At 43.6% G+C, this 545,116-nt stretch overlaps 3 protein-coding genes across 3 annotated transcripts; all 3 read left to right on the top strand.

The window, feature by feature from the left end:
* Positions 1 to 22,820: 22,820 nt before the first annotated feature.
* GOLPH3 (golgi phosphoprotein 3) lies at positions 22,821 to 64,817 on the top strand. Its single transcript, XM_084628216.1, has 4 exons — positions 22,821 to 23,270; positions 44,242 to 44,373; positions 54,944 to 55,058; positions 62,886 to 64,817. Exons 1-4 carry the CDS (start codon positions 23,058 to 23,060, stop codon positions 63,308 to 63,310), a joined length of 885 nt encoding a protein of 294 aa, XP_084484342.1. The 5' UTR covers positions 22,821 to 23,057; the 3' UTR covers positions 63,311 to 64,817.
* A 46,828-nt stretch (positions 64,818 to 111,645) lies between these two features.
* On the top strand, positions 111,646 to 438,655 carry PDZD2 (PDZ domain containing 2). Its single transcript, XM_084629338.1, has 26 exons — positions 111,646 to 112,609; positions 163,610 to 163,720; positions 213,889 to 214,753; positions 332,901 to 333,312; positions 355,589 to 355,731; positions 356,021 to 356,153; positions 358,524 to 358,691; positions 382,334 to 382,445; positions 385,234 to 385,382; positions 386,021 to 386,140; positions 387,578 to 387,692; positions 389,953 to 390,026; positions 390,202 to 390,427; positions 391,727 to 391,844; positions 394,304 to 394,436; positions 398,095 to 398,176; positions 399,411 to 399,514; positions 402,443 to 402,614; positions 403,775 to 404,595; positions 407,489 to 407,633; positions 412,627 to 416,281; positions 417,262 to 417,379; positions 423,194 to 423,295; positions 427,290 to 427,560; positions 432,040 to 432,174; positions 433,768 to 438,655. The coding sequence occupies exons 3-26, from the start codon at positions 214,275 to 214,277 to the stop codon at positions 433,932 to 433,934; spliced, it is 8,154 nt and encodes a 2,717-aa protein (XP_084485464.1). The 5' UTR covers positions 111,646 to 112,609; positions 163,610 to 163,720; positions 213,889 to 214,274; the 3' UTR covers positions 433,935 to 438,655.
* A 22,034-nt stretch (positions 438,656 to 460,689) lies between these two features.
* Positions 460,690 to 543,165, top strand: LOC311521252 (uncharacterized protein). Its single transcript, XM_084629504.1, has 3 exons — positions 460,690 to 460,889; positions 537,790 to 537,909; positions 540,386 to 543,165. The coding sequence occupies exons 1-3, from the start codon at positions 460,885 to 460,887 to the stop codon at positions 540,564 to 540,566; spliced, it is 306 nt and encodes a 101-aa protein (XP_084485630.1). The 5' UTR covers positions 460,690 to 460,884; the 3' UTR covers positions 540,567 to 543,165.
* Positions 543,166 to 545,116: the final 1,951 nt, after the last annotated feature.

Below are 545,116 nucleotides of genomic sequence, written 5' to 3'. Positions count from 1 at the left end.
TATCTGTGCTGCAACACTTAAAATAAGGAGAACAGAAAATTGTACTGAACAAATACTTGGCAATGATGGTGACCTTTCTGTGAATGGAAAATGCTGTAACTGTAAAGTATGGTTAGCAGATCCTCTCCTTTTCAGTACTTTTGCACTGTCTTCAGCAAAGAGCAAATGCAGCTACCGTGCAAAAGAGTGAGCGAGGTTCTATTCTGCCTCACCAGAACCATACATTCTGGTTACGGCAAGGGCTGCCCTGGGAATTTACTAAGACCTGGTCTGCACTAAGAGTTTGTCGGATTTAGCAGCATTAAATCGAATTAACCCTGCACCCGTCCACACAACGAAGCCATTTTTTCGACATAAAGGGCTCTTAAAACCAATTTCTGTACTCCTCCCCCAACAAGGGGCTTTGCGATGAAATAGACATCGCCGTTTTGAATTAGTGTTAGTGTGGATGCCATTAGAAGGTATTGCACTCCGGGAGCTATCCCACAGTGTACCATTGTGAGTGCTTTGGACAGCACTCTGAACTCAGATGCACTGGCCAGGTGTACAGGAAAAGCCCTGGGAACTTTTGAATCTCATTTCCTGTTTGGCCAGGCGAGCTCATCAGCACAGGTGACCATGCAGTCCCAGAATTGAAAAAGAGCTCCAGCATGGACCAAACAGGAGGTACTGGATCTGGTTGCTGTATGGGGAGAGGAATCCGTGCTATCAGAACTACGTTCCAAAAGATGAAATGCCACAACATTTCAAAAAACCTCCAAGGCCATGAGGGACAGAGGCTACAGCAGGGATGCAACACAGTGCCACGTGAAACTTAAGGAACTCAGACAAGCATACCAGAAAACCAAAGAATCAAACGGATGCTCCGGGACAGAGCCCCAGAGATGCTGCTTCTACGCTGAGCTGTGTGCAATTCTAGGGGGGGGCGCCATCACTACCCAACCCCTGTCCGTGGACTCCGATGATGGGGTACTCTCCGCCATGCCTGAGGATTTTGCGGATTGGGAAGATGAGGAGGAGGAGGATGAGCTTGAGGAGAGCACACAGCACATTGTTCTCCCCGACAACCAGGATCTTTTTATCACCCTGACTGAAATACCCTCCCAACCCAACGAAGCTGGAGAAGGGACCTCTGGTAAGTGTACCTTTCTAAATATAATACATGTTATAAAAGCAAGTATGTTTTTTAATGGTTAAGTAGCCCTGAGGACTTGAGATGCATTTCGTGGCCAGTACAGCTACAGGAAAAGTCTGTTAACGTGTCTGGGAATGGAGTGGAAATCCTCCAGGGACATCTCCATGAAGCTCTCCTGGAGGTACTCTAAAAGCCTTTGCAGAAGGTTTCTGGGGAGGTCAGCCTTATTCCGTCCTTCATGGTAGGACACTTTACCATGCCATGCTAGTAGCAAGTAATCTGGTATCATTGCATGACAAAGCCTGGCAGCGTATGGTCCTGGTGTTTGCTGGTATTCAAGCAATATCCATTTTTGTCTGTCTGTGTTATCCTCAGGAGAGTGATATTGTTCATGGTAACCTGATTGAAATAGGGGAATTTAATTAAGGGGACATTCAGAGGTGGCCATTCCTACTGGGCTGTTTGCCTGTGGCTGAAAAGAAATCCTCCCCGCAGTTAGCCACGCAGAGGTGGGGGGAGGGGAGGCATTGGCCCTGAGCTGTTCACATTTGGCTAGCAGGGATATTCCTTGATACTAGCCATGCGGTGGTGGGAGTGGTAAAGTGATCATCCCAGAGAATTGGATGTGGGGGGTTAGTTTGGTTTCTGCTGCTGCATATTAACAGGAAAACCGCAGCACTAAATAGCCAACTCAACGTGCTTTGCTTGGTATGGGAGATGAGGGTGCTGCTGTTATGAAGGTTGCAGAAGCTGAAAGACTATGGCTTACCATGGCCACCTGCAACCCAAATTCTGTTGCCTGGCACTGCGTATGTGATCTCTAACACCAAAGCCACAGGCACTCAATATATGATGCAAAATGCGACCTTGTACCAAAATCACATGTGCTATGTAATGTGAATAGTGTTGTTCACCGTGAAAGAGTATAGCCATTGTTCTGTAAAATGTATCTTCACTCCCTTTTTTTCCTCCAGCAGCTGAAAATGTCTCAAGCTTCCCTCCTCCGTCCCAAAGGCTATCTCAGATAAGGCGGCGAAAAAAACACACATGCGATGAAATGTTCTCTGCTCATGCAGTCATCCAGCACTGACAGAGCTCAGCAGAATGTGTGGAGGGACACAATAGCAGAGTACAGGAAAGTGGCCGATGAATGTGAGGAGAGGTGGCAGCAGGAAGATCAGAGGAGGCATGAATCATAGAATATCAGGGTTGGAAGGGACCCCAGAAGGTCATCTAGTCCAACCCCCTGCTCGAAGCAGGACCAATTCCCAGTTAAATCATCCCAGCTAGGGCTTTGTCAAGCCTAACCTTAAAAACCTCTAAGGAAGGAGATTCTACCACCTCCCTAGGTAACGCATTCCAGTGTTTCACCACCCTCTTAGTGAAAAAGTTTTTCCTAATATCCAATCTAAACCTCCCCCACTGCAACTTGAGACCATTACTCCTCGTTCTGTCATCTGCTACCATTGAAAACAGTCTAGAGCCATCCTCTTTGGAACCCCCTTTCAGGTAGTTGAAAGCAGCTATCAAATCCCCCCTCATTCTTCTCTTCTGCAGGCTAAACAATCCCAGCTCCCTCAGCCTCTCCTCATAACTCATGTGTTCCAGACCCCTAATCATTTTTGTTGCCCTTCACTGGACTCTCTCCAATTTATCCACATCCTTCTTGTAGTGTGGGGCCCAAAACTGGACACACTACTCCAGATGAGGCCTCACCAATGTCAAATAGAGGGGAACGATCACGTCCCTCAATCTGCTCGCTATGCCCCTACTTATACATCCCAAAATGCCATTGGCCTTCTTGGCAACAAGGGCACACTGCTGACTCATATCCAGCTTCTCGTCCACTGTCACCCCTAGGTCCTTTTCCGCAGAACTGCTGCCTAGCCATTCGGCCCCTAGTCTGTAGCTGTGCATTGGGTTCTTCCGTCCTAAGTGCAGGACCCTGCACTTATCCTTATTGAACCTCATCAGATTTCTTTTGGCCCAATCCTCCAATTTGTCTAGGTCCTTCTGTATCCTATCCCTCCCCTCCAGCGTATCTACCACTCCTCCCAGTTTAGTATCATCCGCAAATTTGCTGAGAGTGCAATCCACACCATCCTCCAGATCATTTATGAAGATATTGAACAAAACCGGCCCCAGGACCGACCCTTGGGGCACTCCACTTGATACCGGCTGCCAACTAGACATGGAGCCATTGATCACTATCCGTTGAGCCCGACAATCTAGCCAGCTTTCTACCCACCTTATAGTGCATTCATCCAGCCCATACTTCCTTAACTTGCTGACAAGAATACTGTGGGAGACCGTGTCAAAAGCTTTGCTAAAGTCAAGATACAATACATCCACTGCTTTCCCTTCATCCACAGAACCAGTAATCTCATCATAAAAGGCGATTAGATTAGTCAGGCATGACCTTCCCTTGGTGAATCCATGCTGGCTGTTCCTGATCACTTTCCTCTCATGCAAGTGCTTCAGGATTGATTCTTTGAGGACCTGCTCCATGATTTTTCCAGGGACTGAGGTGAGGCTGACTGGCCTGTAGTTCCCAGGATCCTCCTTCTTCCCTTTTTTAAAGATTGGCACTACATTAGCCTTTTTCCAGTCATCCGGGACTTCCCCGGTTCGCCACGAGTTTTCAAAGATAATGGCCAATGGCTCTGCAATCAATGGCTCTGCAATGAGGCAACGCTGGGGCTACTGCGGGATCAAACGGACATGCTCTGGCGTCTGGTGGAGGTTCATGAACGGCAGCAGGTTCACAGACTGCCGCTGCAGCCCCTGTTTAACCGCCCTCCCTCTTCCCCAAGTTCCATAACCTCCTCACCCAGATGCCCATGAATGCAGGGGGGAGGCTCCGGGCACCCAACCACTCCACCCCAGTGGACAGCCCAAGCAACAGAAGGCTGTCATTCAAGAAGTTTTAAAGTGGCCTTTTCCTTCCCTTCTACCCTTCTCCCACACCCCACCCGGGCTACCTTGTGAGTTATCTGCCTATTTTTATGATCAATTAATAAAGAATACATGTTTTTTAAACGATAGTGACTTTATTTCCTTTGCAAGCAAGCTGTGATCGAAGGGGAGAGGGCGGGTGGCTTACAGGGAACTTAGGGGCAACCAGGGGGGTGGGTTTTCATCAAGGAGAAACAAACAAGTTTCACTTAAAGAAAAGGAGTACTTGTGGCACCTTAGAGCCTAACCAATTTATTTGAGCATAAGCTTTCGTGAGCTACAGCTCACTTCATCGGATGCATACTGTGGAAACTGCAGAAGACATTATAGACACAGAGACGATGAAACAATACCTCCTCCCACCCCACTCTCCTGCTGGTAATAGCCCATCCAAAGTGACCACTCTCTTTACAATGTGTATGATAATCAAGGTGGGCCATTTCCAGCACAAATCCAGGTTTTCTCACCCCCCCCCCCCGGGTGAGAAATTTGTGCTGGAAATGACCCACCTTGATATATCATACACATTGTAAGGAGAGTGATCACTTTAGATAAGCTATTACCAGCAGGAGAGTGGGGTGGGAGGAGGTATTGTTTCATCGTCTCTGTGTCTATAATGTCTTCTGCAGTTTCCACGGTATGCATCCGATGAAGTGAGCTGTAGCTCACGAAAGCTTATGCTCAAATAAATTGGTTAGTCTCTAAGGTGCCACAAGTCCTCCTTTTCTTTTTGCGAATACAGACTAACACGGCTGTTACTCTGCAAAAAGTTTCACGTAGTAGCTTGGCCAGTCATGAAACTGGTTTTCAAAGCTTCTCTGATGCGCAGCGCTTCCTGCTGTGTTCTTCTAACAGCCCTGGTGTCTGGCTGCGCGTAACCAGTGGCCAGGCGATTTGCCTCAATCTCCCACCCCACCATAAACATCTTCCCCCTTACTCTCACAGAGATTGTGGAGCACACAGTAAGCAGCAATAACAATGGGAATATTGGTTTTGCTGAGGTCTGAGCAAGTTAGTAAACTGTGCCAGCGACCCTTTAAATGTCCAAATGCACATTCTACCACCATTCTGCACTTGCTCAGCCTATAGTTGAACAGCTCCTGACTACTGTCCAGGGTGCCTGTGTCCGGCTTCTTGAGCCAGGGCATTAAGGGATAGGCTGGGTCCCCAAGAATAACTATAGGCATTTCAACATCCCCAACAGTTTTCTGGTCTGGGAAGTAAATCCGCTCCTGCAGCCGTTTAAACAGACCAGAGTTCCTGAAGACGCGAGCGTCATGAACTTTTCCCTGCCATCCCACGTTGATGTTGGTGAAACGTCCCTTGTGATCCACCAGAGCTTGCAGCACCATTGAAAAGTACCCCTTGCAGTTTATGTACTGGCTGCCCTGGTGGTCCGGTCCCAAGTTAGGGACATGAATTCCGTCTATAGCTCCACCCCAGTTAGAGAATCCCATTGCAGCAAAGCCATCCAGTATGACCTGCACGTTTCCCAGAGTCACTACCTTTGATAGCAGCAGCTCAATGATTGTATCGGCTACTTGCATCACAGCAACCCCCACAGTAGATTTGCCCACTCCAAATTGATTCCCAACTGACCAGTAGCTGTCTGGCATTGCAAGCTTCCACAGGGCTATTGCCATGCGCTTGTGAACTGTGAGGGCTGCTCTCATGTTGGTATTCTTGCGCTTCAGGGAAGGGGAAAGCAAGTCACAAAGTTCCATGAAAGTGCCCTTATGCATGTGAAAGTTTCGGAGCCACTAGGAATCATCCCAAACCTGCAACACTGTTGTCCCACCACTCTGTGCTGGTTTCCCAGGCCCAGAATCGGCGTTCCACAGCATGAGCCTGCCCCAGTAACACCATGATTTCCAAATTGCTGGGGACCACGGTTTTAGAGAAAACTGTGTTCGTGTCCTCATCACCGCACTTCTGTCGCCTCCTCGTCTGCTTTTTCAGGTGCTAGTTCTGCATAAACTGCACGATAATGCGCAAGGTGTTTACAATGGTCATAACTGCTGCGGTGAGCTGAATGGGCTCAATGCTTGCTGTGCTATGGCATCTGCTCGGGCAATCCAGGGAAAAGGGCGCAAAATGATGGTCTCCTGTTGCTTTCACGGTGGGAGGGAGGGTTGACTGACATTTACCCATAACCACCTGCGACAAATTTTTGGCCCCATCAGGCATTGGGAGCTCAGCCCAGAATTCCAATGGGTAGCAGGGACTGCGGGAGCTGTGGGATAGCTACCCACAATGCACCACTCGGAATGTCGATGCGTGCCACAGTACTGTGGACGCACACCGCCGAATTAATGTGTTTAGTGTGGATGCATGCACTCAACTTTATACAATCTGTTCCCAAAAATCAACTTCTATAAAATTGGAGTACTTTTGTAGTGTAGACATGGCCTTAGACCCAAGGGTCACCACATCTAAAGTGCATGTTAATTAAATTTTATTGTAAAATAAATGTAAACAGAAATAACTGCTTGTACTTTAACTCGCTTGGGAAAATAACAATTGGCTTGTGTTGAATTGGACTATAAAAGGCATTCACAGCCATTAAACAATAGCAAACTTGGGATCTGGATGGTTTGTTGAGTGACTAATTTCAGCCCCTGACTTTTTGAGAGAGATTTATGAACACCTTAGTGTTTTCTAAGATGGTGGCCTTACTTGTGACTCAACTTGCCATTGACTATCACCTTCCATAGACAGGAATAGCAGGGACTATTGAGATAAATTAAATCCACTGTTAGAGAAACATTTAAACGTTCTAGTATTGGGTAGAGGCCCTGTGTATAGATAAGGCCCCTGGAGTTCTGCAGCTAATAATGGATTCTGGAAATGGGCTTAAATGTAATTACAATAGCCACAGAATACATTCAGTCTGGCAGCAGGAACTAGCCGTGCTTATAGATGTTCTATAATACCTTTACACATTGTTAAGGTAACTACAGCATACACAAGGGATATTGATTGTTAAAGTTAATACACATGTTCCATTTTTAAACTGATAAACCTTTGTTCTGAACATTTTCTCTTTCAGATATTAAACACAGAATAGTAGTATACTAACACATAAGTATCTTGCAACGCCGGCTACAACAGTGCCATGCGAACACCTGTTCTCACTTTTAGGTGACATTGTAAACAAGAACTGGGCAGTATTATCTCCTGCAAATGTAAACAAAACTTGTTTTTCTTAGTGATTGGCTGAATAAGAAGTAGGACTGAGTGGACTTGTAGACTCTGAAGTTTTACATTGTTTTGTTTTTGAGTGCAGTTATGTAAGAAAAAAAATCTACATTTGTAAATTGCACTTTCGTGACAGATTGCACTACAGTACTTGTATTAGGTGAATTGAAAAATATTTCTTTTGGTTTTTTTACAGTGCAAATGCTTGTAATCAAAAATAAATAAAGTGAGCACTGTACACTTTTTATTCTGTTGTAATTGAAATCAATATATTTGAAAATGTAGAAAACATCCAAAAATATTTAAATAAATGGTATTCTATTATTTAACAGTGCAATTAATTGTGATTAATTTTTTTAATCACTCAATTAATTGCAATTACTTTTTTTAATCACTTGACAGCCCAATTTTTTATGTTTTCTCTGTAATGTTTTTATTTTAAGAATAAATGTGCTTAGGCTGCATGGTAACCTATAACTTTTAGCAATACACTGTTCATAGCCCTCAGAAAGAGAGAGCAAAGCACAAGCACTTGGTTTTGTAGGCACTCAGGCTTGCTGGGGAGTTTACAGTGTGGGCAAGGAACTGTGAGGCCTTCAATCCCTGTTTGAGAGAGTGAGATGTGAGTCTCCACCCAAGAGAGTTGACAGATGAGAACTGGAAGCCTAAAGTGAGTGCCCTCAAGGGACCACAGAAGGGGAATAGAGGTGCAGTTTCCCTGCAACTGTGACAGGCACATTAGACTCTCCATTTGAGCATCATCAGATGTCAAGATTAATCAGAATGACAGATTAAACAAGTTTGTGGCTGGCCTTCTAGCCACCATTACCCACAAATCGCAGGTTTTGGGATCAGTTTCCCTATCTATCCAAGAACCACACTGTTGATATCATGAGTAAAAGGTTATTCTTATAGCTCCAGAGAACTTTCTGTTCAAGGTAAGTTCCTTTTTCCACAATTCCTTGGAAATAGTTTTCCCATCATTTGTTTTAACCCTTAGCACTGCTTTGGAAGATTGTTTGCAGTGTTTGTTATAGCTATGGTGGTCCCAAGATATGAAAGAGACAAGGTTGGTGATGTAATAAACTTTTATTAGACCAACTTCTGTTAGCAGAAGGTACAAGCTTCACAGATGCTCTCCTTCAAGTCTGGGGAAGGAAACCAGACTGTAAGAGCCAAATACAAGTTGGGACAAATTGTTAAACATAAGAGGTTTACATATGCTGTTGGATACCACTTAAAATGAAGTGGTAGATTAAGGGTTAGCAGGCACTATGGGGTGTTACAAGTTCTTGTGATGAGCCATAAAACCCGTCTCTCTGAGTCCATGGTTATTTTGTGTCTAGCAGACTTATGAATTTAAGTTTCCATGTTCATCTTTTGAAGGTGTTGTGCAGGTTTCCTTTTGAGGATGAGTACTGAAAAGTCAGATACAAAATGATTGCTTTGTGAAAAGTATTTGCCCACATGTGATATGCTGTTTTTGTCTTTTCTAATTTTTCTAGAGTTCATTCGAGAGTAGAGTTACAGTTTGGTTTTACCCACATAGTTGTTAGGTCATTTGATAGGCATGTGTAGGACCCAGGAATCTTGAAAGGTGTGTAGTGGAGGATATTGATTATCTTAGCACCAGAGATATGTCTGCAGGTTTTGCATCTGTTGTTCTGGCAGGGTCTGGTGCTGCTTTGAATTGGTGTGTCCTGGTCCGTGAGGAGCTTGCTTCTGAAGATGCGCTTGGTGAAGTTGGGGAGTTGTTTGAAGGCCAGAAGAGGGAGCTCAGGAAAGATTTATTTCAGGGGTGTGTGTACTTGAAATGTAAATGACTATTCTTTCCTTTCATAAGTTGTGTTCCCTTAATGCATTAAGTTTTATAATTTGCCTGGTTCACGTTACAGAATAAAATTCTATTTTTGGGAACATAGTTCATCTTTATTAGTTCACAACATATGCTCGCTTGTGCTGAGCACCTCTGACACCCACCAATTTCCTATTACTTCACTTTGTCACAGAACCCATAACATTCTCAGACAATATTAATAGGTGCATTGGCAATATTATATTCCTACACACACACCACTCACTGCAAGATTTGTACTGGGCTGCAAAAAGTGAGGCCAAGCAAAGGACACTACAGCAACACACACTGTTCTGGCTCTCTATTAAAATGGTCTTTCAAAGCTTCCCTGAGCCATATAGGTCCACACATTCTTCTTGTAGCCATTTTATCTGGCTGTTCAAATTCAGCAGACAGCCACTGCACCTCCCTCCCCAGTGGAAACTTCTCCCCTTGGCTTCATAGATATTATGCAAGACATAGCAGATAGCTATAACCATTGGGATTTTTTTTCACTGAGGTCCAACTTTGTAGGTAGACCGCGCCAGTGACCCTTCAAACAACCAAAGACATTCCACTGCCATTCTGCACTTGCTGAGCCTGTAGTTGAAGTGCTACTTGGTGCTGTTGAGGTGGTAGGTGTACAGCTCTGGGAACAAGGGGTGTAGGCTGAGTCTCCCAGGATCATTATTAGCATTTCAACATTCCCAATAGTAATCTGCTGGTCAGGAAAGAAAGTTCCTGCTTGCAGCTTTCTGAACAGCCCTGTGATCTTAAAGATGGGCACATCATGCACCTTGTCTGACCAGCCCACACTGATGTTGGTAAAGTGTCCCAAGTGATCTACCAGCACTTGTGTTGCCATAGAAAACTAACCGTTTCTGTTGATGTACTCTGTGGCAAGGTGCTAAAATAGGGATATGCATGACATTTATTGTCCCTCTGCACTTTGGGAACCCCATTGCTGCAAACCCATTGTCAGAGATGGTGATCAGTGAGGAGGGATGCGTGGGTTTGCAGGGATTTTGAAAAGAGGCATGAAATATTACGGGATGTGGATGAAGTTATGGGATGGAGAATATTACATTATGGGACATTGAACCCCTGCTCCCAGTCACCCCTGAGTGACTCATTTCAACCCCCTAAGGCACTGCAAATACTTCCCAAAACACCCTATGCTAGCTGGTGTTGCACACTGGGATAGCAACCTACAATGCACTGAACTCTGCATTGAGACAAGTGCACCTGGGGAGGATGCACACCACTGACACAAGGAGTGTAGTTAGGGTTGCCAACTGTCTAATCACACAAACCCAAACACCCTGGCCCCACCCCCTACCACACCCCTTTTCTGAGGCCCCGCAGTGCTCACTCCATCCCCCCCTCCCTCCATCGCTTGCTCTCCCTCACTCTCAGTCAGTTTCACTGGGTTGGGGCTGGGGCAGGGGGTTGGGTTGTGGGAGGGGGTGCGGGCTCTGGGCTGGGGCCAAGGGGTTTGGAGTGTGGGAGGAGGCTCAGGGCTGAGCTTGGGGCAGGGGGTTGGGGTACAGGAGGGGGTGTTGGGTGCAAGCTCTGGGAGGGAGTTTGGGTGCAGGAGGGGCTCAGGGCTGGGGAGGGGATTAGGGTGTGGGAGGGGGTGAGGGGTGCGAGCTCCAGCTGGATAGCACTTGCCTTGGGTGGCTCCCAGTCGGTGGCGCAATAGGGCCAAGGCAGGCTCTCTGCCTGCCTTGGCCCCTTGCTGCACCGATGGACTTTTAGTGCCTAAAATCATAGAATAGAATCATAGAATATCAGGGTTGGAAGGGACCCCAGAAGGTCATCTAGTCCAATCCCCTGCTCAAAGCAGGACCAATTCCCAGTTAAAATGTCCTGGTTTGGTTTCAGTAGCCTCCGGGAGATAAAGCCTGATTCCGGGAGACTCCCGACGAAACCAGGAGGGTTGGCAACCCTAAATGTAGTGTGCACATGCACAAGCAATTGTAATAACTTTGGTGGATGTATGCCAACATAATTTAGGTCAACATAATTTTGTAGAGTAGACATGACCTGAGGAAGATTTGCAAACAAAGTTTCCCTTCCTCGACAGAGGCATCCTGTGGTAGGATTGGTTCCCATATAATTCCTTGTTTTATCTGGAGGGAACTTTCATTCCCATCTATTATTCTACTTATCCTCCCCCATTCTGTGATTCACTGCTTGCTACCTCCTATTAGTGATGAACGTTTGATGATTTTCTTTCTAATAGCATCTTTTCTCCTCATTCAACCAACTCTGGTAGTCTGGTAAATTTACCAGAATACAAACTGATTTTTTTTCCTCTAATGGGAGACTTAAATGTATTGTGACAAAGTCAGGCCGGACAGCTGCTAGAGGGTCCTGGAAGGCCGATATTGTAGCCCTAGAACGTTAAAGGCCCGTTTTCCTACAAGCTGAGAAGGGGTTACCTCAGGTCAATTAGGGCCACCTGAATCCAAGTAGGGGCTGCCTGAGACCTTTTAAAAAAAAACCCTCCTGTGAGGAGACAGAAGGACACACGGAGATGCATGCGCTGCCGCCAGGCTAGTGACAGCAGGGAAATAAGCTTCTCCAGGCGAGAGGCTGTGCCCCTTCCCATAGGAGAAACATCCAAACCTCAGTATTTGCTTGGGGAAGGACTGACACTCCGGGGCAAACAGAAGAAGAACACCCTGCCCCAGTGAGGAGGCAGGAAAAGGTATTCCCCTGTTGTTTTTGAGTTTCTGAGACGGTTTTCTTTTTGTTTGGTAGAGGATCAACCCTTAGGCCAACCCCGAGGCCTACCTGGAAAATATGACCAAAGGAACACAGAAGGGGGAAAGCAAACACTGCCCAGAGTGGGGCTGATTTACCCCAGGCCTGCCACCGCGAGAGGGGGATGTGCTAAGTACGGCAAGATGTAGGAGGTGCCTTGCCACAATATAACTGTCTTAAAGTTAATTAATACATTATATCAAGTTGTTGTTTTATTGCTAATAATCTGTTGCTGAAGTGTTTCTAGAGTTTTGGATTAACTCTTTTGGTGGCCTGAGCTGCAGGGTGGGATTTAGGTCTCAAGCCTCCAGCAACAACTCTGGACCTCTGGATTTCATAGATAGGGGGCATTAACCTGTTAGTGGTGAATAAGGAGGGAAGCTTGGTAATGACTTTCTCATTGAATCAGATAAAAGCCATCTTTTAATTAACTGGCTAGCTTCAAACTAAAGCTAAACTGTGTTTGATGTTCAAAGACTCTTTGATCTTCAGTACGTAGAGAAAGTGTTTAACTTCTGTTTGTCCAGACCCCCCCCCCCCGAGGTAATTACATATATTTGAATTGAGATTGAAGTCTGCAGGCTAGTTTTAATTCAGATTTGCCTTTCAAATGGTTTCTGTGTAAATATCAGCTCTTTGTCATCAGTCACATTTACTACTGAAGCCAAGATTAGTTCAATGTTAACCCAGTGGGCAGGTCTCTTTGGTAGTGATTATTTCTAAACCAGCTGGTGGTAACCTAGTTTCAAGATATTAAAGCCAATGGTGTTGCAGAGGCATCACCAAAGGTAGTATTTGACCCATAGAAAGGCAGTCAACATTTCGTCTGCTTTAAAACATTAACCAAAACTCCATAGAAAAATCTCCTGAGTTTTCTCCTGCTCCTCAGTATAGCCATCTAACAGGACAGAATTTGCTCATTGCCTAACTGGGCATCTTACTGCTGACTAATAAGGTTCAGGTTTCTGAACCTCCCTTTCACCTCTACCATGGCCAGTCTTTTCTTTGCAAGAACTGGAGTAGAGTTTGGATAAATCACTGTATTTGTTTCCCCCCCAACCAGTAGCTTTCAGAATGTCACACTTAACAGAAAAACAAGGTAGGTGAGGTAATATCTTTTATTGGACCAACTTCTGTTGGGGGAAAGTACAAGCTTTTGAGCTACACAAAGCTTTTCTTCAGGAACTGAGGTACAGGTCACCTTCTGTTTCTCTCATATCCTGGGATGAACATGGCTACAACAATAGTGCAAACATACTTAACAGAAAGAAAAGGAGTACTTGTGGCACCTTAGAGACTAACCAATTTATTTGAGCATAAGCTTTCGTGAGCTACAGCTCACTTCATCGGATGCAAACTGTGGAAAGTGTAGAAGATCTTTTTATACACACAAAGCATGAAAAAATACCTCCCCCCATCCCACTCTCTTGCTGGTAATAGCTTATCTAAAGTGATCACTCTCCTTACAATGTGTATGATGATCAAGTTGGGCCATTTCCAGCACAAATCCAGGTTTTCTCACCCTCCCCCCCCCCACAAACTAACTCTCCTGCTGGTAATAGCCCATCCAAAGTGACCACTCTCTTTACAATGTGTATGATAATCAAGGAGGGCCATTTCCAGCACAAATCCAGGTTTTTTCACCCCCCCCCCCTTTTCCAAAAACCACACACACAAACTCACTCTCCTGCTGGTAATAGCTTATCCAAAGTGACCACTCTCCTTACAGGTTTCAGAGTAACAGCCGTGTTAGTCTGTATTCGCAAAAAGAAAAGGAGTACTTGTGGCACCTTAGAGACTAACCTTACAATGTGTATGAAAATCAAGGTGGGCCATTTCCAGCACAAATCCAGGTTTTCTCACCCCACCCCCCACCCAAAACACACACACACAAACTCACTCTCCTGCTGGTAATAGCTTATACAAAGTGACCACTCTCCCTACAATGTGCATGATAATCAAGGTGGGCCATTTCCAGCACAAATCCAGGTTTTCTCACCCCCCACCCCCATACACACCAGCAGGAGAGTGAGTTTGTGTGTGTGTGTTTGGGGGGGGGAGTAAGAAAACCTGGATTTGTGCTGGAAATGGCCCAACTTGATTATCATACACATTGTAAGGAGAGTGATCACTTTAGATAAGCTATTACCAGCAAGAGAGTGGGATGGGGGGAGGTATTTTTTCATGCTTTGTGTGTATAAAAAGATCTTCTACACTTTCCACAGTTTGCATCCGATGAAGTGAGCTGTAGCTCACGAAAGCTTATGCTCAAATAAATTGGTTAGTCTCTAAGGTGCCACAAGTACTCCTTTTCTTTTTGAGTTTTACTTGTAAGTTATAACTTTTTTTAGAAACATTTTCTTTTCACTATCTAGTTTTACATATATTTTTAATGAGTTGACAATTATTTATGTACTTTAATGGAAACACTGAGGGATGTGCTGTATTTGGAACTGAAGTAGATCTTTTATTCGTGCAATCTTTATGAATTTTATATTAAATACTTGATTGACTCCAAGGTGCCAATTACAGTAGAACCTCAGAGTTATGAACACCTTGGGAATGGAGGTTGTTCATAACTCTGAACAAAAGTTATGGTTGTTCTTTCAAAAGTTTACAATTGTACATTGACTTAATACAGCTTTGAAACTTTACTATGCAGAAAAAAAATGCTGCTTTTCACCGTCTTAATTTAAATGAAACAAGCACAGAAACAGTTTCCTTACCTTGTCAAATCTTTTTTTAAACTCCCCCCTCCCTTTTTTTAGTAGTTCAAGTTTAACACAGTACTATACTGTATTTGCTTTTTTTTTTTTTTTCTTTTGGTCTCTGCTGCTGCCTTCTTGTGTACTTCTGGTTCTAAATGTGGTATGTGGTTGACCAGTCACTTTGTAACTCTGCAGTTTGTAATTCTGGGGTTCTACTGTATAACCAGTTTTGGTGGTAGCTTCCTGAATGTGAAACCTCCAGTTAATTTTTACAAAGATCATTGATCTGATTTCAGAAAAGAGTTTATAATGTTGTTACTATTGAGCCTGACTGTATTTTAACCACCAACCTGCAGATAAATGGCCAGATCTGTATCTCTTTTACAACCAAGGTCTTAACTAATATTTTTGTAATTATGATTTTTAATGCTGTATTTAGAATATTAAAATTTGTCTTCCTATAATGGGGTACTATCACACTTGATGTATGTAACATCCAGACCTGTAAAATTATTTATTGAATGTTAAACCCTTATCAAAGGCTTTTTTGTCCAAAACTGGCCAATCCAGTCCTATGCACAAGCATCATATCTTAAAAACTTAGCTAATAGCCTTCAGGGAGAAGAGTCATTAAAAAAACCCACCAAGGATTTCAGGAACTAGCAGTTATATGAATTTAGCAGTGGGGAGTGAGAGAGGGAGAATTTGGAAACACTTGACATTCAGATTTCAGAGTAGCAGCCGTGTTAGCCATTTTACTATATCCGCAAAAAGAAAAGGAGGACTTGTGGCACCTTAGAGACTAACAAATTTATTTGAGCATGAGCTTTCGTGAGCTATAGCTCAGTTCATTGGATGCATTCAATGGAAACTACAGTGGGGAGATTTTATGTACACAGAGAACATGAAACAATGGGTGTTACCATACAGACTGTAACGAGAGTGATCAGGTAAGGTGAGCTATTACCAGCAGGAGAGCTGGGGCGGGGCGGGGGGGACCTTTTGTAGTGATTATCAAGGTGGGCCATTTCCAGCAGTTGACAAGAACATGTGAGGAACAGTGGGGGGCAAGGGGGGGAAATAAACTTGGGTAAATAGTTTTACTTTGTGTAATGACACATCCACTCCCAGTCTTTATTCAAACCTAAGTTAAAGGTTCCCCCCCACCCCACCCCGCTCTCCTGCTGGTAATAGCTCACCTTACCTGATCACTCTTGTTACAGTCTGTATGGTAACACCCATTGTTTCATGTTCTCTCTATATATAAAATCTCCCCACTTTATTTTCCACTACATGCATCCGATGAAGTGAGCTGTAACTCACGAAAGCTTATGCTCAAATAAATTGGTTAGTCTCTAAGGTGCTACAAGTACTCCTTTTCTTTTGACATTCAGGGACACTGTTTGAAATGGGCTAACTTTAATAATGCTTATCTTTCTTACGGTTTCCTGAGATGCCTGTCACTGTTTGTATTTCAGCATTATACAAAAATTAAGGACAGCTTTGAAGGTTTAATTCAAAGCCTACTGCTAGCCACTGGAATCTTTCCATTTACTTCAGTGGACTTTAGATCAGACCTGAGCATGCTCCAATTATGAAAATATTGTCATATCCTCCTTCATTCTCTCTGTATATGTTTGGGTGTTTACTTCACTTGTCTTCTTGCCTTCTACTTTATTCTCTTCAGTCTCACCAATTGTGGGTTGGTTCTGGGAAGATGGTATTATTAGGGTTAGGTCTTATCAAAGAGGTGGGATCTTGAAGATCTCAGCATGGTCAAGATATGGTTCCAAATGATTTACTTGGGCTAGATCATAGGTGTCAAACATGTGGCCCGCAGAGTTATTTCCTGCAGCCTGGGAAGTGCCCCCCCACGCATTTTTTACTATACTTTTGTATCGTTGTATGAAAAGGTTTCAGTGATGCGACCCTGGGGCCAATGTCCTAGTTTTCATGTGGCCTTCATGGTGATTTGAGTTTGAGATCCCTGGGCTAGATGTTCCATGGTTGGGGTCCTGCCTTTGAAAATAACCTGCCTTTGAACCTTAGTTTGGACCAATTCAATCAAAATGTGGAATAAGCCTCCAAGATTTTCTTGGCAATAGCACCGATTGCCACAAAAATAAAAACCTTCACTGATCTACCTCAAGAGGGAAGCCCGAGACCTCATGCTGCCGTTAGAGAAAATCAGCTACCAACTTTACATCATGTTAAGTGATGATCCCATGTACATTAAGAAGTGACCAAATTAGGCTTTGCTGGACTGTCAGAGGGAGCCAGCTCCATAGCTCCCTTCTACTGGGGAAGCTCTGTAGCCAGACCTGGAAATTTCACTCCTGAGAACGCTCAGCAAGAGACTCCCAGCTGACCGAAAGTCCTGTGATGGGATATAGGATTTTTTAGGTAACGGGGTCCCAGACATTCAAGGCTTTAATAGATACTAAATTAGCATGTACATTATAGTGTAAACATGCCTATTAACTAAATATAGAACAACTAATCTAAAAACAGGTATAGCAGAAACTCAAAGAGAAAAAAAACCCGCTACTGTAGCACCATCTCTATAGTCAGATGATAATTAGCTCTGATCTTCTGCTACTCTCACTACCACTACGTGCTCTGCCCATTTCTCTCTCCTTATACTCCCTCTGCTCCTTCTCCTACTCACCACTCCATGTCTTTTATCATTCTGATCCTTACTATTGGAATAGACTCCCTTTTCCTGAGCACCAAGCAAGCTCCTTCTTCTTCTTCAGATCAGACCTCAAGATACTTTCTACCTTCAACTTACTTTTCATCACTAACCTCAGCTTTGGCACAGTTTGTTCTGTCTCTTGAGTCTAATAATGACAAAAATCTCCCTTTCCTTTTGTTGTCTACTGATAATAAATTGTTTTGTTTTAATATCCATGAAATATAGCTTGTAAGTCTCTCTTATTTAAGGCTTGGCCACACAAAAAGTTGTACAGTTTAACTGAATCAGTATACAATTTAAACTGGGGCAATTTTGTATATAAACCAGATCTTATCTATAATTATCATACCTATACATAGTGCAGCAAGAGTATATCCATCCCTGTTTAAAGTTGCAGTAGCATTTCTGGGTAAAGCTAAATCTTCCAACCTTTCCAAAATCCATATATGGTCAGACTGGCTTCAAAACTGCTAAGCCCTCCCCCCAATGACCCATTTTTAAAATTTCAACTTTCTTATGTTGCTTGTTTGTACAGAGATAGGGAGGAAAAAATCTATCATCAGTATCCACACGAAACATGGCACTGGACAGTCCCTGTTGATATCTAGTATCCAATACAAGAACAAGCTGAAAAACCTCAAAGTTATTCAACTTAATTTCTCGTTCTACAGAGTGGTGCACTGGGTTGACACAACTTTATATGGAATACCAGCACTCAGTGTAAACTCCTGGTGAAGGGTGGATAATGGCAACACGGGGCCCTAAAAACACAATAATATAGGGTCCAACCCCTGCACCATGAACCATGGATATTAAAACATGTGTGAGCTATGGCCCCAAAACTTGTACACAATGAGAGTCTGAAGGATAGGAGGAGTATGTCATTGTGTTAGAAAAACAAACAAAAAACCCCACTGCACCACACGCACAGCCAGTATTAGCGTTATTCATCATAGCTGACTCCTTATGTGCCATTGTTAGCAGATGGAGAACAAGGCTTAAATTCCATTGTCCAACACATGGAAGCCTTTTTTTTTTTTTTTTTAATGTAGGAGAGGAATGCAACAGTGGCTTCTGACATATGTCCCCAGTGATATTGCCTGCCTCTGAGACTGGGGCAAATGGATTTAGCTAGTCTACGGGCATATGTTGTGCTGGAAAAGATCTTTGACAAAGTAATGGCTACTTTGGCAGAGACCAGGATCTATATAAAACCACTTATGTGGTTAAGGATCTTTAGTACCATGGAGAACTGGATCTTCAACAAAGTAATGGTTACTGAGATGAAGATCCTGTTCTTCTTTAAACCTTTCAGACAGGTCCATCATTCAGCCATTCCTGAACTGGCTAAACAGCAGTGGAGTTCTTAGGAGAGTATACAGTGACTATCTCTTATCACTGGGACTGAAACCCAAGCTCTCTCTTATTGTAGGCTACAAGGAACATTTCTTCTTTTCAGATAATTGTTCTTGCTCCTCTTAGCTGTATGTAATATATCATTCACTTCGGAATGCAGATTGATGGATGAAATAATACATTTATAAATCAGTAGTAATAAAAAGAAAAAAAACATTTGTACAATATTTACAAACCAACAGAAGGTGAAGGACTTGAACCACTTCACGCTAAAGTATTAAACCAAATACTGCATATTTTTCTTTATTCTTCACCCATTGTAGAATAAAATAGAAATGAGAATTAAAGGTCAGAAAAGATAAAAATCAAAAGAAAACATATGAAGTGTCACAGAAATTAACAAGTTTCCCTTTCTGGCTACCCACTAGGACTGCTGTGAGGGGAATCTAAGTCTGTGTGCTCTGGATCCACGGGGGTGGATTAAGCTTCTGGAACCTGAATGGAGCCTACCCATTGCCCCAATCTTGGGATCCTTAGGCACACACTCAGGCGGCAAACCTTCTATCAGGCACCCTGCCTCCCTTTTCTGAGTGTTGGAACCTGCTGTCCAACCACCTAGCCCAGGGGTGGGCAAACTTTTTGGTCCGAGGGCCACATCGGGGTGAGAAACTGTATGGAGGGCCAGGTAGGGAAGGCTGTGCCTCCCCAAACAGCCTGGCCCCCGCCCCCTCCCACTTCCCACCCACTGACTGCCCCCCTCAGAACTCCCATCCAACTCTGCCCTGCTCCTTGTCCCCTGACCGCCCCCTCCTGGGACCCCACCCTGTATCCAACCCTCCCATCTCCTGTCCCCCCTAACATCCACCCCATCCAACTGCCCCCTACTCCCTGTCCCCTGACTGCCCCCCAGGACCCCCTGTCCCATATCCAACCCCCCAACCCCTTTACATGCCGCTCAGAGCAGCATGTCTGGAGCTGCGCTGCCTGGCCGGAACCAGACATGCTGCCCTGCAGGAGCGCGCAGCCCCGCTGTCCAGAGCTCTGCTCGTGTGGCTGCGGGGGAGGGGAGACAGCAGGGGAGGGGCCGGGGGAGCTCAGGGGCCGGGCAGGATGGTCCTGCAGGCTGGATGTGGCCTGCGGACTGTAGTTTGCCCACCTCTGACCTAGCCCCTCTGGACTCAGCTTTGATTCCCTCTGGCTCCCCCATACATAAACACATCCCTCACCCAGAACTTCACCCAACAGGTGTGAAGCTTCTGGGTTTACAATGTAACTTGCTTAGGGACATGCAGTAGTTGTGAAGCAATCAACAGACACACAGTTTGTTCAATCTATCATCTTTATACTCTTTATTTTTAACCATGTAATGCACAGGACAGTACAGATCATACAAAACAATAACTCATCCTAAATATAATATTCCTCACTAGCTCACCCTTCCCCTGAGAGATCTGTGTTCCATCCTGCCCCTGCAATAGCCTCCATCTTAACTGGTGCAAGATGGCTCTTTCCCCCGGTTCCCTCCTGTGAGTCCCTTTATACACTCCTGCTGGGGTCACCTGTTTCTTTTGTTCTGCCCCTTGGTAATTTTCCAATACTTCCCAACCCCCACAACCTTCAGACAAGAGGAGGAAGAGTCTTCTCCATGTAGAGCAAACTTATTGTCCCAAGGTGTTTTACTTTAGATAGTGTTGTAGCTGTGTTGGTCCCAGGATGTGAGAGAGAAGGTAGGTTTCAGAGTAGCAGCCGTGTTAGTTTGTATCTGCAAAAAGAAAAGAAGTACTTGTGACACCTTAGAGACTAACAAATTTATTTGAGCATAAACTTTTGTGAACTACAGCTCACTTCATCGGATGCATCCGATGAAGTGAGCTGTAGCTCACAAAAGCTTATGCTCAGAGAGAAGATAGGTGGCCTGGCAGAGACATGACACAACCCAGCTAATTCATGGGAGACCAACGTATATACAGGCTTTCCATGACATAGTAATTTCATAAAATCAGCCAACATTTGTAAGTGGTACACACAGAACCCCCAATTTGTCACATGAAGAATCACTGAATTGTAATGACTTTGTCAGAGACCTTTCTGGCTCTGTCCCCTAGTTACACAGACTGGAGATGGCTGGCAGACTGTTTCCAGCCTTAGGAATCCCGTTCTTTTTTGCTATCAACCAGTATCCTTCAAGACTGAACCCTTTAGACTGCTTTGTCCAACATTATGTTTCTCTATCACCATCAGTGTGATATGTTCTGAATTCCAAGTTCCAGCATATGCTGCTATCTTGAGTTTAGACCTTCATGAGCCCTAGCCTCAATAAACTGAATGTCACAATTATAAAACATGAGTTACTGTATACTTAGCAGACACTTGACCTCCAACTTTGAATGTCACAATTAAAGGGACCACACGCTCTTTACTTGACATTCCATCTCACTATACTCAAATTCTTGACTTGTCAATCACAAGGGTAAATCCTGCCTCCATTGTGAAGTAAGGGACTGGAATTTCAGCATCAGGATCTGCTAGCATGGGGATTCTCAATGTTTTTTGAATCATAACCCACCTTCACATTATTATTTTTTATTTGGAGGCTGCATTCCCACATCCCTCTTACTCACATTTGGCCCAGCCACCTCACTGTCATAATGGAGGGGTGGCTGGACCAAATTTGAGTGGCACTGTGACCTTGTGTGCTAGGTTGCAACATCACTCACTCAGATTTGGCTTGGCACTTGCCCCTATCCCTCCTTTTTACTATAATTACTGAATTATTAGACAGCTCACTGTGCCCCTTAGAAAGTTTGATGAGCCCTTCTCCCTGTGTGACAACCTCTGTGCTAGAACAATACAGAGAAAAATTCTGAAGTACATATACCTCCACCACTTTTTTTTGTGTGGAAAGTTGCACCAAAATGCTGGCGATAATACTTTAGCATAGAGGACTGGCTATATGTTTCTTTATGCGTTTAAGAAATTATAGAAATCATTCATGTTAGAGATTAGATTAACTCATTCCCCTGTAAATGTAGGATATAATCCCTTGGCACAGGATACATATGAGATTAAACGGAAAATAAACTTGTTTTTAGAAAATTATAATTTGAATGATCTGGTCCTTAGGCTGGAAACTGATGCATATGAGTATTCTTACTCCCATGAACAGTCCTGCTGAAGTCAATAGTACTACTCATATGATTAAATTTAAGCACAAGTGTTACTGTTTGTGGCATCGAGACCTGCCAAGTCTCACTCTTTTGTGAAGACAAAGACTCTCATCAAGGATGAATTTTAAGCGTATTTCTCATTCTCCCTCCCTGAATTGAAGAATTTTGCCGTGGGTTTTCAAAGAGATACTTCAGAAATCCTTCAATTTGTTTTGAAAATTCCTGTTCACAGTGCCCTAGCCTGAGATACCAGGCCAGATATATGCTGGGCTCCTCACCTAACAAATAATGAATTACAGTCCCTGCCCTGAAGAATGTACAGTGTACATTAGCAAGCGATCCTCAGAATGTCTGGATTTTCTGGGGAGAGCCGGATTGCACCATAACATTTTACATTTATTATTTTAACACAGTGGTTGACTATTGGTTTGGTTTTAGATTCACAGACAACATGATTTACTACTTCCCAGCAGGAACTGTTCCTATCTTCCCTCTACACTAGCCCAACACCTGCCAGCTTTCACTCACATTAACAATAATAATCAGAGCTGCTTCAAAATTGAAGCTTGTTCTCCTCACCAGCATGTGGAATTTATTCATCTGGATAAAAGGAATCCCAGATCCAAACCACTTCCAGTTCTGGTTTAGTGAAACCAAACCCCCAAGCTTAATGTGTTCAGCAAATTAAAACTCTCCCCTTTGCCCAATAATTTCCCAGACAGGAATCCTCAACCCCCAGCACCCCCTTCTTCCTCTGTGAGGGGGATCCTTGCACCCTGAGGGGCCCCCCCTTTCTCTCCTAGAGGACCCCCCACGCCGTAACTGCCCCCCTCTCCTCTCCTCCCTTTGGGGGATCCCCGCCCCGCAACGGCTCCCTGTGGGGGATCCCCGCCCCCTCTGCCTGGGCGGGATCCCCGAGCCGCCTGGCAGGGTCCCTCCCCCCGGCCGCGGCTCTTTCCGGTGCCCTCCCCCTGCCCGGACTGCCACATCCTCCGCTGACATCAGCCAGCGCCGCCATATTGGAGGAGAAGCCGCGTCCCGTCCGCTGCCTCCTCGGCTGCTCCTGCTGTCGGGGGAGCCGGCTCCTCTGCCCCGCGCGGCCGAGCCCTCCCCCATGAGTCCCCCCGGCCGGCCGCAGCCCCGGCGCGGCTAGCGACAGCCCCTGTCCCCGGCGCGGCCCCGCCCCGCGCCGCGCGCTCGGGCTTTCTCCCGCCCCCCGCGCCGCCGGCCGGCCGGAGCCATGACTTCCCTGACCCAGCGCAACTCGGGCCTGGTGCAGCGCCGCACCGAGGCCTCCCGCAGCGCTGCCGCCGACAAGGAGCGGGTGGCCGGGGGCGGCCCGGAGGAGGAGGGCCGCCGGGACGAGCAGGGCGACGACGAGAAGGGCGACTCCAAGGAAACCCGGCTCACCCTGATGGAGGAGGTGCTGCTGCTGGGCCTCAAGGACCGAGAGGTGCGGGGGACCGGGGGGGGGGTCTGGTGCGGGACGTGGCCAGGGACATCGGGGATGGGGGGCAGGGACTTGGGGGGGCTGAGATATGGGGTGGGCCAAGGATGTGGAGACTGAAGAGGGGAGGCAGGGACATGGTGGGGGGGCTGGGATCCAGGGGGAAGCCAAGGACCCGGCGGGAGGGGGGGCTGGGACCTTGGGGGGCCAAGGACTTTGGGGGGCTGAGATATGGGGTGGGCCAAGGACCTGACGGATGAGGGGGCTGAGATGGGGGGGGAGGACCTGGCTGGGATCTTGGGAGGGGCAAGGACCTGGCAAGAGGGGGGCTGGGATGGTGGGGGCAAGGACCTGGTAGCTGGGGCGGGGGAAAGGGACTGGACGTGGGGACGGGGGAATTGGGGTTGGAGACGAGGACTGGGCTGGGATGTGGGGGAAGCCTGGGGCCTTGTGGGTGGAGGGAGGGCTGGGATCTGGGGCAGTAGCCCAGGGCCTGGTGGTGGTTTTGGTGGTGGTGTTGGATTGGGGTGCCTTTGGAGGATTGCTTTGGTGCAGTGAATTTGAGAGGAGTAATGATTCTGGAGAAGAGGAGGTTTGGGTGCATGTAGGGGCTTTTTAGGCGGGATGGTGACTCTGGGTTTGCGGATAAAGGCAGGGACCTTGAAGATGCGGGTAAGGTACTCTAGAGACTATTGGGGTATGGAATTGGGGTACCAGGTCAGAGCTGTTATATTTTACCCAGCCTCCCACAGCTCATTTGGGGCTCTGGGAGACTGGTCAGTTCCATGTGTTTGGTTGCACACAATAATACTAGGCCTTGGGGGTTGCTAAATTAATTGGATTTGCCAAATTGGAGGTGTAGATGTCAGTATGTGTAAAATATTTTGTTTTTAAAAAAAATTCTTTGCAATAAGTAGTTCTAGTTTAGTGTATGTCAAGATTTTATTTGTACGTCTTTAAAATGCTGGGAGATACGTTTGTTTCTGACAAAAATGGGCTTCAGACACGAGAAGTGGGTAAAATTTATTAATCGTGGTGGTAAACAATTTTTTTCCTTGAATTTAGTATTTGAAATTTATTTTATTTTTAGTTGTGTTTGTGACATGATTATAGAAGGGTCTGGTTTAGTTCTACGAACATCTTTTTTTTAGGGGGGAGGAGGGGAGAAAGGGTTTAATAGGGATAAAGAAAATAAATTCTGAAGTAGCAATCCTACAAAAGGGGACTGATTAGTTTGGTACATGTTATAGACTAATGCTGGTCTTTCATTCAGTTTTGATGTCACCTGTAAACTTTTCAAGCCAACTAGCAAATGCAGGTAGTGGGGGAAAGAAGGTACCTTCAAACTGTGTGTGTTCATTAGTAAGGTCTGATGTGAGATGGGACTGCTAGCATTATGTTTTGGATGACTTTTATTGCATGAAACCTAAAATTAATTAGCTGACTAAGAATGGCTAGGTTGAGAAGTGTAATACTTGTTGTCTTAGGACATGTTCTTGTGTAATACTTGTTGTCTTAGGACATGTTCTTGTAATTGGATCTGCTTGAGTGGGCCTTTGCATTTGTGTGGAGTCCCAATAAAGTCATGAGGCCTCCACATTGACACATGGATCCATCCATGTGAATCTGATGGCTGTATCAGGGCCTTATGCCCTGGTCTTATGTATATTTAGATATGTTCTTAACTTTACACACAAGAGTAGTCCCACTGAAGTAAGGTTAAGCAAGTGCTTAAAGTCTTTGCAGGATCAGGGCTTTGGACCTCAAAATTCTCTTTGTACAGGTTATGTATCAAATTGTTATAGTTAGATCATTTATTGTGTCTCTTTCATAACTGCACATCCCCCAAGAGAATCGAAGGGCCCTTTCTACGGAAAAGAATCTTCTGTTGAGTATACTTGTATTTAATGTTTCTCTAGCAATGCAGATATTCATGGTACTTTACAGACAAAAGAAATATACTTGTCCCAGAGAGCATAGAGTTGAGAGAAAATATAAAAGACATGAGGTCATCCACTGGGGTTATGTAGAGGACATGTGGACAAGGGCTACAGCAATATGCAGTTCTTGAGGTTTGTGATAAATTTATCATGGGATTATACGCTTTGTGTCTGTCTGTCTACTTAGCTCTTCTGTAGAGCTTTCTGTTTCCAACTTAAAATCTGTCAACTTAAAGTCACTTATCTTTGAAAATATTTTACCTTCCATTGCTACAAGTAATACTTAACATTAGTAAACAAAAATAGTTTTCTCACTTTTTTCCAACTAGTCTACTTTGTGCATTTGACAGCACTTTATAGTCAGTTTAACTGTTTCTTACTGCATGCTTGGTTTCGCCTATTTATGTGGGTCTTTCTCAGAGCAAGAGTATAGAGAAAAACATATTTAAAATGAGTGAAGTGTGACTGTGAAACCACAAAAAGTGCCAGGGAGACTTAGGAGCAGGCGTAGTATTCAAAAGTACTTTAAACTCACTTTTAAAATTGAAAAGGAGTACTTGTGGCACCTTAGAGACTAACCAATTTATTTGAGCATGAGCTTTCGTGAGCTACAGCTCACTTCATCGGATGCATACCGTGGAAACTGCAGCAGACTTTATATACACACAGAGATCATAAAACAATACCTCCTCCCACCCCACTGTCCTGCTGGTAATAGCTTATCTAAAGTGATCATCAAGTTGGGCCATTTCCAGCACAAATCCGGGTTTTCTCACCCTCTAAACCCCCCCCCCCCCCCCAAACTCACTCTCCTGCTGGTAATAGCCCATCCAAAGTGACAACTCTCTACACAATGTGCATGATAATCAAGATGGGCCATTTCCTGCACAAATCCAGGTTCTCTCACCCCCTCACCCCCCTCCAGAAAACACACACACAAACTCACTCTCCTGCTGGTAATAGCTCATCCAAAGTGACCACTCTCCCTACAAATGTGCCTGATAATCAAGGTGGGCCATTTCCAGCACAAATCCAGGTTTTCTCACCCCCCCACCCCCATACACACACAAACTCACTCTCCTGCTGGCAATAGCTCATCCAAACTGACCACTCTCCAAGTTTAAATCCAAGTTTAACCAGAACGTCTGGGGGGGGGGTGTAGGAAAAAACAAGGGGAAATAGGCTACCTTGCATAATGACTTAGCCACTCCCAGTCTCTATTTAAGCCTAAATTAATAGTATCCAATTTGCAATGAATTCCAATTCAGCAGTTTCTCGCTGGAGTCTGGATTTGAAGTTTTTTTGTTTTAAGATAGCGACCTTCATGTCTGTGATTGCGTGACCAGAGAGATTGAAGTGTTCTCCGACTGGTTTATGAATGTTATAATTCTTGACATCTGATTTGTGTCCATTTATTCTTTTACATAGAGACTGTCCAGTTTGACCAATGTACATGGCAGAGGGGCATTGCTGGCACATGATGACATATATCACATTGGTGGATGTGCAGGTGAACGAGCCTCTGATAGTGTGGCTGATGTTATTAGGCCCTGTGATGGTGTCCCCTGAATAGATATGTGGGCACAATTGGCAACGGGGTTTGTTGCAAGGATAAGTTCCTGGGTTAGTGGTTCTGTTGTGTGGTATGTGGTTGTTGGTGAGTATTTGCTTCAGGTTGGGGGGCTGTCTGTAAGCAAGGACTGGCCTGTCTCCCAAGATTTGTGAGAGTGTTGGGTCATCCTTTAGGATAGGTTGTAGATCCTTAATAATGCGTTGGAGGGGTAACAGCCGTGTTAGTCTGTATTCTATATGCATCTGATGAAGTGAGCTGTAGCTCACGAAAGCTTATGCTCAAATAAATTGGTTAGTCTCTAAGGTGCCACAAGTACTCCTTTTCTTTTTTTAAAATTGACTAAATTTCAAGCTGACAAAGTCTTATCCACTTACTACGGTGGAATGTAATCACCTGCAAACAAAATGATTCAGTGTTGAGTTTTAGTTATAGAAAACTTTAGTATAGTTTTATTGAACTAAGATCACATGTTCTCCTAAAAGCTCTAGGTACCTGACAGGAAAGATTCATTGGGAATTTAATATTCATATCTTAGCTAAATAATAGCTCTACCTTTTTTTTCTTGGAAGACTTGAGGGAGTGGAGTGGTGGAAAGAGTCTAGACAGATGTGTTAATATTCTGTCAATATAATTTAATATAATCTAACATCACCTAAACTGTGGTGAGACTTCCTTTTAAAAAATTTTTTTGAAAAAGGTTCAAACGGCAGTGTAGCTTTTCGAATGTTATACAGCTAAATATGTTCAATGTATCATAGGTTTTTATGTGGATCCTATCAAAAGAGGTGCACTATTGTAATTAAATCATAGCAAAATTCTTAAAGTATGCCTGCTGAGTGTAATAACTCTATTTTTGGTTCAGCAAAGCCTGGGACATCCTTGGTATGGAGAAATTTATTCCCCAAAAAAGAAAAAAAATACTTTCTTGCATTTTCTGTGTGCAGTATACATATGTTCAGAACACAAAGTCTGTTGGCCTTTGATCCTTACCTATGATATTGTTTGTACATTTTGAGTTCATATTATTTTTTTCCTGTTGATTATTCTTCTTTATTTTGTTTTTTCCATGTGCACATAACCATTTCTATATTTTAATAGTCAGGTAACATACAAAAGAAACAATTTTTAGTGTAAAAAAAAAGTATATATGCACACGTACATGTTTCACGTTAAACATTCTGATGCATACTGTATTATAAATAATATAGATACTGAGGATACTGATGTAAATACATCTTGAGCCTATAGGCAAAATACTGACTTACAAAGGTTTAAATTTCTGTTAACCTCCTGCGTGCAAGCAATTTTCTGTGGAGGTATATAGTCTTTGAGTGACACCAGTGTGACGTTTTAGATAAAATCCAACTATTCCCATTTTTTGTTACAAAAAATACTATGGATTTTGGAGACACAGATAGGTGATATGCCTTTTGTATAGAAGACAAAAGAATTGGCAAAATGATGGCCGAAGGAGTTATGTATGTTTATGATCATTTTTTGCGTGTTTGTGGGTCTGTAGCATACACAGAATGTTCAGGATCATATTTTTAAATTACTACAATAATGCTACATTGCTGCTGAGTAGTTTTCCGTTATTGGTACATTTAAACTTCCAGGAACGGTGAGTGTTCAGTAGACACAATCTCTTTAAAGTGTATATTATGAAATAGTGACGTATTTAAAGATATCTGGAGTTGTTGGGTATCTTGAACAATCTTGGAGGCTGAAATGTTCCAAAGCTCAATCAGATATTTCAATTAATAGCAGTGTGACATGCTACTGGGACAATGGACACTAATGTTAACTGGCAGATGTGGTGTCCTTGGGGGAATAGCTAACATATTGGAACACAGTGCATAACTAGGATTCTTCAGGGATCATCACATCTTCAGGAAATTCTGCAATTCCGCTGGAAACCCTTCAGAAGTTAAGCACTAAAAAGGAAGTCCAGTTCATCCAAACCTTTTAAAACTGTTGACTACAGGAGAAACGTATTTCAGAGTGCTTCAGTTTTATAGTCCATTTTTACCATTTAACATTTTTACAGTTTTTTGCTTGGTAAGTGCTTAACGAATGATTTGAGTCTAATTTTGTAACTCCAAAGTTTTCTTTGCTGTGATTGAAAGCAATGATAATTTTTTAATTAACAGAATTCTTGTTTTAAAAGTAGCTATGTGTTGAGCATGAATGTACAAACTGATAAAAGGTGGTGGACCAAAATAACTCTACCAACCTTAGGAATATTGCACAATTCTGACAGTCCAATGTCCTACTCATGCCCTATTAATTCTTGTTCTCTGGCTTTTCTTTCAATTTTTGGGCCTAATCTTTAAATACAGGATCTATTGGAATTCACTTAGAGAGTTTTGGCATTCTATTACATTCTAATTCTAGTACAAACTTCTGCGACACAAGGGTACTTATTTTTTTGAAGTAGGAGGATGACAAATGGCTTGTTGTTTTACTGTATTCTGTTATAAAATGGTACTCACAAAAGGAGCAGTGAAAGAGGGTTACTCTTTGAACTTACTGAAGTGTATAAGGAAGATGGAGCAATAAATATTGGGAGGATAGGTTTTTTTGTTTTTTTTTTTTTAAGTGTAATTTAAAAGAGAAGTACAGACCAATTTGCTCTTAACAGCTCTTGTTCATCTTTCATACAGTCTCTAGCTCTGGGGTCAGTCCCCTTGAAAAGTACAAGGTTGGGAGTTAGCTGCTTTCCGTAACCGCTCCTTGGTTTTTTTGAGTCCACTTAATAAGAAATGGAAACCTTTTCAATCATAGCAATATAGACAGCTGCTCTCACACTCTCTACAGATGTGCCACAACTAATCTATTTGGAGAAGCATGATGAATCATGAAACAAGCCTCAGTGGGTCCTCTGTTTTATTTCCATAGTGTAGATAATTGATACGCTAAATACAGATCAAATATTTTAACGGATTCCCAGTGTGCTGAAATAAAACTTATATAAATTGTACAATATGTTGAGGTACTTGCTATTAGCTGTTGCAATTTAGACCAATATAATAATTTCGCTGTAGGCTATAACTGTGAACTTTTCTTGGCACGCGCACACACAGAGAAGTTTAATCAGAAATTTTTGTAGCTTGGGCAGCAGTAGATCTTTTTAGTTTTCTTGACTTTTTATGAGCTGGAGACTGGACTGTTAACTTATGGAAGAAAAGTAATGTTACGTCATTTTACCAGGTACTGAAATATCTCACAGATCATTACAGATGCTGGCTGGGAAAACTTCTGTAGAGGAGAGCAAGCTTTTGAAAACTTCAAAATTGAAAATTGTCCTACAGAGAGTAGAACATAGCTTTTTTATTATATTAACTTTCTTACCCAAATTTTAGCTGTGTAGGGCTTCAGGCTGTATGTGGTTTTCACTGTGCTGACACACAGAGACTAGCTGAGGTGCATCTGCTCTCTAGTAACTCATCTATATTGGACAGAGGTCTACATAGAGAAACTTGATCACAGTCTGGTACTAAAATTCTACATTCATTTTCACTCTTGACAGTTAATCATTTAACATTATGTCTTTTAACTAGGCATTTAATGACTAACCTCACAAGTTCATTTTTTTACAATTCCATACAAAAATCTTAACCTTTTTTTTAAGGTAGCACAGTTAAGTATTCGAAAACAAAAACTCGCAGTGTTACATGTACACCCTTTATTGTGTACTATATGTGCAGCTGTTCTGTTCCTTGCAATTGCAGAAAGCATGATCCTGGATGTAGGTATCTTTCACCCATATTAATAGGCCTAGTCCTTGGGGAAATAGGTATTGGGTATACTTTTTCAACCTTAATTCATTTTTCCTCCTCCTATGCCTCTTGTGCATATGGATTAATACATTATTTAAATTTATTAATATGTAAAATTTCTTGGATAATTTCATAACAGTTTTTCCCTACAAACTTATGTTCATTCACGTATGTAGCATCTAGAATCTTTTTCATTACTTAAGCTGGCCCATTAAGCTTATAAAATGAGTATCTGGCAATCTGTTTCTCCCCCCCCCCCCAGGTGTTAAACATCTGCTGCTTCCATGGACTTCAGTGGCATTTGTGGGTACTCACACTTTTGCAAATCAGGCTGGTAGGCTTTTTGCATGATTCTTCTCTCTCTTGGGTATTTCTTTTAGTACCTTTGTCATCAGCTGTGAACTATACATTTGCTTTTCAATCAGTGTCACAACCTCCTTAGATGCAATTCAGGAGCTAAGTTAGCTGTGTAGACAACTTAGCTGTGAATTGAGGTGGCCTTTATATACCAGCCTGTGTTCACTTTTCTATGTTACATACTTAGTGCTGGGGTGGGTAAGAATGGCTTTACTGTGTAATTCAACATGAGTTCAGTGGACTCAGTTGTACCCTGTCGTCGTCCCCCGTCCCCCCCGCCCCACCCCCAATATCCCACCATCTTAACTGTGGAGATTTCTATTCTTGTCAAAGGCATCTGAAGGCAGACTGGATCTCTTTGACTTGGCAGGGTTATGAGGCTGCCCCCTTTAAGCCTCTCCCAGATTTCTCTGTCTTTAAAGCAGCACAAACTGTAGGCTACAGACCTCTGGTGACAGAGCTAATTTAATTTTTTAAGGGAACCAGCAAATCTACTCTTCTTGAGCTTTGGGCTCAAGGTTTTACTGAAGCATTTTCCTGTCTTTTGTCTTCCACCTGGACCAAAGTGGCAAGGAAGGAGAAGATTCAGAAATGGTTGCTCAGCCTGTCACAAAGGATCCGCAGCTGCAAAAAAGTCCAGACTCCGGGGAAGATCTTATCACCTCAGTTCCCAGCTAGTGTGTGCATGGTGACAGCACTGAGATGTCTGAGTGGGTTCCAGTGAAGCATTGTCTCTCTGGAGAAACCAGTAAACTATGTCATCCACACGCCTTTCCTTCTCCACCTGCGCCCACCCCCTCCAACTTGGAGACTGTTCCATCCTTTCCCATGGGGAAACCCTGCTCCTAGGAATATAAAAGAAAAATGGCTAACCATTAACCGGACCTTAACTGGTAACCTCTGCTGCAGGGTGCGCCAGGCTGGCTGCAGCAACCTTGCCTGGCTGTGCTGGGCCAGTGGGTACCCCGGCCACTGCCACACCGGGCTGGGCCAGCGAGTACCCCGGCCCCTGCTGGGCCAGCGAGTACTCCAACCCCAGTTATGCTGGCTGCCCTGAGCCAACCGGGCTGGCGCGGCCACACCGGGCTGGTGGGACCCCAGCGCCTGCCGCCCCATGGCACCCCACCGCTGGAGCGACATCAGTTAACCAATATAATTTTAACTTTTTGTAACCGATATTTACATCGCTACGTGCTCCTCCTATCCCTGTCTGGTGGCTTCAAACCTGATTCCCAGGCAGATGGATGCTTGAAGGATCCAATTCTGTAGTCCTCAAATATTCTCAGAGAAATAGAACTTAGACTCACACATTATGTGTCATTTTACTCCTTCTCTCCACAACTCACTAGAGAATCTGGGACTTGAAGGGACGATAACCCTGAGCTCTGGTTTTGACTTCGACTTGAACCTTCACAAGCCAGAAAAAGGTCAAAGAAAAAACTTTTTTGTAATAAGAAACACAAATCAAAGACATTCAAAAGCAAGAAAAGGCCAAACAAATCGTTTTGATCTATTTCAATTGGAAGAAGTGGAATTTTCCCAGTGGGATTGGGGAAGAGGAGACTCACTTTTACCCTTCCTCACCTCTTGTGAAAGAAGGTGATCGTTACCCCGGGGGTTCAGACTGAACAAGTGGGAGCTGACAATGAGAGACAACCACCCAAAATTGAATGCTTTCCCCTTAAGTCTGCGCAGTGCATCTTCCTCCATCTAGCATTTGAAGATGTGTTGAATGTGAGGTCCAGGACTGCTGCCAAAGCACAAGGGATATGTATGGTAGCAGCCACTTCCTGAGTCCAAGACAGTCATTCAATTGGTAGGCAAGTTTTTACCTAGAGAACCCATGAATATGAAGATAGTCTATTGTAAGGTGTAGTTACAATGCAACTTTAAATGTCCTTTTGCTCCAACAATGCTATTATGGTTCCATTTGAGCATTCCCTGCTGGTAACTCATCAGATTGCTGAATCCCATGTGTTTGAAGCTTCCAGAGTCTGAACAGAGCCTGTCTTGGGATCTCCTTTGAGTCGCACCGATGTATGCGGTGCAACTGTTTAGACCCTAGAATTGGTGTTGACTCCTTAAATTCCCCCTGTAGCCTAAACACATTTTCTCCTAGAACTCCAGCCATCGGGTGATCTGGTTCCACAGTTTATTTCAAGAGATATGTGGTAAGTGTAATACATAAAATGCAGAGACACTTTGCACAAGAGTCTAAAACCATTGCGCTTAATTGCATGAGAAATACACAGATCTATACAAAATAATAAACCCGACATACATTTCCCTGCGTCAGTTTCCTGACCACTCCTAAGCATTCTTAGGGCTGGGGTCAGGATCCTTTGGGTCTGTCGAGGGTCCTCCACCTGCAATGCATGGCTTGTCTTCTGAAACATGGAGTCTTCTCCCTCCAGCTCACCTTCTCTGACCTTGGCCATCTTCTTCCCACCTCTTGCCCAAAACTTCCTATGTGGTGCTCTCCATCCTCCTCTCTCCAAGTCCTTTAATAACAGCTTAGTCCCTCAGTCAGGTGGTTACTGGATCAGCCTCATCAGATAATCCTAGACCCTTACCAAGTGACTTTATTGCTAGGCAACCTCTCTCTGGATAAACCAGTTCATCTAGGTGGGAGTCCGCCTATTTTAGAGTGATTCCATTTCATTGGGAGAGCAGTTAAGTCCGTGACCTTCTAAGATTAGCCCTTTGCCACCAGCCTTGGAATTCCAGTTTAATGTGGAGGTAACATGATAGCAGAGAAAATAAAGAACCCAATATCCAAAATTGCGTCTGCAGTCTGAAACTGATACAAATTCTGTTTTATGTTGGGGTCTCTTTATATGTAAGTTATACATTTGTGACAATCTGGTGAATCTGTCTGTATCATCCTTATTAAGATCTGTCCTGGATTGGACAGAGAAGGAGGTTGTTTGTTTCCTCAAAGAAGAAGGTAATCTCTAGTAGACTTCTGAGAAGTCTGTTTCCTAATGTTTTTCTTAACCGAAATATTGGCTTGCGACATGTTGGAAATAAATTTCCATTGAATCACAAAGAGAACTTATTAGAAGCAGTTGCCTCAGTAAGTTGTCGCTGTGACACTGCTTATTGTAAACAATTACTGTTTTAATCCTCCCTTCTTCCGAGTAATGGATTTTTCTGCTGTGAACATCCCACAGTTAAGATAGTGAGGTATTTGGGGGACAGACAAAAACTTATTCTGACATGGGCAAGTTTTGTTTTTGAGCCATTCATGTCCTGCAGTCTGACCCTGAGGATTATTTCTGAGACGCTGCAGAATTGTTGTTTCTGCAGACCTGTCGCCTATAATTGAAGGATCTGTTACAAATGAAAATTAGTTCACTTTATAGCACAGCTGAATATTTGCATTAATAAGAAAGTAGTACCTTCCAGCACTAAAGCTATTGTTCTGGGAAAGATTGGAGGAGGATGTTCTCTTACCCCTAGCAGGGACAAAAGTTCTCATCTGCCTATCTAGGAAAGAGGGGGAAACATTACTTAAGAAGGTGGGATGTTTCTGGATAAATTTCTAGGCAAGAAAAGTTGCCTGTATAATTCCTGGTTGAATTTCTTTGGCCTGTGTTGTGCTCTGATAAGATTATCACAGTTGTGCCTTCTGGTCTTAATCTATAAGAATAAATTTCATCTTCTGACATATCCCTTCTGAGATAGGGAAGTGTTATTGCCTTGTATAATGGTACTTGTGAAACTTCATCTGGAATACTGTGTGCAATTCTGGCCTCCCATGTTTAGGAAAGATAAATTCAAACTGGAACAGGTGCAGGAGGGGTACTAGCATAATCAGAGTAATGGAAAACCTACCTTATGAGAGGAGACTCTCAGAGCTTGGCTTGTTTAGCTTAACCAAAAGAAAGCTGAGGGGAAATATAATTTCTCTCTATACATACAGCAGAGGGATAAATATCAGGGAGGGAGAGGAGTTAATTAAGTTAAGCACCAATGTGGACACAAAAACAAATGGATATAAACTGGCCATCAACCAGTTTAGGCTTGAATTTAGACAAAGGTTTCTAACCATTACAGGAGTAAAGTTCTAGAATAGCCTTCCAAGGGGAATAGTAGGGACAGAAAACATAACTGGCTTCAAGACTGAGCTTGATAAGTTTATGGAGAGGATGGTATGATCAGATTGCCTACAATGGCATGTAACTGATCTGTGACTGCTGGCAGCAAATATCTCCAACGCCTGGTGATGGGACACTAGATGGGGAGGGCTCTGAGAATTCTTTCCCAGGTGTCTGGCTGGTTGGTTTTGCCCACATGCTCAAGGTCTAACAGATCATCATATTTTGGGCCAGGAAGGAATCCCTGCCCCTGGTTATATTGGAAGAGACCCTGAGGTTTTTTTGTCTTCCTCTTCAGCTCTGGGGCAAGGGTCACTTGCAGGTTTAAACTAGTGTAAATGGTGGATTCTCTGTAATTTGAAGTCTTTAAATCATGATTTGTGGACTTCAGTAACTCAGCCAGAGATTATGTGTCTATTACAGGAGTGGGTGGGTAAGGTTCTGTGGCCTGCTATGTGCAGGAAGTCTGACTAGATGATCATGATGATCCCTTCTGGTCTTAAAGTGGAAATGGCAGAGGTGCTTCTTTGTTACGGTTTTCACAGAGAAGATTGGTGCCGATTGGACATCTAACATAGTGAATGCCAGTGAAAATGAAGTAGGATCAGAGTCTAAAATAGGGAAAAAACAAGTCAAAAATTACTTAATGTCTAAAAATCACAAGGGCCTGATGAAATGCATCCTAGAATACTCAAGGAGCTGACTATGGAGATATCTGAGCCATTAGCAATTACCTTTGAAAAGTCATGGAAGACAGGAGGCATTCCAGAAGACTGGAAAAGAGCAAATATAGTGCCTATCTATAAAAAGGGAAATAAGGACAACCCGGGGAATTACAGACCTGCCATTTTAACTTCTATACCTGGAAAGATAATGGAGCAAAGAATTAAGTAATCAATTTTCAAACACCTAGAAGATAATGAGATGATAAGTAATTGTCAGGATGGATTTGTCAAGAACAAATCATGTCAAACCAACCTGATAACTTTCTTTGACAGGGTAACAAGCCTTGTGGATGAGGGGGAAATGGTAGATGTGGTATATCTTGACTTCAGTAAGACTTTTGATACTGTCTTGCATGACCTTCTCATAAAAAAACTAGGAAATACAACCTAGATGGAGCTAGTATAAGGTGGGTGAATAACTGGTTGGAAAATCGTTCCCAGAGAGTAGTTATCAGTGGTTCACAGTCATACTGGAAGGGCATAATGAGTGGGATCCCGTAGGGATCGGTTCAGGTTCTGGTTCTGTTCAATATCTTCATCTGTGTTTTAGATAATGGCATAGAGAGTACACTTATAAAGTTTGCGGGAGATACCAAGCTGCAAGTGCTTTGGAGGATAGGATTAAAATTCAAAATGATCTGGACAAACTGGAGAAATTGTCTGAAGTAAATAGGATGAAATCCAATAAGGACAAATGCAAAGTACTCCTCCAGGAAGGAACGATCAGTTGCACACATACAAAATGGGAAATGACTGCCTAGGAAGGAGTACTGCAGAAAGGGATCTGGGGGTCATAGTGGATCACAAGCTAAATATGAGTCAGCAGTGTAACACTGTTGCAAAAAAAGCAAACATCATTCTGGGATGTATTAGCAGGAGTATTGTAAGCAAGACATGAGAAGTAATTCTTCCGCTCTACTCCGCGCTGATTAGGCTTCAGCTGGAGTACTGTGTCCAGTTCTGGGTGCTACATTTTAGGAAAGATGTGGACAAATTGGAGAAAGTCCAGAGAAGAGCAACAAAAATGATTAAAAGTCTAGAAAACATGACCTATCAGGGAAGATTGAAAAAATTGGGTTTATTTAGTTTGGAGAAGAGAAGGCTGAGAGGGGACATAACAGATTTCAAGTACGTAAAAGGTTGTTACAAGGAGGAGGGAGAAAACAGAGAAAACCTCTGAGGATAGGACAAGAAGCAGTAGGCTTAAATTGCATCAAGGGCGGTTTAGGTTGGACATTAGGAAAAACTTCCTAACTGTCAGAGTGGTTAAGCACTGGAATAAATTGCCTGGGGAGGCTGTGGAATCGCCATCATTGGGGATTTTTAAGGGCAGGTTGGACAAACACCTATCAGGGATGGTCTAGATAATACTTAGTCCTGCCTAGAGCGCAGGGGACTGGATTAGATAACCTCTCGAGGTCCCTTCCAGTTCTATGGGTCTGTGTCCAATGGGTGAAAAAATGAGTGAGGAAAAACCAGAAATGATGGATGAAATGGGAACCCAGTTTAATAATCCTTCATCAATACACTGATAGAAGGCAGACTATGAACATCAAAATGGTTTGAAGCCTTAGGGCAAGACTGGACTTCTTTTGCTACAGACAGCTATTTAAGCAAATAATGTATATTTTCCACCTTCAGATGACCAGAAGAACATGCTGTTTCCTGTTAGATGAGGACCTAACACGTTTTAATGCTAGTTTTTGTCACCAGCAGGTTAGACTGTTGCAACTGACTACCTGGGGATGAGCATAACCACAACATAGAAGCTGCAGCTGATGCAGCTGAGGGGCAAGTCTCCTAAGCAACAAAGGGTGACATGAAGGATTGCGCATGCGATCCAAGGATTTCAAGACTCTCTATTAATTTCCAATACAATTTTGATTTCCTGGTCCCAATCTACAGGTCTGTTAATGGGTTGGTACTTAATTACCTCTGAGACAATTTCTGTGACCCACTGAGACAATTGCACTGCACAGTGCCAATACAATTTAAGATACTCAAGACAAGACTCTCAAAGCTGGGGCAGAATAGTCTTTCTAGCACAGTGATTCTCAAACTTTTTTACTAGTGACCCCTTTCACATAGCAAGCCTCTGAGTGCGACACCCCCCCCCATCAATTAAAAATGTTTTTTTATATATTTAACACCATTATAAATGCTGGAGGCAAAGCGGGGTTTAGGGTGGAGGCTGACAGCTCCCGACCCCTCATGTAAGAACCTTGCGACCCCCTGAGGGGTCCTGACCCACAGTTTGAGAACCCCTGCTCTAACAAGACCTCAACTATGAAACTTCTTGCCAGAGGACACCTGACTCAGCCCAAGCCTAACTGTGTTGAGTTCAAAATGTATTGCTCATCTTTTCTATAAAGCCTTCTCCCTCACCTCCCTCCCCCCTTCAAAAAAGAAAAGGGGGGGAGGAAGATAGGCAAAACTTCCCTGAAAGGTTGGAATGAGGAGGGACAGTGAAGAGATGGGAACAGCTTTGGGGCTTTTTTCCCCTCTTACATAACTTTATTGTTTAGACTCAAGGTAAACACTTTCATTATAAGTATCAAATTTTTGGAGATTCATTTGTTAGGGTGACTTAGAAAAATCAGGATTATAAAAAATGAGAAACCAAAAAGAAATACTATTTCACATTCTAAAAAGTAGGGTTTTTTGCCCTATGGTTTTCTCATAGAAATGCTTTCTGGATTCCAAGAAGTATCTGATAGATTCTGCTTTTACTCATCTTCCTAGGCAGAGCTATTTCTGATCATGTTGTTAGGAAAAGCTTGATTTTTTTTTCCTTTGCATCAAACATGTCCTCTGGAAAGGTGGCCGAAGCATGAAGGGGCATACCAATGTTTAGCACATCTGGCACGTAAATACCTTACAATGCCGGCTACAAAAGTGCCATGAAAACGCCTGTTCTCACTTTCAGGTGACATTGTAAACAAGAAGCGGGCAGCACTGTCTCCTGCAAATGTAAACAGATTTGTTTGTCTGAGTGATTGGCTGAGCAAGAAGTAGGACTGAGTGGACTTGTCGGCGCTAAAATTTTATTTTTTTATTTTTGAATACTGTTATTTTTGTACATAATTCTACATTCACATATCCTCTTGCTTGACACACTGTTCCCTACAGGATGGTTGTCTAATTTTCCCTAATTTCAGACATGATTAATCAGTTCAGTTGGTAGGTATGCCCAAACTTAATTGACCCGTGGTTGTGTTGTATGGGCACAACTCAGCTGTGTATTAAAACTGGGTCAGATGAGTGTTACAGGAATGTTGTATTTATAGATTACATTGTAGTACCCAGCAGAGCTGAAGATGCACTGTTATCACATACAGTGGAACCCCAGTTATCTGATCTAATTGGGACCAGGGCACCATCGGATAATCAAAAATCTGGATAATCCAGAGAATGGGCAAAGGACTTCAGCCCCGGGGCAGCAGGGTTCGGGCCATCAGCCCTGGGATTGTTAATACAGAGAGCCAGGTAATGGAGGCTCAGATAAAAAGAGTCCTACTGTACTTCTATTTTTTTTAATTTTTTTAATTTGAGACTTTATTATTGCCAGCCAAGTTTATGGACTAGCAAGGCATAGTGACAGTAGGAAATGTATCTCCTCAGGTGAAAGTACTTGTACCAATATCTTGAATTGCTATATGGAATTAGAACTATCTGATCTGATAGAGCTACAACAGTTGTGGCTTCCTGCCCACAATGGGGAGAAACGACTGTAGATTGCACTGGTTCAACTGGACCTGAATGAAACACATTCTCAGGTTTACAACCACTTGGTACAAAGAATGCTTTCAAAATGCCTGGCATAGCTACTGTGTTTGTGTGGGTTGAAGATGTACAGGGATTACAAGTTTACAGTGCTTCAAATGGTTGGTTTTAATGCTTTTAGTCTAGTCCAGATAAGGACTTGAAAGGCTTGAAAATTTAAAAAAGTTCTTTTCCTGCCAACTTTGGCTTCATCTAGCACAATTTTTCTGAGTTAAGTGAAGCAGAAACTGGCACATTTACTTATCTGTCTGTGTGCCATTGTGGAAGTGAATATAAATCTGCACAATTGAAGAGTAATATTTTAGTTATCTGCTCACTGCAGAACTGTAGGAGGAACTCGTATATGTTCTGGTGTCATATTAAAATGTGACTTAAAAAAATACATTGAGAGAATGATCTTTCCATAGTTAAGATCACAACCAGATTCCAGTATGAACCTTATTTTTAGCTTCCTGTAACTTTGGTTAGCAAAAATTTGTTTGACCTGAAAATTGCCAGGTTCAATTTGAAGGCAAAGCTGAATTTTTGTAGGTGATTTGAAGAAATCAGTGTAACTGTTCATTTACAGGTCATTAAAATAATACCTTGATGTGAAATGTTGATTTGCCAAACAATATTGAACTCAAAGGCATTTGTTCTAATACAACCTTTGAGCAGAGAAAATTAGCTCTTTAATATTTTGCCTGTTCGGTGAGAGAGTTAAAAAAACTTACCTTCTGCTTAGTAATTTTAAATTAAGTGTTTAAAACTGGTTAGCAGACTTCTACAAAAAGTCATAGAAGGTGGTGAAACAAGACTTCCAAGGTAGGTTGTGGCATCCTCATCAGTGGAGGTTTTTACGAACAGGTTAAGCAAAAAACTGTCAGGGATTTTCTACGTTTACTTGATCCTGCATCAGCTCAGGGGGCTGGGCTTCATGACTTGTCAAGGTCCCTTGCAGCCCTACATTTCTATGATTCTATAAGATGAGTAAATCAAGGATAGTTAGCAGTGTTTCTGGTGAGGGTTGTGTGAGTGGGGAGGAATAGTACCATGTAATAGTGCTCTGAGTTGTTCAATGTGATCTGATTTGAATTAATTAAATTGTTATTATGGTGACAAATACTTATTCTCTTCCTCTTCTACTGAACCAGGAGGTGTGAGTTAACTGCTTCTTGCTAAATCAACCTTTTATGTGAATGTTTCTATTATGTGTGGTCTTTGCTGTGAACTCGAATATGATCATGCTTCTGTCTGAATGCCATCAAAAGCCCAATTAGTATGGCAGGTTTAAAATGTCCAGAATGTTTGTTTTTTTTGTTTTGTTTTAAATACTCTCCTTGGTGACTGTGTTCATAGCACTGCAATCTGTGCTCCTTGAAACATGATGCTACTTTACATTTGAGTCAACTAAATTCTGTCTGAATCTTTCATCAAGGACTAATTAAAAAAAAGATGAGAACTTAGGTGGTCTAATTATTTTAATGTCTTTTAATCCTCTAGATGGAGCATAGTTATTGTTTGTTAAGACTGTAATCTTTTGAGTTGCCTTTCGAGATCACTTGATTGAAAACTGTTACATGGTTAATGGCTTAACTCATACGCAGGCGTGTAGTTAGGGTGACCAGATTTCCCGATTTTTATAGGGACAGTCCTGATATTTGGGGCTTTTTCTTATATAGGCTTCTATTACCCCCCCCCCCCCCCACCCTCTGTCCCAATTTTTCACGCTTGCTGTCTGGTCACCCTAAGTGTAGTCATGTGTGTTTTTTGGATTATTGGTGAAGTGGGGAAGTTTATATCTATAGGGATTACTGTGATAATAGTGAAACTAACTTCAACTGATCCAAACAATTCATTTAAAAAAACATCAAGGTTCCTAAATAACAACTCTCTATAAAACACTAGGATTTAAAAGCAAGGAAATAAATAGTTATGAACCTCATGAATCTTAAACTGTTCATATCATAAACACATTTTTATCAAATATAAGGAAAGGCATATTTCATTGTGGCACAGCCTTAACTCTGGTCAGTGGGTTTTTGTGTTTTTGTTACATTTCAGTATATAATTTTTCTTTCAAAGGATGCTGTTCAGTGAGAAATGCTAGTAGGAAGTGCCAATGGAGAGCCTGAGACATAAGCCCTTGTATCAGAGGCTAGTTATGAAGCAGGTCCTGCTTACAGAATCTGGCAAAAACAGGGCTTATGTCTCAGGCTCTCTTCCTACTACAGCGCCATTCTGATCAGGCCAGTAATCCATCTAGTCTAGTATCCTGCTTCTGACGATGGCCAGGACCAGATGTTTCAAAGCCCATAGTGGACAAGTTAAGGAATAACCTATCCATAAAAGAAGCTTCTTTCTAGCTCCCATTAGTTAGTGGTTGGCATATGCTCTTGAGCATGATTTTTTTGTTTTTATTTTTTTAAATAACTGTATTAAGATGTTTTTCATCTAATATAGTGGTGGGCAACCTGCAGCAGGCCACATGTGGCCCATCAGGGTAAGCCACTGGCAGGCCGCCAGACCGTTTGTTCACATTTGCACAGCCACCCGCAGCTTCCCGTGGCCACAGTTCGCTGTTTCCACAGCTCCCATTGGCTGGGAACAGTGAACCGTGGCCACTGGGAGCTGAAGGCGGCCTTGCAAATGTAAACAAACGGTCTAGTGGCCCGCCAGCGGCTTACCCTGATGGGCTGCAGGTTGCCCACCACTGATCTAACAGCTGTGGATTTTGTCAATATTTATATAACATAAATATTCCTTTTTGAATCTTACTGAATGAACCCGTGGTTATTACTGACACTTTGCAGCAATGAGTTCCACAGGTGCTTAATGCTCTGTTTATTTTTATATATAAAACACTTGTCATTTTTTATATATTTTGATCAGTTGACAGAATTTTTGTTACTGTTCATAATTACTGTGAGAATAATGTATATTTAATTTGATAAAAACTACATATTCAACATTAATGTATAGCAAAATCATGAATGCACGCATGCACTCGTTTTAGCTTGGTATAGCTATACACATCGACATATTTGGTTCGAGAGCAATATAAAATCTTATGCTTCATGGTTTAATCGAATCTTTTTTGGGGGTTAGCATGAGACTTTCATGATTATCTCATATCTGCCTACTGGGGTGTTTCTTGCATCTTCCTTTAAAACATCTGGTGCTTGCAAGTGCTGAAGACAAGATGCTGGTACAGATGGACCATGGGTGTGATCCAATATGACTTTTCCTATATTCCTTTGATTTTGATTTTCTTCTAAAGGGTTTGGTTTTGTCCTATATTTTAAGTTTGCTTATGAAAAAGTAGTTCATGAAACATCCTTAAATTGCTATCTTGTGGCATGTATAAATTATATTTTACAATAGGCTTCAAAAATACTTAGCCAGTTGTATTCAGAACATGAAACTGACTAGAAAAATAGCGAATTATGATATAATTGGTTTGGAAAACTACTTTATTCAGTGTACTCCTCTCAAGCAGAATAAAGTGTTGCATATAATTAGGGGTCTACCAGATTCATGGCTATGAAAATTGTGGCATGGACCGTGAAATCTGGTATTTGTATACTTTTTACCCTAGGGTAAAAGTATACAAAGGTACACAGTGTTTCTCAAACTGGGGTTCCCAACCCAAAAGAGCATCGCAAGTCTACTGTAGGGTGGTTGCAGTATTGTCCCCTTACTTCTGTGCTGCTTTCAGAGCTGGGTGCCTGTCCAGCAGCTTCCATTCTCTGGCTGTCCAGCACTGAAGGCAGAGCAGAGAGTGGCAGCTGCTGGCTAGGTGCCCAGCTCTGAAGGCAGCACTGTTGCTAGCGGCAGTGGAGAAGTAAGGGTGGCAGTATCATACCATGCCACCTTACTTCTGTGTTGCTGCTGCTGGTGGCACTGCCTACAGAGCTGGGCACCTGGCCAGCAGCTGCTGCTCTCCGGCTTCCCAGCTCTGAAGACAGCGCAGAGGTAAGGGTGGCAATATAGCAATCCCCCTACAATAGGCTTGCAACCTCCTTTTGGGTTGGGACCCCCAGTTTGAGAAGCACTGCAGAGAAATCACACATTTATTGCGGGTTGGTCACGGCATAAATAGCAAATTTCGCACATGTATTACATGGCTATTTATGCCGTGACCAACTCGCAAAATATGTGATTTCTCTGCATTTTAAGTAGACCCCTTCATATGATCTGGGATTGCTTATTGATTATTATGCATAATCATGCTATTTACATTAATAGCAGTCTGAAAGGCAGTATTAAGCATTTCATCAGGGCCTTTCTACTTATGAATGTAAATGTAATGTTATCATTGCTCAGGAAACACAGATGATACTATTCAACCAGTAGAGTGTCTAAATTAGACTACAATTTAAACTTTGGGGTCTGAAAAATTAATTACAAAAATAATTTATATATACTGCTTGTGCATATTTTTAACTCAGCACACTGAAGATAACTAAAAAGCTGTCATTTACTGCAATATATGTTTTAATTTTCTAATGTTTCACCACTCTTCAAAGATAGAGATTGAGAAACCAATTAAATAAATGTGGGGTAGGTTTTCTCTATAAAGTGGTGGGTGAAAAGCTAATTTTTCTAGGTTTGCACTGGTAGGGAGACAAAAATTGACCTTTGTCTGAAATTCTAAGATTTGACTAGGGAAGACAGCAAGACTTTCTGTTTTCAGTTACAGATGAAAAACTTTTGCTTAAAGTTGTCTTTCCTTCTGCAGGGTTACACGTCTTTTTGGAATGATTGTATCTCCTCTGGGTTGCGTGGCTGTATGTTAATTGAATTGGCATTGAGAGGACGTCTTCAACTGGAGGCGTGTGGAATGAGGCGCAAAAGTCTATTAACAAGAAAGGTGAGAGAGAGACAAACAAAATCTTATTTTTTTCTGTAGTGTTCTAAGCAATAGGCCAGGTGTAAATTAAAATTTGAATAATGAAAAAAAAATCTTTTCCTGTGTTGAGATATGTTACCCAATCATGGTCAGGGCCCAAATGTGCTAAGGGCTGTAGAGTATACTGATTATGTTGTGTGTGTATATGCTTCAGCACCATCCCTACTCTGAAGAACTTTTAAAAGGAGTTAATGAATTGATGTGCAGAACTTCAAAAAATTTGAAGCATCTGAGCCCCTGTTCAGTAAAATACTTAAGTATGTGCCTAATGTAGCACAAGATCCGTCTCACTGAAGTCAATGGAACTAGTCATGTACTCCGAGTTGGGCATGTGCTTATGTACCTTATTGAATCAGGGCTCTAATTAAGCTGAAAATCTGAGTCAGTCTTTAATCTATCACTTCTGCATCTGGATTTTGCAGGTTTTAAATTAAAGTAACTCTTTATGGAGATTCCTGTAATACTTGGGGGTTATTAATCATAGCGGCGTTAATGGATATTTATAAAATCAAGTTATTGAAAAATGGTTAAATGTTGCCTTTTTACCATAAAATAAATGTACTTTTGTGGGTGGACTGCCCTGTCAGCGTTATCTTTTGGTCAACTTTTTTTAAAGCAGAGTTTGAAAACTTTCCAAACCTCCTCCCAGCCTCCTCTACTTCTGAAGAATTGGACCTCTGTTCAGGCAGACAGATCTAATTACTGTTAAGTCTAGTCCAGCAGTATTCAGCCTTGATTTGTTTGCACAGAATCTTTCCCCTTCTCAAAGCCTCATACAGTTTCTTTGGTTTGTCAGACGTTCAAGAATATTTCTTAAAGGCTATATTTATTCTGGATCCTCATACCAATACTGTTTTTCTTCCTAGAATTTTGTTAACTGCTTTTAATGAGAGTCTAAAAGATGTATTATGTGAAATTATATGAATATGTGCACGTGTGCAATCAGGAAAAAAACCAAATAGCCATCTTGCATTTTGTTTTGTTGTTGGTGTGTTTTTAAAAAATAAAATGAAAGACAACTTGGAGTTAAAAGATGTTTCAGTCTTAGGTGCTTTGTTTTTCTGGTGTGTGTCGCTGTTGAAAGAATACTTCTTTCGTCTCTATATTCCCATCTTTCCATATATGAAAGACTTAACCTAAAATGGATGAAAAGGTTATGTGGTACTTAAGGAATAGCAAAGCTAAAAGCCCTAAATGCTAATACACCTTCGCCTGGATATAAGGCGAACTGATATAACACGAATTTGGATATAATGCAGTAAAGCAGCGCTCTGGGGTGCAGGGCTGCGCACTCTGGCAGATCAGCGTATCAGCATGTTTGGCTCCGACGCTGCTCTGAGCAGCGTGTTAAGGGTGCTGGGCCGAGGGGCAGAGGGTCTCGGGGGGCAGTCGGGACAGGGAGAGGGGGTGGGGTTGGACGGTTCGGAGGTTCTGGCGTGGGGGGGTACTGGGGCATTGGATAGGGTGTGGGAGTCCTGGGGGGGCCTGTCAGGGGGCAGGTGTGTGGATAGGGGTGGGAGCAGTCAGGGGACAGGGAGCGCGGGGGAGGGTTGGATGGGTCGGGGGTTTTGAAGGGTCAGTCGGGGTGGGAAGTGACTATTAACAATGGAAATGCTTGAGGCCAAAGCAATTTCGATATAACGCGGTTTCACCTATAACGTGGTAAGGATTTTGGCTCCCGAGGACCACGTTATATCAGGGTAGCAGTGTGATAAAAATGTTGATCTTTCACATCTCATACTTACAGGGGCACTTTCAGGGTTCATTTGCTTAGAATATGACCTACTTTTTTTTTTTTTTTTCAAAAAAAGCCATGCATTGTTTATTCCATCACAGTGGAGTGTGCATGCTTTTTACCAAAACAGATGCTAAAATATTAGCAACCTCGTAATAAAAAGCGCACAAGAACATCTTGAAAAAAGTGATTTATTTTGAGCTTTGAAGAGAGACCTAAATACTGTGGCAAAAATATTGAAATCATGAGGCCTATTGAAATGGAGGGGCTAGTGCATTCAGTTTATCCATCTTATTTTGAAACATCACAGATTTTAATCTGCTAAATTTTGAGGATCACCCAGACCAGTAAGGGATTCTGTCAACACCTGCCTTGTAACTTTGGGTGCCTTAATGCTATGCTGCTTTGGATCACAGCTGACACACCAATAGCCAGCCCATAAGCTTAAAAGTTTCACCCTAGCTTCCACCAGCATAGTGACTCTTTGCAGGGTAACCCCAACAGCCTTCCAGTCCTGAGTCTCTCCAAACACATCTGCCCACAGTTCTGAACTACCAGACATTTGGACTTCCCCCTCTGGTTCATCATTCCCAAAGGTGTGAAAAGAGCCCCATATTATCAGTTCACTTTGGCACATGCACTCTACACAGTTTGCACAAGAGACCTGCTTGGGATAAAAAATAAACAAAAACATTTATTTAATAGAAAAATCAGATTCAAAGATGAAATAGTAAGGGAAAGCAAATGCGTATAAATTACACAAAATAAACATAAAGATGCAACTTCAGGCTTTACACTTCTATGTTAGATAAATTCACTTTTTTAATACCAGATATCTATTGCCTCTGAACAGATTCCCAGCATGCGCCCGCGTCCTAAAGGGGGATCCAGCATTCACAGACAGTCAAGACTATCCATGAGTTCTGGATAGCCTTCTCTTCAACCTTTTCTCTTTTAAGTGTTTTCAGGGGAGTTTTCTCTCAGACTATAGTGGTTCATGGTAGGGGGAAATTCCCTCTTGACTGCAATGGTCCATCACTTGTCTTTTTCTGGGTTATACCATGGATCGTTACTTGTGTCTGACTTTGGCTAAACATCTGGCTGAGGAGGAGTACCTCCCTTCTTTCAGGTGTATTTGAAATTGTAGTACAGATTATGAGCATAGAATACTATGTATATAAATGTATAGATTCACAACCACAGTCTGTATACATATCTCATAATGACCATCAAGTTCAGAACATTACAAGCTTTCATAAAAGACCTTACTCACCATATTTTTATGTACAATAACATTGTATACAAGCAGTTGATACAGTTGCTTATTATTTGTGGTTCAGACCGCCTGTTCTCCCCGGGGGGTGCCTGAACTCTGATTGTCAGCCACACAAGTTAAATATTGGTTGACTTCATTACCCTTCTTCTGAGCAAAAGTAATTTTCTTTATGGATCTACTGAGACCCTCTAATACGTTTATAATCTTTCATTATAAATGTCAAGGGTCTTATCTTTCCATTCTCCTGACAAAGTTCACATTCACTCCAGGTGATGGGTGTTCAAAATGGTGTTATTCTTAGGCAGGTTTTTAAATTTAGGTGGTGCTCTCTGCCCAGAACACTTCTTTCCAATCAAATCCCCAGATTATTGGCATTCTGCGTCAATGTACTTGTGGTTCTCGTGGAATCATGTGGCCACAGAACTGCTTAACCTTGCATGTCAGGAATCAAATATCTGCTGCCAGCCTCATTTCCCATATTCATGTTACTTACTGCTCCAAAGATAGTTTGTTGAATCAGGAATTACATATGGCAGCCCTCTCCCTCTTGCCCCCCAATATTTCTCATGCTGTTGCAGACAAGTAAGTATGGAGGTGAAAGGTCTGAGCTGAGAGTAACTAGATGTTCAAGTAGGTTTTAAGGCATCCCCTTCCTACACTTGATCAACAGAGACCAATCCAAAATCAACTAGTGGGAGACTTTCAAGTGACTTCCTTGGGCATTGGAGTAGGTCCTAGGAAAGTGCACACATGTTCAGGTCAGGTAATCCTTTGGAATTGGGAAAGGAGAATGAACTGAGCAAAATAAATTATAAAAGAGTGTGCTGCTCAGTGCAGGGCAAGGGGAGATGGATTGTAGTACACACTTTAAATCAGAGGTCCCCAAACTGTGTGGCATGCCCCCCGAGGGGGCACAGAGGAATGTTGCGAGGAGGGAGTGGCACCCAGCTCCGCTCCTGGTCACGACCCTGGCTGCAGCTCCTGGCCCTGCACCCACGGCCCTCCCATCTGCAGGCGCCCCGGCTCCCAGCCTCAGCCCATTGCCGGGGCTCTGACCCCACCCCCGGCTGTGGCCCCAGCCTTGGCCCCATTACCCCTGTCCGTGGCTTCTCCCCCGTGGCCCCGCTCCTGGCCCTGGCTGGGGGTGCGGATGGGTACAGGGGAAGGGGCGTGACCCTGAAAAGTTTGGGGACCACTAAATCATTATATTTACATTAAAAATTACTGATCTGTAGGTGGGGAACATACATAGCTGGTTGTTATGGAAACTGTATGCTTCATGTTCTCTGCCTTTAGTAATCACGGCTTGCTGTGCTCCCAAAAAGTGTGGTACTTTTTATCACAAGCCTCTTCCATTTATTCTTCTACATAATGTCCCAAACCAAAAACTATTTGAAAGCAAAATGCAACTGTCAAATGTTAAGCAAGAGCATAAAGCAGACTTAAATGCTAAATTTGGAGATAAATACAGCAACATCTAACATGCAAATTTATGGACTCTGCTAAACTTAAGGATGTCAGAATGATAGTTATCATTATTGGCAAGTCTCGTGATTTTATTGCAAGTCTTTTGATATGTTGGTGTTTCATCTAAAGCCATCTTGGAGACAACTGTTTATGTCAGAATCAGCTTTCATTTGAAAAAAAAAAATAGGTTTCTTATCCCAGTTGTGGAGAAAACGTTGAAAATGTGACCCAGGTGCACCTTGAATGGTCAGAAACCAAAAGGCAAATAAAAAGAACCCAATATGTTATAATTTAAAAAAAATTGGGGGAGGAAGGGAGGGCGACTCATAATTTTTGAATATTTTTAGGATTGGCAGCATTGAGTCAGACACCCATAAACAAGTGGATTACCAGACTAGGAGGTCCATACAGTGAAGAACTTGCTTGAAGAGGAGAAGTTTCTTATTTAGTACCACTCAACTCCAAAGCAGCACTGCTGCATTGTGGAAAATCAGCAAACCAATTTCCATACACAGAAGTACGCATATTCAGCTTCAGGATATGAGACACGACCAGTCGATAGCCAATATTGGTTGGACCAGGTTCCTATCAAAGTTACAGAAAGACACGTTTGGCAAGAAAGTGAGTGGTCGTTACCTTTGAAAATCAGGCCCTTAATCTCTCTCTGCCTGAGTTCACCAGACTAAAATAGATTTTTCCCTTGTGGGCACCTGGTGCTATGATTGATTTCCCAAGATCATTTTCCCATTTAGCAGTGTGGAAAGGGCAGGGTGGTACTGACCTCCAGGGTGAAAACCCATGTCAAATTCAGTCCCTAAAGAGAAGCATTTAGAGTAGATTTCTGCAAGCGCAGAGACACATTCAGAGGATCTACGGAAGAGAGAAGAAAGGGAGGGTGATTGGGATTGCACAGCTGCTTTCCTCCATATAACAGTGCACTGGGTAATCCAATTAACTTCCCCTTGAGCAGAAAACTGGAGAGTAAGAAACCATTAGAAGCAGGTCCCAGTATAGCAGGGAGACAAGAGAAAATGATGATGGGTAACTGGCTGCAGGTAAATGGCAAATTACATGATAAAATACTCCATTTTGAGACATAATGGAAAAATACCTGATTCCATGGCCACAGTATTGCAGAGTCCATAGAGCTTTGATTGAGATGAATGGAGCAATTTACATTTCATAGAGCTGCTAATTTAGGCTGGCGTTACTATATCAGTTTATATTCGGTTCACCTTTTCGAGGATATCTCTGCAACTGTAAATACTAGCAAAAAAACTTGTTTTTAAATAAGAAAACAACCTCTCTGAAACCTGTTTACATCTCTTCAGGGAGTTATGATCTACAGGATGAGAAGGCACAACTGCAAACAATCCCAATGCAACAGAAAGATAGGAAGAATAGGAAGAGGCCATTATGGCTCCATCAGGAGCTCTTTAATGACCTGAAAATAAAAAAAAAATCCTACAAATAGTAGGAAACGTGGACATATTGCTAATGATGAGTACAAAAGAATAGCACAAGGACGTAGGAACAAAATCGGAAAGGCTAAGGCACAAAATGAGTTACACCTGACAAAGGACATAGAAGTCAATAAGAAGAGGTTCTTTAAATACATTAGGAGCAAAAGAAAGACAAAGGAAAGTGTAAGTCCTCTACTTAGCAGACCAACAAGAGGAAGGAACACAAGCCAAAATAAGGCAAGAACAGGTTAAAAAATATTTAGATAAGTTAGATATGTTCAAGTTGGCATGGCCTGATGAAATTCATCCTAGGATACTTAAGGAACTAGCTGAAGCAACATCGGAACCATCATCATTTGTCTTTGAGAACTCTGGTGGACAGGTGAGGTCTCAGAAGGCTGGAGAGTGGCAAACATAGTACCTATCTTTAAAAGGGGAACAAAGAGGATCCAGGGAATTATAGACCAATCAGCGTAACTTTATGACTGGAAAGATACTGGAATAACTTATTAAACAATCAGTTTGTAAGCACATTGAGAATGATAGGGTGATGACAAATCCATGTTGGCTGTTACTTGAGAACAAATCATGCCAAACCCGCCTAATTTCCTTCTTTGACAGGGATGCCAGCATAGTGGATCGGAGGGTGCTGTGGATGTGATATCTTGATTTTTAGTAAGACTTTTCACACAGTTTCACATGACATTCTCATAAGCAAACTAGGGAAATATGGTCTAGATGAAATTTATATAAACGGAATGCAAAACTGGTGAAAAAAAACATACACAAATAGTGATCAGTGGCTCACCGTCAAACCTAGAGGACGTATCTAGTGGTGTCCTGCAAGGTCTGTCCTGGGTCTGGTACTAATCAATATTTTCATTAATAACTTGGATAATGGAGTAGAGAATATGCTTATAAAACTTGCAGATGACATCTAGCTGGGAGGGGCTTGCTAGCCTTTGGAAGACAGCAGTAGAATACAAAATTACCTTGACAAATTGGAGAATTGATCTGATTTCAACAAGATGAAAAATAAAGATAAGTGTGTAAAGTACTACAAATAAAGATAAGTAAAGTAAAGTACTACAAAGAAAGAAGGAAGGAAAAATCAGACGCGCAACTACAAAATGGGGAATAACTGACGAGGGAGTAGTACTGCTGAAAAGGATCTGGGGGTTATAAGGGATCTCAAATTGAGTGCGAGTCAACAATATGGTAGACTTGCGACAGAGGCTAATATTATTCTGGGGTGTATTAACAGGATTGTCATATGTAAGACATGGGAGTAATTGTCCCACTCTACTTGGCACTAGTGAGGCCTCAGCTGCGGTACTGTGTCCAGTTCTGGGCGCCACATTTCACAAAAGATGTGGACAAATTGGAGAGTGTCCAGAGGAGAGCAACAAAAATAAGTTTTAGAAAAGCTGACCTATGAGGAAAGGTTTAAAAAATCTGGCCGTGTTCAGTCTTGAAAAAAGAAGGAGGGGGGACCTGATTAGTCTTTAGATAGGTGAACGGCTGTTATAAAAAGGACAGTGATTGATCCTTGGTTATGTCCACTGAAGGTAGGACAAGAACCAATCAACTTAATATGTAGCCAGGGAGATTTAGGGTTGGTATTAAAAACTGTCTAACTATAAGGGTAGTTAAGCACTTCAATAGGCTTGCAAGGGAAGTTGTGGAATTCTTTAAGAACAGGTTAGACACACACCTTACAGGGTGGTCTGGGTAATTCTGCCTTAGTGCAGGGGGCTGGACTAGATGACCCCTCAAGATTCCTGCTAGCCCTACATTTCTCTGAGTCTATAAAATATAGCTGTTATGATAACCAGAAAAAGTAATAGTAAACTATGGCCCCTATTTGTTCTTGTGATTTAAAATGTCACATAGATCTGTTCTTCCCACTTTGGCTGGAAATTAGATATGATGGATGCCTTGCCTATTAGAAATATAAACCTATGCATTTTGTGCCACAAACTAAGGAATTGTCTGTTAATGCAGATCAGACCACCACATATCACATGAATGTCTTTGGGCATTTGGTCCTATCAGATTAATTTATTAGTTTTATGCCATCTGCTTCTGAGTATTACTTTCTTTATCGTATGGCTTCATCACACTTTACAATGCTGAAATTCAGATTTTCATGTTTCTGCCTCAATAATAACTGCATGGCAGATCTTCACTTTTTAAAAAGTGGTTCTCAGTTTTGCTGCTATAGCAATATTCATAGAGTTTGAGGCCAGCAGGGGCCACCAGATCATCTAGTCCAATCTCCTGTCTATCACAGGCCACCAACACACTAAATCGAACAATCCAGACACTTGGGGTCGTCCCTCTTCCGCATCAGTAAGTGGAAATTGAAAACATTGGATTTTGAATGATATCAGTCCCCATATCAAATGTGCTTGCTAGAACAGAGTGATTTAGTTGTTTCTAAAATGTTGAAGTCCATCCAATATTCAGTCTTGATAGCGAATCACATCTAGAGGAGACTCACGTTTACCAGTCACCTGATAGCACCCTACTCCAGAAAGTTTTAATTTTACCACTATCATGGATTCCATGATTTTGGGGGGAAGGAGTAATTTAATATTCGTGCTCTGACAGATTTTTTTTTTTTATAGGTAGTTAGTATGATGGTAGACAGGGTTGTATATGAGCATAGGATTGGAAGCCAGCTGCTCTTGCCCTAAGTTCCCTGTAAGCTGCGCAGCTGGGTGGCCCGCCTCTGTACCCCATCTTGAAGGTGCAAGGGGGGCAGGGACACGACAGGGCTCAGGATGGAGGGAGCTTGCTGGCAACTGCTGCTGGGTCTGAATTTGCTGATCTACTTAAAGGGGCAACACACACACACGCACACACTGACTGTGTCTGTCATACTCAACTCCCTACACATACTTGTGTTGTTGTTGTTACTTCTTGATACTTCTTTCAAAGTGTGTTTTAGTTTTTTGACTGGTCTATGCATTTCATAATTTTTATTTCTCTCTTGCTTACATTTAATTCTTTGACTAGTGAGTTCTAAAATGCCTAACCTGTCCTGGCTGGAGTAATTATTCCTATGGTAACTTTTTAAAAATATATATTATATCTAAGTTTTTGGTTTCTGCTGATGGTGCACATCCGCACAGTACCTCAATATGGTGCATATAACAAAATTTATTCTGCACATGGATGGAAAAAATTAGAAGGAACACTGCTTTTGTGTTGTAATTGCAGATTTGACTCCCTTTGGGGCTTTAGACAAAAAACTTCCTGATTTCCCTGGAGTTCTGTGAGGATTGGTTTAGTTTTAAAGCACTTTGAAAGTGAAAACTTGTGTACGTGTTACAGATATTGAATAAATGGCTGGATTTTCTTCAAGAATGCCACTGATACTGTTGAGGCTCCAAGAAACCTGCATTTGAGAATGGGTCACAGTTAAAATAATATCTGATCTCACTGTTGCATGGAATTGTTGCTATTGTTTAAATATACTAAAAATTGGTAGTGCAATTCTTCTGCATTATGTCTTTAATGTAGAATATGAAATGAGAATTATGCTGCATATATTTGCATGCAGATACTTTTTTTTTAAGTAAATAAAAATCATGTCACCAGATGTCCACTGCTGAGCAGCAGTTTGCTATTTACAACAGAAAAAACATAACATTGTTATGGAAGAGAATTGCAGCTGGTGGGAGACCACAAAGAAACTTTGATTAATAGTTACCTGCAGAAATGTCAATTCTAAAAATTGAAGTGTAGTAAAGTTAAGCAATAAAGGTTACTTTGGATGGTTCAGTAAGTCTGACTAATAAAACTTGATCAGAGATTCTCTTTACATAATTAAGTTTCAAAGTTGGGAACAGTATTTGCAAAGTCTTTCTATAAATGACTCTACTTGATAATTACACAATACGTACTTTTCACAGTTAAATTCTTGGCATCCTTAATTTTTTGTACAGCAGAAGTACAAACTGGAAGTTACGAGATATGGTGAAATGAGGTTTTAAATAAAGCTGCCCTGCAGGCTCTTCAGAGAGAAAGAGGAAATTGTTTGTTGATTTTTAAATTGGGTTTAAATTGTTTCAAAGAGGATGTTCCTGCTCAAGATGTAATGTGTACCATTGGAAGAAAAGGAGTACTTGTGGCACCTTAGAGACTAACCAATTTATTTGAGCATAAGCTTTCGTGAGCTACAGCTCACTTCATCGGATGCATACTGTGGAGAGTTTAGAAGATCTTATTATATACACACAAAGCATGAAAAAATACCTCCTCCCATGCTTTGTGTGTATATAATAAGATCTTCTAAACTTTCCACAGTATGCATCCGATGAAGTGAGCTGTAGCTCACGAAAGCTTATGCTCAGATAAATTGGTTAGTCTCTAAGGTGCTACAAGTACTCCTTTTCTTTTTGCGAATACAGACTAACACGGCTGTTACTCTGAAACCTGTGTACTGTTGAGAATTGTAGATCAAATGTAATAGTGTTATGTGGTATTCAGGTGCATTTTCCCAGTTTTTATCCTAGATGTTTAAGGTGTATAAAATGAGATGAAGAGGGATGACGTGTAATGCATTCTTTTACTTTCCGCCAGGTGATCTGCAAGTCAGATGCTCCCACAGGGGATGTTCTACTTGATGAAGCTCTGAAGCACATAAAGGAAACCCAGCCTCCTGAAACAGTACAAAACTGGATTGAACTGCTTAGTGGTAAGATAGCGACATAGGATTTTAAACGTTTAAAAAAATAATTCTCGTTAACTGTCATCACTGGATTAGAGGAAATATTGTAAGCTTCTTGGGGAAGTGACTGATCCTTGGTGTGTTGCAGCACTTATCAAAATGAGGCCAGTTGGACAATACAAGTAACTGCTGGTATTGGCTTAACTAGATAGAAGGGATCCAGATGTAAAATTTGGGGATACTATTTACCTGGCACATCAGATTTTGAGGGATATTAAGCCAAAATATTTGGGAACACCACATCTTCTCTGTTGAGAAATAACAGTTGAATCCACAATAACACAAGCCTTCCTCTCCAAGTTATAAGAGCCTTTTCCCTCTTATCTGGAAGAAGGGATAGCTTCAGTTCACGTCCTCCAAAGATCTTGCCCACATCCTCCAGTGAAGAAACGGAAGTGAGGAATTGATATTTCAAATTTAAAACAAGGACATAATTAAATAAATTAAATTGGAGGTTTTGTAAATCAAAACAAGCCCACGACTTCCTTTACTTTTGCTTCAGAATTCATCATTCAGAGAAACTTATAAAATATTTTGAAATTTGACTAATCCGAGTAGTCCGTTCTAATCTTTTCAGAATGAAGGATGCAAGATGACTTATTTGGGCACAATTGCCTTGATATAGTTCCACAAATAGGTATTAAGAGATGGAATGCAAATTAAATTAACATTTTCTTCAGTAATGGTATAATTGCAAGTACACTTAAATCCATAACAGTTGCTCTCCACATAGTGCATCAGTTGAAATGAAAAGGGAATTCTACCACTGAATTCTGATCATCTTGTTTTATGTAGTGCCTTTCCATCTCAGTGTAGCAAGACTTATTATAAAGTTGTTTGTCTGCAGGATGGATTAATTTAAATCAAAATGATTTAAATTGCCAGTTTCAGTCATGATTTAAATCAGCAAACAGGAAACCTTGATTTTAATAATTTGTTTTTAATCTTGTTTCACCTGTGTACTTTTTAGGAATTTTCCTAAAAAATGGTTCATTCTCATTGGTTGGTATAAGTACTGAAATGTGTTGATTTGCAAACATTAAATAGCCTTTATGTTAAATATGGTACTCATTTTTTTGCTAACTAGGGCATACGCTATCTATACTCATTTATTTAAGCAGTTATATAACTTAAGTATACATTTATTTGGATACTTAATTTTTACATTATTTATGTTAGAAAATGGTGAATGATACATTTCTTATTTGCTAGATGACATTTTACTCAGGATTTGTCAAACTGTATTTGGATGGAAATTAGAATTAAAATGGTTTTATATTAGTAAAATAAAACTTTGTGTTGTATACACAAGGGAAAATAAGTTTACAAGAACATGTTTTGCATTTTAAACTAATTTATTAAACAAAAGAAGTATTAACTGTAGTTAGTGAATTAACTGTTTTTGGTCACCATGTGCCAGATTTTCAAAAGTATTTATGTGCCTAAAAATGCAAATGGATGCCTAATGGGATTTTCAAAAGTAGCTAGGTGTCTAACTCACACTGAATCAAGATGAAATCTACCTGAAGCCTACTTAGGCACTGTTTAAATATCCCACTGGCATCTGTTTGCATTATTAGGGGTCTGTCTTTAAAAATCCGGCCCCATAACTTTTAAGTTTTTAGAATTGGTGGATTTCACCTCCCACCTCCTCGATTGTATTTATTGACTAGGAAAGGAACATAACTATAGTGGGTCAGGCCAGTGGTCCATCTTGCCCAGTATTGTATTTTGTGACAGTGGATGGTGCAAGATGCTTCAGAGGGAATGAACAGAACAGGGCAATTATCAAGTGATCCATTCCCTGTCATCCAGCCCCAGTTTCTATTAGAGTATTAGGGACACCCAAAGCATATGGTTGCATTCCTGATTATCTTGGTTAATAGCCATTGATGGACTCATCCTCATTCTTTTTTGAACCCAGTTAATACTTTTGGCCTTCACAGCATCCCTTGGCAATGAGTTCCAGAGGTTGACTGTGCGTTGTGTGAAGAATTACTTTCTTATTTGTTTTAAACCTGCTGCCTATCACCTTCATTTGGTGACTCCTAGTTCTTGTGTTATTTGACGGGGTAAATAACACTTCTCCATTCACTATCTTTACTCTATTCATGATTTTATAAACCTGTATCAGATCCCCCCTTAGTGGTCTCTTTTCCAAGCTGAACGATCCCAGTGTTTTTAATCTCTCCTCATATGGAAGCTGTTCCATACTTCTAATCATTTTTGTTGCCCTTCACTGTATTTTTTTCCAATTCTAATATATCTTTTTAGAAATGAAGCAACCAGAACTGCACTCAGTATTCCAGGTGTGGGCGTACATTGGATTTATATAGTGGCATTATGATATTTCTTGTTTTATCATCTATCCCATTCCTAATGGTTTCTAACATTCTGTTCACTGCCGTTGCACACTGAGCAGATGTTTCCAGAGAACTATCCACAGTGACTCCAAGAGCTCTTTCCTGAGCGATAACAGCTAATTTAGACCCAGCACCATTTTTTATGTATAGTTGGGATTATATTTTCCAATGTGCATCACTTTGCACTTATTAACATTGAATTTCATCTGCTGTTTTGTCACCCAGTTTTGAGGGCTCCCTTTGTAACTCTTCATAGTCCGTTTTGGACTTCACTATCTTGAGTGATTTTATATCATCTGCAAACTTCGCCACCTTACTGTTTACCCCATTTTCCAGATCATTTATGAATATGTTGAATAGCACTGGTCCCAGTACAGAACCTTGGGGAATCCCACTGCTTACCTCTCTCCATTGTGAAAACTGACCTACCCTTTGTTTCTTGTCTTTTAACCAGTTACTGATCCATGAGTGGAATTTCCCTCTTATTCCATGACTGTTTACTTTGCGTAAGAGCCTTTGGTGAGGCACCTTGTCAAAGACTTTCTGAAGGTCCAGCCAAGTACTGTATATCCAGTGGATCACCCTTGTCCACATGCTTATTGACACCATCAAAGAATTCTGATAGGTTGGTGAGGCATGACTTCCCTTTACAAAAGCCATGTTGGCTCCCCCCCAACATTTGTATTCATCGATGTGTCTGATAATTCTGTTCTTAACTATAGTTTCATCCAATTTGCGTTGTACTGAAGTTAGGCTTACTGGCCTGCAATTGCCAGAATTGCCTCTGGGGCCTTTTTTAAAAGTTGGCATTACATTAGCTATCCTCCAGTCATCTGGTACAGAGGCTGATTTAAATGATAGGCTACATACTACAATTAATTGTGCTGCAATTTTATATCTTAGTTCCTTCGGAACTCAAGTAAATAGCATTTGGTCCTGGATACTTATTACTGTTTAACTTACCAGTTTGCTCCAAAATCTCCTCTATTGACACCTTGTTCTGGAACAGTTCCTCAGATTTGTTACCTAAAAAGAATGGCTTATGTGTGAGAATCTCCCTCCCATCCTCTGCAGTGAAGACCCATGCAAAGAATTCATTTAGCTTCTCCACAAGGGCCTTGTCTTCCTTGAATGTTCCTTTAGCACCTTGATCGTCCAGTGGCTATATTGATTGTTTGGCAGGCTTTCTGTTTCTGGTGTATTTATCTTTTCTTTTGCTGTTAGTTTTTTTTTTTTCTTTTGCTAGTTGCTTTTCAGACTTGTTTTTGGCCTGCCTTATTATACTTCTACACTTGACTTTCCAGAGTTTATGCTTCTTTGTATTTTCCTCTGTAAGATTTGACTTCCAATTTTAAAAGGATATATTTTTGCCTCTAACTGCCTCTTTTTTATGCTGTTTAGTCACACTGGCAGTTTTTTGGTCCTCTTACTGTTTTTTATATTTGAGGTATGCATTTCTTTTGAGCCTCTATTGTGGTGTTTTTAACTAGTTTCATGCAGCTTGCAGGCATTTTACTCTTGTGACTTTTCTTTCATTTCCGTTTAACTAGGTTCCTCGTATTTGTGTAGTTCCCCTTTTTGAGGTTAAATGCTATTGTGGTGGATTTCTTTCCTTCCTCCTCCCCCCCAGAAAGATATTAAATTTAATTACATTATGGCTGCTTTTACTAAGCAGGTCAGCTCTATTCACCTCTTGAACCAGATCCTGTGTGCCACTTAGGACTAAAAAAGCTTTCTTGTTTTTTCAGCTCCCAACTAGTTTCTCAATTTTGAATGAAATAGTCCACACGAAGAAAATATTCTCTTTGCACCAGCTGCTAGCAAACTAAAATCAAAAGTAATTAAGGCAAAAGGTTCTCTGCACAGCAGAAACTAAAAGTACTTGCTTACATTTGTAAAAATGTAAATGCCAGCATTTGCTCCATTATAAAGACTGAAAATAATATAGATACTTAATGTAATACATAATGCTGTGACATATTTATAAAACTTGAGTTGACCTCAAATATGGTTTTCCTCCTGATGCTATATATAAATTAAAAAATCAGCACCCTCCAACTCATTAAAATTTGAGGAGGGCCCATTGATGCAGCATATTTTATTTATTTATTTTAATTATTTGACAAGATTATAGTAAAATTATGCCTTAACATAAATTGTCATAATTTCAGTTGAATTTTAAACAAGTTTATGTTAAACAAAAATGTATCTGATTTTTAAAAATCATCATTTTTATCCATCCTGTTTGTCTCTCTTACTTCACCCAGAATGCAAATGAAATGCAGCTACTCTTAAATGGATTGCAGCTGTTGTTGAACAATACAGAGCAACACGATGCAGTTTAGAAAAGAGAGTGAAGAAAACTACCATGTTCAGTGGAAACTACAATGTGACTTCAGGACAGGCAGAATGAAGTTAGAGGGCTAAAAATCAATAGATTAGATTTTTAGATTTAGAATTTTTTCCCCTTGTGTGTAGCACAAATAACTCAGATCAATATTTAAATTAGAGAGGAGTCTCATTCCCTCCTTCCCTCCCTCCCTCTTCACTGATTCACTTTTTCTCTCACTTCATTTCCTACTTCACATTCATTATCACTCCTCTCCCTCTCACATTAATTCATGCATAGTGAAAGAAAGAGAGGAGACGGGAAAGAACAGTTTTATGGTTAGTGGGAATTCTGGTTAACAGCCCCCTAATCTTGCAAATATTTCTACAGGTTGTAAAGGCATTTGCTTTTCTTATCCAAAATACCTCATTCATATTTGCACACTGCCCCTTTCCCCATGCTGAGCATACTAGGCCAGTACTGATTCAAAGGTCATGTAATGTGTCCTTTAAGGCCTCATCAATATTTTGACCTGGTTTGACCCTTCTGAGCATTGAGTTCTGAAGAGATCACAGCCTAAGGTGGATATGCCTGAAAGCTAGATCAGTCCTCTTTACACTCTATTATTTGGTGGCTGGTTTTGGGGTAGGATTTCGGAATCCTTGGTTTAGAGAACTAATTTTTGAAGAACAATACTTGGATTTTTAAATAGACTTCACAACCACACAGTTTTTGTTTTTTAGTATTTTGGCTGAAGACTTTTCCTGGGGAAAAGCCACTCTTACCTTAAATTAGTGCAGTATAATGTAAGTGAGGGAGAAAGGAATATTCTATTTAAGAGGGTTGCTTACGTGACATCTTTCAGAGCCATCATGGATGTGCAAATTGGGCCATTTTAAGGCAACTTTTATCAAGCAGGTGTGATTCCTAAGTTGATCCCTAGGGAAAGCAGCCTATAGAACATGCAAACTTGTGTCAGAACATCCACTGTTTCTGAAAATACAACAACCACGTCTAAATCTCTAGTAGTGCAGTTCCATGTAGTTTAGAGGCTTGGACACAAGGTGTCACCAAACTACTCATTTTATTAGCACCAACGATCTACATCTGAGTAGTACAAACACCTAAAAAAGCAAGGAAACAATTAGCTAATATTCCCTACTTACTTTCTCTTAATGTGATCCATTATTTAGGCACAAAGAAAAGGAGTACTTGTGGCACCTTAGAGACTAACCAATTTATTTGAGCATAAGCTTTCGTGAGCTACAGCTCACTTCATCGGATGCATACCGTGGAAACTGCAGCAGACTTTATATATACACAGAGAATATGAAACAATACCTCCTCCCACCCCACTCTCCTGCTGGTAATAGCTTATCTAAAGTGATCATCAGGTGGGCCATTTCCAGCACAAATCCAGGGTGGAGGGTGAGAAAACCTGGATTTGTGCTGGAAATGGCCCACCTGATGATCACTTTAGATAAGCTATTACCAGCAGGAGAGTGGGGTGGGAGGAGGTATTGTTTCATATTCTCTGTGTATATATAAAGTCTGCTGCAGTTTCCACGGTATGCATCCGATGAAGTGAGCTGTAGCTCACGAAAGCTTATGCTCAAATAAATTGGTTAGTCTCTAAGGTGCCACAAGTCCTCCTTTTCTTTTTGCGAATACAGACTAACACGGCTGTTACTCTGAAACCTGTCATTATTTAGGCACAGTTTCAGGACCCACCGGAGGAAACCGCATTGAATCAGGCAGGGCTTGTAGAGAGCCCTGTGTCGTTCACTTGGCAGTAATGTGCGCGCGTAAGGAGTCATAAGTTCACAGGATCTTTGAGTCACACTGCAAAACTTTACAGTCAGTTTTTGATGACATTTGTAACTTACTGTATATACATGTGCAGCACACTCTGCGTTTCCTTGAAATGTTCTGAAGGAATTACGCCCGCTACAATTTAAACATTTTTATTGTATATATGGAAGATGGCATTTTCAAAGGCCTGTAACTTGCCAAATCGGAACATTTGTCACAGAAATGTACGAAAGCCCTTATGAAGAAGAGCCATCTCCATGCCAAATTTTAACTTTCATCTCCTTGCCGGCTTTTCAAAAAGATTTTTTTTTTATATGAGGGAAACTTTTGTTTGTTTGTTTGTTTGGGGTCTTTTTTCTTTTTCTTTTCTTTCTGAAAAAAATCAACTTCAACAGACGAGATTTCAGCCCACAAGATGAAAGCTTAAGCAGATTACAGGTGACTAAAAACAAGAGTTAAATTGAAATGTTTTGTCAATCTTAGCTATAGCAGTAGCCATTGCTATAATACTCTGCACTTATTCACATGGTTTTACCCCAAGATTTTAAAAAGTATTTTACTTAACCTTAAATATTTTTTCTTCTCCTTTAACAGTGTGTTTGGAAATGCCTTTCCTTATTTCATGTAAACATCATAGCTTTCTTCAGGCACTATGAGAAGACATATAGTAGAGGGTGGATGGTCGCCTTTATCTCAGATTTGTCTATAAAAAGGAAATGAGTATAAAGCTAACCAGATAAAGCAATGAGAAGGATATCTGGAATAAGAATCAGCATTAGCATAACTTTGTGGCACAAAGAATGGCAGTTGCTGAAAATGACAGTTTCCCAGCCTTTTCAAGTGGCCGTGCTGAAAATGGACAACTGGGAAAGATTGGAGAGACATTTTCTTCATTAAGAATTATTTTTATTCATTGTTTTCCTCTGTCTGTTCTCCACTTTCCATGGTTTTCTTACATACATAAGTGATGACCAATATATAGTTGTAACAAAGTCATCACTTAGCTTGCATTTCACCTTCAGCAGAGTGCAAACAAACCAGCTATATGTTTTATGTAAGTTTGAGTGCCCTGAAGTTGTTCAGAGAGGCACTCGTATGTTCCACTTGTCTAAGCCTGGCCAAAGGTTAGAAGAGAGCTGCCAGTAGTATGGCATCTTTCTGCACGAAGTCGCTATATTAATTGGAGCCTTTATTTCTGCACTACAGAAAAAAAGGAAACACTTATCCTTGTTAATAGTCAAGGTAGGAGCTAAACCTTGATTAACTGATTTTTTTTTAAATCTTTTTTAGGTGAGACATGGAATCCATTAAAATTGCACTACCAGTTACGAAATGTGCGTGAACGATTAGCTAAAAACCTAGTGGAAAAAGGTGTATTGACGACAGAGAAACAGAACTTCCTTCTTTTTGACATGACTACCCACCCTCTCACCAACAACAATATAAAACAGCGCCTCATCAAGAAAGTTCAAGAAGCAGTTCTTGACAAATGGGTGAATGACCCTCACCGCATGGACAAGCGCTTGCTGGCTCTCATTTACTTAGCCCATGCTTCAGATGTCCTTGAGAACGCTTTTGCCCCTCTACTGGATGAGCAGTATGATTTAGCCACAAAGAGAGTGCGGCAGCTTCTGGATTTAGACCCTGAAGTTGAATGTCTGAAGGCCAACACAAATGAGGTCCTGTGGGCTGTTGTAGCCGCCTTCACAAAATAACTGCGATCAGATTGAAGTGTTCTTCTTCATGTAAAGCAGTTGTTTCTCTTCTATTGACTATTCATGTTTTCTGTAATTTGTACCTTCTCACATGATGAATCAGCCTTGTTTCACAGGAATGATAGGTGGTGTATTCTCTCTCCCTTTGTGTATCTGTATATGGATTCTGCTGGTACAAGAGGCTTTCCTGTTTAAAAAAAGTTTTGCTGCCATATTGGCATTCCATTCCCTATTAAATTACAGTTCCCTGAAATTCTTAGTTTAATCCATTTTTCACTCTTTGGTTGCTGGAATGGTTTAACTTGGAAAGCACCTCAAGGAAGAAATGTGCATGCGCTATTGGATCACCAAGTCTCGGGGTTGATGCAGATGTGTACACGCGTCAGTAGCATTCTGCCATGCAGTTCACAAAAGGCCTTTTAAATCACCAAAGTTAAATATTGAAGTGTCTAACAGGACATTTTATATATAGACATTGGTTCAAATGTGCTTAACAAAATTATTTTAAAATTAGACTATCCATTAAATATCTCCGTAAATAGTTAATGTAAAATGTCCCATAAGTTTTACCTCTCATGTAAATCTCTTGTGTACTTACATTTTGTTATATTACAACTCTGAATTACGAGGCTAGTGTAGAAAGGTCCAGTTGTTTCACAAACCAGTTTTGGGATGGAATACATTCCATTATAGTCTGTATATAGTTTGAATTGTATATTAACAGCCCCCCATCTTTGTATTTTGCAAGATTTAATTAGTTGTACACCTGTGCCCCTTACTTGTTTTCAGCCATTGCCATTGGAGGGAAAGATGGGCCTCTTATAAAGAGCTTGTGTGTGAACTCTGTGTGTTCCCAATGTCTGTGGAGTTGTACCATCCAGGTACAACTCAGCCTACGCATCGCCTTTTATAACGTTTGATGTATGGAAAGGAGACCACTGCTGTCATTGTTTATATTATTTCTGTATGAAAGAGGCTTGTGACCCGTACAGTTCTTGAGTGCAGTTTTTAATTCTGTTCACAAGTTAATGTTTGTCTCTTAAATGTCATAATCTGCTTACACTTAAAAAAATCAAATGTCAAACCTAGGAGGTCTTGCATGTAAATTGTTAGCAAGTAATGACTACAGTTCAGATGAGTAAGATTTCTGTAATGGGAAGCTCTACTACGTTCATTATTTTATATACAATTATGTTGATAGGCACAATGTAAAAAATATAAACTTTGGCTTTTAAAAGTTTATTACCTCTTTACCGCTGCTTGTTATCTGCCACTGGTTTCACAGTGTAAATATTATGCATTGAGCAAATTAAACATTTTTTTTCTCTCATAACATGCATACTAATAGTGGGGCTTACAGGTGTTTAGAATCTTTTTGGTTAACATTCAGAGCAAAAATACTGAGTGGTGTATAACTGTAGAGTTGAAGTTTAAGGGATCCCTAATCTGTATACTAGCTTTTTACCTACAGTAAATAAACTATGATCTTGAAAGTGCCTGAAACAGAGCAAGCATGTCATTTGTGTTTTGTGTTAACTAGAAAAATCTTATTTTGAGTTGATATCCCTTTTATTGGAAGGAGATTGTTTTTACATTGTGAATGAAATATTGAATGGTTGTTATAGCCAGTGTTAGTGTCTCATGTGTCCTGCAGATTTGGGTGACTGGTATGAGACAATCTAAAGCTGGGTAATAGAATGCAGTTGTATGTGTCACTGGTAGACCTCTCAAAGTGGAAGAGCACTGCTTTTCAGCCTAGCCTTAACTGGGCCCCCAGTTTTACACCCACAGTTTACTTTTGATCACTGATATTGTGGTTGATTTTCAGGTACAATCAGGTAATTAAATCTAAATGACCTCAATTCTCTGCATTTATAATTTGTAGGAAATGAATTGAGCCTGGTGTTTCAAAATACAGCCCTGAACGTTTAATAATGCTTGCAGCTCGTAAGAGCTGTTATTTAGAGAATTCTGTAGTATTTAAAACATGCTGTAAGATGTTTCAAACTCAGAATGTCTTACACAGGTCAGTGTAACCAAAACAAAACTGATGTAAATACATACTTTAAGGAGATTTATACACAGTGGGTAAGGTCGGGAGAGAGCATGGATTTAAAAATCACACTTCTGTCAACTTGTAAGATCACTGTAAGTGAGAAACAAAATTTACTCTTTCAGTTTTTTTGCATTTAATTGACAGCACTTTGTCCATAGTCAGTTTCACTGTCTCTGTTCTGTCCTGTTCTCCCCATGCCCTCCCCCACCCAAAACATTTAGTCAATTTCCTCTGTATTTCTTATAGGGAAAAAAAGCAATTGCAAAACCACAAAAATAGCAGGAATATTCAGGAACAAGTGTAGTGCCTAAAACTAATTCTAATCAGTTTTCCAAAAATAAGGCAAGTTTCAGGTTGACAATCTCCCTTTAAATATCTTTTCTGGCATCACTTACATCTTCATTCTGTGGCTGTTTCCCTGCTCTGGTTTTGCTCTCCTGCCCTAATATGGAAGTAAAGCCAATTTTTCTCTTGTAGAAAGAAGTGCAATAATGTGTCCATACACAAGGCAACTGGTAAGGTGATAAGAAAAATTGGTCAGCCGCATTTTATTTTCCTGTCTCATCCAAATGCTTTAGGAATAGCTCTGTGATATGTCTGATACAATCAAGTTGCAGGGATTTTCCCTAATCTGAGTTTTTACAGTGAAGATAAGGTGCTGCATTACAGGACTGGCTTTTCGAACATTCTTGCCTTCACCACTGTTTCAGAAAGATTTCTAGTTGGGGAAATTTAAAATATTCACCATGCTAAAAGAGATCACCTAGCTATTCTATATAGCTTCTTACACAGCTCTCATCTTACACTAGTGAGAACTGCAGCTCACTTTATGCCAGACTGGAGACCTGTTTTGGAACAGCTTTGGCTGCTGCATGTCCCCAGACTGGCTAGGACCTACCTGATGATCAGCTTATTTTGAGGGCTGTAGTATTTCACATCACTAACACTGATAACTTCAGAGATGCTAAATAGCATTGAGTGTTTATTCTCTACAACAAACTTACTGGTTGGTTATGTGAAAAATAAATCTAGGTGATAAATTCAGACCTCATATCTTCTCATCAGCCTTTGAAATTAAAGGATTTACACACTAAGAAGGTTTCCAGCTTGTAAAGGCCCAGGGGTGCGTTATTTATATTCAGAGTCCCAAATTCAGTCCCGCTCACAGAAAACACATTGGGTCATAAACCCTTTTTGCAGGAGAAATAGGTGTGAAAACATGAGCAACTCAGCTGCCATTTGCTTTTGGGGACCGAATTTGTGCTGCCTTCACCTGAAAGCAGACCAGTTCAGTGTACATGACATGTTGCCTTTGCTAACAAATTAGGGGAATTCTGTAGTTTGAGCTACATACATAGATGTTGGGAAAAAGAAAATCTCCAAGCGTGGTGCATGACCATAAACATAAAAACCTTTAATTTCAAAAGCTCATAAGAAGATACCAGGATATATTTTTCTACATGAACTTTCATCAGTCCACTGAGTTCCCAGTATTTCTGTTAAGGTGTCCCTGTTTACCCTGGGCTGGGAACAGGATTTAAAGAGCAATGTTAAAACTACCAGCTGAATTAGTTTCTAACAGTTTGGCCAGCCAGATCATATTACAGCTCATGTGTTGTAGCCTAAGTTCCTATCTGGCACGTGGAGACCCAGTGTTGCTCCAAAAAATGACAGGTTTCAGAGTAACAGCCGTGTTAGTCTGTATTCGCAAAAAGAAAAGGAGTACTTGTGGCACCTTAGAGACTAACCAATTTATTAGAGCATAAGCTTTCGTGAGCTACAGCTCACTTCATCAGATGCATATCGTGGAAACTGCAGCAGACTTTATATATACACAGAGAATATGAAACAATACCTCCTCCCACCCCACTGTCCTGCTGGTAATAGCTTATCTAAAGTGATCATCAGGTGGGCCATTTCCAGCACAAATCCAGGTTTTCTCACCCTCCACCCCCCCACACAAATTCACTCTCCTGCTGGTGATAGCCCATCCAAAGTGACAACTCTTTACACAATGTGCATGACAATCAAGTTGGGCTATTTCCTGCACAAATCCAGATTTTCTAACATCCCCCCCACCCCCATACACACACAAACTCACTCTCCTGCTGGTAATAGCTCATCCAAACTGACCACTCTTCGAGTTTAAATCCAAGTTAAACCAGAACATCTGGGGGTGGGGGGGGTAGGAAAAAACAAGAGGAAATAGGCTACCTTGCATAATGACTTAGCCACTCCCAGTCTCTATTTAAGCCTAAATTAATAGTATCCAATTTGCAAATGAATTCCAATTCAGCAGTTTCTCGCTGGAGTCTGGATTTGAAGTTTTTTTGTTTTAAGATAGCGACCTTCATGTCTGTGATTGCGTGACCAGAGAGATTGAAGTGTTCTCCGACTGGTTTATGAATGTTATAATTCTTGACATCTGATTTGTGTCCATTTATTCTTTTACATAGAGACTGTCCAGTTTGACCAATGTACATGGCAGAGGGGCATTGCTGGCACATGATGGCATATATCACATTGGTGGATGTGCAGGTGAACGAGCCTCTGATAGTGTGGCTGATGTTATTAGGCCCTGTGATGGTGTCCCCTGAATAGATATGTGGGCACAATTGGCAACGGGCTTTGTTGCAAGGATAAGTTCCTGGGTTAGTGGTTCTGTTGTGTGGTATGTGGTTGTTGGTGAGTATTTGCTTCAGGTTGTGGGGCTGTCTGTAGGCAAGGACTGGCCTGTCTCCCAAGATTTGTGAGAGTGTTGGGTCATCCTTTAGGATAGGTTGTAGATCCTTAATAATGCGTTGGAGGGGTTTTAGTTGGGGCTGAAGGTGACGGCTAGTGGCGTTCTGTTATTTTCTTTGTTAGGCCTGTCCTGTAGTAGGTAACTTCTGGGAACTCTTCTGGCTCTATCAGCCCGTTGCCAATTGTGCCCACATATCTATTCAGGGGACACCATCACAGGGCCTAATAACAGCAGCCACACTATCAGAGGCTCATTCACCTGCACATCCACCAATGTGATATATGCCATCATGTGCCAGCAATGCCCCTCTGCCATGTACATTGGTCAAACTGGACAGTCTCTATGTAAAAGAATAAATGGACACAAATCAGATGTCAAGAATTATAACATTCATAAACCAGTCGGAGAACACTTCAATCTCTCTGGTCACGCAATCACAGACATGAAGGTCGCTATCTTAAAACAAAAAAACTTCAAATCCAGACTCCAGCGAGAAACTGCTGAATTGGAATTCATTTGCAAATTGGATACTATTAATTTAGGCTTAAATAGAGACTGGGAGTGGCTAAGTCATTATGCAAGGTAGCCTATTTCCTCTTGTTTTTTCCTACCCCCCCCCCCCCAGATGTTCTGGTTTAACTTGGATTTAAACTCGAAGAGTGGTCAGTTTGGATGAGCTATTACCAGCAGGAGAGTGAGTTTGTGTGTGTATGGGGGTGGGGGGATGTGAGAAAACCTGGATTTGTGCAGGAAATAGCCCAACTTGATTGTCATGCACATTGTGTAAAGAGTTGTCACTTTGGATGGGCTATCACCAGCAGGAGAGTGAATTTGTGTGGGGGGGTGGAGGGTGAGAAAACCTGGATTTGTGCTGGAAATGGCCCACCTGATGATCACTTTAGATAAGCTATTACCAGCAGGACAGTGGGGTGGGAGGAGGTATTGTTTCATATTCTCTGTGTATATATAAAGTCTGCTGCAGTTTCCACGATATGCATCTGATGAAGTGAGCTGTAGCTCACGAAAGCTTATGCTCTAATAAATTGGTTAGTCTCTAAGGTGCCACAAGTACTCCTTTTCTTTTTTCCAAAAAATAAGTTCATCTATGCTGTATCATTATGATTCAGTACAGTAGTTTGATTCATCAGGAAATTGGACACTTTCCAACTGTGTTAGCAATTTGGAAGCAAGCAAATTTTCATTCTTTCCCCTTGGCACATAATGGGTAGCTGTGCTGGAAAGGAAGGGAAAATCTTTGGGTGTGGGAGAAAGGCTGCATAAGAACCAGAGTGGTCTCTGCCCCTGTGCTTGGGCCCTGACCCGTCCCACACTAAAGGAAGCAGCTAGGCCAAGTACTCTGCTAGAAGAGGCTGGAGAGAAGGGAGGACTTCCCAGCAAAGAGTCCAGAGCCGAAGAAATGGCTGGCTGCATGGAACAGGTGAGTGAGAGGAGAAGGCTGGTATCTGGGTTGGTGGGGTGAAGAGCAGGCTCTTTTTGGCGAGGGAAGAAACAGTGGTGAAATGGCAGTGGTGGTTGGTTTTGCTTCTTCATACCATTTCCAGCCCTTCTTTTCTGTCTGTCTCTCTCCCTCACGCTTCCTATACCTTCATACTGCGCACAATCTGACTCTTCTTTCCTGTTGCCTCCCAGATCTGACTTCCACTCCTGGCCATCTCCAGTTCTGCTCATTCTCATACCCATATTCTAAGCAAATTCAATTTACGTGTTGACCTGCATTGTCCTTCATTGTTTTATAGCTCCAGAATTGCTCATGTTCATGCTCTTGTGACCAGGCTCTTTCAATACTGTTCCCTCTCTGGTAAGCTCTACCTCAGTCTGCCCTGTCTGATGCGCACCACTTCCCTTTCAGTGTCTCATTCTCCTCTACCCATTTCCCATTACTCACTGCTCGGATTTCTCAGCCGATCAACCTCTGAGTTCTTTGCTGTTCTCAGCCACCTCATCTCTTCCTTTTCTCTGACACCAAGGTTTTACTTCAACTCTTCGCTCGCTTATCCTTGAGTATCCAATGTTTTGTCTCCACCGGTCTCCAGCCTTGGTTCTCTTCTTAATTATCTCTAATCCTGTTCTGACACTCCAACCATCCCTCCTCCCCTTCAGATCTTGCTTTAAAACCCCTTCTTTCACCTTGCTTTCTACGATTGACTTGCAGCACATTGTTCTACTCAGTCCGTTCCTCTTCCTCATTCTCTACTCAGCAACAGCAAACTTGTAAAATTAACTCATTATATAATGACTGTTGGGTTTGGTTTTTTTAAACAGGATTTATCCTGTGTGTGTCTGTTCTCTACCCTCTTCTGTTTGTTTCTATCTTTATGGTCTGTGTCTATCCTGTGAGGTCTTTGGGGCAGGGATTATGGTGCTATCTACATGTTTAATAATGATAGTATGCAATGTGTGCTCGAGCTGTGGGAAGCTCTGAGATGTCCAGAATGAGCTCATCCTTAGTGAGGACAATTATGCTTGTGTTACAGCCCTGGTGGGGTTCCCCCTAGTGGATGGTCACCTGTTTGCTGTATTGGGCCCAATCTTTTGGATCCCATGTTTTTCCAAGCCCACTGGGTCTGAGTGGAGTTCAAATGGTGTCTCCAGTTCTAGCCTCTCAGGTACACACCCAAGGTACGGAGTCCCTGGGCTGGCATCCCTCCATGGGATGTGGGATGTTGCAGTCTAGCTGCCGCCCCAAGCATCCACTATAGTTTATACACTCTCGTGGGCACTCTGGTTTGTAGTTTAATCTTTTGGGAACATATGGCAGATAAATAAAAAGCACAGGTTTTGCGAAGAAACCTCTCTCTGATAGTAGAGGAGATATACAGATCTATGTAAAAACAGCTACCACCTGAACACAATGCCTGGATCAGAGTCCTCCCCACTCCTGAGAGCCTTTTAGGGAATGGTCTGGGTTCTGGGGGAGAAGAGGACAACAGATCCTTCTATCCTGGGGTGGGCAAACTTTTTGGCCTGAGGGCCACATCAGGCTTCCAAAATTGTATGGAGGGCTGGTTAGGGGAGGTTGTACCTCCCCCAAACAGCCAGCTGTGGCCTGGCCCCTGACCCCTATCTGACCCCCTCCCGCCACTCGCCCCCGATGGGCCCCCTCGAACCCCTGCCCCATCCTCCTTGACTGCCCCTGGACCTCCCACCCCTGACTGTGCCCCAGCACCCCATCCTCCTCTCCTTCCTGACCCCCCCCGGGACCCCTGCCCCATCCAACTACCCCTTCTCCCTGACTGCCCCCAGAACCTCTGCCCCCCACAGCCCCATTCAACCCCCCTGTTCCTGCCCTCTGACTGCCCCGACCCTTATCCACACTCCTGCCCCCTGACCACAGCCCCCTGACCACCCCCCCAAACTCCCCTGCCCAGGGGGGAGGGATAGCTCAGTGGCTTGAGCATTGGCCTGCTAAACCCAGGGTTGTGAGTTCAATCCTTGAGGGGCCATTTAGGGATCTGGGGCAAAAATTGGGGATTGGTCCTGCTTTGAGCAGGGGGTTGGACTAGATGACCTCCTGAGGTCCCTTCCAACATTGATATTCTATGATTCTTACCGCCACCAGCGCTCCAGGACAGGCAGCCGTGCTGCCCAGCTGGAGCCAGCCATGCCACCGCGTAGCACAGAGCACTGGGTCAGGCCACGGCTCTGCACCTGCACTGTCCGGCAAGAGCCCCACCACCCAGAGCATTGTGCTGGCAGCGCAGTGAGCTGAGGCTGCGGGGGAGGGGAACAACAGGGGAGGGGCCAGGGGCTAGCCTTCCGGTCCAGGAGCTCAGGGGCCGGGCAGTAGGGTCTGTTCTGGCCCCTACTCCTCCTGCTTAGCCGCCTGATTCTGATGCTGGTTTGCCCCCTTTGCTAGAAAGCCTGTCCACAAGATGGAAGGGGAAGGTGTAAAAGCCTAAATAGGTAGATTCGCCCCAATCTTCTCCTGCTGCATCCACATGATTTGACACTCACCACGTAACACAGACTCATGGTGACCTCCCCCTACTATTTGAGAATTTATATTAATGTCTAAACAAAAGTGGATCCAGTTTTTTTCCCCTGGAAAATTTTGAGATCCTTGATGTAATTTAGGTTTCATGGACATTTCCAAAAAGATCTTATACAGAGGCTTGGAAGGATACGTTTTTTATCAATAAACTTTGATGTCACCGAACACACACAAACCAATGAAAAAAATATTTCCATCAATGCTACTTTGCCTGTCAGCACTTTTCTTAACTGAAATTTACAGCTTGAGAACTTGTTAGAGTTTGAGTTAAGGCTATTTATTTTGTATATTTTGACATGTGGACACAGTTTGTGTGTTAACTGTTACAAAGCGTTAATTTTTTGAATCTCAGTATCTACTGTCATAAAATAATTGCCTGACCTCTCCATATCTTCCCAGACCTATGAAAATGTAAATTGCTAAAAATTGAAAAAATGCTTAAAAATAGACACTGATATTCATCAAAACTACAAAAAAAGAAAGAAAAAAAAATCCACCAAGCCTACTTATACAGCAGTTTGCGTTATATTTGTCTGTGTTTTGCCCCTAAGAGAGGGGAGTTGGCAGGAGATGGGCAAAGGACTGGTTCTTTCCCAGTCCAGTGTTGGTGCTGCTCTACTTCCTCATGAGAAGGCTGGGAGCCAAGAAACAACCCTAACCAGCATCAGCTTCTTCCATTTCAGATTTCCCTGCCTGGTGAATCCACCTCTCATCAGCTAAGGAGAGCGGGGTGAGGGGACGATTTTAGAGTAGCAGGACTTCCTTGGACACAGGAATGACTGGAAGGAAAGGGGATACTGAGCATCCCTGGTAACTAATACTTGTGCAAATTTGTTTGCATCTATGTTCATGCAGGAGGTGACTTATTTAACTGCTTATAAAAATTTCAGTCATCTAAGTAAATATCACATGACATGAGTGACCAAGTGCACTTAAAGTAATAGAGTGTATGAATACTGTTTCAAAGTGGTAGCCATGTTAGTCTGTATCAGCAAAAAGAACAAGGGGTACTTGTGGCACCTTAGAGACTAACAAATTTATATGAGCATAAGCTTTCGCGAGCTACAGCTCACTTCATCGGATGCATGCAGTGGAAAATTCAGTAGGAAGATATATATATATACACAGAGAACATGAAAAAATGGGTGTTGCCATACCCACTGTAATCAGAGTGATCTATTATCAGCAGGAGAAAAAAACCTTTTGTAGTGATGATCAAGATGGCCCACTTCCAACAGTTGGCAAGAACGTGTGGGGAACAGGGGGAGGGAGTGAAATAAGCATGGGGAAATAGTTTTACTTTGTGTAATGACCCATCCACTCCCAGTCTTTATTCAAGTCTAATTTAATGGTGTCCAGTTTGCAAATTAATTCCAATTCAGCAGTCTCTGGCTGGAGTCTGTTTTTGAAGTTTTTTTTGTTGTAATATTGCGACTTTCAGGTCTGTAATCGAGTGACCAGGGAGATTGAAGTGTTCTCTGACTGGTTTTTGAATGTTATAACTCTTGACATCTGATTTGTGTCCATTTAGTCTTTTACGTAGAGACTGTCCAGTTTGGCCAATGTACATGGCAGAGGGGCATTGCTGGCACATGATGGCATATATCACATTGGTACATGTGCAGGTGAACGAGCCTCTGATAGTGTGGCTGATGTGATTAGGTCCTATGATGGTGTCCCCTGAATAGATATGTGGACAAGCCCAACAAAGTAACAGAATGCCACTAGCCGTCACCTTCAGCCCCCAACTAAAACCTCTCCAGTGCATCATCAAGGATCTACAACGAGAGACTGCTGAATTGGAATTAATTTGCAAACTGGACACCATTAAATTAGGCTTGAATAAAGGTGGGGAGTGGATGGGTCATTACACAAAGTAAAACTATTTCCCCATGCTTATTTCCCCCCCACCCAACACACTCACACACACTGTTCCTCACACCTTCTTGTCAACTGTTGAAAATGGGCCATCCTGATTATCACTACAAAAGCTTTTTTTTCCCTCCTGCTGACAATAGCTCACTTTAATTGATCACTCGTTATAGTGGGTATGGCAACACTCATTTTTTCATGTTCTCTGTGTGTGTGTATACATATATCTTCCTACTGTATTTTCCACTGCATGCATCTGATGAAGTCGGTTTTAGCTCACGAAAGCTTATGCTCAAATAAATTTGTTAGTCTCGAAGGTGCCACAAGTACTCCTGTTCTTTCTTTTCTTTTTTTTTTTTATGAATACTGTGTGTCCTTGATGCCCGGGCTGCCATTTGTTCAAATCAAACAGCCGTGATATAACTTGCAAAAACACTCACGTTTGGAATAAAGTCTTTGTGGATCATTTGCAAACAGGAAATGGAGCTAAATTCACTTACTGAATGAATTGTTTGCTGCAAGATTTGCCTGATGTAAACAATTAGCTGTTCCCATCTTCTCTTCTGCAAGCTACCCTCGGGTTACTTAACATTTTTCTCTGATCATACCTGTGGCATTCAGTGAAGTAAATCTGGAGTTGCTTCTGTAGTCTCTGCTATGAGAGAGAGAACGCGTTATATATGGTACTTACATGGGTGCATTTGTAATAGCCTCCTACTCTCAAACAATTTTTTTTCCCCTGGAGAAGGAAGGAAAGGGCCCCTTCTGATCATATCAATCTGGCAATGTTGGTTTTTTTCCTGCAATGCTCCAACCATTCAGAGCATAGAAGCCTTACTGTTAAGAAGTCGTTTGGCTGGTGGTCAGGACAATGGCGGCAGTGCAAGGGAGATCTGTGAACTGCGAACAGCAAAGATGCCTGAGGCACATTTTCATCCACCTTATTTGTCAGTGGAGGAGTGAAGAGCAGGTGAAGGAGAGTGCTAAGTGGACCCAATGATTTCAGTCATAATTGAAGTCAATCTTCAGGTGAGGGTTGCCCAGATGGAAGCGGACGAGAAGAGCAGGTTAGTGGCCATTCTACAGTCAGCAGTTCCTTCAGGTGGTGATCATCAGCGGCATGGAGGAGAATTCAGAAGTATGCTGAACATTTGCCCTTTGGATTTATGCTAATGAATGGGGTCTGAGCCTTTCCTGTGTTGCATTCTTTGTTGTACTGTCAAATGACTGCATGCACTCAGCCATGCTCTGCACACACATCTCACGCTCTCGGAACCACTCCGAACTTGCAAATCGGCCACTTAAAGTTTTCAAGAGACTGTACCGAGGCATTACAGCAGGGAAGGTCGTGATGACTGACAGGACTGAGCCTCATCAAGGCTGCCCTTGAATCCTCTCTCCTTGTAGCCTTGCAAAATGCCAGATGTCGAAAGCCCTGCACTATCTTGTCTGCAAGAATAAGCAGGGCTTCCTGCATTCAACGTATGCCACATGGGAATAGATGGAGAGTGCAAGAAAATTGCAAATTTTCCGTTATCAAAGGAGACAGTTGCACAGTGAAGAGATTCATGGCCTGGGCTGTGACTCCTAATTCAGTTGCTTCAATAACTTTTCCAGTGTGTAGGTTAATGAAATGGCAGAGAGTGAGCAAAATGTTCTGCTCTTAGCTTGTGTTCAGTGATGTCCCCTGGGCAGGGCAAATCGGGGCAACCGCTCTAGGCTCCGCACTTTGGGGGTCCTGCAGGCTAGTGTGATTGGCTGGCAAAGTCCGTCCCGAAAGAGACAAATCCGTCACTTCTACCCTGGGTCCTGCATCCCTTTAGGGACAGCCCTGCTCGTGTGTATTGGAGCAGGAAGAACAGTGTCCAGCAAAAAGTTCTGTCCTGTTAGCAGCAGCCAGAATCATACAACTGCAGAAAAATGGTTCAGTTGTTTCAAGGGGACGCTCCAGAAATTGAGTTTAGAGTTCAAATATTCAATCGCTGGCTGCAGCAAAGGACCAGGGTGATGCCATAATAGATTTAAGGATGTGGACCACACCTTGTGCAAGAGAATGTTATTATCATACCAGGCATATTATATAATGCATCATAAGGCTCTTACCTGAATGCTGAGCCCCACACTGCATGCCACACTCGTATATAGTCTAGAGCTTTACTGCTCAAGACAGGTGCCAGATGAATGGTCAACAAGGGTGGTTATGGTGTTGTAGACACAAGTTCACTGAGAAGAGGACTAAGCCCACCAAACTCACTTCAAATAGGCCACTGAAAAACCGACCAATGATGTCAAGTATCAGGGGGTAGCCGTGTTAGTCTGTATCCACAAAAACAACAAGGAGTCTGGTGGCACCTTACAGACTAACAGATTTATTTGAGCATAAGCTTTCGTGGGTAAAAACCTCACTTCTTCAGATGCAGGCCACCACCAGTGTGGGCTAGATTTGAACTGAAGACCTATAGGTGGAAGGAGAGCCCTGTATCCCATGACCAGTGCTCTGATAAGTTTTGTTTCTTGCTACTCCTGTAAACTTTTAGAGGCAAAGAGTTCCATTCATAGTGTTCTGTGACTGCCCTACAGATTTGTTGACTGCAATGAGCCAGTCTTATCCTGAACTGTGGCGTTAAACAAGGAAAAAAGAAGTATCTGTGTGGCTGGGAAAGCATAAACTTGCAGTATATTTCCTGCAAATAAAAGGCCTGCCAAATTTGTGAATCCTCTTTGACATTTTGAGTGAATTCTGCCACTCTCTGCAAGGGGGGTCAGGCATATTTTTATCTCAGTAATGTATTTGCCTTCCACAGCAAGTGGAAATGGAAAGGAACAAGAAGTATGCGTCCATATTTACGAATGAATACATCAAAGGTACCAGTGCCCCCACAATGCATTTTATTTCTCGTCATGGCCTCTCTTCACTATGTCAGTCTATCCAGTCATCTGTAGTTTTTAACATGCTCATCAATGTAGTGCTTGAGCACCTATGATTTTTCTATTCAATTTGTAACTACAGATTTCTTTTCTGGCAGCTCCTTACCTAAGACCAATCAACAAGGTGGCATATGCCTTTGGCCTTCCTCAGGAAGAGGACAAGGTTAACATCACGTCAGAAGCAAACAGGCAGTGTTTCTAAAGAATAACCAGCTTTCAGTATCCTCCCACAAGTAGAAATATTAACGGTAATCATTTACAGTGAAGAAACAGAAAGGAAGTTAAACAAATCCTACTTCAAGCTCAGTTTGGTAAGCAGTCGGTTCCTAGCAGAAATTGTGGTTACAAAAAAAAAATCGGTAAGACACATTACATTAACCATTTTATATCTGCTTGAGAATTAGAAATCTCTGTTCCCTCACCCTTGCCAGGAGTCCACTTTGGCTGTGAGCATCCTTTAGGAAGAGCTTCAAAATGCTCGAGCAAGAAAAGGAAAGTTTCAGGGCAATTTTTGCATATCAGTATAACTGGCGTACAACTGCTATTTGAAAATGGGAGCTTTTAAAGAATAGCAGTGTGCATTCATGATTGTTGGGTTTGCCACACCAAAGCTGGAAGGGAGCAGTGGGGGAGAACCCAAGGGTGGGAAGAGTAATGATAAAGCTTCCGGGTCTGAAATTAATAGGATAACACTAGCAGTCAAGTCATGGCAACATGGGTGGCAGCTGGGGCTAGCCATTCACGTAGATCATCAGGCTACCAAGAAGCCTGTACAGCTTTTGCTGCTGCCGGTTCCACTGCGGTTTCACTACTATTACTATTTGAGGTAGCTGGATCAAAGCTGGCCCTGGTATGTCTACCCACGCTGCAGTATAGACATACCCTGAGCTGTGTTTTAGCCTAGATAAGGGATCTTTGGTTTCTAGTCAACTTTCATCCCTAAACAACTGAGAGTTCCCCTCATAAAATGAGGCTAATGCATGGCAATGCACTACTCAACATTCTCCATGGGTCATGGAGGGTTGTTGGGATGTTACTAGCCATCTGCAAACAAACCAGCACACGCTGAATGTTCATGTAGATAGCTCAGGACCATGCTTCAGAGCTTGTATCTAAAGCAGAGGGTGGAAACAAATTACAGTTAGACAGCGATTGCAGTAATGCACCCTGCATGCTTTGTGGTGCTGTAAAATGATAAATATTAACATAGCTATATCTGAAAGGGCCTCTACTTTCACTGGTATTTTTAAAGCCTGAGTAAATCTCTCATTGTCATTTCACAGAACATACTTGTTCTAATCAGTCTGCATGGGGCAATTTATAAACATTTTCATTTTATTACAATAAGTAATATTGTGTTTTTTTAAAAATCTTGCTAGTGAGTCTTTACTTGCACTGATCTAAAATGCAATACAAATACAAGAAATATAATTATTCCATGGAACTGTCTAATGAGAAACACCTGTCAGGGATGGTCTAGATAATACTTAGTCCTGCCTTGAGTGCAGGGAACTGGAATAGATGACCTCTCGAGGTCCCTTTCAGTTCTATGATTCTATTGCTGTTTCATAGCCTTCATAGATTTAAGGCCAGAAGGGACCATTAGATTAAATAGTCTGACTTCATCACAGTATATCACAGGGCATTGAATTTTATTCAGTTACTCTGGTGTTGAGTTCAACAATTTGTGCTGGACTAAAGCACATCTTCCAGACAGGCATCCAGTCTTGATCTGAAGACATCAAGAGATGGAGTATCCACCACTTCAGTTGGTAGTTTGTTCCAGTGGCTAATCACCTACACAGTTAAAAATTTGTGCTCTATTTCTAATTTCAAAAAAAGAAAAGGAGTACTTGTGGCACCTTAGAGACTAACAAATTTATTTGAGCATAAGCTTTCGTGAGCTACAGCTCACTTCATCGGATGCATTCAGTGAGCTGTAGCTCACAAAAGGTTATGCTCAAATAAATTTGTTAGTCTCTAAGGTGCCACAAGTACTCCTTTTCTTTTTGTGAATACAGACTAACACGGCTGCGACTCTGAAACATTTCTCATTTCAGTTTGTCTGGCTTCAGCTTCCACGCATTGGTTCTTGGGTGTTTTTTGGTTAGATTAAAGGGCTCTTTAGTATTTTCTCCTCATGAAGGTACTTATATAATGTAATCAGGTCACCTCTGTTGATAAGGGTTCACCGATTGAGCTGTTTAAGGGCTTGTCTACACAGGAAAGTTATACCACTGGAAGCTCAGGTGTGAAATTAAACTGGCAGTTCCACTGGTGTAACTCCCCCTATAGACACTTTCATTCTGGAATAAGAAGGGCATTTTTCTTTATTTACCTTAAATTCCTTCCAAAGCAACATAAACTAAACTGCAAAAAGCCACTCTTGTTCCAGAATGTGTCCCCACATGGGGAGTTATAACTACTGAATATCAGTTCACATTCCCACCTTGGCTGATAGCGATATAACTTTCCCATGTAGACAAGCCCTCAGGCTCTCACTGTAAACCATTTCTCCAGCCTTTGAATAATTTTTGTTGCTCTTTTCTGCACTCTCCAATTTTTAAACATTTTAAAAACATGGACACCAGCACTGGGTACAGTAGTCTGGTATCAGTCTCACCAATGCTGTATACGGAGGTAAAAATCACCTCTCAATCCCTACTCACCCCTCCCTGTTTAGACACCCCAGGTTTGCATTCGCTCTTTTTTTGCCACAGCCTCACACTGGGAGTTCATGCTCAGTGGCCTGTCCACTATGACCCCTACATTCTTTTCAGAGCTACTGCTTTCCAGGATACAGTCCCCAATTCTGCGGGCATGACCTGAATTCCTTGTTCCTAGATGTATGACCTTGCAACTGTCTGTATTCAAATGCATTTTGTTTGCATGGGCTCAGCTTGCCAAGAAATCCAGATTGCTCACTGTGACTGCCTTGGCCTCAACATTATTTGCCACTTTGCCAGTCTGTGTCATCTGCTAATTTTATCAATGACCAAAAAAAACCCATGAATAGTGTCAGATCTAATACTGGTCCCTGTGGAACCACTCTAGCAACAACCCCATTTGACAATTCCCATGAGAACTACTTCAGAAAAGAACTAGGTAAGTTAATGGATAGGTCCATCAATGGCTATTAGCCAGGAAGCACTGGGATGGTGTCCCTAGCCTCTGTTTGTCAGAAGCGGGGAATGGGCGACAGGATAGGTCACTTGATGGTTACCTGTTCTGATCATTCCCTCTGGGGCCCCTGGTATTGGGGGTTGGACTAGATGACCTCCTGAGGTCCCTTCTGTAATGAAGCGGGACTGTTCTTAATGTTTCCTCTGAATATTGTGGGGGTGCCTCAGTTTCCCCTAGGCAGTTCTTAAGTATCTAGGGGGTGGGATAAGGGTGTATGATCGTTGCAGACCCCTAGAGGGCAGGTGTGTGCAGGAGTCTGGACACAGAATGGCTAACACCCTGTTTCCTGGCAACTGATGGCCTGGCCTTTCCCCCCTGCAAGGTGAGAGCTAAAGGGTTGGGGAACAAAGGAATAAGGTGCCCTCCTGGCCCGGGAAAGGGACGAAGCCGAGAGAAGGAGGGGCTGGAGAGAGTTTCTGTTGGGGACTGGCTGGGGACGAGGAGTGAAGTGCAGATGTGGTTGTCTGGCTCACTGCCCCCCAAAATGGACCCAGCTGAGGGGTCCTGTTCTCTGCACCTACAAGCTCTGTTTTAGATCATGTTCCTGTTTAATAAACCTCTGTTTTACTGGCTGGCTGAGAGTCACGTCTGACTGCGGAGTTGGGGGGCAGGACCCTCTGGCTTCCCTAGGAGCGCGCCTGGGCAGACTGGCTGTGGGAAGCGCACGGAGGGGGAGAGGATGTTGAATGCTCCGAGGTCAGACCCAGGAAGGTGGAAGTTGTGTGAGCTGTGTGTCCTGAAGACAGTCTGCTCCCAGAGAGGAGGCTCCCCCAGAGTCCTGACTGGCTTCATAGGGAGCAGTTCCAGAGCATTGCCTGGGGACTCCGTGACACGTTCCAGCCCTGATATTCTATGATTGGCCACTGTCGGAAGACAGGATACTGGGCTAGATGGACCTTTGGTCTGACCCAGTGTGGCTGTTACTGGCTGGCTGAGAGTCACGTCTGACTGCGGAGTTGGGGGGCAGGACCCTCTGGCTTCCCTAGGAGCGCGCCTGGGCAGACTGGCTGTGGGAAGCGCACGGAGGGGGAGAGGATGTTGAATGCTCCGAGGTCAGACCCAGGAAGGTGGAAGTTGTGTGAGCTGTGTGTCCTGAAGACAGTCTGCTCCCAGAGAGGAGGCTCCCCCAGAGTCCTGACTGGCTTCATAGGGAGCAGTTCCAGAGCATTGCCTGGGGACTCCGTGACACGTTCCAGCCCTGATATTCTATGATTGGCCACTGTCGGAAGACAGGATACTGGGCTAGATGGACCTTTGGTCTGACCCAGTGTGGCTGTTACTGGCTGGCTGAGAGTCACGTCTGACTGCGGAGTTGGGGGGCAGGACCCTCTGGCTTCCCTAGGAGCGCGCCTGGGCAGACTGGCTGTGGGAAGCGCACGGAGGGGGAGAGGATGTTGAATGCTCCGAGGTCAGACCCAGGAAGGTGGAAGTTGTGTGAGCTGTGTGTCCTGAAGACAGTCTGCTCCCAGAGAGGAGGCTCCCCCAGAGTCCTGACTGGCTTCATAGGGAGCAGTTCCAGAGCATTGCCTGGGGACTCCGTGACACGTTCCAGCCCTGATATTCTATGATTGGCCACTGTCGGAAGACAGGATACTGGGCTAGATGGACCTTTGGTCTGACCCAGTGTGGCTGTTCTTACGTTCTTTGTGAGATCTGTCCATTAGCCAGTTCTTAATCCGTTTAATGCGTGAGTTACTGCTATTTTACAGTTGTAATTTTTACTGTTATACTTTACAATCAGTTTGGCAACACATTATATTGCACTGAGAGTACTGCTTATGACCAGTTAGGAGGCCTTTCAGAGGTTAGCTTTGTGGTTATGGCTTAGGACTGGGGTTGTATCCCCAGCTCTGCCTTATACTTCCTGTGCGATCTTCAGGGTTGTCAAATGCCACCCTCTGGCAACCCTTTCGGCATCTCAGTGCATTTGGCTGGGCTGCATGGAGAGCCTGCCGCTGCTTCTCCTAGCTAAAGGGGGAGAAACCCACTCTTCAGGCTGCCTGGTCGCCTCTCTGCCTTTCCTCTTGCTGCTGGACATGAATGGCAGGAACAGCAGGCGAGGCAGCTCAATATTGGCCCCAGCTATTCCCGTCAGGTTGCTCACAAAAAGTGCTCCTTAGAAATCCCAGCAATCACCTCAGCACTCCCAACACTACCCATTTTATTCTAATGGGGAACTCATTACTGTCACAACTCTTCCAGCCTCAGCTGCTACAGCTATAGTCTTAGTTGTTGGGGGTAACACTTCTTAAATCCTGTCCTCCTGGTACCTTCTGAGATGATCCTTATGGATAAATTGGGTTTAGTCCTGGGACCCAACTGTAGCCTGTACACCACTTCATTTACCTTAATCAGCACAACATAGGGTCCTGCCCAAGGTTTATTCATCTTAGGGAGTTTATAAGATTGTGGAACTAGAGTGTAGTCCCCTCTTTTAAAAGCTTCCCCATGGGACCTTCCATCATAGTCTTTTCATTTTCTCTGAGGCTATGCTCAAATTTCCTCTACCATAGAGGTGAGCTTTTTACAGTTTTGGATTGTAGGATTTCTACATAGACCAAATGGTCTAATTTCCTTTCTTCCTCTTCAGGAACTCCATGCAAGAGGTTTGCTGGGATCCTTAACTCCTGTCAGACTTGAGGAGTGCTGGGGTACATTTTGTATTCTTTGACTGTTGTTCCATAAGCCATCAGTAGGACTGGGATATGGTCCCAGTCCCTTTGCTGGTGTTCTACAAAGATATACAGCTGAGCCCCGAGAGCAGGGATCAGCAACCTTTCAGAAGTGCTGTGCCGAGTCTTCATTTATTCACTTTAATTTAAGGTTTCGTGTGCCAGTAATATATTTTAACGTTTTTTAGAAGGTCCCTATAAGTCTATATATTATATAACTAAACTATTGTCGTATGTAAAGTAAACAAGGTTTTCAAAGTATTTAAGAAGCTTCATTTAAAATTAAATTAAAATGCTGATCTTATTCTGCCGGCCCGCTCAGCCCGCTGCCAGCCTGGGGTTCCGTTCACCTAGGCCGGCAGCAGGCTGAGCGGGGCCTGTGGCCGGGACCCCGGCTGGCAAGGGGCCGGCAGCCAGAACCCCAGACCGGCAGCGGGCTGGGCAGGGCCAGTGGCCAGGACCCCAGATCGGCAGTGGGCTGAGCAGCTCAGCCCGCTGCCGGTCTGGAGTTCCGTCCGCCGGGTCCTGCCAGCCAGGGTCCCGGCTGCCGGCCCTGCTCAGCCCACTGCCGGTCTGAGACCCCGGCCCTGCCCATATAGAGTGGGTACCTACCTTCTCCCTGGTTCTAGCCCATTCTCTTCCTCTCTCTTTGCACTGAGCTGAGGGCTGGGGGTGAAGAAGCAGGCTGGGGGTTGGGGTGTACGGTCTGGCCAGGAGCTAGAATGAGGGAGGGGGCTCAGGGTTGGGGTTTGTGTGTGGAGTGCTTACCTGGGCAGCTCCCATGTGGTGTGAGGGGTGCAGGTGGGAATGTGGGAGAGGGGCATGCAGGAGCTCCCATTTGGTGCTCAGGGTGGGGGTGCGAATGTGGGGGGTACAAGAGTCAGGACATGGGGTGTGGGGTGGCTGGGTATGTGTGGGGGGTACTGGAGTCAGGGCTGCGGTCATGGGGGGGTGCAGGGGTCAGGGCAGGAGGCTGGGTGTGTGTGAGGAGAGTGCAGGGCTCAGGGCAGGGGGCTGGGGTGTGTGTAGGGGGGTGTAAGGGTCAGGGCAGAGGGCTGGGGCTGTGGGCTGGGGTCGTGGGGATGCTCCCAGCCCCTTGCCCTGAGCAGCTCACAGCCCTGATTCCACCCCCATTTCCCCAAGGCTCCGTCCCCACCTCCTCTCCACCTCCTCCCCGGAGCAGCAAGCGCGCCGCAGCTCCACTTCTCCCCCTCCTGCGCAAGGGCCATCAGCTGATCGGCGGCAGGGAGGGAGAAGAGGAGGGGCAGGAACCCAGCACGCTGGGGGAAGAGGCATGGGAGAGGGGAGCTTGCCTGCCCTGCAGCAGCAGCTGAGGGGGGTGGAGAGAAGAGTGGGCCGGGGCGGGCAGAATTTTTAATGGCACACTGCTGCCTGCCAGGGTCCCAGCCTGGGTTCGGCAGAGGGCTGAGTGGGGTCGGTGGCTGGGACTCGGCAGGCAGCAGCGTGCCATTAAAAATCAGCTCACGTGCCGTCTTTGGCACACGTACCATAGGTTGCCGACCCCTGCCCTAGAGTCTGATTGAACCTTTCCACCATCCCGTCAGATTGCAGGTGTGCTAAAGTGAATTGTGTGGCTCTCTAGATGCACACAAACCTGCAGAAATACTATGAATTCCAGGTTACCTCCTTGATCTGTGTTCAGCTCACTCATGACCCCAAATCTGGCAAAGAATTCATTGACTAGGACCTCTGCTATTGCCACAGACTTTTGGGTTCTTGTCTTGTAAGCTTCAGGCCATTTCATAAACCAGTCCATGGCTACCAACAAGTGTGATGGCTAGACTCTGTCTCAGGCAAAGGGCCAAGCCCTCTACCCCACGGTGCTCCATTGGTGCCCCCACAAGATGGGCTCCCCCTTTTTTAGGGGGACCCTTTACAATGCAAGCATCACATTTCCTGCAATTTTGAATATCCTGCCTGCAGAAATAGAAATTCTCTCTCAGCTTTGCCAAGGTTTTTGTAACCCCAAAATGTCCAGCAGTTTTAAAATCTTGACACAAGCTCAGCACTTCCTTTTTCAAGGAATCTGGTACAATCAGCTGATACCTCTACCTGTCACCTGCTGGTGTTCCCCATCTCCTGTTCCACGTTTCATCTTTAAATGGGAAGCTTTCCCAAGATGACCAGAAAGAATATCTCCGTAAAAGCTATGGGGCCACTACATTCCAGGATGGCTTCAATTGCCAATTGATTTTCCAGTCATACACTATTCTGATATTGGGATCCTGTCTCTGGCTCTGCAGGCCATTTGTGCAACTTTATCATATCCACTGTCCCAACGGATGAATGAGGAACATTTGCACTTCTGCAAATTAGGAGACAAGAGCAGACAGCTGTCTCTTCCTCAGCGCACAAATTCCCTTGAACAACTGATTCCTTGCTCTCCTGCTTAGGACAGTGTTTGCAATTAATCCCGCAACAAGGCTGTCTGAATAATGCATCAGCAGTACAGTACTTGTTCCCAGAACTGTGTGTGACTGTGAAATAATAGCACTGCAGTTTCTCCAAGCACCTGGCATGCTGTTCCTCAGGATTCCTGAATAGAAAAAGCCATCGCAAGGATGCATGGTCTGTCCTGATCACAAGCTTTCTCCCATACAGCTAGTGATGAAAAATTTCTATAGGTCTAACCACTGCCAGGAGTTCATTTTGGGAGGTGCAATAATTTCTCTGGAGAACTTAGACTTTTGCTATAATAAGCTTCCACCTCCTCCAGTCCTCTTTGTTCTGATTTCAATAGTGCCTCCAAAATGTCAGCATAAGCGTCTCTGTCCAGTATGAAAGGGGTTTTGAAACATAGGTAGGCTTCAAAAATCAAAAGACAATTCTCTTTTTTTTTTTAAAAAAAAAAAATCTCATGAGTTTGGGGCCAATCTCTTAATTTTTGAGGGCCTGACTCATGAGTTTTTAACTTTTGGGGTTGGCAGTTCTTCTGTTTAATAGAAGGTTTACTTGTTCTCTCTTCTTGCCATAGACCACAAAATGCTCAGCTCAAAGCTTTTAACTTCCCTTCTGTGGATCCACACTGTAGGCCATACATGCAGGAGAAAATATTAGCAGTAATTCCTTTAAATTACTATAATAAAGTTGTCATCAAGGGGTTAGCAGGGTTAGTCAGAGTCTTAGGGGTTGCAGCCATGCTCCATCACTGCCTTACTTCCTGTTTAGTTAGTGGGAGTTTCCCCCCGACTGTTGTGTTGCAGTTAAATGAAGCAGCAAATTCCCAGGTTGTACTCCTAGGCATAGACTTATTTTGGTTGCACTGAGCGCAAAAATTACTACAAGTGGGGGGAGGGTGTGTGTAAACCAGCACTAGTTGGCCCCTCTTCAAAAGTGACCTGCTCAGCTGCAAAGGTGGTGAGGTGTCCCTGCTCCACTATTTCTGTCCTCCACTTATTTCCCTCTCACCAAGGCCCTCTCCTCTCCCCTCTCCATTATCCTACGTTGGCAGCTTAAGAGTGGCAGAGGAGAGACGGTCTCAGTGTTACACTGGCTCCTGGTGTAAAGGAGGAATCAATGCAAGGGAAACTGTGCTCAGTTTCTGTTGGGTGCACGGCAGGGATGTTAACCGGAGCTGAAGTTGGCCACTGGCATTTTCAGATTTTCAAAACTGTAAGCTAAGCATTTCAGGCCCCACGCAGCCATTGTCTGGTTGCACCATAGTTTGAAGCAGTCACTTTAAATTGTCTTAGATGTGTCTTCTATCACATTTATATTTGATAGTTATTTTTAATTTAAAATAAAAGCTGCATGTTAGTTGACAGGTTTTTTTTATTAGTTACACAGTAAAAGAAGCCTTTAAATGAAGACATGAATGTTCACCAGTGCCAATCCTAGACTATAAGTAGGTCACAAGATGCTGAAATGGTAAGTGAAGTAATACCCAAGCAAATCAAAAGTGACAACCCCTAACCCATATGTTAAAAATTTTCCTTTGTTCCTTACTCTCAGACATTTCAGCCATAAAAAATTCAAGTGAGGCACTTAGAAGGGGAACTGGCTGTAGAGAATGGCTACTTAACTTCAGTGCAAAATTATTACACTGACATTAACAGATATGTCACCTCATCATGGTGCACCAGGGACACGGAATGGCAATTAAGAGTAATGGGAATTCTCAGGATAAATGTCTGCAAGAAGGCAGCCTCTAGCTTTTGCTCTTCTGGGAGAAAATCTTGCCAAAAGTATCTAAAACCCAAACTTGCTTTTAAGAGAGACTAGATAAGAACAGATACAAAGCAAAACAAAAACCCACCCAACCACCAGCTGACATTGCTGAAACATGGCATCAGTGCTGATTACAATCGAGTTAGGGAGGCCTCTGTTAATTAGATGGGACTTGTAATCTAAACAGGTCATGTGAACATGCGTATTTACAAAGTACTTATTTTTGTTCCTAATCACTTATGGCATTGCACTGAAATAGTCCTGTGTCTTGCCTACTATCGCTACATGAGTGTATGGGCTCGCAGCTATGAACACAACCACTTCCATTTCTGAATGGAATGGCGTTTCCTTGAAAAAACTGGTCCACCACGAGGAATGCTACTGCAGCTAATGAAAGGGCTCCTTTAGCTCAAGTGGTAGGATCATGGACTTCTTGGTGCAGAAGACCTCAAGTTCTATAGTTGCTGATGCCTGTGAAATGGGGAAAGTGAAGTGAATAAATAATTATAGGTGTGAATTATATGTGCAGCCACATATCGTTGTCGCCTAATCACTAGATTTGAACGCCAGCATATTACAGATGCTGGAGGAGTGTTGTGTTGTTGTAGCCGTGTTGGGTCCAGGATATTGGAGATACAAGGTGAGTGAGGTGATATCTTTTATTGGCCCAATTTCGACTGGTGAGAGAGACAAGCTTTCGAGCTACACAGAGCTATTGAGGAATATGAAAAACTAGCTGATAGCAGATCCTCCTTTGGTCCTTGCTATTAGCACTGGGGGCTGTAGTGCCCTTACTTGCCGATAATGAGCTCTGAAATGTTGCCGTGTTAGTTTTGTCATTTTAGTTAAAAAGAACAGCTTGCTTTTATGTTTATCAGGATTCCTTATTCGCACGCATGGCTGATTTTGGCACCGGCCAAGGACCCTGATGAGGTTTTAAAGTTTGGTTTTGCCACAGACTTCCTCTGTGACTTTGGGGAACTCTGTTACTTAATTTTTCTCTTGGTCTTGGGCCTGTAGGTGCTACTGTACTACAAATAAATATTAATTCTTGGCTTCTTCGTTTATGATTATTTCATGGATGGGTAGCCAGGGAGTGAATTATTAAACACCAAAATTTAAAACACCATAAAATTGGTAGACAGGTTATACTGATATCAAAGGAATGTATAATTGCTTGTATTTGCATAAAAGTTGTGTAGTATCCTGATAGCATAAGGGATGAGGGTAGTTGGTTTATACAGATATTTTCCACTCCCGTTTTATGGCTGTTTCCCCACTGATATTTTTCAAGCCTCAAATCAAATATGCTGTGATGCAACATACAACTGCCTCTGAGCAAACACAGTGCCTCAGACTCAAACCAGCACAGTCTAGCATTTGCCCCTGTAATGGACGGTGTGAATGGTGAAAGCAGAGGCCAGCTAAACAGGAAATTGCTTCTCGCTGTCACAAGTTCTGTGTGTCTGGAAGGAATTCCTTGGTAACAGCCGAGGGATTTTTCCTTTGACAGTCATTACTTGTCAGCTATGTTTCTATAAGGAACCTTGGAACTTTTGTAATACAACTGTTTGAGTCACTGGTCTCCAAAAGATAAATTATGAATTAAAATACAAAATGACCTCAACTTATGGGCAGTGTTGTCTGACTTCTGGGAAATATACCAAGGCTGTGACCATGAAGGTGTTGGGGCTCCGCTCCCTGGAATACTCCTCAGCTCTGTTTGTGTTTGCTGACGAGCACTAAACATATGCTTGAAATCTTTTCATAGCACATCTTATCAGCTGAAAATCTAGTTTAGAAAAAGAAAAACAACAAACAGATCAACCCACAGTTGACCTTGAAGTAATCTCCAACTTCTAGACAACAGCATATCTAGCAGTCTATCTGCGGTATTTATAGAGCATCCTTTGCTGCCAATTAATGTAATCACCTACCTAATCACCGTATCTGTGGAAGTTTTTTTTGGCTAAACTCTGATAGATAGAACCAGTGACGTTTACTTCTCCAAACCGAAGGCATTATACCTATCTCATTACTCATCTCATGGTAGAAACTTGATTAATTTTTAGAAAATGTTATCCATAGGCGGCGGCTGGCTAGGGCTAGAATGGGCTCACCCCTCCCTCAAATCTCTCTTTGCCTAGTCCTTTTCTTACCTGTCCCTTTGCAACATACATGCCTAGCCCAGAAGGAGAAGCATCATGTCTGGCAGTGCAAGGGCCAGGAATGGGGTTGGGGTATTACGGGAGCAGGGCCCTACAAGCATGCTGGAATCATAGTAGGTAGAGCTGGAGTCCTTGGTCTCAGCAGGGTGTGCTGGCTCCTGAGCAGCGCTTCCTGAGAAAGTTGAAGTTTGGAAAGTGCCAGTTTTGGAAGGCTCTGCCAGATGGGGAGGCTTAGACCCCACATCTGGAACAGATCACGAGGAAGAGGAGCTATGGTGACCAGGGAGCCCCAGCAGTTGAGTGGGAGAGACCTGTCCAAGTGGAGATCCTGGAGGTTCCCGAGGAAATGGGATGGGGGCAGAGCAGAGTCATAGAACCATAGAAGATCAGGGTTGGAAGAGACCTCAGAAGGTCATCTAGTCCAACCCCCTGCTTAAAGCAGGACCAACCAAAACTACATCATCCCAGACAGGGCTTTGTCAAGCCAGGCCTTAAAAACCTCTAAGGATGGAGATTCCATCACCTCCCTAGGTAACCCACTCCAGTGCTTCACCACCATCCTAGGGAAATCATTTTTCCTAATATCCAACCTAGACCTCCCCCACTGCAACTTGAGACCATTGCTCCTTGTTCTGTCATCTGCCACCACTGAGAATAGCCAAGCTCCATCCTCTTTGAAACCCCCCGCTCCAGGTAGTTGAAGGCTGCTATCAACTCCCCCCTCACTCTTCTCTTCTGCAGACTAAATAAACCCAGTTCCCTCAGCCTCTCCATATAAGTCATGTGCCCCAGCCCCCTAATCACTTTCATTGCCCTCCGTTGGACTCTCTCAATTTTTCCACATCCTTTCTGTCGTGGGTGGAGGGGGGTGCAAAACTGGACACAATGCTCCAGATGTGGCCTCACCAGTGCCGAATAGAGGGGAATACTCTCTTCCCTCGATCTGCTGGCAATGTTCTGCTAATGCAGCCCAATATGCCATTAGCCTTCTTGGCAACAAGGGCACACTGTTGACTCCTATCCAGCTCCTCGTCCACTGTAATCCCCAGGTCCTTTTCCACAGAACTGCCGCTTAGCCAGTCGGTCCCCAGCCTGTAGCGGTGCATGGGATTCTTCCGTCCTAAGTGCAGGACTCTGCACTTGTCCTTGTTGAACCTCATCAGATTTCTTTTGGCCCAATCCTCCAATTTGTCTAGGTCATTCTGGAGACTATCTCTCCCCCCAGCTTAGTGTCATCCGTGAACTTGCTAAAGGTGCAATCCATCCCATCATCCAGATCATTAATGAAGATGTTGAACAAAACCGGCCCCAGGACCGAAATCTGGGGCACTCTGCTTGATAACAGCTGCCAACTAGACATTAAGCCATTGATTATTACCTGTTGAGCCCGACGATCTAGCTAGCTTTCTATCCATACTTCTTTAACTTGCGGGAAAGAATACTGTGGGAGACTGTATCCAAAGCTTTGCTAAAGGCAAGGTATATCATGTCCACCGCTTTCCTCATATTCACAGAGCCAGTTGTCTCGTCATAGAAGGCAATCAGTTTGGTCAGGCATGACTTGCCCTTGATGAATCCATGTTGACTGTTCCTGATCACCTTCCTCTCCTCCAAGTGCTTCAAAATGGATTCCTTAAGGACCTACTCCATGATTTTTCCAGGGACTGAGGTGAGGCTGATCTGTCTGAAGCTCCCCGGGTTCTCCGTCTTCCCTTTTTTAAAGATGGGCACTATATTCGTCTTTTTCCAATCGTCTGGCCCTCCCCGGATCGCCATGAGTTTTCAAAGATAATGGCCAATGGCTCTGCAATCACATCAGCCAACTCCCTCAGCACCCTTTGATGCATTGCATCTGGCCCCATGGACTTGTGCATGTCCAGCTTTTCTAAATAGTCCTTAACCTGTTCTTTCACCACTGAGGGTTGCTCACCTCCTCCCCATACTGTGCTGCCCAGTCTGGGAGCTGACCTTGTCTTTGAAGACTGAAGCAAAAAAAGCAGTCGAGTCCCAATGTTGGGGATCAGGATGAGGTATGTGGGACAGGTGAGAGTCCTGGGGAAAAAGGATCCTAAGGGGATTGGGTGGGGGAGAAGAAAAGTCCCAGAGGAATGGGGGTGGGTGAGAAGGAGGGTCCCGGGGGAAGTCTGAGGGGATTAGTGGGAATGAGAGTTCCGGTAGAAGCGGGGAGATCGTGAGGTGATGAGGCAGGGAAGAACCTGAAGCAATGGGAGAAAATGAGAGTCCCAGCAGAAATGAGGAGATCATGAGGCCCCGGCATCCAATGGCACCAGGAAGGAGGAAGTCCCCATGTGCATGCAGATGTGCATGTCAAGTGATGCTGTGGTGGGCTCCTCCAGTGCTGTAAGCAGCACGAGCCAATGGGCCAGAGCAGAGAGCAGGGCCCAGCTTTGTGGGACAGGAGCTGCCACCGTGGGGTGAGCGCAGGGCAGGCTCAGTCCCCACAAAGAATATTTTCACCAGCCACTTATAATGTTATCCCTGATATGCACTAAGTGCACTTGGATGGTTGAAGGCTGAGTAGAATGACTGCTGACCCTGAAGAAAGAAATTTAAAATTTGAGTTTCTTTTCTGTACTCAGTGGCCTGTAATGAACAATCAAACCAAATTTCACGATTGCAACTCATGAGCACGTGGAAATTATTGATCAGTCAGCCAGTGACCTTCTAAACACAGCTGTGTACATTAGTTATCCACTAGAATATGGACCACTGCCCCCACTGGGTGAAATATCAGACCCGCTCAGGAATGAGTGATCTGCCAATCATGCTGCCCACCGGTGTCCCAACCTACAGATGACAGAACCGCTCCTTCAGTGCTAGCTAACAGAGACTCTTCTTTAATTCAGGTGATGGGGGCCTGGCCGCCAGGAGCAGAAAATTCTGAATTCTCGCCCCAATTCCAATTGACAAGTCCCTTGGCCATTCTGTATGGAACCAATTCTGGCTTGGAGGTCCTGTGCATGTATCCATGACTATACAGAATAAATAGTGACTGTGAAATCCTTACAAAGAGAAGAGAATTAATGGAACATTTTATTGCTGGAGCTACACGTTACATTTGGGAAGCTAGTCCAAGATATATACTGTGCAAGGTAATAAAGTAAAGAGGAACAAGAATATAAACATTGTAAGTACATGTGGCCCCAAAGGCCTGAACTATTAGGTTAAGCAGCGTAAATCTAACTGCATATAACATGTTATGGAACACAGAGTACATTTTCAGTAAAAGATACCTGTTCCTTTTGTAACCCTTCTGCCAGGCCAAGTTGATAGCAGCAAGGGCCGGGTTCAGTACACAGGGGTTCCCTCTCATCAAAGCAAATGCAAAACTGGCTCGAGCCCCCACCCAGTGACCTGGGAAAATCTTACACACCCCCTGGGCACCTCAAAGAGGCAATACTTCCCCTCTCGCAAGCACAGAGTCTTGGTGTAGTAGAGAATCTTTAATAACATGAGGTAAACAACATCAGCATTAAATTGGGGAAACACCACAACTAGTGTTCATTAACCAAACCATGAGCAACGACCCACCCCAGAAAAATTGGGCCACATCCTTTCCCTCAGGTTCTTGAGTCCCAGAACCCAAACGTCTCTTGAGTCCAGCAATCCACAAATCACCCAATGTCCAAAAAGTCCAGCCCCAGAGTTCAAAAGTTCATCTGCAGAGTGTTACTCCCCAGTCTGGCTAAAATGTGCCTGGGTGTGGGGGAAAGAGGTAAGGGGCACCTTACGTGTCCTGAAGCTGACTGCCCCACAGGGCTCTGCTCCGCTCTACCACGACCGGCTCCGCGCTGCACAGCTCGCCATCTCACGAACACACCGCCGTCTCACGACCGGCTCCACTCAGCTCGCCGTCTCACGAACACACCGCCGTCTCGCGACCGGCTCCGCTCAGCTCGCCGTCTCACGAACACACCGCCGTCTCGCGACCGGCTCCGCTCAGCTCGCCGTCTCGCGAACACACCTCCGTCTCGCGACTGGCTCCGCTGCACACTAGATCTTCCGGCTCCCCACTACTTGACACAGCGCTCAGTGATTTCAGCTCATAGTAGTGGGAGCCTTAGTGCTGGTGCACCATAAGGCTGAAGTGAATTCAGCACAGTACCTGTAACAAAACTCTTAATAGACCCAAGATTAGCCCTGACATTCCACAGTGGAGAGAGACAGAGGTGCAATTGGTGCTTCAGGCCCTCACAAAGGGGCCTACACCCCCAGGCACTAATACCTGTCTCAAGTCTCTCTCAATTCACAGAGTTTTGGAACCCATGTCCCTTGCCTAGTGAGTGCTACTCAGTTGATGATGAGTCCTCCATCATAACAAAAAGGCCAAGTACAGTTCCAAGCACAGTTCCCATAATCAGGGAAATAGCAATTTATTCTTCCCGCCCCAATAACAGAGACACTGGGGATCCCACAACAGCCAAAGTGACCATTTGGGCAGCTATGGTCTCATTCTAGGCGGAGTGGGTGTGCCTATGCAAATGAGATCAGCCCCTGAAGTTCTTTTCCACAACTTGCCACACCTCACCACCAAATGTCAGGGTGGAGCCCACCCTGTCTCTGCTTACACTTTGGATTAGGACCATCTGTGGTCAGAGGGGAGGGGATTGACCCCCAAGAGAGGAAGAGAGCTGAAGTGTCTAACAGTGAATTCCACTTCAAGTTTCCAACCCCAAAAGCACCCTAGTATCTTCTTGCCATTTGTGTTATTGTGACTTAAATTGTATAAGCAGCAAGTCACCATCCAGGTCCCTGGCTCCTCCATTTTCTTTCGCCAGTTAGATCTATGTCATGGTATGTCCAGATTCCTTTGGATAGGCACAGCCAGCGAAGACCTTGCTATACCACATACTGAGATTGTTCCACTGTAAGACCCAGCCATGCAGACTCAGCTGAACTCTCATCTCTATATAATAAAAAATAACTAATAATAAATGTACTGCTTATATTGGGGTAGTGCCTAGGAACCCCAAGCATGGTTCAGGACCTCATTGTGCTTAGGAATTGTACAAACACAGAAGAAAAAGACAGTCCCTGCTCAAAAAGCTTAGATATATTTACACTTAGATTGATAGGCAGGAAAGCACAAGGAATCAATGAGACAATATTGGTCAGCATGGTGAGCATAAGGACACCTCAGCACCCTTAATGGATAGCCAATAGGAGAGGGCTGCCTAGAATTGAAATGGCTGGCAGCCTAGGTACTTACTTAAGAGAAGAAACCAATAAAATGAACAAGTATCATAACATCTTTACTGGATCAGACAGCACCCAGCCTCAAAGGCCTGCACCACGGGTTTGAGAATTTCAGCTGCTGAAAAAAACAGGAAAGAACAGATTGTTCAGCCCCCAAACAAGAGTGCACGTTGGAACATGGAATGTGAGAATGCTGTATGAATGCAGGAAAGCCAGAATGTTAACTGACTAACCCAACACCACAGCTACTCCCTTTTCCATAGACATTCTGGTATTTGTGAGATACAATGCACTGTAAGTGACAAACTTTCCATAAAGCAATATAAAAATAATGTACTCTGGATGGACAGACAATGCCCATACAGAAGAAATTGCCTTCATACTATCAGAAAAAGCTTACAGTTCTTTGTTAAGGAGTATTAAAATGTGAGCACTTACAGGGTTCATTACTATAATCTGCCTGTCCAAGCTGGAGCCAGCTAACATGGATCTGAGCATCCCTGGGCCCAGTCCTGTTGCAAGTACCTGATTGGTATTGTGTTATTATGGGTGTGATGTTTGTTTAGGCATGTTTGAAGCACCTGTATAAATACTATTCAGTCTTTGAATTTAATAAAGAAATTATGGTTAAATTAATGTCTGGTGGTATCCTGCAAAAACAATAATATCAAAAAATTTTCAACACAGGGTCTTGTTTCCCTTGTAGTTTAATGCTCATTATATTGGATGAGACTCAGCTGTAGCTTTCCAAACATGTGATGTAAGTGCCAATTGCTAACTTGAGATAAGAATCAGTTTGGGGTTGACCCATTGCCCAACCTTGAGTAGATAAGATTTTAAGACGGGGGCCTCATTCAGAAAGATAACATTGGTATGTTAAAGTTCCAACAAGTTTATCACATCACAAAATAACTTATTTTTGTCTCTTGGAACTGTTTGTAACATAGAATATCAGAATATTTGTAACCACCTCCTATAATTTAGAAGTGCCTTTTCCTACAAATTTTCTTTTTATCTCATTAGCCATACCGCAAGCTTAGCATTCTCCCCAAAACTTGTCGTGCTAGATGCTACATTCCTTCTAACTTTTGAACGTATTATTTTCAAGGCCTTATTACTTTTTTTCTTATCTTTTCAAAGCCTTTTCATGGCTGCTAAAACCACTTTACTTTACTTATACTACACAACACATATATTTTCCTTCTTTCCTACACCTTGTGACTATAATAAACACAGACCTTAATAACACAATTTTCAGTTTATATGCATAACTTGTTACACAACATCTGTACATGTGACGCAGACTTTCATTAGAGACCACACATGACACACTTTGGTGAAATAGAGTGTAAATACCAGACCCATGGGATGACTGTAACCCTTATGCCCCCTTATGCTTGCTGCCAGTTGGCATCAAACGATCAGTGGGTCACAACAATGGTCAGTGGAACTATATAGTAGCTAAAGATCAAAAGTTTAAAAGATGGAAAGAATATTTTTATCAGCTGTTGAATGTGAATAGTCAAGTTGACCCAGCTGTCCTTGAGGCTATCAACTGTGAAGGCAACAATGAAACACATAGATTGGAAGCAGACACCGAAGCTGCAATCAGGTCCCTGAAAAACAACAAGACAGGTAGGTGGTCCAGATGGCATACTTCCTAGAGTGTTGAAAAGTGGCAAAAGAGGCATGGGCAAAGTCTTTTGCAACATTTTACATTTCATTTGGAGGAAGAGTAAAGTACCTGAAGATTGGCCACACTCAGTCATCATACCACTCTTTAAGAAAGGTGACAGACTGCGACAACTACAGAGGAATAAGGCCTATAATTCTTAGCAAGGTATTCTGTAGAGTGATGCTCAGCCAAATGAAAAGAGGAGCAGAGGGCATCTTTTTTGAGTCGCAAGCTAGCTTTAGACCTGGACATTCCATGATGGATCAGATACTGGGTTTTTTTTGTCAAATCTTGGAGAGAGAGAGAGTTCGGCAAAGCCTGTTTTGCCAGTTTTTTACTTTAATGAAGCATTTGACTCCACTAACAGAGAGGCTCTGTGGAAAGTACTCAAGCAGCATGGCTTTAGCAGCAAGTTGATTCAAATACTGCAGAGTCTGTATAGCACGGCTGGGCACGAAATAAGAATCAGTGGGGAGCTGACAGAGTGGTTTAAAGGGAAAACTGGAGTCAAATAGGGATGCATATTCAGTCCAATACTTTTTCCTCTGTACTTAGAAGACATCTTGCCCAACTCCCTTAGAAACATTGGTGGAGGCTCCAGGATATTGGGGCAAATTATCAGCTTGACTTTGCAGATAATATTGTCATGATAATGCCTATGGAAGAATATATGCAAGAAGTAGCAACTAACCTGTAAACAAGAGTCAGAGAATGGGGATTAAAAATGAATGAACAAATGACCAAACTAAAAGTAACATCAAAAATCAAGAAACACGTTAAACTAGTCATTAACAGTGTGGACACTGAAAAGAAGACAGTTTCTGCTACATAGGTTCCATCATGACCTATGACAGCCATTATGAAGTTGACATTGACAAGCAGATAGTTACTGCCAGCAGCTGAATAAAAATGTTTGGGACCTTACATCAGTGTCCATGTCAGCTAAAACCAGATTATATACAATGCTTATTGTACCCACTGACAAAATGTCTGGGGCGAAAACAGTGAACGTTTGAAATGAAGAGCCTGTGCTGTATCCCAGGTATGACCAGGCTTGGTAGACTAAGAAGTGATGACATCTGTAAAAGGCTGTAGTCACACACTGTGCTTTCAGTCTTCAAAAGGTGCCATCTACAATGGTTTGGCCATGTGGCTAGAATGACCCCCATACCAACTGTGTAAAATGTGCCCTGTGGAAGAATGGACAGAGCGGGAGGCTGTGGATGTCCAAGGAGACTGTGGTATAACACAGTCCATAAAATCATCCTGGTAACCCCCCAACAGGCTCAAAAGGTGGCTCAAAACAGACCGGTCTTACCTTCAACCCTGTCTAGCCTTGGTGTTGGAAAAAGGAGGTGATGAAATTGATCGAAAGTGGTCTTAGCACACCATGTGCCTCACTGTTTTCAAGATTCTGTCGGCACCACAGCACAGGAGGGGTTTGAAGGCAGCCAATGACCGGTGGCTTTGGAGATGTTTATGGGGAGCTCCTCCCCTGTGTGAAGAGCAGCATGGCAAAAAGCACAAAGGTGCTTGTTGAAAAATATAACAAGTAGATTAGCAAATAATCCACCACCACCGTCTTAAATGACTTATGTACTCACTGGGATAACAGGAGTCTCAGCAACCTGGACACTTTTGTAGTGCCTGGTTCTGCTCAGCAACTGGTTTCCTGGTCACCAGGTTTCCTAATGCCTCCATTGACGTGCCTGTGCGCTTTGTGCAGACAAGTGCTTGTCTGGTTTGCAAGAAAGAGACGTAGAGTACAAACTCCCAGCACAAAGGACTACACCGTTCAGGGCTAATGTTGAATTCTTTTCTACTGGCCACTTGTCTAGAAATTAAATTGTTTGTAGACTGCCTAGCATGCTTCCGACAACACTCTACTCTGTCCCACGGCTGACAAAAGCTGATGCATGGGAGTGAACACCAGTCCAGAGTGACTGTACTGCACCAGCACACACAGTAGTGGCTTGTGCTGCCCTGGCCGCTCTCTTGGGCAATCTTCTTTTGTAGTTTCATGCAGGAGTGAAGAAAAGGCAGCTTTTTGCTTTTTCCCCATCACCACACGCAGCATTCACACTGCATGTACCAGCATGGCCACCGGGGGGCACTGCAGCTCCCCATCAGCACACGCAGCATTCACACTGCATGTACCAGCATGGCCACTGGGGGGCACTGCAACTCCCCATCAGCACACGCAGCATTCACACTGCATGTACCAGCATGGCCACCGGGGGGCACTGCAACTCCCCATCAGCACACGCAGCATTCACACTGCACGTACCAGCATGGCCACCGGGGGGGACACTGCAACTCCCCATCAGCACACACAGCATTCACACTGCACGTACCAGCATGGCCACCGGGGGGCACTGCAGCTCCCCATCAGCACACGCAGCATTCACACTGCATGTACCAGCATGGCCACTGGGAGGCACTGCAACTCCCCATCAGCACACGCAGCATTCACACTGCATGTACCAGCATGGCCACCGGGGGGGGGCACTGCAACTCCCCATCAGCACACGCAGCATTCACACTGCACGTACCAGCATGGCCACCGGGGGGGGCACTGCAACTCCCCATCAGCACACGCAGCATTCACACTGCACGTACCAGCATGGCCACCGGGGGGCACTGCAGCTCCCCATCAGCACACGCAGCATTCACACTGCACGTACCAGCATGGCCACTGGGGGGCACTGCAGCTCCCCATCAGCACACGCAGCATTCACACTGCATGTACCAGCATGGCCACTGGGGGGCACTGCAGCTCCTCATCAGCACACGCAGCATTCACACTGCATGTACCAGCATGGCCACTGGGGGCACTGCAGCTCCCCATCAGCACACGCAGCATTCACACTACACGTACCAGCATGGCCACCGGGGGGCACTGCAACTCCCCATCAGCACACGCAGCATTCACACTGCACGTACCAGCATGGCCACCGGGGGGCACTGCAGCTCCCCATCAGCACACGCAGCATTCACACTGCATGTACCAGCATGGCCACCGGGGGGCACTGCAGCTCCCCATCAGCACACGCAGCATTCACACTGCACGTACCAGCATGGCCACTGGGGGGCACTGCAACTCCCCATCAGCACACGCAGCATTCACACTGCACGTACCAGCATGGCCACCGGGGGGGGCACTGCAACTCCCCATCAGCACACGCAGCATTCACACTGCACGTACCAGCATGGCCACCGGGGGGGGCACTGCAACTCCCCATCAGCACACACAGCATTCACACTGCACGTACCAGCATGGCCACCGGGGGGCACTGCAGCTCCCCATCAGCACACGCAGCATTCACACTGCACGTACCAGCATGGCCACTGGGGGGCACTGCAGCTCCCCATCAGCACACGCAGCATTCACACTGCACGTACGAGCATGGCCACTGGGGGGCACTGCAGCTCCCCATCAGCACACTCAGCATTCACACTGCATGTACCAGCATGACCACCGGGGGGGGCACTGCAGCTCCCCATCAGCACACGCAGCATTCACACTGCATGTACCAGCATGGCCACTGGGGGCACTGCAGCTCCCCATCAGCACACGCAGCATTCACACTACACGTACCAGCATGGCCACTGGGGGGCACTGCAGCTCCCCATCAGCACACGCAGCATTCACACTGCATGTACCAGCATGGCCACCGGGGGGGGCACTGCAACTCCCCATCAGCACACACAGCATTCACACTGCACGTACCAGCATGGCCACCGGGGGGCACTGCAGCTCCCCATCAGCACACGCAGCATTCACACTGCACGTACCAGCATGGCCACTGGGGGGCACTGCAGCTCCCCATCAGCACACGCAGCATTCACACTGCACGTACCAGCATGGCCACCGGGGGGCACTGCAACTCCCCATCAGCACACACAGCATTCACACTGCACGTACCAGCATGGCCACTGGGGGGCACTGCAGCTCCCCATCAGCACACGCAGCATTCACACTGCACGTACGAGCATGGCCACTGGGGGGCACTGCAGCTCCCCATCAGCACACTCAGCATTCACACTGCATGTACCAGCATGACCACCGGGGGGGGCACTGCAGCTCCCCATCAGCACACGCAGCATTCACACTGCATGTACCAGCATGGCCACTGGGGGCACTGCAGCTCCCCATCAGCACACGCAGCATTCACACTACACGTACCAGCATGGCCACTGGGGGGCACTGCAGCTCCCCATCAGCACACGCAGCATTCACACTGCATGTACCAGCATGGCCACCGGGGGGGGCACTGCAACTCCCCATCAGCACACACAGCATTCACACTGCACGTACCAGCATGGCCACCGGGGGGCACTGCAGCTCCCCATCAGCACACGCAGCATTCACACTGCACGTACCAGCATGGCCACTGGGGGGCACTGCAGCTCCCCATCAGCACACGCAGCATTCACACTGCACGTACCAGCATGGCCACCGGGGGGCACTGCAACTCCCCATCAGCACACACAGCATTCACACTGCACGTACCAGCATGGCCACTGGGGGGCACTGCAGCTCCCCATCAGCACACGCAGCATTCACACTACACGTACCAGCATGGCCACTGGGAGGCACTGCAGCTCCCCATCAGATCCAAGAAAGCCCAAACTATTCTATAGGGAAATGTGAAGTTTGGACTTGCAAACACCTACAGCCCTGTGTCTGAGGCCATCCTCTCAGACTCCTTACTGGCCGTTAAGTACTAAAAAAGCTGATGCAAAAGCCAGCTTTAGGCATAACGTAGAGCCTCTTATTGCAAGATCTTCACTTAGACTCCTTTAATATTGGAATAGTTACTGATGTTCTAGTTCCTTTGCTCCAAGCAAATTAAATCAAAATCCGACTCACTCCTTTATTAGAACGGACAGATTCATAGTGTGTCTGAAGACTTATTTGCCAGTCTCTGAACAATTATTAATAGAAACAATCTGTTGTGCCTAACTCACTTCCACGTGTGAATTCATCAGATGGTGTCACTGCTAATTTTGTCCATCAGCTGAATTGCTACATCTTAAGCCACCTCTCAATTTCTTCCTTTGCTAGTGCTTGACTTACCAAATGTTCATTTTCTGCATTCTGACTCCTTAATGTCAGTATAATGTTCAGTGTAGCTGAACCACTTTAGTATTGGACATTTTCAGTTCCCACACGTTTTCAGCCATGTTATTTGCAAGGAGATGTTTTTCTGTTATAAACTCTGGAGGCTTTAAGAGCAGTGAAAATGGTTTAATTTCCTGAGACACTCTCTCTCTCTCTCTCTCGATGTCTCCACCAGGACTTCTACTGATTTATTTGATTCATAGGTGCTTTGAATATTTTATGCTTCATACAATACACTTGTGTCTCAACTACATAGAAAAGATTTTCATTTAGAAGTAACAGCTCTGACTTTCAGTGTTTTGGATTTGACAAAAAAATACAATTCCATATGTAACTTTTTAATGAGCTGATTCATTTGGAGATCTGTGTGTCCCAGATATTTTGTGACTAGAAAATTACATCTTTTACTTAAACATAAAAATGGATCACGATTCATTTGAAAATGGCAGCTGAATCAAGATCTTCGGGTATGTCTACACTGAAGGAAAAAGGGAGAGCTCTGAGTCTTAGAGTCCAGGTCTGTTGACTCAGGCTTGTGTGGTTCAGGCTGCAGGATTAAAAATAGCAGTGTACCCCCGGAAACCTGAGTCACGTGACTCAGGCTGTGAGACTCGGTCCCACAGGTTTTTCTTTGTAGTGTAGACAGGCCCACAGGAGTATTGGTGAGAGAGTTCTCGCTACATCACAAGTCGCTGTATCACACACTCTGACGACTGAACATTTGAGTTGTGCAGCTTTTTCCATTCCTCAGTTTGGATTTTGTTGCTCCCTGGATCTTTTTGCAAATGAATAAAATACGAGTGATAGAAAAGGAAACAACAAAAGCCTGAATTGGTAAAAGGCATCTAAAGCTGGCTTCCAGCAAAGTGCAGTTGAAATTTGAAAACAAAGTGGTTGTGCTTCAGACTGATAAAAACAATCAGGTGTTTTAAAAAGGTTCTCCTGCTGAATTGCAACTATTCAAACAGCTCCCTTTACGTTTATAATTCAGAGCTGAACATGGGCAACTACAGAAGAAGTGGTGCTCCAGGGAGAACCTGCAGATTTAAGTATGAGCAGTTTCTCTACAATAACCAAGGTGGATAAGCGGTATTACAAGCAGACTTTATGGACCTAATTTGCAATGGTGCTAAGTAACCACAGTTTCTGTTTTTCCCCTTAATTGCAATATTTATACTCGGCCCTTCTGAATGACTGTACGTCTGAGATCTCCAAGCACTTCAGAAACATTAGCCTCCCAATGCCCATGAGAGGTAGGCAAGTATCTGCTAACAGAGGTTGGGGAGCAAAGGCCTGTGTTGTAGAAAGAAACAGCCTAACTGTCCAGTCAGGGTTCTTGTTCCTGCTCTAAAAGCTGACACTGACTTGTAAACAAGTGGGCAAACCTGTTTGTGATGTTTGAAAGACTGACACCTACCGGAGCCTGAGGATGGAGATAGCGTGATCTCTGGCAAGCTTTTAGCGTCCATGTGGGTTCTTTTATTGATTTTTATAGGATTTCTCTGTAATCCTTTTACCCTAAGAAGCAATGCAGTTTGCTGTGCAAAGGCTGGTTGGTGACTGGTGTATACCGTTATAGCCCTGGAGAGAGGTTAATCAAAGGTTCTGGACCCTGATCAGACATACTGGGGAAACCAGTAAGGTGCAGAGGGACTGTAAGCCTAACTCTGGCCTGGAAGGAGAGAGACGCAGGTCTTGGCTCAAGAGAGGTAATGGCTGGGAGCTGGAAACCTTAAGAGGGGGCAGGCACTTGAGAAAGATCAGGCGAGAGGGTCAAAAGAACAGTTAACCCTGAAACTGTGACAGGTCCCTCAGGCTCCTAAAAAATTGTCAGCGTGGCCCTCTGTTGGAAGAAGTTGAAACACCCATATTAGAGAGCAGTCATGAAATACAGATCAGTGCAGATGACTGTCCATTTATATTATAGCATTTCTTGAGAACTTACCTAAATCTCTTAAATATATAAGTATCTCCTCACAGCCAATGTAAATTAATGAGATATTGATAAAGAAACCTGACAGCCTGACTTAGCAGCCTATGGTTATTTGTGTATTAAAGACATGTGCATTACCCAGAGATAGCTTACTACAGAAAGGAACATCCTTTAAGGACCATTTGACAGTTATTGCAAAGAATTTATTTATAAACCTGGGGTGCCAGTTCTGTGCAAGAATGTTTTCCTTTAGTGCTTTTCTTACGTTCTTGCGAATTACATTACATTCATTACACAGTGAATTCATGAGTGATTATCAATAACATATGCTGGCCTCTCAAACATCTAACTATTTAATTTCCATATGCAGATTGTTTGCCTGTGCAGATAAGGGGTTTTGTGCATGCAGTAATCGTGGGAGCAAATTTAGAGGCTGTTTCTGAAAATTAAGCTACATCATGTCATAGATTTATTTAATTAAAAGGCAACATTTAGTGGGGAAATTTGACTGATCATAAAAGTGGAAGAATAACTGAGTAGACAAAGAGACGGGGATGATAATATGAGCAGATACTCCTTACCTGCATATAGCACCTTTCATTTTAAAGGATCTCCAAACACTTCAGAAATCACTTCATCACTGAAATGCAGCCATCTCTGGGGTAGTTGGCTGGAGCAAGTCTGATAACCATTGCAGAGCACACTATAGGAGACTGCATATTTGCCAGAGACACCAGAACAAACCTTACTCTTCTGGAAAATACCATAGGATCTTTCAGACCATATTTTTGTAAAACGAGGCTGAAGATCTATGCAACATTTCATGCTTATTTAATATAATTGTATAAGGGCTCATAGTATATTGCATTTATTACATATAGGGTCAAATTCAATCGTGATGTGGATTTGGTCCATGATGTCTTTAAGCACTGAAATCCAAACAACCGATGATTCAATATATGGAAGAGACTCGTCGGACAACAACGTCTTGTATGAATTCCAAAGAAACCTCAGAGAGGCGTTTACCCTCAGGAACCTTGATGGTAAACATTTATGTGAAGTATTCATAGCTCCCTGTCTGAATCTGAAACACTTTGACAATGTTTATAAACTTATTTTGGATTGTTGACGGTAACATTTAGGTAGCGTAGATAATTTAGAATCTTGCAGGAAATTAATAATTTAACAATAGTGTATAGATCCAACTTCCAGTAAAAATATCCAAGTATCATATCTATTGACTTCAAACTTTAGACCCTGAAGCCAATAGCATATTTGGACCTCTCAGTGTGTTTACACCAGATGATGAATTATGCTTCCATGATTCATGCTAATTTAGACTAAGTGATCCTTAATGGTTATCCACTTTGGTGCTCTGTGAGAAATCCACTGCATCTGGGGAACTTTACATCATGCAAAAGGCCTGAAGTAAGTCCATGAAGACTCAGGAGGAAAGACATGAAATTATAAATGGACAATACTCTATAATGATAGAATTGCTGTATTAGCTTATTTTCCTTCACTCCTATCCCACGGAGTGACTACTCCCTACACCCGCTTCTGTTGTAAGCTTCCTGCCTTTATAATCACAACCCAGCCCCTTCTCCCTGATCTGGGCTTCATCTCTAATTAAGGCTGGCTCTCCTCGCAGGTGCAACCAGGTACCACAATTGGCCTCTCAGCCCAAATTAACCCATTTATCACCTGTGAGGGGTATGCACCCCACCACACGGGTTTTTGCAAACCTTAGTTGTGATTTATATAGCTGTCAGGCTGGCTGGCCCCTTTAAGCTGAGCCTTGCCTGTGACCTAGAAGTTATCCCTCAGCTACGCTCATGCCTCTAGCAACTTAGTGGTAATTAGTGATCCCAACTGGGTATGATGGAGCTTAATTAGAATGACTGATCCTGTAGAGCAGTAGTTCCCAAACTTATTCCGTTGCTTGTGCAGGAAAGCCCCTGGCGGACCGGGCCAGTTTGTTTACCTGCCGTGTCTGCAGGTTCGGCCGATCGCGGCTCCCAGTGGCCGCGGTTCGCTGCTCCAGGCCAATGGGAGCTGCTGGAAGCGGCGGCCAGTACGTCCCTTGGCCCACGCCACTTCCAGCAGCTCCCGTTGGCCTGGAGCAGCGAACCGCAGCCACTGGAAGCCGCGATCAGCCGAACTTGCGGACGCAGCAGGTAAACAAACTGGCCCGGCCCACCAGGTGCTTTCCCTGCACAAGTGGAGGAACAAGTTTGGGAACCACTGCTGTAGAGGATCAGAGAGAAGACTACTTAAACAGAGCTGACCTCAGTCAGAGGAGAAGCCTCCTGTGAGAGAAATAAAAAGAGTTCCCTGTTTAGATAAGGCCTTGTATAGCCCGGCTGGATGATGCCCACAGGGAGTAGGTCAGGCTAAGTTCATGGCTGGGGGGAGTCCTGAGACAGGACTTGTGAGGAATAGGGAGCTCCCTGAAGTCAGCTGGAGTCTTTGGGGAAGGGAGGCGGTAGGGAAAAATCTCTTGGGGAAGTCTGATACAGAGGCCTGTTGGTGCCAAGTGACAAAAGGTTCACTATGCTTAACTGGCAACTCCTGACAAACTCACTACACCTAATACACTGCTTTCATGGTGTTTATCCATAAGGGATACTGAAAGCTTGTAACTTATTGATATTCATAATCATGGTGAGATGTGTATGGGTAATATTTAAGGAATAATATAACCATATTAAAATTTTGTCCTTATGGCCTTGAAGTGAAAGTGAATCACCAGGGAATGAAATCTCTTGGCAATGCCTCATTCAAGCAGTAGAGAGTTGTCGCTCCTCTGTGGCTAGCCAATTATGTAATGTATTGCTGAATTGTCCACCCTTGCAACAACTCAGAGAATCAATAGAAAATCATCAAGGTATAAATCTTGAAACCACTTGGAGGTGAAAAGGAGCCATATCACAGTGAGGGGATTGCCCTGCATGTGGACAAAGACTGATTCATTATATCACAGCATGGGGGAAAACACTCAACATCAGTTCATTAAGGCAGTACCTTGTAACAGTGGGGATGCTTGATGAAAGATTGGGGCCTGGCTCATTGGGGCTCATAAACACTGCAAAAGACTGAACTTTGGGGTGACAATCTGTGTTATTAGATAGAAAAGGCAATGATTAATAAGTGTAGGCCCTAGTTCGTGTTTTTTGTTTTATATATAACCGTTTGTTTCTACTACTCACACTTGTTTCTGTTTGAACCTTTATTCTTAGATACATTTCTGCTTGTTTTACCAGAATTGAACTCAAATACTGTGTGTGATACAGAAGCAGTGGTCTAAGGTAAAACTCGTAAACCGAGGTACACTGTTCCTTTGGGAACAGAGAATATGGGATTTCCAAGGGTAACCAGTGGTCAGGAGCTGGATACCACAGGGGGACACTTTGAAGGGACTTGGAGGCTGGGGTACATCCTATGTCAACCAGCAGGGCTGGTATAGTCCAGAGAAGTGTGCTTGAGCAGCTGACAGGCTGGTGGTGCTAGGGAGCTATCACCCAGCTGATACAGGCAAGGCTCCTTTATGTTAGATGAAGGTAGCAACAAGGTCACTCAAAGCCCTGGGTGCCCTGAGAACCATCACAGGGAGTTACAACATAGGAGAAACTCTCCAGAGTTTGGCTGGCTGGTTCTTGCTCATGTGCTCAGGGTCTAACTCATCAGCATGAGTGGGGTCGGGAAGGAATTTCCACCAGGTCAGATTGGCAGTGACCTTAGGGGGCTTTAGCCTTCTTTTGCAGTATGTGGGTAACGTGTCACTTGCCAGCATTATTCGGGAATATCTCAATCATTCCATGGTGCCTCGAGCACTGGTGCACTTCAGTCCCTCCTGCTCTCTACCTCTGCACATAATAGCCTAGCTTCATGTGGGTCTCATTTACTTTGGTCTCATTTCCATTGCTGGGTTTAGTGTGCAGGTGTTGGTGGCCTTTGATATACAGGAAGTCAGACTAGATGATCTAATAGTCCCTTAAACTCCATAAGTCTATGAACCACTACATCCTGGGATCTTAATGAGTTGAGCTGAGGGTTCTTGACACCTCACGGAATTAGAGCCTAGAGTACTGTTCCTATGGTTCCTGAATATAATATCAAGTAGGAAGTTGTCATGTTGACAGCCTGGTAATGTAGGACAGGATACAGCAAATCCTGCTCCCATTGGAATGCGTGAGAACATTTAGACTTTCAAATTTACAGTTAAAATATAGTAACAATCAACTAAATCTTGCATTATAACACAAAAAATGCAAAAAATGTCCTGGGTCCTAGTTGAGATGAACAAATAGTCTGGAACTTGGATTCATTTTATATTCCCATTTGGGGTCCTATTTCTTTTCTTTTTTTTTTTCGGGGGGGGGGAGCATTTGAATCCCAGAATCTGAATAGTACACTGCATTTCACTCCCCTCTCTCCCATGCTTAACCTCATCTCCTCCCTACCCACTGGATCCCTCCACTTCCCTTATGCCCCAGCACCCATTCCTTCCTGCAGATCCCAGGACTCTTCTTTCCCTTCAATGCCCTCCCCTTATCTAGACCAAACTTAAATTAAGACCTTGGAATCTCTTTGGGAGATGAAGCTTGGAAATGAATCTGGTGCACTATAGAATGTACCTAATCTTCACCCTGCCAGTGTCTAACCCAAAACACAGCTCCCACTGGCCATCAACCAGATTACAAACTGCAAAATGTACAGAATCCATAAACTGCTGGAGATGCTGCCTTTGCACTTTATTATAAGTGGAGAAATATAAGAGAAAACTTAAACATAGATGTGAAAGTAAGAGAATGTTAGATACTGCAGCTGCTAGAAGGTTGTGTTGGTACTGATTTCAGTTGGTAAGGATGACCCTTTAACAGGGATCTGAAGAAAAAAACCCAACACTGCTACGTAGGGAACAGACTATTTCCAACACTTCACTGGGCCTGATGTTAAAAAAAGATATAAACAATGATAGAGTTACACTTTGATTTTTAACTCTAGGAAACTCAAGAACACCCCTCCGAACGACAAAAGTTTTAACAAGGAAAAGCGCCGGAGTGGACAGCACTTTGTCCGCAGGAGCCGCGCTCCCAGCAATGAAACTACTGCCCCTCTTTGGGGGTGGTTTTATTTTGTTGCCAGGAGAACTCTCTCCCGGTGACAAAGAGTGGCTACACTGCACACTAACAATGGCACGACCACAGGCTCACCGTTGTAAGGTGCACAGTGTAGCCGTAGCCATAGCCTGAGTGTCCGCAGATGCTCATGATACAGCTTAGTGGAAGAGATTGTTTATGACCCTCAGTTTTGCTTCAGTGGGTATAATCCTGCCAGGTGCTGAGTGCTCTCAACTCTAACTTAATCCAGTGGGAGGTAAAGGTACTTATTATGCCTCAAGAGGTATTCAGTGCCTCACAAGATCACAACCCTACTGAAGAAGCTTCCAAATATAAAGCAATGTTCATTCACATAAGTATACATGGCAGAATTTGGTTTTATATTTTTATAATTTTGACAGATATCAGTTATTTTAAAGCATTTTTTTATTTTTATTGATGTAAATGTTCACAGCTGTGGGAGATTATGGGAGGGGTCTTAAATGACAGTAGACACTGAATTTCAAAAAGTTAAAGATTAACGATTTGTGTTTTAACAGTTATAAATGTCACATATCAAAGTATAGTATAGTAAATATCCTTAAATCAAACTAATAAATTTGCAAACAGCAGTTTTCTTACTTTGGCAGCCTGTAAATTTGTATGATTATCAGTGGAAATATTTTGTCTATTTGTGTAAGGTGAAATTGATGTTGAACAACATTTACAGAAAAAAAATCTAATCCTTCTAAGCCTACCTATGATTAACTCTGCAGAGGTTTTAGTGATAGTTATTATGCAAGGTGGTAAGGGGGGGGGGGAGGAAGTATGGGCCCAATTCTCTTCTCAAACCAGTTTTACATCAGTGTCATTCTATTGACTTCAATAGAATTACTTCTGATTTTGAATGTGAATATATAATATATGCTCCTGCCAGAGAGATGTGCAGAACAGTTTATTTGGAAATTGTAGACCTTTAAAAATGAAGGTAAATGATGGTCCAAAACTAATGCACCTATTTTTTTTGTAAAACTGGCCCAGACCTTGTTCCTGCTGAAGTTAATAACCAAACTTGCATGACTTGCCTATCTTGTCATGCCAATATCTAATTGAAATTGTGTGGAATCCCATATTATTTTCACAGAACCAGCAAAGGAGTAATTTGTGATTAGAATCATTGCCAGAAGAATAATCCCCCTGGCTATGGCTCTGCTTTAAAAAATATAATGGGCTTGAAGAGGACTGAATGGAAACTAGGTATTAAAACTGGGCTCTTTGCTGAACAGGCCTGGATTAAATAGAAAATTCTATATGATACACTGTTGTATTGGTTACCGTGTTTTATACTTTTCGATTATAGTAGGTCAACAAAGCGTGCACTAAGCCGTTTCTGTTTTGTTAACACATGCTTTTCCTTTGGGATTTGAAATGCAGTGGAAACTGGTCAGAAGCAGTTTAAGGGTCTGAGGACAATCTGTTGCTTAATGGAGGTAATCCTTTAAGAAAGATGATGCAGAACACTGGTTTTTTGCACTCCTGTATGTGCATTCCTAAGAGGCTACCTAAAAATGGGTGGTCTCTTGTATAGGTGTCATTGTATTAGAACTGGAGCGTAGTTCTAGATAGTGCAAGTGACATAGCCTGAACAGCAGAATTTGTGCAAAATGAATGTATATACTCAATGGATTTAATGTAAAGCCCCCCAAAACACATATCCTTTTGCTGAAACATAAATGGATTTTTTTGGTCTTTGATTTGTACATATTCTTAAAATATTGAATTATTTTAATTAACTTTTCCCCCTAGGTGAAAATTGGAAGCAGTTTTGAGCTTTTGGGTGTACATCTTGGACTGGATAACTTAAAGATGCCTTTTTGTTAGGGCTTGACTTTTTATATTGATAACATTTTAGTGACCTTTTAGTAGCATTGTTATATATGACGGTACTTTGAAACAGCTGTTTAGATTTGACATTTTTTTTCCTGTTCGGAAAAATATTTGAGTGAGCAGTGGATTAATTTCTCAATAGACTGATACTTCCCCCCATTGTTTCCCAGGAATTACCAGTGTGTGTTTCACTTATCTGAAAAGTTTGCCAATCGGATGGTGAGGGTGCAATCTTAGTGCTAGAGACTCATGCTGAGCTTTTTGGTTCTGCAGCAAGAGTTGCCAGACAATTTGCAGGTTAAAATGCTAGACCTTACTGGTTAATTCTCGTACAAAGAAAGCAGACATTATAATCATGAATGGACACCCTCAAAGGATTCGGAGGTACAATCTCCAAAAAGAGATAAAGACTCAAAAGTGAGCAACCTGTTTTTTGCTTTGAATACAGAAACCATTTAAAGGCCACTGTCCAATGGGCTAGGGCAGCACAACTTTTCCTTTTAATTTGAACATTCCTCTGCAGTGCTGGGAAGCACAAACACACCAGCAGTGTATTAGTGCATGAGAATCAGGAGGGGAAGTGGAGAAGAAATAAAAGAAAGCCATTTCCCCTTTCCCTGTCTGAAGTGCAAAGCGCAAAAACCACGTTTTAATACTCTGAAGTTACTGGGGGAAACAGGGAAGAAGCCTGCTTTTTCCAGCTAAATTCTTCTGAATCTTGTCTCTATTCCTTTAAAAGTATTAGTCATTTAAACTAGCATCATCTTCTCTAAACATCCTGATCCCGATGGAGGCGGACTAGAAGATTAAGGAGACCTAAGCAGCATTTTTGAAAGGACTTCTACAAAGCCAAGAATGACTGTGAAAATATGAAACAGCGGCTCAGCGCTATGTGCCTGCCAGAACCTTGGAGGCGCTCTTTAGTAAATCTGTCCGCCTGAGAGGCAATCATTCACATGAGATTAGCGTAAACCCTCATCCTTTTTACCGCTCGGCGAGTCCTTCTGAGCAGTCACTACAAGATGGGATAAACTCATGCATGGCCATAGCTTTGGGCTTGTCTCCACGTGGCATTGCTCCCGATTCATTCCATGTGTGGGCACCCTTAGCCCAGTGCCTTGTTCCTGGTTAGTTTAAAGCAAGTTACTCCCGGCTTGTTTGATATTTGCAAGGCACATTTCACGGCTTGTTCCTGCCTGCCAGGGTGGTTACACAGCTGCCAATCTAGCAAACAGCTGCGGAACCTGGAGAGGCTGTTCTCGGGTTCGCATCCCCGTGCTGAAGACACCCGGCCACCCCCGCCGCCAGGGGAGGAAAACCTCCCTGCAGGAGAAGACTTTCGGAGGGAACAGACTTTGTCCTGTCAATCAACCAGGGGACTCCCCGCCCACTCTGGAGTTCGAAGGCAGAATTCCCTCCTACTCACGTCACTCAAAAGGGAATCCCCGCCCCTCGTTCCAGGGAAGGGAATCCCCGCCTATTCTGTCACTCACGCGGAGGGGAATCCCCGCCCACGGCGGCGTTCCGGAGGGGCTCTCTGCGTGGGAGGCGGGGTTCAACAGGCTGCCGGGGGACCGGGGTTGCGGGGAGTCTCCCCCCCGGCTGAAGCGCTGCCTGGGGCTAAGTGGGGAGCAGCAGCAGGCGCTGTCCCCCCCCCCACACACACACGTGCTGTCCTTGCTTGCGCGGCGTGGGGAGCCGGCTGGGGGCTTGCAGGGAGCCCCGCTGACTTGCTCCTGCAGCGGGGACCCGCAGGCTGCGTGACCTGCCCCAGCTACAGGGGGCGGGGGCGGCGGTGCTGGGGGGAAGATCCCCGGGCTGCAGAAGGGGACGCCGACTTTGCCCCGCCCCCCATTCGTGCCATCTGGGCCCGGCGGGGGGAGGGGGCTTCTGCAGCCCCTGGCCGAGCCCAGCCGCCGGGCAGGGAGTCCCCCGGCCCATCTCCCGCGGGGGCGCCCGCTGCACGGTCAGCTCCGTCCGGCGCAGCCCTCCCCTGGGGGCCCGCGGCTTTGGCCCCGCGCTGGGGAGCCGGGCTTCGTAGCTCGCTGCACAGGAGCGCATTTCAGCTGCGGGAACTTGTCCGCCCGGGCGGGGAGGGCGCCGGGGGGGGGCCCAGTCAAGGTATAAATAGACGCCGCCGCGCCGAAGCTGGGCTGGGAGCCGGTGTGACACCGGCTGGCTGGGGTGCGCCCCTGTCTCCAGAGCCGGAGCGAGCGAAGTCTCGAAGCCCAGCCCCGCCAAATCGGAGAGCTGCGGCGGGCGGGAGAGTCTCGCCAGCCCGGGGGAGGGGCCCTGCAACCCCGCCCCACCGGGAGAGCAGGTGGGGAGTGACCCCGCACCCCCTCCGGGGCGGGCGCCCGCTCCGACCGCAGCCCCATGAGCCCAGCTCTCCTCGCCTGCCTGCCAGAGAGGAGCCGCCCCCAAAGTCTGGGGCAGGAGTACGCTGCTCAGCCCGGATCCCCCGCACCCTGGGACGGGCCGGAGGAGCCCAGAGCCATCGCCTGGGACTGGTCATGGGGCCATCGGACCTAGTAGGAGGTGAGTGGATCCCGTTTTGCTTTGCTCTCCTCAAGCAGAGGATCTGGGCAGAAATGACACCAGATGCTGGTTTAACAGAGGGAGGGGGCAGGGAGGGAAATCAAACGTATTTTTAAATTGGTGCTTATCAGCAAATGTAACAGTCTTGAGATCAGGAATGGCAGAAATCAAGGAAATTAAGTGAATCCCTCCCCCATAGCTCTGTTCCTTTTTCTCTAGGCATCCAGTAACTTCGTGGTTCCATGGACGTTTCCTCCCCACCAATCGCTCCTTCATGTATCTATCTGTACTTTGCATTACCACTTGCTAAATATTGTGTTTACTGTGGTCTGCAGCTTCCAGACCTTTGTGTGATTTCACCCTTTATAACGCGTAGAAAAATCACTGGTGGCAGTACTGTCTGTACTGAAAGACTGGGGAAACCTTTCTACCTTTAATAGGACAAAACTGAATAGCACAGAAGCAACAAGTTTAGCAGGGGAGCATTTAACAACCTGCACTTCAATTTGTTGGAAATCTTGAGTCCTTTAGGGTAGTGGAGATTCAGAGACCAGTGTCCTTTGCCCTCCTGCCTGGATACAAGTGCCTGGACTCTCAGTCACATGCTGTTGGAGTAGATTATTGGTACACTCACAGTTGGTACCAAGCAACAACCCCTGCCTTGAGGATTTGAATTAATTCCTCCTGCATTGTGGATTTTAATTCATTTTAAAATTACCTGCATGGCTGTCCTTCAGTGGAAGGGAATCTTGGGGATATTAGCAAGCAGGAAATCAGTTGTATGTTTTTAAAGCAAGTAATTCCCTTTATGCAGCAGTCTAATAAAATCAGACAGCATGAAACATCTGGCAGATTTTTTTTATTACCAGAAAGTAGTTTGTGTCATTAAATACATTTGTCTACACAAACCAGGCATTGATATATACAATGGTGTAAGCAGCCCAAGAGGAATTAAAAAACCATAACAGAAGGGGGAGGAAAACATCAAGGGCTGACCTTAAAACCTAGAGAAACGGAACAACTCAGAGTTAAATGCATTGCCTGTCTTTCAGGTGGCCTGCAGAACTCTGTGCCTGGCTTATGATGGTACATTCTGTTGTTGAAAGCTCCTGCGTCCCCTTAAAGATGCAGTAGAACAATTGTTCTCTACCTTTTTGGGCTCAGGACCCATGTGTAAACCTTGATAGCCTGTCATGACCCAGTAAATAGTTTGTGTTTAAAAAAAAAATCTGACTCACTAAATAATTCTTACGCACAATATGTAATATACACATTAATGCAATAAGTACTAAATAAGTACACCAGGCATATCATAGTGGCTGTGCTCAGACCTCCACACCAGGATCTGTGACCTCAGGTTTGACCCGGCCCCTGTTTGTGTTAATGGTGTTGTGACCTGGCACGTGCGATCACAACACCACTCAATCAAATTTGGCCTGGCCAGCCCTCTTTCGTCATGGCAGAGGGGCAGCTGGGCCAAACCTGAGGGGTGCTCTGACCCTGCTTGTCAGGTCACAGCTCCCGGAGAAGGATGCTGAGCCCAGCCAGCCCTGCTGGACCAGAGCCACTGATGCAGGCTGTGTGTGGGATTGGCTTTCCTGATCCCTGCCTCCTATGCAATACTTGACACATTATAATGACCCAGTTTTAGGTCAATGCCCTGTAGAATAAAGTGGGATTTTACTCCATCCTTAACTTCATCTATTTTGCCTATCTGTGCTGTTTCTATGGAATATAAGAGCTCTTCCTCTTGTAAGACCCTTCCAGTAAGTACATCAGTTTTCATGAATTTCTGTGCATAATCTCATCTGTTGCATCTTTATTACCACTTATTTGCAGAGTGAGATTGTGTGCAGTGATTCTTGGAGGTGCAGCACAGAGGGTTGTAGCTCAGAGAATTGTCCAAAAGCCACCTTTGCCTCCAATTTTGTTCCCTCCTGATTCTGGTCTCATTGGGGACTGAAATGATGCCTGACATCATTTAGTTGCTGTGTTCTAAGATGCTCTAAGTTACAGAAGCCCTGACTGGCTGCCTATGGATGGCTCTGCAACCTGGCATTGGCAAGAATATCCACTCCCACTCCTCACATGCTCCTCTCACTCATAATCTATTCTTGGCACTCCTCATATGCTGGGGTTTATGAGGGGCCTGTAAGGGCAGCTCGTGGCTGTCCTACACCATTCCTGCACTGGAGGAATTCTCTTCCATCCTGCTAAGACCTATAGCCTATGGGAGAATCCTTCTCAAAATTTCACTACAGAAAATCTTCTGAAAACCAGAATGCACAAGTGTGTTTAGAAGACATCTCTTCATGTAAAAATATATATATTTGAAATATACATATTTTTATTGTCTAGTGCTTGGAGCAAAGGCAGTCCAAGTTTCATTTTGGTATTTAGTAAATATCACTGACTGTTAAAAATCTTCTGAAAAAGTTGATTAAGGTGAGTATTTCTAGATTAAAGGACTCAAAATGGCTCCTTTATTTATTTACAAAGTGTCTACTTTTTGTGTTCCTTTATTTGTCCATCAAAATTGCAGTACACCATAAACATGGGTAGACAAACACTGACTCTTGCAAAAAGAAGCTTTTGAGAGCAGCAGTACTGAATTGTTGCAAATAATGGCCATTTCTTGGAACAGACATAATCTTCTGACTGTGAAGCTGATGGACGAAAAAATAAAATTTAGTGATGGAGAATACGAATTTTCACTGTCGACTTGTTAAACCAGCAACAGAAACTTTCAGAAGTTACCAAGGTCTGGGAATATTACTTGTCCTGCATTCTTCACCAGTATGCTCCATTCCCGTAAGGGAATGTGTACATATCCATTTTCCAAAATGGGCAACTGAGGGACAGAGGTCAAGTGACTTTGTAAAGGGTATATGGAAGTTTGGAATGCTCTATTCTCTGAGGTGGTAGACACTGTGGCCCAGTGTGGAGGAAACATAGTTCTATCATCCAAACTGCTTCAAAGCTCTTTGTTTAGCTAGACCAAGCTCCTGTCTTAGCTACTCAGTGTGAAAGCAGAGGCGATCACTGGGGCCCAATGAAAAGATACTATTCAGCTCAGTTTCATCTGAATGTTTGTGGTACTGCAGCCAGCATCTCACTATCTCTCCCCCAGGCCTTACATAGTTGAGCAGGACGGTGACAAAATGGAACTGCTCAATCCTCAGGGCAGGTGAGCGACTGCCCAGTATCACCCCGCAATCCTCTCTGAAAGAAAGAAATGAAGCAACTCAGACATGACTTAGTCCAGCCCTGCCAAGGTCTGCAGAATGCTTTTGAAATCTTTGTTTAGCTTTAAAAAATAAACTGATGTCTATCTTCAAAAATCAAAGTAAAATAACAGCTGTGAATGAGTAATTTGGCTGTTGTTACTGTTTAATCACTGATATCAAATGTATTTCACTCCTTTAAAGGTCAGTTCAGTTGCAGTGAATTAAAGGCTGTGAATATTAACCATTCAGCGTAGAGAATAAAGTCTTATACCAGAGACATGCTTCTAAAGCATTACTGTTCTAAAGTTACTGTTGTCCAGTATAAGTGTTCTTTTGCTGCATTTTCTGTTTTCTGTCTACAGAAAATTATATATATATAGATAGATAGTATTCTCATCCCTAAGGATTCCAAAGCCTTTCACAATTATATATTTAAAAAACAACTTGTTAATGCATCATCATTAATGTTGCACAGTTAAAATGGCAAAAGTCAGGAAATGCAAAAACTGAGGTTCCAACAGCAATATTAACTTGGCTGCACTACACATCCGGTATGTTTTTATAGCATAAATTTTATGATATAAACAGGAATAGGTGGACAGCTGAACAGAACTAGCAAAACAGGAATAGAAAACAGTATGTATGGGCAGTGTGTTGGTTTTTATGTATAATCTGAAACCATCAGACCTTCAACCACACAGTGCCCCCTAACACCGTTCTGGAAAATATGTTCAGTAATGACTCAGAGGAATGTGTTACTTACTGGATTGCTGACAGTGGTTCCTGGAGCACACTGGGGTTCCTTATAAATTTGCTATCCCGGAACTGGCCAGTCTTCAATCCTGCTCAGTTTGCGAGACCAACAAGATCCTAAAAAAGGTGCTATCACTTCATCTCCAATTCCTCTCAGCCGCCAAGAAATATTACCCACTGACAGAGGTAGCAGTTCATTAGGCCAGTTCTCAGTAGATTATATGCATAAAGATGACAGGAATGCTATATTATAATTAGATAATCTGAAATGGACGCACCAACCTTATTAATAGTCTGTTATAATTTTAGAAAATGTTGTTTGATCTTAATGGACTTCATTGAATCTATGAATTACAGAGTTTAAGGCCAGAAAGTACCATTGGACTATTTAGTCTGGCCTCCTGTGTGTCACAGCCATTCAGTTTCAGCCAGTTATCCCTGTACTGAGCCCAATGTTTGCATACAGACTATCATAATCCATTCTGGAGTGTGTAATCTTTCAGCAGTAGCTCCTTGACCATAACAGGGTTGATCAGTGTGCGTGATGTTCATCTGTGATTACATTCTCTGGAAAAAGCTACCAAAATCAAATGAATGTTCACTTTTTGTGGTTAAAAGTGGCATTTCATTTAACAAGAGTTTTGTGCACTAACAAACTGACAAATCACGTCAAACCAACCTAATAGATTTCTTTGGCAGATTAACGAGCCTTGTAGATAGGGGGAAGCAGTAGATGTGATATAGCTCAACTTTAGTAAGGCTTTTGATATTTGTCCCATGTGACCTTTCATATGCAAACTAGGGAAATATAGCCTAGATGAATTCTGCTAGAAGGTGGGTGCACAACTGGTTGGAAAAGCATACTCAGACTAGTTATCAGTGGTTCACTGTCAAGATGGAAGGGCATATTGAGTGGGGTCCTGTAGGGATCTATTCTGGGTCCGATTCTATTCAATATCTTCATAAATGATTTAGACAGTGGCATAGAGAGTACACTTATAAAGTTTATGGACAATGCCTAGCTGGAAGGGGGGTTGTGAGTGTATTGGAGGACAGGATTAGAATTTAAAATGATTTTGACAAACTGGAGAAATGGTCTGAAATAAATTTGTATGAAATTCAAGAAAGACAAATGCAAAGTACTATATGTAGGAAGGAATAATCAATATCACAAATACAAAATGAAAAATGACTGCCTAGGAAGAAGTACGTCAGAAAAGGATCTGGGGTTATAGTGGATCACACACTAAATATGAGTCAACCATGTATTACTTTTGCAAAAAAGCAGCAGCAGTGTTGTAAACAAGACGTGAGAAGTAATTCTTCTGCTCTCCTCAGCATTGATAAGGCCTCAGCTGGAGTACTGTGTCCAGTTCTAGGTCCCACACTTTGGGAAAAATGTGGACAAATTGGAGAAAGTCTAGAGGAGAGTATCAAAAATGAGTAAAGGCCCAGAAAACATGACCTACAAGGAAAGACTGAAAAAATTGGGTTTGTTTTCTGGGGAAGAGAAGATGGGACATGAGAACAATCTCCCCCCCCCCCCCAAATCTTCAAGTATGTAAAAGCTTGTTACAAAGAGGAGGGTGATCATTTTTTCTTCTTATCTGCAGAGGACAGGACAAGTAGTAAGGGACTTAAATTGCAGCAAGGGAAATTTAGGTTCGATAATAGGAAAAAAACTTCCTAACTGTAAGGGTAGTTAAGCACTGGAATAAATTATGTAGGGAGGTTGTGGAATCTCCTTAAAACCTTTTAAGGACCTGTTCGTCACTGGACAAACACCTGTCAGGAATGGTCTAGATAATACTTAGTCTGGCCTCCAGTGCAGAGGACTGGACCAGATGACCTGTCAAGGCCCCCCCTCCCCATCCTACATTTCTATGATTACAAACTTTTATTTTGAGTTATAAAACTTCACGGGGGAGTCTGAAGTAGCATAATTAGGGTAGAACAGAGAGCTTTAACTTCCCCATCTAAGATGACATTTTAAAAAAAATTAAAGTGGCTTGCCTTTGGCACAACATTCCTAATAAAAGGTATGCTACTTGAGAGCTGCTATAAATGATAGCAACAGTGTTTATTTTCATTATCGCTTGATCCGGATGGCATCTTATTTTAACATTCTGTGCTGTATTCTAAAACTTGTTAGGGGATTAATATTGTAGGTTTATTTCAGTCTTATTTTGTGTGTTTTGGATAAATCCCACTTACAGCTGAAATGTGTTTTTAATACTATTCTTGACAAAATTTTGAAATGACATTAAGATTACTTTATACACTGAAACTATTGTGACAAAGCTCTGTCCTTGCCTCCATGGGTCCCGCGTTTCCTGGCGGATTTCCACGAGCCTCTGAGGCTCACTGTGACCCTCCACGTAACCCTTCTTTCTCTAGAGACAAGGGTCACAGTCTACTGAGCCATTTTCATCATAAGCCAGCAAGGGAGGTGAGGAGAAGTTATCCTTCCTTGCACAGTCTCTGTCGTCTCCCAGTCTCAGTGATTAATCAGGGGGCAAAGGTGAGGGGGGAGCCCGGGCCCACCCTCTACTCCAGGCTCCAGCCCAGGGACCCTAATAGTATCAGCTATGGTAGCTGACCTTTTAGAAACATGACACGTACAGTTCCCTGGGCTACTTCCCCCACAGCAGCCTCCACTTCACCCTTACCTCAGGGCCTCCTTCCTTGTGCCTGATATGGTGTGTACTGCTCAGCCTCTCCAACAGCGCAACTTCCTTCCACAGCTCCTGACATGCACTCCCCACCTGACTGACTGGGAGACTTTTAACTAGTTTCAGCCAGCCCCTGATTGGCTTCAGGTGTCCCAATCAACCTAGCATTCTCCCTGCCTTCTGGAAAGTTCTTAATTAGCCCCAGGTGTCTTAATTGACCTGGAGCAGCTGCTATTTCTCTTATCCTGATACCAGGGATTTGTTTAGCCTGGAGCTAATATATCTATCTCCCACTACTTTTCTATAGCCATCTGGCCTTGCCCCATCACACTATCTAAAATGTGGTTACTAACACCTGCTTAAGCATAACATAATTTTTTTAATAATCTAAACACTGGAGATAGAGTTGAACTGAAACACTGGCTCCAAATTCCCTGATCTCTGGGAAAGTCTGGGTCTGATCTTAGACTTGGGCCCATCTTTGCTAAGTAGGAAAATCAAGATAAATGGGCACACAATTTTCAATGTCATTACGGTGAAATATTTAGTGTCCTCAATTATTTCACTGGAAGTGGGAGGCACCTTCAAGGATTGTGCTGTGAGAGCTCACAGACTGAGAAGGATTAAAAATTGGGAAATGGGTTTGACAATCAGCTCCCTAACTATACATCTCTGAGCCTCCTGCCATCTTGGTGAAAAGTGACTACGTTTTCCACACTGGACGCATGGATCCTGGGTGTGAGATTGTCAGTCAGTTTCCCTGTGGCAGGCATTGAATGGTATTTGTTAAAGCAGTCTTAAAAATGTGCTTTGTCTGTGCTGTTAAAATCCAGACGACTTTAAACTCTCTCTGTTCTGCTCCTCTTGCTTTGTTTTCATCCCAAACTGAAATCTAAGTAATTGGCTACAGCATTTTGAGAAACCTAGAATATCTTGCTGATGTTTCAGTGTGACATGCATTATGTGAAACTGGAGCGTGTGTCCTAACACTCGTCATCTGGGAGAACCTCATATATATGATTTGGACACAGTGATGCTTAGGATCATGATATAAATTGAAATATGTAATGAATCAATCAAAGGCTCTGGGTGAGGTTATAATTAAAAATTTAAATGCATTTTGCAGAATAAATCTGAACTGACACAATGCCAACTGCAAAACTAAGGAGATTTTCATCACTGAACCTTCCTCCTCCTTAAAATCCTGATTAAATAGTTAGACTTAGCATTGTCTAAGAAGTTCAGCAAATCTGGGCTCTTTTGAACTGAGTCACTGAGAATTGCAGGGCTCAGCTCTCCTCCAGTGAATACCCTGTTCCACTGGCTCCCAGATGTTTCAGTTTAGGGACCAGCACCTCAAGCACTCAGCTGATCTTAACTGTGGTGGTATAATTATCTTCTGATTTATTTCTTGCAAGCCCTCTGCTTACCAGCGATGATACACATGGAAAAGACCATCGAGGGGCCATCATATTGATTACTGAGAACAGATTATTAAATCCCTATAGGTCAGCCATAGAGTGTTGCATCACAGAAACAGACTTCTAATGTATTAGTGATCCAGATGTTTTTGTTCATTCCCAGGGTGGACTATTAAAATGGGTCTTCTACCCTGATGGGAGTGGTGGTGAAACCTTCATTCCAGCAGTGTGTAGATACTGATTGGGGCTTCTGGGTACAACCATAATACAAACCAGTAATCATAATCTGGCTATGAAAAGGACATAATACAGCCCTACTTCTCCAGGCTTGGCCCACAAAATGAGTCTAGAGTGTGTTGGGAAGGTTCATCTCTATGCATTGAGCTAGAAATCACGGTGGCTGGGATGGTCTTGAGCCAACCTAGATGTGTTATCTGTACAAACATTTGTACCCTCCTAGTACAGTCATCACTGAACCAATCAAGAACTTAGATCAAAAATGGACTCCAGGATGCAGAGGGTGGCCAATATTTCTCCCCAAAGTCTTTTTTTAAGGACTCACAAAGGAGTGGTGGGCAGAATAGCCTGTCCTCTCATTATTTTGTTCACCAATTAGGCCTAGTTTTTGACACACCAATTTTGGTTCAGTGAGTTCTGGGTCCCACGCTTTTATTGTTTACTGGCATGATCTTAACACAGTCCTTGAGTCAGGGGGCCTTTTGGTTTGGACTAATTCAGTTTTTGTCTCCCTTTCATACCTTTTCCCACCATCGTTTGTTGTTATAGGTTATTGTGACAGCTGATGAACTTTCACTCTTTTTTTAGAGTTGAGCTCATAATAAGGGTAAATTTTGTAGGCCTAATTGTCACAACAGGCCTCTATATTGAGAGAATCTCCATTTTAACCCTATTCCGGGACTTTTGTGAAAAGTGGCCACATTTAATCAAATCAGTTTTTTGACAGGTCAGATTTAAGATGAGGTGCAAACAGCACAGTTATGCTACCTCCCCAATTTTCCCTCAGTTTATGCTGAGAAGAATACCTGTCAGGAGATAGTAACACTGCTGGAGTTACCAAGCACTAACTGTCATCCAGTCAGGTCTAATCAGGGATGATGGTAAATTTGATGGCCACCGAACTTAACTTAAACACTATGAATCAAAGATTAAAGTTCCTGTCATCTGACATTATGCAGGCTGAGTGTTGAATTCAGACAAGTGGGACAGGTATTAAACATTAACCGTTTGCTTTGCCTTAAATGATTAATTCTATGCTTGCACTATCTCCTTCTTCCTACCACATTAGGGCTTGCCAGACCCATGCCTCTGAAAGTAACTTCACCAGCTATCCCTTGCTTCTCCATATTCCCAACTCGTAGTTACATTGCTCAACTCTGTTGGCCACTCCAAGTAGTTGTCCAAGGGACATACAGTAACTCTCCACTTAACGTCCTCTCACTTAACGTTGTTTCGATCTTACGTCCCTGCTCAATTACAGAACATGCTCCATTTAAAGTTGTGAAATGCTTCGCTATAACGTCGTTTGCCTGTCTGCTTTGTCCACAGCTGGAATCCCCCACATCAGCTCCCCTATGCCCACAACCTGCAGATCAGCATCTTCCCTCCTCCTCCCTCCACCTCCTGCCCAGGGCAATGAGCTGGCTTGCGGTGTTCAGGAAGGAGGGGGGAGGAGTGAGGACTCAGCGTGCAGGCTCCCCCTCTCTCCCCTGCCGCCTGAACACCGCAAACCAGCTGATTGCCACGGGCAGGAGGCAGGGGAGGGAGGCTGCGTGCCGAGTCCTCACTCCTTCTCCCACCCTCCTGCCCCCTGAACCTCGCAAGCCAGCTGATTGCCGCTAGGAGGGGGGAGGAGCGAGGACACGGTGCGCCTCCCCCCTGCCTCTTGCCCGCGGCAATCAGCTGCCTTGTGGCATTCAGGAGGCAAAGGAGGGAGGGGGAGCCTGTGCACCATGTCCTCCCTCCTCCCTCCTGACCGCTGCAAGCCAGCTGATTGCCATGGGCAGGAGGGAGGGGGAGCCTGTGCGCCATGTCCTCGCTCCTCCTCGCTCCCTCCTGAATGCCTCCCTGGGTCCTGGAGCAGAACATCCCTGTCTCTCCCCTGCAGCTCCATGCAGCGTCCCTGCATCAACTGTCGCTGCAGGGTCCTAGTGCCCCCCATCCAGTAGTGCCAGGGCAGGCTGCCCGTCCCCCTCAGACCCTTTCATTTTCCGGCGGGGACCCTCCACCAGTACAGCCGCCCCCCATGCCTGCAGTCACCGCTCCTGCCCCACGCTGGGCAAGGGGCAGCCCCATCTCCCACCCCCAGTGAGGCTACAGTGAGGGGCAGCAGCAGGGGACGAGGTGCTCAAATGCTGGCGGTCCCCTTCCCCCACTGCACCCATCACAGGGAGGCGAGGGAGATTCCTGGACCTGAGAGGGGTCCTAGGAGCACGTGCAGTGACAGTGATAGGGGTGAGTGTGCTGCGGGCGGGGATAGGGCTGGGGGGAGTCCTCCTCTCTGGCTCCAGTCCCAGGACAGCCTGCCTGCACTCCAAACTCATCTCCAGCCCTGCCCCCCCCAGAACCCATACCCCCAGCCAGAGCCCTCATTCCCCCACACCCCAACCCTCTGTCCTAGCCCTGAGCCTCTCCAACACCTCATCTCCAGAGCCAGAGCCCCCTGCCTCAGCCCTGAGCCCCCTCCCAAACCCTCATCCCCAGCCACATCCCGAACCCATCCCCAGCCTCACCCCACAGCTCTCACCCCTTGAGACGTTATTGACATAATCTGGGACCGTATAGATCATTGTTGCAACCAAGGTCCTGTAATGGCACCAAATCTTATATAAAGGGGGTCAAACGAGGTCTAAGACAAGGTTATGGTTTGCTGGTTATGATTATGCTATCTGTATATGTGTATCATTTTTGTAGTTGAAGTTATGAATATTGGCTCTGTACTGTCTGTAGTTCAAACTTGTGCTATGCTTCTGGGTGACACCACAGACAAGCTGGTGTCAGCTCTGCCTAGCCTGCTTGGTGGCCCATTAAGGACCATCAGCTACACACCTGACCCATTGAGAGAAGGCAGACGCGCCTTGGCACTCAGCAAGGTGTGCAGGGACATGCCTATGGACAGAACTCTGCGGTTTTTCCATCCCATGTGATGGACAGCTTGTCCTTGGGACAAAGAAAGAGAGACCACATGGCAAGAGAATATAAAAAGCTGCTGCTGCTCCTCCATCTTACCTCTGGAGGGACTTTGCTACAAACTGAAGCTCTGAACAAAGGACTGAAAGACCCACCCCAGCTGTGGATGTACTCCAGAGACTTGATTTGAACCTGCAGTTTATTCTATCACTGCTGCAAGCCTGAACCAAGAACTTTGCCATTACTGTATGTCATTGATTCCATTTAACCAATTCGAGCTCTCATCTATATTTCTTTCCTCTTATGAATTAACCTTTAGATTTTAGATTCTAAAGGATTGGCAACAGCGTGATGGGTGGGTAAGATCTGATTTGTAAATTCACCTGGATCTGGGGCTTGGTCCCTTGGGATCGAGAGAACCTTTTTTTCTTTTACTGGGGTACTGGTTTTCATAACCATTTATCCCCATAATGAGTGGCACTGCTGGAGATACTGGGAAACGGGAGTGTCTAAGGGAATTGCTTGTCTGACTTGTGGCCAGCCAGTGGGGTGAGACCAAAGTTTGCTCTGTTTGGCTGGTTTGGTTTGCCTTAGAGGTGGAAAAACCCCGGCCTTGGGCTGTAACTGCCCTGCTTTAAGCTATTTGTCCTGAAATCGGCACTCTCAGTTGGGTCCCGCCAGAACCAGCATTGTTGCACCCCTGCATCTCCTCCCATCCCCAAACTCTCTCCCAGGGCCTGCACCCCAGACCTCCTCTCCCACCCAAACTCCCTCCCAGAGCCTTGGGAAGGTGGGGGGTGGAGTTGCGGGGGGGTCAGAGTTTGGGCAGGGGCAGGTTCTGGGCACCACCAAAATTTCTACAAACCTGCCACCCCTGCCGGCAAGGGCCGGTGCGCCATACCGGTGCGGACCGGCTTCCCCAGGCAGCAATTTAAAGGGCCTGGGGCTCCCAGCATTGGCTGGAGCCCCTGACCCTTTAAATTGCTGCCGGAGCCCTGAGGTAGTGGCAATGGGGCTTGGTTGGTGATTTAAAGGTCCCAGGGCTCCTGCCGCCACCTCCGCCCCAGGCCCTTTAAGTCGCTGCTGTAGTCCCCCTGCCGCTACCCCAGGGCTCCGGGGACGATTTAAAGGGCCTGGGGTGGTAGAGGCAGCGGAGCCTGCCGGAGTCCTGGGGTAGTGGCGGCGGGGCTCCGGGGGCCATTTAAAGGGTTCGGGGCTCCCGTTGCCTCTATCACCCCGGGCTCTTTAAAGAGCTGCCAGAGCCCCGCTGCCACCGCTACCCCACAGCTCTGGCAGCAGGGCTCCAGGGATGATTTAAAGGGCCCTGGAAGGTAGTGGCAGCCGGAGCCCCGGGCCCTGCTGCTGGATCCCCAGGGCTCTGTCAGCAATTTAAAGGGCCCAGGGCTCTGCTGCGGCAGCTAGAGCCCCGGGCCCTTTAAATCGCCCCCTTTAAATCACCCCTGAGCCCCAGGGCTCCCAGCCACCTCAGGGTGATTTAAAGGTTCCGGAGCTCCCAGCTGCTGCTACCACAGCCCTAGCCCCAGGCCTTTAAATCCTGATTTAAAGGGCCTGGGGATTTAAAGGCCCCGCCTCTTCTGGTAGAGGCCCCGCCTCTTCTGGTTGTGGCCCCTCCCCCTCCTCAGGACTCTGGAGTACCGGCAAGTTCTTTAAGTTACTTTCACCCCTGGCTGTGAATCATAGCACCCTAGAGACCTGGGATGGAAAAGACCTGTTGGGTCATGTGATCCATCTTCCCTGCTCTCTGTATTAGTAAATGGTCTTTTCTAATAAAACTATACATTTCTAATCCACTTTTCAGCATTTCTAGGGATGGTTCTAGGTAGCTGTTCTATTGTCAATAACATCATAGAAATACCTGTTAAAGTCTGGTTATACAAGTGGCACATCTTGATGCCTAGAGCGATCGCTGTTAAAGAATAGATTATCTCATCAGTGGGGACTCTGACTCCTGTTTGATGAATTAGGTGTGTCCATCCAGAGAACATACTGCTAAATTGTTCATTATTTTATACCTACATTTGCTTCTCAGTCTATTTTAAATGGATAATTATTGATTGTAGTAATAACTGAAGTAAAACAAAGAACATTTATGTTTAGAGTAATCTAATTTTAGCACGCTCAATATGAAGGCAGATGGAATGGTGCAGTTTGTAACAGGGCAAAGTTACCGCTTCATCAGCTTATGAAACTCTCCAAAGCATTTCAAGTCAATTGAAAGGGAGAGAGGGGGAATCATGGTGATGACATGTCAGAGTGAACTGGAGTTCAGGGTTTGCTCATAAGATGCAGAATTCCTGTATGTTTCTGTGATGCATCTGGAACTACATTTCAAAATTCAGTTTTCAGAAGTGATACCTGATGTTCAGGGAAAACAGCTGCATAAAAACACGATTGAACTGACGTTCTGTGTGTCTGTTTCTTATTTCCAATATTCTCGTAATAGAATCTCTTACACTCTGTATGAAAAGTTTGAGGGTGAGAGAATAAAACCTTGCATTGAAATACCGTATTCATTATTTATGGACCTTATTGAACCCTGTATATTGTAAAAGGGTGATAATCCTTTTCTACCTAACACAGGAAAGGAAGGCTGGATTGTTTGTCAGCTGTTTTGAGATCCTCCGTAGATATTCTCTAATGGTGCAAAGAACTTCTGTTGTTGGAATGGTATGACACAGCCTTAATATTTTTGTATGCTTTCCCTTAATGCTTGGTTGGGTATATTCCTGTTTCAGCATATGGGCAGGGGAACTTAAATCCTGTAATCATGAATGGAATTTATTTATCTGCACAAGGCAAAACTGTGGTGGGCCCCAGGCCTCTGTGGGGAGAGTGCTGCGGGGCAGGGGGGAACCACCCCCCAGCCTGCTCTGCTCTGCTCCCCTGGCTCCCAGCCTTGGGGGGTAGAGGGGAACCGCCCCCCAGCACTCACCTACAGCGCGACTGGGAGCCAGTGGAGCGGAGCAGATGCGGGCAGGTCGCTCCATTTACCATGCAGTGAGTGCAGGCCCAGCCCCTGCAGCAGCCCTCAGGGGAGTGGGGGCGGGGCTGAGGCGGAGCAGGGGCGGGAAGAGGTGGGGCTTGGGTGGGGCGGGGGCAAGGGCTTGGGGAAGGGGTGGGGCAGGGGCTGGAGCAACACACGGCTGCGCAAGGCACCCGGAAATGTGGTGCCCCAAATTCCCTGGTGCCCTACGCAGCTGCGTGCTTTGCGTACGGGTAAGGACGTCCCTGATTTGGCCCCCCTATGCTGTAATTTACAACATGCAGGCAGGCTGCTGTAAGAGTACATGGTAAATTGCAGGAGCAGGGCCCAAGTCAGTTTCAAAAATGGGGGTTAAATGTAGTTGCAGGCAGGGTGCCTGCATCTGAAAAAACCCCAGGGAAACTCAAACATGTTTCTCCTTTTTTCCCCTGTTGCTGTGAGTAAAACCAATGAAAACAGGGGAAATGGACTACATAGGAGGTGCAGTGAAACTTACTGTGCCCAAAGTGCTGCGAAAACCACACGAAAGGCGGCAGAGGTGGCTGTAACCCTGGAAAAATGTTTCTCTCGCCACTTGTTTGTACCAGTAGTAGATGGTAACATTTTTGAGACAGAAGTGTGATTTTTTTTCTTTTTCGGATGGTGTCCCTTACAAAAGCAAACACATTAAAAATGTTTCCACAGATGTTTTGGCCAAATCCAGCTCACAGTTAGACTAGTGTGTCTCCACTGAATACACTGGGCAAAATCTGGCACAAAGTAAAAGTAATGTAAAATTATAAAAAGCTTGGATTAATATGAATTATTAAAATAACAAAGGCTCCCGGAAGCCAGGAGAAATGACTGCATATTCACACTCTGTTTTCAACTGGAGTATTAATTTTTAAGTGGTACAGTTCCTACTCCCTTTCATTGTCTCTGTTCTTGAAGTTCACTTCGTTTCTTTGGCACTCCACTGTGCCATTGAGAATACTGTATGTATGTTACTTGGACAGAAGTACAGAATAATGCAGACCTCAACACACACAAACTGAACATTCGCAGCCATGATACCCTAAAATGAATGATCAGATTCTGGTATATGCACATGTATAATGACACACCTGCAAGAAGCACAAGGCTCTTCATTCTATCCCTGGTGAGACCATATGCATCCGTATTAAAGCAAAACTGCATTACGTTTATGGTGCTCTGAAATGAATTTGCCATTAGATACAGAGCAGTCCCTGTAGTTTGGTTTCACAGGATAGAAGCATGAAAAGGCCATGGTGATAGTAAAATAGGTAGGGAGCAGAAGAGGAGAAAGGGAAGATTATTTCTATTGTGATAGCGCCTAGGGGACCAAATCCCATTGCACAAACATGTATAACAAAGAGATTGCTTCTGCCCTGAAGACTTTACAATCTAAATGCAAAACACGAGAAAACAGCTGTGTACAGCAGACAGCTGTGGAGAGCCTATGGTAGCAATGAGACTACTCTGGTCACCATGATAAGCACCGGTCACAGTATACCAGCTGCCTGTGAAGTTTTCTGTAGGCATAACCGTGGAGGAGAGTTTAAGGAGGGACTTGAAGGGAGACACTAAATTGAGTTGCAGATGTTTATGGGGAGCGCCTCCCAAGCATAACAGTGTCATGGAAGAGAGTTCAATGGTGCTTGTTAGAAAACTTGAAAAATGGTCAATTACAGCTGGTATCACTGATAGAGTGGAAGCAGGGGTCCACAACTCAACAGCATACAAGAGCTGAGAGGTGTGACAGGGTCAGGCTGTGAAGGGCCTTAGTGAACACAAGTGGTTTGTGCTTGATGTGGTGGAGAAGGGAGAGCAAAGAGGGAACTGATATGGCTGAATCCTTGAGCCAGCAAAATTATCTTTGCAGCAGCATTTTGAACAGTTGTAAGTCAGGCAGTATGGCATTTGTCAGGGCCACCGAGGAGGAGGAGGGTGCAGTTCACTTCGTGGCCTTGGGAAAGAGTTTTAAGTGTGTGGGTTGAAAGTAAAAGCGGAGTCATCTTCTGCAAGGGAAAAGCAGTATGGATTAGAGCAGGGGTTCTCACAACAAATGTTTTGGTGGTCTCAGAGTACAGCTGCCAACTCTTGCTGGTGGTCGCTATGACAATTTTTCCTAAAATACTTAATTAACTTTAGGAAAAACAAATAAATATGCACATAGACATGTCCGAATCATAGTAATTTATTTATGTAGGGTTTTTTTGCAGACTCAATAATAAAAATAATGTACAGTTGTCTCTATTCTTTACTGGACTAAACAGAATAGAAGCACAAGGTGCTTTGCAGGTTCTTGTCTGTTTCTTTTGCTTTTTTTTTTTTTTAAGACTTTCTAGAGAGTAAGTCTGCTTCTGTGATATTTGTATGTTTGTTAATAGCACTTTTCACAGCAGCAGAATTGTCAGCTAGCTGGGAGGCAGTGAAAAGTGATATTTATAAACATACAAATAGTACTTTTCACAGCTGACTTACTCAGCCCTGGCAAGCTGGGGGACAAACTAAGCCTTGGATGGGAAGGTGGGTAGGGAGGTAGTAGGGGCTGGGGGTGATGGGGTGGATGGGAGAGGGGCCGGGAAAGACGGTGGGGACCAGGGGCAAAGAGGGGAGTGGTTATCCCGAAGCCCTGGGGAACAGGGGATGGAGCCCTGCGGCCAGGGGATGGAGCCCACCGTTGTGCTGTCGGAGCCGTGGCTAGAGCCCGTTACCGTGGGGCCGGAGCCTGCCACCTGCCACCCTAGCACTGAAGCCTGAGCCCCAGCGCCCCTGGAACGTGGGGAACTCACATATGCTGTCTGATCTGGCATTTATGTCTCCAGAGGGGGACAGGGCCCAACCCCTTCTGGTGGCCCCAGAGGTGGGGGCCACTGCTTTATCTCCTGTTCCCCATCACTGTTCAGGAGGCCGTGGCCGCAGGAAAAGCCCCTGGTGGCCGCATGCGGCCACGGTGGCTGCATGTGAAAAATGCTGGTTTAGAGACAATGTCAGGGTGCTGGTTTACAGAGATGATACTAAAAATGGAGTCTGTGGCCATGTTTTGAGTAGATGTCAGTGACTGCATTTTGGGGTCCTGGTGATATCAAAATACTTAGTTTGCTTATGTGGTTTGTGCTGTAAACGGAACCTCAAATGAAATTATATCCCTGAACCTCTCAGTTGCCTGGATGTGATCTGAGCAGCTCTTCTATTTGTGTTGTCTGCCAAAATGTGAAGGTAAAGAAATTGGTAGCTTGCCCTCATTTGACAGAAGTATTCCCCAGGGGGAAGGCTAAACCCTTGATTTGGATTATTTAACACCAGTTCTAATTTAAAGAACATTTTATCAGATTTGCTGGGCTTTAATGACTCTGTTCTTACATCCTATCGTAATTTACGATGCAAATGTAATAGCATTGAGTGTCCCCCTCAATGTAAAAATCTGCTAAAAATCTGCTGGTGTCCCCCTTCATATGTACAGTGTCTGCTCCTCATCAATGAGGAGCCTAATTTCTGTGTTCATGTTTCCTTCACTGGTGTCCCAGATGACTTCTAAAGCCAATACACTTTTGCTTCCCTTTTGTGGTTGGATCGGTTTTTAATTTAACCAGCAGAGGAGAAAGTTTTTAGAACAATTACGTAAGGAAATCTTCACGGCCATAATTTTGGAAAGTAAATCATTAAGGCCCTGATCCTCCAAACTTTTAAACCTTGGAATAGAGTAGTTTCACTGAAGGCAAAATGTTTGACTTATGTTTTATTCCAGGGCAAAAAAATCTTGTTACATAGAAAACGCTAATTTTAATTTAATGTGTCCATTTCACAAAGCCCCTAAACACAAATCAGACTTAAAATGAATGTGTGCAGGGTGGGGGGGAATATTGAGCAACGCTGGTAGCAGTACATTTATTTTAAGGACTAGTTGTGATTTATTTTTTGTATGTGTGAAATAATGAGACAAATAGAAATTAAGGCTTTATAAACCTCCCTTTGCCCCCAACTAAAGAGAATAAATCTAACATTTTGCCTTATCTTTCTTTTTCATTATCTCTATATATAGACATTGTAAGTTAACTTTTTAATGTAGTGAACAGTGAAAGCTGTCATAAATGATCTGCAAACACTGAGTACATAGTTTTTCAGCAGCTGGACAAAATTATAACTCAAAATGTTGGGACTGTTTTAATAGTTCTTCAGACAATGGGAGCAGGTCTTAAGTGAATGTTTCTCTGTATATTTTATAACGTGAATAAGCACATTGATAAGTACATATAAAGGAATGTTGCCAGCAGGCCACTTAATGTGATGACATGGATGGAGGTGTGGGGACAGAGAGACAGCTAGGATGAGAGGCTGTTAAGTTTTGTAGTGTGGGAACACGGGAGGGGTAGGGAGCTAGAAAGGCAGCACTGGAGAGCGGAGGCATCTTCCACCAAGATGCCACTCTACATAGACTTTCATGATGCAAGATAAATCAATTAATGGTGAAGAAATCAAATAGCTGTTCTTCTAAAAATTACTCTGGGGGGGATCTTCTGTAGTAAGATGCCCTTTGTGAAATTTTAGGAGTGTGACATTTGAGATTGCAAGTGTTGTTGCTGCTTGTGATTTTATTGCAAGTCTTGTTTAAAACTAAACGCTGCCTTAGTTACAGAACTGCTGAAGTACCTCTATAATAAAGCAATAAAGACTGGGGAAGTAAAGTGACTACCAGGTGCTGTGGGAACCATCATTTTTTAATTTTCTGACATTTGTGTCCCAGATTTTAATAATTTTTGCATGAAAAAGTTTGTTTGCGCAGTGGCTAGGATTGTGCACACAGTTGTTGGCATACATAAGCGTGCATTTAACTGCAGATATAGCATACCTAGTGTTAGTATTATTTTAACATTGTATTTACATAACTTTTCCAATTTACAGAGAATAACAAGGAAAGGTTAGCCAGGTGCAGGCCTCTTAATGTCTTAAAATGTTCCCTCTTGCTGTCAGATGTAGGTTTTTAGTAAGGAAGCATTTTGCTTCCCTCAAAGGTATGAACCTCTGCTTCTTGTCACTTGTTTTTTCATGGGTTTTGGTATTTCTTACTGCTGTATATCAGCATTTCTCTTTGAAGTCTGTTCTTTAGAAACCTTAAAGTCTAGAATCTGTACAGTGTCACACTGACTGTTCATTTTCTTTTATCTCCCTTTCCCAGGATTAGAATGTTTAACATTCTGACTCAGCTTTAGTAACTGCAGGTAAAACAAATGGTTTTGTTTTTTTCTTCTACTAGATACTAAGAGTACAATACGCAGAAACTGATGGGAGCACGCTTTCAGATACTTAAGCTGCCAACCTGCTAATTAGCTTAGCTAAAAAGGTTTTTTTTATTGTGTGCTCCTATTGTCTAGAGCAGCGTTCCTCAAACTAGGGTCTCTGAGGGCACCCCAGGGGCTCTGCAGGTCCTGCTGATCAACCCCTCCCCCTCCCTTAACTCCTCCCCCTTTCTCCCAGCTCCTTGTGCATGCTAAAATTCGGGCGGCGCGAAGGCAGGCTTCCTACCTGCCCCACCTCCGCACTTCCTGGAAGCGGCCAGCCTGTCCCTGAGGCCCAGGGTGGGGAGGGGGTCTCCATGCGCTGCCCCCGCCCCCAGTGCCGGGAACTGCAGCTCCCATTGGCCGGGAACTGCAGCCATTGGGAGCTGTGGGGGCAATGCTTGAGGGCAGGGGCAGCACACTGAGACCTCCTAGCCCCCCTGCTTAGGAGTCGCTGCCAGAGGGATGTGCTGGTCGCTTTCAGGAGCCACCCAAGGTAAGCACCACCAGATTGGAGCCCTCACCCACTCCCACACCCCAACCCCCTGCCCTAGCCCAGAGCCTGAACCCCGCACCCCAACCTGCACTTAAACTCCCTCTGTCTTTCTGTCATTGTCTTTCCTTCTTTCTTTCTTTTACTTTGGGAAGATGTACTCCATATTTCTCCTGCTGAGGTTGCTTATTATGTTGTCATCAGCAGGCAGCACTCATTATTACAGGGAGGGAGAAGCTACTGCTTGTTTCATGTATTACAGTGAATAATTTAATAAAGGGGGGAGGGGAAGAAGCCCTTCCTCCAGCAAATCTAGCTAACAGCTTAAGGGAAGAAGACAGTTCCACTCTGTGGGGGATGAGTGACACTTAAAGTTTTTGGTATCTCAAACCACTAGGGCATGTTAAAAATGAATGGTGTCTTGCATGCCATTCCAAAACCAGCTTTCAGAACATTTAAAGCATTAATCTTTAATTACAATATTCAAGAGATTCTGGCTGCTAAAATTGAATTGAAGCTTATGGAGTTTGGGGAAAGCAAACGGGTAATTGGAGTGATGCGGCTGTACAGACAGATATCTTCTGAGCTGCCAAGGCTAAGAATGCTGTCTGAACTCTGACAAGTGGGGAGCCTGACTATCCCATGTAGCATAGCATTCAGCTCTAGTTTTGGTGTTTTGCAAGTTACCTGTCCTTGAGCTCTCACTGGTCTCCATAGTACATTGCTCCACTCCCCTCTCCAAGATGTTGCCATCTGAAATTGCAGCCCTTTTTTCTTTCTGCAGAAGCAAGTGCCACTTCCTTCTGATGACAAAAGGTCAAAGTTTACTCTGAGGGTAATTGACACAACACTCCTGTTGTCTTCTGGGGAAGCAAGGCTGGACCTATAAATAGCAAGTCTGGGGAAGCAAGTCTGGACCTATAAATAGCAAGCTGAGCAAAGGGGGGTAGAATTTCTGTGTAGAACCAGGAAGCAAAATTAGATTGAGCCCCAGATGCACTAAACTGACAATAGGAAATCTTTTTTCAACTAGACCAAGACAGGTCTATGACAGGCCATAACTGTCACTGTTCTGCAAAAATTAGCTCACTGGTCACCCTATAACACTCAACCTTCTTCTCGTTCATCAGTTAATTCATTTTGGTAGATTTCCTGTGGAAGGCTTCATTCTTAAAGCTGAATGTGAGTTTGGCCTCTTTCCCATTTTCCCTTAGTTGTTCACTGCAAACTGATATGCTCAGTTTGTTGTCACCAAAGACCGGCTGGGCAGCAGTCAGTCATGATGTCTAATTTGTGCCAATTTACATCCCATTACATTCAGTTAGACTGAGCCCTGCATGTAGGGACTGAAATTATGAGCATCCCTATTGGCAGGGCGCAGGGTAAGGCTGCTTGCGCTCATTCTTCCTCCTCCACCCCAGTGCACTGATATATGGGGCAGTAGCTACCTGTCTCTTTAATTTGTGTCTAACTGGTGTCTTTCTGCTTTCCCTTGAATTCCCTTCTTTGTGTGACCCACTATTCTGGATGCCCTGGGGACCTTTCATCTGGCAGACAGAATGAGCAGGTCTGTTGTGGAGACTCTGGTGCTCAGTACCACTGTAGAATTATTTATGTGAATCTAGCGTTTGTGAAATATCCCAGAGTGACAGTTCTGGAGACTGAACTTCCCGATATTCCCACAGAATGTGTACAACACTGCAAGCTTCCAGCACTGGATGGCTCTGTCAGTGTGACTCAAACCTGACCTTGGTCCAAGTGAAAGATTAGATCCAAGCTGTCTTACACCAGAACTGGCTAAGGGAGTAGGAACTGCTGCAGTGTTCTAAAAGTGCATCTGAGCCTGGGTGCCAAGAGAAATAAGATTGTAGCAGCAGTCTCAGGCAAATGCTTGATGATTGGGTTATGGCCATGTTATTAACTCTTCTGTTGTGTCTTATTATTTGCTAAGGGCTGACAATGTACTGGCTGCTATTACAATATAAAAAAATATGGAGACAGTCCCTTATATTGAGTGAGTTACAGCAGAAAAGGTATACGCAGAATAGATAAGGATGCATCAGAGAGCCAGACTCCACGGGGACAACGTGGATTAGGATTTAATTGTTGCTGGCTCTTTTCTCATGAGGATCATAGAAGTACGTCTTTATGAGGGACTTGAATGTAAAGAAGGTGGCAGCTTGATGACTCCTAATGGGATGTGGATTGTAGAGAACAAGGAGTATTTTGGCTGTGCTGCCTGTACAAATGGCAAAGGCAGCTCATTATGATCCTGATTTAGCAAGTTTCTTAAACAAGTGTGCTTAACTTGAACCACATGAGTAGTGTCATGGAAGTCAATGAAACTACTCATGAGCTTAAAGTTAGGCATGTGCTCAAATAGCTTGCTGAGCTAGGGCCTAGTAATCAGTGGAATAACTTGCATTAGTCCAGTAGACTTGGATCAGGCCCTACATCTGTTTAGCCCTTAGGGTTACTGTATTGATATCAGCTTATCACAGTACTGCATTCTAGGAATAGAAAAAGTATTGGGACTTATCACAGTAAGGTTAAAATCACAATAAATGCTTCCTTTATAATATAATCAATGTAGCAGCTCTCTTAGATCCCTACTATAGTGCCCCACAATTATCTTCTGCTTCTTTATGTCACTGTTAGATCACTCATCTGCATTAAACACTTCTTGGTTTTGTTAAGAAAAATCTGTGTTTTCTCTCTGCATGTCAAGAGTGCCTTCTGGAGCTGACTGCAATTTCCAGTTAGCATAAGGAAACGTGTTGGTGAGTGCAGAATTAATTAGTTTCAGACCTGCAGTTCTCTCACTGCCAACAATTTACTTGAGACAATAGTTTGTGCGTCAATTTTACGTACCCGGTGACAGCTATGCAGAAACATTGCTCCTCAAGAGAAAGTGACCTTTGAATCAGTAGGTGGGCAATCCTGGCCTTGCAGGGAAGATCTGGAAATTTAGTAATCTATTAGTAAAAAATCCACCACAACAAAGCAAATCCTCAAAATTTAAACTCACTTCATCAGCTCTAACATGTTGCATACTTCAGACTACTGAATTGCCAGTAATTCACTTTAAAGAATTGCAAATAAAAACACAAGCACGTCTAAAGTTTCAAAAGAAATACAGGATCAAACTTCTGAACAAACTGCTGTAGTCATAAGTTACCTAGACTCTGCTGTAGATCAAGCACTATTAGGCATTTTTGTGGTCTGGATTAAAGGTTTAACCTTTGTACACACTCTCAAATAATGTCTGTGTGTGTTTTATGCATTAGGAAACAAACAAGAATTTCTGAATTGGTTATATAAATAAGATCTAGTAGGCTGATTCCCTCATGTAGAATCTAAAAGCCTTCAAATCTAAAACAATAATAGTCTAGTGCAGTGGGTCTCAACCTGTTCTGTGTTGAGACTTCTCTCTCATCCAACTGGGAGCCCCATCTGAGCAACATGGGAAGGGCAGGGTAGTCATGACCCCCCCCCCCCAGATGGCTGTTTGCAGTCCCATGCTAGGGATCATGGTCTGCAAGATGAGAGCCCGCGATCTAACAGGAGATGTGTATTAGCACTGAAAAGAAAAACCTGTCTGGGCTGTTATTAGTGGAGCCAGTTGTAGCATTTTAGCACCTTCTGCCCCAGAACACTTCTCCTAAGCGCGTCTCCTCATTTCACAGTGTAACATGTCAGCACGTGAGTGGCAGCGGCAGAGGTTTTATTGACAGTTCGGATTCTGGGTAACACTTGCAAAAGCACTCAAGTGGCTTAGAAGCCCATTTTCAAAAGCACCTAAGGCTATGTCTGCACTATACCACTGCAGTGCAGACACTTGCTGTAGTGATGGAAGGGGTTTTCCATTGTTGTAGTAAATCCACCCTTTGAAAGACAGTAGCTAGGTGAATGGAAGAATTCCTCCGTTGACCTAGTGGATCTATACCAGGACTTAGGTTGGCTTAATTACATCTCTCAGGGGTATGAATTTTTCATGCCCCTTAGCGATGTAGCTAGGTCAGTCTAAGTTTTAGGTGTAGACCAGGCCTAAGTCCTGTAAACTTTCAATTGTCCTATTGTCTTATGCTCCTAAAGGACTCACTCTTGAATGTTTTACCCACTCTATCTTTGGCTGCCCTGAAACTCCTTTGGAACAGCTTCTCCAGTATAAAGCTCAGTTTTCAGAAGCTCTCAGTGTAGGAGAGCTGTGGGCATATCTACACTGTGTCCCACAGTTCAGACTATGGGAGTGTGAATAGCAATGCGCACCAACTCACCTGAGTGGACACTGTGAGTGCAAACCAAAAGGTTCCTATTTCGCATTAATTATATCGTCTTTGAAGAGGACTATATTAATGCAAAGCAGGAACCTTTTAGTTCATGTCTGCAGTGTCCACACAGAGGAGTTACAGCACAGCACTTTGGAACACGCTGCTATTCACACCCCTTATCATCTGAATTGCAGGGCAGTATAGACAAGACCTGTCTGGCTTGAGATGGGAATTCCAGGTGCTTCTCTCTTATTGTCAGTTTTCTGCCTTCACTAGAAGAGAACAAGGATGGCTGACTCTGGTGAATAAAGAAGAGAATTCCTTTTTATTCCTTTTTATACCACAAGCTAAGTTGCCAAAGCACGTCAATAGATAAAACTGTAAAAACTAGACTGAACAAATGACTTGTAACAATTTATTTGAATTTTGCCTGTTTCTGTTGACAAATGGTCTGAACATATCAAAACTTTCTCACATGTATTTTTTTATTCTCTAAATATCCGTGAATAATTTTTGATCTATAAATTGTTCCTGAGCAGTTTATTACAAGTCTCTGATACTCAAACTGTTTTGGTTGAACATTAAGTCACAGGGCATGTTTCTGATCCTTGACTGGATCAACGTAACACTGGGAATCAGGTGGGAATACACCCAATTACAAATCTGAAATTTGCTTTTCGGAAACATTCTGTAACATTTGCTGTTTGTGTGAGTATCATTAAATGCTCTTGCTAGACTATTTGGATAAAATCAACCCAGAAAGAGTGTTAAACTCAGTCAGTGAATTCATTTTAAAATCTGAGTGAATATTAATGAAAACTCTTTAATATATTTGCTCAACTCTCGTATAAATGTGCAAGTGCAATTGATATTTATAGATGAACTCCATATATTCTGTGTATGTGTCTGGGTGTATAAATTGTTACATATTATGTTAAAAAACACCCCTAATAAAATATCTCACTGTCAAACTAAGTACCAAACGATCATTTTGTTTGCCATTCTTTTTGTTAAAATGAATTATTGATGGGTTTTTTTGCATGTCCAGCAAGAGATTCAAAAGTTTTGTTCGGATAAACAATCTTGTATTTCTTATGTGGGCATAACTGTCTCCATTGCCCATTACAGCAGAATTTAGATGCTGTACACATAATTACTATGGTCAGTTTCTTTCTGTACGGAGTATTCTCTTCACCCAACCCTTGTTCCACTGATTTCTGAAGTGGATATTTTCTTTGGATGCCTGACTTTGAGAAGGGCGGTGAGGCCAGAAATCAGGACCAGGGTGTGACTTGCTTAATGGGTGGCCCCCACAGACCACCTGGTAGAATCCCATGCCTTTCAAGTTTGTCTAAGGTGTGTCACTGATGATTTCTGAGGAATTTCCTCCATTCCCAGTGACTTGACTTCATTAGGTATTTTTGCCTGTGCAAGGATCACAGGGTCAAATGCATAAAATATAATGGGGGGAGGGGGATTATTTTACAGAGACAACTTTCTATTACAATGTGCCGTCTGCTAGCATTCACCCGTTCAAGTGCCAGTAAAATGTTAGTCCCCCAAGAGTTCCTACATGTTGACTGCACTGGGTTACATGGCACCTGTTGGAAATATCCGGGGGTGAGGGGAAGTCCTTTGGCGGTTGTCAGGAGGCTTCACAATTTCTGAAACATCTTGACTTTCCCAATATAAACCTTAAACATACATTATTGGCATAACAATGTTTCCAAAAGACTTTTCATCTGCATAACCTACCAACACGAACCTGTGTCAAACAGCACCTATGCCTCACTGTTATATTTAAAGGTGGCGTATTTTAAATCAAAATAACAATCCAAGTAAGAGAGAGGAATTATAGCTTCCTTCTTTGGATTCCCCACTCCTTGTGTAAGTGTGAGATTTTCAAAACAATCTAAGTGAGTTAAGTGCACAAGTCCCATTGACTTTCAGTGAGACTCGAGTTCCTAACTCACTTAGGCTGTTCTGAGAATCCCCCTCCTTAAATTGGACCCAGGACTGCCTTTAATTTTTGTCTTCTACAGTGCTGAGCATATTGAGGCTTAACGCTGGAGAGAAGCAGGCACATAAAATACATAGCGCTGGAGTGTATGCTGCTCTGTACTCTTACATGCACAAATATTAACACATCAAGTATTGTTTTTTAAAAGGAAAAACAAACTTAAACCATTGATGGTGTAACCAAAAAATTCTTAGTAAATCAGTCCATTGAGCCCACACTTTAAAAAAAAAATCTCTTTCCACTTTACTTCTTTGTAAGCACGGGGTTGTTGAAAAGCAGGTAGTTTCAGGTAGTTGAAAGCAGCTATCAAATCCCCCCCTCATTCTTCTCTTCTGTAGACTAAACAATCCCAGTTCCCTCAGCCTCTCCTCATAAGTCATGTGTTCCAGACCCCTAATCATTTTTGTTGCCCTTCGCTGGACTCTCTCCAATTTATCCATATCCTTCTTGTAGTGTGGGGCCCAAAACTGGACACAGTACTCCAGATGAGGCCTCACCAATGTCGAATAGAGGGGAACGATCACGTCCTTCGATCTGCTGGCAGTGCCCCTACTTATACATCCCAAAATGCCATTGGCCTTCTTGGCAACAAGGGCACACTGTTGACTCATATCCAGCTTCTCATCCACTGTCACCCCTAGGTCCTTTTCCACAGAACTGCTGCCTAGCCATTCGGTCCCTAGTCTGTAGCGGTGCATTGGGTTCTTCCGTCCTAAGTGCAGGACCCTGCACTTCTCCTTGTTGAACCTCATCAGATTTCTTTTGGCCCAATCCTCCAATTTGTCTAGGTCCCTCTGTATCCTATCCCTGCCCTCCAGCGTATCTACCACTCCTCCTAGTTTAGTATCATCCGCAAATTTGCTGAGAGTGCAATCCACACCATCCTCCAGATCATTTATGAAGATATTGAACAAAACCGGCCCCAGGACCGACCCTTGGGGCACTCCACTTGATACTGGCTGCCAGCTAGACATGGAGCCATTGATCACTACCCATTGAGCCCGACAATCTAGCCAACTTTCTACCCACCTTATAGTGCATTCATCCAGCCCATACTTCCTTAACTTGCTGACAAGAATACTGTGGGAGATCGTGTCAAAAGCTTTGCTAAAGTCAAGAAACAATACATCCACTGCTTTCCCTTCATCCACAGAACCAGTAATCTCATCATAGAAGGCAATTAGATTAGTCAGGCATGACTTCCCCTTTGTGAATCCATGCTGACTGTTCCTGATCACTTTCCTCTCGTGTAAGTGCTTCAGGATTGATTCCTTGAGGACCTGCTCCATGATTTTTCCGGGGACTGAGCTGAGGCTGGCTGGCCTGTAGTTCCCAGGATCCTCCTTCTTCCCTTTTTTAAAGATTGGCACTACATTAGCCTTTTTCCAGTCATCCAGGACTTCCCCCGTTCACCACGAGTTTTCAAAGATAATGGCCAATGGCTCTGCAATCACAGCCGCCAATTCCTTTAGCACTCTCGGACGCAACGTGTCCAGCCCCATGGACTTGTGCATGTCCAGCTTTTCTAAATAGTCCCTAACCACCTCTTTCTCAGGGCTGGCCACCTACTCCCCATGCTGTGATGCCCAGCGCAGCAGTCTGGGAGCTGACCTTGTTCGTGAAGACAGAGGCAAAAAAAGCATACTACTGAGCAGCAAGGTCCCCAGAAGGAGCAGGGGACAGCTGTGCAAAGTACACTTTTCCCATGGGTGGAAGCCCTTCTGTATAAACATGACAGGCATCTATGGTTTATTTTTCTGGGAGTATGGAAAGAGGGAGCGGCCATTCTAGTCTCCAGTTTCAACAATTAACTGGAAAATATCTGCATGGACATTAATAATGCTGCAAGGAACAGCCACTTGCCCACAGTAATGGCTACGGAGGGGAAGAGGGTCCTGGGCACCTGCAATTGGAGAGTCAGTGGGCAGTACAGCCAGACTGATCCCTACAAGGAATGAATCAATGAAAAAGTTCATGAATTAAAAAGCCAAAACCAGAAGACCTTCTGCACTCCATCCTGCTGTACACAAGCCTTAGCCTCCCATGAATGTTTTTCAGGTAGAATGTCCTTAGTTTTAAAAATAATCCCAGTTGGGGCCTGAATGGTATGGAGGTGGCATTCTCTCTCCACACCCTTTCCTTCTGACTTCAGGAGGCCTTCAGGAAGGGAATCTAATGTACACCTCCCACCATTCCTCAGAGTTGTAGAGCACCTCTTCTTCAGTAAAGGCACCAACCCCCGTGGTGAGGGTCGGCAGCCTGGCCTTACCCCTCTATAGGCTTCAGAGGTTCACAGCTTCCCTATGAAACCAAAACAGTTTGTGTTTCTCTACCCTCAAATCAGTTTTAAGAGACTCTTCAGAGCCTATGATGGGACTCCTGAAAATGGGCTTCCTGTTGCCACCCACTTATGAGACCACCTACACCTCACAACCTACAGATTCTTGGCGGGGATGGATGATCCTATTTAGGCTCATTGGGATCTGCTGTGTGTCTTAGGGCTTCCACTGGGTAGGGGTGATTTGTGAGGGACCTGTCTAGCCTATCAAGGCCTGTGAAAAGCCTTGTAGGGTTTGTGGTAGGGTGTTGGGATTGTAGGAGCCAAGGAGACTTAAGATTTGTGGGGTATGTTGACCTCTGAAGTATGCAGGAGGGGTTGAATGCACCTGTTCTGCTCTCACTCGGCTGCCCTTTTTCTCTCTCCTTTATTACAAACTACGTTTTTCTTTTTCTTTCTTTTCTCTCTACTCTTTCTTATTCTTTTTCCCCCCTTTTTTCGTCTTCTCTCTTCTTTTCTTTTGAAATGCTTAGATCTTGTTTAGCAGCTTGATGGAGCAAATTATCCTTCACAGTGTTACTAATCAATACATATGAATGGCTCAAGTCTTGATAGGAACCAGTTAGAACTTGGTCGTGGGCACTAGAGCAGGACCTTGTGAATTTTAGCTTGCTTAGTCCTGCTGGAGGTTCCTGTACAAAGCTGTACTTCCCAGGCTTGGCACAGGGAGGGGTGCATAAACTTCACCCTCAATGAGACTCTAGTACCTTGCAAAGCACAGCCACATGAAAAGTGATGGATGTTTCAAGGCTGCTTGTAAAGGTCATTTAGTTTTTTAGCCAATAACACTGTCCATCCATCCTTTCGCTTCTCGCTTATCTTCTGAAAAATTTCAGCAGGGCTGCACTTAGCAGCAAAGGCTTTTCCCTGCTCTCCAGGCCCTTATCTAGTTTCCATGTTTCCTGAAGAAAGTAGAGCACTCATGAAAATGAGTACCAGTAGCACTAGTTGAGTTAGAAATTGTGTGGGTAAGCGCTCTGCAAGTTTTCCCACCCTGAGTATTTTTGTCTTGGCTCTCGAGCACAGAGCTTGCTAATGGGGGTTGAGCTGTGCCAGAATGTCTGGTGGTTTTGTGATGTGTATGGACAGGAACTGCAATAGACCACCAACCTCATTTTCTCTTGAGATCTCTCCAGGATTTAAGCCCAGCGATGAAGGCAAGTGCAATAACCCTTCCCAACACACATGGTATTCATCCTTTACATGTATTTATAGAAAAGCCTTTTTCCTGCTGACTTCATTTAAGATTTTGGAAGGAGGACAAGAGAGATAAATAAAAGGCTGTGGAAGATAACTAATGTTATTTTCTCCCCACACTCTGAGTAGGTGTCCCTCTTCTGTTTTCAAGCAACTCTGCCCAGCACAGATGGATCCGTCATTTGCATCTGAGCTCTTTTGTATTTTAGGCATTGATCCTAGAAACACATACGTAAAGTTTTGCACATAAATAAGTATTTGCAGCATTGGGGTCTCATATTGTAAAATTGTTGGGGTGGGGTAGTGTGTTTGTGTGTACAGCACTATGCATAATGATAATGTTCAAAAAGATCATTATTCCAGCAACGGTAAAGTGCTACTTCGTTTAGCATTAGGTGCTTGAATAACTCCAGCAAAGCACATTCATGTGAACAAAGGTTTATAATTGCCTTCTAGACATGGAGTATATTATAATCATCTTTCATACTGTTCTTACTAACAATCTGTTGGTTTGTCTCTGGATTTTTACTTCACTGGAGGCTGGGAATAGATTTTGTACGTTTTTGTGTGTGTGTTAACTTTTTGTATTTGTACCTACTTACTTCCATAGACTCCCAAAGACCATTTAATAGCCGATTAAACAAGTTCAAACAATATTTTATTGTATATACACTAAATTATATTTACAGAACATGAAGGGCGTAACAGTCAATATTAAGGAACACCACAAAAAAAAAAGCACTTGTTCTGAAAAAAATAAGAACAGGGAACTACAGTAAATATGCAAGCTGCATGTCTTTGATCTGCCTTCTGTAATATAAACGCAGAGCAGTGTGTACATTTTAAAAAAAAACAACTCTCTGTCATAAATATAAAGGGAAGGGCAAACACCTTTAAAATCCCTCCTGGCCATGGGAAAAACCCTTTCACCTGTAAAGGGTTAAGAAGCTAGGATAACCTCACTGGCACCTGACCAAAATGACCAATGAGGAGACAAGACACTTTCAAAAGCTAGGGGGAGGGAGAAACGAAGTCTCTCTCTCTGTCTGTGTGATGCTTTTTCCGGGGACAGAACAGGAATGGAGTCTTAGAACTTAGTAAGTAATCTAGCTAGATATGCGTTAGATTCTGATTCCTTTAACTGGCTGAGAAAATAAGCTGTGCTGAATGGAATGTAGATTCCTGTTTTTGTGTCTTTTTGTAACTTAAGGTTTTGCCTAGAGGGATTCTATATGTTTTGAATCTGATTACCCTGTAAGGTATTTACCATCCTAATTTTACAGAGGTGATTCTTTTTACTTCTATTAAAATTCTTCTTTTAAGAATTGGATTGCTTTTTCATTGTTCTTAAGATCCAAGGGTTTGGGTCTGTGTTCACCTATGCAAATTGGTGAGGATTTTTATCAAGCCTTCCCCAGGAAAGGGGGTGTAAGGGTTGGGAGGATTTTCGGGGGAAAGACGTTTGGTGGTGGCAGCAATAAAGTCCAAGGGCAAAAGGTAAAATAGTTTGTACCTCGGGGAAGTTTTAACCTAAGCTGGCAAAAGTAAGCTTAGGAGGTTTTTATTCAGGTCCCCACATCTGTACCCTAGAGTTCGGAGTGGAGAAAGAATCTTGACACTCCCCCTACTAACCCAATTCACTGCCTTGTGTGCACAATTCTTCCCCTAGATAGAGGATGAGAGAGAATGAACCAGAGGGGACAGATGTTACTTATGTTGTTTACTTCGCTACTGGAATAAGCTTAAACACTCCAGTGATGAAGGCAGTATAAGAACCTATATAGAACAGATTAGATAGACAAAGCCAGGAAGTTCAAAGGTGAAAGGAAATGAACGGTTGAGGCCCAAAAATTGACCTACCGTACTGCTATCCTTTCCCACTTCTTGTAATCTATTGATAAAGCCAGTCCTACTGTTGTTCCCTGATCTTATTCTTTTCAGAACAAATGCTTTCTTTTTTATTCCCTGCCCCTCCCCCCCGCCCCCGCCCCAAAAAAATCCTTAAGCAACAAAATGCTATCAGCTCTACTCTAGCCCTCACAGTAACAAAAGTGCTGCCCTCCCTCCAGGGCAGAATGCTCTTGTTGAGAAAGCAGATCTTGGTTCAGATTTATAGGGAATTATTTCAATGTTCTAAAGAGTTTCAAAGGCTGACGCTCAGGTATTTACGTGAAAAATATGAAATACACAGAAAAGGGCAAGATAAGGACAAAAATGGTGCCTTAACTTCACATTGTGGCTACTTCTTGGAAATTCTCCAACACCAAAGGTATAATGGAATCTGGCCCAGCACTCTTCTTCCAGTCCAGGACCACCCTAGTGTGCTGTAAGGAGGAGGGTGGCGCTCCCCTGGGAGTTACAAATGAGAGCTCAGAATCCTGAGAGGCAGGAGTCCGGAACTCAGCGTCCAGAGTGGGAGCTCGAAATGAGAGCAGAGCAGGGATGAGCACTTCGGGGAGGGGATGGCCCTGAAGGAGGGAGCAGCTGGAGCAGTGCTGAAGGCAGTCAGGGTCACCTACAAACTTCCCCAGGCCAGAGACGCTGAAGGCTGAGAGCAACAGAGGGAGATGCCTGTTGGCTCTGAGCTGGAGGGCTGAAGCAGGAAGGCCAGAGAAAGCTGAGGAATGATGGAGGGGTGAGACTGCTGATGTCTCCAGGCAAGAACTTGAATCATACAGGGGAAGGAGGCAGGGCAGAGAAACACCCATCTTGAGGGGCTGAAGTGAGGTATGAGGAGAGATGCCAGAGCCATACCTAGCCACTGGGGTGTGGTGAGAGAGTCCGGAGCCATGTTTGGTATTGGACTGTTGGGATGAATGTATTGTTTGGACTGTGCTGGGGGGATTCTGGCTTATGGCAGTGGGATTTTTGGTAATAAACTAACCCTTCAAAAAGGGTTATTTATATAATTCTTAAGCTGTACTGAGTTTATTTGAGGAAATGAGGGAAACTGAGGTGAGGGGCTGCTTGCAGGGCCACTCTGAGGCCACCAGGGAGCATCTGGAAGGCAGCCATATGTTCACAAAGGGGCACGTTTTTATGAACAGAAATGATTGGTTGCTTACTAATGTCATTTTGTTTTTTACATGATCTTGTATATGAGTTTATACCAGGCAATAAATCTTTGATTCTGTTTTAGTGATTTTGTAGCCTAATAGTTCTTCTGACTTGAAAATTGACAAAAACTGATATTTTAACAAAAAATGATTTTTCATGAATTTTTTCCCTTGTAATTTTCTTAAAAGCTGTCATCTATAATTCTCTAATGATGCAAATGTCTAAATTGGGTGATGTATTTATTTCTATGTAAATATTTTGAAAACATCGGTGTATTATTAGCATTGCATTTTTAAATACAATTTTTGTCAGTCCCTAAACTAAAACTTCTTTGAGAGCTCGTCCCTATGTGTATTCCACTGTCAGTTTGCATGCGCTCCATGTATATGCACTCCGCATGCCTGGAATTAGAGAATTCTTGCAAGCAGGGTCTGTCGGTTCGTGCATGCGCCCTTGCCCTCCTTGTGTTTTCAACTGAGGGCCTAAAGGGTGGAGTGGACCAACCGCTTCTCCAGTTTCTTCTTACTGACACATTGCCTGGGTCAGAACCTCCAGTCTCTGGAGCTGCTTCTTTGTTATTTTTCTTCAGTCTGTAAATATTTTAAAGATCGCCTTTTCAGTGCATTTTGTACATAGGTCTTATTACTTTTAGTAAGTTTTTTTTTTTAAAATAGGTTTCAGAATAACAGCCGTGTTAGTCTGTATTCGCAGAAAGAAAAAGAGTACTTGTGGCACCTTAGAGACTAACCAATTTATTTGAGCATAAGCTTTCGTGAGCTACAGCTCACTTCATCGGATGCATACTGTGGAAAGTATAGAAGATCTTTTTATACACACAAAGCATGAAAAAATACCTCCCCCCACCCCACTCTCTTGCTGGTAATAGCTTATCTAACGTGATCACTCTCCTTACAATGTGTATGATAATCAAGTTGGGCCAAGGAGAGTGATCACGTTAGATAAGCTATTACCAGCAGGAGAGTGGGGTTGGGGGAGGTATTTTTTCATGCTTTGTGTGTATAAAAAGATCGACACTTTCCACAGTATGCATCCGATGAAGTGAGCTGTAGCTCACGAAAGCTTATGCTCAAATAAATTGGTTAGTCTCTAAGGTGCCACAAGTACTCTTTTTCTTTTTTTAAAATAGTTTTTATGTTTTCTAGTTAGATTCCCTACCTCTGGGAGCTCCTTCCCTGTCCCGCCCTATTATGAGTAATGGACTATGCCCAGTACTCCAAGCCACAAAAACTGTATGTCCTGCCCCTGTTCCTTCTTGGTTAGTGATGGCCATCAGCATCACAGCTTGGTGCAATATCTTCCACTCTTTCCTAGCTATACCCGTAAGGTGCAGGAACTCTGGCTTAGAAAGCAACCTATGGAGAAGTCTGTGAGGCTGCAGTCAGACCCAAGCTGAGACCCACCATATGGCAACCTGAATCAACGCTGACTGCCTCCCAGCACGAGGCCCGACTCTGCTGCAAGGGAGTCCATTCCCACAAACTCCCTCTTGCAGTCTTGTAGGGAAAGCAGAGAACACGCTCACAAGCATAAGAGCAAATGTCCATCTAAGTCTGCTACAAAGGCGACTGATACAGCTCTGCCTACATTGGGGCTGAACAAGCAGATTTGCTCATAGGACTTAGTACATCCTAAGTCCTATGGCCAGGACTCAAAAGCTCATAAAACCAGGGCTCGATCAGTACCAGATCTCAGACCAGTGACATCACCACTCTCACCATCCAAGCCAAAATGTTGGGATCTGTCAGTTTCAGCATGACCAGAAAGTCAACCGCAGATGGTACTGTTGCTGTCTCATGCACCGTCAACACAGAGCCTCCCTCCACTGACTCAGTTTATCTCGTCAGTGGGACCTTCTCTCACTAGCGAGATTTTGATTCATAAGAACAGCCATACTGGGTCAGACTAATGGTCCATCCAAGACCAGTATCCTGTCTTCTGACAGTGGCCAATGCAAAGTGCTTCAGAAGGAATGAACAGAACAGAGTAATTATCAAGTGATTCATGTTCTATTGTCCAGGCCCAGCGTCTGGCAATCAGAGGCTTAGGGACATCCAGAGCCTGAGGTTGCATCCCTGATCATCTTGGCTAATGGCCGTTGGTGGACCTATCATCCATGAACTTATCTAATTCTTTTCTGAACCTAGTTATAGTTTTGGGCTTCAACTTCCCCTGGCAATGAGTTCCACAGGTTGATTGCACACTCTCTAAAGAAGTACTTCCTTTTGTTTGTTTTAAACCCGCTGCCTATTAATTTCATTGGGTGACTCCTGGTCCCTGTTATGTGAAGGGGTAAATAACAGTTCCTTATTCACTTTCTCCCAGGGTGGATTTGATTTAAATCATGATTTAAATCATGAGTCAGGAAGACTCAATTTAATCATGGATTAATACATAAAAGTGCATTCTTGTTGGTTGTTATCTTAATACATATTCTTCACAACTCAGAGATAGATGTAGGTTTCATTTTTAGAAGTGATTTATACATTTTTATACTATACATTTTTAAGTGATTTATTTTGAAAGATTAGTTTTACAGCTATATCAGAAAAGGAATGATTGGTTATTTCATTTACCAAATGTAATTGAAACAGATACTTATTACGTCATTGGGAGGTGAACTATCTCCAATTAAAGAAGTTAATCATTAATATTTGGAGGATTTTCTTGCCATGCTGTATTAGGAGGAGAACATCACCAGACAGACATTTTAAATTGTTTTATTTAACTAAAACAACAATATTATGTATTCTGGATTTTTTCTTCAACAGCAAACATATAATATTTTAACAAAACAAGCATATGAATTTTTGAATTTAAAAAACTTGAATGTTTAACTAAAATCAGGTTTGTTTTTGTTAAAATTGTATTTAACTAAAATAGTTAAATGAAGTATTAAAAAACAAAACAAAAATTAAATCGACCAGGTCAGCCAGGTCAACATGAGAAACTTAAAATATTGGCTTCTGCAGCTAACTCAGTCTTCTTCACCTTCATTTTCCTGTTTGTTCATAATCTGAAAAAGAAAAACAAGCTTTCCTGCTTTTTCAGGTCCCCAACGATTTCTCAATTTGGAATGAATTAGTCCAAAGGAAGAAAATATTCTTTCTACACAAGCAGAAGAAGCTACTGCTGTTAAAAGTGAGATTATCACTTCTACAGTCTCTGAATCCAAGTGCTTAAGTGACTTCCACCAGTTCACTGGTGTGACTTTCTTTAAAACATCATCAGCAAACATATATTTCTTGAATGGTTCACCCTTAGCCCTGAAGTTTATTAAAGTTGGCATTATGGAGGGATGATTGCTGGATGTCTATGTCATAGGCAGCTCCTCTTCTTCAGCAGTCAAGGTTTGACCCTAGTACTGAGTATTGAGAATATTTGCAAGAAAACGAGCTGGAGATCATGCTTGTCCCATTCGTTTTTTTTAATGCTTGTAATTCAACTCGGTCATTGCGTATTTCTCTTTTTAAGATCTCACTGAGTTCCTTCCAAACGTCAACAGCATCAGCAATGAAACAGCTATTTCCCTGCGTTTTGTTCAAGGCTACAGAAATAGGCTTCAGGGTACTCGGCATGTGTTCAACATTTCTCTTAAGCCCAATGTTGAGAACCTTGGCTGGGGCAGTGTCATCTGTTTTTTTCACAATTTTGTTCACAAACAGTTATCAGATTCAGCCAGTTCTTGATCTAGTGCTCAAAACAGTCCACTACTGAGTTCTGTCGCGCGTCTTGTGGGAGAGTTAGCTTGGGTCCTCCCACATTTTTCAGAGCAGCTGCTGCAAAGTGGCTGTTATGGAAGTATTTTGCAATTTCAACATTAGTCTTTATTTCTGGAACACTGAAGTCTTTGGCTAGGAGGTGCACCAAATGAGCACTGCAACCGAATGTTGTTAGCTTGGGACTCTCTTCTAAATAATTTCTTCTCAACTTGGATACATTTTCAGCATTGTCTGTGACCAAGCTGTGTATGAGACATTTGAATTTTTTCCCAACAGTTTGTTATAGCTTTTACTGCTACTTCTTGTAAGTATTCTGCTGTGTATGCATTTCTTGATGTATCAATTGTTTCTGTAAGGAAGACATTTCCCTTCTTCTGTTGTCACACAAGCACATACACCAGGATCATTGTGAACATTGCTCCACCCATCAAGACTTAGGTTAACAATTTTACCCTCCAGACCAGGGATGGGCAAACTTTTTGGCCCGAGGGCCACATCTGGCTGGGGAAATTGTATGCATAGCCATGAATGTAGGTCTGGGGCAGAGGGCTGGGGTGCAGGAGGGAGTGCAGGGTGTGGGAGGGGGCTCAGGGAATGGGTTGGGGTGCAGGAAGGGTGCGGGTTCAGGAGGGGGCTCAGGGCAGGAGGTTGGGGTGCAGATGGGTGAAAATAACTTAAAGGATTTACCAGTATGCCGGAGTCCCAAGCAGGGGGTGGGGCCTCAACTGGAATGGGCGTGGCCTTAACAGGAAGGGGCAGGCCTTTAAATCCCTGGGTCCTTTAAATCAAGATTTAAAGGGCCTGGGGCTCTGGCTGTGGTAGAGGCGGCCGGGAGCGCAAGGCCCTTTAAATCGCCGGCCTGGGGAAGCTGGTCTGGTATGGCGCACTGGTTCTTGCCGGTACACTGTACTGGCTTATTTTCACATCTGAGAGCAGGAGGGGTACGGGGTGTAGCAGGGAGCTCAGGGCCGGGGGTTGGGGTGCAGGAGGGCTGCGTGGTGCAGCAGGGGGCTCAGGGCAGGGGATTGGAGGCAGGGTGAAGGAGAGGTTTGGGGGTGCGAGCTCCGGCCGAGTACTGCTTCCCTGGAGCGGCTCCAGGGTACCAGCGGAGCATACAGGGGCCAGGGCAGGCCCTATGCCTGCCTGCCTGCCTGCCCTGGCCCCGTGCCACGGCTGGCACCATGTCCCTGTGGCCCCTGAGGGGAGAGGCAGAAGGCTCCGTGCGCTGCCCTTGCGTGCGGGTACCTCCCCCGAAGCTCCCTTTGGTCAGTTTCCCTTCTGGCCTGCGGGCCGTAGTTTGCCCACCCCTGCTCTAGACCTTTTGCACCTTTTGCATACTGCTCAATTTCTCTTTCATACACTTTTTCCAGCAATTTGCCTGCGACATCTGCTCTGTTGGGTGGACTGTATCCTGGTCTTAATGATGGAACAATGTTAATGAAGTGTGGGTTCTCAATCATACGGAAAGGAGAGTTTGTTGCATAAACAAACCGGGCACTTTTTTCATCAATTACCTCTTTTTATAAACTGCTAGTTCTTATCAGAAACTTATCTATGGTTGTTTCTGGATGATGGAGATTTTTTTTCCCTTTTTGCTACAGGTGATATACTGTGGCTATGTGATGTACCTGATGTGACTGAAACACTATCATTGGCAGATAATGCTGAAACTATCGAAAATGATAGTGATCTTGCAGGTGGATAGTCTTCAGAAGCCTGTGTGTTGAGGATGGATTCTCCTACACAAAATAAGTCAGTGCAGTTATTTAATTATTATTACCATACTGCTCATTTAGTATTACTCATTGCATTCACTGGCACTCAGTACTGCTCTAAAGGTGAAATTGCAAAAGGAAGATCTGCCTATTTCAGCTATCTTTTTTTTAATCACAACTGGATCTAAAATGATAGCACCATACAGTAACAACTATACTTTTTGCTCAAACATGAGAATTCAAGAATAGTCCAGAAAGAAGACCGGCAGTTCTTAAGAAAGAATTGCGAAATAAAAAAGTTTACCAACCTGAAGATTCTGCACGTTCAGACATGTTTCTTTCATCATCTTCAATGCAGCTTCCTCCTGAGAATGAACACTTCTCATGATGTTGTTTCATTCGGGCGACCAGGCCTTGCATTTCTTTGTTGCACTGTTTGCATTTTGCACGTATGCCTGTCTTACCCACAGGTAGAGGAACTTCATTAAAATATTCCCAAACTGGGTCTCTTTTACAGCCTGCTGCCACTATAGGTTTTTCCTTCTAGTGAGAGAATAGTACGGTAGATCTCAAATCAATGAAGGCTCCACTCAGAAAGACCTCAAGACTTCTGGAATATGCTGCTCAAACAGTTTCTCCTTGTCCAGATCTATTCTGCCCACAACAGTCTTCTATTCATTGACCTTTCTGAAACTTTGCACTTTTAGAGAGAGGTAAGGGATTGACTCTGTGTACACAAATTTGCAGAGGGACAATAGGCTTGAGGTCTGTTATTTCTCACCTCTATATATTATTTATTTATTTAAAACACATTTTTCCTGTTAACAAGCATGTTATCTCTGGAGACACAAATCCAGCTAAGCATCTCTGATGGTATCTTCTAGACTGAGCACTGAGTTCCATTGGGTAGATAGAAAGATTAACCTAAATAGTCTATACAGAAGCCCGTGGAACCCCATAAGATTGGGTCCCTAATCCATGAACTATTAGAACTCATTTACAAAACTTTTCTTAAACATTACATGAATATATTGTCTCATACTATAGAATTAGAATTTATAATCCCTATTCAATGATGAGATATCTTTGATCTATAATGTATCTTAATTAAAACTATCTTTAGATAGGTTTTTTCCTTAAAAAGCATTTTATTAAAAAAATCTGATTTCTTTGATTTAAAAAAAAAATCCATTAATTTTTATCCACCCTGCTTTCTCCACACCATTCATGATTTTATAGGCCTCTATCCTATTTGCCCTCGATCATCTCTTTTTCAAATTGAACTGTCAGTCTTTTTGATCTTGCCTCATATGGAAGGTCTTCCATGCCCTTAATCATTTTTGTTGCCCGTCTCTGTACCTTTTCCACTTCTAATATATCTTTTTTTGAGATGGGGTGACAAAAACTGCATGCAGTATTCAAGATGTGGGTGCACCATGGATTTATATAGTGACATTACGATATTTACTGTCTTTTTATCTATTCCTTTCTTCATGGTTCCTAACATTTTGTTTGACTGCAGCTGCACATTGAATGGATGTTTTCAGAGAACTATCCAGTGACTCCAAGATCTCTTGCTTGAGTGGTAACAGATAATTTAGACCCCATCATTTTGTATGTATAGTTTGATGATGTTTTCCAATGTGCATTGCTTAGCATTTGTCAACACTGAATTTCATCTGCCATTTTGTTGCTCAGTTGCCCAGTTTTGTGAGATCCCTTTGTAACGCTTCATAGTCTGCCTTGGACTTAACTATCTTGAATAATTTTATATCATCTGCAAACTTTGCCATCTCACTGTTTAACCCTTTTTCCAGATCATTTATGACTGCACCAAACTCTCCAGTCGTACAGGCTGCCAGGGAGTGATCTAGATGACTATGTCCAAAATCTACTCCTCCTGACAAGTCTAAACGTCTAGACTTGTTGGCTTCAGGTGACATTGTTTCAGGAAATACTTCTACGTGACATTTGCAGGGCAGCTATGTGGAGTTCCAGCCACATGTTCACGAGACACTATGCTCTAGTACAGGACTTCTCCGCTGTTGCATCCTTTGGGACAGCGGTCCTCCAAGAGGCTCTCCCATCTGTATCCTTGCACTTTTCTCCTACTTGAGTCCTGCCTGTCAGCCACCCGCAGTGGAATACACATAGGGACCAGCACTCGAAGGAGAACAGAAAGTTACTTACCTCATGGTAACTGGAGATTCTTCAAGATGTGTGATCCCTATCTGTATTCCACTACCCGCCCTCCTTCCCCTGTGTTTCAGGTCATAATTGGATTCATGGTAGAGAAGGAAGTGGAGAGGAGGTTGGTCTGCTCCGTCATCATGCCTTTGGTTGGAAACATAAGTTGGGCAAGGGCGCATGAGTGGGCCAAAAGGATACTGTTTGCAAGAATTCTCCAACACCAGGTTCATGGAGCACTGACATCGACCCCAGTAGAATATAGATAAGAATCTCACATCTTGAAGAACTCCCAGTTACTATAAGGTAAGTAACTTTCTTTTTTTTTTTCTTTTTTTTCTTCCTAGATGTTCTTTAATGGAATGAGGTAAAATCAAATTTTACATTTCATACACTGAAAGAAGCCAAATTGATCATTAGTATAATTCCATTAAGGCAAAGTTATGCAGTCGACGGAATAATTTATGGGAAGAGTTTGGCCCCAAACCATTTACAAAGTAACTAGCAAATTAGGTACTACTCATACAGTGACCGCACTGGGAACTAATGTACTGCAGCCATCTTGATATCAATAATCGATTGTACACAGCCTTGGACAGTAGAATCTCCTTCACTGATGGAAGGAATATTAGCCAGAACTTTGGGGTTATTTTCCTGCTCTTTTTAGAAGGGTCACACATTCTATCCTGGATACTCAACCAAGACTTTGGACCTAGATCAGTGCAGCAACCACACTGGTAGTATCACTTTGCAGTGCCAGAAGAGCATGCAAGTTGTGGTATGGAACTTCAACACACAGCCTTCTGCTCCGGAGGTCAGAGTGTACCTACATTGTACCTACAACGTACCTACATTGCCTTATGGATTAATTCATGAAATATGGTTCCCTGGATTACACAATGATATGTATGCAGAATGGCTCATTGTAGCTACATAGAACAAATGTTTTGAACTGGAAAGTGAAATAAGAACACAGTGGTAATAGAATTAGATTTTTTTTTCTTTCCCTGGTATAATGGTATAATTACTGGATCCCTCCCAGTCTAACAGTGTTCTTCTAGAGCTGTCAAAGGAACTATCAGGTACGGTGTACTAAACACAGCATGGCAGCTTTCCACAGCAGAGTGAAAAAGCAAATCCAATAAACAAGGAAATAACCGTTAAGATGAACTCTTTGTTTCATTCTGTGTGTCTGCTCACTGCTTGATGTGACAGAATGGGTGGTTTTCACTAATAATTGTCCAGGGTCCATGTTCTGTAAATCTGAAATGTTTATTAAGCCTGATTTGATTACTAGTTGCATATTTCAGTCTTAAAGGGAACACACTTTAGTTTCCAGAGATGGATTTTCATGCAGTTGTTTGGAATTTTTGTCTTTTCATGTGGGAGTGGGTAACTGAAAAAAATCTAAAGACTTTAAGACCTAATTCTCTGAGAACCATTATATTATAACAGAGCATCACATTCTAGTTAGTTTAATCCGGAGGTGCTTAGCACCCTTTGGCTCTCATTAATCTCATCGGGATCGTGCCTTCTACTGCTTGGATTCTAAGAAAATTGTGATTAATGAGTGAACTAGCTCATTAAGTGCTGCATAGTGTAAATTATTCTTGAAGTAATTTATTTAAAAAACCAAAAGGCTTAATCATTTATCTGCATAAGGGGCTTTGCAAAAAGCACCATGTTGGAACATACAAGTACAAAACCACAAAACTGGAGATGATCCAGTTAGGGTGCCAGCATATGCTCACCAAAGCATGTAGACTATGGCTCCTGTGCTCAGTAAGCCATACAAAATGGCAGCTCACCATTTTTATTTAGGCAAGTTTTCATCCCATCAATTTCCACCATAAAAGCATTTGGAAATTCACCGGTGTAAAAGGATTAACTGGGGATAATAAATTTTTGTGACTTCTGCTGATAAGAGCAGAGCTGATCAACTGTCTGCTGCCTTGCATCTGAAGGCGGTAACTGACAGCTTCCAGTAGATGTGTCTGCCTTTTTAGGACCCTAGGACAGCTTCTGCAAGCAGATAAAATTAAATTAAGCCTGACAAACCACCTTCATGTTGAAGGGAGGAGATGTTCTCCATATGTCTATTCCAGGGTTTGAATATGGGATTTTGGAGATAGACTAATGCAATAGTCTGTTGAACTATTTTCTTCATGAAGAGTGTTTATTAAACTTACAATGAACTTCTTAAAAGTTCTGTGCATGGAGCTGCTCAGTTATTTGAGGGGACATGGACACTATAGAGATACAGTGGCATAGCAACGTTGCAACCTACACCTATGAAAGCATTTTTTCTGTCAGAGTAGGAACACCGCCTCCCCCAGAGACTGTAGCTATGTCAATAGAGGCCACCTTCCGTTGACATTGCGGCTGTACTGGGGTTAGGTGAGCATAGCTATGTCGTACCGATGTAGCTATGTTGACCTAATTTTGAAGTGTAGACCTGGCCTGAGTTTTCAGTAAAGAGAAGTAGGTATTGTATTGCATGCTTCCATATGAAGAAGCATAATTATTTATGCTATGTCCCATAATGGTGGAGGTAAGGTTACCTGATGACAGAGGAGGCAAATTTAATTGATAAATGGAATACCATATTTAATTTCAATACATAGGTTGCTGCTGGCACATTGATACCACTGCAAACTATGCTGACCGATACTGTTTACTTGTCGTCCGTCCCTCACCCTGTTTACTTGTCGTCTGTCCCTGTTTACTTGTCGTCCACCCTCACCCTGTTTGTCTCAACCTGTTGTCTACTGTCTTATACTTAGATTGTAAGCTCTCTGAGGCAGAGGCCATCTTTTTGTTTTGTGTTTGTACAGCGCTTAGCGTGACAGGGTCCTGGGGCATGACTGGGTTTCCTTTGCGCTGCGGTAGTATAAATAATATTCTTAATCCATATACATAGGTGGACTGGCAGAAATGTTCCAGGCTTGCAAGAGAAGAAATGAGAACGTATCTTTGGCTCATGCACTCCTTCAAGAAATCAACTTGTAACTTTTTCTTCTTTGCAGAAGGCCTGTTTTGGCTGGATGACTTCTTAAGTAATTGGCCAAGCTTGTGAAGGCCTTGCACTCAACCTGATGGCATTTCTGTGTTTGACTGGGGGAGATTGGAGGACCCTGGTAAGGGGGGAAGGGAGAATGGAGGGACATCAGGGGAAACGGAATGGTGGCATACATGGAGCCCCTTTGGGGTGGGTGTGTGTGTGTATATATGTGTGTGTGTGTGTGTGTGTGTGTGTGTGAGAGAGAGAGAATGCAAGACCCTGGAATGGGGAGAAAGGGTGTTGGGGGGTCAGAACCCCTGGTAGAGGGTAGACTGGGGGAAGGAGAGAATAGGGGGCACACAGAGCCCCTGCCTTGGGGGTGGGAAGGAGGAATAGAGAGCATGAGGGGAAGTGGGAATTGGGTCGCACCCAGAGCTAATGGCCTGGGGGGAGAATGGGAGACCCTACCATGGGGGGAGGAGGGACCATTGGGCAAACAAAACCCCTGCTGCGGGGAGACTAGGGGAGTTGCAGGGAGGGTGGCACACAGGGAGCTGGTGGGGAGAATGGAGGGATACAGGAGCCCCCCTGGAGCATGCAATGAGCTCGGCCTGTGCAAGCTATGGAGTGCATGTGACCTAGTGCTACATTATGTGACTTTATACACAGCATATGGATGTTTTAAAAGCTGAGGCTCCAACAGGAATTTAAATTGTTATTGTATATGTTGCTTTCAATTGGAGAGTATGTCTGTAGGAGAGGTGCTGGAAAGTGGAACTAATCAGTCATAAAGAACAAAGATTATAGAATCCGAGTAGTTGTTAGAAAACTTGTCTGTCATGTTTTTAACAGGGTTTGAATTGAGAGAAGTTCTTTAACCTTCCTTCTGGCCTCTGCTTGATGCAAGTTTCCCAAAGTTGTGGAGGGGGCGTTACTCTTGAACTAAATCTTTTAGTCAGAGTTGAGATTTTTACCCCTCCATCTGCCTGGCTCTAGACTTTCAAGTTAATGAAATCTATAAAATGATGTGGCCTGAAGTGTTGAGCTCATAATAAATTTATCTTAAAAAATATACAGAGCTGCAAGTGGGTGGATCATCAGATGACACTTGAGAAATCCTTGCAATTGACCATATCAAATTGAGAACCAGTCAGGAAAATAATGGTCTTTCACAAAGTGTGCAGACTTGAGATTTTGAAACTGAAAAATGGCTATGGGCAAATTAGTGTCCCTTTTCCCTTGCCCATTGTTTTGGTGACCTGTTTTCCTGGAAATGTGATGTTGATTATTGCTGATTTGGCCTATATAATTCTACAGCCTTGTAGCTAGTGATAGATATTCATGTATCTGCAAATAGGCCTGACATATAGCTGAAATTCATCTTGAAGGCTTCATCTCCCCATTCCCTACCCTAAGGCTACAAATTCTTCTCGTGTGTGTTGAGTTACAGCAGAGAAAGCTGGAATTGATTTGCAGGCTGACTTTATGCAGCTTTCATCAAAAACTTCTGGATATTGGAGAATTGTAGACAAGGTATCTTTAGAGGTTTAGGGTTTGATTTCTGAAGGCATAGTTTATTAACTAATGTGTAGCTTTCTTTTATTCCTTTTATTGCTTTGAATTTTTGGAAGAAACACCACCACAAGAGTGATTCAACAGGGGCGGTCTGTAATTTGTATTTTTGTTTCAAAGTATTGATCCAGAAAAAGGGCTGCTAAACTGAGTGGAGTGTAACTTTTTAAGCAGAATATTGGATCAACAAAAAGGATAATAATGTCTTTTTTATTGTTGTTATTTTTTTACTGTTTTTATTTCCATTCAACATTTAGAACTCAATTTAGTCCTTATAAAAGTGGCTTCAGTCACTTTCAAGCTTTCTCAGGTGGTGGGATGGATTAGTGTCTTAGTCTCAGGGCTGAAAAGACTCCCTGGAACCACACAATTAGATCCCACCAGCATCAACTTATCCTTCCTAGGTAAATAAAACTAAGTTCCAAGCAGATAAGATCTTAAAAACCAAGGTTCTGTCTGGTCCCCACAGGCCTGTAAGATCTCATGGCAGTTTCATCAGAATAGTGGGTTTAAAGATCGTTCACCAAACTCTGTGTTGAGCACAAATATTACCTCTATGAAAATCCTTTATTTATTTCAAGCTGTTTGTTGACTAAGGGGTTAACATTCAGTAGGGTGTTGTCAGCAACTGGGGCTTGGGTCTAGTATCTGTGTATAGGCAGCAGGCTGGAAGTGCCTTTTTTGTGTTTGTCGTGTCTGCAGCCATCACATAAGTGGTAACATTACAGGGAATGGAGACAATTTAAAGTTCCTTTGTGAGCTATAGTTCGGCAATTGAAAATATATGCTTCACCAAGCGCAAGTTATTGTCCTCCTGTAGGACTTTGTTAAACAGATTTCAAATCAATGGAAGGAATGAAAAGGAACTGAGTAGGTTACATTCCACCACAGTCTGATGTTTCACAGCTAGTACATTCAGATGTGTGTTGGGAAGTCCTGAACCAGGATTAAGACATATGAATTATTGTGAGGATAATAGGCCATGATCCTGCATCCTTGCTTCAGCATGGAGTTCACTGCAGGATCAGAGCCATATCAAGTACTGAGGAGTTTACAGTGCTTTTCATCTGCAAGGGAAAAACCGGAACGAACTAATCTTCACAATGCTGCTGGGAGGTAGGTGTTAACGCCATTGGGCAGATGGAGAAACAGAGGTAAAATGGATCAGTTGCTTGCTCAAGGCCAGAAAAGGTGCTGGTGTCAAAGCAAGGATTGGAATGCAGCTAAGGACAGCAGGATCGGGCCTGATATCCTTGAACTCCAAGCACATGTAAACAGAGGAGAGTATTCTGTCCGTAAAAGAATAAAACAATAATTGAAAAGTTCCCATAAATGAAACATCTGGCTCACCCATCTCAGGAATACATGTGACACATTCCCATCTGGAAACCACATTAGGCATAGCATCCATGCACTGAAGTGTTACTTAATGGGAAGAAAATCTAAAAGGCTGAAAATCAAAACAGAGAAATAAGTACTTCATCATAACAAACTCTGAGTGTAACTCAAGCCAGAGAATCCAGCCTGCACCTTAGAGCCATAGGGTACTCGGAGGCCTTGTAAATGTCTTTCTCTTAACTTTTTGTAAATTGACTGGCTTCTCCCAGCACCCAGAATAATAACTCTTTGCTTTCAAACTCTAGCTGCACCTTTCACTGAGCTGAGAGCTGTGAACTACAGCCTCACATGGTGCTGCTGGCTTGCACTCTAAAATTATATTCCTTCTCTTTATTAGAGCAGAACAAATGGCAATTCCTCAGCTCCTTCAGCGATAAGGATTTCTTAGGTGCTGAACACATATCTCCCTCTTGGCTAATTAATGTGTCTCCAACTGGTTTGTGGTGATGTAAGTGATGACAGCAACGCAGCTTGCCTGGAGCTCCTCCTATAGTAGATACCAAGCTCAGTGGCTTTGATGCCCTTACCTAACTCCCATGACTTCTAAATTCTATAGTGCCCTGGTGTGTGCTAGGCACCCTTCTGACAATTGTGACCCAATCCACTTAGCCAAGAAACTTTCTTGGGTCTCCAGGTTCTTGTTTCTTTATTTGTTTGTTTTGTTAAGCTGACCTCAAATTTCTAAGGCCTGGTCTACACTACTGTATCTGGGGTCCCAGTGTGGGCCAGTTGTGGTCACTCAATTAAGGTGAACTGCAAAGAATGGTGCAGACAAACACCAAAAAGCTGGTGGATATTCCAATACTTAGATTTACCAAGCCAGCATAAAACAGCTTCTTTATCATCTTACTCATTATTCAGTTCCCTTAAAACAACCCAGCCTCTGGCCTCCATCCAAGTACCCAAGTCAAAAGTGATGATTTCTGAAAATCTTATTTCCTCATATAAAAGAAAAGGTTCTACCAGTCCCAAGGATTGGACACATTACCTCCCAGGTTATTGAATATTCAAGATCTTACCCAAATACATGCTACAGCCAATTCTTATTAACTAAACTAAAATTTATTAAAAAAACAAGAGAGCGAGAGAGTATGTTTAAAAGATCAGTAAACATACAGACATGAGTTCAATCCATTGAGGTTCAGATTCATAGCAGAGATGGTAAGCTGTGTAATTGCGAAGAGTTCCTTTATATTTAGTTAATAATTTATCGTCCAATGACCAAATATCATATTCAGAGTGTACCAGCATAGCTGGGACCTCAGTCTTGTGACTCAAACTTCCCCTGATGAAGCTTAAGCAAATCTGAGATTACAGAATCAGGACCCAAGGATCTTTTATTCAATTTCATGTCCTCTTTGAAAAGTTGGGAGTTCCTTGGGGAACAAAAGGTAATTAGGATGACTTTGAAGGAGGTCCATCACTGGTACTTAGCTATACGAATTAACATAAGGCAATTTGCTTGTTCCTCCATCATTCACAGATGACTTGCTATACATTTCAAAGAGAGATGAATACAGAGATATCTGGTGTTTACAATTCATTTAAATGCCAGGATGTTCTTTTGATCTCTGAATTAACAGAATACACCATAGACAGGGACTGTTGATTACATTGTTGACACAAAACCACAAACATTATCTTCCCACATGTCTTTGGAGGGTTATTTATTTTGTAGGATGTTTAACCCTTTCTGGCCATGCGTCAAAACTACACAGTTAGGTTGATGTAAGGCAGTTTATGTCAACCTAATTATGTCAGTGTACACACTACAGCCTTGTCCTATCTATGTAAGTGCCATACGACCCCAACATAATAACTGCATCTCCATGAGAGGCGTAGGGCTTATGTCAGTGTAGTTTGAGTGATGCAGTGTCTGCATAGACACTGCATTACTTACATCTGCTGTTGGCTGTCTTGTCAATGGAGAAGCGAAATTGACAAGAAAGCCAGGCAGCTAGAGCCTGTCTGTACCCCACAGGCTTCCTGCTCTGAACCAGGCTGCACCCACCAGGCTCCCTGCTCCCAGCCAGGCTGCTGTCTGGAGGCTCCTCACTCAGGGAGTCAAGAAGCTCTGGGTGGCTGCTGCTCCGCTCCTGGCTGGGAGCGGAGAAGTGAGAGTCTGGAGGGGCAGCTGGAATCCCTCTGGGGAGCTTAGAGCCCTGACTTTCAGCCCCTGACACTGCCCATCTTCAGTCGGCAGAAGCGCTCCTCGTGAAGACACACACCACCGTTAAAGGGAGGTAGTGTGGACATCAGCCAGCCCAGTAATTCCTGCGGTGGCTATAACTTGATATAACATATGTGGACTTAGGTTTGTAGTGCAGACATGCTCTAATTCTAAATCATTCAAGGGCATTAACAGTGGTGTCCTACCAATATTTAAGAAAAGGCCCCCCACAAAATGCGTCCCCTTTATCACGTGGCAGCCCTGTGTCCTGGGGCGTGCGTGTGCTGGCCGAGCTGAGGGCTGAGTGAGCGGTGTTCTAGTCATTTGTTTTCCTAGCTAAATGAAAAAAATGTTTCCTCATAACCACAACCAGTGGGGAGGCAGCTCCGCTTGGCAAAATCACATGCATAGAAAGCTGCACTTTGCCGGAAATGTTTTTCTCGTAGATCCTGAAAAACATTGAGTCGATTAACAGTAAAGCACAGTGTTCAGTGTATTTAATTGGAAGTGTGGGTGGTGAAGACTTTGGGGGTGGTGCTAGATGGATTCTGCTTGTCTGGGAAATGTTGCTGAAAATACCTGCCATTTGGTGCAGTCTGGTCCTTCCCTGACAAGCTTCAGCAACTTCTGTGAGCCCCAGGCAGGGATAAAACTGGCAGTTGTTTTGTCTCACAGCATACGCATGAACACCCTGGCTGGAAGCAGAGGCCACTCTAGCCACAGGCAAGCTGGGCAACTGCAGAGGTTGGCAGATTTGGCTTGGCCACCTGTCCGTCATGATGGAGGGGTGGCTTGGCCAAACTTGAGTGGCACTGTGACCCGTAGGTGCCTCGGCACAATTTCACTCACTCAAATTTGGCCCAGGCACCTCTCCATCATGACAGAGGGGTAGCCAGGCCAAATTTGAGTGGCATGGGGGAGTGACATACTGAAGAGGTGCCTAGGGCATTGGATTGTGTTGGGTGGCCTCTGGCTGGAAGGTTGCAATGGAGTGCTATATTTGAAATCTTAGAGTTCACAGTGATAACACACATGAACCCAAACACAGAGACAGAGGCAAACAGGCTGCTTCCTAAGGCAGCAAAGCACACCACGCCCGGCCTTGCTTTAAGCTGTCTCTTTTCAGACTGACTTGGTATTGCACGCTTTGATACAGAGACCCTGAGCCTGCAAGCAGGTCCAGGATACACCCCCTTCCTCCCCCACAGCTCTCCAATCTTAAAGTGATAGCTTGCAATTCCAGCACAGTCCTCAGTATACCACAGCAGTATCCAGAGAGTGGGAGAACGCTGCTGCAGGACCAGGAAGACACCCCAACCCTACGCTTTGATTCGGTGGAAGACTTTCCAACAGTGCATCATCAGTCCTAACAGCGTGTGCAATAGTGGCCTCTGCCTCCTGTGTGTAACAGGCTGGTCACCTGTTTTTTCCCCCTTAGACTCCTTTCAGCCATTGTAATATCTGTTGGCTGGATCTGTACCGAGAGTTGCCCTATTTGATGGTGAAACACATCAGCCCGCCCTCGCTCTCAAACCTCCTTTCATGCAGCAGGGGTTGAAAATGACTTGTGCAAACAGGGGCACTTGTATTCCACAGCTGCTGAAAGAAAGTGCTGCTGACTCCTTGTTTTGCTTCCATTGACTTCAATGAAGCTGTGCTGTCTTATATCAGCGGAGGCTTTGGCCCTACATGTTTTTTTTAAAAATTGTTCTTTTTTTTCCAAATATGTTATGAAAAGATGCACAAAACCACCAGCCTTTAGAATAAAATTCTGCTCTTGGACTCCCTTAGCCGGTCTCAGCTCCCCCATTCTGTTCTCCCTATGAGCACAACCCATTCCACTGAGATCAGTCACAAAGGAAGAGAGGAATCGGTGTACAGAATCACAGCTTTCAATGGTTTTCAAACACAATACTGTGTTTTGAGGTCACTTAAACATGCATCTTGGTGCTGTGTGTGTGTGCGCGTGCGTGCAAATGGTAACATTTCCCCAAACATTATTCTGCACTATATTTAACATTGTAGTTGCTAGAGTCATCCTATTCAACAGAAACTGGTGTTTATTTGGTATATAAAAAGCTCAATCTGAACCACATGGAAGGCTGTTTGTGCTGTGTGATGTGGTGTGGGGTATCCTGTCTTTAAGTTGTACCCGGCTGTAGTTAATTACAAGTTTAATACAGGGCTGCAACCAGGTTGATTGCTGCCTCAAATTTTCTTTTTCTGGTTTCCCAGGCTACACCCTCTGAACAAACATAAGAAATGCTGGCTTGCTGGTATGCAGTGGTGCAAAGTCTATAGTAGGCAGCTGCTCATTTATGCTGTTGTTTTTCTCCAGCTGCCTGTGACTGACCACCATTCTTGGAAGGACAAATCCCAAGATCCACTACTCTGGTCTGGATTGTTTCCCTGAGAGCTTTCTCTGCCTTCATAGAAGGTAGTGGTGGAGGTCAGTTAATTAATACAGCCTCACACTATAGTGGGTCTTGTCCGTGTTGTCCATCTCTCCATCACCTCTGGGTTAGACTATTGCAGTGCGCTCTCCATGGGGCTACACCTTAAAATCCTTTGGAGATGGAAGATGGTCCAGAAAGCAGCAGATAGCTATGGAGCAGTTCATATTTTTGGGAGAACATGGCACCAGTGTTCTGAAGTCTGCAGTGCCTTCCTATTGGTCACTCTTGGGTGAGTTTAAAGTGATGGTTATGACTAGAGCTGAGTAAATGATTTTTTTAAATCAGTGGTCAAACAAAAAAAAACAGTTAATTTTAAACCAAAACTGATTTTTTTTCCCCTGCCAAAATGTTTCATTTCACCCAAAACAATTTTTTTTCCAGTTTTTCATTTAGTTCATTTTTGGGGTGCTTTTAACCCTTTAAATGTTTTTAACCCTTTAAACATTTTAAAAAATAAATCTACCTACATTTTTTTAAATGAAAATGTCACTTGAGAATGGAACCATTTTGACAATGTCAAAAAAAATTACATTTGGCCAAAACTCTTTGCCAAATTCATCCTTTAATTGCACATTGTTTTGGTCATCTTCAAAACTACATTTTTGGCAAATGTATTAGCTCTACTGATGACCTCTAAAGCCCTAATTGGCCTCGGAAATGCCTACCTGACATATTGCCATAGCTGCAGTCAGCAGATCCTCTCATTTTAAAAAGGGGATGGCGCATTTTTGGTCCTGCCTATGGGAGTCTGGCAATGACTTTCGCCCACTCTGGTCATGCTGCAAAAGCTCTTTGTTTGATAAGGTTTTTGGGGGCAGGATGTGGATGTGTTCCTGGGTGTGATTTGGGGTTGAGAGGCTTTTCTGGATTTTTGTTGTTAGCTGGCTGGGATAATCACTTGTCTCCTGGGATGAACTCTGACCATACATGTCTGCATCAATTGCACATTTCAATTTGTATTGCAAATGGTGATTTATGTGCTTGACTTCTAAGTTGGTGTGTTAGACTAACAAAGGGGATCAGACAGCTTCAGCACCTTCATCCACGGGGGAAGACAGCCATCAGGCTGGTGAATATAACCCACTGAGACTGAATGTATGGGACTAACTGCCCAAGCAATGGAGTAGCCATCACTGGGGCATTCTCCTGGAGAAGGCCCGTTGGATTCTCCTGTGGACTGGAAGGAGGCAGTTTAAACAGTGTAAGCTCAGGCAGAGACAACCAGATTGAGAGAGACAGACACAGAGGAGGATCTGGATTTGGCTAGAAGAATGCATGGTTCTTTTCTCTTCCTGTAACTGATAGGAAAGCCTATCTGACTTGTGGCAGAGCGTAAGATTATATGAGCCTAAATACACACAGGCAGGGTGTTTGTTGTTTTAAAATCCATTTTTCTCTGTTTCGTTCCCACTGTTAAATAAATTCTTAGTTTTAAGAAAGCTGTTAGTGACTGTCACAGGGTGACTGACCCCTTTGAGATTTAATGGGTCCAGCCCACATGTGCCTCACTCAGCTCTCCTCCCCAGGTGGGGAAAGTTACTGCAGTCACATGACAGCAAGGTCATGTGGTTGTAACCCTTCTGCCCGTCAGAGTTGGCAGCAACAAGGGCCGGGTTCAATATCTAGGGGTTCCATTCCAATAACACAATGCAAACCGGCTCGAGCCCCCACCCAGTGACCTGGGACAAATATATACCACCCCCGCTGGGCGCCTCCAAGAGGCAATACTTCCCCTCTCGCAAGCACATAGTCTGAGTGTAGCAAAAGGATTCATAACACAACCCATGAGCAAAAGGATATGAAAAGGATTCATAACACAACCCATGAGCAAAAAAAAACCCACCCCAGGCAAATTGGGGCATGCCCTTTTCCCTTTGGTTCTTGAGACCAGCAACCCCAAATCACCCAAAGTCCCAAAAGTCCAATGCCCCAAAAGTCTCTGTCCCTGGTCAGGGCAGCCCCAGAGTTCGAAAGTTTATCTGCGGAGCTTTACCTCCCAACCTGGGTGGAAATGGGACGGGGGTAAGAGGCACCTTACATGATCTGAAGCTGACCGCCCCATAGCTCCATAGCGGCGCTCCGCTCCGCCAGCCGCCCCACGAACTCCTTCACTCAGCTCCACGGCCCACAAGCAGCTCCTGCCATCCACACACTGCACCGCGTCGAACTGCTTCACCAGCCGTCCCGCAAACTGCTCCACAATATATCTTCTGGCTCCCCCACTACTTAACACAACACTCAGTGATTTCAGCTCTTAGGTGAATTCAGCTTATAATAGGGGAGCCCCAGTGCTGGTGCACTGTCAGCCCAAAGTGAGCTCAGCAGCCTATAACTAGACTTCTAATGAAATCAAAATTAGCTCTGATATTCCACAGTGGAGAAAGTGCAATTAGCATGTAAGGCCCTCACCAAGGGGCCCATGCCACCAAGTATTAATACTTGTCCCCAGCCTCTCTCCCTTCACACAGTTTAGGAACCCATGACCCTTGCCTAGCGAGTGCTACTTAGTTGATGGTGAATCCCTCCATCATAACAAAAGGCCACGTACAGTTCCAAGCACAGTTCCCATAATCAGGGTAATAACAATTTATTCTTCCTGCCCCAATAACAGAGACACTGGGGATCCCACAGCAGCCAAAGTGACCATTTGGGCAGCTATGGTCTCATTCTAGGCGTGGTGGGTGTGCCTATGCAAATGAGATCGGCCCCTGAAGTTCTTTTCCACAACTTGCCACACCTCACCACCAGATGTCAGGGTGGAGCTCATCCTGACACTGCTTACATCATTAAATCAATCCCTGACCTAGGGATAAAAGAGAAGACTCCAGAGAGTCAAAAGAGTGGGGAGAGAGCAGCCAGCTTGAAAGAGCTGGCTGGAACCTGATGGGACCCAACTACAAGAGTTGGGCCCAGATCAGGTGGGAAACCAGCTAGACCCACTCAGGTTGGGTCAGCTGCTCTCCCCTCCTGCTGTAGTTTGGTGCATCATCGTCTGCGTGCCCTGCTCCTGCCGGTTGCCACCACCTCGCTGTCCTGTGCATGCTGCAGGAAAGCAACTGGACCCTCTAGGGTTCAGGTTGACTCTCATCCTCCAGGTTGTGGCGTCAGCACAGGGGCTGTGTGCCCCTCTCCTGCCAACGGCCGCCACCTCACAGCACTGTGTGTGTGCTGCGGAGGTCCCAGGGCCTCTCGCTCTGCAGTGCGCACACGGTGACACAGGAGGCAGTGGCTGGCATGAGGGGGCAGGAGGAGGAGAGCTGAACCCACGGGCAGGAGGCAGCAGCGTCGCTAACTCCAGTTCATGGGTAGGGATGGACTGAGTTGGGTTGGAAAATGATTCTGCCTTCTCGGCTCAAGTCAAGTGAGCTTGGGTCTGGTTCAGGTCTGGGTTGGGCCTAAAAATTAGGTCCCAGTATACCTCTAGCCTGCCTGCCCAAGGGGAAAGGACAGGATTAAAAGAGCCAGCTGCAAGAAGCTGATTGAGGACTGCAGCTGGCCTGAGTTACTGACTCAGGCCCCAGAAGGAAGGCTGGGAGTCTCCTGACCCAAAGAGGGGGAACGAATCTGAAGTAGCAATCCGGCCCAGAAAGGGTGGCTAGGGGATTCCTGAACCAAGGGGAGGAAGGGTTTTGGACTGAAGGGCCAAAGGGTCTGTGTTCTGAAAAGATTTAATGAATAAAATCTCATGGCAGGGGGAGGGGATCTTATTTTAATTCTTCTGGCATGTGAGCAAATTATTTCAAGAAGCCTGAAGGAGCTGAGGATGGGATGCCTGCGAAACCACGCTGTGCCACAAGTGGGTGTGATCTGGGGAGGGGCCCCCTGAGAGAGGTGCCTGTAATCCCGTTGGACCTGCAGGGTGATCGGCAATTGGTACACACAGGATAGTGTGCCAGGGTCTTGGTCTTGGTCTAGCACTCAGGTGGGGGGGTCTTAGAGAGACCAGAAGCAGGCAGAGGTGTAGCTAGCCTTGTAATGGTGATATTTCCATTTGACTATTGCAGACTATCTACATAGGTCAGTATTCAGGCTGCTGAGAGATTGCTGCTGTAAGTGTAACGACTGTCAGGATGCTCAGAGGTTTTGTTTGAGCATTCCTTTCCCATCCATTCCAAGGTTAAATCTAACAACAGATCTGGAGCACTAATAAAAGGGACACTGTCAACCCAGAGATCATTTACGTAGCTGGTCTACTCACTCCCCTTTAGCAATGTCAAACTGAAATCTCGCTTCAAATCAGTTGTTTTCTTCAGTGGCTTCTATCACTAATGTTTGTGAAGCAGGAAGCATTTGGCCCAGATTATCAGTGGGCTCTCACCAATGTGAAATTTCCTCACACTCTTGCCTGCTTTTGCAAAATCCTGCCTTTCCTTCTGTGCGTAGGATGTGAGGTGCCTAAACACCTGATGTGCATGTGTAGGTGAGGAGTTTGGAGATCTCGGGATATTTCCAAAGGTGCATAGGGCAATCCCAACTGTCTCTGTGCCTCTGAAAATCTTCCCCCTTCCTCGAGAGCCTTGGCTTTTTTGTTGCTTGGTACTTGCCAGTTGCTGTATGAACCAGCTCAAATTCTGCTCTGGAAGCCTCTCTCTCTCACACACCCACTCTCCAAAGGAGGAGTGACTGACAGAGTGGAACAGCTGCTGTGTATTCCGAGATGTGAGGAGACTAAATTAATTATGTCACTCCTAATTAATTCTTCCTGTTTCCTATTGACTTCATGCTTAAATTTACACCCAGGCTGCACTTCCTAATCTCTTTCCCCTGGCCAGCAATGATTTCCTATTTTCCCACCCAAACGTCAGGACTCTGTCTAGCTTTGTTCTTCTCAAAAAGTAACCCTTGTAACCCCATTCCAAACAGCGTTGTCCCCTTTCTCTTATTCGTCCTGACTGGTAACTTCTGTTTGTCATTGATACCCCTCACCTACTGCCTCCTTTCCAGGCTCTGGCCCTTTCCCCCTGGCCACCCTCACACCCACTCCCTCAGTTTCCTTGTCCAGTATAGATGCTGGGGGTTTGGTTCTTTCTTGTTGAAGCAGGTTTCTGAGGGAAGGGAGGCAGTAGGGCTCACTGTCATAAATATAAAGGGAAGGGTAAACCCCTTGGAAATCCCTCCTGGCCAGGGGAAAGCTCCTCTCACCTGTAAAGGGTTAAGAAGCTAAAGGTAACCTTGCTGGCACCTGACCAAAATGACCAATGAGGAGACAAGATACTTTCAAAAGCTGGAAGGAGGGAGAGAAACAAAGGGTCTGTGTCTGTATGCTGGTTTCTGCCAGGGTTAGACCAGGAATGGAGCCTTAGAACTTTTAGTAAGTAATCTAGCTAGGTATGTGTTAGATTATGATTTCTTTAAATGGCTGAGAAAAGAATTGTGCTGAATAGAATAACTATTTCTGTCTGTGTATCTTTTTTGTAACTTAAGGTTTTGCCTAGAGGGGTTCTCTATGTTTTTGAATCTAATTACCCTGTAAGATATCTACCATCCTGATTTTACAGGGGGGATTTCTTTATTTCTATTTACTTCTATTTTTATTAAAAGTCTTCTTGTAAGAAAACTGAATGCCTTTTCATTGTTCTCAGATCCAAGGGTTTGGGTCTGTGGTCACCTATGCAAATTGGTGAGGCTTTTTATCCAACATTTCCCAGGAAAGGGGGGTGCAAGTGTTGGGAGGATTGTTCATTGTTCTTAAGATCCAAGGGTCTGGGTCTGTAGTCACCTAGGCAAATTGGTGAGGCTTTTTACCAAACCTTGTCCTGGAAGTGGGGTGCAGGGTTTTGGGAAGTATTTTGGGGGGGAAGGACGCGTCCAAACAGCTCTTCCCCAGTAACCAGTATTAGTTTGGTGGTGGTAGCGGCCAGTCCAAGGATAACGGGTGTAATATTTTGTACCTTGGGGAAGTTTTGACCTAAGCTGGTAAAGATAAGCTTAGGAGGTTTTTCATGCAGGTCCCCACATCTGTACCCTAGAGTTCAGAGTGGGGGAGGAACCTTGACATGGTGGCATAGTGGTGGGATTAACCTGAAATCATTTTGAGATCCAGTTGAGATTTTTTGAACTAGAAATACAGATTTTAAAAAAAAAAATTTTTTTCCTGTGGAAAGCAAGTCCAGAAAGCAGCTTTGAAACTGAAAGCAGTTTTTTTTTTTCTCTGCTTTGTGGCCGAGCAGAGACAAAAGGGGATTATCTTGTGAATTGCAGGTTTTCTTTGCCTGGAGGCAGGGTACTTAACTCCTGCAGGGAAATTCACAGTCTTCCAACCCAGGGTTTTTTTTTTCTTTTCTTCCTAAAAGTAAATAGGGGGTGTGTGTTCTACCCATTTGCTTTTTCTTTGGGCTGGGTAAGCAGGTTTCCAAGTAGTTGGAGGTTTTTTGCTTTAATTTGGGCCCAGAGCAGAGACAAGGGAATTGTCTTTTTCTGTAGGCTGACAATCACTATCAGAGAATAGATATTCTATTGCAGCACAGCAAAATTTTACAGCCACGTTTTGTTTGTTTATTTCTAAACCTCGGGTGTAAAGTTAGTTAAAAACAGAGAGGTTAGAATGACCAAATCCTCAGCTCGACTACAGCTGGAATTAGCCAAATTTCAGGCTGAGGAAAAACAAAGGGAACATGAAAGACAGATAGAACTCATGCGGCTGGAGAAGGAGGTACAGGAGGCTGCCCACAAGAGGGAAATGGAGGCAAGGAAGCGTGTGGAGGAGGAGAAGGAAAAAGAGAGGAAGCATGTGGAGGAGATGGAGAGGATAAAGGCCCAGCAGAATATACCAACAAACCCTAGCAATCCTTCTCCAGGTACCACTTCCCATCCCAGAAAGTTCCCCACCTACAAGGCAGGTGATGATACTGAGGCCTTCTTGGAAAACTTCGAAAGGGCCTGCCTTGGGTACAACATCTCTACTGACCAATACATGGTAGAGCTGAGGCCGCAGCTCAGTGGACCCTTAGCTGAGGTAGCAGCTGAAATGCCTAAAGAACACATGAACAAGTATGAACTGTTTAAATCCAAGGCGAGAGTCAGAATGGGGATAACACCCGAGCAGTCTCGTCGGAGGTTCAGAGCCCTAAGGTGGAAACCAGACATGTCATTTACCCGACATGCCTACCACATTGTGAAACATTGGGATGCCTGGATATCAGGAGCAAGTGTTGAATCTCCAGTAAATTTGCCCTTCCTAATGCAAATGGAACAATTCTTAGAGGGTGTTCCTGAGGAAATAGAAAGATACATCCTAGATGGGAAACCCAAAACTGTAATTGAGGCAGGAGAGATTGGAGCCAGATGGGTGGAGGTGGCAGAGAAGAAGAAAACTGGTCGCAGTTGGAGCGGAGACCAGAAGGGACCACCCCAGACCACACCCTATTACCGGGGGCCGCCCAAAGCCCCACCTACCTCCCAAAGAACCCTCCAGACTCCTTATCGTCCCACCACCCCGTTCTCCAGCAACCCTCCTCGCCCCAGTGACCCGTCAGCTGGACGATGTTTTAAATGTAACGAGCTGGGGCATGTAAAGGCCAACTGCCCCAAGAACCCCAACAGATTACAGTTCATTGCACCGGAATCACACCAGAGGTCCACAGGCCCAGATACCTCCCAGATACCCTTGGAGCAGAGGGAAACTGTGAGTGTGGGCGGGAAGAAGGTCACCGCGTGGAGGGACACCGGAGCACAAGTGTCAGCTATCCATGCTTCCTTAGTGGACCCCAATTTAATCAACCCAGAGATCCAAGTGACGATTCAACCCTTCAAGTCCAACTCTTTCAGTTTGCCTACAGCCAAGTTGCCTGTCCAGTACAAGGGCTGGTCAGGAATGTGGACTTTTGCAGTCTATGATGATTATCCCATCCCCATGCTGTTGGGGGAAGACTTGGCCAAGCATGTGAAGCAGGCCAAGAAGGTGGGAACGGTCACCCGCAGCCAGGCTAAACAAGCCGTGAGGCCTAGCTCTGTTCCAGAAACTTCTATCAGGACCCAGTCAGAGGTGATGGACCCAGACCCCAGGCCAATGTCTGCAACAGCAGTAGTGGATCCAGTCCCAGAGACCCAGACGGAACCAGTCCCAGAACCGGAACCAGCCAAACAACCAACATCAGACCCCGTGCCAGCACTGAATCCAGTACTTGCAACCTCAACACCAGAGGGCCCCACTGAACCTGAACTGGCAGCAGCCGATAACCCTACACAAGAGGCTCAGCCGGAGCCTGAATCCCAACATAGTGCACCAGCGGAGAGCGGTTCACAGTCAACAGAAACAGCTCCATCCCCTATATCGCTTCCAGAGGGACCAAACCTATGTCCCCAATCCAATGAGGAACTGATGTCTCCAGCATCAAGGGAACAGTTCCAGACCGAACAGGAAGCAGATGAAAGCCTCCAGAGAGCTTGGACGGTGGCACGGACCAACCCACCGCCTCTCAGCTCTTCTAATCGATCCAGGTTTGTTGTAGAAAGAGGACTTTTATACAAGGAAACTCTTTCTGGTGGACACCAGGAAGACTGGCATCCTCAGAGACAGTTGGTAGTTCCAACTAAATACCGGGCCAAGCTCTTGAGCTTAGCCCATGATCACCCTAGTGGCCATGCTGGGGTGAACAGGACCAAAGACCGTTTGGGGGGGTCATTCCACTGGGAGGGAATGGGCAAGGATGTTTCTACCTATGTCCAGTCTTGTGAGGTGTGCCAAAGAGTGGGAAAACCCCAAGACCAGGTCAAAGCCCCTCTCCAGCCACTCCCCATCATTGAAGTTCCATTTCAGTGAGTAGCTGTGGATATTCTGGGTCCTTTTCTGAAAAAGACACCCAGAGGAAAGCAGTACATACTGACTTTCATGGATTTTGCCACCCGATGGCTGGAAGCAGTAGCTCTAAGCAACACCAGGGCTAAAAGTGTGTGCTAGGCACTAGCAGACATTTTTGCCAGGGTAGGTTGGCCCTCCGACATCCTCACAGATGCAGGGACTAATTTCCTGGCAGGAACTATGAAAAACCTTTGGGAAGCTCATGGGGTAAATCACTTGGTTGCCACTCCTTACCATCATCAAACAAATGGCATGGTGGAGAAGTTTAATGGAACTTTGGGGGCCATGATACGCAAATTCGTAAATGAGCACTCCAATGATTGGGACCTAGTGTTGCAACAGTTGCTCTTTGCCTACAGAGCTGTACCACATCCCAGTTTAGGGTTTTCCCCATTTGAACTTGTATATGGCCGTGAGGTTAAGGGGCCATTGCAGTTGGTGAAGCAGCAATGGGAGGGATTTACACCTTCTCCAGGAACTAACATTCTGGACTTTGTAACCAACCTACAAAACACCCTCCGAACCTCTTTAGCCATTGCTAAAGAAAACTTACAGGATGCTCAAAAAGAGCAAAAAGCCTGGTATGATAAACATGCCAGAGAGCGTTCCTTCAAAGTAGGGGACCAGGTCATGGTCTTAAAGGCGCTCCAGGCCCATAAAATGGAAGCATCATGGGAAGGGCCATTCATGGTCCAGGAGCGCCTGGGAGCTGTTAATTATCTCATAGCATTCCCCACCTCCAACCGAAAGCCTAAGGTGTACCATATTAATTCTCTAAAGCCCTTCTATTCCAGAGAATTAAAGGTTTGTCAGTTTACAGCCCAGGGAGGAGACGACGCTGAGTGGCCTGAAGGTGTCTATTATGAAGGGAAATGTGCTGGTGGTGTGGAAGAGGTGAACCTCTCCATGACCCTTGGGCGTATGCAGCGACAGCAGATCCAGGAGCTGTGCACTAGCTACGCGCCAACGTTCTCAGCCACCCCAGGACTGACTGAACGGGCATACCACTCCATTGACGCAGGTAATGCTCACCCAATTAGGGTCCAGCCTTACCGGGTGTCTCCTCAAGCTAAAACTGCTATAGAACGGGAGATCCAGGATATGTTACAGATGGGTGTAATCCGCCCCTCTGAAAGTGCATGGGCATCTCCAGTGGTTCTAGTTCCCAAACCAGATGGGGAAATACGTTTTTGCGTGGACTACCGTAAGCTAAATGCTGTAACTCGCCCAGACAACTATCCAATGCCACGCACAGATGAACTATTAGAGAAACTGGGACGGGCCCAGTTCATCTCTACCTTGGACTTAACCAAGGGGTACTGGCAGGTACCGCTAGATGAATCTGCCAAGGAAAGGTCAGCCTTCATCACGCATCTCGGGCTGTATGAATTTAATGTACTCCCTTTCGGGCTGCGAAATGCACCCGCCACTTTCCAAAGACTTGTAGATGGTCTCCTAGCGGGATTAGGAGAATATGCAGTCGCCTACCTTGACGATGTGGCCATATTTTCGGATTCCTGGGCAGACCACCTGGAACATCTACAAAAAGTCCTTGAGCGCATAAGGGAGGCAGGACTAACTGTTAAGGCTAAGAAGTGTCAAATAGGCCTAAACAGAGTGACTTACCTTGGACACCAGGTGGGTCAAGGAACTATCAGCCCCCTACAGGCCAAAGTGGATGCTATCCAAAAGTGGCCTGTCCCAAAGTCAAAGAAACAGGTTCAATCCTTCTTAGGCTTGGCTGGTTATTACAGACGATTTGTACCGCACTACAGCCAAATCGCTGCCCCACTGACAGACCTAACCAAAAAGAAACAGCCAAATGCTGTTCAGTGGACCGGAAAGTGTCAGAAGGCCTTTAACAAGCTTAAAGCGACACTCATGTCTGACCCTGTACTAAGGGCCCCAGACTTTGACAAACCGTTCCTAGTAACCACAGATGCGTCCGAGCGTGGTGTGGGAGCAGTTTTAATGCAGAAAGGACCTGATCAAGAATTCCACCCTGTAGTGTTTCTCAGCAAAAAACTGTCTGAGAGGGAAAGCAACTGGTCAGTCACTGAAAAAGAATGTTATGCCATTGTCTACTCTCTGGAAAGGCTACGCCCGTATGTTTGGGGACGGCGTTTCCACCTGCAAACCGACCATGCTGCACTGAAGTGGCTTCACACTGTCAAGGAAACTAACAAAAAACTTCTTCGGTGGAGTTTAGCTCTCCAAGATTTTGATTTCGACGTCCAACACATCTCAGGAGCTTCTAACAAAGTGGCTGATGCACTCTCCCGTGAAAGTTTCCCAGAATCAACTGGTTAAAATCGTCCTTGAGATGTGGAAAATATTGTTAGTCTTTATGTACTTGGTAGTATATTTAGAGATGCATGTGTCTTATTAACTCTGTTTTTCCTAGAGCTCCAGGAAGAAATCCCAGCCAGTGTTTCACCCTAGCTGAGATTTGGGGGGCGTGTCATAAATATAAAGGGAAGGGTAAACCCCTTTGAAATCCCTCCTGGCCAGGGGAAAGCTCCTCTCACCTGTAAAGGGTTAAGAAGCTAAAGGTAACCTCGCTGGCACCTGACCAAAAGGACCAATGAGGAGACAAGATACTTTCAAAAGCTGGGAGGAGGGAGAGAAACAAAGGGTCTGTGTCTGTCTGTAGTCGTCTTGGCCGGGGATAGACCAGGAATGGAGTCTTAGAACTTTTAGTAAGTAATCTAGCTAGGTATGTGTTAGATTATGATTTCTTTAAATGGCTGAGAAAAGAATTGTGCTGAATAGAATAACTATTTCTGTCTGTGTATCTTTTTTGTAACTTAAGGTTTTGCCTAGAGGGGTTCTCTATGTTTTTGAATCTAATTACCCTGTAAGATATCTACCATCCTGATTTTACAGGGGGGATTTCTTTATTTCTGTTTACTTCTATTTTTTATTAAAAGTCTTCTTGTAAAAAACTGAATGCTTTTTCATTTTTCTCAGATCCAAGGGTTTGGGTCTGTGGTCACCTATGCAAATTGGTGAGGCTTTTTATCCAACATTTCCCAGGAAAGGGGGGGTGCAAGTGTTGGGAGGATTGTTCATTGTTCTTAAGATCCAAGGGTCTGGGTCTGTAGTCACCTAGGCAAATTGGTGAGGCTTTTTACCAAACCTTGTCCAGGAAGTGGGGTGCAAGGTTTTGGGAAGTATTTTGGGGGGAAGGACGCGTCCAAACAGCTCTTCCCCAGTAACCAGTATTAGTTTGGTGGTGGTAGCGGCCAGTCCAAGGATAACGGGTGTAATATTTTGTACCTTGGGGAAGTTTTGACCTAAGCTGGTAAAGATAAGCTTAGGAGGTTTTTCATGCAGGTCCCCACATCTGTACCCTAGAGTTCAGAGTGGGGGAGGCACCTTGACAATAAAGCAAGCGCAGAAATAAATAAATAATAAACATCTGAACAGAGCACTATTTCAATCAGCCTTGTTCACATCACTTTTCAGAAAGGTGCAATCTAACCTCAAACTGACCCTTGAGTGTATATCGAGGAGAGCGGTTACATAACGGAGAGGAGAACAAAAATACACTCAAGGTTTGCTTCGCCAACTGAACTTGAACCAAACTGACATCCCTCAGACAGCAGAGTGTCACTCCTTTTGACAGGAAGGGAGAACTTGGAGCACATCTGTCTAGCATGTGTGCCCTGTCATGCTTTGTCTTCCACTGAGCACCTTTCTAACTCTCACTTTATTATTAAAAATAAAACGTGTTTTCAGCTGCATCTTCTGGTGCTTCCTTTGGTAATCTCCTCCACCAGATAATTAGTCTGTGTATAAAACAATTGGTCTTGAACTTTCAGTGTTGTTTTAGCTTCCATTTGTGTGATCCAAAGCAGGTCGTTAGCAATCAAAAATACCTGGGACCTGTTCCTGACTCTTGTCAAAGTTTGACTCAGACTCACAATTTATCAGACCACTCTGTTTTATTAGCAAAGCTGCTCTGCTAATACGTTTAGAAGTGAGCCCCCCGAGTGGGGCTTGTGTCTCTTAATTTATACAGTTTTTTGGAGAACAAGTTACAGAGAAGTTACAGACAAAAGAAGAAAAAGATTTTGGTCACCACCCTTTGAGATCCCTGAGACCAGTCATGTATCTTCAATTACCTGCCACCCTTAACAATCTCCTTTAACAGCTTCCAGTTAACTTAACTAATTGCCCTTCACACCTTCCATTCTGATGCCTGCTTCTTAGGTGTGCTGGCTCTATCATAATTGCTTCTCCATTCAAAAGCTAACTGTCCCTACGTGTGCTCCCTCAGATACTTTGTAACATGTTTTGGCATGCCCTCTCATATAGAATGTATCCAGCATGTCCCCTTATACAACGTTATACTTATACAATGTTATACTTCCACACTCTGTAACTGATTTATTAACCATGGAGAAGTCAATGAACCGCTTTGGACCTCAGTTTATCCCAACGTACAGCACAATATGTATTTGAGATTTGACTACTATGTTATAAAACTCCTTCGAGATTCTAAGAAGAGAAGCTCTATCATGCAAAGTATTATTACTAAATGTAAAGAAAAGAACTGTCACGTGATAAGGTTCCAGAAGTAACACTAACTTGGCTGCATTCATACATATATATATATATATATATATATGCTGCATTCTATATATTTCAGTGTATGTTTTCTGGCATATACACATTTAACACATTACCAAAATAACAAGGAACAGAAAAAAACAGCATACATGCAGTATGGCCAAGCTAATTTTGCTGCCATACCCTTAACTTTTACATTTCCTGATTTCTCCTTTCACCCATTTTTTTTCTTAATTTTAGTTAGAGAGAGGAAAAATAATTGTTTAATAATGTTAGAATCTAAGTGATCAGCACTGGGGTTTGAATTTCCCACCAGCGAGGAGCCCTGGGATGGGGAAGGAGTGAGTTTCTATCTATGCTGCTATTATGGTTTTGTTTGACAAGGTTTGGTTTGTGCAAGGTTGGGATAACGGTGCCCCTGTTTACACTGTGGGAGCTCCATCTTTACAAAAGTGTTTTTTTTTTTTTAAATGAATGTTTTGAGTTTGTATGGCAGCAATCTCTTAAAATTAAGTAATGAACCAACTTTTCCATGCTTTTGATTTTTCTCCTATTCTTGGTGCTCAGATTGTTCTTTGTTTTGTTTGTTCGTATTTTGGAGGGCTTTACTGTGTCTTTCAGTGGAACACTTAATCTCGGTTATGCAAATTTGTTCTAGCAGCAGCTTGAGAGCAGAGAGTGTAGCCCTGCCTCTGACCAGATGGTGAGGCCAGTGATCTCACAAGCGGTCAGGACTTCATTAGGCTCTGCTAAAATCACAATTTTCTGTATTCTTTTCTTCCCTAGCCACTCAAATAAGCAATGGCACTGGTCCTCAGTGAGGCCTATATTGTGCCCAATGTCAAATTCCAGCAGTTTTTGCTGTAGTCCTGTTCAAATGAACTATGGTTATAATTTTTTCATCCACAACTAGAAAAATTCCATTTCTCCCTCCAACTCGCTTTCACCACAATGCAACAATAGTTGAAAGGATGTTGTTCAAACTCCTCTTCCTCACCAAAGAAAAATCCACAGAGACCAGATATGAAAAGTGATGAGCATACAAAACTAGAGGATTATCATGCAAATTGATTTGCAACCTTAAATATAGTGGATGGTGCCAGTTACCAGCTGCAATAAAGTATTATTATGTCCCTTCATTTTGAGCCTGTTGGCATCTCATATAGTCATGTGGCTTTAACCTTATCTGTATTCCTTAAAATTATATATGCTACAGTCTTGCCATCTCCTCCAGTATGAAGCATTTAACAGACTCTAAATAGATGCCCCAATCCAAAAAGCTTTTGAAATCTGGGTCCACATTTTGTGACTCAGGCCAATCTCTAATATTTTTATTCCATCTTTTTGTTTTGGGATTTTAAAAAAAATCAATAAAGCAGGTCTGATTTCCCTCCATCTGTGCTGTGCAGGTAAACAGCCAGAAACCAAATGCTTCTTCCAAATCTGTGCATATTCCTGCTCAGGTTGTTGCTAGTGGAGCTCATGCACAAGGAAGGGCCATAAATTAAAGGTAAACATATTGACTTCTGCTCCGTTTAATACATAGCAGGGGAACTGTTCAAAAGACTCCTATAACTGGAGGACAAAATATTCCCAGATGTTAAAGCTGGCATTACAAATGGAGGAGATAGGAATGTGGAGGACCATGGATGGAAATGCAGAATGATAGCTCAGAGACAAACTAGGAAGCCATAAAATAGTAAGTTATTTGGGTCATTGCTCTTGAGTTGCAGGCGTGTTCAGTGAGCATCACGGTGAAATGCTGATTTTAAACTGCTGTGAAAGAGTTTAGATGAAAACTTCTTAACGCAATTTGAGCGAGAGAGTGGTGCTGCTGTCTAGCCATGAGGGGAATTCAAATTAGAATTTAAAATGATTCTAAAATGAGATTAAAAGAAGAAACTGTTTTCAGGCAGGAGCAAAGACACAAGGATCATTCTGTACCTGTATTGACTATCTCACACTGCAGCACCCTGCATTGTCACTGAGCCTCAGGGGTACTTTGCAATGCATTAAGTGGGCAAAACTGTCATTGATGGGAATGATGACCTTTCTGTGACCAAATTTATTCTAAAAGGAACAGGTGCACTAATGCCCTTTAAATATATTGACATTTCCTCCCCTCTTCCTGGTTTTCTGAGACTGCTGCACAAATGAGCATCTATAGTCTTAGACTCGGAACCTGAAATTGACAATGCACAGGCGAACTGCTGAGCTTCATGCAGGACTCACCATGCGTGCAGCAGTCCACCTACAGGTTGTCAGATACAGAACTGGAGCCATAAAAGACACAACCACCCTCTAGTACAGCAGTAGAAATATGTAGCCCTGTTTCAGAGCCCTGATTAGCGTCAGGTGTGGGGCCAGGTGTTAGAGAGCTTATTCCTTCACTCTCCCACTTCCCTGGTCCTTCTCGCATGAACAGAGAGCAACAATACCCGAAGTCCGAAGGTGCAAACAATTCGATGTTTATTGGGGTGAACTTCCAGCAAGCTTAAATACAAGTTCCTTTTTCCTTATTTTCGAATCCCAACTTACTTCCTGTTTGCCCCTAATTTATATAGTAATATTCTTAGCTATACCTTAACCAATCATTCTACTGAAATTTAACTAACCAATCCTAACATATTGTAACATGATTAGCTAACCAATTATATCCCACCACAATAATTAGATTACACCCAGCAAAATTAATTATACAGCAGACAGAAACAATCACAGAACCAGACAGAGATTATACAGACAAACAATAGCAAAGTGGGAACTATAATGACAAAACAATACAGAAGTGAGGATTTCACATCCCAGCTATTGATAAGTGAGTTCTTGCCAGACAGGATGCTATCAAACTAAGTTTCCTTTTACATTTTCTAGGCACTTCCCTTTCTCTGGAGGTGATAGGAATACAATCCTGTCCTGATAGTGCCTGACAGCCCAATAGCACCTTATTTCAATGTGACTAGTTTGGAATGTGAGGATGTGACTGTTTGCTTCCTAGCTTATGGCTGCCTCTGCTGCTTAGCCAAAGGCCTTAGCCTAAGAACAGGGCCTCAGACTGTCACAGTAAGAGAAGGACCTTACACTGGCAGACAGTGATTTTGATTCTTTCTTTTATACCTCTAGAACTAGCCAAGTGATAAGAATACCCCTAAATTCTTAAAGCACAGGCCTTTGCAGACAGGCCTGAATATCTATATCCTAACACCAGGATGTGATGTGGTAATCCTTGGCTGGTCAGTTGGGGGCATCATGTCACACACACTGGCCCTGCTCTTGAGAAATTGTCCTTTGCTTAAAACTTATAATGCACTGTGGTAACATTCTGGCTAAGGTGTGTCTCATCACTGCCTGCTAATGAATAGAATGTCAAACCTACCTGTGTGTACTGAGCCCTAATGCTGCTACAGCTAAAGGAGCGTCAAACACCTTCAGCTCAAGTTATAGAGGCCTGTGTCCCTAGAAGCAGAGGGATCTGACACTTTTCTCCATTTCTGACCATAAGGTGTTGGTTCTCATGGAATTGTTGAACTGGTTCTGTAGAAGAACCCTTCTCTTGGCCTCTTCCTTTCACCATCTGCCCTTGCATGTAGGTAGACTATTTCCAAACACTTAACTGACAGAAAGAGGCACTATGCAGTGGTGTTGTAGTTGTGTCAGTCCCAGGATAGTAGAGAGACCAGGTGGGTGAGGTAATTGTGACACCCTGGCACCCCATTATTCACCACTGTCATGTAATTAGGATATGTTTTGTAAAAAGTATGCCTTGTGAGGTATCATTCTAAAAGTCTTGATCTGCTAGACATTAATATCTCGTTGGATTGTATGTGCTACCATCGTATGTGAAGTTATGAAGTTTGGCTATGTATGTGTTACTGAAACATGTTGTGAGGTTGAAAACACCCACAAGAAGCCTTTCAGGTACAACAGTAAAAAGGCCAAACAATGTTAATGACTTATTGAGGAAATACACACAAGCACAAGGATTACCCCAGGAACTGTGTATAATAGAAAACTCTCCATGATAGCACTACGAAATGGGAACTGTTTGTCCCGGGTCACAGCAAAAGAGCCTTCCAGATTGTGGGAAGAAGATATAAAAAGGGGACAATGACATCGTGATGGTACCTCACTCTCCCTACAACAACACACCTGGAAACACCTGAGGGGCAAGAACTGAACTGTGGGAAGTGATGGTCCCAGGCTAGAGGGATTTTTAGCCTGTGTATGAAAACCTGGGAAAGCCAAGGCAACTTGTGCCTTAAGAATTTGCCAGCCAGTTTATCACTCAGGATGAGAATTTGCTAATTCATATCCTACCTATCTATTGTGTTAAGTTCAGTTTGCGGTTTTGTTTATTTACTAAGCTAATTTCCTTTGATCTGTTTGCTATCACTTATAATTAAGGCTCCATTTTAGTCACAGATATTTTTACTAAAAGTCATGGACAGGTCATGATCAATAAACAAAAAGTCACGGCCCCGTGACCTGCCTATGACTTTTAGTAAAAATACCTGTGACTAAATCTTACCTGCTGGGAGGGGGCACTCCTGAAGACTGCTGCTGGGCGGGGGAGGGGCAGCATGGGGCCCCGCTGCTGCCACCACCAGTCCAGGCGAGGAGTGGCCCATGGCCCTGGGGGTGGGGCTGGGGGTGGGGGTGGGGGGTGGGGGGTATCCCATGACCCTGCTGCTGCTGGCTAGGGGCGGCCCGGGGCCACGCCGCCACTGGCACTGGTCCTGGACTGTTGCTCCAGGGCAACACTGGGGACCAGCTGCTTGGAGCTGCCAGAGCAGCGGCTGGTGCGGCTGGCCCCTGGGCTTTGCCAGTTGCGGGGGTGGTCCTGGGGTCAGCTGCACCAGCGCTGCAAAATGATGGAGGTCACGGAAAGTTGTAGAAGCCGTGACCTCTGTGAATGATTCGCAACCTTACTTATAATGACTTAAAATCTATCTTTTGTAGTTAGTAAATTTGTTTTTTTTGTCTACAACCAGTGTGTGGAAATTATAACTTGGGGCAGAAAGCTCGTGCACATCTCTCTCCACATTGAGGGAGGAGGTGAATTTTATAAGCTTACTCTGTACAGTTTTCTGTGCAGCACAAGACGGTATAATTTTGGGTTTACGCTCCAGAGGAGGGGGTATGCCTTAGCTGAGCCTTCCCATGCAGAGCTAATCTCAGCATCTGTGTGTGAAGCTGCAGCTGGGTGTGTCCCTACCTGTGTGTGTGTTGGACGGGGCTTGAGGGCCTGTCACAGCAGTATAGGGTAATGGTAGCCCAAGCTGAGGGTCAGGCAGGCTCAGTGGTATCCCAGTTCTAGGTGGCACCACAGGGGGAACCCATCACAATAATATGTTCTGTTGGTGACAGAGATGAGCTTTTAAGCTTATACAGAGATCTTCTTCAGGTCACTGGCATTTAATGGCACTTTGATCTGACTTTTAAAGTTGTAGCAAAAATGTACATTGTTACCTATCAGACCTATAGATACTTTAACCTATGAGTCTGTCTTAATATGGAGGGTGTCCTCCATTGGCTCTGATGTGTAGTCTGTCAGTGGGGTATCTTTCAGCCTTGAATGCTCAAAGCAGGAACTCTGTATGTTCTGATCCTGTATTTTCTGCTGGGCAGGACATGTGTGTACTGACCTGCCTCTGTGCTTCCAGTGACTGCTGTTATGCTATTAAGATGCTGGCTGACCTCCATACATATGCATGTAATCCCATTCCATGCATGAAGGAGCACTGTTTATTAGGACGTCTGATAAATAGTATTTGTTCATTCATGGAAAACACAGTAATTATAAACACTCGGTAATTTAATAACTGTATGTGTAGTTAATGGCAGGGAGAGGGAAGTAATAAGACACATGACGGAAGGGTTAAAATTTACTGGTGAATGTTGCCATCCAACTCTTTATTAACTGAATTAGGAGTCTATTAAATCAGGTCTGTTCCTTGGCACAAGACACACACATATATTGTTGGTGTTTATGGATTATGATGATTTTGGAAAGCTTTCCTAAAGGCAGTGCAAAAACACTTTGTGGCTGTAATCCAACTTGTGTAGAATACATAATAAGATCAAGTCGATGGTGGTGTAGGAGGTTAGGCAGCATGTTGTTTTCTTAAGGAGTTTAACATGCTTGTAGTAATTAATAGAAGCTATTTCCTAAGCAGGATTATTTTAAAGTAAAATCTTTGTAGCCTTATTGTATCCACATTTTAAAACTGCTTTTCTTTTGGAGTTTAGGCAGTTTTTCCCCCTTAGATTGTTCATTCATGCTCTCTCTCTCTTGCTGTAAAATATACACGTCCAAACACATTGTAAAAGGTCAGTTTTATAACTAAGTGCCTGAGACTGTCGCTTCTGATTGCTTTTACAACATAGACCGAAATTTCCCCTATCCTCACAATATAACAAACTATCAAAAGACACACAAATCTAAAGCTAAAGCGAAAATGTCAAATACCCCATTCCAACTTCTTCCAAAGCAAGTGCCCATCACATATTGAAGATATAACCCCAGTAAAACATCAGCCCTCGGGTATGAGGTGTAAAAAGTCTAAAAATCAAGCCAAGTCCTCCCTTGGATTTTTACACGAAACTCCCATTTATTCTACAGAGGTTTCTTGTCTGGATCAGTGGTAGCCCTAGTCTGGGTGAGGTGTGCCTGGAAATAAGGGAAGTGTATATTCTTAACTCTTTCCACAGATAGGCGAGGCCTAGAAGAAGCAGGATCTGCTCATGGTCTCTCTTGGATATTTTGGGCAAGTAATCCCCTTTTCTTTATTTAGTTTTGTAATGTTTAAAGTGACTTTTGGGCCGAACACCTCTGACAAGTTTTAAAAACCATTTCTGGGGGTATTTCACTGTCTTTTGGGGGAAACTGAAGTAAAAACCCTACAAGGAGAGCTTTCCTGTTTCTAAATTCCACAAATGTATCTCTCCCCGTTGCGCCTCTGTTCATCTCTCCTCTGTTTGTAGTCCCTTCCAGATACTGCTCTGTATCGGTGGAAGCAGACAGCTCACCCTGAAACTGCTGGATTTTTATCTGCAAAGTAACCCAATTTTTTTTCACATCAGGTACCCAGTGAGAGCAGCTTGCGTTAACCAAACTGCTCATTACTGCAAACGAATCTGCTGATTGAGATTTTGCAGGTGTGATGCTGGCAGCAAAGAACCTCTGTCTTCTGCACATCCACAGTATTAGAATCCAAAAACTCTCTAGGACATGCATTCAACTGCAGCCCAAGACTCCCATAATTAGTGCTGTAGCTATTTTCCCTCCTGTTGCATGTGTCGTAGGTCATCTGTAAAGTAAGGTGACTCGTGAGGACAAAAACAGAGAAGATGGTGGGTAGGGCTACTCTGTGGGTGGTGGAAGTTTATTATAACATCCTACCAAATCCTTGCTCATGCTGCTCTGACAGGCCTTTCTATCTTCCCTCAAGGCCTTTTAGAAGAATTTTTTCTCATCAATTCTCAAGGATGGACCATCAAAACAGGTCCCCTGCCCCAAAAGGATAGTTGTGCCCCTTACAATACAGGATGTAATAGCCACTCTGTAATTTTAAATTGCCTAACTAACCTCCAGTCCCAGCCCAAACACTAGGGATGAAATCCTGACTCCTTTAGAAGTCAATGGCAAAACTCCCATTGTCTTCAGTAGGACCAGGTCTTGCCCCTGGATCAGGAGTATCACCTGCTGTATATCAGCTGTGTGATGGGATACCATGCAAGGGTAAAGCATTTCAAAGAATGAATACCAATGAGTGATGTTGCCTAACTCTGTCAGGTTATTTCGGGGCAGGGGGCGGTCAGAAAACTTGTGAGGAAAAAATATTGTACAAACTTTCAATTTCTCTTTAATACTTTGTTAAAACTACTTTCAGTTTTACAGAAAGAAGGCATGTCATTTAATGACTCTTTTTATACATGAGTAAGTACAAATCTTCTTGTACCAGCTACATCTGAGAATGAAAAGAAAATATTAAAAGGATGTCTGTGTGAAGAGAGAAAGGAATAGAAAATATTTTCATAGCAGTACTCCTTGTTAAATGTAAATAAGAAATGGGACCTTATAGGAAACACCAGATCTGACATCCTCTCCCCCAACCAGACTTTTGGGAAGTTCAGATCAGAGCTAATTCTCCATGGGTTGTAATTCACATGTGCAGAGTAGGACAACACAAGGTCTATATAATACTAAATCCTCACAATAAGGTCACATGGAACTTAAATGTTGCATAGGCCTTGTTCTGATCCTCTACACAGGAGTGAACATTGTGACTCCAACTTATTTCTGATAGTAGATTAATTTAATAATAGGAGCACTTTTGGGCCCTGATCCTGCAGCGAACTCCATGCAGGCAGACCATTGTACCCTTGTGGAGTTCACTGCAGGATCAGAGCGTTAGTCTGGTGCAGGGATTCTCTACCTTTTTTGAATCACCCTCCATGTGTGTTGACTCCACGAGTGAATGAGAAGGCTCACTGTGCTCCCCCAGAAAGTCTGATGTGCTCCTTGGTTGGGAATCTCTGGTCTAGTGTACATAACAGCCATAAAAACATCAATGTTTAAAACCAGCAGCTAGATAAGGTTTGTGATCAGCCACTGTGAGTTTGTTTTGATGATATGGCACTTCTGTCTTTTGTTTCATTGGTGAGCATGTTACCCCTCAGTATCTTGCATCAGGGTAGCATTTTGGAATAAGCCAGAACTTCTGTACTGCATCTTGCTTGTGTAGTAAAATTAATCTTTTTCAGTGGACTCCTGTTAGATTATTACTCCCAACACAAGTTAGCCCTGTGGCTATAAGTTACTTCAGAGAAACATTTCTGAGAACAAAACTGGCCTTCTGCCTTGCTCGTTGTTATCCCAGAACAATTTGTGTTAAATGGTAGAAAAAATTAAAATGGTGGATTAACTTTGACGTCTGTTACTGTCAAGAACTCGTTGCTCTGTCCCACTTCAGAACACTCCTCACAGCTGTTCAGAGAAGTACTTAGCCCCAAAACACAGGAGTTCTATCCCCCAGGGCTGGAGTAGAAAAAGTTGTGAATAATTTGACTTGAAGTCGAGGTGGTGTTCAATGGAGCAGGAAATGAGGAATCCTATTTTTAAACGCTGAAGAACTTATTAAAGAGCAATAACAGTTTTCATTAGACAAAAAGCTTTGGGGTTTGTAGGATTGTGATTTGAGGTAGCGTCGTTCATCATGCATGTGTTTTTCAAGGGTCCCAAAGTGAATCTGTGTGGGTTTTTTTTTTTTGGCGGGGGAGGGGGGTTGTTTTGTTGAAGCATCTGTGGGTCTATGAGAAGAATTATGATGTGGATGAACATTTAAATAACACAAATCTCAGCATACTGGTTTATGACCCAATAAAACTGATAGTCCAGGTGTTGCCAAATGTTAGCATAAAAAAAAGCAGCCGCAGCAGTAGCTTTTGTATTTGAGAGTAAAACTGTTCTTTCTAGGAGTTAGCAAATGCATCCTGAGCTCTGTATCTCTCTTGTTCCTGGCTCAGGATTGTTCCACTTCTGTGGTCTTCTAAGAATCCTGGACATGATCAAGAAAGGGGCTTAAATTGGGAGAACATTGCATTTTACTCTGACCTAACTGGGAAGCCAGCCCTAGTTTGAAGGCAACTGTCATGGTTTAAAATGAAGAAAACAGAAGAGCTAATTTCCACTTCTTCACCCAAGACAGAAAAACATGTTAATGTAAAGAAGAGTTGACATTAAAAAGTTATGTGCGTGTGAGCAGAAATGAGGTCAGCTGTCTCAGAATAAGATTCAGATCCCCAAGGCTGGAGGAAGTCACTTTGATTTTTTTCCAGATCTTTGGGTTTCTTAACAGTGAGTATCTTGCCTAAGGGCTTCTTGGGAGGATGCTAAGGCTAAAGCCAGCAGGTCCAGTTATAGGGACCCAATTTTTATTTTCCTTCTGAACATAAGTCCAGAAGAATAGCTTGGAAAAAGTGCACTAGTCATTATATTGGCCCATCAGGATGCTTCTAACCCTGGCAGATCAAAAGCTGAGTCCCCTAACTTGTTAAAATGTTTTCATGATTAAGTTTTACTAAATTAAAAAGTTAATAGTTGCACAAAATCTAAAGAAAGGTTAATATTTGTACCTTCAATGTGGTTTCGATTCTCCGTGATATCCAAGAGGCCGTTTCGGTGCCACACTTCTGTTGACATTAAAATAATTGCCACTTTCATGCTCAGGAGGAGCTACTACTGCCCACTGAAGTTAAGTGGAGGATGTATTTGATTCTGGTATTTTCTCTAATTAACTGAGAAATCACCGCTCCTCATTTTCTAGGTGTGCATGTGCAATATGTAAAGCTGCCTAAGGGTTTTAGACACCCACATCTCATTAACATTAATGGGGATTTAGCATCCAAATCCCCTCAGTGGCTTTGAAAATCCCATCCTAGGGCTTTAAAGCTGCTACTGATGCTCAGACTTGTACTACTCTTTGGGCACTGCTCCAGGACTTAATAAAACAAATTCCAGACTTTGGAACAAGGTAAGTTTTGATTCCTACCTAGCTAACTTGACCACAACATCCAGAAATGGTGGTGGTGGGCTGAGGTCTAGGGATCTAGTGACATGCGTGGGTGGGTGGGTGGGAAGTTAGGAATTGTCCCCCAGTTAAAAGTGAACTCCACCCTGGTTATTACTTTGAAGGCATGTTTCCAGTTCTTGGCTTGCAGCTTGCGGTTGAAAAGGGCTGCTTGTTGGGAGTTCTGCCTGCTCTTTTAAAGTGCAGAATTATAAAGAGCTGAGCTGTAATGCTTTCAATGTAAAGTTTTGAGTTATCTGGCACAGTACCAAGTGTTTGCAGCACTGAAGGTCTCAGTTTCCACACTTTTGCTTCTCCCCAGCCTAGAACTATTCAGGCAGAACCCTCAAGGATGTTCTCTGTGTACCTCTGTGGAATCATCTGATATAAGTGCTGATGTGTGTGGCATAGTAAGGGTTTTTGTGAAAGTGTTTCACCAGTCTCCAGAAGGGGTTCATTGCGCCATCTTGTCTAATGCATGGTTGCACCTACAGTGCCTTGGGTTATGAACTACCTTTTCTCCATAGCTAGCCTAGCTGAGTGTCTGGCTTGCCAATGAAAATGGATTTTTTTTTCTCATCCTAATCCCTACTAGACACTTTTCCACATGAAAAACCACCACAGTTCTACGTGGCTGGTAATCTGCACATGGAATGAATGAATAGGGGTGGCTGCTGATCAGGATGGGGTTTATTTGGCTGGGCTGTGTGAAGAAGCTTGATATAGTGCCTTCTCACACTGTGGCAGCTGAGACTAGTCGATGCTGTTATATTTTCACTTTCAAAAGGCCCAAATTCATCCACAACAGAGCATTTCTCTCTCTCTCTCTCCTCTCTCTCTCCTACATGTCCTCTGTATACACCCCCGTGTTAAAAGAACATTAACATTTCAAAGTCAAGCACTCAGAAGTTGGGAAATGCCAGAACTAAGGTTATCAGTGCATTGTGTGTGTGTAGGACACAAAAATGTGAGTCCTTCACAAAACCAGGTCCTCGGTGTCTCAAATTCCACCCCCCAAATTAGTGGAAACTTCTGAACATAATCTCTCTGTGCCTCAGTTCCCATCTGTATAAGAGGGATAATACCACTTCCGCATCTCACAAGGGTGTTATGAAAATACATTCATTCATGTTTGTGAAGTACTCAGATACTAAGGATGATAGTTCTGAGTGCCAAGGAAATGAATAATTCTGTCTTCAGAGCAGAGTTTGAACAGCGTGCAGGAAATAACGCCTGGAGTCACAGATTGAGCAATGAGGATAGAACAAAATATCAAATTGTTTCTTAAGTGAGCACTGTTCATGCTGTATGCGGCATGAGGCAGCATCCTGTAGAAGAAATATATATAGTATATGATCATGTAATTAAAGACTGTATCATAATGCATATGTACAAGGGGGCTGAATTAAGATTGCACAGGCGATGTTCATTCTGGCATTTCTTAACTTTTGAGCGCTTGACTTTGCAAGCTAAATAATGCTAACAAAGTTCTTTTATGTTTATCACACACAGCAGAGTTTAGATTTTACACGTGTGCGAATTTACACACCTACAATATATATGAGCATGCACACACATCTATATTATGAGTGCATGTGCGCACACACACACTAAATGTCATATTGAACCTAAGTTTTCTGGAAAGAGGCACACACAGTTGATGCATAAAACAACATTTAAAAATATTTAATAGATAATTTTTTCACCTCTGGGAGACTTGAGGGAACATGCAGATGTTGATCTTGATGCTAATATTCTAGAAAAATGTGCCACTTCAAAATTAGGACACACACTTAAAATGGAGCATTTTAGTCATTTTTTTGGCTAGCTGGAAAAGAAAGCAGCGATAATTGCAGGAAAATAGACAAAAAAACCCTCCAGCAAATATCTGATTTTCCTTGTCTCTGAAAGCTGCTTTATTTTTATCTTTCTCTCGATGCTTTAAAAACCTTGCTTGTGTCCTAATTTTTTGTGAGGTCTAGAGACGTAAAATTAATATTTAATGTAAAATGAACCATTTTGAAATGTAAATGGACAAATAGATTTTCACAGTGCAGCAGGAACTGTGGATGTGGCCCTAAGCAATATCTGGGTCCTCAGAAGACTCTCTAGTGCTGGAATGTTAGACTCCAGAGGGAGAGTGAGCGCAGACATAACCCAGAAGGTTTTTTTTGTTTTGTTTTTTTAAATTAACTGGGATATGAAACATTTTTAAAAGAATGGCTAAATAGTTCTCCCCAGGTTATAACTGTAAAAATCCTGGGTTTTTTCCATAGAAAGTTTTTGATTTTGCTAAATTTTTTTATCTTTATTCTGTCAAAAAAGAATCAAGTAAAATATTTTATTTTGGGTCAGTTTGATATCAGACTATGGCCATCTGAGTTGCATGGTGCCTCATAGGAATTATAGCTTGGGTGCCTCATGCCCCTATCATCCACTATGGGCCAAACTTCTTGTGCAGACTGCATCTCCTGTGATGCATCATGCTCTCCCATCCGGCTGAACTGACACAGTCCATCATGGGAGTCACATAAACATAGTGCGTCATTTAAGGTGTAGTGCACTCTCTCAGGGCGCCCCTTGGTGTGGGATGTTGCTGCTATCTTCAGCTTCAGCATCGCCTGCTGGCCACCTGCCTCTTGTCCCTGATCTTCAGTGGCTCACCCTCTGGCCAAGTCATCTAATTTCAGACCCCTTTCAGGGTATCGTAAACAAGTCAAAACAAAACTGAATAATTCTCTTACCCTCTTGAGCTACTGCAGTCTTTTCTCCTTCTGTTTCTTAGGGCTTCCCTTGCAAGAGCATATGCTGTCCCTCAAGTGTGCGGCTCCTGTTGTCTCTGTGTGCCCTAACCCTGAGCTTCTCTCAGCCAGAGAGACCTGTCTCCTCGGTCATCTCCCCACTCAGCTGAGCTTCTTCAGTCTAATTGTTATGGATTAGCTTCACCTCATCTGGCCAGGAGCCAATTACAATAGAATCTCAGAGTTACTAACACCCCAGGACTGGAGGTTGTTCGTAACTCTAAACAAAACGTTACAGCTGATCTTTCAAAAGTTTACAACCGAATATTGACTTCATACAGCTTTGAAACTTTGCTATGCAGGAGCAAAATGCTGCTTTTAACCATCTTAATTTAAATGAAACAAGCACAGAAACAGTTTCCCTACCTTGTCAAATCTTTTTTTTTTTACTTTCCCTTTATTTTTTTAGTAATTTACATTTAACACAGTATTGTACTGCATTTGCTTTTTTTGGGGGTCTCTGCTGCTGCCTGATTGTGTACTTCCGGTTCCAAATGAGGTGTGTGGTTGATCAGTCATTTCTTAACTCTGAGGTTCTACTGTAGCTACTCACCTCCCCAGGGGCAAAGCAGGACTAATTGGGTGCCTTCACTAGCCTTGCAGGTTATGGAGGTTAAACGCAATCATCCTGTCCCATAGAGGAGAATGGAGGTATGAGGTACCTGAACTACAACTCCCAAACCAGCTCTGGGGGACACAGATGACCATCAAACCAATCCCAAATGAAATGTTTCAAGATTTCTGAACAAAGAACATGGAGACCAAAGTTACCAAACTATTAATCTGTAAATTGCTATAACGTTGCCTATAAAACCTTGCAATGTGCCTTACAAACGAAGCTCAGAGCAGCAGGGTTAAGAGACTGTTGTTTTCCGACTGATATTCAGACAATAGAATGGACTTAACTGGTTGTGAATTTTCCCCTCTGTGGCCTGAACTTTGTGAGTCTGTGGTGAACTTGGCAACAGCCAACATCCAAACTAGGACCCTCATGGTCTGGAGGGAGAAGCTGTGCCAGGTGAGATAAAAGGAAGCTGCCTCATTCAAGCCAGTAGGAGCAGAACTCTGATTTAATTTGTGTTTTGAGGTCTTGTTCAGCATATTATCCCAATAGCTGACTTGACCATTTTAGGGATGAGAGCTTAGTCTAGCATTGTCACTTCTCTCCATGCCTCCAAAATAAGCTGTCCTCTGACTCCACATATCCAAGTTGGGTGTCTCTCTCTTCCTGTCTCTTGAATTTTGTCTATCTCATTTACATGTTTGTTTCTTCTAGTCTCTGTCTTCTGGGTTCCCACCTTTTCTCTCTTAGCTCCTCCCCCAGAGCCCTGTGTACGGTGGCAGCCTGGCAATCCTGTCTCTAGTTGGAGAGGCTTGGTGTTTTTCATTGTGGATGATGCAGGGGGGAGAGAGGCAGACCCATCAGCCACTCTCTTGCACTTCACCATAGGCATATCTCCCACCACACAACAGGGGCAGCAGACCCACACTGATCATTACTGCCTCATTTTTGGTCTGCTGCATCTGCTCTCCACAGTACCCCTGAGAAAGCAGCTGATGTGATCCTCCCTTGAGGAGATTTTGAAAAAGAAAATGCCAGAAATGCAGGGTACCTGCCATACAATGCATAACTCACCCCCCCAAAGAACTGCATGGAAGAAACTTGGTGTATGTTTTCTGAGTTTTCCAGTCATTGGGAGCAAAATAATTATAAAAAGCATGAAGCTGGAAATCAAAACATGTTTCTCTGTCTAATGGCAAACAGATGAGCAGAGAATGCACGTTCTCAGTACTTTGTGGGGAAGGGGTGGGTAACTCCAGCTGTCTCTAACATTTAAAGCAATATAATACCCGATATAATGCATCTAATTGTAGTGTCATCAGCTGGAACAGAAATGTCCATGTCAATAACCAGAAATGAGTCTTACATATTTTAGTAGAATTGTAGATGAGAATAGACCTAGTGGGATCTTGCCCTTCCCCGTATCATTGCAGGATCATTTCTTGCAGTGTGTCCTGTCTCCATCATACTTATGTGGCCTCCATTACCATAGTATTTGCCTCACAGTATTTTAGTGTATTTATCCCTGCAACGCTCCTGTGAGTGGTATCATCTCTATTTTACATATAGGCAACTAAGGCTAAGTGACTTGCCCAGGGTCAGGCCAGAAGGTTGTGGCAGAACATGGAATTGGATCTAGATCTCCAAAGTTGCAGGCTAGCTCACTAACCACTGCACTGTTCTTTCTCTGGTGCTTTCATTTCTCCAGTAAGTTTTTCCATATTTCCTGAAGCCGCTTTATAATATGTATTATGTGTATGGGAAACTCTGAAAGGGACTGAACAATCTAGCGAAGAAATAGGCTGATTCTCAGTCCAGTCACCCATGATTAGATGTGATGTAATAGAAGCCGCCACCCACTTCCCCCTCAGTACAATTGATTCAGTTCCACAGTATGCCACTGATGTCCTTTTCAATTCTTCTGTTAGGCTTTAGAAATGCCATCTTCTCCCCCCACCCCTTGTACAGTCATAACATGTTCACAGCTGTTTGGACAGAGCTGAGGCTTTTAATCAGGTCCATGTTTACTTGTCATATAGTAACTGCCGAGAGAGAGAGAACATGGGACTCCCAAAGCATTGAAGATTGCATGAACACCGCCTGGCACTTGATGGAAAGAATATCTTTGACTCATGTTCTGGCTTTCCTAGCTGCTGAACTCTCATTGCTTGCTTCCAAGTCCTCAAGAGCTTTCACACTTGGAAAGACCAGCCTTCTACAGTTTGCAGAGCTCTAGTGTATTTGCTCCCCTCCTCCCAGCTTCACTGGTAACGTTAAAGCATGGCTTGTGTAGTCTCAGTGCAGCGCTCTCTCCCAGCTCTCTAAAAAAACCACCTCCACGAGAGGCGCAGCTACCAGCTACAGCACTGAAACTTGCAGCGCTCACGGGGGTGTTTTTTCACACCCCAGAGCGAGAAATTTGCAGCACTGTAAAATACCAGTGTAGACAAGCCTTCAGTGTAGTGAGTCTTCAGTAACATAACTGACATCTGCTTTTTTGGTAGTATCACTGTGAACTCCAGGGGCTCCATTCTGTGCTGAAGGATTACTCAGATCCCTGCGGGGCAGGAGAAAGGGAGCGGGGAGTGATCTGGACCCTTGAAGGTGGTAGATAACCTAGCATTCTTCTTTGAGTGATGGTCCCTATATGGATTCCAGACGCGGGTGCGCATGTGTGCCATGTGCCGAAGCTGGAACTGTTTTGTAGTAGGGTCTGTTAACCCGCACATGTGTTGTCCGCATGTCTGCGTCCAAGGCTATAAGAGGTGTGCAGGTTGATGCCACTTGGCCAGAGTTGTATATAGTAGCCTTTGTAAAGTTCTTGGTTTGTTAGCCTCCCTTGCTGGACTTCTTCCCCCAGTGGGGAGATTACCCCCTGCCCTTTCTGGGGATTATGCTCAGAGTAAGCCCTCTTCAAAAACGTTGTGCCCGTGCTCCTTTTCTATGCGTAATGAGCACCAGTGGTCGCCCGCTGTCCCATCTGGTGCTTGTTCCCACCTCGGACTCAGGAAGCGAGAGAATTTCATCTCCACAAGTTTCTGATGGAGGAGGCTATAATACACCCATGTGCACAATGAGATCTGGTACTGGTGATTCTGCCAGAATAGCACCTGTCACCACCGGTGAACGCCCTTCCGTCTTCCTCCCGAGTACTGGAACTCTTTGTACCGCTGCAGCCGCCAAAGGATCACCAGGGGCATCAGAAGCACGGACATAGGCTAAAGGATGGCTCCCTGACAGGGACTAGTCCTAAATGCAGCGTTGCCTCCCTGAGTCGGGCCGGGTGAGAAGTCGCACGTTGACCTGGCTGCTCCAGCTCCCAAGAAGCCCCAGATGGAGCATAAGGTGAAACACCACTACAAGCCACAGGTACCGCCTTCACCTGCGGTTACTGGTCTGTCACCATCTTCACTGCTAGCACCGTCGACACCACTGGGCCCTTCTGGACTGCCATGCCCGGTTCCCTCTGCGCCAGGATGCCTGGTACCGTGGATGCCCACCGCCAAGCTGATGCTCCCGTACACCGGTTCCCCGCTGCATTTCACTCCCCACCCAATCCTTAGCTGCTTCCCTTTCCAGCAGATGAACCTCTCCTACTCCTCCCAGAGTGGTGCACCTCTTCCACCCACACACCACCGTCGGCTCCACCTCTACTGAACTCATCCTCAGAGTCTGACTAGTTTTCTGAGCCAGAACCCTCTTCCTCACCTGCACGCTTTCACAGTCCGGATCCCAGGCAACACCCACCCTATCCATCCACGTACGACCCTGCCACTGAGCTGTGGTTTTGTGCCAGGTGATCCATATGCTTGGCTCTACCTGGCCTCCCTGGGACCCCTACCAGAACCATGGGGTACCACTGCCGCTATCTTACCAGCTGTCCCCTGCCTATGCTGCGCCACCCTCTGGGTGTGACGAACTAGAAGAAATAGTCATTGTGCAACTGGCACCACCGGTCCTTCCGATCCCCACCAGAGCCTCTTTGTCCCTGGATGAGCCATTAATTCCACCTTCCCTCTCCCCTCTGGACAACCATAGACAGTACCATGACCTACTTCAGCATGTGGCGAGGGCTCTTGACCTCATGGTGGAAGAAGTCCAGGACCTGCAAAACCAGTTCCTGGATATTCTCCAACCGCCCTCCCTATCCATGCAGCCGTCCTACAACCATCACAGTCAGTCTGGCACACGCTGGCCTCCTCCTGTGCCCCTACTCCAAAGTGTGCTGAGTGGCGATACTTTGTCCCATCTCAGGGTATGGACTTCCTGTTTCTCCCCCCCCCCCCCACAACTCCCTCATGGTGCATGCGGCAACTGAACACGCTCAACAACAACACCGTCGTGGATGAGGGCAAACTGGTCACCAAGGTGACCCTCCAGGCCATGGTTGATACTGCTGACACTACATCCCGCCCCCTAGTGACTCGCATTGTACTCTACCAAGACTTCTGGCTCCAGTCCTCTGGATTTCCTAAGGAGGTCCAGACCACTCTCAAGGACCTTCCCTTTGACAATCAAAAACTCTTTAGCAACAAGGTGGATTAATCCCTCCACTCCCTCAAGGATTCCCACACCATTCTGCAATTGCTCAGTATCTACCCCCCTGCCCTGCCTTGCAGGCAGCAAACATCTGTCCTTTCGTCTCCACCCCCACACCACCTACCAGCCCTATTTTCAACACCCACGGGAGCCGTTTCGCCAATGTCCACATATTCAATGACCCTGTTACCCAAGTGCTACCACTTCTGCAATCCAAACAGCTGTTTTGACTCTTCTATCGAGACCCACAAATCCTCTCCCATGGTGCCCCGGTCATCTTTGTGGGCCTCTTGCCCTGTTCGCCCACAACTGGGGCAGGATCACCACTAAGAGTTGGGTGCTGGACATCATTCACCAGGGGTACTTGATGGAGTTCCTCTCGTTTTCCCCCCTCATTGCCTATCCCAGGGTAGCTGTGGAGATCTCTACCACTGCAATCTTCTCTGAGAGGAGGTAGATGCCCTCTTCTGGAAGGGCAACAAAGAGCACGTCCTCCGCTATTAGTAGGGCTGAGGGTTCTATTCTAGTCCCCTTATTTTCTTTATTTAAAAAAAAAGGCAGTGGGTTGCTGCTGCCCCATTCTGGACCTCCCGTTGCTCAACAGGTTCATACGCAAATTCTGATTCTGGATAGTCATGCTCCCACTTGTTATTCCATCCATCCCCCAGGGCTTCTTGTTCATGATTAGGTATGAAAGATGCCTGTTTCCACATCGACATCCACCTGGCTCATCAGAAATTTCTCCCTTTTACTGTTGGTTATTCCCATTACCAGCTCTGTGTCCTCCTCTTCAGTATTGCCAAAGCTTCCCGTGTGTTCGCAAAAGTTTTCACCATTGTCACAGCCCACATGCGACACCTCGGCCACTCTGTGTTTCCCTACCTGGACAATTGCCTCCTCATTGTGATGGTGGTTGCTTGACTCCTTTCCACTATCCAAATCCTTCACCATCTCCTTGCCAGCCTGGGTATCTGTAGCAGCAAAGAAATGTCAGTCCTCATCCCTACCCAAGAGATCACCTCTATTGGGGCACACCTGGACTCGACTACGAGCTGTGCTTTCCTCACCTTTCTCATTGTGCAGCTATGCCGCAATCCACACACGTGTATCCGCCAATGCTTTTCTTGCCTTGGCCGTAATGCCCCATGCCCACCTCCATATGTGCTGCCTTCAACTATGACTCTGTTTGATCTACAGACCTCAGATGGACTATCTGGACAAGCCAGTCCTGCTCCTCTGCTTTGTCCTGGCTTCCTTCACGTAGTGGAGCAATCCGTCCAAAGTCTCGTCTGGTGCCCTGTTCACCCCTCACACTCTCCACACCTCTCTCCTCACAGATGCCTCCCTCACTGGGTGGGGTGCCCATCTTGATGGTCACAGGGTTCAGGGCCTCTGGATGCAGAGAGAGGTGAGGATGCGCATCAACATCCTGGAACTCCCAAGTTGCCCATCTTGCCTGTCCCCCTCACGAGATCACAGCATGTTCAGCTGCGATCTGACAACATGACAGCCGTTGTGTATATCAACAAGCAATATGGCACCAGGTTTCCCTCCCTCTGTGTGGAGGCTGTCCACCTCTGGAACTGGTGCATTAAACAGTGGGTCACGCTGCACACCATGTATCTTCTGGGCACCAGCAACTCCCTGATGTACATGCTCAGCAGGTCCTTCTATGTGAATCACGAACTGGGAGCTCCATGATCCCACGCGTCACTCTGTCTTTTGCCAGTGGGGCATGCTGTGCTGGGACCGCACTCGTGACCACTGAAAACTCCCCCTCTTCTGCTCCAGCGGGGCCCTCGGGGTGGGCTCATGGGTCAAAGCTCTTCTCCTGCCCTGGACTACCAAAGTCCACTACACCTTTCCACCCATCTCCCTGCTCCCACATGTCCTGCGCAAGATGCGACGGGATTGAGTGACGGTCATCCTGATAGCGCCCTTTTGGCCTTGCCAATATTGGTTCATTGAACACCACCACCTCTCTGCTTGTCCTCCAATCTGATTTCCCACCTACCCGGATCTCCTCACTCAGACGCAGGGATGCCTGTGACACCCCAACCTGGGCCCACTCCACCTTATGGCTTGGTATTTGGATGGGGCTCGCATGTAGACAGAGTGTGCTCCATCCTGGTGCACGACGTCCTCACACACAGCCATCTACCAGAGCCTGCTATCAAGCGAAATGGAAGCGTTTCACTGCTTCACCCCCTGGTACACTGCCACCATTACCCACTGGAGTCCATCTCCATTCCCATTCTCCTGGACTACCTCCTCCAACTTAAGATGTTGGGCCTTGCTCGCTCCTCCATATGGATCCATCTGGTGGTGCTCAGTGCCTTCCTCCCCCCTGTGGATGGTTCCTCCATCTTCCCTCACCCAAACACCATTCGCTTCCTTAGAGTCTTGCTCAATGCCTTCCTGCTGGTGTGGAAACCTACCCCCTCTTTGGACCTAAATATCATCCTCTCTGCCCTCACTAAACCACCCTTTGAATCCCTTGTGACCTGCTCCCTCACCCATCTCTCCATGAAGGTGATCTTCTTGGTGGCCATCACCTCAGTGAGGCGCATTAGCGAGCTGGTGGCTATGATGATTGACCCCTACCACCATCTTTCACAAACACAAAATCTCCCTGTGCCTGCACCTTAAGTTTCTCCCCAAGGTGGTCTCCCTGTTTCACCTCAACCAAAGCATCCACCTTACGATCGTCTAACCCAAACCGCACAGCTCCCAAGAGCAAAAACACTGCATTGTCTCGACGTCCGCTGGGCACTGGCCTTCTACCTCCAATGCACCCATGTCTTCCGTGCTTTGCCCAGGTGCATCGTCACCATTGCGGAACGTTGCAGGGGCAGGCCCTTTCCTCGCAGTGCATCCCTAAATGGATCTCCTGTTGCAATGCAGAATGCTGCACTCTCTCCCATGTTCCTCCTCCCCCTGGAGCTATGTTGGCCTACTTCGCAAACCTGTCTTGGCAGGGCATTTGCAAGGCAGCCACATGGACCTCCGTTCCCACCTTTACTGCTCACTACGCCATTGTGCTGGCAGTGGCGATGGATGCGGCTGTTGGCTGAACCGTTCTACAGCCTGTGATTTCTCCTGAGTCTACACGCCCACCTTCACGCTGAGCACTGCTCGCCACTCACCCATGTCTGGAACCATATAGGAACCATCATTCGAAGATGGGATTTGGTTTCCAATCCCCACCCTCCATTCCCTCTGCTGCGGACTCCATTGCTTACGGTAAGAGGGATACTGGAGCAGCGTTGACCCGCACAGCCGTTTATAGCCCCAGACACAGACACACGGATGACGCACATGCGGATCAACAGACACTACTATAAAATAGTTTTGGCTCTGGTGCATGGCACACATGTGCACCTATGTCTGGAATCCAAATAGGAACTACACACGTCTGGAAGAACCTCCAGTTACAGTAAGTAACTGCTCTTCTGTGGGCAGCCTCACTGGTACTGCTCTGCGCTGCCATGCAGGAGACCAGGCTAAAACGCCAGGGCTGTTCCCCGGTGGGCCAGATTCTCCACCTCAGGCCTCATAGGACAGAATGGGAGGACAGATCTGTGGTTCCTGAGTGTCTGATATTTCACTGTGTCTTCCCCTTTTGGCAGGTGGCACAGCATATCCAGGAGGAGGAGTGGCCAACCCAAGATGCTACCAGGGAGCCCCATGAATCCATGGCCTTCCATATGGCAGGATCTGGCTTCCACGCCTTTTCCAGCTCCTTCTGCTCACCGATAGCTTTGCTATATGTTGTATGTAGACTACCATCCCTTGGTGGCTTAGGGCTTGTCTACACTTCCAGCACTGTTATGCTTAGTGAAGACACTCCCTACGCTGACGGGAGAGCAGCTTCTATCAGTGTAGGTACTCCACCTCCAGAGGCAGTAGGTATGTTGATGGGAGAAGCCCATTGACATAGCGCTGTCTATGCCAGGGGTTAGGTCAGTATAACTGCGTTTCTTAGGGGGGTGTGACATAGTTAAACCAACGTAGGTTGCTAGTGTAGATCTGGCCTCAGGAAAAAATCCCGAGGGCCCCTCCTGCTGACTTGAGAAGCAGTGGTGAAGGTGTCCTATAAATAGGTCCCTGTGCAAATCTTTAAAGAAAATTCACAACAGCATAAATGATGAAGTATTGAATTTCACAGCGTCTGCACAGAAAGAATTTCACCAACAAACGTAATTAATTTGAAGGATCGAATGAATCTCACTGTTTCATACCCTTTGTGAAATTTACATAGGGCCCTAGTAATAAGAAATTCTAACCATTATTTCCCTCATAAACAAGGATGGTGATGGTGATGTGGGGCTAATTAGGGAGTGAGAGGAGGGTATGCTGAATCAGAGATGGGAGTGTGTGAGGGATCTTCAGAGCCTATTCCAGAGCCCATAGGACTCTCATTTGATTTCAGTGCCAAACAGTTTAGTTAGGTGTGAGCTCCCTCCTACCATACAGAACAGGTTTTTAAATTTTAAGAAGCCTGTATATAAATTTGATAATGTTTTGTGTTACAATGGCTGATTCGGTAACCGTTGTAAGTAGTTTGTAAAGCAGACCAGGAGAGATGTTTGTACAAAGCACTGCAGTGGAACTGAAAATGCAGCTACCTGCAAAAATATTCTCTGAAAAACCTGGCTCTGCCAAGTGCTGTGTCATTGTTCACCTCCTGGGAGTTATTGTGTAATAATAGCCTTTCATCTGCCCCTCAGCCGTCCAGCCCTAGATGACTTGCTTATTTGTGAATTGCAATATTGATTGTTTTGTGTGTGTTCATCATTCCATCCAAAACAAGTGGGATATTTATTCTGAGCCATCTGGCACAGGTTATACTTTTCATGCCAGTACCAAGATATATTGGTGATAGGTGTCATTCCCCCCCCCCCACAAAGATGGACAGAATTCGCCTGTGTTGGAGTCCTGTGTTCAGTGATGGACACTACACCTCCAGAAAAGCTGTAGACTGATTTGGGAGAGTTCACTGAAGAACAGCCATTCTGATGAAAAGGTTTGGAAAACAAGACATCCGAGGAAAGGTTAAGGGAACTAGGTATGCTCATTCTAGAGAAAATGAGCCTGAAAGGGTGTGTAGAGAATACACGAGCAATATTATTAAGACGACAGGGATCAGCTATTCTGATTCATCAGAAATAATGAGACTGAGCTGCATTAGGGAATATTTAGGAAAAACTTTAAGAACAGTTAGAAGAAGAATCTGTCATTGAAGACTATGGCAGTGCCAGACTGGATGTCCAAGGCTAGTTTAGACACCTCTCTATTAGAAGGTTTCAGAGTAGCAGCCGTGTTAGTCTGTATCCGCAAAAAGAAAAGGAGGACCTGTGGTACCGCAGAGACTAACCAATGTATTTGAGCATAAGCTTTCGTGAGCTACAGCTCACTTCATCGGATGCAGAAGTGTTTTAGGAATAATGAACTCAAACTGCCATGATGCAGTGGAATGGATTTGGCATCCAGTTACTGTAAGGTGTTGAATATTTCCTTGAAGGCACATTCCACTACCTAACCACTCCTTATTCTTTAATGCACTGATTATTCTTTCTTCTTTATCCTCCCACATCCAGGTGCATAGAACATCCACCAGTTTCTGCCATTTGTTTTGGTCTCGTGCTGGTCTGTTCAGGCTTTCAAGTGTCACGTTGATGAATTTAGGTTCTCTCTCTATTCTGTGTAATATTTCTCTATGTTGCCCTCTTTTTCTCCTTCCAGATGGTATCAGTGTTATTTCTCGATGTGTATATTGTGTTGGTGGCATCCTTAAAGCATGTCCTAAATATGTCCATAGTCGTCGTCTTGCCATATGTCGTGCTTTTTATTGGTTTGCTCTACTTAGGATTTCTGATGTTGTAATAAACTCTTTCCAGTGAGCTCTGAAAATGTTCTTCAGGCATTTACTTTGGAATGAGCTGAACTTCTTATAAATTGCTCTTATGGATTTCCATGTCTCTGCTCCACAGAGGAGGATAGACATGATACCGGTGTTAAGAACATATTTTTGTATCACTGCCGATCATGATACTTTCCCAAAACTTTTGAACTTCATGAAAGTTGTTTGTTGCTTTTGATATTCATTGCTTGACATCTAAGGTGGTGTTACCATCATTGGTGGTTGGTGCATAGCATTGTATGACTGTTGGTTTAAAAAATCTGGTTTGAAAGTGAGCTCTAGTAATTCTTGCACTGACTGATTTCTGTTCAGTCAATGCCTGTTCTGTGTCATTTGACATTAGTATTGCTATGCCAGCTTTGTCTGTCATCCAAATTCCAGGAGTAATAATCATCTTATTTGTTTCTCAAAAATTGTACCTTGTTCAAACCTGTTCCTCTTGCACTCACTTATTCCAAGGACATCACAAGATGGTATCTGTCCACTTCTTCAATTATTTAAAGTTTTAATAGTTTCAGACTTTTTCTCATTTCCAAAATCTGATTTTCATTACTGATCTTGCATTGAACAAGGGACTTCTCAGGACATGGACTTCCTTACAGGTTTGACCAATACTTGTCATATTCTTCACATGAAGATGATCACTTATTCGAGCTTGCTACATGCCGATATGGGTCCTGGTGCTCGTTTCTGTAGTCATTTTTGTTTTATGTTTTATCTGATGGGGTTACTAGCCCCATGCACAATTTAAGGTCCACAGCTTCTGATTCATTATTCAGAGCTGTCCACTGATTATTGTGAGACTGCTAATGAAAGCAGAGCTGTTGGAATTCAGATGTTTATTGTACTATTTGGCTGAGAGAAAAACACAGCAAATCGCAAATTGATACAGTCTAACTGTAGGTCAGATTTGGATTGCCTTGGCATTTAAGGCAGTCTAAAAGAAGTGCAGAAATCTGCTGAAGAAAGGCTCTCTACACGGCAGGTTGGATAAAATAATTTTTTTTTAAATTAAAATTGATGATTTTTTAAAAAGTGTTTTATATTTATATGTTGCTAGTTCTTCCCTTCCCCCCTTTTTATAGCTTTAAACCGCTAAAGTAGATGTTTTAGACTTGTCCTCTAGCTTCATAATTGTTAATAGAATTTCAGATTTTTACATAGGTTTTTTTTTTAAGGTGTTTTTTTTTTTTACTGAGACCTTTCACACATATACGCTGTAAGCAAGTCAGCCCTAAACCCTCTCAGAGTTAGGTTCAAGGAGCTCAGTCTATTTAGCTTATTGCTATAAGGCACGTTTTCTAATCCTTTAGTCATTTCCCTGGCTCTTCTCTGGACCCTGTCTAGTTTATCAACATCCTTTGTGAATTGTGGGCACCAGAACTGGACACAGTATCCCAGCACCAGTTGTACCAGTGCCAAATACAGAGGTAAAATAACTTCTCTACTTCTACTTGAGATTCCTTTTTACACATCCCAGGATCGCATTAGCCCTTTTGGCCACAGGGTCCCATTGGGAGGTCATGTTGAGCTGATTATCCACCACAACCACTGAAACTTTTTCAATAGTCACTACTTCCCAGGGTAGAGTCCCCCATCCTGTAAGTATGACTTAGTCTTTGTTCCCAGATGTATACATTTACATTTAGCTGTATTAAAACTCACATTGTTTGCTTGTGCTCAGTGTTACAAGCGATTCAGATCGCTCTGAATCAGTGACCTGTCCTTGTCATTATTTACCACTCTCCCAATTTTTGTGTCATCTGTAAACTTTATTGTTGATGATTTTATGTTTTCTTCCAGGTAATTGATAAAAATGTTAAATTAACATAGGGCTTAGAACTGATTCCTGTGGAATTATACCCACCCGGAAATTATACCCACTCAACGATTCTCCATTTACAGTTACATTTTGAGACCTAACCATTAGCCAGATTTTAATGCATTTGATGTGTGTCATGTTAATTTTATACTGTTCTAGTTTTTTTTAATCAAAATGTCTTGCGGTACCAAGTCAAACACTTTACAGAAATCTAGTATGTCAACACTATTACCTTATCAACCGAACTTGTAATCTTATCCAAAGAAGACATCAAGTTAGTTTGACAGGATCTATTTTCCATAATTACATTAACTTCCTTTCTTTATTAATCGAGTCCCATATCAGTCACTCCATTATCTTGCCTGGGACCGATGTGAGGCTTACAGACCTATAATTAACCAGGTCATCTTGTTTACTGTATTAAAAAACTGGCACATTATTGGCTTTCTTCCAATCTTCTGGAACTTCCCCAGTGCTCTAAGACTTATTGAAAATCAACATTAATTGTCCAGTGAGCTCCCCGGCCAGTTCTTTTAAAACTCTTGTAAAAGGCTCAGAGAGGGGACAAAACTTGCTGCCTCTTTCATATTTTCTTCCAGTGTCCCATAGACAGGACCTACATTACAAATTTGAAATATCATATACTATCCTATACACATATATAGATTCTAAAATGGGGAAGTTCACATAGCATGTCTGTAAGCCCCATACTGGGAACAGAGTTATATGCATATGCATTCCAATAAGACCACAAGTCAGGGTCCTGAATATTTAAAATGCCCAAAGGCCAGACTTCACTTTCAAGACTCTTCCTCTGGCCTTAGCTGAGGGATGCTGAGGAAGATGGGATTCCCTCCTTTGTGTGTGCAGCATGAATGGCAGGAGTACCGAGTCAGGATTAATAGACCTTTTAAAAAAAGCAACAACCCTCTTCCAAAGATTTGGGGTTTAATTCACAAATATTTTAAAGGAATCCTAGAAACTACTACGACAGTATAAGAATTGTCTGGCAATCTGTAGTAGAAACTATGGCCTCAGACGATAAAAAGGTTGTCAGTGAAATAACATGTAGCTGACCAACATGACTGATGATAAGGGGAGTTCCTGAAGAACAGGGTCCAGAGATTTTGCCAAAAGTTTTGGGCAAGTTTTAGGGAACATTGTGTTTATCAAGTCTTTACTCTCACAAGCAGATGTCCAATAGGTAAGAATCCCAGAGCTGCAGCAATACCAGGTACTGTAGTTGTCACATGTGGATCCCTGCAATTCTGGAATAAACTATTAAATGTTGCTAGAAGGAAGAGTAAGCTAACATTTCAATAAACTAAACTCAGCTCCTACACTGCTATTTTATTAAAGCCACATACAGATGTTGCACCAGCCAGACAAAGCTGTTTTAGAGGCATTGGACTGAAGGCCATGACATTATACCCCACCCAGCTATTGCTGGAATGTGAGAAGCATCCTTTATTTTTTCAAACTCCAGAAGAAACCATAAAGTTTCCCAACCTCAGAAAGCAGGAACTAGGAGTGTACATTGCCCTGGATTCGCTAGAAGGGTCAAGCAAGGAATGTTCTGTTATCACACATGCTTTCCTGATGAGCCTTCGGTCGTACAGATGTTTGAACAACAACAAAAATTAATTTAGTCATAACAAATAGAAAGGGGGGGAGAGTTAATTTTTGAGACACTTGAAGACAATTCTGCAGTACAGTTTGGTATTTTTGTTTCCAAGAAGTGTTGTGTATTTCTACAGCATGCTCGTAATGGAGTTGGCATTTTATTTAGATACAAGCAAATACAGAATTAAAACCTTCTCTGTTTCTTGAGTCTTTTTATCATTGTGCTGTGAACTCTCAACAGCTCTTATTCAGGCACTTACATTAATTGTGTTAACTCCCACCCCACTGAAATATACACCTCTACATAGGAAGGAAAGGCGGTAAAGGTCTTGTTCAGACCACTGTAACAAGCAGAAATGCAGCAGAATCTCATTAAACTGCACCCTTTGTAAACTGCTGCCTCAAAAAGATGTTTTTTCCATGATGCCCTTCCAAGGTTCAGTAGCACAGAACTGTTGTGAAGCTGTGCATTGCTAAGCCTTTCATTACGTTTATAAAATTTACTGCAGCACATATATTTTTAAGTGAGGTACTCTGTCTAGTTCAACCAAGCGCTACAGGGCTTGATGCAGGCATTACTGATGAGGTTCTATGGGCAATGTTACCCAAGAGATCAGATGAAATAAATTCTGAGTTTACCACTACAATGTATAGTAGGATACGACTAGAACGAAATAGCAAAATACATTTTACAGTACAAAATACAAAATACAGTGATTCTCAGCTGCTGTAAATCTTCATAGTGCCATTGACTTCAGTGTAGCTATAATGATTTACACCAGCTGAGGAGCTGATCTATTGTCTTTATTCACATGCTTACTGAGGTCCAAATTGTGCAACTGGCTCCAAACTAGTGGATATTTGTACCCATATAGAGTCCCGTTGCAGTCAACCGCGCCGGAAGGGGGAGCTATCTGTGTGGGGCCACTTGTGGCATCAGGCCCTGTTTCACGTAGCTGAGTCATCTCCGACAACTTCCCCAGACATCAGTAAGAATGAGTGTGGTCCTACTGTGTGGCATAAAATTTGCATATAGCTGTAACACGGGCTTGTCCTCAAGAAATTTCAGTGGAAACTAAAGTAAAGATACAATTTAAAGCATGAAAATCCTCAAATTAAGAGGGAAATGCAACTTGAACTTAAAGGAAAAATAGATCAGAGATAAACTGACTAATAAGGAAGAGATGATAGAGATGAGATTATAGACTAACCAAAATCTACTTTACAATATTGTCTTTCAAAATTCTTGCTTGGTACAGTTGCATTTGAACACTTGCAGTAGATTGCTAATAAATTACTTTTAGCTATGTGATGATCAGATGAGATTGGAGGTGATTAGTTTAATAGATTTTGGAAATATTTATGTGGAAGTTCATCTTGTTACATCTGGCAATAATTTTCTTAGGCTTAATGATTACAGAGGTTAGTGATCATAGAATGCAGCTTGTTTTTCTTTGAGACACTTCCAATAACACTGTAAAATTACATCAGACAGGTTTCCAAGTATATTCAACTTGCAGTGCTGAATCTGCACGTTTTTCTTTTCTTGGTATGTATCATAAATGCATTTTACAAATTTAAGTGCATTTGCTCCTTTAAGCTTAGAATGTAAGCATTACAACGTCATATGCTTTGGTCTGTAATTCTGGTTTCCTTACCTTCTGAACCAATATGGACCCAATTTCACAGGTTACATGCATTGGCTTTTCTTGTTTTATGAATAACTATTGTCCAAGGTCTTTCCCACAGGAAGGCTTTGTGAAAAGTGGAAACATTTAAAAGCACTTGCAGACATGTTTTATAATATTTATAAATTTTTTAAATGTCCCTTTGAGGAAGGACTACTGTAAACAGTGAATTCCTATAAGGGATTAGGGCATGTCTACATTGCAGCTGGCTGTGTGCTTCCCGACACAGGCAAACAGATGTGCTAGCTCTCCTTGAGCTAGTGCACTAGAAATAGCAATGTAGCGGGGCAGCAGCCTGGGCTAGCTGCTTGAATACAAACCTGCCTGGACCCCTGGGGACATACTCGGGCAGCCAGTTTGAGCTGTTGCCCATGCTACCTCTGGCTATGTGGCTATTTTTAGCACACTGGCTTGAGCAGAGCTAGTGCCTGTATGTCTACCCGCTGTGGAAAGCATGTTCCCAGCTGCAGTGTAGACAAACCCATAGCAACATAGCACACTTACTTCAGAAATACTTTGGTAATGGCTTGAAAATGTGAAATGCAGCATTGCAGGTACTGAGGAGATACAGATAACTCTTTATTACATTTTTTATAGGTGACTAGTTGACCAGCGAGAGCTGTTGGTGCTCTGCACTCTTGAAAATGAGGTCACTTATTTAAGTGTCTAAATATAGACTTAAGATTCTAAATTTAGCTTCCCTCTGAAAATAAAAGCTTGGCACTATATGTGAAATATTACATGCACACAGACACTGGCAGTTACCCACACAGTGATGCAATGATATTTTAAAACTTTGGGGATACTCTCTAGGAAACTGCACACCTAGGACCAGATTCTAATCATGGTTATACCTATGTACAGGAACTCTGGGCTAAGTCAATGAAGTGAAGTCATGTTACTCCAGATGTACACCAGTGTAAGAGATGTCAGAATCTTGTTCTAAGTACTAAACCTTTAAAGTTCACAGTGTTGCTGTCTCAAACCAGCACTCCATTATCCGTTACATGCAGTGCATTTAAAAAAGAAAAAAAGGTTACTAGGCCCAGGGAGGTAATAGACATATAGGCCTTGAACAAGTTTAGAATTGCAGATACCATGCTCCACATGGGGAGAAAAGGTCAGTTTCTATCAATACAGCTCTTCCATCCTGCAGAAAGATCATAATGGATAGGATTTCGGAGCAAGTTCTTCTGTTACAAAATTAAGTGATTAGAAAAAGGTGCCATTAGGTTTTTGGAAAACGTGACCGCTCTATTATTAATGATTGGAACTGGTGCAGCTTTCCCCAGTTTTGAAATTATCCTGGTTCAGCATTAACTGTGTCTGTACCCCTGGGAAAGCTAAAATCCTAATGTAGACAAAGCCTTAGTGATATGTATAAGAAGAAGGATAATCCAGTGCTTAGGGTGCTAGGCTGGAATTTACAAGACATGGGTTCAATGCCCTACTCAACCGCGGACTACCTATGTGATTCCCAAACTGAAAAATGCGGATAATAGTATGTTCCTACTTTGCCGGGGTGTTGAGGATAAATACATAAGTCTCTAAGATGGACAGAAATGCAGGTGCTGCTTTGTGCTTGGCCTGGTGTATTTTCCATTAAAACTCCAAAAGGACATTTGAGCCATTCTCAAATGTTCCCACAGAATTGGGCATATTTCTAACTTGCCTGCCCAGTTCTATGCACCTCTGTTTGAACTGTTACAAGTTTGGGTCCTCGGAGCCTGCTTAGGTGATAAGAAAAGGAGTACTTGTGGCACCTTAGAGACTAACCAATTTATTTGAGCATGAGCTTTCGTGAGCTACAGCTCACTAGCTCACGAAAGCTCATGCTCAAATAAATTGGTTAGTCTCTAAGGTGCCACAAGTACTCCTTTTCTTTTTGCGAATACAGACTAACACAGCTGTTACTCTGAAACCTGCTTAGGTGATGTCATAGAATCCTGTCAATTACTGTAGCTGATTAAGGAAGGTTGGATGCTTGAACAGATCTGACTTCTTTTGATTCTTAGTCAACATAAGAAAAGTATGGCAAGTATAAGCCCTGGAGAATGCATTGTAGGGAACGCGTCTGCACTGGGCTGGATTAGGCACTTGATCCAGCTTCAGTGGAAAGTTTCACATCCGTTTCATTGAATTGGGACCTAGATGACTTTAATAGATCTCTTCTATCTCTAATTTTTGTGGTTAATCAGAAGCTTTTAGTGTCAATTAATTTCCTCTCTGATCCAAATTTATTACTCATGCTGAGTAACCTGAGATTTGCGATGACTCCAATAGGACCTTTCCTGTGGTGACAGCCCCATCCTATGAATTACTCCTATGCTGAATTCCTGCAGGAGTAAGATGTCCATTAACTCTGACAGCTCGACTCTATTTCTGAGATTAAGATTTATTTTGTTCTCAGTGTCATGTGGTTGCTGTTAGATGCCACCAGGAATTAAAAGAATGTTTATTGGGCCTTTGAAAATCCTTAATGGGCTATGCTGGATGGTGGGCTGGGCTGACCACTAGGCACTATTGAATGAAAACTCAATTTGAATGGGGGAAAAAAAAACCAATGAATGAATGTCTGATTGGTAATGGGCTTGTTTCACTAGCCTCCCAAAGGCTGAAGAGCGGAAAGACATTTATTTTTATTTTCATATTCAGGGGAAATCACAAATAGCTGAAAAGATATAACCTAACACAATTCTAATCTGATCCCACTGGAGGAGTGAAAAGGATATAACCATATGTACATTTTCCTGGTGTTTGGGGCTGGGCTTTTATATGGCAGGAATATTAACCCTAAACATTGTATCTGCCAGGGTCACGTGCATAAATCAACTTTTAAAAACCAGTAGTGGGACATTTTTATGACCTTTATTATTTCTCTTTCCTCCCATAAGGAAGTGGGGCTCGAGAGCTCCTTCCATAGTTCTTTTTGAAAAGGGCACCCACGGAAGGAAAAACTCAATTTGTCAGAAAAAGAAACAGAAGTATGTATGGAATCAGGATATCCAAATACGCAATGGGGTTCTTGTGATAAAGTCTAAGCCTTGGGTCATCTAAAGAAATATTGTTGTATTATTCTCCTCTCATATACACCCACTTCTGGAGCCCATTCTTCCCACCACTCAGCTAGTCTGAGAGATCCAACTAAAAAAACTAGTCACCCCGACATGTGCCATTTACTCATATTAGCCTCTGGAGCAAAAAAGACTGGAGACCCACAGAAACAGGTGTGTTCTCTCTACCCAGTTAAATCCCTCCTTAACTGAAGCTTTTATCAGAAGGGAAAAACATCTTCATGTTAGGGTGTGTCTATACTTAGCGCTAGGGGTGTGAGTCCCACATCACCTAGACATACTCACCCAGAGCTAGTGCACTAAAAAGAGTCGTGTAGGATGGGCAGTCGTGAGAGGCAACACAGGCTCACAGTACGGAGTATGTACCCGCAGGGTCCAGGCGGGTTTGTACTCGACCCCTCAGCCCATGCTGCCACTTATTGCTGCCCATGCTACTGCGGCTGTGCTATTTTTAGCATGCTGCTCTATGCAAGCTAGGAATCACACCCTCAGCTCCAAGTGTAGACGTGCCCTTCGTGAGAACTCCCCATTGTGTGTGGGTGTCACTGTCGACTCGGTCTTTGGGGGAAAATTTAATGTTTGAGTTGTAGGTGGAACCTAGCTGAGACCAGGCTCTCAGTGGCTGCAGGGCCTGTGGGCTAGATTCACTCTTAGGTCTATGCTTTTGCAGTAAACCTTATCAAGAAAATCTCCAGGCAGAAAACCAGCCCAGGGAGTGGCAGCGGGAGCAGCAAAAAGGGCTCAAAGCCTCTGTTGCGTGGGGAGAGGAGGTTCTTAGAGGACCATGGTATACAAATTGTGAGCAGTGCTGGCCGAGAAGGGGACGTGACCTTGCCTGCAAATACACTGATATCCGTGTCTCCCTTACAACAGCCACCATCTGTGGAACCAATTAGGATTAAATCCCCACGTGGAACCACCCGGAATGGTGGTGATGGAAATGCTTCCAGCCAAACTCTGAGAGTATTTGACTCATTAACTTCATTTTTGGAGAAAAGGAAGAGGCTCTGTCCATTACTAATCTGTGTGGGTTTGCTGGATGTACAGCTGTAGGTCTCCCTCAGGGAGGGGTGTTTGGGGCTGTATGCTAGAGTAATATGCAGCCTTCTAATCTCACACAGTTTAATACCAGGTAGCAGCACCATTTAACCTGTCTGTTAAAATGAGACTCTAATTTATACCATGCTGTGTACAGTGTATAAAGTTTGGTGGCTTTTCCCCAGTGCCCATGGACGGGGGCGGGGGAGGGGGCAGGGGGACACTGATAGTGCAACTTGTGAAGTTTAGCTAATTCACTTTGTGCTTTTTTTAAAAAAATGCAACAAAAATCCCTGTCAATGTGGTTAGTTAGAGCCAGGTCGTGGGTTTAAACCACAGGCCAGAACAAGTGGGCGTGCAGCAAATGCCCCCGGAAGCATTCTCAGTGACTCAACCAGAATCTTAACACAGTGGCGGGGGAGTGCCATCATCCTGTTTAATGCTCTCCATTTCCCAGCTGTGCCAGCTCTGTGAGGGAAGACTAGTACCAACGCTAGGAAAAAAAAAAAAGCCACAGCATTCTGTACACAAGTCTTGTACATGAGAGAGTAAAAATAGCTGTTTGGGGAACGCATTGCACACAAAAGCAAACACAGGGTGATGATGAATAAAAAAGTTCACAAAGAGGTCCCAAAGTCCAGAGTAAAACTCCATTTTGGCTCAGTGCTCAGTTTGCTATTTTTCTCAGTGAGATCTTTCTTTTTCCAAAGAGAAATCTGCCACCCAGTTTGTCACCTTTTTTTGCTAGTGTGTATATTGGGCTGTTGTAACTGCTGTTCTCACCAGGCTGGATGTGTTCAATTGATACATCAGACACTGACTTTGTTGGGTATGGAGCTGTTTTAGTCCTGTACAGTGGTGCTGCTTGTTTCATTCAGAAGCCTATTTCCTATTGATGGTTGCCATAGTCTTCTTTCCCAGGTCAAAGGTGTGTGTGTGTGTTTTAAATAATCACATCGCTAATTATACAGTACTCTCATTTGATTTGCTTGGTGCAATCCATGGCCCCGAAACTAGAATGCGCTCCATGTGGGTGGACTCCTATGCCTATGCAGAAACTAACAGATTCCCCATTCTGCTGAGCTTTTTGCAGGATGGTGGCCCAAATTAACAGCTGGTGCCTGCTCCCCTGGGAACACTGTCAGCTCTAACCAAATGAGAACAAAATTTAGAAATTCATAGATTCAGGCCAGAGGAACCATGAGTTTAACCTTCTGCATAACCTAAAATAAATCTGAGCCTTGTCTATAGTTATTGACAGTTGTATGATCAATTAGTCCTGAAATCTCACCTCCAAGGCACCTCCACATATCCAGGTGTGATGTTGCAGGGTTTTTCAGTGTAGTGCCCCCTTTAGCCGTTCTGGTGCACAGTGATCTGTTGTTTCCTGTGGCCTAGTTCTGCAGTCAGGTCACTATTCAGTCCATTCTCCTTCCACAGTATACGAAAAAGTCCCAAAACAGTAAACTCAAAATCTAATGGCCTTCGAGCTGGTCTCCCGATGTTTATCTGTAACTTTTCATTCGTGGCCTTTGTTATTCTTTTAATGCCTGTGCACCCCCCTCTTGGTCTGGCTGGGAACTAGGTAGGGGAACCCAGGCTCACACTCTCCTCTAGGTTCCAGCCCAGGGATTGAGTTTTGGGTGGATAAAGCATGTTTCTTTGATCCCTCCGCTACGTTCCTGAGCTGCTTCTAACTTCATCCCACTTGTCAACATCTTCACCAGGTCTCTGGACTCTGCTATCCCTGCCTGGATCTGTGGTTCCTCACAGCGTCTCCTTAGCCAGCTATGAAGGTGCTTTCTCAAAGACCACTCCCAGGCCTCCTCTGCAGCAGCTGGGCTATACTGCAAGCAGCCCTCTGTCACTTACCTTTAGTTGATATGTGTCTCCTTCAAGCAGAAGTCCCCCCTCTCAGCCCTCTCTCTGGGCTGGAGTTTGTATCTCAGGCCTCTTGTCTTGAAATAGCTGCAAAGCTTTTTCCAGCTCCCTTCAGCTGAACACCCTCAGTAATTAGCCTTCCAAACTGGAAGGTCTAGCAGGCCAGCCTTCTCTCAGTGTCTGCCCACCCTGGAAGAGAGAAGGAAGCCTTTACCCTGGCTCCTTCCTCCCAGTGTATCCCCTGACTGGGGGAAAGAGGAGTCTTGCCCTACTCACTCTGCCAGGCTCCTGGTGCCAGGCCTTTAAAGAAACAGGGCCTTTCTCCCAACCACTGCTTATCTCTCTATCCCTATCCTTCTTTAGGTTCTTGTTTATTGGGCCTTTGAAAATCCTTAAAGGGCCATGCTGGATGGTGGGCTGGGCTGACCACTAGTCACTCCTGTTCATAAGGCAGACCATGCTGTCACACCATTGTATGTCAGCTTTGAGTGGTGGTCACTATAGTCACGCACTTTACACTGGCCTCTGAGAGGCATTGAACACTACTTTAAAAACTTGGTGGAGGAAGTTGTATATGATGAGAGTGTTTTGCACCTATAACTTGGGGATCCACAGGATTATAGGCATCATTTGTGCCCATTTATTGTGTCTTACGATAGCCCTGGGAAGTGGGTAAATAAGTATTACATTGTACCTATTTTACAGACAGATAAACTGAGGCACAAAGAGGTTCATAAGTAACATCCCTAACATTATTCGCCATCTCCAGTTGAATTGGGGATAGAATCTAAGGGTCTGGTTCTCCAGTCCTGACTCTGAACAGCTCCTGTTGAAATTTATGGAAGCTGTTTGTTTGCAGTGGCTATGAACCATTCTCCAGGTGCTTTTACCACTGCCTCTGAGTTGCTGTATTAGTCTTTTGTTCCCGACACAGAGTATACTATTGTTTATAGGGCCTTGATCTCTATTGGCACGTCAGGTTGTTTGGATGACCTTTTATTCTCTTCCTGAGAAGGATAGGTGATGCCCCCAAGTGGTAGACAAGAGAATAATAAAAACGGTGATTGGGGAGAGAACTGTACACCCTGCGCTCTAAGCCAACAGAATGGCATAACCTGATAACTAAAAATTAAAGGGAGAACAAAATAGACTATGAAATACACGTTAGGAAAATTTTCTTTTGTGTCTAATGAGCAGAGCAGCTGAGCAGCATTTTAGCTGGAACGATGACCAGGATCGTAATGCTTCTGTTTTTGTCTTGCAGGCCAAGCAGGTGTTGAGTGGCTATGGTGATGAACTGACAACATTCCTTGTGGAATGAATTCTCATTGGATTCCAGTGTAATTTGTAGCTGGCCAGCTGTAAAAGTAGCCCAACAAGAATTCGTTGACACTTCCTTCCTCCTCTTGCTGAGCCGTCCACAGCAATTGTTTCAGTGTTTTCATAAAAGCGTCCTGTTATTCTTTGCCAAACTGAACAGTTCAACAGCGCCGGACCTGAGTGGTGGCTCCCCATGTGTGCTCTCTCTCTCTGAACATGGCTGGGGGTGACGCTGATGGATACCGTGATTCTGAAAGGAGGATCAGTGAAGCCCTGCATAGTGAACCCAGGAAGCCATCCTTCACATGATGGGATCCTTGGGTGCCCATAATGCCCATCACTCAAGAGAACGCTATGCTTTTCCTCCCCCTCCTGTATCAGTGGCTGCAAAACAGCCTGAGGGAGGAAGTGGAAGGGCCAGAGCAGAGGCTGTGTCAGTCTGCCATTCAGAAGCTGAGAGAGTACATACAGCTAAATTTTTCCGTGGATGACAGCAAATTGCAGCCTAGTGGTCCCAGCACTTTAGACATGGAAATCTGCACCCTCTACCTTACTAAGGAGATGGGCAAAAATGAGGCTCTTGGCTTAAGCTTTGGGAACATCCCTGCTTTTGGAGACTATGGAGAGAAACGGAGAGGAGGGAAAAAGAGGAAAGGGCACAAAGGCCCAGTGCTTGATGTTGGCTGTATCTGGATAACGGACTTAAAGAAAAATAGCCCAGCAGGGAAATGTGGGAAAGTGCGACTGAGAGATGAGATTCTTTCCCTGAACGGACAATTAATGGTCGGCGTGGATGTCAGTGGGGCAAGGTAAGGGGCAAAGCGGTTACTGCAGATCTGCAGTGCATAGGGATTGCTGCGTAACACAGTGGGTTGTCTTTAATACTGATCTGCTAGAGCTGTGGTCCCCAAACTTTTCAGGGTCGTGTTCTCCCTTATCTCTATCCACGCCCCCCCCCACCCCAAGCTGGGGCTGGGAGTAGGGCCATGGCTCAGGGGAAGGGATGGAGACAGGGATAAGGGGACTGAGGCTGGGGCCACAGCTGGGGGTGGGTCTTGGAGCGGGAGCAGAGCCACAGCCAGGCTGCAGTGGGGGCTGGCAGCCGGGCCCATGGCTCGGTGCAGCTCCATTCCCCCTCTGCCCCCCACCCAGCTGGGAACAGAGCCGTGGCCAAGAGCTGAGGCTGGGGGCAGAGTTGCAGCCAAGCCATGGTGGGGACCAGCAGTTGGGCCTGCAGCCTGGTGCAGGGATGCACAAGTGGCTGGGGATGGGGCTGGGAGCCAGGGCTGCGGCTGGGGGTGGGGCCAGAGCAGAGCTGGGCGGAGCTGGATGGCTCTCCCTCCCTGCCCCTCATGGGGGCTGGCCCAGCCCCCTCCCAACATTCTTCTGCGCCCCCCTGCGGGGGGCGTGCCCCACAGTTTGGGGACCTCTGTGCTAGAGGTGGTAGAAGGTCTTCCCAAGGCAGCAGAATATCTCATGCTTCCTGTTTCTTGTGGTAGGGGTGAGGGGTGGGGTTCATTCACTGGTTTAAGACGGGGAAGTACAAGTGCAGTGGTGTTTTAGAGGGCACAGAATCTCCTCCCTCTAGGAAAAGGGCTGACCTCCAGCAATGGATGGTTTAGAATGTGATGCACGGTGTCAAACAAGTCACCTGTAAAACAAAAGTGGCCAGATCCTCAGATTGCGTGTACCAGCATAGCTTCATTTACCTCAGTAAAGATGTCAATTTATACCAGCAGAGGTTCTGGCTCAGTAAGTAAAATCCCAAATGTGGGGGAAATGAATAGGATTGTTATTAGTAATGTCGCTGGAGCTGCTTGGAGAGAGTAAAAACTTTCACAGAAATTTCCAATACTCCATTGGGGAGGAAAATATCAGTTAGCACTGGTTGGAAAATGCATTGTTTCCACCATGCTATCAAAAGTATGGTTTTTTTTGCAAACAAGCAAGAAGTAACTTGCTCTAGGGTTTGATGTTTGGTTTTTGAGGCGTCCATTGTCTCAGTAGGGTTTTCCATTCAAATGTGGTGATTCCAGCCCTGATAGTCCGAGTGACTAGATGCACAGGTGCTGGCTTCCTCCAGGCCCCAGGGGTGCTCAACCCTCCGCTCCGCTCTGCCGCAGGCCCCGCCCCCACCTGACCCCATCTCCCAAGCCCCCCCAACTCCACTTCCGCCCCCTCCCCCCAGCATGCCTCATCCTCACTCTTTCCCCTCTCCCCTAGCGCCTCCTGCATGCCTCAGAACAGCTGATCACGGCAGGTGGGAAACATTGGGTGGGGGAGGAGTTGATTGGCAGGGCTGCCAGTGGATGGGAGGCACTGTGAGGGAGGGGGCAGCTGGCTGCTGGAGGGGGCTAAGCATCCACTAATTTTTTTCCATGGGTGCTCTTCCCCCCAGGGGTAGTGATCATAGAACCACAGAAGATCAGGGTTGGACGAGACCTCAGGAGGTCATCTAGTCCAACCCCCTGTCAAAGCAGGACCAACCCCAACTAAATCATCCCAGCCAGGTCTTTGTCAAGCCGGGCCTTAAAAACCTCTAAGGATGGAGATTCCACCCCCCAAGGTAACCCAATCCAGTGCTTCATCACCCTCCTAGTGAAATACTGTTTCCTCATATCCAACCTAGAACTCCCGCACTGCAACTTGAGACCATTGCTCCTTGTTCTGTCATCTGCCACCACTGAGAACAGCCGAGCTCCATCCTCTTTGGAACCCCCCGTCAGGCAGTTGAAGGCTGCTATCAACTCCCCCCTCACTCTTCTCTTCTGCAGACTAAACAAGCCCAGTTCCCTCAGCTTCTCCTCATAAGTCATGTGCCTCAGCCCCCTCATCATTTTTGTTGCCCTCTGTTAGACTCTCTCCAATTTGTCCACATCCTTTCTATAGTGGGGAGCCCAAAACTGGATACACTACTCCAGATGTGGCCTCACCAGTGCCAAATAGAGGGGAATAATCACTTCCCTCAGTCCGCTGGCAGTGCTCCTACTAATGCAGCCCAATATGTCATTAGTATCCTTGGTAAGAAGGGCACACTGTTGACTTCTCTCCAGCTCCTTGTTCACTGTAATCCCTAGGTCCTTTACTGCAGAATTGCTGCTTAGCCGGTCAGTCTCCAGCCTGTAGCAGTGCACGGGATTCTTCCATCCTAAGTGCAGGACTCTTCACTTGTCTTTGTTGAACCTCATCAGATTTCTTTTGGCCCAATCCTCCAATTTGTCTAGGTGCTGAGGGTGCAATCCATCCCATCATTCAGATCATTGATGAAGATGTTAAACAAAACCAGACCCAGGACCGACCCCTGGGGCACTCTGCTTGATACTGGCTGCCAACTAGACATCCAGCCCTTGATCACTACCTATTGAGCCCAATGAGCTAGCCAGCTTTCTATCCACCTTATAGTCCATTCATCCAATCCATACTTCTTTAACTTGCTGGCAAGAATACTGTGGGAGACAGTATCAAATACTTTGCTAATGTCAAGATATATCATGTCCACTGCTTTCCCCATATCCATAGAGCCAGTTATCTCATAGAAGGCAGTCAGGTTGGTCAGGCATGACTTGCCCTTGGTGAATCCATGTTGACTGTTCCTGATCACCTTCCTTTCCTCCAAGTGCTTCAAAATGGATTCCTTGAGGACCTTCTCCATGATTTTTCTGGGGACAGAGGTGAGGCTGACCGGTCTGTAGTTCCTCACATTCTCCTTCTTCCCCTTTTTAAAGATGGGCACTGTATTTGCCTTTTTCCAATCATCTGAGACCTCTCTCAATCGCTATGAGTTTTCAAAGATAATGGCCAATGACTCTGCAATCACATCAGCCAACTCCCTCAGCACCCTTTTATGCATTGCATCTGGCCCAATGGACTTGTGCATGTCCAGCTTTTCTAAATAGTCCTTAACCTGTTCTTTCACCACTAAGGGCTGCTCCCCTCTTCCCCATACTGTGCTGCCCAGTGCAGCAGTCTGGGAGCTGACCTTGTCTGTGAAGTCCGAGGCAAAAAAAGCATTGAGTACTTCAGTTTTTTCCACATCATTGGTCACTAGCTTGCCTCCCGCATTCAGTAAGGGTCCCACACTTTCCCTGACCACCTTTTTGTTGCTAACAAACCTGTAGAAACCCTTCTTGTTACCCTTCACATCCCTTGTTAGCTGCAATTCCAGTTGTGCTTTGGCCTTCCTGATTACATCCCTGCATGCTCAAACAATATATTTATACTTCTCCCTAGTCATCTGTGATGCCAGGTGGACAGGTACAGAATCATACAGATAGTTCGTAAACATATTACAAATATTTCCACATTTCTCACAGGTCATTTAATCTCTCTGGGCTTTTCTACATGGTGGGGTAAAGTCCTACCTGAAATCACCCTAGGGGATCTTCTGTGCGCACCAGCAAGGTCTAAACAGACCAGTTAATGGGCAGCACATTAGTGCACTTTAGAAATCACACCCCCATAGGGTGAATTTCTCCCCGGTGTAGACAAACCTTCTGACTCACTTTCCCATCTAGAAAAGTGCTCCTTTCCCCCCACCCTTTGTCTGTCTTGTCTATTATGACTGTAAACCCTTCAGAGTAGGAGCTCTCCTTTACTCTGTGTTTTGGGCAGCGCCTAGCTCAATGAGGCCCTGATTTCAGTTGTAGCCACTAGGTGCTGCCATAATACAAACAATCAATAGTAGTAGATTATTGAGCTCCACTGATATTAGTAAAGGTGGGAGGTGATTTTATACCATGTCATCTAATTCTGCTGTGAGCAAGAGGCTTATCGTCTGCTAAACAAATTGAGAGCATGCGATAAGGTGGTGAGAAAGATGCAGCTATGTCTCACACAGTATCAGATCTGATTTTCAAAGGTGCCTGAACCCAGCCTCTGTCTTGCAATAAAATGTCTCTGCAATTAATTGTGTGCACAAGTGGTAGTATTATGCTATCTAACCACCTTACTGTGCCTGCAAAATAGAAGGCCATTTCTTAAAAGCAGTCCTTAACCTATGGCTGAGGAACCATGATGTGTTGTTGCCCCTCAGACAGAATGACCTGTTCTTTAAATCAAAGGTGATCTGTTGCTAGATAATGTCACATTATTTTTCATGCCAAGGAAGGTAATGCTTTGTGGAGCCTGAGACTTTCAGGTGTCAGTTTTTATTTTTCCACTCCTGAGAGTCTCCAGTTGTGCTGTTTTTTAAAGGCTCTGTAACTAAATCAGTAAACTATGGAGACTACCGATAATTAGAATAATGTCCTTTTTTTATTTTCCATCTCAGATGTTCTGTGAGCTCCCAGAGCTAGAAGAGCCCTGCAAAACCTCACTGGGAAGCTGGAATGCCTAGATTTTGGTTGTGTGTGGCAGTTTTAATTGTTGCCAGTTCATGAGCTCCTACCCTAAAATGATATATGGTCTCTTGGACCAGGGAAAAATATATGCCATTTAGCAGACAGACCTGGACATTTTCAGCACCCCAGTCTGGTCTGCCCCTGAATCATTGCCATTGTTTGATGAATGTGATGCTAATGGAACAAACTTTCAGGACCTTATGGGACTTCTTCACTTCTGATGCTGTTGTGAATGCTTGGATTCATCATCTGAGGCCTTGTCTACACTACAGGGGAAATTCGATCTAAGCTGTGCAATTTGAGTTACGTGAATAGTGTAACTCAAATCAGCCTAGCTTAGATCTACTTACCGTGGGGTCGACACTATGTTATGTCGACAGGAGACACTGTCCTGGGAGAGTGATCTGCAAAGACCCGCTAAATCGACCACCAATGCATCGATCGGCGCTCGTGGATCCCCGGCAAGTGTAGACAAGCCCTGAGTAGCAAATGGCCCTACTAAAGCGTAAGTGGTGTGCACAGGACTTTGTAGGTACCATCTTGTAAATCATGTTCAGGTTCAGCACCCTTTAAAAGCTATAGGTTTCTCAGGGATCTCAAAACAGTGATGACTCCTGCCCACCATTGTAAGATGTAGTACGTAAATGTTGCAGAGTGAAAGAGGGAGTCGGCTTGCGGACTCTTTGCTGCCTCTAATTAGGGTTATTTCAAAATTATGCCACTCGCTGTTTCTATGTTACTGCTATAGTATCAGAGCCTGTTCCTGCTGGTTCTTCAGGTTTCACTGAATCTGCAGGGGCCTGTAGTAATGGAGATTCTCAGCAGGGATAGGCAGGGCTGCCTCTGTGCTTCTCAGTGCTAGCCACTGTGTTGGAATTCTCTTGCTTATTAAGGGCAACATCCTTGTTTGATGTGAAGGGGCATTAATTCTGTGCGTTGATGCATGACTCAGTTTGCATAGTGCATGCATGATTCACAGAGTTAAAATTCTGTTTGTGGCTCATGCCAAGGTTAGCCTGGGCTTGAGTGAGTGAGAATGGGGTTTAATTTTAATTTATAGCTATTGCTCTGACACATGTACCAGAAACGCACCCTTGTTGCCCATACAGGGAATGACCATGTTGCAGTCTGCATAGGGCACTTTTTGGGAGATAGCCGCTCTATTTTTTTTCTTCTTTTAAAATTTTTTTTTTTAATAAATTTTCATAAAGAAACAAACAATAAAAATACAAAAAAGACTGACAGCGTGTATAGATTACCAAATACCACATGTTTCACCAGGCAGCCAATAAAATTACACAATTATGCAACTTAACAACTTATCGGAGCTGCAAGACCAGACAATATTACAGAGACATAACACGTTAGGGTGGGGGTAACAATAGTGGGGTTTTTTTAAAAAGACACACACACAAATAGGCAAAAAAGGGAAGGCAGGAACCGGGGGTAGGGAAGGAGCGTAGTCGATGATTTTGTTTACGCCATTTACAGAATGTGTCACAAAAGACCGCTGACAATCTACAGAAGTTAGAGCAGCCTATTACTTCTGCCTCATTCGTTCAGTGTTGGCATACTCACGTCTGTGGACTGTGCTTCTGTAGGGCCTGAATCTGTGAGGGCTGAGCATCTCCTGCAAGGTCCTGAGCACCCTGAGCTCCTCGTGAAGTCAATGGCAGTTGAGGTCAGTCAGCACCTTGAGGGGAAGAATGTAGCATCTCCAAGGATCAGGCCCATAGTGGTTGTGTAACCAATTTTGCCATTTCGTGTTCGGAAAGCTGAGTCTGGTTTTAGTTTTGTTTTTTTAGTAATTATTTGTTTAGGAAGTTTTAACAAGTTTACAAATCATTATCATGGAAACAATGGAAATAAAACGTTAATCATCTCTGAGCTTTTTTTTTTTTCTTTTTCTGCGTGTATCTTTCTGTTTAGAGAAATATTGTGCAGTATCATCAAATCTCTCTATTTGTCAGAAGGCTACCATATTACAGAGTGAACTTCCTTACATCACCTAGCATGTGTTGTTTCTCAAGATCTTACTTAACTCAATGAAAATACTAACTCTGGTCCTATTTATTAAATCAGTGTGTCTGGCAAACATTAATATTTAAAAATATAATTGGATAGGTGAGATGTTTATTGCAGACAAATGTACTTTGAGCAATGAATAAATGGAAATCAAAACTTTCAAGTAGCTATTTGTCCTCTGTCTGTTTTGCGAGGTTTGTACTTGATGTGTTCTTCCACAACAAAAATGCCCCCATTATTTTGAACCATTCCTCCAATTTTTTACCAGTAAGAGGCCATAAGTAGTCTAGTAGATGAGAGATTAAATCTTCGTTTCTCTGAGGGTGATCATGTCAGCTAGGAAGCCCCAAGAGGATTACCAGAGAAATGTTTGGTAATGTACATCCACCCATTTGATATATTTAATTGCAAATCACACCCCAATACTTTTGGATGACTGGACATGTCATCTTTTTAGTTTTAATGTCAAAACTGAAAAGCTTCCCTCAACTAAAAGAGGGAAAGGAAAAGAGGGGGCAAAAGTAAGTTACAGTTAAAAGTGTATTTCAAAGGAGTCTACCCACCACCCCAAAATCATGTTACATTGCTTTACAAAAATTCAATACCTCCTAAAACATCCAAACATTACAATGCCTGGAAATGTACAAAGAAAAGGAGGACTTGTGGCACCTTAAAGACTAACAAATTTATTTGAACATAAGCTGTCGTGAGCTACAGCTCACTTCATCTGATGTAGCTGTAGCTCACGAAAGCTTATGCTCAAATAAATTTATTAGTCGCTAAGGTGCCACAAGTCCTCCTTTTCTTTTTGCGGATACAAACTAACATGGCGGCTACTCTGAAACCTGGAAATGTACAGTTAAGGGATCCAGTCAGTTTTCTATCACCCACAAACCCAGGATAATTTTGACAACATGACTTGAAAATTATTTTTCCGGTCTTCGCACCCCTTATCCCTCAAATTTCCCCAAAGAATTTTACCATGGGATGAGATGTGGCATATGAAATTGCAGGGGAATTGATTTCTTTTCAAAGAAGTTGGGGCCCCAACTATTACAAATCAGACTTATAATGGGGAGTTAGCTTCAAGCTGAACTATTTAGGGTGAAGTACTGGCCCCATTGACGACAATGGCAAACGCCCCACTGACTTGAGTAGGGCCAGGATCCTACCCATAGTGTCTACTGCTACTGTATTTTATATTCAGCGGTGTTTTTAGCTGTGATGGGTTGTAAAGCTTTTCTATTAAACTGATCAGTATTATTTGGAGTAGAATCTTGCACATGTTAAATATGCAAACTTGATAAAACTCAACTCAGGCTTTCTCTCCCCACTTCTCAGTAGCGTGATAATGTGGTGTTGAACTTCTAGAGACCTAGAATTAGAGCCAAATTACCCCTGTCAAAACGAACAAAATATATTATTACTCCTGCTGGAATTCTGTGCCACTGTGCAGTGCAGAATTTGCACAGAATTAATGTTCCCAGCAGAATTTTATTTTTTCATGAAGAATTTGTGATTTCCATCAAAATTCTTCTTTTTTCCCAATTTTATGTGTTTCGTATGGATTGGTTTCGTATACCTGTAACGTCTTTGCGCACATATGAACCTGAACCCAACCCCTGCGCTCCCACCTATGACTGCACCCCTCCCCAGCACTCCTGCCTGCACCTGGTATGGGGGCGCACATACCACCTCCAGAGACAAAGGGGTGTTCCTGGCAAACCATGTATCTGACCCAACCACACAAACACAGACACTCTCCCCGACACACACACTCTACCCTGGGTCTCCCTTCCCCATGCAAACCACCTGCTATCCTACAACTAAACTACTGCTAACTCACCAATCCTCCCTCCTGCTACAGTGGCAGGACGCAAAAACCTTACAATACATATAGAAGCTTGAACCTGGACAAGACATGACTGACAGACACATAAAACAGTCTTTAAAGATGCTAGCACTCTCTTAGGCTGGGTTGTTACAGTACTTTTGTATAACATACTTTTGTATAATGATTTTGTTTAAATTAAATATTTAATTTCACTGAAACAGAAGATAATTGTCAACAAAGATGCATCAAGTTCTGTGTTAATATGCCTAGAAAGGAATCTATTTGTCAAAAAACATTTCCTGAATCTTTTTTGTTGTCTGTATTGTTACAGACATACTTGCTGACAGGTATTTTGAAATAAATTACCAAAATAATTGAAACTGGCATGATTATATTGTGTTATTTTGATAAATAAAATATGCAGAATTTTAAAATATTGTGCACAGAATTTTAATTTTTTGGTGCAGAATTGCCCCAGGAGTAATAGATAGATTTTGTTTGCTAACTTGTCACAACTGGTGAGTTGCAATGGGCTTCAGTCATTAGTGTGAGTTAGTGAGGTTCTGTTTTCTAACAGTTGCTTCTGGTATTGTATGCACCACATCCAAGAGTTAGTTCCAAGTGTGTGAAGAGCTAAATTCTCTTCTGAACTCCATGAGGAAGTGGTCTTCAAGAGCTTATAACTCTTCTGGAGCTCTGTACACAGAGAAAGTGCAGAATAGACACCAGGACATCTGTTGTGTGGATTGGAATGGAGAAGGTAGATCTCAAACCTTTCTGAGTAGAATTGGTAAAAAAATCGGGAGGAAAGTTTGCAAAATACTTTGAAAATTTTGGTCATTTTTGCTCTGCATGTTTCAAAAAGAATTTTTTTGTGTATTTGTAATTTTTTATGATAATTTTTTATGAACATTTTTATTAAAAATCTTTGTTTTTGTCCCCTCCCTTCTATTCTACTTCTCCTTTCCCCTCCTTCCTTCCTTCTTCCACATTGCCACTAAAAAAGTGGGGGGCAGGGCATAAAAGAGGGAGGAAAGACAAAAAGCTAAATTCCCCCCCAAAACATTTTGAAAAAATATTTTTTGAAAGTTCTAGATTTCAAGAGAAGGCTATTTTTCAGTGTGTGTCGGGGGGGGGGGGTACACAGACTTCATTACAAAAATGTGAGCTGTCTTATTTCAGAGGGAAGTGCTCTTATTATTCTGCATTTTATCACAAAGACACGGCTTTCTGCCACATTGTGGTGAGAGGCTGGCAGTGCAATAAGTATTTTGCCATAATCGCTGTCTGTTTTGCCCATTGGTGGCTGTGGCAATCTTTGGAGAAACCACAAGAGTTCAAAATGATGATTCATTTAGGGCAGTGGTTGAAATACTTCTGTTTTCAGTAATCACAGAAATAAATTTCTTGGCCCAGATGTTCCTTAGTAGGCTCAGTCATTAGAATTTCCTTAAACATTCTACTACACATAGATGCATACACACAATTTATACAGTGAAAAAATTTAGGGAAAGTTGGGATGATTTCCCTGCCTGATAGAATCATCCTGTCTGATAGCTGTTGTCATTCCACTTTTTGCCTTGTGGAATAAATTAGATTGTACCAACTGCCAATTTTAAAAAAAAATTCTCCAGAGAAAAGTACACCAGATGCCCCCAAACACTTGAAATTCGACAAGCGGATCACTGTGCTTTATTGGAAATGGATGCAGTATATTTTTTCAGGAACAAAGTATAAACACTTTCAACAAAGTGCAGTTTAAGAGAAGCTTGTTTGCCCAGTGTTCTTTCCTTGGTTATGTGTATGAGAAAATATTTTTGTTTTAATGTGAAAACAAATGAATAAGTTTCCTGACCACTCATCCCAGGACAACAGGCAAAATTATTATGGGAACTTCCTGTTAAAATACTTACAGCATTTCACCGAGTTCAAAACATTGTTTTCTCCAAAGCCTAAAACAGTGGCTCCTCCTCATAGAATTGAAGGGATTAAATTTCACTCGACTAACCTAAAAATCCAAGCTGCTGTAGATAATTGTTATTGCCTTCATTTTATTTACAATTATGAAACCACAGTGGGCTCCAGTTATGGAGCCCAAAGACCTGGGTCTGCTTAGCACAAGTGTGCAGCTCGAAATGCTTTGGTAGCCCCCAGCAGATGTGCTCTGAAGATAATGAATTAACAGCCCAAGAAAACCTTGGCTTGTGCTATTCTTTTCAAATGGAATTTGTATTTTCAGAGCCAGTCAGTGTGCAATGGATCTGTACAAAATGAGAAATAATCTGCCCTACGTGAGGCTAATACTCCTCAGACACAGTAGATCATCCCACCAAGAGGATTTACACTCCAAATGTTGGCACTCAGAGTCCCAAGTGCACTGCGGGGCTTCCCCAAAGCACTGTGGCGATGGATATTAAGCCCTTTCAAAAGCTAGCAGGGCTAGAAGATATTTGTGCCGTGTTGTTTTTTTCCTTTCTTTAAGTCCCCAGGAAAGATAAAGGCAGACTAGCTAAACATGTTGAGAAATAATTTGCAGGAAGAAATGAGCTTTCTCCAGAATCCTCCCTCAAGAGTAAAGGACTTTAGCAGAGGGTCACTAATCCCCAAAGTCGGCAGACATCACAGAGCTTGTTTGCCTTCTTTGCTTTGTGAATGGGAGCCTGGGTTTGCCGTGCTCCCCCTCTCCGTTCTCTCTGCTCACATAACGTCTGGCTTCCCTCTCCCACCTCTCCTTGCACGGTCGCTCTACTATTGAGACGAGAGCCTTCTCCCCTGCTGCTGGAACATACTGTCTATCCCTGGCTCATCCACACACCATCAGTTTTCAAATCTCTATTGCCCCTGCCTCTGATTTCCCTTCCTGGTTGTTAGCTTTCTGACTGAACGCCATTCAGAGTCCAGTCTTCTGTCTCATGTCCATTCTGTAAAGTGCCTTGGGATAGCTGGTACCATAGTTGCCTTCCCTCTCCAGGGAAAGGGGGATGGGAAGCCTGGAGCCATCAAAAGGCAGAGAAGCTCACTGGAAGGGAGGCTAGAATGAAAATATTGGGGTTGGAAGAGGGACCTTTAAGCCTGGGGCAGTTCAGAGATTCTGGCTCTGATCTAGTGACTATTGAAGGCAATGGACAGATTCCCACTGATTTGAAGGGTGCTGGATCGTGCCTACGTGTGTTCCAAACAAATTTCCCACCGACCCACCCACCCGCCCCCCCACCAAAAAAACAGGCTTGGTAGGAGGCTGGTGAGGCTGTCCCTGAGTGTGTAAAAGGCTTTGTGGTAAATAACAAATCTGACAAGTGCGTTAGCACCAGAGTGCTAAAAGACCCTCTATTAAGACAGAGGCTCATCGGTGCCAAATGCATGGTACGTATCTCCATTTCAGTATATGCTCTTGTAGTGCAAGCATTTTTCCGAGATAGTAGCTGATCAGACTGAAAAGTGCTTGCACTATGAGATCTAGAGAGCAAGTTGCCATTTTCCCTGGGAGTTCCAGTCTTGCGGCAGGTACCTCTGCTTCCCAAGCTACAGGACAGTCTCTGACGATCCCTGCAGAATTCCGCATGAATCTCATTCATCTGCAAACTGCACAAAATATGGCAACTCGTCTCTGCCCCTCAGTAAAGAGCAGGTGAGGTTTCCTACCAGGAGGGCATTGCTATTTTCACACACTCACTGATGGTGCATTTGCTACACAGCACAGAGTGCTTTAGCCATGCATAATTAAAGATGTAATTGTTCAAATCAAGGCACAGAGAACATTCTATGCCCATTCTCCTCACTCTTTCTGTAATTTTTGTGTGTTCACTCACTGACTCACAGTGTTCGGTCATTCTCAGTGGTATTTCCAGTCTGTTAATGATAAGCAACTACATTTAATAAGCTGGAAGTCAAAGGAAGTTTGCATAGGGCCAGGTTGCATGGTTAAGGCATGAGCCCTGCACAGAGATGGTGTAGACTAGAGCTGCCCTAATTGAGGGGGTGGGAGGGCTGACCCAAACACGGGGATGGGCAAGCTGCCACACTTATTAAGAACATGCAGCATGATCTCCATTTTCAGCTGTGTTGGCTGGTGTGGTGGGGATATAGGAAAAAGGTAGGTCACGCTTCCCCTCCATCCTGTTTGAGTAGTTGCCCCAGGGAGAAGTCCCTGCACTTAGAGGAACTCCAAGATTCAGTGCTCCTGCATAGGGGAGAGGGGCTCAAGAGGAGCAGAGGCAGGCTATTGCACCTTCCCACTCACCTTGTGTATCCATGCGTGACAGCTCCCATCTTGAGCGACACACAGGTAAAAGCATGAGCTGCCTCAGCTTGAGCTAGAGAGTCCAGGCTCTCTCAGCAGGGCTGTAAGACTCTTATCCTATGTGGAGCAGCCATAAAGGGGGACTCCCGACACACCGACTAGTGGGTTACTCATGCAAAGGTCATGCTGAGTCTCAGGCCAAGAAACAAGGCACCGAGCGTCAGCGTGCTGTTTAGGAACAGAAGCGAGAACGATACAGATGGAAAGTGGAAGTCTGCTCAGCAGAGAATGCAGATGACTTTTGTAAAAAAGAAAAGAAACAGCTGGTTTGGTGAACGATTTTGGGGCAATGTCTCTTTCGTTCTGTTGAAGAGCTTTACACTCTGCTTATCTGATATGACACTTCCCTCCAGGTGAAGAGTGGTGTCACGCACTCCCGGATGCTCACTTTCCCTCTTTGAACCAGGTGCAGGATATGGTATGACGGGCTTATGTACCAGACAGAGGCCAGCCTTTAATAGCTCTCTCCGTTTCCATTGCTGACTTTGAGTGAAAGGCGGCACACTCACCATAGCAGAGACTGTGCCTTCAGACAGAGCTCATTATATGGCTGTAATCAGCAAAAAGATAACATGAGCAAGAACAAATGGAACTATTTGGATATGGTGGGCAGGTTGCGGCAGCTCAGGAAGATGTAGTTTGACAGATTCTTGCCCTGTCATTACAGGGGTAACATAATTAACTTGCAGCCAGTGAAAACAGCAGCAAATCCTATTCTACACCACCCAGTACTCTGTGGCCGGAAGCCCTGCCAAAGATATGCTTTTGTTAAAACTTCTTCCATAAGAAACTGACATGACTAGGAAGAAAACTTATTTGGGCTATGTTAAAACAGAAGAGCAAAACTAAATGGGAGAATTCTTGACAAGTTGAACTAAGGGGTTATTTTTCCTGCTGATGACTAAGACCTACTGGCACATTTTAGAAAGGATTCATGTATAAGTATGCATGTCTCTGCTCCTTCGATTTTATAATTAATTAATTGTTTTTTGCATGTATGAACCGTATATATGTGTAACCCCCACACCTCCTGGGGGTGGTGGTCTGTCCCAGCTAGTAGCACTGAGACCACTTAGAGAGAGAGATAAAATGAGTCTGCTCTACAGCCTTAGCTAAGAGCCAGTTGGCTTTTAGCTCATGCGGTAGAGGCTCATGCACTATGCTCCAGAGGTCCTTGCTGACGACCGGGGTCTGTCGGCGTAACACATGCACTTAAAATATTCCAGAGCCATGATAGCCCTTTGGTTTCCTGTAAGACCCATATATGGAAATTAGGGATGGATGTAATTCTCTTGGAAGGAAAAAGAATTATTGTTGTGATTGAGTTTTCCTGGTCAGTTACTAAAGAAACCTTTCAGAGTGGTAGCTGTGTTAGTCTGTATCGGCAAAAATGACGAGGAGTCCTTGTGGCACCTTAGAGACTTTATTTGGGCATAAGCTTTCGTGGGCTAAAACCCACTCCGTGCATCTGATGAAGTGGGTTATAGCCCATGAAAGCTTTTTCCCAAACAAATTTGTTAGTCTCTAGGGTGCCACAAGGACGCCTCATTGTTTTTTAAAGAAACCTTGTCCCTGGGTCAAACGAGTCCAGACTAGCTAACTGGTAGGAAGAAAGGGTTTACTGATGCCCTTCTAAATTACCTCATGTTCAAATAAAAATAGATGTGTTGCCCCATCCTTATGTTGTACTAGGGCCCACGTGTCTATGAAAGGCCCACACGTCCTGCATGGCCAATATCATTCTTTTTATTGCATAGTGCCCAAAGGCCAATCGAGAACTGAACCTCATTGTAACCAGTAGACTCTGGAATACCTTCTGAATGACTAGGCAAGCTAATCAGTTAATTAAAGGAGCTGCAATAAAGTGCTCTATCATGATGAAGCAGTGAAGTTCTCTGCTGGAAAATTAGTTGCCGTGATAATGACAGTAAGACAGTTTTGGACATGAAGTTCTTGTTAAAATGGTTTTAAGATGTAGACTTTTGTTTTAATCTACAAGATTTCCTGGTTTGTACCTTAACAAAAATTCAGACACAACATAGATTTTTCTGTTTCCTCCAGGGGGCAATGTCTTATAAATATTTTGAGCAACAGGGTTGTGTGATTTTTGTTTTGTAGCACTGTGCAGTCTAGCTTAACATATTTTAGATCTCATGAGGCATCAAAGAGAAATGCTTCTGTGCATACCTCTTTGTATACATGATTAATATATATTTCTGTGTGGGAATTTTTATTTACCAAATACAATTGTGGCTCTGTTCAGGGACTATAGCATGTCTAAGCTTTGGGAAGACGATAGTGCAGAAAAGGCATGTGTTAATCAACAGAACTTGAGAGCTGTGCTATTTCATAAGGGCCTGAGTGTCCTTTTATGCTATTGTAAGTCCACTGACTTCAATATGGTTACGTCTTATTTAAACTGGTGTAAGAGAATAGTATCAAATGCTAAGCAGTTGCCATGTAGTTCACTTTAGTAATGCAGCACAGAAGTCAAGCTGAAAGTAACTTGACTGGTCCAATGTAAATTGTGAAACCCAGGCAATGTAAGGGTTTTCTTTAATTGCTCATCACCCTACTAGTAATTGAAAGTTGAGGCTGAAATTCACCTGTTTCTCTAACTTGCTTGATAGATGTATAGTAGGGGTCCAAGTCTGAATTCGTTGTTGTGCTCCCAAACTCTCATGGGAATTAACGGGAATCAAGGGATGCTGGATTGGCCCTAGGAGTTGATGTACATTAGTGGCGCATAGGTATTAAAGATCACTCTGTGTTGGAAGCTAAGGGGAGGCTCCATTTCGTCTAAGCACTGGCACATGTGCTTAAATCCATCCCTATTCCTGCAAGCACTGAAGCGTTGCTGGGTCAGATCAAGTGTCCAGCTCTCAGTTGCTGTGATTTTGCAGGTTTATCATTATTTTAACTTTCTTTTTGCAGTTTAATTTCCCTTTTTATGATCGTAACTATTGACTTTCCTATGTGAAATTAGATTTAGGGGACCAATAAAATTCAGATCCTTTCCCCCTGCCCAATGGTAACTGGGTCTCTGGAATTTCACTGTAACGGCCTATTGGATTAACCTGCACATGTTCACAAAGCTCTTGTGTTAAAATTTCTTATGGGATGTTCACTCCAACAGCGTAACTAGGGAACTAAAGTTGTCAAGTCTTCTAAATTAATAAGGTGTTTTTTCCCGCCTCTCCCTCCCCCATACAGGAAAAGCAAGTAATTCAAGAAAAATATTTATTCCCAGAAATGTTCTAGTTGAAAACAATGGGCCATGAGTCAAGTGAGCAGTAGTCCCATTAACGTCAGTGGCACTAGCCATCTGACTAAAGCAAACAGGACTAGCCCTCTGTGGTTTGAGTAACAGGAAGACTAATAAATCTGAATGCAGAACTTTCTCCCCACCACCCCACCCCATAACTCCTACAGTTTAAACAGGTGGAAGCTTCTTTTTAATTTCCAACTGCTGGCCAGACCAGTCCCTGAAAGCTCATGCTCAAATAAATTGGTTCGTCTCTAAGGTGCCACAAGTCCTCCTTTTCTTTTTGCAAAGACAGACTAACACGGCTGTTACTCTGAAACCTGTTCTGTTTTGGTAGATTTAGATATCAGATTAGTAAAAATAAAGGTTTTTACAATTTATAGTCTCTGGAAAAAAGGACATCAGCCCAATTTTAGACTGCTAGTAGAGAAATAAATGTCCTGAGTTCCATTTCCTGAGCCAGAAATGCGTGATTTAGTTGACAGATAACCTCAGGCCTCTATGTACGTATGTATGTCACACTGATTTAGTGAATGTGGTCATGTCTCCCTTTAGTGGCTGGTCCTGGGAAGTATGACAGCTTAGTGCAGGGGTCGGCAGCCTTTCGGAAGTGCTGTGCCGAGTCTTCACTTATTCACGCTAATGTAAGGATTCGCATGCCGGTAATACATTTTAATGTTTTTAGAAGGTCTCTCTCTCTAAGTCTATATTCTATAACTAAACTATTGTTGTATGTAAAGTAAACAGGGTTTTTAAAATGTTTAGAAAGCTCCATTTAAAATTAAATTAAAATGCAGATCTTATCAGTTTAGTGCAGTGGTTCTTAACCTGGGGTACATGCACCCCCTGGGGGTGCGAGATGCCCTTTCTGGCGGTGTGAGACATGTGAGATTTTTTTTTGGAAGGTAAATCATCAAAAACACAAATTAAGCACAGGCACATAAGTACAACTACTTTGTGTCATCACACCTATGTATTTATTAACATAATACGTTTTTTAACGATTACTGTAATATACAAAGTTTTTACGTTTTTAAGTTTTCAAGTTTTTAAGCTAATTATAGTGTAATTTTTGATAAGCACTGCAGAGCACTGGGCCCAGGCCAGAAGCAGAGCCCTGGGCTGGCTGCCGGTACCCCAAGCCGGCAGGAGGGCTGAGCAGGGCCGGAGGCCTGGACCCTGGCTGGCAGGGGGCCGGGTGGCTGGAACCCCAGACCGGCAGCAAGGTGAGTGGGGCTGGCGGCTGGTATCCCACGCTAGCAGCAGGATGAGCGGGCAGATGGCCGGGACCCCGGCTGGCAAGGGGCAGGCGGCCGGACCCCCAGACTGTCAGCAGGCTGAGCTGGGTGGCGGACAGAACCCCAGATCAGCAGCGGCTCACCCACTGCCGGTCTGGGGTTCCGCCGGCTCCTGCCAGCCGGGGGTCCTGGCTGCCAGACCTGCTCAGCCCGCTGCCGGCTAGGGGTTCCGTTCACTCAGGCCAGCAGCGGGCTGAGTGGGACCGGTGGCCAAGACCTTGGCTGGCAAGGGGCCAGCGGCCCAAACTCCAGACTGTCGGCGGGCTGAGCAGGGCCGGCGGACAGAACCCCAGACTGACGACAGCTCAGCCCGCTGCTGGTCTGGGGTTCCGTCTGCCGGCTCCTGCCAGCCGGGTATCCTGGCCGCTGGCCCCGCTCAGCCCACTGCAGCCTGGGGTTCCGTTCACCCAGGCAGGCAGTGGGCTGAGCGGGGCCGGTGGCCGGGACCCCGGCTGGCAGCAGCGTGCCAGTAAAAATTGGCTTGCGTGCCGCCTTTTGCCGACCCCTGGCTTAGTGCTTAATCACTGTTAGGGAATTATTCTTTACCTTCAGTTATAAGGGCCTATGTTTTTGGGGTTCAGTCCCCTCTGATGACCTGTGATGTCTGTAGGATATGTTACACATGGAGTGCTGCAGGTTAGCAAATAAAAGGGCTAAAGGTCATTGTTTCTGCCTTCTGCTCTGCCTTTTGCTTTCTTGCTGTGAAGGGCTTTGGAGAGCAGCTTTATTGCATAGAAGAGTGCGGCTTAGGAGCCCTGACTCTGGTATCGCTGACACTAGGATAACTCCATGGTCTTTGGTGGAGTTACTTTTAGTTTACTTTGGTGTAAGTAAACCTGACCAAACTATAAGTAGTGTTGTTTCTGAGTTGATTTGTTTTAGTTCATTACGTGCATTCAGAAAACAAGTAGTGAGCACAGTAGGAAAACTGTGTGTCATAAATTATCAAATTTAATTTGAATGAGCAATGTAGTTAAAAGAAAACTGATTTCAATAATTTACCAGCGATGCTGCACAGAGAGAAATAATAAAGCTGATGTATATTGATGTGGAATGCATCAGAAGTTAATGGCTGGAGCTCGGAAGTCTAAGTCAACAAAAGTTTACCACAGAGCTCTGTGTATGTGGCTTGGGTTTTAAATAATGTATGAAAAAACTAGAGTCTTGGTGCTTATAAAAGATTATTTTATGGCATGGGTGATTAAAGATCACACCTAAGGTTCATATGCCAGACCCTGGAAAACATATTTGAGGGTCATTATACAACAAAAGAAATCTCAGGCAACTTGGTGCAGAAATAAACATCTGTATTGAGGGATATGGACTTCAGAAGAGATTGGAAAGAAATAAAAGAAGTAAAGAGGTAGAAATAGCTTTATGTCTGAAGAAAGATGGGGAAATAATTGATGTCAGACCCTGGAGAAGCTTTGAGTGGGGCAGAATCATTAAGCCTTATAATACTTACAGCTGGTTGAATAAGAGACCAAAGTATGTGTTTAATATGTTTTATTTATTGGTTGAATATGGTATTAGCAGAATATGGTTCAGCCAACCCTAATAATCAAAGATAATTATCATATGTTGATGATATATTTGTCTGCAAACATCATCCCTCATCTCCCATGGCCTACTGATTTCTCTAACCTTCAGTGTTCTCACATCTAATGATTATATCAGTAGCAAGTCTGAAGAATATTGGAAGTCATATTTTTCCTTGTTTGGACAAGCTTCCTATAACACTTTCGACATGTACAGGAATATTCCAAGCCACTCAGATATATATTGCATTGGACAATCATGGATCCTCCTCAAACCACTGCAAGAGCTCCCTGACAAAAGATTCGCAAAAAGAAAAGGAGGACTTGTGGCACCTTAGAGACTAACCAATTTATTTGAGCATAAGCTTTCGTGAGCTACAGCTCACTTCATCGGATGGTTAGTCTCTAAGGTGCCACAAGTACTCCTTTTCTTTTTGCGAATACAGACTAACACGGCTGTTACTCTGAAACCTGACAAAAGATTACATACCTAGACTACCAAGATGCAGGCTGTGGTCCTGATTCTCTTCTCACCTATGCCTGGGTAACTAAGATCAGAAACAGGCATGTAATTGAGGTAAATTCCTCTAAAACTCTATCTTGTGCCTCTTGGTTTCTTGTTGTTTGTTATTTGTGAATTTTTCATCTTTCTTTTGGTAATTATACACCTATTGCCACCTCCCTAAATTACCATTTGTACTGGTGAATATATTAATCATATAAGTGAATAACTTTTCTTATCTATACACTTGTATCTTAAATCAGGCATCAGTTAGTGAGACCTTCCCTGTATAACACGCACTCCACCCTCAACACAACACACACTTTTTCTGTCACTTTGGGAATTTTCCTTAGCTTATGGAACTGCTGACTACCTGTCTGTACTGCAGGTATTCTAACACAGGATTGCTTGCATAAAGGGTAATAGCAGGATATCTTTTAAAGCATCTCTTGCTCCAGACAGACATTTGAGCTATGTGGGTAACCTTATGAGGGATGTACCTGATAATTATGAAATTTAACAATTACTGTCCAGTACTGTCTGGTGCATCTATGAGGCACAAATGTAGGAGAGTGAAAAGACTTATTTACCTATAGGGTTTGTTACATTAGTTAAAGAGTGGAAAAACTGAACTGTATTTTTCTAATTTTTTCCTCCAGGCCAGAAATCTGTCTCTTTATGCTCTTGGTGCAGACTTTAACACCATAAAACAAGAGGTTTTTTTATTCCAGCCAACATGCAGCTGAAATTTGGTTCCCAGATACACTATTTTAGGTTTTCTGTAAATAAGGAGGTTCAAAGCCAAGCATGCTGCAGCTGCCAATTTTGTTTTGAGCAAACACTCTCTAACAAAAGACATTCATAGTTTTTTACAAACTTTGCATATTATACACTCACCTGTTCATCCTAGAGAGCTGAAGCTGTTCAAAAGTCTAGCATATAGCTCTGCATAGCAGAAGTTTGTTTACATGGGAAAAAATTCACCAGGACTCTGGGAAACTTATTAATAGAGATGAACTTGTATCCTGTTCAATTAAAAATCCTTTTTTGTGAGTAGTCCTGTGCAAGCTGTAACAGGCTTCTTAGAGAGCAATTGAACCAAGAGGGGAAACAATATCAACATCAAGATAAGCATGCAATATTTTTTAAAGGATTAAAACGAACCATATAATTATTCCCATGACTGGTGTGTTTTCAGAGTAGGAACAGTTTGGTAAGGACAGGCAAGTTTTAAAGTTTTCTCCCTCATATATCCTCTCTCACATGCATACTTCAAATCCGTTTTCCTTGCTTAGTAGTTTTCAATTACACCAGCGTGGAGATCTTGATGTCTTCATCTAATTTATGACGGATAAGTGTCCACATCCCAACCTCCACATCCCAACGAACACCAGGGGGCACGCTGGCAGGCAGTCTCAACCAGGGCAATGAGACTGATCCTTTCTCAGAGGTCAGAGTTGAAGCACATTGCTGTAGAGTGTGGAGAAGTCTGCACTGCTGTCACTCATGATGTTCTTGTTTGGGAAGAGAGGACAGCAATCTCTAGGGTCTGTCAATCCAACACCTTTTGTAAGTACTAAATTCACACACACAATTATGTGAAAAAAAGTGAATGATAGATGTTGCTGAGATCACTGAGATCCTCATCATGTGCTTTTCTTCAGCATCCACCTGAGAAACTGAAGGTTACATCCTGGAGAATAGACGCATGTGCCTGGGGGAATGTGAAATGTTAAAAGGTTTTGTGACTTTCATTTTTGCTAGAGTAGTTGTTCATTAGAAGTTTTAACCTTTAGATTGTGGTGGATACTGTAGACACTCTTGTATAGTCATTGAGAACCCAATCGTCCTTTCAGTGAACTCAACAGCAAAACCAGCTCTTGATTTCAAGGAGGGAAGGATCAGGTCTCTAATTAGCAAAATGAAGTCAACCCCAATGTTAAAAATTGAAGAAGAATACAGAATTCCTTTGGATTAATCTAAAACACTCATAAGTATAACATTCATAAGTAGGATAATAGTAGAAGGGATAGTATGGACAGACAAGAAGCATTCTTAATACCCCTGGAAAAAATAATGTTCCTATCTTTCAATGCATTTTAATGGAGCAGGGAGGGATCTCAAATGTGAGATAAAAGCAACATAGATTTGGAGGATCTGTTTCTGATTTCACTTATATCAGTCGTAAGCCACTGTTCTTAAGAGTTAACCTTGATTTATGCTGGTTTAGAGCAGAAGAATGAGGTCTACATTATCTTTCATTGAACAGTAAGTTTCACAAACTGGACACATAAGAAAATACACCAGCCCCAGAGAGTTCAGGTGAAGCAAGGGATCAGTCAGAAACCCCTGATCCAAAGAGACTGAGGGATGAAGTGAGGTAAATGCAATTAACATATCAGAGGGACCCTGCCCATGAAGTGCACAAAATCTTTTTGACAGTACCAGATGCTGCTGTGAGATGATGTGGAGACTATAATGAAGGCATGCTGCACCATCCAACCCAAGACGGAAGCCTAGCAGATTAAATTTGTATGAAATGAAGCCTGCAGATTAATTTTGCAGGAATAATTGAACTTGGGCATTAGAGGGGCCTGAATCAAGAAATCCAATTTAGATCTCATATTTAAGGAAAAAAGGACAAATTCTGGCAATATTCTTAAAATGGTTTAAAAATGAAAATACGTAAAAACAGCTACAGTATGTTCCTGCATATCAATCCAGAGCCTGATGAGAGCGATCAAGAGAGACAAAATCCTCTATAAGCCTTGTGTATGTTTTAAGGAAGATTCTTGAAACGTTAATAATTGACAGGTGTATGGCACATTTCAACATGCCCTGGGTAGTACACAGAGATAAAATGCAGTGTTTAAAAAGCAAATGAGATCTTGGGTTATACTGTGTCTATAATATGGTATAAAGCACAATATATTGCATTGATGGAAGCTATTGTAGCCTGAAATAAAAGCACATTTGGAACAATCTCTGCAGCTCTGATTAATATACTAGAGTCAGGGCATTGGTGCGACTAATATAAATTACTTCAGGAAGGAGCTAGAGATACTGGAGGGGGCAGCCACTGCTGTAACCTGGGTTATTTTGTGTGTTTAAGAGGATGGAAAGTGTTAGTTGGCCCTTTCCTAGGGAGCAGCACTCATGGAATATATGTTTCCCAGAGTGAAGTTCACCCTGTAGAGAGGGCCAGCAGAAGCTCCATTTGCCACTTAAATCCCACATAAGTACTATGCTGAGGGCAAAAGTGCTAGATAGGCCTTGTGCTGGCTCTCTGCAGAGGGTTGAATTTCATCCCTAGCACTCAACTATTCCTATGGTAACTCTGAGAATGTGGCAGGTCAGTGCTTCCGTTACTATGAGCTCTTCTTGAGTTTGCCTGTGTGCTCTCTACGCTGGTTAAAGGTTTGATTGCTGACAAAAGGTTTGTCCTTGGTCCCCTATCAACTTCTGTTCAAACAGTTTAGCTGCTAAGTGCTCTTGACTGGAGACTGAAAAGGGGATTGAGTCTCTGTTTCCCATGCTCCTTCTGTCTCTCAGAGGTCTTACCAGGTCTTGATCATGCTTTGAAAGTGGCTTAGTCCCATCTCCATTGTCTGTTACATTACTTTCAGCACCAAAGGGGGTGGGGTAAGGACTGGGTATCAGTAATGGATCCTTTTCCTGGAGTAAGTCACTATATATCGGCAAAGAGTCCTGTGGCACCTTATAGACTAACAGGCGTATCGGTGCATGAGCTTTCGTCGGTGAATACCCACTTCGTCGGATGCACTATGTATCTTTTACTATAACTCACAATGCTCAAAGATGGCTCTGAGAATGAAGTCCTGGTGATTTGCTACTTCTCTGCTGGATCTTCCCATCAGTCTGCTGCACTTATTTGGTAGGTTTACTTTTCTGACAACTAATATTAGAAGAACTTTTGTGTACAAAACTAAAGGATTTCTATAACGGGGATAGAGGCTCTCTGCAAAACCCATCAATGCCTCAGAAGCAGCATGAAGCTGTCTCGAGTTAGTTATTTGGTGTTTTTAAATACTGTTTCCAAATATAAACCTGAGCGGTTACTGGGTAATGAAATGTCTGGCACTTTGTGTGCTGTGTGTGGTCTCAGGATGTTTTCTTGGAAGATGCAGATTGCTGCTCTTGTAAAATCCATTTGATAACTATGATTCCCCTTCCCCATGGTTGCTGTGCTTCTTGTGTAACTTTTTACACCCAACAGAACTGGAGTTAAAATAGTTTGCTTTCTGAATTCTCTCTCTGGAGTAAAAGTGTCCGTAGGTTATGTTCTGAAATGCTAACCTTTGTACAGACGAGGAAACAAAAATTCAAAACACAACCTTTGATTCAACCAAAATGTTCATGTCTTTAGTTACACAAATAATATTGGGAAGAGGTTAAAGAGTGAGAAAGCTGTGGCTTAACCCTGAGGGGGAAAAGATAGGAATTTAAATATAGATCTACAAATAATAAGCGTATATTTTCAGAAATATTCATGGAAATATTCTCAACTCAATACACAAAAAAGGATTATCTGAGATGAAATGTGCAGATCTACATAATGGACACAATCCTGTTCCCATGGAAGCTGATGGCAACCCATCCACTCACACCAGTGATGCAGGATTGGGCTGAAAGTTCATGTGAAGTTAGAATCTGGTCCTTCACTCTTTGGTTTTTAAAGGACACTGTCAACTCTAAATTTGGCTCCCAAATGAAATTTTTCTAAAAACAAGCTTAGATAAAACCTTAGAGTAGTAGAGATGTTCCCAACAGTGTTTAAAAGATTCCAATGAAAACAGATTACTTTAAAACAAATAAACATTCCCCCACAATGTCTAAAACTCAAAAGTGAAAGTGACTATGAGAAAGGTGAAATTGACTTAATTGTTCAGAGAAATGGAAATAGTAAACAAACACTGAGAGGTAAACTGGAACTTTAAAATTCTTTCACTTTTAATAATCTACGGTGTTAGTGTAATAGGTAAACAAATTATTTTAGTGCCAAGCAAAATGGTTGTATCACCCATAAATCTGGAATTACCGCAAAATAATAATCTATGGGATTATTATTATGATGGAAGGGCATAATGAGTGGGGTCCCGCAGGGATCAGTTCTGGGGCCAGTTCTGTTCAATATCTTCATCAGTGATTTAGATAATAGCATAGAGAGTACACTTATAAAGTTTGTGGACTATACCAAGCTGGAAGGAGTTCCAAATGTTTTGGAGGATAGGATTATAATTCAAAATGATCTGATCAAATTGGAAAAATGGTCTGAAGTAAATAGGATGAAATCCAATAAGGACAAATGCAAAGTACTCCACTTAGGAAGGAACAATCAGATGCACATATACAAAATGGGAAATGACTTCCTAGGAAGGAGTACTGCGGAGAGGGATCTGGGGTAATAGTGGATCACAAGCTAAATAGGAGTCAATAGTGTAACACTGTTGCAAAAAAAAAAAAAGGCAAACATCATTTTGGGATTAATTAGCAGGAGTGTTGTAAGCAAGACATGAGAAGTAATTCTTCTGCTCTACTTCGTGCTGATTAGGCCTCAACTAGAGTATTGTCTCCAGTTCTGGGCCCCACATTTCAGGAAAGATGTGGACAATTTGGAGAAAGTCCAGAGAAGAGCAACAAAAATAATTAAAGGTCTAGAAAATGTGACCTGTGACAGAAGATTGAAAACATTGGGTTTGTTTAGTTTGGAAAAGAGAAGACTGAGAGGGACGTAACAATTTTCGAGTACACAAAAGGTTGTTACAAGGAGGAGGGAGAAAAATTGTTCTTCTTAGCTCTGTGGATAGGACAAGAAGCAATGGGCTTCTTCTGTGGCAAGGGAGGTTTAGGTTGGACATTAGGAAAAACTTCCTGTCAGGGTAGTTAAGCACTGGAATAAATTGCCTAGGGAGGTTGTGGAATCTCTCCGTCACTGGAGATTTTTAAGAGCAGGTTAGACAAACACCTGTCAGGGATGGTCTAGCTAATACTTAGTCCTGCCATGAGTTCAGGGGTCTGGACTAGATGACCTCTTGAGGTCCCTTCCAGTCCTACGATTCTATGATTTACAAAGAACAGCTCAGTAAAGCAAAAATAACTTAGCTGCAACACATACACATGTTTTTTTGTACTGCTGTAGTTATGTAAAGAGTGCTTGGCAGAATGTTCTCTTACAATAGAAATTTTATTTATATATGATGATTATTTTTAAAATGATCAGTCTGTAAGTAGAGCTTGAATGAAGAAAAAGACAGCAACTAAAACATGGTTGTTCGCTAACTGAACAAATGCTTGCCCATAAACAACTCCGTTCTTGAAGGGCCAGGTTTCTGGTTCATGTAATAAATTTGGAACCAGTAGTCCAGAAAGGCACTTGTGCAAAGAAGATGGGGAGGGCTATGTATAGTGTCACCACTAAAACGGACACAGTGCCTAGGTAAGAGTTCTGTAAAATTCCACTTTGGAAGAATGAGACTCTCGTGTTTTGAATGTCAGCTACTGTTTAATAGTCTGGAAGAATGTGTAATTCCATGGGCAAGTTAATTATAGAAAGGCAAGGGAGGTGTCATTTGATTTGTAAAAATCTACATAAGAACATAAAAATGGCAATATTGGGTCAGACCAATAGTCCATTGATCCCAGTATCCTGTCTTCCAACAGTGGCCAGTCCCAGATGCTTCAGAGGGAATGAAAAGAACAGGGCAATTATTGAGTGATCCACCCCGCCATCCAGTCCCAGTTTCTGGCAGTCAGGGGTTTAAAACAGGTGTCGGCAAACTACAGCCCGCGGGCCAGATCCAGACCCTCAGGGCTTTGGATCTGGCCCACAGGACTGTGCCCCACGGTGCCGCAGGTCCTGGGCCGCTCTCAGAAGCAGCCAGCACCATGTCCCTGGGGCCCCAGGTGGGGGCAGAGGGCTCCGTGCGTTGTCCTTGCTTCCATGCACCGCCCCCCGCCCCCGCCGCAGCTCCCATTGGCCAGAACGGGGAACTGCGGTCAATGGGATCTTTGGTGGAGGTACCTGGAGGCGTGGCAAGGACAGCGCGCAGAGCCCTGTGCTGCCCCCGCCCCCCCCGGGGCTGCACAGGGACGTGCTTCCGGCTGCTTCCTGGAGTGGTGCGGCATGGGGCCAGGGCAGGCAGGCAGGGAACCTGCCCTGACCCCTGTGTGCACCACTGCTACCCCAGAGCCGCTTTAGGTAAGCGGAGCTGGGCCGGAGGCTGAACCCCTACTGCACCCCACCCCCCAACTCCCTGCCCTAAGCCCCCTGCCTGCACCTTGCACCCCAACTCCCTGTCCTGAGCCCCCGCCACACCCCTGTGCACCCCAACCCCCTGTCCTGAGTCCCCTGCTGCACCCTGCACCCCTGTGCACCCCAACCCCCTGCCCTGAGCCCCCTGCCTGCACCTCGCTCCCCTCCTGCACACCGACCCCCTGCCCTGAGCCCCCTGCCACACCCTGCATGCCTCCTGCACCCCAACCCCCTGCTCTGAGCTCCCTCCTGCAGTCTGCACCCCGCCTGCAACCCTGACCTGAGTCCCCTTCTGCACTCTGCACCCCTTCTGCACCCAAGCCCCCTTCCCTGAGCCCCCTCATACATCCCATTCCCCTCCTCTGCCCCAATCCCTTGCCCTGAGCCCGTTCCTGCACACCGCACCCCCTCCCACACCCCGCACTCCCTCCCGCACCCCAGCCCCCTGCCCCAGCCCTGCATACAATTTCCCCACCCAGATGTGGCCCTCAGCCCAAAAAGTTTGCCCACCCCTGGTTTAGAGGCACCCGAAGCATGGGGGTTGCATCTCTGACCATCTTGGCTAATAACCACTGATGGACCTATCCTCCATGCAGTTATCTAATTCTGAAACCAGTTATTCTTTTGGCCTTCACAGCATCCGCTGGCAACAAGTTCCACAGGTTGACTGCATGCTGTGTGAAGAAATACTTCCTTATGTTCGTTTAAACTACAGAACCATAATTCAAGGGTGTCATCCTCTGCAGCATGGCAGGGGTACTTGCTGCCCCCCCTGGCTCCCAGCTCCAAGTTCTCTGGTTGGTGGAAATTTTGATAATACAGTGTCATCGGAAACGGGTCCAGTTGTGCGTCAGTCGACAGTCCTTTCTCCCACGAACACAATGGTACCAGATATGACACACCTAGAATAATTATATACCTGGAAAACATTTAAAAATCAACTTTTTAAAATTATACTTTTACAAAGGCATGTCAAACATGCAGTCCTCACAAAGTTAAGTTGTGGCCCTCAAATGATGGTACCGTGTTGCAAGTTAATGCTCAGAACATGATACTTGATTGCTTTTTTTTTTTTTATGTTACAGATTACTGGAAGTGGAAGAAAAACTTCAGGTTGATTTGCCATTGTAACGATGCTGGTTCTGGTGGGATCCAACTGAGAGTACCAATTCAGGACAAATTGCTTAAAGCAGGGTAGTTACAGCCCAAGGCTGGGGTTCCTTTGCACACCAAGGCAAGGCAAACCAAACCAGCCAAACAGAGAAGACTTTGGTTTTACCCCACTGGCTAACCATAAGTCATACAAGCAATTTCCTTAGACACTCCAGTTTCCCAGTATCACCACCAGTGCCAGTCGTTATGGGGATGAATGGTTATGAAAACCAATATCCCAGTAAAAGAAAAAGGTTCTTCCGATCCCAAAGGGACTAAGTCCTAGACCCAGGTCAATATACAAGTTAGATCTTACCCACAAATCACGCTGTTGCCAATCCTTTAGAATCTAAAATCTAAAGGTTTATTCATAAAAAGAAAGAGATATAGATGAGAGCTAGAATTGGTTAAATGGAATCAATGACATACAGTCATGGGAAAGTTCTTGGTTTAGACTTGTAGTGGTGATGGAATAAACTGCAGGCACAAATCAAATCTCTGGAGTACATCCACAGCTGGGGTGGGTCATTCAGGCCTTTGCTCAGAGCTTCAGTTTGTAACAAAGTCCCTCCAGAGATAAGAAGCAGGATTGAAGACAAGATGGAGATGAGGCATCAGCCTTCTATAGTGTCTTCCAGGTGTAAGAACACCTCTTTGTTCTTACTGTGGAAAATTACAGTAAAATGGAGTTTGGAGTCACATGGGCAAGTCACATGTCCATGCATGACTCAAGTTCTTTACAGGCAGCAGCCACTGCTCACATGCTATCTTGAACATTCCCAGGAAGACTTCTCATGTGGACTGGAGTCTTCCAAGGCCCGTTGTCAGTTAAGTGTTTCTTGATTGGACACTTAATTTGCAAATTCCTTTCTCAAGAAGCTGACCAAATGCTACACTGAGGCTACTTGGAATCAAAACTCATTCATATACAAGTACATAGCCAATGTTCATAACTTCAGCTACAAAAATGATACACACAGATAGCATAATCATAATTAGCAAATCATAACCTTTCCATAGACACCTTACGTGACAATCTTTGTACAATACTTGTTGCAAATATACAACAGTGGTTACAACAATGATTTATATGGTCACAGGTTATGTCAGTAACGTCACAGCCATCATTGGCAAAAAAGAAGCAGTTCAGTGGTACCGATTATCAGTTTTGTTTAAAGAAAAGGGGTACTTGTGGCACCCTAGAGACTAACGAATTTATTTGAGCATATATTATGTCAAAAGAACTGTAAAGAGGCACTGGTTGAGATGTCAGCATCCAGCTAGAAATTGCTCTAATTCATACGCCAAGGGGATGTGGATCTGGGGTATTTTGTACAGTGACACCATACTGTGAACCAAATTCTAGTGAGGAAGCACACACACAAACACGTGTTGCCCTTTGAAAATGCCACCTAGATGTCTTGTTTGAAAAGCACACTAATGTGTTTGAAGTCATTTCCCAGGGCCACACATCCAGTGTACATTCAGCTCTCAATGACCCATTGCGCACGATGGAGAGCTGCCATTATACAGAATGGATCAATCAATTTGATAAGATTGAATCAGCGATGAAGCAAATTTTGGGGATGGTGCAGCGATTCATGAAGATGGTTGACTCTTTGCTACCCTTTATTTGATCTATTAGGACTGCTATTTGGAATTTGCATCTTGCTGCATTGCAAGACTTTTTGAAATACTTTTTTGCTTTTGATTTAACCAACTATTCTGCGAGTACCTCGCTGAAATAAAAAGTGTAGAAAAGTCTTACCCTGACGTACGTGAGGAATTTTGAAAAGGAAGTTGGGTTGTTAAAAGGTTGCCAGTTCCCTTCTGTGCACGTGGTTCAGATGAAGCTCTAGAACATGAAACAGAGCAGTGAAAGCCGTGGGGTTGGTGGGCATAACACAGCATCTAAATGCTCTTCCTTGTTTTTTCTGGACAACCCCAAAACTCCATCAAATTTCAAATGAAACGTGCTGGGATGACTTCCCCAGAAGTAGCCCAGCACCAACCAGACTCATTAGGTGCTGTTAAATGCCTAAAAGGGGCAATTTTAAATGTACTGGATGAGCTTCCTCACACTGGCAACCCATTCATATATGATGACAGACCAGAGCTCATTAATATCATGATGAAAGCATGAAAGTGAGGAGATAGCTAAAGATGTCAATTGGATGAATACTTTGGGTCAGGACTTGCATGAAGCCTTCAAAACCCAGAGAATTGTCCAAGGCTCCATCAGTCTATGGGCTCCAATCAAGAAGAACAGACTAAAGCTGTGCTCGAATGTAAAGAAGAAAGTAGAATAAAGGTAGCAGGGAACATTCTAGAGCTAACTGCAGACAGGTTACTATTTGCTTGTCTCTTGGTCATATCTGTGTCTCAGAGTGATGTTGATTTACATGAGACTTTAGGGAAAGTACTTATGATTTCTCTGTGGTATCTTGGTGTAGTTTTTCAAGGCGCCCCCAGCTTCTCCTTGGGGGTGGGGAGGGATAGGTCAGTGGCTTGAGCTTTGACCTGCTAAACCCAGGGTTGTGAGTTCAATCCTTGAGGGGGCCATTTAGGGATCTGGGGCAAAAATTGGGGATTGGCCCTGCTTTGAGCAGGGGGTTGTACTAGATGGCCTCCTGAGGTCCCTTCCAGCCCTGATATTCTATGATTTTATGATACTTCAATATGATGAAATCACGCATTACGTGCCAGGTGAAAAGCAAACTAATGCACATCTTGCATGGTCTTCCTAAGCCAGCACCTATTGACAATGTGACCAGTACCTTATACCAGCAGAGGCCTTTCATTGTAGCAATCATAGATAGTATGGCTGAGGTACAAGCTCTCCACAAACCATAAACTGTTAACAGCTGCCGAGATTTGGCTGAACACTTCATTATGAAGCTACAGAGAAAATACTAGACCTATGTCAAGGTTCACCTCGTGTTTGACACACATGCAGAGGGGTCAATTAAAATATTATCAGAAAGAAGAGACTCCATGGTATTGCAACTGTCCAGTACAAAATCATTGACTTCATGAACATCTCCAGACGTTACAGTGAAGAAGCTACATGCAAGTATGGGGTAGAAGGATGTTAACTGCATACCTTGCAGGAAAAATGCTACAGCATGCAAAGAATTGCTTGAATAATTTCATCATTGCATAGCATAATAAAGCTGCTGCCTGTTCAGTGGAGTTTCTTTGTCGCTCCCAGGAGGAGGTTGACACTCAAATTATCGTGCATGCCACCAATGCCACAGAGAAAGGTGCTATTTAACTCCAGATTTTTGCACAAGACACAGATGTTCCACTATTGTCTCTGAGACGCTCTTCAAGACTTCCGCAAGATTCTGTTTTTGTGCCTGCTGTTGGGGAACAGAATTGCTGTGTATCTCTCAGAGAGGTGTTCCTATCACGTGGACCAATAAAGTCACTGCACAGCCAGGTTTCCATGCTTTTTCAGGATGCAACACTACTGGAAGGTTGGCTGGAAAGACCAAATGATCTTACTAGAAGGCATTTGATTCAGCCTCCAATGACTCTCTCCTTGCTCTGAAGGTACTCGGAATGGCAGGGACAGACACTGATGACATCCTAAATGCACTGGAAGTGTTCATATGCCAAGTTTACCATTTGAAGACCGTTACAACACTTGCAGAGCTATGCTGGTGGATGTTGTCCAAGAAGCAGATAAACGGAGAAAAATTGACACCGACAAGGGATCCATTTATACGTGCTATTAGGAGGGCAAATTATCAAACAATGGAATGGCTCCAGGATGATCGAGCGTATCCTATTTGGGCATGGATGAGTCTTTTGGAGGATGGACTGATCACACCAGTTGTGTGTGAAATATCACGTGCTCCTGAATCAATCCTGCAGCTAATTAAATGCTCATGTACAAAGACCAGATGCTCACCACCCTACAAATGTTTGGCCAGCAGCCTGCCTGGTACAGAGATGTGTAAGTGTGGTGCAGATAAGAATCCGTGCGACAACATGTCTAGCAGTGGTGCCCTAGACCAGGGGTGAGCAAACTAAGGCCTGGGGGCTGCATCCGTCCCTTCAGATATTTGAATCTGGCCCTCAAGCTTCTGCCAGGAAGCAGAGTCTGGGCCTTGCCCCTCTCTGGGGCTCCAGCTGGGGAGCGGAGTTGGGGGCTTGTCTCGCTCCGTGCATACCATGACTCCGTGCAGCTCCCGGAAGCAGCAGCATGTCCCTCTTCTAGCTCCTATGTGTAGGGGCAACCAGGGTGCTCCGCATGCTGCCCCCACCCCAAGCACCACCCCTGCAGCTCCCATTGGCTGGGAACCATGGCCAATGGGAGCTGCAGGGGTGGTGCCTGTGGATGGGGCAGCATGTAGAGCTGCCTGGCTGTGCCTCCACGTAGGAGCCAGAGGGGGGACATGCTGCTGCTTCCAGGAGCTGCAGCAGCACCCCCCGCACATTTAGTTCCGGCACCTATGCATAAGGCTACAATTCAGTCACGGGTATTTTTAGTAAAAGTCATGGACAGGTTACAGGCAATAAACAAAAATTCATGGCCCCGTGACCTGTCCATGACATATACTATAAATACTCCTGACTCCTCTGGATGGCACTGCTTGGAGGTGCGCCCTGGGGGTCTGCTGCTGGGGGGGGGCGGTACTCTAGGGGGGCTGCCCAGGGCTGCCAGCAGCAGCTGCTCCAGCTGCCTGGGGACCATCAGGAGTAGCTGCTCTGGCCACCCTAGAGACCACTGCTTGGCGGTCCCGGGGCCACCGGAGCAGAGGCCGGAGTGGTTGGTTGTGGGGCTGCCCAAGCAGCTGGCTGCAGAGCTGGTCCAGCAACAGCAGGTGTGACTTTCCCTGGGGCCACCTGAGCAGCGACCCCAGAGTCAGCTGCTTGGGTGGCCCTGGGGTCAGCCACACTGGCCGCTGCAGAAGTCACGGAGGTCTCAGAAAGTCATGGAATCCATGACTTCTGCGGCCTCCGTGACAGACACAGACGGAGCCCTACCTATGCATGGCCTGGATGGCTCTATGAAATGCTGATCCTGGGCTTCATCGCTGGCTCTTCAGGGCCATTTACAGCTGGCGTTTATTGGCTCTTTTTGTTAATGTGTGTGGTCAAGAAAGGGTTAATTATTTGCAAGGGAAAGATTTTCTCTGCTGTGTTTTCAGGCACATACTGTGATAGTATCTGGTCTGGTACTGGTTGAAGCCTGTTTCTGGCTTTCTGATGGCAGGCTGCATGGAGAGATAGGGAACTCAAAGAGGCTGAGTATTCTCCAGTCCAGAGAACAATTGCAAGTAGACCCATATGGATGTCAGCAGAGTGGCTCCATATTCACACGGGTGGCAGAATGTGGCCTTTACAGTCTTGGATCTGCTCTGATGGGTGTGAATTTTTGTTGGTTAATTTTAAGCCTCCTTTGAGTCATTTGTCTGGTTTCTGGCTGAATTCTGAGGTTTGTTGTTCCCCTCCATGGAAAAATGGAACATTGGGATGTTCTCCTGGATATAGATACTTATTGCGTGATCATAGGAATTTAATTAATTAATTTTTCTCCCTATCAGATCTATGAGAGCCTGGAGCCTTTAGAAAATGTGTATTATGTAATACGTCCAGGGTGTCAAACATCCATTGTCAATGACACATCCAGTTTCAGAAAAATCTGAAGTTATTTTTTAAAAGAATGAAGGGTTTCTACCACTTATAGCTGGCAAGGTATCCAATATCCTTTTAAGTGTGAAAGGAATGTAGTGCCATTTTAGACAACCTATGTCTACACTAGGAAAAGGAGTACTTGTGGCACCTTAGAGACTAACCAATTTATTTGAGCATGAGCTTTCGTTAGTCTCTAAGGTGCCACAAGTCCTCCTTTTCTTTTTGCGAATACAGACTAACACGGCTGTTACTCTGAAATATGTCTACACTGGCACTTTTGTCGCTAAAACTTTTGTCGCTCAGGGGTATGAAAAAACAAAAGTTTTAGTGACGAAAGGAGTACGGGCAGCGATTAAAAGCACCAGTGTGGACAGCATTTCGTTGATGGGAGCACGGGCAGTAACGAAAAGCACCAGTGTGGACAGTAAGGTGAGCTGTGTTAGACATAGCTGAGAGTTGCGAACTGTCCTTATGTATCTCAATGAAGTATTAACTCTTAATCCTCATAATGGCATGTTATGGGTCAGATTTCTGTATCATTTAGGTGTGCAGTTGTGTCTCTCAGGTAACTTGTGCGCACTGTTACCTGATTTGCATCAAACATGCTAACTGCATATGGAAGCAGATAAGTTTAGGAGCACAAAAAAAAAACCCAACAAAAAACAAAAAAGCACTGGCCCTAAAAATGCCTTGCACCATTTTCCCCCCTGGAGTGATGATGAATGCAGCGATAATGTCACTATCTGAGGCCGTATTCCTGAAATTTTCCTTGCCCAGACAGTACTCATTGAAGAACTAGCTAAAAGATTAATTACTACACAAAGGCCATATACTGCTGTTGATCTTTGTGCCAAACTTCTGTTAACTGCTATGGGACACAGTCAGTGGATGGAGGTAATTATATAGCCTTAATTTTGTAGCACTGGTACGTGGTCTGAAATGATAAATGTCACTACAGAATGAGTTTGGCAGCCATTTCATATGCAGTAGGTAGTGTAGTGGGAGCTGATCTGTTGTTCTGAGTAGTCCTGCTGGCTACTTCTACATGTATAGAGCCATTTTTCTTTCTGAAAACGTGATGTATGTGTTTATACCTTAGTCCTTCTACTTGTCGTAAAACATATGATTAAAATATTGTTTTGACTTACATCACAATAGCTGACTTTGAAATGCACACCAGCTGCTCAACTTATTTTTTAAAGATCATCCAGTTTTGTGAAATGAGAACTGCAAGCATTTAGATAAATGGATTCAAAGCATGTTTAATTTCACTATAGCTCCTTCATGTATGTTTCTTGCTGCAATTCTGTTTTAATTTGTTACATTAATACTCAGTAGTGAATTACTATAACAAGCCTTATGTCTCTTACGGAAATATTAAAATAAGGGAATTTGTTTTTCTCCTTCCGCCTGTAGAACACCACACTCCCTGTGTGCTATATGTGGCCTGGATCCTTTTGACAGTGATACTAGTATGCCCTGAATTAATGCACTCTTAAAATGGAGAAATATAATGTAATTCTGAATCATAAAGGTAACTGTGATTTCTCTGTATTATCCAGTTTCTTTAACTATGCACATGGCAAGGTGGATGTCACCCTAGTATTAACTGGCTCTGCTGGGCCACAAAGAAAAAGTACCCACTCAGAGACATAGGCCACAGCAAGGCATGGTGTGCATGTGAGTATAATGCCAGAATTAAGGCTGTCCTGTGGAAAAAAATGTGATCATGTATATCAGAGAATCTATCATAATGCATATGCACTAGGTGGCTGAATTAAGATTGCACAGACAATCTTGATTCTGGCATTTCCTACCTTTGCAAGCTTAATGTTCTGTACATGTAATTTTTTGTTGTGTATAACTTTACACAAAGGCAGCGTTGGGTTTGAAGTAAATGAAGGATCTCAGACTGCATCACTAGGTCAGCAAACTGATGCATCTGTAGATGCCTTCTCCAATGTCCATCAAAGCATGTGTCTCCTCAGAAATTCAGGCTGGGGTACTGGCTACTCCATCACACCATTATGTTCATAATAGAAAAGGTGAGCTTCTGCTCTGAAAAGTGACTGTAGAAGGGTTCCATATTTATTGCTTCTTGGTGATTTTCAGAGAAAATGTATTCCATTTAAAAGTAAAAGACTTAGAGGGGAAAAAAAAAAAAAAAAAAAGCCTGTCCTCCACAGGTTCAGATCTTTCTGGCTCAGGAATTGCCAGCAACAAAGATTCTACAGTCAGAGCTTATTTAACAATTCTCTAGTTGATGCAGGAAGCAGAACAGTATCCAACTGTCATATTTGAGCTCTATGGGCTGTGCAGGGCTACTGGAGTAAAAAGTAATACAGCTTTTTAGCTCCTCCAAATAAGCAGCGATGTTTTAAATAGACACAGAGAGCGGATCTACTCTGTCAACAGGATCATTTTTACCCAGCCACATTTTGAAACAGAACTGCATTTTAAGTTTTAGCTCCCAGGCAGCTTGATCAAGTTAAGTTAAATATTTGCAAGGCTTCAGTGCAGGAGTGTAGCGGGGGAAAGATTTTACCCTTTCACTGCTGAGCTTCAGACTGTCTTGCTAATTTAGCTGTACCTAAATTTTGTAAACTAGGATTGAAGATTTTCCCCCTGCAGTACAATCAAAAGAATACACAGCCGTAACCAGCACAGGAGTGGAATCAAAACAGTGTACACACAAGTGAAAAATACAATATCCAGTTGAAGCCGAAAGGTAATTTAAGAAGCCGGAATGCAATTGTCCAAGTTGGAAACTGGCGATAACTCTTGTGAAAAATTGCAACCCTATCTTAGATGATCACAGGTGATGCGGTGTTCGGTTTTGTGTCTCAGCAGAAAGACCTTGTTTCCAGCAGCAAACAGCACGTGTCATGACAGAGTGTCACAAACTGGAGCTTCGTTGCAGCCTCAGCGGGGAATTAATTTGGAACAGGGAAGATATGATTTGCATGCAAGCTCTCTGTCGGTAGCTGTGGTCTGGAGGGAGCGCTCTTTGCTTTCAGCACGGGTTTGACGGGAGGCATGGTGTTCAGGTCGGACTGGCACGCGTTGCCTGCTTGCAGGTCGAACAGAATAAAGCAGCGTGCGCCCCCCCTGCCCCGCACCGCACACGGGCTGCGGTGGCCGTAGCTGCGGTCTCGTTCCTTTCAGCCAGGAAGCACTCCCTGGATGGGACAGACACCGCTTAGCAGCCTGGGCCGTGCTTCCTCCTGTCTTGGCAGCCGGCCGCGTGGGGAGAAGCCGCTCTGCTCCCCGGGGAAGAAGAAGTTAGCTGGAGAAGGGGAGGAGTGCATTGCACGGGAAGGTAGAAAGGAAATGCCTAGCCCGGGCCGGCGGAGCAGCCTGTAACCGAGCAGCTGCTGGCTCCAGAGGTAAAATCGGCTCGCGCGTCTCTGCGGGATGGGAAACACCCGGCTGCCTTGCCCCGCGGCCCCCAGCGGGGTGTGAAGCCGTGCTGGGATGTCCCTGCCCGGCAGAGCGGCCGCGGGAAGAGCGGCTCTGAAGTAGCCACCGGCGCTTTGGAAACGGCTCCCCTCTGGCTACCCCGCCCCCCCCCCCCGGCCAGCTGCCCAGGAACCGACCCGCGCCCCCGCGGCTGCCCGCTGAGCGCCCCCCGGGGGAGGTGACGCCGGCCGCGGCGCGGTGCAGGAGCCGAGCGCTACGGTCCTTGCAGCGGCTCCTCGCCCGCGCCTGTGGTCCAGCCCTCTGGAAAGGCGTCCAGCCGCGCCGGGCGGGAGGGTAAACAAGCCCGTCTGAGCAGCGCGTCCCCGGGGGCGGCGGCTGGAGCGAGCTCCTGTCGCCGCTCGGCTTGGCCGCCGGCAGGTGATTACGCTAATGAGTGGCCTCGGGGGATTGCGAGCCCAGCCTGGCGGGGATTAACCCGGAGACGCCAGCTGCTCCGGGGAGCGATTTCAAGGGAGCGGCGGCGAAAAGGGAAACCATGAAGGTGAATTAAAAGCCAAGAGGTAGGAGCCCTTGTGTGAATGTCCGGGGGCTGCGAGCAGGGGCAGTGGGGTTGGGTTTAATGTCACTGGAGGCTGAATTCAGATCCCAATTAATCAACCCCCAGCTCTTGTTTGAAAAGCACCGAATGATGAATGCTTGTTTGGTTTCTGCCTGCAGGGATCGAGCCCTCTCAGCGGCTAGCGCTCTCGACTCTTCGCTTTGGGGGTTGTCTTGGCTTTGTATACTGCACCTTAGCCCAGCTCTGTGTGCTTGATGAACCCCTGGTGAGGAATTAGCGTAACCTGTATTGTGTACCGTAGGCAATTCATCTGCAGTTGAGTCCATCTTAATCCCTCTGCTCCGTTGATTCGGCTCTGAAGCTACATTTAAACTCAAAAAGTGCAGTGCAAAGATGAAAAATCAGTAGTGACCAGAACAGTTGTAATGCCACGACATAATATATTTCAGAAAAGCTGCTAATCTGGGAGGTGACACCTTCCTACCAGTGTTTCCCTTTCATCTAGGCTAAAATTTTGGAGATTAGGGTGGAGCTGGATTAGACATTGTGCAAAAACTTTGTTTATGATCTCACATGAGGTTATGATTTCCTGTGGGAACAGAACTCTGCCCAAAACCACTAAACAGTTCCTTTGGAGAAAACCTTTACAACTAAAGTCACAAAATGTTTTCCTGTTGGACACACAAATACCAGGTTTTAAAATGAAAGCGTTCTTAAAGATTAGTCTAGAAGGGTCTCCCGAATGAAGTTTCGCTGCAAAAGTTTTTCATAAAGAAATATTTTCCTCCTGCATTTCAATTTGTGCAAAAATATAGATTTATTATTATTTCCAAAAGCATATTATCATCTGCAAGTTTCAGTACCCAAAACATGGTGCTTTTTTGGTAACTAAAATGCCTGTTTGTATTTCTGGGTTTTGTATATGCAACAGACAGGCATATTTAATTTTTATTTATTAAGATTTATTACATATTCATACAAATTCAAGGCATCTGCTCAGCCCTGTATTTTGGCAGAATCCTCTTTTGCAGTGGAACTGGAGGGACATTATAAGTTAAACTAATAAGTAAAATATGTTTTAGAAATAAAATACAGATGGGGAGCATCTAAGTATTGTATTGCACAACAGTGTGCTCTGTGTGTGTGTGCCATTCATCTCATATAACTCTAGGTTTTGTGAATGTGTCTGCATTGTATTTTGAACTGTTCTGGAAAAGTCACTTAAACAGTGTAAAAAGAAAAGGAGTACTTGTGGCACTTTAGAGACTAACAAATTTATTTGAGCATAAGCTTTAGGGAGCTCAGATAAATTGGTTAGTCTCTAAGGTGCCACAAGTACTCCTTTTCTTTTTGCGGATACAGACTAACAGGGCTGCTACTCTTAAACAGTGTACAGACTATTAATGTACACACCACTCTGATGAAACAGGCTAGCTAGCATCTATGCTGGTATAGTTCTGGCTAATGGTGCCTCTCATCCTAAAACACTTATGAAAAGTGTGTTTTCCCTTTTTATAACAAGTTTTCTTTTGAAAATATAAATTGTTATATAAGAATGGTCTTAGAGCTATTGGGCTAGGCTATGCCCCACTCTTCCAGAACAGTCTCCCATCAAACACATGCCTCTTGCATCCCACAGCACTATCCTCTATTACCGGTTTGCATTTCCATCTCATTGGTGCTAACAGATCATCACAACAGAGACTGGAAGTCGTAACTACCCTCCCTTTTCTTCCCTGATTGGAAGTTTCTCTTTAGCTCCACTATCTGGCTTAAAAGGACAAGCGCATAGCAAATTCTGCTATTGGAAGTGCATGGAGCTCCTGTTGGCTATTTCATGGGAGCTGTGCCTTCATTCGAATATTGAGTAGCCTTTAGGAAGAGAGGGCAAGTCGCCTCTCTGTTCTTTCACCCGTGGAACACACGAGGGAGCCCTTTTGATAAGCCTAAGCACATCTGTTGTGATAAGTGGCGAAGCTTGGCTTGCATCCCTGCTTCTAGACTTCAGTTGCATTCTTAGAGCCTATTACTACAAGGGGCCTTCAAATCAGTTTTACATGGCAAGAGGCACTCCGCACCTTCAGGATCAGCGCATGAGTCACTTGCTCTACTCCTTATGCCAAAAAAAGACTCTTAAAGTAGAGGATAAATTATGCTGTGGTGTTGAGAATCATGAGTTAGTGTTTCATTCTTTACATGGATCTGTCAGAATGGTTAGTCCTCTCAATCTGTCTTAGTGCTTTATTCATTCATACAATGTGTTAATTATATTTCTTTTATTTAGTGATTTCTCTGCAGTCAGACAAGCGTGTTGCCTGCGGATTATTCATCCACTAGAAATGTGGCAGTGTACCAGGATCTTGCTGTGTTTTAGCAGACTGCATACCTATGCATGGACTTTGAATATGAGCAGAGAGAATCCCATTCTTTTGACTGCATAGGGTAGCTACATGATCATTTTATTGTGAACTTCAAATGTATACCTTATTCCTTGATAAAGGAACATCTTCTCAGTGTGGTAAGAATAGAACAGTTTTTTTTTTTTAAAAAAAAAACATTTTGTGGAATTGGATTATCAGGGAACCCTAGGATAACAAATATTTCTCCCCCCATTCACCAAAACACCCTAAGTGAAGCAGGTTTGGAAGTGCATATGTTATTGTTTATGATCTCCTGCCTGGTGTGAAGAAGTTTGTTCTGTTGTTTGCCAAGGGCCTATATGACCCTGGGCCAGCCCTGTATGGGGAAAATAACAACTCCATATGGTATGTGAAATAGCGAAACCATCAGATCCTCTGCTGTATGTACCAATGCACACTCCGTGGATGCTTGTACTATGTTCTAATGTCCTCTCAAACAGACATGCTTGTGTAGAAGCCATTTAACACTTTATCCCGTTACAAATACTACTAACAACAAATGACATTTGCTTTGAATAAGAACTAATAGAGGCGGTATGGTCTAGTGAATTGAGCCAAGAACTCCTTTGTAATAATCCTCACTCTGCCACTGACTTATTGTTTGACCTTAAGTGAGTCTCTTAAAAATATGTTTATTGCCATAAAGCAACTATGTAAAAGTGACACTTTTCTTCTCCACAGATCTGGTTTATGTGTGTTCTAAGTCATAGCTCTTATTTCATTGACAAAATATGTTTTTACTACATTTTCACCTGTTAAGACCACAGAACCAATTACAGCCAGGGAAGACTCAGCTGAATTCTTTCCTGGCCCATGCACCATCAAGAGAAACATTACCTGCAATAAATCCCAATTATGGAACCTCTCCATGTAGCATGCTGTCCCCCGGAATGATTTCCATATTAAAATTGTTCAGTTGGCAAGTAAAAAGTGTTTTCTAACTGCCAGTACTTCAGCTGGGACATGAAAGCCAAGCTGTGTATATAAATCCATGGTGCACCCACACCTTGAATATTGTGTCTGGTTCTGGTTTCCCCATCTGAAAAAAGATCTAGTGGAACTGGAAAAGGTGCGAGAAGGGCAACAAAGATGATCATGGATATGGAATGGCTTCTGTAATGATCTGGGGGTTCATTAAATAACAAACCAAATGAATGAGAAAGGGATAAAACTTTTAATAAAATAAACTGGAGAGCTTCTGCAGTGAGGGGCTGTATGCAGCCACCCTGTGTTCCTAGCCTCTGCCTCCAGGGCACATCTCCAAATTCCTATGTTCATAAAACTGTTCCTTATGAGAGAGCGTCTCTAAATAATAATCTTCTACAAACATATTTCTACATCTTCCCTCTTAAAGAAAAACAAATTAACTCTCATATAAAATAGCTAACAACAATCTAATGACACATGCATTAAATTCTTAACCCATGAAATTTCCATAAGCCCAATGTTTCACTTTTCTGAAATACCCCTTCTCCAGGCAGGTTAGGAAGTCTTTCAGGACATTTCATCTCCTGCTCTGATCATTTCAGTATCAGCCTTTGGTTAGAGTCTGAATTGTTCTCTTGTTCCTTGACAATTTCTCCTTTGTACGTTGATAAAGGATCAGTCAGATGGGAAATGCCAGAGTCCACATCAACTGTTAATGTGTTGGAACATTCTGAGCTTATTCATAAACCCTTTGATTACGTCAAAAGGTATCTCCCTGGTCAGTCTATGCTACATAACACCTTAGATGCAGCTGTTCTTTAATGGTACCCCAAGTATTAGAGGTGTGATTCCTCAGGCATACTCTTTCCACCTGGGTTAAGAGATGGGAGATCGCAGGCCCTTTTGTCAAAAGAATATTTCTGCTTCCACTTCTGATTTTCTTTCATCTTCCATGTGGTTTAATTGTTATGAGATTTCAGCAAGCTATCAGTAACTGGTAAATTAGAGCTGATCCTTCTTCCCATTACCAGCTGAGCTGTGGAGAAAAGCCATTCTCCAGGGGTGTACTTCGGTAAACCAGAAATGCTTTACATATATCACCCCCTGCCCGATCAAAAGTCTTTTTCATAAGGTTCTTTATTTTCCGTATAGATCTTTCCACAAGTCTGTTTGATTGGGGGTAATTTGGACTCGATGTTTTATGATGAAAATTGCAATCTGTAGCAAACTGCTAAAATTTGCACCGGAAAATTGCAGCCCATTATCGCTAATGACTTCATCAGGAATTCCATCTCTGGAGAAGATTCCCTTCACGTTGGCTGTCACTGACTTACTGTTAGTACTGTGAAGTGTGCAAATTTCTGGATACAGAGAATAATAATCTGTGATTATTAAAATAATCCTTTGCCAGGTGAATGCCAGTACCTACTTTCTTAGAAGGCCTTTGTGGAACTGGAGGAGGTCTCAATGGCTCTGCCTGTTGGCATGGCTTATATTTCAAGCAGGAAAAGCAGTTTCCTGCCGCATTAGTAATGTAGTGATTGGTCCGCGGCCAATACAACACCTCCTCATGCTCGTTGTTTGCACTTCTTAATTCCTAAATGACCCTCATGGATCTTCTGTAGCATTTCTTTTCCAAGGTTCATTGGAATTACAACCTTGCTGCCGTTGAAAATCACCCTAAGTCCATGTCTGCAGTTCTGATAGTCTCTTATACTTGGACAGCAACTGTTTATTTTTTCAGGCCACCCTTTATTCTCACTTCTTTAAGGATTCCCAATGATTAATCTTTCTCTTTTTCCTCTCTCATATGTTGCAGTTTCCTGTTAGCTATGGGAGTTGACTTTACCATTGGATCTACATAGACTTGCATCTCTGTCTCTAAAGTCTTCTCTGGTTTCATGGGAACCACTGCTCTGGCAAGTGCATCTGCCGTGAACATGATTTACTGGGCGTGTAGGTCACAACCAACTCATACTTTTGCAGTTTTATCATCATTCTTTGAATCCTTAAGGTATAGTCAGGTAGCAGTTTGCTAAATAACATTATCAGGGGCTTGTGGTCCGTTTCAAATTCCACTAACTGTCCATAAATATACTAATTGAATCTCTCACAGGCAAACAGTATTCCTAAAAGCTCCTTTTCGATCTCTGCATATCTGGTTTCTGCCTCAGTCAGTGATTTGGATGCATATGCCACTGGTTGCCAACAATCCTCATTCTTTTGTAAAATCACTGCACCTAACCCAGACTGTTAAGCATCTGCTGAAATTTTACTAGGCTTTCCTGGTGCATAGAATTTCAAGACTGGTTCCTGTATCAGTTGTTGTTTTAAATCTTCCCATGATTCCTCCTGTTCTGCACCCCAGTACCATTCATTTTTATACTCTAGGAGTTTTCTCAAAGCTGCTGCTTTGGTAGATAGATTAGGTATGAATTTTCCAAGATAATTAACCATTCCCAGGAACCATTGGACCTTTTTGACTGGGGTCATGGCATTATTTTAGTGGCTGAAATCTTCCTCTTCGCAGGTTTTACACCTTCATTGGAAATAATGTCCCCAACAAAAGTCAGTTCTTTAACCCCTAAAGCACAGTTCTTTCTATTTAGTTTGAGGGTAGAAGCATTCAGGACTTCTCGAAGTCTATGATCATACTCCTCTTTCTCTGAACCCCAGATGATAATGTTGATAGCTCAGTGGATAACACCATTAATATGTTCATAGATCATATGTATGGTTTTGTGTTATGCTTCTGGTGCTGAAGTTATGCCGAAGGGTAAGTGTAAGAATCTGTATCTTCCAAATGGGGTAGTAAATGTGCATAGTTCTGAGCTTTCTTCAGTTAATTTTAGCTGCCAAAAACCTGAGGATGCATCCAATTTACTGAAATATTGAACATTTGCAAACTGAGCCATAATCTCTTCTCTGGTTGGTAGTTTGAAATGTTCTCTTTTTATAGCCTTGTTGAGATCTCTGGGATCTAAACATATGTGTATCTGGCTGTTACTTTTCTCCATGATGACGAGGGAGCTCACCCATTCTGTTGGCTCCTCAGGTTTTTGTATTACTTGCATTGCTTCCATCCTTGCAAGCTCAGCCTTGAGTTTTTATTACTGAGTGCAAATGGCACCTTTCTACATGGATGGATAACTAGAGGGACCTGCTTGTTTATCTGGATTGTATGTTCACTCTGCAAGTAACCCAACCCTTAAAACAGGTCTTGATGTTCCCAAAAGAGTGCCTCATAGCCAGGTTCACTATGATCTTGTAGTGAGAGCACCCATTTTACTAGACTGAGTTTCTCACGCGCAGCCAGGCCTAAAAGTGGTGTCACCTCTTTTGGCACTACTGTGAACGGGAGGGAGCCTGTACATGGTGTGTTTATAGTTGATGCTGGCAATGCACCTCTCTTTCACTGGTATATTTGTTCCAGAATAACCAGTTACTTACCGTATATTTTTGTTGGTCCCAGTTTTGGTCTTATTTTCAGTCTCTCATAATCTTGTTCAGCCATATTAACCTAAGCTCTTGTGTCCAGTTTCAGTGGAATAATTGTTCCATTCAGTGTCCTAGTCAGTATTCAATCCCTCTCATCAGGCTTGCTAGACCCCAGTTTGCCTATAAAGAACTCCTTAACCAGATGTCTGTCTGTCTTTAACTGAATGCACTTGACTCTTCTGCATTTGGGATCTGCAGCATTTTGCAAAACGATTATTTCCCCCACATTTACGACAGTTTCCCAAAGGCAACATACTGTTTGGGGCCATGCTGTGAGCCACACCTTACACATAACCATCTGTATCCAATCTTCCCCCTAGCAGTGGTTTTCATAGTGAGTGACACTGCTTTCTGATTTGACCTGTTCTGGCTATATTCTTTAGTACTTAGTACATGGATAACCTCTTTTGGTGAATTCAGCTCTTTGGCTTGTGCTTTCACAGTTTCTGCTGCCCTGCATATTTGGAGAGCCTTTTCCCAAGCTAAATCTCCTTCAAGGAGCAGTCTCTCTTTTAACACATGGTCTTTAATGCCACAAACGATTCTATCTCTGACCAGAGACTCTGTCAACTCATCAAAGTCACAGGTTGTACTGAGTTTCTTTAATTCTGTGACATATTGCTCTACGGTGTCATCCCATGCATGTAAAAAACTTGTCTCTGAAAGATATCATTCCTTTTTGGCATGCAATGTTCCTCAAATTTAGTCAGTATTTTATTTAACATCGTGCCTTCCCCTTCTGCAAACTTAAAATTGTTATAAATATCCAATGCTTCCTCCCCAACAACATGCAAAAAAGATAGATGGTTTCAGTTTATCATTTTTTCCCCTCTGCCCCTATGGCTGCTAAATCCAGGTCAAATCTCTTGTCTGAATTTTTTCCAGTTCTCTGCCACATTGCAACACATTCATTTTTGGCTTTTTTGCCCCGCTTCTTAAGCCAGCGAAGCTACTATTGTGCTCACTAGTACATAGAAAAGCCTCTGTGCCTGGTGCTCCACGGGCTTCTCGGGTGGCTCACTTTGTCTCTGCTTTCAGTTGCAAACACAGGAGTTAACTTCAAAATGACTGCAGTTTCCTTCTCATTCTGCACTTCTGACACCATGTTACGATTCTGGGATTCATTAAATAACAAACCAGTGAACAAGAAAGGAATAAAACTTTTAATAAAACAAACTGGAGAGCTTCTGTAGTGAACTGCTGCACACAGCGATGTGGTGTTCCTAACCTCTGCCTGAAGGGCACATCTCCAAATGCCTATGTTCACAATACTGTTCCTTATGAGGGAGCGTCTCTAAATTATTATCTTCTACAAACATATCACTACAGCTTCCCTATGAGGAGAGACTAACACGATGAGAGCTCTTCATCTTAGAAAAGAATTAAGGGGGGATGGGATAGAGGTCTGTAAAATCATGATTGGTGTGGAAAAACAAACAGAGAAGAGTTACCCTTTCCCACAATACAAAAACCAGGGGTTACCAGATGAAATTGATAGACAGCAGGTTTAATACAAACAAGAGAAAATACTTCTTCACACAATGCACAACTAACCTGTGAAACTCATTGCTGTGGGATGTTGTGATGGTCAAAAATATAACTGGTTTCAGAAAAGGACCAGATAAATTCATGGAGGATAGGTCCATCAATGCCTATGAGTCAGGATGGTCAGGCATGTAACCCCATGCACGGAATGACCCTAAACCTCTGACTACCAGAAGCCAGGAGGGGACTGTGATGGGTTGGATCACAGAACCCCCCTTGGGAACTGCCAACTGATGTGCCAAAACTACTTCTGCCCCTGCTTTCCCTGCCAGCTTGGGCCTCCAGCTCCCTGTCTTCCTGAGCCAGACACACCAGTCTGCTCCAGCACAGACCCAGGGTCTGAACCACGTGCCCCAAAGCTGCAGACTTAATTGAAAGCAACTTAAGAAGTGTTTCTGTCTTTAACACTCAGATGCCCAACTCCCAATGGGGTCCAAACCCCAAATATATGTTTTACCTTGTATAAAGCTTATACAGGGTAAACTCATAAATTGTTCGCCCTCTATAACACTGAGAGAGAGATATGCACAGCTGTCCCCCCCCCCCGATATTAATACATACTCTGGGTTAATTTAATAACTAAAAAGTGATTTTATTAAATACAGAAAGTAGGATTTAAGTGGGTCCAAGTAGTAACAGACAGAACAAAGTGAATTACCAAGCAAAATAAAATAAAACATGGAAGTCTAAGTCTAGTACAGCAATAAAACTGAATATAGGTAAAATCTCACTCTCAGAGATGTTTCAATACGTTTCTTTCACAGACTGGATGTCTTCCTAGTCTGGGCACAATCCTTTCCCCTAGTACAGCCCTTGTTCCAGCTCAGGTGGTAGCTAGGGGCCACCCCCTTTGTTCTGTTCCACCCCGTTATATGGCTTTGGCACAAGGCAGGAATCTTTTGTCTCTCTGGGTCCCCACCCTCCCCTTCTAAATGGAAAAGGACCGGGTTTAAGATGGATTTCAGTACCAGGTGACCTGGTCACGTGTCCTGTGAGACTCTAAGCCTTCATTGCTCCCAGACTGATGCACAGGAAGGCCTGCCTGCAAAGAGAGCCATCCACAGTCAATTGTCCTGGCTGATGGGAGCCATCAAGATTCCAAACCACCATTAATGGCCCACACTTTGCATAATTACAGTAGGCCCTCAGAGTTATATTTCATATTTCTAGTTTCAGATACAAGAGTGATACATTTTATACAAATAGGATGACCACACTCAGTAGATTATAAGCTTTGTAATGTTTCAGAGTAACAGCCGTGTTAGTCAGCTGTAGCTCACGAAAGCTTATGCTCAAATAAATTGGTTAGTCTCTAAGGTGCCACAAGTACTTCTTTTCTTTTTGCAAGCTTTGTAATGATACCTTATAAGACACCTTTTGCATGAAGCATATTCCAGTTACATCATATTCATACTCATTAGCATATTTTCATAAAATCATATAGAGTGCAACATCACAGGGAAGATGGGAAGATCTCTCCAAAACGGCTCTATTCTGTACATTCCTCCTCAAGCTCTGGTATTAGCCACTGTCAGAGATTAGATGGAGAATTGGTCTGACCTCATATGGCAATCTGTATGTTTCTTCTGGCTTATGCGCCACCAGGAATGCTAATTCATCTGAAGTGCTTTGTACGTCCAGTTAAGATGCTGTGCATTGCATCGGCAGAGCGGTGTGTGTGGACAACTTTACAGAGCACCTGTCTAGTCCATCGGGCAAGCAGTGCTTTCCCGTGAAATTAATGTTTACTAAATTCACACACATAGAGCTGAGTTCATTTTGATCCTCCAGAATCTCTTTACTTTTCTCTCCTTCTATCCCACCTGCTCCTTCTCAAGACCTGGTATCATGGCAATCTTCCTTCTGGCTGAGAAGGGCTGGAAAAGGCTCCCCGTGGAGCCCACCCCTCTCTTTCTTGACCTGTGGGGCAAGATTCTATAACCTCAACTCTAGTCAACCTGGGTTATGTAAAATTTCACTCCCCCATGGAATGCAGTGAACTCTAGAGTGGAATGCTTTGCCAGGCTAAAGCCTTTAAACAGTTCAAGGCAGGAAATGGAGAATAATTGATCCAGTTTTTATAACTAAGGGGGGAATTTAGGTACTGTAGGCCAAGATGTAATTACCTGAGTTGGAGTTTAGCTAGGACTACCAGGGGGAAAAAACTTCTACTCTTGCAAAGAGAATAGTAGAATTTTATGAATGTGGCCTGGGGTCTTTGTAGAGTTTAAGGTTAGAAGGGACAACTAGATCCTAGTTTGACCTCCTGTATATCACAGGCCACCAACCCCACCCAGCACCCACACAGTAAACCCAACAATGGAAATGAGACCTACATAAGACTGTTATGTACCAGAGGCAGAGAGTAGGAGGGACCTAGGTGCACTGGTGCTTGAGGGCCCTGCAACGGTAGGTAAATGATACTCTGATAGTCCTGGCAAGTGACCTGCACCTACACGCTGCAGAGGAAGGCAAAAAACTCACAAGGTCTCTGACAATCTAAGCTGGGGGAAATTCCTTCCTGACCCCACATATGACGATCAGTTGAACCCTGAGCATCTGAGCAAGAACCAGCCAACCTAACTCTTGAGAGAGAGAGAATGCTCAGTGCCACCTCGGAGCCCTGACCCTCCCTGTCTGGTGTCCCAGCTCTAGTTGTGGCCATCCCTGATGTTTCAGGGAAAGGAGATTTAAAAAAAACAAAACAACCCTCCCAGAATATATGGGGTGGGGGGAGAATCTGTTTCTGACCCCTGCCGACTGAAACCGTGAAGCATGAGCTCTAGGAGCATAGGATATAAACTGGAAACCCCAGGGCTGTTGAGCTCTGCCCCCCATCACCACAAGCATCCCTGTCATACAATTACACTCATAAATTTGTCCAGCTCTCTCTCAAAACAAATTGTTTTTTCCCTGCAATTCTTGGTGGGGGGCTGTTCCAGAATCTGACCCCTCTGGTGGGTAGAAACCACTTTCTGATTTCCAGCCTGAATTTGTTCATGGCTGTTTGTTCTTGTGACTGCATTGTCCTTTAGCTTAAATAGCTCTTTACCGTCCTTGGTAGTGACCTCACCCCCGCCAACCTATTTATCGAGAGCAACCGTGTCCCCTCTCAGTTTCTTTTCTGCAAAACTAAACAAATCAAGCTCTTCCAGTCTCCTCTTTTAAGAGAGGCCCTCAATATCCCCGATCATCCTCGTAGCACTTCTCTGCACCTCTTCCAGTGTCAATTCATTTTTCTTGAACTTGGGTGACCACAATTGTACACAGTGTTCCAGATGAGGCTTTGCCTTGTACAATGGTATTATCGCTTCTCTATATCTACTGAAAATGCCTCACCTAATACATCGTAGGGTTGAATGTGCCTTTTTCACAGCCACATCATACTGGTGGCTCATAGTCATCCTGTTATTGACCCGCACACCCAGGTCTCTTTCCTCCTCTGTCACTTCCAGTTGATGAGCCCCCAGCTTGTAGCAGAAATTCTTATTATTAGACCCTAAGTGCATGACCTTGCACCATGTAATATTGAATTTCATCCCATTTCTGTCACTCCAGTCTTCAGGGTCATCCAGATTTCCCTGTATAATATTCCAATCCTTCTCTGTATTGATGATGCCAACTTCTTATCGTCAAATTTCATTAGCCCACTCCTACTTTTTATGCCAGGATCATTTAATAAAAATATTGAATAAGATTGGTCATCTTTGAGAAACTTCACTAGTAACATCTGTCCAGTCCAAATTCACTTTTCATCACAACCCACTGCCTTCTCCCCTTTGGCCAGTTCTTTATCCAGCTTACAATGCTTGTGCTGATCCCTATCTTCCCTCATTATTTCCCAGGTGGTACCATGTCAAATCTTTACTGAAGTCCAAATATATCAACTGCACTTCCCTTATTTAAAAATTCCGTTATTTTCTTAAAGAAGGAAATCAGGTTAGTCTGACATGATCTATCTGTGGTAATCCCATGTTGCATTACATTTACCTCTATGCATTTAATTATTTCCTTCACAATTTGTTCTTCCTTTTACATTTGGATCAAGCAATATCATTTCTAACAGCAGCATGCTGGGATAATGGTTGAGTACCACCTTAAGAGTGAAGAGTGCCATCACCTGACTTGCAAAATCACTTTAAGAATTTGGGTTTACACTGGAGTTCTATCCAAGTGTGGAGAAGGCCCGTCTCTATTTAATTGTTAGATCCAATGGGGCCATAGTCAACTGTGATGCAGCTACAGAGCCAGCACAAGGAGATTAAATGTGAAAGATGTCAGTGTTGGTATTTTAATTCTTGCTGATGGAGTGTTTGGATTTCAACTTGATGGAGATTTGAACTCCACAGGGTACTTTGGTAGCTGATAATCTTTTTAAGGTAGGTCAGTTTTTTGGTCTCAACTGCTTGACTCAGATTGACCTTGTAAGATTTTTGAGTGTCTCTTGCAATATGGTGAGAGCCCTCAACTCCTACTGAAGTTAATGGGGTCAGAGGTTGTTCAGTAACAGGCAGGAGCAGGCCCATTGCTTCATTCTAAAAAATGCTCTGGAGTTGCTTCTGGGTGCTGCTACAGAACTAGAACTTATCCCCAAACCATGGTGGGTGGATGGTCTGGAAAGGAGCTGAGTTGGATTGAATTGGCATGACTGACACTGAAGATGTACTGACACGGAGGAACCCCACCCCAATGGAACAGAAAGAAAACCTTTCAAGCTGCTATTATTTGTAATATGATAGTGTCCAGAGACCCCAACTGGAATCAAGGCCTGTGTGGTGGCTACTGTGCAAACAGAAAATAAAAGAAGGTTTCTGTCTCAAGGATCTCACAGTCTGAATAAGGATGAGATGTGACAACAGTGGGTTGTAGGGACAAAATGGGGGAATATTAAAGGGGAAGAGGAACACCAGGCTGTAAGTACTATTGAGTACACAGTATGGAGTTTGCATAGCTTTAAAAAAAAAATGAACCAGGGATGTTAATGACTCGCTAACAGGCTAGTTCCCGGTCCAGGGGATAACAGTGCGGGGCTGATTAGTTTATACGTGACATATATCTGAGTGGTGAAGTTACTGATTCTTTCCCAGACTTTTTTCATGTACTTAAAGTACAAATATTTGTTGAAAATGTTGTTACTTCCTGGTTCATCAGCACTGACCAGTGACCTAAAGATAAATTGGATTAGCTGAGTTAATCTACTGAAGCCATCAATTTAGGGACATGGTTGGTTTGTTTGTTCTTTAAGTGGCATCTTTAATATAAATTACTTCTCGTCCTTTCCTGATATGCTCAACTGATGGGAAACTGGGAAACATCACTTCCTTCTACAGATGAAATAACTTGTGGTCAGCTTTTTGGTGGAGGGGAATGTGAAGAAGTGGGGCTGTTCTGTAATTTATGGATACAGGATGTTCTATATGTTTATAATTGGTTTTATGTATGGATACATGGGGTTAATTCAAGATGAGGCTGATTGCACATAGCTAGGAAAGAGCACCATGGCTTCAGATAGCCACCCACCTACCAACACTTAAGGAACAATGCAAGAGCCATTGGCTTTGAAGTTCTGATATCCTGCTGAGCTCACCAGACTGTCTTGGGGCAGCAGAAGCAAAAGGCTGGGAAATGGAGACAAAAGGCTTCTGGCTGGATAAAAGTGACCCTTTCTAGGGAGGGAGCATTTGTTTGGGGGAGACAGTAAAGGGAGGTCTCTCCCCAGTAAGGCAAGCCTTTAGGTAAGACATCTGTGTAGAGACTGACGGCTGGTTTAATAACCTTTTTCTCTTACGTTATGCTTTGCTCCTGAGATTTGTTAAGATTAAAGAATACCTGGGTTTCAGAACGTCATCTGGTCACTCTTTGCACGGCCGGTCACAAGCTTCCAGAAGGATGAACAGCAGGTGCCCAATCCAGTTGGACCTGCTAGGATAAGCATGGTTGATGCATTGGATACTATAGCCCAGGACCCAGTCTAAGAGTCGGAGAATCCACCCAGGAGAGGTAGAGGTGCAAAGCTGTATACTCATGAGGGTTGTGAGTGATGTAACTAGCCCTATGACTGGGGGTGGGGAGACCTGCTTTCGCATTCCAGCTTTCAGAAGAGTGGAGATGGCTACATAATATGGGGTAGGCAGGAAATTTAGAGGACAGTATTGAAGCTCTGGCAGAAATAAAACACCACAGTTCACAGCTGAACACTTGTAAGAAAAGCGTATTGAGGAAATGGGCTGCTCTGTTGGCTGCTGAGGATGTCATTCGGTATCTGCAATGGCCCACCAAGTACTTTCAGGTTTTGAAAGAAAAACCTCCCTCCTGGCTGAGAAGATTGGGAGGGGTGAGGGCCTTGACCCCAATTTAATATCAGTGAATTTATTTCTGATTTACACTGGTGAAAGGGAGAGCAACATCTGGCTGTGACTGTTTTCTTCTATCTAAGGCCTTCATCTTCCTTTTGCTCCCCCCGGCAACAGAAGTTTTGTCCTTGGAAATGGCAGTGGAATTTCAGAATGAGGGTTCTTTTAAATCCATGTTTTTCCACCATTTTTTTTAAAAAAAAAAAGGCAAAGCAAACCTAGCAAATTTTACACTGCTCCTACCTCCTGCTTTATTGGTGAAGGACACTCCTCTTCCATTGACAAGGCTTTTGTTTTACCCCTTCCACCTGGATTCCGAGTCTGATCTTTTACTCCCACAATTTTACATACAAACATGTCCCTGAATTTGCTTTAAATCTTGCATATGGATTTTGGATGTATTTGTTTAGTATCATCCTAATGTCTGGTTGTGGATATGTTCCTTGGAGAGGAGCTTGAACACTGCATGTTACAAAATGGCATTGTAAAAGTAAAAATCTGATTTCTGTAGCCTTGGATGCTGTTGATCCAGAGCTGTGTTGTGCTTTGCTATATGCATATATTTTGGATCTGCCACACTTCTGAACCAACTCCCAGTGTGGACCTCAAAGCACACCAAAAATCTATGCAATGAAAAAGATCAGCAAAAGGAAATAGGGGTGAATGGCAAAATGATAGGAACATGTTCCCACCTCTGTTTTTAATTTATAATTTAGGTACAAAGGGAGACAAAGCCTCTAATATATCCTCAAGTCCAGTTGTTGCTGTCCTTCTAATCTAAGCTCTGTTACTTAAAGACCATGGACCATCTTCCAATCCAGCTTTTAAAGCAAAAGTTTCGAGCAGGCCAGGCATTTCTGAGGTTATCCTCAAGGGGAAGAACTTATAAAAAACCCCCCGCCTCTTAGCCATGGTGCTTGACCAGCTTTCCAGAAACAGTTGTTAGAGACTCCAAGAGCTGAACTGGGATCCATTTCACAGCTGCAAATTTAGTTTCTCTGGTAAGATTAAAAATCTAAAGGAGCCCAGCTGCCTACAAATGGTGACAGCTGGCTGAGCAGGGAGGGTGCTCATGGGGCAAAGTAGTAACAGTTTTATGCTGGCTCAAGTGAGCCTAACTGCCCTTTAAAAAGAAATCTAAAATGAGCTGAAGATGGCTGCTTGCATTCTGCATGAACTCTGAGACAGCCCACTGAGAATACAGGGCCATGTGCCGAAAGTCTTAAGAACAGTTGGTGGAACTATTTTTAGTATAAATTAAATAGATTTTAAAAGCCACAACATATGAATAATTTCAATTATTTGAGGCCAAGGCTTGAAAAAAATCCATTTGTCAATGTCTAGTTAAAAAAAATGAAAAAACAAAAAAAAACTTCCCTAGGAAAAGTGTGAGGATCTTAGGCCATTAATTTCTGCAGAATTGCAGTTTTTAATTGAAGAAAACCTCGCAAATGTTAACTAATGAAGTGGTGTATTCTTGAGTCTGCTCCATTTCCCTCTCTTCCTAGTCATAAGGTTCTCAGAGCAGCAGCAAAGTGATGATTGGACTCTGGTCAATGACCAGCTGTGAAACTGATGAGAATCGTGTCTCTGCTCATCTTTTCTATAGCCTTTGGCTAATAGGTTTAATCCTTTTGCTAGCAGCCCTCTAAATTTTTCAAACCCATTATAATTACATGGAGATTTGCTGCTATGTTTATTTAGACTTTTGCTGTTTTCAGTGTTGGAGGGTAAAAAAACAGCTGTTGTGGATGTGAAGTCCCTGTGTGAGGGGTTCAGCAGTGAAAATCTTTGTAAGAGATGGCCCAGAACCCAAAGATCGTTGCTTTTATGTGCACCAAATTAAATGGCAAGGTTAGCAATTAAACTGTGGTGTTTTTTGAATGTAGTACACTCTGGGGATATAGTCTTCTTTCAGCATGCCCATATATCGTTAATTGGAATTATACCTATGCATCATTTAGAGCATATTTCCTATTTGGCTGCCAACACTAGTATTTTGAGCATTCACTGTAGTGACCCTATTGGAGGGATAAACATCTGTGGGTCCCCATTACATCTGGTTGGTACTTATTATATAAATATCAGTGGTGTGCTTACATAATGCAAAGTTCCTGGTGGATTCTAACTAAGCCTGCTTTTTTGTTACAATGTTTTCCTTTACTCTTCATTCTGTTCACACTTATTTCACTATCCACTGAAGTAGTATCTCAGAGTGTCTTGTGAAAAGCATCAATCACTAGTTTTGTAGTAACTGACACTGAATTGGCCTGCATGAGCTTTTGCTTACCTTGGAGTTTTTCATGTGAAACTGGTTATAAAATACTGAGATTAAAAATACACTTTGAGCTAGATACCCCTTTCAAACCTGTCTGTACCATTTATTTTAATGAGTTATATACTTGAGAAATAAGCATAAACCATGGTAACGAACTGCGTCCTGATATCATCAATCCATTCTTGAGTCCTTCAGAAATGACCACATCACCTCCAGTTCTCAAAACCTCTGGTTCCCCATTCACCTCAAGAGCCAGTTCAAAATTGCCCATATCTCATTGAGACACCACCCTCCCTTCAGTACATTCCCCACCCCTCAGCTTATCTCATCCTTTCACACAATACAGCCTCTGGTGCAAGAATCTTCTCTGCAACATTTGTTGTCTGAAAAACCTCCCATGCAGCTCTTATCAAATCACACCTGTAAACATCTCCTTTCCCCCTTGCCCCAAGCTTCTTAATGTCCACCTGTGTCTCTGTTGTCAACTCTGTAATTGATTGTTGTATTTATAATAGTTCTGTGAAAAGGTTATATGAAAGACCCTCTATAGTGTATGTCATAAATATAAAGGGAAGGGTAAACCTCTTTGAAATCCCTCCTGGCCAGGGGAAAGCTCCTCTCACCTGTAAAGGGTTAAGAAGCTACAGGTAACCTCGCTGGCACCTGACCAAAATGACCAATGAGGAGACAAGATACTTTCAAAAGCTGGGAGGAGGGAGAGAAACAAAGGGTCTGTGTCTGTCTGTATGCTGGTTTTTGCCAGGGATAGACCAGGAATGGAGCCTTAGAACTTTTAGTAAGTAATCTAGCTAGGTATGTGTTAGATTATGATTTCTTTAAATGGCTGAGAAAAGAATTGTGCTGAATAGAATAACTATTTCTGTCTGTGTATCTTTTTTGTAACTTAAGGTTTTGCCTAGAGGGGTTCTCTATGTTTTTGAATCTAATTACCCTGTAAGATATCTACCATCCTGATTTTACAGGGGGGATTTCTTTATTTCAATTTACTTCTATTTTTATTAAAAGTCGTCTTGTAAGAAAACTGAATGCTTTTTCATTGTTCTCAGATCCAAGGGTTTGGGTCTGTAGTCACCTAGGCAAATTGGTGAGGCTTTTTACCAAACCTTGTCCAGGAAGTGGGGTGCAAGGTTTTGGGAAGTATTTTGGGGGGAAGGACGTGTCCAAACAGCTCTTCCCCAGTAACCAGTATTAGTTTGGTGGTGGTAGCGGCCAGTCCAAGGACAACGGGTGTAATATTTTGTACCTTGGGGAAGTTTTGACCTAAGCTGGTAAAGATAAGCTTAGGAGGTTTTTCATGCAGGTCCCCACATCTGTACCCTAGAGTTCAGAGTGGGGGAGGAACCTTGACATGGTGGCATAGTGGTGGGATTAACCTGAAATCATTTTGAGATCCAGTTGAGATTTTTTGAACTAGAAATACAGATTTTAAAAAGAAATTTCTTTTTCCTTTGGAAAGGAAGTCCAGAAAGCAGTTGAAACTGAAAGCAGATTGTTTTTTCTCTGCTTTGTGGCCAAGCAGGATTATCTTGTGAATTGCAGGTTTTCTTTGCCTGGAGGCAGGGTACTTAACTCCTGCAGGGAAATTCACAGTCTTCCAACCCAGAGGTTTTTTTTTTTTCTTTTCTTCCTAAAAGTAAATAGGGGGTGTGTGTTCTACCCATTTGCTTTTAATTTGGGCTGGGTAAGCAGGTTTCCAAGTAGTTGGAGGTTTTTTGCTTTAATTTGGGCCCAGAGCAGAGACAAGGGAATTGTCTTTTTCTGTAGGCTGACAGTCACTATCAGAGAATAGGTATTCTATTCCAGCACAGCAAAATTTTACAGCCACGTTTTGTTTGTTTATTTCTAAACCTCGGGTGTAAAGTTAGTTAAAAACAGAGAGGTTAGAATGACCAAATCCTCAGCTCGACTACAGCTGGAATTAGCCAAATTTCAGGCTGAGGAAAAACAAAGGGAATATGAAAGACAGATAGAACTCATGCAGCTGGAGAAGGAGGTACAGGAGGTTGCCCACAAGAGGGAAATGGAGGCAAGGAAGCATGTGGAGGAGGAGAAGGAAAAAGAGAGGAAGCATGTGGAGGAGGTGGAGAGGATAAAGGCCCAGCAGAATATACCAACAAACCCTAGCAATCCTTCTCCAGGTACCACTTCCCATCCCAGAAAGTTCCCCACCTACAAGGCAGGTGATGATACTGAGGCCTTCTTAGAAAACTTCGAAAGGGCCTGCCTTGGGTACAACATCTCTACTGACCAAATACATGGTAGAGCTGAGGCCGCAGCTCAGTGGACCCTTAGCTGAGGTGGCAGCTGAAATGCCTAAAGAACACATGAACAAGTATGAACTGTTTAAATCCAAGGCGAGAGTCAGAATGGGGATAACACCCGAGCAGTCTTGTCGGAGGTTCCGAGCCCTAAGGTGGAAACCAGACATGTCATTTACCCGACATGCCTACCACATTGTGAAACATTGGGATGCCTGGATATCAGGAGCAAGTGTTGAATCTCCAGTAAATTTGCCCTTCCTAATGCAAATGGAACAATTCTTAGAGGGTGTTCCTGAGGAAATAGAAAGATACATCCTAGATGGGAAACCCAAAACTGTAATCGAGGCAGGAGAGATTGGAGCCAGATGGGTGGAGGTGGCAGAGAAGAAGAAAACTGGTCGCAGTTGGAGCGGAGACCAGAAGGGACCACCCCAGACCACACCCTATTACCGGGGGCCGCCCAAAGCCCCACCTACCTCCCAAAGAACCCTCCAGACCCCTTATCGTCCCACCACCCCGTTCTCCAGCAACCCTCCTCGCCCCAGTGACCCGTCAGCTGGACGATGTTTTAAGTGTAACGAGCTGGGGCATGTAAAGGCCAACTGCCCCAAGAACCCCAACAGATTACAGTTCATTGCACCAGAATCACACCAGAGGTCCACAGGCCCAGATACCTCCCAGATACCCTTGGAGCGGAGGGAAACTGTGAGTGTGGGCGGGAAGAAGGTCACCGCGTGGAGGGACACCGGAGCACAAGTGTCAGCTATCCATGCTTCCTTAGTGGACCCCAATTTAATCAACCCAGAGATCCAAGTGACGATTCAACCCTTCAAGTCCAACTCTTTCAGTTTGCCTACAGCCAAGTTGCCTGTCCAGTACAAGGGCTGGTCAGGAATGTGGACTTTTGCAGTCTATGATGATTATCCCATCCCCATGCTGTTGGGGGAAGACTTGGCCAATCATGTGAAGCAGGCCAAGAGGGTGGGAATGGTCACCCGCAGCCAGGCTAAACAAGCCGTGAGGCCTAGCTCTGTTCCGGAAACTTCTATCAGGACTCGGTCAGAGGTGATGGACCTGGACCCCAGGCCAATGTCTGCAACAGCAATAGTGGATCCAGTCCCAGAGACCCAGATGGAACCAGTCCCAGAACCGGAACCAGCCGAACAACCAACACCAGACCCCGTGGCAGCACTGAATCCAGTACTTGCAACCTCAACACCAGAGGGCCCCACCGAACCTGAACTGGCAGCAGCCGATAACCCTACCCAAGAGGCTCAGCCGGAGCCTGAATCCCAACATAGTGCACCAGCGGAGAGCGGTTCACAGTCAACAGAAACAGCTCCATCCTCTATATCGCTTCCAGAGGGACCAAGCCTATGTCCACAATCCAATGAGGAACTGATGTCTCCAGCATCAAGGGAACAGTTCCAGACTGAACAGGAAGCAGATGAAAGCCTCCAGAGAGCTTGGACGGTGGCACGGACCAACCCACCACCTCTCAGCTCTTCTAATCGATCCAGGTTTGTTGTAGAAAGAGGACTTTTATACAAGGAAACTCTTTCTGGTGGACACCAGGAAGACTGGCATCCTCAGAGACAGTTGGTAGTTCCAACTAAATACCGGGCCAAGCTCTTGAGCTTAGCCCATGATCACCCTAGTGGCCATGCTGGGGTGAACAGGACCAAAGACCGTTTGGGGGGGTCATTCCACTGGGAGGGAATGGGCAAGGATGTTTCTACCTATGTCCAGTCTTGTGAGGTGTGCCAAAGAGTGGGAAAACCCCAAGACCAGGTCAAAGCCCCTCTCCAGCCACTCCTCATCATTGGAGTTCCATTTCAGCGAGTAGCTGTGGATATTCTGGGTCCTTTTCCGAAAAAGACACCCAGAGGAAAGCAGTACATACTGACTTCCATGGATTTTGCCACCCGATGGCCAGAAGCAGTAGCTCTAAGCAACACCAGGGCTAAAAGTGTGTGCCAGGCACTAGCAGATATTTTTGCCAGGGTAGGTTGGCCCTCCGACATCCTCACAGATGCAGGGACTAATTTCCTGGCAGGAACTATGAAAAACCTTTGGGAAGCTCATGGGGTAAATCACTTGGTTGCCACTCCTTACCACCATCAAACAAATGGCATGGTGGAGAAGTTTAATGGAACTTTGGGGGCCATGATACGTAAATTTGTAAATGAGCACTCCAATGATTGGGACCTAGTGTTGCAGCAGTTGCTCTTTGCCTACAGAGCTGTACCACATCCCAGTTTAGGGTTTTCCCCATTTGAACTTGTATATGGCCGTGAGGTTAAGAGACCATTGCAGTTGGTGAAGCAGCAATGGGAGGGATTTACACCTTCTCCAGGAACTAACATTCTGGACTTTGTAACCAACCTACAAAACACCCTCCGAACCTCTTTAGCCCTTGCTAGAGAAAACTTACAGGATGCTCAAAAAGAGCAAAAAGCCTGGTATGATAAACATGCCAGAGAGCGTTCCTTCAAAGTAGGAGACCAGGTCATGGTCTTAAAGGTGCTCCAGGCCCATAAAATGGAAGCATCGTGGGAAGGGCCGTTCATGGTCCAGGAGCGCCTGGGAGCTGTTAATTATCTCATAGCATTCCCCACCTCCAACCGAAAGCCTAAGGTGTACCATATTAATTCTCTAAAGCCCTTTTATTCCAGAGAATTAAAGGTTTGTCAGTTTACAGCCCAGGGAGGAGACGACGCTGAGTGGCCTGAAGGTGTTTACTACGAAGGGAAATGTGGTGGTGGTGTGGAAGAGGTGAACCTCTCCATGACCCTTGGGCGTATGCAGCGACAGCAGATCCAGGAGCTGTGCACTAGCTACGCGCCAACATTCTCAGCCACCCCAGGACTGACTGAACGGGCATACCACTCCATTGACACAGGTAATGCTCACCCAATTAGGGTCCAACCTTACCGGGTGTCTCCTCAAGCTAAAACTGCTGTAGAACGGGAGATCCAGGATATGTTACAGATGGGTGTAATCCGCCCCTCTGAAAGTGCATGGGCATCTCCAGTGGTTCTAGTTTCCAAACCAGATGGGGAAATACGTTTTTGCGTGGACTACCATAAGCTAAATGCTGTAACTCGCCCAGACAACTATCCAATGCCACGCACAGATGAACTATTAGAGAAACTGGGACGGGCCCAGTTCATCTCTACCTTGGACTTAACCAAGGGGTACTGGCAGGTACCGCTAGATGAATCTGCCAAGGAAAGGTCAGCCTTCATCACGCATCTCGGGCTGTATGAATTTAATGTACTCCCTTTTGGGCTGCGAAATGCACCCGCCACTTTCGAAAGACTTGTAGATGGTCTCCTAGCAGGATTAGGAGAATATGCAGTCACCTACCTTGACGATGTGGCCATATTTTTGGATTCCTGGGCAGACCACCTGGAACATCTACAAAAAGTCCTTGAGCGCATAAGGGAGGCAGGACTAACTGTTAAGGCTAAGAAGTGTCAAATAGGCCTAAACAGAGTGACTTACCTTGGACACCAGGTGGGTCAAGGAACTATCAGCCCCCTACAGGCCAAAGTGGATGCTATCCAAAAGTGGCCTGTCCCAAAGTCAAAGAAACAGGTTCAATCCTTCTTAGGCTTGGCTGGTTATTACAGACGATTTGTACCGCACTACAGCCAAATCGCTGCCCCACTGACAGACCTAACCAAAAAGAAACAGCCAAATGCTGTTCAGTGGACCAGAAAGTGTCAGAAGGCCTTTAACAAGCTTAAAGCGACACTCATGTCTGACCCTGTACTAAGGGCCCCAGACTTTGACAAACCGTTCCTAGTAACCACAGATGCGTCCGAGCGTGGTGTGGGAGCAGTTTTAATGCAGAAAGGACCTGATCAAGAATTCCACCCTGTAGTGTTTCTCAGCAAAAAACTGTCTGAGAGGGAAAGCAACTGGTCAGTCACTGAAAAAGAATGTTATGCCATTGTCTACGCTCTGGAAAAGCTACGCCCATATGTTTGGGGACGGCGTTTCCACCTGCAAACCGACCATGCTGCACTGAAGTGGCTTCACACTGTCAAGGAAACTAACAAAAAACTTCTTCGGTGGAGTTTAGCTCTCCAAGATTTTGATTTCGACGTCCAACACATCTCAGGAGCTTCTAACAAAGTGGCTGATGCACTCTCCCGTGAAAGTTTCCCAGAATCAACTGGTTAAAATCGTCCTTGAGATGTGGAAAATATTGTTAGTCTTTATGTACTTGGTAGTATATTTAGAGATGCATGTGTCTTATTAACTCTGTTTTTCCTAGAGCTCCAGGAAGAAATCCCAGCCAGTGTTTCACCCTAGCTGAGATTTGGGGGGCGTGTCATAAATATAAAGGGAAGGGTAAACCCCTTTGAAATCCCTCCTGGCCAGGGGAAAGCTCCTCTCACCTGTAAAGGGTTAAGAAGCTAAAGGTAACCTCGCTGGCACCTGACCAAAAGGACCAATGAGGAGACAAGATACTTTCAAAAGCTGGGAGGAGGGAGAGAAACAAAGGGTCTGTGTCTGTCTGTATGCTGGTTTTTGCCAGGGATAGACCAGGAATGGAGCCTTAGAACTTTTAGTAAGTAATCTAGCTACGTATGTGTTAGATTATGATTTCTTTAAATGGCTGAGAAAAGAATTGTGCTGAATAGAATAACTATTTCTGTCTGTGTATCTTTTTTGTAACTTATGGTTTTGCCTAGAGGGGTTCTCTATGTTTTGGAATCTAATTACCCTGTAAGATATCTACTATCCTGATTTTACAGGGGGGATTTCTTTATTTCTATTTACTTCTATTTTTATTAAAAGTCGTCTTGTAAGAAAACTGAATGCCTTTTCATTGTTCTCAGATCCAAGGGTTTGGGTCTGTAGTCACCTAGGCAAAGTGGTGAGGCTTTTTACCAAACCTTGTCCAGGAAGTGGGGTGCAAGGTTTTGGGAAGTATTTTGGGGGGAAGGACGCATCCAAACAGCTCTTCCCCAGTAACCAGTATTAGTTTGGTGGTGGTAGCGGCCAGTCCAAGGACAACGGGTGTAATATTTTGTACCTTGGGGAAGTTTTGACCTAAGCTGGTAAAGATAAGCTTAGGAGGTTTTTCATGCAGGTCCCCACATCTGTACCCTAGAGTTCAGAGTGGGGGAGGAACCTTGACAGTGTACCTGAGACAACATTGTTATCAAGCTGTATATAACAAGATGGTGCGGTATCAGAATTACTGCTTGACCACTGCACTTTATGCAAGACATGCTGGTATGAGCAGTGCTGTGCACTTTCTTCTTTCAGTCCAGTGGTGCTAAAGTGTGGCTCTTAGCAGATGAAGGATGGCTTCAAATTATGACTTCGTTAGTGTCATCGTTTTAAAATTTCTGAAGGAGCTCTTCGTTCTACAAACTTCGGGTGGATTCCCAGAGTAACTTTTTTATGATTTCTACCTTATAAACCAAAATCAGCAACCTCTGAAGAAAATTAGTGATGGCATTTTTCATTTATACCCTTATCAGCTGTAAAAATAACTATAGAGCTGAAAAATGTCAAGCTAGTCACTTCTAAGCATTGCAGGCATTACTGAAATAGCATTGTTATTGCCTGTAGTCTCTTATCAGAGTGTATCCTCCAGCAGAAATCACTTTTTAAAAGTTTTCTTCCCCCAGTGCCAAAAGTACAGGACAGATATTTTCTATAGGCCCCATCCCATTCCAATGGAGGAGAGGCTACCCAATATGAGTTAGATTTGGCCCTATCTAAGCTCACAATGCAGCTTAATAAGATACAGCCTTTGTACATATAATAATATACCAAGTAGGCCATAAAATGAAGCTAATTTTATAAGGGTATATTGTAAATACCAAGCCTAGCTATTAACCTAAATAATTAACAGAGACATAAGGTGGGGTGAGGTCATATCTTTTATCGGACCAACTTCTGCTGGTGAAAGAGACAAGCTTCCAAGCTCTTCTTCCAGTTAAATTGTTAAAAGGCATCTTGACTCCTTTAGGGGCATTTACTTTGTAAGTTTCCAGAGTGTGTGTTGCTTGCTTTCTAAGTTCATCATTGACTTTCAATACACACTGGGATAGGACAATCCCATGCAAAATTATATAAGCATGGAGTTAAGAGTATCACTGTTATGCTGTTTCACAGAACTGAATTAACAGTTGAGTCATTCCAAGTTGCTGCCATGTGCGAAACCCAGGTCTGAGGCTCACCTGGGTCTTTTATGCACTTAGTTAAGGAGGGACATGACTACGGCAGTTTGAAAACTACCCATATTAGTTTTGAGTCTGAGATTTTGCTCTTTTTCTTGTACACTTAAGGAAACAGATTGTTCTTTCCCTCTAATGGTAACAGTGAAATAATCTGTTTTAAAGATTTTCTTCTATTAAAAATAACTTAGGCTCCTAAATCACTCATGCGCCTTTGAAAATCACACCCTTTCTAATATCTAGAACTACTCCCACTATTGATCAGAGGCCTTGATTGCTTATTCTGGAGTCGTTCCTGCACAGAATCTCCATTGAGGTCAGTGGAGGTTCACGCCATAGGTGGAAGAACAACACTTTTAACCATTTGTGTGTCTATCTTTTAGTGTTTTAATGGCTTTCAGAGCACTGGACAGGTGTGATTTTAATACAGCATATAGTGCACTTGGCTAAAAAAACTACACAAATTCCTTAGGTGTGTGTTTCAGAGTAACAGCCGTGTTAGTCTGTATTCGCAAAAAGAAAAGGAGTACTTGTGGCACCTTGGAGACTAACCAATTTATTTGAGCATAAGCTTTCGTGAGCTACAGCTCACTTCATTTATTTGAGCATAAGCTTTCGTGAGCTACAGCTCACTTCATCGGATGAAGTGAGCTGTAGCTCACGAAAGCTTATGCTCAAATAAATTGGTTAGTCTCTAAGGTGCAGAAAGAAAAGGAGTACTCTAAGGTGCCACAAGTACTCCTTTTCTTTTTAGGGGCGTGTGTGTTTGTTTGTTTGTTTTGGTAAAGAAGTCTGTATCTGTAGCAAAAAAACCCCGTCTAGTGGTTGTGCTCTTGTGGTGTTATATGGAAGCCTAAACTTTCAGTTAATTTGAGTTGTTTCTGTTTTGGATGGCCAACTTGAGACACATTGGGCCTGATGTTTTTTCTGGACATCCACTCTTGTGCAGAGAACTGTGAATTTCATTCTAGTAACCCAAACCATATGCTGTGCTTAATTCATTTATTGGGGCCCAGTTTTGTACCCTTCAGGAACAACTATACCTGAGTAAAGACTATATGATTGTGTCTTTGATTTTTAATTGGTTTATTCTCACATATCTGTTAGATCAGTGGCTTTCAGACTTGAAGACTTATTGTACCACAATAGCTTCAATGTGCTTGGCGTACCACCTTCGTAATTTTAATCAGTGTAGGTATAAGGATTCTTAATCTGAAACAATACTTTAAAACAAACCATATATCAGATGGTATGGTTTATATACCGTCACTTTATTGTACACATATCACAATCTCAGAATTGAATTAAATCATGATAATTTTAAAAACATGCTTAATTTGCAGTTTTTCTCGGTGTAACAAATTTCGTTGTCCATTGATTATTTCATGGGTGCAGATGCAAATTTTTCAGAAAGCGCAGTGCCTTGATTGTACAGGGCTTGCAGTGACTGAGTAGTCATGGATCAAGTATTTGCGTTGTCAAGAAATAGATGCTGTTATTGCTTAGACTGTGCTCAAGGAAGGTTAGCAGTCTCACTGGAATGCACAAGAAAGATACTGTAACGCAAAAGACGAGCAGCAGAAATGCTGAATTTGTGTTATCAAGCTAAGATTTATTATGTTTGCTGTTTCACATCTTAGTCTCATTTAAAGTACACACTTACACATGACTTGTTGATATGTAGTGTGCCAAATCTCTTTAATTGAATTTACTAAATGCAAGACACAGGGCCAAAGTTCTCCCTTATAGAAAAGCTTTTAGTAGCAGTTAATAGGAGTGACTCCAATAGGACAATTGCTTAACAAACCTATGGGGCCAGATCCTTAGTTGGAGTAAATAGACATAAGCCAATTTACATCATCTGAAGATCTAACCAATAGAATTAAACTCTGAGACTTTTCCACAGGGTTGTCACAGGTAAGTACAGATTTCTGTTCAGTTACATTCCAGCAAGATTTTTGCCCATGGGTTGTAAGTCATTTTTAAAGAAAAGAGGCAGATAACATATTTCCACTGCACAATTAATTGCTATGATGGCTTTTTAAATAGCCTAAGTGCTGAGATTAATCATTGCTACAATGACAGTATTTATGAATGAAAGCTTAATATAGTCAAAACAATACAAGCAGGGAACTTTCCCTTCGTTATAATAACTTTTGCCAAATTCCCAGTGTCTAGAGATTAACCTCTGATGTTTAGAACCTGAATTATGATTGGCTAGAGGACATTTGCAGCCCTGTAACTAAATACTGATGTATAAAATGGTAATTGATTCCCGGAATAGCAGTACCAAGCCAAATCACATTCTTTGTAGATTCAGGTGCAGCAAATGGAAGCCATACAAATGCTGGCAGTCAGGGAAAGTTAAATGGACTGGGGCTAGAGACATGGTACTAAGGCTCTCTGATGGATTATTATGGTGTTCAGATGAATTACATTTATACTTTTGGTACAATTCATTTTTGGGAAGCAATTTAACATGCAGCTATAACTCTCCCCAAGTTTGTTTCATAGCCGTAGGTGATTGTTGGATTGGTTTTATTTTTATTTTTATTTTGTTTTTAGACTGCTTTGACTTATCAGTGGGATCAGACTCAACTGATCCTGCAAAATCGCTTATTTAAAAACTCATACTTGCGAGATACTATGGTTGTAGAGTTCTGTATGATAGGGCATACTAGCATATAACATATTCCACCTATACTAGTCTGATTCATTTTATGAATTAAGTTTTTATGGCTAGTTAAGCAAACATTTTTCCAACTTCCTTCAGAAAATTACATATTTAGAAAGTTATTTTTCTTAATTTAAAAGGCTGCTGCTGTTTTAGAATTACGCTGTGATTTGTATCACTCCTCTCTGCACAAAGCCCCAATAAACCGGTGTTGTGTGGGGAGCTAACCAAGTAAGAATTGAAGGGCTGGACTCCATCCTTGAGATTCATAGCTAGGCTGTGAAGCTGCCATGTATCTCTTCCAGCCAACTGGCTGTAAAAGAAGACCTGGAATACTGGCCCCAGCCTCTGCAGTGGCCTAAAGTCCACTGGGAGTTGAGTAATTGTGGATTTCATTTGATGGTCCCTCTCTATGCTAGCCTATTCAGAGAAAGTCCAGAGTCTATTCTGATGCATAGAGGGTGTGCTGCAGCCCATGCCTGGATGCTCTGGCTATGCCCAACTGGTTTAAGTAATGCAGAGAGCTTTGCATGCCCCCTCCACAGTAGCGTGAATTTCTTCCTGTGTTTATAACACACTTTTAGAAGCGCTAATCTCATGTTCCCAGCCTGTGGTGTGGTATGGCATTGCAAAAGCCTAGCACAAAAGCTGGACACAAATCAGGAATACAGTTAATACATAGTGTGGTTCATCTAGATCAAAATGTAAGTTACTTGTATTGGCCGACTACTGTCTTGTAAACACGTCTCCCAACATAGTAAGAATCACAAGCATAGACAGGAATTAAGCCTCGTGAGAGAAACTCCAAAATATAGGAGTAAAGGTCTCCCATAGTGTAGGTGGGACCTTAAGCCTCAGGTGCCAGTTCACACCCCCCCCCCAGGAAACCTATCTTGCTTTTGCATATGTGGGGGCATGTCTAATAATGATGGTATTTCTAACATGCTCCCTTTTATCTAGGCAGTGGTCCTCCTTAGCAATTATTCTGGAAGGTTTTAAGGCAAATGTCAAGTTTTTAGAGGAGACCATTTTATTTTAATAAAGTACGCGGGCTGCAAAAATAGAGCTGTGCTTCACTTTTTAAAACCCGTCTCTGTTTAATGAGAAGCAATGCACAAGAAGTTGCAGGCGATGCTGGTGAATTCAGTTCTCGTGAAAGGCTGTGTACTGATGATAGAATGGAGGCTCAGGGCCAAAGTCTGCTCTCATCTATACAGGTGCAATTCAAGTCAACAGGAGCTGCACCCATAGAAATGAGGGAACAGTTTAGCCTTTGCATAGCACAGAGTTGACTCAATGAGCAAATGAACAAGACCGAGAATGCAGTTCCCAGTTTCTGTGCTCATTCATAGCCAGCCATGGGTCTAATTATTGCCAGTTGTGATATGGACATTCCTGACTGGTGAAGCTATGAGTCAGTTTCCAGGCTGCTGTGTAGCTTCTGAAATCTGCTTCAGAACTGTTCCCTTGATTTGGTGGTTTTCTTATACAATTGCCTATTGTTCCTTAAAAAGAATCCCATAGTTCAAGTGAATCTTGGCATGCCTGTAAATGAGGCTATTACTTTTCTCGGGTAGGGCCAAATTCTAATCCAGTGGCATTCAATAGGAGCTTTGCTCTTGACATCATTGGGTCCAGGATTTGGCTGTTAGAGTGAAATTAGAGGTAGCTGCTGATGTTTTGTATATGTGCATCTAGTTAAAACTTCACCTTGAATAACATATCCAATGAATATTGCATCCTGGGCACCAACTAGTTTATTTACTAGGAAATTTTAGTGTCAGAAAATTTTCACCTCTGACTGAATTTTGCTTACATAATTCTCTTTAACATCATAATGTGGGGTGCAGTATAAACACATACACTATGATTGAATGTATAGCAGGCATTCTATGAAGCCTGAAAATAAAAGCTTAATAACTGATCTTATTGTTGTAAGGAAAGTTGGAATCAAATTGTTACCTTAATTCCTGTGAAGGTTTAACAGGAGCAGATTTTCGAAAGGCCTTTGAAAATGTGTGTATAAAACAGGTAATTGCACAAATGAAGTCCTGCTTGCAGGTACAAATATGAGGATTGTGCAATAAAATGGGAATGCACAAGTACTGCAGGTACATTTATGGAGACCTCTTAAATATTTGATCCTCTGAGTTTGCACCACTGTGAATTTTAATTGATTACCAACCACCTTAGAGAATTAAAACTGCAAGAAATATTTTTTAAAAATCATGTGTACTTTTCACTATTTATTCAAATAGTCTATTTTCTTTGTTAAAGAAGAGTGTTTATTTCTTGCATCACAATCTTGGAGATTTTCCTTTCTCGTTATAATGCACTTGTATGATATGGTACTTAGGGACCATGCCTGCAAGGGCTGAGCTTCCCAGACAGAAAGTTTGGGTGGTGTGCTCAGAAGCACTTGCTGTGCACAACCAGTTGGAACTGGATTCAGAGTAAAGCAAAACTCCTGCAGTGCCTTAAGCATGGACTGATCACAGAACACCACACTCAAAGATGCATTGTCTAAGTTGCAAACACTCGCAGAGAAATTTTAAAATCCAAATGAGAACTCTTGTCAGGACAATTTAAAAAGAAATCATGGAAACATTCTATTGATCTGAAATTATGTGAAGTCTTGTTTTTATCAAACATCAGATTTTCATTTCAGTGGCCCTGACAGTTATCTCTTCAGTAATAAATAATCTTGTAAGTTTTCTGAATGACCTTGCCACTTTCTCCATGATGCACTTCTTCTCTGTTGCCTAAAAACATAATTATTAGGAGGTACTATCCAAGCGAGTGTGATTCAGTGCTTTGTGGGTGAGGAGACAGGTTCTTTGCTTGGTTTTGTACTGATTGTGTGATCTTGGGCAAATAATTTAGCTTCTCTGTGCCTCAGTTTCCCAATATGTAAAAAGGAAAGAATAAATGTTCTCTTTGATCATTGCTCCCATAGGAAGAAAATCTAAGGAAAAAAGGAGTTTAGGAGAGCAGACATCTTCTGAAAGAGACATTAAAAGCAGAACAGCAAATTATCCCAATGTGAGGGAATGATAGGAAGAATAGTAGGAGGCCAGTATGGCTCCATGAGGAGTTCTTTAATGACCTGAAAATCAAAAAGAAATCCTACAAAAAGTGAAAATATGAACAAATTGCTCAGGGTGAGTTCAAAAGAATAGCACAAGCATGTAAGGACAAAATCGGAAAGGCTAAGGCCCCAAATGAGCTACACCTAGCAAGAGAGGATTTGTAAGGAGAGGGTCTATAACAGGAATCCACAAGGAGAGGGTCTGTAACAGGGATTGGCAACCTTTGGCATGAGGCCCGTCAGGGAAATCCGCTGGTGGGTTAGGACTGTTTGTTTACCTGTAGTGTCCACAGGTTTGGCCGATCGCAGCTCCCATTGGCTGCGGTTCGCAGTTCCAGGCCAATGGGGGCTGGGGGAATTGGCATGGGTCAAGGGATGTACTGGCTGCTGCTTCCCGCAGCCCCCATTGGCCTGGAACGGCGAACTGCGGCCAGTGGGAGCTGTGATCCGCTGAACCTGTGGATGCTGCTGGTAAACAAACTGTCCCAGCCCACCAGCAGATTTCGCTGGCAGGCCGCATGCCAAAGGTTGCCGATCCCTGGTCTGTAAGTATATTAGGAGCAAGGGTAAGATGAAGGAAAGTGTAAGGCCTCTACACAGTGGGGAAGGAGAGCTAATAATGGATGACATCAAGAAGGCTCAGGTATTTTTAATGCCTGTTTTGCTTCAGTCTTTACTAAAAATGTTAATAGTGACCAGATACTCAACAAAATTAATATTAACAACAAGGGGGAAGGAATGCAAGCCGAAACAGGGAAAGAACAAGTTAAAGAATATCTAGGTAAGTTAGTTGGCAGGGCCTGATGGAATTCATCCTAGGGTACTTAAGGAACTTTTTGAAACAATCTTGGAACTGTTAGCGATTATCTTTTGAAAGCTCCTGGAGAACAGGTGAGGTCCCAGAGGACTGGAGAAGGGCTAACACAGAACCTGTCTTTAAAAAGGGGAACAAATTGCACCTCGACAATTAGACACAGATCAGCCTAATTTCAATACATGGAAAGATATTGGAACAAATTATTAAATAATCAGTTTCTTAAGCACCTAGAGGATAATATGGTGATAAGTAATAGCCAGCATGGCTTTGTCAAGAACAGATCATGCCAAACGAAACTAACTTTCTTCTTTGACAGGGTTACTGGTTTAATGGGGGTGGAGGAGTTGTATTGTTGATATATCTTGATTTTAGTAAGGCTTTTGATACCGTCCCACGTGACATTCTTATAAGTAAACTAGGAAAATGTGGTCTAGATTAACATTATATTATAAGATGGGTGTGCAACTGGTTGAAAGACTGTACTCAAAGAGTAATTATCAATGGTTACCTGCCAAACTGGGAGGATGTATCTATTGTGGTCCGAGAGGGGTCTATCCTGGGTCTGGAACTATTCAGTATTTCCATTGATGACTTGATTAATCGAGTAGAGATTATGTTTATAAAATTTATGAATGACAAACTAGGAGAGGTAGCTATCTCTTTGGAGTCAGGATTAGAATTCAAAAGGACTTTGACAAATTGGTCTGAATTCAACAAGATGAAATTCAATAAAGACAAGTGCAAAGTACTTCACTGAGGGAGAAAAAAATCAAATGCGCAGCTACAAAATGGGGAGTAACTGGTAAGGTAGTTGTACTGCTGAAAAGGATCTTCAGGTGGGTCACAAATCGAATATGAGTCAACAATGTGTTACAGTTGCAAAAAAGGTTAATAACATTCTGGGGTATAGTGTCCTATGTAAAACATGGGAGGTAATTGTCCTGCTCTACTCGTCACTGGCGAGGCCCCATGTGGGGTACTGTGTCCAAATCTGGGCACCACATTTCAAGGAAGATGCGGACAAATTGGAGAGAGTTCAGAGGAGAGGAAAAAAAACAATAAAAGGTTTTAGAAAACTGATCTATGAAGAAAGGTTAAAAAACCTGGGTATGTTTAATCTTGAGTAACAAAGGGGACCTGAGAGGACACCTGATTATATATTAAGGACTGTTCTAAAGAGAATGGTGGTCGATTGTTCTCCATGTCCAATGAAGGTAGGACAAGAAGTAATGGGCTTAATCTGCAGCAAGGGAGATTTAGGTTAGATATTAGGAAAAACTTTCTAACTATAAGGTTAGCTAAGCTCTGGAATAGGCTTCCAAGGGAGGTTGTGGAATCCCCTATTGTTAACAGGTTAGACAAACACCTGTTAGTGATGGTCTAGATATACTTGCTCGTGCCTCCGCACAGAGGTCTGGACTACATGGCCTCTCAAAGCCCTTCCAGCTGTACATTTCTATGATTCTGTGACAAATATATTATTAATGACATTAGGTAAGTAGTGTGCCACTGGCAGAGGACTGTAATAAAAATATTGAAATCCTGGATGTAGTTCATTTTTTCCTCTCTTTTTGGCTACTGATTGACTGACTTATAGTTACAGCCAATACATTTTTAAACAGATGAGAAACAGACTCTTTTTGTGAAAAATTCTTTTTGTGTCTGTCTGTTTGCTTAGGGAATGCTTTTAATACTTGGCTTGAGAATAATTATTTTTCTCTTTTCTCTTCAGAAGATGATCATTTTATATCTCATTTTTATGTTAATACAAAGTTAAAATGTCTGAAAAGTTCAATATATGTCGTTTTTATACATACAGTTTGTATACTGAGAAACACAATGTGCTTACACTCTGTGTTCTTAATCTTATAAGTTGTTTAATCATGGAATTGGATAGAATAATACATTTCTGCTGTATAGACATGCTTTCTAAAATGCACGCTTTTCAGACTCTGTGTTTGAAAATACTTTTGTGTTTTTGAATGAGTGTTACCTTGAAAGGAATTAATACACTAAATCACTAATATTTGAAACCTAGTATAAGTTAAGCAAGAACAAAACATAGGATATAATTAAATAGAATTCAAGTATAGAGTCAGAAGTAAAATACATTCTAAGCTAGACATGCATCTTAAAATTCAATCATATGCAAATAGGCTAAAATCCTGGGAGGATTTAGATTCAGGGAAGGGAATCTCATCTTTAAAGATGCAGCTAAGTTTGAGGAAAAACTGCAGAGCAGAGTAGATGTAAAGTAAACTGCTACTATCAGCAGACTCTGTACCCCAGCTGTTCCCTAGGCTTCAGAGCCTGAGCCACAACGTCAAAGCACTGCCTTCAGCTATTTTTAGAGTGCTAGCACGAATCTGTCGGCCCCGGGCTGGGAGGCTAGCTACAAAATGCCGTGTACACACAACCTTGGAGACTCACATCACTGGTGGAGTAGGGAGTAATGTGTAGGAGACTAGGTCTGAGAGAGAGCCCAGAGTCATCTGGGGCTTTAAAGGCACGGACGCAAATGGGACTTACGTATCCCATGCCACAGCACTGCGGCTCTGGAATAGTGATGGTTTTGTGTTTTTGCTAATTCTAAAAGTACCCCTTGTATCCTGAGCTTCATTCAGACTTTTGTGGTCATTAATTAATGAGCTGCTTCTCAACTGTCCTGGTCTTCACTCCTCCCTGTTGCCCTGACCTCAGAAATCAGGCCACTTTTACTTTGGTGCAGTGCTTAATTTATAATGAAAGAGGTGCCAGAACTCAAGCCATTTTTTGTGCATTCATAACTGATGCAGAAAGCCCAGAGGTCCCTGGGCTATGAATGGCCAACCCTAGAGGGTTGCCAACCCTCCCGGTTTTGCTGGGAGTCTCCTAGAATCAGGCCCAGTCTCATGGAGGCTACTGCAGCTAAACCAGGAGATTTTGGGCACGAACAATCCTGCAGCTCAGCGGGGCTAAGGCAGGCTTCCTGCCTGCCCTCGTGCCGCTCCTGAAAGTGGCCAGCACCATCCCTGCAGCCCCTGGGTGGGGGGGAAGGGGGATCTGCATGCTCCCCCCCATCCCGAGCTCCAACTCTGCAGCTCCCATTGGCCAGGAACTGCCACCTGAAGTAAGCACCGCCCCTCTCACCCCCTCCTGCACCCCAAACCCCTGCCCTGCCAACCCAGAGCCAAAGCCTGCACCCCACACGCAAACAACCTCCCAGAGCCGGCACCGCACCACCTCCCTCACCCCCTGAATTAGAGCCTGAATTTTCAAAAGAGACTTTTGTTAGTGTTTCTTTAGTGCCTTGGTTCTTGGGTGCCCAGTTAGGCTGATTTTTAGAAATCAAGATCTGAGGCCCCAAAATCACAGGTGACTTTAGAAATTTAGGCATAGGTGTTTAATTTTAAGTACCCATTTTTGGAAAATTTAGGCCTAGATCCCCTTTGATATCATTATGATGACCTGGCATTCGTGGAGGAACAGATGGCCCTTGGCATTAGACTAATTCTTCAGTCACTACATTTATGATAGGCTCTACAGGTAAACAATGCCTATAATGGTGGAATGTATGCTCTGCTTTGTGAATGCACTTGTGGACTTTGTATGTGCAGATCGGACACAAGCAATGGTGCAACAGCGCTTATTTTAGATGGTAAAGCCTTCTTCCAGGATAATGGGAGATAATACTTAATCCGGCTTTAAGTGCAAGAGACTGGACTAGAAGACCTCTTGAGGTTCCTTCCAGTCGTATGATTCTGCATCTTCCTGCGGGTTTGTCTATGCACAAAGTTAGCACCTTGGGGCTCTGAGGCATGATATGCTGGGGATGACAGCAATGCAAATAATGTAAATAAAGTCTGTAATATGTTTTCTTTAGAATATCTTTCAAGCTCTGGGAGGATTCTGAAGTGTGTTTCAATTTTCTATACACTGTGGGGAAAATGGTTTTATTTTATTTTTTCCAGAAAGCTTCAAAAATTAATCCAAATGATTTATGAATAATCCTAAAATGTATGGATAAGCACAAAAACATTGGGATGAGTGGTGAATTTTAGGAATGGTCTGTTTGATACCCACTGTGGCTTCTGGACTCTTTCTTCTCAGTGCTCAGTGGTTTGTTCCTACAGTGCAGTATGTGAAATTTCTCATGGTGCTGCAAATCACTTGAATTTTTAAAGGGACTTTAACATCTGAACTCAGAGATGTACAACAACACAACCCTGCTTCCTCCCTGTCCCCCTGCATCTCTCCAACCTACATACAGTAGATGACTTGCTGAGACAAGCAAAAGAAATTGCAGAATTTACCAAAAGAGTGTGAAAGGACAGATGTGAGTTCTCCAGCTGGTGACTAGAGCTTTGGTAACAGCCTCAGGATGTTGACAGTGCTCAATGTGCCAAGAAATGTTAAAATAATGCTGAAGTTCAGACACAAACAAAATATGGCACAAGCTCTGTGCTGAGCTCATGCTTCAGATTTCTCCGTATGTTTCTAACCTGTTATGGCTCCCTAGCTCATCATCAAGGCCTTATTCACATTTCAGTCCCCTTTTAAAGACCCATTTCTGCCGTGTTGCTTACAGTGAATTGATTTGGCTTGTATGTAAAATGTCTGTTGTTGTTTCTCTTCCCCTAGCTTTTGTCTGTCTGTCTGTCCATCCTTAGATTATGAGGTTCTTGGAGCAGGGACTGTTCTCCTTGAGTATTTGTGATACACGTAGCACAGAGTGGGTATTTTCCTGAACATATCATATAAGAGTTTTGGGTTTGGTACTTAATGATAGTTCCTGGGAAGCTGGATAGGAAATCTATTGACATTAAAATTGTGATGTGAACTAACCTGTGTTTCAATAAGTTCTGTGGTGTGCTTTGGGCCATATGGGAGCTGTTTGTGAGAAATAGATCCCAAATGGTAAATGTGTTTTGAGGTGCTCTGGGTGGAGATAGAAACTAAGGAATTTCATAATTGAAGGGAGAGCCATGTGGTCTGCCTAGAGCACCTCATGGCAGGATTGCCCTGTGTCTCAGCAAGAATACCCAGTGGTGTTTCCCATTAAATCATTATTTCAGGGGGCCTTATTAAGTCTTTTATGATGTTGCATGCTTCCACTATTCATCTGTCAGCCCTTTTTTCTGCATCCAGTTGATACCATGATAGAGAGATCCTCTTCTAGTATTGACTATGTGCTTTTCAGTCCTCAGCTGTATTGCAAAGCTATTAAATTAAAACCATTAGTGATAGTAGATAATAGTTCTTTCCTGCCTTGGTATTTTTTTCTTGCTGGAAGCTGTGAAATGTCCCATTTATATAGTCATGTTTCTCACTGAAGTATGATTATCTGGTATCTACTGCTCTTCAGAAAGGCTGGTGGTTCAGAGGAGGTCCTGCAATTTAAGAAGTTTACTTGAACTTGATCTGAAACTTGTCAGTAAGTCCCTGCCTCCCTGCTGCATTCCTGTCTTTCTCTCTCTGCCTTTTGTGTGACAGGCTTTCTCCCATCCCAGAAGGAGTCTGAGTAACTACTCCAACACTGCTAGTAAGAGTCCTAGAGCTAGGGGAGGTTTCCTTTCTCATTCCCTTGTCACGAGAATCTTTGAATGAGGTGGTTCCATGCTCTTCGCTTCACCACAGCCAGGGGCGAACTTCTACCATTGGCAATGGAGCAATTGTAGCCCTTCTGCTGCCCATCTTGAAGCTGCAAAAAGAAACAACGGTGGGCAGAGATCCTGCCTGGAAAAGCTGAGGGGAGAGATGTGCTGAATTGTCCTACACTAAACTGGCCTTAAAGCATTAAGTCTAGCTATACTTGGTCCTGCCTCAGAGCAGGAGGCTGGACTCAATGATCTGTCGAGGTCACTTCCAGCTTTTCATTTCTTTGATTCTAAGATTTAAAAGAGGTTTGGTTTGATGGCCAAGGTGAGTAATTTATTTGCTCATCTAGGGACTGATTTAGGCATAAGCTATAGAAGTGGCCACATAACAGTACCATATACCAGGAGCTTCTGGACTCTAGTAGAAGCTCCATTGCCGGAAGAAGCCATAGGAAGAGAAGACTTTTACACTTGAGGACCCAATCTGTGAAAAGGTGGGAGAAGAGAAGACAAGCAAATAGGCCAGGCTTGGGGAGTGAAATGGGAGGTGACCCAGAGAAAGGAAAGATTTGGGTTAGCCCAGGAACTGGGATGGAAGGGGATGTAACTATCTCTGCCTTCTTTTGGTTCCCCCAAAACATTCTTTGCTTATGGCACCAGTGCATAAAGGTCTGGCCTGTGCCAATCCTGTGGAAACAGGAAAAAATAAACATGCTACAGAAAGTTTTGTCAAGTCACGGTCTAATTATTAGGAACTACCATTTATAAATGCAGTCCACCTGATCAGGAGACATCAGTGTCTGAAAATATTCAGTGTACCTCACACATGTCAGACCTGGAATCCTATTTACTGAATTTTTTGCAGACAAGTAGTTTTTGGCACTATATAAAGTTTTGCTTCCATGTGTCCTAATTGGCTAAACTCCTAAATATATTCAGAAAGGATTTTTTTCCAAATACATGAGACAGTATTTTCAGTGTTTCTTACTATCTGGGTAGCGCGTTGTTTCTGTGACTCTCTCCCCCTCTCAAATTTTTCCCTGGTAGGCAATGAAATTATTTGACAGAGACATTAAATGTAATTAAATTAAATATTGCATACATATGCAAAAGGAGTGGACAGCTTGGTAGCCTGGAAAATACCTTGATGAGCAACAAATTACTTATTTTTGACCAGCCCTTTGATATCTGTGGGTCAGCTCAGAGAGAGTAGCACAAAATCCTATAAAAATTCCCTGGCCCACCTATTCCAAAACAACTGTTTTTCTTCATATCCAGTAGACTAAAATCCAGGGGTAGCAAGCAGCGCAATGGCTGGAGCCTGATGCTAAATTGCTCAAGTTTCAGCCGGGGGCGGCAGGGCCCAGGCTTTGGCTTTCTGCCATGGGGCCCCGCAAGTGTAACACTGGCCCTGCTCTCTGGTTTATTTTGGTGGACCCCCTGAAACCTGCTTGTGGCCCCAATGGGGGCCCCGGATCCTTTGTTGAGAACCATTGTTCTAGAGCATAGCTTTTATAAAAACAGCCAATCGTGATTTAGACCCCTATCAGCATTGGGGCCCCATTGTGATGGGTACTGTACATACATAAGGGGAGAGTGTGTCCTTGGCCTGAAGGGTTTATTGTCTAAGTGCTCCCTATAGTGACGCTTGCACTTCATCTCCATTTTTCTAGTTAATGTTGATGAGTGAGAGGACCCAAGAAGCCATGGAACCTTATAAACAGATGATACTGGGAGCCACAGAAACCAGGTGGTTTCATACAGAAACCAGGTGGTTTTGAATGAGGTAGTTGAGTATAGTATATGGAGCAAGTGGCACACAATAAAAGGTGGGAAAGAATCTGGATGGAATCTTGCATGTGTACTTCACAGCGGGACCCCATGAAACCTCAGGCCAGCCCTGGTCTGTGCTCTTGTTTTTACCTTTCCATCCCCTATAGAAAAGTTGTAGGTTGAAGAGTAAGTGGGTGGCTCTCCAGAAATACCCCACAGTAATGCTATATGCACTAATGTATATTATTGGTGCTATTTTTTCTGTAGCACAATTGGTGCTTTTCAGCTCTATGTAGCTCTGTTTAAATAATGATAATAATTAATGATAGGATCTCTGCCCCGAGGAGCCGCCGATCTTCTAATTTAGACAGGTAACATAAAGGACATAAAAAGAAAAGGAGGTCTTGTGGCACCTTAGAGACTAACAAATTTATTTCTCTAGTCTCTAGGGTGCCACAAGTACTCCTTTTCTTTTTGCGGATATAGACTAACACGGCTGCTATTCTGAAACCTGTCATAAAGGACTAATCACTCACTGTGCGATGTATAGGGAGAGTCCCACAGAGACCAAGGGAAAATCTCTTGGGATGGCCTTAGTTATCAAATATTTGGATCATATTTGTTCCTACTTTGTGGTGTTGTCACTTAGGTTTATTTTTAATTAAGTTGTTGCTCTTAGTTTTTCTCTTCTGTAAAACGTTGATGCCCTTTTGTCTCAGCTGATTTGATTCATGTCCTCTCAACTCACGTGCAGAATCCTTGCCCAGAAACCTTAATTGAAGAAGGGCCTGATCTTACTTCCACTAACCTTGATGGTAGTCTTGCCATTCAGTTCAATTAGGAATAAGATGAGGACCAAAACATGGATGTAAGGAACTCCTCAAAGGTGTCTGTTTGGCACTGGCATTAAATTTGGCTAGGGGTTCTGTGTAAAGTGGATATGTTTTCTGGGAGCAGCAACCTGCTGGGCTCCATCTGGTAGGCTGGGTTGTAGTTTCAGGAAAAACAGGCAATTAGAAGGGAGGCGTTGGTTTCACCTGATTGGCACAGGGAACAAGCTGGGGTCCTCCCAGTAAATTACAGTTTGCAGGAGGTGGTGACTCGACCTCTGATGCACAACAGAATGTTTGTCTGTTTAAAGTCACGTGCAGTTCAGCTTGCTTACTGCCAAAGGCTATTCTTTTACTTATTGTGACTCAGAAGGACTCTTTTACTATTGTGACTCATTGGAAGAGATCCGGAGTCTGTTTGCATCTCAAAAGGTTGTGTGTGTGTGTCATTTGTGGATAAAGAGTGTAGGGAAGAGTAGGGATCCTGATGGCTAAGAGCTGAATTATGCCCACTGGAGGGATTCTCTCCTCAGCCAACCTCTGAAAAGTCTGCTTTTAGTTATTTCTAGCCTGACTTTTGAGAAGCCAGTGTGAAATTTGAGAAGCCTAGTTGAAAGAAGATAAGACTGGGAACTGTGGAGTCGTGAGTTCTATTCCCAGATCTGTTGTTGTTTCACAGGGTGGCCTTGGGCAAATCACTTAATCCTGTTTCAGTTTCCTCATCTGCAGAACTGGGATAATACTGTTGACCTACCTACCTCACAGGGATGTTGTGAAGATTAAGTAAGTAATGTTTGTACAGAGCTTTGAGGATGGAAAAGTGATACTGGTATGCTAAATAGAATTATTTGTTGTTCTTACTAAATCCAGATCGACTGAGAATGATTTAATTATAGAATCATAGAATATCAGGGTTGGAAGGGACCTCAGGAGGTCATCTAGTCCAACCCCCTGCTCAAAGCAGGACCAATTTATTGTTTATCACCTCACCACGGCTCCAAGACTATCCCTGCTTTCCTCCATGTACGTAATCTACAACCACACCCTTCCCCTGCGAGGGGATAAGCACAATTCAAGGCCGCCTTGAAGAGCAGGTGAGCATTTGCGAGGCCTTGAGAAAAATAGTAAGCCTGTGTCTGTTCTAATGACATGCAATTTTCTGGGAGATTCAATAGCAAATGGCTGAGAGAGAACAATTGTTATTTTGAAAATAGTAATACAAATACTTGCTGTTAAAACTTACCTTTAATTCCGCTCTTAATGGCTGACAGATGGTGGGCAGCTTGGATTTAGGCACGTTAATAATCTAATTGTAACACGTAGTGTTTCTCATCCATAGACCTTAAAGTGCAATTAGTACACGGGTGGGAAAGTATCATCTTTATTTACTGACAGGTTTCAGAGTAACAGCCGTGTTAGTCTGTATTCGCAAAAAGAAAAGGAGTACTTGTGGCACCTTAGAGACTAACCAATTTATTTAAGCATGAGCTTTCGTGAGCTACAGCTCACTTCATCGGATGCATACTGTGGAAACTGCAGCAGACTTTATATACACACAGAGAATATGAAACAATACCTCCTCCCACCCCACTGTGGTATCGTTTCATATTCTCTGTGTGTATATAAAGTCTGCTGCAGTTTCCACGGTATGCATCCGATGACGTGAGCTGTAGCTCACGAAAGCTCATGCTCAGATAAATTGGTTAGTCTCTAAGGTGCCACAAGTACTCCTTTTCTTTTTATTTACTGAGGCACAGAGAGATTAAGTGACTTGCTGTAGGGCATTCCATGAGTCAGTGGTAGAATGAGGACTAATACCCAAGTTTCCAGATTCCTGGTCCATGACTGCCCTACACACTACCACACACTGCCTTCCCTGGTAGAGAATAGGTATGCTTTGCATTACTGGTTCTATGTTCGTGTGTGTAGGTCACGTGTGTGGGGTGGTAAGTGTTGAAAAACTACAGTGATTCATTTAAATATTTGTAAATATGACCTGAAAATTTGATGCATGCTCATTGACGGTTGGTCAGAATTATGTGTTAGAAAAGTAAGAATAGCTGCAGGTAGTAGAGACTAGTTGATGCTATTCTAAAAAATTATACAGTTTAGTCCAGTTGATTTTATATAATTAGTTTCTTCTGTTTAAATTTCAATGTCCATTTCCTTTTGTTTATTTCATATATAGATCTCTGAACTTTTTAAAAGATTATATGAAAGACAAGCAGCCCTTTAAGCTCTGCAGGTGTCCTGGTTCTTGCTAAAGTGGTCTGCTTTCTTTTTGAAGTATACAAGGTATACTGGAGCTGCTTTTCCTCCTTGTCCAATTAAACTAGTTAATTAAATCTCCCTTTTTGTTTATAGCCTGCATTTTTAATCTTTGCAACTGAGCTCAGTCTGCTACAGGAAGTTCTTTGCATTTTTCAACACTGCAGATCCCTAGTAAACAGGGCATTAAATTCAATCCCATGCTGACTCCCTGTATTCATCTGTCTTTCCTGGAGCCTAGTACCTTCATGCTGGTCATTTCCTATGCTAATAGTTACTTGATTTAAATACCAATTATATTGCAAAAAGAAAAGGAGTACTTGTGGCACCTTAGAGACTAACCAATTTATTTGAGCATGAGCTTTCGTAGCTGTAGCTCACGAAAGCTTATGCTCAAATAAATTGGTTAGTCTCTAAGGTGCCACAAGTACTCCTTTTCTTTTTGCGAATACAGACTAACACGGCTGTTACTCTGAAACCTGTAATTATATTGCAATTATACTTTTCAAAAAAACAACAGTCCTTTACTTCTAACTAAATAAATGTTGGATTTAGCAAATGCTTTTGTAGTGTACAAGCACAAAGCATGCTAGGGCTGAAACTGTGTAGCATAATTTGATAACAAAATAAAACAGTGAAGTTATCATGAGTGAAACAGCAAGATCCCTACAGTAATATTAACCTCTGTGGTTTTCGATTTCTCTCTCCTGTTTTTATTTTGCATCCATTGTTTGATCCTTGGCTGGTTTGAATGCTTTTCCTGCTCTTCAATTGATGGCATTTTTGTAGCACTTTGACGGCAGATGCAGTGTATGAACTGCCAAGCAGGGACTAACACCTTTAAAAACTTTTCCAAGTGTTGATGCTTAATGAATTTGATACAACAGTGCTATGGAGAACATCTAAAGGTGCTACAGGTGATCCTTATTTTCTACAGAAAAGGTATTCTAGATGCCTTTTCTCATTTGAATGTAAGCTTTAATTTTTTTTTCAGTAGGAATGGAAAATGGCAAAGACTTCCAAACCATTTCTATCTCCATATCTATAACATGTCAAGATGTAACATACTGTTTAACCAGATTTAAATAGCTTCTGTACTTGTTTAACTTTCAGCTGATGTAGCCATGTTATAATAAATGAGAGAGGGGTCTGAGAGTAACATGCAAAAAATGATATTGGTGGAAACAATTGCGCACATAACATTTTGATTACTACCTGAAACTGTAAAATGTATGTATAACTGCAGAGTCAAATCCTTTAGTCCTTACTCTCACCAGCCTCACACCAGGACAGATTGGCCTGAGTGAGGACTGTAGAATTTTGCACCTACTATATATGGGTCTCACATGAGAATTAATGTTACTAAGTGAAGATATTGCTATGAACGGTTATACTTTCTTTTCTGACTTCTGTACATTTACATTTCTGTATTCATTTTGACTTAACATAGCACCCAGAGTCCCCAGTGAGAATCAGGCTCCCATTGCAAAAACACTTGGATAGACATAATCTGTGCATTGTAGCCTTTCCAGCTCCCATTAATGTCAATCAGAGACTTTCCACGGCATTTACAGGGTGCTGGATCAGACCCTGGCAGAACAGTCTTTGTGATATGAAAAATGTGCTGTTTACACAGAAAGTCCGTTTGGTCGGTTGGTTTGGTCTGTTGGTGTGCTAGTTAATGTTCTGACTTCATAATGGACGTACAATGCTACTAAATGAAATGTCTGTAGAGGACAGTAGTGGTGCTGTCTGTATGTGCAATTTAAAGATTGAATCAACAAGTGAAAGTGTGTTGAGGAGTAGACAGCCTGAATAATAACCACCATACATATACAACCAGTACAGTTGATGGAGGGTAGGGAATGCCATCCAAGTATGACATGGTGCGAGGCTGGCCACTTATTTTCTAAGAAAGTAAAAAATGAGGCAGAATAAAAGCATGAAATATGAACAGCTTGTTTAAAAATAGAAGTGGTAATCTTCAATTTGAGTAGACCAGGATTTTGTTTGTTCTGAGATGGACAGTGCAGTTAAAGCAACTTGTTGGCCCCCTTGGATTGTACATACTAGAGGTTATATTGTGTCAGGATCCTGGTAGGCGGGACTAGTGGCAGTAGCTTGATCGACAGGAACAACCGCTGAGGTTTAGAGTCAGTATTAGGGTCAGTAGGTTGAGGGTCAAGCCAAAGATTAGGCCAAAGGGCAGAGCCGGAGACAGGTTGGGGATCACGTGAAGAGCCAATACTGGGTATCGGGGTCTGTGTGGGTGTTCTGGGGTCTGAGTAGGAATCAGGATCCAAGTCAGAGTTGATGTCAATTCCAGGAGTTCAGGAACAGAGAATTCAGGGTTGTTGTGGCAGCTAGTTGCATTGTTACCTGGACACTTCCTCAAATACCCCTTGGGTTTATATAGGGTGCGGAGCCACTCAGGCACTATGAGGCTGCTGTTTATCAAACTCTTGGAGGTGGGACCTCCTGTGGTCTGAGCCCGCAGTGGGTCATGCGTAAGGGAGCATGAGCCAGTTAGAGCTGCTGGGTGACCATGTAGAGGTATTCGATGTCTGACAACTCTGCAGGTCTGGGTTTGAGAGACACTGGGTCGTACAATATTATTTCAAAATCCATTGGTACCTCATGGTTCTTGTTTCTTATTTTTATTTAAGGAACACTATTCCCCCTCCCCCCCAATTTAGAACTCTGTTGAAGAAAAACAGTCTAAATGGCAACTCAAAATGGTATCATTTATGCGATAATGAACAGAAGTGACATGGGGATAAGGTCTAAAGGTCATGTATTGCCCTCAACCTGCTGTGATGTCAGGGTCTGCCCTATTTTGCAAATGTGGGGAAGTTCTAGAGATATCACTGCCCCTGATATCAAGGACCAAATAACCAGTGGCCTCTGTGTATGTATATGCAAGCGGAGAAGAGGGAAGGCTCAAGGTGGTGGCTACCTAGTTGCATCCCTTAGGAGTCCTTGGACAGAGGGAGCTCAACTGGCTAAGGAGGGGAGCACATCCTGTGTGGTCTTTACACAGCTGCTGGAGAAGCTAAAACCCTGCAGGGCCTCCAGGAGGCTTGTATTGAGAGAGTGTTGTCTCTCATAGTTCCTGCTAAGATGGTGCATGGAGCACTGTTGTGGATGTGTGGCTGTGTGCCACAATTTAACTCTAAATCCTGCCTTTTGTTTTAGGAATTTGCTTTTTGTTTGGTAAACAGACCCATTTGTCTCTGAGGTCACTGTGAGGTCAGTATCATCAAGAGGCTGTGAAAGCTGGGCTTGATATGGAAGTCACACAGTTTCATTGTAACAGATGGCTGTTGGAATTGAAACTGAACAAATGAAATTATTTAGGTTATAAAAGAAGTTGTGTGGTGCAAACCCAGCACTTGGGAACTATGCTGAACCGTGGGGAGAAAAAATAAATCTGCACAGAAGTTAACTTTTTCATTTGCTGCAAGAGAAAGAGATGGGCCTTGAACCAAGCCTCCTGATCCTGGACTTCAGGTCAGACAGGATCCTGAGCTGAACTTTGCAGCTGTTCCATATTTCTATAATGAGCTGAACTAAATCCATGCCCTTTAATTTGCCCAAATTTTGAAGAAGGGGAATTGGCTTGGCTTGGACTTTGGAAAGGGCATAAACAATTTATCTAGTTCCATTTTTTTAAAAAAAACAGATGTTCATTTTATTTGGCTTTTACCCTCTATAAAAACACGTTGGCTGCATCAGCACTGAACTTCCTTCCAAGGTTTTGCCTGAGAAGAATGACAGGTTGGGACAGTCTGTTTTTCCTTTTGATGTAGCTGTCGGTGTTTTATTTTCTTGCCCTAACTAGAACTCTGCCAGTCCCCTTAAAGTGTGCGGGTACTGTACGCACTGTGGTGTGTGGAATTCAAAAATTGTGGTGAGCCTGTATGGTTAATGCACCTGTATGGTCATCGGTAAAATTTTCAAAAATGCTTGTTCCATTTTCAGAGAGATTTGGGTACTCCTGGAGCCTAAGTCTCATTGAAAGTCAATAGGACTTAGGCACCTAAGTCACTTTCAAAATGGGATTTAGAATCTTAAAACACTTAGGCCCAGATTTTTAAAGGTACTTAGGTGTTGCTTCACTCAGCTTTGCAATGTCTAATGATTTAGCATTTAAACCCCCTTTGAAAATGAGACCTTAGGCATTGCAACACTGAGTTCAGCAGTGCCTAAATACCTTTAAAAATTCATAGATTATAAGGCCTTAGGCATGTTTAAAAATGTTTGAACCCCTGAGTTTGAAAGACTCGGCACTTGGAAGCAGCTGTGGTTGGAGGTGATTGGAGACTGAACCTGGGAATAGAGTTGATTGGGATCAGCTTATAAGCATGTTATTTTGTAGTTACTTTATTTTCTTATTCTTGTTCTGATCTAGTTTAAGCCATTGCAGTTAAATTAAAAGGTAAGACTGGCTGATTGGGTTCTGGGAACCATAATAACAACAGGTTTGCCGGCAATGAGGATGGTGTCCAGAGGAAGGAGTAGCTTGAAGGCTCCTTCCAACAGCACGGTGGTTGGTGATGTTGCTGTGAGGAAGGGATCTCTGAATGAAAAGAAAGGCAAGTTTAAAAACTGTTATATATTGAAAGAAGGACGGTTTCCACTTCGATTAAAATGCGGAGGCTGATGAAGCTTTTGTAGAAAGCAGTATTGTTACAGAAATGACAATGGAAAAAAACAGTAGAAAAAATCATTTTCATAATTCTGGTACTGAAAGATTCATGGATTATAAGGCCAGAAAGGATTACTATGATCATCTAGTCTGAGCTCTTGTACAACACATGCCATTAAACTTCCTGCAATTAATTCTTGATTAAACGACAGCACGTCTGATAGAAAAACATCCTTCTGACTAATGTTCCTCTCAAGAATGGGATGATACGAACTGGGAGAGCTTGCCTGAAATGCTGGAAGAGCACTGTGTGCCCTCCAAAAATGTTCCTCTCTAAGAGAGAGAAGTTTCACTAAAGAATGGGAGAGAAATCATCTGGTTTCCAGGCTATTCTTTAAAAACCTGTCTATGACTGGTTGGTTTGGTAACCACAGTGTTTTCAGCTCGCATGATTTTATTATGAAGCTTGTGATATTTGGTGTTTTGAAGGGTTCTTGTGAATTTCTGATTTTAGCCTTCATTCTTAAGATGTTCTGCTCTTACCCAGAATAGCCATGATCTTCCTTTACCGTCAGTGGGACTGAAGCCACAGGCTAGCCTCAGGAAGATCTCTGCCATGTCCATTTGACCTTTGCAGGGGAAATTGAAGGTGGCCTGTGCAAAGCTGGCCACTCTCGCCCATTGTTTCCAAGGGGGCCAAAGTTAGGCTGCTCTTATAGAAGTTGGTGGCCCCTTAGTAGCCATGTGAGGGTCAGGCAGTGAACAGAACGTGGAGGTTTTCAGGAGGAGATTGTGGGCGAAATAAGGAAGGGGAAATTTGCTAGGGAGCGGGGTTGGAAACTGAAAAGTCAGAACGTGGGTGAGTAAGAGACAATGAGCAGGGTGCGGGAGAATGTGGGGAGCAGGACGAAATTATACCAGTGATCAGAATATCTTTTGGGGAGAGTTCTGATTTTCTGTCTTTTTGCATGGGATGCTGAGAATTCAAAAAGTCCAGTCTTTGCAAGAGGATCTGTTTTTTTTCCCCATCTGAAAGTGCTTACCCAAAATGCATTAGTTTAGCAGCCAAAACTCCACATGCACAGATGCAAGGGGGGTTAAAAAACCATTCATGAGAGTTGAATCGTACTGTCCAGCTGCTACAATCAGACAACTTTTTGGGACACTAATAATATTGATGTACTGTGAAGAGCCCAAGTAAAAAGAGACTCATAAAATGGATCAAATCCTCCGCTGATGTCGTTTGGTTAAACTTCATTGACTCCAGTGCAGTTATGTCAGTTTACACCAGTTGAGGTTCTGGCCCCATCTTGCTGGATGGTGGGTTGTTCTGGCACTTTCACAGAGGACTTTGATACACTGGAGTGCAATAGGTATGCCTATATGTGTTCTGGGCAGGGTTAATGTTGAAAAGGTTGTATAGCATTTCAGCTGTGTAACTCTCGTTGAAGTGAATGAGTTATATAGCTGACATAGTAGATTAGGCCTCAAAAGAGAAACCTTATACAGTGGCAAAGCTTTACATGGGTTTTACGCAACTGTTGTTGTCTGTCAGTGTAAATGCTGGGACAATGGATTTTGTTTTTGTAATGTAAGCAGCTTCCATGAATGGAAACTGGCAGGAAATTTGGAACTGGATTGAGTTGACCTGTGATGGCCTTTTGACATGTTACAGCTAATTTAGTATTTTGATTTTTTTAGATTTCTTCTTTGTAACTTCCAATCAAGCAGATGGTGAAGGCAATGCTTCTTTTGATATAAAGGCCATTCTTATTTGTTAGTTGCATTTAAAAAGTTCTGATCTTTCCTGTTCTCTGGACTCTAGCTCCTGCCTATGCTATAAAGGACCTCTTGAAGTCCCTCCCAGTCATATGATTCTATAAAGGCCATTTTCTCTCCTTTATTAATTATGAATCATTTAATAAATTCATTAGGCAGCCAGGCGGTGTTTTCTTTATTCCCTTTGGGGGGAAGGTCATTTATATGACCTTGCCGCATATTAAAAGATGGTGACAAATGTGATGTATTGATGAAAATAAGATATATCCAGTTGAGAGAGGGAGAGCTAGGATTTTTTTCTAAACATGATGAGAGGAAACAAACATTCCCCAAACTTTTCCCATTACTTAAAAAACAAAACAAAAAACCCCCCAGTGATATCTTTTGTATTGTTGTAATAGAATCATAGGACTGGAAAGGACTTTGAGAGGTCATCCAGTTGAGTCCCCTGCACTCAGGGCAGGACTAAGTATTATTTAGACCATCTCTGACAGGTGTTTGTGTAACTTGCTCTTAAAAATCTCCAGTGATGGAGATTCCACAGCCTCCTTAGGCAATTTATTCCAGTGCTTAACTACCCTGATAGTTAGGAAGTTTTTCCTAATGTCCAACCTAAACTGCCCTTACTGCAATTTAAGCCCATTGCTTCTTGACTTATCCTCAGAGGTTAAGAAGAACAATTTATCTCCCTCCTCCTTGTAATAACCTTTTATATATTTGAAAACTGGTATCATGTTCACCCTCAGTCTTCCCTTCTCCAGACTAAACAAACCCAATTTTTTCAGTCTTCCCTCATAGGTTATCTTTTCTAGACCTTTAATCATTTTTGTTGCTCTTCTTTGGACTGTCTCCAAATTGTCCACATCTTTCCTGAAATGTGGCGCCCAGAACTGGACACAATACTCCAATTGAGGCCAAATCAGTGAGGAGTAGAGTGGAAGAATTACTTCCCCTGTCTTGCTTGCAACATTCCTGCTAATGTTTGCTTTTTTTTGCAACAGCGTTACATTGTTCATTCATATTTAGCTTGTGATCCACTGTGACCCCCAGATCCCTTTCTGCAGTGCTTCTTCCTAGGCAGTCATTTCCCATTTTGTATGTGTGCAATTGATTGTTTCTTCCTAAGTGGAGTACTCTGCATTTGTTCTTTTTGAATTTTATCCTTTTTACTTCAGACCATTTCTCCAGTTTGTCCAGATCATTTTGAATTTTAATCCCATACTCCAAAGCACTTGCAACCCCTCCTAGCTTGGTATCATCCACAAACGTTGTAAGTGTACTCTCTGTGCCATTATCTAAATAATTGATAAAGATATTCAACAGAACTTGACCCAGAACTGATCCCTGCAGGATCCACTTGATATGTCTTTCCAGCTTGACTGTGAATCTCTGATAACTACTGTCTGGGAACAGTTTTCCAATCAGTTATGCACCCACCTGATAATTGCTCCATCTAGGTTGCATTTCCCTAGTTTGTTTATGAGAAGGTCATGCAAGACAGTATCAAAAGCCTTACTGAAGTCAAGATATACCACATCTACTTCTTCCTCCCTATCCACAAGGCTTTGTTACCCTGTCAAAGAAAGCTATTAGGTTGGTTTGACACAATTTGTTCTTGACAAATCCATAATGACTGTTACTTATACCTTATTATCTTCTAGATATTTTCAAATTGATTGCTTAATTATTTGCTCCATTATCTTTCTGGGTACTGAAGTTAAGTTGACTGGTTTGTAATTCCCCGTGTTGTCCTTATTTCCCTTTTTTATAGGTTGGCACTGTATTTGCCTTTTTCCAGTCCTCTGGAATCTCACCAATCTTCCCTTACTTTTCAAGATAGTCACTAATGGCTCAGATATTTACTCAGTCAGCTCCTTGAGTTTTCTAGGATGTATTTCATGAGGCCCTGGTGACTTGAAGAAGTCTAACTTGTCTAAGTAATTTTTAACGTCTTCTTTCCCTGTTTTAGCCTCTGATCCTATCTCATTTTCACTGGCGTTCACTATGTTAGATGTCCAATCACTATTAAATTTGAGCACTTGAGCTATATTATGTGATCATGTAACTAAAGCCTGTATAGTAATACAAACACACAATGCATAGTGCTGAATAATTAACGATATATGCTTAACATTGTGCAATTATTCCTGTTGAACAGCTTCTCATATCCCAAAATTTCAGAGTTACTCTGTGCAAAATGGAAACAGATTTGGCATTGGCTGAAGAGGAATGGAGCCACCTGCCACTGCAATCCATGCTCTTTTGAGAAGAGGTTTGTGGATGATACAGAGGGGGAAAACCAAATGGAAAAAGAGGAGTGGTGATGGACCAGTGAAGTGAAGTAGCTATCCAACACAAGAAAATGGCTTTTAAAAAAAAAAAAGAATCCATCAAGTGTAAATGCAAACAAATAAAAAGAGGCAAAGCAAGCTGCCAAGCAGACAGCAAAGAAGGCCAGAGAGAGCACCCTAAATGATTTGTACACTGAGCTTGTAAACAACCCACGTTTGGCTGGTAAAAAGATCTATGGCATTGAAAAAATGAGACACAAAGGGAAGGAGGCTGATAGCATAATACCATTTGTAAATGATGACTGGGGAGAGTGCTAGTAAAACCTGAACAAGAGAAGGAGAGGTGGAAACAATATTTTGAGAGTCTCTGAAATGAGGCAATCCCTTTAGGGCCGAATTTCCAATGTGTGGTCCTAATGTGCTGTTTGAACCTCACATAATGGAGGAGGTAAGAAATGCAGTCCTGGAATGAAGAACAGTAAGGCAGCAGTACTCAATGCTTTTTTTGCCTCTGTCTTCACAGACAAGGTCAGCTCCCAGACTGCTGCACTGGGCAGCACAATATGGGGAGGAGGTGAGCAGCCCTCAGTGGTGAAAGAACAGGTTAAGGACTATTTAGAAAAGCTGGACATGGACAAGTCCATGGGGCAGGATACAATGCATCTGAGGGTACTGAGGGATCGAGACAGAACAAGGAGCAATGGTCTCAAGTTGCAGTGGGGGAGGTCTAGGTTGGATATTAGGAAAAACTATTTCACTAGGAGAGTGATGTGAAGCACTGGAATGGGTTACCTAGGGAGGTGGTGGAATCTCCATCCTTAGAGATTTTTAAGGTCCAGCTTGGCAAAGCCCTGGCTGGGATGATTTCGTTGTGGTTGGTCCTGCTTTGAGCAGGTGTTTGGACTAGATGACCTCCTGAGGTCTCTTCCTGCCCTAATATTGACATGATGAAGTGATGGCAGCTCTGGTGAAAATCTTGGGTAAGAGAGGCATAAAATGGATGAGCAGAGTGGTTAAAGCTGTATGTTGAGACTAGCATTCCCAAAGACTGGTGAAAGTCTATCCTGCTCCCAATATAAATGTGGAAACTATTGAGAGAGAGAATTATTGTTACATTACAATATCTTTATCTGTCCTGGATGTTAGGATTAGGAGAATGGGGGAATGCCTTCTTGATCAAGAACAGTTCAGCTTTAGGAAAGGATGGGGAACCACAGATGCCATGTTTGTAATTTGGCAAATAGGAGAGCTGCTGGGCTTTTATTGTCCTAGAAAAAGCATAGAATAAAGTGACAGAAGGATCCTCACAGCAGTGCTCAGGAAATTTTCAGTGTCTGAGGATTTAATAACTATATAATGTTCTATATAGATTCCCTAAAACAGTGATCTGAATATGTTTTGAAATGACAAATCCCTTTTAAGTAAAAGTTGGACTGCATTAGGGGTTAGCTCTTAGTCTGCTGCTGTTATCATATTGATGGACTATGTCAGCAGGAATGTCCCAATGGGAGAAGATGAGAAGCTACTGTATACAGGCAACATAGCAATAAGGGAACCATCAAAAGAAGACCTAGAGGAAATAGTAAACCGGTGGTATGACCAGCTAAGCTGGCATGGGATGAAAATGAGCATGACTGAGGTCATGTGGGTCAGGAGAGTTGCCACAGGGAAATTGGACATGAGATTAATGGTGAGAGAGTAAACCAGACTGACCAGTTTGTGCACCTTGGCAATTGGGTCATGGAAGATGGTGAGCTTGAATGTGAGTTACAGTCCAGATTGCAGAGGGCTGGAAGAGTGTGGAATAATATCTCAGGGGTTGTGTATGACAAGCCACGTAGACTAAAAGCCCAACTGTATAGCGCAGTGGTGCGCCCCGCTGTGCTGAATGGTGCAGAAGCATGGGTGATAGAGGCGGCAGGTTTAATGCCTACAGGTGTTTGAGAGGAGATGTCTTTGTGCCATTAGAAGAGCTATACAAAGAGACAGATTTCAAAATGAAAATATTGGGATGGAAGTCAAAATCTGTGATAGCGGCAGAGTCCTCTGGCACCTTATAGACTAACAGATGCACTGGAGCATAAGCTTTCGTGGGTGAATACCCACTTCGTCAGATGCATGTAGTGGAAATTTCTAGAGGCAAGCATGCAAGCAAGGATCAGGCTAGGGATAACGAGGTTAGTTCAATCAGGGAGGATGAGGCCCTCTTCTAGCAGTTGAGGTGTGAACACCAAGGGAGGAGAAACTGCTTTTGTGGTTGGCGAGCCATTCACAGCCTTTGTTTAATCCTGAGCTGATGGTGTCAAATTTGCAAATGATCGGAAGCTCAGCAGTTTCTCCTTGAAGTCTGGTCCTGAAGTTTTTTGCTGCAGGATGGCTACCTTTAAATCTGCTATTGTGTGTCCAGGGAGGTTGAAGTGTTCTCCTACAGGTTTTTGTATATTGCCATTCCTAAAATCTGATTTGTGTCCATTTATCTTTTTATGTAGGCACTGTCCAGTTTGGCCAGCGTACATAGCAGAGGGGCATTGCTGGCACATGATGGCGTATATTACATTGGTGGACATGCAGGTGAATGAACTGGTGATGGTGTGGCTGATCTGGTTAGGTCCCGTATTGATGTCGCTGGTGTAGATATGTGGACAGAGTTGGCATCGAGGTTTGTTGCATGGATTGGTTCTTGAGTTAGAGTTACCATGGTGTGGTGTGTAGTTGCTGGTAAGAATATGCTTCAGGTTGGCGGGTTGTCTGTGGGTGAGGACTGGCCTGCCTCCCAAGACCTGTGAAAGTGAGGGATCGTTGTCCAGGATGGGTTGTAGATCACTGATGATGTGTTGGAGAGGTTTTAGCTGAGGGCTGTATGTGATGGCCAGTGGAGTTCTGTTGGTTTCTTTCTTGTGCTTGTCTTGCAGCAGGAGGCTTCTGGGTACACGTCTGGCTCTGTTGATCTGTTTCCTTATTTCCTCGTGTGGGTATTGTAGTTTTGAGAATGCTTGGTGAAGATCTTGTAGGTGTTGTCTGAGGGGTTGGAGCAAACGCGGTTGTACCTCAGCTCTTGGCTGTAGACCAGTCACATCAGCCACAGTATCAGAGGCTCGTTCACCTGCACATCTACCAATGTGATATATGCCATCATGTGCCAGCAATGCCCCTCTGCCATGTACATTGGCCAAGCTGGTCAGTCTCTATGTAAAAGAATAAATGGACACAAATCAGACGTCAAGAATTATAACATTCAAAAACCAGTCAGAGAACACTTTGATCTCTTTGGTCACTCGATTACAGACCTAAAAGTTGCAATTCTTCAACAAAAAAACTTCAAAAACAGACTCCAACGAGAGACTGCTGAATTGGAATTAGTTTGCAAGACTGGGAGTGGATGGGTCATTACACACAGTAAAACTATTTCCCCATGTTTATTCTCCCCCCTGCTGTTCCTAAGACGTTCTTGTCAACTGCTGGAAATGGCCCACCTTGATTATCACTACAAAAGGTTTTTTCCCCCCGCTCTCCTGCTGGTAATAGCTCACCTTACCTGATCACTCTCGTTACAGTGTGTATGGTAACACCCATTGTTTCATTTTCTCTGTGTATATAAATCTCCCCACTGTATTTTCCACTGAATGCATCTTATGAAGTGAGCTGTAGCTCATGAAAGCTTATGCTCAAATAAATTTGTTAGTCTCTAAAGTGCCACAAGTCCTCCTTTTCTTTTTGCGGATACAGACTAACATGGCTGCTACTCTGAAACCTGGCTGTAGACAGTGGATTGTGTGGTGTGGCTGACAAAAATCCAGGAAGTGCAACTTAGTTGTTTTGGACACATGCAGAGGATGAAGGAAGGGCACCTGGTGCAGATAGCATGGCAGGAGAAGGTGATAAGGAAGAGGCACTGAGAAAAGCCTAGGAAGCGATAGATGGATAGCAACAAAGAAGATTATAAGCATGTGGACCTTGGTGCCTCCTCGAAAAGACAAAGATGGCAGATGCTTGCACAATGAGCCAATCTCACTTGATGGGATAAAGGGAAGACAAAGTCTGTGGGAAAGGGCTATACAAGAATTTCCAGTATCTGCTAGTGTCAGTCTGCAATTTAATTCAGTAGTGGCTGGTTAGAAGCACTCATATAATTCAACTGGGAGTGATTTTTGCATGCTAGAGGCTATGGGTTAATAGACCAGAATGGTTTTTCTCACATCGAAGCAGTGTAAAAGGCATCCCAGGTTGGAGAGTTGAGGGGATACAGCTGTCCATCAGTCCAGATTGTACCCTGGGAAATGTCACAGCAGGGTTAGCATGGTGGTGTGAGGTTAATGCTAATAATGGGTAATCGGAAATGTGGTGTGACACCCCTTTTCTCCCTGCAAGAGCTGATTATTTGATATCATAGGTGCCAACTCCGTGGGTGCTCCGGTGCTGGAGCAGCCATGGGTAAAAAATGATGGGTGTTCAGCACCCACTGGCAGCCTACCTATCAGCACCTCCCCCAGCCCTTCCCAGCCACCATGAACCGCTGTTTCCCAGCGTGCAGGAAGCTGGGAGGGAGGGGGGAGGAGCGAGGACACGGCGTGCTCGGGGGTGGGAGCGGGACTGGGCGGGGTGGAGCAGGCACTGGGGGAAGGGGTGGAGTGGGGCCAGGGCCTGGGGTGGAGCTGGAGGTTGAGCACCCCCTGGCACTTTTGAAAAGTCGGCGCCTGTGGTTGATATAGAGGTAGTTTGTTGGAAAAGTCAATAGCTACTAAAACAGCATCATGGAACAAAACTGCAAAAACAAAGGTTGCACTTGTAACTACCCAGCTGATTTGCCTCATGGCCGCATCCCCATCAGAACAAACCACTCCCTGTTCCACTGAAGCGAGGGCTTTCTCCTTCTGCACTAAACATCCCCTGGAATGGGTTTATATCACTTTATTTCTCAAAATAGTGAGAGAGTTCTTGTTTGCTTGTGTCACATTTTCTAAAGGGTTAACTCTGGGCCTCAGACCGTTTGTTCCTGTTGGTGGTTCGTTTGCCTTTTGGTATGCTCCACACTTGAGCAGAAGCCTCCTCTCTTCCCTATGGCTGCTTATGTATTTCAGAGAAATGGCACTCAATGGAAAAAAAACCTCTCAGCTTCCCTACACAGAGGGAAGAAGCATTCTGAAACTTCTCCAGATTGTCATGACTGGGGCTTGGGTGGTCAGGTCCGGTGCTTAGAGCAGGGGCAGTCAGGTCTGGTGGTTGGAGCAGTGGCAGTCAGAGGCAAGGATCAGAACCGAAGATCAGAGCTGGAGTCAGGAACTAGGAGTCAGAGCCAGGGTCAGAAACCAAGCACAGAATGGGACAGAGCCAGAGTCGTAGTCATAGTACTTCAGCCTGGGGTCGGGATTGTAGTCGAAATTCAAGGGTAGAGGCAGAGGGCCCAAGCCAGGGTTGGGACTGTGAGAGCAAGCCAAGAAGCAGATCTGTCGCTACAGCTGGCAGGGGAGTCAACCTCATTGCATGGATGTTTCCTGGAACAACTCCTGGGCTTCTGGACCAATCAGGGGTCACAAAGGAATCTGTCAGTGTTTCTTCTAGGGTGGTACTTTCTGTGGTATTTCTCTGCACGGGGTCTATGTGATAACACATACAGCCTTATCATGGCTGCCAGGTAGTGGTGTGGAGGTGTCTGCCACCCCACAACCCAGAGACTTGGTTTCTAGTCCCCACACAACAACCCCACACTGATGCGGTGAGTGTGAGAGTTTGCCCCCTCACCATCAATGGACCTCGGAGGGTTTTAACCTAAACATGCAGATATTTCAAGATCCACAGAGGGAAGGAATATTCACACAGCTAACCAGACCTCCCTCTCTTTGCGCCAACATATCTTCACTGGGTCCAGGCCAGCAGCTTCCCCATACCACCCTGCAGGGGACTTCACAGCTGCCTAAGAGTTATTAGGGGGAGTTACCAATAAGCAGTGCTCACATGGATTCTCAGCGATCTTCTGCCTTTTCTTGTGCAACTTGCTGCCCTCAGCACTGCGTACATATCCCCTGTTGCCTATGGTAATTAATGCGCTTTGTCAACTACATTTTAAAGAACATAAAGCTGTCTTATGGAAAAGGCACAATTGTTGCTTTCATGATGGGGATTCTAATCATTTAAATAAAATGTGACACTATAAAACAATACTTTTGAAGTAATAAAAGTTATTAATTCAATACTGTCAATATGCATAAGACCTTTGTATTTCAAGTACTGTACATACCTTTTTGGGAAAGTCCTACAGAAGATAATAAGAATGTTAACTGTTCTTTGAATCTTATTGATTTCTACAGCAATTGCTTAAAAAAACCTATAATATTTAATACAGTGATAAAAATTCTGTTGGATTTTTTTTAACCATCCTATAAACTTTGTTATTAATATCTATAGAATAGTTCAAAATGTTATTGCCTCTATTACATGCTATAGGATTTTAGAACGATTGTGATCTATTATACTTCTTTAGCCCCACTTGATTTCGTTCCCATGAAATGCTGTAGGTCTTTTCCGTAAGAGTTGGGTCTGATCTTTAAGGTTGCTGAGCACCTGCAACTCAGTGAGAGTTGATGGTAATTGAAAGTGTTCTTTCAACACTTCCTAGAATTGGCCCATTTAATAGAATATATTGTATATTCTGAAAAACAACAACGAGGAGTCCTTGTGGCACCTTAGAGACTAACAGATTTATTTGGGCATAAGCTTTCGTGGGCTAAACCTCACTTTATCAGATGCCTGGAGTGGAAAATACAGTAGCAGGTACATGAAAAGATGGGAGTTGCCCGAAGGGAGAATGCCCAAATACATTGGTTAGTCTCTAAGGTGCCACAAGGACTCCTCGTTGTTTTTGCTGATACAGACTAACCTGGCTGCCACTTTGAAACCTGTATATTCTAAGTTACGTATGTGTGGGGGCTGTATTACCTGAACTAGCCGTATTCATTATCTCATCTTACTCTAGTGTGTAAAACATTTGGTACTTGTATGGCATTCACATATAAAGTTTGTGTGTGTATATATGTGTATGTATATATGAGTAAAAATCCTGCAAAAAATTGGCCATGGGAAAATAAGTAGCACCATATTTCAGGGCAAATACTGTGGAGAAAGGAGATCTAGTGTTAAAGATTTGTTTATCCAGAGGCTGTTAGCAGCTCTTTAGCATCAAAATAATACCAAATAAATGAGAGAGGATCAACAGTAGTTAAAAATTCAGCCCTAATGCATAATGGCGCTCATGGTCATTGTGGGAACAGGACCTGAATAAGGATGAAGATGAATGTGCGTCTTTTGTTCCTGACGCATGTGTGTGGTTGCTAAAGTGGTTGTTAATGTTGTGCTTGGTGACAGTGTGTTCACTGCATGTGCAACTTTCATTATCAGAGCAAAGGGAGACAATGTCTTATTTTCAGAAGCAGATTGAATACCAGTGAAAGCAAGATGCAAACTTGGCTTTATGTGTAACATAAAGTTCTGTAGATAGAGTTTAATATTTGCAATTAGAATATGTTTTACTACTTTTATAAAATATGTATTTAAAAACAAAGCCTCCTTTTGGGTATGCTGGAGAAAGTTCACCTTCCTTCTAACAGGGAGTAAGTCAGAGGTTCCCTATGCAACTCATGTTCGAAGCCTCACAACCAATGTGTTTGAGGGTGGTTAATGCTGCCTATCCCGTGAGGTGTCTGAATCAAAGGAAATACAGAGTGGACGGATAGGGCCCTATTTATGAGTGCACTTGAGCTCTGCTTGACACAGCACCTCTGAGTGTGGGAAGGGGCAAACATGGCTTTGAGCCATCTTTATACTCTTGAGTGAAATCCTGGCCTTACTGTACTCAATGGCAAAATTCCCATTGACTTCAGTGGGGTCAGGAATTCATCTTTGGGTTAGGATAGAACAGCCTTAGGGCTACCATAAACTCTGTTCTGTTGCAGTGGTCCCTTTCAGCCAGTGGTGTCCAATACGTTCACCACTAGCCTCATGTGGCTGATAGGCTATTGAATTGTAGCTAATGCATGTGGCTTTTTTATAATGTGGCTAATAAGAAAAATTCAAAACCACAAGCTAGCAGTGTGGCTAGCATCAAATTTCTATTGGACACCCCTGCTTTAAGCAGATGAAAATAGCTGGAGAACAGTGGTGCTTTAGCCATCTTCCCTTCCCCCAGCCACGCCTTTGACATATTCCGGCTCTATGGGCTGTGTCAAAGAGTTGATATACTGGCTCTATGTTGCCTGGGGAGCCCATTTACACCAAAAATTTCTCTGGCACCAGATACATCCAGTCTAATGCCCCTCTGCAGTGCTAGCATGACATTAATGTGCTGCAGTGGACATGTGAATCAGACCCTTAGTTAGTCCATCAAGAAATTCCTGGAACTACACAAAAAGCTTCCTTACAAAATATATGGGGCTGGATTCTAATCTCATTTACAAGTATTGTAAATCCAGCCACAGCACTGATTTAGTGGAGTCACTTTGGATTTATACTGGTGCAGTTGAGGTTAGACTTTGATTTATTGTGTGAAATAAGATTTTGCTGTTACTGCACAGTTCTTTTGTCCTGTATACCTGTGAACAGTTGTTAGTTAGGGTCTGCTGATGCCATTTCCTTTGCAGGCAACAGGTACAAAGAATAAAATGAAGCATCCTTATTTCTCAATTAACAGGATACAGGCTTACAAGCTGTTGCTTGTTCTTTTCAAACTGAAGCATTCATTTTGGTATCTCTGTGGTTGCATTTTCATTTCATGAATGTATTTATGCAAAACACACTGACAAGTCCAATTAATACATTCAGTACCATTACAACCCCCTCCCCCAATAACAAGTGGATTAGTTATATGACATGTGTAAGTTAATAATTCAATAGCTGTGATTTCTCTCTTAGAATTGGCATTTTACCCTTTTGCCAGGGCATGTGTGTATTGGAGCACAGCAATTGCTGTTTAATCCTGTTTTGAAATTAAAGGAATGACTTGCAGCCCGTTGGAGCAATAGATGATAATTCTCTTATGAGCACAGCTGAGCGGGCAGCATTCTTCTTAAATGAAAAATGCTCAGCGTAGAGTGGGCGGAACGCACTAGTATGGTAGGTGGTGAGGCAGCAGAAAGGGCAGGAGGAGGAGAATTCACTTGTGTGTTAGACACATGGATCACCAGTGGGAAGTATGGAGCAGGACACTGGTATGTTTTAACTGTTTTGTTTTTTTTTTTTGTTTTTTTTTTTAACAAGAAGTAAATCTGTAAAACTGCAGTTGCAAGAACTGAAAGATTAATGAGAGTACAGGAGGGAAAGAAATGTTGCTTTCAGTGCAATGCCTGCTGTTTCTGATGTAAGGCAGAGGAGAGTCATGGGGTTGGTCTGTTCAGCAGGTAAGAAGCAGGGATGGGCAAACCTCATGGAGTCTGAGTTTTGGGAACCTTGCAAACTATTTCTTTGGGTTTGACAGAGCTTGTGTGAGTTTGCAAAATGTGTTTTGCCTGTGAGTCTCTTATCTATACATTTCCAGAAAATGTTTCTAGATAATGGAAAACGTGTCTTACACGTAAGGGGGAAATGCGTCCTGTGCATTAAGCACAGACAACCCCCACTCCTCCAAAAGGCTGAGGCAGGTGTTTGGCCTGGTATATGCTATGTCTACTGTATTCATTATATTTTTTAACCTCTTGACTACTCCTTTATTCATAAATTCTTTGTATTTGTTTTTCACTCTATCTCTCCATTCATATTTATGCCTCTCTCTGCTCTTCCCCTTCTCCCTGTCCCCCCCAAAAAATCTCTCCACAGTGGCGTGTGAAACCTAATACCATTTTGAGTTGAATGTTCAAACTCTGGATGGATGAACAGGTTGGACATTTATTATTTCTTTGAACTTATAAATGAAGTAAAATGAATTCCTGCGTGCTTGGTCGGAAGGGAAGAATATTCAGCTTGAAATAGAATTGTCTTGATGTTTGGAACGTTTAGGAAAAAAAGTGTGTCAAGAATAGTTGTGCTAATACTATTCAGTCCCAAAACACAACTTTAATTATAATCAGTGCTACTGCATCTAGGTTTCAGCAGCATTACCAGCAGGAGAGTGAATTTGTGTGTGTGTGGAGGGTGAGAAAACCTGGATTTGTGCTGGAAATGGCCCAACTTGATGATCACTTTAGATAAGCTATTACCAGCAGGACAGTGGGGTGGGAGGAGGTATTGTTTCATGGTCTCTGTGTATATAATGTCTGCTGCGGTTTCCACGGTATGCATCCGATGAAGTGAGCTGTAGCTCACAAAAGCTCATGCTCAAATAAATTGGTTAGTCTCTAAGGTGCCACAAGTACTCCTTTTCTTTTTGCATCTAGGTTAGTACTTATCCCAGATAAGTTAATATTAAATGAGTTTGCAGATTCTCTGGAGAAGCTGATATATGAATTCAGTCACAGTAAGCTCTTCATTTTTCAGAGCAATTAAAGGTGCTGTTTATTTTCAGATAAAGTGGGTAGTTTGTGCAACTGTTGTAAATCCCCTTTGGTTGACTGGAAGCCAGCATGAAGTCTGAATGTGTGGTCAACCTCTGCTCTAATGCTCTGTGCTAGGATTGGCAGGGGTGGTCCTCGACATTTTGCCGTCCAGGGCAGAAAACATTTACTGGGCCCATTCTTAGTAGCTGAGGGTATTGTAGGGGGGGGAACCACACACACACTGGCCAATTAGAGTGGAGCAAAACTGGCTAGCCAATAAAAGAAAGGAAAAAAAAAAGCACAGTGTATGGTTCCCCCTAGAAATTAGTGCCCAGGGAGGCTGCCCTGCTTGCCTACCCCTAGGATCAGCCCTGAGGATTGGTGCTCCAGTGAGGTTCTTGAGATTTTGTCACAGTGACATGTTGTAAATTTGTGGTGTTAGCTTGACCCGTCGAAGATGTCACATAATGCACGATCCTGTTCCACTTAAATCGGTGGGAGTTTTGGCATTCACTTCAGTGATCAGTGGCAGGATTAGGCCCATAGTAATAAAGAGAAGGATAAGGCCTATAATGAAGAGCAGTGTTGTGTCTCAGCAGGAGACTTTTGGCAGGATGGTTGTGACATGAAGTCTCTTAGAATGAGAGAGGAATTGGGTAGGCAGAGGAGGTGAGTCGGGTTGCCAACCCTCCCGGTTTCATCTGAGTCTCCCAGAATCAGGCCCTATCTCCTGGAGGCTACTGAAGCCAAACTGGAAGATTTTAGGTACTGAAAATCCAGCGGCACAGTGGTGCTAAGGCAGGCTCCCTGCCTGCCCTAGCTCTGTGCAGCTCCCGGAAGAGGCCGGCATGTTCCTGTGGACTCGGGGGGATGAGGGGTGGGGAAGTGTGCCCCAGTGCCAATGGGAGCTGTGGGGGCAGTGTTTGTGGGCACAGGCAATGCGCATGGAGCTTCTTCTCCCCCCCCATTCTTGCCACCGGGGCCACAGGAACGTGGTGCCAGCCGCTTCCAGGAGCGGCATGGGGCCAGGACAGGCAGGCAGGGAGCCTGCCTTAGCCCAGTTGAGCTGCTGATTGGAAGCTGCCCGAGGTAAGCGCCGCCTGGCTGGACCCGGCACCCCGCACCCTCTCCCGCACCACAACCCCCAGCCCTGAGCCACCTTTTGCACCCAAACTCCCTCTGAGAGCCTGCACCCCCTCCTGTACCCCAACGCCCTACCCCAGCCCAGAGCCCCCTCCTGTACACCGACTCCCCCCCCCCTCTTGTATCCCTGCCCCAGGCTCAGCCCGGAGCCCTCTCCCACACTCCGAACCCCTCAGCCCCAGCCCAGAGCCCGCACCCCTACCCGAGCCCGGGGAAAGCAAGTGAGAGTGGGGGAGAGCGAGCAACGGAGGGAGGGGGGATGGAGCGAGCGGGCCGGTGCCTTGGAGAAGGGGCAGGGTAGGGGCACAGCCTCGAGGCAGGGGTGGGACAAGGGTGTTTGGGTTTGTGTGATTAGACATTGGCAGCTCTAGGGGTGAGGCTTTTGCATTCCCACAACCTATGTTTTTAATTTAATTTTTTTAAGTTGTTTCTGTGCTGAGATTTTGAATGCCAGTTGTAGCTGGGGGTAAACTAGTACATCAAAATGATAAATTTTAACCTTCAGAACAGCATGCTTTATAGTGGGAATGCTGATTCTCCCCTCTATTGGCCTTTGAGGTGGTATTCGGTATGTGGCCACTTGGGGCCGATGAATCAGATGAGAATAAACCATTATGAACACTAGCAGTCTGCAGTAGCAGCTTGGGAAACAGGCTTGTTGTTACTGGGACAAGCTCATGACATGAGTAGATGTGACAGCCCAAAGTCTTGTCATCTCTTGTGCTCACAAAATAATGTATTCTCTTACTGTGTGTGTCAGTTGTTTTACTTATTTGTAACACCTGTGCCCTGTAACTAATGGAATTGTTGCAGCAGATTATGAAGTGCATCGTTCCAAGTGCAGAAACCAGCACTGCATGAAAAACATTCATTTGGCGGGTTGCATGGAATAGTTTCCAAATACTACCACACTGACCTTTTGAAGATTGTGTATGTTTAACAACCCCTCCCCTCCCTAACCTTCCTGTGCTTGACTTTGCAACCTAAACCACTTTCTTCTGTCGCAGTTTTTTTGGGAAGTACTAGATGTACTTTTGTTCGTGCATTCTTAATTCTGCCCCATTGAGACTTCCTCCTGTTCACTGAATGAGGTTGGGAAGCTATATCATAAGGCATATGCACGGTGCGCCAAATTAATGTTGAACAGGCAACCATAAATCTGGCATTTCCTAACTTTCGAGTGCTTGACTTCGCAACCTAAATAACTTCCTTGTGACATAAACGTTTGCACATGATTTCCTAGATTTTATTTTTAAATAGACCGGGGTGGGCAAACTGTTTGGCCTGAGGGCCACATATGGGTATGGAAATTTTATGGCGGGCCATGAATGCTCACGAAACTGGGGGTTGGGATGCGGGAAGGGGTGAGGGCTCCGGCTGGGGGTGTGGGCTCTGGGGTGGAGCCAGAAATGAGTTCAGGTTGTGGGAAGGGGCTCCAGGCTGGGGCAGGTGGTTGGGGTGGGGAGGGGTGAGGGCTCTGGCTGTGGGTGTGAGCTCTGGGGTACAGGGGGGAGGGATCGAGAGGTTCAGAGGGCAGGAGGGGAATCAGGGCTGGGGAAAGGGGTTGGGGCACAGAAGGGGGTTGGCGTGCAGGCTCTGAGTGGCGCGAGCCTCAAGCAACTCCCGGAAGCAGTTGCATGTCCCGCCTCCGCTTCCTATGCAGAGGTGCAGCCAGGCAGTTCTGCATGCTGCCCTGTCTGCAGGCGCCACCCCTGCAGTTCCCATTGGTCCTGTTTGCTGGCCAATGGGAGCTGCAGGGGCAGTGCTTGGGGCAGGGGCAGCGTGCGGAGCGCCCTGGCTGCCCCTATGCATAGGAGCTGGAGAGGGGATGTGCTGCTGCTTCCCGGAGCCATGTGGAGCAAGCCTCCGACCCCACTCCTGCTCCCCTGCAGGAGCTCGAAGGCTGTATTAAAATGTCTGAAGGGCCAGATGCGGCCCCCAGGCTGTAGTTTGCCCACCCCTGAAATAGACAGACAAAAGTAAAAACAAATTTCTGTTATGTGCAACTGTAAGAACCCATCCATCATATGTTATCAGCGGAATCTTCAGTACTGCAGATCAGATTGCTACCACATTAGATAGAGGATTTAATGGCATTAGTTGGCAGCAGTAGAAGGCTATTATCTCAAAGGGATATTGGCTACTGGTGACATGTGCTGGGGCCTGGTCTGAACTGGCTCTTTTTCTTCTTCCTGCCCTGGAAGATGTGACTTCTGTCCCACATGGTGCCTCCAGAGGAGGGTGACGGGCTGCTGGGGCCATGTGCAGCTCCAGGAGTTTTATAGGGAGAGATAGGCCAGCCTTTCTGAATTTCTCCAAGCATCCAGGTGTTGTGTGAAGTTCCTGCTCCCATGTAGTGCTATGCGGGGAGGTCAGTGGGGCGGCACACTGGGGCCATGTGCTGGCTCTGGTGGGAGGGAGTTTGACCTGGCTTGACTCGTCCCCCACCCACCATCATACCCAGGTGTTCCCAGTGCAGTGGAGGTGGTGGTGGCAGTGGTAAGTGCTGTCATTGCTTTGGTGGTACCATGAACCCAGCTCTTTAGAATATTTGTGGTCAGTTGTTATTTTGGCAGGCTGCCAGAATCTTCCTGAGGCATGCAGGCCACGTTGTGGAAATGGCTATTTTGAATAGTTTATAACTCAGCTCACCCTGAATGGAATTTCCCAGGGCAAAGAAAAGGCAAGTTTCTAGCCCAAGGGCATTGCCCCTGCTGAATTTCAAAGGCCTGCTGCAAACCATGGAGGTGTGAGAGCTTCTCAAAAAAATGTTGCAAGAATCTTTCGTAATGGAGAGTGTTAGGCAACCTAAATTTAGCGGTCACTCTCAGCTCTCTCCCTATAATTTATATTTACATAGATACACACAAACAATTCTACAATAATGGTCCATCTTATAATATTTATTTAGATTTATCATTTTTAAAATGTTGTGCGTGTACTAAAGTGTTGAGCTCCAACAATAATTAGACTTTACAATAACAACTACCTAGCGGCATAAATACTAATATACAAATAAATTAACCAGCCAGCAGCCTTAAATCCTCAAATGCAGAAAGCAAGTTACATCAGCTAGCTGACACTGAAATAGGAAAATGGCAGTAAAGCCTGCTAGTTGTACCCAGGAATATACCCTCATCCATCCCCTAACCCTGTCAAACAAACAGCTTTTGCAGCGTGCCTGGAAAGATGTAAAATCTGGACTATTTTGGACCAAATAGGGCTGCTGCAGAATTTTGGGTAATGACTGTAGAACACAGAAGTATCCTTTTTTAAGGTGTATAAGAGTATTTGTATTTCAGGGTTAGGATTGGGACTCTGAGCCCCTATCATCTCATATAGGGCATCATTGTGTCACTCTTACATTAAGTAGCATGTATTTACACAAGTTGTTCTTCGGAAGTCTGTGGGAATTCTTGAACAAGCGAGTGTGATCAAATTAGGGCCCTTTACAATGAGCCGCTGTATTGAGCCCCAGAGCATGCCATCCACATGCAACTGAATGGCAGCCAGTGGGTGCTGGCTGTTACAGCTAAGAACTGCCTTTGGTAAATTGGCTCGGTTTGCCCAAGAAGACTGAGAAGCGCTGTATTAACTCTCACTGGTGCTGTTTAACTGGCACTGATAGGATGATAACCTTGTCTGCAAAAAATAAATACATGAACAAATAAATAAAACCATTGCATCTCTAATACAAAGTACTCAAATGTGAAGTGTTTGTGCACATGGGAGGATCTGTAAGGATAGTTTAGAGATGACCACACAGAACTACAGTTTCTGTGTAATAGTTTTAGGGAGAGTACGTCTTTTATTCTTGCCAAATTTCAGGAATATTTAAGATAATGGTCCCTTCTGACCTTAGTATCTATGAATCTATTAATCTGTTTTAGGAAGCAGGAGGGGAAGGGTTTGGAGTCATTGACAGAAACTGTTGAGCAAGAATGATAGATAGTACTGCATATTGGATTGTAGTGGAGAGAGCTTGTCAAAACATGTAAAAGAAGGATAGTTCAACAAATTAATAGAAATAAAAACAGTTCATTCCCTGGATTTACCGTATACTGCAGGGGTGGCCAAACTTACTGGCCCTCTGAGCCGCCTACGACAATCTTCAGAAGTTTGAGAGCCGGGAGCACCTGCTGGGGCTCGGGCCTCCAGACCTGCGGGAGGCTCTGGGCTTCAGTGTGGGCACAAGGAAGCAAGTAAGGAGTGAGATGTAGATAAAGGATTTGCTTCCTGCATCTAAGCTTCATTCAGTGCAAAAGAGTGTGGAAGAAGGGTCATCAGGTAACTGGTTACAGGTGGAAGGGCAGGCGACTTCTGCAGAAGCTGCCTTTGCCAGCTTTACACAAGTGAAGAGTTTCCTTCTGCCAGGAGAATTCACTGCTGACCACTTAGGGTCAAAATCCATCCCTTGTGTGATGGGTAACCCTTCTGCCAGGCCGAGTTGATAGCAGCAAGGGCCAAGTTCAGTACACAGGGGTTCCCTCTCATCAAAGCAAATGCAAAACTGGCTCGAGCCCCCACCCAGTGACTTGGGAAAATCTTACACACACTCCTGGGCACCTTAGAGAGGCAATACTTCCCCTCTTGCAAGCACAGAGTCTCGGTGTAGTAGAGAATCTTTAATAACATGAGGTAAACGACATCAGCATTACATTGGGAAAACACCACAACTAGGGTTCATCAACCAAACCATGAGCAAAGACCCACCCCAGCAAAGTGGGCCATGTCCTTTCCCTAGGGTTCTTGAGTCCAACAACCCAAACGCCTCTTGAGTCCAGCAACCCAAAAATCACCCAAAGTCCAAAAAGTCCAACAACCCAAAAGTCCAGCCCCAGAGTGTTACTCCCCAGTGTTAGGATATAGATATTCAGGCCTGTCTGTAAAGGCCTATATTCTAAGAATTTAGGTGTATTCTTATCACTTGGCTAGTTATAGAGGTATAAAAGAGAGAATCAAAATCACTGTCTGCCAGTGTAAGGTAAAGAAAGTCCTTCTCTTACTGTGATAGTCAGAGAAGGACCTTACACTGGAGACAGTGATTTTGATTCTCTCTTTTATACCTCTATAACTAGCCAAGTGATAAGAATACACCTAAATTCTTAGAGTATAGGCCTTTACAGACAGGCCTGAGTATCTATATCCTAACACCCAGTCTGGGTGAAAATTGTGTGTGTGGGAGCGGGGGGGGAGAGGGGGTAGAGATAAGGGGCACCTTAAATGATCTGAAGCTGACTGCCCCACAGCTCCATAGGGCTTCACTCTGATCTGCTCCATGAGCTGCTCCGCTCCACTCCACCAGCCATCCCACAAACGGCTCTGCTCCGCAAGCAGCTCCCGCCATCCCACAAACTGCTCTGCTCCACTCTGCAATAGATCTTCAGGCTCCCCACTACTTAACACAGTGCTCAGTGATTTCAGCTCATAGTAATTTTAGCTCTTTAGTGATTTCAGCTTGTAGTAGTGGGAGCCTCAGTGCTGGTACACCATAAGGCCAAAGTGAATTCAGCTCAGCACCTGTAGCTAGACTCCTAATAGACCCAAAATTAGCTCTGATGTTCCACAGTGGAGAGAGACGGAGGTCTAATTCATGTTTCATGCCCTCACAAAGGGGCCCACACCACCACATACTAATACCTATCTCCAGCCTCTCTCAATTCAGAGTTTTGGAACCCATGTCCCTTGCCTAGCGAGTGCTACTTAGCTGAGGGTGAATCCCTCCATCATAACAAAAGGCCAAGTACAGTTCCACTGTCCTTGATTCCCATAATCAGGATAATAACAATTTATTCTTCCTGACCCAATAACAGAGACACTGGGGATCCCACAGCAGCCAAAGTGACCATTTGGGCAGCTATGGGCTCATTCTAGGTGGAGTGGGTGTGCCTATGCAAATGAGATCAGCCCCTGAAGTTCTTTTCCACAACTTGCCACACCTCACCACCAGATGTCAGGTTGCAGCTCAGCCTGACTCTGCTTACAGATGTATTAGTGGTCTAAGTGTGCTGGGTTATAATAAGGAATCTGGCTAAAAGCCTAAATCCTCATTACATATTGAATATTCACTATCTACTCAGCTTTTGTTGCTGCTGCGCTGACTGTCCAGTCAGAGTCCAGAGATGGGATAAGAGAAGAAACTAAAGAAGAGGGCATGGGACAAGATGCGATTTGCAAGACCCACGAAGGTCTGGAAAGGGGGAGAGGTTTTTTTAGTATTGGTACAATTCTAAAAAAGTTTGGGCCAAAATTTCACGAGCCCCAGAAATGCAGTGTCACTGTGTGGGCAATGGGAGCATGTTCATTCCTTTACATGGAGTGTGTATGTATTTCTTCATCTCATTGTGTGCTGAAACCGTAAATATTTTACCAGTTAGCCTTAGAGCAGGTGTGTTTGGTTATGCAGGTTCTCACACAAAACAATAGGAAGGGAGTTAGAAAATAAACTATACTGCACTGTATGATACAAGACTTTGTTTTAATTGAGTGTTGTTTGTGTGACAGTCTACAACAAGCTAAAATAATTATTTGAACTGTCTTATTTCACTTAAGATGAAATGTCCAGACACAGGCTGCATTAGATAAATGTAGATTTGAAACCCTTTTAATAATCCTGAATTAGATTATGAAATTTTGTCTCTGTGGGATAAGCAGCAAAAGCAGTTTGAGTGCTGCCCTGTAATGAGATTCAATCATTACCTGCAATTATTACTGTGAGTAAATATGTACTTATTTGTCTTTCAATGCCTGTGTATATACTCTGCAAAAACAGGTGTTGCCGGCTAGTTGGCTTCTTTTGATTTTTGTGAAATGGAAATCATGAGTGTGATTAACTGCCTGAATGCCCTCCTGGTAAACATCTCCCAGCTCCAATTTAGAAATTGCAACGAGTCCTCATAGGAGTTATGGATGTAGAACTAAAATAGATGACTGTCACCGTTCTGAGTGGGGGTCAGGGGGTACAGGAAATGTGATAGCAGGCGCCCTTAAAAATGGTACACTCCAACTTTTCGTGAACATTTTTTTTGCCTTCTCAACATTCTTCCTTTTTTCACTTTGGATTGGTGAGATTGTAGAATATCCACCTAGACTGCCCCTGCAGAAAATCAGAGCCCTGGAATCACCACAGTTGAAGGAGCCAAACCAGAGACATTTGAGAAGCACATTTAGTAAGTCAGATCATGGAGACAGGAGAATATTTTGCTTTGTCAGTTACAAAGCTTCTTAAAATTTGTTTAAATTTGAGGCATTTCAGTCATATATAGGACGTCAAGTTCCATTGCACAGCTCTTAATATAACATGAGGCAACATGTCCACTCTTTTTCCTCCAGCACTTGCCTGCAACTCTTTGGATTGTGTGTTGGCAAAAAAACAAAGATTGTGATAACCACAGGTATTTCTTTGGCTGTGCTTCTCTGACAGAGAGAAATAAAAGGGGGAAGATAGCACTCAGATGCTTTGGCTTTGCCATTTAAAAGCATTGTGGAAAAAGGAGGGGCAGAAATGCAGAGAGACAGTCTGGGGTTTGCCAAACCAAAGTCCTTTACACAGCCTGAATTACAGGTGAATAGTAGGTGAGTTTGGATTATTTTCTGAAGTGTAGGAAACAAATGTGAAAGGAGTGAATTAAAACAGCCACAAACTGGGCCGTCCTTACCCCTATGCAAAGCATGCAGCTGCGTGCTTCTCCAGCCCCTGCCCTGACTCTTCCCCAGGGCCCCTGCTCCGCTCCAGCCTTGCCCCCACTCCCCTGAGGACTGCAGCAGGGCCGGGCCTGCACTCACCGGGAGCGGGAGTGCAGCGACCCAGCTCCAGCCGCGCCAGCTTATTTTTCTGATAACTGAAAATATCTGCAGACAATGAATGTGCCATCAGTTACATGTTTACTGCTGAAATGTAAGCAGTATTATCAAACCAGACCATGCAGTCCTGTGATGGCTTGACTGAATTAGTTCCCTGCTTTTCACACGCTGCTATTTGCCTGCAACCAAGTATTTAAGGTAATTTGCCTTTTGAATATTCACTCTTCTGTCTGCTGGGATCTTCTTTTCAGGCCTGACCCCAAGAAGTACTGAAGGCCCACATATCCCATTCCCTTTACAGGTGCTGTTTTGTTTTTTTTTTTTTATAAAGGTTCAAGCCTTTTGTCAATATTAAAGCCCTAAATCTCAGCAAAATAAATATTGAGACTTATTTAGCAAATCACCCCTCTAGCTACGGGTAACATAATGATTAAATTGGTTATATGACATGGTGATCATAGTGCGGTTCCTACGGGCTCTGTGTCCACATGATATAATCTGTTACAATTGGCACCTTCAAGCAGAGATGCAAACATCTTACTCGCAGAGGCACTCCCTGGACTTCTTGGCAATCACACTTATGGGGCAGTGTGGAAGAGGCTTGTGTTGCTTCTGCCCATGCGCTATGTTCAGTGGCTAAACAGAAGGCTCCAGAACGTATTTTGGCACATTTCATGAGCACTAAGAATACTTCTAAAATAATCTTTTTTACAATGTGGATGGAAAAGAAAGGACCTATACATTCTCATTGCGTTTTCCTAATATTAACCATTCTAGTCCATGTTCTCCTCATACCTGTGATCTATACGTGATTTAGCTGTTGGCCATCACTTTTGGGACAATGCCCATTAAGTTTTCAATTTTCAATTTAATTTTGGCTTAAACAGTACTTCTATCTAAGGCCTGAGATGGCCTCCGGTAGCCTAGTATGTGAACAGCTCACAGTTTTTATCTGCACAACGCCCCTGCAAGATGGGGAACTATTGTCCCTTGTTGGATTTGCCAAAGTCATGCAGGAGACCAGTGACAGGTCAGGGACTTCAATCTAGCTCTCCTAAGGTACAAACTAGCACCCAGACCATCCATCTAGAGGTCTGCCCGGGCCCAAATTATAGGCCCAACCTGTACCCAAGCCCACCCAAACCAAGCCTGAGCGGCTTTTTGATCCAACCCTGCTCCTTCCCCCCTGAACCGAGTCCTTATCGCTCCTGCTACCACCTCTTGCCCCTGTGGTCAGCTTTCCTTCTCCTGCCCATGGCATTGGCATGGCAGCACTGCATGTGCCAGTTGCTGCATGCCCTGCTCCTGCCATCCATTGCCCTCTAGTGCACTGCAAAATGAGAACCACTGCAGCGCCTTGGCATACTCAGTCTGCAGCATGCACACGCTGCAGCAGGAGATGGCAGGAGCCACTGTTACACTGGCCTTACGGGCACGAAGAGGAGAGCCAACCTAATGCAGGCCCAAGAGTGTCCGGTTGTTTTTCCGCCCAATGCAACCCAGACCCAGTACTTGAGCGAGACAGTGTGGGACATTTGTTGTTTCAGATGTTCTTCTGGTGGCAGATGATGCAGACCCTGGGAAGGTGACCCAGAAACCACCTAACTTAGCTTACATAGTGCTTCACATAATTGGGTATGTGGTCACATTTTGCAAGGCTTAAAGTTGGTTTCCCAGTAAAAGAAGCAGGTAGAATGTGCTCTCTTCTGCAGCCCACAAAATGTAGCCAAGTAGCCAACTCCTCTGTGTTTGACATTCAACGGTGAACCTGTTGTCATAGATCCGAGTGAGCTCCCTTTCCTGGTCGGATCCTAGTCTCATAAATTGTAAAGACATATTCTCAGTTCATTATACCTGTGCAAACAGATGTGTATGGTGTCTCATTCCAAAAGTGGCCACGATGTATTTCTGGTGGGAATTTAATTCCACAGCCGGTCCATACAAAGAGAAAAACCTGCCTCCTACAGGTTTCAGCTCCAGGACATTATTATTACATTATTACATTATTAACTTATTATCATTCTCATTTTATTGATGGGGAAACTGAGCCAGAAAGAGGATCCAGGACATGTTAGTTCACTGCTGGACCAGACTGCCCTTCTGAAAGTTAAGTTACAAGCATTTCTAAAAAATTCAGTAGCTTTATTCTCGTTACTCACTGATTCACTTTTTGTAAAGCTTTGGTGAATAATGTTCCATAAAGACTTATAAAACTGTGAATTTAAGTTGTTTTTTTCTCCCCACTGCAGAAGCCTTGGCTTTTCAGAAAACCAATATTGTTTAGAGAGCTGCTGCTGATGTGAGACTGTGGGAAGTATTGGTTATTCTTGGCAACAAGTCACAGTCTCAAAATTGCTTACCATCAAAAGGAAGTGGGATCCCTGTTACCTGCCCCTGGCCATTTGAATTAACTTAGATTCATAGATATATCAACTTGGTTGATATATTTTTAGAACAGCTAAGCTTGTTGATTGACCTTCTCATGTTATTTCTACATTTTTTAATCATCTTATTAATGCAGGTAGAGAATATTACATCTCTTTTTCCATATGTCAACGCACACACAGAATCTAAGACAGGAAAGGGCTCGTTGAGTGTGACAATGTGAGTTGAAACTGCTTGCCTTGTTATTGTTGTTGTTATGTACTAGCCTCTTGGTTGTCATATTCAGTTAATACAGGGGCCAGATTCACACAAGGATCTTACATTGGTTTCTATCAGTATAAATCATGGAGGAGGCTGCAAGGCAGAAATTCCGCCCGCGGGAAGTTGCAAAGATGAGTGGTGACAACCAGGGTGTGTGTAAAGGACGTGGTGCAGGCCTAAGAGGGGGTGTGACTGTTGAGCTAAAATCACAACTTCAATCTGTTCTTCCAGCCCGGCTCTTGGAGCTCAGGGCTGTTCTGGACTGGCTGTTTCATGTTGTAACATACTTTCATGATGACATGAATCACTGCGCTGAGATGCAAAGACTTTGTCCTAAGCAGCTGTATATTTCCATGGCTTCTTGTCTTCTGTGTTAGAATTTGTTTCCAAGATGCTCACAGCTAGATCAGGCAATATTTTACTATCATCAGTCATTCACTTACTCCTATCTGATAGCCAATTTAGATAATCTGCCTTTTGGAAGGGTAGATGGCTTGTTGATCTCAAACACAGCTCCAAATACCCACAAAACCACAACTTTGAATTTTGTTAGGATCTACTCAGCCCTTTATCCTTCCAAGGTAGAGAACACTGAGTTTCAAGTAGTTTACCATGTCACAGTCTTTCAGGAGAGAACAAAAATCATGTCTGTGATCTGTCTGTGCTGCATTGGACATTATAGGTCCCGTGGCACTTTGCGTAGAGGTTTGAAATCCAGTCTCTGGCCAAAATTTCCCCTCCTTGCTCACTCTTGTGAAACATACTCTGTGCCAGTTGGCTAGATATCAGTGTGTATACAATTAGTAAAGCGTTGTTTGTAAAGGATTTTGGCATCCGCCAGGATGAAAGGCCCTGTATAAATGTAAAAGAGCACTATTATTAGAAAATAAACATATTTTTTAATATTTTGTTTGTAAAAGAAACCCAGACATTTTCTGATAGTCTGCTTTGGTTCTCCTATGGCTCAACGTGACCATTTATGTTTATGAAGACGTCAGTGCACAGCTTTAACAAATGTGATGAGACAGAGAGAGTTCATTGCAACATGTGCTTGTCGAGTCTGGGAACGCTTTCTGTTTACTTATCCTAAAATATCCTTTCCGTGTCAGACACTTCACACATATGCCATTAAGCCTGGAATAAACCCGGCTAATTTATCAGTTTATATAACATCAATAATCAACTCAGTGGTGTAAGGGAGAAATGAGAGTTGGGACTTTAACACACAGAGGTCATAGAAGGTAATGGATGTGCAGTTCCCTTCATAATTCTGAAGGAAAGAGAGTATGATTACACACCCATTAGTAGTAGTAGTAGTAACCAGGGACACAGCTCCTTACAGGCAGACATGCTGCAAGGAAGGTAACTGTATTGCATCTGTTCTGTTTTTTGCCTTAGACACCAAGTGCATCAGTAGTGATTGTGTTACCCTATTTATTTATTTTTTAAGTTTTAGTTTTAATCATGTGTAGTTTTTGTGGTTCTGTCGGTTGGCAGATGGATGATTTCTCTCCCAAAGAAAGGAACAAATCAGCCCCTACTGCTCATGACTATGTATATGATACTGATATTGTACCCTAGCTAATATGAATTAGGAGAGTGAGATCAAGTCAGAAAAAGGTTCAGACTGTCATTAATTCAAAACATGAAGACAAGGATGTTTCAAAGCAGATGTCTTGGAGAATGTCCTAGCTCTGAATTTGGGAGCAAGGATACCTGGGTTCATTTGTTCTATGTAGTTAATCCCTTTTAGGGTTTTCTATAGTGCTCATCACCAGAGGGTGTCAGTGCTGGGTTCTCTTCCTGATTTTTGTGCGGCTATCCTATGATAATTTGGACTGAACCACTGTGCCTCAGTTTTCTCATCTGTTTAAAAAAACAGAAATAAAACAGTACTAACCTACCACTTAGGCAGTTTTAAAATATGTTGCTATACCACACTTGCTGCAGTGGAGAAGACTGGAAATCTACAGTGCAATGGCACTGCAGCATAGGCAGCTTCATTTTAGGGTATGTCTACACAGCAAACGATACGCATGGAATCAGCCTAACCAAGCTAGGTTGAATCCCGCTAGCATGGGCAGCTATGGTAGTGAAAAGACAGCACAGTGTGGGTAGTACAAACCTGGCACAGCCCCTGCATACGTACTCTGCTCGCGAGTTTACTCTGCACTGTCTTCACTACCGTTGTTACCCTCGCTAACTGGGTTCAAGCTAGCTCAGGTAGGTGACTCATGCACAGCTTTTGCTGTATAGATGTGTCCTTAGCAATGTCTCATGGACTAGAGTATTGTGGAGTTCATGCATAATCACTAATGGTTGCTCAGCATTTGTGATCCTTGGAAGGTGCTACAGAAATGCAAAATATATTCATACTCTCTGTATTTATTTAAGACAATTAAGTGCAGTATTGAAAGGTGTTTTGAATCCATTACAAAGACTGCAAACTGGTCTGCAATTAATTGCCTTTGCAAATTAGAGTCTTCCTGCATGTTGTCTCTGTGGTCCTCCTTCTTTGTGCAGGGGAGCTGTGGCTTTTCTTCTGTGTGAGGGGGCCCGCTGCATCATCCTGAAATGATTTAGTGAATGTCAGCATTGCTACAGAAAATTGGGCAAATATGGCTCTAGTAAAGCGTTCCGTTTCTGTAACATATTAACAGCATTGTGTTATGCACTAATAAAATGTCTTGCATTCTTCAAGATCAGTAATATTAAGACCTCGTGGTATGCTGTCGAAGCTAGTACTTCTAAATCTGTGATGAGAGGCGCACCCCCCCTCCCCCATAACATTGCAACTCTGTTTCTGAAATCCATCTGGTATTTGAATTTTTAAAAACCCAGTGAATACTCCCCTTTGGTGCCAGATTCAGTAAAAAGTTTGTCTGGTTTCTGTTCTTTAGAAACCCCGACAAGTGGAATTTTGGATCCAGCATCACTTTTGCAGAGGCTTCTGCAGTGCAGAAGCTAAACAGGTATTTTACTGAATCCAGCCCTTATTTGTCTTCTGGCGTGGGATGCTCCTCCTCACCAACCAGTGCATTTTGGTAGGATTGGGTTAATTTCTTTTCCATGCTTTTGTTAGTCTACTGTTATCTTTTCTGGTTTATTATATCTTAATATTAATGTAATTAGTCTTAAGATACACAAAATACTTTAAAATTTTTTTTTTAAAAAAACCTTCCTATTTCTCCCCCAAAAAACATGTCAGATAGTTTTCTGTGGCATGATTGTCATTGGTATAGACTTGATGGTGTCCAATCAGGACAGAGGAAAGTGTACTTACTGCTTTGCCCCATTCTGAGCTCTGCAGGCAGGCTTCCTGGTTGATTCCTGCCTTGCACTGAAGCAGTTCAACTTGAAGATCAATTTTAGGGGATTTTCCACCTTCCTCAGACTTAACGTTAGAAAAGCAGGAAAAGAAGCTGTAAAGGAAAAAGAAGCAAAAGTAGGCAGACTGTAGTTAGCCAAATTGAAATTTAACTTAGGAGTTTGAGTAACAATCTTATCCTTGTTCCCCCCCCTCCCAAAAAGAAGTCATTCTATATTAAATGACCACAAATGATCAGGACCTTGGTTGTCTATCTCCACAAAAAGACAGCTGCGTGTTGCACCATCAGCATAGTTCTTCCAACACAGGGTTGCTTGGGCGTTGAATCAACGGTGACTCAGAATGAACAGTGCCACCTACTGAATCATTGACACCTGTTTTTCCAGCACATAGTTTTCCCTAAGCCTGGAAGATCTGACAAGATCATTGCCTGAAGTGGTATGGCTGCTGGCCTGGCTATTGCTATTCAGAGAGACTCATTTGTTCTTCTGTGTAAACTTATTTTCATCTTTCATAGAAATATAGTGCATTCACAGAACTGCCCTGAAGCAATCAAGGGAACATAGAAACATGAGTTACTACAGTTCTCATGACTAGAGTATGTGGGCCAGATCTTCATAAAGTAAAGCATTGTAGTTTCATGGAAGTCAAGGGAATTACATCCATTTACATCAACTGAGAATCTGGCCTGTGTCTCTAAGCATATCCTTGAACCAACAGTGGACTGAATATTTATAAAATGAACCTTTAGAATATTATATCCTTTCCCCAAAGCATTTATCTTACACGTTATGAATAAAACTAACATGTCACAAAAGAATATACAATGGTAGAGAGATCATATTTTGTTTTGCTGTATAAAATTGCTTCATTTGCAATACGTTTTATAACTTTATTTTTTCTGGACTTAACAGGTATTTGTCTGCTGTATTCTCTGTCATTTCATCTTGTTGGTGAATTTATATTTGTCTAATGGAAGTACTCTATTACCAGTGCTTAAAAAAGCATGCAATTATTAATGCAGAGAAATGTATGTATGTGAACGGCATGGCAGGCAAAACAGACCATAGGCTTATTAGAGCAGGAGACACTCTTCTGTTTCTCTCCCTCAGGACAAGCAATGCTATCAAGTTTATATGTGATGGATCAGAGTGCAATGGTATTGCTGCAAGCAAAAGTCATGAATTTTAATCAACGTTGCTGGCTGCCTTGAAAGTTGAACTTGAAAGATAAATGTGAAAACCGGGCAGCCCATACTGTTTCTGGAACAAAACTGCCCCTCTTCCCTTGATTTGAGGGGGTGGGAAAAAGTCTTAATAATCAAAATATCTGTTTATTTCTGGAATGTTATAATCTAACCCTTTGGGTCCAGTCTTCTCTGGATGCATTAGTGACCAACCCTGCCAAGATTTTCCACGCTAGTATAGGCTCGTGTACTGTGTTGCCTACTTCCAGCCGATTGAGAAAGAAAGATGGTTTTTATTTTTTATTTTTAAAAATGACTACAGTGCCTGTGAAAGATGCTGAATTTATAATCCTGGTGACTGAAGTCCTCTGCATGTTCACTGAGAAGATACGGCGTAGCCATTATCAATACAGACTTTCCTGCCCCACTTACTCATTGTGCTTCAATCTTGTTCTGAAGGGGCCATCTCTGATGAGATGGGGCCTGTGGTTACCATGTTCCTTTAATCATTGGTCTCCCTGATGAAATATAGGCACAAATTTTGAAAAGTATTTAAGCATTCTGTCATTCAGCATTGTAGGGCCTAAGTGACTTAGGAGCCTAATTAGTCTCTTTTTCTAATATTTGGTCTCCTAAGTCCCATGACCTTTTAATGGGTAAATGCCCGAGTCACTTTTGAAACTGAGAGTTAGGCTCATAAGTCATGTAGGCCTTGCAGTGTTGAGTGGAGCAATGTCTAAATACCTTTAAAAATCAGAGCCTTACTGATGAGGGCCAATTGTGACGGTGGGATTTTATGACAGGGACACCTAACCATAAGAAAGAACTGGACTGAAACTACAAACTAACCAGTGCCCTCTCCAGCTTTCATTGCCTCTTCCATCTCAGCATGCCTCCTCCACTCACCCAGCAATGCCTAGTCCATTCTTTCATACACTAAGAATTACCAAAGAACCCACCACCAAAGTTTGCCACTCGCTCAGTCACTCACCCTTGCCACTCAGACAACCCCTCCTCACTCATAAACAGGCTTTAGGCTTCCCATGCTCCTCCCCTGCATGCTCTCTCTGAGCGTCCCTGGCAGTGTAACGAGCCCAGCTCAGCTGGATGGCAGCTGGGATTGGGGGGTGGCGGGGGGGGGGTGGCAGGCAGCACAGATGGTCAGCATTAACAGTACAGATGTATTGTGCAAGTCATTTGGGGTGGGAAATCATTCTCTCTCTCATGTGCTTGGCTGGCTGTTCACATGCTCAGGATCTAACTGATTTCCATATGTGGGGTTGGGAAGGAATTTTCGCCATGTCAGTTTGGTAGGGCCCTTGGGGTTTTTTTCGCCTTCCTCTGCATCCTGGAGTGCAGGCCACATGTCTGATTTGTCTGGGTATCTCTCACTTAATTCCCAGTGCAGGGGCCTCAAGCAGTGATGTGCTTTGGTCCCCCCACTCTCTGCCTGTGGCACATGATAATCTTCTATGGGCTGTAATACTTTGGTCTAATTGTGGTTGTTCAGTTTAGTGTGCAGGTGCTGGGTTGTGTTGGTGGCCTGTACCATATAGGTGATCTTGGGGTCCCTTCTGGCCTTAATCTCTTTGACTCTGTGTCTCTGACAGTCAGTCCCTGACTACTTCTCTCACATCCGCAAATGCCATATTATTTCATCTAAAGATCTTTATACCTTAGTTCCTTTAACTGGCATCTACTTTCACCTCTCAAGAAGGTGATGTTACTGTACGTTTACCAACAGCTCCGTGTTAGTGAATGTTCATTGCTGTTGGAGAATGGTTTGTTTGATATTCTTGGAAGCATTTTCTGCTTTCACCAGCAAAGTAGGCAATGTAACCTAAGTTAGCATGGGACCTACCAGAAGGGATTCATACAAATATGTTAAGTACAAATTCAAGCTTATTTGTTCTCTCAGTTGGTTACACTCTTGGCTTGAAAGCCAAATATTTAAAGAATTTAGGTTGAGGTATATGTTGTCCCTAAATACACAGGAACCCAAATTCACTTTTGGAATAAATGAGTGCCGCTCCTTAGAGGTAATTGTTTTTTGCCGGAAGTAGAAATACATTGATGTAAAGTGTCACTCAGATGGTGAGAGTGGGAGTGATATTTTGTAAATACGTGTGTTGCTACTTATGGCTGCTACTTCCACTGCTCAGATCACCTCGCTTTCCATCAGAATAGACGTCATGAAAGGAAACGCACCTTATTTCCTTGTCCTTTTATTGGACCCAGTAGGAACATCATAGGTTATAGCATAGTGTTTTGCTGTACTGGGGCAATTGGAGCCTACTTACAGAAACAGTGGATTTGCCCCAAGGTCTAGGGCACGTGTACCCAAGCCAAAACTGAAGATGTATCTCAAGGAAAAGGCTTCATTTCAGATGCAAATACTGTGAGGGCTGCTGCACAAATGAAGCCTGGCTGGTATTTTTTGTTTCCATTGGAGAGGGAAAAATGTTTTCTTTGTTTTTTGCTTCGCTCTGTCATCTCATTGTGCTGCCTAAACACCTGTCTCGCATTCAGAGTTTGAATTGTGGAAGATGACCAGCTGAGTGGTTTTTGCCAGTTGTCATGAATACCAAAATGTGATTAGCCTGTTTCCAGGCTTTATAGTTGTTTTTTTAAACTCCCTGTTTCAGATGCATCTTCTCTAATTCGTATGCAAGAAGCATTTTTGTGATTGGGGAATATTTTCTCCTTGAGCATGGCATGCCTTTTTGGGACTGTTTGCAAAATAGCCTTATTTGAAGCAAGAGCACAGAACTCCCTTGTGAGCCTGAACATCTCACAATTTCTAATACCAACTGCAGAGATCATTTGCTGATGCTTTAAGGTGTTCAATATATCATTGCATTTAACTAGGCAAAGAATCGTGTTAGAAAGTGCATCAATACCTAGCGAAGTTTATACCTGTTGACTGTATTTTCAGTATGAACTTTATAGGACAATCTGTTCATAATCCAAACTTTTCTGTTGCTCGCAGCTACCTGGCTGATCAGTGCTGGAATGGCGGCTTTATCTACCTGATCATGTTCCGTCGCATTAAGCGCAAAGCCCCTCTTCCTCCATCAAATGGCAACAACAGCAACAGCTGTGAACCCAAAGCAAAGCCTGCCTCGGAGCGAAGTGACAGAGCCGCTCAAAATGGGAAAAGAACTAGAAAGTTTGGGGTCATTGCCAGAACTCCAGCCAGTAAGGACAGCAAGGAAAGCAAAGAGAGCCAGAATTCAGAGCAGGAGAATGGACACCACACACCTCTGGAGGTTGACAGCTCACAGCCAGAGGCAAGCAACACAGAGGATCGGTTTCGAAATGCAGACTCTGAGGGACGGTACAGGTCTCGCCGTTCAGATGGTGGGGTGCCAGACCTTAATCCAAGTGACCTGCCTTCACAGGTAAGTGTTTTGGTTTGGGTTTTTAAAAGAAAGAGGCAGGGCCAGTTCAAGCAAATTGAAAGTTCCAATACATGTATTAGTTTCAATAAAATGGCCAAGACTCACTGTGCAGCCTTCTTTTCCCAACCCCAAATTCTTGCTCCCAACTAACTGGTTGGATTTCATCCTTCAGGGCATGGAGCAGAGGTAAGTATGGTGTTCAGAACAGCGACATGTATTTGTGACCTGAGTCAGAGGGAGGAGAGTGAATAAAGTTTTCCTGTTGAGTAGGATGGTGTGGACTACCTGTGATATTCCCTGGCAGGGCTGTGAGAAAGGGGATGACCCCTTGATTCAACAGGGCTGATCAAGTGGTTACCACCACAGAGCTCTTATTCAGCAGGAAGCAGCTTGTGCTTGTGATGCCCCCATGACAGTGGGGCACAAGTAATAAACAGCACATGAGCATTTCAACCTTGTGATGAGCCTCTGAGGATTTTGAGTAGACGTATATGGCAACAAAACATGAGAAAGACTGTAGAGGTTTAGTGTTTCTGGATCCAGAAAAATCACTCAAGTCTTGATCAGATTTCACATACAGCTTTCACCAGAAGAGTTGTCACTGCGAGGCTCTGACTCTTTGGCTGTCTTCCTAAAGAAATTGATAGACTAAACACGTGAATACTACTGCGCTAAGGCTGGGACTCATTGTGACAGCTGTTTTTGTTTTAAAGAGTTCAAAGCTGGTAATATATTAATGCAGTCGTATTTCATATTGCTAAATTCCAGTGAAGGGAAGCGTGGCACAAACATGCTGCTCAAACTAATGATTGCTGATATTACGTATTTCCTAGGGGGCTCTTGGTTCAAACGTGAAACCACCAGGAAAGCTGAATCCAATAAAAGAATAATAATATTCCTAAAGCCAACTAAGTCAGAGTATCTTCTGTTCCTGTTAACTAATCAAATGATCCTGTCTCAGCGCAAGGGCTGGACTAGATGACTTCTTGAGGTCCCTTCCAACCCTACATTTCTATGATTCTATACATTAAATTCACTGTGGTATAACGAGGAAAATGTTATCTGCAAAGTTTGAAAAACCTCATAATTTGAGACTCTGTATAGTTTTGTTTGTTCCTTTTAAAAGGAAAAAGTATGGATCAGAAAGATCCAGACCTGCACGGTTTTATGGCTCCCTGTCAATTTAGAATATAATTTAAGTATGATATTTAATATGGCTAATTTAAAAATGCCTTCTAAATGAATATGGTTTGTGTCTGAATTGCTGAGTAATAAAGAGTGTTAGAGATTAGTGCAGAGAGATGGAAAGCCATTACATTATAAATAAGACTGATGGTCTTGAGCCACTTATTAATTCTAACTTATTTTGAAGTTTTAAGACACCTTAGTCTGAAAAAGTAAATTTTGAAGTTCAGAACAGATATACAGTATGAGAAATAAATCAATATTTAATGCAAAACACATACAAAGAGGCATTTGTATATGAATATGTAAGTCTAGCCCATTCACTTGAAAATTTAGACCTATGGTCTTTTCATAATTGGCATCTCCAAGTAAAACTTGTTGAGAGGCACAGTGGTTTAGCACAATTGGTTTTTTGTTTACAGGTGTGGCCTAATGGTGTCAGTGCCATATTTTGTGTCGATGTTTAATTTTGCCTTCCTTACCCCTGAACTTGGAGAGATTTGATGGCTAAGAGAATGAGTAGCAGGACACAGTCTTTTAAAAATAATTAATAAATTAAAATTTTAAGAATCTGAGTCTCCACTGAAGAAGTCTAGATCACTTGTGGAAAGCTGTGATCATCTAACAGCTGTTTGGTGACTTATGTCAAGTGAGTTTATAGGCTCAGTTTGTTTCCTCATGGATAATGGGTAAAATTTTCAGAAAGTTTCTGACTCCCATTTTCAAAACTGACTTTGGCGCTTAGGAGCCTAAGTCTCATTGAAGTTCCCTGGTGACTTTTGAAAATGGGACTTAACCTCCTAGGTCACATAGGCGCTTCTGAAAATTTTACCCAACTCTACACCACAAAACTAGGGCTGTCAATTAATCGCAGTTAACTCATGCGATTATCTCAAAAAAATTAATCACAAATAAAGAAATTAATCTGTTAAATTTCAATTGGTATGCTATTGTTTATTAAACATTTTGGATATTTTTCTACATTTTCATATAATCTGTGTTGTAATTGAAATCAAAGTGTATGTTGTTTATTGCAAATATTTGCACTGTAAAAATGATAAACAAAAGAAACAGTATTTTTCAATTCACCTCATACAAGTACTGTAGTGTAATCTCTTTATCGTGAAAGTGCAACTTACAAATGTAGATTTTTTTTTGTTACCTTACTGCACTCAAAAACAAAACAATGTAAAACTTTAGTGACTACAAGTCCACTCAGTCCTACTTTTTGTTCAGCCAATCGCTAAGACAAACAAGTTTGTTTACATTAACGGGAGATAATGCTGCCCACTTCTTATTTACAATGTCATCAGACAGTGAGCACAGGGATTTGCATGGTACTTTTGTAGCCGGCATTGCAAGGTATTTATGTGCCAGATATGCTAAACATTCGTAGACCCCTTTGTGCTTTGGCCATCATTCCAGAAGACTTGCTTCCATGCTGATGACGCTTGTTAAAAAAATAATGCGTTAATTACATTTGTGACCGAACTCCTTTGGGGAGAATTGTATGTCTCCGTTCTATTTTACCTGCATTCTGCCACATATTTCATGTTATAGCAGTCTCGAATGATGACCCATGAGCACATGTCATTCATTTTAAGAACACTTTCACTGCAGATTTGACAAAACACAAAGAAGGTACCAATGTGAGATTTCTAAAGATAGCTACATCACTCGACCCACGGTTTAAGAATCTGAAGTGCCTTGTCAAATCTGAGACGGACAAGGTGTGGAGCATGGTTTCAGACATCTTAAAAGAGCAACACTCTGATGCAAAAACTACAGAACCCGAACCACCAGAAAAGAAAATCAACCTTCTGCTGATGACATCTGACTCAGATAATGAAAATGAACATGCATCAGTCCACGCAGCTTTGGATCATTATCTGGCAGAACCCATCATCAGCATGGACACATGTCCCCTAGAATGGTGGTTGAAGCATGAAGAGACATATGAATCGTTAGCACATCTGGCACATAAATACCTTACAGTGCCAGCTACAAAAGTGCCATGAGAACGCCTGTTCTCACTTTCAGGTGACATTGTAAACAAGAAGCGGGCAGCATTATCTTCTGCAAATGTAAACAAACTTGTTTGTCTGAGCGATTGGCTGAACAAGAAGTAGGACTAAGTGGACTTGCAGGCTGTAAAATTTTACATTATTTATTTTTGAATGCATTTTTTTGTACATAATTCTACATTTGTAAGTTCAACTTTCATGATAAAGAGATTGCACTACAGTACTTGTATTAGGTGACTTGAAAAATACTATTTCTTTTGTTTTTATACAGTGAAAATACTTCTAATCAAAAATAAATATAAAGTGAGCATGTCTGTTAGTCTATAAGGTGCCACAGGACTCTTTGCCAGTGTACACTTTGTATTCTGTGTTGTAAATGAAATCAATATATTTGAAAACGTAGAAAACATCCAGAAATATTTAAATAAATGGTATTCTATTGTTGTTTAACACTGCAATTAATTTTTTTAATCGCTTGACAGCCCTACACAAAGCCTGCCATTACAAGCCACAATCTTATTCAGGCGTTTCTGTGGAAAAAGCAACACTTTCATAACCATAAACTGAATTACTTCTCGTGTGCTGGTCCATGTTGAACAGGACTGAAATACATTGGCAAGGCAGCATTATTATGGGAGAAACGTCCATACCCCAATGCCCATAGCATATTTGTTGTGTCGATGAGTAGATGAATTGAGTATCTACTGCAGTCAGGCTGGCAACTTCTGGGAACACAGTATTCACTTCAAACTATCTAGGGCCAGATTGTGGGCAAGCCATTGGTGTTGGCTGTGCAGGGAAGGAAAAACAAGAAGCCTTCCCATGGTCTGCGCAAAGCCCTCTCAGGTCAGCAGTCTCTGCATTCCCTTTGCTTCCCTGCTACTCCCCTACCCCAGGGAGCAGAATGCTGATTTAATTAAAGCAGAGGTTTTCCTGGATTGAACATTGCATTTTCCCTCTGGAATAGTTGCAGGAAAAAGTTGTAGAAACTCAGACTTTAGGGAAGTTTTGAAAGAACAGTTTAGTTTGGGTCTGCATGTCTTCAGCTTCAGCTGAACCCATGAGACTAGCTTGTTTGTTGATATCTTGGAGCAGATGTATTAAGAATCTCTTTCTAACAGACAAACAGCCATTGCAAACAGAGAGACAATGTGAGTGAGGTAATCTCTTTTTGGACCAACTTCTGTTGCTGAGAGAGACAATCTTTTGAACTATCCCTGAGCTCTTCCTCAGGTCCTGCACTCTGGGTAGCTCAAAAGCTTGTCTCTCTCACCAAGAAAAGTTGGTCCAATAAAAGATATTACTACACTCATTGTCTCTCTAATATCCTGGGACTGACACAACATGGTTACAACAGCATTGCGTATTGCAAACAGAGACAGCCATGCATCGCAATTCTTACTCACTTTAAATTTTACCTCATCCCACAAGGGCCTGATGTTACCTTAGTATTGTCTGTAGCTTATAACAGGAATGCTGAGTCATGAACAGAAGCTGAGGAAATTGCTGTTTATCAAAACTATCTAGCACAAGATTTCTGTGTACTTATTTTTTGTGTGTCCTTCATTTTAGCTTCTGGTCTCACATTTAGAGTTTGGCAGATTTAGATGTATGGCTATAGCTCTTACATGTAGCATCTTCCTCACCACGTAGCCATAAACATACTAGATAAACTAGTATACTAGATAACTAGCATACTAGTCTCGTAAGCAATCTAGTTATAAGGCATGACTAAACAAATACTGTACCACTGAATCAGTAGTTAATTTATTTATATTTAATAAGCTAGTAAGTTGTGCTGTATTTTAACGTTACTGGTAAATATCCCCTTGCTTTCACTTATATAGTAATTATAATTTCTAAGACTATTTCTAAAATTTAAATTCAAAACAAATACAGTAAATCTATCTGGCAGGAGCTTTTTAGCACCTTCAGGCCCCTGGAAGACCCTTGATCCGTGAAGGGACTCAATTTGATTTCAATGGGAGTTGTGTGTATTGATTAAGAATAATCAATATATGACCCTAAGTAACAATCTGTCACATCCTGTGAAGATTTTGAAGTTAAATATTGACATTTCTGAGCCTACATCTTCTAGGGATTACTTTAGAAAGATTGTTTTTTGGGGGCTAGTAATCAAAAGGCAAGGAGGGAAGATAAATGCAGAAAAGATCTGATGGGATAAGTTGAAAAACTGCTTCCTAGGTCAAATAAAGGCCAGGGTGGCTGGTTGTACTTTGGCTACTTGGTAGGACCGCTCAACCCCCGCCCAAGTGAAAATGAATGAGGGAGGGAGGGAGGAGTGTGGGGGCAGGTGCGGGCTCGGGGGTGAGTCCAGAAATGAGGGGTTCAGGGTGCGGGATGGGGTTCCAGGCTGGGGTAGGGGGTTGGGGTGTGGGAGGGGTGAGGGGTAAGAGCTCTGGGGTGGGGCTGGGGATGAGGGGTTTGGAGTGCAGGAGGGGGATCTGGGCTGGGGGCAGGAAGTTAGGGTGTCTGTGTGGGGGTAAGGGCTCCGGCTGGGGGTAATGGCTTTGCGGTAGGAACTGGGGATGAGGGGCTTGAGGTGCAGGAGGGGGCTCCAGGCTGAGGCAAGGAGGTTGGGGTGTGGGAGGGAGTGAGTGCTCCATCTGGGGATGTGGACTCTGGGGTGGGGCCAAGGATGAGGGGTTTAGGGTGCTGGGGCAGGAGGTTAGGGTGCAGGGGGGGTGAGGACTCAGGCTGGAGGTGAGGGCTATGGGGTGGGGCCAGGGATGAGGGGTTTGGGGTGCAGGAGGGAGCTCCGGGCTTGGCCCAGGGATGAGGGATTTGGAGTGCAGGAAGGGGCTCAGGGCTGGGGCAGGGGTTGGGGTATGGGAGGGGATGAGGAGTGCAGGCTCTGGGTGGCACTTACCTCAGGCGGCTCCCAGGAAGCAATGGCCAATGGGAGCTGCAGAGCCAGTGCTAAGGGCGAGGGCAGGATACGGAGCCCCCATGGCCATCCCTATGCCTAGGAGCCAGAGGGACATGCTGGCCGCTTCTGGGAGCTGCGTGGAGCTGGGTGGGGAGCCTGCCAGCCCCGCACCAACTAGACTTTTAACTGCCTGGTCAGTGGTGCTGACTGGAGCCGCGAGGGTTGCTTTTCGACCTGGTGTTCTGGTCGAAAACTGGACACCTGGCAACCCTATCCTTGGACGGAAGGTGCTATGTATTGACAATGCAAAGTATTCTACAGTGCGCAGTAGTTACATGAGCAGCTGATTCACCATTTTTTGATGAAGTAGAGACTACATGATCATATTTTAGCCTTGGAAAGTTATTGTCTTAATATGCATATGAGTAAATCAGACCAGTTGAAATACATCTTCAATTTTTATCATGGTACCTATAGCTTAGTTGGCTCATTTTATGACAAACTGTTTGCTACATTCTGTCATGTTATTTGCTTCTTTGTTTAAGTTATTTGTCTCTGTAAAAGCTGAAGGACTTTGAATTATGCCTCACTTTATAGTCTGGAAAGACTGAGAGCTGCTATGATGCTTTCTGCAATTTAGCATCTGTAAATACAGTACTGCAGTTTGCTTTGTACATTTTGGGTAATGGAGAGGCATCTTCACTTGGCCAAACACAAGAATAGGCTAAATGCACAGTCTAGCAGCAAGAAATAGAGGCGTGAAATGAATAATAATAATAATAATTAATAATAAAAGGCGACTTTCTAATCAACCTATTTTACCGAAAGTGAAAAACTACTCTGTGCCAGATCCTTAGCTAGTATGAACCTGCATAGATCTATTGAAGCAGATGGAGCTAAGTTGACTTACAATTGCTTTTTGGCAACATAATTGGAGATTATTATTTCATCAAGATTATTACGTATTTATACGATGCATATTTTAGGCATAAGTAACTTGGCTGTTAGTTTTCATCATAGACATCTTTAGCTATTTAAAGATCTCCTCTTAGGCTGTTTCTGTTCTTGGGCCTTTTATTCTTTTTATCATAATGTGATTTATTTTGCATTAGCTTCCAGCTGTCTTCAGTGTGAATCTTCGGGCTTCTTTAGCTGCTGTAGTGATGTCTTGAAGCTTTAACTTGGACTATGAGGAAAATGTCCTTCCTTTGTCTGTCTACACTGCAAGCTCTTCGTGGCAGGGACTGTCTTTTACTGTGTGTCTGTACAGCACCTCACACAATGGGCTCTTGATCTTGGATGGGGCCATTAGGTATTTCTGTAACACTGCTCCTGATACAGCAAATGATTCATTTGTAGCCAGTCAGTTTCCATCTTCCCTTAAAACAATAGTAATTACAGATTTACTGGCGAAGTCTCCCTTGCTACTAAATTTCTGTTAATCTAGTTCAAAGTTTTCCATTCTTTGTATAGATTTAGGTAAAAGCTATAGCTTTGGTAGCTGTAGTTTTGCATTTTAAAGAATTGCAATTATTGGGGTTACTCTATGCCCCAAACACCTAGGGTGCCAGTAGCATGCCAGGTGTACCCTGACTTCAAGGCAAGTACTGTAGGTGCTTCAGTAGCCAGGCTTTGCAGGCACTAGCTCTGGGTGGGTCCCAGTAACCACTCAGGCACATGGCTAAGGGAAAAAGGGGATTGTATTAGGGCTCACAGGGAAGGGAAAGGTTGCAGATACCCCTGGTATAGAGACTTAAAGAGTTACAGTTCAAAGTGAGCACTTATCAGTTCTTGTTTGGGTCCCTGGGGCAGCCCAGTGGAGAGTTAGGGCTTTTCAGTCCTAGTGCTGGGGGAGCTTCTCCAGTCCAGTCTCCATTCAAGCAAATAAGCGTTTGTGGGTTTCCAGGCCAGGCTCTCATGGCGGTTCCTTTCACTGGTTCCCTCCCCAGCCATTGCTGCTGTTCCGTAAGGTCCTGCACAGACCTGCGCCCCGCTGTGAAATCCAGCAGTCACAACCTGTTACACACGCAGCTCAGCCCACAGTTCCTGGGGCTCCTCTCTGCTCCTGATGCCGTGTGGCTCCCGCTCCCGAGTCCCGAGCAGAGTGCCGCCAATACCTTGTTCAGGACCTTTCTACTTACTAGGCCAGGAGAAGGAGAGTGCAGTGGGCAGGGTGCTGATGGAAAGCATAGTCCCAACTTAGTCAGGGGGTAGGAGATGTACAGCGAGAAGGGGACTGGTGGGAGGTGCAGTCCCCTGCTTTGCAGATCCATCACACATTAATCTAAATGGTTAATGCATTTTGTTCTAGACGTGGCATGCACCAGAGCCCTTTTGGGAGGAATCAGATGTAATCTGGTAGCAATTAGTGACAAGAAAGTGTTAATGCATTTTCTTGACCCATGGCTCACATAATTAGAAATGGAGTAACTAGGTAGGTGGTACAGGAGTGGGTATGGTTTGCATGTATCTTATTATTTGTATTACTGTAGTGCCTAGGGGTCTCAGCTGAGACTGATGCCCCATTATGTACAAAGACATAATAAGGGACAGTCCTGGTCCCAACATGTATACAATCTAAAGAGAGAGATTTCTGCCCTTGCATGATTGTTGGTGGTAAATATGGATAAATATCCATAACAACTGTTTTCCAGAATGGAAGACATAACTTTAGCTGAACGTATGTTTCTATCGTTTTATGCATGAATGATTCTGTGAAAACCAAACTGACTTTATTGATGTTGCATAATATGTTTAGTGCTTTATTACTATAATTCTAAATCACTATTGTAAAGCTATGTGTGTTTGCTCTGATATGGTACTGAAATTATTACATAAAGCAAAAAGATCCTTTCAGAATTCTAATATGGATAGATGCAAAATGAGTCCAGATATCTGTGAGAAGTATCAGAATTTACTTCAGGGCAGTTGCACCCACATTAAATTTAGCCCACTGTGATAAGTGATATTTTTCTTCAAGAAGTTCTAAAAGACCCAGTTGGTCATGTCAACCTAGCAACATAATGAGCACATGCAAATATTTGTGAAAATGCAAAGGAATCCTAATCCTTAAATGTCTGATTTTTCAGAGAGGAACATTGTATAAAACCCTCTTCTGATCAGTGAGAGCTGAGAATTCCATTTACCTCTCTTGGAATAAAATTTCAGTAGAAAGCAAAAGGAAAATGAAAAAAGGGGAATATCTTTAAGAGGCACAGACCATGTGGTGACCGTTCAAGACAGCAAATGACTCCAACAGATTTTTTTTAAAGGGTGATTATGTAGTTCAGGTGCTTACAATGGCCAATAAAATGTTTAAAGCCCCAGCCAAGAAAATGATGTCAGCACCCAGTCTGCCAATAGAGATGAGTCCCTGGAGGTCATTCTGCTTCGAATATCAGAGTTTTCACCCTGTCGTCTGCAATAACTATTTTGTGGCTCTACGTTCTAAATTATTTATTGTAAATATTCCCCAGGATTTGTGTCCCAGGTTCCTCCTCTTGCTGCTTTCTTCCTGTGGATGGAAAGCAAATACATCCTTCTAACCTTACAGTAAAAAGCTTGGTCCCATCCAAATAAGTGATGCACCAAACTTGCTGAGATGTCAAGTATCAAGGCAGCCATTTTAACAACTCAGCTCTTTAAAGTTGTCAAAGTTTGACTCAGACACACAATTTATCAGACCACTCTGTTTTATTAGCAAAGCTGCTCTGCTAATACATTTAGAAGTGAGCCCCCCGAGTGGGGCTTGTGTCTTTTAATTTATACAGTTTTTTGGAGAACAAGTTACAGAGAAGTTACAGACAAAAGAAGAAAAAGATTTTAGTCACCACCCTTCGAGATCCCTGAGACCAGTCACGTATCTTCAATTACCTGCCACCCTTAACAATCTCCTTTAACAGCTTCCAGTTAACTTAACTAATTGCCCTTCACACCTTCCATTCTGATGCCTGCTTCTTAGACGTGCTGGCTCTATCTTAATTGCTTCTCCATTCAAAAGCTAACTGTCCTTACGTGTGCTCCCTCAGATACTTTGTAACATGTTTTGGCATGCCCTCTCATATACAATGTATCCAGCATGTCCCCTTATACAATGTTATACTTCCACAAAGTATACAGATAAATTGTCTTAAACCAGCATCAGTGTAGAACAGTAGAAAAACCATTGGCGTGAATCACAGTTGGATATATGCTGTTGGTTATTACATATTCCTGAGACACTGAAAGTTCACATTGTCAAACCTGCGTAGTTGATATTAATGGCTAGATCTTCAAAATGGCTCCAGAGAGACCAGAGGCAAGAGGTCTTGTGTTAGATAAGAGTCATGGGTGTGGATGATGGTTGATGAGATTGAAAATGGGCTAGAGAACGGTTGACGGATAGGCCATTAGCTTACATCTAGTCGCTGTTTAGTAGTTGGGAAGATTGTATTGGTGTTGCCTATGATGTACTTCTTAAAAAGATCTTCAAATTCCAGTGCTGAAGCAAAGAGCTGGGTGGTGGTAGATCAATTTCAGAAGTAGTTGGTCTTGGGGAACTTACTAGGCATTAGAGATGGGCAGACTATTCACAGTGAGCAAGTTATTAATTAATTTAGCATGCTTGTAGATTGTGTACAAACAGACTTTTTAAAAAATGAATTTGTCCATTATTCCAAATAATTTAACTTGCTTCACTAGTAATAAAAGCAAGGCCCTGTGTACACACACCTGCCTCTAAAAATATGAAATAAAGGAACAAGGCAGAGTCCCTTCTAAACAGACCATTCTTTAAAGTATTGCAGAGAATATTCCAAAGAAATAAGAATAAGATTCCAAAGAAAATCAGATGAGAATGAAATCTACCTGCTATACATTATTGAAATAATTGCTCCATTAAAAACCTGAAAAAACTCATATCAAGTTTCTATTGCTGAGAGCATAGTCAATAATGATAATATTTAGGATGCCTAGAATGATGGCTATTCACTAATTCTTTATGTCAACACACTTGGCTGGATTCACTAAACCTGGTGCATGGAGAAGTAAATTAATCTCCCAGCTACCACCTTGTTTCATGCACCAGAAGCGGGGATTCAACCCAAGAGAGGGCAAGCAGTGGTATCTCTGCTTTCGCTCAGTGCTGTTGTGGGAAGCTACTTTAATTTCTCCAAAATGCCCCACCAGTGGAGGATGCTGTGGGGAATGCCTCCTGCCTCATTTTAGGGCTTTATTGGCCTGCTAGTGTAAGGGGCTGTGACTGCATTGTACTATCAACAATGATTGGCCTTCTGCCTTGAAGACCGTATGCCAGCGATTACATCCTGGCTTGAATCTGGTCCCCATTCTGTTTTGCCCAGTACAGGATTTATTGTCTTGTGGTTTTGTCCTGAGTGAAAAGCTGACAGTGTGATAATCAAGTCAACACTGGGGAACAGGGAATGGATCACTTGAGGATTGCCTGATTACCTGTTCTGTTCATTCCTTCTGAATCACGTGGCATTGGCAACTGGGCTAGATGGACCATTGGTCTGACCCAGTATGATGTTCTTATGTAAGTCCTTTGAGGTCCACTGCAAATGCTGCCTTGATATTTAAAAAAGTCTCTGTGGCTTCAAAAGGAAGCAAAATGGCAGATGAAATTCAATGTTGATAAATACAAAGTAATGCACATTGGAAAACATAATCCCAATCAAACATACAAAATGATGGGGTCTACATTATCACTCAAGAAAGAGATCTCGGATTCATCATTTTCTGAAAACGTCCACTCAATGTGCAGCTGCAATAAAAAAAAAAAAAACCCAAACAAACCTAACAATGTTAGGAACTGTTAGGAAGGGATAGATAATAAGACAGTAAATATCATAATGCCACTATATAAATCCATGGTACACCCACATTTTGAATATTGCATACAGTTCTGGTCATCCCAAAAAGATATATTAGAATTGGAAAAGATACAGAGATAGGCAACAAAATGTTTAAATGTATGGAACAGCTTCTATATGAGGAGAGATTAAAAAAACTGGGACATTCCAGCTTAGAAAAGAGATGTCTAAGAGGGGATATGATAGAGGTCTATAAAATTGTGACTGGTGTGGAGATAGTGAATAAGGAGGTGTTATTTACTCCTTCACTTAACAGAAGAACCAAGGGTCACCCAATGAAATTAATAGGCAGCAGATTCCAAACAAACATACGGAAGTACTTCTTCATACAACATGCAGTCAACCTGTGGAACTCATTGACAGGGGGGATGCTGTGAAGCCAAAACTATAACTGGGTTCAAAAGAGAACTAGATAAGTTCATGGATAAGTCCATTGATGGCTGTTAGCCAAGATGGTCAGGGATGCAACATCATGCTCTGAGCTGATTGCCAGAAGCTAGGAGTGGGCTACAGGGGATGGATCACTCGATGATTGCCTCTGAAGTGATTGCCTCATTCCCTCTGAAGCACTTGGCATTGGCCACTTTCAGAAGACAGGATACTGGGTTAGATGGACCATTGGTCTGAACCAGCATTGCCATTCTTCTGTTCCTGTGTAAGTCCTTTGAGGTCCACTGCAAATGCTTCCTTGTTATTTAAGAAAAACTGTGGCTTCAAAAGGCAGCTTTGTGGCAGATGAGGGAGCACTGTTTGTTTCCTATTTTTGCATCATGCGTCAGCTGTGAGATTCTTTAGCTGCAGTCAGTACTGTAAATCTTGAAAAGCCAATATAATTTAAAATATGTGATTAGCGCAACTTTCATAAACCTCACTGTTTTTATTTAAAGTTTTCTGCTTATTTATTAAAGGGTCTGTTGAAACAATTACTATGGCCTGAGCTGCTGTTTTTAGACTTCTTTCCTTTATATTTTCCATTTTGCTGTCTGGCTTTTGGACTACATATTGCATTTCTGTTTCCATTTATTTACACCTTTCAACTGCCAAGTTTTTCTTTCCGATTTCAAAGCAGGGTTTCTTTGTGTATAGATGTGTAGCTTCTTGAACACCACATACTCAAATTCAATCAAGCCCCTTATACTCTTGTAGTTAGCTGCAATATGGAAAAGGGCCTATCGTACTTTATTTATTTTAGTTGGAGGAAAATGTTCCCTTTTGTTTTATTAATGATGGAATCCAGCACTTATGAAATCAAATGTTTGATGTCATGTGCTTGGAGCTGGCATAATGCAAGCTTCCACGGATAGTGCTGGCGATGCACTTCCTTCCTGATCTATAACACACTAGCAGTTCCAGATGAAGATTTGTTCTGAATAAAGACCGCCTAATGTGCAGTAGTTTCCTGATATAGAAAGATGGCCTCCAGAGACTGCATTGAAACTAGCAAACTCTACACTCACTTGTGTTCTGTTACATCACATGATGCATTTTCACTTGTAATTAATTGTAGAATGATATTAATACTGTTTTTAAACAGTTTGATTATTTTAAAGTATGCACTTTGAAGTTTATGATCTGTGAGTGAAAATCTGATCCAAAAACACTTTGCATGTTGAGAAGAGCCAAGTTAGAAAAGCCATACAGCCACGTAAGAATGACACAGCTATAAAAACAGCCAAAGAAAAGTATTAGCCACTTAAATGGTCAGAATGTAATTTGGGCTACTTTCTCTTTTTCCTAGAATATATTAGCCCACTCACATGAAGTCTGACCTAAAGGTGAGCAAGATACAGAGTGCATCCTGGGGGTTAACCGTTGAAACCAATTACTTAGGGAAATGTTGGATTTTTTCATCTCTTGATGCAGAAAATCACATTGGATCACTTTCTAGAAGCTGTACTTTAGCCAACATACAAGTTCCTGGCCTCAGTACAAGGGTAACTGGCTGAAATATAATGGCCTGTGTTATACAGAAGGTTATACGAGATAATCTACTGGTCCCTTTTCACCTTAAACTTAGTGAATCTGTGAAATACTGAACACCCCCAATGTCAGTGACTGGTCTTCACCTCATGGGATTAGGCTGGATAAACTTGTTTTCCTAGCTTGGCTCTTTTGTACACTTGAAATGCTTTGGCTCTGTTAGCACTTTGGTTGGGTCGGGGGCTGTTGTGGGAATTTCTTACCTTTACAAATGTGATGACAACTACTCTGAATTTGATGGAGAAAGTGACTAGAAATTTTAATGAAAACATTAAACTGACCAGCATCAAGAAGGAAATGTAGTTGAACCATTAAGTAATAGTGACTGCTATTATTAAATTCAACATCGTCTGGGGCAAAGATTATACTAAACACCAGCATGGTGCCATTAAACTGCAGTATTGCCTACTCTTGTGATGCTTGGAGTTTTCCCTAAAGCCTTGGACCCAGGAGTCATATGATTATACCAGAAACTCTTCTTTCATTTAAAAACAAAGTAAGTTTCCTATCCCCATGTTTGTAGACAAAAGCTTGAAAATATGAACCCTAAAAGTTCAAAGCCAGAATGCAAATAAAAAGAACTCCAAATGTAGATTTTAAAAACTCATGTTTTTTTGTGTTTTTAGCAAATCTCATGATTCTTGAGCATTTAGGATTAGTAATACTGAAACTGTAGACAGAGAGAATTTAAATTAAATGAGGAAGCTGGTCATAAAGACCTTGAAGTCAAAATCAGGGGCATTAAAATCCTTACATGCAGTATGGAGGTACTTCAGTTTGTCATTATGGAGTCACAGAAGGTATCGATACCCTCCCCTGCACAAAAAAGGGAGCAGTCTACAGTAAACTATGGATGTTGTAAGACAAATAGTATGGATATTCCCCAGACATCTTTTACAAAGATGTTAGCTGCCTCAGGTTCATTGACAGCCCATTAGCTCCAGGTAAGCAGCTAGTGAAGACAAGCCCAGAAGGAGAGTTACCAAAGAGTAGGATTCAGAGTAGCAGCTGTGTTAGTCTGTATTCGCAAAAATAAAAGGAATACTTGTGGAGCAAATATTTAACGTTCAGCATGCAAAAATGTAACAACAAGTTGCCCCAAGGGGTATGTGTGGGAAGTGTTTTAACTGCAACTGGTGATGGTTAATATATTTATTAATGATTTGGAAAGGAGGTGAACAATAAAGTGGCCAGATTTCCAGGTGACACTAAATTATTTTGTTTTTTAAAATCTAGAGAATAAGTGGCCTAACTTTCTTTGTTGAAAGTGTTGGCTTGAGAACATTTAGTTTACAAGTACAAGGTCTTGTCCTAATACAAGACCGAGGGGATAGTCAATAGAATTGAAAGTTAACACATTTTAAACTTTTTTTTTTTAAAAAGGGAAATATTTTTGCACACTTCAGTCTGTTTTGTTGTTTTATCTGGGGTCAGATTTGGCCACCCTTTCTCAGGCTGAATAGCCATTTACTTCACAAGCAGTCCTATTGATTTCAGTGGAACTACTTATGGAGTACAGTAGCACTCAGCCTGACTGAGGGTAGCAGAATCTTGCCATTTGCCATCATAAAGCATGTTGCTGTATAAATTAGGTGCCTGAGAACAGGTCAGCTAATCTTAATTTCTGTCTTTTTGTTATGCTTCAATTTGCAAGATGTTTAGGAATGAAAGCTATGGCACTACGTATTGTAGCTCTTTGTATAATTGGTGTTTAAAAAAGCTTTAGGAAATCATTCAACAAAATTTTATGATCGCACTGTTAAACTTTATTAGCAACTAAGGGCTTGTCTACATGGGGACACTGTGACAGGGTCGGGCCAGATGGCTATAGGAGAGTAATAGAAGGCAGATATATTAGCCCCAGGCTAACTAGGTCCCTTTTCCCTGGGTAAGGTAACAGGGAAGGTTCCAGAACAATCGGGAATCTTCTGGAGACAATTAAGACAGACAGGCTGATTAGAACACCTGCAGCCAATCAAGAAGCTGCTAAAATCAATTAAGGTAGGCTAATCAGGGCACCTGGGTTTTAAAAAGGAGCTCACTTCAGTTTGTGGTGTGCGTGTAAGGAGCTGGGAGCAAGAGGCACTAGGAGCTGAGAGTGAGAATGCAGACTGTTGGAGGACTGAGGTGTACAAGCATTATCAGACACTAGGAGGAAGGTCCTATGGTGAAGATAAAGAAGGTGTTGGGAGGAGGCCATAGCGAAGTAGCCCAGGGAGTTGTAGCTGTCGCACAGCTGTTCCAGGAGGCACTCTAGACAGCTGCATTCCACAGTGCCTTGGGCTGGAGTAGAGGGCGGGCCCGCATTCCCCCCAAACCTCCCAACTCCTGGTCAGACACAGGAGGAGTTGACCTGGACAGTGAATACAGAAAAACAGCCAAGGGCTGAGGGCTGCCGTGAAGCTCCAAAGCAAGCAAATCCGCCAATAAGCGCAAGACCCTCCAAGGTAGAGCAGGAAGTTTGTCACAACATTCAAGGAATCATAGAATCATAGAATATCAGGGTTGGAAGGGACCTCAGGAGGTCATCTAGTCCAACCCCCTGCTCAACGCAGGACCAATCCCCAACTAAATCATCCCAGCCAGGGCTTTGTCAAGCCTGACCTTAAAAACTTCTAAGGAAGGAGATTCCACCACCTCCCTCGGTAACGCATTCTAGTGTTTCTCCACCCTCCTAGTGAAAAAGTTTTTCCTAATATCCAAGCTAAATCTCCCCCACTGGAACTTGAGACCATTTCTCCTTGTTCTGTCATCTGCTACCACTGAGAACAGTCTAGAGCCATCCTCTTTGGAACCCCCTTTCAGGTAGTTGAAAGCATTCAACTCATTCTTCTCTTCCACAAACAAAACAATTCCAGTTCTCTCAGCCACTCCTCATAAGTCATGTGTTCCAGTCCCCTAATCATTTTTGTTGCCCTCCGCTGGATGTTTTCCAATTTTTCCACATCCTTCTTGTAGTGTGGGGCCCAAAACTGGACACAGTACTCCAGATGAGGCCTCACCAATGTTCAATAGAGGGGAACGATCACGTCCCTCGATCTGATGGCAATGCCCCTACTTATACACCCCAAAATGCCATTGGCCTTTTTGGCAACAAGGGCACACTGTTGACTCATATCCAGCTTCTTGTCCACTGTAACCGCTAGGTCCTTTTCTGCAGAACTGCTGCCGAGCCATTTGGTCCCTAGTCTGTAGCGGTGCATGGGATTCTTCCGTCCTAAGTGCAGGACTCTGCACTTCTCCTTGTTGAACCTCATCAGATTTCTTTTGGCCCAATCCTCTCATTTGTCTAGGGCCCTCTGTATCCTATCCCTACACTCCAACATATCTACCACTCCTCCCAGTTTAGTGTCATCTGCAAACTTGCTGAGGGTGCAATCCACACCATCCTCCAGATCATTTATGAAGATATTGAACAAAACCGGCCCCAGGACCGACCCTTGGGGCACTCCACTTGATACTGGCTGCCAACTAGACATGGAGCCATTGATCACTACCCATTGAGCCCGACAATCTAGCCAGCTTTCTATCCACCTTATAGTCCATTCATCCAGCCCATACTTCTTTAACTTGCTGGCAATAATACTGTGGGAGACAGTGTCAAAAGCTTTGCTAAAGTCAAGGAACAACACGTCCACTGCTTTCTCCTCATCCACAGAGCCAGTTATCTCGTCATAGAAGGCAATTAGATTAGTCAGGTATGACTTGTCTTTGGTGAATCCATGCTGACTGTTCCTGATCACTTTCCTCTCCTCTAAGTGCTTCAGAATTGATTCCTTGAGGACCTGCTCCATGATTTTTCCAGGGACTGAGGTGAGGCTGACTGGCCTGTAGTTCCCAGGATCCTCCTTCTTCCCTTTTTTAAAGATGGGCACTACATTCGCCTTTTTCCAGTCGTCCGGGACTTCCCCCGATTGCCATGAGTTTTCAAAGATAATGGCCAATGGCTCTGCAATCACATCCGCCAACTCCTTTAGTACTCTCGGATTCAGCGCATCCGGCCCCATGCTCGTCCAGCTTTTCTAAATAGTCCCGAACCACTTCTTTCTCCACAGAGGGCTGGTCACCTCCTCCCCATGCTGTGCTGCTCACTGCAGTCGTCTGGGAGCTGACCTTGTTCATGAAGAGGCAAAAAAAGCATTGAGTACATTAGCTTTTTCCACATCCTCTGTCACTAGGTTGCCTCCCTCGTTCATAAGGGGCCCATGCTTTCCTTGACTGACTTCTTGTTGCTAACATCCCTGAAGAAACCCTTCTTGTTACTCTTAACATCTCTTGCTAGCTGCAACTCCAGGTGTGATTTGGCCTTCCTGATTTCACTCCTGCGTGCCTGAGCAATATTTTTATACTATTCCCTGGTCTATTTGTCCAGTGTCAAGGTTCCTCCCCCACTCTGAACTCTAGGGTACAGATGTGGGGACCTGCATGAAAAACCTCCTAAGCTTATCTTTACCAGCTTAGGTCAAAACTTCCCCAAGGTACAAAATATTCCACCCTTTGTCCTTGGATTGGCCGCTACCACCACCAAACTAATACTGGTTACTGGGGAAGAGCTGTTTGGACGCGTCTTTCCCCCCAAAATACTTCCCAAAACCTTGCACCTCACTTCCTGGACAAGGTTTGGTAAAAAGCCTCACCAATTTGCCTAGGTGACTACAGACCCAGACCCTTGGATCTTAAGAACAATGAACAATCCTCCCAACACTTGAACCCCCCCCCTTTCCTGGGAAATGTTGGATAAAAAGCCTCACCAATTTGCATAGGTGACCACAGACCCAAACCCTTGGATCTGAGAACAATGAAAAAGCATTCAGTTTTCTTACAAGAAGACTTTTAATAAAAATAGAAGTAAATAGAAATAAAGAAATCTCCCCTGTAAAATCAGGATGGTAGATACCTTACAGGGTAATTAGATTCAAAACATAGAGAACCCCTCTAGGCAAAACCTTAAGTTACAAAAAAGATACACAGACAGAAATAGTTATTCTATTCAGCACAGTTCTTTTCTCAGCCATTTAAAGAAATCATAATCTAACACATACCTAGCTAGATTACTTACTAAAAGTTCTAAGACTCCATTCCTGGTCTATCCCGGCCAAGACAGAATATAGACAGACACACAGACCCTTTGTTTCTCTCCCTCCTCCCAGCTTTTGAAAGTATCTTGTCTCCTCATTGGTCATTTTGGTCAGGTGCCAGCGAGGTTACCTTTAGCTTCTTAACCCTTTACAGGTGAGAGGAGCTTTCCCCTGGCCAGGAGGGATTTCAAAGGGGTTTACCCTTCCCTTTATATTTATGACATCCAGTCTTCCACTTCTTGTAAGCTTCTTTTTTGTGTTTAAGATCAGCAAGGATTTCACTGTTAAGCCAAGCTGGTCGCCTGCCATATTTACTATTCTTTATACACATCGGGATGGTTTGTTCCTGCAACCTCAATAAGGATTCTTTCAAATAAAGCCAGCTCTCCTGTTAATCCAAATTAACTAAAGGTGTGAATTTAAAGCAGTTTAGGATATGTCTACACTAGCACTTTTGTCGGTAAAAACCACACCAGTGACCAACATCAATTTGACCAACAGACGTGCCGGTGTGGATAGCACTGTGTTGGCCGGAGATGTTCTCCTGCTCACATAGTTACTGCTGCTTGTTGGGGGTGGTTTACTTATGCCGACAGGAGAGCTGTCTCCCGCCAGCATAGAGCTGCTACCTGGGAGACTTTGCAGAGGCGCAGCTGAGCGGGACAGCTGTGCGGCTGTAAGGTCTCTAGTGTAGACATAGTCTTAGTTAAACTGCATTAAACCCCGTGTGGACACTCTCATTCAGAATTAAAGTGACCTCAATTAAGTTTATCTTAATTAACTACCCACACAGGGATTTAATGCAGTTTAGCTTATCCATTTCTAATTCACACAGTTTAATTTGGATTTAATTTTCCTGAGTGTTCCTGTAAAGGCAAGCCCTCAATTCTAAAATGTAATTCCATGATTGGTAACTCAAACGTGCAGCCTGCGTTGAAGTTAATTGTCATCTCTGTAACTTAATCTTGGTTGAGGGGAGAATTTGTTTCTCTGCTAAACTATTTTTAGTATGAAACAAGCCAATTTATTATAGCAATAAAAATTCTCCAGAGTGCTGGAACTGTATAGCTCCACTTTTAGGGTGGATAAATATACTTGACATTAGTTCTTGTCTTTTAACAAGTTATTCCATACTTCACTCTAATTTACTTCAAAGTATTCCTCATTCTGTCATGGCCTATTATTTAATCGGGAGATCACGCTTTGTTGATGCTTTCGATCCAATCTACAAACATTTAGGACTTGGCTACACTTACATTTTTAGCGCTCTAACTTGCTGGCTCAGGGGTGTGAAAAATCACCACCCTGAGCACAGCAAGTCAGAGCGCTTCAAAGCGCTAGTGTAAACAGGCTCCGAGAGCTGGGAGCTAATCCCCTCGTGGAGGTGGATTACCAGGAGCGCGACCACACTCGCACTTCAAAGCGCTGCGCGGGAGTGCTCCCGTGACAGTGCTTTGAAGTTTCCAGTCTAGCCATGCCCTTAAGCGTGTATGTGTGTGTGTATATATATATATATAACTTTACTCAGGTGAGCAGTTTCCGTGAAGTGAAGTTACACACAGACTCAAATGTTTTCAGGGTCAAGCTCTTAAATTGTATTTTAAACACTGTTTTAACTCTCCAGACCCAGTTTCCTTACCACTGATGGCTATAGTCTATAGATTCTATACTATTTAGCTATCATTTTCCTTTTTGTTCCCAGCCATTTACACACATACTGGGCCTGACCTTGATGTTTATGTAAAACTCCTGTGGGGGTTACATTACACTTAAGAGCTTAAGAAAAATTGGGCCCAAAATACTTATGCTACAAAGCCTCACTGTAAAACTTTCCCACCCTGAACAAGGATTCAGATATACACTGTTTCCTAATAACATACGTGCTGCTGCCAAGAATTTTAGGTTCACCAGGGCACTTGACAATGCTGCTTCTCCGAAACAAGTAGCAATTTTAAATGCTTCCCACAGTGTTTAACTTTATCCAGCGTGGAATGGCAGTTGTGATCTGATCATGAATCTTTTTTTGGTACTGCACTTTTGTATACTGTAAAAACGTTGGTTGTGTACAGAGTAGGGTAAGTCAGAAATAGATAAGAGAGTTAGAGGTGACATTTAAGAAATAAACCAAAGCTGAGTGACTTTAACAAGCTGAGAAAAGTTGTCTCACAGTTATATGCATTTCTGCATAGCTCCCAAGTTTGTAAAACTCACAGATTCTGTCATAATTATAATCTCATCAACTCCTGTGTAAGAGATTTCAGGTTGTTTTTATACCCCCACCCCACCCCCGCGCCCCATTTGGCTTAGTAGTAATCTCAAAACTCTTCCTTTGGGCTTGGTAGAGCCTGAGAGCTATCGCAGTCAGTTCAATGGGCATCATGACTCCTCACGGCCAGGTCATTCATTCGTGTTCTGCCTTGCTCTGAGCACGTTAAGCAATTTGGATAGGTGTGTGTTTGTTTGTTTATCAATTGAAGGAAATAAAAATAAATGTATGTTTTACCGTCAGTTATTATGTACAATCAGTGTATACCGTTGGCAGCACTAATCATGGGTACTTACGAACTGCAGTTGTTAAACTGAAGGTGATATTTCTAAGTATAGGGAATACTGCAAGTGCCTCTAGAAGGTTAAATACAGTAGTATGGTGGACATCCATGTGGTAATGACATCCATGCTATCCTTGTACCCTTCCAAATATAAGATACAGCCTGGAATAACATCTTACTGTTCTGTTCAGTTATTGGAAATGTTAATGACTTTCAATTAAAACGGTTTTGGACTAAGGCCACGGCCATGCAGGCTGCTGACTATTGTTGAATGGAAAACAGTGCAGCGGCAAAGTGCTAGCACCCGGCATCAGCCTTGTGCCAGGGCAGAAACACTTCAATACAGTGCAGAGAAATAAACTCAGTGCTCACCAATGAGACCAGACTCTGCGCCGAACCTCTGGTCTGTGGTACTTGCTCCCCGCTCAGCTTCCTTCACGTTGGATAGTAGATAACAAAGGACTACACTCAGCAGCTCTAAATACTCATGCACCATAAGCAGACAGGAAACTTGGGGATTGATTCCCGGCTGAAGTCAGTGGGAGTCTTTTCATTGCTTGCAATGGGCTTTCAGTCAGGCCCATAGATAGCCCTACCTGTGTTCTTTGCTTTCTTCCCACCCTGAGTATCTAGGCATTTTCAGGACACTATTTTATTATCTAAATACAAATTCAAGGACTCTTTAAACCTTTTCTCTCAGCGAGAAGGATGCCACATCTGGAAGATGCACATGGTGAAGGGGACAGACGGGCTGGGGATCCAGATTACAGGAGGAAGAGGATCAAAGCGATCCCCTCATGGCATCATTGTTGCGCATGTTGAGGAAGGAGGCTCTGCTCATAGGTAATGTAATGTTTGTTCCTTCACAAGACTACGTAGGCTTGCTTGATTTGTTTATAGCACTTTCAGCAGAACTCAAAAAAGGGGTAAGGGGAGTTAGCTCACACTTCCGTAAAAAAATTTATTTACATTGGGCTAATAAAATGACAAATATTAGAAAGTATTTTAGACCCAACTAAGTCGTGCTTTATTCATTTTTCTGCATGCTTGCATTTAAATATAAATTTTCTGCACAGCTTGGCTGCAAGAACCTTTACTTAGGCTCATAATGCTTCCCCCTTTTTTTCTATAGGGATGGTAGGTTGACAGCTGGTGATGAGCTCCTAATGATCAATGGTCAGTCTTTGGTTGGACTCTCCCATCAGGAAGCTGTGGCTATTCTGCGATCTGCTTCAGGTCTAGTGGAGCTGGTGGTAGCTAGCAGGGTAGGTAACTTTACATCTCACTCTCTTCATTGCTAGAATTCTGGATATATATATATATATATATATATTAGAAGTGTGTGACAGTCTGTGTCTGTTACAAATATAAACAAGGCCAGATGTTCAGTCGTCTGGGTGTGCATATTTGGACATCTAATTTTTGTGTACTGATATAAAAATTGCACAGCACTCACAATAAATCTGTGGCAAATAAACAGTGGGATATACAAGACAGCTCATTTGCTTGTACAATAACAGCAAATGCCTGTGCATTTCTTCATGCATTTCTGGCAAACAGCATTTTCTTAAAATATGTAGCCTACAGAACAAAACAAACTCTTCTCAGCTTCTTTAAATTCTCACCCATATCCTACATATCTGTCTATGTACTTCTGTAATACCCGGGTGCCTGAGGTCTCTAGATTTTGTTATATGTGTTTGCATTCTTTATTTTTTATGTTAGTGGCTTGAAGTAATTTTTTTGCAGTTAAAGTGATGTGATGTTTCATGTAAATAAGATGAAACTAATTTATTAACAGAGCTTAGTCTTCCTTCATCATAGGAGAGATAAGAGATGTGGATCATCATGTAGGCTGAGCATTAAATACATGCCAAAAATGGGGTGGTCACTGTTCTTCTAGCCTAGTTGATCCTTTAATTTGGTGGGATATAGATTTTAATTATACATACAATAGAGAGGCTTAATCTCTTCTGGATTTTCTTTGATAACTACTTCCAGTGCCCAATGTTCACATTTTTCAAGAAGAGAAAATGTCCCAGAGTATTCAAGAACAAAAACCAAGATGCATAAACTTAAAATTTATATAGTATTTTAATTAGCCACTGAAGTGCATCAAAGTCCTTTGTCGGGATTACAGTTTAGTATTAACTCCGCCAGTTTTCACCTTGACGACAACGTACTTTGAATAGATGCAAACATGTTTGCACTTCAGTTAGACACTTGGGCTATCTTCCAAAGGGGGCATATCAGCCTACATGAATTCCTTCTTAAAATTCCTTCTCCACTTGTGCTGCAGTTGCATCTATACAATCAACAAGAATGTTTGCAACATAAAGCTCTTTGGGTTCTGACCAGACTTAGTGTCAGCACAATCTCTATAGATTCAGTTTTCACATTCCTGGGAAGAGTATTTGCTAACCTAACAAATGAAGTATACAAATCTTTGCTTTGTTTCATATAGTAGTCATTCATATTTGAGGATCAGATTTCTAATCAGCCCAAGATAAGTAAAATAAGTGTAGTGAGCTCCGTGAGATCCCTCTGGACATTTGTTTGTATGAGGAAACTGCCACATAAGCCCTGGATTTGTCTTGACAGAGATAGAATGCTCTTGCCCTGTACTGTGTGTTATTATTTACCCTGGAAAGTATGCAAGATAATAGAGAATCAGGGCCTGAATGTTCTAGGTTCTGAACTGAGTTGAACTGACAGCATTGTGCGGGGAATTTTCATATCACCACTATATGTATGTGTTATAAGTGTGTGAAGTGTATATATGTATAATCTGCCTCCTGATGTTTCTGAATTCTACAGAATGCATGGAGCTTGTCTGCATGCAAAAGTTATTTCATTTTAACAATACCAATATAATTAAAATGTTACAACCCCCCATCCACCTCCCTGCCTAGTTTCCCCTAGTGTGGTTGCATTGATACCAGCAGAGCTTATTCCTCTGTGGGAAGGGGAATGAATTATACTGGTATAAGGAAAAAGAAAAGGAGTACTTGTGGCACCTTAGAGACTAATCGATTTTGCAAATACAGACTAACACGGCTGCTACTCTGAAACTGGTATAAGGCACATTTGTACCGATATAACTGTGTTTACATCAGAGTTGTAACAGTATAAGTATTTGGTTAAAAAAAAAACAAACAGCCCAAAATACCGCTAAGCAAATCAGTTACAAGGGCACAGAAATTGTATGTAGACAAGGTCATGCATAGACTGTCATGCCTATTTCCCTAGAATACTCCCTGGTCTTTGTTACACATTTGTTGAATGAAATGGACTAGTCCATTGTGTAATTACTGTGTAAACCCAAAATTATATGGAACTCTTTTGATTTTTTGTTTCATACAAATTCCCTCCTTGTTCATTGGAAGGTTCACTGATCTTCATGAACCTTCTGAATCAGTCTGGGACTGGGAACAGGAAACTTTTAATTTTTACAATTTAAACTTGAAGTTTTAGCACATTGAAATATATAATTGGATTAAATTTGAAAAACTGAATAATTTGCTTGGGTTTTAATCTGGAGAGCAAATGCCTACTATCAAATAGCAAAGCTTCATTATGTACTTGAATGGTACACTGTGAGAGACACAATGTGTATTTTGTTGTGTTCCTGGTAGGAAGGGACTGAAGAGGAGTCTCTCAAGTATCCATCTACAAGTTTGCCTGACTTACTTAGTACCTGTTCAGTCCAAGATACCGCCTCTTGCACTGATAACAAAGAGAATGAAGAGCCAGAGGACGAAGATGCCAAAGGAGTGAGCATGTCTCCTGAAGCTCAGGTTGCTGTAAGTGTGGCTTTGGTAATCTTTTTACTTTGTTTCTTGATTTTCTTCTGTAATCATTCTATGTGCTCCTACAGCCTAAAATGTAACCATTTGTCTCTGTAAAAATCTTAATTAAACTAGCACTTCCTTTATGTTAAAGCTGGTCTACAGAAAACTAAATGGTGTGCTGAACTTGAGATCATGATATCTTTGTATTACCGTCTTTCAGGATCGTGTAAAGTAGCACTGCAAACTTTTATGTGTGTTAGTTACAGAAGAGTCCGATTGTGTTTTTCTGTAGTTAAATTACATTCCGTTCACTTTTAAATGGAACTGAAGAGAGGTCAACTGAAGTGCCATGGCTGTGGTATGTTTGTTTCCTCTCTTTGTGTAACCAAACTCTTGAAGATCTGGATCCACAAAGGGGCTTTAGGCATTGTGACACTGAGTGTCACTAACTTTTAGGCGCCTAGAAAAATCACAGGAACAACATTGATCCACTAAGCCTGAGTTAGGCACGCCTAGGCTCCCTATACAATGGATGAGGAGAGAGAGGCACCTTAGAATGCAAGCCACAAAAGCCAGCACACACGGTGGGGAGCTACCTAAGCTAGTCAGTGGGAGATACTGACGAGACAGGGATGTGTCCTAAGCCCTGCCCCTCTTCCAGAGATAGGTGGCTAAATCCTTGCTGCTGGGTGGTGCCTGTCTCAGCTACTGATCCACAAATGGGGGGAAGATAAGCATTCCTCTGCTTAACTCATGTATGGGGCCTGATCCATGTTTAGAGGCCACCTAACACCACAAAACTGCCAGGGGGAGAACCTTTCTCATTAACCTTTAGCCTAGCAGTTAGGATACTCACCCAGCATGTGAGAGACCACTGGTTCAAGCACAGGTGCCGACTTTTCAAACTGCCGGGGGGTGCTTGACCCCCAGCTCTGCCCCAGGCCCCATCCCCATTCCATCCCTTCCCCCAAGGCCCGGTCCCGCCTCTTCCAGCCCTGCCTCTTCCCACCCGGTTCCGCCCCTTCACCCCGAGCATGCCACGTCCCCGCTCCTCCCCCCTCCCTCTCAGCCTCCCTGAACAACTGTTTGCGGCAGACTGGAGGCGCTCATCCGTGGGGCCCTGGTGGGCAGGAGGCGCTGGGAAGCGGTGCGGGGGAGCTGATGGGGGGGTTGCTGGTGGGTGCTCAGCACCCACCATTTTTTCCCTGTGGGTGCTCCAGGCCTGGAGCACCCATGGAGTCGGCCCCTATGGGTTCAAGTCCTCCCTTTGCCTGATGAGGAGAAGAGCTTTGAACAGGGACCTGCCTCTTCTCAGGTGAGTGGCCTAACCACTGGACTAAAGAGTGATTCTCACTTTCTCTCTAGCCCAGTTCATATTTAATTATTCAGTTATTTAATGAAAGTAGAACAACTTCAATGGGAAAGACTGAGGGAGACCCACCTCAGGATAGCTCATAGCTCCTCTTCTTGCTTCTCTGCTGTTTTGTGCTGAGGTGTTAGGTGGCTCCTCCTGAGTATGCCTACCACATCAGGCCCCACATGTGAGTTACGTGGAGGTGCACCTATCTTCTCCTGGTTCATAGATCTCTCTGAGGTGTAGGTGGGAGACTGGCATCCAGATCCTGAGAATCAGGCAGCTGTGCGCATGCCCAGAAACATGGGCACCTAGGGAACTTGTACTCCACACACTTTGGCACTGAGTTAGTTGAGGCATCTACAGGGTTAGGCAACAGCCAAGTGGGGGTGTTTGAGGATCGAAGTGGTGCCTAAAAACAGGACTTGAACACCCAAGTCTGTGGGTTAGGCACCTAAGTGGATCTGGGTTGAAGTTCTTAGCAGGGCAAACTCCGATTGAAGTCAGTAGGATTTTGTCTGACTAAGACTTTCAGAGTTTGGCCCATAATGAAAGTTCTAATTAGATAAATGCTCTAAAATGATAACCTCACTTGCATTCCATTCAAAGCTCCATTCATCAGAAACGTTAAATGGGTTATTATTTATTACTATTATTTATCTGTATTTTGGTAGCACCTAGGAGCCCTGGTCAAGGACCATGACCCCATTGTGCTGTGTGTACAAACACAGACCCTTCCCCAAAGATTTTACAGTCTCGGTATAAGAGAAGAGAAAGCAGTTGGAGATGGGCATAACCTTGTTTTCCGTAATATTTATAATAAACTCTCAGAGAGAAACATTTGAAAAAAATTAAATTAATCCGATGTGATGTCAGTCCTGGGATTTTGGATTTTATTGGATTTTATTTTATATTCTTACATAAAAGAACAAGAGTGTTAAGAATCACTTGCTGAGAAAAGTGACATCATCACAGACAGCTCTACTAGTGCTATTATTCACTTAATTCTGTGTGTGTGATCTCAGCAGGGTTCTGGTCACTTTGGTTTCTAGGGCAGAGATGGATTTAATCTTGTGCCTGAAAAGTTGGGATTCTTGAGTTTATTACTGTACTTACTGTCCCTCTATTCAGCAAACTGATACAGCAGTGACAAAAAATACCCCCATGGATTAATAAAAGGATGCCCAGGACTTCTTTGTAAGGCTTGTGTGCTAATTTGGGTGGGTGTCTAGGACAAAAGAATGATTAAAAATTCATTTTGCAATTCTTACAAGATCTTACACATTCAAACTACAGTAACGGCTTATAAAGTTGTGGTTCAAGTAAAGCACTGAACATTAAAATCAGTTGTTTCAAATCTTTATTATGTATGGGTTAAGGGACACAGTCTCCTAGAATTCTAGTCAATTTCCAAACATGAGTTAAAAGTAATTTCAGTCACTTCACCTGCTCCTGAGTACCCGGTGCCCAGGTTTGTTTTTTGCAATTACATTTTTCAGTGCTGTTGAAAGTTCCATTCCCCTTTCCTTGTTAGTGTGAGAGACTCACAAAAATACTAGCGGAAACTGGCTGTAGGGGAACAGTGATGCATAAAGATCTTGCAAATGAGCAAAGTAAACAAACAGGAAAAGTAGTGAAATATATATAAAAAAATATAAAATATTTTTTTCCTCTACTCTTCTTCAGTTCTAGTAGCCGTACATGTAAAACTGGTCCAAGGGAGGTATGATTGTTAAATTGATGGTGTCTTTTAGGGCCAAATCCTTTTAGGTTCCTCAGGCTAAGTAAGAAGAATCCTCTCTCCTCTTATCCAGGAAAGGGTGCAAAACATTTTTGCACCTAATCTGTGACTGCTACTCCAGCAGCAGGATTGCAGCAGCTGGCCCCTGTGTATGGACAGTGTAGTCGTAGACCCACAAATTGCATCCAGGGCCTGCACTCCCTCCTCAGTGCACTTTCTGCAGTGTACCAAGCAGTGCTGCGCAAACTCTAGGTGTAATGTTGCTGTGCTCTGCCTCTCTCTGCACAGTAAAACCACACTTGTTCTACAGCATGCATGACCTCCCATATCCTTTCAAAGATTTGCTAGGAGGATTTGCTTTTTAATTTACAAGGCATGGAGTCCAATCAGGACATCAGTATAATTTGATTCCCAAGCATATGGCACAGTATAGATGTAAGCAGTGTCAGGATGAGCTCCACCCTGACATCTGGTGGTGAGGTGTGGCAAGTTGTGGAAAAGAACTTCAGGGGCCGATCTCATTTGCATAGGCACACCCACCCCGCCTAGAATGAGGCCATAGCTGCCCAAATGGTCACTTTGGCTGCTGTGGGATCCCCAGTGTCTCTGTTATTGGGGCAGGAAGAATAAATTGTTATTACCCTGATTATGGGAACTGTGCTTGGAACTGTACTTGGCCTTTTGTTATGATGAAGGGACTCACCATCAACTAAGTAGCACTCGCTAGGCAAGGGTCATGGGTTCCAAAACTCTATGAATGGAGAGAGGGTGGGGACAAGTATTAATACTTGGTGGCATGGGCCCCTTGGTGAGGGCCTTACATGCTAATTGTACTTCCTCCTCTCTCCACTGTGGAATATCAGAGCTAATTCATTAGAAGTCTAGTTACAGGCTGCTGAGCTCACTATGGGCTAATAGTGCACCAGCACTGAGGCTCCCTTACTACAAGCTGAATTCACCAAAGAGCTGAACTGACTAAGAGCTGAAATCACTGAGCGTTGTGTTAAGTAGTGGGGGGAGCCTGAAGATATATTGTGGAGCAGTTTGCGGGACGGCTGGAGTGCCTTGTGGACAGGCTGGTGGAGCAGTTCGTGGGACGGCGGGAGCTGCATGTGGGCCGCAGAGCGGAGCTGAGCGAAGCAGTTTGTGGGGCGGCTGGCGGAGCGGAGCGAAGGCCTATGGAGCTGTGGGGCGGTCAGCTTCAGATCATGTAAGGTGCTTCTTACCTCCGCCCCCATCTCCACCCATGTTGGGAGGTAAAGCTCTGTAGATAAACTTTTGAACTCTGGGGCTGCCCTGACCAGAGACAGAGACTTTTGGGTCACTGGACTTTTGGGACTTTGGGTGATTTGGGGTTGCTGGACTCAAGAACCAAAGGGAAAGGGCATGCCCCAATTTGCTTGGGGTGGGTTTTTTGCTCATGGGTTGTGTTATGAATCCTGTTGGTGATGTTTCCCCAACATAATGCCACATTGTTTCTCTCTGTTATTAAAAGGCTTTTTGCTACACTCAGACTAGGTGCTTGCAAGAGGGGAAGTATTGCCTCTTGGAGGCGCCCAGCAGGGGTGGTATATATTTGTCCCAGGTCACTGGGTGGGGGCTCGAGCTGGTTGGCATTGTGTTATTGGAATGGATCCCCCAGATATTGAACCCGGCCCTTGTTGCTGCCAACTCTGACGGGCAGAAGGGTTACATAACTATATACGTCGTCGTAGAATTTCTACAGATACAGCAATGATTTTTTTCTACGTTTGGTCATAACCATGTGATTTAGTCCCTACTGTGGTATAGGCCCAGTAAAAGTAAAGTCTGATATCAGAAACTTATGAAAAACATGTAGCAAGTGTACACCTCCTTGTCTCAGGGTTTTAGGTATATTTTTCTGTACTTAAGTGCTGTAAAAGAGCCATGATTTACAGATGCTGAAATAAAAAATATGTGAATGGACTCTAACAACCTGCTTAATAATAATAAAGTTTCTGCAGCTTTACAGGGTTGGAAGTAGAATGACAGTGGCTGTGGAGAATGAGGGAGTTAAGTGCATTATTTTTATGAATATCAGATGTATCTCAGTTAACCTGTTTGATATTATCCTGCCTGACTGCAAAGAGTTAAATCAAAGAGGGAGGGAAACAAACAGGAAATAAAACAATGGCAAAAATAAGGGACAATCCAGAGCAGTGGTCGGCAACCTGGGGCCCGTTAGGGCAATCTGCTAGCTGGCTGCAAGACGGTTTGTTTACATTGACCATCCGCAGGCACAGCCACCCGCAGTGGCCACGGTTCGCCGTTTCTGGCCAGTGGGCGCTGCAGGAAGTGGTGCAGGCTGGCTGCCGCTTTCCACAGCTTCCCACTGGCTGGGAACAACAAACTGCGGCCACTGGGAGCTGCGGGCAGCCATGCCTGCGGGTGGTCAATGTGAACAAATTGTCTCGTGGCCTGCTAGTGGATTACCTTGACGGGCTGCAGGTTGCCCATTATTGATCCAGAGAATACCAAGAGTCCTTAAGGAAACAGTTGGGGGGCTGTTAATTGGAGAAGGCCTCTGCCTAGCTCCAGCCAGGCTGGCAAGGTTTAGTATTCTCAGGTCTGAGCCTAGGATCACAGGGGATATTAAAACTTGCAAAATGCTGGTGTCCTAAGGAAGAATGGGGGGTTGAATGGGTTGTCAGCACCTGCCTGGGGGAGACACTGACAGAGACACATGGAAGGAAGGAGGAAAGGAATGCAGCAGGACAGTCTGTTTCTGCCAGGCCAGAGACGGAGGGTAACTAGGCTGAATGGAACTTACTTAAACTTTCAAGGAAAGAGTAAGGTTTAGTTAAGGGGAAGTATATGTGTAGGTCTTTTGTTTTAACCCTTTGCTCTGCGTGATTGTGTACCTTTGAGTGAATGAATCATAGTATCATAGAATCATAGAATATCAGGGTTGGAAGGGACCTCAGGAGGTCATCTAGTCCAACCCCCTGCTCAAAGCAGGACCTATCGCCGACTAAATCATCCCAGCCAGGGCTTTGTCAAGCCTGACCTTAAAAACTTCTAAGGAAGGAGATTCCACCACCTCCCTCGGTAATGCATTCCAGTGTTTCACCACCCTCCTAGTGAAAAAGTTTTTCCTAATATCCAAGCTAAATCTCCCCCACTGCAACTTGAGACCGTTACTCCTTGTTCTGTCATCTGCTACCACTGAGAACAGTCTAGAGCCAGCCTCTTTGGAACCCCCTTTCAGGTAGTTGAAAGCATTCAACTCATTCTTCTCTTCCTCAAACAAAACAATTCCAGTTCTCTCAGCCACTCCTCATAAGTCATGTGTTCCAGTCCCCTAATCATTTTTGTTGCCCTCCGCTGGATGTTTTCCAATTTTTCCACATCCTTCTTGTAGTGTGGGGCCCAAAACTGGACACAGTACTCCAGATGAGGCCTCACCAATGTTCAATAGCGGTGAATGATCACGTCCCTCAATCTGCTGGCAATGCCCCTACTTATACATCCCAAAATGCCATTGGCCTTCTTGGCAGCAAGGGCACACTGTTGACTCATATCCAGCTTCTTGTCCACTGTAACCCCTACGTCCTTCTCTGCAGAACTGCTGCCGAGCCATTTGGTCCCTAGTCTGTAGCGGTGCATGGGATTCTTCCGTCCTAAGTGCAGGACTCTGCACTTCTCCTTGTTGAACCTCATCAGATTTCTTTTGGCCCAATCCTCCAATTTGTCTAGGTCCCTCTGTATCCTATCCCTACCCTCCAGCGTATCTACCACTCCTCCCAGTTTAGTGTCATCTGCAAACTTGCTGAGGGTGCAATCCACACCATCCTCCAGATCATTTATGAAGATATTGAACAAAACCGGCCCCAGGACCGACCCCTGGGGCACTCCACTTGATACCGGCTGCCAACTAAACATGGAGCCATTGATCACTACCCGTTGAGCCCGACAATCTAGCCAGCTTTCTATCCACCTTATAGTCCATTCATCCAGCCCATATTTCTTTAACTTGCTGGCAAGAATACTGTGGGAGACCGTGTCAAAAGCTTTGCTAAAGTCAAGGAACAACACGTCCACTGCTTTCTCCTCATCCACAGAGCCAGTTATCTCGTCATAGAAGGCAATTAGATTAGTCAGGCATGACTTGCTCTTGGTGAATCCATGCTGACTGTTCCTGATCACTTTCCTCTCCTCTAGATGCTTCAGAATTGATTCCTTGAGGACCTGCTCCATGATTTTTCCAGGGACTGAGGTGAGGCTGACTGGCCTGTAGTTCCCAGGATCCTCCTCCTTCCCTTTTTTAAAGATTGGCACTACATTAGTCTTTTTCCAGTCATCTGGGACCTCCCCCGATCGCCATGAGTTTTCAAAGATAATGGCCAATGGCTCTGCAATCACATCCGCCAACTCCTTTAGCACTCTCGGATGCAGCGCATCCGGCCCCATGGACTTGTGCTCGTCCAGCTTTTCTAAACAGTCCCGAACCACTTCTTTCTCCACAGAGGGTTGGTCACCTCCTCCCCATGCTGTGCTTCTCAGTGCAGTAGTCTGGGAGCGGACCTTGTTCGTGAAAACAGAGGCAAAAAAAGCATTGAGTACATTAGCTTTTTCCACATCCTCTGTCACGAGGTTGCCTCCCTCATTCAGTAAGGGGCCCACTCTTTCCTTGACTTTCTTCTTGTTGCTAACATACCTGAAGAAACCCTTCTTGTTACTCTTAACATCTCTTGCTAGCTGCAACTCCAGGTGTGATTTGGCCTTCCTGATTTCACTCCTGCAAGCCCGAGCAATATTTTTATACTCATCCCAGAATAATCCTTTGTTTTGAAGAAGCTGGTTTTGGATCACTTTAATCAGCTGCTGTCGCAGGCTGCAGAAGGAAAAGGGCTTACAGGTATCAAACACAGTTGGGTCTGTTGGGTTAACTCCATTGGTAAACAGAAGTGCTACTGCCCAGAGACCCGCCAAAAGAGAGATTGGACTGTGTGGTTTCATCCAGAGGAGTGTGAAGATAGAAAAACCTGCCCCAGAGGGGTGCACTCATCAAGAGGGATTAAAAGGAGTCTAAAGCGCAGCTCTCCTCATCAGCACGACAGTGGCTCTTTTGGTTTACCTTGTGCAGGGACTTTTTAAATATACCTACTTGTGTTCTTCACTTGTTAATAGTTTGTTGCTTCTTTTGTCTTGTATTTCTCACAAACAAACTTAGTGAGTATTATTTGCATATAAGGGAGGAGCGTCGGCCTAATAGTTACAGCAGAAACTAGATCTGTTTGTGTCAAATCACAGTAAAATCATTGTGACTCCTTTGACTTCCGTGAGGGGATGCTACTCCAGATTTGGAGATCATAAAATCGTGACCTGATTCCTGGGTTTGAATCCCAACTCTGTCACTGACTTGAGTCAATTCTCATCTCTCTGATCCTGAGTTTCCCAACCAGTAAAAAGGGGATGATAACACTTGCCTACTTGCAGGGACTCGAGGTGGGATACTACCAATGTGACATAGTCAATTTTTAAAAAATAGTTAAAAGAAGCATTTTTAGGGGTGACACCTTTCTCTCTCCTGTTGCTGTATGTGAAAGACCTACACAGGAAAAGGGGAAACGGACCATGAACAGAGGGGCACCAGTGAAACTAACCATGCGTAAAGCACATAGTAACTAATAAACTGTTTCCTGTGGTCTCTTTCAGCTCTAGTTACCTTTGGAGTTATTGTAACAAACATAGGTACTAACTGTTCAGAACAACATGATTTTAAGTTAACAAGTTTGAGTTTAGATTTGAAAGATGCTACAAAATAATAGGACAAGGTTTTTTGTAAGCACTCAGCATTGTCCTGTCTCTGCTCCCATTGGCTTCAGTGAGAGAAGTTAGTTCAGTGCTGACCGCTTCTGAAAATCACACCCTTAATTATAACCCTGATGTATAACTATCAGTGTGTAGCAGATGAGGTGCAGCTACACTGAATGAGACATATTAAAGGACAGATCTATATCACTTTCAGGGCAACTATTGCAGTTTCATAGGACATTCCTGAGAATTGAAAAACCTGATGCAGCTTGCCTGTGCACAATGAGGTTTATAATGAAGGTATGTTTGAATTCAAAAGGGTGTTGCCAAGTGACAAAATGTAGCTGTTGGAACTGAACTGAATATGGTTGCCACATATTTCTTTTTTTTAATTCCGCTCTCTTCAGGTGCTGGATTGTCAGGATTTTCCCTAAGATCTGAAGGAACTTGCTCTCTTAGCTTTGCTCCCAATCTTTCTGGCCAAGCAGTAGTCTGTCTGGAAGGAGCTCTGTAGTACACAAACGAAGAGCTCAGTAGCACTTGGAGACTGCAGTTTAAAAATATCACCCTTGTGGCTTATTTAAAATCCAAGCGTTATATTGCACTAAAGCAAAACTTTTATAAATACAGTTTAGTTGGAACTCTTTTAATATGCAGTCTGGCTATGCAAAGGCCTATTTAACATGAAACATCTCTTCAAGTTCTAACATTAATAAAACTCTTGCCACCAGGCAGAAAAAGGATTATATTAAAATCCTGAAAGTGCATTTGTTTCCCCGAATGTCTAGCCAAAACATTCCTTAACTTCACACATGCAATTCTGAGGTGAAGCCATGTTGTTGTGTTAAATTGTCTCAAATCACTCTTGGGATTTTAATATAAAAAAGTATGCGTCTGGTGCTTGTGGTACCGTTTATATTAATTTTACCTATTTGTACGTGAGGAGCAGGTAAAATATTATTTCCGTTTGGGGGTGGGGTGTATGTTCATTTTTGTTCTGGAAAGTCTACTGTATTGCTTAAACTTTAACCTTCTGCTGGGACACTGTATTGGTGGAAGCGAAAAAGTCTCAGGAAATATCACTAAGAGGAAAATAACTTGGTCAAGAATTTCAGATTTTGGTGGTGATTTTGGCTCCCTCAGTGTTTAGGTGCCCAACTTGAGACTCTTAACGGGGCTTGATTTTTTCAGAAGGTGGTTGCTTAGAACTTTCTGAAAATCTGGCCCCTTAAGGCATCTGAACCTGAGCACCCACAATCATAGTCACTGTTGAAATTCTTGGCCTTTGTTTTCATGTTTGGCGCTGTTACCTTGTTAAATACAAAATTATAAAGTTAATCAGATTAATAATAATAATAATAATTAATTGTTATTGTTACCTAGTCTTTTAGAGCACTTTTCATCAGTAAATCTCAAAGCCATCCCCATTTTACAGATGGGAAATCTGAGGCACGGATCAGGGAAGTGACTTGACCAAGGTCACATAACAGGCCAGTGGCAGAGCCCTGGGAAAATAGTGTTGACTTGTGCATGCATGTGGGGGGCTAAATCCAGGCCTCTGGTGCTGCAATCTCCATTGTCAGGGGAACCAGTGGGTAACAAGATTCTATCTGGGAGCTAGGCCAAGCCAGAAGATGGTTGTGGGGGATCCACATAAAGGCCTGCAAAGATCACTTCAGTTGTTCTGGTTGTGTGAGCCTCTGCTGCTTGACTCAACAGCTGCGGCAGTGTGGGAAGCTTCCTGCCAAAGTCTCCTGGCTGTACAAACTGCCCAGGATGCAGCCTCATTACTGGACCAGGGAAATGCTCCCAGATGTCTGACTGTTCTGTTCTTAAAAAGAAAAGGAGTACTTGTGGCACCTTAGAGACTAACAAATTTATTTGACCATAAGCTTTTGTGAGCTGTTAGTCTCTAAGGAGCCACAAGTACTCCTTTTCTTTTTGTGAATACAGACTAACACGGCTGCTACACTGAAATCTGTTCTGTCCTTGTTTCATAAGTTTGGGTAAGGTGTGCTTTGGCCTTAAATGCTTGCTGTAACTCAAGATTGCGAATATACTGGACACAGAGATTGAACAATCCTGCTGTAACAGAAACAGGATGTCATCGGTTAAAGCGATGTGTGAATTGTGTTTCTTTATTCATGCCAAAACCCACCTTATGTTTTTGGCAAGGTATGCATCTGAAAGAGAATAAATAAACCTGTTTTGTGAATGTGCAGAGATGAGTTCATCCCAGTTCTTTATTTGAGCCTTAGGAATGTTCAGTTATTTCCCATTGTGAGTCTCTGTGTCTTACTGGAGAATCCGTATGTAATTACCTCTAGCTGTGCGAGTGCAGTAAGGAAGTGGATAACAATGCCATAAGTTTAAAAAAACACACTGGGGTCAGAAGTTCTTTTGGAAACACTGAAACAGATATTTCAGAGAAAGCATTAGCAGTGCAAGGAAACAGGAAGCATAACTCAACGATTAATTGGGGCGGGGGGGGAGGGAGGACTTTAATTACTCAGAGGACTCCAGGGTTCAGTCCCATTAGGGCACTGCAATTCCAGAAATCAACTCTGCAATACAACTGTAAATGGAATTGCTATATCCAAAAAACCTTTTTGTAAATAATATACTTTACGCTGAAGGGGATTTTGTTAGGAGAAATAGGGAAAAGAGAGATTTGGGGTCAGACTATGGTCAGCCCCTTCAGAGGTATATTGGGGAAGGGGTACAAGGAGCCTTCCCTCATCACAGGAGCCTTCCCTCATCGCAGCCCTGTGCCAGACACAGCTGCAACTCCTGCACTCTTCTGGTATTGAGGTGTCTCCCTCCTCAGGCACTAGTCACCCCAGAGAGCCCTGGCCCTGCTCCTTCTTAGCATCATCTAGAGAGTTGCCGGCTGTGACTGCTACACTTCTTTTGAAGCACTCCGCCGCTGTGTGCCAAGTTACTCCAGGAGGCAGTGTGCTTTCCTGAGGTGCAGTACCTCCTAATGCGCCAGATCAACCCCCAAGTCCTGCTTACTTACGGCTGTGACTAACAATAGATCTCATAGTGAATATAGCAAAGTGGGGAAATGTACATTTTTAGGATAAACAGAGTGAAAAGTCTGGACAAGAGATGGCTGCAAAAAAGTCTAGCGGCCAAATCGAGTTTGCCTTATTCATGTGAGTATACCTGGTGCATCCAAGTAATCCCAGCTGCTGTATCGCATTACAAGAAGCTAAAAGGACTCTTTCCTGCTATGATTCTTCCATGTAAGCAATTACTTTGGTTGCCACAGGAATGTTGTATAATCACAAAGGGGAGGTGGCATCTGCCATCATGAATGGGAGCAGGTGGTGGCTAAGTGACAGGTTGTCTGATAAAATGTGGTCCACACTATGGATGAGTTTGAGAAACCCTTGGAAGACATTAAGGTGCCCTTCATGCTCTCTAGGGTTGTAATTCTTATTCTTCCATGTGAAATGTTTTAAAGTCAGCACAGTAATGGAAACATACTTTATCTGCAATGCAGGGTCTCCAGGCCCCTTTTCCTTTGTGAATGAGAGATCTTTCCACAAAACAGCAGATATAGTAGCCAGCTATTTCTCTCTTGGCCACTTGGATAGCTGCCCAGGTTTGGTGGAAATGAACTGCCTTTAGCAACCTAAAAATAACCTCCCCATGACATTAGAATGAAACGGATACTATCATGGCCCTGGAGTCTAGCGGACATTAACATAAAGATAATAAAGGCACCAGGACTTTGAGAGTTAGCATAAATGTTGTTTCATCACATCTGCAGATTGTTTATCCCCAAATTCTTGTAACTGTATACAATCCAACCCTAGCTGGGATCAGTTAAATTATATTTTAGACATGCTGTGCTTGAAAAAATACAATCCACATAATATGTACATAAGGCTTTAGATCCTTTATTCAGGTATGAAAGACGCTAGATACCCAAGTATTGCATATCATGCTATGAACTCAGTATGACAGAAACAATGTTTTAAAAACTAATTCCAAAGTGCTATACTAAAAATATCATGGAAATGTACCCTCCAATTGTTGACTTTGATAATGTAAGCGAGATCTGATGTTCTCAGCAGAGCTATTTATGCATTGTGACTATGCATAAAGACTGCTTCCTGTGTTCTTCCACCCTCCATATGTGAACAAAAAGTCCCCCTGAAAATAAAATAAAGCAGCTATATTCTCTATTGTCATATATGGAATCACAATCTATCCTAAACAGGGGACATTAATTAGAGAAAACAATTACAAACTATAGACACAAATAAACAGGCTTCCACACACCTTAAGTTCCAAGTTTGTCTCCTTTGTTTACCTTTGAAGAGCCTTCTTGGAATTCTATGCTGCACACAGAGACATCTAGTGGCTGAATAACATACTGTAAAGAAACATGTCATTACCCTTTCTAACGTAGTCTTCAAATCCTGAATATTGAAACCAAAATAGAACATGAGTGTTGTTATGGATTTTTCAGAAATGTTTATTATGAATTTAATTCAAATCAGTCCAAAAGCTGTTTAAGGTGAAAAAGCATATTATATAGCAGATGAAAACAAAGCTAATCTGAAGAGTGATGATAGATTGGTTTAGCTGGGTGGATCTCATTATCTCTAGGCCACGAGGGAGCCTGTCAATGGCTGCCTCCCCTAGAAGATTTCTGCCACAGCAGAGACTAATGGTACAAGCAATTGCCTGTGTTTCTTTCTATTTAAAAGGACATTGCCAAAGTTCTGACTTTTAAAAATCACTGTTATTCACTTTAACTTTTAATAGCCAGTTGAAAGAATGGAAATGAAATCTGCTTTTCTTACCTAATGCCCTAACCCTGCAGGCTACCAATGGGTGGGTCTGTGGTGGCAGCACAGAGTGACATTGGCTTCAGAGGTCCACCTGCATTGAATAACTTGTAGGATCTGGGCTTATGGTCTTTCCCTTCTGTCCCATGGACCCGGTAGATTGTTGTTGTAGGTTTGAATGAAAGTGCTAGAGTGCTGACACTGATTTCTAAAGAAATTATTCAAGTATTTGTTAGGGGAGAAAATATATTGAGGACTACATTTTCCTATGTGGGTAACTAAACTGCACCCCAAATCCTCTTCACCTGGTGTGCTGTGCAGTCACCCACAGGTACCTAGATATACTGTAACTGATCTTGTGCTCATGAATGCTGGGATACATTTCAAATGAAGGGTTTGCACACTCCTAGCTACGTGCAACCTGAACATTTTTCCACTGAAGAAATAACAGGGATTTAGTAAACTGACATAAAAATCAGGATCAATCAGAGTTTGCACATGTCACATTGGACAGTAGTGTCCCTTTTAAAAAGTAAAGCCTCACACCTCTGTTGTATTACTATGTATAGGCATTCTGTTGAATTCAGACATTCAGTAGAGTGATAGACCCAGCACTCTTAAGGAGACCACTTTGAGTTGTTTATGTAGCATTTCCATCTATTCAGAAAACTACAGGGTGGTTCCAGCTGTTGAACATTTATCTTACTTCCTGATTTCCTTGCCAGGCATGAAAGCAGAGGTTTCTAGCATGTTCATTTAGTGAATGGTGGGTTCAAAGGAGGTACACGTTGCACACTATGGGACCAGCAAGGGTAATTTCCAGAGCTGCCCCTTAGGAAAGCCTGCTAGTGTTTGCTTCACCAGAGGAAGCAAACTTTAACGTGCAGCTTGTCTTCTCTGGAAACCCCATAGGTAGAGACTGCCTTGGTAAATGTGCTGAATCAAAGGATCCCCTGGATGTGTGGGTGGCGCCAGGCATCTTCATCCCCTCTCTACTTTGGGTTATAACATTAAAACCCCAACTCAGTCCTTACTTTTTGGGGAGGGAGCAGCTTGTCCGTGCTGCCAGTCGCTCTAGTAACTAAACACTTACTTGGTTAATTAGATCTCCAGAGAGAGACCCCTAGTAGACTTCATGGTGTTTCCTGGTCAGCTCCTGGCCCTGGTTCTGCTTGGATTTTTATTTACTGGAAATTTTTCTATCATTCAGATCATGGAGGGAATGCTTTGTCAAAAAGGAGGGTCTTGTAGCATGCCCTAAAGCTGATTAACTCTGGATCAACCTAAACCGTTCTGTGAGCTTGTTCTACAGCCAGAGCCTCTCAGCCAAAGATGCTTTATCTGTAGTTCCCAGGCATATCAACCTGAGCTTTGTAAACTGCATTATCCAGTAGCAGGGAGCAGCAGTTTTTCTGAGCCATAGAGTCAGCTGCTGACAGAGCTGAGTTCTGACTTGTTAACGGCTTTGGAAATAGGGACTGAGACCTTGAACTGAAGTGTAAGCAGACCAGTTGGTAGTGGAGTTCTTGGTGGCCTGTCCAACTGATGGGTCTGGCAGCTACGTTTTATACAATGTGTCGCCTCTGCATTGCTTTCAATGTCAGTCACATTTGCAGAAAGTTGTAGCGGTCCAGTCTGCAGCTCATAATTTAGGGGCATTCAATGAAAGAGGTATAAACTGGCCATGAATAAATTTAGACTGGAAGTTAGAAGATAAGAACGGCCTTATGGTCCATCTAACCCAGTGTCCTGTCTTCGGACAGTAGCCAATGCTAAGTGTGTCAGAGTGAATGAACAGAACAGGGCAATTATAGAGTGATCCAGCTTCTGGCAGTCAGAAGCTAGGGACACCCAGAGTGTAGGGTTGCATCCCTGGCCATTTTAGCTAATAGCCATTGATGGACCTATCATCCATGAACTTATCTAATTCTTTTTTGAACCCAGATACAGTTTTGGCTTTCACAATATTCCCTGGCTATGAGTTCCACAGGTTGATTGTGTGTTGTGTGAAGAAGTACTTCCTTTTGTTTATTTTAAACCTGCTGTGTATTCATTCCAATGGGTGACCCCGGTTCAAGAAGGGGTAAATAACACTTCCTTATGCACTTTCTGCTCACCATTCATGACTTTATAGACCTCTATCACATTCCCCTAAGTCATCTCTTTTCCAAGATGAAAAGTCCCAGTCTTTATAATCTCTCCTCATGGGGAAGCGGTTTCATACCCGTAATTACTTTCGTTGCCCTTCTCTGGACTTTTTCCTATTCCAATGTATTTGTTTTGGGATGGGGCAACCAGATCTACATTCAGTATTCAAGGTGTGGGAGTACCATGGATTTATATAGTGCCATTATGATATTTACTGTGTTATTATCTATCCCTTTCCTAATGGTTCCTAGCATTCTGTTAGCTTTTTTGACTGCCGCTGCACAATGACCCCACAATCTCTTTCTTGCGTGGTAACAGCTAATTTAGACCCCATCATTTGGTATGTATAGTTGGGATTAGGGTTTCCAATATGCATTATGTTGTATTTATCAACACTGAATTTCATTTGGCGTTTTGTTGCCCAGTCACCCAGTTTTGTGAGATCCCTTTGTAACTTTTCAAGTCTGCTTTGGACTTAACTATCTTGAGTAATTTTGTATCGTCTGTAAATTTTGCCACCTCACTGTTTACCTGTTTTTCCAGATCATTTATGAACACGTTGAACAGCACTGGTGCCAGAATAGACCCCTGGGGGACACCACTATTTACCTTTCTCCATTCTGAAAACTGCCCATTTATTCCTACTCTTTGTTTCCTGTCTTTTAACCAGTTACTAATCCATGAGAGAACCTTCCTTCTTATTCCATGACCACTTACTTTGCTTAAGAGGCTTTGATGAGGCACCTTGTCAAAGGCTTTCTGCAAGTCCACTGGATCACGCCTGTCCACATGTTTGTTGACCCCCGCAAAGAATCCTAATAGATTATTGAAGCAGGATTGCCTTTTACAAAAGCCGTGTTGACTGTTCCCCAACAACTTGTATTGATCTATGTGTCTGATAATTCTGTTACTATAGTTTCAACCAATTTGCCTGATACTGAAGTTAGGCTTACTGGCCTGTAATTGCCGGGATAGCTTCTGGAGCCTTTAAAAAAAAGAAAAGTAGTTAGGAGGTTTCTAACCAACAGAGGAGTGAGGTTCTGGAATAGCGTCTGGAATCCAGTAGGAATAGTGTGGAAAAACATCCTAACTAGTTTTAAGATGGAGCTTCATAAATTTGTCAATGGGATTATCTGATGGGGTTGCCTATGATAGCAGGGGACTGGACTCGACCCAGGGTGTCCCTTTCAGTCCTATGTCCTGTGCTTCTAAACTGAAAGGGAGGAAATTTAAGACTGAAAAAGGGAACATTTTCCACTTAATGTACAATTAGCCTTTGAACCCATTGCCTCAAGATGTATTTGAGACCAAATGTTTAGGAAGATTCAAGAAAAGACTATACGGATAACAAGAAAATCCAGAGTTACCAATCGAAAAGAAAGTAAATATTGGAAGGAATAAAACTATTAAGCTTTAGGGCATAAAACACCTTTAGGTTTTGGGAAGAAACTTCCCTTCAAGTCAGGTTATCCCATATCTGTCTACTCTGGGGTTTTTTTGCACCTTTCTCTGAAACAACAGGCACTGGCCGCTATTGGAGACAGGATACTAGGCTAGATGGACCACTGGCTTGGTCAAGTGTGGTAATTCCTATGTTCCTATGAATCATGCCCTATATGTATAAGAATGTTGTTATTTTATGACAAATATATATAAAGGGCATCATTGAATTATAGGATTGGAAGTAGATGTTGTTTAACATCATGTTTAAGAAGAAAATGTTGTTTCTGTACATTGGTTATTTACCAGGACAGAAAAAGAGCAAAAGTCATTCTAAAAAGCATGTGAAATTTTGATGTGTACCGGGGCTTAGATGGTCTTTTAAAATTTTTTTTAGAGTGGCCAATTGATCTGCCCTGCTGCAGCTGACCCTGTGGTGCTGGTTCTGCAGGCTAGAGAGAGATCTTTCCAATTATTTTGTGCTATCTGTATAGCAGTTCACTTCACACTTAGGAAACAAACTGTGTCTATCTTCTATTTGCTCTCCTCAATGAAGAAACACAGTGGGATCTTGCATGAGGTGTTAAATATATTCACTGATGGGAAAGACAACAGGTTATCATCTCAACAGCAGCAGTAAACAGTTTGCTTAGTCTATCGTATAATCCCTAGTGTGCTGCTTTGCTGTGTCAATTTGTGATGATTGCCAAGATGTTTGTGGTTCAGTAGAATGCATTCTCTTTTATAATGCTGTTCTTCATCTTGCCTAATTAAGGACCTGGTCCAGCTGGGGTTTTGCCTGAGAAGGGACTCTGGAGTAGCCCCTCATGCTGTATTAATGCCAGAGCTCTGTGTTCATGATAGCCCTGTTTCCCCTCGGAAGCCACTGAGATGTCACAATCACTGAATGCTGAAGTTACTAAATGAATGGGGCAGAATTTTCTCATTTTAGATCTCTTCAAACTACAGCGTGTGGTACAGCTCCTGCTGTCCTAACAATGAAACAGCCTTGAACAGGATTTCCTGGGTTCGTTTAATGAGATGCACACAGAACTGAAATAATCACCTCACTTCCTGGAAAGCAAGGAAAATGAAGATGGCAGGGCTACAGATTCTAGACGTTCAAAAGATACATCCCCATGTGGCCAGACGAATAGGGCAGAGTCACATTTTTCTTTTGAGTTATGACAAAACAACCACGTTTAGAGCCAAAGATTACAGACAAAGGACTGTTCTTAGAAGCGCCATGGTTTGGATTTCTAATTGTTTTTACTGCATAATGAAACCCCAGGTAGTTTATTATACAACAGCATCAATTTAAATAATAATGTCTCTGTCATGGGTGTATATTGAAAATTCTAGAATGCCTTCCCCAAAGGCTTATAGCCTGTGTCACATAAACGTTTGTTTTGTTACAAGAAGAAAGAATATCTAAATTACCTTGTTCTTTGTTACTTTTTATAGTAGTCTGAAACCAAGTTGGATATAATATAATCCAGGAAGCCAGTAAGAATATTTTGGGGCTTTATTTTGATCATTTGTATTTGCACGCAATTGACCTTCGGGACATCACACACAGTTTCGGTGTTTCCTCTTTATAGGACCATGGCTTATATGGAACCATAGAATCGTAGAAGTGTGGGACTGGAAGGGACCTCAAGAGGTCATCTAGTTCAGTGGTTCTCAACCAGGGGTATGCGTACCCCTGGGGGTACGCAGAGATCTTCCAGGAGATGCATCAACTCATCTAGATATTTGCCTAGTTTTACAACAAGCTACATAAAAAGCACTAGTGATGTCAGTACAAACTGAAATTTCATACAGACAATTACTTGTTTATACTGCTGTATATACTATACACTGAAATGTAAGTACAATGTTTATATTCTAATTGATTTATTGTATAATTATATGGTAAAAATGAGAAATTAAGCAATTTTTCAGTAATAGTGTGCTGTGACACTTTTGTATTTTTATGCCTGATTTTGTAAGCAAGTAGTTTTTAAGTGAGGCAAAACTTGGGGTACACAAAACCATTCAGACTCCTGAAAGGGGTACAGTAGTCTGGAAAGGTTGAGAACCACTGGTCTAGTCCAGTCCCCTGCACTCAAGTCAGGAATACATAATAACCAGACCATTCCTGACAGGTGTTTGTCCAGCATGTTCTTGAAAACCTTCAATGATGGAGATTCCATAACCTCCCTAGGCAATTTGTTCTAGTGCTTAACTACCCTGACAGGAAGTTTTTCTTAATGTCTAACCTGAATCTCCCTTGTTGCAATTTAAGCCCACTGCTTCTTGTACTATCTTCAGAGGTTAAAGAGAACAATTTTTTCCTCCTACTTGTAACAACCTTTTTTTGCTTGAACACTGTTATCATGCCCTTCCCCTCCTCCCCACCACCCCCGCCAGTCTTCTCTTCTCCAGATTAAACAAAGCCAAGTTTTTAATCTCCCCTTAGAGGTCACGTTTTCTAGACCTTTAATCATTTTGGTTGCTCTTCTCTGGACTGTCACCAATTTGTCCACATCTTTTCTGAAATGTGGCACCTACAACTGGACACAAGACTTTAGTTGAGGCTATATCTGCATGGAGTAGAACAGAAGAATTACTTCTTGTCTTGCTTACAACACTCCTGCTAATACATCCCAGAATGATGTTTGCATTTTTTTTTGCAACAGTGTTACGCTGTTGGCTCATATATAGTCAATCCACTGTAACCTCCAGATCCCTTTCTGCAGTTCTCCTTCCTAGGCAGTCATTTCTCATTTTGTATGAGTGCAGTTGATTGTTCCTTCCTAAGTGGAGTACTTTGCATGTGTCCTTATTGAATTTCATCCTGTTTACTTCAGACAATTTCTCCAGTTTTTCCAGGTCATTTTGAATTTTAATCCTGTCCTCCAGAGCACTTGCAACCTATCCCAGCTTGGTACTTTATAAGTGTACTCTCTCTGACATTATCTAAATCACTGATGAAGATATTGAACAGAACTGGACCCAGAACTGATCCCTGCAGGACCTCACTTGATATGCCCTTCCAGTTTGACTGTGACCCCTGATAACTACTCCCTGAGAGCTGTTTTCCAATCAGTTATAGTAGATCCATCTAAGCTGTATTTGCCTAGTTAGTTTATGAGAAGATCATGTGAGACAGTATCAAAAGCCTTACTAAAGTCAAGATATCCCACATAGCAAGGGATAGTCTAGATCCACGGTGTCCAGTAGAAATTCAATGCTAGCCACACTGCTAGCCACACTTGTGGTTTTTAATTTTTCTTATTAGCCACATTATAAAAAAGCCACATGCATTAGCCACAATTCTATAGCCTATTAGCCACATGTGGCTAGTGACGAACGTATTAGACACCGCTGGTCTAGATAATACTTAGTCCTGCCATAAGTGCAGGAGACTGAACTAAATGACCTCTCGAGGTCCCTTCCAGTCGTACGATTCTATGGTTCTGTTATCTTCTAGGTGTTTGCAAATTGATAGCTTGCTTGTTATTGCATATGAGTGTATGGTCATAGGTGCAGTGGAAAGATTCAGGTAATTTTGCAAAATACTGGGGTTGATTTCAATGACCGAGGTGGGGATTCTTCCTTCCTCCCCTCCCAACTCCAAGCTTAACGTAATTGCTGAATGTGTCTTACCTTATTCTGCAACAGTTGGTTCATGCGTTTTGTCCTGAGCCTTTGCTCAAACTGCAAATTGAGTGTAGCCTGAAACCTACATTGCCAACATCCAGGACGTTTAAACCTCCTGTGGTGGCTGCTCCAGGCCAGTAATTTAAATCTCTTGCTTAGCTACGGTGTTGTAGGGGGATTGTTCTAGCCTGAATCTCTGTGGCCACATTCTCCAGTAGACAGGGTCTCATTAGTCGTAGAAATGTCACCATGGGAGGATTCTAACTATAAAGGCCATGCCTAGAAATTAGCCTTCAGCCTGCCCAGAGACAGACAGATTGCTAGAGCAAAGCTGGGCAGTGTGATGGAGAGCATTGTTCTCATTTATCCCTACAGCTGTAAGGGACCAGGCTGTAGGTGTGATGGAAGCTCAGTGGAAGAGAAAGCCAGAGAGGAAATTTGAAGGGGGAGTAGGGGGAGGGACATAAGGAGGTGGAAGGGGAACCAGGCCAGCAGGTTAAAAGGAAACTCAAGAGGGCAGATGATAGCTTTTACAGGGGTGGATAGAATACAAAGTAGGGTGTTTATGCAAATGAGAATGGACAGTAAATGAATACGTAAATTATGGCGTGACCTCATTTGTATACTCTTTCCAGCTTTCCGAAGCTGCAGAGGCAGCAGGCATGCTAAATTAACATGACAGCTCATCACATCATGGTGAGTGAACGACAGCAATAGAGATGCAGAGCAGAGAGAAACACAGCTGCCTGCATTCAAGCATCCCTGGTCCTGTGTTCCCTGGCTCCCTGAGCTACAAATCATGAACAGCCCTGTCATCCCTGAAAGAGTGAGCAGCATCCCGGCATCCCTGTGTTGTTCTTTAGGGCTTTAAAATAACTAGATATATGACTCTGTATGTCAGTGTAAGTGACTTTTGTCATGAGATTCAAGATTGTTTACTATAGATGAACAGGGAAGGAATTATTGACTATAGATTAGGATGGTGTAAATTATAGCAGTCCTGGATCAGGTCTAACTAGCAGTGCTGTGTTTTAGGCATATTTTCCCAGAGCAGAGAGCTTTTGGGAAGAGCTGAAGTGATATTTTGGCCTTGTCCCAGTGACTTTTTTTGGCTTGATCCTTGCATCTCTTCTGGAATGAGTTATCCCCTCTTGGGTATATAAGCCAACCTAAATTGGATGCAGTAATTTTGTTAGGAGAATAGAGTTCTCTTGCTCTTTAGATGAGTCATTTAGATTATACAGAAGTGTGAGTTACAAACCATTTAGCATTAGAATAGAGCCCTGAGATTGCAGCTATGGTACCTTGCAATATCACCAAGAAATAGCTGGAATGTAAGTGTTAAATAAGTTTAAAAATTATGTACAGCATTATAGTAGTAGGAGCTATGACCGGTAGAGTTAGGGTTGCGTAACAGTTTCCATTTCAAGCCTGTTATCAGTCACTTATTATTTTCTGAAACTTTCAACTGTTGAGCAGAATTTTTACAGGCTTTGGCTCTGCATAAACAGTGAGGTCTTTGGGGGAAATTTTGAACAGAAGCATTTTCAGCCATTTTTGAGTATGAAATTGCCTGAGTCCTGAAAGGTGAAATTTGTCCGGAAAATAGCCTATACTGAGGAAAAGTTCCTTTGCTTTTCCAGGGGAAATTTGAGTTTTGATTTTTTTCCTCCATGTCAGAAGCCTTCCAAAATTGTACTGAGCATGCATTTTAGCTACTTTACCTACGTTTATAAAGTGCACAACTAAGAGAGGATTCATCAATGCATGTGAACACTTCAAAGATAATTATGAAGTGACATATCTAGGAAAATATATTAATACTGCACCTGCATAACAACTTGTGGGGTTGGGGGAAGCATTGGCGTGGATCTTGTAGGGTGCACAGATATTGAGGAGGGCTAATTGTACATTTCGTAAGGAGTGTTCCAAATTTGCTGTGCGCCTCTCAGCATGTGCAGGAGTGGGGCTCTCAAATCTGATCATGCCATTGAAGACTATAAGCTTGATTGCACCTTGTATTGCCACCTCTACGTATGCAGATGCCAACCTTTTTCACCCACTTTGCACATGTGTAGATGACATCACAAGATGTTAGGTGGTGAATAATCAAACGCTTTGCATCCTAATGCATCTGCACAAGGCATCAGAGTTAAGATTGTGCGTATAACCTTGCCAGACTTTTGAGTACTTAGCTGTGTAATCTTAACAACAGTCTATTAAGCTAGCTTTTTGTATGGCAGACTCATCAATATTCACTATATTGATATTAATAAAATAACATGGTTTCTATGTGGTTTCCCCTACAAAGCTGTCATTGACGGTCAGTGGAAGTTTGGTGAGCTGACTAAATGGAGAATAAGCAGTGGAGATCTGCCCTACAACTTTATATAAAATGATCAGTACCAAATCCTGTATTCCTGACTAAACTTCCTTCTCTCTGAGAATTTTGCATGAGTAAAGACTGCAGGATGGTGCTCTTAAAAATATATAGATGGATGGATGAAGTTATTCAGTAATGTCAAAAGGGATCCATTGAAATATCTGTAAAGACTCTGCTGAATTTTCTGGCTCACATAAAACTAGTTTAATAGAATTCCAAGCTTTCAGGGAAAAATAAAGAAATTGTAAGTGGAATATGTACCATGGAATTTTCTTCAAACTAGAAAACACTGGTAAAAATGAGAGCAATTCCATCACCTTGGCTAGTTTCTTCAATATATTCCTTTTTCTTATTTTTCAGATGACAGAAACCGATAAGTCTCCAGATCCTGCTAATGTGGAAGTGACCAAAGGGAATTGCCAAAGTCCGACCCTGGGAGGTGGTATATTGAAATACAGAAGCCGATCCCAAGGTAAAGCAGGCTTGGTAAAAGATATGAATAAAAGACCATATGCCACTGCAGAGCTCTTGCACATCAAACAGAGTGGGCTAGGTGTGAAACCTATTAAGCAGAGCTAGGTTTTATTTCTGTTGGACCTCAGGATAGTTTGGTTTGGATGGGGAATTTGAACTGCATAATGTTTGCATTCAGCAGAGCTTGTTGAGTTGAACCTTGTTGTTGGCAGAATAATGAAGCAAAATTCTGCATTACTGAATTTTATTTACCATTCCTTAAATTTCCTATGTATTTGGTTTGATTTATTTAGAATCATAGATCATCGAATATCAGGGTTGGAATGGACCTCAGGAGGTCATCTAGTCCAACCCCCAGCTCAAAGCAGGACCAATCCCCAATTTTTGCCCCAGATTCCTAAATGGCCCCCTCAAGGATTGAACTCACAACCCTGGGTTTAGCAGACCAGTGCTCAAACCACTGAGCTATTCTTCGCTTGAGGGTGGGGGCCTTTTCAAAACGCCATCACTTTATTCCCATTCATTAGGGCAAAATACTGGCTTGTTTATTGTTACTTAAATCTAAAATAGAAAAAGATTGTCATGCCTTCCAGTAGACTGACAATAAATAGTGTGAAAGTAGTACAACTCCCTTTTACATGAACTCCAAATACCTGAATCACAGTAATGACACATCCTCATCACCATGTCTGTTTGGGATCACTCACTCCTCCAGTCAACAGGCTCTCCATTTATCCAAATGGCTTGCATGTCCCCCCAAGAATTTAGACAACCCATGATCACATCAATTGAAATGAATACTTATTTGTATTTAAAACAGTGTGTGTGTAGAACCACCTCTCAGGTTGAGCACCTTACCCTGTGAATTGTCTTATTGAAATTGGTAGGGTGGTAGCATAAAATACTACGAAGACTCAGTAGGGTGGCAGAGTGACTCTGGCATCCTGTTTGGGAGTCGCATAGGTTGGAGTAGGCAGGAGAGGAAGGAAGATTCAGTAGTTGGCGCAGTAGCCTGGGACTCTGGAGACCTAGGTTCAATTTTCTGCTCTGCCACAGACTTCTGGGAAAGTCAATCTCTGTGCCTTAGTTCCCCATCTGTAAAATGGGTATAACAGCACTGCCTGAGCTCAGAGGGGTGTTGTAAGGATAAAAGATTGAAGTGCACGGATACTACTGTTAATGGGGTCACATAAGTGCCTAAGGGCTTGTTGTATTCCTGTTTGAAGAGGACTATGTTAATGTGAATTAGGAACCTTTCAGTTCACGCCTGCAGAGTCCACCTGAGGAGTTACAGCACAGCACTTTGGTGAGCATTGTTATTCAGATCCCCATAGTCCGGACTGTAGGGGAGTGCAGACATCGCCTAAAGCAGCAGTTCGGGGCCCCCTGGGGAAGCGTGAGCAGGTTTCAGGGGGTCCGCCAAGCAGGGCCTGCATTACATTCACTGGGGCCTAGGGCAGAAAGCCAAAGCCGGAGTCCCGCCGTGGTGGGGCTAAAGCCCACGTCCAAGCAACTTAGCTTCACAGGACCCCCCTGTGGTGTGGGGCCGTGGGCAGTTGATCTGCTTGATACCCCCTAACACTGGCCTGGCTTTTATATACAGAAAAACAGTTGTTGTGGCACAGGTGGGCCGTGGAATTTCTATAGCATGTTGGGGGGGCCCTCAAAAAGACAAAGGTTGAGAACCCCTGGCCTAAAGGTATGTTTACACTTAGGGAAGCATGTAGAGTACAGATGTTGCATGCCCAGCGAGCAGAGTAGATGGTGATGCGTGGCTCAGGCAGGTAGAGTAGAGCAGAGTGCCCTTTACACCTGAACTCTAGGGTTATATAACAACAGTGTGAACGTGGGAGACATTACTTGCAAGTGTAGACAGCCGTGTAGGTTATATACCCTACACAGCTGTCTACACTTGCAAGTAATGTCTCCCGCGTTCACACTGTTGTTTTTAGCAGTGTAGAGTCCTGTTGTCCCTGCTTGAGCTGTCCACTGCCATGTGTAGCTATATGCTGTAACAACAAGTGTGGATGCAACTTGCCTTTCACTGCGGAGTGCAGCTACACATACCCTACACACTGCCGTAAGTGTGGACAAGGCCTTAGGTGGATAGAATGAGTGGTTTCTTCAGGTCGTGATGGAGGCACGTTGATGATGAGTGTGAAAAACTGGGATACCTTTTGGCTAATTACAGGGTGTCCTTCAAGGCAAACGATTCAATACCTTACACTAACTCTACATTCACTTTTTTTTTTTTTTTTTAAGACAACTGGGACTGTTGCCAGAAAGGAAGGCAAATCATGTTTTTTGGCACCATGTTCCTTCTTCCATTCCTGAAAAATTACTTTCAGGATGATGAGACATTTCCAGACATGAATGCAACTACAGTGTCAGCTTTGTAAGCTATAAAGAAAGCTTGCGAGCTGTGCACACCAGTGAGTGCAGTCAGCAGAATTCCAGCTCACTCTGTTTTTATCTCATTTTGTTTACTATAGCTAATCACAGAACCTAAGATTTTTGCATTGGCCATAGATTTTTAAAGACATTTTTGTCAGCATGAGATGGAGATGGGAATGCTCCTACATCTTTTGAATTGTATGCAGTGCACATCAGTAATTGATAACAAGCTAAATTAACTCTTCCATGGGAAATTATTGAGCTACCCAACTGGATGCTGCTCCGTAGTATGGTTTTATTTATGATATACAAAACCAACCATCACATGGCTTGTCAGAATTAAAAGGTGCTGCTGTTTGTCTAATAAATGGTATTCCTGGTTTGTCCCTCAGGGGCTGGATCCCGTTTAGAATCTGTGGGAGAAAATGATGAACTGACCGTGGAGAATGGTGAATCAAATTATGAAATAGCAGTGAAATATTCCCGGGGAGGGAGAAAACATTCTCTTCCCCAGCAGCTTGAATCCTCAGGAACAAGGCAGGTGAGTGGTTATACTATTTACTCTGCCTAATAATGATTTACAGCCAAATTCCCAGGTCCTTACTCAGTCTAAGGTTTTTCCTCAAGCTGCTAGAAATGATTGTAACAAACTGGGGCTGCATAGGTGTGTCATGGGGAATTGACCCCAGGCTTCAGCACCTACCACTTGAGCTAAAGGAGGACTCCTTTAGCTGTGAGGAAGTAGAAGGCTGTTGTAGTTGCTGAGGGAAACAGAAGTACTGTGCCAGTGTAATGCATGAATATGCTGTAGTTAAAGAGCTGTAACTATTTAAACAAACAGTGTGTTTCTTTCTTTCAGTTGATGATGGGATAGTTGTTACTTCAGAAGATCATGACTTCTATAGATCGTGAATCTACACAGTATCTCAGTTTACTAAAAAAAATATGTTAACTGTTACATTATAAAAGACGTTAAATAGATATAACATGAAATTCTGGCCACAGTGAAGTCAATGGCATTAGGGCCAGGAGTTTATCACCAGATGTATATTTTAATATACAATAGCCATTTTAATTTTTGTCTAGTCCATGACTATATCAGAACTTTTCCCATGAAGCACATTGGTGCCTCTTTCATTCAAACAGAATGAATTAAATTTAATTTCTGATGTTCGTTAGGAATACCATATTGTGAAGAAATCGACCCGCTCACTGAGTGCAGCTCAGGTGGAATCTCCATGGAGACTGGCCCAGCCGTCCATTATTTCCAACATTGTCCTGATGAAAGGACAAGGCAAGGTGAGGATTTTAGCATCGCATCACAAAGGCCTGATCTTCTGGGCCCAACTCCCACTGAACCTCAGCGCCTGTGAAAATCAAGCTCTGAATGTTTGTTGAAGTAAATCTGTCATTTGCTTGTTTCATTCTATGTGATGATCAGTAATAATAAACACTTAAGAGCCAAGTTTTGAAACCTGAATGCCTAAGTCATGCCTGCAAAATATGAATGAGGCAGAAACGATATCTTCCTATGTCTGTGTGCAGTATCTAGCATGTTGTGGCCCAGATCCTGATTGAGATCGCTGGTCACTATGGAAATATAAATATTAAATAAGAATGAGTGCATGGTTACAGATATGCATGCAAGTATGCAAAACAGGTATTCATTCAGCTAAGTACTTGTTTGCATTCGCAATAGCCCACTTTGCACAAGAAAATCTGTCTGTTTTTATACTGTATCTGCCTAGAACATTGTGATAGCAGAGGTAAGTCAGCCAATCACCACCCTTACTCTGAATGCCTAAAAATTATAGAAAGTCAAGAGTCAGAACCAAGACTGGAATCTAGATTGATTATTTCCCCAGGCATTTCATTAGGCCACAATGCCTCCCATGATCTGTGTGTGCAATATCATGTTTGCATGTACACGAGGTGCTAATATATTTTACAGGAGCATCCTGAAATAACTTCATCTCGTACTTATGATACTAGTGTAACAAGCAGAGTAGTATTTTTAATGGCCATATTTTTCATGAAGTAATAATTCTGAAGGGGTTTGTTTATCTCAATGGCTGTAATTCCCATTGATAGTAATAGGACCAAACCATCTACAGCATAGGCTGCAATTCCCACTGTCTCTTGTAGATGAAAGGATGCCAACAAAGTAATAGGAGTTACGTGCATTTACAGAGAGGGGAATAGACTCTGGGGGAATGTTTACGTACATGTCTTTAAATATGGAATTCGCTATTTACTTAAGTAAACAAATGTTCACACACACACTCACTTTCTGCTAACATTACAACACTGACCTTATGTCATCTTTTTACATTTCTCTCCTTCCTGAGGAAGTACAATATCTGTGATAGCAGAATAAATTGCAGTTAATCCTGGATATGGGTCTCTTGGTTGGGAATTCCACAATCCATCAGTTTAGGAGGCTGCTGTTATAGTTGGAGAAGTAGAAATGACGAACATAAAACCATGGCACCATGATAACATGAAATAAACTTTTTCTGTATTTGAGGATGACTATGACAACTTTCAGGCTGAGTGATACTATTAGAGTGAGAGTAGATCAGGAGGGGAGAGTGGAGAATAAAATCACAGCATAATTCACCATCAGCTAATTAGATTGTCATGTTTCCTTCCTCTTGGACTATCAAACAGCCTTTATGAGATAAGTGATAACACAGTTGGGTGCCATCAATATATCACTTCTTCCTGTCTCTTTAGGGTCTTGGATTCAGCATTGTGGGAGGCCAGGATTCTGCTCGGGGACGCATGGGGATTTTTGTGAAGACTATCTTCCCAAATGGAGCAGCTGCTGCTGATGGAAGACTTAAAGAAGGTACTAGAAGCTAAAAACCCATGCTGTTGCACAGGGGTAATTCATAAACTTGTGTGTTTTAAAAAAAAAAATTTAAGCCCCAAATGGCTGAGAACTTAAAAATTGGAGAGTAGCAGACTGCGAATCTGTTTTTTGGTCTTCTGTGGGTGGTTGTGTTGATTTTATGTCTGGGGGTTGTGCTGGGAGAGTTGTGTGGATTTGCACAGGTGGCGAACGAAGGGGGTGTGCTACAGTAAAGGGCAATGTGTTTTGGGGATTATTGGTTATGCTGTTGTGTGGGTGGTTGTGCTGGTGGATTTGTGTGGGTGGCAGTTGGGTGCGTGGGTGTTGCAGCTGGGACAAGTAATCCATCATCTGTGAAATCTCCCTCAGACAGCCAATTAAATTGTTGCATGAAAATGAGCTGTAGAGTAAGGATGACGATTGGTTGAATTATCTCTGCTATCACAGTGGTCTAGGACTCTTGGCATGGCATAAAGGCGTGCCTTACTGTAGCTGTACACCTCATGGTGTAATTTGTAAAAATCAAAATGGCTGAGAACTTAAACACTGGACAGTAACAGACAGCAAAAGCTAGTGGTGACTCAGTTTGGTGATATTCTAACAAAAGTAGCTCTCAGCCATGCTTGTAGCTGCTTCCACCACTTCACACTGATTCAACAGACATTTTAGGCCTCAGAATGACACACACAGAGTCACATTCCTGGAATCTTATTATATAGGTAGTGGGGAGAATCCAATTCTGTGTAAAAGGCCACAGAGCCAAATTAGTTCAACACAGCTGAAAAACCATAGCTGCTCACCTTACTTGTGCACCTGGAAACCAATGGAAGGGTATCAGCATGTGAATTCATCTTATCAATCTGTTCAACAAGAAAGTTGGTCAGACCACTCAACCTACTGGGTTTTTGTTGTGCTTTATTAGAGAACAAAATAAAAGAAGGAATAATCCCCAGGAAGCCTTTCCATGCCTGGGGAAGTGTACAGAGAAATGTACTTCAGAGGGTCGATTTTGGGATCTTGTTGTTTAGTGTTTTTGAGCACCCAAAATGCACAGGACACCTTCATACAACATATGAGAACACCGTCCCTGCCCTGCTGAGCTTACTGTGTAGCTCTGGCATGACGAGAATGGTCTAACCAGACACAGGGTTGGAAAGAGGAGAGGAAGGACAAGAAAGACAATAAGATCATGCCGCTAGTTAGTAAAGTATGGACATGGCCTGATTTATTAGCACCTTTCCTGCCTTTCAGATTGGCTGTATAGATTCACATCGATTAGCCATGGCATTGTGTGTGCTCACATATAAACTGGTTGGTAAAGGTACCAACTGACCATGGGTTTAAAATGCCGGTTTACATAACACTGCAAGTGCCGTCTCTTCTGCAGGAAGGCACTCCTATGTAATCTTTGTGCACTGGCCCTGAGAAGCCAATAGTTATCAGATATCCCATAAACCTAAAATCCTCCACTAATCAGAGCTTGGGTATTCTGTTCTGCATTGGATTAGGAAAAGGTGGAGATGATAGTGCTCTGTCTAATTATGCACAGATGTAGGGGTGTGTAAGACTGGAGAAGAGAGATCTGGATCTTGCTCTCTTTTTCTCCCTCAAAAGAAGTAGCTCAACACAGCAGGTTGAAAGTATTGTGACCCAAAGCCTTGTAGTACTAAGCAAGCAGACATAGCTCTGGGACTTGTTTGGGGTGAAGGTGTCATGGACTCTCAGCCACCTCTGTGTGTTTAGCTCGCTTTTCTCTCTGAACACTCTGTGTACTACGTAGAATGCCATTAGTGTTCTGTGTGTGGGCGTAGGGCCAGCTTTCTCTGTATGGCCATATGGGTGCCATAACATTATGCTCCACTCTGATTCCCAAACTCCTGGGACGTCCTAGTATGGGAACGACGTGAAGAGACCGTGGGCCCCTTTTAGACTCCACACTGGGAGTTTCCACTCCAAACATTCTGACTCCAATTAAAATCCAGAATATTTTCAATTGGTCTGTTATAATAAAAATTGAAGGTGAAGAATCACGGTTGAAGAATATTCTGTACTCCACTACTTCAGCACTATATTAACTACAAAGGCCTTACGGCAAATGGAAATAAATAGAAAACAATTAAAAGCTTTTTTCAGCATAATAAATCAGAAACAATGTGGTAGCCCATTGCTTTGCTAATGTCCAGGAGCAGTCGTGTATCTGTCTACTATACTCTATCCAAGTGTAAATGCTGACTTGATTTTTGTATCTGATTGCCAGGGGATGAAATTCTAGAAGTTAATGGAGAATCTTTACAAGGGCTGACCCATCAGGAGGCCATTCAGACGTTTAAGGTAACAGAATTATAGACACAGTAAGAGAGAGAGACTGTATTTCTCATTGGTTAACAGTTTAACACCATGGTTTTATTTTCCGCTGCCACAGTTGACTGTACAGATGATTCACTGGATGATGCGTTATTGTGCGTCAGGTGTCTGTATAGTCTAATAAGTTTTCTTCCTTTTTTAGCAACTCAAGAAAGGTGTAGTGACCCTCACAGTGCGCACGAGACTGCACAGCCCGAGCCTCACCCCATGTCCAACTCCCACTTTAATGAGCAGATCAAGCTCCCCAAGCTCCAGTGTGAGCGGAGGAACTCCTGCACCTGGCTCTGAAGACGGAGACACTTTCTCCTCGTGTCGCAAAGGCCCAGGACCAAAGGACAGGATCATCATGGATGTGACACTCAACAAAGGTTAAAGAAAGTTTATTACTGCTCAACTGGTTAAACTAACTTGGAAAACGGGTGTTATCCATCTGAATGTGTTTTCCAGTGAATTCCTAGTACACAGGCTAATACTTTCATCCTAACACATATTCCCACACCAATTTCATCCAGAGATTCTCAGCTTGTTCAGTCTGCAAACCGCAAAATGACTGAAAAATCATCATGTGACCCATCATATCCAAGAGTCCTTTGTAAAGTTTCCACCTTTTTGATCTGCAACCAACAAAATAAGGTTGAGGGTCTTACGAGGAGAAGGTCCTTGTGCTACTGGGGTGGGGAGGTGGTGGGATGGGTCAGGTGCCGCTGGGGTGAGGGGCTAATCTGTCTGGAGGTTTCTCTGTAGTTACTATTCCTGTAGACGCTAAATGTTCATGTTCCTCTCATAAACCTCCACAGAGCTATCACTTAAGCTGCGCAGTGCAGTCAGAATTGCCAGTGTATACCTATCTAGTTAATGCATGGTATTTTCAGTGGTTACGAACCATAGCACATGGGAATTTTCAGTGCAGCATCTAAGGAGCAGTGATGGATGCATCTCAGAAGGTTCAGAGCTTCAGATGAAAACTGAAATGTCTAGACAAAACGTTCCTGAAAAGCATCCTTTCTTGTGAGATTTCGGATAATTACTGCTTCTGTTAGGGTTGGAGCCCATTAGTGGAGAGGGAGAAAAAGTGAAAATGAATGGGGAAATTAACTGAACCCCAGAAAACATTCTCCTTCCTCAACCAACTTTCTTCAGGCCCTTTCTGTGCCAGACCTTGGTGGCAGGTACTTAAACCAGATAGCAGAATTTAACCAAATGGTAATGGAAGTGAGAAACATGGTTTAAGTAACTTTCTTGTTTAAATTTCCTAGAATTCCTCTAGACACACCAATTATATTTTATTATGTACACTATGGTGTTACATCTTGAGACAAAGCAGATGCCACATTATGTTCCTGATGATAGAGGTATTTTACAGAGAGATACTGTAAAGCAATGTGTGGCTGAAAGGTGGTCATGGAGGTGAGTAGTGTTGGTCGTGGGTGAGGTTGAAGTTGATCCTCTCACTCATAGACCTCCTAAAAGCCATTAAGGATAAATATTTTCACTTCTAATTGCAGTGTGGTTTTGGTTTCCTGAATGACACCCCAAAGACCAGCTCTGAAACAATGCACTATTCCTGGTTATCAGTGTGATTGGAACATAAACACTCATGTGTCCTGTGTGATTACAATCAAAAGGGACTAAACAGTTTTTCCTCTTTCTTTGTTTGTTTTTTGCAGAGCCAGGGGTTGGGTTAGGCATTGGTGCCTGTTGTCTCACACTGGAAAATAGCTCTCCAGGGATATACATTCACAGTTTGGCCCCAGGATCGGTGGCTAAAATGGATGGTAGATTAAGGTTAGTTATGAACTGAAAGCAAAAACATGCTGGTGTACGTTTACAACATAATGTTGAAATTGGCCTGAATACTCATTTTCAGCAATGAGGTCAGTTCTTTAAAAAATCCATTTTAGTTGGGGTTTTTTGATGGGTGACTTAGATGATCACAGCAAAATTAGTAAGAATATGTACGTTAAAAAATTACAAAGGAGTATTTAAAAATACCTAAAAACATTTCAAAGCCTTCTTTGATATGATATGGACAGTTGCAGACTCCTGGGGTGGCTGTTTTAGTGATTTCAAGGGGCAACACAGCCTAATGATATATGTCCAACCTGGAACCAACAGGAAATGAAACTTAATGTCAAGTGTCAGAGCCAAAATGAATCAGCAGGAGATTTCTGTAGCTCTGTTAAAGTTTAGTCACCTAAAACTTTCTTGAAAAGAGCTGTGGGAATTTTCTGCAGCAGATTGCGTCTCTGGTTGCAGCACCAGATTAAGTGACCGGAAATTATTTTATATTCCACTCTGAGTTTCCTTATTTGGCTTAAGAACTGTTGGGTGAAAATACAGCAAGGTCCTTCCGGCTCCTATGTCCCTGCCTAGCTGATTCAGCTTGGGTGGAGTGCCCAGGCACACTTATATACTGTGGAGAATGGCTCTGTGCCAGCCCCATGTAGGTCAATGCAGAAGGCTACAACGGAGATGGGCCAAGGCTGAGGCCACAAGACTCACATTGACATTAATCCTGAGCCCAATATAGATAGGGTGACCATATGTCCTGTTTTTAAAGGGACAGTCCCATTTTGGGGGACTTTTTCTTATATAGGCGCCTATTACCCCCGACTCCCTGTCCCGTTTTTTCACAGTTACTATCTGTTCACCCTAAATATAGAGGTGTGCAGCAGTACTGCTCAGCCGCCCTAGGTCAGGGAGAGGAGGGGAATTTCACCACCTCAGTCTCTCTGCACTCCATTTGCATAGAACCTAAATACTCTTTTTATATGGGTGTAGTGGATTTCACGTATTATGAGGACCTTGAACTAGTAACTTAGTCCTGGGATAAGAGAGGAAATAATTTATTGGTTGTAACCCTGACAAAAATGGTCAAAATTATTACCAGAAAAGCAATGTATTTTTTCCAGGAGACAATATTTTAATATTCGCTTGCTTACCTTTAAACCCAAAATTTCAAAAATTTCTCTAGTTTTAGCGATGTCTGTGTATAACAGCTGCATCATTTATTAGGGTATGTGGCTGACTATATCCATTCATGCATCCCAGTTTTCTAGCTCACTTTTTGAGATGATTTTTTGTGAGACATCTTGTCTCATCAGCAGTTTTTGATTCCATATGGTAAAGCTGTGAAGGTGGTTTTGATTTTGGTTTCACAAAGCCTCATTAGTCAGATTCTGGCTTTGCAAAACAAGAGAGGGTTTGGATTCAGATCCTACTTATCTGAGCCCCCTCGAACGTACGTGTGTGTGTGTGTGTAAATGGTTCCAGATTTAGCCCATTTCTAACTGTTCTATGGTTGCCTCTTTGTAGATAAAGACTTGTGTCTTTGGATTACTAGGCTATGCCTTTCTAAACATACAGACTGTCAAAGCAGTGAAAAAATTGCACAACGCACACACCAAAATAGATTGTGGACTATTGAAATGATGTTATGTGACATCAGCTGCCATTTGAATTTGCTTCTGGCGGTTAGACTTTTGGTGAAAACTACATTTCAGTTAATCATCACAATTGATTCAAATTAAAAGGAAAGTTAATTAAAGCCAGTAGATTGTATGAAAATCCCTGTTAAAGAAGATGTTTCTAATAATCATGGAAAATGCAGCAGTAATATCTCTAGATGATTATCCTTTTTTGAATGGTTCCAGATGTCGATACTCCAAGAGCTGTCAAGAATGAAGGAACTGAAATTAACAATTTACAGTCCTGTCACAGAAGAGGCATTGTTTGATCAAACTGGGTTCTGTTACCTCAATTTCAAGGGAAAATGGGGTGCCTCTCACCCAATTTCTCTTTAGTTCAAATTTCGAAACAGTTTCATAAACTCATTTGTTTGGAGCCTGTTAAAAAGGTGCTGTGTGTTTAAGTAATCAGGATGGTGGTAAGGAATAACCTGTCTGCATATAATGTTTGGCTTCTGTGCTCAGAAAACAACAATACCTACAACTGGAGCCAAAAGTTCACTTTCACTCTAGTCTGGTGCAGTCAATTTTATGCACTGATGAAATATACTGTGTTGCACTGACAGTAAGTGCAAAAAAGAAGCATTGGATCTTGCTAGTGGTTGCAGTGAAGTCAAAGCAGTATCATCATGCACGTCAATGGGAGCAAGAGCTGGACCGTTTTTTCCAAATCAAATCTCTTCCAGATATGTGTCTTTGAAAAGTTTGGCCACTGATCAACAGTCCAAATGTTTTATATGAGACAGATGTGCTAACTGGCTGTATTTATCTTTCTAGCCGGGGTGACCAGATCCTGGAGGCAGATTCAGTGAGTCTGCGCCATGCAGCACTAAGTGAAGCCTATGCCATTCTGAGTGAATGTGGTCCGGGTCCAGTTAGCCTTATCATTAGTCGTCATCCCAATCCCAAGGTGAGGAAAAGACAGTTTCGTATAGTTGCACATTGCTTTCCTTTGTTCTTGCAATCTGGCTGTGAATGTTTGAGATGTGGCGTATGGAGAACATTGTATTTTCTCTCCAGGTAATTTCATGGACTGTGTAACACAGGAGGTCAGTCCAGATGATTGTGATGGTTCCTTCTTATCTATGAATCCATAGTTGTGTTGGAACTTTCTTGCAGCATTGGCACTATCCACCAGTTGTGGCTTTCACTGAGCACTTATTTTTCTGTGAGATATTCCAGTTGTCATGCTCACTGATTTGTTCACAGTTGGACTAAGTGACAAACCTATGAATTTGAAGCTGACAACATAAGTACTGTACATATCACCTTCATTGTTACAGTCACTTTGGGTGGAATTGAATTTGAACAGTAGCTGCCAGGGATAAATATCAGCAGATTGAGTCGATAAACTATAACAAAATAATGAATACAGCACCTTTTAAAAATGTTAACCTGTCCAAACATTGAAGTTTTCCTGTAGAAGAAATGAATCCATGATGTCTTGCTTCTGCAGAATCTGTGCCAGGGGAATTTTAAAATGTCTGCATTTATAAAGTGTATAATTATTTTCAAGCAAATTACTTCTTTTATTGGTGATGAAAGATAAGAGATTCCTTCATCCAAGCAGTATGGAATAATAACTTGTTTTATTTTACCATCCAAAGAATTTCATGGGCATATAAAACCTTGTAGGCTGTACAGGAATGTAGTTGGGAAAATATTTGTTTTAGGGAGATCAGGAAAGCTTTGACTTTTGAATTCCTAAATACAAATGGAAACCTGTTTATAAGGCACAAGTGCTCTGAATTCTAATTTGCCGTATTGACCAGAATGATTTGGCATTCCTATCCTGGAGGTAACAATATGTAGCTTGAGAAAAACTTGTAATGTAGAGGCCACAGGTGGTATTTATTTTCTGACAATTCAGATGTACCGATGATAGGCACTAGTGGGCCTCCATACAAGGCTATTCCGTGATCACTGCCAGGGCTTCTGATAACTGAAGGAGAGGCAGTTCATCTATTGGGTAGAGTAGCAGTTCTCAAACTGAGGTCCTGGGAACCCAGGGAGTCCTTAGAGATTGCATGGGGGGTCCTCAAAATGCCAACAATCACACCAATGATAGATAGACTCTGCAGTAAGAAGCAGGCACATCCATCTCACTGACATCTGTAAGTACTCGGATGCTCTTTTCCTTAAAGCATTACTAACAGTACATGTTTATATGAAGTACACATATACCTTTATCCATCAGTTTCTCAGTTCGGGGTCCGTGATTAACATTAACATGAAAAGGGGTCTGTTGACAAAAAAATGTTTGAGACCTTCTGGGGTAGAGCAAGGGACAGGGAGCCAGAATTGGGCCCAAAATGTAAGACCAGCAGAACAAGTCTATGTATTGTGTTGGACAGTGTTGTAGTTCGTTGACTGCAGTATTATAAGGCACCTTTTACCATGAGACTGTGAACACCTTGAAACAATTATCCAGGGAGTGCAAACTCTCCTCCCTGCCCTATCCTCATTCATCTAAATTGAGTGTTGACTCAAGAGCATAATGCTGCCCTTTCAACTGCTCATTGGTTGCTGATCACTTCAGAAGCTGGGGTTGGAATGATTCTTACATGGTGGTGGGGATTGGGAAATATAGTGCGAAGAAAGACAAACCCAGGTCAGGCACCCAGGTTCACTAGTGACACTTAAAAATATAGGCCTCAATGAAGACCATATTCTACCCTAGATCTTTTCACTCTCCTTCAATTAATATCACTGGGGATCTGCTGTGCCTAGATTGCATATATGTAGCTGTGAATTTATACCCCAGACCACATATGCTAATTAATAATTGCATTTGTCCCTCTTCACAGAATAAGTTTGACACTCCTGATGTAGACAGAACTGAAAAAAGAGATCTTTCTGGAGTTGGTATTTTGTTTTTTCTTCTCATTGCACAAAAAAGGCATCCTACATAACATAAGGACAGCCATGCTGGGTCAGACCAATGGTCCATCCAGCCCAGTATCCTGTCTTCCAGCAGCGGGCAATGCCAGGTGCTTCAGAGGGAATGAACAGAACAGGCAATCATTGAGTGATCCGTCCCATTGTCCATTCCCAGCTTCTGGAAAAATGTTGGACCTTCCTGGACCTCACATATACCGTAAACTCTATGATGAGACAATAGCACAGAACTCTCAGCTTGGTGTGGGGAAGGGGCTATGGCATCTTCACACCATCTTTGTACCTCCTAAATCCTGGTTGTTCCACGATCTGCAGTATTATTTAGACCACTGTTTAAGTGACAGCATCCTGTCCCTGGCTGCCTGTGGTCACAGTGCTTCCCAGAATCTCCCCAGTTCTGCGGCCTCACATAGTCCCCCTCACACTCCTCATGCTGGACTTGCCTTTGGATGTCTTCATCAGCTCCCGCCCCATGGAATCCTCCCCAGCTGGATCCGGGGCTTTTAAGGCCTCTTTATACCACTTGAGACCTTTTACAGAAAAAATGGCAGGAGTGTGGGTGAGGCTCTTGGTTAATATTTCTCAGCTGCAGTGCCATCCCACGGTCTGAAAACAAAGATATTTTTGTTAAGGTTCATGTTGTTTCATACATTTTTTATGTTTAATCCCCCACTTCATCACACAAAAGCTCCACAGAAAGTTTTGTTACTGAATATACAAGCTTCAGTATTTTTATGTATTTCCAAGAGAAATACCACAAAGGTTTTCTTTCTTCTGTTATTGTTAGTGGATGTGGCATTTAAATTATGTTTAAACTGCTGAGTTTGCTTAGGGATAATTCAGATCCTCTTAGTTCAAAGCGGTTCAGCTTTCTGACCTGTCTCTGTGCCGAGTTATAATTCATGTAAAGTTGAGTGAATTGAAATCACGTTGGGGCATATCTCAAACCAGAAACCTGGGTTGTTATGTATTCCTGCTCCCCAGCAGCTCCAGTTCTAAGACTACATATAATGTCTTCTAGAAATTTCTGAGGGTGGGTGTGTTAGAATAATCCAGATATTTCAAATGCAACATGTAACTGCAGTGTATTTTTATATGCGGAAAATATTACAGTTACCAATTACCGATTTATTTATTTATTTGGTAAGGGGGGGGGTGTTAAGAGAAAAGTCAGCTAGTATTTCAGGAAATCTGGCATTTTCATACTTTTTAATTTAACATGTCTTTTACTGATGGAATATTTTAGACAAATTGCTGAATATTTTAAAAAATTAATATTTTCATATACATTTCTCTAGAGTATGAAGGTAGCGAGCTACTTGGATAAAATGCATGGCATGATAATGTTGTTCGCTTTATTTATGCAAGCCTGATGCAACTTTTTTATTTAACATTTGTGCATTTAGTGTGACACTTTGACATCTTTGACTTTGTAATAGGCTGGCCATGTTTTCCTCATACCCCTTCTAAAGAGACCAGCTCAGGGTCACAGAGGAAGTCTGATTCAGAGCTAAGACCAGAACTTGAGAGCTCTTCACATTCCTTTGCGCAGACCTCTAAAACAACAATAAATCTTGACTGAATATTTGTGATGATCAGTGCTCAGACTCTGATCTTAGCTGCTTATGTTCTACAGCAAACTCACATCATCTCTTTTCTACTAAAATTAGGTTTCTGAACAGGAGATGGATGAAGCAATCGCGTGCACCACTCATCGAGAGAGCAAGGATGCCTATCCCCCTCATGTCACAGGTAGCAACATGTTCTTTTTCTATGTTGTGTCAATCTGTCCATTATTTTTCATACACGGCAACATTTACTGGAGTGCTATTGGGATATTTGCAGTCATAAATATTTAAAACTCCTATTGAGAAACGTTCCACTCTTTCCACAGTACTATGTTAATTAAAAAACGTTATGTATTTCAGTCATAGCTGCCACACAGCCCGCATCCTTAGCACTGTGTATCTGTTTTAGATATCTCTGAGGCACCAATCACCGTAACGTCAGAGTGTGAGGAGGTTACTACTCCATCCTGATCTAATGATCAGGACAGAGCATTGCATTCTGGGATTGGGAGGCTGCCCAAGTCACACCTCCATGTTCAAGAAAAGAGCAGCTACAGCCTAGTTCATTTTTAACAAATTAGATATGGCCATCAGGTTGCAAGCAAATTTTCAACGTGGCCCCTCAGTTGGGATGTCCCATCTGTGTTTGAACATGGCATTAGCCATTTCTAAAATCCTACAGATGAAAGTGAACTTGTAGGAAAACGTGGAACTCTAATTACATTATTCCTTAATAGAAGACGAAGAGAACATTCCCCTTTCTGCTTCAAATTGGAAGAATTACTAACTAGCTGGTTTTCAGACAAAAATGTTAGTTTTTTTTTTAATCAAGCTTATTTACACCAAAATGGTTTTCTACGAACAGAGATACAGCCATTTTGGAGCAGACCTTTCCCAGTGACCTCCACCCTCCCTCTCCTAGTGTATGGCTGGAAGCAGGAGGGACGGTATCATGCTTTAATGTGGCTTGTGTAGTCACGGCACAGCGCTGGGAGAGAGTACTCTCCCAGTGCTCTAAAAAACCCACCTCCACAAGGGGCGGTAGCTCCCAGCACTCTAAAAAACTCACCTCCATGAGGGGCGCAGCTCCCAGCACTGGGGCACTGTCTACACTGGTGCTTGTTGGCACTGAAAGTTGCTGCGCTCCGGGAGGTGGTTTTTTACACCCCTGAGTGAGCAAGTTGCAGCACCGTACAGTGCCAGTGTAGACAAGCCCTAAGTAACTAAGTAGCAGCTTATCTGGGGGATGGAGAGATATATCAGAGACTTGTTAAGTAAAATAAAACTTGTTTTTAAAGGGACTCAGATAATATGGTGATGAGCAGTGTATAAATATCTAGACAGACCAGTGCTCTGCTTGCTTGGGTACGTATTCTGTAGCTTTAATTTTTGGTCTCTAATTGAATCATGTTTAACAGGGATTCTTCAGAAAAGTCCATCCCCTAGTGTGAAAGCCAAACAAGGAGAGGCCTCATCGCCCCTGAGCTGGACAATGAAACGATTCCTGGAGCCAGCAAGTCGGGTAAACAAATTAAAATACAACACAAAGAGATGACTTTTTAGGATAAGCTTTTACCAAAGAATCGGATTGCTCAGAACAAAAGATCTACGCTTCTTCCATGTCACACCTGTGTCATGCTAAGGGGTTCCATTAGTTAAGCCATATTCTTGGGACACAGGCACTGTCAGCAATAGAAAACTCTCCTTTAGGTCTACTCTGCAGGCAGCTTCTAGAAGCGACCTGTAGTGGGGCTGGCCTGGAAGGCTGTCCCCTGAATGGGACCACAGTAGTCACTTATCAGAATCCCACTTGTCATGTGCTGTGGTTTAATTTCAGTCTTGTAAAAAGTGAGCTCTGCTCAATGGTGTATTCATATTGGCACTGGGATGGTGAGTAGGTCGTGGTCCTCGGAACATGGAATCTGCTAATACAGAAACCATTTACTCAGTTATTTATGTTGTAATAGTGGTGGAAATTTTTTTTTCTGGAAAGGCCAAGTAGGAAATACAGTCAGTCCCAGAGAAGGAGTACAAGTACCTGTAGTCTTTCAATAAGGGAGGGACTTAAAGGGAATCATAAAGGTGAATGGTTTAACGCCTGATTGCTGTGCTGCATACCCACCTCTACAAATTGAGGGTGTCTGAAAATCAGGTTACTTTTGGTGATGAAATATGGTTTCAGGTGCCTAACTTCATAGAATCGTAGAATATCAGGGTTGGAAGGGACCTCAGGAGGTCATCTAGTCCAACCCCCTGCTCAAAAGCAGGACCCATCCCCAATTAAATCATCCCAGCCAAGGCTTTGTCAAGCCTGACCTTAAAAACTTCTAAGGAAGGAGATTCCACCACCTCCCTAGGCAACGCATTCCAGTGTTTCACCACCCTCCTAGTGAAAAAGTTTTTCCTAATATCCAACCTAAACCTCCCCCACTGCAACTTGAGACCATTACTCCTTGTCCTGTCCTCTTCCACCACTGAGAATAGTCTAGAACCATCCTCTCTGGAACTACCTCTCAGGTAGTTGAAAGCAGCTATCAAATCCCCCCTCATTCTTCTCTTCTGCAGACTAAACAATCCCAGTTCCCTCAGCCTCTCCTCATAAGTCATGTGTTCCAGACCCCTAATCATTTTTGTTGCCCTTCGCTGGACTCTCTCCAATTTATCCATATCCTTCTTGTAGTGTGGGGACCAAAACTGGACACAGTACTCCAGATGAGGCCTCACCAATGTCGAATAGAGGGGGACGATCACGTCCCTCGATCTGCTGGCAGTGCCCCTACTTATACATCCCAAAATGCCATTGGCCTTCTTGGCAACAAGGGCACACTGCTGACTCATATCCAGCTTCTCGTTCACTGTCACCCCTCGGTCCTTTTCCGCAGAACTGCTGCCTAGCCATTCGGTCCCTAGTCTGTAGCTGTGCATTGGGTTCTTCCGTCCTAAGTGCAGGACCCTGCACTTATACTTATTGAACCTCATCAGATTTCTTTTGGCCCAATCCTCCAATTTGTCTAGGTCCCTCTGTATCCTATCCCTGCCCTCCAATGTATCTACCACTCCTCCCAGTTTAGTATCATCCGCAAATTTGCTGAGAGTGCAATCCACACCATCCTCCAGATCATTTATGAAGATATTGAACAAAACCGGCCCCAGGACCGACCCCTGGGGCACTCCACTTGACACCGGCTGCCAACTAGACATGGAGCCATTGATCACTACCCGTTGAGCCCGACAATCTAGCCAACTTTCTACCCACCTTATAGTGCATTCATCCAGCCCATACTTCCTTAACTTGCTGACAAGAATACTGTGGGAGACCGTGTCAAAAGCTTTGCTAAAGTCAAGATACAATACATCCACTGCTTTCCCTTCATCCACAGAACCAGTAATCTCATCGTAGAAGGCGATTAGATTAGTCAGGCATGACCTTCCCTTGGTGAATCCATGCTGACTGTTCCTGATCACTTTCCTCTCATGTAAGTGCTTCAGGATTGATTCTTTGAGGACCTGCTCCATGATTTTTCTGGGGACTGAAGTGAGGCTCACTGGCCTGTAGTTCCCAGGATCCTCCTCCTTCCCTTTTTTAAAGATTGGCACTACATTAGCCTTTTTCCAGTCATCCGGGACTTACCCCGTTTGCCACGAGTTTTCAAAGATAATGGCCAATGGCTCTGCAATCACAGCCGCCAGTTCCTTTAGCACTCTCGGATGCAACTCGTCCGGCCCCATGGACTTGTGCACGTCCAGCTTTTCTAAATAGTCCCTAACCACCTCTTTCTCCACAGAGGGCTGGCCATCTATTCCCCATGTTGTGATGCCCAGCGCAGCAGTCTGGGAGCTGACCTTGTTCGTGAAGACAGAGGCAAAAAAAAGCATTGAGTACATTAGCTTTTTCCACATCCTCTGTCACTAGGTTGCCTCCCTCATTCATTAACTTCAGCCACCTAAGGCCTGGTCTACACTGTGTGTGTGTGGGGGGGGCAGGAATCTATCTAAGTTATGCATCTTCAGCTACGTGAATAACGTAGTTGAAGTCGACGTACTTAGATCTACTCACGACAGTGTCTTCACTGCGGTGAGTCGACAGCTGGGTGCTCCCCCGTCGACTCCATCTGCGTCTCTCGCACTGGTGGAGTACCGGAGTTGATGGGAGAGCACTCGGTGGTCGATTTATCGTGTCTAGACTAGATGCAACAAATTGACCCCCACTGGATCAATCGCTGCCCATCAATCCTGCAGGTAATGTAGACAAACCCTAAGTTTGAAAATGTTAGCCTTAATCTCACTGTGGCTCAGTGCCCCTGTTTGTAGAATTGGGATGTTAACCTTTACTGTAGTTACCAATGTGTTATGAGGCTGAAGTTAGTGATGTTTAGATAGTATACACAGTGGGTGCTATTAACATAAATGACCACCAGTCACCAGTTTTATTTACTTATTTTCCTTTCAGCAGGGATCTGTCAGTTCTGAAACAGAGCTTTCCCAGTACTTCTCACAAGATGGGCCAAGTCAGGTGTCATTTTCTGACACACAAGTAACAGTCTCCAGTGATGAAGAGCAGCTCCGTCAAAAAAGTGGAAACAGCTCTTTGGATGACAACTCTCTTCCTCCCAGCAATCTAAGTAAGCCACAGATATTGAAAGAAATGGCAAGATATATGTGGGGTAGTCATTGCATGTGTTGGGTCAGGAATGCCACATTTTGGGTAGAAATGTCAGCTAGTCCAGTGCGAGCCAACAGGTTGTAATATGATGCTTCAGAAAATGAAAGAAGGAATCTAAATACAATGTGCATAGTGTGTGACTGGATTGCAACTCTGACTAGTTGACTAGAGAATAAATTTATATTATTGGTTTGGCTGACCAAATCTAAGTTATCATTGCAAGTTAATCAAGCCACTCGTGATTATCTGATTGATTACATTTAAATCAGACCAGTCTTAAATATCTCAGATACATGAAACTTTGTCTTTACACCAGAATATATGGTGCTCCCATAATATATTTTGCACATGTTGTGAGATATTTCTCCTTTCTATGGTCTACCTGGAACAGTCTTGTTTCTCTTCTATATTGAGTCTCCATCTCAATTCAAGAATCACATAGGCAAGGAAGAGCAGATATATTTCTATACTTCTCAGATAGTCTCTGCCTTTGCCAGTATTTATCTCTGAAATTTCATTATTTAATTCAACAAAGCAATTTTGGATATGGTTTGTGTGAAAGAGACTACACAAAATAAGCTTGTATTATATTATATCCGTATGAGTATATATTATATATTTAGTTTTTGACAAGAAGGATATGACTAGGAAGTCTTAGATCACCCAGCCTTTAGAATGAAACAGATTGTGTGCTTGTGTTTTGCCTGAGTGTCTTTTTCTCTCTCTCACTGTGAATCGATTAGGTCAACTCTGTACCTACATTAAAGCAGAATTACAGGGATTTTCCACTGTTTGAACTTAAAAAATAAATGTGTGTGTGCTCCCTTTTCTTCTTGTGGGCACAGTCCTGGTTCAGAAGCAGAATGAGAATAAAACCAGATGTGTAATGAACAGGAAGCACCCATAAATCACAAGACCATCTTTCATTTCTAGTGCTTTTGTACCGTAGGTATGTTTTAAAGTGGAGGACATGGAAAAACAGCTCAGGCTTTCTACGCAGACACAGCGAAAATCCTCTGTTGCAAACAAGCGTGTCTCTTTTAAAGTGGCTGCAGTAGAATGCTCAGCATAAAACTAGTCCAATAAGCGCAATTAAAAATGTAATAAATTCTTTTCTAGCTGCTAAAGAAGCAGGAACAACCAAAGTGGACAGTCTTGCTTCACCAACCAGTGGAAAGTCACCTGGTCTTTTCAACAAGCATGTGGAATCTGCCCGACAGGGGAGCCTTAATGGTAGTCCCAAGTCTGTCCGCAGCCCACTGCTGAGGCAGAGAAGAGTTGTCTTCTATGATGGCAATGTTAGCGACGAGGATGATTTTGTCAAGCAAGAAGAGGTCCACTTCCAAAGGAACCTGGGGGACAAGAACCAGAAAAATGCCAAGGAAGACTCTGGCATGGTCATCACAACCTCTTTCATTGAAGTTGATGATGAAGGCCAGGATGGTGAATTGTCTCGACACCCTGGCAGTAAGGCAGCTACCCCTGTGTTCAGCAACTCCTCGGTGACTGAGGAGAGTGCCCTAGAGCAAATGGTGGATTTGTCCTTCTTTCAAATCAAAGCACTTGATTACTCAGGTATGCCTGAGATTTATCCTACTAATCTGGGAGTGAAGGAGCTCCGAGAGGCACAGCTTGAATCTATGAGATCCCCTAAACTGGAGCACAAAGCCGTTACAAGAGTAAAAAGCATGATGAGCACTGAGTGCCGCAATCTCCCAAGGCAGAAGATGGAAGAGCACGGTTCCTGTCATAAGCCTGTTGCCAGGACACTTGCACACAGCAAAAAGACTGAAGGACCCGACATCCCCAAGCAGAGCAATGCTGAAACAGTTAATCTGCTGCGGAATGAAGATGAATCATTTGGCCTGGATTTGGAGATCCAGGCCACTCCCGTAAGAGTTGTGATAACAGGTTTACGATCAGGCGGAGCAGCTGAAAGGGTAACATTTTAAAAATATGAGTCACTTTGTGGATGTTTACTCATGGGTTTCTCTTTCTGGAGATTAATATTTGATAAGTGAGCTTTTATACAAGCACGCAAATGAGAGATTTACCTCCACTGGAAAAAAAAGTCTTATTCCTTATCTTTCTAATATGCCATTAAACTACGTGTTTTAGAGACAGTCATGCCCCCATCTGATTTAAGCTTGAAATAGTCAACCAGCAAAAACATACCAAAATGAAATAATCCATATTAGTAATTATTGTTTTAGGGCTCACTACAATTTTTCTACTTTGCCAGAAACAAAAGAAGGTTTATGTAAGGAAGAGAAGTGATTTAGAAACATAAAGTATTAATGATAAAATGTACATTGCTTATTAATAGGCAAGAATTATATTGCAATTTAGGGTGTAACCATTCTCTCCTGTTATTTTTTAATTTATTTTATTATCTACTCTGCACTCTGTCTGTGCTTGTTACAGTGGGGATAATTGCTTGGCATGTATACAGAATGCTGACCTTAGGCAAATTGTTCAACAGTACAAAGAATTTTTGTGTGAACAAAGTGTGACGTGGTATTCTTCGCTGATTTAGTGAATCTTTACTGTTGTGAGGGAGTATGGCATAGTGGTTTGAACAGGGGTCTGAGAGTCATGATCCTTGGGTCCCTATTCCTATCTTAACCACTGATTCATTGTGTAACCTTGGGAAATATTTTTATCCTATGCCTCAAAAGCCTGATACCTGCTCCTTTTTAAGGCAGTGAAAAGATTCAAATTGGTTTAATGGGAGTTGAGTAGGGTCCCAAGTTCCTGGTCAAATGCTAGGAGGTGATAACTAGGAGGCAGCACTGCTTTGGGAGATCCTAGAGAAACTATGGTTCATTCAGCCAGAATACCTCTCTAGAGGAAAGGCTTCAGAGTAGCAGCCGTATTAGTCTGTATCAGCAAAAAGAATGAGGAGTACTTGTGGCACCTTAGAGACTAACAAATTTGTTTGAGCATACGCTTTCATGGGCTAAACCTCACTTCATCGGATGCATGCAGTGGAAAATACAGAAGGAAGATATATATATATATACACAGAGAACATGAAAAAATGGGTGTTGCCATACCCACTATAACGAGAGTGATCAGTTAAGGTGAGCTATTATCAGCAGGAGAAAAAAAAACCTTTTGTAGTGATAATCAGGATGGCCCATTTCCAACAGTTGACAAGAAGGTGTGAATAACAGTAGGGGGAAAAATAAGCATAGGGAAATAATAGTTTATTATTAAATAATAATAATTAATAAATGGACACAAATCAGACGTCAAGAATTATAACATTCAAAAACCAGTCGGAGAACACTTCAATCTCTCTGGTCACTCGATTACAGACCTAAAAGTGGCAATTCTTCAATAAAAAAACTTCAAAAACAGACTCCAACAAGAAATTGCTGAATTGGAATTAACAAATTTATTTGAGAATAAGCTTTCATGGGCTACAGCCCACTTCATCAGATGCATAAAATGGAACATCTAGTAAGAAGGTATATATACATACAGAGAACATGAAAAGGTGGAAGTTGCCATACCAACTCTAAGAGGCTAATTAATTAAGATGAGCTATTATCAGCAGGAGAAAAAAAACTTTTGTAGTGATAATCAAGATGGCCCATTTCAGACAGTTGACAAGAAGGTGTGAGGATACTTAACATGGAGAAATAGATTCAATTGTGTAATGACCCAGCCACTGCCAGTCTCTATTCAAGCCCAAGTTAATGGTATCTAGTTTGCAAATTAATTCTAGTTCAGCAGTTTCTTGTTGGAGTCTGTTCTTGAAGCTTTTCTGTTGCAAAATTGCCACCTTCAAGTCTGTTATTGAGTGACCAGAGAGGTTGAAGTGTTCTCCCACTGGTTTTAGAATGTTATGATTCCTGATGTCAGATTTGTGTCCATTTATTCTTTTGCATAGAGACTGTCAGGTTTGGCCAATGTACATGGCAGACGGGCATTGCTGGCACATGATGGCATATATCACATTGGTAGATATGCAGGTGAACGAGCCTCTGATGGCGTGGCTGATGCGGTTAGGTCCTTTGATGGTGTCACTTGAATAGATATGTGGACAGAGTTGGCATCAGGCTTTGTTGCAAGGATAGGCTCCTGTCTGAAATGGGCCATCTTGATTATCACTACAAAAGTTTTTTTTCTCCTGCTGATAATAGTTCATCTTAATTAATTAGCCTCTTAGAGTTGGTATGGCAACTTCCACCTTTTCATGTTCTCTGTATGTATATATATCTTCTTACTATATGTTCCATTCTATGCATCTGATGAAGTGTTTTTTTTTCTCCTGCTGATAATAGCTCACCTTAACTGATCACTCTCGTTATAGTGGGTATGGCAACACCCATTTTTTCATGTTCTCTGTGTATATATATATCTTTCTACTGTATTTTCCACTGCATGCATCCGATGACGTGAGGTTTAGCCCACGAAAGCGTATGCTCAAATAAATTTGTTAGTCTCTAAGGTGCCACAAGTACTCCTCGTTCTCTAGAGGAAAGTGACCATGGCCTCTTCCTCATACCAGCCTCTGTGGGAGCCAAGCAACACCTCCAATATCTTCACTGAGAGATACGTGGTCTCTGTGCAGAGTCACAAAGACTGGGAGGTTCCTTCTGTCATCAGATCCCCCGCTTGGTAAACACAAAGAGTGAGCGACATTCTGTTCCTCACTTTACTTGTCTGTAAACTAAATATATCCAGTGTTCTGCCTTCTGTAACCACTATAAACTGGGAGCATTGCTTGTAAAACATTTATTCTTGTACTGTAAGCTATGCCCTCTGCTTCTGTGATAGAGCCTCTCAGGTATTTACATTCATTTATCTCTGTAACCATATTAGGGATCTATGGGAAAGCTGACAGTAGGAGATGAGATTTTATCCATCAACAGTACCCCAGTCAGTGGAATGACATCCCAGGAAATCTGTCTGTTCATACAGAATCTCCCCAGGTCTGTAACACTAGAGGTGCAAAAGGCAGTATCAGGTGAGAGCATTTTTTTACTCTTATACTGTTGGTTTGGAATACGTAAGTGGGAAAAGCTTGATCAGGTGTTTTGCTGACCTTGCAACTGAGATAATTCAGAAAAAGTGGTGTGTGTGAGTGTGTATTGATGTTGATGATAAAGTATTTCATTACGGAGACAGATTTTCAGTCATTTATAACAAGTCATCATGAAGTGCTGTTTCGTCATCCTGACCTGAAGGTTTAAAGCTCACATTTAAAATAATAGCTCCAGAATATTTGACAAAAAGTATCAAAATATTTAATGCTTTTAACCATCTAATGCAGAGTCAAGTTAACCCATCAGGGAATTTAATTATGGAAGTATTAGGGTCAAGCATGACAATCAAATTTGCAGTCAATGTCTTGTTGATAAATGACAAGTTAATTTGACTATGCATATGATACATAATTGTGTATAATAATTTAAATACTCTGATCCTTTTAGTCGAATCTGTCTCTTAAAATGTGAAGTTTAAGTTGTATTTTGGGATCAGATAGTAAAATAATGAAATCCAGGCTCTTTCTTGGTAAATCAGAAAGTTCTACTGCTCAGAAAGAAAGTGTAAAAACAGACGTCTAATGCTTGAATCTTGTTGAAATGGCTATTTGCATTTTTGTTGTAAAGAGTTGTTTCTAGTTTAGGTGGAAATGTTGATACCTAGTTCTTCCCACTAAGAAGATTTATGCTTATCCTGCAGTATGTTTGTATCTACAGTTTTTAAAAGAATAATGTACTGTGGCAAACAGTGTCTGAAAAAAACGGTACATGTTGCACGTTCAGGAGCAGCACTACATTTTGTTCTGTCTTAGCTGAAATACACTCTTATTTGTTCAACTGTTAATACTTAGAGGTCTAACTAGTTTCCAAATGAGTGATGCTTAGACACCATTTGTTTTTTAAGGGCTTTCTGGCAGGCCAGGAAGTCCCATTCCTAAATCCCTAGGTTAGCCCAAGCATTGAAGAGGCTTGTGGTAGCAGGGATATGGGCAGGTTGGCGCTTTTCCCAACAGCATGCTTCCCTTTCATAGATTCATAGACATTTAGGTCAGAAGGGACCATTATGATCATGTAGTCTGACCTCCTGCATAACGCAGGCCACAGAATTTCACCCACCCACTCCTGCAAAAAACCTCTCACCCATGTCTGAGCTATTGAAGTCCTCAAATCGTGGTTTAAAGACTTCAAGGAGCAGAGAATCCTCCAGCAAGTGACCCGTGCCCCATGCTACAGAGGAAGGTGAAAAACCTCCAGGGCCTCTTCCAATCTGCCCTGGAGGAAAATTCCTTCCCGACCCCAAATATGGTGATCAGCTAAACCCTGAGCATATGGGCAAGATTCACCAGCCAGATACTACAGAAAATTCTTTCCTGGGTAACTCAGATCCCACCCCATCTAATATACCATCACAGGGCATTGGGCCTATTTACCATGAATATTTAATTACCAAAACCATATTATCCCATCATACCATCTCCTCCATAAACTTATCGAGTTTAATCTTAAAGCCAGATAGATCTTTTGCCCCCACTGCTTCCCTTGGAAGGCTATTCCAAAACTTCACTCCTCTGATGGTTAGAAACCTTCGTCTAATTTCAAGTCTAAACTTCCTGGTGGCCAGTTTATATCCATTTGTTCTTATGTCAATATTGGTACTGAGCTTAAATAATTCCTCTCCGTCTCCGGTATTTATCCCTCTGATATATTTATAGAGAGCAATCATATCTCCCCTCAACCTTCTTTTAGTTAGGCGAAACAAGCCAAGCTCCTTGAGTCTCCTTTCATAAGACAAGTTTTCCATTCCTCAGATCATCCTAGTAGCCCTTCTCTGTACCTGTTCCAGTTTCAGAGTAACAGCCGTGTTAGTCTGTATTCGCAAAAAGAAAAGGAGTACTTGTGGCACCTTAGAGACTAACCAATTTATTTGAGCATAAGCTTTTGTGAGCTACAGCTCACTTCATCGGATGCATACTGTGGAAAAAGTAGAAGATCTTTTTATACACACAAAGCATGAAAAAATGGGTATTTACCACTTCAAAAGGTTTTCTCTCCCCCCACCCCACTCTCCTGCTGGTAATAGCTTATCTAAAGTGATCACTCTCCTTACAATGTGTTTGGAGAGTGATCACTTTAGATAAGCTATTACCAGCAGGAGAGTGGGGTGGGGGGAGGTATTTTTTCATGCTTTGTGTGTATAAAAAGATCTTCTACACTTTCTACAGTTTGCATCCGATGAAGTGAGCTGTAGCTCACGAAAGCTTATGCTCAGATAAATTGGTTAGTCTCTAAGGTGCCACAAGTACTCCTTTTCTTTCTGTTCCAGTTTGAATTCATCCTTCTTAAACATGGGAGACCAGAACTGCACACAGTATTCCAGGTGAGGCCTCACCAGTACCTTGTATAATGGTACTAAAACCTCCTTATCCCTACTGGAAATACCTCTCCTAATGCATCCCAAGACCGCATTAGCTTTTTTCACGGCGATATCACATTGACAGCTCATAGTCATCCTATGATCAACCAATACTCCAAGGTCCTTCTCCTCCTCTGTTACTTCTAATTGATGCGTCCCCAGCTTATAACTAAAATTCTTGTTGTTAATCCCTAAATGCATGACCTTACACTTCTCACTATTAAATTTCATCCTATTACTATTACTCCAGTTTACAAGGTCATCCAGATCCTCCTGTAGGATATCCCTGTCGTTCTCTAAATTGGCAATACCTCCCAGCTTTGTATCATCCGCAAACTTTATTAGCACACTCTCACTTTTTGTGCCGAGGTCAGTAATAAAAAGATTAAATAAGATTGGTCCCAAAACCGATCCTTGAGGAACTCCACTGGTAGCCTCCCTCCAGCCTGACAGTTCACCTTTCAGTGGGACCCATTGTAGTTTCCCCTTTAATCAATTCCTTATCCACCTTTCAATTTTCCTATTGATCCCCATCTTTTCCAATTTAACTAATAATTCCCCATGTGGCACTGTATCAAACGCCTTACTGAAATCTAGGTAAATTAGATCCACTGCGTTTCCTTTGTCTAAAAAATCTGTTACTTTCTCAAAGAAGGAGATCAGGTTGGTTTGGCACGATCTACCTTTTGTAAAAACATGTTGTATTTTGTCCCATTTACCGTTGACTTCAATGTCCTTAACTACCTTCTCCTTCAAAATTTTTTCCAAGACCTTGCATAGTACAGATGTCAAACTAACAAGCCTATAGTTACCCGGATCACTTTTTTTCCCTTTCTTAAAAATAGGAACTGTTAGCAATTCTCCAGTCAGATGGTACAACCCTTGAGTTTACAGATTCATTACAAATTCTTGCTAATGGGCTTGCAATTTTGGGTGCCAATTCCTTTAATATTCTTGGATGAAGATTATCTGGGCCCCCTGCTTTAGTCCCATTAAGCTGTTTGAGTTTCGCTTCTACCTCAGATATGGTAATATCTACCTCCATATCCTCATTCCCATTTGTCATGCTACCATTATCCCTAAGATCCTCTTTAGTCTTATTAAAGACTGAGGCAAAGTATTTGTTTAGATATTGGGCCATGCCTAGATTATCCTTGACCTCCACTCCATCCTCAGTGTTTAGCGGTCTCACTTCTTCTTTCTTTGTTTTCTTCTTATTTATATGGCTATAGAACCTTTTACTATTGGTTTTAATTCCCTTTGCAAGGTCCAACTCTACTTGACTTTTAGCCTGTCTCACTTTATCCCGACATGTTCTGACCTCAAGAAGGTAGCTTTCCTTGCTGATCCCTCCCTTCTTCACTCCCTATATGCTTTCTGCTTTTTCTTAATCAGCTCTCTGAGATGCTTGGTCATCCAGCTTGGTCTACAACTCCTGCCTATGAGTTTTTTCCCCTTTCTTGGGATGCAGGCTTCCGATAGCTTCTGCAGCTTTGATTTAAAATAATCCCAGGCCTCCTCTACTTTTAGATTCATAAATTCTTCAGTCCAATCCACTTCCCTAACTAATTTCCTTAATTTTTGAAAGTCAGCCCTTTTGAAATCAAAAACCCTAGTTGCAGATTTATTTTTGTTAATCCTTCCGTTCAGTTTTAACTGAATTAGCTCATGATCACTTGAGCCAAGATTATCCCCTACAACCATTTCTTCTATGAGGTCCTCACTACTCACCAAAACCAAATCTAAAATGGCCTTTCTCCTTCCCTCCCTCCTTCCTCCAGTGTTTCCTCCATTTTGCCAGAAACTCTTCCCAATCGTTGTATATGTACTTCTTACACAACCCACCTCCTTGCTGTCATCTGTGATGTAACTGAGCAAACTGGGAGAGGTGGGTGAGTGGGAATGTGCATATGAATAAGTGGATGGAGTTGTGGGCAGTCAATAAATTGCCTGCAATTGGGCTGAATGTTCATGAGATGAAAGAGAAGATCTAAGACCACAATCCCGTAAACACCAATGCCCCCATAACCTTACTCACGTGTAAAATTTAGCATATGCACAAGTGCTCGCGGGACCAAAGCCAAAGCATTTATACAATTTCTCATCACTGCAGTACCTAAGCACCTCTGATTAATGCACTAGTCTTCAGGTATTCAGTGCAATTTTTTTCAGTCTGGTACTGTGTATTCCTCCTCTTTGTTCTAGGGTTAATGGGAATGAACACAGCCAGGCCCAACTGGCTATGTACTTACACTTTGAAATTTAAACAGGATACTAACCATCAAAGTTAAGAATGAAACAAACCATAATTACTCACTAAAAATAAGTCCCCTCTACCCCCGCATATATTATTCTGATCCAGCTGGAATGCGATTATTTCTGGAAATATGAGAGTCATTACAGGAGAAAAGAACGGCAGAGCTATAGGGAAACATAGCGAGAATATATGTGTATCTATTTTTGTAGTAAGAACGCAATATTTTGCGTGTAACATTTCATTAACATAACTAATGAGAGTTAAGTGTTTTATTTGTCTTTTTTTTCTTTTTATCTTGATACAGCTGTGGACAGACTTACAAACCTCCTCATGTCTTCAGGGACAGATGGTTCAGATCAGGCTGACCCCTGCAGCATCCTTGTAGCTGAAGAAGAAACCAGTTCTGGGAGATGTGAAGAAAAGACTTTGCAAAACGAAAATCCAGAGAATGTCACAAAGAGAACAATGCTGCCACCTGATGCCAAGACCGAAGAGGTGCAAGCAGGTTTCTCGGAGGTCAGCTGTGCCAAGGACAGTGCTGTGAGCCCAGTCACTGATATTGATGACTTCATCAGCAAATTGAATTCTTCAGAGGATAGAACTTCGCAGTCTCTACTGACAGTAGCAAGCCCCAGAGATGAGTACACTGCTGAGTGCAGTTGTGAGACAGAGGAAGGTTGTTCTACTAATTCTGAGCCAGATATAACGAAGAAGGAGCTATCTGAAAAAACTGTGAATTATGCAGCTAATGCACAGGGGATTTTGGGGTTATCAGTACTGGATTCCATTAATACAGGCAAACTTTTCACTGTGAATAAAAGCTGCTTAAATAACTATTCTAGGAATTTTAGCAGTTTAAGTGTAGATGATTTGCCTGCAGCAGACTCTGTGGAAGATACAAGAAATGAACCATTTCCAAAATCAATGTATGGTGCTGTGGAGGATTCTCCTTCAGACACAGAATCTCTCACCGAAGCCCCGGATTCTACTGGTGACAGTTTGCTCTTGCCATCCGCTGATGGTAAATCCTCTGAAACCTGCAATGTTACAGAGTCAGATGAGGAGCAAATTGAAATTTGCTGCATGACTAATGAGCCACGTCAGCCGATTCAGGAGAATCAGCAGCTCACGTCTGCTAGAAGCATATTTCATCATTCCCCACCATCCTCTCACACTGCAAAAGTTTTACAAACAGAGAGCGGTGCGGTATATAGTTCACTGGATACAAACAATGACAAAGCTCCATTTATACTAGAAGATCAATGTAATTCAATTCTACACACCCCACAGCATTTAAATACTGTTCCAGCCACTCCCTTACATTCTTTCCCTTCAGTTTCTCTACCAGATAAAGAGACCCTCAGCCCTCCATTGGGTGTTCATCCAGTTTGCTCCTTCCATAACAACGGTGCCTTAAGTACAGAAGACAGAATGGGCTTGGAGAACAATGAAAAATCTGGGAAACCGTGTGAGTCTTCCAAAGATAATATGGCTTTGCAAAGCAAAAATATGAGTTTCTGCACTACTGAGAAGGTGAATGGCTTGGAAAGCAATTTGCTGGACAAAGAACAACATGATAAAAAACAAGTATCCAATTTTGAAAGTGAACTGGTGGCTAATGAGTGCATTCACAAGGTTAGTTATCATTCTGCTTTGACAAAGAAGGAAACAAACAGTTTGGCTAATTTGAATAAAACTGATAGTAATCGGATAGACTCTTTATCACAAAGATCAACACTCACGTCCAGGTCACCCACTCCTACTAAATCAAAAGATCTAAGTAAGGCTGGTACGACCCAGGACTTGTCAGGGAAAAACGAAAAAGTTAATGGTGGGCCATTGGGAAGAAGTTGTAATGCAAAAATCCAAAGTTCCAGCACAAGCTACAGCAAGGGAGTTACAGTACAGCACAGCCCAACCTCACAGAAAAAATCGCATCATGAAATTAAGGCAATGGCCCAAAGGACTATTGTGGAAACACTTTTAAATAGTCAGAGAGCCAAAACAGGACCAAAGCTAAAGGGCCTTACTATCAAAAGTAAAACGAAGGCAAATTCAGAAGCTCCGAGCTTTAATCCTGCAAAAGCCAGTGGGACTGATCAGAGAAGAACTTCCGTTTCTCCACAGTTATCACCCAAGCTTCTAGGAAAGAAAGTCTCTGTGTCCCGTAACCTACCTACAAACGTGGAACCTGGCAAGAGCACACCACCAGTCTCTAAGACTCTTAAATCCGAGCAAGAAAATAAACCATCTCTAGCTGTGCTTGAAGAAACATCACCACCTCCGTTGAATGGCAGCAGCAGCTCAGTGGAAAACAATGAAAAGCAATCAAGGGGCAATAGTGAGCTAAGTGTTGCTGGGGAAATGGAGCAACAGAGAGAAGGTGAAAAACAAAAAGAAAGGCCGGCTTCAGTGCAGCAGCATGTGTGTAATGAGAAGGGAGTTAAGATGCATGTTGGTGATTTCAAAGCTAGGGAAGATCCGACCAAAGTAACTACCTCTCCTAAGCAGACGCTGAAAGGTGAGTATGTGAAAAAGAGAGCTGAAAACCATGGCGCAGGCATAAACCTGATAAACAGCAGTTACAGTGAAGATGATATTCAGCAATTAGGTCCTCAAAACCTAGAAGTCTGTAACAATCACTCCTCCTCACTGAGTTCTCCCCCGATTCAGCAGGAGCAGCCAGAAGGCCAGGAAATCCAACGCACATTCATTGAGGTGAGGTTATCCTCCTCCTGTTCCTCCCTAGCACCATCTTCAGAGCACCTGCTGCTGGAAAAGGCAGAAGCTACCAATACAAAGGTCAGCCAGTTAACTGAGGAGATAGGGGATGGCCAGTATTTCACTCAAGTAGATACCGTTGGGGATGGAAATCGACACAGTGCATCCAAAACCGTGACGAGGACTTACTCAATGCCAGCCCAGTTGTCGAGTCATTTGAGAAAGGACAGTAATGTTATAGATGTTTCAGCACACCCCATGCAAGGTGTTCAGAACAATGTTTCAGGGATGCTAAAAATTGTCCATCTCAGGGTGCTGAATGGCCAGGGCACCCAGGATGGAAAAGAGCAAATACACACTCCCCAAAGTGTCCAGAAACCAAGCCTGGAGCAGCTCTCTTTAGCTAATGAAAATAGCTGCCCTGCCACAGATAAACTAAAAACTTTCAAGAGAAATTATTATTATTATGAACTGAACTGGCCACAAGAATCTACCTCATCTTTCTCTGTGAAACAGAGGATCAAATCTTTTGAGAATCTGGCAAATTTCGATAGACCAGTTGTTAAAGCTATAGACATACATTCAACCTCCATGAGTTCTAAACCATACGTTGGTAGACGATCATCTAGTGGGATATCCTCCATAAGCACTACCAGCACAAATGATGCAGTGCAGACATTGAGGCGAAGTTTGAGTTCATGTAGCGACAGTCAAAGTCCAACATATCCTCAGAAATCGCAAACAAATGTAATCTTAGCACATGTGCAGCAGAATTCAGCAGACAGCAGCAAAGACAACATTCATTTAAAGAAAAGCAAGGGAGAAGACACTTCAGGAGATCTGCATGTCTCATCGCCCACCACACCTCACATCCGAAGAAGCAGGGGTTACGGCAGGCATTCACTGTCCCGCATGAAGCTCCGAGAGCTCAGAGCATTGAGCATGCCAGATCTTGACAAGTTGTGCAATGAGGACTTCTCAGTGGAACCCGAGGCCACCCATTTCAAAACAGAACTGGAAATTACACCCAGGAAATCACTCGGCCTGCCTGTTGAAAATGTTTCAAATCTGAATGCATCGTCTGCCCTCTCCAACCTTGCAAAAATGAATCGGCTATGTTCTAAAGGGAGTAGTCCTTGGAATAGTGGCTTGGGGACTCCTGGGTCAGCATCTGACGATGATGTGCCACATGACAGCTCCCCAGATAGGAAGCCATCAGAAAAAAGCTGGTCAATCAGGTTAGTTTAATGTTCTGTAGTTATTGATTGAAAAAGCATTTCCTGAAATATTGTTCTTGTCATTCCTGCAGTCTTTTCTCTGGCAAAACTTCCAGCTATGTAGGACCTAATTGCAAGCCCACTGAAGTTAATTATATTTCAATGGAATGGCTTTAGATCAAGCCCTCACTCCGCTATCAGTTGGACACAGTGTTTCTCAAGCTTTAAGTATTGTATATTATGGCTGTTTGGTGAGAAACATGGCAGAGGTGGCTGCATTTCAGTCGTGGCTGAAATGCCCTGTATAAAACGGGCTGGATCCCATGCGGTGCTGAGCGCCTGTTGCAAATTCCTGAGCACCCTCAACATTCACTTAGGTCAAGGCACTGAAATGAAGCCTCTGGGATTTTAGGGTGTTGAGCAGTTTAGAAGAGATTCCACATTTCCCTTCTCTCTAGCCCTCCTTCACTTTCTTTCCTTTAACACTCTCTCTCTCTCTCTTTTTTTTTTTTTTAAGGTAATCTAAAGTGAGATAACTGTTGTTCCTTGCCCACCTTAGATGGGAGCCTGTCATTGTAGTTCGCTTTTCCTAATATGGCAATTACTGAGCTCACTGACACTCTAATAGCAATATTTTTAAAAATAATCTCCCTTTGTTTTATCCTGTTGGTGGTTCAGATCTTTAAGAAAGATACAGGGCTTCATTTCCAGGCCCATTTAAATTTGGCCTCCCTTTTTGCACCACAGTATACAGCCTTTCGACACTTGATTCGTGTGTGCAATCAGAGGTGTAAATTGCCTAAAGTGAAGATGCATGTAATGGAGGACATCTGAAAAATGTTTTTCACCATTTAAAGAAATAAAAGTAACAAAAGTGGTGAAATAAAGCTCAGGTAATTGATGCTAATGTGAAATGTACTGTACTTAGTACTGAAACATATCCCTTCATTCTGACAGAAATACAGTGCAGCATTTTACATTTATGTGTATATTATTTTTAGCTTGGACCAGCTATTAGTCTCAACCCTGGACCAGCAGAAATTGCAATCTGTTTTATCATCAGTAAAGGCAAAATGTGATATCATCACTGTGCTCCAAGAAGTCAAAGAACAGGCAGAGGTAAGAAATGGAAGATCAAAACTTAAAATCACTAGCCACATTTTAGGTTTCAGAGTAACAGCCGTATTAGTCTGTATTCGCAAAAAGAAAAGGAGTACTTGTGGCACCTTAGAGACTAACCAATTTATTTGAGCATAAGCTTTCGTGAGCTACAGCTCACTTCATCGGATGCATCCTGTGGAAAGTACAGAAGATCTTATTATATACACACAATATAATAACAACATAAGATAATAAGATCTTCTACACTTTCCACAGGATGCATCCGATGAAGTGAGCTGTAGCTCACGAAAGCTTAGGCTCAAATAAATTGGTTAGTCTCTAAGGTGCCACAAGTCCTCCTTTTCTTTTAGCCACATTTTAGTTATCTATGTAAGTAAGTTCTTTTTTAATACAGGTTAAGATCCATTCCAGACAGGTTTAGAAGACATCCAGTAGCCCCATTTTCAGTGATAACCTATCACCATTGATGGCACCACTGCTTGCCCGTAATTTTGTAGCTTAGAATGTCTGCCATAAACTCATGTGGTTCATTTGAAGGACTTTTTAAAAGTTATTTTGATGGCAGGTATAACTGGCTTACTCCTCTAATGTGAAAGCAATTGTGATCCACAGTGAAATGGTCTATTCTGCAAATCTGTTGGTGGAGCATGTCTCTGTGTCAGGCACTACCAGAGCTTAGAAAGTCTTTGAGCTAGCAAGTAGCTGCAGGCCAGCTTTAACACCGTTAACCCCATCTGGCTCAAACCAAGTTCTCAGCCAAACATGAAATGCCAATCTTCGCACTTACTGTAAGCTTCCTGTTTTTTATTATCATTAAAGGCAATGAAAACAGAATAATCTTGGTTTAAATGTGTACTGGCAGCTTGGCAGCAACATGAAGCATGGCTGCTTGGGACACCCAATGTTGCAAGAGGCTCCTGGCTCCTCTCTCTTACCCCTCTGGTCCACGGAGGCCAGGCACTGTACTAAGGCAACCTTCAGTGGCCAGGTTCCTAAAAGCCTCCCAAGTGAAATTGTTGCCAATTTAGCCTGCATGCACATGTGCGAGTGTGTGAGTATTCACATGGTAACCACAACACTTGAGGAATTGAGTGTAAGTGACATCTGGTGCATATCACCAGCTAGTGAGGTAGATTTGGAAAGTTTCTGAACTTTATTTGTGAAGGTCACAGTTTCAAATATGAGATGGGATGGGGAGAACCAGGACCTCCTAGAGTGACTTGATTTTATCTTTCCCAGGACAGCCTAGTTAAAACTTTTGAGTCCCCAGAGCTGGGTGAGCCCAGGTGGGTATGGCAGCTTTTCCAGAAATACTAGAACTGGATTTTATTCGTGGCCAAAAATAATTTAAATGCACTTTCAAGTATTTTACATGGAATCTTAGAGAGATTATTTATTCATGCCCGTTTTTAAAATCAGAGAACTCAAATATTTATAAAACTGAATGCTTTTTGGAAGGACTCTATGTCTGCATAGTTTCTCATATCACACTTAAGGCCAGTATGGCACATAGGCTGGAAAACTTTAGTCACGTACTGAATTGAAGCCTACAATAGAGGAGTTCTTCAGAATTATACAAGCACTGAAATATGATGTGGGCGTCTTTGTCTGATTCAGACTGGAAGCTCCTCTGGGCAGAGATTGTGTCTTCCTTTATGTCTGTGCAGTGCTGAATTTCCTGCTAGCGTTCAAAAACAATGAGGGCAATTAACTATTCAGAGAATTTACCAAGAGTTGTGGTGGATTCTCCATCACTGGCAATTTTGAAATTAAGTTTGGATTTTTTTTAAGAAAAATACTCTAGTTCAAAGGGAATTATTAGAGGGAAGTTCTCTGGCCAGTGGTATGCAGGAGGTCAGACTTGGATGATCATAGGGCTCCCTTTGGGGCTTTGAATCTCTGAATAAATATTAGGAAAATAAAGAAAAAAGAGAACATTGAAAGATAATTGTTGTGCAGATAGGGTTTTTTTTTGTTTTTGTTTATTATTGTTAAACTAGTGCTAGGTTTTAAAGGGCTGGCCTTGTGGTTAAGGGACAGAACTGAGATCAGAGCTCCTTCCCGCCGTGCCACTGATTTCCTCTGTGACGTTGGGCAAGTTACTTAGTGCCCAGTCTGTTGAGATGAAGACTTTGGGAAGATGAGTATGCACAGCAGCTCACAGGATCAGGAACCTGAGCACTTCATGCCTCAGTTTCCTCATCTGTAATATAGGGCTAGTAATAATTACTGGCCTCACTGGGTGGTTGTGCGCTTAGATTAATGGATTCCTGTGAAGCACAACTGGATTATCAGATGGAAGGTATTACAGTATGCCATGTCCTTATGGGGCGTAGCTGTGCAAAGCAAGAATGAGATAATGTTCAGATTGTGTATGTGTCTAGACTGGGATGTTTAGTCCTAGGAAACCAGGAAAAGCTGAGGTGATATCAGAATAGCAGGTGGGGGAAACAGTAGGTGCATTCCAGGCAGAGCTGCATGACAGAATATGAAGTAGAAGTAGGGTGTTAATGTGCAGCCACATACTTACTATGTACACAGGATAGCTGGATACCGTTACCATGCAATACCGTTATCTGGCTGGGATGATTTAACTGGGAATTGGTCCTGCTTTGAGCAGGGGGTTGGATTAGATGACCTTCTGGGGTCCCTTCCAACCCTGATATTCTATGATTCTATGATTCAATCTGCTGCATTTAGCACACTGTGCTAAGGACCCTCCTGGATTTTAGTGTTGAACTCATTTATAATTATTGTATTCTTTCGTTTTCTCATCCAGTGACAGAAGGCTGCTCTGACTTAAACCAGCTGGTTACAGCCCCATAGGGCTTTTCTGGCAGCCAGGGGTTACCGGGCCGTGGGATGTTTGGTCACATCTGCTTTCTTCTGGGGAACACCTCTACACGGGGTGCTCAGTGAGGGGTGGGGACAACAGCTTTGTGCACGGGTCTTTCCAGCTCCAATGCATCACAGAATCATAGAACTGGAAGGGACTTCGAGAAGTCATCTAGTTCAGTCCCCTGCACTCAAGGCAGGACTAAGTATTATTTAGACCATCACAGGAGATGTTTTCTTTCCTCTCTCACCCCCAGCGAATTCCTCCCTCAATAACCTGATGCATCACTGTGGATGCAATCTCTAATTTGCTGCGACCCCCCAGGAATTCGCCGTTTCCCTTTCCCCACCCTGCAACACCTTAGCAGTCTACCTCGGGTCACGCCCAATCCACCCTGGCCAGCTCTTAGACTGGCCCAGCACTCCCCAGAGCTGCCCTTCACACAAGGGAATCCTCCAAAGGCCACTGAATTGCCACAGAACACCCATAGTGTGGCCAAGAATCAGGCCCATTATATTTACAGTACAACCCTTAATAGTGTTCGCTTCCCCCATGCCTTTTAGACTGGGGCTTTAATTTAAAAGACAACCCTCTGAGTTAAACACATTTTCAGTCCAGTGAACTAAATATGTCATTTAATGGTAAATAGATTAAACTGTGTCAGGGCCTCGATTCTAATGAGATGCCATTAATTTAAGCATTGGCAGTTCCTGGAAATGCTAAGAGCTGGACACGATCCAAGGCCAGATGCTGCTTTACAGTGTCAGCGCCTGATGATTTGCAGCAGGTCCAGTTAATATCTTGTTACTGCCACCAGACTATTGTTTATTGTCTTATTTATACTGGAAAATGTCTATACAGGCTGTTCATAACAGTATTCCTTTCACCCTAATAACTGATGAATGCAAGACACCCAACTTGATAGTCTCATCCAGCGTAGCAAACTCTGTGCTCTGGCAGTAGCCCACCATTTCATATAAATCAGTTTTACAAGCCACGTTGAGCCCTGGTGAAAGCAGGTGCCATTCCATGGTCTTCACTGGAGTGCCACTTGTTTATACTGAGGCTGAATTTAGCCCAAAGTGTTCAGATCACTGAAGAGTTCTCTCCGCCCTTTGCTGGGATGTGAAGTGGAATGGTCCTTGTGGTACCTGGAATTCCAGTGCTGTCAAGCCTTGCTTTTGCACATCCCATGTCATACTGTAGAAAATAGAATTTTTCACTTGCAAGTGTGATCAAAGATGATTAAGGATGATCAAGGGCTGATTGAATCTGATCAAAGATGATCAAGGGAACAAAGACTCAAACAGTCCCCAAACACACAATCCCAACTGACACCTTTGAGTATCCTGAAAGAGAAAAACTAACAGCCAAAAAGCCAAACAAGCTCATTCACACCTTGCTCAGCAGGGAGATCTCCCTCTCAAACTCCTCTGTTCACTAGCTCCCTTAGTGGTTGGTACTGAAAGGTAAATACAGTACATCGTAGTCCTCCTTAGTATGTTGCATGAAACTGTGATAGACTGGACAGCCCATGGGTTTGGCAATAGGATACCTTTTATTTATTGGTCGTTGGCTTGAATTCAGTCCAGGTCAGGAATGGCTGATAGTTGTCACCAGCTGATGACTGGTGACTGGATTTATGTGAAACCAGTTAGTCTCATGCACAATTCTTGTTGGCAGTCCTAGGGTATGCCTCGACTTTAATCACGGGATATGATTGCATCTGAGGGCAACATACGTGAGTTAGATTTCATCTAGCTCATTTGGATCCTGGAGCAGTAAAGACACAAGAGTGTGAATGTCAGCGTGGGCTGGACAAACCCGCTTAGCACCCTGGGTAATTACTCATGGGGATAAGCCAGGCTGAAGCTCATGCTGCCGTGGCTTCGCTATTCTGGGACCTGAGCTAGCGAGATTAAAGCTAGCTCAGGTATGTCAGCTCGAGCGGCAATCACACCCAGCCGTTACAGTGTAGACATCCCCTTCGGTAGAAGTCCAAGAGCTGAACAGGTGCAGAAACCGAACTATTGCTGTAGAGGATCCATTCAGGGTAGAACTAGGGTGCAATGGTGTTGTCTTAGATTAATAGATTATAAGGCCAGAAAGGGTCCTCTGTGATCATCTAGTCTGACCTTCAATCAGCCAGCTGCAGGGGTCAGGAAGGGCTCCCTCGCCCCATGTTTTCTGGGGTTTTTTTAGTCTGCTTCCTCTGAAGCATCAGGGATGGCCACAGCTGGAGAAAGGGACATTGGAAGGGGTGGGCCAGGGCTCTGAGGTGGCAACAAGGCTGCTTGATCATTTCCGTGCCATTGCGGGGGGCCTTGGGCACTGGCATACTTTGGGCCCTCCTATTCGTTGCCTGTGGTATAAAACACTCTAGTCTCCCACGGGCTGTAAAACTCTGGTCTAATTTTGGTTGTTGGGTTTAGTGTGTGGGTGTGGGGTGGTGTTGGTGGCCTGTGCTATACAAGGGGTCAGACTGAATGATCTGGTGGCCTTAAACTCTATGACTCCCCATATAACACAGACCACCCCTGAATTAATTCCTGTTTGAACTAGAGCATGTCTTTTAGAAAAAATCCAATCTTGATTTAAACATTGCCAGTGATGATCAACCCAGCACAACCCTGCTTAAGTTGTTTCATTAGTTAATTACCCTTCCTGTTAAAGATGTGTGCCTTATTTCTAGTCTGAATTTGTCTGGCTTCAGCTTACAGCGATCAGCTCTTTGTCGGCTTGATGGAAGAGCCCCAGTTACTGTCTTCTGAGAGAGCCTGGACTGCTGCTCATGCTGTACCCACTGTGTGAATAAACACACGACTTCAATCTGACTCCTTTCACAAGAACGACATTAGCTTTTTAAAACTGTAAACTCAAGTTGCAGTAGTGTGAGCGTGCTGGGACTCTTTAGCTTGCGTGGGTGTTTTGTCTTGATCTGTGGCTTCCCTCACCATCTTCTGTTCTATTGTTAGAGCAAAGAAGAAGCTTACTTTGTGGTCTTGAATAAAGAAGAAGGTGCTGGCCTGGGATTTAGTGTCGCTGGAGGGATAGATCTGGAGCAGAAATCTATCATAGTAAGTGATGACCGCAAGTCTTTTTCAGCAAAATTGACTGCAAGGCAAGCTGGTAATTAGATCAAGTGTTCATCTAGCAAGTGTCACTGCAAAGTCATAAACCAGGGACTTTGAGAGGCTGCTGCATGCTATCATGAAATCAGAGAGGGAAGTGCCTGGGTGAAAAATAAGTTGATGCAATATTTTTATTACTGAAAATGGATGTCAATTACATTTTCAAACTAGATTTAAAAGTGCTTCTTAGATTAATATGTAACTGGATTATTAATCTATGGGATCAACTGCATCAAAATCCCAAGGGATATAAATAAAATCCCACATACTCAAGGTAAATGTAACCTGTAATGTAACCTGAAATGTAAGTAGATTTCACAGCTTTTGAACTTTTGTCATAAAGTGTCCAGGTATGGAATGTTTTTATAAACCTAAGGACAGCTGTTTCAGACTGAGGCAAACATTCTGGATTTTGCTTCACAATGTACTTTTGGTGACAAGTGAAAACTAATTATAATTACTATTTATAAGGTACTTTTAAACCCAGGACATTGTAAGTGCCATTAAGTGATCCCAAGGAATAAAAAAGTGATACCAAACAACTGAAACACTATCAAAAAGTAGAACCAGTGAGAGAGAGAAAAACAAGAGAACCAATGTGCCATGCAGCAAGCCCTCTGAAGTGGGAAAGCTTTTAGATTCCACACTTATGAAGATGAACCCATTAGATGCTGAGAGTAGGAGGAGGGCATGCCTCAGTCTTTGGACCTGTTACAGGGCGGCACAAATTTCCTTCCCCTTGTCCCTGTGCTTGGGCTGGCCAAAGAAAGGGTCTCAGATGCCTCTTGCAGGTGCTTCACCCGTGTTCTTTTATTTACAGTGGCTGTACAGTCCCGATTCCCCCAACACCTGTCCCTGCTCCGACCCCTCACTGGGTCCTCTGGCCTTTGAGGCTTGTGTCAGCCAGCAGAGACAGAGCCTCAACCCTCCTATCTTTCTGCCTGGCTACCCCCATCCTGAGCTCTTCCCTGGGTTTATATGCCTTCCCAGTCATCAACCCAGCTGGTTCCACTAGGCTCAGCAGACCACACTGAGCCTGCCCTCATTAGGGCCTGGCAGCTGGGCTCCCTGCTAAGGGTCTTGGCTCATACACCCGCCACCCTAAAGGGAAGCAAGGTCTTTAGCAGGGCATCCAAAGGTTTTATACCTCTGCCCTGCGACAGGACCACAGTGACACCTATAGGAATGGTAACTCATTTGAGACCTGGCTCCATTCTTATTGAAGTCAGTAGTCAAACTCCCATTGATTTGAGTGGGAGCAGGGGTAGGCTCTGCCAGGGTGATGAGGCTGTTTGTGGAGCACATATTGGGATCAGGGGGAAAATAACAAGAGAAAATTTCACCCACAAATCCACTTTTAAGCACAAAAACTCCCCTGCCAGGTAGGGTATTATTAAGGGGGTTCATTTTTAATCCAAACTGACACTAATATAGCAATGTTTCAAGCCGCACCCCTGCCTTACAGCCTTACATATATGCATTGTAGCTCCTGCATTTTCCCAGAGCTTCCTGCCTTGGCTTCTGGTCAGAAGTGCCTCCTTATATGTCTCCCCTCTGAGTTACACCCTTCTTTCAAGATATTGAGCCTAACCACAGCTACAGTTAGTTAGCGCCTCACTGGGAGTGCCCCCTTACACTGCCTCTGAAACCTGCCTGGAAACGGTAGCCTCTGAAACTAGGGTTCTTTAGCAGGGCCTCCTCCTGGGGACTGTGTTGGGGTGAGGTACAGCAGGGCATTGGGTCCTTTCTAGGGGATGCCCAAAAGACTTGCACTCCCCCTCGTAAGTGCCAGACAGTCTATGAAATACCTTGAGATAAGCATACAGAATTGTCCTCACAAATTCACAGCATGAGCCTTTTTGAAAGGAAGCATATAATAGTGCTCCAACAGCTGCTCAGCATCTTGTAAACGAGTCTTTAAAAATCCAAAGTTGCTGCTTTCGGGCCATTTTCTTCTATCAGTTACACCAGCACAAATCCTGAGCCAGTCTACTGGAGCCCAAGGGGTTACTCCAGATTTTCTCCACTCTAATTGCCCTCTAGAATTTTCCATATTTGCAAGGAAAAAATAGTTTACATAACCAAAAAGACTGTTAAATCTGTGATGGTGAAGAGAGTATTGGAACAGCCAAATCATCACAAAAAGGCACTCGAAGCTGCACAGTTGACCATGTAACAGCCAATGTAAAATACACAGTTATCTCTGCAGCTACTTCTTTGTGCCCAATCTTGCAGACACTTTAACCTGGCATCGTGCTTGGGGCACCTCATAGGAACATAGGACGGAAAGAGACTTCCTGGGTCATCGAGTCCTGTCCTCTCCTATAGCAAGGAGCCCTGTCATATAACCCCATTCATAAATTTATTAAGCTCTATCTTAAAATTAGTTGGCTTACTTGGCCCCACTACTCCAATTGGCAGGCTCCTTTGATGGTTAGAAACCTTCTTCTAGTTTCCAGCCTAAATTTATTCCTGGCCAGTTTATATCCATTTATTCTTGTGTCATCATTGTCCTTCGGCTTTAATAGCTCTTCTCGCCCCAATATTTATCCCCTGATGTACTTACAGAGAGTAGTCAGATCCTCTGTCAGCCTTCGTTTTGCTAGTATCCTCTTATAAAATAGGCCTACTGTTCCCCAGATCATCCTAGTAGCTCTGCTCTGAACCTATTCCAGTTTGAATTCCATTTTTCAGATCTACCAAATTCACGGCCATGAAAAACGCGTCACAGACCGTGAAATCTGGTCTCCTCCTGTGAAATCAGGTCTTTTACATGCTTTTACCCTATCCCATACAGATTTCACGGGGGAGACCAGCATTTCTCAAATTGGGGGTCCTGACCCAAAAGGGAGTTGCAGGGGGCTCACAAGGTTATTTTAGGGGGGGGAAGGTCACAGTATTGCCACCCTTACTTCTGCACTGCCTTAAGTGCTGGGCGGCCGGAGATCTGCGGCTGTTGGCCGGGCTCCCCGCTCTGAAGGCAGCACCCCGCCAGCACAAGTAAGGGTGGCAATACCATACCATGGCAGCCTTTCTTCTGTGCTGCTGCCTTCAGAGCTGGGTGGCCAGAGAGTGGCCGCTGCTGACTGAGGGCCCGGCTTTGCACGCAGCAGCGCAGAAGGAAGGGTGGCAATATACCATACCATGCCAGTCTTACTTCTGCGCTGCTGGAGACAGTGCTGCCTTCCGAGCTGGGCTCCCGGCCAGCAGCCGCCGCTCTCCAGCGGCCCAGCTCTGAAGTGCGCCGCTGCCAGCAGCAGCGCAGAAGTAAGGGTTACAGTACCCCAACCCCCACTACAATAATTTTGCGACCACCCCATAACTGAAATTTACTATTTTAAAAATCCTATTACTGTGAAACTGACCAAAATGGACCGTGAATTTGGTAGGGCCCTAAACATGGGTGACCAGAATTGTGCGCAGTATTCCAGATGAGGTCTCACCAGTCCCTTTAACAATGTCATTAATATTTCCCTATCTTTACTGATATACCCTCACCGAGACCTTGTCTACTCTGCAGGGTAAGTAGATGTAAGTTACACAACTCAAGTAAGGTAACTTACGTTGACGTAGTCTACAGCAACTTACCGCAGTGCCTACCCCGTGCTATGTTGGCGGGAGACGTTTTCCTGTCGACATAGCTTCAGCCTCTCATTGAGGTGGTGGAATACTGAAGTCGATGGGAGAACATTCTCCCATCAACTTATCATGTCTTCCCCAGACCCACTAAATTGACGCTGCTGCATCGATTGCAGCAGCACCAATTTAGCCCACAGTGAAGACAAGACCTGAGGGTAAACATTATACCTGATGGTGTTTAGAATATCAGACTCTTAGATTGTAAGCTTTTTGGGGCAGAGCCTTCACCTTTATCTGATTTGTACAGCACTATGCGTGTTCCTGATACTATCAGAGTATTAAGTAATAATCTTTCTTTTAGGTCCACAGGGTGTTTTCAAAGGGTGTGGCGTCTCAAGAAGGAACTATCCATTGTGGAGATCTCATTCTGTCAATTAATGGCATGTCTCTGGCGGGTTCAGTCCATGGAGATGTTCTGAATGCTGTGCATCAGGCAAGACTGCACAAATATGCAGTCATTGTCATAGAGAAAAAGAAAGACCGAGAAAAGATTTCATCCAGACTTGAAATATTAGCTACCGGCAGAAAACACTTTGTGCCTGGAAAGGATGTTACCATGGAAATAGGAACAGGTATGATCTTAGTCCAAGAATAGTTGGAAGGGAGTCACTGCAGAGCAGACCAAGGGGAAAATGTCCATATGCTTCAGATTATAAGTGTCTGTTTCTTAGGTGATCAGAGAAAGCAAATGAAATTAATTTTAACTTTTATTTGTACTCTTTGGAAGCCAAATGCAATTTTTAGAAGCCGTCATAAAAAGGTAGACACTTAGATGAACATTTAGGGCCCGCATCAACTCCTGTTCATGTTTATGGCCGTTTTTCCATTGACTTCAGTACGGCATGCATCAGGTCTAACAGGACTCCCGTTTATAATTAAAATGATTATTTCATAACCTTATGGCAAAAGACAAACTATTTTTGATTTACACATACTCGTCCAATCCAGGATGAAATTGGGGATTATGTGTTTGAAGGCGTTTAAAATAACAATAGTGAGTGCAAAAACAAAGAAACCAAATCTAGAAGTACAGTTTATTATTCACAGGGAGTGGAACTGATCTATGAAATGGCAGAATTTAATTTTTATTATGTTTTTATTAAAATATACAAGAAAGGTATTTTGATATTACAGAAAACAGAGCGATCTAGCCAAATCCCAATCCATTCCAAAGATGAGACTGGAGAAAAGTTACAACTTAGCAGCTCATGGTCCCAGTGGCTCTCAGTGGCCTCATGAATAGGTTCCGGATGGGCACATGGCCTTGCTTTGGAGCCGAGATTATACTTGAGATGTTCTGAATGGGTCTCCTGGTTTTAGAACTAGGACACTTTACCATTCTGGTCAGCTGATATTTTCTGACCATGTTGTGTTGCTTGAGGAATATTGCTGATGTTTCTGGGGCTGCACTTCAGTGGTTCCATTGATATCCAGCCTGGAGAAGAGGAATCAATCAGTGATGATGAATAACTGTCATTGCCAAGAGCTCTGATAATGCAGCATCCCTCCAGGGCAGGGATCGGCAACCTTTTGGAAGTGGTGTGCCAAGTCTTCATTTATTCACTCTAATTTAAGGTTTTGCGTGCCAGTAATAATAATCCATGCAATCCACACTGAGCTGTGCCCCCTCTTGGCCCTGTCTGCACTCCTCACTGCCCCAGGCTGGGGCCAGAGCACCACAGCTGGGAGTGGCTGCAGAGCCCCGGCCAGTGGCCGGGACCCCAGACCAGCAGCAGAGTCCCCTGGACCGGTGGCCAGGACCAGCAGCCGGAACCTGGGCTGGCAGGGGCACAGTGGCCGGTACCCCAGGCCAGCAGCAGAGCCACCTGGACCAGTGGCCGGGACCCGGGGCTGGTAGCGTTCTGAGGGGGCTGGCAAACAGAACCCCAGGCCAGCAGTGGAGCCTCTGGGACCGGTGGCCGGGACCCGGGGCCAGTAGCGGGCTGAGCGGGGCCGGCGGACGGAACCCCGGCTGGCAGGGGGCCGGCGGACGTACCCCAGGCTGGTAGCGGAGCCCCGGGACCAATGGCCAGGACCCGGGCAGTGTGAGTGCCACTGAAAATCAGCTCGCGTGCTGCCTTTGGCACGCATGCTGTAGGTTGCTACCCCTGCTCCAGGGTAATCTGCCACTAGCAGTCCAGGTGCTCAGTTCAAGCTCGGCACCAAGAAATGGAGGCACAGAAAAGTCAGTGACCCACTTTTGAAATTGTCAGCTCTAGGCTTTAGCTGAGGCTGTTTTCGTCTATATTGGTATTTTTCTTGCCTTTCTAGTGTTTTTATCCTGAATCATAGTAGAGCATCCAAATACCCGTCAGAGAGAGAGGAATCACTTTATAAATAAATGGATGTGATCTTCAGCTCTGTAAACTGGTGTAACTCCATTGTTTTCAATGGAACCATGCAGATTTACACCAGATGAGGATCTGGCCCAAAATATTTATTACCAAATTGGGGTGGTCAAAGTGTATGCTGCAGATTAAATGTAGTCCATGAAATTTTAATATGCAGCCTATTGGTATCTTCATTTTGATGTAGGGGTGTGGTCTCTGGAAACAACATATGTCAGGATGCAGTATGCCATCTTGATTAGAATGGCCTTTCTGTAACAGTTTTATGGCCACATAGACTTCATGGACATCACTGTAGGTGGACCCCCTGACTTTCTGCTCCAAAAGTCCTCCTGCCACTTGAGCTGAAGAGTGCATAGCCTCTGTGGGCTGCAGCTACTAGAGAGCAACACGATCTCACTTAGAGTCCATCCTGTAGAGTGCAGCTGTTACTCCTGGGAGAATTCTGTGCCAAAAAATTCTGCGCACAATAAAAATTCTTCAAGGCCCTCTTCTGTCCCTGGGAGGATGAGGATCAAGCCTGCAGCCAAACTGTACAGCCTTGGCTGGGCCCTCCACTCACTGCAAGCTGGGCTCTCTAGAATCCAGTGGCCCCTACTGGCAGCCATCAACTCTGCAGCCCCAATTCTGTGGGGAAAACCCAGAATTCTGCACAAATTCTGCATGGCACAGTGGTGCAGAATTCCCCCAGGACAAACACACACTAGCCCATACATTTACATAAGCCCCTTCCCATTAGGCAAAGCTCATTCTCAGATGCCTAAGGTACAGTTTTTAAATTCAACAATTGGCACTAAATTTATGGCTGTATAAATTTGACAGTCACTGGGGCAGGAAGTGGGCAGGGAATAGAACATAAATCATAGAAATGTAGGGCTGGAAAGTGTGCTTGAGAAATTATCAAGTCCAGCCCCCTGAACTGAGACAAGACCAAGTAAACCCAGACCACCCCAACAGATGTTTGTGCAACCTGTTCTTAAAAACCTCCAGTGATGGCGATTCCACAACCATCCTTGGAAGCATATTCCAGAGACGAACTAACCTTATAGTTAAAAGGCTTTTCCCAATATCTGACCTAAATCTCCATTGCTGCAGATTAAGCCCATTACTCTTTTCTCAAGACTAAACATGCCCGTTTTTTTAACATTTCCTCACAGGTCAGATTTTCTAAACCTTTTATCATTTTTATTGCTCTTCTCTGGACTCTCGTCTGTGTAATCACATCTTACTTAAAGTGTGGTACCCAGAATTGGACAGAATACTCCAGCTGAGGCCTCCCAGTGCCACGCAGAGCGGGACAATTACCTCCAGCGTATCACATATGAGACTCCTGTGTTAATATTCCCCAGAACAATAGAGTGACCAGATGTCCCGTTTTTATAGGGACAGTCCCGTTTTGGGGGACTTTTTCTTATATAGGTACCTATTACCCCCCACCCGCTGTCCCATTTTTTCACAGTTGCTATCTGGTCACCCTACAGTACAATATTAGCCTTTTTCATAACTGCATCACAATTTTTACCTGTATTCAGTTTGTGTTCTGCTATAAACCCCTCTGATCCTTTTCAGCAGTACCACTGCCTCTCCTGTTGTTCCCCCATTTTGTAGTTGTACATTGATTTTGATCTTTCTAAGTATAGTACTTTGCATTTGTCTTTATTGAATTTCATCTTGTTGAAATCAGACCAATTCTCCAATTTGTCAAGGTCATTTTGAGTTCTAATGCTGTCCTCTAAAGTGCTAACAACCCCTCCCAGTTTGCTGGCATCTGCAAATCTTAAAAGCACGCTCTTCATTCTGTTATCTAAGTTATTAATGAAAATTTTGTGGGTCCCCACTGGATACATCCTACCAGTTTGACAGTGGACCACTGACAACTACCATTCGAGTACGGCTTTTTGACCAGTTACGCACCCATCTTATAGTAACTTCATCTCGATCATATTTCCCTTGTTTGCTTTTGAGAATGTCATGTGTGACTGTGACAGAAGCCTTACTAAAATCAAGATATATCACATCTATTCATTTGTTCCAAATTCCTGGGGCCATTTCTACATGATTTCTGCATAATTTCTATTAGGTGTAGCAGTATTATGGTTTATAACTTCTGTGGTCCAGCTGCTAGAGGACAGCATACACACACTGGTAGAGATCTGACATATCCATTGATTAGCGAGCAGGAGCATAAATTCACACAAGTCAGTATATTACAAAACCCTCCCTTTAAAAAAAAAAAAAGTGAATGGGTTTTGCTCAAATTAATGTTTGGACAGCCTTGCTCTTTAGAAACCCATCATCCAAGACCTAAATAAGTGGTATCAAATTGAAGACTATAAAGTTTTGCAGCTCATTGTTCTTGTGATTTTTTTAAACACTTCAATTTTTTAAAATTAATTTTTACTAAATCCCGTTGGGCAAATGTTCAGCAGGCCTCCTTAATGTCACCCACAAAAATGTCTAGGAATATCCTTGTTGAACATGAGAAATCTGAATTACTCCACACCTAATAGGTAATTCCACATTGCAAAAACTGACTTGCACATGCCACTCTGGGTTGTGCAACTGCATAATATGCACGTGCCCTTAAAAAAATTTGACTGAAAACATGTTGCAGTTTTAGTAGAAATTAAATGGTGGATCATTTTCTCACCACAGCAAAGAATTGTAGATCCATAACAAAATATTGCACGTATTCTGTTGCAGGTCCAATTGTGGATATGAGTGGTGTCGTTTCTGTTGAACTGTGGAAAACCTCTGCTGGCTTAGGGTTCAGCCTTGATGGCGGAAAAGCTTCAATTTCTGGAGACAGACCTTTGCTTGTAAAAAGAATATTTAAAGGTATCTGGAAAATAAATTTGCATGGCTATAATCCCATTTTCTTCTATTACACACTGTTCAGACTTTGTTGAATTGGATAATGATGGAGCTAAGTTATTTTCTAATGCATTCTATACCTCTTAATAACTAAAGGCCTATTCTTAAAAACACTGATCGTGGTAGTAAGTGCCTCTCCTGCTGACAAGTGTTTGTAGGATTAATGTGGACAGATTGAATAAGTGTGCTGTGATTATGTGCTGGGCTTACCCATTACCATAAATATTGAACTGCAGCCAGCAACATCATTTCATCTAGCATTACAACAGTATTCTATAACAAGCTAGCATTTCACCTCTTGTCTCCCATTCCTGTGAAAAGCAAAGCTGATACTTACGGTGAAGGAGAGCGCAGTGAAACCGTGGTTCTGTGTTCTTCCCAAATACTACTACTCCTGCTCTGACCTTTTACTTCTTTCTCTTTTTTCGTTTTTGTTGAGCTTTCCTCTGAAGTTCTTTATCTACAATATGGTGTTAATTTTCTGCTTCAGGTGCTCTTAGCACAGTGATCAGCCTTCTCCCAAGAGTACAATACACTGGGCATGTGCATTGGAAAGCTGCCATTCTTGGATGCTCTGCCTGTCAGCCAGATGGTTAAACTTAAATGTGTTGCATGCAGAGTGGAAACCAATGCCCAGTACTTTTCACATGGTTTAGTCCTGGCTCTTATGGATACAATCATGTGAAAAGCCGAGTGCCTTCTACAAGGAACTGAGCCTCTTTAGCTCCCATTGACTTCGGTGGGATCCAAGGGTGCTCAGCATCTTGCAGGATCAGGCCCCACGTTCCTATTCTCTTATAAAGGAAAAGAGTCAAAATGAAATCTATATGGCCTAGCAACAAATCAGTTTCACTTTTTAATATTTAATATTTAAACATTTATTTTGTGGAGGAGGGTCACTTTTAATTTTGTATAATAATCATTGTGTGATTATTTGGAACACTCCCATTTATGTCATTAATTACAACTCCTACTGGTGTTTCTTGATACATGATGATACAGCTACGTTATCATAGAGAAAATACACTTTCATCACTAACATATGGTTTCTAACTGGGCAGGAAGTTTACCTCTGTCTATATCCTAAACCTTGTTTGCCCTCTCACTGTTACTAATGATTTCACAGTCCATTGTTTTATCCCTCTGGAGAATAAAACGCCATTTGAGGTTCATACCTGGGTGAAAAATGGCCTGTTACATTTTCTGTGGAAATAACTATTTTTGTCTATGTGAACATGTACATTTATTTAATTCAACAGGTTTTCTTACAAAATATTAGACCAATATACAGCAGTTTTGATGCCCCCATATTGCTTAGTTAATCTTAGCAGAAGCTTTGTTTGACACAACATCTCAAACAACCGGAATTTAACATTATCTCAGCTACGTTAACACTTTACTGTTACTGTGTGCACTATGTTGGAATAAATTGTTAGTGCTGAGTCTCAGGGATTAATAATACAATTGGCATTGTTAGAAGAATCATTTATTTCCCATTTGCCACAGTGGAAAGCAATCCCTTTGTTTTTATATTGACTGTAACTTGTTTGCTTATAGGTGGCGCTGCAGAACAAGCTGGAAAAATAGAAGCTGGAGATGAAATTGTTGCCATTAGTGGAAAATCATTACTTGGTCTCATGCACTATGATGCCTGGAACATCATTAAATCTGTCCCAGAGGGACCAGTTCAGTTGCTGATCAGAAAGCACAGAACTTCAGTATGACAGAAGCACTGTTTGTAGCTACACTTGTTTAAAGCAACGTGTTCATTAGAAATAGTCCTTTCAAAACAGACTACAAGCTGTCCTTACATTTTTGAAGCTGTGTAGAAGTGACTTAATGCTCTGTAGCGGCATGCTAAAAGCATCAGAAGAGCACTGTGATATGCAAACAAGGAACATGTCAGTTTCATGCAGTGTGTTTATAAACTTTACTTTCCCAGGATGTAAGAAGCCAAACAGTAAGAGGACTTTTGTGTCAGGTGGTGTTTTAATGGAACTTCAAAACCTTTTAGCAGATTCTGTTTGAAATGTTTTGCCTGTTCCCAATATTTTTAGTGTTTGGAAATTGGGAGCATAACTCATTTGTTGCTATCCTGTTCACGAGGATGGTTTTTTTTGACTGTATACTGTATCACTTAGCTATAACTTGACTTCAACACACTGACTTGGGGTCCAGTCTGTATTTGTTATAAAAGGAGAATGTCTGGAACAATCTCACTTTATTCTTCTAAGTGCAGTTTTGCTAAAAAAGCATGACAAAAAGAAGTATAATTTTGCACAGCTTTGTAAATCTAAACCACAAACATTTTCTCATGAAGCTCAGAATCATCTAGAAAACTATGAACTGAACACACAACTGTTAAATCAGCTCTCAGTGACATCTCATTAAATCTGAACATCGCACCATATTAATGCATTAGAAGTCTGTGTGCAGACCTTCGTTTAGGGAAAGAAAATCTGTTGCAAATGTTGGATGACTATCTGCAGAGGACTGGAAGGATGGTAGCAGTTTGGGTATCACTTATGGGTATAATTAAGACTAGAGTGTAAAAATTGCAGTCTGAACTTTCAGACTTGGGTTCCTAACGTTAGACACCTGAATAAAAGTGGGCTGATTTTCAAAGATGCTGAGCACTCACAGTTCCCCTTATCTTCAGTGGGGGGCTCGGCACCTCTAAAGATCCACCCACGTTCATTTAGGTGACGAAAAGAGGATTACTGTTGCCTAAGTTTAAAAACTCAAGTTTGAACATTTGAGTCCAAATACCTCGATTTTGCCCAGTTAGATTTGAACTGGCCACACTTGTGGTAGTGGTTATTAATCATTACTTTTCTTCTCAAATATTGATTTTGACATGCACGTGTGCCACCGTGCGTGTTGTAAATATGACTTGGATTGAGTGGGTAATGGACTGGTTGATGGTGATTCTGAATTATGGAATTGGCTTTATCTGCATAGATCATAACTCATTAGATGAAAAACCATATTGCAGAAACAGTTGAATGTCACCTGCACTTATCCTGGATTTTTCACCAATACTCAAAGCATGTATAGAGTTTATATATAACCTATAACAGGTTGTTTTCCTGTGTATTATTTATAGTTTGCTGTTTGAGGGGAAGAAAGTATATGGTATGAGAAGTTAGAACAATTTATTTGCTTAAGTTTGAGATGACTGAATAACACACAAGTGACAGAGCGAAAAGGAACCATCATCCCTAACAGTGAGAACAAGTTGTTTGGTCCAGTGTCCTCAAATTGTCATGGACCCAAAAATAGCCCTGACCAATAGAGGTGTTCCAAATCCAAACCTGGAGCCAGCTCAGCAACCTGCAAATGGCCCCAATATTTATAACGAATGTTCGCTGGATATGTGGTGTTGAAAAGGTCTGGATGGGACCTTAATGTTGTAGCTTGAACCAATCTCTAGTTTATACCATATTTAAATCTATTTATTCAAATGATTTTTATGGTCAATAGCCTTTACTGAATGAAGCGTTTTCTTTTGGTAGTGTTTCTGGCTAGAATACAACTAGTGATGTGTGGAAGTGCATAGAGTTCCTTGTCGCATCCAGAGATTAGGTGTACAGAAAAGTTGCACAACTTTTCTGTCTATATATATATATGATTTTTTTTCAAGTTACATGAACATTAGATTGTCTATCTAGGGAGAGATACCAACAACATCTGGGTACTGAAAAGATGAATGCAGGGCTGAGGCTTTCAGGTGCTCCGCGCACAGAATTTCCAATGAAGCTAGTGGAAGTTCTGCATATGGAGTGTCTGCAGAATTGGATTCGCTTTGTCCCTGATCCTGCAATGAGCTCTGCCTTTGAATGCAACCTTGTTAGCTTTAGTGAGGCTTAATGTGGGCGCAGGATTCCAGCTCCATGGACCTCACTGTGGTATCAGGGCCCATGTTGGGAGGAAAAGATTAGCTGAAATTTATGCTGAAAACAGGGAGAAAATATGACAATTAAATTGTGATGCCTTTTTCAGGAATGATCAAAATCTGAAGTTAGACAAACAGTACGTATAGTAGATACATAAATATGCATGTAGAGTTTAATGCAATATAGTGAATACACACACACATACACACACACACACACATATACACACAGTACAGGAGTGACACTTTGCTATTTTAAAAGGTAAACCACAATTGTGTTTTGAAAAACGGCATTTTTTTCCAATCCAGCATTAGAACTTTACTAAATTCTGAACCAAGAAGCGTACAGATCCCTCACTTTAGTGTGAACTCAAAGAATAAGCTTTTTATCTTGTACGTTAAGCTTACTGAATTTGAGGTGTGTCTTCAAAATGATATATAGTGAATAATATGATTTTCAGACACTTATTTGCAGGTACTATTCACTGTCTGAGAGTGATTTAGAAAGCTTTCATTTTTCCATTATCAAATACTCTCTTATTGTACATACACTTAGAAATATATATTGGGCAAATGCCAACATCAAAACTAGGTGGGTTTTTGTGTGTGTGATAAAATATGAAATGTAATTTAAAGGAATGATGAACTTAACATTTAAGTGCTATGGTTTATTAACATGTTCTGGGTATTATGATACAGTTCTACTAATGATATTTTTATGTTTGTTGTATAATTACTTTTTAATCCTGACATATTAAGCCATGTGATCATTCTTCTTGCCAAAGCCATGTTTTGTGATAGGAATCAGAAGACCTCTATTGATTCTACGAGGGTTAAAATTATTACAATAGTATTTTTCAGCAATTGTGTTGAGGTAACATTACTCAGCAATTTAAAAGGCCATGTTCTAGGAATCTGCTTTCAAAAAGGAAAGAGTGGAGAAAACAGTCATTTGTATTCAATCTTCACCTTGTGGAGGTAAAGTAAGAGTTGTACAACACATGATGCAAATGAAATCCTGCTATGTCTTAATGCAGGGTGGGAGTCTATGGATTAGAAATGTGAAATTAATAGGTATGCAAAGAAAACTAACTAATAATCAGGCTAAGCAGATCATACAACATGTACCTATTACTGTTCTCTAGGAATAGATGACTCTACAGTACTCTTGAAATTTACTAGGGATGATTCTTTATTACACTGTAAACTATTACTTTTCTAGGGTCCTGAAGAAGCCAAAATGAGCCATGGAGGTTCCTTGAGCACCTTAGCTGGCACAGATACAAAGCCTCCTTCCTATCCTATACATCACTGAGCAAGGAAAGAATCTTAAGGTGCCAACAGCCTTACATTTTCTATGATGGATTCTGGTCTCACTTCTACCAGTATTAATTCAGAGTAACTTATTGGAAGTCAGGAGTTTTACACCAGTGTGAAAGTTGGTGTTAGAGCAGAATCAGTCGTGATGAGTCTCTCTCTAGCTGTAAGATAAAAGAATGGGGCCATAGGACTCAAAGATACAATCCTTTTCTGTCCTGAACAATGATCAAGGAACCAACTCAGCATCTTTCAGCTGACCACTGATTTGTGAGGAATGATGCAGAAAGTTCCCCAGACCCAAGCAGATAACTTTGGGTTTTCATTGTTCGCTTCACTGATTGGAGGCCAATCCCCAAGATGGTCCTTTTTCATACTCGGGATCATCACTCAATTCCTTAAGCATTTCAGGGCTATAGTATCTCTTTAGGGCCACACTATTGCAGGTAGAAAGATAAGTGTGTTACCAATCAGTACGTATATAGACATTAATTTGTCCCTGGCCCCAGACAGGTCTGCAGTTCTTCACCATGGACCTGGAGTGGAGGGAATGGCTTTCACAGCAGGGCAGACTTTCTTCTGGATAAGCTGACCAGTCACAGATCTAGCATTCACTGCCTTCCAAGGCTGGAGCAGCTCAGAAGGATGTGCATACTGGATATTGGGGAGGGGGTTGGGCTCTAGTATGATACTGGGCATACAATATCTTGCAGTCCTTATGCATGAAAACCTCTCACTGTCTTCTCTGTGAATTGTATCTGTGTTAAGGGCTAAAGGATTAAGCCTAAAGTTGGGAGGAGGCAGTATGGCTGGTTACTTTCATCCCAATCCTAACAAAACCCTTTTGAGGGTAATAAAGTATTAAGAATGTTTGTGTGACTGACATTTCCAATCAGCCCTCATTCAGAATTAGTCCTGATAACATTCTGCAATCTTCCCCCCCCCCCCCGAAAGCTGGATCAGTCATCCACAGCCAGGTGTTGGAATGTTTAGCTGCTTGTGCATTTAGGGTATGTAAATGTATACATGAAAATATTGATGAGGATTAGAGTAGATCACGTGAGACATTGGAATCCCAATCTAGGTAGGTTTTGTGTGTTCTGTTAAGATGATACACTTCTTGTATGATACTGTATATTGACACTTATTTATATAAATATTACTTCTTTTATTGAAACCCCTTTAAAATGCCTTGTATATTATAAAAAAGTGAGTGCAATAATATGAAATAGACTGTACATTTTCAAAAGTTGCTTTCTCTGTTCTGTAAATCTGCATCTCCATAAATATGGGGTTTTTTAGTGATTTTGAAAAATAAATATTAAGCTTAGTACTTCGCTAGTTGTCCATTTCCACAGCAAAATAAGTGAGTAATGGTCTTTTCAGTTTGCTGTTTGAACCTCTGACCTAACCGCTGAGCTGTAGTCTGGGGGCCAGCAATGGAGGAAATTTAGCAATTGCTGAGAGAGCAGCAAGGACAAATGCAGAAGGCTTTGCAGACCTCCCAACAGTCCCCCCCATGCAGAGGAACAGTCCTTGCGCTTGCCTGGCAGGCTGAGCAGCAAAAGATCCTGCAGGAATTTAGAAGAGAGCAAGCCCAGGTTCAGTGCAACCCCTGCAAAGTTTGGTGAGTCCCGTGGCAGGAGGCAGGAACCGGGCACAGGACTCCATAATACGGGATCTGCAGAAAAGCCTGATGCGTTTCTGGTCACCTTTAAGAGCGTGGCAGCAGGAGCCAGTGGGAACAGACCCGTGAGGGCCCTTTGGCTGGCTCCCTATTTTACCAGGGAAGCACTTGCAGCATATTTGGCTCTCAGTGATGAGCGGGCGAGACGCTCTGACATGGTTCTGGCAGCCATCCTGGACCCAGGTGGGCCTGTCCCTGGAAAAGTACCGCCAGAAATTTAGTACCACAAGGTGGACTGGGGGGATTATGGCCTCGTGCATTTGCCCAGTAATTAACAAACTGGGCTGTGCATTGATTACAGCCAGACACAGAAACTGTGTCTGTGAATCTGGAACAGTTTCTACAGACTCTCCTTGAGTACAGCTCAGGTGACATCAGCCAGTCAATCTGGAGGCCACAGATAAACTGACCGAGGAGCTTGCTGAGGCAGACATTCCCAGAAAGGATCACTGGCTTAAGGGACTACACCTGGGAAAGAGGTGGGAAAGGGCACTAAAGGAAGAGGGAGGAACCTGAGGAACTCCATCAGGGGCTCGGACCATAGTGTGTTCCACCGTGGATGTGAAGGGCACACAAAAAGAGACTACTGCCTACACATGGAATGGAGCTTTGCAGAATTTTGCTGGGACGGGACTTCCAGGCCAAAAAAAGAGAAAGCTCCGACTGTCTGGATAATGGTAGGGAAGAGGCACCAGAAGCTTCTGGTGCACATGGCTTCAGCCTGTTCATTAATCAGGTGGGAGCTAGCAAAGCACCTCTGGATACTACCCAGAGCTAGGGTCAAAACTGAATGTCAATGTGGGGACGAGAAATTCTTCCCTGTGGTAGAGGTGCCCCTGGGAGCAAGAGGTGGAAAGATGTAGGGTTGGTGCATGGATTTCTCCACCCCCTTGTACTGGGCACAGATTGAGAGTCCTTCCCATTAAGGAAGCAAATGGGTGGACTATTGGGTGGAAAGAAAACCTGCAGGACAAGATGAGGTGGAAATAAGCAGAGGGGCTGGAGAAACCTAAACACGAGATTACAAGCCATAGAGAAAGGGAGGATAGAGAAGCCTCCCCTAGGGTGACCAGATGTCCTGATTTTATAGGGACAGTCCCGATATTTGGGGCTTTTTCTTATATAGATTCCTATTACCCCCAAGTTTTTCACACTTGCTGTCTGGTCATCCTAGCCTCTCCCGATACTAACTGGGAGGAGAACGAAAGTATAAGTGCAGGATCAAGGGGTAGAGATAATGAGCTAATCCATTGGGGTTGGATGATTATTCGAGCCAGTACCTCTAGTCATCCTGTTTCTCCCTCTCCACTCCCCAAGAAGGCCTAATCGGCCAAGGGTGTGCCTGTGCCTCACAGACAGCTGTAGCGCACAGGAGCCAGCAAACAGAGCTATAAACGGGGGAGCTTGAGGGGGAGTCTGAGGGGGAGTTTGTCTTGTGGTGCTTGTTCGGGATTTGGTTTTGCTGTGGGTGGTGGTGTTTTGGTGTGGTTTGTGTTTCCCAGATTAACAGGATTGAGGTGGGAAGGCAATGACAGATACAGAGGCAGCAGTGGGAGTGACCCATGTCGTGGAAGACACAATGAGGATGACTGGATGTGGAAGCTGCGGTATGTACATGATCCTGGAGGGGGCACCTGGTAAGAGTTTTGTCTGCATGAAGTGCCGTCTGATAGAGCTGATGGAGGAAAAGATCCGAGGTTTGGAGATGCAGGTGGAAAGTCTGGTTGAGTTTAGGAAGGGGTTTGAGCAGATTATGGAGCAAAGACATGAGGTATCTGAAGGGAAAAGCTCAGACTTGCAGATGGAAGCAGGGTTGGGGAATTCTGAAGGGAAACTGGGTGAGGAAAGTGGTCAGTGGAAGCATGTGACTAAAAGAACCAGGCAGAGGAAAAGACGGGCTAGTGAAGGAGAAATAGAGCTCAAGAACAGGTTTGCAGAGTTGGAAAATGAAGAAGGGGCTCAGCAGGTAGTCGCTGAAGGTGGAAGGGCAAGGAAGAAGAGACGAGCGGCTTGTGCTATAGGAAAAGGGGAAGAGTCAATGGAGATTACACCAAATATGAGCCCCGGGAGGATACAGGATGGGTTGAAGAGGATTACAAGGGAGAATAGGAATGGAAAGAACTTGCAGCCAGAGGGAACAGGGGATAGACTGGAGAATAGCACCGTCACCAGGAAAAGGCAGGTCTATGTGATCGGGGACTCTTTACTGAGAAGAATAGACAGGCCTGTGACCAGAACTGATCCAGAGAATAGAAGGGTATGCTGTCTTCCAGGGGCTAAGATACGGGATGTAGACCTGAGGTTGAAAAGGATTCTAAAGGGAGCAGGAAAGAATCCCCTAATTATCCTTCATGTGGGAACAAATGATACGGCTAGATTCTCGCTGGAAAGTATTAAGGGAGACTATGCTAGGCTGGGGAAGACGCTTAAGGAAATCGAGGCTCAGGTAATCTTTAGTGTGACAAGATTATGACTATCAACAGATGGCTTAGGCAGTGGTGCTATAAGGAGGGCTTTGGGATGTATGGCCACTGGGAGGCATTCATGGACAGAGGACAGTTCTCTTGGGATGGACTTCATCTGAGTAGGGAAGGAAATAGATGTCTAGGATGGAGGTTGGCACAACTGATTAAGAGAGCTTTAAACTAGGAATTTGGGGGAGATGGTTGGGAGATGTCCACGCCGGATTTTAGCATTGAGAGGGGAAAAAAAAAGTAAGAAAGGATACAGCTGTGGGTAGGAGAATGTATATAAGGAGGAAGGGCAGTGTGGATACCAGTCTAATAGGTTATACTGGCTGTAGAATGACCGTGCCTAATAGGGTACAAAATGTGAGCGAGGCCAAACAGCAAAATTTAAGATGTTTGTACCCCAATGCGAGGAGCCTAGGTAACAAAATGGAGGAACTAGAGCTACTGGTGCAGGAAGTGAAACCAGATACTATAGGGATAACAGAAACAGGGTGGAATAGTCGTCATGACTGGACTACAGGTATTGAAGGGTATGTGCTGTTTAGGAAAGACCGAAATAAAGGTAAAGGTGGTGGAGTAGCATTGTATATCAATGATGAGGTAGAATGTAAAGAAATAAGAAGCGATGGAATGGATAAGACAGAGTCCGTCTGGGCAAAAATCACAGTGGGGAAGAAAACTATTAGAGTTTCCCCTGGGATAGTGCTTGGGGTGTGCCATAGACCGCCGGGATCTAATTTGGATATGGATAGAGCCCTTTTTAATGTTTTTAATAAAGTAAATACTAATGGAAATTGCGTGATCAAGGGGGACTTAACTTCCCAGGTATAGACTGGAGGACGAGTGCTAGTAATAATAATAGGGCTCAGACTTTCCTAGATGCGATAGCTGATGGATTCCTTCATCAAGTAGTTGCTGAACAGACTAGAGGGGATGCCATTTTAGATTTGGTTTTGGTGAGTAGTGAGGACCTCACAGAAGAAATGGTTGTAGGGGATAATCTTGGTTCAAGTGATCATGAGCTAATTCAGTTCAAACTGAACAGAAGGATTAACAAAAATAAATCTGCAACTAGGGTTTTTGATTTCAAAAGGGCTGACTTTCAAAATTAAGGAAATTAGTTAGGGAAGTGGGTTGGACTGAAGAATTTATGGATCTAAAGGTAGAAGAGGCCTGGGATTACTTTAAATCAAAGCTGCAGATGCTATCGGAAGCCTGCATCCCAAGAAAGGGGAAAAATCTCATAGGCAGGAGTTGTAGACAAAGCTGGATGACCAAGCATCTCAAAGAGGTGATTAAGAAAAAGCAGAAAGCATATAGGGAGTGGAAGATGGGAGGGATCAGCAAGGAAAGCTACCTTATTGAGGTCAGAACATGTCGGGATAAAGTGAGACAGGCTAAAAGTCAAGTAGAGTTGGACCTTGCAAAGGGAATTAAAACCAATAGTAAAAGGTTCTATAGCCATATAAATAAGAAGAAAACAAAAAAGAAAAAGTGGGACCGCTAAACACTGAGGATGGAGTGGAGGTTAAGGATAATCTAGGCATGGTTCAATATCTAAACAAATACTTTGCCTCAGTCTTTAATAAGACTAAAGAGGATCTTAGGGATAAAGGTAGCATGACAAATGGGAATGAGGATATGGAGGTAGATATTACCATATCTGAGGTAGAAGCAAAACTCAAACAGCTTAATGGGACTAAAGCGGGGGGCCCAGATAATCTTCATCCAAGAATATTAAAGGAATTGGCACCCAAAATTGCAAGACCATTAGCAAGAATTTGTAATGAATCTGTAAACTCAGGAGTTGTACTGTATGACTGGAGAATTGCTAACATAGTTCCTATTTTTAAGAAAGGGAAAAAACGTGATCCGAGTAACTACAGGCCTGTTAGTTTGATATCTGTAGTATGCAAGGTCTTGGAAAAAATTTTGAAGGAGAAGGTAGTGAAGGACATTGAAGTCAATGGTAAATGGGACAAAATACAACATGGTTTTACAAAAGGATCGTGCCAAACCAACCTGATCTCCTTCTTTGAGAAAGTAACAGATTTTTTAGACAAAGGAAACGCAGTGGATCTAATTTACCTAGATTTCAGTAAGGTGTTTGATACAGTGCCACATGGGGAATTATGAGTTAAATTGGAAACGATGGGGATCAATATGAGCATTGAAAGGTGGATAACGAATTGGTTAAAGGGGAGACTACAACGGGTCCTACTGAAAGGTGAACTGTCAGGCTGGAGGGAGGTTACCAGTGGAGTTCCTCAAGGATCGGTTTTGGGACCAATCTTATTTAATCTTTTTATTACTGACCTCAGCACAAAAAGTGGGAGTGTGCTAATAAAGTTTGTGGATGATACAAAGCTGGGAGGTATTGCCAATTTAGAGAAGGACTGGGATATCCTACAGGAGGATCTGGATGACCTTGTAAACTAGAGTAATAGTAATAGGATGAAATTTAATAGTGAGAAGTGTAAGATCATGCATTTAGGGATTAATAACAAGAATTTTAGTTATAAGCTGGGGACGCATCAATTAGAAGTAACGGAGGAGGAGAAGGACCTTGGAGTATTGGTTGATCATAGGATGACTATGAGCCGCCAATGTGATATGGCCGTGAAAAAAGCTAATGCGGTCTTGGGATGCATCAGGAAAGGTATTTCCAGTAGAGATAAGGAGGTTTTAGTACCGTTATACAAGGCACTGGTGAGACCTCACCTGGAATACTGTGTGCAGTTCTGGTCTCCCATGCTTAAGAAGGATGAATTCAAACTGGAACAGGTACAGAGAAGGGCTACTAAGATGATCCGAGGAATGGAAAACTTGTCTTATGAAAGCAGACTCACTGAGCTTGGCTTGTTTAGCCTAACTAAAAGAAGGTTGAGGGGAGATATGATTGCTCTCTATAAATATATCAGAGCGATAAATACCAGAGAGGGAGAAGAATTATTTAAGCTCAGTACCAATGTGGACAAAAGAACAAATGCATATAAACTGGCCACCAGGAAGTTTAGACTTGAAATCAGATGAAGGTTTCTAACCATCAGAGTGAAGTTTTGGAATAGCCTTCCAAGGGAAGCAGTGGGGGCAAAAAATCTATCTGGCTTTAAGATTAAACTCGATAAGTTTATGGAGGAGATGGTATGATGGGATAACATGATTTTGGTAATTAATTGATCTTTAAATATTCATGGTAAATAGGCCTAATGGCCTGTGATGGCATGTTAGATGGGGTGGGATCTGAGTTACCCAGGAAAGAATTTTCTGTAGTATCTGGCTGGTGAATCTTGCCCATATGCTCAGGGTTTAGCTGATCACCATATTTGGGGTCGGGAAGGAATTTTCCTTCAGGGCAGATTGGAAGAGGCCCTGGAGGTTTTTCGCCTTCCTCTGTAGCATGGGGCACGGGTCACTTGCTGCAGGATTCTCTGCTCCTTGAAGTCTTTAAACCACGATTTGAGGACTTCAATAGCTCAGACATAGGTGAGGTTTTTCGCAGGAGAGGGTGGGTGAGATTCTGTGGCCTGCGTTGTGCAGGAGGTCAGACTAGATTATCATAATGGTTCCTTCTGACCTTAGTATCTATGAATCTATGATTACCAGGCCAGTGGGCTAGGGAGTTAATGAGCTAGTTTGCTCATTAACAGGAGAGTGGTTTAGAAAGAGCACAGGAAGGTGGGGAAGTGGGAGAGAGAGGTGGGGGCCAGGCCACCTTCTCTGAGTAGAGCCACCTCAGTCACTCTGCCCTCCATTTGGGAGAAGGGGCTAGAAAGCAGGATAATAGTGCAAAGCTGTGGGTGCACTGATATGTATTGGTAGAGGGATAGAGACATTGTAAATAAAGTACACGCTGGCGTTTACGTGCAACAGGGAGTCCTAGCAGTCTGTGTTCATGGAAGAGATACGGGTACAGCAGTCATGCCCTGCCACAGGAATTTATACTGTATATAATCTTGAAGCATTTATGGCCTGTTGTAGTGAAGTCAGTGGCAGAACTCCCATTAATTCAATGGTTCAGGATTGGACCCTTAGTCTGAAGGGTATTTGGGGAGTACAGTTATGCAAGTAGCAGTACAAAATGAAGTTGTGTTGTATTGTTAAACTAGACCTGTCTTACATTTGACTGTTCTTACTATACCTACAATCTAGAAATGGAGAGTGTCTTGCAACGAGAGAGATTTGGTTTATTCTTTTAACATATTTCATTTTGGGGGAAATGCAACTTTCACATTAACAAACATCATTTGTTCTGTCTCCAGAATACGATCTTTGAAGTCACTATACTATCTTGGGAAAGTATTCACCAAATAGTGCTAGTTTAACATTTTTTCTTGTTTTGCTTCAACCCCATGTGATCAACAAATTATCCTGGGAAAACCTGGTAACCACATGGTTGCTGGAAAACCATGGGTCCAGTCCGTGTCCACCCTGAAGGAAACATAAACATCACTTAGCAGAGTAAGTAATGAGCAGGAAAACAGGCATGTTTCCAAATTAATTTTTATTTTGCACTGAGAAAACTCTAATGGTAACAGAAACAGTCAGAGGGCTGGATTCCCTCCCATCTTACTCTGGCATGATGGCAGCTGTCTGCCAGGCCCAAATGATGTAGTACAGAAGGATGGGTTCTGATTTCACTCCCCCAGGAATGTCTCCAGGGCAGAGAGGTTCAAACTCTGGGGAGTTCCAGTTCCAGCTTTGCATGTGAATTTGTACTTCTTTGGCCGTCTCTTCCCAAAAGGGGCCTTACTGCATCTTCTGAACTTCAAAGACTTTATACCACTTTCAAGCAGCATTTGATGTGTTCTGCAGTTGTGCGGCTCTGGAATGCAGATGTTTGCTTTTGGATCTGCTTGGCTGTCCAATGGCTAGATTGGCGAGTGGGAGATGGATGCTCTCATTTATTTCACAAAAGTGGCTGTAGTTTGCTGTGAAGCTACTTTGTAATCGCTGCTTTTCCCTCCAGCCATATTGAATGAGCAGCCAGTTAAAGGAGGGAATGTGTAATCTGGCAAATTCTCCAGATTGGGAGGTCTGCTTTGAATCTCATCCACACCAGTTTACCTCCCCTGACTTCAGTGGAGTTACCCTTGACTGACACTAGTGCAATGGAGAGCAGAATCAGGCCCTATATTTTTAAAACGTGAATCCTTCAGTCCTGCACTGAGCTACATTTTGAATGACACCAATAAGGCTGTGATCTAAGAAGGGTGGCCCAAGTAAAGAACAGCAATTTCTGGCAGAGCTGGCCCCGAGACAAAGGGCTTCCAAAGTCCACGTGGATGCCATACGCAGAATACAACAGGGAGGTTACCTGGTATTCACGTTCCTCTTACTGCTGTTCTGGAGTTTGCAACAATTTCTTCATATTGAGGCTACTCAATAGCTGCCCAAAGGAGAGAGCACTGTGAGATGGTGCTGTGGCATCTCATCTGGCCAACTCGATGGGCAGGGGTGTCAGAGAGAGGAGCCATGGCCCTGTCTCCACCCCACACCTTCAGCAAGTCTCAGCAGTTGCTCACCTCGAGTGGGCACTGCACTCAGACCAGTTGTGCCAGGGCATTGTGTGGGGGTATGGAACCTGGGAAGCGTGTTATGAAGTGCCACTCACTGGGAAGAGCCAGGCTTTTGGCAGATGAGGGCAGAGGACTTGTCTTTATAGAGTACACAGGCAGTTGGTTTGGATTTGGTTTTTTTTTTCCCTAAAGCAAATTTCCTTTTTTATTTTTTTACTACTCTGTTGTAGGATAGTGACATTTGCTTTGGCTTGCATCAGGGCTCATTGCTTCCTACAAGTTCTGTCCCCATTTTACCGCATAGGCTCAAAATTCCCATAGGTCCAAATTTTAAAATTTCATGAAGGGAAGAAACTGCAATCCAGGTGATACATGCAGAACATGCCATTTCGAGCCAGATCTGAGAGAAATCTTGTGAGCTATGATGGTGAGGGGTAGGAGGATAAGGCTGATTTTGAAGCAACACATGGATCAATTTCTTCCCATCTCTTATCTCGGTTCCTATTTTTAATATTCATATTTTGCAGGCATTAAAAACTGATGCCATTATGTTATCGATAGAGACGTGCAAATCCTGTCAGCTGGAAAGGAAGGGACAATCTCCCTCTGTTCTAGGAGTCAGCTGCCTCTTACCCTAATTTGAAGACAGTTGGACTATTTCCTTAAGTGGTGGAAGTAAATCTATTCTGACTACTCTTCCCTTTGCCAACACTCATCAAATTATGAAAGAGGAAGCAGCAGGAACCATATAAGGAACAAGAGAAGCAAAGATTGTGAGCAAAGACAAGCCTGTCCTTTTCAGATTGTGACTGGAGAGAGATCAGCTGGGTTTGTTCCCCCGCCTCCCTGGAAGAAGATGTGTTGGCCTGAGATTTGTTTTTCTTTGTAAATCTGCAGACCACTCCCAATTTTGCTCTGTGTAAAAGAGTGAAACGGTGGCAGGCTGCAGCACATGTATGGGGAAGTGACAGTACAACAACAGCCATTGCATTTCAGCTGGTTGCTAGTTTCCAAACAGCACATGAGCAGGAAAGTCCCTACCATTTTGCTGAATACGTCTGCCGTTCAGAGCCAGATCACAAGATGCCACGGCCATTGTGAGGGCTACAGTCATTCTGTGGTTCCCTGTTCTCCAGCACTCCCATCGCCCTTCCCTCCTACTGGGGAAGTGAGTGCTCATGGCATGGTCTTATCTCCTACTCAGCACCACACTCTCCTCCCGCTTTGGGCTCTGAATCTCCCCTGCCATTACCAGCAACTACCATGAACTTTACCTCCCCCACCCCCACTCCCTTGGTTTGGAAGGAAGGAAGAGCCACTTTCTGGCTACTAAGGCTTTATCTGCACACTAGGCGCTGTAGGTGGGGGGGTGTCCCAGCTCTTGTAGGTGTCCTTGTGCTAGCTCTCAATGAACGAGTGTGCTAAACAGATTAGTGTTGCTGTGAAAGCACAGGCAATGGCAGCATGGGCTGGCTCTCCTGAGTACATGCCTACCCAGACCCCTTAGCCCTTCCGTTCTCTCCCATGGCTCCTCCCCATTTGTTCATCCATCAACCTGTCTTCTCACAGTTTGTTTGCAGTGTTATGGTAGCCCAGTTGATCCCAGAGTATTAGAGAGACAATCTGGTGAGATGACCTCACCCTCCTTTTCTCCTCTTATTTCTTCTACCGCTCTCCGCAGGGAGACCTACCCTCCTCCAAGTGCAGGATCCCCCTAGCCCAACCTTTGGCCCTGTCACCTGAGTGTCTGAGGAGGAAGAAAGGGAAAAAAGGAAGAGGTATGAGGGGAAAGAGCTGTGAGAGAGAGCAGGTCCTCGATGGATGGGAAGTGAGCTTGACAGTGCCTGGTGTATTCCAGCAACGAAAGAATGTCAACATGGAATGTAAATTGGGAAGTCAGCTCTGCTGGTGACCTTGTGGCTCAAAGGGTGCATGACTCACAGGAAGCCAAGCTGCCTGGAACCAACAGCCACCAGTGGTGCTTCGTTGCCCTTTAAAAAATCCCAGCCCTGAAGAACAACAACTTCTCCTGGCACCTGCCCCTGCAACACACAGGAAACAAAATACCTCCTCCTCCCAGCACACAGGAAGTAGAATATCTCCCTCCGACTCCCTGCTACTGGGCACTACCCCTTAAAACGGGTTCTCAAACTGGTGTTGGGACCCCTCAGGGGGTCGCAAGTTTATTACATGGGGGGGTCGTGAGCTGTCAGCCTCTACCTCAAACCCCGCTTTGCCTCCAGCATTTATAAGGGTGTTACATATATAATAAAGTGTTTTTAATTTATAAGGGGGGTCACACTCAGAGGCTAGCTCTGTGAAAGGGTTCACCAGTACAAAAGTTTGAGAACCACTGCCTTAAAAGCTCCCACCCAGCTGCAATCCCTGTGCCTCAGACCTTGAAATCCCTGGCCCACAAGATTGGTGCCTTTTCTTCTCCCCACCCACCCAAGGAAGCAAAGGTGGCTCCTACCAGCTGCTGCCAAAAGCCATCTGCCAAACACAGGCCTAACACCACCATGCTCTCCCTGAGTCTGACTCATTCGTACAATGGGTAGTCCTAGAAGCACCGCTCACAATTCTTGTCGCTGTCTGGGACTCCCAGACCCTGCCATTCCGGTGTGGGGAAAGTCATGGTCATCTGAGATCCCTATTTAATGAGACTGTCAATGCCTCTTCTGAGGAGGGATGTCTGCCAGGCAAGCCAAAGCATGGAATAGTTGTGACGTTACTGAGGAATTTAATTTGCTTAATTTGGCCAACTTCTCAAACTACCCCTACTGTTTAACCTCCCAAGCCTGAGCAAGCCAGTCAAGAAGCTTGGTAGCCTCTCATTAGCCTTGTGCTTCTCCAAACACTTACATTGGGCAAATAAGTTCCGAAACGGTTACCACAACTATTTTAAGGGATTTTAAAAAATGTTCATAAAATGGCTCTTTTCTTCCATGTTAAAAAAGAGCTCTTCAGTTCAACTACATGTTCCATTCTGAACTAAGGCTGTCTGTCTGTCTATCCATCTATCTGAGAGACGAGGCGGGGGAGGTCAGATCTTTTATTGGACCAACTTCTGATAGTGAGAGAGACAAGCGTTCAAGCCGCACAGAGCTTTTCTTCTGTGACTCAGAAGCTTGTCTCCCTCACCAGTGGACAATACAAGAGACCCACCGGGTCTCTCTAATATTCTGAAACTGACATGGCTACAACTACACTGCATATCTATCTATCTATCTATCTAATCACTTATCCCTGTACTAGCTAAAGCTCTAATAGATAGATGCTTCTCAGGGTATTTTGTAAGTGGCGTAGTAATAAAAGCAAAACCCTTACACTTCCCTGTTTACTGTTTTCCCCTGCATGGGCTGGACTCACCCTGAAGTGTGAGGGTGAATCATTCTGATATCAGGTTTGATCGGTACAAAGGTATCTGAAATCATTGTGCCCTCAGGGTATTTTCCACCTGGTGGCCAGTGACGACATCTTGATACACTATCTATCTCAGCAGCTGATCAAGGGAAAACATAATTATTTAGTGAAATGCTGTTTTCCTTAGATGCTGATATGGATGGGGGGAGGGAAGGACTCTGATTCAGACCTCTGAGTTTTGCTCATAGAGTTGTTACTGAGGAGTTGCTCTGTCTCTTAAGAGCATAGATCCCATTTTGGGCTAGAGGGGCATGGGGTTATGCTGGCTTCCCACTGGTGTCACTGAAAGCAGAAGTGTGGGAGGTCTTGTGTCTGTGTGAAAGGGACAGAAGCCCTTCCTCCCCTTGCCTTCTCTTACACACCAGAGCAAAAGCCAGCTACAAACTCAGAGCTAGCACACATGCAGCACAAAAGGGGTGTTCTGGGGGGAATGTCAGTGTCGCTAAACTCCCCAAAGTGAGTGGAGTGTGTGACAATGACAATGCAGAGGAAGGCGGATCCAGTGGTTATGGTGTAACTTGGGACCTAGGAGACCCAGGTTCATGGCCTGGCTCCACCACAGACTTTCTGTGTGACCTTGGGCAAGTCACTTAGTCTCTCTCTGCCTCAATTCCCCATCTGTGAAAGAGGGATAATAGCATTGCAGGGAAGCTGTGAGGATACATTGTAGGATTGTGAGTGCTCAGATCTTTTGGTGACAGGCACCGTATAAATTTCTTGGCTAGATTCTTGAGCACTGGCTTCTAGTCCAGAGCTAAAGCAGGGAGACTGAATCCTGACAAAGGATGTTTTGATATACATTCTCCCAGCACTCTTGGGAGTTGGCAGCCTGCTAGAATGCCTCCAGGCATTCCCTGACATTGGGCTATGACAGTCAGAACTACACCGCAGACCTTTAGGTTCTAATCCACCAAAACACTTAAACACGCATTAACTTTCAGCCTATATGTAGGCATTACACATGTGCTTAAGTTCTTTGGTAAATCAGAGCCTATGACAGGAAATTAACAGGGAAAGGGACAGTCACTTTTGTCTGCCAATCACCACGCACACAAGTGGCACTATATTAATGAAATGATTTTAAAATACTACGGAATGCCACAGTCACACTGGTGTAAACTGCACTGTTTTCATTGTGGAATAATACTGTACAACAGGCTAAGTTACAAAGCAAGGCCAAAGCAACTCTGCTAAATGTTACATATCTTTCATGTACATTTATCAAGGAACTGGTATGGCAGATTCACGATGGATGTCGTCTTAAACAATACAGTATGTATATGACTGTTTGTATTTAAGAATACAGTGAAACTGGAAAAGCATCAGGAATCAGAGAAAATGAAAAGAAATGCGGGGGACAATGATTCCAGGAGTACTTGTGTTGGCATTTTGGTGTCTTATGTTGTAAAAGGGCTAATTCCTGCGTGCAGTCTATACTGAATTTCGAAGGTACTGGGCACATCAATGGACATTCGATTCCACGCTAACCCACCTGAGGCATGAGCACTTGAGTTAGGAATCACTGAAGGCAGCTGATCACTATATCATTATAACTGCCTGTCTCTTTGACTTTGCCTCGTGGATGTCTCGCTTTAAGTGAAACATGACCAAAATGGATCTCTTTGTGAAGGCCAAGACTAAAACAAGGTTAGTGTCCCTAGCCTCTGTTTGCCAGAAGCTGGGAATGGGCAATGGGATGAATCACTTAATGATTACCTGCTCTGTTTATGCCTCTGGGGCACCTAGCATTGGCCACTGTCGGAAGACAGGATACTGGGCTAGATGGACCATTGGTCTGACCCAGTATGGCTGTTATTATGTTCCTAATCCTCCCCCTCACCACAAGCTCTCCCACGACCTTCTTTCTTGAACACTATGGACACACACACACACACACACCATCCTCCCTATCTCTCAGGCCTACAACTTAAGTAGCATCTTTGACTTGGACCTATCTCTAACTTGTCTCATCCAGGCTATGTCTAAATCTTGCCAATTCTGTCTTGCCAAATTTTCCATCCATCTACACAGCCAAAACTCTCATCCAGGCTCTAGTCATCTTGATTACTGTAATATGCATCTCTCTGGCCTTACCAAATGCACCATTGCCCTGCTTATAGTCCTCCAGAACGCTGCCTCAAAAAGCATTTTCCGGGCCTGTGGCTTTGTTCATCACCCCCTTTTACATCCTTTCGCTGGCTCCGCCTTCCCTATTACATCAAATGTAAGCCGCTTGTCTTCACTTTAAGGGCCATGCACTGTCAATCCTCATCCTACCTATCATCCTTTTGCTAGTGAGCTGTTGATGCTCACTTCTGCCAGCCCCAACTACCCAATTGTTACATGTTCCAATAAGCACCTTTGTGCTTTCTTCCATGCTGCCCCTCACGCTTGAGAGGACCTCCCCATAAACATCAGCAGAGCTACCTCATTACCCACCTTCAAAGCCTCCTCAAAACTCTCCTTTGCCATCATGCCTACAAAAAACCTGACAGCACCTAGGCTGCTGGTGTGCTGAGACCATTGCCAATCAAGATAACCAAAATATTCTCGTTCTTTCTTTGATTTCCCCCATCAGTCGGTCTGTATCCCTCTGTTGCCTCTTGTATTATGCTTAGCCTTGCCCCAAGGACTTACAATCTATCTGTCTGGTCTGTGTTTGTACAGTATCTAGCACAGTGGGGTCCTGGTCCATGACCCGGGCTCTTAGGCACTATGGTAATACAACTAATAATAATGCAGTAATTGCATGAGGCATAAATATGGCAAAAAGGTTATTGCAAATGCAACTTGTTTTCTAGTACGACTCCAACTACTGGGTTCATGGAGTTGGTAAGGTGTTTCCATGACCTCTTGAAAGAGTTCATGGTTCTGTTTCTAATTGCCTGGCAGATGACCTATTTTCAGAATGCTGCATTGTGAGAACAGGAGAAGGTGGCAGAATTGACCTCTACTCTCTTCTTGTCAGGGCTGGCTTCCTGTTGTATCACCCAAGGGGCATAACAGTATATTTTAGAACAGTGATTTTCAACCTTTTTTCATTTGTGGATCCTTAAAAATGTTGAATGGAGATTCGGACCTTTTTGGAAATCTTAGTCTGCAGATCCCCAGGGGCCTGCTGTCCACAAGCTGCAAACCACTGTTCTATGTTAATGACAACCTTTTGTGGACCCTATTGTTACCTGCACAATTTAGGGCTCCACCCCCTACCCTCCCTGTGCCCGAGGTTCAGTGTTCCTCTACGGGTTGGCAGGCCCTTGTCCCAGTGAAAAAGCCTTTACACAATAATATCCTTAACTTATATTTATTAACAATTAATCAACAGAATACACTCACTAAACATACAATGCTCACAACTCCCAGTAAAGCAGATGAGCGTCTCCAGATGACCAGTCAGGATTGGATCGTCCAGGGCCCTGGCTTCTGCATGGTATGGTCATGCAAGGCATCGAGTTCTGGCAGCTTTGATCTTGTGTCCCAGAGTTAGGTTCCAAAGAACTTCCTTTTGGACCCCAGGTTTACAGTTAAAGTTAGGTCCTGGTTATCTGTACCTTAACCAATCATTTTTACCAAAGTATTATGAAACAATATTTTAACCAATCCTACCACATTACACATACAAGAGTCAATTCAAATGTTGGTAAACCAGTTACGCAAGAGACAGAAACAATTAAAACCAGACAGAAACAGTTGAAAGTCAAACAAAAGGGAAGCATAGATTTCCCAGCTGAAACTCCTGATAGGTGGTTCTGCCAGACAAAGTTGGTCTTTTGCAAAGTTTTTCTTTAAACGTCTTACTGTCTGTGTTTTGATCTGGTCACTGTGGGTGCTATACTTCCTTAGGGCTGGAGGGCTTTCTTAACAACCAGATATTCTATTGTTTTGGGATGTGACTCCCCACTTTTAGCTAATGGCCACCGCTGCTGCTCCTTACTGCAGAAAGGCCTTAGAGTGACCACATCTTAGACACAGTCTGCGGCCCCCAGGTTGAAAACCACTGTTTTAGAACAAAGACCCTTCTTTGTTTCTGGCAGTGGGTTAAGGCTCTCAGCTTATCTCACTCACCATGAAAGAATAGTCAGACCGTTGAATAGCACATACAGTTGACAGACAATACTGCACATGATAATATACCTTACCATGTGCACCAGCCAGTCCTGCTTCAAGTTACTTGTACCATTATCTTCTCCTCCTTGCTCTTGCCATGCCTCCAGGGCTCATGGTGCTAATGAGAGGAAAAGGATTTCCTTAAATTAACACATACTAAGAATAGTTACCACAACATGAGGCGGGTCTTTCCAGTTGGCTAAAATCATTTGGAGAGCTGGTGTCTAGCAGAGCATTTAGGAGATAGTACATGTGACTCGAGGTGCCAGAGTGGGTGAGTCTGGTTTTCACATGAGCAGCCTAAAGTTGAATGTGAAAGCCCTGCACGTGTTGGCCTGGTCGGTGTCTGTTGCTCTGTGTCTAATAAGAAGAGACCTGGGGCTGAGCAGATAGTGCTGTTGGTGTTTGTCTCTGTTGGTTTCTGTGTTTTTCACCTTTTCAAGTTAGATTGTTGTGGATGAGTCAGAATCCCGTGATCTTTTGATGTAAATATCTGTAGCATGTGATGAGTTTTTTCTATCCCTTAGAGGGGGATTGGTGGCTGTTGTATAACCCTTGACATGCTGCTATAAAAATCTGATTGCGCATTACTCAAGATACTTAATGCGTTGCCCCTCTTCTAATAGTCAGAACAGAACCATGCTCAGTACATTGCGGGTGGGGGCTTCTGTGGATGACCTCAGAAGAGAGGATTTGGCCTAGTATTGTAAATTGCCTCCTGTAAGAATGTGTAAATAGTCACAGTGCTACCCTAGCTCTTGTGGGTAGGCTAGAGGTAGGGAGCATCCTGGATGGGCACGTTGCCGTACAGAGACACATCTGGACTCAGGGCTTATGGGAGAATAGGGGAAGTAGCTTTGTAGTATCCTTTTGCTCGGCTATAGCTGCACCGACCCCCACCATGACAAGTACCATTAATCTGACATCCTTGCCCAGCATCTAAACCCTTTCATGACTTGTGGAAAAGCCCAAACCTGAACTTCTTCCCACTTGTCAAACCCCTCCCATGTTCATTCCCTGTGCACCCAAGACAAATTGTGACAGAACTATGTCCTCCTTAGACTTCACTGTCGTCACAAGGCTGCCCATCATGGCCACTGGGAACTTCATGGGGTTATTTGTGGGATGATTATGATTTGTATCATTCGATAGTACTTTGATATGCAGATTACTAGATAAATAGAGCCTTTTGCTCATAATGAGCAAACCCCTATCACTTGAGCTAAAGGAGAAGCTAACTGTTTAGTAGTATAGGGCTTTTGACACACAACTGAGCAATTCTGCTTCCACTCAGCAAAGGGTAGTAATGCAAATACTCACTAACCAATATTAAAATAAGTGTCCTGCTTTCTCATTTTGAATTCTGGCGACCTTAGTTATAACTCATATCCAAGGGCTCATAAATAAAATCCAATATATCAAGTCTCCCGGAAGATATCTAATGACTGAGTATGTGACCTTAAACTCCTAATAATTCAGAAGGAATTGGCATATGACCATTCATTCAGAATCCTCAGAAAACAGATTTTACAACAAAGAATGATTTGCTTGCAAACACATCATGTTTATTATCTTAACAAGATAACAACAGACACACTTTATTGGGTTATATAACAAAACATCTGTCCCTAACCCAAAAAAATGCCTTGAGAAAAACCAATCTCATGTTGATACAGTCATATGGCACATCATTTTGAAAAGTAATGCAAGGAAACTCTACCCACAAATCACATGATCAAACTGATACAGATATTAGTCACTTTGAACTAATTCTTCTTTTGAATTCACTGTAAACAATTTGATTGACGTCACATTACACAATCACCAAATAAACACACTATGGAATTTAGCAACATAAAAACATTCCATGAAAAATAAACATTGCCATTCCACAGCTATACAATAAAGTGCTGCAATTCCCAGCTGAAATGTCCCTGTGACATTTACATCGTTCATTCCCAGAGCTTTATGCTATTATTTTTGTTATTTACAGCCTAGAATTACTGACAGGCCATTTGAAACCTTGGCTAGCATCCTAATTAACTGTAAGGCTGCACCCATTAAGCTGAACACCTTAATTTGAGTGTATTTTAGCAACAACACAGTTCCTTAATACTATATTTTCTTGAGATTCTTAGTCTGACATAACTATTAGTGACCTCACTGGAGTTTTACCTAAGACTGTGATCAAACTCCATGGATACCACTGGGAGTCTTTCCATTGAATTCAGTGGCTGTTAGATCAAACCGTGAACGAACACTTTGCTTAGTCTCATGGAGTTATTCATGGAGCTAAAATTTGACATAACAGAAATGAAAACAACAGTCACCCTTTAATACCTGAAAAGGTGCTTCTGAATGAGACAGGACTCTGTACCTTTAGGGAGACAAGTTCACGTGTTTCACATTAGCTTGTGGCACTGTGGATAAAACAACACCATCCTGAAATGCTACGTTCTCACTGAGAACACAATATCTGACAGCTCATAGGAAGAGGAAACCTGCTATGTTTGGGTCTGCTCCTGCTCTCATTCAAGCCAATGCAAAAGTTCCTTTGCTGGGACTGTGCCTTTTATACATCAAAAAAACAAACAAACCCAGCAGCTGAGATTATACCAAGTGAAATCAGTGTCAGCAAATCAGATCACTGGATACTTGGTCCTGGGGTATTGAAAAGAGCTTTACAATGAAAACCTCATGAAAGAAAGCAGATTTATGCAAGATCAGAGGCTCAAATAAAGGGTCCCAAACTTGGTTCGCGGTTTGTTCAGGGTAAGTGCCTGGCGGGCTGCGAGATGCTTTGTTTACCTGAGTGACCGCAGGTATGGCCACTCGCAGCTCCCAGTGGCTGTGGTTTGCTGTTCCCAGCTAATGGGAGCTGGGACAATTGGTGGCCCGGCCCGCGCCACTGGCAGCCACTGGGAGCTGGGAGCGGCCGTACCTGCGGACACTCAGGTAAACAAAGTGTCTCACGGCCCACCAGGGGCTTACCCTGAACAAGCTGCGAACCAAGTTTGGGAACCCCTAGCTCAAATTCATTGGTGTCTTAGTGTGGAATGAATTGCACACGAAGGGCAAGGGAGCCCAAAATGGATGCAAGCAGTGAAATGGTTTAACTTGCACTGATCTGGCATTCAGAAGGTATATAAGACAGATGTAATTTACATGCAAGAGGAAAGTGTAGTAGAAGCAAGAGTGTGTGAATTCAAGTTACTTTTTTTGCTACATCTTCCTTCAGCCTGAATCTGACACTTATTTTGCACTCTCTGAATACCAAACCCAAGCAAGTTACATTATTTTGTCACTTACATCCATTTTCCTACTAGTTGACATCCTATGTATAATTTAGCCCATCGTTTAAGACACTGATTAATTTGGCTTAGACATGGTAGTTGCACCATCTCTTGCATTTGATTCAAGGTGCTTTTAAAATATACAAACAGAAAAGTTGCTTTCTAATGGACTGAAGTGCAGAACAAGTCTCTTCTCCAAGCCGGGCCCAATGTTGCTTTTCAAGAAGGATGCAACAAGCATCTCACTAACATATCACATCATGAGACAAAATAACAGCATCTTCATCATTACAAACAAAAATGAGGTTGACACCAAATAAGAGCTGAATTTTTTTCCTATCCTTTATTTCCAGTCAAGGTCTCAGCTTTCATTTAGAAGCAATACATTACTTTCCTGTAACAACTGTAACATTCAGTTTTATTGACATCTCTCTTAATCTGAGCAGTTACTTTCTTTGAAAAATAATTCATGTTTTTTCTCCAGAAAACCACTGATTCCATTTTAGTTTCACTTTCTATTTGTTTTTAGAGTAATTTTATTACCTCCCAACAGTAACTTATTCTGTTTTAATATTCCTTCTGATGCTGTGAAGGAATCTCCCCCAAACTCATACACCTGCCAATCATCTTATTTTGCTATGTAATATATGTTTTAATGTATGCATTTTTCTTATTCAATAATTTTCTTAGAGTACTGACTGCATGAAGGACTTTCTTAATCGCCATAAGCTACTATGCTTCCTTTAATCTGTTTTAATGCATGCTTTATGGCACCATTTGAATAGTAATCTGCACTATTTCTGGTGCATAAGCCATAAGTCATCTCTCTAAGTTCCATGAAATACTATTTTCATACACATATATACATCCTAGATCCATACAGCAACCTCATAATTAACAGAATTACGGTGTTATTCCTTAGAGAAACATCTGCGTAACAACTAACATCACTGACAGTACATCTGCTACAACCAAAACAAACAAATAACAAAAAAAAATAAGATAATGTTCCACACCAGGTTTGTACAATAGAGTCTACATTTTAGAAAACAAAAACCATCAAGAACTTAGAAACTGGTTTTCATGGTACATTCCAGTCCAATGTTTGGAGGTAACTGGTATCTTCTGCCTGTTGCTCCAAGTGACATAGAACTAGATGCAACTCCTGAACCAGAACATCGATAGGCTTGTCAGATGAGAAGGTTCCTTGCTCTTCCAAGTCACTCCACAGGTCAGTCTTTGGAAGGGTTAATTGTAATTTCCCCCCCATACTGACATCCACCAACCAATACATATGTCCAGCTCTCCAGAGAAATCATATTTCAACAGCCTTCCTTCAATGGGAACAGGCAGCAGTAAGTAATGCATACAGCTAATTCCATCTCCTCATCTCATGCAAGTCACTTATTACAAGCTTGCAAAGACCATATTTTCCAAAACCATTGTTTTCTTCTTTCCTCTTCTGTTTGACATCTCCCGAAGAGTTTTCACGTTCCTGGGCAGAACAGTTTTGTAATAACATTAAGAATCTTCTGCTGCAGGTTGCATATATCTCCTATTTTGCGTAGTTGCAAAGAGCACTGGGTCACAGCTTCCTGTGCTGTAAAACACAAAGGAAAACCAGTCATCAGTTTTGTGAATTCTGTACACTTTCTTGTCTATAGGGGATAGCTCTTACATAAATCATACATGTCTATAAGTTAAACATTTTACCCCAAAAGGTAAGAGATTTGTAAAGGTGTACAGTTGCTTACAGAGCTGGTAACAGAAATTTAAAATTTTAAAATAAAAACCCCACAAACCTGTAAAAACAATTTTTACTAGCTCTAGTTGCTTGTTGGGACTGGGGAAAGCAATAAAAAGTTCCCATCCCACAATTTGCATGAGAAATGTTACCCTAAGTGACAGTCATACTTTTTGAACATTTTTTTACTTAGCACTGATCAAACGACAAGCCACAAAGAATGACTACTTTGATCTCGCTAGATTGTATTGTTAAACAGCCTTCTCGGGCGCTTCAGCAAACGCAAGATTTTGTTCTCTGAGTGAATCCAGTTCCCCCTGTGAGACCAGACGGGAGCTCGCCGTCAGTATTTATGGAGCGGTCATTAGAAATGATCCTAAGCTGAATCCCCCCCCCGATCCAAAGGCCCCAGTTTTCGAGGGGGCCAGAACTTCGAAACCACAACCTTGGAGCCGCACATTCCCTGAGTTGGGTGGTGGTTCAAATCGAGACTCGAATTTGGTGCCTCGGACCTAGCTCTAGTGATCGCCGCTGAAACATTGTTTTAGACGGGTTCCTATCTCAGATGGCAAAGATCTGAACCACTCAACCCTGTATTACTGTAGGCTGCAGGGAGCATCTAATAACAACACATCGAAATCTGGCTAAGACATTGTTCTGGTTTTCCGTCTTGCTTACACCCTCAGTCAGAAGTTTAAAAATCCTCTTTCTTACTCTTTCCCCCCTCCCCAGGCAAGAGGGAAATCTTGAGCCGTTTAAAACGGAACCCCGTCTTGCTCACGCAAGAACAGAAAGCAAAACCGCTCTCGCTCCCACTGCAGCCGGATAACACGAGAAGGTGAAACTGACTAAGCCCCCTTCCCCGGATCGCGGCACCGCAGCGATCATCTCACGCCCGTGCGTTTCTAAGGGCGCTTGGGGCCAGGCTCAGCCCCCGGGCACCCAGCCGGCTCCTGGGGGGACGGGCCGGTACCTGCGGGAGCGGGGCTCTGCTGCGCACCCTTGCGCAGGGTCTTTCCCGGCATCATTTCGCGTCGTTCGCCGCTGGTCTGCAGCCGCCGCGGGGAGATCAGAGCAGGCTGCCGGGGGACGGTGTCGGGAGCGGGACGGTGCCGAGCGGCGCTCTCCTCTCGCCCGTCTACACGGCTCTGGCTGCCTGCGCGTCGCCGCGGCGCGATAAAGGGAGACACTGGGCCGGCGGGGGTTTCCTCGCCGGTGATGAGGTAGGGAAAGCAAAAGGGAATCCCTCCCTCCCCCGGGGCCTGCAGCCAATCCGCGGCGAGGATGCCGGGCGTGCTTGCACAAGTTGGTTCAGCGCCCGGGCATGGGCGCTGGGGCACGTGTCTGCTGCCGGGACCGGGCACGTCCGGACTTGCCCGAGGCGGCGCGCGAACTGGCGGCCAGCCCCGCCCCCGGCCGGCCCGTGGCGCGCTGCCTCAGGGAGGCGGGCTGGAGCGCGGCGGCGGCGGCGGCTGCTGGTTTGACTCCCAGCGGGCGCCCGGGCAGGGTCCCTGTGCCAGCCCTGCCTGCCCGGGCCCTGCGCCGCTCCCCCCCCCCCCCCCCCCCGCTGAAGCGCTGAGCCCTAGGGCGCTGGGAAATGCCTTGTGAGAGGGTAAGCCCGGTCCTAGCCCTTCTTAGGCATTGCTAGTGCCAAGGCCTCGAAGCATGGCCCCGTGGCACCCTTTTGGATACGGCTGTAAAAAGCATTTCCCGAATACAGGCCCACAGCTTGCGCGGTCCTCAGCGCGTCTCAAGGAGACTTGGCCCAGCGGAGCCCCATCTTAGCTTAGGCTGTGTCTAGGCTAGCACTTTCCTCAGTGTAATGTATGTTGCTCAGGGGTGTGGAAAAAACACCCCATCAACACAAGTTACACCAACAGAAGTGCCAGTGGGGACAGCGCTATGTCGATGGAAGACGCTCTCCTGCCAACTTAGCTACCGCCGCTCGTGGGGGGGGGGGGTTAATGATGTCAGTGGGGGAGCTCTGTGTGCTCTGAGTTTTAATAACTGGGTGAATTTAGTAAATTAAATCATGTTGAGCATTGAGCGCAGTTTTATGTGGAGTGACAATGTATGATGTGCCTGGCTAGCATGAACATACATAGTCTAGCTTGCCTAGTCTCCCCTCCTGCCAACGCTGGGCTAGAGCGAAGGGAGGGATGAGCAGTGCTTAAAGGACCATATTTGCACATGTATCCTATTCCAGCAGGACCGACAGTCAGCTGATTAATGATCCAGGAGCACCACATTATTATTGACTTATTATTAAAGCTGACAAGGTGCTAATCACAGAGAGATAAGACAGGCCCTGCCACAAATAGCTTACAACCTAAAAAGAAAAGGAGGACTTGTGGCACCTTAGAGACTAACCAATTTATTTGAGCATGAGCTTTCGTGAGCTACAGCTCACTTCATCGGATGCATACCGTGGAAACTGCAGCAGACTTTATATATACACAGAGAATATGAAACAATACCTCCTCCCACCCCACTGTCCTGCTGGTAATAGCTTATCTAAAGTGATCATCAGGTGGGCCATTTCCAGCACAAATCCAGGTTTTCTCACCCTCCACCCCCCCACACAAATTCACTCTCCTGCTGGTGAGAGGTAGTACCACAGACTCTGTCCAAAGAAATGTGCAGATCACACTTGAAATGTGCTAGATTTTGTATTTCTTAGCCATACCCACAATCTATGTGAACATTTTGGGATATCTGTGTACTTGATGAGATGATACAGTTATTTTTCTTTCTTAATCACCTGATGTTTTGAAATCAATAACATTAGTGACAGGTTTCAGAGTAACAGCCGTGTTAGTCTGTATTCACAAAAAGAAAAGGAGGACTTGTGGCACCTTAGAGACTAACCAATTTATTTGAGCATAAGCTTTCGTGAGCTACAGCTCACTTAATCGGATGCAAACTGTGGAAAGTGTAGAAGATCTTTTTATACACACAAAGCATGAAAAAATACCTCCCCCCATCCCACTCTCTTGCTGGTAATAGCTTATCTAAAGTGATCACTCTCCTTACAATGAGCATGATAATCAAGTTGGGCCATTTCCAGCACAAATCCAGGTTTTCTTCTCCCCCCCACACAAACCCACTCTCCTGTTGGTAATAGCTTATCTAAAGTGACCACTCTCCTTACAATGTGTATGATAATCAAGGTGGGCCATTTCCAGCACAAATCCAGGGTTTAACAAGAACGTGAGGGCGGGGGGTAGGAAAAAACAAGGGGAAATAGGTTACCTTGCATAATGACTTAGCCACTCCCAGTCTCTATTCAAGCCTAAGTTAATTGTATCCAATTTGCAAATGAATTCCAATTCAACAGTCTCTCGCTGGAGTCTGGATTTGAAGTTTTTTTTGTTGTAATATCGCAACTTTCATGTCTGTAATCGCGTGACCAGAGAGATTGAAGTGTTCTCCGACTGGTTTATGAATGTCATAATTCTTGGCATCTGATTTATGTCCATTTATTCTTTTACGTAGAGACTGTCCAGTTTGACCAATGTGAATGGCAGAGGGGCATTGCTGGCACATGATGGCATATATCACATTGGTGGATGTGCAGGTGAACAAGCCTCTGATAGTGTGGCTGATGTTATTAGGCCCTGTGATGGTGTCCCCTGAATAGATATGTGGGCATGAAAGTTGCGATATTACAACAAAAATACTTCAAATCCAGACTCTAGCGAGAGACTGTTGAATTGGAATTCATTTGCAAATTGGATACAATTAACTTAGGCTTGAATAGAGACTGGGAGTGGCTAAGTCATTATGCAAGGTAACCTATTTCCCCTTGTTTTTTCCTACCCCCCGCCCTCACGTTCTTGTTAAACCCTGGATTTGTGCTGGAAATGGCCCACCTTGATTATCATACACATTGTAAGGAGAGTGGTCACTTTAGATAAGCTATTACCAACAGAAGAGTGGGTTGGGGGGGGGGGGAACCTGAATTTGTGCTGGAAATGGCCCAACTTGATTATCATGCACATTGAAAGGAGAGTGATCACTTTAGATAAGCTATTACCAGCAGGAGAGTGGGGTGGGGGGAGGTATTTTTTCATGCTTTGTGTGTATAAAAAGATCTTCTACACTTTCCACAGTATGCATCCGATGAAGTGAGCTGTAGCTCACGAAAGCTTATGCTCAAATAAATTGGTTAGTCTCTAAGGTGCCACAAGTCCTCCTTTTCTTTTTGCGATAACATTAGTGAATGTTCCATGAGGAATCAGCTCTGAAGCCATAAAGTCACCAGTATGATCCTTTCACTCTTATATGATTTTAGGACAGCACTGTGCGTCAGTCACTGCTGTGCTTTCTCTATAAACATTGCACCTGGAAAGTTATTAACTGAAGTTTTGAGGTGTATAGGCCCAACAGTTGTTTTTAGGGTAAATACCCAACAGCAAGGGAAACAGACTGACACAAGGAGCAGGGTGACATCCCAAAAAAACAACAACAAAAAGCAGATTTGTCACTGAAAGGCATTAACAGAGAAAATGACAGCCACACCCCTTAAAGCCATTGCTAATTGGAGAAAAATGCCAGACTGTAATATGTGTCTGTGGTGGTTGATGAGAAATAATAATTCTCTCTATGTAATCACAGCCTCTGGTTCCAAATGCCTGGAGATGCTGACTATATTAGTGGCGACTGAAAATACTTGGCTAGCAGGCCATTTGTATTGGCTCAATTCAGAGGCACTTTAACCTATTATATATACTGCATGCATTGGGTGAAGCCCTGGCCCTAATGAAGTAAATGGCAAAGCTCCCATTGATGTCAACAGGGTCAGGATTTCACCCGTTATAGCTTAATCTCAGCAATACCTTTGATTGTCTAACAGCATAAGCTGGCTTTTGAAACACACTGGGCAAAACCTTGTCCTTACCGCACTGAGTGAGGGAAGGAAGGAGTGGAGTTGAGGCCTCTTCCTCTCCTCCCCCCAGAGGATGCCTGACCCATCTCGCAGGCCTAGGGCAGCACAGCTCATGTGAACGTGTTGTGTAATGCACCTTTCTGTTTCTGTACAAAGTTAGGAGGCCCAAAGCAGCATATGGACAGGGAAATGGGAGAGTAACCATGCTCCAAGTGGGCAGACCATGTCCACTTGGAGCCATGGTGTGCTGGCAGGTGTGTTAGCCATTACTTCAGCCTATGGCTCAGCGGAGACCTTGTCTAAAGTCCTGCCCCGTAACAATACTGGGAGTGAGGGATGGTTACCCTGCACCCACTCTCACCTTCCTTTGCCCACAGAAGTTTGTTCTTTGCTGATAAGACTGTATTCACCAATAAACAAGAACAGGTTTATTTCCCTAACATAAGGAAGGGTGCAAACACCAAGTAGACAGAGGGCTTGTTTAGGGCGGCCCAGGCTTATAATTAGAAGGGTCTTTTGTAATCCTATTAAAATTGAAATTCAAGTGGGGCAGGCCACCTGTTTTTAATTTAAAGGGCTGCCCTTGTTTTGGTGCTTATTGACCTCTGCGGCGGTCTGTCTGGTTTATAATGCCACCCATCACCACAGTATGTGAGCACCTTCAACATGAAGTAGATTGTCAAGAGCAAAGTCCCTAGTGGACAGTATATAAAAGTTCCATTCAGGGTAAGAAGAAAAGGAGTACTTGTGGCACCTTAGAGACTAGTCTCTAAGGTGCCACAAGTACTCCTTTTCTTTTTGCGAATACAGACTAACACGGCTATTACTCTGAAACCTGTCATTATTCAGGGTAAGCTGATTTTTGTTTGACAGATTTGTGTTTGTTTCAGGTCTTTTTGTTTGTTTTTTAGATCTAATTTTTATTTTGTGACCAATAAGGAGCCACTAACTAAGAAGCATTTGATCAGATAAAGGAATATTCTTTTTGTTCTCTTAGTAGGTTTCACAGCTGTTTGCCATTCCTATTGCCAAACTTTGTTGTCACTTTGAGATACTTATGCAGCAATAAGTACCTCCCACACTTCAGTCATTAACTCTGGGAACACACTTCCATAAACTAACAGAGTGCTCTGTTTGCTTCATGCTTTCATTTCTAGTCTCATTTAAAGGGGGATACCCTTTGAAATTGTCTCATTTAAAGGGGGATACCCTTTGAAATTTCTGACTCCTCTTATCTCAAGAGACTAGTTCTTCAGAACTGACAGGGAAATCAAGTTTTAGGAGCTGGTAAACCTGATCATCAACTAGATGACATCCATTTGCTGATTGTGTAAGTGTTGTTATTGTCTGACTTTTTTTAAAAAAGCTGCACACCAAGGCCTGGGTCTGTATTTCAAAGTGATAATGCAGTTTGGGTGAAGACGAATGGTTCTTCTGTAAATAATTATGTTTCTCCTGGCATTTTGGTGATAGCACAGCATACTAACCCCCTACACTCTCCCTAGCTGTGCATGGGAGGCCAAACTTCAGAGAAAGTTGTCATGGGCTTAGACAAAAGGGGAAACAAAGGAATTTCAGATCTATCCCACTCCCACCAGGATGTATCTGCATTTTCACCCTCTACCACAACATCCAGACAGCTAACAGATCATGCAAGAAGAGTGGGCAGGAGAGAAGGAGCCAGGGTGCAAGTGTATTAAGTGGAAAGCTCATGCTCAAATAAATTGGTTAGTCTCTAAGGTGCCACAAGTACTCCTTTTCTTTTTGCGAATACAGACTAACACGGCTGTTACTCTGAAACCTCTCACAATGTAGGGCAACGGCACCTATATTCCCGCTCCATGGTCCAGCGAGGGCAGCCACTGGCTTCCGGCTCCTCGGCCCTCGCCTCTCAGTGGAGACCTGCATCTCTCTCCCTCCTGACCACTGTATTTCCAGGCTGCGCAGTCCCCTGCCTATACCATGAATTGCCCAGCAAAGTCAGAGTGCCTAAACAGGTCTACTTTGCTTTTCTCCAGAGGCTATAAATGGTGTAATTGCTCGCAGTTAAGTTTACCACCCAGTTATTTCAAAGCAAGCACATTTATTCTTCAGATAAAAGCATTACAGAGAAAACACGTTAAAACGAATAAAAGAACCTACCTGAATGCTAAAAAAATTACCAGAGATCATCCTGCTACTCCAACAAGGGTACTGGCTGCTGAACAGTCCTTCAAAGCTACACAGGAATTTTACTGTGGTGATAAATTCATACAAGCTGTTACCTGAAAACAAGCACCCTCTTCCCCCCCGAATCTGTGAGTCACCCTTATCCAGTTTGGGCCTCATGTAACAGGTGATCAGCAAAGAGTTTCTTCTCAGAGCACAGCTTTGAAATGATGGGTCCAGAGGTAGGTAATTTGCATTCCCCTCCTCCCAAGTAGTTCCTAGGAAACCCACTCCACTAAAAGTTCTATCCTGGCTAGTGCATTGTTTCAAATAGACCTTTGAAGCTCATAGCACTTCCCAAGGTTGACATTAGTCCAGTGTCCCCCTTAAAGAAGTTATACACAATCCCACAGTAACACATTAACATTTGCCCTTTTAATACAATGAACTCCTAAAATATTTAAATGTAATTCAGTAAGGTTTGGCCAGGAAATTGCCATACCTGTCACAGTGACCATTTGGGAAAGGGTCTGTACAAACGCATGAATTCTAGATGCTAATTGTTTCTATTAAAACTGCTGTCTCCTGACTGCCTATATGTATGTGGAGCCACCCTTGCTGACAGGACCTGTAGCAGGTGCACACCAGACAAGGACAACGGCAAATACTTATGGTTAATTATGGCATTTTAGTCACAATAGTTATGCTAAAGAATAGCTTCATCCTTAGAAGATCAGTGTTGTGTCTGGGAGGAGAGGAGAAGGTAGGAGCAGAACAAAAGCAGCCAGGTGTCTGGGGTTTCAGTAAGCAGCCAGGAGGGGGTTAAATAAGGGAACACACAAGAACAGAGGGAGAGCTAGACAGGAAGAGGAAGCTGTGGGTTGGAGACAGCATGTAGCAGTCTCATGAGACATGAGGGCCCTGCTTGTTTTCCTGAGCCTGGAGGGCCCCAAGTACTGCAAGAGACTTTGACCTCAGCTCCTCCCTGAAGTTGTGAGGCAACGAAATGTGTGTAACTGTTTATTGGTCTGTATGATCCGTACTCTCTTGTGCTTTATTGGATTAAGTATAAAGAGTGATAATGTATTAGACTTATGCAAAGCATCTGTATGTGTTTTACTGCTTCCCTGTGTACCTCTGCAGAGTTAAGCTGTAAACCAAAACCTTCCCACCTTCGGGGTGGAGCTCTAGGAGAGAATGTGTTCAAGCAGCTGGCCTGTCTTGGAGTTTGGTGCTGGTCCTGGGGGCCTAGGGCAGGTGGACTCCATTTCTGTGAAGTGGTAGTAGACTGAGAGTCTGTGCTCTGATAATGTGCCAGAGTAGGCCTGGGAGGAAACAGAGCTGCAGCCGGCTGCGACTCAGGAAGCTTAAATGTCCAGGGATGCAGAGGTTTGGACTCTCCTTACAGCAGCCCTAGTGAGTGGCCATGAAGGGTACTTGCTAGGCTCTGAGACCGCATAGTCCACCCACCGTAAGGACTGCACTCAAATGTGCAGGTTAATACCCCCACTGCATGCTTTGTGTGTTTCACCCCTCTGAGGGGGGTGAAACACACAAAGAACACAACCGCTGGCCATCAGCCAATGGCAGCACCGTTATGCTTGCATGACTGATGCAGAGAGCAGTTTAGGGGGGACAGTCCCTCTGCATTTCTGGCCGCAGTCTATAGGGCTAGGGGGCTGGGTACTTTGCAGTTTCTCTTGGCTGTGCCCTGCCTGCTCAGACCCCCATTCTGGCTGCGTGGATTGAGGGTGAGTGGGATTGAGGGTGCCATCTGCACGACTCAGACACACCTGTGGAATGTTTGGAATTAGTTTGTTTCCCTCTGTGAATTCAGACCCAGAGCAAGGATGTGATGCACAAAATGTATAAATTGCCTTTCTTCCAGTGAGAGGGAAACTGAGGCTTAACATTGCCTGTTTCTTATTTACCAAAGCCTCCTGCATTGAAAAAGAGATTGAGCTTAAAACCTAAAGTTCAGATCCCGGCAAACTTCCCCCAAAGCTAGTGCAGCAGCAGCATCGTGGGTTTCTTGGCATGGCCTAGACAGTATGAGAGAAATCTGGCAGCATGCCACACAAGTTGGGCAGAGTTTCATAGTTTTACTCTAAAAATAAAGGAGGAGCAGGGAGGATGGGATTCTACAGAATGGGGTCCCTGGAGCCATTTGGGCCATTGCAGAGAGGGCTGATTCTATTGCTACCATCACCTAGGGCAGAGATGTGTGCAGGGGCGGATTTAGAGTTAGTGAGGCTCTGTGCGCAGCTTCATTTTTGCCCCTCCCCCTTGGGACCCAGCCAAGAAAAAGAACATTCTCTCTTATCTCCCCCTGTTTCATTCCTTTTTTTCCCCTTCCTCCTCTTATAATATAAGTAATGAGAAGTAAATGAAAATAAAGTGAGGTGCCTTGATTGGGGAAGGGGGTTAGGGTGCAGGACGGGGTGTGCGTAACAGGCTCTGGGAGGAAGTTTGGGTGTGGGGTTGGGGTGTGGGCTCTGGGAGGAAGTTTGGGTGGGGGTTGGGGGCTCCGGGCTGGGGCAGGGGGTTGGGGTACGAGGTGCAGGATCTGAGCTGAGCAGGGAGTTGAGGGGTGAGGGAGGCGCTTACCTTGGGCAGCACAGCTCCCAAAGCAGTCGGCGCACACACCTGTCTGGCAGTGGCTCCCAGGTGGGCGGGGCCAGGGGGGTCTCTGTGTGCTGCTACCCGCAGGCACCGCCCCCGCAGCACCCATTGGCTGCAGTTCCTGGTCAATGGGAGCTGTGGAGTCGACGCTCGCTCGGGGCAGGGGCAGTGCGTGGATACACCTCCCCCTACCAGCGGCCACAGGGACATGCCGGCAGCTTCCGGGAGGGAGGCAGAGCGGGCAGGGAGCCGCCTTAGCCCTGCTGCTGGCATGTCTCTGCACACCCCTTGGGGGAAGGGGGCCAGTGGGTTTCCGTGCACTGCCCAGGGTGGGGGAAGCTCACAGAACCACCACCCCGCCAGGGGTGCACAGAGATGTGTTAGCAGCTGGCCGCTTCCAGGAGCAGTGTGAGGCCACTGGCCACCGCATGCAGGCGGCCTGCCTGCCTGAGCCCTGCTGCGCCGCCAGCCAGAACTCAGGGGCAGGTTGTCAGATATTTGTCCTGCATTGTGGGGGGGGCCCCGTGCAACCGCACTGTTTGTTTCATAGTAAATCTGCTCCTGGCTGTGTGTACCAGATCTGGAGTCAGCTGGTATAAATGGGTATAGTTCTGATTTCAGTGGAGTTACACTCATTTCTACCAACTCAGGGACTGGCCCATTACTCTCCTTTGAGGGAAGATGGAGGTGAATGATCTGGCTTATACTGTTCTATGTGGTCCATGCTAAACCAAACCTAGGCTGTCAGTTAGGGAGCAGCATGCTGAGAGATGCTATTGCCATGTATCTGATTGCCAGATGTGGCAATCAGGCCAGGCCAAATCCGGGACATAATGCCTTGCTTTCTGCTGCCATCATGGGCCCCTGTGGGTGAGTAGTGGCAGTATGTTATAAGTTGGGGGGTGCCACCGAATAGTGCTCTGCTTGTTACTGTGGCTTCTAAGGACCCCAGCAATGAGAACGCACACCTGGGAAAATATTCTGGTATGAACATGTTTAAGGGGATGTTTGAGTTAAAGTAAAATGAATGGCCCATTTCTCCTCTCTTGTACACTGGTACAGCACTGACTCAGGGCAGTTACTCTTGTGTTGCATCAGTGTAAGTGGAGGGAGAACTGGGTCTGGTGAGGACAGCCACATCTCTGTCACCTAAAAATGGAAGAGTAAGAAACTGTTAGGCCTGAATCCCTTCTTCTTTTTTCCCAATTTACCTTTATGTAACTCCATTCAATTGAATGGCGCTAACTGGTGTAATCAGGGGAGGATCAAATACAACACATGCACAGAGTCTTTTCTGTGGCAGGAACTCTAAGCAATCAAAGTGCAACACATGACTTCCAGCAACTGTCAGCACAGACCTGTTGAAAGGAAACCGAACAGCACATGGAGGAAACTGACAGTAGGGTAGAAAGAAAAGTGGGCACATTCTGTGGTGTGGGTTAAACCAGGAGCTTTTCCTGTTTTGTTTTGTTTTTTTTTTCTCCCGCCCCCACTGGTCACAAACTCTGCTTGTACATGCTGATGCTCTTGAACCTAAAAGTGTTACAAGGAAAGTGAGCATTGTCATAATCAGCTCTGATCAAAGGTCATGTGAATAAAACAAACAAGGGTGGGGCTGAGCTAACTACAGTAATAGCGATCTCTGCTAGAGCTGTTATGTGGTCGTTCAATCTGCTGAACATTTATAATTTCTTTAGCACTTTTCATCTAAGGATCTCAAAGCGCTCTCCTTCCATTCAGAAATAAAGCCTCACATTATCCCTATGAGTTCAGTATTCATGCCGCTCCTATTTTACAGATGGGGAAACAAGTACTGGGAGACGAATGATTTAAGCCTGGGTCAGTGCACAAACCAGGAAAAGAAACCAGAGCTTCTGACTCCCTGATCTGTGCTGGGAAACTTATCAGCTTCCAACTGTTATGCAAACATTAACTAATGAGTCTACCACCAGGCCACAGCTCCTTCTAATCATGCTATTTTCTCTGGACTTCGTCTATTAAGACTTAATCATCCAGATTTCCAATCAAGAGACATTTCCTAAGGCCTGCTAACACGCATTGTAATGTGGCCACTGATGTCAGATACAAGCTCACTGAACATTCTCTGCAATGAATCCCCAGATCTTCCTGTCACCCACTTGATTTATTTTTCCTCCTGGGAAATCTGTCAGCCTCATGTGATGTCATCTCTGGCACATTAAGTTTCCAGGTGGTCACTATGCAGAACCTGATTCAACTCCCACAATTAGATTTTTTTTTTTTTTTCTTCCACTGACTTTACTAGGAGTTGGTTCTAGTTGTGTACCAGAAAGCCCTGGTTAGCCCAGACTTAAGGAGAATTTATTAATATTGTGCTGATCTCTTGGCCATTCACTCCCTTCAAAGGGGTAGCCGTGGTGAACAGAGAGGAACAGTATTTTTCCTGCTTAAATTGTTGTGTGGTGGTGGTGTTGTGCACTGTTAAATAGTTACCACGTTTTACCCAAGAGGCAGCCATTTGTGATGGGTGAAGTGACTCTTTGCATATCAACTTGTACAGCACTTTGGGATCCTTTAGGTTGAAAGCTGCTTATCAGAGTCGCCAGGCAGCTGGCTGAGGCGGACTGGCTAGTGTGGAAACCTGGCACAGCTAGAGCAGAAGCAGGAGGTTGAAACTACTGGTAATAGGAATAGTAGTGACACTAAGCAGACTGCTTCCCTGAAGAGCCTATGTATGTACTAGCCTTGGGATTACCTACGTCAGTGGCTTTCAACCTTTTTCATTTGCAGACTCCTAAAATATTTTGAATGGAGGATGGCCCCCTTTGGAAATCTTAGACCCAGTCTGCAGACCCCCAGTGGTCTGTGGATCACAGGTTGAAAACCACTGTTCTATGGTAACTAGGGCTGTCAAGCGATTAATTTTTGTTTTAAATCATGATTAATCACATGATTTAAAAAATAATAGAATACCATTTAAATATTTGTGGATGTTTTCTACATTTTCAAATATATTTATTTTAATTACAACAATAAAGTGTACAGTGTTCACTTTATATTTATTACAAATATTTGCGCTGTAAAACAACAAAGCAGGTGAATTGAAAAATACTACAAGTACTGTAGTGCAATCTCTTTATCGTGAAAGTTGAATTTACAAATGTAGAATTATATACAATAAAAACCTGCCTTCAAAAGTAAAACAATTTAAAACTTTAGAGCCTATAAGTCCTTGTTCAGCCAATTGCTCAGACAAACAAGTTTGTTTATATTTGCAGAAGATAATGCTGCCAGCTTCTTGTTTACAATCTCACTTGAAAGTGAGAACAGGCATTTGCATGGCACTGTTGTAACCAGCATTGCAAGATACTTAAATGCCAGATGTGCTAAAGATTCATATGTCCCTTAATCCTTCAACCACTATTCCAGAGGACATGCCTTCATGCTGATGACAGGTTCTGCTCGATAACAATCCAAAGCAGTGCAGACTGATGCATGTCCATTTTCATTATCTGAGTCAGATCCCATCAGCAGAAGGTTGATTTTCTTTTTCTTGTGGTTTGGGCTCTGTAGTTTCCGCATCAGAGTGTTGCTCTTTTAAGACTTCTGAAAGTATGCTCCACACCTCATCCCGTTAAGATTTTTAGAAGACACTTCAGATTCTTAAATTTTGGATTGGGTGTTGTAGCTATCTTTAGAAATTTCACATTGGTATTTTCTTTGCATTGTCTAATTTGCAGTGAAAGTGTTCTTAATGAACAACGTGCTGGGTCATCATTCGAGACTGCTGTAACATGAAATATATGGCAGAATGCAGGTAAAACACAGGTGGAGACATACAATTCTCCCCAAGGAGTTCAGTCACTAATTTAATTAATGCATTTTTTTTTAATGAGCATCATCAGCATGGAAGCATGGCCTCTGGAACAATGGCCAAAGCATGAAGAGGCCTAGGAATCTTTAGCGCATCTGGCACGTAAATAGCTTGCAACAACAGTCACATGCAAATGCCTGTTCTCACTCTCAGGTGACATTGTAAACAAGAAGCGGGCAGCATTATCTTCTGCAAATGTAAACAAACTTATTTGTCTGAGCGATTGGCTGAACAAGATGTAGGACTGAGTGGACTTGTAGGCTCTGAAGTTTAACATTGTTCTGAGTGCAGTTATGTAACAAAACAACCCTACATTTGTAAGTTGCACTTTCATCATAAAGAGATGAATTGAAAAATACTGTTTCTTTTGTTTACAAATATTTGTATTGTAAAAATTATAATAAAGTGAGCATTGTACATTTTGTATTCTGTGTTGTAATTGAAATCAATATTTTGAAAATGAAGAAAAAATTGGTATTCTATTGTTTAACAATGCGACTAATTTTTTGAGTTAATTGCGTGAGTTAACTGTGATTAAGCGACAGCTCTAAATGGTAACGACAACCTTTCGCAGACCCCTTAAACAGTCTTTAGACCCCCAGGGGTCTGCAGACCACAGGTTGAAAACCACTAACCTAGGTGTAGCCTCACCTGTGGATTGGCTGAATCCTAGTTGAATGGCATGGGGCCTATCATAAGACCTGCGAGTCATTGGTTCTGATGAGTTATTACACTCACTACTCCAAGATAACTCATCAGGCTTAAGCAGGTTCAGGTATTGCACTAGCATAAGATCATTACTGTCATCAACAAAAGATGATACAAAGAATTATATCTTTTCCCCCTTTCAGTTTAGCATTTCAAAATGCAAAACAAAAATTAATTAGTTATGGTGAGGCTTAAGTCAGAGGCCACTAAATATTAATTCTGTTGTACAACGGGGGAAATTAAGGCACAACCAAATGTGTGATTTTTTTTTTTTTTCCCTAGGTCACAGAAGTGAGTTAGTGGCAGAGCCAGGTATATAATCACTTACTGAGTCTGTCCTGTTCTCTAACCACCACACTATATACTTTCTCTCTATTTTTGCCCCAAAGATGATCCTTATTCTTTATCACTCTTTATGACCAACCACTATCTTCAGAGCATCACCTCCCATGAAACAATTGCTTTGTATTTTTCCTCCTGAAAATACAGGGAGTCCTCAGACTTACAACACAATTTTTTCCTCAGAATTGCATTGTAAGTCGAAACTGCTTTTCCCATAGGAATCAATGGTATGAAGAGGGGATTGGTTCCTGAACCAAAGCTTGATACACTATTTTCACCACAATAACCCAAATTTTTATACTAAATGAATTATGGATGACTAATGTTGCAATATCAATGTATTTACTGTACACTGTAGTTTGTAAACAGCATTCAAATAAACACATAAACTCACCCATGCTGCCCGGAATGCTGGTGTCTATAACACAGGCTCAGAAAGCCAGGGAGAATGGCACACATACTGGACCTCAACCAATCACTGTTCAAGTTTTCTGATTGATTGGCTCCCAGCCTAGGGCTGGGAGCCAATCAAGCAATCCAAAAACAAGCAGCAACCCTACCCGTCAACAAGCTACCCTGCTGCCTCAAAGCCAATCGGAAGTGACCCCTTCCAGCTCCATACCAGTATAATGCAACCAGGATGTGATTTCAAGCAAATTTTATGCAAATCAAGAGTCATAAGGACAAAACAGGCATCATAGGGCAAAAGGGGCAGTCAATTGAAAAGCATCGTAAGTCCAAGGACTCTGTGTACACATGAAACACTGTCAGAGGCTGGGAGAACAATTCTTCCCATGAACAATTCTTGCGTTGGATAAGACCTGCTGAATTGAAACGCGGTGCTTGTGATGGTTTTCCATTGTATATCCACATGCTAAAGAAAGAAAAGCCCTTGGGCCAAGGAGGAATGTAGGAGTTGCCTTCCTGGACTAGACCTGTGGTTTATCTTGCCTTTGCTACTCTGTTCGCACAGTGGCCATTCCCTGCTGCTCCCCTGTTAGGTTTTTTAATGGTATAAAATGTGATGACTTTCAGCGTCATTGAATGTCCCCTTGTTCTTGTTTAATGCAACATGGTAAATAAGACAGTCTAATTTTCCTTCTCTGTGCTATTCATCGTATCGTTTGTTTGTATCCTCTCTAGACTAAACTGTCCTATTCATTTCAATTTAACCTTGTATGCAAGCCTTTCCAGGGCCCCAATCACTTTCACTGACCACCTGTGAACTGCCTCTATTTCCCTTATCCTTATGGAGAAGGGGACCAGAGCTTCAGCTGTGGGGAAGTTAGCAGGGTTCCACTGAAATCAGTGGAGTGATGCCATTTACCACCAGCTGAGGCCCTGACCTCCAGGATGAGCAGCACTGAACCCAATCTTTGCTTGCCTAATTCACACAAGCAGGGGGAATGGAGGTTGTTTGTAACTCTGAACAAAATGTTATGGTTCTTTCAAAAGTTTACAACTGAACATTGACTTAATACAGCTGTGATGTTATCTGATTAAAATATGACCATATAGATCATTGTTGCAACCACTGTTATATATTTGCAACAAATCTTGTACTAAATGTGGCATGTAAGATGTCTATGAAAGGTTATGATTTGCTGAATATGATTTATGCTATTTGTATGCATGTATCATTTTTGTATTTGAAATCGTAAGTATTGGCTCTATACCTGTATTTCAAATGTTTGCTCCTGGGGTAATGCCCACAAGGTATTTAGCCTACACATCTTGAAGGAACTATTCAAGTAGAATGACCCATTAAAGGACACTTAACTTAAGATGGAAGACGCCCATCTCTTAATGGACTTTCCTGCCATGACTAAGCAAAGTCATGTGTGGACATGTGACTTGCCCATGTGACTCCAACCACCATCTTGTTGTAATTTTCCACGGAGGGCTTTGTTTGAAACAGTGGGTTTCCCTCCACATGGCAAAAGCTATAAAAGGCCCTGGAAACATCTCTATTTTTGCCTCTATCCTGCTCAAGCCTCTGGACTATGAATTTCTGCTAATGGAAGCATTCTAACCAATGGACTGAGAACCTTCCAATGATTTGGAAGCAGCCAGAGACTTGACTTAATCCAGCAGTTTATTCCACTGCTACAAGTCTGAACCAAGAACTTTGCAATTGTTGCATCAGCAGGGACGGCAAGTTATATGGTGCTGTGGTACCCAGGCTCCAGCAATATTCAGGGCCTGGGGGCTAGGCTCCACCAATATTTGGGTCCAGGTCTCTCCCATGGACCCACCTGCTGCCCCCGTGTGCCTCTCCCAGGCCCCAGAGCATCCCTGTCTCAAGCCAGTGGCTGGCCCTGCAGCTGCGCTGCACTTTGCTCTGCTCTGCTAGCGCCCGGGATCCACTGCAGGGTCCTAGCACCCCCCATCACTGGTGCCAGGGCAGGCTGACACTGACTCTGCCCTTCTGCCTTGGACTCTTCCCTTTTCCTCTGGGACCCTCCACCAGCACAGCCCCCCCTCCCCCCCCCACAGCCTCTGCTCCTGCCCCACGGAGCAGCAGGGGAGGAGGCGCACATGTGATGACAACCCCGTCCCCCCGTCCCCCCCCGGCACCCATCATAGGAGGTGAGGGGGCTTCCTGGACCTGAAAGGGGCCCTAGGAGCATGTGCAGTGACAGTGGTGCAAAGTGAGTGTGCTGATGGGGGGGAGTCCTTTCTGGCCCCAGCCCCGGGGCAGCCTGCCTGCACCCTAAACTCCTGCACCCCCAGTCAGAGCCTTCACACCCTAGCCCTGAGCCCCTCCAAACCCCAAATCCTTCATCCCCAGCCAGAACCCTCATCCCCCCTACACCCTAAACTTCTGCCAGCTGAGCCCCTTCCTGCATCATGAACCCCTCAGTTCCACCCCACAGCCCTCACCTCCTCTGCCTGAGCCCCTCCCACATCCCAAACCCCTCATCACCAGCCCCACCACACAGTCCTCACATTTAAAAAAATATATATATTGGCTTTCAAGGCAGGTGGGGGCTGGGGCTGGGGGGGACTTGGAGCTGTTCTGGGCACCATCAAAAATTTTACAAACCTGCCACCCCTGGTTGCATGTATTTGATTCTTTTAACCAATTTTAACTCTCTCCTTTCTTTCTTTTTCTTCCTTTTTTTTTTTTAATGAATAAATCTTTAGATTTGAGTTACTAAAGGTTTGGCAACAGTGTGGTTTTTGGGTAAGATCTGAGTTGTATATTGACCTGGGTGTGTGGCTGGTCCTTTGGGATCAGAAGAACCTTTTATATGAGATTGGTTTTAAAGAACCACTCATCTCTAAACCGAGTGTTTTTGGTGGGGATACAAAGACTGGAATATTTAAGGAAACTGCTTACCTGACTTCTTGTTAGCCAGTGTGGTGAGACAGAAGTTTACTTGTATTGCTGGTTTGATCTGTCTTTATGGAGGAATAATCACCAGTTTGGGGTGTGTCTATCCTATTTCTCAGCAGTTTGTTCTGAATTTGGTATTCTCGGTTGTGACCGACAAAGGCACGGTTGAAACTTTACTATGTAGAAGAAAAATGCTGCTTTCCCTTAATTTTTTTAGTAGCTTTTTTGCTTTTGTGTGTGTGTGTGTCTGTCTGTCTGTCTGTCTGTCTCTGGTGCTGCCTGATTGTGTACTTCTGACCAGTCAACCACACACCTCATTTGGAACCAGGTCATAACTCTGTTGTTTGTAACTCTGAGGTTCTACTGTACTTGGAAACCAATGAGATCTGTCATGCTTTACTATTCCTGCACACCCATGGAGGGTGGAGTATAGGGAGCCCTCATGGAGCAGAGCCTTCTGGTTCCCAGGCATGTGGACCCCTTGCATGGGCTCTATATTAAGAGCTATCTTCATCATTATAGCAAGGCACCAGACCACCAGTGAGCTATCTGAGCCATTAGCATTAGTCCTAATTAGATTGATTTCCTTTATAACTTATTAAAAAGATCCCTGTTCAGTATCTGCGGCTATTTCCTTTTCAGCTAATCACTCCCAGGCAAACACACATCGAAAACCTCAAAGAGTTTAAAAAAAAAAAACCCACCTACACAGGCAGCTAAGTTGGTTAATGAGTTTGCACATATGACTTCAGTATTCCAGAGGGTCCAAATGTCTTTGTAAAAAGCAGCCTCCCTGATCAACATCCATCAGCAAGAGTAAATAGTAACCTAATATTGACTTTGGTTGCTGTGTATCAGGCTGCTTAAATAGCTGTGGAAGAAAGAAGACTGGAATTCTTCAGTGTGAACACCAGCAAAATAATCCCTACAGTGCTGACCTCCACCTTTCCTTTCTCTAGTAGCTGCTATTGGTGTTGATCTGTAATTCAGAGCAAGGAATGGATCTTCTTGCTGTAGGATTTTCTTGGCTGTCTATACAGCTCTCTCAGCCTCTTCAATATCTTGTGGGTAATGTGGACTGCTAGTAATAAGATCAAAATCATATTTAGTTTGGAGTGACTTAAATTCTGATGCAGTGAATTGTGGGCCCTCATCCATCACTAGTTGCTGTGGAATACTAAAGTGAGCAAAAGTGTACTTCAGTTTCTCAATAACAGTGCGACGTGTTTTCAAGTACATTTCTATATACCTAGAAAAATAGTCCATAACTACCAGGTCCTCTGAATTCACTGAAATCTGCAGCTATTTTTTTCTAAGGCCTCTTTCGTAGAGGTGTCATTGTCAAAGAGACTGTCATGACTGGGACAAGAATTATTAGACTAGTGGTTAGAGCAGGAGTCAGGCAAGGTCAGGTTACCAATAGGTCAGAATCCGTGACAGGCCAGAGGGTGAACTGAGAGTCACATGTCAGGAGGCAGACAGGGTCAAGTCACTGTGGGGTCAGGCACCAGGTTACTGACAGCAACCGAATAGCGAGGTCAAAGACAAACCAGGGTCGGAAGCTGGAGTCTAAGGTTTATCACAAGCAGGGTCTGGAGCAGAGATGGACAGGCAGTCCATGGTGTTGCTTATCTTCTCTCTCCTGTCTGCAATTCCTATGCTTTCTCTCCTCTGTGCTCCCCTTCCTCTACCCCCGTTCTGTCTGCAACTTGTGCTTTTTCTCTCTCCTATGCTTTCCTCTTTCTGTTTTCTGTTTTTAGTTTACTTCTGACACCATGTCATGTTCCTACACCAGATATGGTCTGTCTACAGAGATTATATCTGAGCAAGATACACACCAGATGTGTTCACCATAAGGTTCTTTAACACTCTGCCAGACATGTCTAAGGTTAGCTTAAATAAGGTATTTTACTTACAGTTTAGCATTTCACTAAAGGGGGGTGGAAGCGAGGGAGCATGGGGACCTGGAGCTGGGGCAGGGGTGGAGGAGGAGAGAGTCAATGTGGGGACGTGGAGCCGGCCAACCGGCAGGTTGGTGGGAGGAAAGCAGCAGGCCTAAGAATAGAGATCTGATGGGATGAGAGTGTGATACAGAGGAGGGCTCTAGAAAGAAGGGAGGGAGAGGTGCAGAGGAGTATGAATGGGAGGGAGGAGAGTGGAGCGTGGGGCATAGCAATGAAATGAGCACTGCACTGGGCTTGGAGCAGCTCTCAGTGCCCTGAGGATCTACCTTGTGTGAGCAGCCTGGCCCGGTCTGCTGGCCTGGCCATCTTCTTTCTTTGACCCATTTTAGTGCTGCCCCTGCAGATCAGCCTGCCCACCCAGCAGCCTCACAACTGCTCCGCCCCTTTCTCCCCACCACACCCAGGATTGTATGCTGTTCAAGCTGAGGGACCGTTTTACAGAGCACTGCTTTCCTTCCTCGCCTCCCATGTTCTTCCTGTACAGACCCAAACATACCTGCTCTACGGAGCTGTCCATAGCGTATGGCCTGTTATAACTGTGTGCCCTGGCACCATAACCATCAAAACCAAAGTGACACCCGTGATATCTGAGAAATCTGCAGTCTCTGTAATTTCAGAAACTTCCTCCATAACTGGCAGCTGTACTAAAGGTTCTCGTACAGTCTTGGGTGCCCTGGCCTCTCAGTATCACTCGGTGGCTTATGTCTTGATACGCTCTCTCTGTAGAAGGGGAGGGGAATGGTTGGGTCCCCGGATGCAAAGAAACAATACTGGCACCCTGGCTTAATTCCTGGGTGAACAATAAATGTGATCTCAACTTCAATATGGTGGAGGGTCCTTAAGACAAACAGTAAAAAGGACTTGATTCTCAGTCTGGCTTGCAATGGCTGCTTTCCCTGTGGCTTCTTTTCTGTAGCGTGTCTGTGGATATAACTGTGAGGGGGTGGACGGAGTGGGACAAGATAGCTGAACCAGCAACCTCATAAACTTTGTAAAGCTTATCAGCCCCTGAGTTAAGTAGGGTTCATCAGAGCCTAAAGGCAGAGTTAACTAACCCTTAGGAGGTTTGCCAGACATAGTCATGCTGTTCTAACACTTCCAATGACACTGAATATGTCCTCCAATATGATTTTCAGTGGCTCAGATTTAATCCTGTGTCCCTATCTCACCAAGCTCTTTCAAACAGGCCTTATTTGAGAGAAGAGCTATTTACATGTTTAGAAGACTTGTTAAACTATTCGGAACACTTAATTTTCTTGTGTCCTCTATCTTTGAAATGGCTTGACTGAATAATCTCCAGTTTGGAAAATAACTTTCCACTGGCCAAAGACCACATATGCCAGATTTAAAAGAGAAAAGATTTTTATAGGAGAGCTTAAAGGGGATGGGGGGGGGGGAGGGAACGGACTTGGGTTAATCGGAAGCAGGATTCAAATTTCAGTATAATGCAAGCTAAAAGAATCCTACATCTTTTGAACCTTTCTTCTGTGCAATATTGGGTTGCACAATTATTTTATCACATTCTAAAGGCCAGCATTAAATATCTCTGAAAGCTGGGAAAGATCACTCCTAGGAGGAGGCATAATAGCCCAGATCATCAAAGGGAGTTAGGTGCCTAACTCCCTTTGAGGATCTTGGTCAATACTATTTGACCCATCACCAGTTCATAGGTGCTGGAAGTTTTCTGAACTGATTAATAGTTCAGACCATCTCTAATGAAAACTTCACTAATTCTGTCTCTCTTCCCTTTAAATTCAGGAATAGTGTTTGATTTCCATTGTTACCTGCACATTTGGTCAGGCCCCCAATTTACCCCCCTGTGCTGTGCCAGGTATATTTAGGAAGTACAATCAGCTGTTTTATGGCAGCTTCCTGACAAGATGTGTATTGGGATGAAACTGCCCCTCCCTCCCCCCCAACCATGAAAAGGTAGCCAGAATTTGGTAATAAAATGTTAGTTGTTACCTAAAGGCCATAACCTTTGCACATAATCCCAGGATTGAAGCTGTCCTGTGGTGTGATTGTGCTATATGGCAGCAGTTGTCAACTGGGGGCCTGCAAGCCCTTTCAGGGGGGCCATGGAGCCCCGCCGCTGAAACCCAGTGCCCCAAGCCCTAGCGACAGGATATTGCTCCAATCCTGTGGCTTCCAAAAGGATTGGAAACACATCCTAGGAGAAGGAAGACCCATGGACAAGGCCTAGGAGATGCTACCATTACAAAGAGCCCAGGAAGGCTGAGGTAAGGGTAAGAAACAGACCAGGGAAGCAGCAGCAAGGTGTCTGAGAGAGCAGACCCTGGCTGTTCATCCTAGGGTTGCTGGACTGGGACCCAATGTAGGGGGTGGGCCTGGGTTTCCCTACCAGTCAGTAGGAAGGTGACATGAAGACCGTGACAGAAGGCGATAAGGACTTTGGAGAACCCTGGGATAAGACAGTGTGAGGATCACAGGGCCCAGATGGACAGCTGTAGACCTTTAGTAGGGACCAGGGACTCTTACCCGTGAAGTGAGGGGGCTGAACTAAAACATGGCCTGGTTGGAGGGCAAAGTTATGAGTTATCTTGTGATGCAATCAGCAGGGGGTACTAGAGAGAGCTGAAACTCCATGTTCTACCATGACGGGGGTGCCAGTGTTGAGTCCACTCTTCTGCAGGGAGTTCTGCCACCGACTGAGGGGAGAACAAGATCAAAAGTTTACATTTCAGAGTCTCATTGTTTGCTTTAGATTGGTTCTTAAAAATAGGTGGAGTTTTTTTTTGAGGGGTGAAAAACTTGCTGTTGGTAAGCAGAGAGACAGAGACACATCAAACTCCTATCCTTGAAATACAGAACCCTTAATTTAGTGCCTTCCTTCCAGGACCATCTTTCACCCTCTCTCATCAATACAATTAAAATAAAATGGGCTTTCCTAACTTTTGAAAAATTTAGCTACCTCCCGGGACCGTCAGGATTTTTATCTTCCAGTATGTGTATTATTAGACAAGTGTTTGTCCTGAGAGATAAGGTCCCAAGACATACCGAGCACAACTCTGTTCTACCTTTGGTACAAAGCCATTATCATGGAGAAACCAAATTTGTTAATCCTGTAAAACAATGTAAGCTGTATCCAGAACCTGTGTAGCACTTACCAAGGTTAATGTTAATGAGTTAGCTGGTAACCTTGCTGTGAGGTACAGGAATGCTATGGTCTCCAGTGTACAGCTGAAGAAAATGGGGTACTGCAAGGTTATGCTTCGTGCCTGAGGCCACATCGGAAGTCAGTGGCCAAGCTTGAGCTGGGAATAGAATCCAGCTCTCCCAACTGTCTGTCTGGTTTTTGAATCACAAAAACATCATCTTCCCTTTGTTCATATAACTGCTGTCCCTGGCTGCTGGCAGTTGGTACTTAAGTCATGGCTAGCGAGCATTTGGATTTCTTGTATTTCGGCTGCGTTAGTCAGTTTCTCTCCCTAGCTGTCTGGCACCAGTGTAATGGGGTTGCTTGGGCTCACACTGAGGAGGAATGTTTAGAAACCCCAAATCTAGTTTTGTTTAAAACAGAACAAAATTCCTCAGAATAATTCCAGTTTGTGCTCTTGTGGTCTTGTGTTCCTCCCTTCCACCCAACGTAGTTGACAACTTACTACTTAAGCTGTATACAACTGCTTTTGGCAGACCATAGGCCAACATTGCAGTCCGTTGTGCTCTGTAGTGCCATACCGTGAGCGTCCCGACCTTCCCTTTTCCAAATATTACACTGTCTTTCACATCTTCTCCAAGGCTCTTAACACACCGTAAGCCACAACTAGACATCACAACACTTTTGTGAAGCAGGAAAGTCTCATTACAGTCTCTCCCCGTTTTACAAGAGAGGCTGTGTGGATTTGCATAGGATCGCGCTCCGCCAAAGGGCTGGAAGTGGAGCCCAGGAGACTGTTTTCGCGGTAGCTTGCTGTAAATTGCGCTCTTCCATTGTCTCCCATGTCCTAAAGCTTTCATAACTTCTTACAATGGAGTATTAAAACAACCCAAGCAAAGCTTTCTATACACATTAAGGAAGAAGAACCAAAGGCTCCATGAAGTGCACTAGGGACTCCGCTGTTAACAATCTATCTTACATAGCAGGCACTTGGATACTACACAGAGAGACAGCAGTACAGAACTTGGAGATTTTTGTTTTGTTTTCATGCAGCTGTTTGGAGACTATCAGGTTTAGGTCTCCTATTACAAAATTCAGTGTCTGCCCCCTCCACCTACATTAACTAACCAAAATGGTTAGTTCTAATGAACATCCTGTTTGTATTCTCATTCATTAGTATGGTTGGAAGGTGTTGGCTCCTTCCGTTAATAGCCTGCATTCTATGTTCTCTCAAAGTCTGACCAACCATGATTCAGAGTTGACAAAATACCTGCCCTTGGGTTTATTGCTATAAATGCATGTCAGCATCTTTATTTAGACTACCTGGTTTTGCAGAAGTCTACATTGAATGTCTCCTAATGACAAATAGGTCTATTATGATGTTAACCAGACAGAAACATAGACATTGATTTACTGAACTTCAACTCTGGCACTCGTCTCTCTTTCAGTAAAGGGCTTTAAGAGGATTAGAGCGGTCACGTGTTGGAGCTTCGGGTAGGTAACCAAAACAAAGCATGATTCACTTCCCTGCTATTAGTGTTCCTACGCTTAGAGATGATCCAAAGAGGTATGAAAATCTTTGGGCTCACAGGCCTGTGAGTTCCTATCAGAAAAGTTCCTCAGCTTGATTCTTCACTCTGGCCAGACGGTAGGAGCAGAGATCTTAGAATCTCAGAACCAGCTGTTGATCCTTGTGTCACTCCTGGCATCTGGAACCAGAACGCATAATGGTCATTTCCATCCCTGCCTGAGGTGGGCATCACTTTCCTAGTCAGGACCAGACTCCTCTCTGGTATTACTCCTCTAATTTAAATTGTTGCTATATAGGGACGATATTTCCCTTGCCTGTCCTGAGAGGGTAAGAGAATCCTGGGATCAGCTCCCCATAGCCACCAATGCTGCTCATCTTTAATATTTTATTGTCTGTGTGTATTTGTTTTTCAAGAGAGAGAGCAGCCACGCACTGTCAGCCAGACTGCACTTTATTCGAGATGTAGATAACAAGAAAAAAATCTCTCTTCCTGGCATACATGTTCCTCTCGGGTACAAGGCTGCACTGAACGTTTTCACTCAAAATGGCTGTCTGCCGATTATAGGCAGCAAACTCCTTGAACTGTAAAGGAGCAAGAGCAAGCAGTAAAAGATATAAGCTACAAACCCCACAACTGTGAATCTGGGCGTGATGGTTTGTGTTGCCATGTCTGTCGTTGTCTGTGCTGCTTGGGCACCATTTGCCAAAGTACCTGTTGTACTATGTCTATGCAAAACTTGTAAAGCATAGAAGTTGCCATTTTTAAATGCATTGTCCCACAGCTCTTCATCTCCTGCCTGCTGACAGCTTGGTTTTTCAGCCTTAATTTTTGTATTAACACTTTGTGCATAGAATGAATCTGTTGTTTAAGGAATTTGTCAAGAGCTTTGGGAATATTTCCAGGTGAAATGTGCTGTTACAACAGGATGACGGTATTAAGATTAACTTTAATAAGATCCATATTAAATGGATACAGTAAACTCCAGTCATGGATGGTTTACGTGCTATCAATCTCCCTCTATGCTTAGCCAAGGAATTTGGAAAATATACTAATGAAAGAGAACTGCCTTTATTAGTTTATACGTTAGTGGTAAGCACTGTAGCTGAGAAGCTAGAGTTTGCAATTTATATTGCTCATATTCCTGCAAAACAATGTTACTCCAATTTCTTTTAATCCCATAAGTATATGAAGCTTGGCATAAATATTGTTTTTGTGGATGCTCCAACTCCCTTTTTCCCCCTCTGTATTTTAGACTGATTTTTATTAGATGATTTATAAAAATAAATAATTTGATCAAACCCCAGTCAGCATAATAAAAATACAAATTTAGTGTCAAGCACCAACAGTCCCTCCCCCAAAAATGTTACAATAAAAAAACAGACCATAGCAGAGAAAGACCAAAAGAGAATTTAGCTCAGTAGGCTTATTTTTAAACCAAACTTTTCTATTTGTAACCCTTCCTCCTTAACACTGAGAAGGCGTTTGTGGGATAAATGGGTATTTAGAGGGGTGAGTGCCTATGTACTTGGGTTGAAAGATTGTTTCATGCAGAGGGGCGGTACAGAAAAAATGTACTGGAGTGTGGTAAGGGAAATACAAATAAGATATTGCTCAGACAAGGAGCATCTTGTGCCGATGCCAATCAATATGAAACGCTGATATATTACCAAGGATACAATCTGGACCAATGAACAGCTGGGTTCCCTCGGTTCTCCAACCCAGGGTGCCTTTTACGCTACTTTGTTGTGGGAGCTACCAGTCCTGGGCTGCTCACACACAGTGACCAGCATGTAAATTACTCCCACTTATACTGCAGGAGTGCTATGGCCAACCACCCTTGAATTGCACTGCAAAGCAACACCAGCAAATTCTTAGTCCCTGACTTTCCCCCAGCTCTCTCCTGGACCATACAAGCTCATATAAATCCTGTTATCGAAAATGGAGCTTCCCAAACATTTCAATTTAAACATGCTTGTCTAGATAAAACAAGCTTATTAACTACAGAAAGATAGATTTTAAGTGGCTATAAGTAATGAGGCATAAAAGTCATAATTGGTCACAAGAAAGTAAAAAGTAACTAATACCTAACTTAACAGGCTAGGTGAATTCAAAGCAAAGGTCTCTCTGAGCACATATTCCAGTCTTACTGGCTGAATTCTTTCAGTCAGGGTCCTCCCCTCAGTCCAAAGCTATTTCCTGTGTTCTTCAGGTGTTGTGGATGCCATGGTTAGAGAGAGGAGGAGTACTTTGGGGTGCCTCCTATTCTTCTTATAGTCCTCTCTCTCTTTGAGAATCCTCTCCAGCTGAGGTTCAGGAGGCATAATGTCTATGTGGACAGAAACCTTCAGCTGTTTCTTTTGTCAAGATACAGATTTTTCTCCCACATCCTCTGTCCTGCCAAAGAATGGCCACTTAACCAGGTGATAGCCCATCTGATTTTGTTGATACCTGGCTGAGGCATCGGCTAACCTTTTGTCTCTGGGGAACTGGTTTGTGACTCTTCCCCACACTTAGAACATGTCTTTAGTAATATCATACAGTAGAATCCTATAACTTTACATAAAATGTTGCCACATGTATTTTACCAGGCCAACAGTGGTCAGTAAATTATGAGTTTTCAAATGATACCTCTCAAGGCATGCTTTGTATGAAATTTATCATAGCCCTATAAAAGGGGTCAACCTGGGGTAGAGACTGTTGATGTGCCTGTGACAGATTCAGCACACTGCTTACGGAGTGTGCTGGGCTTCTCCATAGTTTTTGAGGGAGATATTCCAAGGCACAAATAGCAGTTTGAATATCTTCTCCCCCTTTGAGGATTCATTAGAGTGTCCTCCCAGGATGGTATTAGGAGAGCTGGGCAATACAATGAAAAAAAGCACCAACATGAACCTTTGCTCTCCCATTAATGGAACCCAAACCAAAGTGTTGTTAAAGATGTAAAAAGCTTGGTTACTGGGTTTTGCCCATTATTTTTATGGGTCACTGCACTTCCTGGTTCTGGATGAATGCCAAAATACCACCAGCAAGTTTGTTTTATATTGATTCTGTCCTGAGCAGAACCTGAAATTATGAATTACTGCTCAGTAACTAATTTGAGTAAGCATCCAAACTTCTGTGGGCTTCTCTGATTCGAACCTCCAAGTTTCTAAATGGTAGATCGTCACTGTTGAGTGTGTTGTGTAGATTCATGGTCGCCCTGTGGCGGGACAGCTGGAGACACTGGGCTCACATCACACCTCTATTTGTGCACTAGCGAGTTCCAGAGTTCTAAAGTCTTTTGACTGGGGTGTGGAGATTGTGGTGACTTAAAGAGCCCTCAACTTGCTGTTCGTTGGAAGTGTAGGGGGCCAGTGGCGGTGATATCTGGGAAGTGGCCGGAACTGACTGTGCTTGCTAAGCTCCTAAAGAGAGGCTGGCAGCTGCTCTCTCCGGTGAGAACATCAAAGGTAGTGACAAAACTGCACCTACTCTCTCACAAAGCGAGGGGCCTCACTGGTGCAGGGATGTATATTTTAACCTCCCTCAGTGGATCTGGCCTATTGTCTCACCAGGGGCCTCTGAAAGAACAACAGTGAGGAGGACTGTGAGAGGAGGCTCCATTCCTACCAGAGTCGGGGGTGTGGTTTTCTGTTGGTTTGTTTTGGTTTTTGTCTACAACCAGCGCTCTGGTATTGTCAAGTATAGTTATGGGGTCAGCTGTGAAATTCATATCCAGCAGAAAGACTAGGGCACAAAATGAGTTACAACTAGCAAGAGACTTAAAGAACCTGTTTTTAATGCCTTTTAATACATTAGGAGCAAGTGAAAGACAAAAAAAAGTGTAAGTTCTCTACTTAGCAGGGAAGGAGAGCTAACAACTGAGGACATCAAGAAAGCTGAGGTGCCTATTTTGTTTCTGTCTTCACTTAAAAAGGCTAATGGTAACCAGATACTCAGCACAATTAATATCAATGACAAGGAGGAAAGAATGCAAGCCAAAATAGGGAAAGATTAAGTTAAAAATATTTAGATGTGTGTTAAGTCAGCAGGGCCTGATTAAATTCATCCTAGGGTACTTAAGGAACTGGCTGAAACAGTCTCAGAATTGTTAGCAATTATCTTTGAGAACTCCTGGAGGATGGGTGAAGTCCCAGAGGACTGGAAAAGGGAAAATATAGCACTTCTCTTTGCAAAGGGAAACAAAGAGGACCCAGGGAATTATAGGCCAGTCAGCCTAACTTTGATATCTGGAAAGATATTGGAATGAATTATTAAACAATCAATTTGTAAGCATCTAGTGGATAATAGGGTTATAAGCAATAGCAAGCATGGATTTGTAAAGAACAAATCATGCCAAACCAACCACATTTCCTTCTTTGACAGAGTTACAGGGCTAGTGGATGGGGGGAAGCTGTAGACATGATATATCTTGACTTTTAGTAAGGCTTTTGACACAGTCCCACATGACATTCTCATCACTCAGGAAATGTGGTCTAGATGAAATTACTATAAAGTGGATTCACAACTGGGTGAAAGACCGTACTTAAAGAGTAGTTATCAGTGGTTTGCTGTCAAACTGGAAGGATCTATCTAGTGCAGAGGTGGGCAAACTACAGCCTGCGGGCCACATCCGGCCCACAGGACCGTCCTGCCCAGCCCTTCAGCTCTCCTCCGGCCCCTCCCCTGCTGTCCCCCCTTCCCCGCAGCCTCAGCTCCCTGCTCCACTGGTGCAATGCTCTGGGCGGAGGGGCAGCAAGCTCCTGGGGCAGCGCACCTGCAGAGCCCGGCCTGACCCGGTGCTCTGAGCTGCGTGGCGCGGCTGCCTGTCCTGGTGCAGCCGCGCCGCCAGCCACCTGTGCTTCAGGCAGCGCGGTAAGGAGGCAGGGAGCAGGGGGGTTGGATAGAGGGCAGGGGAGTTCTGGGGTGGTGATCGGGGGTGGGGGTCGGGGCAGTTAGAGGGCGGGGAACAGGGGGGTTGAATGGGGGCAGGGGTCCTAGGGGGCAGTCAGGAAGGAGGGGGGTTGGATGGGGTGGTGGGGAACAGAGGTTCCAGGGGCAGTCAGGGGACAGGGCGAAGGGGTGGTTGGATGTGGCAGGGGTCCCGGGGGAGCCATCAGGAAGGAGACGGGGGGTTGGATGGGGCAGCGGGGGCAGTTAGGGGCGGGGCGGGGGGTTGTCCGGAGGTGGTCAGGAGACAGAGAGCAGGGATGGATGGGGCAGGGGTCCCTGGGGGGCCGTCAGGGAACAGACTGGTTGGATAGGGCAGTCCCGGGGGGGCTGTCAGGGGGCGAGACGCCGGGGGGGTTGGATGGGGGCGGGGGCTGGGCCATGCCATGCCTGGATGTTTGGGGAGGCACAGTCTCCCCTAACTGGCCCTCCATACAATTTCAGAAACCCGATGCGGCCCTCAGGCCAAAAAGTTTGCCCGCCCCTGATCTAGTGTCATCCTGCAGGGGTCAGCCTTGGGTCATGTGCTACTCAATATTTTCATTAATGATCTGGATAATGGAGTGGCACTTTGGAGACAGGATTAAAATTCAACAGGACCTTGACAAATTGGAGAATTAATGTGAATTCAGCAAGATGAAATTCAATAAAGGCAAGTACAAAATACTACACTTAGGAAGAAAAAAAATCAAATGCACAACTGCAAAATGGGGCATAAGTGGCTGAGAGGTAGTACTGCTGAAAAGAATCCGGGAGTTATAGTGGATCACAAATTGAATAGGAGTCAACGATGTGATGCAGCTGCAAAACAGGCCAATATGATTCTGGGGTATATTAACAGGAATGTTGTATATGTAAGACAAGGAACGTAATTGTCCTGTTCTTCTTGGCACTGGTGAGGCCTCAGATGAAGTATTATTTTCAATTCTGGGTGTCACACTTTAGGAAAGATGTGGACAAATGGGAGAGAAACCAGAGAAGAGCAACGTAAATGATCAAAGGTTTAGAAAACCTGACTTAAGAGGAAAGGTTAAAAAAACTGGATATGTTCATCTTGAGGAAAGAAGCCTGAGAAGGGTATCTGATAAGTGTGCAACTATGTTAAGAACTGTTAAAAAGGATGGTGATCAACTGCTCTCTATTTCCACTAAATGTAGGACAAGTAGTAATGTGGCTTAATCTTCAGTAAGGGAGATTTTGGTTAGATATTAGGAAAAGCTTTCTAACTATAAGGGTAGTTAAGCTCTGGAACAGGCTTCCGAGAGAGGTTGTGGAATCCCCGCGATTGGAGATTTTTAAGAACAGGTTGGACGAACACCTGTGGGGGGATGGTCAGGTTTACGTGGTCCTGCCAGAGCTCAGGTGATCGGACTTGATGTCTCTTAAGGTCCCTTCCACGCCTATGCTTCTATGATTCTACTACAGGACAGGCCCAACAAGGAAAGTAACAACACCACTGGCCTTCATGTACAGCCCCCAGCTAAAACCTCTCCAGCGCATCATCAGCAATCTTCAACCTATCCTGGAAAACGATCCCCCACTCTCACGGGCCTTGGGAGGCAGGCCGGGCCTTGGGAGGCAGGCCAGTCCTCGCTTACAGACAGCCCCCGAACCTGAAGCAAATACTCACCAGCAACTACACACCACACCACAGAAACACTAAGCCAAGAACCAATCCCTGTAACAAACCCTGTTGCCTTCTCTGTCCCCATATCTACTCTAGCAACACCATCATAGGACCCAACCACACCAGCCACACCATCAGAGACTCAATCACTTGCACATCTACTAATGTGATACATGCCATCATGTGCCAGCAATGCCCCGCTGCCATGTACATTGGCCAAACCGGACAGTTTCTACATAAAAGGATAAATGGACACAAATCAGACATCAGGAATGGTAACATACAAAAGCCAGTAGGAGAACACTTCAATCTCCCTGGACACTCAATAACAGATTTAAAAGTAGCTGTCCTTCAACAAAAAAAAACTTCAAAAACAGACTTCAAAGAGAAACTGCAGAGCTACAATTAATTTGCAAACTTAACACCATCAATTTGGGCTTGAATAGGGACTGGGAGTGGCCAACTCACTGCAAAAGCAATTTTCCCTTTCTTGGTATTGACACCTCCTCATCAATTATTGGGAGTGGACCACATCCACCCTGACTAAATTGGTCTTCAACATTGGTTCTCCACTTGTAACTCCCTTTTCTTCATGTGCCAGTTATTTATGTCTGTATCTGTAATTTTCACTCTATGCATCTGAAGAAGTGGGGTTTTTACCCACAAAAGCTTATGCCCAAATAAATCTGTTAGTCTTTAAGGTGCCACCAGATTCCTCGTTATTTTTGTACTTGTTTTGGATTCTGACATAGGATCCTCCTAGCTTTGTCCTTTGCATGACCTACCAAACCACCTCATTTTCAGGAAATAAGTCCTCCTCTACCTTGTGCCCAATGTTTGCTTCTCCTCAATTATATTTTGAGTAAATTTTGGCTGGGGTAGAGGATGTTTCACTTTTAATTAAGGAATGCACACATCAGCTGACTGGAGCTTCTCTTTCAGAACAACAAGGGGAAAACCTCCACACTTAAGAGGAAGTGTTCAGACAAGAAAAATGAAGTTCTGGGCTGCTTGTGATTTACAGCTGCGGGGAAGCAACAGTAGGAACAAAGATAGTAAACACTGCACAAATAAAACATGCCTTTTTAGTCAGCACTCATTAGGAGTAAATCACTCCCTGTGTTTTCCTGTTACTGTGACCTACCCTTACTGGTTGCTGCCATAGCCTGAGTGAATCCTTATCACAGAGAACAGAATAAGGAGCCTCCCTCTGATCCATTGTTATAATGCTCCATTAACTGGCATATGCACTCGCATATCAGGGAGTTGACACCTTCAGGGCAGACTGGGGCAGGATGCTGAACACACCTTGGCTTTTCTTTGAAAAGGCCTCTAATTCTGGGCTAGGTACAATTTTCAGTTGTGCTCAGACAGGCAAAAATACAGACCATTGACGAACTGGTGAAGAGGCCAACAGGGAAATCTGGATTGGGGCTGCTGGTGAGATATGCACTGGTGAAGAAGTACATCCACTGTGACCTGTGCTTGTAGCATTCTGGGCTGTGATCCAGCCAGTCTGTTCCTGACACCTTTATCTATGAGATCAGGACCATCACCTTGGTGATATGTCCATCTAGCCACTATAACCGTGGTATTGGCATTGTCTCGCACTGAAGCACGGCATAATCTCAAATTTCACAATCACCACAGCCATATATTTTCTTCTACTACTGTCTTCACACTTAGATGTTAGGGGCCACACTGTTTTAGGTGAAATATAAAACAGATGTATTAACTACAAAAAGAGAGATTTTAAGTGATTATAAGTAATAGCATACAGATCAAAGTAGATTACCATGGGAAATTAAAAACAAAAATGCAATCAAAGTTCTCCAAACAGGACAAGATTTGAATCAAGCAGTATCTCACCCTGATGGTATATACAGTCCACCAATCTTACCTACACAGGCAGGGCTTTCTTCTTTCGCGCCTGGGACCCCCTTCCCCAGTTCAGTCTTTGTTTCTAAGGTGTTTCCAGGTATTGAGTTGTAAGGAGAGTGAGGCCAAGTGATGATGTCACTTCCCCTCTTTTATAGCTTCTTCCAGCTTGCTGGAAAGATCTTTGCTCATGACATGGGGATCTGCCCCTTTACACCCCCTCCCCCCGGTCAAGCATCCTCCATTCCCTTTGGGAAGCCTCCATTGTATACAATTCCTGAGATAGTCCCTGGGTGTGTGGATTCCCTTTAATGGGGCCATTAGCACTGTCTAACTTCTTCATTGTTGTGCCTGAAATGCTAGTTGTGGGTGTTTCCAACTTCACAACATATTTCAGTAACACACACATAGCAAAACTTCATAACTTCACATACAATGACAGCATATATAATCCAACAGAATAGTAATGTTTAGCATATCAAGACCTTTAGAATGATACCTCACAAGGCATGCTTTGTACAGAACATATCATACTTATATGACAGTGGTGAATACGGGGGTTCCAGGGTGTTGCTTTGGGGCACAGAGTGTCACAGCAGCATTTTAGCTGTCAATATGCCATTGGAATGTTGCAGGTGATGTACTGGGTCTGCTTCAAGGAGGCAATGCTAGAGAGCCTTTCCTCTTCATGCTCAATACAATGGGCAGCCCCAAAGTGGTTAGTCCCTAAGAAATTAGCTAGTCGTCAGACCAAGGTCATCCAAAGGCTGGCATGTTGTGGGAGCTGCTGTGGGCCTCTGTGCCTGGGAAGGATTCTGGCTGCTAGGAAGCAGGACTGGGTCAGGACGCGTGCCTGGGGAGTAATTTCATTGGCCATACTTTCTGCTGCTGACAACCCTCTGTCCTGTTCTACTCTTGTGCACTGCCTCCCCTTGCTCCTGGTTACTGGCTGGCAGCGAGACGGCAGGAGACTATGTGTATCAGCAGCGGTCAGGGTGGAATGAGCCAGCACAGAGGCCAGAGTGACCCCTTGTAAGAAGGAAGGGCCGGAAGGGCCTGGAGGGGGCAGGGAAAGAGGGGGCTGGGTGCCTGTGCTGGTGTGGGGAAGAAGGTGATGGGAGAACAATCTATTGGTGCTCCCAAAGCAGGGTTGGATTTGGCAGAGGGCTATAGAAAAAGGAAAGGAGGAGGAGTGGGGAGGGCATTAAGGCTCTGGCTGGGCAGGGCAGGGTGGGGAGTTAGATAGTATCTGAGCTGGCAAAGTGCCCCAAACTTCTCGATCTTCCCTCAGTGCAGAGCTGAGGGCAAGTGGCCAGGGAGAGCTGGGTCCTAAAAGTCAACAAACTCCTTAGAATCAGACAAACTAATGTGCATCTGTCGACTAACAAAAGAGAAGCTAGTTGTGTGACAATGAATTTGGTGCAGGAAACTGCCACCAAGTTAGTAGCACTAATTACTTCCTGGAAAATATTACACTATGGGCATGGCTTCACGCCGGTAAAAGTGGAGAACAAGAGTCTGTTTTGTGGAGCAGAAGATCTAGTGAGAACAAAGTCCTGAACATATGTAAGACCCTGAGGAAACAAAGGTGTTGTGGAAGATAGGGATCAGGGCAGGGCTTCTCCTGCAAGAAGGGCATTGCATCATTCTCACCTTGCTGAGGTTTTGTTGCTCCACACTGAAGGATTCATTACTTAAGCTCCCAGGACCAACCAACAGAGCCCTAAGTCATCTGCCACAACTCACCATGCCTTGTAAAATTCTCTTCTATTACTCCGTTTTGTTCAGGTGGGACACTCCTAGAACCAGTGTGAGTTTGTGTTGTAAAATGAAACCGGCTGAATGCTGAAGTAACTGACTACCCCAGACATTCTTTCTAGCGAGAGACAGGCTGAACACGTAGCCTTTTGAATTCTTGTAAAGGTCTGTCCTGCCAGACACATGGATGCCCTGGGCAGCTGAACCCCCCAAAAGTTGAGATTTGACTCAAAGGCCCCCAAAAGGGTGGGTGCTGATTTTAAGGCCTGATCTAAGCCCACTGAAGTCAACAGAGTCTTTCCACTGATTTCAGTGGGCTTTAGATCAGATCCTTAAATCTAATCTGAATTTTTGGCACCTATGTATATCATTGGGGTCCAAAAAACTCTGAAAGCTAATATTTTTAACCTTTTGTTTTAAGGAATATCCAGACCTCACCTATCAGGCATCTCTGATGTACAGAAGAGCCTGGTTGCTGCAATCTGGGTTTTCCTTCATCTGATCATGGTCCAACATCAGATGAGTGGGATAGTTTGACTTGGTGATTTCTTTGGCCACTAAAATGGGTTTCCTGAATATTTCCGTGTGATGCTGGCAGACCAAGTACCAGCTCTGGCCAAGGCCTAGGCATCAGCTGAGAACTGGCAAACTCGCAGCTGGAAGCCAGGCCAGTTCTCTTGTGTATCAGTACAGATCAAAGTGATTGTTAAGTATATAAGAATATATTTGGCGTTTAAACTTCATGAAAACAATGGGATGCTGCATGCATTGTTTTCACTTATCTGTATCCTGTTAGAATGTAATAGCAAACATATACATTGTGTATATACCCTGTAACCAGTGCCAGGTTTACAATGGCTCCAGTGGCTCCATGGAGCCAGGCCCAAGCTCAGAAGGGGCCCTGGCCTGCTTCGCTTGCACTGTGCCCCGAGACCCCACTGGATCCCCCTACCAACCACTTGCTCCTCGCGGCCTGCCGGCCAGCTGGACAAGACCTCCTCTCTGCCCCCTGGCCCCACCCCCTGCTCCTCTCAGCCCCCCGTCCAGACCCCAGCGCACCTCCAGCTCTGGGCAGTCTCTGCTTCCCACCACCTGTGGGGTCCCACCTGTCTCCCCAGGGCTGAGTCGCCTGGGACTGGTGCAGAAGCCTGGCCAGTCTCAGTCAGGTGTGGGGAGGAGGGGGGAGACAGTGCGGAGGGCTTGGCTGGGCCCCTCCAGGCAAGTGCGTCTTCAGGGACCCCGGCTGGGGCAGGCCCTGGCCTGGCTGATCGCACCACTCCCGGCCCTGGGACCAGCCCTGGCTGTGCTGCCGGCTCAGCCCGGCAGACACAGTTGCCTCTCAGCAAGGCTGGTGAGTGCGGCCGGGAGGCAGGGCGTGGGGGAGTGGGTCTGTGGGGAGTCTGGGGGCTGCTGGGCTGTGAAGAGGCAGGAAAGATCTGTGTGTGTTGGGGCATTAGGGAGTGGGGGGTGCTGGGCAGTTGTGGTGGAGCTGTGGGCAGGGGTGGTGTTGTGCAGGGCGCTGTGCATTTGTGGGTGGGTCTGGGGGAGTGCTGAGAATAGTGGGTCTGGGGGGGCCTCTGGCCATAAGGAGTTGGGGGGTGTTGGGCCAGGGTGGGGGGGCGTGTGGTGTGACATGGATCTGCCCCTGAGGGGAAGGAGCATGCTGGCAGCACAGGGCCAGGCAGGCCACTGTGCATCTGGCAACTGCTGGTTTGTAAATAGTTACCTCACATTGGGTGGAGCAGGGCCCCCCTGCCATGCCGTGCCCCATTCCCTCTGGCTGGCCCCTCGCTCCGGGGACTGACCTCCCCGTGCCATGCGCCATTACCTCCATAGGGGCCCAGAAAAGGTTAATTCGGCCTTGCCTGTAACTAAATAACCCATCAAATGAGAAAGAAACCTTCTGTAATGCAAATGAAGAATTTTAACAGCAAAGTGCTAATTCTTGTGCATTTGAAGGCAAGTCATCATTGTGTGTAGTGATCGGAGATCAGACTTTAATTGCACTTCTCTCTCTCCACCATCAAAGAAAGAGCCCAGGTGGGTACTGACCCTGTCAGCTTGTTTTCTGTGTTAAGAAGCTACAAGTATGGACACAAAGAAAAGTTTGTCATCTCTGAATGGTTTGGATTCTAACAGGGCAGAATAACTGAATGAGAAGATGGCTGTGCCCAGAGTTATTCTGGGTAGCCGTGAGAGACTTTTGGGAAACTGTCAGATTACTACATATCTGCTACCATTTGGAATTATAGATTGTGACTCACCTGTACATATATTTTGACTGCTTTAACCTCTCAATACTCTCATTTCTTTTTTCTAGCTAATAAACCTTAGTCAGTTTACTATAGAATTGGCTACCAGCATTGTCTTTGGTGTGGGATCTGGGATGCAAATCAACCTGAGTGAGTTTCTTAGGAGTAGGTATAACCTGGAATATTTGTGACTTTTGATGTAAGTGACCATTGGTCACATAGTCCAGTTTGCATGGGTGCCAAGATAGACTGGAGTGTCTAAGGGGAGCCTGTAACTCCATTATAAGACTATTGTTGTACTTTAGGAGGTTATATTTGTTACTGGGTTGGTGAAATCTAATTATAGAACATACCACCAGTTTGGGGTGTCTGCCCTGAGGTAGGCCTCATGGTGTGAGCCACTCCAGACAGTATGCCAATACATATCCAAGAGGCATAGCTCTTTGGGGAAAGTGGGGAGAACAGTGCCTTCTCCATTATTATTATGAAAGCTTGTAATGTTCGGAACCTGATGGTCATTATGAGATATGTATACAGACTGGTTATGAATTTATGTATTTCTGTAGATATAAAACTGTGCTAATAATTTGTGCTGTATTCATTCAGCTTCACCTCCTAACAGGGAGGGGCTGCCTCCCCAACTTACATTGTACAACCCAGAAAGACAACTGTTGTACAGTTAAAGTTAATGGAAAAACATCAAAACCAAAAAGAAAGTTGCAGTTTTAGAAACTAAGAAAGGAGGGAGTTCCCCCCATTTTGAATAACCATGAGTCATCATGCTGGGAGAGACAGGGAAAATTCCTCTTAAAAGCAAGCTTGTGGCCAAGGTTTCCGGATTAAAAAAACAAGGGACGGCCTCTAAGCAGGAAGCTGTCCGTGAAACACTGGATCCCCCCTATGATGGGGGAACGTTGGGAATACATAATATATTAGAAAAGGGAATTTAGGTAATATAGAAGTGTAAATCTTGAAGCTATCTTTGTTTTCAATGTAGTGTGCATGTGTTTACATTGCCTTACTGTTTAATCTTTGAATCTGTGATTTTCCTATTAAATAAACTTTTTTTTTAATCCCAAGCAGATCTCTGGTGTGCAAACTGTGTGGAGTCAGCTTGTGTAAAAGTGAACTGATAACTGCAGGCAGGTGTCATTCCTTCAGGGCTGTCAACCAGGGGGAAAAGGTCCAAGTGTCTGGTAGTTAAGAACTCAGGGTAGACAGATTTGGGGAGACTCAGGACTGGAAGGGCTGTTGGTGTCATTCTGCAAGAGTAACTAGGCTGGTGGAAGTCAGGGTTTATGCTTGTGGGCTGGGTATGAGTGTCAGGGCATCATAGTATTAAGGAACCCAAAGTTACAAGGCAGGCAGTGTTAGAACCCCTTACAGTCTTGGTGATCCCCAAAATGTCACAGCTAGTTACAAGATTCATCCAATCAGGGGACAGGAAGGATATGATGTGACTTGTATAGCTTGCCAATATGGAAGTTGGAATGTCAGATGTTCACAACAGACTGTGAGATTCCCATACAGAGATAAAAGGCATGAAGAAATTCGCTTGTTATTTTGAAATAGCAAATATATTCGAGAATGTAATGATCTGTTTGTGGACAATCCCTGAACAGAGAAAGTAGCATGAATTCTTTACACATCTCTAATCTGTAATGTCAGGCATGCAATGTCTGTCTTGGAAGCAGCCTAGTAAATAGGTAGTAAGTAGTCTGGATTTTTTTTTAAGGCTGAGGATGCTGATTACATTTGTGTCACACTGTGTACGTAGGTGCAGATGAGAAGGGCAGAACTCACATCTCAGGTTCATTTTAATGACACACACACACACACCAATGTAATGGTGACAATGTCAGTTATTTGGAAAGATCAGAATTAACATTTTGGCTGTTAAGATAGGAAATGCCAGCTGCTGATGCTGTGATCTAAGAATGACCTGGGTAAGTAAATAACTTCAAAGGTTATCTTTCATTGTGCAGGGACACCCACAGAGTGTTTTCAAAGCAGAGCAGGATCTAAATTATTAGTCATCTGGAATACAGCATTGGAAGTCTTTAGATAGGTTAAAGCACAAGAGTGGTTCTGGCTTGACCAGAACTTAATCTGCCAAGCTGCAGTGAACTCTATTCTCAGGCTCTGTTCCTCTGACTTCCTTTGTCTGTCCTAGACTCCTAGTAGACAGCTCCTAGCCTCTTCCAGTAAGCAACTCTTTATTGTCTGTCAGTCACCTCCCAGTCCTTTGTTTTCTAGGCAGCGCCATGCTGCGTTCATAACCTCTGATGAGACTTTCCCCTCCACTGGGTAGCAACGGGATTCATAAAAATATGACAGAAAATTCTCACTTCGGCACACAGGCCTATCATTAAAGCTCATGTCACTGCTTGTACTAGTAAATACTGTCCATTATTCTGTAAGTCTCAAAATTCTTTCAGTTAGTGACCTCTATCCAAGGGAAAAGTCAGTTTTTTTGTTTTTATTTAAAGCATATTTACTGACAGCGAACTAACTCAGATTGGCCAACACTGACACCTAGTGGCCAGATGTAATGTATCATTATTAAGGCTAAGATTTTGTCATGGATATTTTTAGTAAAAGTCAGGGACAGGACATGAGCTTCCATGAATTTTTCTTTATTGTCCAGGACCTGTCTCTGACTTACTAAAAATATCCATGACAAAATGGGAAGGGGCTGGGCAGCTGTGGGTGGGTGGGAGCTCTAGGGGGGCCGCCACCACCCTTGAGGGCTTGGAGCTCCACAGTCCCCCTGCTCCCGTCGCCCAGAACTGCTGGGTTCCCCCTGCCCCCGCAATGCGGGAGCTGCGAGGAGCCCCCTGCTACTGCAGGGTACCCCTGGTGATGCCCACAGCAGTGGGGAGCTGTGGGGTACCCTCGCCACCCATGCTGGCTCAGAGCTTGGGGAGCCTCGCTGCCTCAGGCAGCAGGAGTATCTCACAGCTCCCTGCTGCTGTAGAAGGAGGCGGGACCCTGCAGGTCCCAGCCCCTGGGACTGAAGTCACGGAGGTCTTTGGAAGTGACAGATTCAGTGACTTCCACGACCTTTGTGACAAAATCATAGTCTTAATCATTATTGGGTTTCCTTAGATTTGTGGTTGGATTCATTCTTAAAAGGAACTGTCAGGAGCTCAGTTTTCCAGGCCCGAAGAAGAGCTCTATGTAAGCTCAAAAGCTTTTCTCTCACCAACAGAAGTTGGTCCAATAAAAGATATTACCTCACCCACCTTGTCTCTCTAGTAGCTAACTAAATCAGCCATTCCCAAATCTTAACTATATAACTAACTCAGATTACCTTTAAAGATATCTATTATCTAAATTTATCAGACTTTTATTGACTTTTGGATATCTATGGTTTCCTCACTTCTGATATATTTATACCATGCAGATTCTTTGGTATATACATAGCAAATTGCACTCAAACTCGATAAGCTGAAAAACAAAACTTGCTGAACCTTCAAAATAGGCATTTAGTTTGCCTCTATTGTAGATCTTTGTGGCTGGCAGAAGGCCATGTGTGGGTTGTGGGAAGCTTAACCCAGGGGCAGAAAGCAGGCTGTTTTCCCTTAATTGGGAGCACTTTGTGGCAGGTTAGTGATATTGTTAATCCTCCAGTGGGCAAGCCCTGGCAGTGTTAATTATAGAAAAGAGAAAATGGGAGGAAAAAAAATCATTTATTTTAATTGTATGCTTTGAATGCTGTTTGTTTTAGCCAAACTGTTTTAGTTCAATTGTTGCAACTAATATAATCCACCAACTTTTATTTAAATGTGATAATGGGGAAAGAGTCACTTATTTTGCTATTCTCAGTTTTATATTTTTCTTGTAATGGGGCTTTTAAAAAATGTATATACTAACTAAGGGGCTGGTTAATTGGTTAGCTAACTGAGTGATTTCAGCAGAGGAGGAGGAAGAGTCTCTATGGATTCCAGCTGAAAACTTCTAGAAGCAAGTGGTGAGAAGATGCTGCTTTTGCCTCAGCAGATTGTATAGATTTGGTGATCAAAGACTGTAACTGAGACCCAGGTGAACTCAATGAGTTTCTTCTCACTCTTCTTGTGGGGACTAACCTGTTTAGTTTGTTTGTTTTTCTCTATATATAACTGAAGATAATGTATCGTTTCAGAGTAACAGCCGTGTTAGTCTGTATTCGCAAAAAGAAAAGGAGTACTTGTGGCACCTTAGAGACTAACCAATTTATTAGAGCATAAGCTTTCGTGAGCTACAGCTCACTTCCTCAGATGCCATCTGAGGAAGTGAGCTGTAGCTCACGAAAGCTTATGCTCTAATAAATTGGTTAGTCTCTAAGGTGCCACAAGTACTCCTTTTCTTTTTGAAGATAATGTATGTTGCTTATAAAATAGCTGTTATCTTGTAAACATTATTTGTTTTTATCATATTATATGACGTTGGTACTTAATTCTTAAATTAATGCTTTTAGTTCTTTTGGGACTTGAATGTGGGGAGGTTGACTCTGAGCAATCCTTGCTGAAAATCCTTAAAGACTGAATTCTGGGTCTCCAGGTGCTTTTCTGTGGGAGTTGGGTTTTTAGGCACCGGAGAAGGGCAATGAAGTAAACTCTAGCCTGTCCACAGGCTACATTAGCACACTTTGAAGATGATGGGTGCTTAAGAAATCTTAAATACTCTTGTCCTTGATAAACATTCCCCCCCCCCCAGCTGGATTAAAATTCTCGTGTGGGTGCAGAACACTTATTCTCCCACCCCCTGAGGAAAGCAGATAGGCACAAGCTTACTGTTCTCTGGCTCACTTCTAACCCTATCTGAAATGGCTGGTGTTAGAGAGGCCAGAACTGTATACTAAGTAGTGAGCTATCTAATATGCTATGCTGATGGAAGGACCCGCAACCCTGTATAAAACACAGGCATGACTAGAACTCCCTGGTGTGTCATGTTAACTGTCAGATTAATGTCATCCTTTTCCTGGGGCTCAAAGCATGGGTTGATCAGTCAATCAGAGAAGCATGAAATTACCCAAATGTGACAGACAAACATGCTTCAGTGGGAGTGATTGCTGAAGGTGTACATCTGTGAGGCTTTAAAACTGCTATCACCCTTCTGTGATGTTACATCCCATATTCTTTATGGAAATATGCTAATGATGGATATGGCATAACTGAGATATATGTTATGCAAGATGTGTCTTGTAAGGTATCATTGGAAAGGTTATAATTTACTGAATGTGATTATCCTATTTGTATGCATGTATCTTTTCTGTATCTAAAGTTAGGAATATTGACTATGTAACCATTACTAGTGTGTGTGTATTTAGGAAACACCCGCCAGACAAGAGGCCATGAGTCTTGATGGGCCATTAGGAAGAAACAATAAGACTTTGAAGATACTAATCTCTCTCCTTCTTGAGAGGTGTCCTGGGATGTAGCTGTGACACTACTAAGGCAGGTGGTCCTGTCACCTGATACTAAACACCATCCTGAACTTCTAGTAATTTTCCACTAAAAGGAGGGGGAGGTCAAGATTGGGAAACAAAAGATTCCCGCCTTATGTAAATCTTATTTAAGGCTGGGGAGTAAGGCAAACAGGACTCTTCTCCATTGCCTTCCTGCCCAAGAAGAAAGACTGATGAAAGTACCTGAAGAGACAAGGAACTGAGCAGTGGGAAAGGGAAGGGCTGAGTCCAGACTAAGACAAGAGTCTAGTCTGAAAAGAGAAATAACTGGAACTTTAAGCTACAGAAACTCTGCAACTTGCCTAAAACAACTTTTAGGGTGAAAAATTACTTCTTGAAACCAGTCTCTTTAAGATCTTAAGCTTAGTTTGTGTGTTTTGTTTTTTTTGCTTGGTAATCTGCTTTGTTCTGTTTGCTATCCCTTATAATCACTTAATCTGCCTTTTTATAATTAATCAACTTGTTTTCTTTGTTATTGCACTAACTGGGTTTAATTTATAACAGGAGGGGGGCAAGAAGTTGTGCATATCTTCCTCCACCTTGAGGGAGGGGGTTAATTTATGAGCTTACATTGTATAGATTTCTCTACAGCTCACAACAGTTATTTTGGCTGTTCTTTCCAGAGGGAAGCTGCACTGGAGTGCTGGGCAATTTTCTAGGTGAGTCTTCTCATAGAGGGGTGTTTGGAGACTCTGTGTGGATCTACAGCTGGTGCGTCCCTACCTGTGAGTGTGCGCTGCCAGAGAGCCTAATTCAGCAAAACAGGGAGAGGGACCCCAGGCTAGAGGAGCAGGCAGGCTCAGTGAAATCCTAGTACCTCAGGTGGCATATCAGAAGAGAGGTCCAACCTGTCACAAGTTCATCCTGCTTTTGTGTTCTACTTTTGGACTTCACAACCCTCTCATCTTAAAGAGGCTGAACTGAATGGAAGTGTGAATGATTCTCTGGATAACTCTGACCTAGATTCTATAGGCTAACCTCCTCCCCCCGCGCCCCCCCCCCACATGTGCTCCCTAATGCAACATCAACGTAAGCCAGGAGTGGCCAACCTGAGCCAGAAGGAGCCAGAATTTACCAGTGTACATTGCCAAAGAGCCACAGTAATAAGTCAGCAGCCCCCCATCAGCTCCCCCCCGCTCCCAGTACCTCCTATCCACTGGCAGCCCTACTGATCCTCCCCTTCCCTGCCCCCTCCCTTCCCGCACCTCCCGATCAGCTGTTTTGTGGCATGAAGGAGGCTCTGCGGGGTGGGAGGGGGAGGAGCGAGGGCACGGCAGGCTCAGGGGAGGGGGTGGGAAGGGGTGGAGTGGGGGCAGGGCCTGTGGCAGAGCCGGGGTTGAGCAGTGAGCACCCCACAGCACATTGGAAAGTTGGCACCTGTAGCTTCAGCCCTGCAGTCGGTGCCTGGACAAGGAGCCGCAGAGTAACTTTTGAAGAGCCGCATGTGGCTCTGGAGCTACAGGTTGGCCACCCCTGACATAAGTCAATGAAGCTATTTGGTGTGGAGTGAAGGGACAATTGATCCTCTGTCTCCAATCATCCATGGAATTTAGTTGTAAACAATACGTCTGATACGTTTGATTACAAGACTGGTGTACACATGCCTAGCTGAGCTCTATTACTATGTAAAAGTAGCCCTTTTGGTCTGAGGATCTCAAAGCACTTGACAAAAGCTAAACCTCACAGCCCACTGGAGGGTAAATAAATGCTATCCCCATTTTAGATGTGTAAACTTAGGGGCACAGAAACGTACAATGACCCACCAAAGTCACACAGCAAGTCTGTGACAGAGCTGGGAAGAGAACTCCGGAGTCCTGACTGTCTCATGTTCTATCCATGAGACTGGAAGAATGGCCATGGCATAGGATTGGTTCTCCGAAGATCTGGGTTCTCTTCCCAGTCTTCTGCCATGGACTCCCTGTGGGCAAGTCTTAACCTCTCTGTGTCTTTGTTACCCTAAATTTATAGATGGGTAATTCTCTCCTAGAGGTGGCATGAGAATAAATTCACTTGTGGTGATGAACATCCAAGACAAAAATCCTATAAGCTTAGAGACAGCATTTCATGATATGCATTACATAGACAAAGACAGACAAGGTGTTTGAATAATTTTAAAATGCATTGATCCAAGAAGACACAACTAGGCTACGCTGGTGCTGCTGAGAACCATCTCAGCAGCTTAAGGAGCTTGTGCCCTGCGTGAAAGGAAAGGCATGTTGCTTGGGGAAGCAGCCAATTCAGGAAGCAACATAACTGTGTGTATATATGTCTACCCTGCACTTAGACACCTGTGGCTGGCTTGCTTGAGATGGAAAAACACAGAATGTCATTCCTACACCCTAACCCATCCTGCCCCCTCACACTTTTATCAAGAATCTTTGGTAAAAGGCCAAACAATGCTGGGGGGGAACACTGATCTTCCACTTATTAAACGAATGAAAGTATCCCACAGAATTTTATTTATAATCATCATCAAACTTTCCTTTTTATGTGAAGTATGGGAAGAATTGTGCTGCTAGCCGTGCTATATGCTGAGGAGTCTGGACTCACTGGAATAGAGCAATTTCCTTTAGTTAGATGTCTACATACCAAACAGTTATACAACCGTAATGTCACTAATGTGTTTATCTGTGTTTTCTGGGGCTTTATCTCCCCCTAGTGGCATTAGTATGTGTGGGTGAAACGTGCAACGTCTTGTATCAACCTGAGTAGGGAAAACAAGTGGCATTTTTGTAACCCTAACATTAGTGGGAATCATATGGTTAAAAATTGGCTAGGTTGTTCCAGTCAATCATTGCTTTAGCGCAGGTATAGCTTCACTGATCTTTGCAACAGTGGGAAAGTTTGTGTGTAACGACAACCAGTGTTTTTAGTGCTGGTTTGTTCAGCCCTGCTCAGAGCACAAGGAGCATCAAAATGATCCGCAGAAAAGAAAGGTCATCTCCCAGCCAACAAAAGCAAAGGGGGACAGAGATAAAATAGAAAATGAGTGTAACATACTTACTGTTCTTCTCCTTGATTGAATTTCCTCTGCCCCCTTAGTAATATCGCCCTAGCCTTCAGGAGACGCTAGTGAAAACAAACATACAGCATGTAAAAGTGGATTATTACAAAATTCATTCCGCATTTCATCCAGTGTGTGACCCTTAAATTATGGTGTTTCACTAGTTGTGCTCTTGTTACAGTTGAGTAGAAACTTCCATTATTTAGAAATATTTTTAAAGTCCCCATTGCCTGATCTGCTGCACAAAAATTAATAAATCCCTAATGAAAATACCTGTCAATTCTATTAGAATTCTCTAGCTTCCAGTGGTCTCTGTTGGCTTCAACTGGAGGAACCAGTGAACCCAGGAATCAGTTGCCTAATAGACCCACTGAATTGTTTGAAAAGCTAGATGCCAACTAGAATAATCAGGAGTCAGTGGAAAATATTCAGGTGTTTGGTTTTTTTCCCCTAGGGTTGCCAAAGAACCCCCACCATTATTGCATGGTGGGAAAACATCTGATGCCAAGTATGTGCCCTGGATATTGCATCTCACTCCCATCCTACCTTGAGGTGCTTACAATTTCTTGAAAAATTCCTCTGACTTGAAAGTCTACATGCCCCTTTGAAGCTCCAAAATGTAACTCTGTTTGTGTGTTGTGGTGGTGGTGGTGGGTGAACTTGGTAAAACCCCCTGTTGCCATGTTAAAATACAAACAAAGGAAAGGGGGAATTTGAGGCTACCCTTTTTTAATTAGGATGCTGAAGTTTAGGACCTAAATTGATGTTTAGGCATGTTAAAAAGGGGAATGATATTTTTTTCAGAACCTGAGCTTGAAAATTTTGGCTAGCAAGTATTGAGTGCAAAGAACCTGATCCAAAGCTGCTCAAAGTCAGTGGGAGTCTTGTCATTAACTTCAGTGGGGTTTGGATTTGGCTGATTATGGGTGACATTTTTAAAAGTATGCTGTGCTGGCCTGTGCACGTCTACTCCAACTGAAATCAATGGTAAAACTCTCACTGACTTCAGTGAGAGCAGAGGTTGGCCAATGCTGAAGGCTTTTGAAAATGCCACTCTAAGTATAGAGGGAGTGACTATAAAACAGCCACTCTCAGTACATGAGTAACACACAAACTCAACTTTATTGTGCAAATAACGGAACTCTTTGCTATTTCCTTCCTGCACTCCTTTTAGTCTCGATTGTTTTAACAGGCAAGCATTATTTCAGTCTTTGGATATTCGTTTTTAATTTAAACTCGGATTAGATGCAGTAACAGGAAGGCTAATGTGCTCAATTCAGCCAAGTTTTCATTCCCGAGATGGCTGTTGGTTAGCAAAAACATGACCCTGGAAAAGGACTGGTAGTTGCTCATGGCTGTGAAGCAGGAGCTTGGAAGGCTCAGCTCAGGAAAGAGCCCTGTAAATGTGGGAATGTTACAGATGCTCCTGGGTGATGAGATGTTTTACTTACTTCTGCGCTAGCTTTCCAGGGACTGCCACTGATTGAGAAAATGTGAATGTGTCATCAACTTCACAGCAAGTTGATGGGCAGATTTTGTAATGGGGAAATCACTGGACTACACTAAAAAGGAAAGGGTGGGGGAAGGTGAGGAAGGTTGTCTGGAATTTCCTGAGTTTTGATTTTCAACAATGTCTTATTTTTTTGCTTGTGTTTTTCAAAGTTCCAGTATTGGGGAACTGTGTGTGTGTGTGTGCATCCATGGGACTACTGCCCTCTACTGGGTGAAATGTCTAACCTGTTCAAATTCATATTACCATCTAGTGGATGCATAATATACACAATAATGCTGTCTTTTTTTTGGTTCACTGGTCAAACTGGAAAAAAAATTAATTGTTTTGGGTCAACCTGAAACAAACTCTGAATTTTTTGTCAAACTGAAAAAGTTTTAAAAAAATCCAAATCGAACAAAAGGTTTCATCTGTTTAATTTTTTAAAATAAAATTCAGGTAAAATTTGAAATGAAAACTCGCGTTCAATTGCAAATGTCCAACATACAAAGTTTTTTGTATTTTTAAATTTTGTTTGACTGAAACAATTCAGTCAAGTCAACTGAACTCATGAACTATTTCAGTCAATCTGAATCTTCATTTTTTTTCACATGCGGGCAGGGGGAAAGCCAAAAACTTTCACCTAACTCTAACCCAGAGGTGGGCAAACTACGGCCCGCGGGCCACATCCAGCCCGCGGGACCCTCCTGCCCGGCCCCTAAGCTCCTGGCCCAGGAGGCTAGTCCCCGGCACCTCCCCAATGCTCTGGGCGGCCGGGCAGTGCAGTTGCAGAGCCACGGCCTGAGCCGGTGCTCTGGGCAGTGCGGCTGTAACACTGCCAGCCACCGGTGCTCCAGGGTAAGGGGACAAGGGGGCAGGGAGCAGGAGGGGTTGGATAGAGAGCAGGGGAGTTGGGGGAGATGGTCAGGGGGCGGGGGGTGTGGATAGGGGTCAGGACGGTCAGAGAGTGGGGAACAGTGGGGTTGGATGGGGCAGGAGTCCCAGGGGCCAAGTCAGAAATGAGAGGAGGGGTTGGATGGGGCGGCAGGGAGCAGTCAGGGGTGGAGGGTCCGGGGATGGTCAGGGCACAGGGAGCAGGGGGTGGTGGATGGGGCAGGAATCCCGGGGGGGCTGTCAGGGGACAGGGAAAGGGGGGGGGGTTGGATGGGGCAGGAGTCCTAGGGGAGCCATCAGGGGGCAAGAAGTGGGGTGGGGGTCAGGTACAAGACGGGGGCCAGGCCACGCCTGGCTGTTTGGGGAGACACAGCCTCCCCTAACCGGCCCTCCGTGCAATTTTGGAAACCCGATGTGGCCCTCAGGCCAAAAAGTTTGCCCGCTCCTGCTCTAACGCATGGTTTATAAGCCATCTAATATGGAGCAGGCATTCCTAGATAATGGCACAATATCTGTTTTAATATGCACTTTGGTTGGTCAGTGCTAGGCCGATAGCTTGCCATGGGTTTGTTATATGGTCCCCATCAGTCTGAAACCATTAACAGGGGTGTGAATATCAGTAAAGTTCAGAGTCCTATGTAAGGTGGCTTCATACAGGCAGGAAGCTTCAGTAGACTCCACTGGTTTTTCTTGCTGCTTATTGTTCATTCCTCAGGTGCTCCTTCACCAGCTGATAGTTTCATGTGGTGCCTATGTCTGCTTGGAGCATCCTGGGTAAGGTTGAGTGGGTGACAGCAACAGGGCAGAAGTATGAGTTTTACATGACTTTGTTTGTGTGTAGAGGCTATAAGGTGGTAGTTAAGTGGACATTGAGTTTAGCGTTACCGTGGTCACTTGGGGACTGAAAAGACCCAGATCTCTTGGGAAGAGAGTAGCTTAAAGGTCTGAGCATCAGGTTTGAAATACCCAGATGCCTTACACCTGCAGAGTTGTTTTGTCCTGATAGATACTTTACTGTGTATTGATGATTCAGAGGAGGTCTTAAAAATCATAGAATTATAGAAATATAGGGCTAGAAGGGACCTCAAAGTCATCAAATCCAGCCTCCTACACTAAAGCAGGATCAAGTAATCCTAGACTATCCCTGATAGGTGTTTGTCCAACCTGTTCTTAAAAACCTGCAATCATGGGGATTCTACAACACCCCTTGGAAGCCTTTCCAGAACTTAACAACCCTTCTAGTTAGAAAGCTTTTCCTAATATCTAACCTAAATCTCCCTTGACACAGATTAAGCCAATTACTTGTCCTTCCTTCAATGGATTTGGAGAACAATTAATCACAGCCTTCTTTGTAACAGCCCTTAGCATATTTGAAGATTGTTATCTGGTCCCCACAAAGTCTTCTTTTCTCAAGACTAAACATGCCCGGTGTTTTAATCTTTCCTTGTAGATTAGGTTTTCTAAACCTTTGATCATTTTTGTTGCTCTCCTCTGTACTGTCTTCAGCTTGTCCACGTCTTCATTAAAGTGTGGCACCTGTAATTCGACACAGTACTCCAGATGAAGCCTCCTGTACCAAGCATCAGGGGACAATTACCTTCCTTGACATACATACGACATTCCTGTTAATACAGCCCAGAATATTAGCCTTTTTTGCAACGGTATCATATTGTTTACTCATATTCAATTTGTGATCCACTGTAACCCCAAGATCCCTTTTAGCACTAGCTGCTAATCCCCATTTTGTAGTTCCGCATTTGATTTTTTTTCTCCCTCAGTGAAATACTTTGCACTTATCTTTACTGAATTTCCTATAGTTGAGTTCAGACCAATTCTCCAATTTGTCAAGGTCTTGTTGAATTTTAATCCTGCCCTCCAAAGTGCTTGGTGTCATACTCTCTACTTCATTATCCAAGTCATCAGTGAGAAGATTGAATACTTCCAGAACCAGGACTGACCCCTGTAGGTCCTCCACTGGACCTTGAACAGCTTGACAGTGAACCATTAATAACTACTCTTTGAGTACAGTCTTTCAACCAGTTGTGCACCCACCTCACAGTAATTTAATCTAAACTGCATTTTCCTAGTTTTTTTTATGAGAATGCCATGTAGGACTGTATCAAACACCTTACTAAAATTGAGATACATCATGTTTACAGCTTCTCCCTCACCCATCCACTAGGCCAGTAACTCTTTCAAAGAAAGAAATTAGTTTGGTTTGGCAAGATTTGTTCTGGAGAAATCCGTGCTGGTTATTCCTTATAATTTTATTATGCTCTAGGTGCTTATAAATTGATTGTTTAACAATTTGTTCCAATATGTTTTCAGGTATAGAAGTTAGGCTGACTAGTCTATACTTCCTAGTGTCCTCTTTGTTTCCCTTTCTAAAGATACATACTATGTTTTTTTCCAGTCCTCTGGGACCTTGTCTGTCCTCCATGAGTTCTCTAAGATAACTGTTAGCAGTTCTCAGGTTCCTTCAGCTAGTTCCTTAAGTACCCTAGGATAGTGGTTTTCAAACTTTTTTTCTGGCAACCCAGTTGAAGAAAATTGTTGATGCCCATGATGCAACGGAGCTGGGGATGAGGGGTTTGGGGTGTGGGAGGGGCTCAGGGCCGGGGAAGAGGGTTGGGGTCCGGAGGTGAGGGCTGCAGGGTGGGGTAGGGAATGAGGGGTTCAGGGTGTGGGAGGGGGGTCTGGGCTGGGCCAGAGGTGCAGGATGGGTCAGGGCTCTGGGCTGGGGGTGTAGGCTCTGGGGTGGGGCCAGGGATGAGGGGTTTCGGGGGAGCTCATGGCTGGGGCAGGGGATTGGGGCACGGGGTTGGGGCGCGAGCTTACCTCGGGTGGCTCCCGGTCAGCGGTGCAGTGGGGATGCAAAGGCAGGCTTCCTGCCTGTCCTGGCACTGCGAACCGTGCTGTGCCCTGGAAGCGGCCAGCAGCACGTCCAGCTCCTAGGCGGAGATGCGCAAGCCAATAGGAGTGCGGAGCTGGTGCTCGGGGTGGGAGCAACACGCGGAGCCCCGTGGCCCCAGCCTAGGAGCCAGACCTGCTGCTGGTTGCTTCCGGGGTGCGGCACGGTGTCAGAACAGGTAGGGACTAGTCTGCGTTAGCCAGGCAGCACCGCCAATGGGACTTTTAATGGCCCAGGTGGAGGTGCTGACCACAGCCACCGCAACCCAGTGCCTTACATTCCATGACCCAGTACTGGGTCGCGACCCGCAGTTTGAAAACCAGGATGAATTTCATCAGGCTCTGCTGAATTGAAAACATCTAAATTATCAAATAATCTTTAACCTGATCTTTCCCTATTGTGGCTTGCATTCCTTCCTCCTTCTTGTTAGTATGAATTGTGCTGGGTATCTGGTCATCATTAGCCTTTTAAAGTGAAGACTGAAGCAAAATAGGCATTAAAAACCTCAGCTTTCTTGATGTCCTCAGTTATTAGCTCTCCTTCCCTACTAAGTAGAGGACCTATGTTTCTTTCCTTTGTCTTTCTCTTGCTCCTAATGTATTTAAAGAACCTCTTCTTATTGCTTTTTGTGTCCCTTGCTACGGGTGGCTCATTTTGTGCCGTACACTTTCTGATTTTTTTGTCCCTACATGCCTGTGCTATTCATTTGTACTCCTCCTTAGCAATGCATCCATGTTTCCACTTTCTGGGGTTGTTAAAGTCTGCTTTTTAGAAGTGCATTGTCCTTATTCTGCTGCTCTTGCCCCTTCCTTTCCTTACAATCATGAAATCCATCATTTCATTATCACTTTAACCCAAATTACCTCCAACTTTCAGATTCACTACCAATTCCTCCTTGTTGGGCAGAATCAAGTTTAAATAGCCATCTCCCTGGTTGCTTCCTCCACCTTCTGAAAGAAAAAGTTGTTTTGTCTGCGCTGTGTGGCCACTGGATACGAAGCTCGTTCCACAAGATTAGGAGTTTGCCGTGGTGCCTTTAGCCAAACAAATTGACCACAGCTGGCTGTTACGCTGTGCAATATGTCCCTGCTAGACACCTGGTTGTTGCCCTCCATCCCATGGATGGCTGCTTTTATGGTTCTCTGTGTGCTTTATATTGCTTATTATGCACCTTGAGATTAGACCACTGTGCTTTATAAAAAATAAAATATCATTATTAGTCACAGGGTCATTTAGAGGCCAAGTGGAAACCATGAAGATTGCCCAGCCGTGCTTGCCTTCCGACAACTGACTTCAACAGTGCACATTTTAATTAAAGTGACCTCCATTCTAATTTTCAGAATCCCAGAGCATGATTGAGAGGGTACATGTGAATGCATCCCTTGAATAGGTGGCTGTTAAGCTGTCTAGCACTATGAAGGTCAAGGCCAGCTGTCATAATCCAAGGAGACCCGAGTCAATTTACAATCTCATTTCCTAACTTTTTACCTCTAGAATAGCAACTGTGTGCTCTTGAATCACTCCCCTCTATTTACACCTCTCACCTAATTGCATATTATCTTTTATTTAGTACAGTTTCTCTTTTATCCTCTAAAGGGATTCAGTCCTGGTATCAGAGAAATACACAAACATGCTTTACTAGGACAGGTGACCGAAAGGTTAACATGCTTAATAGGGGGTGATTTCTATTCAATATATACCTTCTTCACTGAAACTTAATTGGATTAGAACTGATACAGGAGCATATCTTTCCTTTATCTCTGCCTACGAAAGCATCATTTTGCTCGTGTCCCTGATCCATCAAGTAGTAAGCTGGTGTAAATCAAGTCAATAGGTTACACCTGTTTGCTGAGGACTGGGCTCAGTGTATCGCCACAGTCTGTTATGCTAAGCAAATACTTTAAAAACCTATATTGTGGTTTGTGTGTGTGTGTGTGTGTGTCTGTCTGTGTAAGGCAAGGGTGTAAACCAAACATGCCTGTGTTAAGAGCCCCTTTCCAATAAAAGCGTAACTGAAATCTTAAGAGGAGATTTTATTTTAAGCATATGCAAATTTTGTTTTCCGCTGTCTGTAGTTGTTGTGTTTCTTACTTCCTCGCCTCAGACCTTACTCATCAAACCTTGGTTCCTTACTAGTCACACAACACGTTCCAGCTGACCAGGCTATCTCCTCATCCTTTCTAAAAAGGCTGGATTTATGTCTGCCTTTCAGCGTGCAATTTCTTTGGCTTTGATTAGCTCCATGTCTGTAGGCCAGATAGAAAGGGTTCAAAGGGATGTTATGTTTATGTACATTGGAGGGTTAAAATGACTACATTCTTTGAGTTATGTTACTAAACACTTCATTGGACCTGGAATGCATGGAAGGGGAGGGAGGGGGAATTTGTGATTGCAAACTGGCTATCTTATCTTTAATTTTATTCATTTTGAAAAGGCATTGCACAGGTGATGGAGTTGCTGAGTGAGTGAGTGGCTCCACACCTCAGGGACTTGTGCATCCCAGTTTACTCAGGCTGAAAGACTGCAAATGAAATGAGGAGAGTTAAGCTAGACAAAGCTTTGCTCTCAGAGTGTTGGGTTACAGGTAAGGTTAGCTCCTGGCAGCCACAGCACTCAGTAATGTGGGCCCCCCGACAGTCTGGGAGCTGAAAGCTTTGTGTTATGTATGAAACCAAAAGATGGTGCTCTTAGAATGCTGGTGGGGGGTGGGAAACAGCGATTCCAACCTCCACTATATTCTACAGCATTGGGTGTCAGCAAATATCTTAATTCTCTCCTTGTTCCATGGCTGTTTCTTTTCTTTTTTTCAAGTGTGTTTTTCATGCTTGTGGAAAATGGTAGCTTATCTGATAACTGGGATTGGTGGCAGAGTCCAGCAAAGCAATGGAAGTCCTGCCACCATAGGTGCCGGAACTAGAAGTGCTGGGAATGCTGCCCCACTCCCTGGCTTGAAGTAGTTTCCATCATATACAAGGTTAACAATTTGTTTCAGTGGCTCTCAGCACCCCCACTATACAAATTGTCCCAGCACCCCTGGCTATCCCCTCAGGGAGGGAGAGGCCACAAGCCCCAGAAACCAACAAATCCTGGGGTGGCGGGAGACACCAAAACACAACCAGGGATGAGGGGTACAGATCACTGGGTCAAAATAAGGGATCCAGAAGGGGGCACCAAGTGGAGAATCCCAGACAATGCCCAGTGCTTTGGCAGCCTGTTTCATTCCTGGGGTGGTGGGCAGAGCCACCTGGACAAAAGCTCAGGTCCCAGTCTAGGGAGGGGCCACAGAGTTTAGCAAAAAACTGGTCACTTGGGAGAAGGAGAATTAAACAGGAATGGGCCTGTGGGTCAGAGGTATAAAACCAGGGAACTGGAGAGGGACACCAAGCAGAGAGCCCCGCTGCTCCGCCAGAATGACAGCTCTGGAGTCTGAAATCTTGTTTTATCCACAGATCAGGTACACTGCCGGCAGCAGCAATGCAAAATTCCCCACACTGGCCTGCAGTTTGTCTCAAGCCTGATCTAGAGGAAACACCCCTTGGAGTAGAGACTGTCCCCTTGGCCTCTACCGAGACTATTGAAAAAGCATGTGGTGGAGGCTGGACTGAGATAATCAAGTCTTTGCTGCTCAGCATCCTATGCTAATTTTCATGACTTTTGGTTGCTGCCAATATGGGCTGGACAAGAACTGATGACCTAGAGGTGAAGGGCTTTGTATCCAATTACCAGTTCCCTGAGACCCTCTCCCATGCCCAGTCAATTATAAAGGCTCTAGTCTAACTTTTTATATTTCCAGGAGTATCTTTAATTATGTTGCCCACCAAGACAGGTGCCTAGTGTGTGCAGCAGTCTACTCTGTTGAGATTGGGAATGGGTAGATACCCAAATGGGACTTGGGCAAACACCTCAAATGAGGGATTTAAATGTGGGTGTGGGGAATTCTCTTTATATAACTTGCGGTGACTGCTAATTTCATCCTGTGATCAAGGATGATCCGAGGTGGCAATAGGAGGCACCAAGGTGGAAGGGACACCCACACTGCTGCAGCTAACCTTATCTGAGAAACTGCAATCAGCTGTTGGGGCACTAAAGGTTCTGACATGGGTCCTGCCTGCAGCTTATACATTACATGGAGTTTTGCCACAAGAAGACCACCTCGTCCATTGGCTGCTGCATGGGAACTGATAAAGTTCTTGGCACAAAAATTGGGGGAGTAATATGTAATGAATACAGGTCACTGGTTCAGAGTGATTTCGATCTCTCGGTAAACTGGGCGCAAGCAAACAGTATGTGTTTTATACAGCTAAATGTAAATGTGTGCATCTAGGAACAAAGATTATAGGCCATACTTACAGGATAGGGGACTCTGCCCTGGGAAGCAGTGACTCTGAAAAAGATGTGGGTGTCATGGTGGATCATGACACCCAGATCTTTTTCAGCTCCCAGTACGGTGCTGTGGCCAAAAGGGTTAATGTGATCCTGGGATGCATAAATAGGGGAATCCCAAGTGGGATTAGAGAGGTTATTTTACCTCTGTATTTGGCACTGCTGCTGGAACACTTTGTCCAGCTCTGGGGCCACAATTCAAGAAGGGTGTTGATAAATTGGAGAGGGTTCACAAAGAGAAGGTTAAGGGGTGACTTGATGACAGTCTAGAAGTGTCTACATAGGGAACAGATATTTAATAGTTGGCTCTTCAGTCTAGCAGAGAAAGGTGTAATGTGATCCAATGGCTGGAAGTTAAAGCTACAGAAGTTCAAACTGGAACTAAGGCATACATTTTTGACCGTGAGGGTGTGAGAGAGCAGAGGGAGTGAGGGAAATGCCTGCAGGAGACCTGGAGCAGGCTTGCTAAATGAGCTAACCAGAGAAACCTGGTGTGCGGAGGGAACCGTAAGCAGCTGGTTCCCTGTAAGAGAGCTGAAGCAGTTATTTGAGGCAGCTGACTCTGGGGAGTGAACTCTGAGCAGGACAGCTTCAAAGCCACAGGCACATCACCCCCAAAGAACTCCTACAAAAGGACTAGAGGAAGGAACCCTCCTGCTCACCCCGGCTGTGAGGGATGAACCATGCCTTGGGACAGATTTTTGGCATGGTGAGTTTTACATTTGAATTATTGTCAGGGGCCCCTATAAAACCAAGCTTGGTGATTGGACAAACAAGTGTTTGGGGTCTCTGTAAAAGGGCCTGGAAGAGGGAGAATAAAGGGAAGAGCAGAGGCACTTGGCTACACGAGGGCACACAGGGGCAGCCCACTCATCCACAGAGGGTAATTAACCATTGGAACAACTGACCAAGGGTTGTGGGGGATTCTTCATCACTGACGATTTTTAAATTGAGGTGGGATGTTTTGCTAAAAGCTAGGCTCTAGGAATTACGGTGGGGAAGTTCCATGGCCTGTGTTACACAGGAGGTCAAGCTAGATGATCACCATGGTCCCTTCTGGCCTTGGAATCTATAAATCTATAAAGTGAATAGTCTGGAACAAGGCTCCGAACAAACATTCTGCATGCTTGTTGCAGTTCCTGGTATTACCAAATGATATATTTGCCAAAGGAATCGGATACGTTACTTAAGAACTGATTCAGCTGAGTGAAATATCACCCTTCTAATGCTGGCCAGGTCAGAGTGATAGCCTGCAGAAGCGTAAGTCTCACAAGATACAGTTGAATACCAGCATTACGGACTGACCGGTCAACCAGACACCAAGTGAAACTGGAAGTAACCAATCAGGCAGCTGCAGAGGACACCCCCCACTCCAAAGCATTTACTGTACTGTGCCTGTATTACATCTTAAAGGTAGGAACATCTGGGCTGCCTGTCCCCATCCCCACACGAGGGGCAGCCACTTACAGCAAGACACTGGGGCTGGGGCAGAGCAGGAGCAGCACTGGTCTGCACCACTTTCACCCTCCCCCATGCCGGGAGGGGGACACACTGTGTGTACACACACACACCCACACCCCTCCCCTTCTTTGCCAGGACAAGCTTGCAGACTCATGTTGGGGCTGAGTAGGGAGCTCAGCCGCTTCTGAAGCTTGGCGTGGAGCGTCATCTGCGGATCTGGAGCCCAAACTGCTTTGTTCAAGTTACAAACACTTCAGAGTTACGGACAACTCTCGGGGTGATCGTAACTCTGAGGTTCTACTGTAAAACTGCTTTGGGGGTTGCTTTAACTTCTTCCCTGATCTCTCCAAAGGTCAATCCGTTTTGGATATGAAGATATCTGTAGCTTTCTCGGATAAGAGAGTTCTTCTTTTTTCTGTTCCCCCATTTTAGATGTTTGCATCTCTTTCATATCCCTGGTGACTTTCCAAAGGTGCAAGAACAGTTCTGTGGGCTAGACACTGCCCTGATGAGCAAGGGAGCCACCAGGACTGGGAGAAGGACATGCTCACATCACTCAGTGAAGTTACAGGACTATTCACAAATAACCTAACTAATGTCAAAAGAGGGCTGTTGTTGCAAACTACAGGGTTACATTTTCAGTTCATGTGGGAAATAATTGTGCTGTGCTGTTGTTGGTGCAGAAGTGGCCACATTTCATTGGGTGGAACACTTCCCAGGGATCCCCAGGCTTTTGAGGAACTTTGGTCCCACCTGCTGTAGCATGAGGAAGCATCGTCTGTGCCTACTGAGCATCAGCTCCTTGACTCCCTTAGCCATGAGCAACACAAGCCTACGCAGGCTCTGCTGTCCCCCTGCAGGTTAGCGTCAACACCCAGGCCCTCCAAGAATCCCCCGGCGCATCCAGCCCCTGTTTGACAGTCACGGATTCGCTGCTCTTACAACTAACTAACTCTTACTTAACTAACAAGATAATTTCCTGTCTAATGAAGTTTAGCTCATCAAAGTCTTTGCAGCATTTTCCAGCCAGGCTCGCTGTGACTCTCCTTTCATAAGACCATGGGCATCTCCTTTAATCTCTCCTTTCATAGGACCCTCCTTTCATAAGATTATGCTGGCAGTTGGTCTCCTTGATGAAGGTGTCTCCCCATAACCCAAGTCACACTCCAACGATCCATTGGCTTTACTTGTAAACAGGATCCTGCCCCCCCCCCCGTCATTTTTTTCCCCTGTATGCTCCTTTCTTGTTGTTTTCACAATATCTTGATTAGTATTCGGCTCAGACTGTAGACAGGCTTCCATTGTGAAGCAGATAACATGCACAGGACCACCCAGAGAGAGAGAGAAGTGTCTCTTCCCTCCTGCCTGACAGGAGCATGTTTATCACCTTCTGGTGACCTGCTTAAGTTACAGACCTTAAGAACATAAACTTTCAGGTCAGGTCATAACTTCTTAAATATTATCCACCACTTCTATTTTGCAAAGATTAAGATAATCATTGGGCTATTGGCTCTCAGTAGAGACTCTACACGCCATCCTTTGGTGAATTATTGTGCATATACTTGATTCAGGGGATCATAGAATCATAGAATATCAGGGTTGGAAGGGACCTCAGGAGGTCATCTAGTCCAACCCCCTGCTCAAAGCAGGACCAATCCCCAATTAAATCATCCCAGCCAGGGCTTTGTCAAGCCTGACCTTAAAAACTTCTAAGGAAGGAGATTCTACCACCTCCCTAGGTAACGCATTCCAGTGTTTCACCACCTCCTAGTGAAAAAGATTTTCCTAATATCCAACCTAAACCTCCCCCACTGCAACTTGAGACCATTACTCCTTGTCCTGTCCTCTTCTGCCACTGAGAATAGTCTAGAACCATCCTCTCTGGAACCACCTCTCAGGTAGTTGAAAGCAGCTATCAAATCCCCCCTCATTCTTCTCTTCTGCAGACTAAACAATCCCAGTTCCCTCAGCCTCTCCTCATAAGTCATGTGTTCCAGACCCCTAATCATTTTTGTTGCCCTTTGCTGGACTCTCTCCAATTTATCCACATCCTTCTTGTAGTGTGGGGCCCAAAACTGGACACAGTACTCCAGATGAGGCCTCACCAACGTCGAATAGAGGGGATCCCTGTAAACCTCTATGCACCTCTTATGCTCTCTGCCAGTTGTGTCACATTTATGGGTGAAGTAAACCATGTACTCAAAGGCACTGATTCACCACTGTAGGACTTCAGTTTTGTGCTAATGTGATTCCAATTAAATTGTACAGTTGTACTGATGTAAACCTGGACTATCACAGCATGACGCAATCTTACAGAGTGTTCTGGGATGAAGAGTACAACATAAATTTCAGTTACTAAGATCTTTCTGTATATTTTTCATAGAAAGGCTCCAGGGCAACTGGACTGAGAGTGAGAATGAGCTGGATTCTGGTCCTATCTCTGTCACTTATCTGCTCTGTGGCTTTAGGCAAGTCTCTTGTCTCTAATTAGATTGCAAGCATGGGGCGTTTCTGGGTTTTATGCCCTGCCTAACACAATAATAGGTCATTCTCCTTGATTGGGTGCTACTGTATGCTAATAATCAAAAACACTTAGAAAGCAGTTGCCTTATGAACACGTGTTCTTTTGCGAGGTGCAAGAGTATGTTAGGTATTTTAAGTGTATATTCTCTCCCTGTGGAATGCACATAACTTTGTTTAATACTAATAGGAGTTAATCACAGGTCTTGGTGGGAGAATAGCACCTTAAATCTGTGATCGTAATCTTTGTAATCTGTAACAGAGTAAATGTGCTTGTCCCTGTATTTCCATAAAGTAGGGATACAGCATCTATAAGTATTTAAGTGGAAACAGCATGGCAAATACTTAGAAGTGAAATTGCTTTGTTTCTTTGTGCGTTAAGTAACTTCCTTCTGGCTCAGAGTAGTCACTGTGCTGTGATGTTCTTGTTTGTTCTGGATGTTTCAACTCCTTATCTCTATTTCTTACAACTTGTTTACTGAACTCTGGGTCAGTTTATTCAGGTTTAATAACTCTTCCACGGCATGTTTTCATTCCAGACAGAAGGAGTATTCAATATGCCATTGTAGGTTTCTTTTAAAGGGTTGATCTTAGGTCATTGGTTGAAGTAGGAGTGGAATGTTATGCAAGTTTGCAGCAGTCTCCTTTCATTATGCATGGTTCTTGTTTGTCCCCTACTTTCTCAATTCTGCCTGCATGAGGAGATTTCAGTGAAGATGAAAAAGGAACAGATGCCTCTGCAGATGTAGAGTGAGAGTATCTTCATTAGTGAGAAGAGCCTTAAAAAGGGGAGGAAAGATTGTCTTGTGGGTAAAGGAAAGGGCTGGAGGAATAAGTGACCTAGGTTCTTTCCTACTGCTGTCACAAATGCCTTGTGTGACCTTGAGCAAATCACTTGTGACTTTTTTTATACTGTTCTCTGGCTTCTTCATCTGTAAATTTTGAATATTTGTCTACCTTCCTGGGTTGTGAACTTTTATTAATGTTTGCTCAGTGCTTTGAGATCCTCACATGGAAGGTCTGACAGAACTGCCGTTGCTATTTTATTAACAACTCGGGTCAAGGTGAACAATGACTGTTCACCCCTCCTTTGCTGTAATGTGTTCTCATTCCTATTCCTGGACTGGAAGACAAGAAATGCAGCGTTATTTAAATGCAATCTTGTACAGTTACCAAGCATTATATAGCAAATATTATGCAAAATTCTCATAATGCTTATTTCACTAGGCAGACCTTTCTATCCAGGAGTAGCATCCCATTCCAGCTGGGGGTTATGAAGTTGTAACAAGTCTGAGCTTTAAGAGAAATTCTCACACTATCATCTCATGCTTTCACAAATACGCAGACTTTTTAAAATGTCTCTCTGATAAAACTTTAGCCCTTCAAAAGCCAAGCTGGGTAAGGGGATGTGGACATTTTTTTTTATGTACCACTGGAACACTGAGGCCCTGGCATCTTGGCCTCCTTATTTTCCTCGCTGCCATATTCAGTTCCACTGTCTTTTCAGTTGCAGGAGTTGGAAAGCTGACCAGCCTTACTGTTGTGCCTCATTATCTTAAAGAAAGAGATGAGGACAAACTGCTTTTCCTATTTCATTCCCTTGACAACAATGACTTTCCTTCCTTCCTTCATCCCACTTAGCAGGCAGTCAGTGCCATGCTATTATTGGGATGCAGAGACCCCAGTGTGTCGCCGGGAATAGAAAGATCTAGGACTAAGCATCGTTGGACAAGAGACAAAGTACCAAGCAAACCAGAAGAACATATTGGGGCTGACTGTGGCAAGAAGTGGAACTCTTGCAAAAGAGTCATTGATGGACCTAGCCTCAACTCTTCATGATAAACTTACATCCCACTTCAACCAAGAGAGACTAATGTTGCCTGTATGTGGTGGGAGTGTTGATTCTCAGTTCTTATTTAATGCCAACTCAGTCTGCCTGCCCCAAGTTATCAGAGTTCATTGTACTCTGAGCTGCTGTTTGGACGGGCTGTGGCCAGACAGTCGCAGCATCTTCCCCTTCCATCCAAATTGAATCCTATAGGCTATCTTTATTGCAATAATCAACTGAAGGAATTGGCAGGTCCAAGCCACCCATGCTTTTAAGTCATTCAACTTAGCATGTATCAGAGGGGTAGCCATGTTAGTCTGGATCTGTAAAAGTGGCAAAGAGTCCTGTGCCACCTTATAGACTAACGGACGTATTGGAGCATAAGCTTTCATGGGTGAATACCCACTTAGTCAGATGCATGTGGCTTTTTCCTATACACAGACTGTGTGGAACAAGATGAACTATTGTCTAGGAAAATGTGTTGGGGACGTACAGTGGACAACTGCTGAATGCATTGCTGAGCTTGGAGGCCACTGTCCTCCTGAACTCTTGCCTAAAGCAGGAAAGGTGCAGGTTCTTCCACCTTACTTAGGTTATGATGCAGTTGGCTGAAAGGGAATTAGAGTGGTCATAGACCATGTGTCCTAGATTTGTCATTCTCCATGGTCTTGTCATAAAGCCCTTGCTATAATTGGGTGGGGGAGGAGGGAGGGAAACTAAAAAGAAATATGGATTTATGACTCTGTACTTTCCCCAAAGAGGGGTTATTCAGAAGGTCTGACTTAAAACATAAATAAATAAAAATTGAGGAAGGACATCAAAAATGAGAAAAGTTGAGGTTGCTGTTGAGTCCTAATTCTCTATAATTAACATAATGTGACATTTTCACCCCTGCTGAAGCCAGTTTCCACATTAGTGGTATCTCTGCCTCTCTCCCCAGCCCAAGTCACATGGTTTGTTAGGCTCCAGTTTTAAAAACAGGAAGGTACAACACTTGCCCATGAAATATGTACATGTAGCAATCACACATTTGGGTGGAGTGAATAATTGCTACAGCTAGATTACAGTTTCCAAACCTTCTTATGATATTTTTGGACACAATTTGAAAAAAAAAAGGGGGAAGGTGGGGGAGAGAAAGTACTCGAACTATTTGGGGATGTTTTTTCTCATGATTTTTGACAATCATAATAGTCTTGTGGCTAAGGCATGGGATGGAGCCTTGAGGGACAACAGTTAAATTCCTGATTGTGCCACTGACTTCAAGTCACTTCATCTGTCTTTGTGTCAGTTCCCCACCTCTAACAAAGCAATAACAGTAGTGTTGTGGAGATAAATACACACTAGTACTTGGGTGGTGCTCTGATTCTACAGCAATGGTGGGGGGGTGTCATATAAATACTCAGATTTAGGGGAGTGGGGGAACAATAGCCTCTCTCACCACCCATAATTGCAGTCTCTTGCTGGGGTCAGTGCCTGACTTGCAGTTGCTATTGGGTACTTACATGTTTGTTTGACAGTAGTGTTACCGGGTATGCCCTGCTACTTTGGGTTATGCTCATTTATTTGGGTTACTCTTCTGGAGGGGGTGGGGGGGTGTTCTGTAATTATGTTAATGTACTGCTTATGTCACTTGTGTGCTCATATGGAGCTCTACTCCTTCCTTCTATACGTCCCCTCCCAATGGAGCTATCCTGTAAGACCTAGGTTCCACAGGACTGGGTTCCTCCAGCCCTAGAACCAGATGAACACACATACACACACAAACAGAGCAAGTCTGAGCGGACCAGGTCAATCGGCACTCTCAAGCTGACCCCCTTATATGTCCCTGTACGCAATAGGCTGGGAAAAGCAGCTCTTTCAGCTGCCCCCCCTCCTTATATGCCACAGGTTTAACATGTCACTATCTCCACTTTCACATCACAATTGTACTGGTAATAACCCACTTGATGAGCAAACCCCACAGTATTTTTGGGCTCTACAGGGATCTTTAGCTTAGGTAAAAGAAGCGTTGCTGCAGAGTAAATGGGGGAAGCTAAAAACACAAAAGAGTAAAGTTCAGAGAAAGAGAGAAGCAACCAGCTTAACCATAAAAGTTATTTATTGAATAATAGTGATAACTACACAAGTAGAGCCTAAACCAACATAACATACATTATTAAAGGTCAATACATGAGGTAGAAAGGAAAACAGAGAGAGAGAAAGAAAAGAATCTCACCATTCTCTGAAGCATGAACTGGTCGGGGTTCCCAGGTGATGGGGGTAGCTCAGGGTTCTGAGTGCAGGAGACAGGCAGAGCCCCAGCACGATCAGTCAGGAGATGGAGTCCCTGTAGAACTGATACAGCGTTTGGGTCCATGCATCAGAACACTGACTGGAGGGTGAGCAGAGACTTTCGTAGGTAAAATACAGTGGTTCAAGGGAGAAAACTAGATTTGTTTATAGATAAACTGATGACTCAAGGGTTTTCTTTAGGCTAGAAAATAGGAGCTGATCACTCTTGGCTACTGGTGGTGTTTTCTTCTAGGGAGCTTACCGTGCAACTAAGCTGCTTCAGTATTTTGGATATCAATCAAGGGTTTATTACTAGAATTGGTCTGATAATTGCTGAGCTGGGTGTGTGCAGGTGTAGGTTCATTAACATCTGGAGCAGAGATCCCCCATGATGCCGTGCTTCCCTGCTTTTCTGGTCCCAGAGTTCAGTGCGGTTCTCTGTTCTCCATTCTGTATGCAAATTGAGATGTCTCCCTGTACCATCTTTCATGCAGATGAGGCTAGGGGAGCTGTCTCTATTTTCCATTCTGTATGCTAATGGAGATGTCTTAGTCTTGTCACCCTTGTCAGGAGGGGTCTACGTGTGTCTCCCATCCGCCCTTCATTGCTCTCTGCAAGATTTTTCTCTGATGGTTTTTGTTTAAGCAGAGGCTGGTTGGGGGGTGTCTTTCATGAATCAGACAGGCTAGATGCTGTGCCCTGGTTCCCCAAGAACACAGAGCTGACTGGCATTGGTAGCTGCAAGTGGAAAGAACCGCAGGTGCAGAATTGTGCCTGAAATTATTTGTATCTGTAATCTCACAAGATTAAAAAAGGAGAACTAGCAAAGGCTCGTTGAAAATTTGTCCCATAATACCTGAGTTTCACACAACAAGCTTTACCAAGTTCCTAGGTTCCTGTAAAGAGACAGAGGTCTGGTTTCTGGGGCCACTCAGGTTGTCATGATTAGTAATTACCTGGTAAGTGGGACATGGGTTTGTCTGGCTCCCTTAGTTGTGAGCTATCTGATCCCACAGAGCTATTTATGTGTCGTAGGTGGTTATGATCCCCATTACAATTGTATCTGAGTAGTTGTATACTTACCTCATATTTATCCTCACAACATCTCTGTAAAATTATTATCCCCCTTTCACATATGGGGAATTGAGGCACAGAGAGACTAAATGACTTGCCCAAGGTCACACGTGGAGTCTATGGTAGAGCAGGGACTTGAACCTGGATGTCCAAGTCCTAGGCTGGGACCCAAACTACTGGATGATCCATCCTCTCTAGTTAGTTGCCCTGGAGTCCCAACCCGTTCATCTCTATCACAAGCAGGATGAGGCCCCACTGTGAAATTACATCTCTCTGCTGTGTTTTTAAAATAAACTTTTACATGAAAGCCAGCAAGTTTTTAAAAAATGAGTATTGCCCTAAGTGCAAATAACAATACCGCGTGCCATGGCACCAGCGGGTACAGTGGATTGGAAGCTACAGAACACACTTGTCTGTGTTTTCAGGGACCCTGATGCTGCATGGCCTTTGCAGCAGATGCATTCAGTTTTCTTCCTCAGAGTTCAGCTTACAAATAAACTTGAGACAGGGAGAATATCAAATACCCAGGGAAGGAAAAGAGTGACTCTTCCCCAATGGCCCAGATTAGTTATGTTCCACAATAGCTCCTTGTATCAGGGTGGCCACTTACTTAGCTCCCCCTTGTGGCCAGGGTCACTTTGCAGGTACCCAGTCCCTGTTAGCCCTCACCTACAGGCTCCCTAAGCACTCCACACAACCTCACTTGTGGATAACAGCACCCCCACCCCACCCAGGGCTCATTTAATAACCAAAAAGATTCAAACAATCTTCAGAGTCCCCAAAATAATGTCCATATCGATAACACAAAAATTCACATTCAGTGCTAGTTCTTCTGCCTCACACAGAGCTCTGTGTGTATCAGTCAGTCTGTTCCACTGGAAGCCACAGTTCCAGCCCTTTCTGGCTTCCTTCTTCTGTCAGTGTGTCCCCTGTTCTGCGGGAGGAGGCAGTCTATATACTGGCCTTCTCAAGACCGCTCATCCCAATTGGCTGGAAGAGATGGGAGCCCTGCCCTACCACGGACTACAGGGCTCCTGATCCCGGGCCCTTAAAGGAACAGTATCCTGGATTTCCCTCCTCCCCCCAGTCCAACTCCTAATTCTCCAGGAGCACTTCCTCTCTTCTGCTACTGGGCCATTTCTTGGGTCTTTGTTCATTCCAGCTCCTTGGAATGGGGTCTTCTGGCCTCCTCTACTCTTATAGAGCTAGTGTACTGCATTACACTCCCCAGATAGACACTCCATTCCAGAATAAAAGCCATTTCATTCTGCAATAATTACTTTGGAAGTGCACTAATTATTCTGTGACTTTTTCTTTCCAGAATAGATTGACTATATTATATTTTATTGACTATATATATATTTTATTATTCCAGAATAGCTACGCTGGTCAACTTCTCCATGTAGACAAGGCCAGAGGGAGGCTTGATATGCTTTGTTTTCATGTCTATCGTATGCCAATAACTGAGATCTTTGTGAGGAAGGATGCTTACACCATGATACTACCTTCTACTTTGATATCCACGATCTCCATTGCACTAATCACTGTCTCTGGAACAAAATGCTTAATTCTTGCTCCTGAAGGTTTTGTGATTTCCAGGGTAACACATGGTATGATTTCATTTCAATCAATGTTAAATGCTTATCATGAACCCTCTCAAAAGACAGAAGTGGTTTTTGTACACATACATAATTGGAAGCAAACTCGGTTAAAACAGGAAATCAGTGTGAAATCCCACAGGAATTGGGCATTTATGCAGATGTAAGCAGCGTCTGAATGAATTCTCCTTTGACAGCTAGCTGGAAGGGGGAAAGACTTCAGGAGCAAACTGTATTTACATGAACACACCTACTCTGCTTAGATATCCATGGTGGTGTTAGAGTTGTGTTGCTCAAAGTGATTAACTTTGGCTGGTGGCTGGGTTACAAATCACTGTAGTACTGAATGCAGGGGTAGTGAAATGCTGTTATCAATATTGTTGTCTTTACTGTATGAATAAAGGGGAGCAGAACTGGGCTTAACATGTCCCAAATAAGGGGATCAGCTGAAAGGACCTCGTTAAGCCAGGGGCTTAAATGCCAGACCTCTGTGAAAGTAAGTGTGGGGGGGATAGGTGTCCCAGCCAGAAGCTGTGGACTCTCCCTAAGGGTCCCAGGTCTGGTTTAACCTGTTCCTCCCCACTGTTTAAAGCTAGAGCTAAATAGGTTTCATTAGGAGCCTTTTGTTATCTTAAGTGTTCAATGAGAGCTGAAATCAGTTGTGATGGGGCAGCGTTTCTGCCCAGCCTGCTGAGAGCTAAAAATCACTAAGAGACTAACCTACAGAGATCACAACAGAGAGGCCGGTGGCAGAATGAAATGACTGATGGGCAGCTGGTGAAAGTGGTGAGCAGTCAGCAGGGCGGCCAGGTGGTGAGGCGCAGTGGCTGGCAGGGTGGCCTGGCGGAGCAAGCCAGGTGTCTTCTTCGCTGGGTGGGAGGTGAACTCACGCAGCACCTCTGAACCCTGGGTCCTCACTGACCAAGGATAACCACCAGTGGGGTATGGTGAGGGAGCAGAGAGGGGCACAGTAAAGGAACTTTTGGTTGTGGAACTCAAGAACATGAGGCAGAAGGCACTACCCCACAGACTCTGGGGTGGGTGCCCTGCTCACAGTTTTAGGTTTATGAATCCTTTTGGCATTTTCCCTAATTAATGTCAGGTGACTTCCTTTCTTTCATTAAAAATTTCTTTGCTACACTCAGACTCTGTGCTTGCGAGTGGGGAAGTATTGCCTCTCCGAGGCGCCCAGAGTGGTGTGTAATTTTCCCAGGTTACTGGGTGGGGGCTCGAGTTGGTTCTGTGTTGTATTGTTGAAAAGGAACTCATCCCTAGATATTGAACCCAGCCCTGGTTGCTGCTGGCTGCAACGGGCAGAAGGGTTATACATAAAATGACTTTTCATGGGAAAAGCAAATGCTTAAAAATGAAATCAAAGAAGCCTCCAGCCTATGAAACTTTAAGGGCATTTCTAATCCATATTTATTTTTGGAAAAAGCAAGTTATGCAGTGAGTAGGGTGTAGATTTTGCGCTTGATATCAAGTCTTCTGCTTGTGTGGAATGCCGCAACACATGTGGGTACAGGCTTGTGCTTGTGTGATTGTATTTTATTACACTTAATATGTGAATACTACTCTGCCTGCTTATAAATAGTGGATTGGTTTGGTATTTGTAGTTGGTCCTGTTGGTGGCGTTTTTTTGTTGTTGTTTTTCTAAGACCCCGGGATGGATAGTCATTGATATATAAACATAGAGATATGTTCAAGGTCTCCTCTGTGAGCATTGTCCCAATGGGTCTACACTCTACTGCCTGCCTTGTGGAGCCTTTGCATCTTAGGTGGTGGTAGACTGAGCCTTTTCTGTGGTGACCCCATAGAACTGATGATTCATAACTTGCAGGTTATCCATTTCAGCAACTTCTTTCCTGTTTTCAAAAGACTGTTGAAGTCCGTTCTTTATCAGAGCTATTTCCTGTTTTCAGTCTGCTCCCTTGCAAGATTACTTACCTTCTTGCATAACATTTCTCTTTTGGCTTTTTAGCTTGGGTGCTTCTTCCTCGCTTAATTCAAGTCTCCAAACTGAAAAGCCCTATCAAATAGTGCTGTTGATCTCATGAGAACCAGCTTTCTGTTGAGCTTTTCTGAACAGAAAGGCCAGTTCTTCCTCACTTTCTCTAAATGAATTTGCTCACCTGCTCTAATTAATACTCTTGTAACAGTTTCTTTGTACATGTGATCTGCCGATTTGCGTTATGTGTTACGAGTGGGGTTTTCAGAAGCATTCAAAACAAGCCTAACTTAGCTCCCATTGACGTTAGAGAGCAGTGTTAGGGCAAGAATGAGCATTTCTGAACATCCCACCCCATAGTTTTTCATAAGCCTTGATGAGTATTTCACCAAGCCTGGGTAAGGAATGGTGCCCCTAGCCTCTGTCAGAGGGTGGAAATGGATGGCAGGAGAAAGATCACTTGATCATTACCTGTTAGGTTCACTCCCTCTGGGGCACCTGGCATTGGCCACTGTTGGTAGACAGGATACTGGGCTGGATGGACCTTTGGTCTGATCCAGTATGGCCATTCTTATGTTCTTATTTTCGGTACCACTAACTTTGGACAGTATCACTTACCAGAAACAAGAATACAAAATTATCTTCCAGATCAATCTAATGAGTTCAATTTTTCTTAGCTTTGCTATGATGATGATGATTTAACACTTACATTATGGTAGTGGCTAAATTATCATTTTACTTCTAATGTGGGCATAGGCAATTTCTAAAGATCAATGTGTTCCTGCAGTGCTTCCTCCTATGAGTAATCTTATTCATGAGCATGCATTACAGAATTGAATCATGTTGGCGTTATAAAGCAAATGAAACAATCATAGAACAGAGCTAGAAATCATAATACTTGAAAAGAGAGAACATTCCTCTCCTATTTCCTGTCCTTTCTCCTATTTTTTTAATTTTAGGTCACTTCTTAGCTTTAAGTTTAGTGTGCTTATAACTGATCCACTTTCTGTTATTTATCAAACTCTCCCCCCTTTTTTTCTTTCCATCTGACCTCTCTTCTGTTAATCAAAAGCAGGATGTGCAATTTCAAAAAGGGACAGAGTCAGATGAATAAACAGGTCAAGGTCAAATGGAAAGTATGTATATTGAAGAAAAATCCAAAATGGACCCTAATTTGTGTGTCAGCAAGATTGCCCCCAAAAAGCTCTGGTATTTATCAGTAATGGGAAGGTCTGAACATAACACATGCACCAAGACTCTAGATTAAAAATAACAGCACTTATTTTGACACAAGACCAATTGTCTAGAGATGTGCACAACTACTTGGTGATATTTTTATGGATTTCTTATTACATTACAGTAGAGTTCACAGTGTGCTAGGCACTATCCAAATATGTAATCAGCCCCAAGCATGTCAAAATAAACCCCAAGAACTCATGAGATCATGAGATTTTTAAAATGTTTTAAGTTTATTTGTTTTTTGAGCTTTTAGGGTGCAGTTGGGTCACATTTCCAGGCTTTTCTCTGCAACCATGACAGTTAGAAACATTCTTTTAAACATATAAGATGAGATTCTTACGTAATCACTTGCCTCCAGGAGCTGGGGCTTTAAAAAACACTAAAATGTTGCAAGGCTTGGAGCACTGAGAGAGACACAATCCTGAAGAGCTGTTTGGATTTTTATCCTCCTGAGTTTGCAGCATTCAGTTTTACAGTTTGAGTGCAGTGATTCTTAAGCTGTTGGCTCCCAGAGAGCTGTGGTGACTTCACCTGGTGTCCATGCCCCCATGCTCAGCAAAGTGCCTGTAAACATAGCTGTTGTCTGTCTCCTCCTTCCCCAAAGTGCACAGGCTGCTCATGAACTCTCCCCCTACCACTCTTGCAGCAGGGTAAGAGACAGAGCTGAGTGGGATCCTGATATCCATCTACACTTACCTGCTATTACAGTATGTCCCTTTTGTATCACCGGGCTGTGGTGTTGTATAGTCTTCCAAGAATTTTAGTAGTGTGAGAGAACGTTTTGACTCTTGAGAAGACATGCTGCCTTGTCGTTTAGGTTTGGGTTATGCTAGGTTTGTGATGCAGAGGCAGCTTTGGGACAAAGGAAGCTGTGCAAGCTGTAGGAGAATTTGTCATCTGCCTTGGGTTCTGATTAGAGTCAATTAATGAGACTGTTTCCCCCTGGGAACCAGGCATTTGTGTTGGACTGAGATTCCTGGAAGAAGGGCTTGGCCTGTATGCTGCTTGACCATCTATGTTCCAGGACTGGTATTTATGCATTTTATGCATAAATAAGACATTACATTTAGAGTATACCCAGACTCCACATCATTGATGCCTCCTCCACTGGGAAACCAGCCTGCAAAGCCTAGGGCATCCGCAGAGTGGTGATGCTGGTGTCAAAGTGAAACGCTGGTGCTGGAAATAGGGGCAGCAATCTATCCTCCCCCCATGCACACATTTATCAGGCACATGTCTCATTCATGGACCTGGATACTTGGTTGCCTCATTCATTTAACGTGTTGCCCTGAGAGGGATCGTTTGCTGTGACGGGCTACTATACTCTTTCTGGTCAACAACTACCCCACTAGAATCACACATCCTTTTTTTCAGCGTTGATAGAACTGTAATCTACTTGTGCTTCTTTTATTCCTCCTCTTCTGGCAGCATTCCCCATGCTCCTCTCTTTCCTCCATATTTTCTGGGCTGCTTCTTCCTTCTTTTTTTTTTCTATGCCCCAATCCTTGTCCAGATCAGAAAGTTCTGCTACGTGATCATAGAAATAGGGGTGATGTGGGTCCTTCTGCAATCAAAAACTGAGAGTCTGCAATGAAGTTTTCCTGGCAGTCATTCTACAGAACTATGTCAGATTGAAAATACCTTAAACTTATCAGGTTTGGACCTGTTAGGTACTTGGAGGGAAGACCTTGAAAGAAATTTTAAGTGTGGCAAGAGGTGATGTCGATGACTGAGTAGGAGGCATATTTTCCTTTGAATCGGCATTGAACCAATATGGCTGCTGGAAGCCCCTTTGAGTAAGTAGTAAAACCAAAGTCCTGATCACATGTGGTCAGGGAAGTATCTTATAGCACTTTTCACTAGAATTTGGGTGTTCAGCCATGGTGTCCTAGCTAAATACCATTGTAAGTGTCAAATCCTGAGGTCCTACATAACGTCACCTGATATCTGCAAATTGAAGTCCACCCCTGCTACTTAAAATAAATAAATAAATAAATCTGCAGTACTGTAGACAGAAGTTCTGTTTCATACTATTTTACGTTCACCAGCATTAAACTAAACAATAAATACAAATCCCCAAGTGTCTGTGCTTCTGTCAGTCTCATGTCTTCCAGTGCTGTCTCTTCTCAACTCTCATCTGAAATCATGAGTCTGATTCTCCACTCACCCCACTTTTACAACATAAGTCTACAGACTTAAAAGGAGTCACTCCTGATTTGCACCAGCATGTGGGTGGGAAGAGAATGGGACCAATGTATAGTCAGTCCCTGGTGTGTGCATGTCTTGATTTCCGTTTCCCTTTGATAGTGTTTAGTTCTGTAAAGGATTTGGGAGTCCATTTTCTATAAAAGGGGCTACATAAATTAAAGCTCTGTTACTGGGAATCTGCGCTTCCATGGAAATCTGCTCTGTAAAGACTCTTCCTTTTCTAAGGGACTTCACTTTAGTGAGGTTTCCCACATCAAACACGTGAGGGGCTAAATAGCACAATGGGTCAATGCATCAGCTTTTCCTCTCTGGACAGATGATTGATATAGCTTCGGTCACAAGTGAAACAAATTTTGTGGCCGTACCCTAGTTCCCAGTGGACACTTATCCACATTACTTAAAAATCCACGGCACGTGATGGAGCAGTTTCACGACACTTGGTGATCTTGGCACTGACATAGGAAGCATGTTTCTGCTCAGGATTTGCAGTTGGCAGAGCTGTGTCAAAAGCAATACTTTGTATTTGTATTGCAACATCCATCAAAGGATCTGAAAGTTAAACAAGATCCTGCAACATAGGGGAGCATTAGTCTCATTCTACAGAGGAGAAACTGAGGCACTGAAAGGTTGTGATTTTTCACAGAAACCTATAGTGCTGAGAACAAAAACCAGATGTACTGAATCTCAGTCCGGTGGGCTTTTTAGCTAAAAAATCATCTTTAATAAATAAATAAATACCATGGGACAGCTCTTCAGCTGGTGTGAGTTTGCGTCACTCTATTGACTTGAAGTCAATAGAGCTACATGGATTTATAGATCTAGCTCTGATAAATAATATGCTGCAAACCACAAACATCATCCAGTCTCACCGGTCTCCTGACAGAAAAGGGAAGAGAGTGCTATTTCTTGTTTGTTTGTGTGTTTTGGCTATCTGAATTATTGATATGTCCCCTGAAACTGTCTATAATTTCCCACTGAGCACAGAGGCATTTCAGTGGTAAGGGCAGACCTGGTCAAGCTGCTAGCGTTTCTGCTGCTGAACTTAGCATACAAGCTGTCCATAGCGGCAACAGATGTTTCTGCTTTTTAAGGTCTCTGGGAACCTTATTGAATATTTTTTTTATTTTCTTGTAGGAACAAATGCCAGCATAGCCGAGATCCAAAAAGCTTGACCTCAACCTTATGTTGTTGTTGGAAGGTTCTGTGCCTGGATATCCTATTGTCCTTCTCATGTAATAAACTGGCGGCTATGAATACCAGATTTGTGTTTTCACACATACAGAGTTTATGGATAGATTCAGTTATTCTAATAATTCTCATGGCAGCAATACTGGAAAATAATTGAATATGGAAGGCACGATCTCTCTTGATGCTGTGCAGTACTGGAGATGCACCTTGCTTATGAAGTGTTGACCAAGCTGAAAATTATCTTAAAACAGATCTTCCACCCATTGATTTTCCTTGTACCTTGAGCAGTCATTGCCAAATGACAATAAAGCCAAACATGAGCATTTACTGACTTTGATTCTGTTTTGGGTGCCCAGCAGGAAACATCTACGGGACCTGAGCTGGGACCCCAATAACCAGAACACACACACTGTGTGGACATTCATGATTTTTTTTTTGTTTGAGTTTGGAGCTACATTCATCCCCTAAATGCAAATGGCATCTCCCCAGGCTAGAGAGGTCTTGCACCTCAGGTGGCTTTCCCTCCTGGGCAGGCTGTGTTCCACAGACAACTTCCCTCGTGGTTTCTAACAGGGAAAGAACAACTTTATTTTCCAATGGAGGCTTCACATGTGCCCTGTAGGCAGTGACTGCTGAGATGATACACTGAATCAGTGCATCGCCTGGTCTCCCTACCTTCACCCCTTGTCCAGACAGCACTGCCTATGTTTGGGACAGCACTGGCCCTGCAACCTGGCTTATACTAGCAAAAGTTGCCAAATACCCAAAGGTAAATTTAGTCCTTCCAGTCAATTTTTGCAATAAAACCATGTTAGCAAAGCAGGCGCCCCATTCAGACATAAGTGTCATTTGGAACAGCAGTTAATAGTTTGAGGTTATATATTTTTAGCCAACAAAGTGAGAAATTGCTCAGCTAGCCTTTGCTTTCAAGTCTAAAAATTGAATGCTTTTCTCTAGAAAGATGTTGGCTCATACTTTTTATGAACTGGGCTCAGCACTTTCTAAAAAGTTTTTTTATAGTTCAGCATCAATGTTCCAAAAGGCTTTTAAGAAAATCCACGTGTGCTCCTCTCGAAGCTGGCTGAGTGCAGTGGGAATGTTTAACGGTCTGCCAGGAGCGCCTATAAAATACGGCACTGAAAGAAAACAAGGCTTCCAGTACTCCCTGTCTCCTGATTCACAACTGTTTAAAGCCTTCCTGCTTGTAATTTAAACTTTAATGTCTTTCAGTTTATATCCTCCCAGCCTTTATTTAGAGATGGGTTGAGACTGGAGAATGAGACCAGAGTGGCAATATGTGTATTATCAAACTATCTACAGTGAGCTGGGTAGTTGGTCTGGCACACTGTGATGTCATAACATGCCTCTGTTTATAACATTCCCTAGTGCAGTGGATAAGACTAAATCTTGCCTGTGGCTCTGCTCAGTTTAGTGTGTTGCTTGCATATAGCCTCCTCTGATATAGAGTCAGAGGTGGATATAAGTCTGGGTGCTATGAAAAGAATACTCTGTGCTCTTGCTTTGATGGTAGGCAGTATGTAGCCCATGTACGATGTTTGGAAACCAGTGGGTGTGTTAATAGTATAAGCGAAAGTGAATCACGCTCCAAACACTGGCCCAACCCTTCTCAGGGCCTTTCTTTAGTCACAAAGATTCAAAACCAGTCTCATTGCCCCACAGGGTCTTGCCTAGCCCTTGTCTCCAGGGCTTCAGTTATTACAGCCTTTCTTGTGGGGCTTCATGCCCCTTCCTAGCTGAGGCTTTCCCCGAGTAACTCCTACTCTCTGCGGGTATCGTCTGCTCCAGCCTTCTGTTCAACAGGCATAGAGAGCCGCCTGCTCCCTGGTCCTTCCCTGACCCTGGGGTTCCCCACTCTGCTCCTCTGCCTAAGAGGCAAGAAGCTTTACATGTGATTTCCCGTAGAGCACATAGAGTGCTAAGAGAAGATCTGTGCCCTGCAACTATAGCTCCCAATTTTAAAGGGCCCAGGGCTGTACCAGGAGCACTGGGATGTGATCACAGGCTCCGAAGACCCCGTGTCCTCCTGTTGCACTGCAATTCAACACGACTGTTTGCAGTGTTTGCCAGGAAACCAAGCAAAACTTCCCGATTTACTTTTTTCATATTTGGCTAGAATGTCCTATGTTCATAACTGGATACAGGCCCAAACATCAACCTCCCATCTGAGCCTTTTCAGATTAGGGCTGCCAACCTTCCAGATTGTCCTGGAGTCTCCAGGAATTAAAGATTAATTTTTAATTAAAAATTGATGTCATTTGATGAAATGTCCAGGAATTTGTCCATCCAGAGTTGGCAACCCTATTTCAGATCTGAATCCTTAGGTGAGAACAGGCTCTTGGTCTGGCTTCTGGGCCAGATTCAAAGTGTGACCAGATCTGTTTTTAGATGTAGGCAAAACCAACCTAAATCTCCTTAGGCTTTATCCTTATTAAATCCTAGCCTTGATAGGTTACAGCTCAAGCTGCAGACCCAAATGCTAACCCTCTTATGGATATGGACCCAGTCTCCTTCCTCATCCTTTCTTTAGAGCTAACACTGCTTTTCATCTAGCCCTCTCAGTGACACAGGGACACGGTTTTGCTATATATAAAAGTGGGAAAGAGGTGTTTAATACAAGGACCCAATGATATATTTGTCACTGCAATGACTAAAGCGATTGCTTTAAATAGCAGTTCAGTAGAAATGGAGAGGAGACAGACATTCTAAACAAGCACTGCTGAACAGAACCATGGCTGACAGGGCATTCTGGGCACTTACTCCCTCAGAGGGAGCAAGAGTTGTTAAATGTCTCTCTCCCTCTCTCCCCACTCAATAATATAAATGTAGTAAAGTCTACATCTCACTGTCTGCAAGTGCCACGTTAACTCTTTCCCTGTTATGTCTTAAATAATCATAAGATACTGAAGCTCATTTCCTTCGCAGTTAATAATAAAGCAGTCTCGTCTGTCGACAAAAGAGATCCAAAGGGGCCCTTGTGATTAGCGTAGAATGGATCCAGAATTATCCCGGCAGTTCTATTAGTTGTATTATGGCAGTGCCTAGTGGGCCCTTTGTGCTGGGCACTGGACAAACACATAGTAAGAAACAGTCCCTGCATCCCCAAACAGATTACAATGTAACTAGACAAGATGGACAAAGGGAGGGAGGGAAAAGAGAGCCTCATACTTGCCCTAAGTCAGACAGAAGGTCAGTGAAGAGACTAGAACCATGATCTCCTGGCTCAGTCGTGTCCCGACTGCTAGCTCACACTGCCTATCACCACGTCAGTCATGATCTTTTTGCCCCTGTAGTTTGCTGACAAAGTGCTTTGTTTGTAATGTCGGATCCCCCCTACTAGTGACTTGAAAGGGCAATTAATCTATCCATGAATACGTGAAGAACTTGAAGTAACGCAAGCTGTTTCTAGTTAGAATGGTAGCTTTGTGTAGACTGTCCATGCTACGCCATGCTTTATGTTCACAAAGATTTCTTAGTGCAAAGGATTATTTGTTAATTTACCATGTTCTCTCTAAAATGGGAAATACTGTATTAAAAGAAGATAAAAGGCCAAATTTTCAGCATTGCCTTAACTGGGCCTCCATTTTTCCAGATGCATTTTAGTGCCTTCAGTTATTTGGGGCCACAATTTAGATCATTCCGATGTTCAAGTCCCTGACTGACTGAAGATCAGGGACTGAAGTCTCTTAGTGACCTAATATGCTTTACCTATACGTTTCTGCACTCCCAAACGCAGATGGCAGTGTCTGAACAATCTAGTCTTACCGTTTGTAAGGTCATAAGAGTATAACCATTTTAAATCAGTATCTAACCTCCTTATATCCACCGCGCACAAAACACCGCAGATGTCACTAGTTACCACACAGGGCGGGCACTGCAAAAGGTCATGTCAGGAATAGCTCTTGGAGACTTTGATTCTTAGGCTTGGTCTACGCCTAACTCTTAGGTTGACCTAGCTCCGTCGCACAGTATGTCCCCGACAGATGAATTTAAGTCAACCTAAGCCCTGGTGTGTGCACGACCACGCTGATAGACGTACTCGCCTGTCAACACAGCTACCGCGTGGGTGCTTAACTGGAGCGGTGGAAAATCCCTTCTGTCACCGAAGCAAATGTCGACTGTCGAGTGCTACAGCTGCAGCAGCGTAGACATACCCTTAAATGTGATCCCTTCAGGTCAAGTTGGTGGGACGTTGGTGGGCTAAAGTGGAATACTTGCAAAATTTGCACTGCCATTGCTTAAGCTGTACCAGCTGAATGGATGGTCTTGGTAACTGCAGTGCAATATACTCGTGTGAGTGTGTAAGAGAGAGATTGAGCGAGATCAGATAGATGTATATGTAGGCGGGGAAAACTTGTGTTTCACTGTGATTCAGATGCGTGAAGCAAAGGCAATAACGCTACTAGAGAACTGGGGGAAAGGGCTCTTCGCTGAAGAGTCAGTCCTGCTCCCACTGAAGGCCGTTACAAACTACTATTGATTTCAATAGGAGCAGAATCAAGCCTGTGGAGCTACACTCTAAAAGGCGCTGAACTTCCTCAACTCCCTCGAAAGCAGTTTGGTCCCCAAACTGTGCGGAGGAACATTTGAGGAAGCGTGGCGGGGCCTGGGCCCAAGGTGGGTGGGGAGGGAGAGCCACCCAGCCCAGCTCTGCCCCAGCTCTGCCCCGACCACAGCTCCAGCCATAGCTCCGCTCCTGGCTGCCGCCCTGGCTCCTGACCGCAGCTCCGCTCCCGGCCCGGCGCCCCCCGAGCCTCGGCCCCCCTACTGTGGCTCCGCTCCGGGCCCTGGCCCTGCCCCCAGCTGTGACTCTGGCCTTGGTCCCTAGATCTCGTCTCAGCCCAGCCACGGTTCTGGACCCAACCTTGTCACCCTTACCTCTGTCCACATCCCCCCCGACAGGAGCTGGGGCCCTGGTTCCCCACTGTGGCTCCCAGGGGTGGAGGGGTTCGGGTAAGGATAAGGAGGGGGACGTGACGTGAAAAGTTTGGGGACCACTGCTCTAAAGCCCATAGGAGCTAGAAATACTCTCTGCCTGGCAGGACTGGGCTATTACCTACTGCTGCAATGCTCCATGGTGTTTTGAGTTTGTACACTTTTTAAACCCTATCTGTCCTATTAAGAGGGATTTATGTTCTTGAGTCTTATCAACGTTTACAAAATGTACCTGATCTCTGGCAATCGGTACAGCATTCTTTCACAGCTGGCTGCCCATGAAAGTCACATGAAATCTGATGGGAAGTTTCACAAGGTTGTGTTAGGTTGGGGCAGTATTTAACTCATGCCAACCCATATTTAAGGAATAACTAGAGTAGCACACCCTTCCTTCCTTCTGTAAATATGCTGTTCAAATGCTTCATTTTTGTTGCCATACAGCAAACTTCCATGAGTCAGTGTAATTTGCATTACAATGGACAGTGATCAAATGTGCCCAGAACATAGAGAAATTATGCACCCTACCCCCCCAAATCTTAATGGAAATATGTGGGTCCCTCCCATCACAATGAGGCTAATGCCTTACCTAGGTTGTAAGCTCTTTGGGGCAGGGGAGCACCTATCGCAATGGAGTCCTGGTCTACAGTGGGGCTCCCAGGTGCTACAGTACAACAAATAATGACTCTCTCTAACAGCTGGTTTTTAGCTTTAAATAGCTGAAATATTCCTTTTCTAATTCTTTCTAGCCTGTGTACATGTCAAAGGCTGTGTGAATTCAGAGGGAGTGAAGGGCATGCCGCACCTTCCAGGATCCAGGCCTGTGTTGCTGCCATCCAGAACACTGAATATCCTGTGTTTCTCTATGGGTATGTTTTTTGCATTTTTTTTTCCATATTCTATTACTCGGCTTATCCAAATACTTTTGTTTGAATAGTATTACTGTATCAGCTGTGGTATTGTTGAGCAGTTGAATTGCCACGCCTAATGAAATCAGTTTTCTCTTGTCACCAGTTAGGGTGGCCACCGCTGAGGTACAAAAAACGGGGACATCCTGGGTGATCCTGAATGCTAAAACTGGCCAGCTGGCAGAGTGCACTGAGCACCCTTATCGATTTTTCCAGAGCAGCTCCCTCAAAAAAAAAGGATGATCCCTGGCAGGTAGCAATCCTGGTATCATGGCTATTGATGCACAAGAAAAATCCTGGCTGTGAGTAACTTAGTATATACTAAAAGAAAAGGAGTACTTGTGGCACCTTAGAGACTAACCAATTTATTTGAGCATAAGCTGTAGCTCATGAAAGCTTAGGCTCAAATAAATTGGTTAGTCTCTAAGGTGCCACAAGTACTCCTTTTCTTTTTGCGAATACAGACTAACACAGCCGCTACTCTGAAACCTTAGTATATACTGACATCTAGTGGCTTTGTTAGCAAGAAGGAAACCATAAAACAAGAAGTGGCTTGTGTTTTCTGTAATTTTCTTCCTAAAGGTATGTTCTAAGTACAATAGTGAAAAATGTTAGCATTTTAGAAAAACCCTGCATTGCTGGAGAGAAGAAAAAGCAGCAGTCCTTGCCCAAGATTGTTTCAAGTGTGTCAACTTTTTCAAACACTACTTTAGAGAAATGAATATGCATACATATCATTTTACCCGCTGTTATTTACTGGAACCATTTCATAGAATCATAGAATATCAGGGTTGGAAGGGACCCCAGAAGGTCATCTAGTCCAACCCCCTGCTCAAAGCAGGACCAATTCCCAGTTAAATCATTAGTTAATTCACATTTCTGGTGAATGTACCTGAATTTGAAGGAGTTCTAATCTGCCATAAGTAAACTTTAAGCTCATAAAGTTTATCGGAAACACATTTTCAAAGTGGAGGACGAGAGCCCAAACTACTAAGTTCAGATCTGGATGAAAACTTTTCTAAAGTGTGTGTGGGGGCGTGTGTGTACGTGTGTGTACTGAGCGGAGAGGGGGAAGGATCCATGGATTGACTGTGACCCGTTTAAGAAATAAGAGACAGCTATAAGGTCAGACATAATTCAAATCTAAACTTTTCAGCAGCTAGTTTTTCAAATATGGGACTTTGCCCCATATTGAACCCTCTGGTAATGAAACATGTCAGAGCACCAATACAGTGTTTCTCAGTGGATTTTTTTTTTAAAGCTCTGTTGCTTCTTCAGAACTTGAGAATAATATCCCATTCCCAACCAGGCGGCGTTCACTTCCACTTGGCAAAGAGATTTCTTCCTTTTTTGTTGCCAAAGTAGCTGAAATCTACATGTGGCCCGGCCTCTTGGGTTAGCTTCAGTTGCTTCCTTTTTAATGTGTCCCATGGGCACATATGACACTGCAAAACTTCACTGGGAACCCACCAGAGAAACTGAGCTTTCATGAAATAAAAACCTCACACCTCAATGGGCCTGATTTCTCAGAAGTGCTAAGCACCCACAGTTCCAGTAAAAGTTAGTGACAGTTGTGAGTGCTGGGCAGCTCTGAAAATCTGGCCGTAGGTGTCTAAAATGGGGCCCAATCCTTCAAAATACAGGGCACCTCCTGTGAGGTTAGTGGGAATCAAGGTTTTGTACACCCAATAGAAAGTGCAAAGCACTTCGCAATATTAGGCCCTTCTATTGTAAATCCTTTGGAGTAGGAGCCATATCTTCTCTGTTTTACATAGTCCTGAACACACTGATAACTCTCAACAAATACTAATGCCAACACAATCCTGCAAATATGGTTTGTTAGTTAGCTTGATGGCTCTGTAGATGGTTCAGCCCAAGCCTTGTTAGCCTTTAGCTTTTTAAAAATTTCTTGGGAACTGACCTCTTCCAATGGCCTTTACCTGCTTCACAACTGACCCACTCTGTGGGGTACTGTACCTTCAAGAGCTAGTTGGAGCCGATGTATGTTCTGTTTATGCAGAGGCTCATGTTAAGTTAGAAGTCAGAGTCTGAATCAAGCAGACCTCCATCAGACTCCTTGACTCGATGCAATGGTAAAAAAAAGTGGATAAACAAACCTAAATCCCATATTCCTCATATGAGAAATGGGTAAACTCACATTACCCTTGAGTACGCCACTGGCTTAGTGTGGTTAGTGAACATGACACGCTCTACCAATGAGGCGGCAGAGGTATGTGACGGTGTTGCCTTCATTGTCCGTCTTGGTATTCAGACAGTGGAATGTTGGGATGTACTGAACGCAGATCAGCATTAGCTGGGCTATTCCCTATGTACGGTAGAAAGTGGAGACAGTAAATGGAAGGGAAGTTGTTAAAATGTCTAGATATGTCCATTGTGCCGGTTTTATGAATGCTTTATGTTTATATTTTGTTTGCAGCATTGTTGTAGCCATGTTGGGCCCAGGATATGAGAGAGACAAGATGGGTGAAGTAATATCTTCTAGTGGACCAACTTCTGTTGGTGAAGGAGACAAGCATTCCAGATCCACAGAGCCCAACATCAATATCAGATGGTACGGACATACAGTTAGGAAATCCAGTTCTGCCCTTGGACACTGAAACTCCATAATGAGCAAAGTTCTGTTAAATGTTATGTAACTTTGATTGTTTTGAATTAAACATTAATTGCCATCTCAAGTTCAAAGGAAGCAATTAAAACTGGTTGTTTGCAACGGAAACGATCAGTTAAGATTTAATGTGTTTGGCCCAAACATCAAAATGGAATATTTAAAAGACTATTTAAAATGGATACCATATTTGAATGACAGCATTGCACATACTGACCTGAGCTCACAGGAAGCCTCATCAAACTTATCCATAGATTAATAGATTCCAAGAGGGGCCACAGTTATCATCGAATCTGACCTCCCGTATACTACAGGCCATAGAACTTTCCCACAATAATTCCTAGAGTAGAGCTTTCAGAAAAACATCTGATTTTTAAGGTCCATTAAAATCAATGGAAAAAAGCCTCCTCAACCCAATGAGAGCTGGACTAACTGCAGAATTGTTGAGTGAAGCCTAAAACTTTGGACACATAAACTTTATACTGTGAAAATACTTTTTTTTTTAATTGTCTTTGTTAGGTGTGAGAAATTATGCTGATCTGAGTCTGAAACTCTGAATTAGACACCAAATTAGAAGATATTTGGCAGTATGTAACGGACCCGGTGCACATTGATACGTTTAGGCCAGGCCACAGGTACATTGGCATACAGAGCGGAGGAAATATACATCCCCACTGCTATGCTATTCCTTTTGTGAGGATAAATATATTCTTATGGCATGAGTCACCAGATGGTGGAATTACATAGTCTTACTCATTTTCTTTCTTGGTGTTCAAGCAAGTTTTTAGTCTTGGAAGAAATGCTGTGTTGTTTTTCTGATGCAGCTTCTTCGGAAGAGCTGTGACAAGCAGCAAGGGTGTTTGCTCTTTGCCTTAATCACTCATCTAGATTCAGTTCTTGAGGCACAGCTCCCTGGAAACCAAGCACCAGTGCTTGGGCTGAGAACCCTGAAAGAGGGAATTGCCTGGGTGCTGTTGATGACCCCCTCTGCTCAGGGACTGATATTTGTGTAAATCAAACAAGTTACACTAAGAAAATACAGACCATGTCAAGGATTTCTCCTCCAGTAGGAAGTTGATCTACAAGGGCTCAACGTCAGTTACTGCTTGGCAGAGGGCCAGCACTATTTTAGTCTCCTCAATGGTCAGTCTGGCATCTTCATTTATGAACATTACGTTGATTTTTTTTTAAGAAATCTTTCACTGTTGATCTCACAGCACAGGCTACTGAGAGTAGGAAAGAAACAAAATCAGTCTGAGACTGTATTATCTTATGTGTTTCTGGGGGCCTAGAGTGGAGACAATGTGCATTCTCTCACTTGGCAGCCTTCTCACTCCCCATCTCCCCTGAGAGGTCTAGGAACAGCTCTCCATTCTATATGGTTGGAGAGGTGATCTCATGTGGAGGGCGGGGCATCTTGCTTCCTCATAGCTATTTATTTTTCATTGAGTGCCAAGAACTAGCTGATTTCTGAGGATGTTGTTGTCACTAACTTGTTTCACCCTATTCTTTCCTCCCTAAGATGCCTTTCCATGTGAGAAATCTGAAGCACCTATGTTAAAATGCTGTATAATGCACCAAATCCACTTTCTGCTATGGGACAGTCAATAAATCTTCTATGATAGCCACTCCATAACACTCCTTACCTTAAGCCAGTTGCTACTTGTGGAGAAAGAAATCCCTGAATAATTGTACAGGAAAATACCTGCTTTTGACAAATACTCCAAACTACTTCTAGTCGCTACCCAAAAACTATAGAACCATTTGTACACTCATATATTAACCGCTAGCAGCTACATAGCAATTTAGTTTACATATGTACTTCAACTTGAAAGCCATAAAGAAATTTCAGCAGTTTATATAGATGGTTAGTAATACTTAGTATTTAACACCAGCAATGGGCTTTATGAACATAAATTAATGCTTACAACACTAAGTGTTTTTCCCATGTTACAGAAGGGGAAATGGAAATATTAGATTGCCACCTTCTGACACTATGTCAGAGCAAGATTAGTACTCAACACAGTTCATGGCTGCAGGCCTATCTTCAGATCATGCCTCTCTACAGGCATTCTTGCCACCTGTAACTTAATATACCATTCTAGTCTCAGTATTCTAGAATGGAATGTGTGCATCCAAATTGCTTTAAGGTTTCCTTTGTGCACCTTCTTTTGGTCTCACTCTTTTCCAGTTTTTCTAGCCCAGCTGTGCAGTACTGCATATGCCTGGATTCACATTTAAAAATTAGTCTTGATGGCATTCTGCACCAAAAAATAAAAATTTTGCACACAGTATTCTAAAATTCTGCAAATTGTATTTGTCAAATGAATATGGAGACTCCAGCATGGCATTGGGGTGCACAGAGGTGGGAGATCACTGTGCAGCTCCCCCACACAGGACATGGACTCAGTGGTGAAGCTGTACCCAACCCTGATACAGCGCAAGGACCAGGCCTGCCCCAGAAACATCCGATGGCCGTGCCCTTCTGTGCCAGGTGCACCAGGTGTGGGCAGGCAGGCTCAGCAAGGCAGGATCCAAGTGTGAAGGGACTTACTGTGGGGGGTCCAGGTGTGGGTTGAGAGGGTTGTGTGTGGGTGGCTCAATGCGGGATCCGGGTGTGGAGGGGATCTGGATGCAAAGGAGTTTGTTGTGGGGGATTCTGAGTGCAAAGGTAATGGGACTCTGCATGGGGATCCAGGTGAAGGTGGTTAGGGATCAGCGGGGGTGGGGGTCTGGGTATGGGGGGATAGAGCTCAGCAGCGGGGTCTGGGTGTGGGGGGCTCAGTGGGGAGTCCAGATGCTGGGGGAGTGGGGCTCAGTACAGTGGGGATCCAGGCAGGTGGCTCAGGGTGATCCAGGTGAAGGAGGAGTGGGGCTCATTGGGTGGGTTCTGGGTGTGGGGGGGAGAGTGAGGCTCAGCGGGAGGGTCTGGGTATGACGGGGGTCTGGATGCAGGGGGGTTGGGTGGATGGGGGAGCAGCTCCCTGTACAGTGACCCCTCCCTCTGCAGCGGGGGAGTGATCGGTGCAGGAAGCACAGTGGGTGGGGGTGTGGGGGAAGAGTTTGCAGAGCTTCCTACACCTGGGGGAGAAATCCAGGGGTGGGTCTGACATGACCCTGGATGCCATGCGGGGAAAAGGAAGTCCCGTCCTCCCCAGCCCAGCCAGGACTAGCAGCTGAGCCTAGCATGGGGTAGGCACCACCAGCTGGGTCTTCCCCATTTCTGCCCCCTGCCCCACAGTGATCTCCCTCTCTGCTGGCTGCCCTGGGTACCCAAAACATACTGCTGGGGAGGGTTGCATGACTGCTCTTGTGGCTTCCCTTTGCTTCCCTGTCAGAAAGTCATTTTTCTCCTGGGAAGTAAAAAAAATCTGCAGGGGACATCAATTCTGTGCATGTGCAGTGGCACGGAATCCCCCCCGGGGTAAAAAATGCAGGCCACACCTCATTCCTTGCACCTCACCTCTCATATGCACTTTGGTGTAAAAATGCTGGCTTGGAGTTGCACAAATGGCGTGCACCATTTTAAACGTTTGCTCCACTGATTCTGAGATGTGCCATGTCAGAGTGTTCTGTTAATCTGTGCAATTGCATGTGTCAAATAGAGAAATGGTGAACCAAATTCTACATCATTCTTGGAAGCGGGTGTAATGCTCCCAGGTGCATACACATATCCTAGGTGAGGGAAGCCTGTTAGAAGCAGAAATTGTGGTGAAGAGGTGGTGAGGAGGCTTTGCATAGGGGCCATTGTTTGATAAGGGCAGCCATATGTGTAGAGCCATAAACGTATGGACAGTGCCCCCGAGAGCTTGATCATGCTCAGTTTGCTTCTCTTCACCGTACGTCAGGTACCTGCAGAGCACAGACTCTGTGACTTCTCTCAGCAGGCAGAAGCCAAAAATACAGCTTTTACCCTTTGCTCCTGGTACTTCTTGCAATTTCTTTAGTGTGCACACACATAAAGCACCAGAATTTGGCCAGCCATTTTGAAGGCACATGTTAAACAGGAAACTGACAAATGCTGGCAACCAAATTTTCTAGTCACAACTTTTCACAATGCTCCAGAAATCAAACTACAATGTCTGGAGAGAAAAAGGGACCTGCTCCTGGTCCCATTGAAATCAATAACAAAACTCTCATTGATTTTAATGGGACTGTGCCCAAAGTGTGAGTCCCAAACACACTACTCTATTTTGCCAATCCCCCTGTAGTATATAATATTATGCCTTTTGACCTGTGTGGTTAGCTAAATTCAGGATGTTGCAGGTTGTTCCAATTAGGAGGAGAAATTGATGAGAGTTGGGTATTTCTTTGATACAATCTTCTTTATTTACAAAGTCCTGTTTCCCTGAACACAGCAGGAATCAAACGGAAGGAACCAGTTTCTTTGCTCGCTGTCCCAAACCTGCCTTTCCAGACAGCACTCTGTGCCCCAAACACTTTCTCTCTTAGCTTTCTCTAGGGCCACATTGCCAGCACAGCTGGACTGCTTGCTGGCTGCCTCTCGTTCACCCACATGTCCAGCTGAGTCCCTGCCTGTTT

This window comes from Lepidochelys olivacea (genome assembly GCF_965140295.1).
Source record: "Lepidochelys olivacea isolate rLepOli2 genome assembly, chromosome: 5".
NCBI classification, from domain to species: Eukaryota; Metazoa; Chordata; order Testudines; family Cheloniidae; genus Lepidochelys; species Lepidochelys olivacea.
The sequence above is the reverse complement of the archived record's forward strand: the minus strand, read 5'-3'. Positions and strand labels throughout refer to the sequence as shown.

Bases quoted from the DNA above. Each gene is read 5' to 3' on its own strand.
- GOLPH3 (XM_084628216.1), top strand. From the start codon at position 23,058: ATGACTTCCCTGACCCAGCGCAACTCGGGCCTGGTGCAGCGCCGCACC. The intron at 44,374-54,943 runs GTGAGAGAGAGA...ACTTTCCGCCAG, and splicing joins AAAGTCTATTAACAAGAAAG to GTGATCTGCAAGTCAGATGC. The intron at 55,059-62,885 runs GTAAGATAGCGA...AATCTTTTTTAG, and splicing joins CTGGATTGAACTGCTTAGTG to GTGAGACATGGAATCCATTA.
- PDZD2 (XM_084629338.1), top strand. From the start codon at position 214,275: ATGCCCATCACTCAAGAGAACGCTATGCTTTTCCTCCCCCTCCTGTAT. The intron at 356,154-358,523 runs GTAGGTAACTTT...TGTTCCTGGTAG, and splicing joins AGCTGGTGGTAGCTAGCAGG to GAAGGGACTGAAGAGGAGTC. The intron at 423,296-427,289 runs GTAAGTGATGAC...TCTTTCTTTTAG, and splicing joins TGGAGCAGAAATCTATCATA to GTCCACAGGGTGTTTTCAAA.
- LOC311521252 (XM_084629504.1), top strand. The intron at 537,910-540,385 runs GTATGTTTTTTG...TTTTGTTTGCAG, and splicing joins TATCCTGTGTTTCTCTATGG to CATTGTTGTAGCCATGTTGG.